At 42.4% G+C, this 508532-nt stretch overlaps 31 protein-coding genes, 1 long non-coding RNA gene, 1 other non-coding gene and 1 pseudogene across 65 annotated transcripts; 11 read left to right on the top strand and 23 right to left on the bottom strand.

The window, feature by feature from the left end:
• Positions 1–4111: 4111 nt before the first annotated feature.
• On the bottom strand, positions 4112–15134 carry LOC125718827 (ubiquilin-1-like). The gene is made up of 11 exons (XM_048992957.1): positions 14612–15134; positions 10192–10343; positions 9183–9295; positions 8100–8362; positions 7488–7646; positions 6992–7172; positions 6740–6882; positions 6456–6539; positions 6190–6305; positions 5583–5757; positions 4112–5337 (listed from the first exon to the last, which is right to left on the bottom strand). The coding sequence occupies exons 1-11, from the start codon at positions 14729–14731 to the stop codon at positions 5185–5187; spliced, it is 1659 nt and encodes a 552-aa protein (XP_048848914.1). The 5' UTR covers positions 14732–15134; the 3' UTR covers positions 4112–5184.
• An 802-nt stretch (positions 15135–15936) lies between these two features.
• Positions 15937–26815, bottom strand: gkap1 (G kinase anchoring protein 1). Of its 3 annotated transcripts, none has more exons than XM_048992989.1 (14): positions 26720–26815; positions 26523–26586; positions 25934–25962; positions 22431–22710; positions 21936–22094; positions 21751–21828; positions 19954–20074; positions 19792–19820; positions 19559–19711; positions 19271–19357; positions 17551–17614; positions 17209–17279; positions 17034–17114; positions 15937–16385 (listed from the first exon to the last, which is right to left on the bottom strand). In XM_048992989.1, the coding sequence occupies exons 4-14, from the start codon at positions 22656–22658 to the stop codon at positions 16356–16358; spliced, it is 1101 nt and encodes a 366-aa protein (XP_048848946.1). In that variant the 5' UTR covers positions 22659–22710; positions 25934–25962; positions 26523–26586; positions 26720–26815; the 3' UTR covers positions 15937–16355. The 3 variants fall into 3 exon arrangements, with proteins under 3 accessions (XP_048848946.1, XP_048848926.1, XP_048848936.1); XM_048992969.1 differs by having other exon boundaries at positions 22431–22666; positions 26720–26813; XM_048992979.1 differs by lacking the exon at positions 26720–26815 and having other exon boundaries at positions 22431–22666; positions 26523–26603.
• A 2765-nt stretch (positions 26816–29580) lies between these two features.
• LOC125726519 (kinesin-like protein KIF27) lies at positions 29581–43903 on the bottom strand. 2 transcript variants are annotated; one of them, XM_049002940.1, is made up of 16 exons: positions 43128–43903; positions 42576–42776; positions 41515–42407; positions 41182–41325; positions 40664–40864; positions 40358–40536; positions 40065–40183; positions 39431–39631; positions 38932–39065; positions 37873–38058; positions 37459–37560; positions 36528–36704; positions 36230–36445; positions 32451–32657; positions 30656–30854; positions 29581–30528 (listed from the first exon to the last, which is right to left on the bottom strand). In XM_049002940.1, the coding sequence occupies exons 1-16, from the start codon at positions 43423–43425 to the stop codon at positions 30119–30121; spliced, it is 3867 nt and encodes a 1288-aa protein (XP_048858897.1). In that variant the 5' UTR covers positions 43426–43903; the 3' UTR covers positions 29581–30118. The 2 variants fall into 2 exon arrangements, with proteins under 2 accessions (XP_048858897.1, XP_048858899.1); XM_049002942.1 differs by having other exon boundaries at positions 39431–39628.
• A 272-nt stretch (positions 43904–44175) lies between these two features.
• On the bottom strand, positions 44176–48221 carry c2h9orf64 (chromosome 2 C9orf64 homolog). Of its 6 annotated transcripts, none has more exons than XM_048989771.1 (5): positions 47691–48221; positions 45854–46210; positions 45392–45648; positions 44913–45108; positions 44176–44540 (listed from the first exon to the last, which is right to left on the bottom strand). In XM_048989771.1, exons 2-5 carry the CDS (start codon positions 46188–46190, stop codon positions 44308–44310), a joined length of 1023 nt encoding a protein of 340 aa, XP_048845728.1. In that variant the 5' UTR covers positions 46191–46210; positions 47691–48221; the 3' UTR covers positions 44176–44307. The 6 variants fall into 6 exon arrangements, with proteins under 6 accessions (XP_048845728.1, XP_048845737.1, XP_048845711.1 ...); XM_048989780.1 differs by lacking the exon at positions 47691–48221 and adding an exon at positions 46350–47684; XM_048989754.1 differs by lacking the exon at positions 47691–48221 and adding an exon at positions 46451–47684.
• Positions 48222–48366: 145 nt separating this feature from the next.
• hnrnpk (heterogeneous nuclear ribonucleoprotein K) lies at positions 48367–60001 on the bottom strand. 2 transcript variants are annotated; one of them, XM_048989735.1, is made up of 17 exons: positions 59864–60001; positions 58668–58737; positions 58463–58571; positions 57877–57974; positions 57743–57799; positions 56666–56709; positions 55591–55663; positions 55371–55484; positions 54071–54199; positions 52648–52952; positions 52275–52328; positions 52028–52067; positions 50741–50756; positions 50442–50474; positions 50268–50335; positions 50019–50188; positions 48367–49406 (listed from the first exon to the last, which is right to left on the bottom strand). In XM_048989735.1, the coding sequence occupies exons 3-17, from the start codon at positions 58521–58523 to the stop codon at positions 49376–49378; spliced, it is 1293 nt and encodes a 430-aa protein (XP_048845692.1). In that variant the 5' UTR covers positions 58524–58571; positions 58668–58737; positions 59864–60001; the 3' UTR covers positions 48367–49375. The 2 variants fall into 2 exon arrangements, with proteins under 2 accessions (XP_048845692.1, XP_048845699.1); XM_048989742.1 differs by lacking the exons at positions 56666–56709; positions 58463–58571; positions 58668–58737; positions 59864–60001 and having other exon boundaries at positions 57877–57955.
• rmi1 (RMI1, RecQ mediated genome instability 1, homolog (S. cerevisiae)) lies at positions 59907–62646 on the top strand. Of its 2 annotated transcripts, none has more exons than XM_048989723.1 (2): positions 59907–60347; positions 60903–62646. In XM_048989723.1, the coding sequence occupies exon 2, from the start codon at positions 60942–60944 to the stop codon at positions 62499–62501; it is 1560 nt and encodes a 519-aa protein (XP_048845680.1). In that variant the 5' UTR covers positions 59907–60347; positions 60903–60941; the 3' UTR covers positions 62502–62646. The 2 variants fall into 2 exon arrangements, with proteins under 2 accessions (XP_048845680.1, XP_048845671.1); XM_048989714.1 differs by having other exon boundaries at positions 59907–60623.
• Positions 62647–77996: 15350 nt separating this feature from the next.
• On the bottom strand, positions 77997–96816 carry LOC125717020 (solute carrier family 28 member 3-like). Of its 2 annotated transcripts, none has more exons than XM_048989954.1 (17): positions 96695–96816; positions 88589–88674; positions 88257–88348; positions 87670–87859; positions 86221–86365; positions 85933–86046; positions 85680–85757; positions 85521–85601; positions 85041–85121; positions 84754–84879; positions 84526–84656; positions 83493–83661; positions 81012–81209; positions 80711–80792; positions 80253–80351; positions 79658–79769; positions 77997–79083 (listed from the first exon to the last, which is right to left on the bottom strand). In XM_048989954.1, exons 2-17 carry the CDS (start codon positions 88669–88671, stop codon positions 78963–78965), a joined length of 1902 nt encoding a protein of 633 aa, XP_048845911.1. In that variant the 5' UTR covers positions 88672–88674; positions 96695–96816; the 3' UTR covers positions 77997–78962. The 2 variants fall into 2 exon arrangements, with proteins under 2 accessions (XP_048845911.1, XP_048845903.1); XM_048989946.1 differs by lacking the exon at positions 96695–96816 and adding an exon at positions 89460–90892.
• On the top strand, positions 96794–151994 carry ntrk2a (neurotrophic tyrosine kinase, receptor, type 2a). Of its 2 annotated transcripts, none has more exons than XM_048989931.1 (18): positions 96794–97328; positions 99030–99104; positions 99219–99290; positions 99593–99661; positions 100096–100244; positions 102924–103060; positions 103415–103547; positions 104617–104916; positions 105044–105070; positions 105640–105651; positions 106279–106319; positions 107021–107120; positions 131004–131192; positions 138564–138694; positions 141906–142078; positions 144093–144333; positions 147678–147836; positions 147980–151994. In XM_048989931.1, the coding sequence occupies exons 1-18, from the start codon at positions 97129–97131 to the stop codon at positions 148163–148165; spliced, it is 2394 nt and encodes a 797-aa protein (XP_048845888.1). In that variant the 5' UTR covers positions 96794–97128; the 3' UTR covers positions 148166–151994. The 2 variants fall into 2 exon arrangements, with proteins under 2 accessions (XP_048845888.1, XP_048845879.1); XM_048989922.1 differs by having other exon boundaries at positions 96857–97328; positions 144093–144339.
• A 9720-nt stretch (positions 151995–161714) lies between these two features.
• On the top strand, positions 161715–162725 carry LOC125720117 (uncharacterized). The gene is made up of 3 exons (XR_007385354.1): positions 161715–161802; positions 162027–162194; positions 162598–162725. It is a non-coding gene; the product is annotated as an uncharacterized LOC125720117 (long non-coding RNA).
• An 11886-nt stretch (positions 162726–174611) lies between these two features.
• On the bottom strand, positions 174612–206313 carry agtpbp1 (ATP/GTP binding carboxypeptidase 1). Of its 9 annotated transcripts, none has more exons than XM_048989434.1 (26): positions 206178–206280; positions 204003–204068; positions 200472–200602; positions 194930–194997; positions 194510–194573; positions 193908–194054; positions 193294–193425; positions 192598–192691; positions 192262–192299; positions 191709–191917; positions 191452–191629; positions 190853–190947; positions 189832–189948; positions 189180–189664; positions 188998–189081; positions 188748–188834; positions 187694–187842; positions 186834–186921; positions 185864–186008; positions 184945–185095; positions 184635–184815; positions 183763–183892; positions 183151–183282; positions 181732–181908; positions 180179–180339; positions 174612–175655 (listed from the first exon to the last, which is right to left on the bottom strand). In XM_048989434.1, the coding sequence occupies exons 2-26, from the start codon at positions 204032–204034 to the stop codon at positions 175499–175501; spliced, it is 3432 nt and encodes a 1143-aa protein (XP_048845391.1). In that variant the 5' UTR covers positions 204035–204068; positions 206178–206280; the 3' UTR covers positions 174612–175498. The 9 variants fall into 9 exon arrangements, with proteins under 9 accessions (XP_048845391.1, XP_048845383.1, XP_048845326.1 ...); XM_048989369.1 differs by lacking the exon at positions 174612–175655 and adding an exon at positions 175663–179184 and having other exon boundaries at positions 206178–206313; XM_048989416.1 differs by lacking the exon at positions 174612–175655 and adding an exon at positions 175663–179184 and having other exon boundaries at positions 206205–206276.
• A 127-nt stretch (positions 206314–206440) lies between these two features.
• On the top strand, positions 206441–219138 carry naa35 (N-alpha-acetyltransferase 35, NatC auxiliary subunit). Its single transcript, XM_048979912.1, has 23 exons — positions 206441–206587; positions 208146–208274; positions 208687–208720; positions 209042–209156; positions 209594–209668; positions 209953–210120; positions 210791–210857; positions 212256–212299; positions 212886–212936; positions 213572–213655; positions 214074–214188; positions 214421–214599; positions 214871–214930; positions 215252–215358; positions 215498–215564; positions 215856–215954; positions 216032–216210; positions 216366–216502; positions 216683–216750; positions 216841–216981; positions 217300–217422; positions 218091–218171; positions 218855–219138. The coding sequence occupies exons 2-23, from the start codon at positions 208154–208156 to the stop codon at positions 218912–218914; spliced, it is 2175 nt and encodes a 724-aa protein (XP_048835869.1). The 5' UTR covers positions 206441–206587; positions 208146–208153; the 3' UTR covers positions 218915–219138.
• A 3483-nt stretch (positions 219139–222621) lies between these two features.
• On the bottom strand, positions 222622–234173 carry golm1 (golgi membrane protein 1). Its single transcript, XM_048979903.1, has 11 exons — positions 233892–234173; positions 230726–230891; positions 228026–228205; positions 227856–227888; positions 225351–225405; positions 225152–225254; positions 224755–224875; positions 224151–224298; positions 223616–223813; positions 223192–223296; positions 222622–223103 (listed from the first exon to the last, which is right to left on the bottom strand). Exons 2-11 carry the CDS (start codon positions 230852–230854, stop codon positions 222976–222978), a joined length of 1200 nt encoding a protein of 399 aa, XP_048835860.1. The 5' UTR covers positions 230855–230891; positions 233892–234173; the 3' UTR covers positions 222622–222975.
• Positions 234174–237315: 3142 nt separating this feature from the next.
• On the bottom strand, positions 237316–240925 carry kiss1rb (KISS1 receptor b). The gene is made up of 5 exons (XM_048999182.1): positions 240552–240925; positions 239859–239983; positions 239630–239765; positions 238743–238981; positions 237316–238303 (listed from the first exon to the last, which is right to left on the bottom strand). The coding sequence occupies exons 1-5, from the start codon at positions 240799–240801 to the stop codon at positions 237962–237964; spliced, it is 1092 nt and encodes a 363-aa protein (XP_048855139.1). The 5' UTR covers positions 240802–240925; the 3' UTR covers positions 237316–237961.
• A 4162-nt stretch (positions 240926–245087) lies between these two features.
• Positions 245088–249586, bottom strand: isca1 (iron-sulfur cluster assembly 1). The gene is made up of 4 exons (XM_048999169.1): positions 249429–249586; positions 248623–248676; positions 247732–247840; positions 245088–246826 (listed from the first exon to the last, which is right to left on the bottom strand). Exons 1-4 carry the CDS (start codon positions 249507–249509, stop codon positions 246678–246680), a joined length of 393 nt encoding a protein of 130 aa, XP_048855126.1. The 5' UTR covers positions 249510–249586; the 3' UTR covers positions 245088–246677.
• Positions 249587–251765: 2179 nt separating this feature from the next.
• On the bottom strand, positions 251766–266598 carry tut7 (terminal uridylyl transferase 7). Of its 3 annotated transcripts, none has more exons than XM_048992820.1 (29): positions 266365–266598; positions 264980–265466; positions 264650–264801; positions 264407–264523; positions 264131–264308; positions 263964–264052; positions 263637–263688; positions 263483–263552; positions 262483–262609; positions 262282–262401; positions 261964–262095; positions 261621–261801; positions 260547–261511; positions 260091–260241; positions 258436–258522; positions 257743–257843; positions 257506–257563; positions 257052–257155; positions 256721–256810; positions 256396–256509; positions 255663–255740; positions 255068–255245; positions 254668–254715; positions 254483–254574; positions 253292–253407; positions 252793–253013; positions 252607–252668; positions 252456–252522; positions 251766–252290 (listed from the first exon to the last, which is right to left on the bottom strand). In XM_048992820.1, exons 2-29 carry the CDS (start codon positions 265446–265448, stop codon positions 252226–252228), a joined length of 4284 nt encoding a protein of 1427 aa, XP_048848777.1. In that variant the 5' UTR covers positions 265449–265466; positions 266365–266598; the 3' UTR covers positions 251766–252225. The 3 variants fall into 3 exon arrangements, with proteins under 3 accessions (XP_048848777.1, XP_048848787.1, XP_048848796.1); XM_048992830.1 differs by lacking the exon at positions 266365–266598 and adding an exon at positions 266166–266324; XM_048992839.1 differs by lacking the exon at positions 266365–266598 and adding an exon at positions 266026–266148.
• Positions 266599–269613: 3015 nt separating this feature from the next.
• Positions 269614–271733, top strand: LOC125718777 (cyclin-O protein B). 2 transcript variants are annotated; one of them, XM_048992853.1, is made up of 3 exons: positions 269614–270144; positions 270255–270440; positions 270742–271733. In XM_048992853.1, the coding sequence occupies exons 1-3, from the start codon at positions 269725–269727 to the stop codon at positions 271348–271350; spliced, it is 1215 nt and encodes a 404-aa protein (XP_048848810.1). In that variant the 5' UTR covers positions 269614–269724; the 3' UTR covers positions 271351–271733. The 2 variants fall into 2 exon arrangements, with proteins under 2 accessions (XP_048848810.1, XP_048848817.1); XM_048992860.1 differs by lacking the exon at positions 269614–270144 and having other exon boundaries at positions 270310–270440; positions 271028–271733.
• Positions 271734–273207: 1474 nt separating this feature from the next.
• LOC125718790 (multicilin) lies at positions 273208–276770 on the top strand. 2 transcript variants are annotated; one of them, XM_048992870.1, is made up of 7 exons: positions 273208–273355; positions 273461–273533; positions 273664–273743; positions 274547–274607; positions 275028–275275; positions 275397–275507; positions 275852–276770. In XM_048992870.1, the coding sequence occupies exons 1-7, from the start codon at positions 273233–273235 to the stop codon at positions 276311–276313; spliced, it is 1158 nt and encodes a 385-aa protein (XP_048848827.1). In that variant the 5' UTR covers positions 273208–273232; the 3' UTR covers positions 276314–276770. The 2 variants fall into 2 exon arrangements, with proteins under 2 accessions (XP_048848827.1, XP_048848836.1); XM_048992879.1 differs by lacking the exons at positions 273208–273355; positions 273461–273533; positions 273664–273743 and adding an exon at positions 274276–274435.
• Positions 276771–282172: 5402 nt separating this feature from the next.
• Positions 282173–297303, top strand: LOC125725011 (cell division cycle protein 20 homolog B-like). Of its 4 annotated transcripts, XM_049001553.1 has the most exons (12): positions 282173–282357; positions 282473–282544; positions 287417–287636; positions 289869–289987; positions 290811–290844; positions 292125–292238; positions 292887–293110; positions 293315–293409; positions 293637–293862; positions 294129–294254; positions 294427–294544; positions 295767–297303. In XM_049001553.1, the coding sequence occupies exons 1-12, from the start codon at positions 282295–282297 to the stop codon at positions 295916–295918; spliced, it is 1563 nt and encodes a 520-aa protein (XP_048857510.1). In that variant the 5' UTR covers positions 282173–282294; the 3' UTR covers positions 295919–297303. The 4 variants fall into 4 exon arrangements, with proteins under 4 accessions (XP_048857510.1, XP_048857513.1, XP_048857530.1 ...); XM_049001556.1 differs by lacking the exon at positions 282473–282544; XM_049001573.1 differs by lacking the exons at positions 282173–282357; positions 282473–282544 and adding an exon at positions 287017–287128.
• gpx8 (glutathione peroxidase 8 (putative)) lies at positions 284637–286843 on the bottom strand. Of its 2 annotated transcripts, XM_049001599.1 has the most exons (4): positions 286618–286843; positions 286201–286462; positions 285901–286025; positions 284637–285303 (listed from the first exon to the last, which is right to left on the bottom strand). In XM_049001599.1, the coding sequence occupies exons 1-4, from the start codon at positions 286822–286824 to the stop codon at positions 285274–285276; spliced, it is 624 nt and encodes a 207-aa protein (XP_048857556.1). In that variant the 5' UTR covers positions 286825–286843; the 3' UTR covers positions 284637–285273. The 2 variants fall into 2 exon arrangements, with proteins under 2 accessions (XP_048857556.1, XP_048857552.1); XM_049001595.1 differs by having other exon boundaries at positions 284790–286025; positions 286618–286841.
• Positions 297304–297372: 69 nt separating the features above from the next.
• LOC125725034 (granzyme K-like) lies at positions 297373–299780 on the bottom strand. Its single transcript, XM_049001584.1, has 5 exons — positions 299714–299780; positions 298889–299030; positions 298626–298764; positions 298162–298443; positions 297373–297762 (listed from the first exon to the last, which is right to left on the bottom strand). Exons 1-5 carry the CDS (start codon positions 299775–299777, stop codon positions 297616–297618), a joined length of 774 nt encoding a protein of 257 aa, XP_048857541.1. The 5' UTR covers positions 299778–299780; the 3' UTR covers positions 297373–297615.
• Positions 299781–302450: 2670 nt separating this feature from the next.
• On the bottom strand, positions 302451–311468 carry LOC125725700 (granzyme A-like). The gene is made up of 6 exons (XM_049002555.1): positions 311365–311468; positions 304756–304856; positions 304378–304516; positions 304118–304256; positions 303533–303799; positions 302451–303253 (listed from the first exon to the last, which is right to left on the bottom strand). Exons 1-6 carry the CDS (start codon positions 311451–311453, stop codon positions 303086–303088), a joined length of 903 nt encoding a protein of 300 aa, XP_048858512.1. The 5' UTR covers positions 311454–311468; the 3' UTR covers positions 302451–303085.
• LOC125732345 (U1 spliceosomal RNA) lies at positions 307355–307485 on the top strand (annotated as a pseudogene).
• Positions 309993–325682, top strand: LOC125725685 (uncharacterized). The gene is made up of 6 exons (XM_049002554.1): positions 309993–310136; positions 318847–319218; positions 319646–319918; positions 320651–320920; positions 321006–321113; positions 322353–325682. The coding sequence occupies exons 1-6, from the start codon at positions 310112–310114 to the stop codon at positions 322409–322411; spliced, it is 1107 nt and encodes a 368-aa protein (XP_048858511.1). The 5' UTR covers positions 309993–310111; the 3' UTR covers positions 322412–325682.
• A 6733-nt stretch (positions 325683–332415) lies between these two features.
• areg (amphiregulin) lies at positions 332416–335980 on the bottom strand. 2 transcript variants are annotated; one of them, XM_049004230.1, is made up of 6 exons: positions 335827–335980; positions 335258–335443; positions 334728–334956; positions 334286–334456; positions 333617–333750; positions 332416–332687 (listed from the first exon to the last, which is right to left on the bottom strand). In XM_049004230.1, the coding sequence occupies exons 1-5, from the start codon at positions 335861–335863 to the stop codon at positions 333657–333659; spliced, it is 717 nt and encodes a 238-aa protein (XP_048860187.1). In that variant the 5' UTR covers positions 335864–335980; the 3' UTR covers positions 332416–332687; positions 333617–333656. The 2 variants fall into 2 exon arrangements, with proteins under 2 accessions (XP_048860187.1, XP_048860198.1); XM_049004241.1 differs by having other exon boundaries at positions 332416–332684.
• Positions 335981–341174: 5194 nt separating this feature from the next.
• Positions 341175–348151, bottom strand: LOC125724938 (proepiregulin-like). The gene is made up of 4 exons (XM_049001426.1): positions 347751–348151; positions 342122–342311; positions 341487–341642; positions 341175–341348 (listed from the first exon to the last, which is right to left on the bottom strand). Exons 1-4 carry the CDS (start codon positions 347788–347790, stop codon positions 341252–341254), a joined length of 483 nt encoding a protein of 160 aa, XP_048857383.1. The 5' UTR covers positions 347791–348151; the 3' UTR covers positions 341175–341251.
• Positions 348152–358062: 9911 nt separating this feature from the next.
• On the bottom strand, positions 358063–362771 carry LOC125724071 (epigen-like). 2 transcript variants are annotated; one of them, XM_049001026.1, is made up of 5 exons: positions 362622–362771; positions 361402–361518; positions 360216–360333; positions 359659–359811; positions 358063–358759 (listed from the first exon to the last, which is right to left on the bottom strand). In XM_049001026.1, exons 1-5 carry the CDS (start codon positions 362653–362655, stop codon positions 358705–358707), a joined length of 477 nt encoding a protein of 158 aa, XP_048856983.1. In that variant the 5' UTR covers positions 362656–362771; the 3' UTR covers positions 358063–358704. The 2 variants fall into 2 exon arrangements, with proteins under 2 accessions (XP_048856983.1, XP_048856991.1); XM_049001034.1 differs by having other exon boundaries at positions 361402–361515; positions 362622–362739.
• A 1976-nt stretch (positions 362772–364747) lies between these two features.
• On the bottom strand, positions 364748–378817 carry LOC125713055 (bifunctional methylenetetrahydrofolate dehydrogenase/cyclohydrolase 2, mitochondrial-like). Of its 2 annotated transcripts, none has more exons than XM_048983849.1 (8): positions 378100–378817; positions 377369–377553; positions 376982–377118; positions 376553–376754; positions 374418–374525; positions 369639–369731; positions 366652–366777; positions 364748–365150 (listed from the first exon to the last, which is right to left on the bottom strand). In XM_048983849.1, the coding sequence occupies exons 1-8, from the start codon at positions 378336–378338 to the stop codon at positions 365035–365037; spliced, it is 1206 nt and encodes a 401-aa protein (XP_048839806.1). In that variant the 5' UTR covers positions 378339–378817; the 3' UTR covers positions 364748–365034. The 2 variants fall into 2 exon arrangements, with proteins under 2 accessions (XP_048839806.1, XP_048839796.1); XM_048983839.1 differs by having other exon boundaries at positions 364749–365150; positions 376553–376705; positions 376996–377118.
• Positions 378818–378922: 105 nt separating this feature from the next.
• LOC125713046 (signal peptide peptidase-like 3) lies at positions 378923–423211 on the bottom strand. The gene is made up of 11 exons (XM_048983829.1): positions 422735–423211; positions 395636–395713; positions 389370–389461; positions 388155–388274; positions 387396–387474; positions 387171–387283; positions 386980–387086; positions 385889–386046; positions 383175–383365; positions 382816–382925; positions 378923–381906 (listed from the first exon to the last, which is right to left on the bottom strand). Exons 1-11 carry the CDS (start codon positions 422755–422757, stop codon positions 381835–381837), a joined length of 1143 nt encoding a protein of 380 aa, XP_048839786.1. The 5' UTR covers positions 422758–423211; the 3' UTR covers positions 378923–381834.
• Positions 423212–431207: 7996 nt separating this feature from the next.
• On the bottom strand, positions 431208–478960 carry rsph14 (radial spoke head 14 homolog). Its single transcript, XM_048999925.1, has 6 exons — positions 478452–478960; positions 477267–477369; positions 476790–476908; positions 435251–435485; positions 433448–433584; positions 431208–432983 (listed from the first exon to the last, which is right to left on the bottom strand). Exons 1-6 carry the CDS (start codon positions 478648–478650, stop codon positions 432745–432747), a joined length of 1032 nt encoding a protein of 343 aa, XP_048855882.1. The 5' UTR covers positions 478651–478960; the 3' UTR covers positions 431208–432744.
• On the top strand, positions 445999–474392 carry LOC125723373 (guanine nucleotide-binding protein G(z) subunit alpha). 2 transcript variants are annotated; one of them, XM_048999910.1, is made up of 3 exons: positions 445999–446689; positions 458463–459188; positions 471907–474392. In XM_048999910.1, exons 2-3 carry the CDS (start codon positions 458466–458468, stop codon positions 472249–472251), a joined length of 1068 nt encoding a protein of 355 aa, XP_048855867.1. In that variant the 5' UTR covers positions 445999–446689; positions 458463–458465; the 3' UTR covers positions 472252–474392. The 2 variants fall into 2 exon arrangements, with proteins under 2 accessions (XP_048855867.1, XP_048855857.1); XM_048999900.1 differs by having other exon boundaries at positions 446000–446689; positions 458460–459188; positions 471907–474391.
• Positions 478961–479645: 685 nt separating the features above from the next.
• Positions 479646–481915, top strand: endog (endonuclease G). The gene is made up of 3 exons (XM_049004369.1): positions 479646–480419; positions 480789–480898; positions 481464–481915. Exons 1-3 carry the CDS (start codon positions 479877–479879, stop codon positions 481744–481746), a joined length of 936 nt encoding a protein of 311 aa, XP_048860326.1. The 5' UTR covers positions 479646–479876; the 3' UTR covers positions 481747–481915.
• Positions 481916–483485: 1570 nt separating this feature from the next.
• LOC125723066 (60S ribosomal protein L7a-like) lies at positions 483486–487669 on the bottom strand. The gene is made up of 8 exons (XM_048999509.1): positions 487646–487669; positions 487057–487177; positions 486709–486858; positions 485884–486024; positions 485585–485664; positions 485283–485413; positions 483898–483967; positions 483486–483653 (listed from the first exon to the last, which is right to left on the bottom strand). The coding sequence occupies exons 1-8, from the start codon at positions 487646–487648 to the stop codon at positions 483549–483551; spliced, it is 801 nt and encodes a 266-aa protein (XP_048855466.1). The 5' UTR covers positions 487649–487669; the 3' UTR covers positions 483486–483548.
• Positions 486145–486217, bottom strand: LOC125732346 (small nucleolar RNA SNORD24). Its single transcript, XR_007391727.1, has one exon. It is a non-coding gene; the product is annotated as a small nucleolar RNA SNORD24 (small nucleolar RNA).
• Positions 487670–492242: 4573 nt separating the features above from the next.
• On the bottom strand, positions 492243–506972 carry LOC125726495 (paired mesoderm homeobox protein 2-like). The gene is made up of 4 exons (XM_049002865.1): positions 506593–506972; positions 494786–494970; positions 494404–494582; positions 492243–493968 (listed from the first exon to the last, which is right to left on the bottom strand). Exons 1-4 carry the CDS (start codon positions 506825–506827, stop codon positions 493833–493835), a joined length of 735 nt encoding a protein of 244 aa, XP_048858822.1. The 5' UTR covers positions 506828–506972; the 3' UTR covers positions 492243–493832.
• Between the last annotated feature and the right edge of the window lie 1560 nt (positions 506973–508532).

The raw sequence follows: 508532 nt of genomic DNA, 5'->3' as shown, positions 1-508532 counted from the left end.
CTCCATATACTAACAGCAGTGCTTTGGCATTAGAGAGAAGACAGCAGGTTGGGCAGACACTGGAAAGCAGTGTTAGAGTTCATGTAAGATACATATCATTTCAATGTAAAATGAAAATGAGCAGAAAAACACAAAGGTTAGGGTCAAGGTCAATAGCTGCTGGCTGGCATTGAATTTTAATGAAATGTTTTCAGACAAACTAAGAGGCAAAAATATCAGTCAGTGGAGTAATGTATTAATTTATTGTAATATATGTTTTTTGCCCTGCGCTTCATGAACGAATTTTGCAGTAGTTTGTTTTCCTTAGTTGTTTATCGTCAAGGCTCAATGATTCAATGGTGTTCTGAGGTTATAACTGTGTTCCATGCTGACACTGCACCTATGCACTCGCAGTTTGCTGCTACCCTATTGGTTATGGATGCCAAACCCTTTTTCACAATCACAGCTACTTCTGTAAGGAAAACTCCAAATAGTGATGGTAAACTCTGCTGCCAACAGCGTCGGAGAGTGTCCCCCTTGGTCATTTTTGCAGATCACAATCAACCAGTTGCCCACCAACGATGATATAAAGCAGGGATCATTTCCAGTAGGTTTTCTATCCTACCTGGCTTCTGATGAGCCACACCTGTTCCTGGTATTTACCTGAGTTGGAGACCCGTGATATAAAGTGTTATCTGGAGCGGACTGACCCGATTTGCAAATCCAGTAGCCAGCAAATGTGCTATGAGGTGCTGCTTTGGTTTGTTGGTCTCCCCCAAAACTGCGTCCACCCGAAAATTTTTATCCCCGGTGGCCAATGGTTGTGCTCCTGTACTGAATAGGCATTTGGAAGATGGACGAATAGCTGGATGTAGACCTACTGCATCAAGGGTAGTAATAATCTAAAGCAGGTGAGAGTATTTGTGATGGACTGGTATCCAGCCCAGGTGTCCTTTATGCTTAGTACTGCCTGGGACAGACCGCTGATGCTGATGATGATGAGATGCTGGCCATAGACCTTATTGACTCTTTCAGCTCCTCATTCCCTGTTCCAGGAGGAATGCTTTTGTGAGTCACAGACCAGGATTCCCTAAAGCAGTTGTTTAACAAATCAGTTATTTCACTGTGTGCTTACTTCTGTATGCTCTTTACTGAAGAAGTAGTTCATTATACATATGTAGGCAAAAAATTGAACCTGGAGGTCTATGGTTGTACAAACAAATCAATGCAGTCTATGCTATGATGTCAAACATTATGGAAACACTCAGGACGGTTTCTTGGAAATTAAACCCAGAAGATACTTCTTATATGAAATGAATGTATTAGTGGAGTCCAGGCACTTTGTGCCATGACATCTGATCAAGGATCATAGATGATTTGTCCAGAATGGGGAGAAAAAAAACCATCCTACACTCAGGAATAGACTGGTGACCATTCATTGAGGAGCAGTGGGGAAGTCATGCTGAGTGACGTCTCCTGCGTCAAGTGGGAGAGAAAAGGGTCTTTTGATTGGCTATCATTCAGAGGATTACCAATCAAATGTCAACAGAGGTGTAACAAATCAGCAAAGCCTATGGGATGAAGTTATTAAAGTTATTGTGGAAGCACTGAGGAGACTTTATACAAGCCCATGATGTCCATTAGAACAGCATTAGTCACTGACCAGCCTGTGGCTCAGAGTAAAATGCAGGGGATCGTCCTACATGTTTGGAAGGTCTGAAGAATTATACTACATGTCTGAATGCCACACAGAAGTGTTATATATACACATTGCATTTAAAAGTCACTTTTACTTGATTGCGTATTATAACTATGTATTGTGTACTGTGCTATTTGTTGAAAGACATAAGAATTTGTGTCCTCAGAACTTTATGAACCAACATATTTTCCCAGTGATGCCCTTGGTGATTAAAAATGTGCACAAAGGAGAGATGAGTTAAAGGTAAGAGCACAGCAAGGTAAATGAATATAGAAATCTCGCTGAACAGAGTTATGAAGCATTTGATGGATTTTTTAAATCACTGCATTCAGACATGAGCAGCAGCAGTAAAGAAAGACTGAAAAAGTAAATCAGAAAATGACCAGGATTGATGCACATCAGCCAGAGAAGAATATATTGTAAATTATACTAATGGCATTTCTTTGAAATATTCAGTTTTACTGCTATGGTCTTGAAATAAATGGGCTTTTTACCTCTCTCAGAGTTCTTTAGATTGCTTCAAAAGGAATGTAGGGCTTTTACCTTTAATGGCTTGTATGTGACCGTAATTGAATAACAATAGGAATACTGTCATTCGTCCAGTTGGTTGAGTCAGCTTGTTAGAACTTGGATTGTGCTGATAATTGGTCGTTCAGTATGTTGACACTTTTTAAATACCACCAATAAAATCACATCTCTTGGTCCAGCATAAATGGACATTTTCCCGCACTTAAATGTCCATTTAAATTTTAAATGAACGTTCCCGATCCAATGATATGATGCATCAAATGCAAAACGTTGAAGACAGCAGCCTTTTTTCATAGTTGATGATAAACCGTGTATTGTCCTCTTTGCAATCGCCGTTTGAGTAATTTAAAAACTGTTACATCAGTCAGTAAAGTTCAAATGCATCATATGCAGTTGTGTTTCTGTCGCAGGGGTGCCAGCTCTCACGCATATGGCGCGACAGGCATTTTGAATCTCACGCTCACACAGGAAATCTTCCGGGAAATCTGTATTATTCCATTATAAAATTGGCTACATCAAAACCGATGGGTCAGTTCGCAAACCCTACAAACTCTGCAAGGTAATAAAACTGTTACACGTAAAAACGCGTGCAGACCTGTCTCAAAATTGAAAATCTCACGCCAGCCCCGCTGTCAATTAACTGAATCAATTACGATGTATATATGTGGACAGCTGGCTGTTTATCAAGTTAGTATTGATCAATTCCTAATATAGGACTTAAAGATGTTTTCAAATTACTTCTAAGTTATGAGAATGAATGATGAATATTATTCAATGTGTCTGCGGGCAGTTAGCCTACAGTATATTAAACGTGGAAATTTCTGATTGAACAAGGATACCTAAATCAATACTCTCCAACGAGCTTGAATATCATTCTGTAAAACAAACGATCTGATTTACATTATACACAATATCAACGAACTTCCCCGAACCCCTTTTGAAGCCAGTTAAAAATACCAGTGACAATTCCAAAATGGGCAACGTCTTATAACAGAAGTGATACGTATTTATCTGTACTTATTACACATATTGTATTTATTAGATGTAGTATCAGTTAGTATCGAATTAGTATTATTGTTTAATATAATCGTTTTCAGTAAAATTTTAAATTGCGTGTCCTCAATATCGTCACGCGGACAGCACATCAGATGGTAAAATCTGTCTCCATGGCAATGTCTAACATTAATGCCATGTACATGACTCCTGTATCCAGATTTGGAAATCATACCTATATACATAAATGTTTAATTCCCAACAGACAAAGCTTCCCCTGGGCTCCTGACTAATGTGAAATTGCACTGTAGGTCAGCGTTGCATACTGGCTCCCCAAGAAGCCTTCCAACTGGTCTCCGGATCATCTTTGAACGTTCGGCTATCATTACTTGCCAATTTAAAAATGATATAAATGTGAACCGCTCTGGATTTGAGGCACTTTAGAATGCATGCATATATGGGCGTGCCTGTCACCAGCATCGCTGAATATGACAATGTTTGCAATCGCTTGCAAAAATACGAGTATTTAGCTTGTAGAGTGGGACGGATAAAGGAAGCTGCCTATGGTCCTATCGGCACGGGGGGTACATAAAGTTCGAATCAGCCTATGTTTCTGATGCTGAAATTGCTCTCACCTAAGTTAGCAGGCTGCAGTGGTCACAGATCAGCTACACATACAGTCCACTGACATCAAATAAAAGCTTCCACATCTAGGGAACAAATGGTCCATCTCTGTTAAAACATATTATTGTTGCTAGTTTTAATAAACAAGAGAACAGCGGTATTTCTCTCCATCTTACGACCGGTAATACAGGATTGCGACAATGTCATTTTCAATATAGCCGACACATTTTGTTTGGTTTACCGCCATCTAGTGGAACGACAGACACCACGCAGCTTCCGCTGTGCACGCAGTGGGGATAGGTACTGTTTATTCTGTACAATTTCTTAAATGCAGTCAGTCATACTTACACAGTTTCATTGCCTGGAATATGCAAATATTCTTCTTTTTCACATTGAAAATTACTAATCTATATAGCCACCCCCAAAATAGCTTTAAGATTTCACTTTATTCACCTGTGCACAGAAGAAATTGGCTAATGATTAAAAACTGAATTGTGTGCTGTAATTAAACATTCCTTTTTTTAACAAAGGCTTTTGTAAATAATGGGATGATCACCACACACACACCAAAGTATTCTTTCCCCAAATCGTCTTAAATCATTAGATAATTACAATGGAGAACAGATGAGCTGACACACAAGTGAGCCTCTTACCTGTCGTTCTGGTAAACGGATCTAATCCCTCATACGACTGTCACTGTCAGGCTATATGAATGCAGCCATTTATGTACAGACACATTTCACCTTGCCGCAGGACTTTTAACGGCACCTTCAACAAAAGGCTGAAATTCCTCCCTCGTATGATGCACTTTGCAAGCCAGCACTTTTTAGAATGATCGTTTTGCTGGTAACATCCTCAAACTAATCTATTTTTGGAGCTTCTGGAGCTAAACACCAGCGTTAAACTAAACAGTCATCAACTACTCAGTTGGAATCTGAAGCTTCATGAGCGCCAGCAGTAATCTGCGGTAGCCACTTTCTGGTTTTTTCTCGCTCTTTCCAGAATATAACCTACGAAAGGCTGCGAGCGAAGCGAGTCGGTCCACTGTATTAAGCCTGGGAACAGACACCGGATATGGAAACACGGCAGACAAGTCAAATCACGAGTCCTTGGTTTTATGGTTGGGTTCATGCAGCCAGTTTGTACGCAGTGGGTGAGGCGGGCAGGCAGACCCCAGTCGGACGAGAGACTGCGGCCCGATGCTCACAAACAAAAGTTTTCAAAAGGGTGTAGATCTGGGTATGCAAGTGGACAGACGCATCGTGACTTTGAGGGGTGGAGGTGCTGGAAAGCCGGTATTGCAGAGACTGAGCAGCTGTTATTATCCAAAAAAAATAAGTGAAATTAGTCAGAGGCAGGGGCTATGAAGGCTGGGAGCCTAGTAGTCGCTCGATGGCCGCATTGACGTCACCCCCGGTGGCAATAAGGGCCTGGAGGTTGGCCTCGCGGTTCAGGAAGCCCATGGCGTTCAGTTGGTCTAACTGCTGCTGGAAACGGACCTCTGGACTCTGGACCTACAGTGGAGACAGAGGTGTTACGTCAAGGGCACATCCATCCATCCGGATAATGGCTCCGTCACCGATGATGCAGCCTTTGGTGCATACAGCCTTTGGTGCTATTCCAGTGGTCTCCAAACAATATGGGCTGCAGGCTGGAAACGCAGCTTCATGACAAGGAGGGAGAACCTTGTAATCGTTAAACATGCGCACCAACTGGTAAGCTATTCTAATTATAGGGACAGGAGGCCCCCACGCCTCACCTGGGAGCTGGTGCTTGCCAGAGCCTGTAACATCTGTTGCACAAACTGCTGCTGTCGACTGGCTTCAGCTCCAGCCTGAGAGCTACCCGGGTCTGCTGAGGCGGGGGCTGATGTAGGGTTGCCAGATGTGCCTGCAACTCCCCCCAGGACTCCGGTCAGGGGCCCCAGTCCTAGCCTGATAGGAAAACGCAACCACCACAAACATTACTGGACAGGTGGCACACTAAGGAGGCTATAGCACCACCCATTGCATTTAACAGTGAAAGACGGTGCATAATAGGACAGATCATTTATAGCTGCCTAAAGAGGCACACTCTGCAAAGTCTATTCAGCTGGATCACGTTCCTTAAAAGGTACTGATAAGGGACCTGTAGTATTTGTAATGCTCCTAGAACCACAGTGTTCGTATCTTCCACAGTGCACCAGTACTTCAGCACTGTACTGAATACCCTGAACACATCTTAAGAATGTATTCATAGTTACTCATTATACAAGGACCACTAGCAGCAATTACAGCCGGGTCCAAATTCAATACCTGCGTATCGTGTTGCATTAAGAGTGGCTTTGGGGAAGCAAACGAGGGGCAGCACGCTATTGGCCGGCTCACCCGGGGATGAAGCCTGGCACCTCAGTGGCCAGCGTCTGCAGCCCCTGCTGGATCTGCAGCAGCGCCTGCATGGCGCGTGGGTTCGACATCGCCGACAGCATCTCGGGATTCTGCATCTAGAAGGCGCAGCGGCAGAAAGAGAAAAATTAAACGAATGACAGTGCGACGGCGTGCCGGCTGGCGTGGGCACTGACGGTCGTCTCGTTCTGTTCCACAGAAGGCGTCTGGTCGCCAGAGGGAGGTTTTCATGATTCGGGAGAGTTTACCTGCTGTAGGAAGACGGGGAGCTGCTGTCTCATCTGCTGCTGTAGTTGGGGGTTTCCGGCAAACAGGGGATTGTTCAGAATCATCTGAAAAACACCTGCCAAGTAACCAACCACTGCCACTGGGAAGAGCCTCTGCTGCTCCAAGCACATGCGCGTACGGGACTCGCGTAGGAGCACATTACGCAACAGTGGAGGGCCTTCTCAATTGCAATGGTGACAGCAGCGAGGAGACCGTCTACATACAAATACAAGACGACATTTCCACAACTGTAAAGCATCTTCACCTGAGCTGCCAGGTCCGGGTTCTGGCTAAGGCTGCTCATCAGGCTCCGCATGTATGGAGCAGACAGCATGTTCTGCATCAGCTGTGGGTTGTCCGTGATTTGCTGCAAGAGGCTCTGCATTCCCGGCGTATTGAACATCCCAGCTGGGTGCAGAAACATGACACAAAGTCCATTTCGGTGCATAAATGGGGGTTTCTGATGCTACGTACAGAATCTTTTAGAAAGCTTTATAAGGTAGGGTTGTTGATGTACCTCCCATAGCAGGTCCTAAGACGGCTGTGGTGCTGGCCGGTGCAGCAGCAGGGGGCGTGCTGCTAGCCGAGGCGCTGGCTGGGGCCCAGGGGTTGGGTAAGGGGTCCCGGTTCTCTGTGCGAGACGGTTGAGATCCACTGGAGGAGTTGTTCACCAGCGATGCAAAAGGGTTTCCACCAAACTAGACAACAAAGATGATGTTAAGAGATAAGAAGTTAAAGAAGAATTGCAAGACTCGTTTAACAGGAAGGCCACAAGTGCACAAATAATTGCTCAGCCCAACAGCAGTGTGCAGAAAGGCTTTTCCAGACCTATATCTTGTTTACCTTTGAAGCAGATATAGTAGCAAACGTGGGTCCTACCAAGTACTGAAAGTGAAAGTGATCCCTATGCATAAGACCGTGAGGATAACCAGCAATAAATCAGGCAGGCAATTTGGTCCCTAGTCATACACCAAACGTCAGAGTTTGTAAGGGAGAACGTGTCTCTGTCAAACCTGCTCCTGTGCGGCATTCAGCATGGGCTCCTGGATGTCTGTATACATCCTGCGCAGGGCGTTGTAGCCCCCAGGGATGCTCTCCAGGTTGCTCAGCGCCCTGTCCTGGTTCCGCATCATCTCCTGCATCATGGCTGGATTGCGTGCCAGCTCAAGGGTCTGGTAAGGCATGGAACGCATTATTAGTGCTCATGCCGGCCTGGTGGGCTATGCTACACATAATCTGTCTCAGCATTCAGGAGTGAGTCAGCACTTCAAATCTCTCTAACATGCCTCACATACCAGTGGTTCTCACTCCCCGTCCTGGCAGGCCACGGCGTGTGTGCAGGTTTCCCAGCTCTCTTTAAACCGCTAACACCAGTTCTGAGAGAGAAGGCTAGATTGGTTCAATTAGAATAGGAACCATGTCAATTGAGAGCTGAAGCATTTGGGCACGCTGAAAAACCTGCACATATCCCGGCAGCAAAGAGCAGGGTTGAGAACAACTGATCATGCTTTGGGAGCTTAAGAGTTAAGCTCATCTATATACATTCCCTCACATTTCATGCTACAAACCCAAGAGCTCCGGGTGAATGCGCCCAGTAAACTCAGATGTAGGTGGTAGTGAATTACCTGTCTCATGATGTCAGGGTTGTTGAGCATGTGGCTGATCTCAGGGTTGCGCTGGATGAGCTGCTGCATCTGGGGGTTGGCCAGGATGAGCTGCCGCATAAGGTCCGGGTTGGAGAGCATGCTCTGGACCAGGGGATTCTCCATGATCTGAGCCATCATCTCTGGGTTGGACATCAGCTGCCTCTGCATCTGGCTCTGGAGCTCTGAGAAGTTTGCCGAGCTCATGCCCAAGTTGCCGAGACCAGCGAGCCCGCTGAGGCCACCTGAAGGACAGCAGGACAGAGCTAACCTTATGAAGCCAGCCCCATCATACGCAGCACACCCTGCGGCCTGACTCAGGCCAATGGTAAGACACAGAAGACATCTGCACACATCCTCAGTGACTTCAATGAACGTTTTAAAAGCATGTGAAGTAGAGTCCTTGGTATCTAGAAATATTTAGACAGGCAAAGGTTTCTGCACATGAATAACTCATCCTTAATGTATGGTCACACAAGCATGAAAAAGGGTCTTCACAAAGTCAAGTGAAAATGGGCGTGGCTGGGTAATTCGGCATACCGTGGTATTTTCAATTAATGAATGGTGTTACTTTTGAAAATACTGTATGGCAAGATACATGAGAAGAATGCTAGCTATCGACGTGTTATAAACAGGGATTGACATGACTGGTGCACACGTACACACTAGCTGTCGAAAAATCTCAATTTTCAATTGTTTTTCTCGAAATTACATAAAAAAAATTAAATAAAAAACTCATAATTATGCAATGCACATAAAGTAAATACCCTCCTCCACTGCACTCAGCTCCACCCATTACACATCGGATTGGTTTAGCAACTCAACCTTGCGGGTCAAAGTACATTTAAATGAACTCTGCGTGAAAATGCTCCACAAATTCGCCATACTCCTGGAAACAAATTTTCTGCCGGTCCTGTCGAGCGGCTAAAATGGAGATGAACAAGAGCTGAATGTTTTTTCATGCTGGTGTGACCATACCTTTAGTGACCTCATGTGTAACACGGTGGTAGATAGGGTGAGTGTCCTGTGGGACACAGGAACAGATACAGGCACTTCATATCTTACCCAGACTAAGGGGGTTGCTGGAAGGAGGGGGGACTGTGGTGGTTGTTGTTTCTCCAGTCTCCATGGATACAGAGGCACTGCTGCTAGGGGGAGGAGCAGAAGGTTCCTGGGACCTTCACAGGGACAGGAGAATACAGCTGTCAATCAATCTGATCTTCATTACAGAATGAAGAAGCTTGCCTTCCATTTGCTCAATCGGATTGGGTCAGGCTAGGCAAGTGTTTTATCACTCTCTGAGGGTGCCTGTCAGATCAAGCAGACCCCGAAAGAATGAGTGTCTGAGTGGGGAAACGGCATGATTCTCAATTGGGTATTTAAGAAATAACCTCACTGCCGTGAAGGAAACAGGCTGCACGCTGCAGCAGCAGCCGAAAATGGGTCAGTTCAACACGGGCTCCTGCCACTGGCCCACGTCCTCCACCTACAAGGCCAGAGACCACCTCTGGCACATTCACACCTGGCAAAGGCACCCGTCCGGGATAGACCCAGCAAAGAGAAAGCCTAAATTCTATTACGATCGCTCCTCTGACACGTCCCCTGCTGCTGAACGCCAGCAAGGACCCACTTCCCCACCTCATTAAAACAGCACAAAGATGGTGAATGTGCATTTTGGGTTATGTGGTCCTTATATTTAGCGCACACATCATGAAGGAACTGTAACAGACACACTCCAAGAAATGCAGTCACTGCCTATGGGGTTATTTTGGGACTTGCCTTTCCCACCGTCTTCCTAGGGCTTGGGAATGTATTTATGAAATGGTCCCTGCATACTGCCACTATTCTGGATTCATGTATCAAATCTCTACTCTTTATGTTAATGCATCTGTGCCCCACACCTTTCAGAGACTAAAATAACACATTAGGACTTGCCGCTATCGTATAGTGTATATGTCACCATAACGTAACCCTGTATGCAACTTTTCCACAGCTATGCCTGTTTACCAGATCTGTATGCAGGCGTGTGTGTTGGTGCCGTTGACCCAGCCTTGATCTTTCAAGATGAGGCTACCTGCTCTGCATCTTGATGACCAGATGGACAGTCAGCCCATCATGGATGCCATGCTGGGTTAGCAGGTCGCCGTCTTTCAGGATCTTTCCAGCAAATATGAGCACAAGCTGCTCAGTCTGTGTCTTGAAGCGCTTGGAAATTTCCTCTTTAAACTGCAGGATGTAGGGTAGAAAAGGGACAGTTGTCAAACCACTGAACTACATAAATGCAGGAGTACATGGCAAAGCACTTTCAAAACTGTTCCGTAACATTTTGTTACCTTAAAAAAAAAAAACAGATTATGACAAGGTTGGTTTTCTTGCATAGTTTTAGTTTGAGGTCAGGTTAGCCCACATGTGTATGGTTCATCCCGAAGGAGAAGAGAAACGGCTCAGTCTCACTGTGAGAGAATCCAGGGAGTCTCCAGAATGCTACTGAGAGGATCCCCACCACACCACCTTCATTATGAAGCATGCATACTTTCAGGCCAGTATTTTCCAAAAAATAATATAATAATAAAGGTACAGAGAAGTGCCACTTCTTTTAGCAGTAAGGAGTTTAACCTGCACACACTGTATGTTTGAGGTCAAACAGAACTCTGCAAAGTTCAAGGACCCATGAAAGATGAAAGCCCTGCAGCTTGACATGAAGACTAGAAAGAACTTCTAGTTGTTCACTGATCCTCTGGGGGCTAACAACAAGGATTTCTTCTCAAGCAGCTACCAAGGCCATGAACTCATGGGACGAACAAAACTGTTGCCTTGTTGCACATGCCAGAACACAATCACCCAATTTCATACTTCCTGAGCAGCTTCTGTTAAGACTCCTTTCTGTAGAAATTAGTTTCACCATGGTTACCCGAGTATAATTGCCAGCAAAAGGGTAAAGAATTCATGGTACCTACCGTGCAAGGAGTTTGAAAGCAAAAATGATTTAAAATATATTCTAAATTCAACAAAGATAAATTCAAAATGTACATTACACAAATAAACCATCCAAAATATATTGAGCTAGGGCTACAAAAAATAATTATTTTGTAATCAATTAATCATGTGATCATGGTGATCAACCAACCAGGTCAAAACACAGGATTAATTTTAAATATTTATTTTACAGGGACAGTGCACCATTGATCAATACAAAGAGAGAGACTGCAAATGAGTCAGAATTAGTTCTGCAGGGTAATTTTCATCTGTTGTCCCTGACCAGTTCCTGAAAAGGCAACCGAAAATAGCTCATCATAAAAGCTTTTTAAAGAAAAGTGCTTAAAAAACATCAAGAGGAATTTAAGTCATAGCTGTAATAAAAATGCTGTTTAAAAGCAACAAAATGGCATAGAAACAAAGATCCACTGTCTCTGCCATATATACCTTGCTAACAATTGTACTTTATGCCAAAAGATATGGTATATTCAACAGCAACGCTAACCCCGCCTTTTGACAACTTGGTTGGGTTTCAGCTAGTTTTCCCACCGAGATTTTTTCAAAATGCAGCAGAATTCCGTGTTCCTGTAAAACTGCTCAAACCTGGTAACTTTAAAATCGTTCATAAAAGTTTACCCATTTCACAACACTGCTTGTATTTATTGCAATACATCTGCCCTCTGCTGGTCTGGCAGAAAATCACTGCTGCGCGTATGTGCCGACTGTAACTGTCTGCATCCACCGACAAATGTAGTATCTACACAAGCCCACAACTGTAATGGCACACATATGACGTATGAACTAGGCTTAACACATCAACGTTAAAGTTACTAGGTGGTGATGTCATATACAAACAGCAAGAATGCAACCAATCAATGACCAGATTCGCTGTCAACTGTTTTTATGAAATATTATTATCAACGTTATCGATTAGTTGTTGCAGCCCTATACTGGGCAACAACAAATTAAGGTTATTTTAAACCATTATTCTATTAATCTAAAAAAATTCCAAGGATAGACAACTGGACAGTTTCTCTACAACACACATTGCCTTCAAGTCAATCTCTCCGTCTATGGACATGGACACGGTCACTATTGATTCAGAGCCCCCCCCCCCCCCATCATGGATACAACATTTCATTATGGAAAGTCTTCTTCTGTCCATAACAAAAGATTCTCACAACTGCAACAAATTCCATTAGACAGGGTTTCACACCTTCCTTTTAGCCTGAAAATGCATTTCAAACGGTCCAGTGTAGTGACAAAGAGATAAGTTACTAGTATCCCACCAAAATGGTAAATCAAATACTCATTAAAATTGCTAGGTCAATTTTTATTTAATTTACTTTTTTTTTGGGGGGGGGGGGGGCAATGGTTTCTTACATATTTCCTTAAACAAAACATTGAACTGATGAGGGACGTTTTCTTCTGACAACCAAAAATAATAATCAGCACAATAAAACCAAGTTTGTTATAGCTGAAAGGTTACCACAGATAACCAAGGGGGGAGGGAAAAAAAGAATCTGTATAGTCAAAAAAAGAATCAATATAGTCAGCACAACAGCATGTTTGTCATAGTTTTAGTGACAGAAGATTTCTTGCTGCAGAATTTGGACGGTGCTTAAAAAAAACAACATCGGAATTCTGTACATCTGGAATAAATAAGAGGATAGATATACAGCATGGTAATGGTACAAAAAGTGCTAACACATGCTGCTTTAGCACAAGTGACAAAGGCACTAACAAACTATAACGTGTGTTCTGAGAAACACGAACATGTGGAAGCAGGTAAGCTCGCACATTCTTACCGAAAGCAGCAGAGAGGCGGGGTCATTCTGAGTTTCTCTGGACTGACCAGCTGTAAGGATGGACTTGTGAAAATGTGAGGATGCTGTGAGTTTACGCCGACAGACGGATGGTAGCTGTACCCAGCCATCCTAAACTAACTAGGTGCAGGATAGCCTTACCCAACAAACTGAAACTACAGTGTCTCGTCTTGCAATCACAGGTGCTTTTAAGAGCATGCTACCTTCTCACTAAGAAGAAAAAAAAGCTTTTTTTAAGAAGGCCCTTTAACTTCATAAAACAGTCATCAAGCACAGCTTAAGTGTGTGTACTTGTACCTACCTACGAGGTTTTTATTGGCTAGCGGTCTGTGCACAGGTAAACCTCAATATCACTTATGTGCAGAGTGCCACAGACTGTACACGGTATACAATCATGCTGGGTGACACCAAACTCCCAGAGGAGAACAAGGACGTCTTGCCCTTGATAAACCAAGGTGCGTAACGGAGAAGGACAATAATGACACATCACTGTATGACAGTACTCGTCATGACATCACCAAACATTTTTAATTGATACAGAGTTACTAGATATCCAATGTGCTTTTCCACTGTAAGCGTCATGCTCCGTAACCATCAGATCTGAAGGGGCTAAGCAGGCTCCAGTGCAGACTCAAACCTCTCAGTCCAGAGGTGGGCAATCTGTTCGATGGAGGGCTGGTGTGAAGTTTTGGGGTGGCCTCTCAATCAGTTAATAACAAAGGGTCCCCTCACAACTCACAGGTTGTAACCCCCCCCCCCCCCCAGTAATCAGAACCAGCCAATACAACCCCCAGGACCCCCTTAAATGGGGGAGACTCAAACGACCCCGACAATGCTCAACCCAAAGTTATGCCCTTGGTTACTGGGAACACTGCATTGACATCTGTCAAGTAATGATTCATTTGATGTTACTACTCAGAAAATACACAAAAACTCAGATTATTTCACAATATGTTTTTCGTTAAAAGAGCAGCTCAAATTACCGACCACAGCTGATGAAATTTTAAGCAGTTCCAGTGACGGCGCCGTAACTGTTGAATAACCCATGGCCCGCGCGAAGTCTTCGGATTTTTGCTGTGGTAACAGCATACTCATTCTACATCACATGAGATCCTCCTTTAACACACAATCTGTAACGTCGTTTGCACAGTCAGCAATATTGTACCCAGCTTCAGCTTTCCACAACGTCCTCAGTAGAAAATATGCTTTATACACACACACACACACACACACACACACACACACACACACACACACACAGAGATAACTGAACGGTAGAGCTAGAAATTACGGCTAAACTTGGGAATTTCAATAGGACAGCCGGTTAATACAAGCAAGAGGGAGGGATATCGATGGTTGATAAAAGTGACAGTCTAGGGTACAAGAAAATCGAGGTCAAACCAGAACGTTACCTGGCAGTTTGTACCGGCTAATGAAATCTGACAATCTCAGTGTGTAAAAGCAGTTTAAAGCCAATCGAGACAAACGCACACGGGTGTTGAATAGGCGTCTGCCCGTCTCTTTAAACCGGCAGCCAAGGAGGCGTGTGACCGCTCAGCATGTCTCCCAAAATGCATTATTTATTTTAGTAAAATAAACCGGTTTCTTCAGGCGAAAGCACTGCTGTCACGCCTACGCACAAAAGGTATGTCTACGGTTATGAGTAACCGGCACGATATCGCAGACACTGACCTGTTTGATGGTGCTGTTTTCGGGTACGGCAAACTCTTCCTTCTCCTTCGGAGTTTTGACTGTCACTTTGATGATTTTGGGATCAGATGAGGGCTCCGGAGTCTCCGCACTGTCCGCCATCTCCGTAACCTGTGCGTGTGTGTTTATGTAGTTTATAAACCTCTGCCGACCGACCTAACGAGAAGTGTTGACCAAATAAACCGTTTAAAGCAGGAAATTTTGTACGCTACGGCTGACTCTCTGCGAAACTGATCACTTCAATTTAGTACTTCCTGATTGCGACCCCGAACGGGGCATCATGGGTAAGAAAAACAGCGGTAACTCCGCTAGCGAGTCTGGACGACTGACGTTTTATTGGTTTGTGGATTTCGTCCAAAACTAAAATAAAATTTTAAAAAATAAAAGAATCCGGCGTGCTTTGCACAACAAGACCGTCTTGCCTATCTATAGGTCCACCGACTAAAAGTGACGTAGGTACTGAAGGAAGTTGCTAGAATCGAGGGCCACGTTTCCCGCCCCTCCCGCTCGTGAGCTTTGCGCATGCGTTGGACTGGATTCGCGACTTCCTTCATGAGAAGCCCGGTGGACGGTCAATATCGGGGACCACCCCTTTTGCGGGAAATTTAGCACAAATATTTATAGTGTTACCAGAGTATTAATTTGACTGAAAATCCGCAGTGAACTTAATTTTTAGGTATTAAGGCTTGTCCAGAAATCCACATAGAAATGCAATTCAGAAGCACTTTTAGTGCAAATTGAAATGGAATAGTTACACTTGACTGATCCCCATGGGCAAACCTAACCCATCTTGCTATGCTTAAGACACAGACAAGGTTGGCTAGGGGATAGCTGGGTCATGCCACAGGGTCAACCAGTGTGCAGTTTCCCAGGAACTGGGGTGTAAGGGTCCTGCTTAAGAGTATCAGTGTGTCAGCTGCAGGATTTCAGTGAATCAGTTACCTTCCAACTAACTAATTGAGCCACACACTACCCCCAACTTACCAGTGGTAACTGACACTCAGTCACACAGATTCTAATAAATCAACAGAATTTGTTAGTGTACCTTTTTACCTGATAATAAACTAAACTGAGCAGCAGCTTCTGTCAGAGGCATAACTGCCCGAAGGAGGTTTGGCGAATACATGGATAGTTGGTTTATGTCGGAGGTTTAACCTGACTGAGCTCCAGGTGAAGCAAGCTGCTTTAGTGTAGCTAATTGAAGATGACTTCATGAACTAACCTAACACATGTGGTTGAGCATTTCAATCCATAGGTTCTTACTGTTCTAACCCCCACAATAAAAGTCACACTCCGAAACTACAGAATTTACGCTGGAAAAGTAGTTTATCTTGGGGGGAAGGAAGAAAAAAAACATATACAAGATTTTACATTGCAATAGAACAAACTGAAAACTGAAGGTAAATACAAAAAAAGGAATACAAGTGCCAGTGGCTCAGACTGATCAGCGATTAGAGAAGAAACACATCACTAATAAAGATTAGGAAAAAATGATTTAATTAGATCAGCCATTTAAAAAAAAGAACACTGCAGCAAGTCAGAAGTTAGTGTACTGGCTGGCAGCCCTGAGGGACAAGGCCACTGGCCCAGCATCCTCATGTAGCCCTGTCCTACACTCTGGGGCAAGCCTGACAGAGTAGAAGTTCTGGCAGGGAAACGGAGAATATCCTGAAGAGGAGCAGCTTTGCCATAGATCCCCTCCCACGTGGATCTTCAGGGATGCGATTCAGAGGGGTTTTTGCCCCTTCTTATTTCCCTGCGTAAACGAAACAAAATATTCAAAATAAGTAATTTCCTGAACAGCCTTTCAGTAGAATGACAATTTCAGCTCAAACACACATTTAAAGTTGATGAAATGTAGAATATTGTCAGATATACTACATGTACTTAATTAGCAAATGCTTTTATTCCAAGAGACACATAAGTAAGGATCAGAGAGCAGACTCTGCCGGTGTCCCTGGAGCAATTGTGGTTAAGGGCCTCGCTCAAGGATGCTTAGCTGCAAACTGCCTGAGAAATGCATGATAAATTCAGACAGGAAGTCCTCCAACATTAAGAAAGAGGTGTATATCCAATCAGTTTGCTAATATTGTACGGAAAAATTACAGATTCTGTACAACAAATCAATACTAAACTCTTTTTTAGAAGACTTTAGAAGCCTTAATTACCTTTACCAAAAAATCTACATGCAGAAAAGTATGTAATTCACCAAGTACTACACAGCAGTGTCATACTGCCCATAAGTGTCTGACAGTTACTTTTGGTTAAAAAAAAATAATAAAAAAAGTTGCTTTCCCTTCAATCACCCTACCATCTGAGGAGTGAAAACTCATGAATACACATCCACTCACCATGCTAGAAAGCCATTCATGAAAACAGAACATGGAATGAACTTATACGATACCTGATGGTGTTTTGGCTGCTCAGACTGTAGACCTTTTACTTTGGACTTTTCTTGTTCAAGGGAGGCGTGCAATAATGATACCTTAATAAAAAAAAATAATAATCTGTGTTCATCTGTTTAAAAAAAATGGAGTGTACCGACCATACAGTTAATGAACACATGCACACACATATACCTGTGCAGACAACTCCTCCTTTATTTTCAAAAGTTCTTCGACTTGCAGAAGAATCTCTGCCTTATCTTTCACTAAAAACACAGGAGCAGCCAAAACCAGTTACAGGGACATGCAAAACTAGTAACATCAAGCAAGAATCAGACCATATGTTTTTAGCTAATACTTAGGAAGTCCTTAAGAAAACAAGTATTTATAGTCTTAACTAGACCTGATTTACAAAGGACATTACAACTTGGCATATTTCTTTAAATGACTACTTCCATTGTGATTTAAGTGTATAAAGCATGAAAATATGCTGCATGTTTATACTTAAGGACATTACACGGGTGCCATTATACTCACTCTCTCCTTGCTGAAGCATCTTTAGTAACTGAGTATTTCTTGCCCTTACGTCTTTATACTTCACCTGAGAACAACAGAATGAAGAGGTGACCTTCCCGTTCACCTCACCCAGGAAATCACACATCTTTTCCAGTTAGAAAACAGAGTAGTGCTTAGGGCTGCATAATGCCTGAGGAGAATGTACCAGGGTATCTGCAGGTTTAGGCAAGTTCAATTTAAGACTTCTCAAAGTCAGTTTCACAATAACTATATCAATAACTATAATGGCAAAAAAAAAGCAAGCAATGGCATCCATTATTTTAGATTGCTCGTCGTTTCATGTTTCCCATATGCAGATTCCATCCATAGCTAATGCCAATTGTGCCAAATGTTCTTCCCAAAGTTTGAAGAACTTCACGCACATTGTACAGTAAGTCTCATATCCATTATCATTAAGAGGCTTCAACCATTTCACCAGTCTGGGGTCATCCGACCAGGTTTAATTGAATTTGTACTTTCCGCTACTGAAAAGTGATGGATAATATTACATACTGGGACATACCCTGGAACTCCCTCCCTCCCACCGTAAACACAAGTGAAACCAACAGCAATCATTTATTCTGGTCTGTATGACACAAATATAATAATAGTAAGACACAAGCACTTCTGATTCATCAACACGTAAAGTATGTCAGTGTCCATCCATCCATCCATCCATCCATTTTCCAAACCGCTCATCCTATTGGGTCGCGGGGGGTCCGGAGCCTATCCCGGAATCAATGGGCACGAGGCAGGGAACAACCCAGGATGGGGGGCCAGCCCATCACAGGGCACACTCACACACCATTCACTCACACATGCACACCTACGGGCAATTCAGCAACTCCAATTAGCCTCAGCATGTTTTTGGACTGTGGGGGGAAACCGGAGTACCCGGAGGAAACCCCACGACGACACGGGGAGAACATGCAAACTCCGCACACATGTGACCCAGGCGGAGACTCGAACCCGGGTCCCAGAGGTGTGAGGCGACAGTGCTAACCACTGCACCACCATGCCGCCCCTATGTCAGTGTCATTCTCCACATTTCTGCCATTTTTAAGACCATTAACAGGCAGAGTTAAGATATTTTAATGCCTTTTTTAGATAAGAAAATAATTAAGACAAGGATCTGAAGGGACCCTGTTCACACTAGCTGTGGTTCGAGTACATTTCTGGCTTGTATGTCGACTAAACTCCATGTACAAATTTGCACATGGAATCATTTGCAAATTCTTGGTGACGTTTAGGCTGTTTGTTCTGGTAACACTAAGTATTTTCCCCAGTTGTATTACAGTACAAAGCATACAATGCAGCATGTGGTATATGCTAGCAAGAGTGTTGATAAACAGCATCAATACCAGCAAGCACAGCAGGGAAAAGATTTCTGTCCTTATTAAAATTTTTTAAATATGCTTATTTATGCATGACAACACCCTGGTGCTCTTTCAACCTGAATGTTATTTCAGATAGCCATTTTGAATATCAGAAGAGTGATGTAAACATCGCACCCAAAGGATCGTGCACAATAGGGATAGTAGATTCCCTGGAGCTCCTCATGGACACAAAACCTTTCCCACAAACTGGTGGGAACAAAGCTGAACTTTGTTATTATATCTAAAAGATAAAAGCTGAGAATTGGGTTGGGTACAGAGAATCTGGTGAGGAAAGCATGCCGGCTTCTGTGGTCCTGAAACCTTACCTCCCACTGGGAAATGACCTTCTTTAATTTTTCAATTTCCAAGTCTTTTTTTTCAAGTTCATATTTTAGTTGTTCAGCTCTTACATCCTAAAAAAGGGATAATGGTTTAGGCTTAACATCAGTTGTTGAACACAATGCATCACCGACTGCCCTGGGGTTTAAGGCTTAAGTAGCGATGAAAGACATACAGACATATTTATTCCGACACTGGAACAATAGTGCCAAGTCTGCATTAATCAAACTGGACCTGTTCGCCACGTTCTGGTCTCCTAAAATGGGAACCCTTACTGGCTCATACTCCACTGAGGTGGTGACCTCCATACTGCCGCTATTGCTGAACTGCTCCCGTCGCTTCTCCCTCAGGACGATTTTGCTGACATCGTCCTCCAGCTTGTTGAAGAACCTGTCATCATGAGATGCAGGATGCATAGGTTTCGGCTCCTGGGGGGTGGTGGTGAACACTGTCACTGCTCAGTCATATTCTTCTTAAAATAATACATGTCGTGACCCCCTGTACTCACCTCTTTGTCTTGTCTCCTGTTAAGCTGATCTAAAATAAAAGTCCAAATTCGTGTTCAGATTTCAGACGCCACAAATACGTAAACCTGTCAGCAGTGTGAGCCACTCTGAATAAAGGAATTTACGTAGTAAACAAAAGCATGCAAGACGACGACTTGGCTCACCGAAGCCTCCCTCAGTCTGGAAGTCCTTCAGAGACACCGTGAGACGCTTGTCCTTGCCCTGCTGATTTTTTCTTTTATCCTTCTTGCTTCCCCCTTTGGTATTTTCAGTATTTTCATATTCCTGTAAATAAAACCTTTATAAAAAACACCAATACCACAGAATGGGGCATTCCAAAAAAGAGCGGAAAATACAAGCAGACACAAACCAGCTAAAGTATGAGTTTCCAAGAAACCATCTTAGATGTTCAAATCAAAACCATTAGGATGAAAACATTTAAGTCTATTGAAAGCCTGTACTGGTCGGGGGAACTTGAAAGTGTGAATAAATACAACCCATTTTATACTCCAGCACCATGTAGCAATCATGCTTTATGAGTGCAAATATGGGAGGGCCAAACAAAACGCATGTTATGCAAGACCTTGGGGCTACTCAGGCTTCATAGCTCACTGCAGATCCAGGACCTGGTCCTCCAACTCCACAGCAGGCCAAACAGATGGCACTTAAACTGTGCTGGCCACCAGGTGATGTAGGCACTCTGACCGTGTGCTTCAATTAATGATCATGGAATCAGAACTGGGACAAGGCAGAGAATACTTCAAGTAACAATAATTGTATTTATTTTCCTTTTTTGGGGGGGGGGGGGGGCATAAAGATGCATTGGTGCATCGCGATGAATCGATTATTTCGGTGGCAATTTAATGTTTGGGGGCAAAGTCCTCTTTAAAGACACTCTTTAACCCTAACATTCATACACTACAGAGAGACACGCAAACTAACAGTACCAGCATGTGAAACTGCAAATGCAGGATGACAGGGAAGAAGTCGCGTGTCAATAATACTCATAAAGGAAGTGCTACCGGATGGTATTTTAGTGCTACGGTGATGATCTTCACACTGCAATGCTTTCGGGAAACTCCCCCGTTTGGTAGCACAATTCGATCTCTCTCTCTCTCTCTCTCTCTCTCTCAAGATCAGCTTTGCACTACTATGCTTTTTTTGTAATGCAAAAAAGTCTCTCTGCTATCTGCGCAAGCAGGGCTCAAACGTCTGAGGCAGTGAACTAGTAAAAAAAAAAGTAAAAAGTAATGTTAGATGCACCATATGCTGGTATAAAAATTGGTGTCGGACAACATTCGTTAATCAAGATATCAGCATCAGTCCAATGTATTAATCTTAGCCGATATTTAAGCTTCATCAATAATGAAAGTCAACAGTAACATAGCTAAAGACAGAACTAATTAAATAATGCAGACTGGATGATCAGCCGTTTTCTGTAATAGAGGATGAGGGATTTTGTCAGTTCATTCACCACTTCATTCTTGACGTACAGGCCTTCGACAAGTTTACAATGCATGTAATTATTTACTTTGTTTTATTCCTGTACAGTTCAGTTGTTGGCTTTTTGACAATTTACACTGGTTTGTTCTCCCAGTTTAATTATTAAAAAAAGTTTCTTTGTATTTCATTAATAACTCTAACGGTAATATTAATGTCGGTGAAGTTAAAAAAAAAAAATTAAAAAAAAAGTTTAAATATAGGTTAATATTCAAATAATCGATTAACCCAAATGAATTGTCATAGAAATTAAAAGATCAAATCCGATGCATCAAATGAATCTTTCAATAATCAAATCGGATGGTCTTGGAGTTAATGCTTTATACCCTTATTGCACATGTAATTAAACAGCATTATAAAATGTGTACTGCATGGAATTAAACTTAACTAAGCAGGTCCAGTTACTGTTCACACGAGATGCTGTGGAACAGAAACCACGGCGGGTCCACTGGGAATGGTACCTTTTTGTGCTCCTCATACTCCAGCTTGCTCAGAATTAAGGCCTTTTCCAGATCTGCTTCATAAAGTTCACTTGTTAACTGGAATAGACACAAAACAGAGCAATGGGTAAGCTGGCAGCTCTGCTGTGGGAGGCAGGGCATTCGCCAAGCTCTGCCCCACCTCAGGCAGATGCGCAAGGACCTACCAGTTCGTCTCTTCGCTTCCACTGCTGCCAGTTTTCCTGTGGGGCCTCCTGCTCGCCAGCGGAAGGGTGAAGCAGTTCGTTGGCCACGCTCTGCAGTGTCGGTGCCGGCTGAGGCACGCACGACTTCTGGGGGAGCTTCTTGAAGGCCAGGTTCCTCAGCTGTCAACCACAGGAGAAAAGACCTGTTAGCCAGTTAGTAGCCCTTGACAGTGCAACAAAGGGCAATGGAGTGAGTATTGGATTGTTACTCAGGTTAAGTATTACTTCTCATCTCGGCATACTAGTAGACAGCCCTCAACACTTATGTGGGTGGAATCAGACTGTCAGAAGTGAGCTTTTCGTTTATCTGGGCCAATAAATGCACTAGAGAGTTGGGATCTGTCACTGATGCCCTCCAAAGCCTGCTTCACTCATCTCACCAACATTCATTTCGGTCAGGCCTTATTCCACTTCTAATTCAGCATGTACATTCTGACAGAAGGCTGTCAGCCATACCTCATTAGCCTCACTATGCTGCTGTTCTTTCTTCTTCCTCTTTTTGTCCTTCTTCTTCTCACTGCCCTGGCCGGACTTGCCCCCCGAGGCCTTCCCAGCCCGGCTCTTGCCAGAATCCTGGGCAGCCTTGTTCTTGCATGCTTCAGAGTCGGAATCAGAGTCGCTGTCAACCTGCAGCAGTGCGAAGCGCGAGGTCGTCGTGGGAACTGAGATCACAGCAGATGCCATGTCGGTACCTGGATATGAGTGTGGGTAGAGTACACCAGTGGAAAACACACAACTTAAACCGTCGTTTGAGAGAGAGGGAAAAAAAAAAACAATAATGGCTAATGAGAAATCAAAGATTACAAATCAAAAAGTAGACTATTTGCTAAATCTGCGGCAACATACTGGATAAAAGCAAAACTGCATTTAGCAGACACTGATGATTTCCAGAGCTCAGCAGTTTCACTTCCAACTTAAGGCAAGAATCACCAAGTAAATATCGAAAGGTCAGTCCAAGGTAACCATTACTGCAAAAAGGACAATGCCATTTCACTTAGATGAGCAGGAGATCACGTACGTCTTGGTAAAATTATATAGTGACTCGGACTAACTATTCAACTTAGAATTCAGCAAAAATTCTATAACAGCAAGTAAATTAGTATACATTTAGCAAATTCTATTTCACAGCTAAAGGAAATCATTTTAGACAAAGGATATATTTAGATGATAAAGGTTTATTTTTAAACAGTAGCAATAAAAATGAAATATATATTTTTTTAAATGTTAAAATGGTGATTCAAATGACACTGTCAGCTAAGTAATCACAGATATGCTATGTTGTCCTGCAATACTCAAGATTCAGATCTGATTTTTAAATTTTCAGATTTAAGTACGCAAATCAGCAGATTTAAATGCAGTGTTATGCTTATCAGTTTACTTACAAGTGAAAACAGAGAAAACTGAACTTAACCAAGACTGCATAATCAATACACTTAATAAAAGCAAACAAAATATGGATACTAAACATTGACATTTAAAAATGTAGTTATTTTTTAAAATGTACATGTAATTCAACAGAAGGCTTTTTTAAAACATACAAAACTATACATACAAATGAAACTTAAGTATGTTAGGTATGTGTTGTGTTTTGATCTGACAAACAACCTCTTGTTTTGTCTGGAGCTGGTAATATTATACTCTAACATTCAAAAGTATGGAATCACCCAGGAAACGTTCCCGTTTTAAAAACTGATACTGGTAATCACCAATGTAGCATTACATCATAAACTGACAATATCATATTATTATTTCATAACTATATTCATTAAACAACTTGCCATTCATCAAAGAATTCTCCATTTGCAGCAATTACAATTTTGCAAACCTTGGGAATTCAAGGTATCATTTTTTGAAGACATTCAGGGGAAATTTCAACCCACTCCCCCTTAGCTCTTCCCCGAGGTGTAATTGGTTTCTAGGGCATTTTTCCTCTGACCTTATGGTGAAGCTCATCCTAGACGAGTTTGACAGGGTTGAGATCTAGTGATCATGTCCAGTGTTGAGCAAGCTACTTAAAAAATGTACTAAGCTAAGTAACTAGTTATTCAATCAAATACATCTGTGCTACATGAAAGCTACACATCAGAGAAATGTAGCAAGTCACATAACAAATGTAACTTAACTACACTGAAGCTACTATAAAATCCAATCTCTGGGACTAAAAACAACATTCACCTCCCAAATTTTTTATATTTTATATTGCATTTATCATCTTGAATTGTCTTGAACGCTGATTTAATATGAGCCCTGAAAGAAAAGCAGAAAAGGCACCGACAAAGTCCGTGCTCGATGTCTCTGAAGTAGACAACAGCTCTGTCTTCGAACTATAAAGTAAGCATTTGAATGCATACGGTTTTGCAGTGGTTTGACTTGTTTCTATTATTTCACTGCATTATAATGCAATGGCCATGGCGTCACTGCACCTTCCTCAGACATGATGAATAGCAATTAATTGAAAATTAAGTAGTTTTGATCAGACTGTGGGTGTAGACATACGCTGAACTAATACCAGCACAATGTACATGTTTTGGTTAATTAAATATGGGTCAGTCTGGGGAGATGTAGCAATGTAATACTTGTCAGAATAACCCTATGTCACTGAATAGACAGCTTCACTATAAGCTATTCGGTTTTGAAAGTAGCAATGCAACAACCTCGCTACTAGAAAACGTAGTTACGTTTACAGCTGCGTTCTCTGTATGAACACTATTGGCCAACACTGATCATGTCAGCCAGTGAAAAGACGGGATGCCTGCATCCCGTTCCTTCACCAGATAAGTTTTGCATAGCTTAGAACCATCAGTCTACATGATGAAATTTGCATCAATAAGCTGCTGGCCACATGGGCTGGCCTGATGTAAAATACAACTATAATCTTTCTGGTTCATTATTCCTTGCACTGTGCGAAATCTCCACCATTGCAGCTCTAAAGCAGCCCCATGCCATTACATTTCCTGTGCCATGCTTGACGGAAGGCATCAAGCAGTTCTCCAGCATCTATTTATTTGCTCTGTCTGTTGTTATCCTCTTAGATCCAAACACTGCAAGCTTAGACTCCGCCTACCTATGCATTTTTTGTACCCACTTGTCCTATAAAGGGTCACAAGGGTCTTGAGCCTACCGTGGATGTTACAGGCACAAGGCAGGGAATAACCCAGGATGGAGTGCTGTCCTATTATCCATCCATTATAGTTTTACATCCAGTTACCCACCATGCAATGTCTGTGTTCTTTTGCCCATTTTAACCTTGTATTTGCCATATTCAAGATTAGAGTTTCCAAGAAAAGCCATAAGCCAACCAGGAGTTCCTTTTTCATTCTTATAAATGACACTGGTATGTCACATGTACTGCTTAAGAAAGCAGCCAAATCAGCGCCTGCAAGGCATCTGTTTCTCAGACTACGGATGCTGATGTACTCCGGACCCTATTGTGCAGTTGTGCATCTGTGCTTTCTGCTTCTTTTAAGAAAAGTTTCTTGGCAGTCTCATACATGTACGTGAAAATCTTCATTTCGTACAAGAACAGATTCATCCGTTTCTTATGAAAGCAGTTTCATTTTGGCCACGATCGAATCTTAGGTATTCCAATATCTTGAAACACAAGGGAGGACTTCAGCAATATTTTATTTATTTAACAGAATAACAGGTTTCAGCTGTGCCAACATTTACACAGGTTTAATAACCAATTAGAATTTGGATATGATTAAGGAAGAGCTACTAGTTACCATTAGGAAACTGGAGTAATGCCTGTTGAAAATAGGTATTTATGGTCATATGTAAATAATTATAAATCAGTTATTTAAGGCAGTAATAGCCATTTGCGACATTAATAATGTCATCTATATCAATATCACTTTCATAAAAAAAAGGTATCACTTCTTTCAAAAACAAGGAAATTCCTTAGTGATTCCAAACTTTTGAACGTTAGCGTGCGTTATATAATTATAGGTGTTACATACCTAAAAATATTGCAGCTCCTTTTGCGTAACTGAAATGAAGGAAAATAATTTACACATTGTGGGAATGAATGACTTCACCACCATTCACGTATAAACAACTCGATGCATAGTTTACATTTACCAACACGTAATACATAGGAGGTAGTTTGTTTTTTTGTAATCGTCACATTGCATTCAGAAGAATAACAAAGTTTTTTTTTGGAAATGAAGTAGCTTCAGCAAGTCACCGAACCCCTTTCTTTGGACACATTTGTCCCACAATCTTTGTCACTCATTACGTTTTAAGGAGCAGTGTAGCTATATTAAATACACTTTCTTGTCATCCAACAATAGCAATACAAGACAAAAAACATTCACAACTACAACGCCTTCAAGGTCCCGCATGAATGTTTATTTTAACAGCGATTCTAATGGCGTGGGCTAACTCGTTAGCAAGCTAAAATAAGTACAGTAAATGACAACTACACTACAAACAGAATACAATTTTAGATTAATGGAATTATTTAACTATACTAATATTTCATTATGAGTCGCTGAGTGTGAAAATTGTAATGAACATTATATTTATAAGCCACTTGAGCTCGTTTACCTTGCTGGTGAAGTACTCTTGGTTGCCTCCCGTCACGTCAGAAAATCAGCGAAGCTACGGCAGCCTTGAAGTACAAAAAGATCGAGTGTGACCATTCTATTTATAATTACACATGTGAATTATGGAGGTAATTCTTTGTATTTGAAATTGCCGCATTATGCGCAGATAAAGACGTCGCACAGTAAATATAGGCTTACCCGTCTAACAAGTGAAACCTAACTTCCAAATCTGTAGATTGCGGCTAAAGAAACCAGCTAGGGATTTTCAGAACTAGACCAGTTTGCCTAACGATCATGTGCTTCGCCTCTAGTTACGAGGGGCATGTTCTTAAAGAGCCTGAAAATAAATGGAAAAGGCGATGAGAGCTGTGCAAACTAAGAATAAAATACGAAAATTATATCATTATGCCATTGTGTAATTATTTGTCGGGAAGATCACCATAAAATGATATAAAACGAATATAAAAAAATTATGCACAATTTCTGATATATAGCCAGATGCAAACATTATATTTTATATTATTTCAAGATATAAAATAGTCAGCAAGAGAAATGTCACTCTTTCGGAAAATTTTCACCCTGCTGATTATAGTTTCAGTGAGATGTCAAATATTAACACTCACGGCAACTTCATAAACTGAAGGGAATTATCCATTGTTTTTTAAATGTTTTTATGCTGTTCACTGGCTGATCACATTTATCCCCCTCATAGAATTACAGTTTCTCTCATTTTTTATTGTGCTACTGATTAATGTAGAAATATTAAATTAAAGCGACAAGTCAAATGAGAAAATACATCATACATGGTGTTTACAGCTCCTCCCATCCCCGCCCCTCCTCTCTCACTCACACAGACTTGCAAGACAGGTGGCTTGGACATTCTACGCATCTCTGATCTCTGTTATTTTGAATGCATGTTATTTTGAGTGCTTGGGGAGGAACTTCAGCACCACAAGTAAGTTTAGTGGGATATAAAATATCAAATACACTTCATCTTTATTCATTTTTTCCCTTACGCCTTACATAAATTTGGCACAGTATTATTTTAAATAAAATAATGTAATAATAATAATAATGATGAAATACAATGTCCAATATTTTATCTTAAATAAAGTTACATTTTGATACTGATTTAGATTTTTGTCCGAGATAGTCTGAATCTTGAAGTGGCATGAAGTGGAATCGTGTTTTTTAAGTTTACTATTACGTGATTCTTAATTGGCACCTTCTTGTCTTTTCATTCGCCATCATTTTATTGAAAACTTATCCACTCCTATAGACCAATGAAGTCTCCATTCTTTCGTCAATCAGCAGCTTTATTCACTCCCCACATCACTGCTGTTGATCTTTTTTCCTGTTCTTTGTCTGCTCGTGGCTTTCTTATCTCACACGCTGGTGGTAAATCTTTGAGAACTGCTTTGGGTGATTGTGCTGGAATGAGCGTTATATAAAAACAGTGGAAGTTAACTGGAGTATTAGCGAAGCAGTTTTAGAAGTTTGCTAAGCTGAATTTTCCTGTTACTAAGAATGTAAAACTTATTATTTGGCAAGAAGAAATCGGCAAAACGTGTGAATGATACCATAAAGACTGGGTGACTGATGGAGGTGACTTAGAAGTTGAGGTTCTGCTTCTGAAAATATGTTTTATTTACCAAGGGGGCATGAATAAGGGGCACTTAAGTGAAGATAGTTGTATGTGGGTTCCAATGGGCCCATAATTACTGTCCTTGCAGTTACAGTTTAACTAGCGCACGTACACTGATCAGCCAAAATATTAAAACCACTGACAGGTGAAGTGATTAACACTGATTATCCCATTACAATGGCACCTGTCAAGGGTGCCATTATATATTAGGCAAGTGAACAGTCAGTTCTTGAAGTTGACGTGGTGGAAGCTGTAAAAAATGGGCATGCTTAAGCATCTGAGCGACTTTGACAAGGGCCAAATAGTGATGACGTGTGGGTCAAATTTTGTCTAACACTGCAGGTCTTGTGGGGTGTTCCCAGTATGCAGTGGTCAGTACCTGACGAAAGTGCTCTAGAAAAGGCTAATCAGTGAACCAGCTAGGGGATCTTGGGCACCCAAGGCTCAATGATGCACGTGGGGAGCGAAGGCTAGCACATCTGGCCCGATCCCACAGGAGAGCTACAGTAGCACGAATATCTGAAAAACCTAACGCTGCCTATGATAGAAAGGTGTCAGAACACATAGTGCATGTGTATGGGACTGTGTAGCTGCAGACCGGTCAGAGTGCCCCTGCTGACCCCTGTCCACCACCAAAAGCACCTACAATGGACAAAGGAGTGTCAGAACGTGGTCTGATGAAATTTGTTTGCTGTTAAATCATGTGGACAGCAGGGTGTGTGTGCACCTCATTTACCAAGGGAAGAGAGGGTACCAGGATGCACTATGGGTAGAAAGGAAGTCAGCAGAGACTGTGTGATACTCTGTTGTTCTGGGAAACCTTGGGTTTTGCCATTCATGTGTGTGTTACTTTCACACATACCACCTACATAAACATTGTTGCAGATGAAATACACCCATTCATGCAGGGGCCTCTTTCAGCAGGATAATACACCTTGTCACACTGCAAAAACTGCTCAGGAATGGTTTGAGGAATATGTAAAAGTTTTCAAGGTGTTGACTTGGCCTCCAAATTTCCCAGATCTCAATCCAGTCAAGTATCTGTGGGATGTCAGACCCACGGGGCTCCCATCTCGCAACGTGCAGGACTGAAGTGCACGCCTCGGAGCTGTACTGATGGCACAAGTGGGACCTACACAATATTATGCAGGTGGTTTTGATGTTACGGCTGATCAGTGTACAGCCCTTCTTGACACAGGAGAACTCAACCTGAACTCCAGGTCCTCTGCCTCTCTGTTGATACTGAGTGTATACAGGAATTAGAGAGAAATACGCTGAATGCGTCTTCTAGCATGTGATCTTGATCAATGAATGCTTCAGCAGGTGTAAAAAAGAGGCTTGCTGAAGGCTGAGTGATGGTGTTCAACCCCCATGGGGGTGAGGGAAGGGGTATTCAACCATGCTTTAATAACACAAATCGTTTATTTTATAAGAACACGGGTTCTACAAAAAGTATAAATGTAAATAGCATAAATTATAGAAACAATATGTACAGCCACATTAAATTAGAAAAGTAATCTCACATATAATATGAAATCCTTATAAATCAAAATCAACGTTATAGAGGAAAAACAGAAAGATAAAAGATTATACAATTTAGATTATGATCCGAAGAATATTGAGGGCAAGTGTTAACCTAACCAAATCACTGTCAGGTACAACAATAATGGGACTGAAAAGACTGTCGGTGGCTTGAGGGACCGTGACATCTCCTGGTTGAAGTAAATTCTTGGGAGCACTGTATAAGCAAAACATATGTCTGACTTGACTTCCATCATGGGGATGAGTCTTGTTAGCAGAACATCCAGACACTAGTGGCACAAACAGGCTAATGATACTGGTTATGTTCACATTTACATAAATATAAGTGCAACAGTTAGGACATCAAACAGCTCATCTTACAAACCAGAATTGACTGACTGCTCACTGGACACCTTCTAGGCAAGACTGGGTCAGTCGGTTTTCTGGGACAACTCAATAGAGTCTTCCTGGAAGGATCCAGCACTAACTTTCAGCCTGGTTTGCCTACTGGAATGGCATGATGGGAGCAGCTCCGCCTGCGAGCCGATGCGCACCCACCCGCCTCTTCCTCCGTCTCCTTCAGAGCGCCCCTGCAGTTCCCCTCCAGGAATCACATCATCTCTGCTCTCCTTAGACGCCCTAGATGGGCTGTCAGCAGCTTGCCTTGGATGCCGCCCTTCGCCGGGGAGGTTGGGCTGGGACTGCGAGTCTGTCACCAGCTCCTTCAGCTTCTTTCTCAGCTCACGGCTTGTCATCTTGTAGAAGAAGAGATCCTTCTCCAGTTGCTGGATCTTTTCCTCTTTTGCCTTCATGTTCTCACCTGGTTTGCTGCTCTGACCCTCTGAATACAAAGAGCGGTTATGATTACCTTTAGGGGGCAAAAGATTTGCGTACAAGGTCCCAGTAAGTCCCAGTAAGGTTCCCACTGGTCAATACAGACAAAGCAATGCATGTGGAATGTCCGCAACCTTTGAAATCCTGCAGGAGAAGTTGCATGCTGTGCTGGTGCTGCCTCTGCTGCTCCATGAGCCGGCGGTCGGTCTCCAGGCTAAGGCGCTGTAGAGCACCCTCCAGCTCTCTGACCACACCTTCCTGCTCGTTGGCCTGCAGCTCCAGATCTTCACAGCGCAGCTGCAGCCTTCGTTCAGCCTCTCGAAGATTCACCACCTAGGAAGGAGGAGAATTGAAAAGGAGACTCAGATCCAGGATGGGTGTAGCACCCTGGGCAACAGAAAATGTAGGAGGAATGTAGGTAGCTGACACTTCAGCTAGCACTTTGACTAGCTCAGCTGGAGTAACATTAGATCCCGCGCAGAGGCAGAGCTAGCATGGGGGTGTGGGATGTGAATCCTGATGACGACTGTCAGGAATCCCCTACAAGGGTCCTCCCCTGGTCTGTCTGTCTGTCTGGAGGGTGATTTTAGCTCCGCTGCTAGTATGAGGGTACCTCCACACTGCTATGTTTTCTTTTTAAAATGCAGACATTAGTCTCCTGATTTGCTTTTCGTCCACGCTTCCCTGGAGTTTTCAGGCCAGACTTCAGGCAGACTTTTTAAATGCCCTCGCAGCCATATATTGCTGAAAGCTCTGCTTTTTCCCATGTCTGCTTCAGTCAGCCATATGCCAACAGCCGTGAAGGAGCTGCTTTCAATGGCGCGTTCCTGTTGCTGACCCGTATGCAACTGAACGGTGTGTTACACAGTGTGGCCGCTGTGTATTAGTGCAAAAAGAAACGAATTCACCGATCACTGTGTCGATGGAGGCATGCCCAGTGTAGGCTAACAGCCACATCACACAGGTTTTTGCTTTCTTCAGTGTGTGAATGATGTGTCAATGATGTGAAAGCGCTGTGGGGATGGAGATCGTCTTCATTTGAAAACGCTGTTGGTTTTCATCCACCAGTGGTTACGGGATTATTATGGATGAAGGAGGTTCAATGCAAAAATTTTAATAGCTGTAATTTAAAATATATAATATTTCACTTTACACCTGAATGTCTATTACAGTATAAACATGGATTATCTCACGCAGATTAAAATAACTGCTGTCAGCTGTAATATCCAACATGATTATTTTTTGCTTATACTGTTTAGGTATGGAGTTCTACACTCCAGCTCTTCGGTATTGAACTTTCTCTTCATGTTAGATAGACGCATTATTTATCCCAAGTGGCAGATTCTGGAAATAACTTGGGGTGTGACCCAAACCTGGGAAGCCTGCAGCACTAACACCGAGCCCCTGTGATAACATCAAAGACTCTCATTCAAAAGGTACCAAGAGCAAAGCCCCAGTCGCCACATACTTGACATACACTGAATTCTCTCTGCAGTCTCGTAAATATAAATTCTGAATTCTCCAGCCATCAGGCATCCATGTTTACCTTGAAGGACAGCAGCTTTTCTTATTTAAAGGTGACTAAAGAAAACAAAACTACCAGTGAATTCCGAGCCACAGAAAAACATTTTGCCTATACCTCTGCGAATGCCCAAAAATATCTGCTTTTATACAGCATGCTGTGTCTGATTTTTGAAGGGCAAGTAGCTAGAATTTAGCACCGCTCTTCTGTGAGAGTGTATTACTCTGCCATCGCCCCAATGGCCAGGCAACGTGGTCAGGAGACGGACCTCTTACTTTAGGATAAGGAAACATACCTCATTCCAGGAAGTTCTTTATTGTATATATGGTAGATAAGAGGACCGCACTGGAAGTCATTAATGCATAAATATGACCTCCTGTAGGTCAACTACAATCAACAGCACCCACCTTGTTGAAATACTTCAGTAGCAGGGCCTTGACCTCTGCATAGGACAATGTCCCCAGCTTTCCCATGATGCTCTCCTCGCTGGAGCAGACCGTCTGTGACGACTCCTTCAGCAGTTTCTTAGCGCTCTTGATCATGTGGTTTTTGTACTCGATGGCAGCATCCAGAGCCTCCAATCCCTCCTCCAGCTGGAAGAGTGTGTGCTCTTCCTGTGGAGCCAAAGGCATCGCAGGCACGGCTGACCTGATTTCTCCATGTTTTTAAATCCACGATGGCCCAGGGCTTGGCTGTCCTGGGCCTGCACATCCCCAATGACACTGCCTTCAAAAAGCATCCTTACATAGACGGTCTGTCTAAAGTTAGAAAGGAGTAACATGTGACTCCCTACCCTAATAACGACTTTAATTAGGTAATAAATACCTGAGGAAGAATGAGAATCAGGTCAAAGTGCAGCTACCTACCACAGGTCTAAACTCTTTTTAGTTTCTACCGCAGGCTATAAATTGGAACATAGCTGATCCACATCCTTCCCTGAAATGTCAATAAAAATTATTTCATATATTCAACCATACTGAATGTTCAGAGAGAAAAAAAACTGCAGATGGCTGGAGTCGATGTCTGCACACAAGCAGGCAAAACTGTGGCAGAAAAGCTGAGAAATAGCTGGTGGTGTTTACTGGAGCCATCAGAGACAAAGCTGAACATCTCCTGAATCTGTGTTTTCCAGTAAGCATCTGGGACAAATATACAGACAGTAAATCATGACTGAAGCCCAAATGTGCAAAACAGGGGAGGGGTGGTGCGTGTGGTGGGGAGAAAGGTCTGGCGGGGCTATTATGAGGGTTTGAACACACAACCCTGGAGGTGACCGAGCATGGCCGCCCAGCCAAAGGCAAAACTCATTTCTCTTAAAGACAAGGGTGAAAATGTCTGAATTCAACAGAAACTTAGCCAGCCTGTGTTTTTCCAGATAGGCAAGTAACTCCTTTGTGGCTGCTGACAGTGAGGGAGTGCAAGCTGGAGTGAAGCCCTCACAGCACCCTTTAGGTTTTTGTGTCTTGGCAGGGTGAGGAGGTATCTGAGAATCCCACTAGCCAGTGCGGAGATGGCGGAAAGCCAAGCTGAGTGGGTGCTTCAGGATGACGAGATTGGCCTGGGGAAAGCAGTTAAGCAGTTGGCTGAGTTCTGGGGGGTGCTGGACAATGCGGCACACAGAGACATCCAACAGCTTGATATCCGAGTGTGTGTGAATGTGTGGGGGTGGGGGTCAGCACATGGTCTCTGGTTGACGTGAGCAAACTGAAGGGACTGTTGACTGTATGGGAAGGGGATACTATGGCTGGCTGTATGGGAAGGGGATACTACGGCTGGCTGTATGGGAAGGGGATACTACGGCTGGCTGTATGGGAAGGGGATACTACGGCTGGCTGTATGGGACGGGGATACTACGGCTGGCTGTATGGGAAGGGGATACTATGGCTGGCTGTATGGGAAGGGGATACTATGGCTGGCTGTATGGGAAGGGGATACTATGGCTGGCTGTATGGGAAGGGGATACTATGGCTGGCTGTATGGGGAGGGGATACTATGGCTGAATGCATGGGGAGGGGATACTATGGCTGGCTGTATGGGAAGGGGATACTCTGGCTGGCTGTATGGGAAGGGGATACTCTGGCTGGCTGTATGGGAAGGGGATACTCTGGCTGGCTGTATGGGAAGGGGATACTCTGGCTGGCTGTATGGGAAGGGGATATTCTGGCTGGCTGTATGGGAAGGGGATACTATGGCTGAATGCATGGGGAGGGGATACTATGGCTGGCTGTATGGGAAGAGGATACTCTGGCTGGCTGTATGAGAAGGGGATACTCTGGCTGGCTGTATGGGAAGGGGATACTCTGGCTGGCTGTATGGGAAGGGGATACTATGGCTGGCTGTATGGGGAGGGGATACTATGGCTGAATGCATGGGGAGGGGATACTATGGCTGGCTGTATGGGAAGGGGATACTCTGGCTGGCTGTATGGGAAGGGGATACTCTGGCTGGCTGTATGGGAAGGGGATACTCTGGCTGGCTGTATGGGAAGGGGATACTATGGCTGAATGCATGGGGAGGGGATACTATGGCTGAATGCATGGGGAGGGGATACTATGGCTGGCTGTATGGGAAGGGGATACTCTGGCTGGCTGTATGAGAAGGGGATACTCTGGCTGGCTGTATGGGAAGGGGATACTCTGGCTGGCTGTATGGGAAGGGGATACTATGGCTGGCTGTATGGGAAGGGGATACTATGGCTGGCTGTATGGGAAGGGGATACTATGGCTGGCTGTATGGGAAGGGGATACTATGGCTGGCTGTATGGGAAGGGGATACTCTGGCTGGCTGTATGGGAAGGGGATACTCTGGCTGGCTGTATGGGAAGGGGATACTATGGCTGGCTGTATGGGAAGGGGATACTATGGCTGGCTGTATGGGAAGGGGATACTATGGCTGGCTGTATGGGAAGGGGATACTATGGCTGGCTGTATGGGACGGGGATACTCTGGCTGGCTGTATGGGAAGGGGATACTATGGCTGGCTGTATGGGAAGGGGATACTATGGCTGGCTGTATGGGACGGGGATACTATGACTGGCTGTATGGGAAGGGGATACTATGACTGGCTGTATGGGAAGGGGAGTACAGGGTACAAGGAAGATACCCGCATCACAAGGAAAACTTACAAATGCAAACCTCAAATCCTAATGGGGTGAAGCCCCCCAGCTGTACTTTATAGTACACACAGTAAGCAGATGAAGCCTTCATGCTGGCAGATAAAGTGTGGGAAAAGGGGGGCCCACCACAGGGGAATTTACATGTATTGTTCAAACACAAGTTTTTTTGTTTTTTAAAGTTCTTGATGTATGAAAGATCGTAAAGGTGGGCCAGCTAGTGAAGACCAACCATGACGAAATTAAGCATATGAAGGTATATGAATGTACACCATAGCAGGAGGAATGTGGTAACCATAGGAGGGGCACTGCAAAGGCATCAGGCTCCATTTATAAAGGCCAAAGGATTTCAGACGTATGTTTTCGAAAGGCTGTGAATTTGCCTATATAAGCTGTACTAGTGGAAACAGAAACAAACCACGAGCTGCTACAAAGTCCCTGTGATACCAACATAATGTTAAATTCAACTCTGCCTGCTGGCAATTGTTGTAATAAGTATTTATAAAGCAAAAAGAAGTTCATAAATTTCCCACAAACCTGTGTGTTTTAAACGGCAAGGATACAAATTATTATGATGGTCTCAGAGAACACAAACATGCAAAAGCAGTGGAGGGAAAACTTTAAACTTATTTTAAACTTATATTAGATAATCAATAAAAGAAATAATAATTAATAGTTTTTTTTCTTATGACAGAGTAACAAGTAAGTTTTTTTGCGAAACTTTAATCCCCTGCACATTATCTCCAGAATTATCTACAGAACTGAAAGTAAAAAAAAAAAAAAAGCCTTATTTTAATTTAGCTGACTAGCAGTGTAAGAATTGCATGTAGATAACATGTGATGATGGTATTAACATTGTGCTTCGCATTGTGATGTCATTCGGCACCGCTATCAATTTTTACGCCAAATAAAACCAACATCTTGAAGTGCCGCACTTTTGGTTCTTTCTCGAAGTACCAAAAGTACGGTATTTGGTGTGGTGGAAAAACATCCTAAGTGCAGCGCGTGGATGAGCTATTCGTCCTTGGCTAATGATGTCATAAGGCTGAGACAGAGGTCCAGGGCAGGCCTTACCTCGACGGTGAGCACACTGCCGTCTTTCAGCTTCTGCTCCAGGCTGTCCCTCCTCCTATGAAGCAGCTCCCTCTCCTGCTGCAGGCCACCCAGCTCCTGGGACAAGGAGGCTCTAACCTCCACAGATGTGGCCTGCAGCTGCACGGTCTTCTCCTGCAGTTCCTGGTCCACAGCAGCCAGCTGCGTCGACACACGCAGCAGGTCCCTGTTCAGGGCCTGATTATGGAGGGGAAGCTACTGCATGACTGCCACTATGGCCAGAAGGACTCCAGGCTAATGCGTCCACAATGCATCTCACCTGGCTAGAGTTTAGTTTCTTCATCTCGAGGTGGCTCCTCTCTTGACTGAAGGCCTCTCTGCAGCTGACTATATGCTTCCTCTGACTCAACTCCTCCTGGAGCTCAGCCAGGGTCTGCCTCTGCTGCAGCACCTTCTCCTCTGCCTGGTCCAGCCAGTGTTGCTGCTCCTCTAGTCTCTGTGACAAAGAGGAGTCAATCTACTGCCCTGGTATGCGAGGTGTAGCCTTAGAACTGCCCAAGCACAGGATCTATGCGAAGACCCCAGGGTTGCCAACTTTGGTTCAGCTGGCCAGAGTGAGATTTTCATTTTGCTCACGCATTTATATGTATGTAACAGTTTCATTACCTTGTAAATACTCTGTAAGGTTTGCAAACTACCCAATGCTTTTCATGTAGCTAATTTTAGGTTTATAATGGAATAATATAGATTTACCATATGATTTCTTGTGTGAGCGTGAGGGTCTGAAAGCGTGTGTGTCACACCAGGTATGTTAGAGCTGGCAACCAACAAATTACAAGAGGATACTGCAAGTGAAGCGATCCAGCTACCACTAACATAACTTTGTTTTTAACTTTGTTTTATGGAAATTTATTCAGGAAAGGTTTCCTTCGCATCACAAAAAACAGCCTAAATGCATTGTCGGGGAGTATGCTATTACAAAGAAGCCACTGGACAATCTCTCCACTGATTGTTTAAAATAAAACACCTAATTAACATGTTTTCATATAACAGGAGAAGTCTAGCCTTGGACTACTTTACACTTCACTTGAAAGAAGAGTCATCCTGTATATTTTGATTCTGTAAAAGTCTGTTGTTCAAATTATTACGCAACAGGCATATAATCTGTTTCTTACCCAAGCTTCTTGGGTTTCCCGTCGACTGATTCTCACCAGGAAATGGTGATTTAAAGCATGTTAAGTGCTGCGTACCTGTTCCTGCACATTGCTGGTTCTGTGCTGCTGCATCTCACAGCTAGCCGTGTCCTCCCTGGCGTTTCCACTCTCCAGCTCTCTGTGTCTCTGCTGGAGCTCCTACGGTGTTTATCAGCAGACATTCAAACATGGGCAACGGACATGCTGTTATAACACTTTAGGCCACGTTTTTCTGGATAGTACATTAAAACATTCAGTTGGGATCGCCACAAGATCCTGTGGGAGGAAACTGAAGTACCCAGGAGAAGACCACATAACACAGGGAAAACATGCAAAGTGAATCCCCAGCCTTGGAGATGCTACCCTCTGAGTTACCCATACCGACAGAAGAATATCAAAGTGCTTTTATACGGTACAAAGTAGGAGAATATCTTCAGGCCAGGTGCCCTTCAGTGCTCCATGATCTCTCACCCTGATCTTCTGCTTGTCCTTGGAGATGCGTGCTTGCAGACTCCTCTTCCTCTCCACTTCCTCCACCAGCTGCTGCTGCAGATGATCACTCTGCTCCCTCATAAGCTCCACGCTGCGCTCCAGGTCCACTCTGCTGCGCTCCGTCTGCCAGGACAGGGCCACCAGTGCCCGTGGCAAATACTGCTCCTTTACAAGGGACAGAGCACTAAATTGAATGCTCCTCCTTTTGGAGGGACACGGATACAGACTCAGAGCGCCTCCTTCAGGAGGGACACGAGTACAGACTCAGAGCTCCTCCTTCAGGAGGGACACGGGTACAGGCTCAGAGCTCCTCCTTCAGGAGGGACACTTGTACACACTCAGAGCGCCTCCTTCAGGAGGGACACTGGTACAGACTCAGAGCGCCTCCTTCAGGAGGGACACTGGTACAGACTCAGAGCTCCTCCCTCAGGAGGGACACGAATACAGACTCAGAGCTCCTCCTTCAGGAGGGACACTGGTACAGGCTCAGAGCTCCTCCTTCAGGAGGGACACTTGTACACACTCAGAGCGCCTCCTTCAGGAGGGACACGAGTACAGGCTCAGAGCGCCTCCTTCAGGAGGGACACGGGTACAGGCTCAGAGCTCCTCCTTCAGGAGGGACACTTGTACACACTCAGAGCGCCTCCTTCAGGAGGGACACTGGTACAGACTCAGAGCTCCTCCCTCAGGAGGGACACTGGTACAGACTCAGAGCTCCTCCTTCAGGAGGGACATGAGTACAGACTTAGAGCTCCTCCCTCAGGAGGGACACGAGTACAGGCTCAGAGCTCCTCCTTCAAAAGGGACACTGGTACAGACTCAGAGCTCCTCCCTCAGGAGGGACACGAGTACAGACTCAGAGCTCCTCCCTCAGGAGGGACATGAGTACAGACTCAGAGCTCCTCCCTCAGGAGGGACACTGGTACAGACTCAGAGCTCCTCCCTCAGGAGGGACATGAGTACAGACTCAGAGCTCCCCCTTCAGGAGAGACACGAGTACAGCTGCTCCACCCCGCTGGCACATGTTGGATGGCTCACCTTCACTGAGGGCCTCTGGGAGTTCTCTTGCTCCCCTTTGACGTTTCTCCTCTCACTCGTACTCTGCTTGATCTCCTGCTCCAGCTGGGAGATCTTCATTGCATAATGTCTGTTCACAGCTTGGGCATCACTCCCTTAGGTCATAAACAAATGACTCACATACACAAGCGTACTCATCCCTCTTCCTCCACCACCATCTAGTGTACAATTCACCTACATACACACTGATCAATAGTAGAACAACTCAGAAACACACAGACTTGGCTACACGTTTATACAAACAAACAACTTCAATTTTGTGCAACCCTAAATTTAAACTTCATTTGAACCTGCATGTAAGCGTTTGTATTGTTATGCAATACAATTACGCAGAAATGCGTCAGCTTCTAAATCATACAACATTTTGACTGTTTTTTTCTACTTCGTGTAAGCATGCTATATAAAAGTATGTGACAGATTATATGGATTACACTGACGGATTGAGAGGCTCGTACTGTACCAGTTTTCACTAGCTCCTTTATAAGCTCCTCCTTTAATCGGATGTTGAGGGCAAGCTCCTTGATCCTCCGGTGGGCGCGGTCATACCGTAGCTCCGCCTCCCTCAAGCATTGCAGGTTTATAGCTTCAGTCCTCTTCAGGGAAAGCTCCTCTGTGGCCTCCAGACCATTTCTAGGCCCAATGCCATTCGCACCGTAGTCTGCTACAGTACAAAAGGTAGGTCCAAGATGAGGCATACATGAGGCCACCACAGATTCAGGGGACCAGTAGCCTTTGCTGACATAGTTGGTTAGTCTGCTTGGTAGACGTTAAATGGCACTGGGCTGGCCGGCACAGAAATGATGCCAGAATCCCATCCATCCATCCATCCATCCATCCATTCATCAAACACAAGAATTGTAAATTATAAATGGTATTTACCTTATACTCGCAAGCACTCCCCAGTCAAACCAAAACAGAGCCAACCAAATTAGTGGGTTAAAATTATCCACGTCTGATGTCACGCGGTAAATGTCACCGATGATGTGGACACATTGTTATTCCATTGCTACTTCTGTGCCCAAAACAGCAAAATAGAAAGCCTGGACAGGAACTGCAGAAGGATGGCGCTATATAAACGGAATAAGTAAAAGCACCTGCAGGGGGTAGGACTTGGGGAGGGGCCCCCCACCGAGGAGGCAATGGTCTCTCTGGCCTCTTCCTCGAGGCGACATCTGGGCTAAGCTGGCGGGTCCAGGTACGGTTCATAGCACGTCTGCCACAGACACAGAGGCTCAGTCGTGACTAGATGCTCAAACTCAGACTCTAATACAAATGATAGTAATTCACAAAACACGACACCCATTTCCTACAGCAAAAGTATTCCAGTACCATCTCTTAGCCCTACAGGTATATTGAGAACAATGGTTCACTTCCCTGGCAATCTTACTTGAGACCTTTGATCTGTTCTTTTTCCTCTGTGTCATCTTCCTCCTCATCACTATCAGAGCCGATGTCCTGGGCTAGAACCTCATCTTTCTCCTCGATCTGGGCCAACAGCAGCTGACTGCGGGTCTTGAAGGCTGCCATGACTCTCTCGAGGGAGTACGCTGGTGGACTGGTGTGCACCTACACACACAAACGTGGTCTTACACTTCGTTGTGAAGATACATTCGGAACAGAAATGCCTCCTGTCTGTCTGCCCCCTTAATCTTATCAACTGCTGAACTTCTGCAGGTGTAAAGGAAGGTCCTACCTTTCTATTTCCAGCCTTGTCGTGGCCACACGAGTCTCTCCGTGGCTGACTAATCAAAGGAACGCTATACGGCCTCCGTGCAGCAGGTTCAGAGCCCCCGACGTCCACTGACGCCTCAGAGACGCATGTCCTGGTCCTGGAGGCCATAAGGTCGTTTCTTAGACGATCGATCAACAACTGCTGTTCCTCAAGTTTCTCATTCTGAAAAATCAGTAATATGTAATATTTTAACAGTCAGCACCACAATAAGGTTCAATATTCTAAAACCTCATTTAGCCAATATTTGATGTCCATTCCATTATCTTTTAATGAACTGCTGACCATGATCTCATAACTACAAGCAGATTGTCTATATTACTGGTCTTCTGCCATCTATGCCTCTCACTTATCTACTACCCGTTGACAACTCTGCCTGGCTGGTCTTCCATAAGCTTAATGTCAAACTCAAACATCGGTCACAATGCCCCAGTTGTCACCCTCTCTAGGAGCTGTTAAGCTCACCTATCTGTCAGTCTCACCTGTAGGCGACTCATGTTCCTCTCCTCCTGCAGGAACCTCTGGTATTCCTGGCTCTCCTGCTCCAGTCGTTTCATTTCAGCTTGCAGCTCCTTCAGCTGTGACTCTTTCTGGGAGAAGATCTGTTCATCCATGGCCAAAGAATCCTAGAAAGCAGAATAAAAAACTGAACAGTTGAAAAACCAATGAAATATTGCGATAGTTATTACTCCTTAAATCACTTTACCACCTTTTCCTCTTTCATGTTTAATCATCACAATAGTGACCACCAGCCAGCCAGAAACACCTGCCCAGAAACACCGACCGTGCAAGTACAGAAACACAGGTGCAAGTACCTGGCACTTTCTGAGCTCTTGCCTGAGCTGCATGATAGTGATGTAGTAAGGCTCTACTGCTGTGTTCTCCAGAGATCCAGTCTCTGAGGTGGACTTCTGGTTCAACGCCACCTTGTACGTTTGCAGCCACTCCTGCAGGAGCCGACTATTCGTAGAACTTAAGGCGCCATTCAAGTCGGATTCCCGGAGATCTAGCAGGAGCTGGAAAGCCCCCTGAGCAAGTCTGCGGAACTTGAGAAGCTCCTGCTGGCACCTGGCCAGATCATCAGCCTGCTCGGACCCCCCTGGGGGGCGTGTGCGCCCCCCATCTCGCAGAGCTTCTCGTAGTGTCTGCACCTCCATTTCCAGCTGCCCCAGCCGCTCCTGATCCAGGTGCTGGTTCACCACGGGCAGGTTGTGGATGGCCCGGGCACGGTTAGCGAACTTGAGTGAGCTGAGTGTTTCGTGGAGGCTGTGGGTTGAGGGGCTGACGCAGGTGATCACCAGGGTCTGGGCGTTGCCTCCCAGCGAGTCTTTCAGCAACCGGGTTACCTTGGCGTCGCGGTAGGGCACGTGCCGTGTACGTCTGCGTGGGTCGCCCAGGGCACGGATGACGTTACCGAGCGCCAGCAGCCCACTATTAATCAGGGCTGACTCCTGAAGGCGCTGACCCGTGTTGCCCATCCTGCCAGCCCGCTCTGATCCCGCCAGGTCCACTAGGTGGAATTTGGAGGACACGGTGCAGCCGTCATCAGGGTCGTGCCGCGTCAGGAAGATGGTGAAGACTGCATGGGAGCGGCTGGAGTCGTCGTTGACGCGGGTGGGCCCTGTGTGACGTGCGGCGTTCCCCGCCTGCAGTACGCTCATCAGCTGGTCCACAGACTCCACCAGATTTTCCCGTGCTCCTACTAACACTGACAAAAACAAGCAAACAACCTCACTCTCATTACTACCCCTATCACCAATGTAAAAAACAAACAAGGACAAACCATGATTTCTCAATAAGGATTCCTGACATTTTCCAATATATGACCAGACTCAGCTACCATCCCACCAAGATACTGATTCACTGCTTGTCTTACCAGTATTGCCTTTCTCATCTTCTCGGATGTGCATGTCTTTTGAAGATGTGTCCAACTCCAGAAGATCCCTCAGCTCTTCTTTATAAACCTCAATGTAAGAGGCCTTCACGGTGAAGTCTGAGTTGTGCTTCTCTTCAATGTGTTGAAAGATGTCCTGAATGGCATGGGGGATGATCCCTCTCTCGCTTTCTGTAGAGGAAGCTTGGGAGAAAAATCCATCCAATGTCAAGGATCAGATTATAATTACACAAGGAAATATAATCAACACATCTTTGTGGATATTTTAACATTGGACAAATAATTCTTAATCGTATCAGTATTATTTTATTTATTTTACATTAATCTGTACAATGCCGCATTGTATAAACAGTTGAATGAATGACATATGGATTATTTTATGCAATTATGCAAACAGGCATTCAGGACTATGTCATAGTGAAATTACAAAGTCAGTATTAACACGGCACTGTTCACTCGTCTTTAAAACCTTCAACGTTATTCGGTCATTTGCAATGATCTAATCAATGAGACATTATTTATTTAATTACTCACTAATGTTGCTCCCTCCGATTGTATACGTTTTTCCAGACCCAGTCTGTCCGTAAGCGAAGACGGTGACATTATAGCCGTCCATTAGAGAGGCGACCAGCGGTTTAACGCAAGTGTAGTAAACTTGATCCTGTTGGGACTTGGGTCCGAAGGTGAAGTCAAAGGTGAAGGTGCGGTCATTCCCGAGAATAACCTGCGGAGTGTTCGGCAGGACACGCACGCACACCTGGTGGTTGTGCAGGATCTCTTTCGGTAGCAAAGGTCTTATTCGCACCGCTACCTTTACCTTCATTTCCCCCATAATTCGAGTTATTCTTCAGAAAGTTCGAGTTTATTTTGCAGGATGACAGAACGCCGGAATCAGAATTTTGGCAGAAATCCACAGATTAACTGGTTTGCTGAAAATCCCCAATAACTCACCATGACATCTGCCTAAGTTACCAGCTAACTCTTGGAAGTTTTGTGGTCAAACGAAAGACTTTGTCTTTAAACAGGGCGTCTTTTTTCCAGCGCTGCAAGCGGCCACATGGCTACTGTTTTGGTCCCGTTCTTCTGAAGTCCTTAATTTGCAATAATCGATTTATTACAAACAACGATGTATTGTCGGATCAATAACTGTCATTTTGAAAGAAATCATATTGTTAATTGCCTTCGTTACTTGGAGTTCTAAATAAAATAACTCATATTACTAGTCTTTAATGTTATTTAATGTAAATAGCCAGTAGTTAAGCTATAACATATTTTCTTCGGTGTAAATCGAGGCTTTTGTTGTTCCTGTCTCTTAGCAACCCCCGAATAGCCAAGAAGAGCGCTTCCTCTGTCCAAGACGGAACTTTCCGATGCATGCCTAAAAAAAGTACCGCAGCGCCCCCACGCTGTCGATTTGAGAGTCATTTTCTAGAGCTACCGATGTTATGTCTTCAGCGATTTCAGCAGTCATTTTTGAAAGCTATTTACATGTAGCCGTATCACTTTGCAACAAGCTCACCTTACACTCACTGTACACACCGATATCTACGATGAATATTTCAAAGAATAAAGGCAAGACACATTTCCAACTTTTCAGACATTTTATTCTAAGAGCAAATGGATCATAATCCATGGAATTAGGGGGGAGGTTCTTAGCAGCCATCTGGGGTCTGTTTGTAATGAAGGCAGTGTTATGACAGCAGGCCAGCGTCTGTCAGTAATAAATGCAGCGAGTGAGATGAATGGGAATGTGTGCCATCTGCATTTGGTGCTCTTTGGCATATGACCACAGAAAGAAGTCGATAACAGCAGAATTAATGTCCTCATTTGGTTTCCCCTCACTCTCTTCTATGAGACTCCACAAGTGGGCCCTGATCTTCTCCACACACCAAATGGAACAGCCTCGAATCTCCACTTCCCTTCTGTCTCCTGAGGGAAGCTGTAACCCTGGTGTGGGAAAAGAGAATAAAGTCACACTCTGCAACAGACACGTACACAAGCACACATAGCATTAACACAGGTCAAAAAGACAGACCATCTCTCTCTCTCACACGGTGTGTAACATTGAAATATTGAGAAGCCAATTGTAAGCCACAATTAGTGATAAGTATTAGAGAATGCATGATAAAGAGGCACAAAGCTAAAGCCAATGACAACATCGGGGGGGGGGGTAATTATGCTTGGATGGGGTGGTGAGGAAATCTCTTCACAGTTTTGAAATGAAGATTCTCGTCTGGAGTCTTGCCGAGCCTCAGGTATCACTTTAGAAAAACCAAAGATAAACACAACTGAGCACACAAGTCAGACTGGGGGCCATACCCTTTTTGAGCATGCTCATAAGGGAATCGGAGTACTGCAGCGCCCCCAGATGGACAAGGGCTTGGGGGACCCTGTAGTCTGCAAACATGGTCAGATGGTGCATGTTCGCTATGCAGGCTTCTCCTCTGGCCTCCATGACGACACAGAAATCCGCCACAAGGATCTGGGCTCTTTTATAGAAGGCCAATTGTGTACCCTGATGAATACAAAAAAAACCCAGGATGATTGTTTAAATAAAAACACAAATAAAAAATTACCTAGTAAAACACCATATGGTGGGTTAGGGTTCTGGTTAAGTCCCAGCAGAGGGTGCTCTGACCTAACTGTGATAAGAGTGCCTAAGAAGGACATAGTGCAAGTTGTGGGAACACCAAGCAAAAAGTAGGAACATGAAACTATGACAACAAGCCCAAATATCACAATACCCATGATATCCGAGCAAACCTACTGGTATCATGTTGCTATCTGGGAGCACTTACCTCAAACACCACCTCATCTCTGTATGATGGCAAGCTTTCCACAGTGTGTTTGATGAGCTCCTTTGCATCATTTTCACCTTTCGCCATGAAGCTGCGGACAGAGCCCCCGAACCGCAGCAGCACCTTCCCAGCCTCGTTTAGGACACGGTGCCTCTCTTCGATCATGGGCATGGGTGTCTCATTGTCAGATCGCAGGATCTGCTTCAGTTCATCCAGAGTCACGCTGGCCATGTATGAGGCCTCCGTGATGGGGATGTCTGAGGGAAGTCAGAGCAGACCACTAAAGATTATGATCATTGTTACCTAGGGCAATGTTTCTCAGACTGGTCTTTAGAGACCCCAAGATAGTCTCCGAGGACCAGGTGGAGAAACCACGACCTAGGGCACTCAGATGAGGGCAGACAGCCACATACAGCGTAGCAAAAATGGAAGATCAGCTTCTTTCTGATTGGTTCCATTCACCTTCATCCATAGCTCTGGTGATGGCTGCACACAAAGCCATGTAGCCACTGTAGGTTTTGCCCTGATAGGTAATGGTGCAGGGCTTCTCCCCAATGGGATGCCAGAAAGAGAAGTTCATGGTGTCCACAACAAACACCCAGTGAATAGCCTGGTCTGTACTCCAAGACGGGGTTAATGTATTCATCATCTTCAGGCTTTGCAGAACAGAACCTTGAGACACACGTATTGCGTACAGCATCTCTGCTATCTTCCTCACGCCTTCTTCTTCAATGGACACATCTCGACTCCTTTCTGCAACAAACTGCCCGGAATCTCTGGGAGGCAAAGGGACATCCATTGGTCCAACTCGGGTATACCCTTATGAGAGCATAAGATGGAAGTAATGAGTTTTTTTTTTTTAGGTAGAAATAAATCAGGTGATGCAAACAAACGACCATTTTACATTTGGTGGTAGTTTTACAATTTGATTATTATTAGTATTTAGTTATAGTTTTACCTCAGAGAGAATAGACAAAGGTATAGTATATACTTGGTTTTAAACTGGGTCTTGGTCAATCAGATTACAAGAGGATAGTCACGACACATTGCCATTTATACCCGTTTCTATCATGCATCTCCAAGGGGTGCAGCTGACCACTTGCGTTCAGATTTCTTTACTCCCTACGCTACTTCCGATAGGTTGTGACGTCTGTCAGGGATGCGTCGTTTATGCTACAATGCACGTGGTCAAATGCGTGCCAAACTACTGCGGGATGGGATCGGATCACGATGTGTCTTGATGGTTGTTTACACTTGTATTTAGCGTTGTCCACTTGACCAAGCCGCATTTTAAAAGCAGAAGTAAACAGAACCATAGTTACACAATAATTATTTTTCCAGCGTATTTCCAAGACCTCTTCCCACGTGAACAGAGAAATAAACCTGTATTGATAATTCCAGTAGTGTATGGCCAAACCTTTCATATATATATTGGAAACAAGCTCTATTTGTAACTATCAAATGGCATTTAGGTCAGTTCCTAGTAAAACACACATATACGATGTTAGAGAAGCATTAACCATCCTTATGATCCCTTATCTTCTATAGAACAAACTGAACTTAACGACCTTTGTGTGGTCAACAATGAAGCTGCTGCATGACTGTCCATTATTTGTATATTAAACATAAATATTTCTAAAAGTCCGCAAATCTCGTGTTATGGGTTACGATATACTACAGAGGTATACACATTCCCTCGTGAATTTTCTCTCATGAAAATGGTTTTTAGCCATCTTAATACCGCATAAGCAAGCAGCTTCCAGAACACGAAGCTGAGCAAGAGGCAGTAAATAAGCAGAGATTTAAGACCGATGTCAAGACACTTCGGAAAAGCCCAGTAATGTGTGGTCTTTATAGACTCAACCGTGTCAGGACGTTTCTGTGTAACAAAAGGGACAAAGTTCAACACAAACGCTCGTGGGATGTCAAGCAATCCGTTTAAAGCTGCATTTCATTTATTACATTGCAGTAAACGCCGATGGCCGTTACATTTAAAGGTACAGAACTTCTGCTTGTTTTTCCAGCGTCTAAGACTAAAAGCCCCCGAAAACAGTTGCCGTACCTCAGGAATGGCCAATCTTACCCAGAAAGGGCCGCTGTGTGTGCAGGTTTTCGCCGCGACTCCCTAATTAGTAGTCTAATTAGAGGACTGATTGGCTGAAGAGTCCTCACACGCGTCTGTGAACAGCTGACCTAAAGGTTACCCCAAAAACCTACATACACACCGACCCTTTGCAGACAAGACTAGTCACCGCTGCCGTACATGAAACAGAGACTATCTCGCATCTCCCGCACTTACCTCCTACGAACCGCTGCCATATCACATCCGGGTCACCACTCGTCTAGCCAATCAGCACCCGACTAGACTGCGCATATGTAAACAAGGTGCTGTACCAGCTGAGGCACGGAAAATTACCTCTTTATGGTGTCGATATCGCCGGCACTACATATACAGCAAACTATAAGTAACGGAGGCATGTTACAGAAAACAAGCAAGCATGTACTATATTTGTTTACATTCATTTTCAAAATTCCAATTGTATTCACATCTGGATTGTTTTCAGCTTAGCCGAAGTGAGCACAAAGCAAATGCTCACCAACGTGTAGGTGGTAGCATTAATTTTAACATTATCCTTTACTTTATCTTTGGACCTTGCGTATTTTCACCCGATAAACGTATCCACCTCTCGTAAGCAAGATGACAGGTTTTGCCATTTACCTAACCTGTGACACTACACTGCTGTCAATTCTAGAACAGATAATAGTGCTTTAATTCCCTCCAGAGAGATGGGGTGGACTTTTTGGGAGGTTTGAGTATTTATCCCATTACGTGAATAATACTGTCAACGGAAAGAATTAAACCTCATTGGCCAAACAATCGCGAAGCACATTTAACATAACCTGCATGTTGTTAGAAACATGGACAAATGGACTCCGTCAAGCATGGCCGCGGCGTTCCAAGAAAGCACGTGGAGTAAAAGGTAGCATTTCACTTTATTACTCACGGACAGCAAACTGAACAGGGTTTCAGAAGGAATGTCAACTTCTGCACAAACATATGGGACATGTGGCACTCTGATGGCTACGCTGCTCCCTGAATCACAAATAAACACTCGACGTTTAGCTCCCTGAATCACAAATGGACATTCTAGACATTTAAAAATGCTTAAATAAAATGTAGAAAACTAGTTTGAGTTTCGTTAACGGATTTAGTTCAGATTTTAGTCATACAATGAAATGGGGGGTGGGGGGACTTACCCCCCCAACACACATATTTCCATTCATAGATAAAAAAAAAAAAGACAGATGAACAGCAAAATGTATTCCATCCTTATACAAAGCAATGCGTTTGGATGCAATACCCACCCGCCCGCCCATGTCAAACCCCATTTGGTCCAATCAGTACACTGGATTATGATGCACCAAAGACAAATTTGGAAGGAAATTTCAGATTTTATAAAATTCATAGAAACAATCACTGTATATTTACATTTATACAGCCCCCTCATCTTTCAGAAACTGCCAGGAAAAGAGTGGTAAGGAAGCACGATCGCCTGCATTCGGCTTTAAGAGTCGGGCTCCTCCTCTAACACATTACGTCCTGCTCACTGTACTGAAGGCATGCTGGGCTTTAGTCCGCCGGCAGCAGCCAGGCTGCTCACACAGTGTTCAGATGGGTCTAACCTACTTAGGAGAACACGGTACAGGTCAGTCACAACTTACAGGGAATGGCAGCAGGAGGCGAAATCCAAAATGGAGGGGGGGGGGGAGAAAAAAAAAGGTGGGGGGGGGGGGGTACTGTCCTCTTTGTGAAACTCCACACATTTAGCTGAAGTTCAGAGAGTTAAAAGGAGGGGGAGGGGGGCATGAGATCGAGGCAGAGCCCTGAATACAAAACAACTATCTAAAGCAGAGGAATGTTGGCTCATTAAACAGAAGCAGGGTCATAACAAGCAGGGCGGTTTTCCATCTTACTCTCCTCCTTTAGAAGAACCGACCAGAGTACTGCTTCACACTGTAATAAAACAGTAAAAAAAAAAATAAAAAAATAAAACAGGAGAGAATTCACAAGAGTCAATCAGAGAGAACCAAAGAGAGAGCAAGCAGGAGATTTCAAAGCGTTAGTCCTGTCTTCCGTAAAGGAGGGAGCTGGGAGTGAGGGAAGGAGGGAGGGCGGTAATCAGGGGTTAGTAGAGTGAAATGCTGCTTCGCGGTTTGGGCCCAGATGAGGCGATGCCCGTGCCGTATGGCAGACTGTGATTTGTTGTCAATTTATCGGACTGAAAACAACAAAATCACTAGTCTTCCACACAGAACCAGGCCCGTTTTCCCCACGTCATGTGCTCAAAGTTCTTTTCCATCGAATTATCATATCAAATCGTTTTTAAAAAGTTTTTTTTTCTTTTTAAAAAAAAAAAAAAAAAAACCACACAGCAATTTCACAAGGGAGAAAGCTGAAGGAAGAGGTTAGTAAACACTAGCAAAAGACATTAAAGGAACGTTTAAAACAGATTGGTAAGGGGGGAGGGGGTGGGGCAAAAACAAACAAAAATAAAAAAAAATAGTGGAGGAGATAGACTGGTTTGGCAAAGATACAAATCACTCATACAAGGCGTCTAGCACTTGCCTATTCTGCAATAGGTACTGTGCATTTTGGATCTGGTCCTGTGTGCCTGTGATGGTAATGATGCGATCTTCAGAACCCTCAAGAGGTTCATCTATCTTGATAGACGCTCCGGACTCATGACGGATCTGCTTAATTCTCTGGCCACCTTTCCCAATGATCGATCCCGCCAGCTATGGTGAGAGGAACAGTGCGCCATTATCCCCCGGACGCAGCTGAAGGGGGTGCTCACTCTCCCGGTTATATACTCACGTCTTTGGGGATTGTCACTTGTGTGGTGATGACAGGTCCCGCTATGTCACCGTAGGACCCACGCCCACCTGGGAGAGAAAAAGCATTCACACGCTCACACAAATGACATTCGTATGACGAGCCATTTGTTCCCTCAGTCTGCCGTTTACACTGGAAATTACATGGATGACTCACCAGACTGGAACGGCTCCCAGGACGAACTGTTATCTGCATCATCAACAGGAGGAGATTGGGGAGGGGGGGGGGGGAGAGATGAAAACTACATCAATCAGCTTTGGCAAACAAGGAAAAGGATAAAAACCTTTGAGTGGGAGATGGGTGACATAAAAAAAAAGCTCATTCTGGCAAACAGCATCCACGAGTTAACCTTTGGAAAAGGTTGACTGAACTGAAGCTTCTGTTCCTTCCTCAACGAACACATGGTCCCATTAATTAAAAGTATTTCATTTAGAAGATGCTGAAGTACAACTCACCATATCCACCACCACTCTGCATGGTCCAGAGAGAGAGAGAGACAGAGACAGAGACAGAGAGGGAGAAACTCCGTTAAACTACATGGCATGCATGGACTTCTGCCTCCAAAAAAAAAACCCTCAAGTAAACAAAGCCTGATGAGATGCTGTTTGTGCATCTTAAAGTCTATAAGCACGTTAAATTTATTTTCAGAAAGTTAATAAAGGGGCTCTGGGCCTTCCCCCAGGGCCAGCATCTCTACGCGCCTGGCATTCATCGCACTGCTTAATGGCTTTCACCTACGTATTCATTTGGCTTCTTGTTACTCTGGACAAATCAGAAATCTGTTGCCTAGCAATGCCAAGCGGCAGCCACAGCCTGCCTGGTGAAAGTGCAGCAGACTGCAGAATCGGCCATCTGCCTGTCAGCAGGGCTTCACCCCCCTTCACATTCTGAAGGAAACTGAAAATAAGTGCTCAAATTTGTACTCGACTACCTCTTTCATAGGTACGCATTACATTTTAGCCGCAACAAATCCTGAATAACTAGTTTTTTTTCCCCCTTTGGTGAATTTAAAATGCAGTTTGATTAGATCACAAAGGGTAATTGTGCCTCTTTGCACAGTCAGATAATTGGTTCACGTCCAGTGACTGTTACCTAGGAGGGAAAGGAGAGCCATCAGTATCGTCGGTGACCACTCCAAAAATGAGCCCGTTGGGGAAAGGGGAGCAAGGTGGACTCTTCTGAATAGACTGGACCAAGGGGCTGTATTTGGGCGGCATTGTTCTAATAAAAAAAACTGGGCAGGACGCTCGCTCCTTGGGCTTCTCTAGACTCCTCAAAAACAGCAGATGGGAATCTGTTCTCATTGACGTGAGCCCTGATTCCCAGCATCTGATTGGATGGTCTCCACTCGCAAGGCAGGAGACTACTTCAGCTCTGTGCCCACTCAGTATATGACCAGTTCCCAGAATGACCCACTTCACATACACTCCGATCTTCCAGACAATACTATACGTTGATAGTGTGCCCAAGTGCCTTTCGCAAAAATTCAGTTAGTTTCATTTAGGGCTGCAGTCTTGTGCGACATACTTCAAAATCAAGGTTAAGACAAAGATCTACTGCAAAAAAGCAGCTTCCACAACCCTTACTTGGTATACGTGCACAAAAGGTATTCAGTAATTAAAACGATGAAACTGCTCCCTCAAGCACCATTTCAAAAATGCAATTGCAAAGTTAGTCAAGTCAATAACACCTTTAAATCAACAGCCATCTAGTTAGCCCTCAGTTATAAGCAGGTCACTCACCATGCTGTCGTAGCGGTCACTGGGCCTCCCTCTTCGATCACTACTCGGACAAGAGGGGTGCATGGGGGAGGGTGGTATTAACACAACTTACAGAAATTGCTCCCAATTAAATGATTCAAAGTCAGCCCGGGAGACATAATGATCAACATGCGTTACTCTTACTGAGGCAGACCTTCTTGGGTGGGCAATAATTCCCACCAAGACAATACAGCAGCTTTCAAGGCTTGTGAATGGAAAAACCACTAACCTTGGTCTGTCATCTGCACTGCCGTGATAACTGTCGTAGCCATACTGGTCGTCTCTGCGAGCGAGTGCAAAAGTGAAATCAGTGCGCATCTCATATCAAGACTCCACATTTGCGGGTCAGTGTGACAGCTGATCAGAGAAGCAGTGATACAATCAACAGCACTAACAGACTAATTTCAGCACAGGAGGAAACAACTGCCCCCACTCACTGCAAAAGGTCACAGAAGCCACAGTGAACCAATATGAAACTCAAAATGTAATTAAATGGCAAGTATACTTTAAAACGCCCTTTTTAACATGCAGCTTCCACATGAAGGTGGGTCTACAGTACATGCAAGAACCAACAAGATTTTCATAAGGGCAAATATTCTTACCCTCCTCTAGGGGGCGGGGGTGGAGGCAGAGGAAGATTGCGAGCCCTGCTCCCAACTCTGCCCCCCCTCACTGGAGGTGGTGGGGGCGGCACACGGCGAGGGCTCATGTCATCGTAGTCCCGGCGCGAGGGGGGCATTGGGCGGCCCCCGCGGCCAGGGGGCATGCGGTCGAACCCACCGCGCCCGCGCATAGGGAACCCCATGGGCCTTCGGCCTCGTTCCTCGAACATGGTGAAGCCGCCGTAGTCATACGTCTCATCGTAAAAGTTGGGGTCATACGGCTGAGCCCGCCCTTTGATAGGAGCCTGCGTCGGTGGAGACAGGGGTCACGTTACTGAGGACAAGAAAAACGAGGAGAAGCTAAAATGTGGAAAAATCCACAAGTTTACATGGAACGTGGAATCTTGCAGGAATGCTGGAGGGTATCAGCAAGGCAAAAACAATCATATGGACATTCATGTATCGCATGGGCATAAATTACTGTCCAGCACATGAAATTCATCAAGTTTTAACTCATGGCAAAGAAGCAATATCTCAGGTGGAATATTAAACATATTAATAAGAAGTCTTATACATCCCAGTTCAAGATGTGTCAAACTGCTAGACAAATAAATGCTGCACCTGCAAAAAGAGAGAACATGCATGCACTGCTGCACTTATATACGGATTTACACGAGGGATACAAAACAATCCATGATGCAGTGTCGTTTTAATTGGAAATTTAAACTACACCTCAGAATGAGCTTTATTGACCATGTAAGTTCGCACAGATTTGACTCTGCACAAAGCTTACAGTGATCTCATTCTCAATGATTACAGCCCTAGTGCAATGTCAGGGTTAAGAAAAAAAAAGAAAAAAAAAAAGACTTCAGTCGATTAAGCATGTGATCAAGCAATTGATTAGCTGGACCAAAACATGGGGTTTAAAGGACAAATGCTTTTTTTTTTTTTAAACTTTACACAGTGTAGAGTGTTGGTAAAGTAACACAGAAAGCAGCATACAAAGATCCGCCGTCTCCACTCAATTAAGTTTCCCTATAAAAGTGCTTTGCACAGTGATCTATGATATTTTGACAGCATCTTCATAAGCAATGATATTTCGGCATTTTGAAATCATGGCGACAAAATTCTGGGTTGTTTGATTTCAAGATTTCAAAATACCACCTCATGTTAATACCGACCAAACCTAGTAACAACTACAAAACCCTTCATTTAGCTCTACACACGTGCCGACCATGACCATCTGCATCCACAGTCAAATGCAATATGTACACATGATGGCTTTTAAATTTGATCAATCAGAACCCTGCCATGTACTTAATCGGACTGCTACTCACTGGGGAAACACAGCTGCCAGACTGCAGGTTAAGACACACAGCCCTTACAGCGTTGTGACTGCTGTTACCAAGACATCCTGACCCACCTCGGCGATCAGCTCCAGCATGATCTTGATACACTCGACAACGCGGTCTGGCTTGCCTCCGACCAAAACCACACGGTCCGTGGAGTGAGGGCAGCACTCCTGGAACAGTTTGATGGTGGTCTGGGTGTTCTGGAGGAAGATGGCAAAAAGAGAAAGGTCTGAGTACATTGCCCCCTCCCCCATGGGGAAGCGACGTGTGCGAGGTCACCTGCACCCTTATTCATTAGCATACGCTAATGAGTGACATGCACTACTTCGCCTCCAAGACCGTCACGGGGTACCAGAAGACATCGTTAGCGGTGATTAGTCATTAGCAGCTGAGCAAACTGCCCGCTTCTAATATCATGAAAGATAAGCAGCACAGAAAGGGGGAGGGGGAGAGAAAGAGGGAAAAAAAACGAACTTGTGAGAATGCTGTGGGGTCCTGACTATGCTGCTTCACTGGAAACCTAATTACCAGAAGAAATAAGGGACCATCTTGTCTAGCCAAACATTCTAGCACTAACACCCTGCGCACATGCAACCGGCTAATGAACACGGTTCAAACACACCCTAACCCTACCGAGGAGTCAGCAGCCTGTTCAAATTACAAAGTGCCCCTTTTGAAATGGCTCAAAAGACTGGAGATACAGTTTGAGACACTTGCGACAACCGTGTCCCCCAACAAGTGTCTAGAACTAATGAAATGATGATTAACTCTTAACAGCAGTATTAATCTTTTTGGCCAGTGCTGCACACCGAACACCACGATGTATAATACACATGCATTTCACATGAAAATTACAGGACACCCGCTGACTGCATGCAGAACACGCTGATTACCGAATTCTCAAATAATCTGAACCTGGCAGTGGCCAGTGACAAGCTCAACACCTTTCGATAGGAAACAGGGAACAGGAACAGGCCGGGGCCCAAACCAGTCATGGAGTGCCTGATGCGATCAACGCTGAACATGAGCTAATTAACAGTTAATAATTAACAAAGGCTCTCTCTACTTGGTCAGACTGGCTGCTCCACAAATGCATACTATAACCAGTATCCAAATCCGTTTTCCTTACTGTAGTTCTCCACCTGTTCAAAAACTGGTTTCACTGCAGCACTTCACCCCTGTCATGTGACTGACCCTTTTGTAAAAGTCGGCATGGGCACAAATTCTGTGCGCATCTGTCCTGTGTCAGACTACTGGGTGTTAATGAATGCAAGAGTCTAGTAAGTGGCAAAGGAAGCATGTGATTTCGCAAAAAAAACTCCCCGCAACCCCATGACAAAAAGTATTTCCAGCACAGCGATGCGACCTCACCTCCCGCAGTTCCTTGATTTTGGCACCTTTCACCCCGATGATGCTCCCTGCCAGACTTTGGTGGATCAGAAGCCTCAGTTCACAGTCAAAGTCAATCCCTTTATAATGTTGGTACTGTCAGAACCAGAAGGAGAATCAATCCCATGCACGGCACTCTCACACTGAGCCACACTGCCACCATCTGCAGGCCACCTTGGACGGGCGCGCCCCCCAGCCTCACCTCCTCCAACGTGGGGATGATCTTCAGCAAGATTTCTCCTACGGTCTCAATGTCGGCGCTGATGCTCAGAATCCTTAACATACCAGGACATTCCGCCATGAAATTTCCAAAGTAGTGGAAATTAAAAAAAGAAAAGAAAAAGAAAGAAAATCTTTCAAACACAAAAACTAAGCAAAGGCAAAGGAGAAGTCTAAACATTCTGGAAGAATGAGACTCTTTGGGGTTTCCCAACAGCACTGGACTGATACACTGCATGAGTTAGCAACATGCACCCGCCTTAACTCAAATCTGACAAAACAAATGACAGGCCTTGGACGATGGGCAACTTGGAAGGGCTTAAGTGGGCAAAAAAAAAATAGAAGAAATCATACGGCTGACAGAGCAGAATCTGAAAGTTCCAGTCCTATCCCTCCACCGGCAATTAGGAGGGGTGGGGGCAGGGCGGGGTTTTGGGCCATCGCAATGGTGACACTAGCACGCCCTCTCACAGGGAAGGGGGGGGGGGGGACAAAATCAAAGGGAAGCAGGAAGGTATGCAGGTGGAAGACACTTTAGAGCTGGCAGACAGAAGCAAGGCCATGAGAGATTGGTAGACAGAGGTCTGACTGATGGCGCCTGTGAGAAACGGAACAGGAATGCAGCACGGGAGAAAGTAAGATGGCAGGACTAATGAGTGAGTGGGCAGAGCGCTAGCGGCTTCTTACGTCATGGACAGCGATGTGGGCGAGGACAAGGAGGGCCACAAGGACAGAGCGAGAGAGATTTCCCCCAAAAAACTCATGATTATTAACACAGAAGGACACATGACACGGCAAGCTGCGCTCCTTCCATTCAAAATAGTCCTCCTGCGCGGGCTGTCGCACATATGTAAACTTTCGACAAAAAGGCTCAAAATCAAAAGACTCGATGGGGGGGAGGGGGGGGGGCGGGAGTAAGACAGAAAAATCAAAACAGAACAGTAACATCCATTTTCGAAAAGGGGATACTGTAACTCAACTGAAACATAAGGCAGGTTATAAAAGACATTTGTCGGCTGTTCTAATCAGGCAGTGAGGCAATAACTGGTGGGACATACCGCTCAGGGCCACTGCTGTCTGGGACTGATACACTGGCATTGTACTGCATTGGTCGTGGAGGTTGGCATTGGGCAAGGGCAACCAATCACAAGTTGTCATGTAAGGCGCCCGTTTGGGGAGGGGCACATTTATGGGCATGGCCAACCGGGGTGTCAGGTGGGCGTTCAGGGGCGGATGTTGGGCCAACGTCAAGGTGGGCAACGCAGGAGGGGCATGTCGATCCAGTACATGGGCAACGGAGGAAGGTGGCCAAAAATAAATAAAAAAAAAAAAGGAGAGGGAAGAGGGGGAGAAGGAATACATTTTAATTGAATACAAGCTATACTCAGCACTATGATTCCAAAGAGAAACTTTAGGCTGTTGAAGAATGCACAAGGATCGTTTACTGCTGTTGTGTACACAGACATTTCATAATGGACTGATGAAGCACCAAACTGTATGGCGGTCGTTTTGCTCAAGGGCAGAGACAACTATTAACTCTGTGCTAGTGTGGGTTATAAGGACAAGGCTTGCGGTAAAGGAACCGGTCACGGTCGTTAAACGACCCCCACCCCCAGGAGCCATTGTCAGTACCAGCATAAAAAGAGGGAAATTGAATTAACTTAAACATATCGGACAACTTGGGGAAAAAAATTCAAATGTACACAGACTAAGTGCACAGCACAAGCATGCAGGAGCCTGTTCTTTATCCCCAGCACTGTCCACGGAAAAGATATTACACATATGAGTTTGATGTCAAAACTTCTCACTTAAGAGGGTTCCTCTTCATGAGGACGATGGGGACATCATTCAGAATTGGGTTTTGCAACATTTTTTGTGGGATATACTAACAATTAGATTAGGGGATGAAGTCACGGAACAAAAACTTCATTTCAAAAGTTTAAACGCCAAGCCAACAATGAACGTGAATGTAAAATTATCTGGTTTGACTGGATACTGGGGCAATAGAGTCAGTTAAGGGGATTGTTAAGGGACCCTACAACCCTGCAAACCCGATCCTGGGGAGGGACACAAAGTGACAATACCACCAATAACGAAAAGTCGTCAGGAACTAAAATCAGGCCCAAGATACTCACATCCGTGCGCAGCGCCTTGATGTTTTTGCCGCCCTTCCCGATCACAGCTCCTGCGTTCTGCAAAGAGGGAAACAGTCAAGATTAAAACGCTGCTGCCCAAGCCTGTGACCGCCGGGGGTGGCTCGGCTGCTCACTTTGCTCTGCAGAAGGATGCGTAGCTCCACCATCTCGTCCGTGTTGCGGGAGCGTTTGAACGCCTGCTTCTCGTCCATGTCCTCAGCTGGACGCTTTCCTGTGGACCGGCATCGTTACATGACAAAGGATACTGACAGCGTGCGTGCCTCGCACCACCTCACCACTGACGCAGCTACAGCTTTCGCAATTGATTTCTCAGCCTATTGAAGTATTAATGTCTACAAAGCCAATTTTCGCTGCAGTTCATTTATGCAACCAAGCTACTCTACATCAAAACACAGGTTACTGTTAATATACCTAAATAATGCCTAAGAAAATATAAGACTTAAGAAAGCCTAATAACCAGAATAAAAGGATAAAAAACTGCCAGAATTGATTTTGTGTGGGACGATTATATGCTTATATTACCACTTGTACAATTAAAAGCCACAATCGTTATTTAGAAAGGAAAATCTACATAAATATAGAAAATCTCATTCTTCCCCCAATGTATAATTAGACAATTCATGGGAAACACTGTAAAATTGCATTAGGCTTCGTTTGATTAAGATTTTATAGATGAAATAAAAATGCAGCGGGACTCACCGTTTGTTTCCGTGTTGCTGAAAGTGCTCTCCTCTTCCTGCTGTTCGATTTCAGTCTCCATCGTCTGGCAGCAGCTCTGATATGAACGCGGACTCCTCTCTCCGTCAGCCTGCCGTGAGAGAGCATCGGTAAAGACGCCGCGGATGCCGAGCCCCTGACGAAATTCATTACATTTTAGGAGACTGGAGCAACGCTGCTTGCTTACCACTATTTATCTTGTTTAAATGGGCGTGCCGAGGGCGGAGTTAAAGGTCTTCAGAAGATCCGATTAAAACCTATTGGAGACCATCAAATCATCACGACACATTCAGATTTACCATGTCCTAGTGTTCTATGCTTTCTCTCAAGGTAGTAAAACCACAGCATCTTTCCCCAGTTTCATACTGGAAACCTTAATGTTACCTGTTGCAGAGGTCATTTACATCGCAACGTACAATAGCGGCTCAAATCGATTCTGCTTCTGAATATCGGTGCCGCATTGAAAATCGTAGCTGGCAAATAAAGCGATCTACTTTATCACCGACAACTGTGTGTGGATGTGTTATATGGACAGTGAACGTGTAGCGAGTGAAAATTAGTATAAAAACAATCTGTAAGTTTAAATGTTTTTCCCCCACGAGATGTCTACCATTACAATCCAAGAGGAACTACTAAAACGACAATCCCGTGAATACTCTTTAATCAGCTAATAAAATGAATACACGGAACCGAGGAAACGTCGGATTGTTTTATTCACGCGTTAACTAAAACCTATTCTCCCCCATCCCTCCGAATATTGCAGACAAATGGGGGTTCGGGTGGACTCTGGCGGCCACAAAGCGTACTCCGGGTGTTTTGGACCACGGTCCGCTAGGCCCAAGCTATTCGCAAACAAAAGTGGCGACGCTCGAATGTTGATCCTAAGCGTTCCTGTATGGAATCAGAATCGAGAGAACTTCGCTTTTACAATTTCCAAAGTGGAAAAATCAGCCGGGCCGAGTCAAGGGGAGAGCCGTTCGATCGCTTTATATAAACCGAAAGTAAGAGGGACGATCCCCGGCTTCACACAGGAGGCCTGCCGACTGCTTGCGCAGATTTTTCAATACGTCGGCTAAACCGCCTGCGTATTTAACAACGCGGCGTGTGTAATTTTAACGTGTTCGTACTCTCGGCACATCATGCAGCAATAACGTCTTTTAAAAGAATCAGGCACAGCGTACTCCGACTGGCTGTTATGGCGTCTCGTGGATACCGTATCTAGCTGGCGAGAATTTTATCATGATGGAGAATTGTTAGTCATCCGTCTCGAATGTAATCATTTTTAAGAGTATGCTGTTAACAGGGAATATATTCGACTGGACATTCCTCATTATTTTTTCCCTAGGCTTTGTCTTACGAAATTGCACAATACATACTACTAACCTGCTCGCAGACCCCGATCTGCCGTCTTCGAACCAACTATAAGCCAAATCGCGCACATACAACCTTGATTCTGGACATACACTCCCCTCGATTGCGTAAATGTGTTTTCTTATTGGTTAAGTTTCGCAATTTACTGGCGACTCTGGAAGATTATTGGACGAAGCCGATGTCAGTCAAAGCAACCAACCAATTATCGAAACCATGAGTAAAGGTAAATTTGAATTATAGTTTGGTGGACTCGCAAACGGTAGTCAATTTAGATCTTCGTGTACGTACTTTTGTACATTATTTTCGTTGACTCGCTGCATGATATAACTCAGATGATAAAAGCATTGCCTTAGAACTACCCATTATCGAACTGCTCGGAGTGAAATTTTAGTTGCGGTGACTATAAGAAAATGTGGTAACGCCTCTCAGATTTTAATCTCGCGTTATTTCGGTTCTCTTTGGCGCCAGACTATGTGTGTTGAAGTGTGGCGTTGCAGTGAGTGTCACATTTAAGTTCTCTTACTTTAAAAATTGTGCATGTATATATCATCACTCCTTTGTATTTGTAAACAACTCCTGCGATGTTAGAATTTGACGACTTACTTTGCTATTAGAAACGGGCAAAAGAACTGATATGTTATCTGTCAACAGATTTTATGTTTTCATTTTATATCAACTGGGCATAAATTAATAATTAAATGTACGGTTAGCTGGATACTGTCGAACATATATATAAAAGACAAGCAGTATCATCACGACGCCTCGTAAACAGGTACGAGATCGGTCATCTCCAGAGATAATAACTGTAGTGTATTTATATATTATTGAGAATTTGACCTGCCTTTAATGAATTGCTAATTTATCGTCTGGTATTTGTCGTGTATGTCGTATGTTAAATTATTAAACATGTCCTTCCCAGAAAAAAAATATACTGGGTAAGAATAGCTGCATACATGGTATGAATATTAATTGTGGAACTTTGTTTTCGTACTTTCGAGGAAAGATTGTGCTTCATTAAAGTCTGAGCGTACAGTTTTTTTTTGTTATCCAGTTATCGATCCCAAAAAATCACGTGCTGTGAAGCCGGAAGATGGACACTCTGAGCATGGTACAGAGGGCTCAGATGTGGCTGAAATCCACCTGGCACATTCAAGTGCCATTTTCTTGGCTGGAAGCTTGTGTGGACTGGATTCAGGGGGAGAGCAGAAGCTCCCGTTTGTCCCAGAATGAAGTAAACCAGCAGGTCCTGGAGCAGTGGCTGTTCACAGACCTCCGTGACCTTTCCTATCCTACTCTTCCTGACCGTGTCTCAGTGGCGCTGAAGACGGAGGTGAGCGGCTTCTATTGCCTTCAGATGGATTCTGTGCTGGACATCAGCCAGCCAGCCTACAGCCAGCTGCAGCAGTGGAGGGGAAAAGAATGCTCCAATGACACTGTGTCAGCTGACACACAGGCCACCCAGAGGGCCTGGGAGTTGAAACCAACACGCATGCTGCTGCTGCAGCTCACTGACGGGGTTCAAATCTTGGAGGGGATGGAGTACCAGCCAATACCGTTCCTGAACGTTAATCTCCGTCCTGGCACCAAGATCCTGCTTCAGGGAACGGTGGCCTGTCGTCTCGGCGTGCTCCTCCTTAAGCCAGGGAACATGAAAGTGATTGGAGGAGAAGTGGAGAACTTGCTAGAGCAGAATTCCCAGGGCAACGTGCTCTGCCGCTCACTCCACCTGCCAGGAGAACGGCCTCAGGAAAATGCCGAGCAGGGGGTCGAACCACGTCGTGCTGAAGAGACCCTGAGTGATGAGGAGCTTCTTGCTGGCTTAGAAGAGCATCAGATGAGCGTGGAAGTGACTGCAGAAAGTGGGTACAGCAGCCGGAGTAGAGCTTCCAGTGGAACAGGCCACGTGCCTTCCAGCTCACACCTGGGAGTCTCGTCAGTGGAGGGTTCAGTGTCAGGAACAACAGTCGAGTCAGCAGCCGACTACCCTCAAGTGGAGCTTCTGGATGAAGACTTTGATATTCCTTTTGAGGAGTTTGATGAACCATTTTCTGACAACATATTTGCAGCTAGTACTGGGCAGACTTTCATCAACCATGTGTCCGCTACAGCCTCAACGTACACTTCAGATATGCCGACTGACAGAGCCGGCGAGCAAAGTAACACTTTTACGGAAAATGCTTTTGTAGATTGCATGCCCCATACTGTTGATGTTGGCCTGGATTCGCCGCCTTTCACTTACCTCTCGGTTCTGCAGGCGGATAAAACACCTGGAGTTAAAGTGGTGAGAGTGAAAGCTTTTATAATTACACTCTTGGGAAGCCTCCGGAAAAGCACTGGAAAGTGGCAGGTGAGAGTCACCATTTCTGACGGCTCCCATTACTTGGACGCCGATCTGTCAGACTGTGTTCTTGCCAGTCTAATCGGCTTTTCGGTCGCACAGTCTAAGGCTTTAAAGAAGGACCCAGAGCAGCGCAGAAAGGTAACTGCAGGGCTGCAGTATTGCCAAAAGGAGCTAGTCGACATGTGCTGTATCATGACGTTGGAGTACGACTCTGTCACTGCAAAGGCGGAGGTGATCAGGGTAGAGGAGGCCTCCTCGCAAGACAGCAGGGCCTTGGAGAATCGCGTGAAGAACAGGATGAAGTCATAAAACACCCATATCTAATAAGATATCTTGGGCTTCGGTTTTAACTCATTGTATGCCTTGTGGGATGGCTTTGTGTAACTGTAATTTGTATTCGGTTTTTAAAATATGTTCCTCGAAGATGACCAATAAATAGTGTGAGCAGTTAAAATCTTTGTCAAATGAAAGTAATTTAGCAATAATAATTGGATGCACCAGTGAATGATGAACAAACGCATCGAGACACTTTCATCGTTTGATTTTGCCAGAGTTTGTCTTTTCATGCACAAGGTCTGTTCTGTTTAGAATGGGAAGCCCTGGCTGAATGGGCATGCTGTGATTATTCTGCACATGTATGAGTGGCTACTTCAGGGACTCCCGTAATTAAATGATGGAAGCTAAACTATCTGACGTCGTGAAGAGGTGTAGAAGGTCTCAACCTAATGCTTGTAAATACAGCATCTTAATTATACAGTTACACATTTTTTGATATTTTGAATGGATTTACCTGCTTGTAATTTAAGAATCCCCCCTGACACACACAGACACACACTTTTGCTGCGTAGTTAGTAGTCACAACATATGACAGCATTACAGTGGTCTTGCAAATATTAGTAGCGTATTCTTTAATTATTACTAGTGTTTATGCGTTATGTCTTGCTTTTTCTTGCTGGGTTAAGGTTATTACCAATCTACCTCATTTTTTTTTCATTTCCATCAGTGTTTAATAAATCAGCAGCTGCAATATGGCAAAATTAGTCGGGTTATATGCCGTTGATGAGTTACCACAGCGCCTCCACGGCTTTGTCATTTGATAAGCCGTAGCTCTTACCCCTGAAGATGTCCGTCGCAGACCCCGGCGGCCGTCTGCCTTCTCATATGCTTCTGGGGCAGCCATGCTGCCGCTCTTCATTGACATGCACAGCTGTGCCTGTGCACTAGAATCCGCTGTCTGAATTCATTATTTGTTAATCAAGTTCAACATCTTAATTAGTAACCTGCGTTGCATTTCATTACTCTGTTATTCGGTAATTACCTGTCCTGTGTTTAAGAGCGGCTAATGGTAGGTAGTGAGAGCACATAATCTTGTAAAATTATATCCCCAGATGGACATGGAAAAAGCAGACTGGGGTTACTCAGCAGGTCTCCGGGAAGAAGTCGCCAAGGAAATGCAGTGCATAATGGTTTTACTGCCGTCACTGCACTACACATCCTTATGCATAGTTTGCATGCGTTGCACTGCATGTTGTTAAACATATCTGCTGAAATACATTTGTGTATGCTTTTACACAACATTATATAGTAAAATGTTAATTAAATATAACTTCTGTTTCTCATATTTTATAACAAACGCTTAAGGCACAATTATGGCAGACATTTAAAAAAACACTTAAAATGCAAATCGGTGGAATGAAATTAGTTGCATTCCAATTAACAATAGTTCTACTACCAGAGCATTATTAGGATTCAAATGTGATCCATCCATCTTCTGAAAATGCTCAGTGTCACAGGTGGGTCCAGAGCCTACAGGCACAAGGCAGGGAACAGCCCAGAATGGGGTACCAACCCATCACTAGGCACACTAACATGCACACCTAACATGCACACCTTATTTTGAAACTCCAGTTATCCTTGACATGTTTTTGTACTGGGGGGGGAAAGCCAGAATACCCAGAGGAAGCCCGATGACGACACAGGGAGGTAATGCAAACTCCACACTTGTGGAGCCATTGTGGAGACTCGAACCCTGCTCCCGGGGGTATGAGGCAATAACACTAACCACCACAGCACTGTGCCCCCTCCTCAAATGTGATCTTAATTTTTCATTTAATATGAAATGTTAATCTAAGTTTCTGTGTCTCAGTAACATATGTAAACAGCATTTTTATTAAATTGTTCAAAATGGTGGTTCGTAAAACCAAAGGCAGAGTTATGCTTTATTATGCTGTTAACTAAAAGCAGCTCTTAGTTGTAGCTGGAAGGAATCTTGATTGTTATGCAGTTTTCTGGCATTCGGAGAAGAACATTGTTTGGGAAATTTTAAACGTGTAATTTAATAAATTCTTACAGAAGTAGTGGAACTACTCAAGGCCCCTAATTGATGCATTTAAAAAAATAAATAAATTATGTGCCTCTTATTTTAGAGATTGTGCTTCCTAATCAGAGTGAGAGCTGAAAGGGGTATTTAACTCGGGGGCAGATATTTCGAAATTGTAAGCTCAAGTGGGGAGAGTACTGTGCTAATTTCTCCAACGTTTCTCTGTCTAAGTATTTCAGATATTTTTTTTCGTGTTTGGTTTTTTGAAAAGCATACATTGGCCATCTAAACTAATCTCTGTAACCCTTCTTTATGTGGCTTAATGCAGAGGGAAATGAAAATTCACTAACGCTATGTTTCATCTAGTTCTCCAAATGGACTTTTTTTTTTTGCTTGGTTCCGGGATTCATTTTTCCCCGCATGGGCATGACGGCTATTAAGGAGAAGTAACTTGGAAAACTGGCCCTATGAAACATCCTAGTAATTACCTTATTTATTGCGATGAGGAGCATGGCGTGTGTTTTGTTCATCACTGTGCTTTCAGCTGAATCCTGGTATGAAGGTCTGTTCTTTTTAGGACAGATGTTTTGCATCCATTGCATACACGGCATGATGTGATGTACACTTTCTGCAGGTCTATCCTCTGAAAAAAATGATCGCAGGCCAATTTTCTGATGAATAAAGCCAATTTATGTGATTTTAGCCATCTAATAGGGAAGCTTGTGCCTAGTCATGAAATATAACTGAACTTTGTAGCTGTCTGTTCAGCCAAATCTGTCTGTCTAGATCAAACGAACGAGAACAGGTATAAGCGCAACTATTTCCTGCATGTTTACACAAGAGGCCCTGCCCATGCCTTTTCTGCAGAAAACCATTAGTCTGCTTTTACCTGTCCAGCTGAACAGCCTGTTTGGGAGATTTTGTCAGTGTGCCATATCCTTCTAAAGTTAATTGCTTAATGTTAATAATGATCAAAATTACTGTGCCTTTCCTGTCCTCATAGCATTTCCTCACATCCATCTAACCCATACTGAAAGGGTCATACTTTGTATGATGAGGCTGAACTTGTATGTAAAATGGCACGAACGTGTTACGAAATGTGTTTGCAGTGGCTACGTTGCACCGGTGCTTTTAGCAGATTTCACGTTCAATGCTTAGTTGCTTATTTTAGTGTATTGCTTCCCTGCTTCAGAGTCCTCCCTGCTCAAGACAAGAACGTACATGTGACTTAGTCAGGCTCTCACGTAAAATATGGGCTGTTCTCTCTGGGTGATTAAGGAACTTACATTGATTTTCTGTTTTTTTTTTTTTCTTTTGTACTCCTTGATTCACACAAAACAGTCCTGTATTCATATATAAGCTGTACAGAATGGCATATTCCAGTTGATAAATTAAATAGATATTTTATTGCGATGTCCCAATTTTCAATTATTAGCTCAGCTGTGTCACTGTAGATCTGAAATCGATATTGTTTAATGTGATAAAATTAGTCTAAAATCATATTTACAATATGATAATTAACTCCAGTGAGCTCTGTTTAACCCCTTGAATTTTGTTTTGCATCGATAGTCTTCCCCATAAGAAAGTAAATGGGGTAAATGCTGGCCGCACAGGGTGCGTGAGGAATTCGCATGTTCTCCCAAATTTGCACCTGCAATCCAAAAATTTGCATTTAGCAGATGGGGAGACTCACGCAAAATGGGCAGTTCTGTGTACGTATGTGAGCCCTGCGATAGTATGGTGTCCCAACCAGGGTTCCCTCCCTTGTACCTTTTGCTTGCACCTTCTGTTATGTGATGGGAGAATGGATGGATAAAAATCAGAACCGTTTCACTAAAATATCCTGGTCATATTAAGAGAATGACTAAGCTAGATGAGCTGTTTTCATCGGTACCTACTAAGAAAATTAAAGATAACATGAACATGAATAAGAAGAGATACAACCATGTTGCGCTGATTCGGAGATGCATTTTGTCTGATTTACTCCACATTCTCTCTGAAGCCGTTTCTGTGAGTGATGTGTATTGCCTTTCTGAAATACTCAGTCCTTATACAGTGGCCAGTTTTTAGAACTGGAAATTATTGCAAACAGGTTTTTTTTTTTAACTGAACTGAAGATTTAAAAAAAAAAAATTGTAAGTATTTTTTGTTGATGTATGAGGGACAAAATGAAAGGCTGATTGTATTCGTGCCTCCCGACTTGACCGTTTCCCTGTCAGACACTGAAGCAACGGCTCTTTTTTTGCTTCAGTCTTTATGCTCGGTGTGATTTTTGCCCGTTCTGGTTTTTGCAAGATGCTCAGGGGACACGGGGCAGTTCAAGTCTTTCTGCAGAATCTAAAGAAAATCCATACGTGAAGGTGGAGGTGTCGCTCAAGAGCAATATCTGTTTGTTATCTGTGAGCCGCTGCAATGTATCTTCAGCCTTGAGTATTGAATTACTGCGCCACTAACAAAAAGCATATTTTCCTTCGGTATTTCCCTGTCCTCTGCTCCGTCCATTTTCCTTCAATCCTAACAAGCTTTTCATTTGAGTGACATGAAATGCTGGTGATGTGCAGTATTGAGTCTTCGCAAGTATGACGCTTGGTGTTTAGCACAGAACTATCCAGCTTGGTTTCATGTGGTTACATTTTGACACATTTTTGTAGCATCACTAGGGTGTCATCTCTGTGTTTGCGCCCCTCCCCGGCAAAATACTTTTTTCAAGCCTCCTGGATGTTGTTGACTGATGCGAATTTCAGCCACTGAATGCTGTGGATGTTTTCTCCGCATCGATATCTTTCGTCACTTAGCTATTCATAGTGGGGGGGGGATATCCCTGCTTCTGGAGCTCGCCTCCCTTTCTGGATGGAGTAGGCTTTGTGCAGAGGGGGTTTACAATGATTTTTATCTTGGATTCGCTTTTCAAGTTCCTCATTCTTGTGCCTGAAATTCTGTGTAACTGAGCAGCTGTGCAAATGGGCTTTTTTACCACGATATCATGCCAGTCACTTTTAATGTATACAGAAGGACGCCACTCAAAAGATTCCGCGGCTTATTAGCATAAATTAGTGCACCTATATTTCGGTTCACCAATAAGAAATTCAGTGAATTATTCCGTTTCTGTTTCACATAACATACTGTATTTACTGCTCGCTTTCTGCTTTGGCTCCACGGTGTAGGTTGTATATAACAAATGCTAGTAAGGGTCATGACAAGGAGCTGTAAAGCAACAAACCGTAAAACAAGGCAGCATAATGCACTGACGGCCCTTTTGGGGAACTTCCATTCAGATGAGGTGAGCTTGGGCTGCTTTGCTGAGAAACTGTGAGAACTGCAGAGCAAATGCATTCGGTGCCTCCATCCACAGACGAGCTCCGGAGGAGTTAAGAGGCTATTACCTCGAAAGAGAGAATAAAGGATGACAAGTTCACAATGGGTTTTTTTTTAAAAAACCCTGCCGTCTCTTTTGACCTGTTACTATAGCAGGGTTCATTTACTCTATATGAAATAATTATCAATTTGAACATATTCTGCAGAAGAAATGTATTTCAATGCCAGCTCAAAAGGAAAAGAACAGTCTGGTCTCCACTTTTCGCGGGCACTGCCTGTCAGCAGAATTGAATCCATCATTCTTTTATGCCCATTGGAGTGTAATTTGATCAAATTGTAAAACCCCATTTCCGTTCCTGACAACAGCTTCGGTCCCTGAATAGTTTTAATGGCTCTAGCCTAATATCGTTCCGAATTAAACAAGAAAGGAAAAACTAAGTGGTTATTAATAAGAACAGAGACCTGAAGAATAAAAGGTTTGGCCTGTAGACTGAGGTCAGTATTTGCTAATTGCAATTGTGTGTGTGATTTTTCTTTGCTGCATTGATTGACAGTCAGCCATCCAATCAGTGACCCTGGGTGGTGCAGAAAGACCAATGAGGCTAAAAGTGGCATATGTGTGCACCTGTACACAGGTCGGATCCAGGGGGCTTAACGAGCGGCTCGCCTGAGAGAGATGTTTCCGACGCATGCACATTGCTAATCTAACGCTTACCCCGCAGGCGGCTCGGTCCCCACGTTTCTCCTCCACGGAAAACAAATAACGCAGAGGCTGCGTGTAAGTCATCTGCTTTGAATGCAAAGCAGGGCATTTAACTGTGTTTATGGGCTTCCTTAATGCTTTTTATTCATGAAGGAGGATATGAGTGAAAAGGCCACAGCCTGAAAGGAAAACCATGTAATCAGGAAATAGAGGAAGGGAAGAGCGTAGAGAGGGAGACATTAAGCTTGACAAAGGTCGTTTGACTGGCAGTCTGATCGGCGTCACTCAAAATGACTTCCCTGCTTTTGACCGCTTGTGCTGCAATGGTGATGAAAAGTTTTATTTTTTTTTGTTTTCTTTTGTTTCTTAGCCAGTGCCAGCTGGGCATTTAAAAGCAGAAGACGCGGCACACTATGTGCACGATGCTATTTCTTAAAATCAACATTTCCAAGAGGTTAGGGCTCTCTGCTCCGTGTCAGTCAGCATGTGCAATTTCGGGAGATTTGGAGTCAAAGCCGATACGGAGTCCTGACTAAGCCTCTCCCCACCACGCCCGACATATTCCAGCCCAGGGGTGGGTGCCGGAGGTGAAGCACTCCTTCAGAAGGCAGCCATCAGTGTCACCTAATGGGCTGACCGGCACTGATCACAAAGAACCTCTGCTTAGTAATATACTTAATCATTTATCCCCAAAAGAAGTGGTTTGAGAAACACTGCTTTAAACTTCCAGCCCTTTCCCAAATATTTTCACTTCATTTTTTATTTTTTTTATTTTTTGTGACCAAATTTTTATTAGAGATTTTTTAACAAGAAACAAGATAGAACAGAACAGAACACACTCCACCCCCACTCCACCAATACTTCACTCAAACATATTGTCACCCCATAATCACACATTGTAGACGCACATTAAGGGCTGCACGGTGGTGTTTCCCTTTGGCCCTGGAAAGCCAGAAATTACACTTAATTTTTCACATAACAGTGAATCTGAAAACTATTTGTTTGAATTAAACTTTACTCACAACCTTGTACCGGATGGATGGATGGATGGATGGATGGATGGATGGATGTTGCCTTGTCAAATATGCCTATACACTCAGCTAATGCAGAAATATGCAAATATTGTGAGTAGTACGACGCAGCATTTTCACTTACAGTTACAAAGGTACTAATGTCAAAAAAGCATGAGAAGTTTATTCCATACAATCTCCATCCTTGCACAAAGCTGTATTTCAACTGTAACAAATAACAGCACAGTGGTACTGTGACCTTGGTTTAATGCACTTACATCTGTCGCTTGGTTCCCCTATAAAAAAATAGTCTTCATGCAAAATTATTTAGGGCAGTGTTTGCCAATCCAGTCCTCGGGAACCACAGTCAGTCCCATGTTTTTGCTCCCTCCGAGTCCCTGCTAGACAGTCCACATTTTAGCTCCCTCCCAGATCGGGAGCTGGGTTTCCAGATTGGGAAACAGTAATTTAAGGTGATTATTAGTTGGTATTTCATTCATAAATGCATTGTACTTATAGTTCCATATAGATCCAGATTGCCTAAGAAATGTAATTTAAATTTTTTTTAAATGATTTCCTATGTGCAATTAATTATTTATTAATTTGTTGACCATTGGCTCTCTTGCTTGTATTTGTCATTTTCAATGTTTAAACAAAAAAGGCTAGTACTTTTCACACATTTATTATTAAGGCTGTTTAGTGTCTATTTCTATTTTTAATGAATAGTTTTTGTATGTTATTTATGGTCTTTATTGCTTCCCTGCTTAATTTCCTAAATAAACCAAACCAAGCTGCATCAGTGTCCTGGCGGAAAGTGAAATGAACAGCACAGTTTCACTGAAAGCGCTGCCATATTTATTCTTTAGGTGAAACATGCTGTTATAAATTTCTATGTCGATGAAAATATTTTGTTTCTAGCTGCCTTTGTGAGATGCTGCTGATAAGGGAATACGTGCTGCTGTTCTGCGTCCATGTTTGCATTAACCAGCAGTTACAGAAATATTTCCCCGGATAAAATCATGTTTACCCTGGAGACCTTTACGATCTGTATATTTCATCCATGCATTTTCCATACTGCTTATCCAGTCAGCCTGAAGATTTTTCCAAGCAGTTGAGGGTAAGAAATAAATGACCTGCTTAAGGCCGCTGTTTCCAACTGGCTAAAGTTTACTTTCCCGGTGATGGTATTTTTGAATAAAAATGGACGGTTAACCACTTCCACCAGGAGATCCATTAGACTGTTGTACTTATGCAAGATGAAATGCCCACATCGAACGATATATGTGGCTGGATGCTAACATGAAATCTGGTTTCACAAGGGGGGAAAAATTCTTTGGTCATCGAGTCCCAAGTATCTAGAGGGGGCCATATTTCAGTAAATTATTTTAGAGCGCTTCCATTCGGAGGTGAGCGTCTCAAATAGCACATATGAAAATATTATAAACGTTTTTCTGAAGATGAATGCCATGTGAAGATGCATCGTTCCACTTTTCTGTTTGCATCTTAAAGTGAAATCTATTTATGCAGTACACAAAGTGGTACTTCTCGGTAACAAGAAAATATTTCTAAATGTTGGTTTTTGTATCAAAATATCCTAAAATGATTGAAATTCCCAGAGGCAATAATCGTGCAAAAGAGTTAGCTAGTGAGTGGAAGGAACTGTCCTTTGATCACATCATTGGCTGGAACCTGTAGCCGGTTCTTCACCCTTCACCAGAAACATTAAACCAAGCTGCAGATACTCAGGGTGAAAAGGTATTTCAAATTAACCACCAACTCAATTCAAAGGGAGAGGTTACGCTAATTTCAGTTACGTAGCAGGATGAGGGCAAAAAAAAAGCTTGGGGTTAGCAATTATGGAAGTGGAATGGAAAAGGATTAGACTATTTCAACATAGATGGTTGGATCTTTTGACTTATTGAGTTACTGCGTATTGCTGGTCAAGTTTTATGCGAAATGCTCCGTGACTGGACACTCCTGTTTTGACGAGTGCTTTTAGATTACAAACCAGCTTTGTTTCTGATGTGTCGCTCCTTATATCTCCAGTTCAGGAACTCTGGCTTGAACACTCAGAGAGTTAACTGAAACTAATGGGTCAGTAATGGCCTGAGTGATGTACCATCTACAGCGATAATGTAAAGGCCATTTCATCCATCACTCCCCAGTCAAACATGTTGTCAAGACAGATATCCACAGTATCTGCAAAAAATAGCTGTGCTTTAAAGCTTCATTATTTCGAATTTTATGTCTAATACAGATATCAGGCTTAACCTACAAGGAATTTCCTGTCGCTGCATGACTGAGAACAAGGATGACAATAAAATGTCCCGTTACCAAAACGTGGTGATTTTTTTCCAGAAAGGCTGGAAACGGTAGATTGTGGCATTAAGCTGTGATTTTGATCTGGTGCCTTTTAACGTGGCCTAAACGCAGTGTCTCAGTCGTCATTGTATGATTACTACATGGGGTTCATAGATGGCACTACGGTTGGTGTACATGGCTTTGAAGGGACATCGTCTGTTAGCGCTAATCGTTTTCTCACTGAGAGTGCAGGCTGGATTGACACTCTGCTCAGTACTGTAATTATGCCCAATGAGCGGCACAACTAAGTAGTTATCCTGACTGTGGAGGGCATATTGTAGGACTCAGAGTGAGGGATTTCATTAGGAGCGCAGAAGAAGCAACGATGGCTGAGCATAATTGTTTTCACATGGATTGGTACAGAAAGATTGCTGCTCGCCACCCTGATATTACATACAGTACTGTGCAAGTCTTAGGCACTCAAAAGAAATGTTTAACGCTATTTATCTGGGTAGTAAGTGCACATTTTCTTAGAACAAAAAAATATAATTTAACATAAGGACATATGAAAATTACGAGTAGCACAATAACAACTAGCAAAAATGTCTTCTGTTCTCCAAAAAGTTACTGATATCTACTTGGAGAGCTAGATGAACACCACTTCAGTTCCCAAACGTCTCCTCAGTGGCACCCGAACCATTCTAAGTATTTATTAAATTTCACCACCAGCTCGCTTAATTAATTAACTTAATTAGTTAAAAAAGTAATACTGAACGAGATACTGAATAGATGTATGAGGTGGGCTAGTGGTCAGGTCAAAAAACACACGGGTGTGTTGTATGGTTGCTGGAAATAATAGGGTTATTTTAGCAGAGGTTTTGAAATGGCTGAGGTGACACGCTTTGCCAGGCATAACAGCATAGTTTTACACCAACATGACAGTTATATATATATGTTATATATATATATATATATATATATAACAGTGCTAACCACTGCACCACCATATATATATGTTATATATATATATGCCTAAAAAGCATTTCAGCTCATATCATGTTTATCGTCTTTTCGTAAAAAATTCTGACCGCATGACAAAGTAAATCTTTAACACGTCATACACATGATGTCAACCCACATCCACAACCAACACAAGAAAACCATTCCTCAGTACCCCATTATCCTATAATAATAACAATAATAATAATAATAATAATGTGTCCAACTGTTATACAAATAAGGTATGTTTAACTGTTATGCAAAACTGTTATGTTCAACTGTTGTGTTAGACCATATTACCAAAATTGTTCTACAAGGCTATCAATCTGTGGGTGCTAGAGTGGTTTCAATCCTCTTAAAACTACGGATTACAAAGATGACAGAAGGTCTTTGATGGTACTTCAGGCAAGGGATCAGTCAATGTTTTGGGAGAATGCATAGTCTTGAAAGGAATTCAGCAGTATCTGCGGCAATTTTACTACCTGAAAATGTCTGGAAAAAACAGTGCTTCTGCGTGCGTGTTGTGGCACAATCAAAGAAAAGGCCCAACGATACCTCATAAACATACTCCTTAAAATGTAGTAAATAAAAGTAAGGAAAACTCAAATATATATTTAAGTAATAATACAAGGCTGTGTCAGCGATGCGTCTGTGAAGATAACGGCATCTACTTGTCTGTGATCACGCATCCATCTTCTGCAACACATAACCAGCACAGAGCATCGGGGGCGGGGGGGGAGGGCTGGGGGAGGAGCCTATCCCAAGTAGAATAGGTGAATAGGCAGCAGGGTTGCCAGTTTCGCAGTTTTTCACATCGTACTGGGCTAGTTAAGAAAGGGGGTCACAAGTAGCAAAAAAAACAAGACCTCAGATGGTCTTTTTTTTAGATTACCTCTATAATAGGTCGTAGGAGCAAAGTACGATTTTGAGACCTAAGCTGCATGGCAGAAAAAGAGGAGGTGTGAGGTTAGAAAAATATTCAAGGGAAGCCCCCTGGGAGAAAAAGACATGATAGCAGGAGCCCTCTGCCTTCATTTTGTCAGACACCTTGTACCACCTTGACGGACCCATGCAACATGGGAAGACCATGTTAGCTGCACATACAATGTGGGAGTATGACTGGAACCCCTGCCTGAATGTGTGAGGTGACAGTGCTGCCCGCTGAGTCACCATGCCACCCTCTCTATCCTCATCTCAACCGCACGGATCCTCAGAATCGAATATATGAAAACCCTGGTGCTCTCAGTTCTGTGAACTAAACATGCTGGAATATTTATCTAAGTGCTAAGAAAGAAATTAGCCGGCACACCCATTCGAAAACAGCCCAAGTCAATATCAGAATAACAGATCAAGCATCTAGTCCAATATGTTTGTCTCAGTTTGAAAGAATGAGTGGGAATATGAAGGACCCTGCTGGCATGGTCATGCTTGTTTTTCTTCGGGGATGTAAATAATGCCAAGTGCTCTTGTCCTCCCTTGATGGTCAAATGTTGGTCTAGGTGTCGGCACTTCCTGAGGAGCAAAGAGGTGAATTAACATGCTCTGCTCCTCTTTCACTTGCAAAGAAGCATGTAAACACTTGAGGAGACCATAGCAACCGTGAAGGTGCGATTTATCCAAGAGAGAAAGGTTTTGTCTCTGTATTTTCCATCCTCTTCCTCTCGTCTGCAAAGGTCCCTCTTTCTCTTCTCCTCCTCTAATCCAGTAAAAAGAGAGAGCACTCCCACTGTAATGGGCACCAGTCTCTTTCTCTGGAAATCACACTCAAGAGGTCTTCAAAATAATGTAGGTAATTCATTTCATTAAGACTTTGGCTTCAATCATCAATTAATCAAGATGCCCATGTCTTGAAGAAGCAGAGTAATAAATCAGAATTATTTTAAATTGCGGACAAAAGAAATCTCAGAATTACTGATGTCCTCTTAGCATTGCATTCATAGGTGGATAATACATTATACCAAACAATTTTCATGTTGATGAAATAATTGATTTCTATATGGACACAAAGGGGTTAGGTATTAGGGGAAAGCATTAGCTGAACATATTTCAGTGAATAGCAAATAAATAAATAAATTAAATAATAACAACAAGAGCTAATAATTACATTGATCTAATGGCCTTTTAGTACAATGATGTTCATTAAAAAAAAAAAAAAAGAGGACCAGGAGAGCTCTAACAGTGCTCTTCAAATGCACATGACATTAAACTCCCAGTAGGAGAGGGCCAGGTACGCCAAATGTGTAAACTCACATGGCCAGATCACAAAGATACACCTCCAGGGCCAGCACTCAGTGACCACTCTATTCGGTACACATAGTTCTGAGTAGGACCTGCTTTTGCCTCCAGAAGCACTATGAGTTTCGGCGAATTGTGCATTTAGCGAAGCCTTTCTGCACTGAGCTGTTATTTTTGCAATTGTAGCCTGTCTGGCAGCTTTAACAATTCTGGCCATTCTCTTCTGACTTCTCTCATTAACAAGATATTTTCGCACACAGATATACCTCTTGCTGATGCTTTTTGTTTACTGTGCCATTCCCTGTAACCTCTAGACGCTGTAGTGTATGAAAATGCCAGGAGGGTGACTGCTTCTGAGATGCTGGAACCACCAAGTTCAGAATGGCTTAGATAATACCCTTGAGCTATTATAATGCTGAACCTCTTGACCCTGTCTGCATATCGCATGTATTCAGCTGCAGCTGAATGATTTGCCGTTTGCATTAGCAAGCAGATGTACCTAATAAACTGGCCACTATGTGTAGATGTCTGATTCATGACCTCTACTGAAGGTAAAGCCAAAGCACCCTCAAAAGAGAAAACTCCACGGTTTACCATGACAACAGAGCAACCTGAACGTTTTGACGCCTGAGAACATACAAACTGTGTGCGATGCGGAACACGCGCTATTACACACGTGGGGAGTGGCCAGCAACTCTGACCTGGGTCATGTGGGTTCTGGAAAATTGCATCTGTTCTGCTCGTTTGCAATGCATGAAAGCAGAATGTATGAGAGGAAGAAAAAAACACAGCCCTTGCAGAAGAGGACAGGGAAAGGGGGATGCTGTGCCTGTAAGTCAGGGAATCTGAAAGACTTTGATCTGCCTTTTCTGCTGTGTGCCTGCATTCAGCTCCTGGTCTTCAGTAAAATATGGACATGGCCAGAGAGTTAGAAATTTATTATGGTCATTGAACAGAATATTAAGCAAGAATCCAGCACCTCATCTTATGTGTTCATGTTGTATTAAATATACTTATAATACTATAATTTAAGGTCACCTCCATGCAACGTGCTGTGTCGAATAAAAATTTCTACCAATTTGCTTAATGGTTGATCAAAGGCGATATGTGTCGTTTTCAGTTCTGTTCCATGTATTCCTTTTGCAAATTCTCAGTGTTTTTCGGCTGTCTGCTTAGACATTTTTAAACTATTTAATTAACCGTATCGTAAACAAATTGTACACATAATGTTGTTCTATGTGAAATATGGATGGTTAGGATTTCAACCTACGTTGATGCAGGGTAATTTGATCAGTAGCTAATGTCTGAACTCTATGCGCGGACTTAACATGCTTCCCATATGGCATCAGCTGCATATACACAGCGCTGTGTAATGGCTGTCTGGCTGCCGCCGCGCCGAGCTTCCTGCCAGGGCTCTCGTTAGCTTTCCCTGCACTGGTCAGCAAGCCGCCCTCCATGGGTCACTCATGGGCTCAGCAGGTACATTCTCATCCCAGTGTAATTTCACAGAGCAGGCCGAGTTATTTAAGCACAATAGATTTCTGATGGGCTCAAACCCTGTCATTTAATTAAATATAAAAATTCAGCCTTCATTTTCATTTACTACTGAAGTCTAAAACAGCCACTCCAGGCAAAGTGCAATTATATTATTGTGCTTCAATTTTAATTAGGTTCCCATTCCATGATTTAAAAAAAAAAAAGTCTCCGTAAGTGACTACACATAGGCACAACCCGAATTTAAAAACATATCTCTTCATATGGGAGATAGATAGGATGTAGTAGATTCCAAATGGGATTCAATTTTCTTGTATGATAAAAGGTCATCAAAAAAAAAGAATTTTAAGAATCTTGTTTCAAAACAAAATATTGCAGTATAATATATAAACATATTACATATACACAAGAAATGTTGCAAGGATAAAACCTATCCAGCACAGTGCGCAGAGAAGCCCCCCGTTCAGCATGTCTTGTGTATTAATCTCATTATATCTGCAACTCATTATATATTCAGCGAATCTATTTCTGCGTTTTCTTGCTGATTTTTTTTTCTTCACATATGCATGTGGTGTTTTAATCACCACTACAAACATCTGAGACACATTCTGCCCTCATAGGCTTTGTGTCAGTGAATAACAAGCATCTCTGGTCACAGACACTGCATCCTGTTAAATCTGCTTTTATATTAACTTGGCACCTCAGCTCTGTGTCTGTAGGTGGTGTTTGGATGTTCTCTCTCCATCACATGGGTTTCCTCCCAATGTCGTGCAGTTAGCCTAATTGGGTTCCCTGAATTGCCCATAGTGTGCGAGTGTATGTATTCTACAATAGGCTGGTATCCTATCCAAGGCGTACCCTAGCACTGTGCTCTCTGTCACCTAGGATAGGCTCCTCGCATCCCCACCACCTCTGGCCAGAATAAGCGGTTGGATAATGAATGTTCAGAAAATTAACTCGGAGGCCAGACCTGTGACATTCTCACTCAACAGTGCCCCCTATTGGACATGGAGAGGAATGGTCATGATTAAAATATGATTTAACAACAAGGACGGTTGAATGGACTGTGCAATCCATCACCAATTCAACTCTTTGACTCCCAATTCTTTATGTGTTTATGTTTTACTAATAATATAAGTTAATATTACTAGCAGTTTGCGTCAATTCAATTCTGCAATAGAAATTAAAGTAACAGAAATCAAAGATGGAATGTATCTGAATGTTTTGTTGTGTGAAAATGTCATGGTCCTGGTCCTGGTCCTGGTCCTGGTCCTGCACAGTCACAGATAGCAAATCTTGTCATTATGTAAATAGCAAAGCATGATATTATGTTGTGGGCCAAGGGCCCAGTAGGACTGTGTCTTTTGCCCGAAGTTTTCAGAACTCTGCATTCGTCTCATGGTCACCTTGTAAAGTCCACACAGAAATCTGTTCCAATTTTTATTATTTTTTTGTAAGACTGGGAAAGAATGTGTCACAAAACAAGTCCTTGGACTCAGAGATACTTATTATTGACATTCTCTTTTATTTTCCTGGCAGATGTTGTTATGCTGAATATAAAAGAACATATGGTTCTAACAGTCGATAAGAGCATACGTAAATAAAAGATTACGATAATGGCCTGTCTAAGCAAGGACTAAGAAACAACTTTGTATCAAATAATAGTTATCAATAGAAATAATAACTAAAAAAATCAAGCAAGACATGCCAAGCAACAACAATAATGGGATCCTCATAATGCCTGAGCACACTGGTCGCCATGTCACCCAAAAAATGGGAAACATAAGAGGTAAACACACATGATGGATCAAGGTTACGCACGACGTGCACTTTGAGTAAAGCAGGCATGTGAGACGGATGGGCGAGAGACAGGCAGTCGTGGCAGGGTGGCCAGGAGGAAACCTGAGAGGATGAGCCACTGAGCATGTGCGGTGGCAGGCAGAGGCCAGAGGACGGTGCAGAGGAGAGGGGAAGGCGCAGAGGGGGTCGGGGGGCGGTATGGGCATTAGGTAAATGGCTGTTGTGTTCTGTAAATATAAGGTTATGCAGTTTTAGTAATACTGAAATATTAGAATTGTTAGAAAGTGGTCAGAAAATGAACAGAACATTTGTGGAGCCCATCTGACCGGTACAAAGGCAGGGAGCTTAGGGTGTTAATGGATTATCATCAGTAAACAGCAAAGTCGACGATCGGCTGCGCAGGGCCAGGAATTTCACTTCTGGTGCACAAATACCAGAACTGAAAACTGCGTGAAGGGCAGCACTGGAAAAGAGCAAAACGCTTTATGCTGTTCCACTGTGAAGTGCTTCATTTGTGGTGGTTGATGGACCCTATCACGTTCTAAGCTCAGTGGGGGGGGGGGGGGCAAAGATGAGAGGTTTTCACCTCTCCCTCAGGGATGGATCCGTTGACAGTCAAACGACGTGGCATTCAGAACAGAGCAGCAGTTTCTCAGCGCTTTCATGGAGTAACCGCCGCCAGTGGTGATGCTGGACTGGTCCGCCACAGTGACACTGGCATATTAAGAAGACTTCATCAGAGCAATGTGGTCTTCAGTGACAAACATCTACCCTCCCTCAGGATCTTTATGACTTCCCCAGCAGACGTCTGCTCTTCTAGGTGGTTACAAATATTACACAACTGTATTATAAGCGGCTGTTTTTCAATGAAATTAAGACATCTGCTTAGCAACATGATGAATCTAGATTTCATGTCACATGTCAGTTTTTAGACATTTACATATTCTATACAGGTGTAAAGAGTCATGCACAAATATCTTCTATTATTTAAACTTTGTTTTTTTACAAGTTGCAAGCTTAAGTCAAGTGAAACTGACATCAATTGACATCATATTATATGTTTTATTATCCACTTTTTTTTCTTCTGGTCTTTTTTCACCAAAACAGGAACAGACAAACTGTAATAATGTAACTGACAAACAAAACAGGCATTAACTTATTCTGTATGCTCACTGTGCATGAGACCTTAATGTCTGACCACTGGCCAAATGTCATTTTGTTAAATGATGCTCTATATTACAGCAGAAATGAATTGAGCTGTCGCTGGGTGAATGGATGTGGTCTGTACCTGGCATAGAGATCCAAGCAGCAGGTCAACAGCTCTGTGCTATTAGTCATTCCAGAGAAGTGCTCATATTCCAAATAACGATAACATTGCGGTTCTGGTACGTACAGGATTCCTGTAATGAGCCACAATCATTAACCACTTCAGCCATTTGACTGAAAACAAGCTCTGTAAATGATTGTCATCCATGTTTACTGGAAAGCATCCGATCGGCTTTAATCCAAACTCACAAAATCACATGGTCTCACGGTCTCACTGTCACATGCACAGTATAATCCATGCACATACCCCACTTTGCTCCCAATATTTATCCATCAATCCATCCATCCATCCATCTATCCATCCATCTTCTAATCATGCTAATCATCCTTGTCATGCTTTTCGGGGGGGGCTACAGCCTCTCCCGAGCAGCGAAGGGCACAGGGCTGAGTTACACCCTGAACAGGATGCTAGTCCATCACATACTTCACTTCCTGTATGCCATCTACAAATACATACGGCTCTGCTGTACAGTACAGTACATGTACCCAGGCTCTCACACAGGACTCCTCACCACTACACCATCATCCCATCGTCCAAAACCTTACAACGCACATACCTGCCATGCATGCCGTCATGAAGCAGGCCATCGTCCCGGAAATAAGAGCCCTGATCGCACATCTGGAGATGTCACTCCTGCGGTCAGGTGCCATGGCCGCTGCAGATTGGGGCAGCAGCAAAAGGCGCCAGGGTCATGGACTAGACTATATTACATCGACATCACAGCAATCATGTAGAAGAACACTTGCATTTGCTTGATAATATCTGGATCTACAGAGAATACAGGAACAAAGCTGTCCTTCCTGTTAGAACAACTTGTGCTCTTCCATCACAATGAATGTTCATTGACATTAACTGAAAATGCCATGAAATTTCCATTTGGAAAACACGGAAATTAGCAGGTCCAAATTAAGCTGGCCAGTAAAGTATGTTCCTAATGCATCTCTGGAACTGTAATTACTCTGAGTGCCATTTCACATACTGTAGATGTTGACATTCCATGTGGGCGGTACTTACACAAGCCTCCTATCGCCACCCCAAGTGATCCAATGTTGGCAAAGCCACAGAGTGCATACGTTGCTATGGTTTCAGAGTGCACCTTGGAGATCCAAGAAAGACTATTCAGTCCAAGCCAGTCTATATCCAACGAATAGCCGATCTCGATGTAGTGATATATTCATCGCATATCACAAACATCAGAGTGTGGGGTGGGGTAGCCACGCCTTTTTCATTCCCCCCCGAAAACCAATGTTAGTGGCCTATTTTGGATTTAGGTATCAACTAAGCAATCCAGCAATGTAAGGTACCAGCAACTTACAGTGAGGAATTGCTTGACGCCATCCACATATTCGGGTCCTCCCTCGAGTCTCTTTTTGATGAGCCCTGAAAGCCTGTCATAGGCCACAAATTCATTGAAGAATGTTTTGTATCCAATCAGCTCGGCCACCATAAAGCTATCTTCCTGAGCCACGCCCATCAGGAATGCAAATGGCATGAAGATGTAGGAGCAGATCAGCTATGTTGTGGTGAATAAGAAACAAGAATAGGGAAAGAAAGACAATTACATTGTCTATTTTCACTCAAAGTTATCTTTAAATGTTTCTGAATGTTTCTTTTTTGTTGGAAATCAGTTCTAAAATGAACTATGAAAAAGAGTATTTGACAATAATGTCCTTCACTAACAGGTGAGGAATGTTCTATGGTTTTATGTATGAGGACATAATAAAAAAGTCATCTTATCCTTACCAGGTTCTAAAATGATTTAAATCTAACCTCAGGTATAAAACACACAATGGATTCCATCGTGTCATTATTTATGTAACAAAAACGAAGCCGATATGGAGAAGCCATGTGTGAAAAACTAAGTACACCCCATGATTCAGCAGCTTGTAGAACCACCTTTAGCAGGTTTATTAATAATAATAATAATAATAATAATAATGTTTTATTTTTATAGCGCCTTTCTCACACTCAAGGATGCTTTACAATCAACTTTGGTTTTGTAAAACCTTGAAGTACTCATTTTCTGTATAGCTTTATCAGTCTCTCACACTGATGTGGAGGAACTACTCATCCTACTCATCTATACAATGTTGCCTCAGTTCATTGAGGTTTGCGGGCTCAGCTCTCTTAAGGTCCCACCACGGCATTTTAGTCAGGTTGAGGTCTTTGGCTAGACCATTGCAATACCTTGATTCTTTTCTTTTTCAGCCATTCTGCTGTAGATTTGCTGGTGTGCTTGGGATCATTGTCCTGTTGCATGACCCAGTTTTGGTCACACTTTAACAGTCGGATGGATTTGACTCTACAATACTTTTGACTCTATAATACATTTGACTTTGCAATACTTTTACAATACTTATACTTTTGTATACAGAAGATTTCATGGTTGACTCAATGACTGCAAGGAGCCTGGGTCCTGAGGATGCGAGACAAGCCCAAACCATCATCCCTCTACCACTGTGCTTCAGATGGTATGAGGTGTTTGTGCTGATATGCTGTGTTTGCTTTTCTCCAAACATGATGCTGTGCAAAACATCTTCAGTTTGGTCTCATCTGGCCAAAGGACATTGTTCCAGAAGTCTTTTGGTTTGTTCAACGTTGCAAACCTAAGCCATGGTGCCATGTTCTGTTTAGAAAGGCTTCCTCTGGAGACCCCTCCAAACAAGCTACACTTGTTCAATCTTCTTCTAATTGTACTATCATGAACATTAACATTTAACATGCTAACTAAGGCCTGTAGAGGCTGAGATGTAGCTCTTGGGTTTTTTGGGTGAATTTGCTGGGATGTCAATTCCTGAGAACTTGGCTAGACTGGCAACAGTCTTGAATGTTTTCCGCTTGTGAATAATCTTACTCACTATAGAATGATGGACTTCAAATTGTTTGGAAATGGCCTTATAACCCTCCCCAGATTGATGGACAGCAACGATTGCTTCTCTAAGATCATTGCTGATGTCTTTCCTCCTTGGCATTGTTAACACACACCTGCTCCAGACCAGCAAACTGCCAAAAGTTCTGCTTTCATAGAGGTGGTTACACTTGCTGAAGATCAACTAATCAAGTGCATTTGATTAGCAGAATCTGATTGCTATTTACCCTCTTAATTCCGATGGAAGCAGTTCATTTAATTTTCCACTTACTGGTTCTGCATTTTGGCTAAATTTTTGTTAAATATATTATGACATGGGGGGGGGCGGCATGGTGGTGCAGTGGTTAGCACTGTTGCCTCACACCTCTGGGACCCGGGTTCGAGTCTCCGTCTGGGTCACATGTGTGTGGAGTTTGCATGTTCTCCCCATGTCGTCGTGGGGTTTCCTCCAGGTACTCCGGTTTCCCCCCACAGTCCAAAAACATGCTGAGGCTAATTGGAGTTGCTAAATTGCCCATAGGTGTGCATGTGTGAGTGAATGGTGTGTGAGTGTGCCCTGCAATCCCCTGCTTCCGGGATAGGCTCCAGACCCCCCGCGACCCAGTAGGATAAGCGGTTTGGAAAATGGATGGATTATGACATGGTGTAATATGTCATGTGTCCTTGTTCATCTGAGGTTGTACTTACCTGCTAAGGATCAGATGAATTTTTGTTATGTCCTAATATGTAAAACCTTCTTTTTTACATGACTGAGGTATAAACATAATTATAAAATTTCAGTCCTACAACTTTTCAGAAACCGGAATAGTTATTTCATCATAAGAGCATAAGATCATGTGATGGAAAAGCTCAGTGGGGATTGGCCCGTCTTTGTATGCAGCCTTCTGAATGTGATGTTTATGTAGGCGGTGTGTTTTGAGGTCCTACAGCGAAGCTCAGGTGGGGGAAGTCGAACAAGCTTCCCATCCAGGCCAGAGCTGCATTGAGGAAGCTGAGGAGAGCTAGAAATGCGATGAGGTTCACAGCCATGTTGGCCACCAGGGTAATGGAGGTGGATGCACCGCGACAGGCAGCTTCCAGCAGGTTACCAGCTTCCCTAAACAAGCCGAGTAGAGTCCAGTGACCCAGGAGAGTTTATCATAAGGGCTCAAGTTTTTTATTTTGTATTTCAGCTAACTGTCCAATGGCCAAAACATACATAGAAAAATACAGTCATCAAGCGATATATATCAATGTCTAACACTGCAATGTGTTTACTCCAACCAAGTCTAAAAGAAACATATAGCAAATGCATTATTTTTAAATTATATGCACAAAATTAGTATATATAAAAAACCCTTAACATATAGATTAAGAAATAGCCTTAACATTCAGATTTGTTCTTTATTGCCATTTGGATCTAGCTCAGTGCATTTCAATTTATTATTATATAGCTCCTTGCATCCCAAGGTGCTTCATATGGATGTGTTTTGATACGTAACAACATCATTAAGAGAGAGTAGTGCTAATATGCTGCCATGGCTCTTGGCTCTGCAGCATCTGTAGCACTGTGCTCGTATGCTGCTCATGTACTGCTCATATGCTGCTCGTGTGCTGCTCGTATGTTGCTCGTGTTCTGCTCATATGCTACTCATGTGCTGCTTGTGTGCTGCTTGTGTACTGTTCATAAGCTGCTCGTGTGCTGCTCGTATGTTGCTCGTGTTCTGCTCATATGCTTCTCATGTGCTGCTTGTGTGCTGCTCGTGTGCTGTTCATATGCTGCTTGTGTGCTGCTCGTGTGCTGTTCATATGCTGCTCGTGTGCTGCTTGCATGCTGCTTGTATGCTGCTTGTGTGCTGCTCATATGTTGCTTATGTGCTGCTCGCATGCTGCTCATGTGCTGCTTGCATGCTGCTCATATGCTGCTCGTGTGTTGCTTGTGTGCTGCTAGTGTAGCCTCCGCCACGACGCTGCTACATACCCCTTCTCCAGTTTGAAGCCCTTCTTAGCTGTGATCCTGGGTGTGTCTGTTTCAGGCCAGAAAGTCTTAGCGATAGCCAGTGAGGCAGGTGCCGACATCACACAGGCATTTAAGAGGTGCGAGGCCTGGATCTGTGTAGAATTTCAGGGGCAACCAGTTAAAATAAAGCTAACATTTTTTTGGCCTGACTCAAGGAAACTACAGTGAAGAACTGGACCATGTTCTCACCCCAAATGATACAAAGGCCGCCAGGACGCTGCCCGCAATACTGGCAAAGCCTCCAGCCATCACTGCATGTATCTCTGAATCTGTGAGCTTGGAAATATATGGCCGTATCAGGAGTGGGGATTCTGACTGCGGAGAGAGACACCAAAAGCACTTCAGAACAAATATATTTTAATGAATCTGAAAGAAATTTTATATTTGTGTAAAGAATCCAGCTAAAAAGGTTTTTTCACAGACACTTTATTCGACCAATAGGATGTATTATCTGCAATAGCTATACAAAACCTCACCTGTCCTACAAATATATTTCCTGCTGCAACAATAGACTCAGCGGGGGATGTTCCCATGGTAACTAGCATGATGGACCCCAGCTATAAAGCAATTCACATGTATAATGTTATTAAAACAGGAGAATCCGCCTCGAGAGTTACCAAATTAATTCCAAGCCGAAGCCAAACTGATAAAAATGATACCACTTGAGTTGCCACAGTTCTTTTTTCTCAAGAAGCATAAAACCATGACTTGGAGAGCTAGTGGAATGTATGTTTTCGGTGACTAATTGTAATTGGCTGGTATTACTGATGAGGTGGGATAAACTGAAATAGTCGATGCATTATGCAGACCCAATAAGGGCCTCGGAAAATAATGGCGGGAAATTATTTTTCTTTTAATCACTTTGCACAAACTCATGAACTGGCAAGTAAAAATGAACTATAAGGTTGCTAACTGGCTAGCAAAGTGAGAAGGGAGGTGGTGGTGGATGACGTCACCTTCAGGATAAGCCACTGCATGAAGCCTATGTAGTACAGCATGGAGACGACGGTGCTGAAGAAAATCACAATGGGCAGGATCTGCAAGAGTCAGGAACCATCAGCACAGCTTCAGTGCGGAAAGCCCCGGGATTCAGGCTTAGCGGTCACTGGAATCACCTTAAATGCAAAGAAGTGGTCTTCGAACTTCTCACCAAAAACGAACTTTGAGCCAGCATCTGTGTATGCCAGGAACACCTTCAGGGGCAAAGATCAGAGGTCATCACGAAAACGAAAATGGGTTAATATTTCAGCACGAATCACTGGAGAATTCTTTCTGTTTCTCCTGCCTTCTAAGAATGTGACCCGCAAGGTTTATTTACAATGTCTAGCACGACGCTACAGCAATGCAATAATACCTCTTTGGTCTCACCTCCACCTGCTTTCCAATCCAGTCCGTGGTAAGGTATCCAGCCCTAGTTCTGAGAATTAAGATTCCAAACAGAAACTGTAGGCCAATGCCCCACAGCAAGGTCCTCCAGGAAATCTGCACAAATAGTCACATCAGTTATGTATTAATGCTACAACATTATAAATTATTATTAAGTTTATTTTGTGACTATGTTATAAATTACAGAGGATCTGACTTCATTCATGCACTGGTCACCCTACAGACAACGCTATGGATAGTGTGCAACGTGCCTTTAATTGAACAACATACCCTAAATGGATATTTGGAGAAGAGCACTGACACCAATGAGAAAATAACCAAGCCAGCAAAGGAGACTAGCTGCCTAGAGCCTTTCTTGGCTATATCCAATATCAGCCAGCTCACCAACGCCCCCAACAGGACGGCATACACCACCCTGTGAAAAGACAGGCAGCCGCGTCACATGAACGATATTTCACCTTACAACCAGGGATGTAGCTATGAATTCCAGGCCCTCTGATGAAATGTCACCTTGCGCAGGGGATCCCGTCAGTACATATGGCCGAGCAGGGAAGCACTATAAAATTCAGAGACCCCCGAATTTGCCAGGGCATCCTGGCAATATGACCTCGGTCATGCTCCCAAAACAGATTAATTTAATTTAAAAGTCAGCTTAATACATTACTTTAAAAAAATGTTTGATGTACAAACATTCACATACGTACAGTATCGCCTTACGGATATTTGTCACACTAGCACATTTTCAGTACAGTATACTAATGTTACCCCTACTAATTCATAGAAGACGGCATTGGCTGCCGTTTTCTTTTGCATTCACAGTAAGGTGAAATGAGTAAACGAACCCTTTCAGTGCTTATAGCAAATGCGTCTCGAGAGGGAAACCCGGGACGCATTTGCTATGTACGTAAACATTAGCCCCTTTCAAGAAATTTTTGTGCGTTGAATTTACGTTAACTTGTACTTACTATTACAAAATAGTAAATTAACTATTTTCTAATATTTATGTAATCATTAGCGTTCCAAACGGATTAAACTTTGCAAATGCGATTTGCATCTTGTAAAGGTACAGTACAGCATGTACATAAAAAGGAACGTTTCCATAAGAAAGCCACGTTTTTTAAGGGATTTTTTTAAAACTGATTTATATTGTATGTCTTGAACTTTCCCCAAAAACACAGTAGAATCTTCATTAACTAAAATTTTCTTACCAATTTTACACTTAAAAGCATGATTTCGCAGATGTGCGAAAAAATCGCGGATGCAAATAAGTTCAGTTCCAATTAAATTTTCGCGGATCTGTGAATTGCCGAATCAGGAAGCGCGAACGCACAAAGGCTGACTGTAGTTAACAAAACAGCACAACGCATACTTATACTTACGTAGATAATCACAACAGTGGCAGTATATGGTTAGTATGCGTAATCAGTATGTTCTAATGGTCAATATTTTTAAGAGAGAGTACTTGCACATCTTGCATGAACCCCTCTACAAATAAGTCATTTTCCAGTAATATCGGCCTATGAAGTCTGACTGAAAGTTTGAAATGTATTAAAGTGAACTGCATTTCATCTGAGATTATTGTTATTTTTTAAGCATATAAATTAGAAAAATAATAGGTGAAATCTTTGTGGGGATATTTTTTTTCTTGGCGTTATTGTAATTTTTGAAGTGACCCTTGTCAAAGGCAGGAAACGCAGGGGCAGGACGGGATGCTCTCACCATTTCAGATAGAACGCCTGCTTTGCCATCACTTTCTTCACCTGTGCTAGAAAGTACTGAATGTGATGCTGGTAGCGCCGCATCAGCCAGTCCCACAGCAGAAAAGAGATGGCTACCAGCGTGATGACGAAGAGAGGCAGCGCTCGCTGGAAATTCACAGCACACGCCGCAATCACGACCACGATGTAGGCTAATATACAGGCAGGAACACAAAACAGGATCACAACTACAGCCGATTCTTTAAAATCATAGCACAACTCAATTTCTATGTATTAGACAGGCGTAAGTGTACGCTCTTTCAGTGTTTGGGATTAGTACAGCTCGGTGAATGAGCTTGCAGTGTAAAAAATAAATATTTTTTTGCCAGCTATAATCTGCCTATCACTTCAGTCGAGGTGGATTCTCCTGTTCAAATAACACAAATGAAACTAACTGTTAATGAAATTTACTGGAGCACTTTTTAAAAATGGAAGAAAACGTATATGAAGGAATGAAAATACACATTATACCACATTGGAAAAAAAATCGGGATTCATTCCCACACCACCAAACTTTCACACCAAATAAATTTCCGTCACTCATTATACCTGCCACGAAAAGCATTTTACAGGACAACCAGAACGTTTCCTGGTGTTTCTCTAATCGCCTGGAGATGAACTCGACTTTCTCCTCCAAGATCCTGAAACAAACCGTATATCCTTAATCCCAGTCACTCACAATCAGAAACACAGTGGCTACTCTCTAATAATATAACTAAATAACACAGGAATATATGTATATATAACACTTTATTTATTTTCTCATGTACTGATATTTTACTTAACATTTCACTGCATCCCATAAATAAAGTGAAGTCAGGTAAATTGTTATATATACTGTATGTGTCTATATTGGATGTGATGCTGATTTCAGCTAAGACCTTTGGTAGGGCTTTCTGGTTGTTTCATCCAGTCCTTCTCCAGTGGTGGATCCCTCAGTCATTTCCATATCCACAGAAACCATTTCCTTTGGAGTTGAAAAGGGACACTTACTCTCCCAAGTAAAACCTACTTGTCCTATACTCCTAGTTGTTCTTGGTTCTTGCTAAAAGCTTCATACTCCATATTAGAGCCCATAGCTAGATGGAGATGAATCTCAGCATTTTATGGAAGATGACCAGCGCTGAACAATGAGCCTTCAGAAGTGGCTCTGCACTGTGGTCACACGGGCATTTCTCAGCAACCAGCGAGGTGCCGCGAACAGGAATCCAGGCATCATTTCAAAGCTTAGGGAGATGCATTAATGGGAACTGACATGTACAATGCTTAAAGAACCTTGCATTTGCGGTCGATTTAAACAAACAATAGATTAATGACATTCTAAATGGTCTCAGCTTATTGGTGCTGAGTTTGTGCTAAATAAGAGCACATGTTGCATTTAGGGATAAATGTTTTTTTAGACAGGTGAAGTATATAGAAATGTCAAGGCATGTCAGACTACCTCGAATGTGACTGAGAGGCCTCAGACTCCAGAGGGTTAGGACTGACTCACATATGTTAATTGGAAGGAGGATGTTTTTGAGTGCATATTTTCTGTACTTTAAACACACAATACATGTACATTAATTTTAAACCCCAAGCAGGCCATTGACAGTCACTGCATCTTTTCAGTTTCTGTGTTGAAAGGTCGGTCAGAAAAATAACCGCATGCCAAGATAAATCAAATAATAATGCATTTAATGTAATTAAAGTAATGCAAATAAAGAACAGTAGTAATAAGAGACAGGTGCACAGAATCCTTATTTCTCCTACCTGTATCTCAGAGGCAGGGTTAGGGAGCCCCTGGCTCTGGTTACCTGTAGTTGCTCCACTAAGCTCCATCGTGAGCAGCATGTCCACTGAGAGACTGAAACCTTTGAAGACTAGCTAGCTGCATAGGGGGGAGGATGTCCGTGAATTTCAATGGCATGTCTCTTTATCTCCTCCTCCAAACTCTCCAATGATGTTTAGCGCTGACTGTGGCATTAAAGTGGCTGAACTTTTCACTTCTTCTTTTGCAACAATCATTTGTTTATGGCCTGATGGATGTGTGTGCTGTGGATTGTTAAACATCTTCTAAAGCAGAGTGAATAAGTACCCAGAAATGTTCAGCGGGTCTTAGCAGACGTACGGGACCACTGCGAATTATCGAACCACTCAAGGAAAAGCACAGAATTGACACAGTTAGCTTTGATCAGTAATATTCAATTCCATTTGCTGTTGGATATCATGTGTTACTGTATCCCTTTGTGTAAAATCAACTGATACGATGTCTTAAGCAACATCTGTTACAGGACATTGAGAGAAAAAGGAAATGAAGAAGTTCCTCTTTATTCGTCCAAGAAACCTCCGATACTGCACTTATTTATGGTGCTATGACTCATAGTCTCTAAGCATTCCATCATGTTTTTTGTGAGACTTTCACTGTGTAAAGTTCTGCAATATATTAAGAATATTCCGTCTTAAAGCTTCTGAAGGTTCTAAGATTGCTAAGTTTGCTATACAGAGATGGTGCTTTTGTGGAACATATGGGTTTAACATCACACTTTCTATGGTTTCTATGGATATGTAGTTCTAAATCTTCGTAGATCTGAAGTCCTCTGTGGGGACATTGTACATAAGACCAGCCTGGCAAGCTGTGTGATTATTATATTGTTATAATAATCACAGATGACAAATGAATTGGCACTTATTCAATGTTTGACATGTAGAAGAATCTTGGCAGTAATATCTAGATGAAAAATACTGTTAAATCATTAATGAAATACACAAAACATGAAATACACTAAACATAAGCACACTTGTCATCTGTGGATTTTTCCATGACAGCGCAGCTTGACAGATGTACTACCTGTGTTTAACAGTAGAAATCTTACTGCATATCAAGATATTCTCTCGTGAATGACGTCATCTCTTTTGCTCACATTAACTTTGGGTTTTTCCATCTGACTGTCACCTTTACGTAATCTATCTATTGTTATATTTTGTAACAAGTCAAATATATTAAACATGTCTAGTGAAACTAATTAAATCTAGCTCTTACTGAAATACTGCGTAACTTGAAAGTTCCGTATAGCTGCACTAGACAAAGCCAGTCGCTTCTCTTGCGAGTCACTTTGGACAGAAGCATCTGCTAAATAAAAATAAATGTCAATACCAGTAGAAAACGAGCCTGTGGCACGTGGTTTAGATTGTCTTCAGTGGACATTTAAAGTGCAGCTATCGTTTTTCAAGTTATCATTCTATGCAAACACGTCATTAAAATAACTCCAGTTATGCCTTAGTTGTCGTTTGCACAAGCACATTGGAATTCTTCCGTTTTTTATATCCCGCCTTTCGCTCCTTTTGAGGCACATATGGCCAGGAATGAAGTTCGGTGTCAGGGCACATAATTAGTGATTTATCTAGTGATCTAGTAACCCCGGGAGTGAAGTGAGTAAAACATGATTTGAACTAATCACAGGTACAAATGCCTAACTTGCAGTGCCACCCCCATCCCCAGTGAAATGGGTGGTGATCTGCCAAGATTTCCCGACATTTCAGTAATTTTTCTTTCGGTTTTTAATAGTGGCTTCTCGGCATTCTAATAATAGTGTATGTTGCACAAAAATTCCAAGGATCAGTCAACCGTGAGGACAGCTGGGTGGGGGGGGGTACTATCAACAAATATAATAAATGTAATAAGTCTAACCGTCTCCCCTTCTGCTCAGGGTATAACAACCTGCGATCGAATGGAGTGATAGAAAGACTGTGCTGCAGTGCCCTCTGGTGGCGGATCAGAGTTACTGTTATTTACAGCTTTCTCAAGTTTTCAAACAGTATGCGAAGTCTTGATTTTGCCACAAGTTTCACCTAATGTTTTTTAGAGGGAGGCGATATTCTGGCTCATTAAGTTGCATTGTTATTCACACCACCATGATGTGTGTGTGTGTGTGTGTGTGTGTGTTAGTTTTATATCACATTGTGGGGACCGTTTTTCAGGTCCCCACAAAGATCTGTGAATGCAATCAAAAAAGTAAAAATGCCAAAGGTCTAGCATTTTGTTTGGTTACTCATGGTTAAGGTTAGGGCTGGGTAGGGGTTAAGGTCATCATGTTGGGATTAGAGTTTTTCCCATGAAAATGAATGGAGTGTCCCCACAAAGATATGATTACAAATATACGGTTTGTGTCCATTGTGGTCCAGGTATACCTTACTTTGTGGGGACCAAATGTTCTCACAACGTGATAAAATCCTGCTTTTTTTTATTTTTGGGGACCAGTTTTCTGTGGGAAAACTCTATTTTATAAAAATCCGTAACTGCACTGAAAAAACTAAAAATGCAACAACTCTTGTATTTTGCTTGGTCATTTATGGTTATGGTTAGGGCAGGGTGGGGGTTAAGGTTGTCATAGTTAGCATTAGCATCTTTCCCATAGAAATGAATGAGCAGTCCCCAAAAAGATATGATTACAAATCTGTGTGTGTGTGTGTGTGTGTGTGTGTGTGTGCGTGTGTGCGCACATGTGTGTGCGTGTGTCTGTTTGCATGTTCTCTCTGTGTTACAAGAATTTCCTTCAGGTATTTGGTTCCCTGCCATAGTCCAAAGATATACAGTTAGGCTAACTACTGTATCTAAATTACCCACAACAGATGATTGTGTGTCACAGTGTGTGTGTCCTGTGATGGACTGTGGTGGTCCCACCCAGAATACACCCCAGCCATGGGGCTTACGGTACCTAGGTTCAGCTTCAGCCCTTCACCCCATGAGCCTGAACAGGATAAGTGATTGGAAGATGGATGGATGGAAAAACAAATGTCAAATTAATTTGCAAAAATAAAATATCCTTATATGTGACATCAGTTCATTAAAATAAGCATTCGTCGGTATTATTGGCAGTTCCAGCAATACAGCATCAACATGTAATCCAACAGTTTCTCTATATGGGCACATTAACTTTGGCATTCTGATCACTGCTGCTGTCTCTTCCAAACACATAGTATTATAAGATTAATGATACCATTGATCACACACAGTATTCCCTTTCACACTTGACCCCCACCCCAATATTAATCTCAGAGCTTCTATATAGAGCCTATAGAATTAAATTAATTTCTAACACTTAAATATCAAATGTTGTGTTGTCTGCAATAGAAAGAGACAACATGGCAGCATTGTGGCTTCTAGGGTTGGGGGTTCAAATCTGTATGTGTGGAGTTCTTCTAGACATTGTGCAGGTTTCCTTCAGGTACTGTAATTTCCTTGGTTTAAAGACATTTAGTGATGTCTCTAAATTGTTCATTGTGGGTGAGTAGGGATGCAAATAGCAGAAGATTTCAGAGGAGATTACTCTCCATGGGAATTACTGGGGAAACTGAAAGTAGCTACAAAATCTCCAAAATCACCATCAGTTGACAGTGCATTATACATTCCCAAAATTCCCATGTTAAAATTTTCATGAAAAAATTTCCGGAAATTTACCGGAAACTTCGAATCCCTTCAGAAGCGCGTATGTGAGCGTGTGACGGTGTTGGCCCTGGGGTGGGCTGGTATCCCCTCCTGCTAGCATCCCTGCAGTGTTAGCTCATGCTGCCTCGGACTGACATGAGGTCATTTTGCCAGGAAGTTGCCATTGTCGAAATACTTACCAAGCCTGCAATAACTTTCCTGGAATTGATACGAACCCTGCATACGCAGATGGCCTAAACTGTCACTTGGACAATGTCATCCATGCTATCCCAATTCTTTTCTAGCTCACTTTATAAGAAAGTCTAACTCTTACTCCTCCTAGTTTGCATTTATTAAATGGGAGATTGTTGAGCACAGTATATTATGGGGTGGTTTGTGCTCAAAGTAGTTAGCCTACTGAAATGGCAGAAATGGTAAGTGGGACATTTAATATCAACAAGTCTAGACGGTAATGCATTGCTAGACAAATCAATTCTTATGCTTTTGACAACACTGATATCCGTACCCAATGGCTAATCTATTGCAGCTAATTTGTCCGATTGCCGCAAGATGTCAGCATACAGCTGCCCTACCTTGTTGCATAGCTATTCTAAGACTTTGTTTTGTTCTGTACTATGTACTGTACTATTGTAACTGAAGGTACAATATTGCTAAAGTTAGAATGGAAAAAATGTGTTTAAATAATTTGTATGAAATATAATGTTTACACACATACACATGAACACACAGAGGTTTGTAATTATATCTTTGTGGGGACTTTCCATTCATTTCTATGGTGAAAACACTTAAAACCTTAACCCCTACCCAGCCCTAACCTTAACCATAACTAACCAAGCAAAATATGACACTTTTGGCATTTTGGCATTTAGTTTCTTGATTACATTCACAGGTCTTTGTAGGGATCTGAGAAATGGTCTCCACAATGTCAAAATAACAGGTTTTCATAACATTGCGGGGGATATTTGTAATAGAAACATAATAGAAACAATGTAATAGAAACATAAACTACACAGAGAGAGAGAGAAAGAGAGAGAGAGAGAGAGAGAGAGAGAGAGAGGGCGTTATGTAAGTTCTAATATAAAAATCCTAGGGCCTAGTTTATCGTTTTTTTGCGCATACAGACGCTCCTCTACTTACGAGCTTTCCACTTACGAACTTTCAGACATACGAACGAAGAGGACTGTAAGTCCAAATTGTGTTCACTGGGCTCCTGTTTCCTGTCCACATCATCATTTTTTTCTGCCCGTCAACTCCGCCTAGTACGACTTCTGGCCGCTACTCCCGCCGCACAGCAGCGTGGTGTGCGTACTCCCAGCATCCTAGTTCTTTGTACTTTGTCATTTCAAGTTACGAACGGCCGTTCGGAACGTAATTCTTCGTAAGTAGAGGAGCGTCTATATTTACGGACGCTTGGGAGGAGGTGTACAAGCAACATTTTGGATAAATCGGGAAAAGGCGACACCCACTGTAAAATAGGGAACTGCAGGTAAACCAGAGAAATGACCGTGCGCGTACCATCAACTCATTTTGTTTACTGTTTGTATTATATCTTTGCACTTTGTTTGTTTTGAATTAAATGTATGTTTCCCTATGGTGGGGGTGAAAAATTACATTTTCACTGAAAGCCACTGCTGCCGTGACATTCACAAATATAATCTGGGTTAATTTATTGTTTTTGATTTGTAGTTTCACGGGCCACAGCAGTATGTCCCGACTGCGCTGGCGCAGCACCACATAATAGGACATTCCCTATTATAAATGCCATGCGCAAGCCGAAGTTTGAGGGCGAAGGAATGCAAAAACATTTTTTTTTCTATCTTCAGATCCGACTACTTTTTTTCGGAGCGTTTCGTAAAGCTGACGGAATTCACTAAACTACTTTGTTATTTTATGATCACTGCACAATGTACAAGTACTCAAACTATTATGGGGTTTTGCATCTAATCCTAAAATGCAAAACAGTGCAAAAGTGCTAGAAACAGCTGTGCAATATATACCTGTAAACCTATGGTAAATACATAGTCGGAAATGTACGTCTCTACATTGTCTTGCTTGCGATAAATGTTATTAGAACCACGACTATAACATTTTTTGTACCTCTATCTCACACTGTTTAAACGCCATCGCAATTAGAGGCTCGATTTGCATATTATATGAGCATGCAGTTCATCTGCATTGACCATTTATGGTTATTTGTGGGTGGTAACTGGGCAGGATCTCAAGCTCGCAAAGCTACGCACATTCACAAGACAGTTCTGATTTATGAAGGGAAAATCAGGTACCTATGTGCGTACGTCGGGTTTTCTCAGGATCAAATGTATGGCAAGTTTTGATAAAAGAGGCCCCAGAACTCACATAGGCCTACTTTTAAGTTGCAGTACATTAATAGAGCAATCGCAGGTCTGTAATGATACCACTAGATGTCAGGAAAAAGTCGTCTTTCTCCATTTGTTCAACTGTTGATCTTTACTGTGTATGGGCACTAATGAAACGGTCAGTTCCCTGAAAATGCATTCTCTTCATCCTTTGGCAAACGCTACCACTAAAACCGCCAGGGGCACTTTATTTTCTCAGCGAGAGCTTGTGGTTTAGTCGATTAACGAACTAGCATCTGGAAACGCTACTGAAAGTGAAATATAAAAAGTGAAAGACTCCTTAAATAATGATGAACTCGTGTTTGGAGTATTTGTTGTCGATCAAGAAATGTGTGGATGTTTTAGGCTTGCAGAATAAATTTGCAGGTCACACAGGCATTAAGAACCATGTAATGAAAAGGTGTGAATGGCGCTGGTGCGTTTCTCAGACTTCTATTTTGAATTGTTTTTTTTATTATTTCCTGCAATTTGCTGAACGACAAAAACAGCCACTAAATCAAGCCTATATTTTTTATGTAAGAGACACTTTAAGTGAATGCAGAAAAATTTCCGGATCGTGTTTTGGTGGATTCAGCCTCACTGAGTGCGTCAAAACGCACGTCACTCGTCGGTAGTGGAGTAGTAGGCAGGACGCGTCGAGAAATGCGCGTCCGTGAGCCGCGAGGTCGGTATGCACAATTCCGGCAATGAGAACAGCGCTGGTGGGAGAGCAGATCCACATTGTCACTTTAATTAGTATAGGCGTGTGTTGATGATGTTCATTTAAATAACTCAATAATTATTATGATCAGCTTTATAAACGCTTACAATTAAGATTTCAAAAGGACTGGGAAAACTAAACGACGTCCAATCGTCACCTCGTTATCTAAACACATACTGCGGCTTTTTAATGTATTCATTTTGAAGCTATTGGTACATCAAGACTACATGTATGATTTTTTTTATCATTCCTTCCGTCTCTCCGCGCATGTGTGTCGCAACATCTTATTCTTATCAGTGTGATAACCGCGCACCTTGCCCTAAATATGCATAATTAAAGACTACTGATAAATGAGGGTAGTTTGCCCACGAATACCCCAAACAGCAATCATTTAATTGCAATCGGTGCATCTGTAATTAATTGCAATTAAATAAGATATTCTCGTATGTGCCGCTGATCGATAAGCGGTTACTGGTACCCCTACCTCAGCACACACGCACTTGACTCGCTGCCTGCATCACCACTCTCTGATGGGCTCCTCAGCCTCTGCCTGCCTCTTTTTTACTCTAGCCCTGCAGCATAGCAAGAGCTACAGCAACGTTTCTTGCAGCAGTCAGAATTAGCAGCCAGCCTGTACTCCTCTGGGAGAGAAGACATCGAGAGAGTGAGACAGAAAGAGAGCGAGAGAGAGAGGGAGGGCGAGAGAAGGAACCCTTGTCACACACTACAGTCTTTAAGTGTGATACTGTATGATTGTCTCTCTGTGTAGACGGAGGACAAGACGATCGTGGTTCGTCTCTCACCGAAGGGCTCATCACTTGCATTTTGAGGCTGCGTTTCTGATACAGCCGTCGACGGGATTTCAGGGGGAATTAGGATCATTTAGGCAGAGCTGGATCGGGCATCGAGGGATCCGCGATGATCTCCGTCTGGAGGGGGCATGGGATGGCTCAATGGGGGTTCTGCTGGGTTTTCCTGGGGCTTTGGAGGTTCAGCGTCGGGTGCCCTGCATTCTGCACATGCAGCAGCTCAAGGATTTCATGCATCGACCAGGAACGTGGGATCTTGGATTTCCCAGTTCTGCAGAACGATATCGAAATGGAAAACGTTACCGAAATGTGAGTATGCATGTTAGAGCAAATGAGCTGTCACAGATCACCGGTGAATGACATTGCATTCATATGGCATACATGCCTTACGCAGTACAATAAATAAACCAGGTACAATTTCTTTTGTAAAATAGTGCGATGTCGAAAAGCTAGTTTTATTCAAAACAAAAACAATACGCGGCTGCTTTCATTTTTTAGACATACAAACACGATCGTAATATTATCTTTGCGCAATCGTCTAGTTTGCATATGAATATTAACGGATTATGTCTTTTATATATTCAAAATAACATTAATACGAAATATTCGGATTGTACTATTTCACTCTGTTCCATATGAAGAAGAATCTGGATTTATGCATTAATACCCCATTGCAACGTTGTATAAATTAATTTACACAGCACAGTGAATTACTTATGGAAATAATGTATTTTTAAATTGATTCATAACCCTAAGGTTTATAGGACCAGATATTTTAAAAGTCATGTACAAATCAATGTGATCTAAATATAAACCATAATGTATCGATGCTAAAAAGCAGACGGCGCTGGCCGGTAGGACCAAATCGTTTAGAACACGTTGTGCGCAATAAATCGAGCATCGGGAAATTTTTGAGATATCGCAGTCATTTACCACGTAACACTTTAAGCACATACGACGCCTTTAAAATCGTATGTAGGGGACACGGTTATGTATCCCCTGAGGGGGTGATATGCAGGTTAGAATATCGAATAAGGTGAAGGTGAAATAGAGTAAAATACATTTTACAGGTTAGAACATGGAGTGATTTTGGCGAAGGAATAAATTTGATACTTAAAGTCACCCGCAGGCTGAATAGACAAGTATAATGAGAACGAAGACATTAAGCGTTGCCCATTCTGTGGCACAATTTGCGAGTTCTAATGTAAAACCCCCTTTTGCCAGTGATGAACATGACGACACGGGCCTAGTCTTATATTGGTTGTTCTGTGAAACCAGACTGCGGAATTCATTATATAAGTAGCCTGTTGGTAATGTATTGATAACCATCAAAGTATAATACATGATTATTATTTATCTTACAAATAAATACTGGATTACATAAAATTGATCGTGTGATTTATCGTCAAATTTTACCCTGTCAATTAACATAGTTATGTTGTAGAAAATATTCTTGAATAGTATCACGAACGGTTACTATTAGGTTAAACGCGATTTTATCTGTGACTCACGCGTCAAACCGAACCGTCGGTTGTCTTTATTTTGTCCATAAGATAATTAGGGGAAAGTGAGGGCAACGTACAACAGATAAAAAACCGATCGAAACGACGCAAACACCTGCTTTCAAATGGCTGAAACTAAAAGACACTAAAGGAACGTTGTTTTCTTTAATAAAATGCGGCGCGAACCTGCCTTGTTAATGTGTCTGCTAATGGCCAGCGCGAAGCGGATCCAATATAAAATTACTGACTTACTGTAGGCAGGTTATGAGTTTTATTTTACACGAAGCCTATATTTCAAACTATGAAGACAAATCCGTTTCCTTTAGTGTGAATATTGTAGTACTAAATTCTGGGCATTAACTAAAAAAATGTTTTTTTGTTTTTTTTTGTTTTTTAAAGAACAAGCTTAAAACCGAGTCTGAATTCACATGAAAAGAACAATATTAATATATCATCATGCTTATTTATTTTATGACTCAGAATGTCTGACTCATTTTACTTCTTACAGATATATTGCAAATCAAAGTAAATTGAAATCCATCAACGACATGGACTTGAAAATGTATAGGAACCTCAGAAATTTGTAAGTAAAATGCGTGTCGTGATTGAATATGAGTAAATAAATGAATTTAAATGAATAATCGAATGTACAAATATTTTAAGAATCAATTATTTTAAACTGTTTTTCCCCACACAGAACTGTGACAAATACTAGCTTGAATAACATATCCCGCCAAGCCTTTCTGGGCAATGCCAGACTGCAATATCTGTAAGTTTTTAGAGCCAAATACTTGCATCTTTGTGGTCATGAGTGAAATTATACCTGTAGCTTATTTTGAATTTGTACTGATCGTATATGACAATGTTTTTTTGTTTATTTGTTTTTCTGAATGGTACAAGAGATATTTAGTAGGTGGACCATTGACCCAAATGGGTGGATGTCATATAAAACGTGATCTGCGCGAGTCTTTCGCCCAGTTTATGGGTTGAGTAGTGATGGATATTGAACACAGTCTAGTTTGGCCTTGCATTGTAACATAGTAATGTAATTTCTCATCGTTCGACTTCTAGGAACCTTAAAGATAACAAACTGTCTGCGTTGTCCTGGAAGGTGTTTCGCCACTTAAACCTGTCATACCTGTAAGTTACTCTGTGTGTTATTATCATACTAATATGTCTGTAAAGGCAAAGGCTCTATTAAGTAAATGTGTTTGTTTCGGAAAAGATGCACATATTGTTCCATTACTCAAAATCATGTAATACAATGGCATGCAATACAACCCAAAAAGGTACTGACTGCAGCCTGTGAGAAAGTAAAAATTAAATTAATGATACAAGCCTGCTGCTTTCAGTCTGCATTTTCAGTTGTTTACTTATTGCAGCTGGGCTTATGGTACAGTAGGCTTCATATATGTAAGGCAGGTCACTTGTCTGTTGTAGAGATGTGGACCCCACACTCCCTCATGGTTCTCAGTCACCTAAGGTTTTAGATGAGCCTCCTTTCATATATGTGTGCATGTGTATGTAGGTAAGTATCAGTGACGGTGTGTTAATATCAGAACTTTCTATCCCAGAATCCTGTCTGGGAACCGGCTCCGCTGTTCCTGTGAGAACATGTGGATCCGACTCTGGTTGGGGGACGAGGCCGACGGCCAGGAGCTGCGGTGTGTGGAGGACAGCGGTCGAGAGAGGCCCCTCTCCCAGCTTTCCCCGCTTGGCTGTGGTGAGCTTTGTGCCCCCCCCCGCCCCCCCCCGCATACCCCTTTGTGAGGACCATAGTTCTGTAGGTCTGTAGAACTCATTGTACGTATCATGATTTTACATGCAACAGCAATTGAGATGAGCTACTGCCAACTAAGGAAAACCATAATGAGCTGAGGTGGAATCAAATCCTGTGTTCTGTTGGGTGCCTGGTAAACAGCAGAAAAGTGGAGTTACTTTCTACAGAAAAACGCATTAAAGGGTCTTCAGATCACAATAATCACCAAAGTGTTTTTTGGTTTTTTTTCCATCTAGCAATCCTAGCATTAGATTGCAGATGATGTCCCGATTTCCCCAATCAGTCAGTTGTCTCTACTAAAAGCTATCATGTAACAGATGGAGAGCAAGTTTCAGAGTACAGTGTCGTGCCGTTCGCCAAGGAACTGCAAAGCGAAATGGAAGAACATATCTGCAAAATAACAACACACTTTAAAAGGGAATGATTCATGCTCATTTTCGATTATTTGATGCCATTTACACTTTGAATTCATTTCTGATTGGACATGTGCTTATTATGATGATTTTTTTACAGCCCGTTGTTATTATCACCACAGCACAACATCTATATTATATTCTACAGCGATCGCAGCTCCAGTGATCGCAATACATGGGCAATAAAACCCGCGGACCTGTTATTTATTAATCAGAAATTTTAATCTAGTTTGTAGCCATCAACTTTTTTAGCCAGCGTCAGAGGCCAGGTCAATACCTTGATCATCAGCACTGGAAATCAGCGGCTGACTAAACAAAAAAGGGATCGCAGAATGTTTCGTTTCAGCATGCAGCTGATGTGGCCAGTGATACGTCTCTGTCTAGGCATTATCCCCTATAAACACTGCTTATAGCACTGCATGCTAACGCATGCAAGTACTGATCAGTAATGCAGAGGACAGAACCAGCACCAAGGTTTGTTTCTGTGAGCGGAGTGTGCATACGATTTTCTTCTGGGAACTAGCTGCTTGTAGGAATGTATGAAAAACAGTTGTGTATTTAGGAGGTGGAGTTATACTGTGAGCCGACATCTTCGGAAAATCTACTGCAGGCCCTCTGTGTTTTGTGCTGTTGGAGGGTGATGCTCTCCCAATGAATGCTGGTCCTCTGATGCATCATTGTGTGGGACACAATTGTGGAAATTTGATACTGAATTTCTTAATGCTGTAGAAGGTTATATGGAAGCTCTTCATGCTGAAAAAGGTTCACTGGAGGTGTCATGAGAGTTGCTAATGACACTTTCCACTGTATATATGGTAAGGTAATACTGAAGCAGTCTATGCAGTAAATGGTGTTCCTGCTATGGATGAACCCAGAAAGAAAACTGCAAGTCAGTTCTGAAAGATGGAAAAGTGGTTTTTGTGCTAAGGCTGTTTGATGACTTCTCAGGCGTCCGCTTTGGTTATTTAAAGTAATGCTGCGTTCACTTGTGTGCAGAATCTGTCAGTAATACATGTGTCTGGCGTGAGGGAACGAAAAGAACAAAATATGAAAACATATTCAGCTTGGTAAACGGAATGAGTTTTGTTAAGACCTTCCAAAGCGGCACGGTGGCTTACTGAACCTGCAAGGTTGTGGGTGTGAATCCCACCCTTATCTGTGCATATGTCTGTATGTCCTCCCTTTGTTGTGCAGGATTCTTCATAATCATCTGGTCTCCACAGTGTGGTAAATACAACCCCCCCCCCCACCTCTACACACATACACGCAGTCTTAGCATTATTATAGATAGATAGACAGTCTTAGCATTGCGGCAAAACCTGTTACTTTTTAGCTTGTGCTGATATCTTTCAGGTCACCACAATATAAATTTTATAAAAATTTGTGAATGCAATAAGAAAAAACTAAAACAGCCAAAAGTCTTGTATATTGTTTGGTTACTTATGGTTAAGGTTAGGGCTGGGTGGGGGTTTAGGTTGTTATGGTTAGGATTTGGGTTTTGTCCATAGAAATGAATGGAGAGTCTCCACAACAACGGGAACTGTGTGTGTGTGTGTGTGTGTGTTTGTGTGGTGTGTGCCCTGCAATGGATTGGTATGCCACCCCTGCCCCTTGCTACCCTGAGATGCCCCATGTACAGTTGGAAGATGGATGGACTGTAACTTTCCATATTTATAGAAATTACATTGTTTGGATTAGCAGTGGCACATTTTGTTGTTTAGCATGATGCGGGTCACAGACATTGATATTTGACCAGAAGATCTGAGGGTACAGATGGACACTCCACCCAATGACTGTGCTTTTCCATTTAATACTGATGGGATCAACATCAGTGGTGTTGACAAGTCTCTGCACAAGTTGCTCTGGTTAATGATATCTGAAAATTGCAAATTACCTGTAATATTTATTTATTATAAAAACATTATTGAACAGTATTGAAAAGGTGTAAATGGGCCTCATAAATGATCAGAACACTGTGTTTTTGAACCAAAAAAAACTTGTTTCCAATAAGGTTTGTTTGAAAAGGCCATAAAATAGCTCTTTATGTGAATCTGAGTGGGGGGGGGGGTTAGTGTTTAGTTTCTTAAATTAAATCTGAGGTGTTGCATTATTACTTTTATATACAATACAAAGTTTTGTGCCAGCAGTGATGTATGTCCCCCATACGTTTCCCATTTTAACACTACCCTCCTTTTTTTTTTTAACACAGTCCCTCCTGTGGCAACACTGACCCCTTCTAACATAACAGTGATCCAGGGTGCCGATGTTGTGCTGGAGTGCAGCGCGTCAGGAGCGCCCCCTCTTGAACGTACTTGGAATTTCAGCACCTTGGTCTCCGACAGAAAGGCAAGACGGCTGATCTAAACCCCTTATCAACGCTCATAACAGAAGAAAAAAAATACGCGACCGCAGATTATTTATTTAAACGTTCCTTTGGTGTTTTTCGTTCTTATACAGGAATTGGTGTCTTCTTCAAATGCTATCCCAAAGTTTTGTAGTAAAAAAAAATATATAGCAATTTTAACGTTTTCAGTTCCCTGTAATTGCAGCCTTGCGGACCGGACACACAAATAGTATCTGTGTATTTTCCATAAAAAACGAGTTGCATTTAACTTACGTAATAATGCATAATGTGTTTTTTCTTAATATTAGAGTAGGTGAATTTGTCAATCGAAGACTTACATACGTGTTTCCCCGCAGGTGAGGAACTTCGGGCAGCGATCGGAGGTGCGTCTTTTTAACCTCTCCTCCGTCGACAATGGCTGTAAGATCACGTGCAACGTCGAGAACGACGTCGGCGAGAACGAGTCCTCTGTTGTGCTCGATATTCTCTGTGAGTGTTAATACATCTGTCGGACAAATACACGTAAACCTGAAATATGTGAAATTGCTTTTATTAGATTACTGTGTCAGCAGTATTACGGAAATACTTGCATAACTTTCTTTCAGTGTTTACCCCTGTAATCACATAGCACCTTTAGTCACTTTTGTAAAGCAGAAATTATAATATAATATTACATTATGTATTTAATATTTTATAGTCCATATGGGAAAAACACACATTGCCTAAGTTACATACAACATTGTACATTCTTTGGTAGTACTGTAAGTGTAATCATATTTTTGTAGAGTAAAAAATATTTTAGAAAGTAACAATAAAAATAAAACTCTTAATTAACTTGACGTCAGACTATTCTGAAGTTGACCTACCAACCTCGTTTCATTCGTTTTTATGCTAGTCTAAATCATTTAAAAAAATGTTAAAACGTTTACACGACAGACTAATCACTGACTGGTATTTTCACCAGCTTATACAAATTCAGCTAAATTTAAATTTAAGGTGCGGTCTTTTGAAATCATTTCTGAATGTACAAACAGAGAAAATGCTGTCATTGTTCATGATGCACCACCTAACTAGCTAGCATGTTTTGCTAACCAGTAGGGTACTGTTACTTTATTGTCAAAACAACTGCATAGTTAATTACAAAAATACATAAGTAACCAGGCTTAGATGAGTATTCTAATTAATTTTAGTTATATAGATAATTATTTTGTTACTATGCTGTAGCTGATGTTTATGGTTATGGGTTACGGTTAAAAATGTATAAATCAATTTGAAAATTTATGAACATCACAGCCAAATTAGCCGATGGACATGGTCCATTTATATTATATGTTTTGTATTTGACCATGAAAGATTAATTATCAATTCATGTTTTTTTAAGTGGTAGGGTCCTTTTTAAGTGTGTGAAATGGGCCGTAGAGTTTTCATACTTATTAAGCAGATTATACAGTGAATTTTTAGTGAAGATAGAACATGTAGCAATTTTTGGGTCCCCTCACACTCCACCCCCCCACCACGACCACCACCCTGACCTCTTGGCGGACATTCTCTGCCTCAGTTGCTCCGGAGATCACCAAACTCCTGGATGCAGTGTCGGACCACCACTGGTGCATCCCGTTCAGCGTGGCTGGGAACCCCACACCAACACTGCAGTGGCTGTTCAATGGTGGAACGCTTGCCGAGGACAACTACATCCAGACCATGATCTACGACTTCTCTGAGAGCGAGTACCACGGCTGCCTCCAGCTGGACAACCCCACGCATCTCAACAACGGCCAGTACACGCTGGTGGCCGTGAACAAGTTTGGCAGAGACCAGAAGTCTATTGATGCCCACTTCATGCACAAACCTTGGGCAGGTGAGTGTGCCTGTGAGCGGGGGGGCCGGAGATCGGCCTTCACGCTGCCTGATGTGCTGTAGCATTTCAGTTTTAATCCGTATTCAGAAAGAACATTATTTATTAAATAAGCTCTTTTAATATTTAGGAGTCATCACTGAACCTGAGTACTATGGTGAGTATAACTCCATCACTATATTTAATTTTGGGGTATAAACCCACGAAAGAAAAATATGTATAAACTGTTAGTGGTTTGCATGCTGTCCATCAAGTTAAAAACAGTCAGAGTTTTTCTTTTTTCATTTTGCGTTTTCTTAGGACCGTAGTATGTTCTGATTACCTGCAGGGATGGGGGTCATTGATGGTCCTGCTCTGACAGTCGTCCGTCATATAATAAATAATGCATTAAGCACCATATATTCTTCTCACCTGCATTTTTGCAGTGGATGCTCAGCTCCGTGGGCCGATGTTCAGACGTCAGTTTGCCAGGGACAGCCTCGGCCGGCTTTGCGGCCTGGTGATTGATATTGATTTAAAGGGAGTTAATTGTTTGAAGAAAGGAGAGCGTTGGGAGGGCCCCCACATCAAAATATTACTATTGCTGCTGAGCAGTGTGCAAACAGGACTTACATTGAAGGCTCCCACAGATAAGCAGCTCCACAGCTCCGCCATCTGATGCTAATTGACTTTTCTGTTTTGTATTTTTGTCTTTGCTCCCGCCTGCTGCTGTGGAATATTTCACAGACTCGACCACAGGTAGGTGTTTGTGTCCTTTGTGCCTCCTCCCCATTCTGCGTTTAACCACAATTCAGTGCCTGGTCATGAATATGACATCGACGGTGATCCTACATGTGGAGTGAATGACGACGATCAGTAAATGATAGCTGAGGAAAGAAAGGGGCGTGGATGAGATGAATGGGTCCATTGTCGCGAATGTCGCAGGTTCACGTCCAATGAACTTCAGGAGAGCCCTTAGGGCTGTTACTCTGCGTGAATTTCCTCCGTAACACATTCATCACATAAATGATGTGCACATTGCCAGTTACTTGTCAGCTAAGCATCCAAACACAACAGTAACATATCACTAAGGAAAGAACTATCACTGCAGGCAATTCAAAGTGCTTTGTTTTGCATGGACACCGTACAGTGCCTTTACCGTACTTTACAGAACTATGAACAATAACTCATTTAAAGAGGAGCAAGACAAATCTTATACACTGTATATGAAAGTCACATTGTCCATTCATACAATATGATGTTTTTTAAAATATATTTGGAGTGATCTGCTTCAGAGGGGTCAGTTTAAATGAAATTACCAAAACTGCGAATGTCACTCACGCTTGTGCATCTGCCTTCCTTCTCGTTTTTCCTTCCTGGCAATAGAAGATCCTGTATTACAACCAGAAAGCAAAGACAGTGTTGCTGTAAGTAATGCTTTCAGTGTTTTTTTAATATTACATTTTATCCTTTATGGAAGCAATGTGATCCGGGCAGGTCACCCTGAAACCCTGACCTTACGCTGGGGTTCTCTGCAGGCTGTGGGGGGAGGAAGGAGCTGGTTCCGTGGTTTCCCACAATGCACTGGTCCAAATAGGTGGATATTGAATTTATAATAATAAGTGTAATGAATACACTTCGGCGTCATGAGATGGAAATCGGATAAAATGAAGATGTCGGTGTGAGCGTTGCCTAAGTGGGCTGTCCTCGCTTTTTGGACTCTAAATTTCTATGCTGATTATTGTAGTCATTAGTCACATTTTGTGTGGCTAAGGTGCTTGATGGTGATTGTTTTACCTAAATAATGAATATAAAAACCGCTACTTAGAGTTAAGTAATGTTTTTTTGTTCTTGTTACATAATGAATCAGTTGTATTATGTGAATTGTATATATTTAAAAGAAGAATGTGTTTGTTATGCACAGTTTCTCCTTTTGGATTTAAATATGTTGGCTATGAATACATCTTTGGAGGCCGTACTGGACTGCGCTGATATGCTGGTTATGTAAATCTTATTCAAGGACCATTGTTGAAACTTGTTTATATATTTGCCTGTGAGTCTCGGTGTAAACATGACTATGAGATGAAGGTTCGTAACAGTAGCCTAAAGGTCTCTCTCCACACACCAGGTGTATGTGGTGGTTGGAATCGCTGCTGTGGCTTTCACTGGATTTATCCTCATGCTGGTTCTTCTCAAGTTTGGGAGAAACTCAAAGTTTGGAATTAAAGGTAAGATTCTGCTGCTCTATCCATTCAGAATGCTGGTCAGTTTGATTATAATGTGCTTCTTGTTGTGATGTTACACAAAGACTGCATTTATTAGCTGTGCTGCAGCCACTGGGGACAGTAATAGAGAATAAAATACAGAAACAATTACACTTATTAACGTATAAGCTGTTTGGGGAAATGCTGAAAAGAAATAATTTGACCGATTCCTTCGTTGAACATCTGATGAATCTTATTTGAATTTACAAATATAAGAGAAATTACTGTGCTTGTTACATATGAATGTGCTTTAGGGCTCTGAGACTTGCTATCTATAATGGGATGTAGGCTAATCCTATGCACCCTTAACACATCTCTGTGGTTGGAAGATACGTAGATCGATGGAGGCCTAACATATGTTGCTTCTACCCTCATCTTCTCGGATTAAGTGTGTGTCATTCAGAATTTCTGCTTTTTGTCTGTTTGTCTTTAACACAATGTGGACTAACAGATTATTAATGCATTTTTGGGGTTGGAATCTCAAATTCCCACAAGTGCACATAAATACTTCACCTTTGCTGTGTTGAAGATGCCCCGTTTGAGGCTGTGCGGGGTGCAGAATGGTGTGGGTTGTGGAGTTTGTCAGGCTCCTTTAGTGTTTAACAGGGTGTAACGGGGAACATGACCAGTACTTGGTACTGTACAGCATTTTTAAATTACAAATGGTGAGCTCCGGAGCTCATGTGTGACATCAAAGCATTTTTGCACAGTGAGCAAATTAGGAGAAAAATTAGGTAGAAATTGAAGCGAAAGTCCATAAACTGGCATGTGATAATTAAGCACTTGTCATAAGATAGGAATGTCAGACAGGATGTGCCCTAAAAGAAAATAGACCATGGCATAGGTTATAATACGGTGCAGTTCCATATACTGTAATTTGGTAGGAAGTGTGTGGATGAGTGATTGAGGACGGCACAAAGGCCTTTTGTTACTCTGGAGGGCCAGATTTATTGAACACTAAGGCTTTTTTTGTAACAGGAACAAAACATAATAATATAAATAGTACCCTAACAACATAAATAATGTCCGGAACCTTTAACTGCACTTTTCATTTTATGTTTTTGCAGAAAGGAAGTACAGGCTTTGCATTGTTGGAAAAGCTCAGTGAATGTGTGCATTGCTCGGTTGGTTGGTACATGTTGGTCCACTAGATGCAGTCTGTGGTTGTCGTATGTGTCGATATTTTGATACATTTATGCGTCTACTGCAGGCAAATGAAATGGAATGTAATTACAGGTGCATATGTCTGTTAACATTTCTCCTTTAATTTAATCCACTATGGCTGAACTAAAGTTAATTACATGCAACCAAACAACGAATGCAGTGGTCAGAGATTGGAGACTTGTGGTTTACGGGCACACGGTGATTAGTCGAATGATACGTTTCACATGGCCGATGGTGATTGATGACGCCGTTCTGACTCTGGCAGTGAGGTGGGGATGGGAAAGGTTCCACGATTAGGGGTGATGAAGGGTGCAGGCAAGCAGATGGTGTGCAGAGAGGGGAGCCACACAGGAGAGCAAACATCCCAGGAGCAACAAAAGATGCAGGATGTGGTGGGGGGGTCAGGTGGGGAGCCGTATCAGGAGACCAAACAGCCATGAGAGGGTGGGGACACAGTTGTGGGGAGCATACTGCGAAATTCAAGGGATTTAACTGGATTCAGGTGGTGATGTGAGGCGAGTGCAGCATGGTGTCTGTGTGAAAGGGGGGGCGGAAAGCACAGGGCAAGTAGCCAGATTCAGGGGCCAGGCGGAAACGGAGACCTGGGCTGCACTAGAGGCGGGTATGGAGGACAGGTCTGACTCTGCTGCTGGGATGAGGGTGGATTCGGAAGCCGGACAAGCACAGGCTTTAATTAAAAGCGACACCAGGGATTCTGAAAGGGAGATGCTTCCACCGTCAGCAGTTGTAGAGAAGGGGTGGAACTTAGGGAAGTGCTGGACATCCCATTTATAAAGACGCAGCTTCAGGGTGTAACGTGAAGTAAATTTTGAATACGGCTGACACAGAGGTAGCAGCAAAAGCCGTAGGGGGTGATGAATGATGCTAGTGTGAGAGTAGATAATGAGAAAATGAGAGGACCTAGGACTGACCCCTGAAGGACACATACTGAGAGGGTCAAAGTGGGGAAGTCATATGTTATTTTGTAAACAGCTCAGCCGAAGTTTTTTTTTTTTAATTTCCTTTCGTTTTAGTAAAGGCTGAAGTGATTGTTTACTTTGCCGCAGTGCTTCTACCTCTGCATCTAACAACATAGACTCTATGGGTTTTAGTACTTGGCGTTTTCATTTTAGATAAAATACATTTTGCTTTCATTCTGATCTATGGGGCTGAAACTGCCGATCATTTTATGTGCAAATAATGCTGTCAAAGTGCCCTCAGTTTCAGATTATATCATTTAAGTGTACCATATTCAGGCATTTCTGCAAGTCATATTTAGCCATTTTAAATCTCATATATTTGCAAATGTGTGTCAGTACATTCTTAATAGAAAACCAAGTTTCTGCTTTTAATTTTATTGATTGTGCTTCACAGTAAGGATAGATTGAATCATACCAGTCAGCACGGTGAGGTTACAATTATTTTTGCTCATAATAATATCTGGTCTAAGTGTCAAATATCTGCAGTTGAAACTTGTCTCCATGTGGTCGCTAAATTCTAGGAGCTATCAGTAGACCTACCTATGATGTAAAGGAAGAATATGTTTCCAAAAGTTTATAAATAAAAAAAATATATATGCATATGTATATAGTATCTTTGAGAGCAGTCATTTTAAATTTATAAAGTTAATAGTATTTGGCAAAGGCAAAGGCAAATGACATGCCGTTAGGGTTGCTCTTGCTTGCAGTGAGGAGGGAAGATCTCGGAGAGTGCAGCCTCTAATTTTGGGCTGATTGATTGATGCTCCCTGGACAGGCTGGTGTGAAAAGAGGAAGCAGGGGATGAGATTCCACAGAGGCGCCTGGCTCTTCACAGAGCACTTATCGGCTCTATCAGCCGCTCTCCACAATGCAGTTAGGGCCACGGAGTCCCGCTGTTGCGGCTGGGAGGAACCATCTGGGTAGGATTTCAGCGCTGCCCGGGAATTTTCACCTTGAGCCGTGGCGTTTATTCCGCTCCCTCCCTTCCGTTAGCCCAAGGAAGCACGACGCCTCCGGCCTATCCGAGCACGCTGTCCTCACCCGGTCGTCTTCACTGTAGGACTCCCGAATTCCGGAAGGCCAGCGCCAAAGCCGCCGATTTCAATAAGCAGTGTCTCTCGCAAAAGGGGGGCCTTGTCGCCCACCCTCACACCCACGATTAGCTTAGATCATCCAGCACGAGACACACACGTGGGCTGATGGAGTTACGGCAAGCTGGCGAGGCGAGACCCGAGAAGGCATACATGCCACCGCCTTCCAGTAAACGCCGTCCCGGGCTGCATTATTCATACAGGCCGGACGGCATCGCGCTGGCTGGCGGTATAAATAAGGCATGACGGCCGAGGGCTACCGAGGGGCTTTGAACGGTAAATGAAACTCGCTGAGGCGGAGATGGAGACGGATGAGGTGTCACACCCTGGTTAAAGAGAAGGGCTGGTCTTTATATATGAGATTTGGCCGGTTGTTTTTTTGTGCAAATTTGTTTGTCGGGTTTTCTGGCGAATAGGATACGTTGGTGTATTTTGTGTGTGTGTGTGTGTGTGTGTGTGTGTGTGTGTGTGTGGTCCAGATGTACCTTACCTTGTGGGGATACCTTACCTTGTAGGGACAAAATGTCCCCAGAACGTGATGGATCACTTTCTAAAAATCCATGATTGCAATCAAAAAGCTAAACATGCAAAAACTCTTGTATTTTGTTCAGTTTCTTATGGTTAGGGCTGGGTAGGGGTTAAGGTTGTCATAGTTAGCATTAGCATTTTTCCCATAGAAATGAAAGCGTGGTCCCCGCAAAGATATGATTACAGGTCTGTGTGTGTGTGTGTGTGTCTGCATTCTTATATGTACCTGCTTGTTCTTACATTTCACTTGTGTGAGAATGTGTGTGTGTGGAAGTGAGACAGAAACTGCATGGCTATGAATGATTCAGTAGGGCTGGTTTCAGCTTCATTCCGTATGAAGGAGCAATGGGTGATCAATATGTCACTCTCAAGGTCAACAACAAAAGTCCCCGGCCTGTCCTGTAACCCTGCACAAGTGCCATCGCATTTCCTGAAAGTGTATCTTCTGTGACGTGGGTGATACACCAGAATGCCCAGGGTTCCAGAAAAATCACGTACATGCTCACACATGAGGTGGCCATCTCAGAGTTTAAGTATATCTGACGTCTGTTTAGCCACAGACTGTTTCCTATATATATAATCTTTAGAGAAGAGCCGAGGAAAGCTACTCTTCTGTAACACGGAAGCATATGTAAGTCATTTTTAGCCTGAAAGTAATTTATTGCTGCTAAGAGGCATTTGATTGTGCCTCATCAATTAAATATAAAAGGAGCTCTTTCCTATGAAGCAGGTTCTGGCAGTTACAGTATATCATCTACATAGTCCGTTCTGGCATTTTCCAATCTCAGCATGTTTCTGAAGTGTTTCACAATGCTGTTGTTAAATTACAGGCACACTTGGCTTAACGGGGTTATGGGAAATGTAATTAATCCATCCATCCATCTTCCAGACGCTTATTCAGTACAGGGTTGCTTGTGGGGGTGGGGGGGGGGTAGGCAGTCCCAGGCAGCATGGGACAGAAAGTAGGGGCTGTGGAATAAGCAGTATCAGCCCTGTCCTACCAGCGCTCATCACCCAGACAGTACAGTGCAACCCGTGGCTCAGTGAAGATTGGAATAGAATAGAATATAATAGAATAGAATAGCCTTTATTGTCATTGTACACATATAATGACATTTAAAAAGTGCTACCCCTGCTTGGTGCAAACTCAAACAACCACAGCAAGAACACACAGTAAATATAAAACGTCTTAAAATATAATAAAATATAGCAAATTTAATGGGGATAAGGGATCCTTAATTGGCTTACTTATAATGATTTGATCAGGATTTTGGGTGATTGAGGTTTTGCGGTTTTCTCCAAAGACCGGGAGAGCTTCCTTATGAAGAACCCAGGCCAGGTTTACATCATTGTAAAAGACCCGGATATACACACTAAAGGCAACTGCTGAAGCCAAAACCCTGTGATAGTGTGGAGCAGGACCCGGTAAAGCCAGCGTATTTGATTGATCCCCACTGAGCGACTGCACCGCATATTTTGTTTTGTTTTGTTTTTTTGCGTAAGAAAAGGCAAACCAAGGCAGTTTAAGGAGAAGCTGCAAAAGGAGGAGAGCATGCATAAGTGATGGACTTGGCACAGAGGGTTAATCGAACAGAATTGGAATAGCGGGGAAAGGACATACAAGGGCTATTTAAACAGTACCCAAGACTAGGTGCTGATCCACTAAAGATGCGTTAATAATGCTTAATGTAGGAAGGATTCAGTATTTAAACAGCATTTTCCCCCGACGTGTGAATGACTCATGACTGCATGATTTTATGTTAAAGAATGAATACTTTTATATTATTCTAATATAAATATATAGGACAAATAAAGTATTATGTTTGTGAGTAAAAAAGAATTCACCGATATTGTAAAATTCTTAAACATAGGCTTTGTACGAAATGAAAAATATTATTTCACCATTAGTGTTTGATTAGAAGAGGAAGCAATTTTTCAAAATCAGCACCCCTTGATGAAATGCCAAAATATCCGTGTTTTTTATCTTATCGTAAAACTTAACATCGCCAAATAACAGGAAATAATTATTATATGTTTAAACACCGTGTTTCCGCTAGGTACATTTCCTAATAATAATCTTTAGCACGCAAAAAAAATAGTAAAGCCAAATTATTGCGAAGACGGAAAAGAGGCGTCGGGTGAACGCCGGATCTGACGGTAAACTGTGACCGGCGCTGGGATTTGCGACGAGGCGAAACGCAAGGCGCATCCATGCCAGCTGCACCCTGTCTGAATCTGGTCTGAATCATGGTTTTAGCCAATGCATGATCTCATGCTTCATAACCACGCTTTTTATCGGTAATCACGAAGCGGCTGCGGATGAAGCGGAGGCTACCGCAGCGGTAATAGCCTGCTTGTGCGCACAGCCAGCGAGCGGCTAGCACGCAGCTAAAGCGCGTTCTTAGTTAACTCTTCTACTTGCCTCTCGTGTCACTTGCTTTATGACTTTTAATAAATCACTTGGGTAAATCGCCTGTGTTACATGTGTTACGATGAAATTTATGTCAGGGCTCACATAAATTTGTTATCCCTTTGCTGGACGACTGTGCCGACAGAGCTGAGATGCAGTGGCAGTGCAGTAAAAGTGCAGCCCTTAAAGCAATGGACAGAGACATGCAGGGGGTAATTAGGGCTGAGATGCATTGGCAGTGGAACTTTTAATGCAGAGGAAACAGACATAAAGGGGGCAGTTAGATGCAGTATCAGCTCAGAAGTATCTGAGTGATGGCCACCTAGACAGTACCATAGTTTTTTCATTAAGTCAGATGAAGCACCGTAGTGACTTTCAATGTTAAATTGTGCTTTTTTTCCTCAACATTTCCACATTATGCTCTAGTGAGTTCTAGCTGAACCCATCTGTTAAAATCAACAAGTAAGCTGTTCCTAGCCATGCTATGAAACACAGTTATTACAGCAGTCGTTTCCATAAACATGTGAAATTCTTCTTTTATTTGAATGTTAACACGCTATGCTGCATATTCAGAGCAATGGCCCTGTGATTTTCCGGACTCCCATTGACTTGGCAAAACCAGCATCCCCTCAGTTTTCCTCTGCTTGTGGTTCAACCAGTAAATTTTTGTGAGCAAGTATAACATATTACAGAGCAGGAGCATCAGTTGAGATCTATGATGCTTTTCCACTGCCATCAAGAACCAAGCCTTCTGCGAACTGGTGGTTTTCCATTGTAAATTATGCAAATAGTACCTGAGCGGTAACAGCGCTGACATGGTTCTGATTACTAGCAGGGCTGATAGTGTGACCAAACTGAGCTGGTTGTGTCACGACCATCTGATTGGTCAAAATGAACAGAGATGCCAGGGTTCCCTGCATGGATTATCTGAACGAGAAAGGGTATAGAGTGGCAGCCAGAACTCGAACTTAGTCCGTTCAGAACTCGGGTTTGAATCCTAAAAAGTTTGGGTTCTGATTGAATTTTCCCCATAAGAAATAATGGAAAACCAAGTAATTGGTTCCCGGCCCCAAAAAATTACACCTAAATATGTTTTTTTAGCATTTAAACACCAAATGAACAGGATAAAACAAGAAGAGCATTTTTTTTCTTATTGGCTTCCAAAACTATATAGAATGTACCCCAGCACTACCCCTGTCCTGCCCCGATCGTCCGCTTCTTCCATGTGCCACGCCCCCTCGTTAACCTCGTGTGGAATCCCCGTGTGATCAGCTGTTTCTGATTGTTGTTATTAGTCCTCTGTATTTAGTCCGCGTTTCAGTTTGTTTCCCCAGTCCGGTCATTGTAACGTCATTGTGTTGTTCTGCCTGTTCGTAATTAAACCCCGTGTTTCCCGATCGCTTGAGTCCTGTCCCTGCTTCCCCGGTCCCGGCTCGGCAGATCGTGACAACCCCAAGCCATGCCCCAACACTGCCCCAACACTAGACTATGCCATGCAGTCCATTGTTTATTTTTATTATTACTCTGCATTCGTTAATTTGTTCTTAAATCGCAGAGTTTTAGGTTGTAACATTTGTACAACTATTGCATAACTTTTTGGTGAGCAATGGCTACCAAAATGATATGTTTCATTGTATTACCTGATATTTTCAATAAAAAAGCACAATCACCAACAAACGACGCTATCGCAGCGAATGCGAGGCTGAGACTGAAGCGTTAACCTTTGCTTCCGCTGAGAGACTACCAAGCGTTTTTTGCTTGCATAACATGGCGATTCTCACAGAAGTGCTGGAAAATTCAGTATATTAGCACGTAGTAAATTATGATGTACACCATGTGAACAGTAAATGAGTGTGTCGGAACCTGACAGTGGAAAACCAAATCTAGCTGTAACCGTGCCGTAGCTAGTCTCTCTTCACGGTGCAGGTTGGGTATGGCTGGCTTTCCATATGCCAGTGGAAAAGCGGCATTAAAAATGGGGAACTAAGTCTTTACTAGGGAAGGTCTGATTTTAATGAAAAGGAACACAAACACACTGTTTAAACTAAACTTCTCCTAAAACAGCCCTAACAACGCCATTACAGAACATAATAGAATTAAGAATAAACATATCACATACACAATCAGCCATAACATTAAAACCACCAGTCCAATATTGTGTAGGTCCCCCTAGTGGCACAAAAACAGCTCTGAGCCATCAAGACATGGAGTCCACAAGCCCCTTGAAGGTGTTCTGTGGTATCTGGCAATAAGACATTAGCAGCAGATCCTTTAAGTCCTGTAAGTTGCGAGGTGGGACCTCCATGGATCGGACTTGTTTGTCCAGCACATGCCACAGATGCTCAGTTGGATTGAGATCTGGGGAATTCAGAGGCCAAGTCAATACTTTGATTTTACATGGTCCTCAAACGATTTCTGAACAATTTTTGCAGTGTGATAGTGCGCATTATCCTGCTGGTAGAGGCTGTTGGCATCAGGGAATACTGTTGCCCTGAAGGGGTGTACTTGGCATACAACAATGTTTCAGTACTTGGTATGTTTCATTGCTCCATGGTCCAGTTCTGATGCTTTTGAGGTCATTGTAGACACTTTTGGTGGTGGACAGGGGTCAGCATGGACACTCTGAATGGTCTGCAGCTACTCAGCCCTATACAACCTCGGATGCACAGTATGTTCTGATGCCTTTCTATCACAGCCACCATAAACATTTTCAGCAATTTGTGCTACAGTAGCTGTCCCGTAGGATCGAACCAGAGCTTTGGTCACCCATGAGCTCGTTGCCGGTTCACTGATTGGCCTTTCTTGGACCAATTTGGTAGGCACTGGCCATTGACTACCAGGAACACCCCACAAGAACCTCCTTTTTGAAGATGCTCTGACCCAGTCGTCTAGGCATCACAATTTGGCCCTCGCCAAAGTCACCCAGATGCTTAAGTGTGCCCATATTTCCTACTTCCATCACATCAACTTCAAGAACTGACTGTTCACTTGCCAAATATGTAATGGCACCCATGACAGATGCCATTGAAATGAGATAATCAATGTTAATCACTTCACCTGTTTTTAATGTTATAGCTGGTAGCTGTATATTTGCTAGGGCTGGGCAATTAATCAAATTTTAATTTCAGTTATGATTTTGGCTCCTAACAATCATCAAAACAAACTAACCGAGACAAAACAATCATTGTTCCACATTTTGTGTAGCAATGATGCTCCTTATAAATCCAGTGCACCCCTTTTCAGTCCCTTTCTTAATTTGTTTCTATGTTGTATTATATTTAGAGTTCAAGGAAATCCACTGGTAAAAATTAAAAAAACTTTTCAACAAATGCTTGACATTTCCAAAGTCAATGAGTAATTGTGTTACATAATCGCGATCTCAATATTGACCAAAATAATCACGATTATTAGTTTTGCCATAATCAACCAACCATAATATTTACTATGGGGGTTATTTTTGTACATTTTGTACATAGTGTATATTTATGACTTATTATTATTTTAAATATTAAGAACACATTTTATATTTATTTCATTAAGAACACCTCTGCTGTTGCCCCTGTGACTAACACAGGGATGGGGGGGGGGGGGCAATGGGGATATGCAGCCGATTTCGATGTTAAATATTGCAGTGTTATGTTTGTTGAGTAGGTTTATGCAGGTTAGGTCATTGTTCACTGTGCAATCCCCACGCATATTTACAACACACCGAGAAGCAGACACTCTCCTGGAGACACACGCACACTGCCTGTTTATTCTTAACACACCGAAGAACAGATGTGGGGAGATGCTTACACCTTACTGTTCTATTCTAAGGATCATCTGTATGCCTCAGAATTAATCTCAAGAGTTACAAATTAATTTTCATTATCATAGGATGTTATGCCTCAATATACCAGTACAGTTTATGTATTTATGTACATTAAAGGGAGAATAAGCTCTTTGTTTTCCAACAAATTTCTTCACGTTATTAAATTTGTGTTCCATTTTGTCAGAATTATGCACTTATAATTGGGAATTAATGGTATTTTTGACCATTTTTTCGTAACTCTAGCATGAGCCCCGGAGTGATGATGATTAATGACAAATGACAATTGATATATTTGACTATTTGGCAACATTCTGACATCGAGGTGTTTACAGTGAAGGAGATGGGCACCTGAGTGCCTTCTGGGCTGCTTCCCTGGGTGGCGTTTGCTCCTCTAGGTTAAAACTTACTAAGACTAGCAGGTTAATGGTTTGAATTCTGTGGTTGCAGAGTAGCCGCAGAATTGTTGAGCGAGTCTCTTAGCCGGGTAAATGGCTGAGCCTGTGCTGTGACCCCAAGCCTTGCTGTCACCTGTGTATTATATATTTGGGGCCAGTGTGTGGCTCTGTGCGTTAGGACTTTGTGCCTGTAACTGGAAGATCGCCCTTGGCTACCATCGGGCCTTGAGCAAAGCTCTTGACCCCAATTGCCCCAGGGCCACTGGATGCTGGCTGACCTTGTTCTAACAGCTGACCCTCTAAAACCGGCTCTCACCTGTGTATTTGTCTGTGTGCCCCATGAAGATGGAATTTGTAGAAAGTACCCGGTCTCCTCACAGGGATCACTATTATTACTATCGTGTTTGTGTCTCATAGGAGACCAAGAATGAATACGTGAAAACCAAAGAATTGTTTTATGTATCTTTACTCATACAGTAAAATACTGCATGGACAATCAGTATTACTATCATTTCATTGTCAGTGTTGAGAACAGAGTGGTAGATGATCGTATCTTTGGGAAAACGACCAGCCATGATCCTCAAGCCAAAAATGCTGATGACATGCAAAAACAAAATGAGCTTCAGGTCTTGTGAATTCTGCACTGAGTGAGTATGAAGAACAACATCTGAAACCATTTTATTTCACAGGAAAACTAAATTGGTATTGTTTGTTGTATTCCAATACAACTATAAAGATTAGGAATAGCATTAAAACTTATTGAATTTCGGCGGGATTTCATAAAACGAAATTGTTAATTGTAGGAAAATATTGTTTTGTAAGAATATTGTTTTGCTGTATTGTACTTTAAAGAGAGTAGTCTTCTAAGCTAAGCTAGGTGAGCAATGTTACCAGGACGCAAAAGCAAACATCAGACGTGCATGAACAATTGGACTGAAGTTTCTGCATTCCACCTGTGATTGTAACAGAGATGTTATTTCTTTTTGGCTTGGATCTTCTAAGTCAGAAATTACAGTTATGCTTTTAACGCAGTCCAAAAGCAGGGGGGTGGGCATTTCCCTTCAGAAAGGACAGTGGGAGGGACATGGGGGTGGTTAATGAGGCTAATTGCTAACTGACTCAGTTCAATTTCCACACAAAGAAGGGGCATGTTTTAACCCATACAGGTCCACAAGGCAGGTAGCTATGTTTATGGCAAGGGGAACATTGTTCATTTTGCATGTTACTTTGGACTTGAGCATAATTGTTAAGGAACAAAAAGTTCACTCAGAGCCCTGCATAGTTCAGATAGTTGACTCTAGGGAAGTATTGAATATTGAATACTGAGTACAAATTCAACTCTTTGGAGAGGCTACCGGGAAATGTCAGTGCAGCCCTGTGAGTGTCAGCCAGGTTGTCGGGGACAAAAGAAGGTCACGGATGTAGAGTTTGACGTGAAACACAAAGGGACAAAGATTGGCCCTAGTTGATCATGATGTATGGAGGGAACCACCAAAGGCCACTTAAGCTCATTTAGATTTATGGAGTGAAGGGTCAAAGGTCACTCACGCTCATTTAGATTTATGAAGTGAAGGGTCAAAGGTCACTCACACTCATTTTGATTTATGAAGTGAAAGGTCAAAGGTTATTCGCTGATTGTGACATGTATTATCTAAATTGACAGTTGATTGCAGTTGATGGAGTGAATGTTCTTCAAAGACAACACTGAGTTCACACATTATACCCTTGTATTTTATAAAAAGTTTATGACTTTAAATAACCACTTACCATTATATTTATTCATTTGGAAGGCGTTTTTGTCCAAAGTTAACAATAAGTGAGTCTGTTAATACCTAACCAGCATATAACTGTCAGGAGCTAACTCGGGTATAAGTGCCGTTAGGCTAAGCTTCATGTGATTGATTGGAAACTACTGCAAGCTAGGTAAGGAGCTTTATGCACACTGCAACTTAAAACAATGCATCAGGAATGCTCTTCAACCAAATGTCATCCAAGGGAGAATCTCCTAAGAGACCAAGTCTAAATGTAATATACAAGAAGACCGTCCAGTAGTGACAATTTAATCACTTCAATGGAAGAAGTCAAGTGTAGACAGTGTGATGGTGAGGGTCATTTCAGGGTATGTGAGATGAGTATTAAGTCGCTTCTAACATAAATGATGTAATTAGCAATGGTATCTTCCCTCGGTAAAATCACAACCAGTACAGCAGCTGAGGTCATGGCTCACTGGAGAGCAGGTATGGTTTTGGTTGCACTTCCTTGACTACTCAGAAACACTGGCAATTAAGGGCTTCCGAATAATGCTATGGAAACACTTGGTAAATGCCTGACAGTTGGTGAGTGGGACAGACTGCACAGAATCCACCAAGCCCTGAGCCGTAGAAAAACGCTCTACCATTCTGTAGTGGCTGACGTTGCACTAACATCACTAACAGAATGCCCTCTAACAGCTCGACAACGCAAACAGAACAATGATGGTCTAATCCCATATCATTAAGGCATGCTAAGGCGAGAAAGCACCTGTGCACTTTGACCTTTCGTTAGCACACAATGTGTCACATTCGCACTGAAAGCCACCTGATCACCCCCCCCCCCCCCCACCACCACCCAAGTTCTTCCATGTCATGTCACAGACCCCCGTCCTGTGAAATTCTGGGCTTCCGAGCTTCCAAACCTGGCGGGGGGATGAATCCGGCTTGCGCGAGCTCGCTCTGTTTCACCTTGGCCCGTTTCCAGAAACCCCTCTCGGCGACTTGGGACGGTGATGGCCGCTTCTTTCCAGTTCGGGTTTTCCCCGCTTCCGCGCCATCTGCTTCAGCCCGTGCGTGTCCACCCGTGGACGAGGCCGTCTGACCCGACACACTGCCACATGCCTGGACAACGCGCTCCCACCCACGCCAACCACCCACGCCCCCCCACCCCTTTGTGTTGATACGTCTGCTCTGTTTAATTTATTCATCCTCGTTCTGTTGTGTTCTGTCTGTGTCTCCTTCCCCTTCAGGGTTTGTTTTATTTCATAACGTTCCCGTGGAGGTGCTGGCCGGGAGGGAGCCCACACACCGTCCCATCATCGTTTGAGAATGAGAGAGGGAGTGAGAGAGGAGTGAGAGAGGAGTGAGAGAGGAGTGAGAGAGGAGTGAGAGATTGCATGTGGGTGACTGAGTGCGCGAGACAGGAAGGACTGCTCATGTGTCTGCGTGTGCTTTTTGGATCTTTATTGTTTTTGTTTACTTTTATGTTTGATTCTCATTTTGTGTTATCTACCTGTGCCCTCTACCCCTCGCCAAGGCGGCTGGATGGCAGTCGGCGCAACCGAGGGCAAAGTGGACGCTCCGCCACTTTTCAGGACATAGGAGTGTGGACGGCACCCTCTATGCCCAGAGTGGTGTCTAGAATAAGGCCTTGGCTTCATTGTGGGAAGCCAGGAAATAAAGCCTTTGATGTTCAAACTGTACAGCCCAGGAGTCCTGAGCATGCAGATAAGGTTGGAGTGTAAGCGGCCCTGGGGGTTGGGGGCTGTCAGGGGGAAAGAGGAACTCGGCACACTGTCACCGGATGCACTCTGTCCCGGTGACAAACGCCTCCACCGACTCTTGCAGCCCCAATCAGTCACCTTTAAGGTTTATATATTTAGACTCCCGGAAGTTTGGTGACTGTTTGTGTGACTTTTGCACTGCAGATTTCCGCTCCTGTTTTTACCAAAATATAATTGTCAAAAAAATCCCAAAAGGTAGCATGTCGTTTATGTCATTTCTCTGTGCCATTTCCCTGACCTCTCACCTGCTCATCCCTGGGGAGGGAGGCTAGTGCAGATATGCCCTCCTTGCGAGAGCTCACTCTGGGGATGAATTATTTAAGACTGCAGAGAGACACCATGTGCCATTAAGCCAGAGACCCCGCTGAGGAGGGAACATTTGCACATGCGGACAGCCCAAGTTGCTCTGGTAACAACCCCCCCCCCATTTTTGTGCTGTCTAAGCACTTTTATATACAGTATGTATATGTAATGTTCATATGGAGCATATTTAAGTACAGTGTATCACCATGTCCACACTCCTATGTATCCTGCAGTTGCGTTCATTCAACATTCATCCTTAAAAGGGGAATTCTGCTAAACAATTATGTTTGCTATGTAGAACATAATACACCTGGTGTTCCTGTGGTAATAATATTATTTCACATTTTAGCGTTCTTTTTCCAGGCACGTAACTAATGGCCGTAGTTGAACATTTCGTAGATTTGGCAGATTAAACACTCCTCCGGACGGTAATTCTACCATTTTTAGTATCAAGGACTCTTGGAAAAATGAGCTCCGTAATAGAAATACTGAAAAGTGACCTTAATTTATTTTGGTGGAATTCCCCTTTAAACCAAGAATTAATGTTATTTTTCTCACTTTCGTGTTGCATAATTTTTCTCTGCTGAGTTTCTGATTGAAATATTACAACGGAGTGAAAATACACATGCAAAAGCACACAACATCTACAGGGATCCATTTTCAGCTTAGTCTCTCAGTGGTGTGAAAGGGCCGATTTCTACTTCGCTCCCTGAGATATTTTATTGTGGGCAATCCGGAGAGACTCTGGAGACGGCATCTTCCTACTGTTTTAGCTTATTATTTTCATGACAGCTCAAATACATCTTCACACATCCTTCATCATAAATCAGTGGGAAAGACAGAAGTCTCGCTTTAGTGCCATATGATTTATTATAATCCTTCTGAGATGTCCTGGAATTTTTGGAAATAAAAAGCTCATCTTTATAAGCTTATCATGAATTTTAACAATAGAATTGATACAATTAATACTACAGATAGGGATAACTAGATTTATAATAGAAATATGAATGTTTATATTAAACCATTAGCACTGAAGGGCTTATTTTTGCTATGCTATAGAATGTACGTTATATTTTCGATAAAGGGCTACACAATCAGTGTTTGTACATGTTGACTTTCTAGAAAAGGCATTTTTTGGGGTTTTAAACGCATACATCTGTACATCAGCTAATATGAGAGAAACATAGTATTTATCCGCCTTGTTCCTATTTACTGTTAATGGAGCTAATGTTCTATTAAATAATCCCTTCTCTGGAAATTGTAATTTTCCGTTGACCTGCTGCCTAGTTTTGAAACATTGTTTGGAACGTTTACATGTGGGCTTGTACAAGCAGAGAGATTTGTAAGCATCTTGGTTAATATTAAAAGAGTAATAAAATAATTACCGTCCTGTGTGGGCTCATCTGTGTTATTAAGTTGGAAAGCCCGTTAAACCAAATCTTTTATGTCATGATGGAGAATAACTATTCTATACTGTATACTGTAGTAACTGTAAATATAATAATGCTGTAGTATATAATAAACACTGTAGTATTTTTATACTGTAACAAAGTTTCAGTATTTTTCGCAGTACTCACATTAAGTTTCCATCTCAGCGCTCCCCCAAAGGACAAGGCACAAATCTTTTACATGTTAATGTAATTAATAAAATGTTCAGTGCCTGACTGTAATTCAGCTGGGAGCCAGTCCACATTTTCTCCCACAGTTGCCATTATTCTGGCTAAAGCTGAACGGTCACTTGATCTATTGATGATACACGTCTTATTTGTTTATTCTGGCAAAACCATTTTTAGAGTAACGTTTTCTTTTTCCGATGTCTGTCGTGTGACATTTGGTGGGCAGAGTGAAATAATGTAAGAGGCAAAATCCCGGAGCATTATTGCTTAAAAATTGTTTTCGCATGTTCAGTTTTCTCAGCATCTATTATTTCATTTCTCTCATCGGGCCAAATTGGCAACCCTGCAATGCTGTTGGTATTTGTAATGCAATTACTGTACCGCCAAAGTAAAAAAAAAAAAAAAAAATCTTTTGTACCTCCAAGGTTTTTAACAAAGTACACACTGAGAACAGTTCCTTATTTGTAAAGCACAGTTACATAAAGTATGTCAGAAATGAAAAAACAGATGTGGTAATTAACCTTTTCCTACATTGCTGATCAAATGATCACACTGTATACATTTCTGAGTGAAAAGGTTTTGCATTTACGGCCTGGCCTTGAAGGGATCTATTTCATGTGCTCTATAAGTCAAAATATTAAGAAAGCATATTTAAATGTTCAGTTAGACTTGATGTTAGTGGGCCCAGTGATAGTCCGGTTCTAATCGTCTCCTTAGAGAGAAAATGCTCCATAGAGAGAAACAAAGCCACTTCTGGCTGAAAACTCAGACGGTTCACTATACTTCTGGACCAGGAGGAGTGACAAGGCATTGGATCTTTTCTGTTCTGACACTAAATGGTATAGATTTGGTCCAGATGAGGCAAAGAGAGTAGATTTTGCAGCTCCTGCAGGCTGGCTTTGTCTGCTCCTCCACTCTTCAGATTCTCCGTGAACATTTTTTTGGCAAAACATCACAGTTCTGAGTCTAACGGTGAGCAGGCAACCACACGGTAAGGGACATTTGCCTCTTGATGTCATCGCTAGCGGGACATGAACGGGGCTCGTTGTCAGGGTCCCGTATGCAAAGCAAATCTGTGATTAATCCCCTAGGACAGAGCACCCTTCCAAGTGCGACAGTACTATGGTGTACGATGGCCAAGCTTGGGTACAAGTGAGAATTCTAAGTGCCGTTGCCTGGTAAGATGCGGCCCATGTTGTCTTTTTAAAAGAAATACCAACCAAACAACCAAAAGCCCAAAGGACGGCATCAGCACATGTCTCAGCCATGTCCACGGATTCACCTTCCCAAAGCTGGTAAAGTATTTTCTTTCATTCTTTTGTTTTCATTTCCTTTTTTTTCTCACCGTCTCACTACATCCTCATTTATGCACTTAATCCCTCCACCTTTTACAAATCACTCCACTACTCTTAGCAGTGTTTGGGCCAAAAGCCAGGAATAGGAGATGCTACTTGCTAATCTCATAACCAGGTCAGACGGAGTGCCCACAAGGGTGCCTTGCAGCAGTGAGATGGATCAGGCTCCGGAATATGTGTAACGATTCTGTACCTACATCTGTGCTTTGCCAGTGTAATGTGGCCATCCCATTAACAACTATGCTTAAGTACTGCAAGTAATACTTTTACATATTCAGTAATCCTATAACTGTAACAGCCCTGCAAACAGTAGAAGTATGTAATAATGACAACTGAAAATGGACTTTCCATCTGTATCCTTTTCTGACTTGTGACCTTTAAAATTTAATAGAAAAATTTGAATAAAATGATCATAAAATAAAATGGTTCTTTTTCTGAAGGGTTGGTATAACTCCAAACAATGGCTATATTATGAAATCAGCTATAAGAAATCCACGCTTGTTTGTTTTTTTTAGCTTTGAAGTCAAAGTATTTTTCTGGCTTTATTTTGCCTCACAGTACAAACACAGTCTGATTCAGTGAGACTGTAGCCTTGTACTTTATGACTGAGATGATGGAAGAAGAAAAGAGGTTGATGCTGCATTTCCACACAAAGGAAAAGGTCTAGCAAACAAGGCGAGGAAGGTCTAGCAAATGAGGTGTTGGGCAAAATAGCAACCAAATTATTAGGTGCTAAAATATGGATGGATGGATGGATGATAAAAGATTTGATCTCTATTCACAGCAGAGGCATGCCCTCGTACTGCACAGTCACAGTGTGCAGAGGGGTGGGGTGACCAATAATTGTCCAGCATGAGGGTCAAGACCTCAAGATGCCCCTCATGATAATTCTGCTCATCAACAAGAGAATGTGTCTTCCTTCCTGTGGGTTTGTGGGAAGGGTGATAATCTATGACAGGCTTCTGATACCTAGATCACTTGTAGATATGTTATGATATGTGTACTGTTGGAACATCCTGGGTAACTGGTCAGTCCTATCTTAGCTGTATGCTATTACTTGTGGTCACTCAAAGACTTCAATACAGTGATGGTCTCATCCCAGAAGGTGTATGAATGAGTTAGTAGAAAAACAGACTAATTTCGGCACATGGCAGATTTGGTTGATGAGCATTATTAGTTGCTATATATTGTTAGGGAAGGGTGATTAATCGGCTTTATAGGTCAGGATAAAGAACTGAACTATGTGTTGTGTGGAGTGGGTCAATAACAAGAGCTTAATGGAGAAAAACGTCTTTCTTTTTGGGGTGATGGGGGCAGGCAAGAGCGGGACCGACACATCACACATATATATGAAAAAGGGGGTCTTTTTGGAGGGGGGTGAGTTAATTCACTGGTGTGGGATGCAGCGTTGGCACCAGGGAAGGGCAAAGCAACTCATGCCAAGTCATATCCTCACCAAAGAATGGGACCTGGTGAACTGAACTGTCACAGATAATCATGCCCCCGCCCCCCCCCCCCCCTGTTGTTTATTTCATGTAGCATTGGACTGGAGTATCTAGTTTGCTTAGAATTATTTGCCGTTTTTCATCATTTAGCAGAGTCTTATGAAGGATTCCGTAATGTTACTTATTTCAGCCCAGAAGGTCATCCGGACTTGGATTAGGCAGAAAAGGCGGAACTTCCTGCCCAAACGGAAAAACAAGGCGGAAAAAAAGGGTGATTAGCTAATAATAACAACACATTTTTATCAAACAAAAAATTGATTCCTATAAATAACTCTATACGTAAATGATGTTCTCGTTATAAATTTGCCTGTTTTGAAGAAAAAGGAAGAGAGGCCTCCTTGTGTAACGTAAGAAGGTGAATCTGGTTTATTAAAAATAGACAAAAATCTATTTCGATGTAGAGGTTATTATGCTAGAACTCCGCCTTGCGCAGCCTCGCAGTTCCAGGGCAGTGTATATCGCTGCGTAATTGAAATCCTATCAGGAAATGTATTCCGTTTCCTCCTCAGCCTTACCACCATGCCCTCTCTTCAACACTCAGCTCTCGCTCGTTACTCTTTAAGAAATCAATATATCACATCCTCTCTTTTCGCTTCTGAAGATGTCCGTGGTGTTTAAAATACCATGAGGCTGAAGTTACCCTCCTAGAGGTCGGGTGGAGCTGTTCAGTGGTGGAGCGTTCTTGTGATGATCGACTGTAGATCATCAGTTTGCTCTTTTGGAAAACTGAATTAGCACTGAGCTGATCTGAGAAACACACACTCACAAGAGTAGATGGCAGAATCATCTTCTGACTCGGGTGAGTGGACAGCTCCTGTAAAAACCTTTCATCTGTGTGGCTTTGTGGGGAGCAGGTCTTCCCGATGGAGCTCATGTTCATCAAGAGTCAAATGTCTCCTGTGTCTCATAATCAGATTGAAATTCCAAGGGCAGTAAGACTCATGTGACAATATGGCTTCTTAGTTTAAGCTCACTTGTTTTTTTTTCTGGCTGTGGAAACACAAGCATGTAAAGAAGTAAAAACCTCTGGACCACCTGCCGCTTTTGCTGCCACCCTATGGGCTTGACCTTTTGGCCCTAAGTAATGACCTTACAGGGGCCATAAAGTGTAAAAGCATTGCGCCCTGGTTGCTGGACATCAGACCTCCATCTGAACTGTTGCTGAGCATAAATGCAGCCACATCAAGCTGTACTGCATCCTCTTTTAGACTCTTTGCTCCATAGCGCAACGTAGACCACCAGAACCACTGAATACTTAATCATCATTACTTAAATGCTCCTCTTCTTTCAAGATCATGGGGCTGAGGGGAAAAATCAATATGATGTGACACGCGGCATCAACCTCTCTCATTCCAGCTACAATAAGCAATTACCTGACCCCATGGGGGGCCAAACCACATCACCACCCAATCTCCATAGTGACAGGGAAGACCCACATTATTCACCCCTTGTCCAGTTTATGACAGCGTACAATGAACCCCCACACTCATTAGTGACCTATTTACCAATCAAGATTTACTGAGGATGATTCCCCACCCCACCCCCCCCCCCCATATTGTGTTATCTATATCAATTATGCTTATTATGGCAAACTGGTACAGGCTGTAAGGGCTGAGATACAACTTGTGAGCAGCTGAAGAGGAATGAAATAAGGATGAAAAATGTTTGCGTGGTGTCTGTGGTCAGGGCAGGTGGTGTCATGTCTGTGTTGTCAGAGTGAGGAATGTTTAGACAATGAAAAATGGTGGGGATATCCGGGGAATATGGGACTGACTGGGAATTGCACGTGTGTTCATGTGGCATGTTCACTTCCATACATTCTTTCATCCATCCATCCATCCATCCATCCATAACCACTTGTCCAATACAGGCTTGCAGTGAGCCTTGAGCCTATCCCAAACAGGTGTAGGACACAGGCAAAGGGACAGTCTGAACAGGATGTCAGCCTGTCTGCATTCTGCTACATTAAAAGACACACTCATTTAAAATTTCTCTCTTATACTACTTATAGTACTGCATGGCTATGCATTGGCTTGAAAAACATAATTTACTAAATGAAGCATATTTAGCCTTGAAGGTTGATGCTAACTGGACACGTCACTCTTCAAGGCGATGCGCTCATCACGGCGGAGGTGTGCACAGCTGCCGGAAGGCTTGTCCGTATGGAATCCTGCCGCGTGTTTAAGTTAACGCTTTCATTAACAAATACGATTAGCCGGCTCTGGCTTTCGTACAGCCGGATAATTATGTATCGACACAGCTCTGTGGCAGCAACAAAATGGCCTCCGATCAAAGAGGAGCAGTGCTGCTAACAAAGAAAAAACAGGCAGAGCAGGGGAGCATCCCGCCTCAGCTTTGCTGGGATTGGCTGCCGTTGCTTATTTCTTTTTCCTGTGCAACAGCACCTGGCTTTTTATTGGGTTACCTCATACTGTAACACTGAGCAGGATAAACTTTACAAATATGAGTCGTTCTTCATCATCCTCCACAAGACCGTGCTGTAGTGACCCGCCCCCAGCACATGTTCCTGAAAGAGGACTCCATACATCCATCCATCATGCATTCATACCATCCAGGGCTGTCAGGGGGCCTGGGGTCCCCCCCAGGCAGAAAACGGCAGGGAAATCTTCTGGATGCTCTCACAAGGCACGCACACACAATGGACAATTTATAGACACCATTTTTTCCTTAACCACACGTTTTAAGCCACATGGGTTAACTGGTCTGCTCAGAGGAAACCCACACAACATCCAGGCAGACTCCCCATGCACACACACACACACACACACACAAACACACCAGTTTGTGATTATATCTTTGTGGGGACTTCATTCTTTTCCATGGCGAAACCTCTAATCCCAACATAACAGCCCTAACCTTAACCATAAGTAACCAAACAAAATTTGAGACTTTTGGCGTTTTTGCTTTTTGATTGCATTCACAGATCTTTGTGGGGACCTAATCCACACACATGCACACAGACAGCCAGACCAGGGGTGGCTGGAAACAGGGCTGGACTGGGATTAAAAATCAGATCTGGACTTGGGAGTCCCCTACGACCCCACGGTAAATTTTGCAATGTAGGGCTGGGGGGTTCTCTATGATGTATTTTGCCAATGGAGGGGTTCCCATGTTAACTTTTAATGCATGATACATCTTGGGGGGTCCTTTCGATAAACTGGCCCACCCATATGCCAGATAGCCGGCCCAGTCCTGCCTAGGTGACGGAGCTGCCCGCAGAGCTGCTGCACCCACCTAGTGCTCCATTTACAGTATGTTTGTATATATCAGAGATCAGTTCCTCTGTACTCCATCCTACTCTGCCTATATTACCCTTTTGTACCTGCCTCACACATTATTCCACCCTGTACGATCCATCCATTCCCTCCATCTATGTGTCGTCTTTTGATTGTTTCTCCTGAGGAGGGTGTTGGGGGATCTAGAGCCCACCCCAGGCAACACAGCGCAGGACACCTGGTTAGACCTGTATCATTTCTGTACCATGAAATACTAACATAATACTAAGCTATGCTCCAGACAGAGTCTGCTTCATAAGACCAGCATTTGTTAAATGAGTAAATTTACTGAAGCGCAGTTACTGAGTTCATAGCAAAAGAAACTCTGGCTTCCAGTTATCTTGGCCAGTATATACTTCTGTGTACTGAGGTCATAGTAACAAGCAGACCCTCACGAAGACAATACTCTATTCTTCATTTATTTGTACTTAGAACAACAAGTTGTTTTTTTTTTAATCTCTCAAGACTCACATAAACACTGTGATTAATCCTGTGTTAACTAAAGAAGTCTGTTTATGGACACCAACACTTGAACGTAATCTTTAAAGGACGAAGAGTCATGTGAATGGGCCGCTTTGCGACTTGGCGCACTGGAGTCCCTCCCCCGCTCGGCAGACAGAAGGGAATTGTGTGACGGTCTTGGCAGTGTCCCGCCCAGAGCAAACACAGAAACGGCAGCTAAAGCTTTTTGTTTTGTGGGCGCCGGGGTATGAGTGTGCGGCTGGAGCCCCGAACTTTTCTTGGCATGCGAACAGCATTGCAATACGCATCTTAACAGCCTTTTGAGGGATGTTGCAACGTGGAGGTTAACCGGGGTGACCCCCCCCCCCCAGGCTTGCCAGAGGGTTAGAGGCTTGACTGACTCGAACAAGGCAGCAACTCTGGTGTGTTGACTACTTCCTGTTTCCCTCCTCTTTCAGGGAGGATTTACTGCGACTCGGCTAACAGCGTCAGTGTAAAACATCAGCTATGTTCCTTATTAATGTTTATCACCCCCCGCCCCAACCCTGCTTCAAATTGATGAATTAAGTCTGGGTTTGTGTTAATGTGTCGCATATTTAAGAAAGAATCCCATGGTGCAACTGTTTACTCAGTGGGGTAACAGATTATCAAGGTTTTTTTGAAATTGTGTTTTTCTTTGGTTAATATCTGTCTCCCACAGTGTTGTGATTTGGATCTGTCTGTCTCTCAAATTGCTCTTGGACTCCCTGTCACTCAGACTACTCTGGGACTGTCTGTCTCTCTCATACTGCTCTGGGCCTGTCTGTCTCTCTCATACTGCTCTGGGCCTGTCTGTCTCTAATACTACTCTAGGACTGTCAATCTGCCTCATCCTACTCTGGGACTGTCTGTCTATTATTCCTCTGGGGAAGTCTGCCTGTCTCATCCTGCTTTGGAAATGTCTGTCTCACACTGCTCTAGGATTGTTTCTCTCTCTCATGCTCCTCTGGGACTGTTTGTCATACTGCTCTGGGACTGTCTGTCTCATACTACTCTAGGACTGTTTGTCTCTCTCACACTGCTCTGGTTGTCTGTCTAACAGTCATAGTATATTTGGGACTGTCTGTCTATCACTACTCTAGGACTGTCTCTCTCACACACTGTTCTGGGACTGTCTGTCACTCGATCTGTTCTGGATGTTTTTGCCTCTCACACTGCTGTGAGACTGACTCTCTCTGTGTCCCTTGGATTGTGTTCCATAGTGCCCTGTTCTGGTATAGTGGCTGACTCTGATTTTCTATCCACACTCTGCCTGTTGGTGTTTGCTTGTATCCATAGTTTAAATTCTCAGCACATGTATCATCACACTTCTGTCTGCCAGTCGACCTCACTGCACCTCGTTGCCCCTCTATTTCAGGACCTTCATCAGTGATCAGTAATGACGATGACTCCGCCAGCCCCCTCCATCACGTATCCAATGGCAGCAACACCCCCTCTTCATCGGAGATGGGCCCCGACGCCGTCATCATCGGAATGACCAAGATTCCCGTCATCGAGAATCCACAGTATTTCCGCACCTCCGGCAACCTGCTAAAGTCTGACACCTGTGAGTAACTGTACAGTAAGTCCTTCCTGTCCTGTCAGTGTAGGGGGACCGAGCCATGAATGTGTCTCATGGGGAGATAGCATAATCCCAATGCGATGAGGGACCATTTAGTCCAGCGAGTAATGGGAGAGTTACACTAGCAATAAAAGAGTCACTTACATGTTAATACATCACATTATATTACATTACATGAGTAGAATGATGGAGGAGTATAGTATATACATGGGAGAAAACCTTGTGAATAAAGGAAGAGCAACATGTATGAGAAGAAAGATATAGTATAGACTAAAATATACATTTTCAGACCCTCTTTACAGTGAAACATTGGATAGTGTATCTATCTACAGCAATCTTATTTAAAATAGAAAGTTATTTAGCTACAAAGTCTTCCCTTTGATTATGTTCCCAACGACCTAAAATACCTACCTGCAGCTCTGTAGAGGAGGAATTATCAGCACGCGCTCTGTAGCTCTGATGTCCTCAATAGGAGCTGCACCAGGCATTATCTTAACAACGGAGGTTGTTGCCACGTGATAGTTGCTATGGTGACTTCCTGCCACTGCCATGGTGATGACACAGGATGGCGGCTTTTCCTCTGAGTAAGATGGGACAACCTGATTTTTTTCCCCATGTAGAGCTGCACATAGACAGGGTGTATGTGGGGGGGGGGGGGGGGGGGGAGTCTCCCCTTGACTCACTGTGGTCACTCTATGGTCACCGCTCCAATTCCCCACCCCCTCTCAAAAGCGGACGGCAGCACCTGCGCAGGAAAGCAGACCGTCTGCACGTCTGCAGGTGTGTCGCCTGCTCGTGGCAGAGCACAGTCTGCACCCTGGGGAAATGGCTTCGCTCTAATCCACTGCTGCCCGCCAACATTCACAGAGCACCATCTGAAAGCAGAGTCTGTTGACAGCCAGGATTTTGAGTATGCTAATCTTCTGGGGGAGGATATGAGTCTTACTTACTGTACTCTCCCAGAAGGTCACCCAGAAACGTCTAGAACAGCACTGTAATTCCGGAAAGAGGAACAAACCGTTATTGACCTGGAGAGCCACAATTTTTATAACAGACTGGATAGTGAATAAGAGCTGTTGGTACACGGCATCTGCCCACAGTGTAAATGAGACTCTCACTCGGGTGTAAATCGAGAAATTAATCAGGCTGATTAATGATGATTTTATAGATTTATATTATAGCTCGGCTGATTACAGTCTCTTACCTCGCCACTATGCAAGCACAATACCTACTACCTGACATCTAAATGAGTTTTGGATGTTTCCTTCCAAATGCTTCATTTTCATTGACGAAGGCTGTTGGTAATCTGGACAGGCATATGGTCTGATCTGGTTACAGAAATCAATGTGTCGCAGAAAGGGGACACTGTTCGAGGAGCTTATGAAGAACTTTGCCTGGGATGACAGCGGCTCCTAATGCCCATAAACTAATTAACCTGAAGACAAATTAAGATTCACGGAGATGGCCCAGCCAGGTTTTCGGATGCGGGGAGCACTGGGCGATGGGCTGGCGAGGAGGGTAGTGAGGGAAACGTGCGGTGGACCTTCTAACTGAGGTTTTCTAAACGTGTGATATTGTGCCGTGGCTATCAGGGACAGTTGGAATTGAATCCCAGCTGGGAGGGAGGGGGGGGGTTCGAGGCCTCAAGCAGGACGCTGTATCTTAAGCTGTCCCTGTAGATATTTCACTGCACCCGGTGTCATTATAAAATTAGCTAAATATCCAACATAGGCGTTTCATCTGAAACTGCTATGAATTTCGGTTAAACAATTAGTGCGTAGGAGTGTAATCCAATAGCATCTTCACAAGGGCACTTCTAACACAAATAGTCCTTAAGCTAATACTCCGTAAGTTATTGTAGGCAGAGTTCATACATAACCACCACAGAAACCATGAGGATTACACACGAGCCAAATCAATGGATGGATCGTCGCCACTGGATAAGACCAGACACGTATGCTAGAAGAGAGCTATTAACTGCTATGGAAAGGAACGGCCATTTCTCTGAGATCCTACTTCGTCTCAGCCAAGGGGACCTCAAGAAACATCTCCCCGACACATTTCCCAGGGGTGAATAAAAAAAAATATATATATCAATTAAATGTTTCAGGGAAGAGGCGTCTTCTCCGTTCAGCTGCCAGACAGACATCGCCATCGCCCATCATTGTTGTGTCCACCGAGAAAAGCAGCGGTATACTTTTCAGAAGGAATCCCCTCACCCTGGAGCTTTAGGGGAATGGGCTTACTCCCTGTCCCTTCTCGATTTGCCCATAATGCTCCGGAAGAGGAGCGTGTGAGGGGACAGCTCTTGAGCAGCGGGGCAGGAGGAGGGCAGATTTCAGCGTTGCAGGGGAAGGCATGCTTGGAACTTGGCCGACTGCAGATCTGCGGAGAATGGCGTGTCAGGACAAAAATCTGCGGCTGGCTGCTGTGTCGCAGCGAAAAGCATGGAACAGACCACAGCGTGGCAGCTTCAGGAGGACGGAAACTGCTCCACTGACCGGATCGGCAGGTCACTCGCTACCCACTCCGGAAAACGGGGGCTTCAGGAAGACAGGTGTTCCCCGAATTTACTATCCTCTGTCTATGTGTGGTTTTAATCAGGGCTGAGTAATGATGGATTAGGGGTGCAAATGGGATGGAAATGGGAAAGCATCTGTTACTCCCTAGGACAGGGTCTGAGTCCCTTACAGCAGCATGGCGGCCAGGCGGCCCGTGTCACCCAAGATGGTGTCACTGACAACGTGCCCAATCGGGGCCCCCTTGCTCCCCGCGCCCGGAAAAAGGCGCCGCTTCCTGGCTGGCGCTGTGAGACAGACTGCTGGCTCGTTGGACTGCGCTTTCAGAAGTATGGAGGGAAAACCGGCGGAGTCGATGCGGAAAAATCAAGGAATGCTGGAGTGACAGTTGTGTGGGCATTGGTGTGTCATCCATTCACCCATCCGTCCATTTGCAATAACAGCTTATCCAATGCAGCGTCACACTGAGCCTGGACCCAATCCCAACACACAGGGCACCTGGCACAGGACAACCAGGACGGGGTGGATTATCATGTCTGACATTTAGAAAGACTATGGAGGTGTCCAAGACGTACTAGATCTTTCCTTAATATTGGCAGTATTTTTGCTGGATTCCGTGTTATAGCTGTCTGTAACTCCACCAAGGGGTGCAGTGGCTTTGCACAGGGCAGGGTAGCACAATACTTCCCTTTCACAAGACATGAATAAACACGGTTGATCTCAGTCTCTTTTAAGGTTTCTGTCATGGACCTCTCTAAATTTCACATTCTCATTCTCCCTGCTCATGATTTGCCATGAGCCTGCTGGGTCGAAGGATAAGGTAAATAAATTAGAGCAGATATTCTGCTTGCTCTGATCTGGGTTCAGTATTTGTCAACAGCAGTACCCCAGCGATGGATCCATCCAAGAATGGTCCTTCTCTCGCTTTTGCCATCGCCAGAGTGCACACCCGTTTGTGGTCCCCGCTTCTATCTGTAACTAGACGATCTGTTCTGTCAGTGAATGATCATGTCAGGTTGCCATGGAGACAAGCTCCAGGTGTAGAGTTCATAACCAAAAAGCCAAATCGCTATTCCAAAACCAGAGTCAGGTGCCAGAAGAGCGTAGATCATGTGCAAACAGAGCACTCGGGAAACCCAGAATCGTAAAACTGAATCTGAAATCAAAGCAATGCTCAAAGAATAACTCAAGAAGAGAGATGGGAGGTTAGACTCACCAGGGTTTAAGTTGGTGATTGATAATAAGCCACAGGTGCACACCGTCAGGAACCAGAATAGTCCACTTAGAGTTCTTGTGAGGGGGATTGCTGGCAAGAATTTGAGGACTGGCATGGTGTGACACAAGTCTTGGGTGCCCAGGGCATTAAAAGCCCCAGTGACACTGTGATATTTGAAGAACAAATCAGCCGTTTCTGTGTGGCTGAAAGGTGATGCTATGGAAACATCATTTGAACCATTACATTCTACAGCCGTCAGACAGATCAGCCAGTCAATACTCACTTTCTTGTGTGTAATAGTTTAATCTGTTTTACTTAAAAAATATGTGTTGAGAAAGGGTATGTAATGCGATAATCCCTTTCAGGTTTTCTTTTATTAACCAAATATAATTACAGATTTATCCCTCAGTGCAGGTTGAATGGAAAATGTCTTTTTCCATAACTGCTGACCCAGTGTAAGGTCATGGTGTCCGTGGAATTCCAGGACGACGGAATTCCGAGACACTGTTTCCAAAATGCTCCCTCAAGAATGTCGAGTCACGCGGCCATCCACCGCTAGCGATTGGCTATCCGCTTCCCGAGTGGAGCCAGGACCTGGATCGCCGCAGAGGGAATGTCCGGCAAAGTCCGGCTGCGTTCACAGAGGGGGTAAAGGAACAGGGTGCTGCCAAAGATATGAACCACCCAGGGAAAACCCCGGTGGTGATGTAAAGGTCTGTTTATCGACCCTCGGAGTATCGCCACGGGGACAGAGCCGACCCCCGCTTCTGTAATTACCCAGGACAGTGGGGGACAGGCACGCACTGAGCGGCACGCGTTAAGCGCTCAGGTTCAGCGCATTCAGCCTCGCTGTGAGGCTACTGCGTGCCACAGGCTGGTTATCGCAGGCAGGCGAAGCAGTTTGAGCCTCAGTGCAGCAGCCCGCACCGCCTCAACCCCCAGGATCAATGCAGCTTCGGACAGTCCGGTAATACAATAGGCTGAGCAGTAGCTGTCTTCCAGTGCATTTTCTAATCGCATCAGAAATAAATACAAGCTTTTTTCCTGCTTGTCAGGGTGTTTGTTTCTCAAGACCGCAATTCACATATGCTCACACCGCATCCCTATCAGTCCATTGGCTGAGGAGGTTGTGACTCTCCCCCCCCCCCCCCCCCCTTCACCATAAGAGCCACGTCTCGGCCCCCTGTGTGCTGTGGTGTCACCGGGGTCTGCTTTATGTTCATCTCGTGACCCTTGATTGATTCTGGTGTTCGCAGAATGTCCTGTTGTCAACTACTTAGTACTGACTCCTGGAGCAGGGGGGTGAGCAGGACTGAGACAAGCCACGGCAAGAAGCCCCCCTCGCATTTCAGAATTGAGTGTGAGGCTTTTTTTTCCACCATCACCATGGTTACGCCAGCCACAGATGGTGAATAAGAGCTGTAGATTGCAGAACTATCTGGGAAATGAAAGTGATTCTTATTTTATCAGGGTACCGTATGACCAGTGGTCTGTGTAGCACGATGTGACTGGAGCCACTTTGTCAGTAAACGCATTCATTGGGGCGGAGGGTAAGAAGTAGTCAAACTGTATCTTGAGAGCGGTTGTCCTGGCAACACTGCGAAGCAGTGGTCACCAGAAGCGGAGAATGTGACTTGTGTGACGGCAGCCATTGCCAAATCCCATTGGAGCTGAGTCTGGGTTTATCCCTGGATTCCAAAGCAACGCTAAAACCTCCCAGTGTTTTTAAAAGGAAGAATGGTAGCTTTCTGTCTCCTAAACAATTACCACAAAATACAGTTTCCATTCATCTTTCAGTAATCAGGCAGATTTTTTTTCTTCTCCGAATTCTGAAAGTGGTCGATAGTGAAAGTGTGGAGTTGATGGAATGGAAAGAGAGATGTGGAGATTTCATTTGTCTTTCTGTTTACCTGCGTCTTGATGGATTGGGGGTCTGTTGATTTCCTTACTTTGCATGTCCTTCACAGTGTTTCATGATTGGAGGCAGCCTGTGTGAGAAACGCTATTCCCTGGCCCGAGGGGCTTCAAAAAACTGCATTTGAATGAGAATAAATCTATCCTTCTAGGTCCCTGAAGCCTGCCTCAGCGGTGAAGGTGCCGTGATTCTTCGTCGCGGCTGTTCTCATGCTTACATGTGAAATCATGCTTCCCATGCAGGACGGCACTCATTCACTGTAGCCGTCGGTCATGCTGCCCTGGCAGCCCGGTCCAGGTACAAGCCTGTAACCACATCTGAGAACACGAGGATGCAGTCAGACACCCGGCAGGCCTCCCCCAGTATTCAGATCGAAACATCGTTATAACTGTAAGGGAGCTTTAGGAGCAGGTAGATTTCCACGTCCTTCATCCTCGCAAAGACCTGGATGTTTTTCTTCTTCCGGAATTACCTAATCGCTCACAATACAGAGTTCACGTCTTGATAGACTGCATTCCAATAAGGCCGGAAGCTGTTCTGGAGGCAAAACGAGGCTCTAATCTGTATTAGGGCATTAATATTCGTGTATACTTAGGTGTTTGGGTAACTGTCACCCTTTGTAGGTGAATAAAGGGGACGTGTAGTTATAAATAGTTTTGGCTGAGGACTGGGACACTGAGTCTCCCCATGAATTGCTGATTGTCCACAGGTGCTGGTGACTATGACTTGGTACCATGAAGCCCTTTATGCTGCTAATTGGTTTTTCCTGGTGTTCTGTCACTCCAAACACCATGTGAATAGATTTGCTGTTCCTGCCAAGTCCATTTTTGGTTCTGGTGTCACTAGTTATGTGTGTGTGTGCGTGTCTGTGTGTATTTTTTTCTTAGCCAAGCAGCAGGCAAAGGAGAATGGATCGTATGTCTGCTTTAGTTTGTCTTTTTTTTGCCTGTATATAAATATATTGTGCTGCTCAGCAGACCCAGGCAGAAGCAACGAGAGGAGACGCGCTCTTTAACTGCAATCCTTAAAAGGACTAAACACAAGTACCAAGCATCACTCCAACACACATAATGGGGAAACCCAGGGAGGTCTGATGCTGGACGGTAAGGCACACACATGGTGGATAGTTGCACAATACAAAGAGACACGAGGACCAGGCAAAGATCATACACAAGCACAGGTAAGGGCACATGTGACAATAGGGTACACAGCACGGCAATTTACATTATGTGGACAAGGGCTACTTTCAAATACCGTGGTGCATGCTGGGAGATGTTAGTGACCTCTGCTATGTGGAGCCATCTTGCCTGTAGTACAATATATTCTCTTCTCACCGAGTAGCATTTCTCCCACACACCATGTGGGTCGGATTTCGGCTGTAGGTTTGTTCATGGAGTTTGATTGCTTTTCTATGGGTTTCTAAGGGTGTCCTCTCACAAGTCAAGGACCTTAGTGTTCTCTGAATTGTCCATATTGTGACCCTTTAAGGTTTCCCAGTCACTGTGTCCCCTGCCTCCTGTCCTTCGCCTACTGGGACAGGCCAAAGAATCACAGAAGCGGTTCTAGGAAAATGGATGGATATTTCCTATAATTCCACCATATGATGGATGTAGCTGTAAAATGAGCACTGTGAATGCACACTGTTAATGTTGGGAGGTTTTTCTTTGTGTGTAAGAGGAGCTGTGCCTTTCCCCCCCCTCTCACAGTTGTCCAGCATATAAAACGGCACAACATCGTCCTGAAGCGGGAGCTGGGGGAAGGGGCCTTCGGGAAGGTCTTCTTGGCAGAGTGCTACAACCTGTCTCTGGACCAGGACAAGATCTTGGTGGCTGTCAAGGTATCTATCTCTGCAACACCCCTCACCCCCCCCCCCCCCCCCAACCCCCATCCCATCTTTCTTAGATTCCTCCACCACTCGTGTTAATGTTAAACCCGCTTATTCACACCCACAACATTGCAAACTGCCATGGAAACCTGACTGATGGGATCTGACACAGGAGAAATGCCCCCCCCCCCACCTCCCCGGGAGCTGAGATGCTTTCCTGCAGGTGGCAGGCCGATGGGAACTAACAAGGAAACAATCATGATTTCAGCTGGGGCAGCCCCAAGACCCAGTACGGGTGACCGGCCGCAAAATGGCATATCAGTAAAGATTCAGGTTTCATTAAAAATGCATGCAAAGTCAGACTGGTCCCGTTAATCGCAATATGCGATCTCGATGGAACGCCGCAATCAATGCACACACAGCTAACCCGCTTTTGTCATTGATGCGACTCCGTGGCCCTTGTGTGCTTCACCCATCCCAGCACCCACACACTAGTGGTCACATGCCCCACGCTCCCACCAGACCTACTGTCCGTATCATATTCTGCTATTTATTTATCTCTGCATTGCGAATTCCTCGAATCCCCCCCCCCCCCCCGACATATCTCAATATTTCATAAAAGCTTAGGTTGCATACAAGACTGCTGCAGGTCTAAAAGCAAAGTGGCATCCTTTGTAAGAGGACCCGACTAATGATAGGAATGACATTGTATGAAATGTACCATATATTGATCAGGGGAACTTAATCAGTCGTGCACATGTGAGGCTTCATGAGAGAGATTCTGGTGCATTATGTAAGGCAGATTATTATACATGCTGCACTGTGCAAAAGTCTCCGGCACTCAAAGAAAATGATGCTTAAATGATATTCATGTTGGTGTGAAGCTATGATATTATGTCTGCCAAAGTATGTCAGCCTAGTCATTTAAAAACCTCCCCTAAAATTACCCCAGCATTTGCACCAACCGTACAATACACCCTTGCATTTCTGACTCGACCACTAGCCCCACCTTGCTTGACTAATCAATACCTCAGTGAGTTATTTAACTAATTAAGATAAATTATTGAGAGAGCTGGCAGTGAAATTTAGGGAATATATGAAATGGCTGGTGTTCTCCTGAGGAGGAATGCTTTACATTAGCTGTACCTTCATAATGCCTTTATAATGCATTCATAGAACATTCATAAGCAGCATGTAAGTCCATCCATCCATCCATTTTCCAAACCGCTTATCCTATTGGGTCGCGGGGGGTCCGGAGCCTATCCCGGAAGCAATGGGCACGAGGCAGGGAACAACCCAGGATGGGGGGCCAGCCCATCGCAGGGCACACTCACACACCATTCACTCACACATACACACCTATGGGCAATTTTGCAACTCCAATTAGCCTCAGCATGTTTTTGGACTGTGGGGGGAAACCGGAGTACCCGGAGGAAACCCCACGACGACATGGGGAGAACATGCAAACTCCGCAGCATGTAAGTATACCATAAAATCCTAACATACCTTAACAGCTTTAATATACATTAATAACAAACATACATGGTAGTAACAAACGTTATAATCGTATAATCATGTAGTGTTTATTATTAATGTATGTTAAGGTATGTTGGGATGTTAATGTATACTTATTTCCTGCTTATGAATGTTCTATGAATGCATAGTGAATGCACTATGAAGGTGCAGTAAATGTAATGTGTTATCAGTTTTTTTTTAGAACAATAAATTCTAGTTTATTTTTTTATTATGTTACTGTTATTTTGCAAAAGTTCTAGTGCTAAATTTGTGGGGGGGGGTTTCTTGAGAAAATACACACATGATATCTAGACAAATAGTCTTAGACATTTCCTTTGGCTGCCTATGACATTTACACAGTACTACACATTTATTTTTGTATATATGGGAGGGACTATACTTTTATTTTAGTTAACTGTATAGCTTTGTATTTAGGTAGAGACCCATCCGACTTTTATAGTACAAGGTGATGGGGTCCCTAACATCTATCGCTGGCAGCAAGTGGCACTAGGCAGGGGACACCCTGGATGGGATGCTGAGCCGCCACAGGGAAATGGTTTAGGTATAAGGGCATGATGGCAGCAGATAATGCTCAGTAGCTCGGTGTGCAGGGCTGGTGTGGACTTCCTCCCCATTCTCCCTGCGGTCTGATGCGACGCAGCTGCGGTCAGTTAGAGCCTCTAAACGGCGACCAGCAGCGCCGCACCCCGGGAGTGTTGCTGTACACGCAGCAGCTGGGCAGCTCCATTTCCCCTTTCATCTGGGATGGTTCCAGATAGGCCAGGCCGCAACCTCATCTGGAGGTCATTTGGATGGCCTTCTTAGAGGAACGTGCCTCTACCAAGAGATGAAAGTGTCTGCTTCTTGCTTGTTCACAAAATCTGATCAAGGATCTTATTTATCTTGGAAAAGGAAATATTTTCTGAGGATTTTGCACGGTCAAAAAAATATAATTACACAACATTTCCCACGTTTTCATTGTTTAAGAAATGTTATTGTTGTGTCATGTTTTGTTGGAAAACAGCCGAATCTGTTTTTGCTTGGTTAAAGTGACGTAATACATATTAACTGATAGAAAACAAAACATGCAAACATGAACCACCCAAGACGTATAGCCTTTTGCTGCAATGAAGCTTTCCTTTAAATTTAGTGTTGAAGCAAAAATACAGAAGAATAAAATGTATCACTGTGAGGCTTCTTTTAAAGTTTAAATTGCTTAAATGAGTATTTCAGAAGGTCATTCCCCATGCACCTTATTCACCTAAACCAGGATTCCCCAATTTAGGTGCCAGAGGGCCAGTTTACAACACAGTTTGCAGATTTATTTGTTCAGATACATCTACTACACCTGGTAATTCGCTGATTAAGATGTGTTTGAGCAGAGAAATCTGAAAACTGTGTTGGATTCTGGCCCTTGGACAACCCTGGTCTAAACTGTCGATTCGAACTCCACATGCTCGCTTAAAAGGGAATTAACGCACCTGACGAACACGTCAAATGTAACTCATTCATTCTATCCTACTTTTGATTGGTCAGGCATATTACGGACAGCACTGTTGTCCTGTCCTCAGACTGCTCTGGATTTGACGTGGCCGGTTCCTGAGCCGCCAGCCTGCCCAGTTGTCCACACTGCACGCTTTTTCTTGGCTGAGTATTTTTGGTTAAGGTCCATCAGTGGAGCGCGTCTGTCACGTTTGTCACCATGCAGACTCTAAAAGAGGCCAGCGAGAATGCCCGCAAGGACTTCCACCGAGAGGCGGAGCTCCTGACGAACCTGCAGCATGAGCACATCGTCACGTTCTACGGCGTGTGCGTTGAGGGCGACCCCCTTATCATGGTCTTTGAGTACATGAAGCATGGAGACCTCAACAAGTTCCTCAGGTGAGCAGCACCATGTGTTTCTTGACTCTTTGGGCAGTTATGGGGGGCAGCTTGCACACCTGCACCTGTCAGAAGGATTCAGGGGCTAGAAAAATGTCCAAAATGAGCCCGGATGTCTGATCCCGGCGTTTTTAACATCACAGCTTCCCATTTGTTTGCTGTCGGTGCAAAGTCACGAGATTCTCCGCGTTTGGTTGTGTTCCTGGGCACCACTGCTGTTTGCCGATAAGTTGCGTTTGTCTTAATTACCGGACACTTGGATGTTCCCTTAATGGTATTCTGGGAATCATGGGTTAGAGGTAAATGTGCATCAGAGCAGTGCTGGAAAAACATTCTAATTAATGGTACAGCGTGAATTGAAATGTATGGAATTAAGAACAAATAACTTGCAAATAGAATTATATACTGTAGTGGATGATTCATTATTCCCGCCAAGCATGCTGCCGGCACCCCTGCAGAACTTTCCGTCTTCTGTCCATATCTTCAGACTTTCCAAAAACATCATTGTTGTGAAAATTGAGTCTATCCATCTTGTTGCTGGTTACCCCATTCTTGCTTTAACTAAAACTTTTCCAAGCATCATGGTCTTTTTCAAAGTACTGGACCTTCACATAATATACCCAAAATAAGACAGCTTCAGGTTTCATCTGATCAACAATCCAGTTCTTTGTTTTTCTTGAATTATGTGCCATTTTTAAAAGTCTTCACCAGCGTAAAGCCCAAAGGCATTAGTAGCCATCTTGTCCTCCTCCAGCCAGCTCCTCCCATCGTATGTTTCGTGTACAATTGAATAGCGAATAACACGTATCATTCTCCGACTCCTTAACCAATATGAAACCACTTCTTCTTTTGTCTTAACTGTGGCTTCTTGTCCAGTGTGGGACAATAAGATTTGTTGGTACAACCAACAATACACAGTCTGACATGGTCAAGTCCTTTGAGGACTTCAGTAAGTCAGTAAAGCATATGTTGATCTCCTTATATTCCTTGTGCTTTCCCAGTTATCCATTGTGTCTGAGCAATGATGCCTCTTGTTCCTTGGCTTTGCCTGATATTTAGCATAATGATACACACGTGTGATATACGGGAAAATTTGCGATAGTTTACATTCTCTGTCCAGGTCTCCTGTCGTTGGTATTTGGATATAAACTGATCTCTTCTTAACTGCAACTGTTGAGTTGTTTTCCTAATTTGTTGGCATGATTTGGACAATAGTTTGAATGACTTCGGTTGCTTGTAGTAGTTCTGTATCTGGCCTCTCCCTCTGTCACTGAAGCTTCTTCCATGTCTCTGCTGCAGCAGCCTTCTGTGAATTCCTTCTGTCTCTGCTCGATCTTTGTTCTGTCAGCTATGATTTACCTGTCAATGTCCTTCAGCACTCCCACACGTGGTTGTAACTTATTTTTATCCTCATGAATCTTCGGAAAAGTCATTTTCCCATGTTTATTTCCTTCTTCAATGATTTTGCAGATGTTGTAAGGTCGGTTTTTGTTTTTCCTGGTAGCGTTCTGGAATTTTCAATTCAGTACTTTCAAGAGATTGTTGTCTTTCCTGATTTTGGCTTCTCATTCCACCGTACCTTCTGTCCTCAGTTTTGACTTCTTTGGTTCAAGTTTTTTTTGTCCCATATCATTTTGGATGACTTACTGTAAGTCTGTCCACCATCTGCTTCTCTGTCATCCGGGTTCAGTTTCATCCGGGTTCATCTTTGTTTTCATATGTTTCAAATGTTTTCCTTGTAGGTAACAGGGACATTCTGTAGTTCATTTCTTGGAAGTTCCACGATCTTCTTTGCTCCTTTTCAGCTTTCAGCCTGTGTTTGTGTAGTTTATGATCTTTGCCACACTCTTCTCCAGGTTGTGCATTTTGCTATTTGAATTTTCGCATTTGAACAGGCTAGCTAACCTGTGAGTGTTCATCACATATGTCAGTGTTCAGTGCAAATGTTCACCGTATTTCTCAGTGTTCAGTGTGAGTATTCAAGGTTCCATGGTCATTCTCCACGCCTCCTTAGGGCCCACGGGCCGGACGCCGTGCTGATGGCGGACGGGCAGAACAATCGCCCAGTGGAGCTGAGCCTGTCGCAGATGCTGCACATCGCCCAGCAGATCGCCGCCGGCATGGTCTACCTGGCCTCCCAGCACTTCGTGCACCGTGACCTGGCCACCCGCAACTGCCTGGTGGGCGAGAATCTGCTGGTGAAGATCGGCGATTTTGGAATGTCCAGGGACGTCTACAGCACTGACTACTACCGGGTAAGTGTATGTGTCACTGTATTTTCCCTCCTTTTCCCCCACCCCCAGTCCTGTAGATGATATGTGAGCCTCCACTGTCCCGGTACATGAGTCAAGACTGCCCACAAGGGCACAGGAAAGCAGAACAGGAAGGTCACATTGCAGATGCCTGTGGAGAGTAGATATGTAGCTCTGTGGACCTCCATATTGATTATCATTCATGATGGGCCGATGTGGGCACCAGTGCGGGTTTGTGTTTGAAAATCTACCAACCACAACAGTGCCCTGTCGCCAGGTCACTCTGTTGCATGCGGACTCGGACCTAAATGGTGCTTTCATCCTAAACTGAAACCCCTGCCGTTACGACTCGCATATTGAAATCCGACGTACTTTTAATTTAGGGGAACCTTTACCCAAAGAGACGTAACACTCTCATCGTTCCCCAAACAGGGGGGGGTTCAGCTCAGCTCATTTACCGAAGGAAGTAGCAGTGTTTCTCCCTACTGGGAGTCAAGATGGCCGCTCTGGGTCTCCAGTAGCGCTCCCTACCTCCTGCACCACCCGCCGCCGCGAAAAGCCAGGCTGGGACGGAGAACGCGGCAGCCACACTACACAGGATGTGGAGAAATGTCCACAGAGCCATCTCCAGCAAAGTATAGCTTTACTGATATACCAGTGAAGGTTAACTATTGGTTTGTATTTAGTATTTTTCTCAATTTTAAACAGTAAATAAGCTCTCTGCCTCACAGCATTTAATATTCATCAGAAACGATGATTTCGGTCTTGATGGATCTATCCTCCTATTCTCATCTCATTACTATAGTATAATGGGTATAATGGGTATAATGGATGTAATAATATATAGACTCCTGCACTTCCAGTTAGGTCTCCTATGTTTATTATTTTTCCCAGCATGTTTAAACCCAGCATTTGCCGTTACCGGGGAGTCATGCCCCCCCCCCCAGTCCCTGTAGACACCAGTGGCCTCCACTTTAATTTGAGCCAGCACTCTGGCCCCCCAGTCTGACTGCTATGGGCTGGCGTTCACATGACCTCCATCCCGGGGAGGGCTTCTGTTTGCTGGCAGCTATGTGCGCAGGTCACCAATATGTTACTGTGGGACACTGCACCACCACCCACACAAACCCCCCCACTGGCTCCGACCCCCACAGACGCTCCCCACTAATTGGACTTGACCTAGAGACCAAGAATGATCCTGGCCAGTCAGTTTAAGGTTTGTAAAGCAAACAGAAGGATGTTGCTTAAGTTTAGCATGGTTTCCTTACCATATTGGAGAATATGGCATCTATTTAAACTTATATAGCACCTTGAGAATACGACGTCTCCGATTCAGCGGAATCTGGACCGTGATGAGCGTGTCAGACCCTCCCTCCGGCGAGACAGCACGCGGTGGGGGGGGTGGTTGTACTCACAGGCCTTGTTTCCATGGCAGCGGACATGGGCTGTGCAGAGCTGGGAACATATCAGACAATTCCCAGAAAAAAGAGGCACATGAAACTGCTGTGATTAGTATGCAGCTCCTGCACTCACTCCGGGAGTGAGAGGAGGCGGATTCAGGGGCCTCTCCATGTCACACGTTCACTCTGAGAGAGAGAGAGTGGGGGGGGGGGGAGGAGGTGAGTAGGTGGATGGGGAAAAGGCCCAGGCCTCGACGCACCAGTGATGGGATGAGAGAGAGACACAGCGTGGGGAAGGCTGACGGGGAGAAGGATGGAGAGAAGGATGGAGAGAAGGATGGAGCAGGCGAAGGTGCAGCTGACTGCCGAAGGCACAGGAGGAGCGTCCCAGTCAGAGCTAATGGCGGCTTAACCCAGAGAGGTTACGATGATCCAGAGCTGAACAGACCTGAAGGCCAGGGTGAGCAGCGTTCCCATCACAGCAGTTGGCTCTGCACGGCACGCAACACAGCCAGATCCAGCGGGGGGGCACCAGTGGGGGGGCACCAGGGGGGGGGCACCAGCGGCTGCCCGTCACTTCTTAGTGTCCATCGGGGCCGTCCTGTCCCCTTGGCTCCCGTCGCTCTCTCTGACTTCATGGGGGAAATTTTAATCACACCAAACAGTAAGAACCGACCTAACTTACTAACAGCCTAAATGATTTAACTGTGAAGCCCATTTTAAAGTGGAAATTAATGGCAGTCACTACTTATTTCTTGCGCTTTTCAAGCAAAACCCATAATAACCCACAAAAAAGTCTGTTTTCTTTTGCAGTCAGAGTATTATTTTTTACTACCATTTGAATGCAAATTCTGTAATCCTCCCATAGAGCCGCTGTTCCCATAGAAACCGAAGGCAGCAGAGTACGATATTGAGAAAGCTTTGTTATTGTGGAGTGAGGCAGCGGATTGACACACTATAGAGACCTCCCTCTAATTGTGGGCCTTCTTCTCCTCATCCGCATCACATGGTACGATGGTTTGTTTAAAAAAAAATGCAGGCTTAGCTCCCCAAAGACCACGGTGCTGGTTTTCCTTACTTAGCCTGTAGTTGTGGTTTCCTGCGGCTAAGCTGCATCACACCTTTGGACCCATAGTTACATTTGCTCCTCGACCAGGGTTAAGTCAGAGTGGGCCTGTGGCTTTTCTCTGTATGAATATTCATGAGCAGTGCCACTCCCGTGAGACTGGATGCTTCCAGTACTTTCTTGCATTGAAACAGCTAAACTGTAACAATCAGGGGTCTCACAAGCAGACCCTAAAAGCCTGGCTTTTAATTTTTTATGAGACTGAAACATTACAACAATTAATCATGGGTCTCCCCACTCTTATGAGTTTTGAGACGCTGTGGCCCCTTGCATGAAACGGAGGCATCAATATTTAAAACAAATTACATTCCTTTAAAAGAGAAAGTGATCAGTTAACTCATGCTGTAGCAAAGGTCCCCAAACCATCTCTCCCTGCTGAGAAGATCTGGATTGCTAAAAATCTGTGGTTAACTATATGTGATAATGCAGAAAGCTGCCACTGAAGGCAAATGAATAGATCTTATTTAAAAGACTTCTATTAATTGACTGGAGAGGCGAGAGATGCTCTTAGAAGTGGCTGCCAGGAAAAGTTAGTCTTTTTAGAAATAAATAAATCGTTTAATTATGATGACATGTTCATTCTCTAGCTCAATCGCTTGAATCCCAGGACCATAAAAAATGAGATCCAAATCTAACTGACCATAGGACTTTTATGTATTTGCTTCTGTTAATCTGTTAGAACTAGGCATGTCTATTACACCATTCCCAACATACACTAGCTCTTGGAGGTAGTTTTCCCCTGTCCTGCATGCAATGTTTGCATTAAAGTGTGTGTTTGAGGTTGGAAACATGCAAACGTGGCCGTTTTCTCGCACCCGCAGGTCGGCGGTCACACCATGCTGCCTATTCGGTGGATGCCTCCGGAGAGCATCATGTATAGGAAGTTCACCACCGAGAGTGATGTCTGGAGTCTGGGTGTGGTCCTGTGGGAGATCTTCACCTATGGCAAGCAGCCCTGGTACCAACTCTCTAACAATGAGGTCAGTGTCACAGGAATGACTGTCTATAACCAGGGGAAGTTCGCTAATAGCTCTTTTGCCTCCAAACTCAGTTATTTTTTGACTGAACCAAAATGAGGTGTGATTGGAAGTTGAGCTGTAGTCTGTCCCCTCTCCGGCTGCAGGTGATCGAGTGCATCACTCAGGGCCGGGTCCTTCAGCGACCCCGTACCTGTCCGAAGGAGGTGTATGACCTTATGCTGGGCTGCTGGCAGAGGGAGCCTCACGTCAGGCTCAACATCAAGGAGATCCACACCATGCTGCAGAACCTGGCCAAAGCCTCGCCAGTCTACCTGGACATCCTGGGCTGATTCCCACGCTGACCGCGCGCGTGTGTGTGTGCGTGTGTGTGTGTGTGTGTGTGTGTGTGTGACCGCGGCGTGAGCGAGTGTGTGCGAATGAGGCGTGCTTGAACGTGTGGAAGTGTACATGCCTGAACAGCCATGATCCCGCTCTCAATTCTGACGGCGTTGAAAAAGATGACAAGGAGAAGCTTTTTCTAAAGGGCCTCACACACTCCCCCAGCACATGACAGACCCCACTCGCCCCGACTCTTCTTTCATCCTCCCTCTTCACCCATCCGTCTGTATTTGTTTTGCTTTCGTCCATTATAAATTTCCACAGAGTGATCACCTAGCATCTCCAGCTATCTACACAGCCATGACCCTGAGGAGTTTCACACTCACTCTGCCTAATGAAAATTACTCTCTCCTGTTCTTGCCTTTGCCCAGGATGAGCAAAAGGGAAAAAAGACTAAAACTGTGTCCTGTAAATATTATCCGTCACCAATTCTCAGCCCTCCTGCCCTCCAGTGCCAAGGGTATGGCAATGTGTATTTTTTTTTGTGCTTTGCGTGGTGTTACCAAGGAGAAAGCTAACAAAATGTGGCTGTGCCTGAGAATAGGAGAAATGTATTGTTTCTGCGGGGGGGGCTGTCAAACTCACCCAAAGTACTGCTTTCTTTTTTTTTTTTACTTTCGGAGGTCCTATCCAGAGCTTTCGTTTGGGTGATCAAATGTAATTGACAAAACTAGGGGAAAAGTGTTGAGTCATTGTGTCGGGAAGCATCGTCATTTCTCACTTGGGGGGGGGGGGCAACATTCTTGAACAATCATTTTGCACTCTAATGCACATATTTATTTCAGGGTCGGCTGCGGAGGTGAGGGACTTCCTTACTGCAGGAATGTAAATGCCCTGAGAAATTGCCCAAAAACGTGTGCTTATCACAGCCGTGGCTGCAGATGCTAATGTCCCTTACAGTCTTTTGTGGGCGCAAAATTGAATTTTGCATGTTTTTTTTTCTCACTACTTGAGTAATATAGCCGTTTAAGAACAGAGCAGGCTCCCCGTAATGGTGTAATGTATATTTCATTAAGGAGACTAATGCAGACCATTAGCAAAGCACACATTTGATGGGGTGATAGAAACTCTGCAACATGGACATTTAAGATTTATTGTTTTACGGGGAAAAGAGACTGAATCTCTCCAGAGGCTTGGATATCAGATTTATTACAGTTTGATTTGTACCTTTTGGAATGCTGGTCCTTCAGCACTTTGGTGCTCCTCACGTGCTGGAGAGGCCCCACCAAAGAGTTAAGGCCGGGCGTGTTGCACGCATCTTCGTGCAGATGTGTAGAGCATTCTCTGTGGAATGAGAGCGGGAAGGCGAGATCTGGGAATTAACATGGAGTACCATTCAGTGGAAACACCCAAACTCACAGCATTTGTCTCCTGGATGGTTATGGCCATTGTAACAAATTGTACTTTTTAATATCATTCTTTCATATTATTTTTTTCAGTATTTATAAGTTTATGTCTTTCTGGTGGTTACAGTCTTAGTAAACTGGTGTTAATTTGACGAGTTCTTTTTGATAGTCTATTTTTATACTTAATTTATTTGACTTGAAGCACTTTTACATTTTTTTTTGGTCTGGAACAGTGTTGTCCTTGCTTGAACAAAAACACAAGTTTTGTTTCACTGATTTCTTAGTTGTTTACTCTTGACTAAATCCAGGGGTTCAGGTAATCCATGGAAACTGACATTCCAGAGTATTAAATTTGTCTTGAACCCACTGTGCGATCTACTGTATTGACCGAGGTCAATCACAGCGAAGCCGGCCACCAAGGCAGAACGTTTGAGTGATGTTGGCGGAAGCGCTCTTGTGTGATCACGCCTCAAACTTCATGCATCACGGGGGAAAGGAAAAAGTGAAGCGGGGGAGCAGACCCCGTCACTCCCAGGCGCAGCCACATAGCATCACGGTGAACGCTTTGTCCCGCCCCCCCCCCCCTTGCCCCCTGTTGCGGCAAAGACGGAACACAGCTCCCCCGCTAAGCCCCCTGCAGGCAGATGGAGGAATGCGCACTCGAACACAGACTGTCGTAGCAATGACAAGTAATGACAATCAAAGCTGTTTCCCCCTTTTTTACATTGACCTGCACATCGAGAGAACATAGAAACGCCCGCGCCAGTGTGGTGTGACAGGCAGTCTATGGCACCGGCGCGTTCAGTGGAGGGACCAGGAGCGGAGTGAGACGCGACGAACGCAGACGGACTCGAAGAGGATGCCCGGCGTATTCGCGCTGTCTGAGACCTGGAAGAATTAACAATCATTTTGCACTCTAATGAGAATTAAGAATTAAGAATGGCTCACAGGCACATCTGTCTACCGTTTGTCAAGCGCGTGGGGCTCGATAGAGTGAAGTAAAAATAACTGAGCTCCCAGGACAGGCAGCTCCCTGCGTCGGTCAGCCTGTGAGGGTCCCGTGAGCTTGACGAGCCAAACCCCGAGATCATGTGACCCACATAGAGCATCTGTAGATACGCAGCCAGGTTCCCCGTCACCTCTGAGCCTCCAGCAGCCACCTGGCCATGACTGAACACCACTCCTTCGCTCAGGAAGGCAGCAAAGAGGCTCCTGAACGCTGCTGAGGCGCAGCCTCGGACACAACGCCATCTCCGTGCTTCTCATCTTTCCATTTATAGTGGGAGCCATATTTATCCACGATTATGATAATGTTACCCATTACAGTCCTAAGTACCAATTGTTTCCTCTTAAAGTATCGGTGCCTACATGTCCAGAGACAAGCTGAATCTTTACCAAGTGGACATAAGACTTTGTTTGCGAATAATGCATTTAAAAAAAAAATTTTTTCTTAATGTGATCATGATTAATGGTCATGAACAGGACTGATATTCTTATAGTGGGAAATCGATTGTAAACGAAGCCGAACTTTCTGATGAGGAAATCCGGCATCGGCGGAAATGCAGCCCCTCCTCACCGAGGCTTCAGAGCATCAGGCATCACGTAGTCACTGAGTCACGTGCTGGTTAGTGGGGGGGTCGCTGTCTATCTCATGCAAGTTGCCTGTCGATGGAGAGCGATTGTAATTCTAACAGCGAGGTAACCAACTACATTTTCCATCTGTAAAAAATATAGATTGTCAATTCAATATGTTAACCTAACAACTTACTGAAAGGGGACAAGCTTCCCTGTATGGATAAATAAAAGAATTCTGCTTTGAATGATTTTTTTGTTTTCCTTTGAGGGGCCCTGTGAAGATGATCCCCCCCCCCCCCCCCCAAAAAAAAAAAAAAAAAAAAAAACTTGTGTCATGTCCCCCCTTGTGACCTCGGCAGCAATGGAAAACCAAGACAGCCACCCCATATGCTGTACCCTCACATTGCCCGAGGGAGGGGGCACAAGAGGGTGGAAGAGCCTCCACAGTGGACACCCCCACTGAGGGCCAAACTTTTTTTTATCGTTTCTTTGAGTTTCTCCTTAAAATAAAAAAAAAACTGTGACTCCGCATACTGAACAATTCCTTCTTTTGAATGTATCTGTATATTGTGTTAGATTCCTTTTTTAACGACTGAAAACAGACTCTCACAGGACTCTCAAAGGCATTACTTGTTCATCCATAGACGGTACCAAGCGCTGTAACCCTAGTCTTTGTGCTGGCTTTTCTCACTGTTTGGTGTGTGGCAGGCAGAAACATGCATCCTGGCTGATTCATATGCCACAGTGTCACTATATAATGATGATTATTATTTGTGTACCATGTGATCTGCTTCTCCAATTAAATGGAAAAGTCTCTTGTAATACAGTGTATTTAATAAAAGTGTTATGTCTTACAATACATGGGAGATGTTCTCTTCGGTGGCAGCTGTGCATTCAGGGCAATTTCTCGGAGCTCTTCCTGATTTCCTGTGATTCCGTGTGGTATTAAATCCATGGTGGTTCTTCCTGGCAGCTACACTGCTCTGCGTGTTTGTGATGGTGCACGTATGTTCACTTGTAGGTAAGTGTGTCTGCATAGTGTGCACAGGTCTGTCTGCCTCTGTGTGTGTGTGTGTGTGTGTGTGTGTGTGTGTGTGTTATCATAGGCTTTGCTGAGGAAGGAAGTTCAGAAATGATCCATTCAATGAAAACCAATCTTCAAGCCATCTGTGTTTACCGTGATTGGAATGACTTTCTCCTAGGCAACCAGTGACAGGGGGAATGAGGTTTTAAAGATGGCGTTGGAATTGCTGGGTTCTTGCAAAGATATATATTGGAATATGGTGTAATGTAAAAGACACCAGGAAACATGCAGGGAGTTGGGGGTACATGAAGCAGAAAGTAAAGTAGTAGTAAGGAATGTCAAAACTGTAGTATGAAGCACAAAAGCATCCAGTTGAGGGCCAGCTGAAATTGTTTCTGCAGTGCACGTAATATCCAAATATGTTATCGAATGTTTGAGGTTAGCATGCCAGTCACATGAGGGCTAGTGGTTTTGAAAACAAAGTATCTGTTGCATGTCTGCCATAATGACCACAGCTTCTAAAAGTTTGTGAGGAACCGTGGAATATACACAGGTATGTGTGCAGCAGAAACACCCTGAAACAACCAGCGAGCTGCCAAGCGGTGTGGTCAACAGGGTCGCCGTAGGGTGAGGTAACACAACACACGACTCCACGTAGAGGTGGTTACGGGGTGCTGCATGAAGACGCTAGCGCAGTTCCTGGCATTTCAGGCTAGGTGATGAGTCCTGTTAGCCTTCTCTGAGGAATTCTGTTTTTTAATCAGCCAAAGTGCCATTACGTGATATAACAAAGGGCCGAGCTCATCACCACAAGTCTGCATGCCCAAGTTCTGGATACAGAACTTTTAACCTGAAATACTCTTTAGGAATCGACCAGCTGTTCAAATTGTTAAATGGGTATTCAGTGAAGTTAGTCTGAGTGTGACGTGTCATAAGCAGACATTAGCAGTGACAGTAAAGATCCTGTATCACACCATGACTTTATAAAGAAATGGAATCTCACTTCCTGCAGATGAATCAGCGTAAACGTGAGGCCACAGGGGCCATAAGTCAAAATGGACATCGTGCTGCAGCTATGCCGGAGATCAGAGCCAATCGAGGGGACGGCTCATCAATACCTGCACAATAAATACAAGGAGGGACTTCTCTCCCTCTACAGCTGCAATCATTCAGCCTCGGCCAGGCTGTAAATCGCCAGGAAGTCACAGCAATTCGAATCACATTTAATTACGACGTGGGGCATGTGAGACTGAGTACGGCAGCTGGGCTGGGATGCGGGCTGAGCCGGGTTGGGGTGTAGGCTGAGTCGGGTTGGGGTGTGGGCTGAGCCGGGTTGGGATGCGGGCTGAGCCGGGTTGGGGTGTGGGCTGAGCCGGACTGTTTACCTTATGGGTAAACAATGTCTCCACAACGTGATGAATACCCTTTTCTTTTACCTTATGGTGTCCTGTTTCCATATTTAAAAGCTGTTAATAAATAAAAATTTACACACATTTCTAAAAGCCTAAATAAATCTGTCTTGTAAGGTAAACCCTACAGTAAATGAACAAATCCGTGGTTCCCTACTTTTGGGGACATATTTGAGGTCCCCATTTGGATAACCTCAGTTTTATAAAAATCTGTGAATGCAATCAAAAAAGTAAAAATGCCAAAAGTCTTGTATTTTGGTGGGTTACTTATGGTTAAGGTTATGGATGGGTAGAGATTAAGGGTGTCGTTTTTTCCCATATAAATGAATGGATGGTTCACATTTAGATAGGTACACCAACTTGTGTGCGTGTGTGTGTGCTGTATAGTGGGAACCCCCAGCAGAGACCGGCCCTGGGCAACAGGACACACAGCAGACCCAGTAGCACAAGGAGCACAAACTGTACTTACAGCTCCCATCCCCAGGAACAGGAGACAGAACCTCTTGATGAGCTCAACTGCTTTTGCCAAACAGTTACCGAATGCGCTACTGCAAACGCGATGCCTGTTTCCTCCCCTCACTTTGCACCGGCAGCGCTGACAGCTGCTGGTTGATGCTATGCAGGACGGCAGCACACGTGCAGGTTCTGCTGTTGTCATGTCGCGTTTGCAAGGTATTACATTTAATTTATCCTACAAGCCCCACGTCTACAAATGCCTTGCTGGTGCAGCCATGTTATTTGTCTTTCCAGTAAATCCAGTTTGAATTGAACTGAATTTAATTGAAACTGCTTGGCAAATGCTTGATTCATTTCCATGGTAACATTTGTTGGCTTCTTTGAGGCCAAAGAATTTGCCGTTTTTGGGTTGTGTGTGCATCTGGGCTTCGGGTACATTAGTGCTGGCATGCATACCTGTTTGTGTGTGATTCCGTCAGCGTGCAGCCCATATGCAGGCAGAAAACCCCCACAAGATGGACGCCACTGCGATCTGACGTTAGTGCCGGAAAGAGGAGGAAACTGAAGGCAATAAAATATAAACGTCCCGAGTTCCCTATAGATACATATCTTCCATCTGCCAAGTTTTTGTCCATGCCTAATTGAACAGGACGGTGAAGTGGGATGTGAAAAGCAGTCAGAGGCTGACAGAAATCACAGGCCACTGTTCTGAAAGGCAGAATAAGGGAAAAAAAACACAACGGATGAATGGGTAAACGTACAACGGCTCTGATGGACGGATGAATGGGAAACTCCCAGGGCGAGACAAGGGCCCTGGTGAATGGAGGAATGGGGATCTCCCAGATCGGGAGAGGGGCCTACGATGAAGTCATTGAGGGAGCAGAATCTTGGAGGGGGGACAAAAAAGTGCCTCGGGGCCCCCGGGTGACCGACTCCCCCATTTCTCCCCCCCGACAGGCCGACGCTGACATCCACACTCGTCTGCTGATACTCTCACACGTTCACACACCTTCACTCACTCGTACACCGATGCATTTACGCGGGTGGTGGTGGGGGGGGGCAGCGGCCGTGCGGCCGGCCGGCCAGCATGTTCCGCATATCAAGCTCCGCGCCTGGTCTGGATGCTTTCCTCCACACTTTAAGGACGGCTTTGTCTGGACCTGGGCCTCTTGCCCGGTGACCCGGTTCCACTGCGCCCCGCAGCGGAGTGCTGCTCTGTGCGGCCCGACTCCAGCGACCCCGTGGTGTGTGAGCGGGCCGGCGTGCTCTACATATCGAGACCCTTACACACTGGCCAATCCGTATATTTCATGTACTGTTTTCATCTAATTTTATTTCCTTGGCCAAGCTATCTTACCTAAATTATTCATGCAGATTCATCCCTTTGGTTCTCCACTATGCTGCCTGTAAGAAAGTAGTGTGATGTGTACAGTTTTTATTTGGTGTGCTTTCTGTTTTTCATAATTATGCAAAAAACGTAAATAAAAAGTGATAACAACACATTAAATTTAATCGTACCTTCCTATCGGAAACTGACTGAGTGTTGATGCTGTTATTCGGCTACATACAAGTTAAACCTACTGGCCATTACTGCCGTAAATGTAGATTAGCCTAGATATTATTCTGACCAATATTAACAAAGCACGGAAACTACGGAGATTTTTCCACATGATAATATCATTTACTGGCATACAAATTTTTCTAAGCTACAATTATAAGAGACAATCCATCCATCTACCTTACATAGCCAAGTCGCAATTAATTAATAAGGAAAGTGGAGTCTAAATAATAGGGACATATTAAGGCATATTTCATTAAAACCATGAGATCGCTAATCTGCAGCCGTCGATCACCTCCCAAGGAACGGCTTTGTTTACATGAAATGGCGGATCACTGGCAGCGACAGGATGGGTAGAGACGGCGCAGATCCGGAGGTGGTACACGGACACCGCCAGGTACACACGTACATTTTTAAGGAGGACGCCATATTTTCCAATGCATCCATGCGGAACTGTATGTGAATTAATGCGGAATTTGTTTTACTTTTTCAGTCTTATTATATATAAAATATAATGCTTAGGACCTATCGAGAAAACCACTTCCGTCTACTGTCTGACAGTACAGTACCGTGTGATGAAAGGTAGAGAAGACGCCTGCTGGTTAAAGTTAAAAACATCCGCAGCTGCATCACCAGATTTAAGCTTAAAATTGTACTATAAGATTAACCTGCAAGGTGTGAGTGCCGTGCCCTTCCCATGTACCCTTGTAGCCCATAGGGCCTAGGCTATAACCCCGTGACCCTGCACAGCACAAGCAGTTAAAAGATGGATGGATGGATATGATACCTTCTTCCAAGTCTAGCCAAATAGATTTTTAAACTTTTACCATCTGTTCTGATGAAAGTGATAAACATGCACCAGTTTTACACCGAATGCTCTGTTTTGTACACCTGAGCAACTCAATCCCATGTCAGTATTTCATAAGCATGCAACTTTATTTTATGTGTTTGTTCAAGGCTGTAAAATGCTGCATTACGCCCCATTTTCTAGGTCAGCAGACATTGCATTAAAAAAAAACCTTGGAAAAACCCAGAAGAGCCCCGAGGACGTTTTGGCATCATTTATCTGGCTGTACTTTTTTATTTAATCTTTCGTAATGTTTCTCTTTATATATCATTGGCTAAAATCTAATTCTGATACAATAAATACCTTTTTTCTTTTCAGTTTGTATTTACTGGAAAATGGATTCAAGAAATTTGATAATTTTTTTTTTTTCTCTTGAGAGTAATTACAGGGATTGCGTTATGTATATCACATTACACTGCCTTAAGTGACTAATTATTCAGGCTTATTTTATTATATTCTGAGAAGTCACTAAATACAGCCGGCAGGGCAGCACAGCGGTTAGACCAGGGTTCGAATCTCCGCCAGGCTTCTACGCGTGTGGAATTTGCATGTTCGTTGTGAGGTTTGCTGTGGTTACTCTGGTTTCCCTCTATAGTCTGAAAACATGCTGTGGTGAATTGAAGTTGCCAGGATTGTCCGTAGGTGTGACTGGTGTGTGTGGACCCTGCGATGGATTGGTGCCTCATCCTGGGTTATCCCCCTACCTTGTACCCGTAGCCTCCTTTACAAGCTCCAGACCCATGCAACGGGGATTGGATGAACATCTATAGAAGATGAATTTGTGGATGGTTGGATGGTAATCAATAAATACACTTTCACACCAAATTAAACAAAAAAAACTGAATATAATTATCTATTAAAAACACAAGTACCTATAAACAACATGTGATCATTTATTGTAGATTATCATAACAGGCAAGCCCTTTTTGTAATATTACAATTAAAAGCAACCACCACGAAAATCTTCTGAAAAGAAAGCGTAATATTGATTTCATAGTATTTTTCTTTCGTCGTATCCTAGTATTTTAAAAATGTATTATTTCCATGGAGCACCGCTAAAACTTTCACAAATGGCAAACTGGTGTGTAAATGTTTTTAGGAACAACAGCATATTCAAAATGTTCAAATTGAAGACATCTGAGGGCAAGAGAAGTTGCGCTACATGCCAGTGAATACTAAGTAGAAAAATCTAATGATGTAGATTTCGCAATATTGGGTGGAAGGACCTTTAACCACATCTCCTGGTGAGGGTCAGAGTGAGAGGTCTGACCCCTGACTACTAACTCTAGCTCGTTTTGGGGAATCCCTAGATCTATTGTCCTGGGGTCTTCCCAGGGGCTTCTGTCCAGTGGGACATGCCTGGAACAGCTCCCTTGGAGCCATCATGGTCCTGAACTGCTTCATTCGACTTCTCACCATACGAAGGAACAGTGATTCTATTTTGAGGTCCTTCTAGATATATGAAAGATACCAAGAATCAGAAGTGTACCCTGCTTAGAATAGGGCTATGGGGTGGCGTTTGCTGACGTGTGCCTGGAGGCCATAGTGTTGGCTCACCACCCGCATGGAGGCAGGGGTCCCGGCAGCCCCACCTGGGCGTCAGGCATGAGCAGGAAGGACCCCGACAGCACCATTGACAGTCCCAGGTTTCTAAGCTTACATGTCAGCTTGCGGGTGTTACTTTTGGCCTGTTCGCTCCCTCAGGTTGAGCACATGCTCTCGCCAACTGTCTTGCATCGCAGCAGGTCATGACGAGCTGATGTGGGAAGTGCAAAGTCTCACCACATCACAGCCTTGCCTTAGTCCTCAGGCTGTTTTTCTCTAGGAGGTCAAGCTCCATCAACCCTAACAAACTTTCAGGCCACCAGTCTCTTCTGAAATGAAGCTTCTATGTACACATGCCACTTCATGGAACTGGAGATGCCACCACCGTCCTTGGCATTAGGGACTCTGTTGAGTGGCTGTCCTGGTCTATAGTGGAGAATATCTACCATATTATTCCATAACATCCTAGTTTCTCCAAAGCCCAATGTCCATGTTCCAAATTCCACAGAGGAGCTATGATGGCTTGTCTTAGCAATTGCTTGCTCCTTGCTGTCCTACCATAGCGATTGCTTCTGTTAAAGCGTGTGAATATTGAAGAGTGAATACGCTATTGCTTTCATAGTGGAGTTTGTCACTACGCTTCTGCTCAATCTGCAATGGTACTCTGATATCGACATTACTCTGGTCATCTGATGTTCCTTCCATTTCTTGCTGACTGAGTAGACCATTCTGACATGCATGTTTAGAGGCATCCACAGCTCTGCTCAGTCTTCATGGCTGAATCTTTGCTTGAAATTCGCTTCCAAAGCAAGGAAGGCCACTGAGACAGATTATCTTCACAGATAGATAATCACAAGAAACTAGACAGAATCTAGACATGGGCCACTGAACTAACTGGGTAGCAATTTCTCCAAATTTTTAGGCTTACAGTATGACTCAGGGGCCCTTTAAATTATCCTACCCTCCCCCCCAACAGCACCTACTGTAAATACAGTGAAATAAATTTTTTTTATCCCATAATATGAGACACGTAAGACTCGGGCGTCATAACATCCAATGTGCAAAAGTTTTGCTGCCAGATTTTCGTCTTAAATTTTCCTCCTGAAAAAGGCAGGCGATTCCTTTGCAGACAGTGATTAAATGCAGCATCATGCGGATGAAAAGTCATTAAAAATGAGTTTGATAATATTTTCTTGCATTCCTTTTGCTTTTACACGGACACACAGGATTGCTATAAAACCTGCTTTTGATATGTTACATAACTTCTGGCTTTAATCTGGGATCTTTATCTGTTCCGAAGGAGGTTTTAGGTCCACTGGGGGAAAAAAGATTTAAAGAGGGCTGAAAGAAATAAAACACAGTAGTCATATTTGATAAATATTGCAGTCTTCCTGCTCTTTTCCTACTTATGCACTTGGATTTAGATGGTGCGATGAGGTCCACAGTGGAGTGAAGCAATAACAGCAGAATGGAGATGATGCTGCGATGTTATTGACATCTCTGCACTTGGACAGATGACGGGAAGAAGCTGGTCCCTAGCATGGGCTTCTCATTATTTGCCTGCAATTAAATTCCCAGGGAGAGAAGAGCAACCGGGATCAATAGGCAGAGAGCGAGACGCTGACAGACTAGCGGGGCTAATTGTGTGCTTCTGAAAGCCGCGCCTGCCGGTGCACCTGCGTGCTGACACCATCCCCATGCGTGCCGGTGCGTCGGGAATGAGAGTGCCATTGCGCTAAGGCACACAGACGAAAAGTGACGAGAAAAATATGAATGAATGAGGCAAACTGACACGTTTACGGGCCACGGCATAAAAATACTCGTAACTGCTGGCCACAGCAGTATCAACTTTACAGTTGCAAAACTTTAGGAAAAAAGGGATTTACTTTCCCTCGTAAAACCATTGGGTTACACATTACATAATCTTACATTGATTATATTCTTTGCTCTATGTGTAGGCAATGGCAGATAACAACAGGCCCTGCTTGCTGTGTTACAGATGTGTATTGTGTCAATTTATACACATATTCTGCATCTGACACTAATTCCTATGAGGCTTTTGGAAGGATTTAGCTTGAGGAGGAGAACAATCAGAGATGGGAGGGGGGGGGGGCATTTCAGGCATTAATTATGATGTGGATGACACAGCCATTGGCTTCCTTCCTGCGAATCTCCGGAATCTGTAGCATCAGGACTAAGTCCTGTTTTTCACTACTGCATCATTTGTGCATTTTTCTTGGCAAGTCAGACCTACGTGGGAACAAAGATCTATTGAGACTGCAGAGTAACATTTCGAGCGGCGTTTTCTCCGGTGTCCTCAGTGCTTCACGCTTTGACGGACGTGAGAGGTCTTCCCCGGAGAAGCGGCCATAGAGTGTTTGCCTCTGAACGCTGACTTTGGCTAATGCTATCTAAGCTAGTAGCTTTAATTAGAACCAACGTGTCACATTGGCTTAATGTAATGGAATTCAATCCAAATACAGAAATGAAAGATTTACAACACACTACAGTATGTTGTAAAAATAGATACACAAATAGTATTGAACTGCATTTACCTATGTTCAATGTTTCAAGGTTGTTCCTTGTGAGCCTGTAACAGACAAGCAGGAAGGAGCTGCATGGATGGATGAATGGATATTTATTTCCCGTGAAGTCAGCATTGATGTTGATGTCTGGATCGTGATTTTCTTTGCAGTTTTATCGTTCTTGTGGGATGAGATTGACACCAGGCTGAACCAGGTTCATTGTACAGAAATCCTGCCCTGTTTTCCGTTGGGTCAGGAGGCTTCAGCGTTAAGTGCATGAAACGCGATACGGTGGGAATCCTAAGTGAGACATTGTTTAGCAAAGTGCTGAACTCCATTGTTAGTGCACTTGTTGGTTCGGACACGCCCAGTCAGAAGAGGTCTCATTTAAGCTCTGCTTAGCGTCACAGTGGCAACAGACTGGAACGGCGAATGGCCGCCCTGCTTCCGGAAAGACAGAACTCGCACGGGACCGGAGGCGGTGCTCTGGGGGTCACCGCTTGTTCCACCAGTGCTGCTGTGTTTGGAACCGGCTCAAGTGGCCCAGTGTGACCAGTATATGGGACAGTAACACTTATGTCACAAATACAATATAAACATCTGTAATTAAACATGTGATAATACTGCAACAGGTGTCTGAAAAACACACATTAAGAAAAAAATGATTTAATTATCTAGCTTTTTTTCCACAACCTAGCAAAATTACACCAAAAATGTAAATAGAGTAAAGGGAGAAGCCCATTCACCGGCGTGCGTGCCCTCACCCCCCGCCAGCTTCATCCATGAACGTCCTGCGATCGGAGGAGACATCCTTCCCATCGTGTCCTTCCACACATGCACGAAGCAGCACCACATGGAAGCACTTATAAACAGAGTAGTTACTCATGTTGTGCTTGGATTGGTGGTTATCCTAATTGTTCTGGAAAAGAGAATCAAGTAAATGAATGAATGCAAGTAGACGTAAGTATGGTTCAATGCGTTCATTAATGATTGCTTCCTTAATGAAAATACTCCCCTGTTAATGCAGGTGTACTGTGGCTTTGGTGATTTCTGGAGGAATGCTTGTAGAGATTGCAGGCTGTGTTAATAGACTTGGAGCCTGCAGATGAGTGTCGGATTTCCTGCTGGAGCCGGACTCTGTCATGGCTGGGGCACGGGGGGGGGGCAGCCAATGCCTCCATGTCAGCTTCAGAGACTGGAGCCCCCTCTTGCAGAGTGTTGCCTTTTTCGGCCGTAGCACCCAGACGGTCCTATTGGGGAACTGCCAGGACACCATCCACGCTGAGCTAATGTGACTCTTGCCGTAAGTTACGTAACTGTGAGAAAAACAAAAACAGTCCAAAAAAAACAGAAGAAGCATGAAATCAGAGCTCAGACATTTATAATTACTCACGCATCCATAGGAAATGTGCGAATGCAGGAATGAATTAATTAACAGCCGGTGTCTATAGACTACATTACAGCCACGCTTAAATATCTCATGCAATTTATTACAAAAGAATATGTGCAATTTTTGTATTTATACAGTTTTTATGGCATGACTTAAAACAACGCCAGTTCGGGAAAAACCATACAATCTGTTTCGCCTTTCAAGAAAAATTATTGGGAACGGCTGCAACCAGTTTGCCGGAGGACTGCACCAATGCGACGAGCCGGACATTCCTTCACATCCTCATCTATGAGCCTCAGTCCATAGTAGGTGGTTTTATTTGAAGTGTTGAACAGTTGGAAATGGGCTCTTTGTCTTCCTTTTCACATAAAAGCTGTTTATTGAAAGCATGTCATATTGTATGTGGCTCTGTGAGTTAGATTCTGTGCCTGTGATCAGAAAGTTGCTGGTTTGAGTCCTGTGGTCGGCAGAGTAATTTCACAGTTGGTCCCTTGAGCGAGGCTCTTAATTGCTTCAGGGACTGGCCAACCATACTTTCTTAACTGTGTATCATTTTAGATAAAAATTGTCTGCCAGATAAATAAAGGTATATGTTTACGATGAGATTTGGTCCAATACGGTTCATAGGTCGGTTGAGTTATACCAAATTTCAGCCCCTCATGGTAATGACCATCTCATGTGACATTGCCATTCCAATCTTTCCCGCAGATGCTGGGAGAGGATGGGGTTGATGGCACTGCCTTCAGTGAGCCTGAGAAACTCTGTGCTGCTGGGGTTTCTCCACATTCTGCGGAGGAAAAACACGAAAGGTCTCCTAATAAATGGGACAGAAGAAAGTAACGGTCCTCTGAATTATCATTTGGAGAAAAAAAAAGAAATCAATCGATCAATTAATGGGTCAATGGGATTGTTTTGACAATGTACATTAAGCAGTAACTAATTGCCCAATTGTCAGATGCTTTTAGTACCAGATCCTGGGAATCAATAATGCAGTAAGTTTGTTATCAATGCAGGGGAACACTAATGCAGAGGCAGAGTTAAAGGGACATAGAAAGAAGGGCCAATGTGCATACATACATCTGTGTGCGCGTGTGTGCATGTGTGCTTTTGTGTTGGGCCAGGCTCACAGCAATGCATCACAGCTGTGCCGAGGCTCCTCATCGGACCGGTCAAACGGAACGTCAATGGCCCATTAATAATCAAAGTGACGATGGACTTTATCATCTGCTAATTCTACAAAGTCCACGCGAACATCTGCTGATCCCAGTGAGATGCTCTCCAAGAATCTCACCACCCAGAATATCCTAGCAACTCCTTTTGCAGGAGCTCACAGTGGTTTCCTGACATTCTGGAACCGAGGGAGGAATCGAGTTTCCGTGTCGCTCGTTCATTCTCACAGGGTGTTTGCATGATTAAGAGAAGACGCTCTTCTGTCGGCGATCTTAAGCGTGCTCATGGTATATGAAAGAGTGCAAACCCTTAACTTGTGCAAATTCTCTGACGAGATCCCCATGCGGCATTGGAAAAAAAAACATCCTTTCATGAATTTTTAAGGGCAATAGCAGACCTCTTCCAGTTTATACTGCATTCATGCATTTTTAAAACAAATAAACATAAAATATAAAAGGATGTCATCATGCAACAAATGATTATGTGAAGTTGCCAAACTTTGGTTAGCGCTGGGGCAGAGGAATCCCGTGTGTGCACCTCTCCACTCTGTGGTCAGCAGCATTCCCGGACAGTGACAGATGAAGATGGACGTCACGTGGCCATGGGCTTTTTGGTAGGCCACTGTTGCCACGGTGGCCTATTCATTAGTCCTTCGAAAATCTCACACCCATTCTGGGATCAGGTGTCACAAGCAGAGCCTCTACAAGCAGTTATGAGATTGGATTCTGCCTGCGGTTTGGGCTGACAGGCATTTAGCGGTGCATTGTGGGTACAGTTTAGAAGTAAAATGAGCTGGGATTAGTGTCCTTTTTACAGAGCGCACCCTCCCCCAGGACGGAAATCCGTTAAGTATGACTGCCCCTCCATTCAGGAAACAGACCTGAAAAAAGGGGGGAGGGGTGGATGTGCTTCAGATAAGCAGTGCATTTTGGAAAAACAAGTTTATATGTATGAGTGAACTAAGTCAAAGGGGTTATTTGAAGAAAGGGAGCAAGCATCTGCGTGTGTGTTTCTGAAAAACAGCATCTTGCTGTGATTCTCCACCCAGAAGAGCAGAGACACCAAAGACCAGCATGAACCTGCCAACTAGCCAGCAAAGTGGAACCTAAATACTAAACCAAAGGATATTACCCACCGCCAGCGGGGCGACTTCATCGTGCTGCCAAAGGTTACTGTGATGATCCCCAGCTCCCTGACTTACCTGTGATTTCACCTAAATATAATTTATGTTATCGACAAAAACACAAGCACACATATATTGAATTAACCTCCTAATCAAAACATCCGAGCTTTATTTCATGCTGACAATGGGTCATAAAACGTAGTTTGCGAGTGAATGTGATGCACACTGTGTACACAGGTAGGCATGTGGCATTGAGATAAACGGGAGGGGAAGAATTAATTGGATCATTTCTAGACGTGGTCCCCATTCAAGATGGCTTCCCTTTAGCTTATGTGGATCTCCCTGGCCAGTCAGTGGCCACCATGCTGTTTCTGCATCTTTCTGTTCGCCAAAAAAGCGCCCCCCCCCGGACCAATTTGACCTGTTCTCTCTGCGACTACCCTCATAACGCATAGCATGGCCGACCTCCCTTTCTCCTGCAGCATTATGCAGATAAATTATTAATTGCACTGATGATCAATTGATGTAGCTTTTTCTTAAGGGGTTAGACGGCTTAATAATTCACAAATATGGCGCAGACCTTTATGCACTCTGGTGAGTTCGCCAAGGCCCCCAGCTTCGTTAAGCAGCGCCGGGTTATGCATTTCAAGTCTGATGCAAGAAGATTGTTACTCTCATGTTGGTTAAACCTTTATCCAATTACCAGGTGCGCGCACCGTGAATGGGCCCTAATGTGAAACATGCACTGCCTCGGAAGTGGCGTGTGAGTGGGAAGCTGTCCCGGTCCAGCCAGTGCAGGTGCAGTGGGGGGGTTTAGTTGCTACAATCAGCCTATTAAAAAAAACACCAAGGAGGCTTTCTGGTCTCGCTCAGATCCGGGCAGCCGGTGCACGATGGGGATCGAGCTCCACTTTTTATACAAGGAACAACATCCAGACGGAATGTCATGCCGGAACTATGGGATAAAGACGAATGCAGATCGAGAGCCGGCCAGAATCTCCACCACCTGATGCCCAAAAGCACATTCTTTACATTTTACAAACTCGCAGATAAATTTTTATGGCGGTGAGATGTCTGGTTTTTCTATTAAAATTCTCATTAAAAAAACAGATCACAGCACAAAAAAAATACTATTTCTGCTTTAAACTGCAGTTCCCAGAAATGTCTCGTAAGAAGCCGCTTCAGCATGCTGCAGTGTCTTGGACTCGTTTTACTCTATTAGCACTCGCTCAGTAATCTAGCACTCTGACATCTGCTCAGAATGAATCATCCTTAAATCACATGGCAACCGATTGTCAAAAAGTCTGTGTTTCATGCTGCACCATGCAGGGTTATTCCCTGCCGCAGCCATGTGCCTGTAACTGAAATGAATGAATGAATGTTTTAATGCTCTTAATTGCATTACTACCAAGATGAATAGAAAGGTATTTTACTGAGTTACAAAGGAGACATTTAGTGTTTAACACAAATAGACAAACGCATAAATAAAAACCAGCCTTGAGCTGTTTTGTTTTGTTCTGTGAAGATGTTTTGTTGAAGTTATACATTTTATCCTCATCTCATTGCTTTGTAGAACCCTCAGCAGTGACAGGTTGTGTCAGTCAATGCTGTTTTCACAATTTAACCACACGTCTCTCCAAAGACAAATGCTCTTTCAACATGGAGAGCAGGAATGGAATGTTGAATTTGAGTTGGGGGTATGAGTTTGAGTGAAGCCCATAGATGGAGGAGCAGAAAAGTGCCTCCCCAGCTACAATTTATTTATTTATGCCTCTCAAACCTGAACAATTTACTACAGACTATATTGTTATACTAATAAAAGTAACCAAAGTGACATTATCCTTCAGCTCCTTCACCTACAGAGCCTGCTTTATGAAGTTTGCTTTATGAAGTTTGCTTTATGAAGTTTGCTTTATGAAGTTTGCTTTATGAAGGCTTACTTCCTGCACACCCTGCTCGTCCAGCTCACTACCCGCCCGGTACAGCAGAGAACAGCCAACACTGACGTTTTCACCAGACCTGTGACAGATGCAGCATTTTAAAAAGGAAGCCGTCAGACACCTCACCTGCTGTGGCATTCCTAGCATTTCCATTCGGGTCTGTGAAGTAGCCCTCAAAAAATGAGCTGCGCACTTTGTAGATAACTTGCTGCACAAAACCACAAAGCAGATGAACTTCACATTTAATGGAGAACTACTATTATTCATGTTGAAACACGAACTATATATAGAATTAACTTAGATGGCAGACCGATGAACTGTATGAACCCAAAACTCTATGTTAGAAACTTCTAAGAAGAACTGTTGGACTACTGAGTACAATTTTAATTGCTGTTATTAGGAATATAATATTATGATATTATGAGCTACTTTGCATAACAGCATTGTGAAAAACAGAGACACACTTTTACAAGTGTAATATTGACTAGGCAATAATTTTGACCCACCGAGCTTTTGCCTGAAATAGTCACACCTCATTTACCTGTTTATTTCTCAAAAGAGACTTTGATTTGCTCAGCTCGTCTAAGGGAACGTGCACACGCTGTTTGTGCATGCTTTATTTCAGCCGTCAGGGGCCATCACCCTTAACCATCTCGTTCTTTGTCTTGCAGGAGCCACGCTGACTGAGAGCTTTCAGGCAGTGATGCTGAGTGCTGACAGAGGCGTGAGATGTGCTGGGGGGGGGGGGGGGTCACCCGCGACATGGAGGCACTAGATTTTCTGCAGGACCTTTCAGAGAGGCTTTATGATAAGCAGTCCCGCTCGGCCTCCCCTGTGGGCTGCCATGTACCCAGCTGGTTCCCTTCCATGTGCCAATAAAGGGGCCATCACAGATGACCTGTCTGACCCCTGCATTAGACATGTCAGATACCTCACGACTCTCCCAGAGCCTGTGGAACCACTCAGAGCAGTGCCCTCTGCTCAAAGAAAGACACCACTCCTCCATAAACAAAGTCAATCCTGCCATTTATCCAAAGCTTACCCAAAAAACACAGGCATCCCACCTTTCCCAGACATTCTGGGAGTCTTCTCTATATTGACAGCAGCCCCATGACACCCATAAATGATGTCCAGTGTCCACTATTCAGCTGTGGTAAAATCAGCCAGCAAGATGGAACCTCACCCCAAATTTTACCGCCACTCACTAGCCCAGCAAATTTTACCACCAGCACACCCACCATAACACTCCAATCAACAAATTTTACTGCCAGCATCCCCTCTTTGGCTAGCACCTAATTTTTAATACAGTCATACCGTCCAGGCATTACGGCATGATATTGTGACAGAATTTAAAAATTCGGGTATTTCACGATAAAATTAGTCAAACAGGGGATGGGGTATTTCCAAACAAAAATATCACAGTATACCATATTACCGTAATACCAGCCAAGCACCGACCAGCACTTCACCCTCCCAGATGCCCCTCGTCTGCCTCCCTCAAATCAATATCCCTATGGTGGGATATCTTGAAATATTAGGACCTTAGACTGGCTTTTAGCTATAGTTTCAGCTGCCTGAAGACACATGATATGGAGATTACATTACATTATTTTTACGTTATTTAGCATACACTTCTGTCCAAAGTGGCATACGAGCGAAGCGGTTATGACATTTTTAACACGTGTGTTTGTTAGGCAGTACAGAATGTTTGCGTGTAATAGAGGTGTTTTCTTTATGAGTGCACTGGCGGGTGGCTTTGCTTATAAGACGGGCAGGGATATGGAGCCTGCTGGTGGGACAAAAACACAGGAAAAGCAAAAGGGCCCAGAGCCGGTCAACCTGTGTAGCTCAGGACCCGACAGTCCAGCAGACCCGGTTCAGCCATCTGCAATCTTTGACTGACTACCCCAATTTCTATCCATGATTTCAAAGTTTCTATGCATCTGTTTTGTCATGTAAACTTGACTCAACGATTACGGGAAGTGCGTCCCTTAAGAATATGCTTGAGCATGTGTCTGGTTGCAAAGCATCTGTAGACTGAGAGAAAGACTTGCGTGTGTTTCCAGTGTGAAATCCAGCATGTGTGTGTGTATGTTTGTCAACGACATGTCATGTGTGCTGCTCGTGATTTTGATCTCATCAGAAAGTGGCCTCTTCCCAGTCAGATAGTTTCCTGTTTAAAAAAACACCACATTCTGGCCCTCTCAGCCCCAAAGTGTTTTTACAGCGTTGAATGTTGATTGACACCAGGCCACCTTTTGGGGTTAAACAAGAACAAAGCTGGGCGCCAGCAGAAAATTAGCCAAAAGCTCCTCGTATTGAGATAAGACAAAAGTTTTTGGTGCATATTGTTAAATTCCACTGTGTTCACCAGCATTACAGTGGTACCTGAGACACACAAAGATGGCAAATCATTCTCAACAACGGGCCACTTGGCTTGCGCACACATTGAATCCAAAGTCTGCACTATCCTTGAAACAAACAAAGTTTGCCTGCCTCCTAAAACACAGCAGGCAATTCAACGTCATTTTTAGCTTTAAATCCTTGTGGTCTAACCAATGTCCATCCATCTATGTATCTTCTAACTCAGGGTCAGGGGGGGCTGAAGCCCATCCCAGGGAGCACAGGGCATATGGTTGGGGGGCACCCTGGATGGGATGGCGGTCCATGGCAGGGCACATGTATGTCTGTAAACCATGGAAGGAAACCGGAATAGCTGTACATGATCATGCAAATTCCACACACACAGAACGGACATGGGACAGCCCCTGTGTTCACGTCTCTCTGGCCAGTTGGCTGCTTTGGGAGGAAGAAGGGCCAAACCTGTTTTTGTATTCAAGAGGAGACAAACAACTCCTTGATCATTTGCCATTTACTTACGCATTGGTGTGTACATGTATGGTCGGTCCACAGGATCAGCTTTGCTATCTTCATTGAGACAGACATTGAGGAAATGCCATTCCAAAGATCTTTTAAAACACAGGCAAAAGGCTCCCCTTCTTATTTCCAAATATACATCAGTTTTTGGTTTTCCAGAGTTTGTCTGTGCTGGAGAGAGTGTGTGTGCGTCCGTGTTCAGCTGTGACTCAGGCGATAATCTGTGGATGGGGATGAGATCAGGCCGGCGCTGCTTTCTAAATCACTTCCGTAAAGCATGAAACCTGTAATTTAGTGACAAAAACACATCACTGATGCTGTGTGCGATTAAAGGAGAAGGGAGAAGCTGGCAGCGCAGTCATGCGCTGGAAAATGACGGAAGAAATACGCACAATGTATATAAGCACAATTTAGTACAGACTAATCAGGGCTGTCATTCAGTCAATTATAGAATATGCAAATAAGGCATAGGAGCCACTCAGGAAGAAAATGGGGAGAAATCCTGCCTAAAAAAACAAAATATATTTAAAGCAGAATTAGGCAGCGTTAGTTACTAAACCCTGACAGAAATAGTGCTTTAACAGAACAGATTTATTTTTTGTTAAGGAAGTATTTATTATTTTAAAAGGGTTGGATTAATATTATCCTGAGTTCTTGTATTACAACTAAGGGTATTTATTTACTTCAGGAAAAACAGTTCTCTCATGCTATGAAATGCTCATATCCAGACAAGGCCACTGAGAGACAAATTAACGGCCCTAAATGGGTTCCTGATAGCTTATTTGATCTCCTTTAAATGCTGATTTTTCATAAGGTAGGACCAGCTTCTTAACATCAAACACTCTCTCTCCGGAGGCAACAGCCATATAGAGAAGTCAGCTCAGAAAGCTGACAGATGTATTTGCCGGTAAAAACCATAGAGGTGATTCCTGCTATGCTAATTCCGTTAGCGGGAAGCTGCGTGCATTATCGCGCTGTGAGGTGTGCGCTTGGGAAACAGTCCTCACATTTACACGTGTACTGGTGCACACTTACTATCATGTGGCTCCCTTTCCAAGTCTATACCTTCATCTGAAAAACATTTCCTGGCAGTTGAATTGTAGTTTGCAGCCAAATAATGTAAGCTTCCTAGTTGCCCTGCTGGGGTTTGGACCTGCTACCTTTTGTTAGTCCCCTGTAGCTTGTATAGTTTAATATTTATTTCTGGATGTGTTCCTATTAGAGGGTAATACCCAGAAGTACTTTGACAGCGAAGCAATACTGGTGGAAATGTCAGAGATGAGGGAAAATTCTGTTGACTTACACCGTCCGGGCTTGGTTCCTTGCTCCCTTTGGGGTGTCCAGAGACAAGCTCCAGGCTGGGGAGGGGTGATGGGGGGGAGCAGCGCTGGAGCACAAATGAGGAGTGAGTATTTTGGGCCTCATGTTGCCCCAATAACAGCCTTCACCGGCGCTCCTTATGCAAAGCAGCCCTGGACAGACCATCCCACTCCCTCCGCCAGGCTCACAGGTGACGTCAGCTGCACCATGACAACCGGCGATAAAAGAACCCGAATCCAGGCCTTCGGTGAGGTGTTTAAATGACTTTGGAGAGAACGCTCGCTCCCTCAAATGCGCACTGAAAGGCTTCTTGCTGGATCCCGATTAGCCAAAAAGGACTGGTCATTTGTGAACGGAACTAGATAAACAAAGATTATACAATGTGCAGATACAGATTATTCGAGGTAAGAAGAAATGCAGACTTCAGGCCTCCTTTAACGACTCAAAAAAACCATTTTATTTCTCTCTAGCTCTTTTACAGAAACATATCCTTGGCCTTCAAAGAAAAAAAAAAAAAAAGGTCTCCTGTTGCCATGGCAACAAGTTCTCAAAATCGGTCCCCCATTTTTCAAATAATGGTGGGTGATTCCTAGAGATCAGGTTTTATTGCATTTATGATATCCAGACCGTACTCTTAGCCACACATATTGCTTTTTGAAGGCAAAACGGAGGCGGCGAGATGCAAGCCTAATCGGAGCTGTGTGTTTAAGCAGGATGCCAAGTGCAAAAGATCACTCCAGATCCCGTGTGTGTCGCTGAAGCCCTTACTCAGTGTCTCCTTTTGATCTAGTAGCAGTGTCTACAACTCTTGATTGTATCCGGCCGATGGAGGTGCTGACAGAAAGGATTTAGTGCAAAGAAATGCAGTTTCTTTTCTGTGAAATTATCTATTTCTATCATCATGTATTATACATTCATCATAGATGTGTCTGCAGATGATTCACCGCCCTTCAGATTTATTATAAATACACTGTTAGTGTCTTGCATTGCATATGGGATCATCAGAAGGGCCTTTCTTTGGATAGATCACCATCCTCTTACAGATAAATCAGTTTGATTAGAATCAATGTTGCTTTACAATGCCGCATTCAGAGTTTAACTGCTTAAAAAATACTTAGGTTTATAACACAAAAGAAAACAGCAAAAAGACAAAACTAAAAATAGAAAAGACTCTTTATGTCACCATCAAAGTATAATTGAGTGACACGGCATTTAATCTTCTAATTCCTGCCGGTTGAGAAAAAGCCCTCCAGCATATGCATGCAGTTGATATATATGGGGAAGAAGACAAGTCCATACCCTAAGTAGCAAGCCAGAGGTCCAGAAGTTTCCACAATCTCTAATTAATGTTGTGTCGGCCTGGAGTCCCTGGAAATGACTCCTGAGAGCCCGGGGGCTGAAGAGACGACTGGCCCAATCCTACCAGAATTCCTCCTCAACCACAGGGTTTCAAGAGAATAAATAAATAAATACCAGGCCCCTGAAATCACCTGTTTAATATGGCTGCCAGATGTTTTTGTTCAGTCTGTCAAGGAAGATAGGAGCCGAGGCTGTAGTTCGATGAAGGGAGGCTTACGATAAGGCAGCATGCAGCCCTGCTCCGTAATTTCGGAATTTCAGCCTCTCGATGAGTTTATGTCATGTTGAGTGGCTTCATTTAATGGTGGCGAACCCCACACAGCACCCCCCCCCCCCCAGATAATAGCTCAGAAGACGTTTTCTGCCTCTGCAGCACTTGATCTCTAAGAGAGGCTTCATTTGTTACTGCTGATGGCACATGTCCTATTTTGATTCTGCAGCAAATAATATTTTAATGCCAACTTCAATATATTACAGTGAGTGTGAGACAGATGCATCATGTGACGTTCGCTAGATCTTTCCTGCAGAATGCTGCGAGGGTCCTGTTGGATGAGACCACTTCTAGGACCCTGGGAAAGGCCTGCTTTGCGCTCCTCTTGTGGAAATGTCTAATTAGACTGCATCTGAATACGCTCAGCTGGATGTGAGGGCCTGAATCCCTCTCTAGGTTGCATTAAGAGGAGCCATAAAGGTCTGCCTCTCACTCGGCCCCAGGAGCCGGGAGAGATGGGGCAACGTGCTCGTCAGTGATAATTGGGGGGCTCTTTGTCCTCGCTCTTTGGGTCGGTAAGCGAGGGACTGGTCAGCAAATGAGAGATGGGCTTCGAGAGGTAAGGGGGTCTGTTTATCATTCGCATCACGCATCAAAATTCCATCACATCTCTTTGCAGAGTTCTTGCCTCTTTGTGATAGGTCTGCCTCAAGGGTCATTAATGCCAGACCGCAGCCACACATCCAGGAACTCTGTGCCTAAGAACTGCAGCCACCTCTAAAAGCCGATTATCTTACCTTGGAAACAAGTTATCTGCTGATATGTCCCTCAGTAAAGTCAAGCAGTGTGGTTACTTCCTGCAATTAAGACCGGAATTGACAAGCGAATGAGCGGGTAACCAGTAACTCTTCTTTGTAGAAACCACAGTGCTGGCTGCAGCTTGGAGCAAAACAGCTACTTGTAAAGAACAGCGATTTTATTGTGGACACTAGAGTTACTCTGATGTTTCAACAATTGAAATAGACAATTGCAAGAAGCTTTTTTTAAGATGCTTCTACAGTATGTTAACTAACTTATGGGTTTTCATTTGTATGATATGCACAACTTATACATGTTTATGCTTGCGTTTGAGTTGATATGGTACAATTTCTGTGTGTTGAGACTAAAAGGGCAAACTTGACACTGAATCACAGGCACATACTGCCTCCAAAATGTACAAAGTAAGTGAGGATGACTCGATTTTTCACTTGGCATGGGACACTCATACTTACGGTAACAAAAAAAACGATATTGCGGCGAAAAAGTAAAGAAAGGGGAAGCTTCACCTAAATAGGGTTGTTCCTGATAGTAGGACGTTATTGTCCTAAAGACCACTTCACATAATGGTCTTGTATGCTGATGTGCAATCATAAATCAGAGTGACCCCTAGTGGAGAATAGCAGAGGTTGCAATGTGAATATGTAGCACTTCCACTGTGTGCTCCGGACACCAAAATAAAATATACACAATTAATTCCAAGAATAATGTCTATAAAGCATCATGGTTGTATTTTGTTTTAAAGCTCATTAATAAGACCCTCACTGAATCAAAGTTGACACCGGTATGAAATGTTCACCCTAATCAATTGGGTTTGATTCTAGTCTTTTCATGGTTAAGATGCCTTCGCTGGACTATCCTCACTGCTTCTCTGTTCATTAACCTTCTCCACATAATTGCGTTGCCAATGTAACAAATAAAAAAAAAAAACTGACTGGGCTGACCCATGACTGATTCATTCCAAAGAAAGTGATTCCTACCATGTGGAGCTTTGCATGTTCTCCATGTGTTGCAGAAGGTTCCTCCTGCACTGAGAGTCACTGGCATCAGTAATGTGCCCTGCGAAGGACTGGCATCCAATGCAGGGTGTGTTCTAGCCTTGTGCCCAGGATTAGGGTATGAAGACTGATTGATGGATGGGTGAGTCCTGCTGCCTTGTGGTGGCTGATCTATGAGCTTCTCCAGAGTAGTACATTCAGGAAAAAAGGAGAAGGCAGCATGATATGTCCTGATAGGCGATGACATAAAAGATCAATTATCTATCTATCCATCCATCTCCTGTACCTGCTTGTCATTCATAAACTAGTATCTGCTGGAATTAAATCTTGCAATGTGTTCTGTATCTGTAACCAGCCTTTCCAATAATGTTTTGTAAATAGTGAGCTTGTACCACATGACCTTTCTTCCAGGGCCCTTCTGAGACATGCTCACAGAGAGCTGTGGACCTGCTAACTGTTTCGCTGTGTTTACTTGCTGTGTCAGGCTGTTTAAATCACGAGTCTTTATCCAGCTCCCATTACTGCCATAGAGCCACCCCTCCCACTCTTCCTTCCAGCACATGCTGGCTTGCTCCCCATATCCCACAGCCTTGAAGGTGTGACTGGGTAACCCCATGAAAGTCAAACATTGGGATGGGTGGGGGGGGGGGGGTTTGATGGATGGTTTTCAGGTCCATTTGTCATGCCTTTCTTGTCCACGTGGGAGTCAGTGCTGTCAGGGTTGAGTAAAACCTCCACCCACGAACAGATATGACCGTGACTGAGGGAGGTGAACGTCCCCCCTGCCCTCCATACAAGTCTACAGCATCATGGGTTTATTCTCTGTCTAACCCCTGCACCCCCACTGCTTAAAGAAAAACAGACCAAACGAATACATTTTAAAAAAAGGAAACATGAAAAACTCATCGTGCCATATAAGGGGGCTTTTGCATTTATTTCTCAGGGTTCTTTGCACACTTCAGCATGGTGCAGTTACAATCAAGTAAAAAGTTTGACTTACTTTTCCTCCTGCGGTAATATAAAGCTTTTAATGCTACAGAATAAAGCTGTGCATGTCTGTATATCACACACCTTCATTCACAAATGGCACGAACACACCTCCGGGAGCTAAACATAGGCTTTCCTTTTCCCCACAAATAAAATGGAATAAATTAGGGACATTATATAGTCATGCACTCACTGTACATAGACAGCCAAAATACACCTACTGCTAAAACAAAACAGCTATCTGATAAAACGCACCACTGAAGTCACAAATTTTACCAATTACCCAGTTAGCATTAATATTGACCAGGTGATATACTCTGGAGTGAATAAGCAGATATCCTGTAACATGTAACAGTAATTATTACGGCAACTGCCTGCTATGTTTTGCCAGAGAAAAACATATGATCAGGACCTGTAACCATTTTCCCACTGAGTACCTTCTTTGCACAGAGGGTTGTCTTCTGATTCTTAGGTCTGTATTCTGAGGTGTGTAAACATGTTATCCTTCTGCATAAACTGTATTAGAAAAGAAAGAGAGAGAAGGCAGATCAATTACTGGCACTACATCCCATAATGCACCAGTAATGGGCCATCCCTAAACACCATTTGGAAGGGAGAGAGAAGGCCGACGTGGAAGCGCTACAGTCTGGGGTGCACCAGAAGGGATGCTGTGTACCAGGGGGGAGCGTGGAAAGCGCCCCCCCCTCCCCGTACGCCCGGTGCGGGAGCCCACAGATCAGCCACCACCCTCCTCACCACCCCCCCACAAGCCCGGGGATGGGCCAGCGGGAGAGAAGCTTCCAGACATTCATGTGAACGGGTGCTGCTGTGCAGCCTCCGAGTCCGAGAGGTGCTCTTCCTCGCCAGGGTTTTCCTGAGGGTCGGTCTCGTCGTCGCTCTCAGCGCTGTAGTCCACCTCCTCCATGAAGGACGGTTCGTCCTCCTTCAGCACATAGGTGGTGGAACTGAGGGAAGGAGAGGCAAAAACACAACAAAATGAATAGACAAAATCAGGAGGTGGGGGCCTAGCAGATGGTTACCGTGCCACACATCACCATGGCAACAAAGAATGCATCACCTCTTAAGTATATGAGTGCAGCGAATGCTGCTTAACACATCCCCATGGCAACCGAGAGCACATATTAGGCTGGGAATGTGCCACCTTATTGAAATGGCTGATCAGGTGTATCTCTGCATGCACCCCCTCCCCCAAGGTGCCCTACCACTCGTGGACACGCAGAAGCCCAGAAACCCCAGTACCCTCTGGTTCTGGAAAGAGCTCTACTGCTGGCCCGATGGGCCGATCCGGCTTCTCGCCACGGCAGCCGTGATTTTTAGTGCCAGTAAAGAAATTAAAATAAGAGACAGCAGGCTTGCAAAATGTGGCTGGGATCTCACTGGATTGGGTAACATGTGCCAAACGTCTCTACAAGATCTGATGAACCACCACCGTCACACAGCACTGCTTAAGGAGTCAGCCTAAAGCAGAGCAGTTAGGGTGGGTGCGGCAAAGCCTCACACAGAGATTAAAACAAACCATAATAATAAATAAAAACCCAGCCTACTGGGCCGCCGTGTGGCTTTAACTGGCTAAGACCAGCGGCCTCCCTGAAACTGCACCGAACCTCCTCAGCTGTATCCACCACCTGACACGATGACGCAAAGGCCACCCCTGACCCCGACACGGCTGATGATTAACGCCATTTTCCTAATGGTTTAATAGCACAGGGGACCCCAGAATAACGCGCTGCCAAGATGAGCACAGGGGCAGCCAGCACACCCCCATACCCGCCGCCCCAAGAGGCCGACGCCATTCTTCGTTGCCGTAACATAATCTCACTCACGTGGGACAAGCGGCACGGCGAGGAGCGCTGCCTCCTGGGGTAACGTGCTAAAATACTCCTTGGGAGGAGCTAAAGTGATTTGGTGCCATTAGAGGCTGACCTGGCAGGCTGAGCATCGGTGATGTGTGTGAGAGGCGTCCTCAATATCAGTATCTGCCTCCAAGGATGACGAGAGATATTTGTTCATGGAGGTTTGAGTGGTTCTTAATATTTCATAGAGTACTCCACAATTCTGATGACTCCACCCACCCCAAGCCCTGACACACACGCTCTAACCCATTAGAGGGACAAACATCTTGCTTTTTTTTTTCGGATCTTTCTACTTTGAGTTCTCAGACACTCACTGACAGCCCGCTCACCTCCGACCGTGAAAGCGGATCGTGATTCCCTCACGTTTAGCTTCTCGGCCTCGCTAACGTACGCTCGCTGCAGGGAAATCACGCTGCCTCCTTATCCCAGTACAGGACAGAGCTGTCAACACATTCAACCACTCAGTATCACGTAGCTGCTCTCCAGGTCTCCACCGGCAGCCCGGCCCAACTGAGGCATCCCGCGGTGAACTGAGAACACACAGAAGGTGCATTTCTACCTGTTCTTACACTGGCGACCAAAATTTGCACAGTGTGCAGAAACTGCGTTGTGTGAATGTGCAGAATGTGTGCCTGAGTTCCATATGAAAAGTAGGATTTTCCGTGTGGGTATGTGTTGGGATTTATGCATGAGCACATTTTATACGGCAATAAACGCTTTATATTCCCTGTGTGTGCGTGTAACTGCAGTGCCCGTGTGTCCCTTGCAGGAAGGGCTGTCCTCTGACAGGATGATGGACAATCTGGGGAAACCCAACCGGCCCCTGGGAGCAGCAGTACTGGTTCTGATCCAGGAGCTGAGTGAAAACTCAGATTGGGTTTCCCCACATCTGATGAACCCGGGCCGAGTGCAAGAGGCTCTGAGCGTGCTCATGCGCAGGCAGGAAGGCACACACACACTCCCTCTTTCTCACTCCCCCTCACCGTCTGATACCCCATCTTGACCAGTCTTCTTCATCTTTCCCTCCCATCTCTAACACCCACATCAGGCATTACGCTGAAAGTCAAAGGCAGTATGGCTGCTGTCCCTGAGACCCTCGTGAGGCGAGAGCAGAGGCTCGTATTTCCTCGCAATGTCAACTTCTGACAAGGACAGCAGGCTAAACATCCCGGATGCTCGGGGCTGGCGGACTGCGCTCGTGCAACGCCGGGCTGTTTGTTCCTCCAGTCTCATATCGTATTACTGAATAAATCATGAGCGTCATTTGGTAATATTCCGATTAAACCGTTGCCATTAAGCAGCCATAAATGTTCACTGCACTAAATCTGAAATGACCCAGGAGCTTTGGTCACACCAAGGCCAAGAGCTGCCTGCGGGTGCAGGTCACTCATGCTGCAAAGCATTGTGGGAAACAGCTGCTCTCCTCCCCCTGCATAACTCCCACGCAGGACAAACGCTGCTCTGACAACAGAGAGGGTCTCCCTCCACCCACCCACACAAACACAGCAGTGATCTGCATCTTCTCCATCCACACAGCCAGACAGAGCAGAGATCGCTCTTCCCAGGCTAGACGTCAGCATCACGCTGGGCTGCTTGCGAAGGCCGTGGTCGCCATGGAGATGGGGAAGCGCACCTAAGGTGCTGGTTAAGAGTTAAAACGCAGTGTGACTCACTGACCACACCAACCAGGCAAATGAAATCTCAGTACCATGTGAAAGGCAGAGTGACAAACAGCGTCTCCATCAGAGAAGGGAGAGAATCCACCAAGCTGACACCTGCGCAATCTGTCATTAAAAACAAAATCAGGCCTGAAAAAAAAAAAAATCAATGATGGTAAATTTCAATCGTCCACATTCTACCCTGGGTTTGTGGATCTCAGCTGGATGAAGACCATTCCATTTAAACCCCTCCTTGAATCTCTCCATCATCCAGAAGGCAACTTAATAGGGTCTTAGAGGAGAATTCACCTTTAATTGACTTTTAAATGAGCACAATGCAGGGATGGAGCGTCACATGACCTCAGACATTTGTAGGGCCTATTCGTAAAAGTAGCCGCACGGAATACTTTTATTATCCTGCTGAGTGCACGTCTGAGAGAGAGACTGGATGTGAGGGATTCAGCACAGAGATATCAGGAAGCCTTTAAAAGCTATTTAAAGACCATGCAGGACAGAGTATGGAGGATAGGGGGCGCTAAAAGAGGCTCTGGCGTGGCTGTGATGTCACCCTCTGAGTCTCTTCAGCATGGCTTCCCATCCCAGCTTCCGCCACTCCCTCAGAGACACACAGGAAGCTGCATTATTCGCTGAACTTTAGAGCTGCGGCGGCTCTTGACCGGCGTGTTTGGTGCCCCGCAGAGTCGAGAGTAAATATGGGGGTTTGCAGGGGGCGTGGCCGGAGACCGTGACCCGCTCAATGAGAGCGGACGGGGATCGAACGAGGCGGAAGACTAGCACACAGCACGGCCGGTGTCGTGTTTCTCTGACGGCGACCCCCTGTCAGGGAGCACGGGCAGGAGGGGCTCACCTCCTCGCTGGGTGAGCGTGGGGTCCCTCTGGAGAAGTCAGCGGATCTCCGCCCCCTCAGCGCCCAAGTGGGTGTACAGGAGCCAGCACCCGCTCTGACACGGAACCAAGGGCAAATGGACCCAAAGTCTGGTTCATAACGTTTCAAAAGCTGACATTTCTATCGAAATATCTTGCATTTTACTCATTGAGATATGAAAACAATCACCCGCTTGCCATTCCAGAGCAGCCTTCAGTCTCTGCCCTGCAGGAGGGCGGCTGGAGAGCAGAGGGAGACTGGAGACAGCGTGAGAGCTGAGGCCGCAAATGACGCGACCCCCTCCTCGCCCCACAGTCACAGAAAAGAGCAGGTAAGCCGATCCCTCAGCCTCCCCCCTCCCCGCCTCGTAATGGAGGAGTTAGTGGGCCCTCTCGACCCCGAACTGTACTTTACGATCCCGGCAAATCTATATGAAGATCAAATCGATAAACTCCACGTATGGGACGGGATTTCTACAGACAAAGATTACAGCCCAATAAATCACACTTTATGATGCCTGTTGAAATCCTAAGTAGGTTTGAGACGATTGATCTCAACCCTGAACTCCACACTAAAAACCCCCGCATTCATGTGTATGGTGTGAAGTTGGGGGGGTTCTGGAGGAGGGGGTTTGTAGCTCATAACCCTGAGTGTCACGTGTTAACATACATGATGTTAACACCTAGTTTACTAATGTACTGATCGCCACTGATCCCGAGTTAAACCAGATCTGAAGATAACAGTATTTAACCCCAATTATTTGCCCAATTAGCCATGATAAATGTACTAAACCATAATTATTTGCATCGTTTTAAAGGTAATTAAGTGAATATGAAATTACAATAATGCAGCAATGTGCAGTTAGACTATCTGTTCATCTGCTTGTTCAAATCTGATAATTTATCTCCTTTTAACCATAAACGCTCTCTCTCAGATTCTGCGGCTGAATTTCTCATTACTAAGTCCTAGTAAAGATTTAAAGGATGTGAATTACACTCCTTGTAATTTCGCCACTCAGCACAAACGGCCTGTAGGGGGCGAGGCGAGCAGCCGCGGGGGCTCCAGCCCACCTGGTGTTCCTGCAGCTGGTCTCGATCAGGTCGCCCTCCGCCTCCAGGAAATGGGAGGCGTGCCGGAGCTCCAGGGGGGACGAGAGCCTCTTCAGCTTCAGCAGCGCCACGCAGAACTGGGCCCCCATCTCCTCCAGCTCCCGGGTGCCGATCTGGAGGCCCTGTGCAGAGACACGGGTGTGAGGAAGGCCCGGCCGCATCGTGAGAATGGAGAGATGAAAGCCGGCAGCACATCTGTGTAAACATTGCCTGGAACACCAAGTCGGTGGCGGGGGCAGCACCAGAGGCAGAGGGGACAATGAACCTCAAAGGAGGGGGTATGTTACGTGGGTTGGGACGGGACTGTCCCAAACAGGCTGTTTACACTGGCAACCGGCATGCTCAGATAGACGGAAAGATCCGGCATGACGCCTGAGAAAACTGGCCGCCTGCTTGGCGATTCCGATGGACAACGGCCAGTGCGGAACTTCAGATAATGCGAGCGTGAATCCCTATGTAAGTGCGGGGTAGCCTGTCAGCTGACCTGTGAACCAGGTGGGTCACATGACCTGGTGAAACAGGATGGACTCGCCAGGTCCGGCACCAGGTCCTGCTCACAGACGAGAGCCAGGGTTCCGCAACTCTTGTCTTCATAGCTCACCCAGCACTGCGATATGATCTGGACTTCCTCAGGCTTATTTTGGGTTTTAGTGATGTTCTGCTTTTAATTAGTGCACAAGTCCGCTGTCTGACCTCAGCTGGATCCCTGCTACTTTCCTATTCGTGCTGTTTGCTCTGCTTGCTAGCCAGTGATAATGGTGATATATCCTGTCTAAGGACCATTCTGAACAGAGGCAGTGTGGTCTGGAAGCATTCAATACAGCAAGGTCATTTTCTCTGAGAGATGGATTTTTGTGTGTGTGTGTGTGCATGTGTGTGCGCACCCAGGTGTGTGTTTTCTGTATGGCCTCTGATCCGTGACAAATGACAAGCTGAATTGGTGCTTAAATCAACATCCACTGCTAACTTGCCCCGTAAGACGGGTTCTTTTCCTGTGCCTCTCTCTGCTGTCCCGGAGAACAGGCAAGAGAGGTACAGAACACAGGAAGGCTGTGGTTCTCTGCCTCAGTAAACATTTAATCGTGGGAAGCAGATGATCTTCCTCCTGGAAATAATACATCTGAGACCATGACATCTATCCATCTATCCATTTTCTGAAACCGCTTATCCTGTTCAGAGTCGCGGGGGGTCCAGAGCCTGTCCCGGAAGCTACGGGTGGAAGGTGGGGAACAACCCAGGTCACCAGAGCACCAACCCACTGCAGGGCACATTCACACACCATACACACCTATTGGTAGCTCCAATTAGCCTCAGCATGTTTTTGGACTGTGGAGAGAAACCGGAGTACCCGGAGGAAACCCCACGACGACACGGGGAGAACATGCGAGACCACAACAGTCTCAATAAAAATAAATTTAAAACAACAACAAAGAAAACACTACCCCTGAGACCACGGGCTACTGAAATGCCCGGCAAAGTCCGGCACCCTGTGTGTCCCTCTGCGGCCACCATACCTTGTACTTGCCCTGGTCGCAGCCACACAGTGTGCTCTCCATGGTGTAGCTCTTCTGAACGCCGATCTCACGCCACACTACCACGCGTGCCGTTGACTCCTTGGATTTCTCCACCACGAAGCTGCAGCTGGCCATGCTGAAGGCGGGCGCGATCTGGCTCAAGATCTTCGGCAGGGTCTGGGGGGAGCAAGAGGTGAAGCGTGTGAAGCGTGTGAAGCAGGGCTTCCCCGCACGATCTGCACGCCCTACCAGTCCGCAGCCAAGGTTTGCTCCGTGTCTCCACCTCGATTTTAGTCGTTCACTTGTTGTCACTATTACTAAAGCCTTAGTTACCTGGCTCACACATGTAGCTGGGTAACTAGAACAGGCATGTGGACCAGCTGGGTTGAGAACCGCTGACTGAAAGGGTCAGAGCAGCTATTTAGCGAGAGACTGATTTTTCTGAAAGGATTCACAGCATGATAATCCCCCTAGTGGTCAAAATCACACATCACCAGTCAAAAAGTAAAAGGAGTCTCTTTAAACATTGACAAACAGCAGAACACAACCTTCTGAAAACAACAGCTTTCATAAATCTCTTTTTAGTGACAAGAAGTTAAAAATATGATTAATGAGATGCCTGTCTGGTGAGAGGTTTTCACTCTTTACACAGCTGGATTACATAGTGAAGATAAGCAGCGGCTTGGACCTGAAGCAGTAGCCTTCTGGGGATGGTGTCAGGTCACTAACCGCTAGGCCTAACTGCCCTCACCGTGGGCCTTGAGCCTTTTGTGTTCGCCGCGCCCGTACAGCCCCACAGGGCCTGTGCTTTCTGTCCCCTGAGCTGTACCGTCTCATGTGACCCTAACAGGGTCTGTCAGCTGACCCTTACATCACATCGCGGTATAACATGGCACATCTGTGTACTGGTTAACCCTGTGTGTCTTTACACTGGGACTTTTGATCAAAGGGACACTTTTCAGGCCCGTAGATAAACTCTCAGCTCCATACGGCGATCGTCATGCCTCTCTCAGGAACCTAAAATCAGTTTAACATGTACTCTTCTGGAGCAGCACAGTGGCTCAGTGATGCACACAATACCCCCCCCCCTCCCATGCCCCCATGCCTCTGGTACTGTGGAGCCAGTTCCTGCCTCCACCAATGTGTGGAGCTATGTGAAGCGGAGTCAGGCTCACCGGGAACCAGCCCCAGATAAATGATTGCGGATGAATGCTATCCCTGTTTATCCCTGTTTGGAATGGATAAGTGCTGTATGCTGCTCTCTGTCTTTTATCTGCTTAGTGTGGAATCTACAGCCTTTTCACAATAAAATTCCTCCTAACTACAGTGTCTTAATAAGCGGCAGTTGTGTTGCCGTCGTGTGGGTAGGTGTGTGGGGCAGGGCGAAGGGTGGGCAGAGGGGTGAGGGGTGGGCCTGACCCTGTAGCCCAGGTCCTCGTGCAGGTCAGAGGATGTGGCGTTCACGTCAGTCTGCCACACAGTCTCCTTGATGCTGCATCCATACATGAAGACGTTTTTCTTCCGAGAGTGTCCGTGGTAATCGCAGTAAACCTAGACATAGGAGGGGGAGCAATGCATTTAATCGCAGGTGGGGGGGGGGGGGGGGTAGGCTATCCTTACAATGAACAACTTCACAGAAGAATCTATATTCCAGGATATTGAGTATTAAGTTCCAGAATCGTTATCTGAAATGGAGGTCAGGTTTTGGGGGTCGGGAATGATACGTATACCTGCATGTAACATGCTGGACCGCACACACAACTCAGCCTTCCTTGTTTGATCACAAACGTCTAAACCCAGGTCTGTTTTTAGGTTGTGTGGGGGGGGGCGGGGTGGTCTGAGCTTGACCGGCACCTACTGGCACTAAACGTCCACAACTGGTTCTACAGCTAGGGATTACCTTCCAGGAGAATTTGGATGGAAATCTACTTGTGGGAAAACCAGGCCCCCGATCACTGGCACTCGAGGCCTGGTTGTGTCAGGTGTCTGGTCGGGCAGAGGGGCCGTGCACAGGACTCCGGGGGTCCTTACCAGTGGCACCCTCTGGATAGCAGACAGGTACTGCAGCAGGCCTTTGGCGTGGAAGATGGTGGGATGCAGGTCAGGGTTGGGCCTCTGCCACTGGCGGTTCAGGTCCTCTCCACTGAGAGAACACCGGTGGCTGGGGGGGGGGGGGGGGGGGGGGTTGAGATGACAGGGGACATTAAGCCTCATGACAGGTCTGAGTCAGCTGGTTAAACAATAAAGTGCAAAATGTATGAGTATGAGTACTTGAGTGTTTACAGTTAGCAAGTTTGCTTTGGCTGCTGCCAAAACACGGCAATTATCAGCGATCTGAGTGATGAAGCTGCAGGGATTTCTGCAAGTAACAAATGGAATCAGGCCATCAGAATGGCTTAACCAGCAGCTGCTGGCTACAGTTTATTTTAAGGAAGGGAAATGAATGAGTCAGATGAATAATAACACAACTGCTAAAGATCTTGATCCCATCCAAGTAGTGGGAAACAGTGGAAACACTGTTACATTTACTTTAACAGGCTAAATGAACATGAGTAAAAATGGGTGCCATTAAACCCATTAGTGTCTACAAACAAAAATCGTAGCTTTCCTTTTCCGTCTGTGTTTAATTAATAAGGCACAGCATCCCTCCAGAGATTCAAACTATTTATAAAGACGCTTATAAAAGCTCTGCGTCCCGAGTTCTGCAGATCCCTTAATTCACACCAGCAGTGACACCCATCAGTTCAGAGTTGGCAAATATGTGGGCAAACAGAAACGAAGGGAAAGAGCCTCGTTTGGCTGCTCTGGCCACCACCGCTAAGGTCCATCACGTTAATCAAGGCCTAACAACTCGCGGGTGCTTGGGACACGCCTAAGCTGACGTCCCGAAGACGCAGACTCACTTCCCGTTGACCACGCCGTCCGGGTTGAGCATGGGGACGATCTTGAAAATGTAGGCCTCCCTAAGGCTCTGGGCCACGGGGCCAGTGCCCATCAAGAACTCCAGTGTGCCCTTCATCACCCAGCTGGCGTTGGTCTCGCCGGGGTGGACCCTCGCCGTCAGGAACACGTACGGCCGGTTCCCTGCATGGTCGGAGAAAACGGGGAGCCAACGGGGACTCTGCTAGCAAGGCTTGAGCAGGAGTTGGTGTCAGGTAAAGGCCAACTACTTTAAGAAATTCTGAACCCATTACGGGGGGGTCGAGCACTCACTGAACTGGCAGATCTGGTCGTTGCTGGTGGACTGAGGCATGGCGGTGATGGTGAGGAGGGGGCAGTTGTTCCCTCCCAGAGTCTCGCACAGGACGTCCTGCCGCAGGTAGATCTGGGGGGTCCTCAATGCCTCCAGCTTCTGCAGGTGCATCTGTGCGAGATCGAGCAGAGACTATGCCAACCTTGCTGGACAGAGACCGTCCCGGACGGGGAGGTGGGGGGGCTGAGCGGCCGGACATGCAACCAAAACATCAGGGGACGTGGGTTCAGATCCCAGGACGGGCCCTGAAGGTACATGCCGTTACTTTCTGGTGTTATACCCGCCTGTACCCGGCTCAAATGACAGACAAGGGCAGAAATGTAAGTGGCACAAGGCATTTTGAAAGAAGATACATTCACAAAGTACTCCTCCATCTGTGTGCCGTGTGCACCCTAAATGGAAAGCATGTGCATGCAGCCTGCCCGCCCCCAGTCCGCCCCCAGCCCGCCAGTGTCCAGAGCCAACCAGCCGGCACAACATGGGATCTAAAGTGAAAGGAAATCCAAGAATCACTCACATGGACGGTGGCAGGGGAGGAAAAAAATACCAGGATGTTGCAATTCCGCACGACCGCAAAAACGTTTCCATCACTGACTCTCTTCGCAAAGCTGGAAACACCCACGTTAAATTACGGAGGAAGCTTCAGGGTTTCAATTTGCAGAAGTGTAATTCTGCTGCCATCTCGGAGTAACGTGACAGAGCGATGTGATACAGAGAGTGGTACGCACAGCAGATGCAGCGAAAACTGGCCACTATTTACCGCGCAGACTGCGTACGTATCGGTGTGACAGTGTACTTTGAGGGTAGAGTAGGTGTAGGGGTGTAATGTTGTTACAGTGATATTTCAGGTGGGACAGAGAGGATTCGCCGGTGCCGTACTTTGAGGGTGGAGTAGGTGTAGGGGTAGTGGTAGGCAAAGTAGCAGACGTCGTCCTTGTGCTGAAAGGTCACAGTGAAGGTCATGGTGTAGTAGGACTTCCCCTTCTGCCCCCCCGCCGCTATGGAGCTCCGGGAAAAGTGGTTCCTGAAAACAAGACACATTCCGGTGGGTTCCAGTGATAATAACAATATCATTGTGCACGTTGGTATGGGGGGTACAGGGAGGCACCTAGCTTTGAAAATTCATCCTCAAAATACAGTGATCTTATACTGCCCCCTTGTGGCTGAGGGAGACTACTGGGAGACTACATTGGGAGAATCTGTGAAAATCATTAAAGAAGGGCTCCCAGATGTGCAAAGGGAAGGGGGGGGGGTAGTTAAACGGTAGAGGTGGGGCCCCTGCTCTGCTCTCACTTTCAGTCCCCCCAGTCCTTGCTGGGCTGAGACGGGGCCTCCTCACAATGCTGGCTTTTGTCTTCATCAGGATGACCACGCTCTCCCAGGAATTACTGCACGCCGTCACTCGGCTGTCCTCGTTAGGCTGAGCGAGCAATGTGTCTGCACCTAATCACTTTAGTCTCGGCGTCTGGCGTCGGTCAGGATTACGGGCTGGGCGCCTGGGCAAGCGGCAGACGCACCTCCAGAGTCTGACCGAACCTGGAAAGACGGGTCATCCTACCAAATCGCACTGTGGCTGTCAGTGTCTCATTAGTCAGGAGCCCATGGTTTGGGGGTGACCAGGGGGGCCCAGGGGGGCCTCGGTCAGCCCCCCCAAGCAAAAGCAGACACTTTTACTCAAAGCGACGTACAATTCAGATTGGGGTTGCATCAACTGAGAGTTAAGGGCTTTGCAGAAGGTTAGGGTGACATCACTCTGCCAACCCTTTGATTCGAACCAACGACCTTCCAATCTCAGGCCCAGTGTCCTAACATGCTGAACCACACACCACATCCAGGGGCCCAGGCTTACTTGTAGTAGCAGATGTCCATCCCTGTTCGAACCCAGCATGGCCGTCCATTGATGGCTTCCCGGACAGAGTACATCAGTACCTGCATGCCTGTGGGGGACAGTCAGAGACAGGCGTAACGAACATGGAAGGGGGAGGGACACCGGTCAAATCTCTCGGTGCAGCATCTGCAAAGCGCCAGGAAGGACAGAAAAATGAAGAAACCGCAGTGACTTTGGGAGAGAGGGGCACCAACAAGAGAGACAGCAGACAGGCAGGCAGACAGACAGACAGGCAGGGAGGCAGAGACAGAGAGACAGACTACCAGACAGACAGGCAGGTGGACAGGCAGGCAAGCAAACAGACAGGCAGAGACAGACAGGCAGGCAGGCTGGTGGATATGAAGACCGACAGACAGGCAGGCAGGCAGAGACAGACAGGCAGGTGGACAGGCAAGCAAACAGACAGGCCGAGACAGACAAATAGGCAGACAGGTAGGAAGGCAGGCAGGCAGGCAGGCGGATAAGCAGACACAGACAGGCAGAGACAGAGATACACAGGCAGAGACAGACAGATAAGCAGACAGGTAGTCAGACAGAGACAGACTAAGAGGCAGCTGGAGGCAGGCAAACAGACAGGCAGACACAGTGGCGGGCCGGTTTAATGACACGCATTCGGGCCTTGGTCATTTGGAAGTCTGTGTCAGAGGATGTCGTCCCAGGAGAGCTCAGTGATGGATGCTCTGCCTCAGACACCAGATCAGGCCCCCCTTTCCATAAGGTCATGACCCCGGGGTCGACATCCCTCACGGTCACATCATCATTAAACAAATGCATTGAAAGTCTGTGCCTGCCGAGCGCAGCCCCCCCACCACCCCGCTTACCGTAATTAAATTGGCTGTTGGACTTCTCGCAGTTGATGATGTTGAACCGATACGGGGTGCCAGCACGCATGCTGCTCACCTCGAAGTAAAACCACTGGTGGTAATGGTTGCTGTTGATATCCGAGTTCAGGATGAGGTCATACTCAAACCTATAATGACATCAGCAGCATGCATCAGCGATGGCAGAGAATGCAGAATTACAGCTTTTCTCTTTTTCCCAAATAAATACTCTTCCAGCGAACAATACAATTACAATACAGTAAAATCCCGTTATAGTGGACTCGCTTATAACGAATATCGTCTATAATGGATGATGTCCGCTGGTCTCAGCCGTGGTATTTTAAGAACATGCAGAAAAAGCATCGGATATAGTGGACTCTCATGTAATGGAATTTCGCTTATAATGGACAAACAATCTGGTCCACGGGGCCGCTTCTAGCTAGTTTTGTTTAGGTATAACGGACATGCAGGCTCCGCCTACAAGACGCGTGGTGTGCCGGTGATATACAGCGCAGATATATAGTGGGGATTATTAATAGTCACGCATCTGGTCAGGTAAAGTTGGATTACTACATGTACAATACAATAATCTGTGCCACAAGTGAGTCTGCTGGGGTGTGGCATGAGTAAATAGTGTCCTGTAGTTGTGTTCTGGGCATATAACAGCTCTAGATATAATGGACTTGCCAGGTCCCTTGAAGTCCGTTATAAATGGATTTTACTGTATAGCGAGGAATTATGAATCATAAAGGAACAATCCCACTTGAACATTACACCCACCCCCCACAGCCCCTCGCCAACTGGTTTTGGGTACTGATGTCTAAAACCAGGCTTCCCCCCCCCCACCAATCAGACCATTGTAAACATGCACACCGCTGTGCATGCAGCGTGCTCGCCCTAATTTTCATGAAGCAGAACTAAGTCCTGAGGGCACTCCCCACCCCTCCATCTTTAAACCAGGACAGTCTGTGCAGAGTGGAACCTGCACCTTGTTAAAGTGCACATGCAATTCATTAAGATCCATGACAATAAATAAAAATAAAAGCGCTCGTACTTCCTGACTTGGACAGCCTTCCTCAGGTTCCCAGACTCAAACAAGGAGTTGAATTTCAGACATTCTCCATCATCAACCACAGGACAGCTGGAAGAGAAGAGAAGGGATACGGAGAGGAGGTTACAGCGCTGAGCTCCAAGCCCAGGGCCTGGGTACAGGTCTAATGGGGAACTGATGGTTACACACGTCCTGGCTGCTCCAAAGCACCCAGAGAGAGGCGCATAGAGAGAGCAAGAGAGAAAGATCTCACCTGTGCAAATCCAAATCATACACAACTTTGTCCAGGATGTCGTTGGGGTGAATCATCCTCTCGATGTCTTGGAAGATTTTTGACCTACAAAGAGGAGTGACTTTAACAAGCAACCAGCTAAGCGGTCAACCAACCCATTAACCCAAAATCAAAAATCCAGATGAAGATCAAACTGGCTTCACCTCTGGACCCCGTAGAGTCTCTCTATGATGTGCTCTCGGTACGTGGGGGCGATGTGCCCAAAGTAGTCTGGGTAGGCCACCTCGGAGTAGTGGGGGACGGACCTAGTGTCTTTGACCATCTCGACATAGAGCTCGGGGTCATGAAGGGGCAGCAGTGCGGCCGTATCAGGCACCTCCAGGACAGCCTGGTCCCCGGACGAGTGAGAGCTGCAGTCATCTTCGCGTTCCACCTCACTCTCTGCCGCAAGCCTCTGCCCATTCGGGGCCGCACCTCCGTCAAGAGCCACGCGGCCCAGCTCGCGCACCAACGCCTGCTCCAGTCCCACCCCCGGGCGCTGGTCGAGGGCCTTGTCCGTACACTCCAATTGGACCAGATTTGAATCCGAGGGCGTCATATCTGGTGCAGTGGGGACCACAATGCAGCTGAGGGACTTTGACGGCAGCGACGGTGTCTGACATGGGCTGCTGCCGTCGAAGCGATACCCCTGAGAGAAAGAGAGGGAGAAAAGATGGAGGAAAAACGTGGCAGCACCCCCTACTGGGCCACATAACGTAAAACAGGAACAGATACAGAAAACTGAGAAATACACAGCAGGATGAATCATTGCCACGCTCTCCCCCCTGCTGGGCCCCATTCTTCAAGGTCCTGTACCTGAAAGTCCTCCGAAAGCTCAGAGAAGAAGCACTCGTACATCCGCAGCTCCTCCATGGTCCGGCTGGCCTGATCCCCAGGCCGCAGCTTGTCAAGGTCTGTCTCGATGTCGTCGTTCTGTGGTGGGGGGGGGGGGGGTGGATATTTCAAACCTCTGAACCATTCAGCAATGTTTTAAAATGAAATGAAACAAAGTACCAAATATTCTTCACCTCCATCAACTACCTCATGAGACGTGAGAGGGTACATGGCATGGGTAAGCGGGAGCCATGGGGGCCCAAGGCATGGGTAAGTGGGAACCGCGGGTAAGTGGGAGCCGCGGGTAAGTGGGATGTGTATGGGATGTGTATGGATGTGTGTTATGGTTTTTACCGACATCCTGAGATTTCCTGGGGCAGTTTTGCCCTTTGTCCCAGTTACTTTCCAACGCTGGTGCAGGGTGAGTGTGAACGGTGTGGATTAAGGAGTGAGGTGCCAGGACCAGAGGCCATGAGCGGTGGGGTGATGAAAAAAGTGTCAGAAATGTGAGATGGGGCACTGACGACAATGTCAGGTGATTAAATCAATGTGATGTCACTATAGCTATATGAACTACACTCCACTTATATGGACTCTTTAGGATACTTTAGCTATGTTTAGCTTTTTAACTAGAGATGGCTGAGGGCTGAGGGCCTGGCACCCCTCCTACACAGTGGAGAGTTTATCCCAGCATTGCCTGAGATTTTAGACTTACTGTGGCTTTTCTTTCAACAAAACAGAAACTCGCAAACAACATTTCTCTGCTCAGTTCTGTTTGCCAGAACCATCATAGCTAATTGGCAATGTTTTCTATACAAAAACAAATAGAAAACTGTGAAGTGAGAGCTCCTAATTATTGTAACAATGTTCAGTTAACATGCCTTGAAAATAAATGGTGATAGAAATGATGGTGGCAGATCAAAGGGGGAAGGGCATTACAAGTGAGGTCATGGTTGTGGGTGGGGGCATGGCAATGTGTACAACACGGGAAGAGGCAAGGCACCTGCAAACAGCAGTCCCCGTCGTCCTCGTCGTTCTCCGTGTCATTCTCAGTGTCGGCGTCGTCATTGTCATCACTCTCATCGACAACGTCATCCACTAGCAGAGACACGGGGAAAGGTCACTCCCTGGGGTTAGTGCTGGCCACGAGCGGGCGTCCCCCAGAACACTGCGTGCCGGTCTGCGCTCTTAGAAGGAGGGCAGTGGGAACACAGGGTGTAACCTAACTGTACATTTCTCTGACGTGCTGGGTGCACAGTGTCAGGCTAGTATTGGATTTCTACTGTATCATGGTGTCATCCAGCGGGCAGAGAGTCCATGCTGAAAGACAGAGAATGATTTGAGCGCTGAAGCGCTGAGAGGCTTTTCTGAGTGAAAGAAAGGGGGCGCCAGAGAACGCAAACAGGATTGTGAGACATATGCCTACCAGTGTGATGCACAGAATCCTACCAGTGACCAATTAGCTAGTTCAAGAGCAGCATTGAAAATAATCATACGGACTGTCGTCTTTTGGACAACAAACAAATGCTGCTCTTGACACCACACAGAAAGTGAGTACTCTTTGGTAAGTACTCATTTAATGAGCTGTGCAGCACCCCCTACCTTCAGGTGGCTGCCGGTACAGCTGGGCCACAGGCCCCTCAGCGGGCACATGGGGCAGCCGATACTGGAAGACACTCTTGATGGTGGGCACGGGCAGCCGATTCTTTGGGAAGCACTTGCGCATGATAAGGCTGGAGGTGTTGACGAGGGGATCCAGCGTCCGCACGGGAAGGCACTCCTGCATCGAAGATTAAAGGCCGAAGGTCATCTACACCCAGAAAGGAAGAGAAAAGAAAGTGTGCATCGCTCATGCTCACAGTGGACGTGCTGTAGAGAATCCTCATCCCGTCAGCGTCGAGGAAGGCCTTCCGGCCCAGCTTGATGTTGGTGACATTCCGGATGCATCCCAAGATGCCCTTGCGGATGTGGGCATGCCTGTGCCTTGTGTCGTTACGGTGCCAGTCCTGGTAGATGGCCAGCAGGGCAGGCACATAGGTCCGGTCCACAGCGCGGCGGGAGTTGGCTTCTGGGGACAGAGGGGAGGGTCAAGGGACAGAGTATGAGAGTGGGGGGCAATCAAGCAGAGATCTTACAGAAAGCACGACGTAATCTATTTGCTCACTTCACTAAAAAAGTGCATCACATATTTTTAAGTTTATTTACTTGCTACAGTAAAAAGTCCATACCCAAAAATCCTCATCAATGATCTCGTTAGAGAAACAAACCCTTTATTGACTGAGATACAATGCTAAATAATAATAAAACCACTCATTGGGGGTGGAGGGAAATAAACAGAAGAGTCTCATTAAATTCAGAGAGAAGCACAGATGTGCGCCACTGAGGAGCCAAGAGTCTCTGTGCCAGACTCACTGGATTTCAGCAGTACTGCCAGTGTGTCCAGTGCGACCCTGTCAACACAAAGAGGGACACTTAACAGCTAGGACCTGGGCACTGAACATCATACATACGCACATGCACATACATGTACCCACACACACACACACACACACACACACACACACACACACGTTTTTAATCACACGTAAACCCAGTTACACTTACAGATGAGTGTAAATCTCTCATATATATATATACATACATACATACATATACACACACACACACACACACACACACACACACACACACACACACACACACACACACACACACACACACACACACACACACACACTAAGCACGTACTTCAGAATGCTGGTGTTCTTCTTACTGTATGGCCCAATTATTTTAAACAGAAGCTCCACAACACCGTTTTTCCCAAGAGACACTGCGTTCACCGCTGGATGAATGAAAGTGCACTATTAGTGGCCTGAATAAAAATACACAGCATCTACATCAAAACACACAAAGGGTCTACGTTAACAGCGTCTACATTAATTTACTTCAAGGTCAACAGTAACATTCAAGGTCTACGTCAAGACACAAGGGGTCTATGTTAACATGCAGCATCTACATTAATTCACTCCAGGTCAACAGTAACATTCAAGGTCTACATCAAGGCACACAGGGTCTATGTTAAAACTGAAGGTCTACATTAAGACATGTACAAGAGCTACACTTCACGTATCACAGGGTCGATGTTACGTAACAAATATCTTATGGCTACTTGCTGCATACAGTATTTCACTTTATGACTGGTTAACTACATGCTGGAGTACAAAACCAACTACAACTAATGGACCAACTCCTGATGATTCAATAAAACTGACATATTAGCTCTGAAACCAGCTACTTACACAGAATTAAATATGAATAATAACTAAAGGCACACTGCAGATATGCAAAGTACGTAAACATTAAAAAAGACTAAAGGCTCGTGCTCTTTCATGTTGGCATGGACCACTGATGTTCAGCAAGGCTGACAATAGCCACAGTACTCACTGTTGCTGGAGTAAACCCTGAGAACCTGTAAACAAGGCAGCAGGAGTTTGTGGTTCTGTAAGTTCTGCTTCAGGAGGTTCACGGTGATGTTAAGGGCTCCGTTCACTCGCACCTTGACGCCAAACTTCTTGTCTGCATGGAAGAGATGGTTCATGAACAAAGGGGGAATCCCGATTCGTTTAATAAGTCTGGATCAGTCCTGATACCGATCTGAGTAATGCGTCGATGCAACTCTATTGAAAAGGGATTGGTAGGTACACAAATGTAGCAGAGTTACCTCATCACAACCACTAGGTGGTAGTGTCTGTCCAATTAGGCCACACCAAGCCTGGGGCCAGTATCACAAAAGCAGAATTTCTTCCGTTGCCCGATAACTTGTCGGAGTTAAAGCAGTCTGAGTTAAATATAAGTAAAGAAAGATAATGTCCATTTAAACTGGGGTACCTCAAACCTGACAAGTGATCCGGCTGAGCAAGAAATCCTGCTTTGAGATTTTAGCGGTAATGCTAATCTGGGCAGAGCTGATGTCCACCAGTAGGAGACACTGCCTGTTCCAGCAGGACACATACCACAGTCCCCCTGGTCCACAGAGGAAGGACACGACCCTCTCGTACCTTTGGGTCCCACCTTGGCGAGGATGGAGTGAAGCTGCAGCATGAGTTCCTCGCTGGGAGGGACATCCTTACTGGCACTGAGCAGCAGCTGAAGCAGGATGGCCGTCCCCCCCTTGGACACAAGTGCCCCCACCCTGTTGCCCCCGCCTGCCAGACAAAAACAGGGGAAACAAAACACAAGCCTTCCAGCAGTCAGGCCTCCAATAACCAACAGAGCGACATCCTAACAGGTAACGGTGAAAAAACGGAACTGAACAGGAAAACCAAGCAGATAAAGAGGCTACCAAAGGCTGCGGGGGCCTGGAAATGGTGCATAGGAATGGGAAGTGAAAATGACCTTGACGCTTTCATTTCATTAGTGGCTGCCGCTCCAGCCATATACATTTACAATTACTCAAGTGATCAGTCTCAGTTAATGAATTATCAACTAGCATAACTGAGAAGGATAACCCTGGATACTCTGTATTTGATGGGAAGCTGGCCGGTGAATGGATGGATAATGATTAGCAAGTCTCCTACTGGCTTATCATAACCTTCATGGGTGAAGGCATTCTGCTCACCAAAGATCTGAGAAAACAAAAACCAAAAATCCATTTCCTTACCTACGGAGACCAGTTCATTTAGAATACACAGGATGTTCAGTACGGCCTGGAGGTCCTGCATGTTCTGCGTAAGAAAAACGGGGGGGGGGGGTATTAGGTCAAAAGCTTCAGGCTGGGGGCCCGTGAAGACACACAAGGAGGTAGCCTCCCTCCCTAAGTCACACACATGCGTGCACGCAGACGAGAACAAGTCCGTCCTGCAAACACGACATCGGACCCAAGCTGACTTGCCAAAAGCCTGATCTGAGATCAATCTGCTCAGGTGTGAGCTTCCTTTAACAAAATGAGGGACCCCCCTATCACACGGCAGGCGCCGTTATGTATAGAATCCTCATCAATGATCCTCTGGGCTATTTTCAGCAGCAGCAGGACCCCACCAGCGCGGGGCTTTCCGTTTTAAAGTGAGGAGAACACACTCACCTCCAGGGCGGCCAGGATCACCTCCATGCCACTCGAACCCTTGGCCGTCATCTCCTTCCTGGTCTTCTCTAGAAGACGCAAAAAGGTGCAAGTTAGCAATTCACGGGTACTAGACACGCAGTAGTGAATCACACGCTTTACCCCACAAAAGCAGCATTTTCAGGTACAATATCCCAGCAAGCACTGACAATATTATCTCTAATACTGTAAAACGACCACTGATTGTTACATTTAGAGCAAATTCAAACCCATGTCGCGGGAGCTAACAAAACATATTTACTGCTTTGGATTTTGTGTTCTGTCTGATTAGGGTCAGGGTAAACCTTTCAGAAAACATGCCGCCCTGTGCTATTTAAACAGCGTGAGAATCTCAGAATTTCATGGGGCGGCTTCTCTGGTCTCCAGGGATTCCCCCGAGGGTTCGAGCTCCCTGCACTCAGCAGTGAGATCCCACTGTGCATTATGTACATAAAGACACAACCCCAACTGTTGCTAAGCTAAAAGCTGGCCCCGGATCCCCAGAGCCACCAAGGGGCCACGGTGTCACCACCTCTAACCCATCGGGTGGATTTTCGTCAGGTTAAGCCATGGACGTGCGGCACTGCCCACCCATATGCCACCACCTCATCTATTTCCCGCCTTGCGGGCGATGCCAATAAATCTCCGGAGTGCAAAAACGATGTGTAATTCAGCCTGGTAATTTAGAGCGTCGTAAATAAAAGCCATTTGGAAACAGATCTAAGCACGATCTGCGTCTAAGCTCGGAACGTGAATGTAATCTCTGTAAATCTCCTGTCACGCTCCACCACTAACGCCGTCTTTACGGAGAGAGCAGAAGAAGCAGCTTGATACCGAGCCTTCTGATCGCAGTCACCAGTCAATCTGCTCACCTTGGCCGCCAAGCAGCTGGCTGCCTGGTACCCCGGCAGCCCTGGAGGGGCCCGTGTGCCCTCCACTGCAGTAATCCATGCCAGAGGAGAGGGTGACACTGACTCTGGCAACTGCATTCCCGAGCCGTTTTGGGCATCGCATGGTTACGCCCAACCCGGAACGCGGAGGTCTGTAAACAAGGGCTGACTGACAGGCCATCTGCAGAGAGTCCACTGGAGAGAGGGGGCAAGGAGGGCCAAAGCTCCCCCCTCCTATACAAAGGTGAAACCTTCTCGGGAAGCACCTGTTTGAATAACCTAAAAACCCAGAGAAGTTGCTAATTCAAATCCTAGGGTCGGCAGAGTGAATTCACTCTAAATAAACGAAATGTCCTGCAGTGGCATTGCTAAGGATTAGGGGTGGGCGATATGACCTAAAATTGTCATCACGGTATTTTTTCACTTTCTGCATGGTAACGATATTATATCACGGTATTACTTTTTCCAAGTTTTGGGAGGAGTCCCTTTATGCAAATAAAAAATATATATTTTAGAAAATATTAAGTACACTTTAATTGCTATTGCAGTTTGATATGGGCGGTCTTTTTCCAAAAAGATATAAAAAGTGACACAGAGGATGTTTTCTCATATTAATTTTAATTGTTGGAGTAAAGGCAAATGTAATGACAAGCTGCTTCAGCTGAAGAAAATGCATTTTACTGTTCAAATAAAACGCAGGGGTGCTAATTTTGGTCAGCTGGCTTGAGTAAGATTTTCAATGTCAGACAAGTCTGTACACGCATGCACATGGTTTACCATGTAATTAACAGTTATATTTCCTTGTAAATAGTCTGCAGGGTTTGCAAACTACCTCAATGCTTTTGATGTAGCTCATTTTAGGTTTATAATGGAATAATATAGATTTGCTGCAAGATTTCCTGTGTTAGCGTCTGAAAGCATGAGTGTCACGCCCGATGTGCGAGTTGGCAACCCTGAAAGCACACTTTTTTTGTTTCATCTGAATTGATTTGTCAAAAAACGTAAACTTTGATGAACAGGAAGTCACCAATAAACTACATCTATTTATCTAACATTTAAAAAAATACGCGCTGCGTTTGAAAACTTCTAAGCTTTACAATTTCGGAACAGAGCAGCCTCTCTATTAGGAACCTTACAGCTTTTTGATCGAGGTGTTAGATTCGCTGCTGTTATTAACATTAATGACACATTAGCACAAACAAAAGAGCTGCATGCACCAAAGTACGTCTTACTTGGCCGTTAAAGGAGTTTGACGTTCACTGGTGTGGCAAACGGCGCTTCTAGTGTTAACTGCGTAGTTGTGCCTTTTACCACACGCCTTGTATGAAGGCAGCGGTGCATATATGCTGATTTAGCAAATATGATTTACATCTTAATTTGCTACTAATTACACAAAATCTGTTTATTTTGAATTTGCCGATTTGCTATGAAAACACGGCATCAAGAGTATGGTTAATAGAAAATTCACATAACGCAGATAAATCAGTTACATATACTATAAAAGACAAGTATTCAGATTACAACTAAAGCTTTGAAGATAATAAAATACTTTATTTTCTATAAATAGGGTGGCATATAATAGGGCTATTGACTTCTCAGTGTTAATGATATAGTGCAATCCATGTGGTGGTGCCCAGTCACACCGGTAATGACTATGACAGCGGTGTACCGACAATGGGGCGAGGGAGCTGATAGCACCATGGGGACAGTATCTGTCTAACAGCATCAGCAGCATGGCTAAGGACCCCGTGATGCGGTGGGGGGTCATACAGCTCAGCGGGGACAGTATCCAACAAACAGGATCTGGCAGAGGGGTTCAGGGTTAACAACAGACCCAGTTAAGGGGGCTTTAACCAGCTGTCATTGATACTTTCACATCTGGCACCAATACGGGAAAGAATAAATCAGGGTGGTGGGTGGTACAAGGGGGAGGGGGGTTTCAGGCATTCCACCCGGCTGTAAGCCAAACATGCTCCGGTGGGGTAACGTGGGGCATCCGATTACATCTGATGCAGTCTGACATCAGGATACTGGTGATGGTCGTCATGCTGTCCCCAAACAACCTCTGGGTGGTACGACATAGCGGGCCAAACGCAGCCCGGAATCATCGCGGTGACAGAAAGCACAGCCAGCGGCAGACCCTGTACAGGGTTCGTACACTTTTTGATCAACAAATTTCCATGACTTCACGCTAAATTTACAAGAATAGATTCAGAGAAAGATTTTTTTGTTCAGCCCATTCAGGAAAAAAGTTGATACCTGATCATCATCGCATGACACCATTACAAACATGCACATTGTGTAGAGCAGCGATTCTCAGTTCGAGGTAAATTCTGAAAGGGTCACGAGGCAGAGGTGGAAAATGTAAGCATTTTAAAACCAGCAAGCTCCTATGCTGATCCACGATCAGATTTCCCAATTTCCCAAGTATAATTAACCTATATAAACGGGTCTTGGGTCTGTAAATGCTTTGTGCAAAACTAGTGAACACCCAACCAATCCAGCGCATATAATTTTACAGGTATCCATGTTGCTTTTCTCTCTTACTCAGACGCACACTATCAAAAAAGTGGCATAGTTTCATTTCCATCTGGTCTAATAATGGTGAGCTAAACAATTATTATCTACACTAGACATTTGCAATAACAACAATTATTGAGTTATAAAAGTTAGTGGTAAAATAGGAATTAATTGTGCATGTAGTCATTACCCTAATGTGACATAAGTGCAATATACACATTGCAAAAGAGCGAAATAATGTTAACCTGAAGTAACACTATACTTAATAATAATAATAATAATAATAATAATAAATGTCATAAACAACACCACAGTGCATTTTCCATGTAAACATGTAGTAAGGCAGGTTCTTGGGTGTGTGTTGTATCTGTTAGCATCTGCATGGAGTTATAAACTAGAAATGACTTTATACCTATTGTGAAAGTGTTTATTTTATACATTAAATGTGTTCCTTCCAATAACCACTTGAATAATACAATTCTCTCTCTATCTTGCCTTTATTTTCACACTGACCGATTTGAACTTCACATTCTGTACCTAAATTTCTGTTGGCTCTGCTGTGAGTACAAGCTATCTTTTTCACAGATAGCACATTAAGTGTTTATATGCGAAATGCACTGTGGTGTCTCACCACACACACACACACACACACACACACACACACACACACACACACACACACACACACACACACACACACACACACACACACACACACACACACACACACACACACACACACACACACTCATGTCTTCCGTACCATCTGATATTTAGACTTCATATGGTCTGAAATTGGTATAAAAATATTCCTTTTAGCATTGTCCACAAGACCACGTCTTCAATAATACTAACACTGACCACACACACACACGCACGCACCTTTTTTGTTTATAGCATCTAATATTTCAATTTTATACATTCTATAACATGCTGGGTACCTTTCAAGATAACATTTTATTTCATTCTTTTGTGACACATTTATAATGCATATATCGTACTTATGTCACATCAGGACAATTTTAATGGCGTGCATAAAACAATTAATTAAAAAATAACTAACAACTTAATGGTAAATTTACAGATTGTTACCTTTTATTTCACTTGTTCCAATTCAGACATATTTTTCAGCATATCAGACACAAGGAACCTCCTTGTTGAAATTTTTACAAATGTTGAGTATCAGTGGTGATTAAAAACTGAAGTTATCATGCGGTAATAAGAAAACAACATACAAGACACGATATAGCAACAATTAATGCATTACTGACTGAGCCGTTTGCCCCTGAATGGAATAATATTAGCCTCAGTACATCTTAGCACTAAAAGACCTCTTTAACACATACATTTGTACCGTGTTACCCAATTTAATGTCACTACCAATTTTTAAACACATATCTTAATGCCAATGCTCCATAGGTATATGCTGTGTGGAGACGTATATTCTCTCGTTTTCTGCCTCTACGGCCTTCCACAGTCACAAGCTGTATAATCAAAATACGCGAGACGCCATTATACTGCAAGTATTGACTGAAAAAAAATGCAGACATCCAAAATCCCATGACTTTTCCAAAACTTTCTGGTATTTTTTTATTTCCCATAACTTTTCCAGGTCTGGAAACCGTGATCTCTTAATTTCATGATTTTTCCAGGATTTTCAAGAACGTACGAACCCTGCCTGCAAGGCAGTGTGCGGTTTGCAACCCCATCTCGACAGAACTCAAAGAGCAGCAACTAATATGTGCATTTTTAGTTCGGGGGACAGACCCCACACTTCATAGTCGGCAGAGTTAAAATCTTTGCTGATCAGACCTTGCTGGGCATTATTTTACATTAACATCAAATCTAAAATAAAGGTTTCCTGTCCAAGGGTTGCTGAAGGCCAACTGTGATTGTGAGTGAAGAAACGTCTGGCTTCAGACAGATACGCTGGCTGTCGGGGATTTAGCGGCATTCCCCCGGGATTGGCTGGGGGGGGAGCTAAGATGGGATCGCCAGCTACTGCAGGCGGGGCCACAACACGTCACAGGGGATTAAAGGGAGGCAGATGGGCTTATCACACCTCGCTTTCGGGAGCTGCGAACAGGGGAGCCGAGGCGGAGCATTGTGGGTACCTTGCGTCTGGATGAGGTGGAGGATTTTGCCAGTGACGTGTCGAGCCATCTCAGCGTCGCCCGGCACAGCCTCCCCATTCATCCTCTCCAGCTGGCCCAGGAGCATGACAACCCGCGAGTTACTGGGAACTCTGGGAAGAGAAGAGATGGAGACTGCAGACAAACAGAGACACACAGATCCAGTGTCTGACGTGATAGCTCATCTGGCCTGCCCCTCCGGTGGGAAGTGCAATCACCACCATCTGCCCCACCCCACAACAATGGGGGGCATGATACACATCACCCCCCCTGCCCCACCTGTCCTGAAAGCACTGACAGCCCTGCCACACCAGAGGGTCCAGTCTGCACTACTCACCTTTCCCCACCTGCTTTTATAAGGACACGCCCCCTCTGGGCCATATAACCCAGAGCAAACACCCACTGCTGCCACACTGTGAACCCTGCCGCTTGCTCAGTGTGACCGAGACCCATTATCAACAGAACTGCCTGCGTGCCCTTAACTCAGAAAGGTGCACAGGGCAGAGTCTGATGGACACTGGTATCCCTCTGTGTGTAAACACAGCTCTGTCTGCCTGTGTGGCAGGGTTATGCCAGTCATTACCCCCCACCGCCCCCCCACAAACACCCTCGTCAAACTGACAGCAGCTAAATTCAGATGACCCAGAGGGGAACACTGGTGCTGTATTTTTGCTGAAGCCTTCATTAGTGCAGGCAGCACGTGAAGCATCCGTAAATAACAGGCTGTGGTGCTGCCTACAGCTGGCCCCCAGCCCCACCCCCCACATACACAGGGGGCACAGGTCCTGTGAGAGCCCCAAGAACTGAGGGCCACGGAGGGCAACATTCTGCATCTAACAACCCGTGGCATCTTAAGGCGAGGACAGAACCTGAATGCCGGCCATCTCATAAATGTGTAATGCAGCCAAGGAGAAGGAGAAGGCCTGGAATCCGAGGCACTCCAAACGTCCGAAAATAACCCATCACTGTCTGCTGGCCGGAGAGTCAGGGTTCTGTGTGTGTGTGTGTGTGTGTGTGTGTGTGTGTGTGTGTGTGTGTGTGTGTGTGTGTGAGAGAGTGAGAGAGGAAGGTAAACACTGCTTATTAATGGGATTACATCCAGATTTATTTTGCCAATCTAGTCACTAGATACTGACAGATGTTAAAAATGAATCCCATTGGTAGGCAAATTAGTCAGTGCAATTATGATATTCTACAGTTTCTGCATTGGCACTGAAGTCATTGTTTTGTTCCATAAAGAATAAGCAGCAAAAGGGGATGGTATTTAACGACAAAACTGACGTGTGATGGTCCCGGGCCACCTGCATATCGAGCTAAACGCAGTACAGATGAAAGCAGAGGAATACAGCAGTGTTTATGTCAGCGGTGCCTCCACCTTCTGCCCCCTACACCTACCCTTTCGAATGATGCAGGGGTCGCTGCCCAAAACAAAACAGCACCTTTGAAAGAGGCAATCCCTGGCATCCTTCCCCACATGGCTGAGCGTCTTTCTCCTTGTCCCTTCACCATCCACTTTCCCAAATCCGCTGGCTGATTCCTTGGTAAATTATGCAGAAACCTGCGTATTGATTCCATCCCCAAACCCCGGAGCAACCTGCTATCCTTTTATCTCACAATCAAACATTTAACAGTCGATCTGCTTCCAAATTAAGACGCTCTGCATTTAGCCCCCCATTTTTGGCCTCCATTATTCCAACACCCACCCCCCCCTCCAATAATAGGTAGGTAATGAAGGCAAAGGGCAACTCTCACTGAATTTCAAAAGCAAAAACGTGAAACATGGCCAAACAAACAGGGACAAGGCGACCAGCCTAACTAGTTATCCAAGCGTTTGGATTACCTAACCTTGCTGTGCTCAGATAACTTACAAGGTCAGCTTGGAAAGTTCCTTAACTAATCACATGATAGCGAAAGCCCCGAAGGCCCTGCCATGTGCTGTCTGTCATTCATTGGTGTTTAAGGAACCAATGAGATGTGTCCACCCTGTGACTGACAGCATACTATTATACTGCCCACTCTGGGTTGTCAAAGCTCCCATCTCTGAGTGTCCAGGTACCTGACAATGGGTGCGGGTGGTAGGATTGGGAGACTTGTTCGGCAGCTCTTGTTTTGAATTCCTAGAGTCTCCAGAATCTAAAAAATGACCCATCATACAGGCTGCCCCCCTGTGGTGGAACTGCAGACTGTAGGGCGTTAGGCCCCCTCAGAGGCTTCATGTATTGTTCCACACTAGGCGCTGATGGCTGACAGGGACGGCTACCACGCGTTCTGAGCAAAGTGGGCCGCATGTGCTGTTAAATTATTTATGGCAGGGGAAATGAAAATGTACACATGGCAGGAATACAGGCGTGCCTGATGCTGTTCAGGCATCCGAACACTCCCAGACCGACTGCAAACAAACACCCCCCCGACAGCCAGCCTCGAAGCCTCCCAGGCGAATTCAACAAACTGTCATTTTACGAGACAGCGGCGGGGGAGGGGGGGGAGGTTCAGCAAATCAGGTGCCAAAGAAACTAATAATCATGATAAATCACTAAGGAAAAATGTTTACATGAGTAATAAACTCACGATCTAGATTCCTTGCCAGCTTTCTCATGGCACATGGCTAAGCTGGCAAAAACACCTTAAAATAAACTTCAACTCATGTCTGTGCTTCATGTGCTCAGAGTGTTTTTAAAAGGTTGTTACTGCAAAGCAAAACCGTAGGAGCAAAGCAGGCAAGGCGAGCAGCGAGTCGGCTTTGAGCATGGACTGAATCAACTTTGGAAGGTTTACACAGACAGGAACTACAGTGTGTGGGTCAGGACTTGGCTTGGTGTACTCAATCTGAGTAGGTCAGCAGCTACCACAGACCCGCCCACCTTACTGACTGAACAGCCCCTCACCAACAGTGCCAGAAAATCCTCCAAAAGGAAATGTCCTTACTGACTGAACAGCCCCTCACCAACAGTGCCAGAAAATCCTCCAATAGGAAATGTCCTTACTGACTGAACAGCCCCTCACCAACAGTGCCAGAAAATCCTCCAATAGCAAATGTGCATGCGGTACAGTCCCAACAATGTGGCCATAAAGTACATGTGTGACCTGAAACTCCGCTGTCTGATATTCTCAATATTCTGTGGGATTTAGTAATGATAATTTTGTATCCAAAATTCAAAATTGCCTCAAAAAATTGCTGACAGAGAGCATCAGTGTTGCAGTGGTGTCTGTGTTGAGAAACTGGACAGTGGTATATCAGCTAAAAGACACAAAAAGGCAGCCAAACAAACTTACGCACACACTGAAAAAATTAATTATACAACACAATCAGAGTGCAAGTATTCCACTTAAATGCATAGTCTATATTACTGGGGACTGGCGGGTCGCACAACTGCACACACCTGTACCTTAACCATTCCCGCACAGCCTTGTACTTGTACCATTCCCATACACACCTGTACAGTACCTGAAACGCTACAGCATGCCGCAGAATCCACTGCCACTTAAGATGATGAGGGGAAATACAGTTCTTACCCTTTTTCGGTAGTCATTTTGGGCTTATTCATGTCTCCCTATGATCACTTCGCCATCGCTTACGGCCTGCAAGAAAATCAAATAGTTAAACACTTTACGAGAACATCACACATTAACATGACCATCTCCTGGACGATGGTCCAACATATATCTAAATTTCACTTGTTACTATCACAGTTGTGAGAAAAGTCCAATGAGTTTGTAAAACCTATCTGGACTTCTGTATGACTAGCTCTTAAAATGTCACCTTATTTTCATCTCATAATAACAAAGACAGTGTTATTTAACAAACACACACGACACTTTACACTGCCATATCTTTATTGAACAAATAATTTAAAACAAGGTAACTGATGAAAAAGTACAGTATGTGAACCTGCCCTGATAAGAGGGTAACTGGAGTCAGATGTTCCAATCTATTCATAAAAACACAAACATGGTTTTGGCACCTTGCTATTCAAAACAGAATTCTGTTCAAGTGAAATACGTCCTGGTCAAAAAAGTTGTCAGTAGACCTCGAAAGAAGAGCTGTTGAGGCTGACAAGGTAGGACAGGGTCACGAAAGGATGTGTAATATCAGCCCATAGTCAGGCAGATAGCTCAAAAATGGAAGCAATTCAGCACTTTTGCTGCTCTCCCGCAAGGTCAAAAGGTAGAGTCCTCAAGAAATGACAAAGCACTCCAGGGTGACAGCTATGGATTATCAAGCATGTCTTTAAATGTTATTAAAAATGTCTGTAGGCATGAGTTTACATAAGAATAATACTGTACAGGAGTGGTTTTTTTTTTTGGGGGGGGGGGGGGGTAACCACAGAACCAGCACCAAAACCTCATCCCAACTACAGGATGGTGGAGGGAGTGTAATGGTCTGGGGTAACTTTGCTGCCTCGGGGACTGGAAGGACTCCAAGATGTATGAGAAAATTCTGCAGCGGGGTATCAGTGGCTAATCAACAACTAAGCAGCTTTAATTTACAACAGACAAGTCAGAGTCCTGACCTCATTCCCATTACAATGCTGTGGTGTGAAATGAAGCAAGCCTTTCAAGCAGGATATCTCAAAAATATACATCACAGTTTCATATAGAGGAATGCTCCAAACTACCTCCCAATCACTGCACAGGTCTGAAAAGCAGCTACAGAAAGCATTCAGTTGAGGTTGTTGCCAAGAAAGTGAATAGGAGATCACATACTTTTTTTCGATCAATGACCATTAGTGTTCAACCTAATTGTTGAACATGGCAGTATAAGATGTGGTCTGCTTCGTTTGTTAAATATCTGCCTTAATTCATTATTTTGACTTAAATGGAAATTAGTTCACACTTCATTAAACATTCGTGACGAAAAGGATACCAAATTTTGGAACTGTTCACAGCTGTCACTTTTTTAAAGTGCCGTAGTCAGCAAAAATTCTAATAGTAAAATAATAACAGCATTGCGTTTTACTTGAATCCCCGAAAAAAGTAGTTAAACGCAATATAAACTGCTTAATTTTAGTTAATTAAAGCATATTTCTCGTAGAAATGTGTCCAAATTTAAACGTTAAAAGGGTGAACGTTGCTATTATGTAGCTTCGCGGATGCACACATTTAATAAATATACCGTGCATTACAGATAGCCATTTCCAAAACCCACATTAAACTGTTTTCTGGAAATATTCATCCAAATATTTGCATATTTGTATACATTCGTGTTTTTGGGAATATTACAGTATCTGAAAATTGACCACGATGCCTGCTGCTCGAAATATCAAGCAACCCAAAAATAACATTTTTTTTATAAACCAGCAATAAAACTCGTGACTGTTTCAACCTTTCAGTCAGCAAAAAAACAACGAGTCCACATAATTCCCGCTTTGCATTTCAGAAACCGAGCCGCTTAAATGCCCGTTTAAATGTCCCCAAATTCCTCGAGCGCCACTGAGCGTTACGCCCCTGGTAACTGAAGGGAGTTGGCGGATGAACTGTCACCTCAGCCGGGCCCGAAAACTCGCCTTCAGGTCGTCCTGACACGCAATCACCGCAATCTGAGGGTAACTTAGGCTCACTAGCCCGGGAGCATACCAAGGGCTGTACCTGCTTGGCATTTCACACAGCTTCCCATCAAGCTCAGTCAGACAGAAATCAGCAGAGAAAGACACGACTGTGCAGACTAGTAAAGCAGGAATGCATACGAACCGCATAGGGAGGGAAGGAAGGAAGTACCGTCACATTAAAGGTAGAATATTCGTCCAACCGTACACAACAAACTGCCGCGATGTTACCATCCAAACACTCCCATTCCAAGAACGCTCGCTGTCAATACATATCAACGCGAGACTTTGGTCACTAATGAATTATGGAATATGTGGTTTCAAACTTACAATTTTTCGGCGCTTAAATGTGACGTTTAGTTAGGGGATTATGGGAAAGGATGTCCAAGGGTGCTATTTCTACCGTTCAATGAACATATTGTTTGTGGTATTGGGCACAACGACTCCCACAATGCACTAAACTGTGGTAGATTATTTTATTGCCTCATAGTGCCTGTCGTTTGTTGTACTGTGGATTGTAGAAGGGGTCGAAGCAGCCACAGAACAGCTAGCTTGGTGCGTATTCGTTAAATATTTATTGCTTTATTGATCGCATATATTTATCCTATTTACGTACGTAAAAACGCAGTGATTCTTATCGTTTCGTCAAACCATTGGAACAGTAGCAATAGCACCACGAACATCATCCTGTTGGCTGTCGCATTAGACTGGACAGTTAATAGCTGTTAGATTATTCTGTGAACAGTGAGTTAACAGTAAGTTGTTTTACAATGATAAAACAATCCGGGTAGGTAATCTGATTTATAGCATTGAAGTCTGCTCCATTTCTCTGTGCTCTCATTACAGTTCTTGGGAAGGACCCCGTGCTCGCACCAAATTAATAGCTACTAAGCTGTCAATTGCGGTATTTCTTCGCAACAGAATTTGTAAGGATGCAAACTTGCATCCTTTAAATATTGATATCAATCTTATCTTCGCTAATAACATTTCTTTAGTTGGATTGTAAACACATGTAGTTTCACGATATTTCTGTAACAACTGTCAAATACCCGGCTTTAAAGTTTTATATAATTGCCTTTTCACATTTTCATGCAATATGCATTCATATCTAGTTATTCCTGTAGTCCGCCGTATTGAAACATTTACACTTTTTTCTTTGGTTTTGTCGGGTGTTAAAAATGACAGTCCATTTGCATCTGCTGTACCACAAAAATTATTTGGTAACCCTTTACATTAACTGCTCCTTCATATTGCCTCTGTAATGTATTCATAGAACATTAACTCATTGAAAATTCATAAGTAGCATGTAAGTATATTTTAACATCCTATCATACCCTAACAGTTTTAATATACATCAATAACAAACATTATATGATAATAACAAGAATTTACATTATATAATCACAATCACAATGTGTATTATTAAGGTATAATAAAGCTGTTACAGTATGTTAGGATGTTAAGGTATACTTACATGCTGCTTATGAATGTTTGGTACTTACATGCTGCTTATGAATGTTTGGTAAATGCACTATGAAGGTGCGTTGAATCTTCTACGAATGCATTATGGAGGTGCAGTTAATGTAAAGTGTTACAATCATTGAAATTCATACCTGACAACATTTTTAAATACAAATTCATCCATCCATCATCATGACTGCTTATTCCCCACTGGGGTCGCGGGGGGGCCCAGAGCCTATCCCAGGAACACACTGCAGGGTGCACACGCTCGCACAGGGCCAATTTAGACTCAGCAATCAACCTACCCTGTGTGCTTTTTGACTGTGGGAGGAAACCGGAGCCCCCAGCAAACACCCACTTGGGAGAGCATGCAAACTCCAGACAGAAAGGCCTCGAGATCAAACCTTGGACTTTCTTGATGTGAGGCAGCAGCACTAACCACTGCCCCACCATTTGATAGAAATTCTTATTTATAAATTGCGATTTCTTTATGGTCCTGTTAGAATGTTATCTCGTATATAAAATAATACATCTGGGTTATATTAAACTTTGCTTTGTTGATACGAAATTATTTGGTGCCTTTCACCTCCTGACAGTGGTCCTCTTGTACACAAATGCCAGTTGCCAATGAATTTGATGGATTTGTTTTCAGCTCTCGCCATGGTGATGAAGTCATCGATGGAGGAGGATGAAGCTGGCTGGGGACTGGGTATCCCAGAAAAAATGAAGAATAATGCAAACTGGGTGGACATCACTCAGGACTTCAAAGGGACCTGCAAAGGTATGTAGTGGTTTAAGGGTGGCGACAGTTAGCAGCTGGTGTAAAGGTACAAGACGTTTGACTGGAGGGTTCCTCTTTAATTTCCTGCTCTGTTTGTGTAATCTAATGGCTGCTCAGGGGAACATGTGTTGTAGTGGCAGTGACTCGAATGTGCCTTTCTGGTGGAAAATGCTCTTCAGAACGGCAGTTCTTTGCTGTTTCTTAAAACTGAACATCAGAGCAACATAATTCCAGAAGCTGCCCGGCTTTGTTGGAAACGCTGATGCAGCCGTCAGATCATTAGAGTTTCCATCACCTGACATCCAGAGTTATCGATGGTTTTTAATGTAAGTGTCATACTGGCCCATAACGTGGTTGCTTTGGTTTCAGTGGGTTTGACAGTACATTGATTAAATTCTTTTGTTTTACGCAGAGCTCAATCTCGGGGAGCTTCTTCACGACAAACTGTGAGTACTCTGAATCTCACTTATCCAGGTGTGACCATGTGACTTGTGTTCAGTCCATCTTGCTCAGTTTCAGTTAATCATACATTGGTAAAGTACATGAACAGAGTCAGCAGTCTTTTCTTGGCAAAGAAAGAACTCTAGGCTGGATACCACCCAAAGGCAAGCTGAGCAGATGGTTGTTCTTAAGATTCCTTCTTTGTTTTTCCAGTCGTATGTTTTAGTTGAATAAATGCGTTGAGAGGCCGGTGTTGGCCTTTTGTAGGCAGTATCTGCTGGTGAATAAACGTCAGAGTTAAAGCTCACGCCTCTGCTCATTGGCAGCTTCGGCCTCTTTGAAGCCATGTCCGCCATTGAGATGATGGATCCCAAGATGGACGCCGGCATGATTGGGAACCAGGTCAACAGGAAGGTCCTGAACTTTGAGCAAGCAGTCAAGGTATGGCAGCCACTGAAGTTACTTTGAAAACAAATGACAACAAATGATTTTCTTTACTACTTTTGTGTATTTAATTTGACCTTATTTGTGTTTTTAATACATAATCATTTCTGGGGTATATATGCCACTGTCCATTTTAAGCCATTTTAGTCCTAGTTTTTGGTTGGCATACCATAGCTATGATGGTAAATGGACTGCATTTATATAGCGCTTTTGTACTCCTACGAACACTCAAAGCGCTTTACAATTCATGCCTCACATTCACCCATCCACACGCACATTCATACACTGGTGGTGGTGCATGATGACCTTGCATATTTTTTATGTGGATGACAGAACGCAAACTTTCACCATCTGTTAGGTCAAAATTTACTTCCCTATAGAGATCAAAGCAGGTGTCAGGAAAAGCGTAAACAAGTTCCTCGCTTCTTCAATAGGATGGAGCCATCCGAGTGAGCGACTTGAGTCTGCCCGAACTCATCGGGATTATGGACACCTGCTTCTGTTGTCTGGTTAGTGTTTCTGAGTGTTATCCTATATTGCGATCTGCCCTCTGTATCCGCGGCTTCCCTATCTGCATGTTCAACCAACTGTGGATCAAACTTTTTTTTTAAGAGATTCCAGCAAGTCCCAGAATCAATCCTTCATGGATACCCAGAGCCAACTGCATATATTTTTCATATTTAAATGTACTTTCGTCTGACAATTTATGCTTGCGGTCTAACTTTCTTCCCTGTCGGTGGAGAGTCAAGAATTGTGTCGAACATTGTTGCTGAGATGCTACTGGTCACTACAGATCACATGGCTGGAGGGTCACTCCCTGGCACAGACGGTGTTCACCTGCCTGTATGTCCACAACCCCGACCTCATCCAGGATTCGGCCATGAAGGCTTTCGCTCTGGGTATCTTGAAGGTCTGCGACATTGCCCGTGAGAAGGTCAACAAGGCTGCCGTGTTTGAGGAGGTATATCCAGAGAGAATCCTGGCACCGTCATTTCTGATTCTCCTTTTGAGGCAACCTGACTGTTCCGGCACCAGTGATGCTAAGCCATCTCCATCTCCTGCTGCTTCCTGCATTCCCAGCCTTACATCGGCCTCATGCTCCCCTTGTCTATATGTAACCTCAGTCCTGGTCTCATTATATAAGGCTAATATCAATACAAGGCAAAAGCTAAAATTACCCATTGGTTGGCATCTGACAGAACAGCTTCTATTGATTGGGCTTATGGAGGAGCTGTTTAATTCATGCCTGGATTCATTCTGTTATGCAAGTTTATTTCAGTCTCTGGTCCATTGTTCTTTATCTGAGTATAGATGATGTACAGCTGAAATACAGCAGTATAGATTGTTTGAGTTTATTGTTATATAAAATGTATACTTTACATTCTGTAGTTGCTTAACAGGCTGTCTGATCCTCTAGGCTAGTGTTTCTCAATCTAGTCCCTGGAGACCCCCAGACAATCCATGTTTTTGCTTCCTGCCAGACAGTCCGCATTTACAGGAGCTGGGAGGGAGCAAAAACATGCGAGTCTGGGAGGGTCCCAGTGGACCGTGTTAAGAAGCCCTGCTGTATGCATTGCAACCTTCCAATCTTTGTGATTGTTTAACCATCTAAAATCTTTTATGTTTCACAGGAGGATTTCCAGGCAATGACGTATGGTTTTAAAATGGCGAACAATGTGACTGACCTACGAGTAACAGGTGATCTTTGCTTTTCAGCCCATCAGCAATTTTATGGAGCTTTTCCACTGCCACCCAGAACCGAGCTGTACTCACGCTGGTATGGCCCTGCTTAGTGACGTGAACAGACAGAGCTGGTGGCAACACCACAGTCTTATTGGTTGAAATGCATGGGAGATACTGGTGATCTGCATCGATATGCATGGATAATCTGAAGGAAAAAACGGGCGTGGACTATGTATTGCTCGTTAATAGTAGTATCACACATTGTGATATACTGATTCATTTCTAATAACTCGGAACTTGAAAATATCCAACCACCTGCTTAAAAAAGTACTATATAATAGCTGAACGAATGGATTCGTAATGCAATTTGCACAAACGAATGTTAATTCTGCTAGTGCTTGATGCTAACATAAGACAGCAATTCTCACAGACTTGCTAGCAGAAAATAGCACATAGTAAATCATGATGTACATCGAGTGAACAGTAAAGAGGCATCTCCTCGGCAGTGCCTTTACCGAGCTGATGCTTCTGCAGTGGAAAACCAAAGTGAGCTGAAATTTGGCTGTAACTAGTGCATCACGTAGTAAGGCCTAGGGGCGGCTCGGTTCCAGTATGCCAGTGGGAAAGGCACCATTAGTCCTTGCTCAGCTCTGGTAATCAGTCTGACTTCATGGTGATTGACATACACTATATGGGCAGAGATATTGACACACACCTCTCAGTCCCTGAATTCAGGTGTGAAATACCTTTGCCACAGGTATATAAAATCAAGGACCTAGCTCTGTAGTCATGGTTACGTACATGGTTGGGTGAGTTTGGTGTGGAAGAACTTGACTGGCCCGCACAGAGCCCCGACTCCTACCCCGTCATAGATGAACTAGAATGGAGATTGCGAGCCAGACCTTCACATCAGTGCATGACCTCACAAATGCTCTTCTGAATGAATGGGCAAAAAATCCCATAGTCACTCTAAATTCTTGTGGAAAGCCTTCCCAGAAGAGTGGCAGCTGTTATAGCTGCAAAGGGGGGACCAACTCCATATTGATGCCTGAGGATTTAGCCTGGGGTGTTCCTAAAAGTTCCAGTAGGTGTAATTGTCAGGTGCCCCAATACTCTTGTCCATATAGTGTATAGTGAATAAGTATTATTAGTTGTTGTTATTATCATTCTTTAATGATTTCTTTTCAATGCAATTTAGTTATAACTTTATATGAAATGGGCTTTTTGAGGTTTGTTTAGATTAAGAACCGCTGTTATGGGTCCTAGAGCCCTTCTGGGTTAATTCTCAGTACTACTGTAGACTGTCTATCTCCTTTGGAACTGTGACATTTATCATGAAGTCCATTTTGACGTGTAATTCCCTGAGCAGTGCGGCCATGGTCAGTGTTGTGATGTCTGCACGCTCGTTTTCAGGCATGCTGAAGGATGTAGAAGACGACCTGCAGAGGAGAGTGAAGGTACACCCCCGTGGGCTGTGCCCATATCACCGAATCGTAATGGCAGAATAGTAACTCTTCATGTACCTAATGGAGAGATTCATAAAATACTTTTCTTGTATGAAGCAAAGTGCTTGCTTGTTGAGGAGAATGAGAAACGGCTCTGTTCGCCGTTCCTGGACTTGGGGATCATGTGGGATTGCACTCGCAGGAATTAGACTGAGTGCAGGATTGGATGGTTAGCCAGCTGTGACTGGGTGGGATGAGTTTATGGGTGGAGATCACAGTTTACTTAACTATACTGTTTTGATAGACGGAAGCAGCCCAGCGAGGTCTCCTTTGCCCACACACTGACAGACCGGGGTTAAGAATTAAGGTCCTAAATGTGGTGTTCGCTCCACTGAAGCACATAACAGAGCACCTATGCCCCGCCCCCCTTACCATTGCCCTTCAATAATTTGAACCCTTAATTCTGTACATTCTCTTCAGTGGAGCATCCTGCCCCGGTTGTACCTTGCCTTTAAATGCTTCACAATCCTGCTCAGTTGCCTGATTAGCCTGTTGTTCCCCCACGCCAACCCTACCCCTCTACCCTCCTCCCTCACAGAGCACACGCATCCGCCAAGGCGAGCAGAGGGACCCGGAGGTGGAGTTGGAAGTAAGAGACCGTCTTTCTTCCCATCTGTCCATTCGGCCATACGGATAACAGAGCTGTAGGAAAACAGGGCTGGGAATTTTCTGTTGGTTTCTAGGAGAGTAACTAACAAGAACAGAGAGCCGTTCTAGCGATGTCTGGCGTGTCCTATGGGGGGCATTTTTCTGTGAATGGGGGCGGCTGGGTAGACATGCCTGACAGTTCTGACTGGAAGGTCCCTTATTACCGATTACAGTCTGAAAATGTGCATGTACATTCTTGAGCTGATGAAAAGTGACTTCGGATCCAGCTTCTCATGATTTGAGTAAATCATCTTGGCTTTGAAAGGAGAATAATGCCTCTAGTTTCCAGCTTGTTTTCGTTGTTTAAATTATTATTAAAACAATAACTGACAAATACCGCTTTGCGCTAAAAGCCGATGCATGTGATTAAATTCTCACGTTTCCCAGAATGCTTTTCATATGGGCTAGAACTAAGACCCATTTCATTAAGAAGGATGTCTTGCTTAATCGGACAGCTTGTTGGATTTAAGGTAGGGAGTCCATAGCGTGGTGTGCCGCGTTGGGCGGGGTCAGCCGGTCCGTTTGATGCGAGTCGCGCCCGCCTGTGTTTCACACCTGCTGCTTCTGTTCACCCAGCACCAGCAGTGCCTGGCTCTGTTCAGCAGAATCAAGTTCACACGGCTGCTACTCACTGGGCTGATCGCCTTTACAAAGAAAGAGGTGAGACCCCCGTAGTCACCCTGACAGGGACCAAGGAACTGGGTTCCACGATGAGATAAAATGTATCAATGTATCTCTTTTGTTAGTGTTTTTACTGAATTACTTTATTATATTAATGAATTACATTGTTCAAAAGAGGTTGAGATGAAGTATTAGATAAACGACCCTTACTTGCTACTGTGCTTGCTGATTAACTCCTGGGTCTGTGGGTCTCTCTCACCCACAATATATGGGCATCTTTCCACGAAGCCAGTAATTTCTGTCGCTCTGTACATGGATATGTCACATATTTATACATAACGTTCCCTTTGGAGAGGAGTAGGTGTCACTCGGGTTACGGTGGCTGTTCCCGGGTGATAACCGCACTCCTCCGACTGTTGCCGAGTGCCACTTATGAGCAGATCTTCGCTTCTGTCAGACCAGCTCCGTGAGCGAGGCCCAGAAGCTGATGTCCCAGGCAGCCGACCTGCTCCCCGCGATCCACTCCACCCTTCACCATGGAGTCCAGTCGCAGAACGACACTACCAAAGGAGGTATGGGAATCCTGGGAATCCTCCAAAGCTGACATGTACAGGTTATGTGCAGGGTGTTATGGGTAACGTGCAGGGTGTTATGGGTAACACACAGGGTGTTATGGTATTATGGGTAACATCAACTTCTTGTTAAGTCTGTGATGACCACCTCATGGTCCCTCCAAGCCTCTCATCTGGATGCTTCTCATACGGTGGGGTTCTGTTCTGTTTGGAACCCGGTTTCCCTGTTCAGATCATCCCATAATGATGGGTTTCGAGCCACTGGTGAACCAGAGGCTGCTGCCCCCCACATTTCCCCGTTACGCCAAGATTATCAAGAGAGAGGAGATGGTCAACTACTTCAGCAAGCTGATCGACCGCATCAAGACCGTGTGTGAGGTCATCAACACCACCAACCTGCATGGGATTCTGGTAGGCATGTTAATCAGACACAGTACCCCAGCTGCCGGTAGGAGGGCACTTTCCAGATCATTCTCTGCATCGGGTGTTATGAATATACTTCCCTATATATAATCATCATTATACTGTAAAATTGGGTTTGTGATGGATACTCAGGTCATGTAGGGAAGCATTTGCTGGTACAGTGCGTTTGCCGCACCCACCACATGACTCTTCATACTCATCACTGATGGCATTTTAGGGCCTGTAACTGGCTTAGTGTGTGTGATTCCGATTGTTTCAGGATTTCTTCTGTGAGTTCAGTGAGCAGTCGCCCTGCGTCCTGTCCAGGTCTCTCCTCCAGGTTGGTGTTATTTCTAGTACCCCTCTATGGTCTCATTTTGTGAATCGTTAGTGTTGCTAGTGTTCATATGGTGTCATGCTAACATTCTCGCCAACCATATATGCACATTACATTGCTCATGTGGTCAGAACTATTTTAAGGATAATATGGGTTGGTTCTGGTGGGGGCTGGGGTGTAGCTAAAGTGTAAATGCTTGGTTTATGCTGTGTGGGTAAGCCGTAAAAACTAAAATGACTAACGCACGTGTATTTTGGTATGTACACATTCCAGGTTAAAGCCAGGACGATGAGCTCGTTGTTTAAAATCGCATTTCTCTTTCAGACCACGTTCCTGATTGATAATAAGAAAGTGTTTGGGACGCATTTAATGCAGGATATGATGAAGGATGCCCTGAGGAGCTTCGTAAGCCCCCCCGTGCTCTCCCCAAAGTGAGTGCCCCCAGACGGGCGCAGTGACAGCTCCTCTCCACTCCGCATCACTGGCTGACTCTGTGCCGTCTCCTTGACTGATGCCGACCGTCCGTGTCCTGTCAGGCTGCTTGAATCATGCTTTTCCATTTTCCCATAGGTGCTGTCTGTACAACAACCCCCAGGCCAAAGATTACATCGACTCCTTCGTCACTCACTGCTCCAGAGTACGTTCACCACGTGACCATGTGCAGAGCGCAGTTTTCTTCAGATTGCACCGTATTCGGATTTTTGTTTCTTTGCTGTGCTCTGCTCGTCGTGCCAGTTTCCTCCCACAGTTAAAACATGCAGTTAGGAGATTCTCTGAACGGCCCATAGCGCGAGTGTGATTGTGCTCCCAGTGACGGGCTGGCATCCTGTCCAGGGAGTCCCTCAGTCCTGTGCTGCAGATAGATGTTTCAGTTAGCGAGCTCAGCATTGCAGTGACGCAGTGTTGCATCCCGTCCCTCTGCCCGCAGCCGTTCTGCAGCCTCATCCAGATCCACGGCCACAACCGCGCCCGGCAGCGGGACAAGCTGGGCCACATCTTGGAGGAGTTTGCCACGCTGCAGGATGAGGTGTGTCTGTCCCCCCCGCCTTCCCATCAAGCCTGACCCCCCCCCACCCCCCTAACGTCTGCTCCCCGTCCCCCAAGGCCGAGAAGATGGACGCTGCCCTGCACAGCATGCTGGTGAAGCAGGAGCCCCAGAGACAGCACCTGGCTTGCCTGGGGACGTGGATCCTGTACCACAACCTGCGCATCATGATCCAGTACCTGCTGAGCGGCTTTGAGCTGGAGCTCTACAGCATGCATGAGTACTACTATATCTACTGGTGAGTACTGCTATATCTGCTGATGAGTGCTACTGTATCTGCCAGTGAGTACTAACTATCTGCACATTCATACTAACTTCATCTGCTGACAAGTAGCAGAGGCGTGTGTGTCTCAGGTTCCTGTACTCCTGGCTGACTGTGTGTGTGTGTGCCAGGTACTTGTCGGAGTTCCTGTACGCCTGGCTCATGTCCACACTGAGTCGAGCGGACAGCTCCCAGATGGCGGAGGAGCGAATCCTGGAGGAACAGCAGAAGGGCCGTAGCAGCAAGAAGTCCAAGAAGAAGAAAAAAGGTGAAGTGTCTAGGTGGATCCCCTCCCCCCACGGATGCTGCACTCACAGTGTGACGGGGGTGCCCGGGATTATCCGGGAGCAGGAAATGATGCATGATAAATGACGCAGTGCACCCCCTAGAGGCTGCTAAGCACACACGCACACTGAACCTCACTTCCATTTCCCTCCTCCCTCGATAGCGCGTCCTTTGAGCCGCGAGATCACAATGAGCCAGGCGTATCAGAACATGTGTGCCGGCATGTACAAGGTAACGTGCAGACGGTGTTCCCGACACGCATGTTTCCATGTGTGATCCCACACACGCCGTCCCAAACGCTAAAGCTGTCTCCCTGCGCAGACGATGATCGCCCTGGACATGGATGGGAAGGTGCGCAAGCCCAAGTTCGAGCTGGACAGCGAGCAGGTCCGCTATGAGCATCGCTTTGCACCCTTCAACAGCGTGGTTACGCCCCCGCCAGTGCACTACATACAGTTCAAGGTACTGAACCTGCATCTCAGATGCGTGCTAACATCCCTCTGAGATACGTCACCCATCCTTCCATTCGTCCTCCTTCTAACCAGTTATGCTGGTCTCGGGTCCTAAAGCCAGTCCCAGGGGGACATCATACGGCATGAGACTGGATAGTGTCTCCTTCATCCAGAGTGTTATTTAGCCAGAGTGATGTCGCCCTTCACAGTGACATCACTGTGGTTTGCCTGAGTGTTCACAGTGATGCAGATGTGATGAGATAATCAGCACAGTGTTTACTGAGGTTACTACCCAACCCTCTACTAATTATCCGTCTGTCTCGTCCAGGAAATGTCTGATCTGAAGAAGTACAGCCCTGCTCTCCAATCAGCAGACCTGTACATGGCGGCCAGTAAACACTTCCAGCAGGCCAGGCTGATCCTGGAGAACCTGCCCAGCCCTGACCCGGAGGTAGGCCTTCGTGAGGCAGGCCTCCGTGAGGCCTCTCTGCTTCATGCATGGGACAGGCTACTCCTAAATGGAGCGTTTTGTAAATGCATGGTTTAATTTGCCAGATTTCCTCAGAAAAGGATGTATCTGAAATATACTTTAGGTTGAGTTTTCAAGTGAGAAAAAGAGTTTAATTTAAACTTAAAATTGAAGAGAACGCAGCGTTTTCTGTGCCATCACACTTCCTGAGATAATACACATTTTGACCAAGGTAAACAAAGAGATTCTACTTGCAAAATCTCATCTCGCCAAGACATCATATGTACAAAATTAAAATGAAATGTGTATGAACTGGCAAGCAGAGGGTCACCATGGACTGTTCTAGGTTAGATCTTAGGTCATCATTTACTACTCTACTCTTTGGTGAGCTGGTCAAGTTGGTTGAAAACTACTGCAAGATTATGCGGTAATCATTCTACTGGGTAACCACTTCTTGATTTTGGTGTCAGAATTCTAGCAGTGAGTCTAAAAAGCATTTTTATTATGCTTTTTACAGGAATACAGGTATTAGGGCTGCACCTTTTGTACTTCAAATCAAGTTATGTTCAGCTTACATAGTTTTTTGTTCTTAAATTTACATAGGTTTTATATCCTTTACATTTTTGCCACTTCTGAATCTCTTCCCCCAGGTGAACAGAATTCTCAAAGTAGCTAAACCCAACATCGTGGTAATGAAACTGCTAGCAGGGGGACACAAAAAGGACGCCAAGGTACTGGCAGCAAACAGACGGTATTCCTTCTTGTATGTAAACAAAACGAGAGCTTTGGTCATGATGTTACTGCCAGAATCCACAGGCATCATCATGTTAGCATACTGTCCACTGGCTGGCATATTCATTACATCATTGCATTCTACACCACCTCCAATAGTATCAATGCTCTCTTCCAACTAGCTGTAAATAAAATGTGAATTTTAGCTTACAGGATTGATGTTGAGTTTCGGATAGCGTTTTATTAGGTGCTTGGCCATAAGCCATAGAACATCTCGCCAGGAGAGGCATTACCATCGACCTAGATTGTGTACATTTTCAAGATGCAAACCGAAACATTGTTAATTGGAGCATTCAGATTTTGGAAATTTTGCAAAAACGTTTTCATATTCGCTTTAGGTTGATATAAATTCGCAGAATTGCCATGGAATTTGCGAATTAGTAGTTTGAAGATGAAACGATAATTCTTCTACTAGCTCTTGGAATGTCCACTCCACATTGAAGTAACCATATCTTAATCTCTTGGGATGATAAATCCGTGAATGGAGAAACACAGCATTTGCAATTTCACTTTGGCATAGATTTACATATAGAACTGTTGAAAATGCCACTAGTAATTTACTATGCTGGCTGGGCCTCATCTTCTCCATGTCTGGTCTAACCGCTCCTCACCTTGTCTGCAGGCCCTGCCAGAGTTCGACTTCTCAGCGCACAAATACTTCCCAGTGGTGAAGATCATCTGAAGTGCGGAGGGGGATGTCGGTCCTGCTGGTTCCAGTGCCCCTCCCCCACCCTACCCCCCCCCCCTGCAGAGGAGTGGAAATGTACCCAGGGTACCTGACCCGTACTCTGTTCCAGTCATCTTTGGTTACTGGATTTCCCCTCACACCAGTGTACTGTCCAGTGAGACGCTCTACATCACTTAGCTGCGAGTGCGAGGCAGACCAATAAAATGTGATGAAACCAACGCATGCATATGTATGTAATGTGTGTATGCAAGTATGAGTGTATGTATGTATGTGTGTGCGCACGCGCAAATGAAATGTGACTCGATCAAAAATAAAGTTGCTCTTTGTCTATGAAGCAGGCACAGGCCCTCTTAGAAAAATGAAATCAGCTGCCAGTGGAGTAGAAAGAATAAGGGTATAAGATGAAGGAAGACTGAGCTCACAGTGTATTTACCTCCTTAACCAGCTGGGATTTTTATTAAGAACAATACCATAATGCTATTCTGCTATAATTACATACAGGATATATAAAAGGCCTACACACCCCTGTTAAAGTGGCAAGTTTTTGTGATATTAATAATGAAATCAAGATAAATCATATCAAACTTTTCACTTTTGTGAAATCGCCATCTATACAAATAAATTGGGGAAAAACAAGGAAAATGTAAATTTAAAAAATGGTATGTGTGCACACCCTTTTATAAGATGATGTGGCTATTTTCAGAATCAATCACATTGAATCACAAGTTAAATGACCAACTTCATATTCAGTTCAGCTGTTCCTGTAGGATTTTCCTGACGTCTTGGGTGCATCCTAGTGACAAAGTCATGGTCCATAAAGAACTTGCTGAAAGGTACCAATCGGGAGAGAAGCACAAAAAAATATCCAAAGTATTAAATATACCATGGAGCACAATGAGGACAATCAACAAGTGCAGGAAATGTGTCACAACAGTGACGCTACCAGGAACAGGATGATCTCTCCAAAAGTGCTGAGAAGACAAGAAGAAAATCGGCCAAGGAGGCTGCCAAGATGCCTACAGCAACATTACAGGAGCTGCAGGAATTTCTGGGAAATACTGGTTGCTTCTATCATGTGACAACAATCTCTTGTATTCATGTCTAAGCTATGGGGTAGCAAGACAGAAGCTTTTTCCTCACGAAAAACAAAAAATTCAAGCCTGGCAAAATTTTGCAAAGACAAATATCCAGTCTCCCAAATCCATGTGAGAAAAATGTTGAGACCAAGGGTTTCGACCATAAAATTTATATTTTTGACCATAAAATTCAAAAGGTATGCTGATGTTTTTGCACAAAGCATATCATCTAAAGGACACCGTACCACGGTGAAGTGCAGTGGTGGCAACATCATGCTTTGGGGCTGGAACTGCAGGGTTGGTGTCGTGGGAGGAATTCGTGGGCCGTGCCCCTCCCCCCCCAAAAGAGCTATTGTGCCCCATCGTGCTCCCCAGCACCCCCCACTAAGGACACCATCTTTTATTTAATTACATTTTTTAATAAACCATTTCATCCTAAAACAAGCCAATCTTCTAATCTCTCCCGAGACCATGGATATGGATTGTCTGCTTGTCCCCCCACGCCCCCACAACAATTTTTACCCTTGCCTGAGGCTGGGGGGGTATATTGATTTTTTTTTTGTTTTTAGATGGTTTTTCGATATATCTTCCAAACAAGATGACTTCTGCCATCAGGTTAAAATTTTACAAATTTCATTTTTATCTTGATTCACAAGTCACAAAAACCTGCCATTTTAACAGGGCTGTGTAGACTTCTCACATACTTACCTTTGGATGAAGTTTAAAAGTTTTTTTTTTTTTTTTTTTTTTGTCCCTTTGTCCTGTCCGGCAGCTTTAGCAAGCAGAATCATGGTCTGAATGCACTGTTTAAAAGTTTTTTTAATTGAACCATGTTTTACACCCATTACTTGGTCTTATGAGCTCGTACATAAAGGGCAGATCACTGAAGTTTTAATAGGATTCAACAGGCCCTAGTTTAATCCCCGTCTGTCCTGTTAAATGTTTCTTCACATCAGCCCTAGTGAGTGACCCCAATCTGAGAACCCAGGCCTCCTTTGGCAATGCCTGGTTTCACCCACGTAGATTAACCTGCTCAGTCAAACGCTGCACATGAACTATCATATAGTTCCAGTGCAGGACTCTGGCCCGTACAAATGGAGCGAATGAATGGAGAGAAGTGCACGTGAGTGCATTTCGGCAAATTCCCCCGCTGAGGCTAGAGCAGAGCGGTCACCGGTGACCTCCAACGGGACAGAGAGCGGCAGAAATGAACTGTCACACGCTTGCAATTTGTATTTTATTCCTGCCATGTCTTAACGTGGCGATATAACAACAAAAGAAATCATCAGCCATCTATTTTATTTTATAGACTTGTCATGATATCATTTTCCTCTAGTTTCAAGTCTGTTTTCCAGTTCTCAGCAAAAAAGAAAAAGACACGATTAAAGATTTCCAAAATAGTATCTAAATGTAGAAATCATCCCGTGATCCCGGCAGTGCTCAAGTACATCTTCACTGGAAGACAGTAAAACCCAAAATAAGCAGAATTAAGATCTCACCATAGTAACCAGAACCGCACCCCATTCCCTCCGTTCCAGTGGTGTCACAGCTACAGAGCTGTCTAATTCAGGGTTTCACACCCATCTCATTTATCGCACTATATATACACACATATATATAAAATTTCACAGAACTTGAAAATCTGCATGCTGCTGCTACATGACCAGCAACCAGCACCAACAATTGTCATGCTGGAAATCACTGCAATAACTCGTTCTTTCAAGCCATAACTCAAAACAGCAGGTGCCGGATGGTAAAACGCAATTATGACTTTGATTCTGTAAAACGATTACTGAATCAGAAACCACCGAACATCCATTATGATCGCAGAATGAAAAGGAAAAAAAAAAACCTTCAAAATGAAGGGTTAATGAAAGTAACACATAATTAACCTCAAGCAAGTTGAATAAATAAACGGTGACAGAAAGGCAGGAGTACAGCTGATAACTAGAACACATTAAGGCATCTTTCTGCTACTTAGAGGAGTCATGGAAAAATGGAAGCTATATAAATTCACAATAAATGTAAGATTCAATATTCTTTCAATTATGTTTCTCTATAGATCCTATTCACCCCAAATATCGAAAACAAAAGGAGTTCCTCATCTTCATAGTTAACAGCAGTAAAAAGTGAATTTTGTCTATATTTAAAAAATACATTCATGTTGGCAGCCCAGAGATTTAAGGCAATGCACAGGCCCTGTGCTGCATTCGGGGATCTTCCAGGTCGTCTCTTCTTTTTACAGCTCGTCGTCTTCCATTATTTGTGTCATTTTGAACCTTTATCCAGAAGCCCGGTGTGATGGGAACAGCTGCCCGTCTCGACTCATTACGATCCACCCCCCCCCCCCCCCCGCCCCATCTGCATTCGCATCTGCTCCTGTAGTAGCAACACATTATTTAATGATCATAAAAATTCATGTTTCCTGGAGTGATCTACAACCCCAAATCAGAAAAAGTTGGGACAGGGTGGAAAATGTGAATAAAAAAAAAAAAGTAGTAATTCACAAATGTCCCTTAACTTTTATTTCACACAAGATAATTCATGTTTTTTTTTTTTTTGGTCAACATCATTTGATTTGTAAATAAACATCCATTCTTGCCATTCAGGCTTGCAACACATTCCAAAAAAAGTTGGGACAGTACAGCATTTACCACTTTGTACAGTTCCCCTGTCTTTTAACAACACTTAAAAGACGTTTAGGCATTGAAGAAATCAAGTGACTAAGTGTTGCAGGTGTTAGTTTGTCCCATTCTTGAAAAACATGAATTATCTTGTGTTCAAACTGTTTGCAATGAAATAAAAGTTAAGGGACATTTGTGAATTACTGCTTTATTTTTTTATTCACATTTTCCACCCTGTCCCAACTTTTTCTGATTTGGGGTTGTATTTCAGAAAATTCCGTGGGTTTTTCGGCCATGAGGACGGCTTCACCCGCTAAGTCACTGCATACCTGAGGAGGGCAACTCCTCCACTGCCTCATCCATCGGTCACCTCGAACAGCGCAGCCTGCTTGTCCGCCTCAAATTCACCTTCGTTATCGTCGTTGCCGTCATAGTCTGCCAGCATCTCCTCCATTTCTTGCTCTAGGTGACCCGGTTCTTCACCTGGCATTGGGAGGAGAGCCTCTTTTCCCTGAGATCCGGCGGGGACTCCCAGCAGCCAAAAGGAATATCCCTCCAGGAGATGCCCTACCTGTATTCCCAGGGAGCTGGGCGTCCGTATCCCTCCTGCCAGCACCGGGTTCCACCTCGTTATACTCTCCTTCATCCTCCTCGTTCATCCTTCCGTTCTCCACATCTGAGGGCCAAACCCAGGAAATGGCATCATTTTTAAAGAGTGGTGATTGATTGAGAAACAAGTCAAAAATCAAAATGAACTTCACTGTCATCTCCACCATATACGAGTACACAGAGACACTTAATTTAAAAAGTATACATTGTGCAATATTGGGTAATGTGCAGTATTGTTAAAACTGTATAAAATATATTTTAAGCGTTTAATGTAATCAAAGGTAGCAGCTGAGATGGTATGATGTTGTGGTTTTTCTAGGTCAGAGAGCAGCTTCTCACTCACATGAGACTTTGGGCCGGGACATTAAAGGAAATGGGGGTCTCACCATCAGATGTAAGGTCCACTGTGTGCGTGTCCAGGACTTGCAGCTTGTTTGTTTCTGTGTCATTGGTTTTAGGACCATTTTTCTCGAGCTCCACCCCCACCACATCCTCCTGAGGAGTCCTGTCCTTTGCCTTGTCCTCTGGCCTGGCAGGAGCCGGCTTGTCGTATGTAATGGTGCCCTTCTCAGACTGGGATGCATCTAAACAATGAATGAATCAGCTAGGAATCAACAAATATTCTTTTGGAAATAAAGCAACAGTATCGAAGTGTTACTGTGGTGTGTGTCAAGCTCACTCGGCGTATTTGAACAGTGTTACATAGCGTCGGAAGAAACACGCACAGCGTTTCAGAGCCACCATCGCCCTGGGATCGATCAACAATACTTTTGTTACACTTGTGTCGCTCTCTGGTGTGGCATTTCTCTACAGCCATATGCAAAATTCAGGGGTAATTCTGCAGCTAACCGGCAGCATGACATAATGGAAAGAGGCAAAACGGCATAAAGCCATCCTACAAACAAGGTAATCGTTGTTTACCTTGGTCCGCAATGTGGTTGGTGTCCAGTTCAGTCGGGTTTGGCTTGGTCTGCTTGGAGACTTGGACATCTATCTGCCTATCTGTTTTCTCCACCAGCCCTTGCTGTGCTCCCTTAATCATTTTAGATTTTGTGAGACCAGGGGAGGCCTAGATGGGAAGGGAACACAAAACAACTAAGTGCCAGAAACAGAAGACAACATAGACCCATTCTAGTTTCTTGAAGAACACTGCACTGCAGGGTGAGTTACGTCACACAAAAAGCGCCATGCATGAGACCCTAGAAAAAGCAAAGAGAAAAATCCTAAAGAAGTCCCACAATTATCACAGTGTGTATTTGGGGGGGGGGGGGGCGGTCTTGAAGAACAGTGATATACAGCACTGATCTTTGGTACTAAAACTCATTTGGCAGCATGTGATGGTATGAAACGGCTGTTTAAACTGAAAGTGATACCAGACACACACAGGATGGCATTAAACTGCCTATCTGCACAAAGGCAGGCAAGTCACGCTCTTTCACATGTTTCAGGTACGGGCAGAAGCTGAGCATGAGGTACCGGTGGGTGGAGGGGGTGATCTAGGGCAGTGAAGGATAACAGAAGCTACCTGCAGGCGGTCCTGGGGGGGCGGGGCTTTCTTCACTGCCTCCGCAGCCTCTGGCCTGGGTGCCACCACCTTCGCCATACACTCCTCCTCAAGAGCCATAAGCCGGCTTTTACACTGTGTCCTGGCCAATCAAAACACATGGAGTCAGAGACATGGCCACCATAAAGGGGGAGGGGGGGTTACAATGATTCCAAGGGTCTCTGAGTGAAAGGGATCCTAAACAAATTTCTACATAAATGATAGGTTCATATTCTACCTCCCACCTTAGCATGCCGGCAGTAAGCCCCCACCCTGAGCCTTTTTGACCCCCGTATATAGAGTTTCCCTAGACATCTGCAGCCCTCAAGGGCCCAGGCAAGCAGAGAGTGGGCTATCCGTGTGGTCTGGGCTCACTCACAGATCGTTGGACAGTTTTTTATCCAAGGTGCTTATATTTCTCTGGCAGTCCTGGGATTCCTTCTGCAGTTTGTCCAGATTTTCAAGCAGAGTGATAAATTGACCTGTGGAAAGAGAAACGTGACGCTGAGCCAAGTCCTACTCAGAGTGCATTTGTCTAATCAGCATTCAGAACGGCCGACACGAAGGGACACACTTACTTTTCATGCTCTGGATTGTCTTAGTGCTGGAGGAGATGTTGAAAAGCAGGTTCTCCTGGAAAAAAAAATCCAGGATTAATTCCAGAGCGGGGGCATTATTTGCCTGCCAAAACCTCAATACCAGAATTACAGCAAACACTCTCACAGCTTTACATAATGGACCCCGGCTTTTCGGCAACAATTTGATAAGCAAATTAGTAGTATGCCTAAAATATTAACAAGAAGCAGACTGTGACGCCCAAAAGTTAGTAATCTGTATAAATTTGGCGTATGCCAGGCTTATTATTTTCGGTTAGCGGAGCACGCCGCATGCAACACGAGCGATAAGCAGTGAGGTCGCAATGAAGGAAGGGACCAATCAGCAGCCACGACATCTTTTAAAAAAATAGATACTGTGGTTACACAAGGTAAAAAGATGCTGGTGGTATGGCGGCACAATTTGCAGATTAAAGCCAGACACGTTTTTTTTTTGTTGTAAAGATAGTTCATTTATATTTCGGTTCACGAATAATTTTCTTTATCGTCTGTTTTCGTTTCAGTTTTAGTTTACAATAACAACACTGATCCCAACAAGCCCAATGCACACGAACACCACTGGCACCGTCAATCCACGTACAATAATTTTAGCCTAAACGTTTTCAAAAACACTTATTCAATAGAGATTCTGAGGTCGTAGGCAGAAAACTTTATGGATGTAATAATGACTTGTTTGTCAGCTAGGAATCAACAAATATTCTTTTGGAAATAAAGCAACAGTATCGAAGTGTTACTGTGGTGTGTGTCAAGTTCACTCGGCGTATTTGAACAGTGTTACATAGCGTCGGAAGAAACACGCACAGCGTTTCAGAGCCACCATCACCCTGGGACAGAAGATATTAAAATGCTCTCTGTACTAATGGTAATTTAATAAACAGGAAAAGGGAGCCCTTATGGTGGTTATGGTTATTCTGGGGGTCCAGAATAGCACCAACGTGTTTTCTCCTCATGCACTCGTGCGTAGCCCTGGTGTCCATGCAGTAGGGCCACTGAACTCTTCACAGTGTAGTCGAAGGAAGAAATAATACGTAAATATCAAAGATAAATAAGGAGTACTGGCAAAAGAGCAATGATGCAATAATGGTGCAAATGGCAAAAAAAACATGACAAAGTGCTGGAGGATGACATTTGAATCAAGATTGAAAAGGGAGAAAATCCACATCATTTTCAATGTCAATAAGACACTGGACCTCACTTAAAGAAACAGCATTTTCAATTCTTCAAGTTGGGAGATAATCTAGCATTCTTTGAGAGAAACAACTCAGATCAGACCTAAAGCAATACTGAGCACTGTAGCTAGATAATACCGGTACAATTTCCTTTTCATCATTTTTATTGGCTGGAGCAGATTTAACTTTCTAACAACTACCAGCTCCTCATAAGCAGGATCTAGCACAAGACTGTAGGCCATAGAAAACAATTCAGATTTTAAATGTCGACAATAAACGACACTGATGTTTCAGAGGATATTCAGCAAATATTACACCCTGCGATAAAAGGAAGTGAAGCTGATCTCCTCATTTTATAACATCAACCGTAATTCTTCTAAAAGGAGAGACATCCCCAAATTGTATGTAATTACAAATGCAGACAGCAGTTTGTAGCCATTCACTGGCCCGGGAGTCGTTTTTCTCCCCAACAACAGTACCATAGCAACACACCTCAACTGGGAATTGGGCAGCTAGGTACACAGAGCACGATTCTGATGTAAATAAATAGAAGATTAACAGTCTATACAGCCTTGGGGACATTGGAGGTCTCTACTTTAAATGTGTTCGTAAATGAGTTGAATAACTAAGGCTCATTTCCTTGCTGCTGGGTTTCCTTGCACTGTATTTGTTGCAGAACCGTCTCTAGCACCCACAGTCCATGTATGATGGAACCATTACATTGCTCCAGTAGCCAAGGAAAACCGTGAAGGTAACAGCAGCTTTTAAGACTGCTGGGTGGACACACCGATCTACTGCTGGCTTGCAGCCGACCCACTGCACAAAAGCGAAAGATTAACAGCAGGTTTGACTGGAATGCTGTAACTGATTTTTTTGGACAGATGGCATGTGGTTGAATATACAGCCAGGCGTGACAGGACAGGTTAGAGATTCACAGCGGCATGGAACGTCCTTCATGGCCCAGAAATTGCAGACCCTGCTGGTTGCATTTAACAGAGGTTCCTGAGTCTTGCAATAAGCAGGGACATCGATGGATCAATGGAGAAGTGGCTTAGATGTACGCTGGCAACAACATGGACCTAACGCAATATGGTAAATATCAAGGCTTGGTTAAATGACCCTGAGCGAGTGGCACTCAGGTTACACCGACGGCACGCATGTGCGAGAGCTTTCACACACTGTTTGTGCTATTTGATCCGTGTAGGCAGTTGAGGAAGAGGGCCACCCAGAAATGAGTCACTACCAAAAGTACAGAAAGTCCCAGCAACAAGACAATTCTGAATGAATCAGAAATGCTTACCAAGATCTCACTGTACATACGCCTGCCCTTTGTCTGCAAAAGTCACAGAACAGCAGCATCTTTTACAAACCACCAGCATCCCCACCCTTTTCAGTCCTCGGGCTGCAATAACGCAATGCAGATGAATCAATAAAGCCCAGAGCGAATGGGTCCAATGCCCCCTGCAGTACCTTCTCTTGCCTCCAGGCGGCAGTGGCCTCCCCTAGCTTGTTGTTGTGCTGGGCCTCGATGTGGCCTATCAACTTATTCTGCCTCCGAAGCTCCTCCTGGAACTCGTTCTTCTTCAGCTCCACCGCCCCCCGCTCCACGGATGCACGCCTCACTTCGGCCTCCAGTTCGTAGAGCTTCGTCTGTTTGGGAAACAAAGAATCACCTGAAGCAAACTTCCGCTTACTGGTGACCGAGGCCACTGACAGGGCTTGTCATTGCATCCCTGAGTGAGTTACCTGGGCTGTTTGAGTTCCACCACAGTAATAACGTATGGCATTTGCACAGCAATGGGTGAGGTCAGAATTATTAAGACTAATTTAATCATTTCTGTGCAACTTGTACTGTTGGCTTAAGCGAGAGGCTATTAATGAGCAGTCAGTAAAGGATAACTTTTGTTTTTGCCTTTAGAAATTGTCGCTGAAAGAAAAAGATCAGGATTCAAAATTTTTATTGCACTGGGAAAACAGTGATATTTGGGCATTTTCCTAAATTATGTCTCCCACATGCCACACGAAGGGATGAGGAGCCTATGTCACCAAGTTGGATTTTTGGGGTAAGATAACATCGGATTTAAGGTAGTCCAGGCTAAATGTAAGAGAAGGAAGATAAAATCCATATAAACTGGAGCACCTTAAGTCCGACAGGTTTTCTAGCTAACCAACAGACAGGCCCCTGAAACATCAATCCTAGCTGTCTGTGCAGGTGTAGAATTCAAGAATCAGGTTCAAGCTAGTTTGTTTGTTTGTTCTCTTCTTTGTTGTTGTCTCTTTTGTTAACGGATGACGTGGCTAAGAATGCAACCGGGCTGAAGGGGGGTGTTAGCAATTCAGGGCAGACAATACCCTTCTTGCATCAGAAATTATAGATTTATTAAACTTAATGCTGTTTATCGCAGGTTTTTTGCAAGTGTAGAGGCTAAGGATGGGCCTCTGCCTAGCTGGACGCACTTCGAGCATTTGCTGTTAAGCCCTCAGCATTCCTGGGAATCTTCCCATTTTTCTTCATTTGTTTATGATACAATTAGCCATTATCAGTAGGAACTTGCACAATCTGCACCAGATACCTTGCCATGGGTGCTGAATATATGTTGTAAAAGTTTGCAATATACCCTGGAGCAGCTTCAGCGCACTAATTCTGTGGAATAAAATACGATATACATTTAACAGCAGTAACATCTATAATCTATATCTAAGGACATGTTGGACATGTTAGACATTGAATGTTGTTTTACTGATACTGATTAACAAATACCTATCCAACTCTGCAAGTCTTTAGACCATGTGTGACCTCTGGATAATGTGAGATTACCATTCAATGTGTTTCCACAACATTAGCTGCAAATTTCTTCATTGTTCATTAACTGCATGAAAGCCGAAATATTAATCAATCACCTACAGAAAGCTCTATCAAAACAAAAATGTCCACATGAACCTCTATCAAAAACTACTAAATTATAGTATGAACTATTAAGCCTAAACATAAAGGCCATTATGGCATAAGGCAATTTGTCGGCACTGCTTTGCCTGTTGGCGCAGCTCTCGGCAACAATTAGTTATTTGATGGACTCTGTTGGCAAATAAGTTAAAGGTAGATAAGTTCTACGTCTGGGTATATAGTTCATTTTCAACTTCTAAATATCGCAATGCGATCTTTTTCTAGTCTCATTCAGCCTATTCAAAACACGCAATACGTTAAGACATAATAAATGTTAATTGGTTATTGTGTACTGAATTATGTACAATGATGTGGCTAAGCGACAGAGTAACCTTTGTTACCCCTACTTCCGGAGGTTAAATGGGACATATCTATGGTACATCTAATCTCACATTATTGAGTGAATCCATCAACCCCGAATGTCTTCTTTTAAGATGCATTTGCTTTGTAGTTGTGACGTGGTGATAGTATTGCAAAGCAGGACAAGAATGACAGACATTGGCATTGTCATTCACATTTGCTCTTTATTTGGGCCCTCGTCTTGCACGTACAATCTACCTTCTGCCATATTGTCAAGTAACTGAGAAGGAAAACTTTAACTGATGCTTTTTAATAATCAAATAATCAAGGTGAATCAAGTAATCGTGACAGCTCAATAAAGATGCAAAATATACCGATTAATATATCAATTTTGTCGGTTCATTTACAACTGCTTATTGTGAAGAAAAGGAAAATATCCTATTTTACTCTGGTGTAACTTACAATGCTATATTCAAATCTGTCTTGAGTGCATTTAAAAGAATAGGCTGCTTTTTTGTAAGATCAATAGATTTGGATGTGCGGTACTTTTACTACTTAAGTACTTTTAAAACCAGGTATTTTGGAGTAGTATTTTATTGGCTGACTTTTACTTTCACTCAAGTTACTTAAGTATGAAAATTGAGTACTCTTCCCACCACTCACAAATGTATTAAATAATTTCATTGTGCATACTGAACTGAAATTGATGTACCAATCTGTACACAGCGAATATATGTAGGCTACCCTTACAGTCTAGTATATGCGTAGCTATAAGAGGCACTACGCCCTCAAAATCAAAAAATTTCACTCAAAACCACATTGCATGGTTTTCCAGAACTAATAATCAGCAAATTATTCATGACAGTTCACGACAATGACCGTCACCAACGGAACTGTCACCAGAAAGGCGTCAGCTTAATACTCACCTGCAGCTCCTTGTTCCGTGAATTTGACAGCCAATAGTTGAAACCCAGGAAGATGATGCAAGTGATGAAAGCACCTATCAGGAGGGGTGACGATCTTCCACCTCTGCGGGCATTTACTAAAGCTCCCATGATGTTGAACAGTTTGGGTTGGTGGCCACCGGAAGACCTGTCCATCACAGTGCACAAATAAAAAGATCATGCTGACTTCGTTTGACGGGAAGCTCGAGGCTACACCTCTTAAGCAAAATGGTTCTTCACTTTATGTAACCAGGAAGCAAATGACGTTTATTAGCACATTGTAAAAACAATTATGTAAAAAACATGTATTGACTTTATATCATACTTACTTACGCGTGTAGATTTCAGTACCCTTAAAATGATCTTGAATAACGACTTACGAACATTTCAAGTTACCAACGACCGTTCAGAACGTAACTTGTTCATAAGTAGAGAAGCGTCTTTAGTATGTAATCGGCCCCCAACTTCAGTCAGCTGGCTACCGTGAGATCTTAAATGAGACCAGTCTGCGTACACATTTATACGGAGCCCCTAAGGGCACAAAGGAGAAGAAAAAAAACGGCAGAAGAAAAAAATGTTATGTTTTGCGTTATAACCCAAAACCTTTGCGATATAACGCAAACCTGTTGTGACTTTGAACCGGAAATATGAGTAATCAATCAGTGTAAGGAACATAATTGATAGGAAAACATGGAGTGTTTAATCGAATTTTACTTTGATCTTGGTCTACAATATAATGGCATTCAGTTTGTCCTCGGATCTAGGCATGACGTTCACACAAGTCTGAAGCAGATCAAGAGGATTTTATGTGAAAGGGGATTATTCCGACGGGAAAAACTACTCTGACTTGGGTGAAGCAATTAACTTTATTCGCGAGCAGCTTTTGCACTCTTGGCAGCTTCATGGTTATCGATGGATGTACGCAATATGCAGGATAAATGGACTTCGTGTGAGAAATGGGGATGTGTGTTTGATTTTAAAAGAGCTTGATCCAGCAGGAGTGCTTCTGGTACTCCTCTTGACCTAATGAATGTTTCTATGTCCCCCTCCATGTCAATGTACAGCACTAATATTATAAACACGAAACAACAACAAAAAACGAACAATTCTTTAGGCTTAAATCAACCTCAACGGATTAGCATTAATTAGCAATGTTACTGAAACTTTACCAAGGCTTGCTTTACAAATTACTAATTATGAATTAAACAAATCGTACCATACTGAACTCTAAAGTTTTTTATTAACCGTTAAAAATCGATTAATAAGCGATGTGGAGATCAACCACATCATGCAAACAGCGGCTTTGGAAGTTGCACTTGAATGACCAAAAGTACGCTAGTCACCTGATTTTATTGTTGCATTAGTACAAAAAAGTTTTGGGTTATATCGAAAAAGTTTTGAGTTATAAAGCAAAGGTTTGGGGTTATAAAGCAAAACATGACTTCTTTTTTTAATTCTGCCGTTTTTTTCTCCTCCTTTGTCCCTTTAGGGGCTCCATAAATTTACACGTATGTAACCGTTTTTTCTTTTACCCTGTAACTAGTCTGTAGGGTTGCAAACTACCCCAACGTCTTAGATGTAGCTAATTTTAGGTTTATAATGCAATACAGTAAAATCCACTTATAATTTTAACGGACTTCAAGGGACCTGACAAAACAGTCCCTTATATCCGGAGTTGCTGTATGCCCAGAACACAACTACAGGACACCATTTACTCATGCAACACCCCAGCAGACACACTTATGGTACAGATTATTATATTGTACATGTAGTAATCCAACTTTACCTGACCAGATGCGTGACTATTAATAATCCCGACTACGTATCTGCGCTGGATATCACCGGCACACCACGCTTCGTTATAAGTGAAATTCCGTTGTATACGAGTCCGCTATATCCGATGCATTTTCTGCATGTTCTTAAAGGCGCACGGCCAGGACCACCGAAACTTGTCCGTTATAGACGATATTATTGTATAAGCGAGTCCACTATAACGGGATTAGACTGTAATACAGATTTACCACAAGGCTGGGAGTCTGAAAGCGTGAGAGTCACGGTCAGTGTGTGGGAGTTGGCAACCCTGTCAGCCGTCCTGGGTGGGTCCTCAGCTCCCCTCCCTGGCCCTGGGGGGCCCTCAGCTCCCATCCCTTGCCCTGGGGGGCCCTCAGCTCCCATCCCTGGCCCTGGGGGCCCCCCTCCCAGCTTGGGGCCTCAGGCCATAATTGCCTGTCCTGCTGTTTCTCTGCTAATACTTAGTTAAAATAATATATTCAGATGAAATGTAGCTACATACAGTGAAGGGAAGAAAAATAATTTAACTTTATTATTTATCATTATTTGAGGGTTTCCATTTTGTTCAGGGCCCCAGGAGTGCGGGGCCCGCTGCGGCGGCTCTGGGTATCCCTCCCAAATGGACATGCCGATCCTCTGATGAAATATCATAAATATAAGGCTCGTAATGCTTGATCGATGCTCTCATCCGAATTACATTCACAGATAAAACTAATTAAAATCTTTACGCGAGACGTGATGTTCAGCGCGTCTTTCTGGGAGCATATCATTTAATATGCAGTAAGCTTTTGTCATTAATTTCACGTAGTATTCTTGTAAGTTTCGTTTACCAACGTTGCGATATACCGGCATAATAAAATACTTTTGAAAGCAGTGACTGTCGACCCAAAGGACACGTTTTCCCGAAACAGGTTCCTAATGGGCGCTCGTGAGCTATACCTGCCAGTGTTACTTTGAGGAAACCATCAACATCACCGTGGCGCCCAGACTGCCAAACAAAGCAGCCCCTACACAAGCCGAGGCACTAGGCTTACACTTATTCATCTCCAGTGATACAGGCAAAATTATAATAATAAATTAAACAAACACAAGTGGTTAAAATGATCAGCGAGATGATCACCCGAAAATCGAGATTAAAGCTCGGTGCCACTAGCCTACACAGTGTACTGTGCATATGTCCTACCCTAATCAATAGCTTATTCTGTTGCTAGGTGGCCACCGAGTCACTCCGAACACCCCCTTTATTATTCCCTGGTGCATATCTGTTCACGCAACCCTGATTTCAGATATTTGAAGACACAGGTGAGGGTGGAAGAACCACTAGTAAAACTCACTTTAGATAAGTCAGACTACTTACTTCAGCGAGGAAAAACAAGCAGACGGCACCGGAGTTAAAATATAATGTCCAGATTGTTATTTCGATATTCAGCTGGTTAAATGCTCTTATAAAGACTGGAAAAAGTGCCCATCATAACATACGAATACGGATAAAGCCGCCGTGTTCAGCTCTGGGCAGCCGAGGGAGTGGACAGGAAGCGGGCGGAGGAGGGTCTACGGAAGTTAAAGTCTAAGCCCGCGTCTCAAGCTTGAAAAAAAGGCTCAGTCTACCGAGAAGAAGGTCTCCGACCGCAGAGGGAGCCGTCCGCTGAAGAGCAGCGATCTGTTTGTTTAATCACGGAGCTGAACATTGAATAATGGTGCGAAAGAATTATTTAGGCTCCAGCAGGCTTTTAAAAATGAATATCATGCGGACGTCAGAATTCGCAATTAAAATAACCTCCTGCTTGAAATTGTTCTGAAATTATTACTGGGAGTCAAACGAATATTCTATTGTTTCTCTTTTAAAGACTAACACAAACCCATAAATCCAATAGTAGACATCCAGATGCATAACAAATGAGAACAAATGCTTTATTATGCAGTATAAGATGTTGACTTGATTGTGTTAAGAAATGGAAATCAAGTGTAATAAACTATACTGACCAGTAATTTGAATGGTAAATTAACAAGCTATTAAGTTAGAAAAACATTTGGTGTTTGTATGATCCAACCACTAGATGGCATGCTCAAGCACACGTATGTACATATACATCCACCCACCTATTTTCTGACCACTTATTATTGTCAGGGCTGAGGGGTACATTGATATCATGGACTTAATATGTGGGGCCACATTTTGCCTATGAGTGTTGTCATACAAGTCCTGTTCTGTGTTTAGTGAGATATTGGTCCATTCTTTAAGAAGAGAAACCTCACGCACTAGCAGGGGAGTAGCTAGACATTCTGCGTAGCCGCCCATCCCCCTTACATTATATAACATTAATTTTATGTGTTCAAGGGCCCCTGTAAAGTGCTGGGCCCCCAGAACCTTTCAGGGTATCCATGCCCTGCCATCGCCCCTGCATGTAGGGAAATGTAATCCCCAAACAAGGCCAGGGATAGGTGTGAGGACACGACGCAGCCTCTATTATTTTTAATCTTATTTCCTACTGACAAGCCGTGTCCCAGTGAGTCACTTTCCTTGCTTTGTAGATATCCAACAAGTGGATGAGAAGCATGGCTGCACAACACTGTCTGTCACAGCTAGCAGGTCAAACACACTTCATGAAAAGTGGGCTATCAATCACCTACACAAAGTTCTACAAAGATAAAAAAATCCACATGAACCTCTATCAAAAACTGCTAAATCATAGTATGAACTATTAAGCCTAAACATAAATGCACTGCATCAGTTACTGTATTTTTGGTATGTCAAGCTGTTGGTTTTCCATTGGCATAAAACTGGCACGTCACTGAATGATACCACAACACAAGGCAGGGAATTTTGCACTGAATTCCAAAAATGGCTATACTATATTATAGGGCTGGATGATGTGCGATATTAATACTAGCATCACATTTTATGCACATGCAATTTTAACCACTAGTCAGCTGGATTTCTACATCGGGCTTTTTCTTACCTTCTCTCCTGTTCAGGCATTATTGTGCAGGGAGTTTGAGTTTCCGTAAAACATTTTTACTCTGTCACAGGAAAAAAAAATCTTAGCAAGTTTTGCAATTTTAATTATTATTCCTTTTCAAGATTACCTAGTATATGTTTAAAAATCAGAAATTGACCGCCTCTGCTTTTGTATGAGCGCTCCCTGCGTTCTCTGATTGTAAAGGTTAGTGCATGTCTGGCCCTGTCCCAGGTCTGTTTTTTCCGTTTGGCTAGCAGTTCCCACTGGCCATCCTGTATATTGTTCCCCTCGGACCGCAAAGGGTCAAAAATGAACAATTTGGTTAATTGGCTAATTTGGTTATGATTCTCATCTGTTCTGCGTCGTGCCTTGTAAGCTGTGTATTTAAGTGCCTGTTCTGATTCTGTTTGGTCAGTCATTGTTGCTGTTACCGTATTAGTAGCTGTGGTTGGTTTCTTAGCTCTGTTCCCTATCCCTAGTTGTGTTTATTGTGTAGTTTCCTTAGTTTGTTCTATATTTCTTCCTGTTTGCTTTTTGCCCCTCATGGTCCCATTATTTTGTGGTTTCCCCTTCTATGTTCAGTTCTGTTTATTAATAACTGCCTTTTTTTGGAGCTGTTCTGTGGATCCTTCCTCTTTTCCAGCCTGCACCACAACCTGCTGTAACACCAAAGTAACCATAATGATTTTCATCCTTGCTGTTTAAATCATTGTTACATTGGTTTGTGAGACATTCTTGTCTGATTATTTTTTTGTTTTATAAATTCCCAAGTATTTATTACAAGAAAATTTTACCATGTTGTGTTAGTATATTATACAAAATATTTTAGAGTGTTTCTTATCATGCCATCCTGATCTTTCTGTATCTATTTATCTGACCAGATTGCAATTTGGGGGCGGCATGGTGGTGCAGTGGTTAGCACTGTTACCTCACACCAGGGGCGCCGCTAAGGGGGGGAAAGTTGGGACAATTCTAAGGGCCCACGCCCTTTAGGGGCCCCCAGAGATCTGAATGGGTGTGGTAGGGGGGCCCAACCTCATATTTTGTCATAGGGCCCAAAATTGCTAGCGGCGCCCCTGCCTCATACCTCTGGGACCCGGGTTGGAATCTCCACCTGGGTCACATGTGTGTGGAGTTTGCATGTTCTCCCCATGTCGTCGTGGGGTTTCCTCCGGGTACTCCAGTTTTCCCCCACAGTCCAAAGACATACTGAGGCTAATTGGAATTGCTAAATAGGTGTGCATGTGTGAGTGAATGGTGTGTGAATGTGCCCTGCGATGGGCTGGCCCCCCATCCTGGGTTGTTCCCTGCCTCGTGCCCATTGCTTCCAGGATAGGCTCCAGACACCCTGCAACCCAGTAGGATAAGCGGTTTGGAAAATGGATGGATGGATGGATGGATTGCGATTTAAGCTTGGGTCTTTCATTTGTCCATGTACCCATTACTATGACTTTTTTTTTTTTTGCTTTTTTTGTTGTTTTCTGAGTTCTCAACTTTTTTCAAGATGGCAGTTGTAGGCAGACTAATTACATAGCCAATTGACAAGGAAAGTATTTCAAGTCCTACCCCAAAGTACCGAAAAAGTACCCGAGTTGGTTTAGTACTTTTGGTACTTTTACTCAACCGGAAGCCTGGGAAAGAGAAAGTAGCAAAAGGCCATGAGCTGGTGCGTTGGAAAAGCTCAGCTCAGCACTGAGCAGGGGAGGTGCCAGAGATTTGTGGTTGCTTGACTTTTCAGTGAGGGTGCTGTGAAATTTAGGATTTCCCCTCGATGTGCCAGTCGCAACAGTTTTATTTCTACTGCAACACCCCAACACACAAACACAAACACACTCAGTACATAGTGCCACTAGGCAGCTGTTACAAGGACATTCAATGTTACACATGAGACAAGATTTTAAAATCATAGTATTCACACATTATGAATAAAAATTCAAAATAAATCTCAGAAATTTCTTGGAGGTCCCACGCCTCTCATAAGCATGGCTATAGCGCCCCCAAACCCCACTGTTTTTAGCTTAGAACAAGCAAGCAGTACTACCTGTTTCATTTGTCAGGCTCCATACACTATTCAATGGCAGTGAAAGATACTTTTGGGCTTAAAAATGATTATTAAACCAGCATGCTATTTTTATATAAATACGTTATTTGTTTGGAATGCTTAACTGACTTAGATCATTTTTTAGTACATTAGTTTGATAACTATGATCCTAATCACATATTCACATTCATTTAAAGGACAGATTGGTTGCCAAATACACAAATCGTTAGAGATTACAATTCATTGTTAACATCATTGTTGACTTTGTCCCAGAATTATTGTGCATTTAATTTAAAGACAAACATTTTAATTTCATAATTGTCAGAGATTTGCTGAAACACAAGAACTATCAATAGAGCTCAACATTTATGTAATTAAATATTCATTTTCTGCTTCTATAAAAGGGCAATTGGTCTTTTGCTGGCTCTATGTTCCAGATGAAAGGAATTGCATCTCGGTGTTAGCCATGGCTTCCCTGATGCTGCCTACCCTCTGTTTGAAGATGAAAGGGAAGGCATTTTTGAAGGACTTTCTGAAGTTGGCCCCCATGAAGGCATAGACGATGGGATTGACCGAGGAGTTAGCATAGGACATGCAGTGAGCCCAGATCTTGATCTTATAGAGTGCGTAGCTTTTGCGGAAGTTTGGGTAGAAAGCTTGGTATAGGATAAAGAACTGAATAGGACCCCAGCAGACAGTGAAGAGCACCACGATCACCACCACCATCTTGGAGATCTTGGCACGCACTGCCTCTGACCTCTCTGCCAGCTGGAGGGAGAACAGGATTGGTATTCTCATCTTCTGGATCAATAGCACTTTACATCCCTCAATCAACCAGTTTAACTAATTCAATTCAACTTTCATACAAATGATTGTAATCTCTAAAACACACATTGAGGCCATGCAGGGTTAAAATTTGCTATCTCTGTTTTACATTTTACTGATATTATGAAAAGTTTTGTCTATTTCTGTCATTCTGAATATCTGCTTACCTCTTTATGGATACAAGGCCATCTTGATAATTTATTCTGAGATATTAAATACCATACCCACATCTGGTAACTCTTTTCAGACAACAAGTAATTGTCTTCGTTGCAAAAAACATACTTCGTGTATTCGGTGATTATCGTCAAAAGAACAAATCTTTCAAATGAGCCATAATGAAGTCCAGACCAATGGGGAGAGCTGGGAGTGAGGGTCTGCTCACCTGATAGTTGTTATCAGTGGGCTCCACCACTGGCTGGCCCATACGCTTCAGCATGAAGGCATAGCAGAAGCAGATAGTCAGGAGGGGCAGGAGGTACACGGCCAGGAAGGTGTAGAGGATGAATGCTTGCTGATGCAGCACAGATGGAAAGGATTCAGTGCAGTATGTCTGGGGGCCAAACCAGTATCCCACATCAAGTTTCTGGTACATCGCTACTGGCACAGAAAGGACAAATGACCCTGTGGAAAAAGAGAGAAGAAATTAATCAATCATCAAGTGACCTTGCAGAAATTTAACCAGGGAGCTTAAATTCATTAGAACCCTGTAGAGGCCCTGTAATTGCAATTGATAACTATCGTTAAAAGCGGTGATGGAACAGAATATTTTTTGCTATACCGTAGCATATATTATTTTACAAGATTATATGACTTCCTACTAAATCATTGTGAGGGTTGACTAATATGGTGTTAGATGTTTTTATTGTATTAATTTGCTCAAGCTTTAAGAGAAGGTTTTAAGTGAACATAAATGTAAATCTGTAAGAACAACAAGGCAAATAATTTCTTAGCTCATCAACTAAAATGCATGTATTTTAGCATTGAAGTGCAAAATACGTGACATAAGTCACCTAGAAGAATACGGCACTTTCGTGGGGGATGAGGTGAGTTATTGCCCAAAAAATAGTATGACGTCCATCATTAAAGGAGTGAACAGTGCTTTATTAATACGAGTCATAATCATTCCTGACAATGATAAACTAAAGATCCAGAAGCCTCTGGATCATACTCTGATCAATTTTTCCACATGGAATAAACATTACATATAAGATGAAGCTAAGACGTCAAGTTGAATGTTTATTTGTGCCCATCTGAGGGAAAGGTGAGTACCCATCCAGATGCCAAGGCTGACAGCCGTCGCCATGCGTGGGGTCCGATGGCGGAGGGACTGTAGGGGGTACACTGTCACGTAGCAGCGGTCCACACTCATGGCAGACAGAGTTATGCAGGTCGCCTGCACTGTCACCTGTCATCAGATTGAGACGTCAGGAGATCCTTGCATCATCACCATGCAGGGAAGCAGGAAGATGCAAGGATGGGGTGGGGTGTCATCCCTCACCTGTTGAATGTAGTTCACCAGTCTGCACATGAAATCGCCAAAAACCCAGCTGGGCAGTGGGTAGAGCGTGGCAGTGAATGGCACACAGCACACCAGGAATATGATGTCCGTTGTTGCCAGGTTGGCTAAAGAAGGATTCAGAAGAGCAGCAGACAAACAGATAGCAATGGTTTGCAAGAATTCTACCATTTCTGTCCATCTTTCAGTGCTTATCCTGAGCAGGGTCACAAGGGGCTGGGATCTCTGCCAGGCAGCACAGGGCAAAAGATTGGCGTGCACCCTAAATGAGAATGCCAGCCCATCATAGGGCACTTTTGAGGTGCCACTTAACCTAAATGCAAGCCTTTGGACAGGGAGAGAAACTGAAATACCCAGAGGAAAACCAAGCAAAATGTGGAAACCATGCAAACTCCACAAACACATCAGAGGTGGGATTCAAACAAGAGGCGGGATTCAAACCCCTGTCCTTTGAGGTGTGAGGTACAAATGCCATGATAAGCCAATTGAAAGCCTGAGCCATTGTACCCTGAAAAAAATGTAAATGAAGAAAATGTGTGAATGTGCCACAAACTATGCGCTGTTTACATCTCTTAGAAAGAACATGCTTCTGGAAAAAGCTGTATTTTCTACCATCACTGGTATGGAAAACAATCTTTCTCATGCTCTCATGAGAAACCAGGTTCAAGCACTCACCTATGTAGAAGTTGGTGACTGTCTTCATCTGCTGGTGCTTGGTAACCACATAGATGACAAGCGAGTTTCCTAGCAGTCCAAGCAGCATGATGAGAGCAAAGAAAAGAGGCACGAGCCAGGCATCTACTAACAAAGGGGGGCTCTGTGGCCCGAGGACAGCAGATGTGTTACATCCAAACCCAGGTAAACAGGGAGTGCCGGTCGTGCCGTTTGCCAGTTCAGAGCCAGCTGGAATTGGGTCCACCATCATGACATCTACCAGTCCCAGTGTTCCTGCTCTCCTGAGCTTCTGATCACTGAGGTGCCATCCAGCTATAAATCCAGGCAGAAGGCATCACGAATATCATCCGGATGAAGAGCTTTGGCACTGGGTCTCAATTACGTAAGATGTTAGTTCTATTAGTCAGGAGTGGGTCAACCTCTAGCAGTAGGACACAAAGAATAAAGGAGGGGTAAAAATATGGCTGGCCACTCGTTTTGCTCTCTCTCTCTCTCGCTCTCTCTCTCTCTCTCTCTCTCTCTCTCCTCCTTCTACAGCACTCTTTCCCTCTCACATTCTCCTTTACCTTCGGATTCTTAATGACTTTTTCTGGTGAGCTATTTCTAAGAATTTAGATTTGCAAAATGTGTAATTTGCATATCCTTTTACAAAGATGCGTATTTGCATTATTTTCTACAATCTTTCCCCAGAGTAAATTCTGTTTCTATGAGTGCAAGATGTTTAGAAGGCAGCAATTATCCCACACAGAGAGGCAATCAAAACTGAGGTCACAATGACACTACATTATAGGTCTGTTTATGTTTCTGACTGTGATTCACAACCTTTAAAAATAACAACATTGATTCAACTAATTTAAAACTTAAGTAACACAAAAGTTATGGTCAATAAGGTACTTCAAACAAAAATGCCTGCCAGAGGAATACACAAATACGTACATACAACCACAATTTAAAAAAAGATGTGGTAGGATGAAAACGGTAATAAAAACAGAAAGGAGTGAATTGTAAATTAATAAATCAAAAAACAATGTATTTCATGTTTTAACAATCAGTTGCACTGTTTTTCGAAGATATGTGTTTATCTTTTTTGAAGATATGTGAAACAGGGTGTATAAGGAGGCTCCAAAGAAGGTCCTCAAAGAGCTTAGATGGGTCGAGGCTCGCCAATCTGCCAATACATAAATCAGCAAATAGTCCAGCACTTTGAGAACAATAGTCCTCAAAGACAATTCAATTAAATTTTATTGGTATAGCACATTTTCACAACATTACATTGTCTCAAAGCACTTCACATTATCCCTGCCCAAAGCCCCCAGTGAGCAAGCCAGAGGCGAGAGTGGCAAGGAAAAACTCCCTAGAAGGAAGAAACCTTGGAAGGAACCAGACCCAAAGGGGGAGCCCATCCTCCAGGGGGCAGCAGAGGAAGCCCAAACCCTAACCAGACCCAAAGGGGGAGCCCATCCTCCAGGAGGCAGCAGAGGAAGCCCTAACCCTAACCAGACCCAAAGGGGGAGCCCGTCCTCCAGGGGGCAGCAGAGGAAGCCCTAACCCTAACCAGACCCAAAGGGGGAGCCCGTCCTCCATGGGGGCAGCAGAGTAAGTTCAGGGAATGGGGTGGTAAATTCCTGATTTACACAGTTCAAATTTTAAGATTTGAGTCTAAATGCTGAGGGCAGGCAGGTGCTGGTGAATACAGGCATGGGGAGTCCCTGAACATTAGCACTCCAGTTCCACAAGAGGGTGTGAAGCTAGAGTGACAGACTGACAGTTCAGTTTATCCAAAGCCAATGGCACCGATCCCCACCCAGCTCTACACACTGTGAAGTCTAACTGGGAGTGAGCAGTTAGCTAGAGCTAGAACTAGTGTCCCTAGAAGCTGAATTAAACAGGTGTGTTTTTAATCTAGATTTGAATATTGAGAGTGAGCCTGAAACCCGCACATCCAATGGAAGGCTATTCCACAGCTGCGGAGCTCTATATGAGAAAGCTCTTCAGCCTGCCATAGTTTTTTCTACTCTAGGTACTAATAGATATCCTGCTCCTTGAAATGGGTAGGATTTTAGGTATTTCACCCTCTACGATGCACAATATAATTAAAAGATTTAAGAAATCCAATCAAATCTCACTGCATAAAAAGGTCAGGGCTAAACACCAGTTCTAAATGTGTGTGATTTCTGATCCCTCAGATGTAATTAAATGTCATGCATCAGTAATGGGTATAATGCACAAGCGATTGCTCTAAAGCTAGACGAGAAGCATGGATTCCCTTATAAATCTGCCAAAAGAGCTACATTTGTCAATGTATCAATGTAAATTAATTTTATTTTACAATTAAAAGTGTTATCTTACTAACTGAATCACAGCTGCTTTCACCAAAATATATGCTAATCTTCCCTTTGAAACTAGGAAAAATACAACCTATTGAAACCGTGCTTCACTCTAAATCTATGGAAGATTGGTGTAAACTTTGTCTAAATGGAGAATAAACAAAAGATTATTGATGAATTTACTTTAATTATGTGTTTTTGTAGCCCACCTGGACTCAAATATTAAAGATGTGTTGGTTGCATTCTTATCAAAGAGAACAATTCCATGATTACTTGCATCCCAAGTTTATTCTTGGGAGGCAAATTGGCCAGAATGCCAACATTCCCTGCATTCTCAGTATTGAGAAACTTATTGAGCTTCTTACATAGTTGATTGGGCATATAATCTTGCAGCCAGCTAACACGCCTCCCAAGAACAAACGTGGGATGCAATGAATCATGGGATTGTGCTCCTTAGCCAGGATGTGACCGATGCATCCTTGATATTTTGTGTGGGGTAAAAACAACATCTGGGGCTTTTTACCGCTTCTTGAATATTAGAACTGTACTTTGCCAATGGAAGATGTATTGATAAACATCCATGCTGTCTGTGGTATTGGCAGTATTCATTGATTCTGTCGCATGCAGGGGCATAGAGGCATTTCACTGCAGTCCAGAGTGAGTTTATTGTTTTGTAAGTCATCTTTCACCATTGACATTTGTAAATAGGGTAAATAAAGTTGTTACTGAGTTTTGATCCTTTCATTTTCATTTCAGAGATTTTTAGTAGACTGGTATGATGCTATGATGTTACATACATGTTGAAGTCATCAAGTGTGACGATTGCACATTTTCAAAAAATTAATTTGCAAGGTACATCAAATAATGTGGTGAACAGAATTTACTCCTCTGTGCTTTTAACATTTTCTATACTGTCCCAACTTTTCTGAAATTGGAGTTGTACCATAATTTCATGGTTTATCTTTGCCCACACAGGTTAGTTTGGGATCACTAAACAATTTAAAACCTTCACAGCAAAAGATATTTTGCAAGGATATTAAACTTAAATAATGTGTTTTAATGTCTTCTCAGATTTATGGAATACTACTTTCCTTAATGCTACCTAATGTACAAAAACTGACCAGACACCATTGTAAAGCATTTCTCAGTGAAAGGGTATCCACTTGTTAAGTCTGATGCAACACATGACATAAGATCTGTTTCTGGGGCCTGATAGTTTAAACAAACCACAATGGCAGGACCGGTAACGTTATTCATCATAACTTCTTTCTTCACCAAGGCGTCGTTAGCAGTGAAGAGGAGGCTAAATTGGTAACACTTTACGTAAAGCAGTCATAATGCATTATAGATACCTTCATTATACATTATGATGCGTTCATGAAGTATTCTAAAAAGTTCCCTTTGCCCTCAAAAATGCATAACACATTCTTGTCAAGTTTATTATGCATTATGAATGCACCGTGAAGCTCTTATCTCTAATGCACTATAGACACCTTCATAATACATTATTATTGTCGATATAAGCCATTATAATGCATTATGAAGGTATTTATAGTACATTGATTAAGGAACATAACATTGCGGCAAACTGTCTTGTAACTTGGTTGGCTCTGGATGAAGTATTGTTGCGTTTCAAACGACTTAGGCCACAATCGTAAGGGGAGGGGGGCATGGTGTATATCGGCAACTCTAGTTTCATCTCTTCACAGGATCGTTCTTATTGGCGAGGATGCAAGTAACGCACAAGAACGTTAAAGTACACAATAGATTGTACACTGTTCTGAACAGTGTGGTAAAGGAACATTGGTGTAAGGGGTTAAAGAAACGAAGGTAGAGGCGAGAGCAGCTGGGAGCATGGGGGGACCTGCTGACACAGCATGGCATCCATTGGTTACAGAATTATTAATGTTCTCTGCCAGTGCGACTCTACTCCGTATGAAGCTCAGCCTGTAGCGCCTCCTACTGGTCTCTCCAGGTCACATACATAATCCTTATGTGGCACAGTTACAATTACAGGTTAACTTATAGTCCTGATATACATTATGGAATGGGTATGCTTTATGCAAAATGTTCAACTGCAATATTAAAGAAATTGCTGGCTTATGACCTGCTGCTTATATTTCATATCTGATACAGATGAGGAAGGACTCTTACAGAATACTACTCGATGTGACAGCATGTGTGTGTACAAAAATGACAATGAAGCAACTCTGTTGGAAACTTTAATGACATATTGCACAAGTAATAATACCACACGCTGTACAAACACATTCTGTTGTTTTGACACTGAAATAGTCCATTCCTCTTTTGTATATGTAATTTGTGCGTTTCATTATGGGGTTAAAGAGTACTATACATTCTTTATATATACATATAACCAGAGGATAAAACAACAGAAATAATAATTATAAAAAATGTTCCCCTTGCCCTCAACATATTCTGGATATCATTCCTCATTCTTCCCCCGAGCCTAAAAAAAAATCCAATGTTTCCGCAAGTGAACAAACAAGCAGAACCAAGAAAAAAAATGGATGTAACATGAATAGGCAGCATACATCTCATCACTGTAAACAGCCCAACAACATCAATGGTCTTTGCCTTCCAAGTCACATAGATTGAGGCCAAAGAGGTGCTCGTTTTATAAACCTCTTTTGTTGAGCTATTATAGGCTTTTAGCAATTTCAAAATCGCAAACCACTCGGTTGACGGCAAGCAAATAATTCTTAGCGGTTAGAAAAAAATCATGGAAAATTATGGTGGAAATGAATTTCTCCATGACGTAGCAAGCAGTAATGGGAGAAACTAAACTTCAAATCCCATGGTTGGCGGTCTTTACATTTCCTATCAGTTAAAGTAGACCAACCAGCATCTTAACAGATCCAAAACACCATACCAGCATGAACCTGTACTCTTCCCCTCGCTAGAAGGAAGCCCCGCATATCTGAAGCTCTTTGCAAATTCAGCAAAGAGCATTATACTGTCATCTCTGGACTACTGGTAAAAAGTTTCATAATCTAAACAAACAACTCAGACGGTATCCCAGAGTGATTCAAAGCACTGATATATTCAGAGTTACCCACTGACCCTAGACTCAAGTCAAACTCATACGTCCAAAATGAAATGCCATGACCTTCCAGTTTTAGACTAACATATGAAGGGACCATATTCATGTCTCTGGTTTTGTATTAGACATGCACTCCTAGCTTTGGTGCCTCAGAAAACACAGCTGCACAGTTCAGTGTTTGCCCAGTGGTGCTGAGCTGCATTAGTGCTTGGACAGGAGCCTTTAGGTCCATGTCATTCATTTGTGATCAGTTTGTGACAATACCAGACCTTACAGTGGAAAACCAGACACACTTGGCGCGCACAGAGGTCTGCATGCAGGCATGTATATCAACTTTGACATGTTCTGTTAGCTTTCATGGACCATTTCTTGGGGAGGGGGGGATGTTTGATTTAGCATCAAGTTTTTCCATAGACATATAGATTTGTTATATACATAGATATGCTACCTGACACAGGTCTGTGCAGAATTAACTGCTCTTTGCTCTGGATGAGTAGCAGAGGTGGAACTGTTGAGAGCAAAACCACACAGCCAAAATGGGCACAAGTAGTGCCAAAATACGTGATCTACATAATACATATTACAGAAAACGGATACATCCAGACCCCTTCAATGCATGGACTCACCCAGAGTCACTTAATCTCTCGCTTACTTGGCAACACCTAGCTGATCTGGAAGATTATGAGGGGGTGAACCGACTGAGTAAGAAACGAGTGAGACAGGAGGGCGACCTGCTCAAACACTGAAGCTTTCGCCACAGCCGCACATCCCTTTGATATTGGGGTTGTTGAAGACAAACTCGCTCGCCAGCTTGGTCTCCACATAGTCCATCTCGGTTCCCAGCAGGGTGAGCTGCGCCTTCTTCTCTATGAAGACTCTGACCCCTGTAGCAAACAGCAGACCATGTTTCAAGTGAAGCACACGGTCGGGGCACCTGCCTACTACACAACTGAGATGTCAGTCACATCTGGATGCTTAATTCGCTTCCTCTTGGCATAGATTAAGCAGGAACTCGAGGTGCATACCATTGTACATAAAGAAATTTAATGACAATGTTCAGGCTTGAGCGAGACCTCAGATATGGTCTGTGATCAGGTCTTGTGACAGGTATAGTTTACATTCTTTTCCAGCCCCGCAAACCACAGTAGTGACCATGTGTGCCCCACATTTGTCTAATCATGCACTGGATGAATCTCCCCGTTCACCCATTAGCTTTTGTCATTTGCTTGTTAAATCTTACATTTTGAATCAACACAGACATTGCAGCCGAGGAGCGTATGCTATGATGTTGGGCATCACACAATCTACTGTAAGTACATAGGTCTATTTATAGGGGGGATAAATGAAGCCAAATTAAATACTAGGCACATGTGTAAACAGCCACTAGAAAATCGAGGCAGAGGAACCCAAAGGGCCGGAGATTACTGTATGTTGTCCTTCACAGAGGAGTTTAATCCATGACCTACAGGTTGCTTTATTTGTTCATATTGGCAAATGTTAAATGTTAAACTTTGAAACCTCGCTTCTTCCATCATTAAATTCAACCACCCATTTACGCAATGATCCTTCAGTGATGCACCTCTAGACTGAGCCAGGGAACCCTTCCCAGACACTCAGTGACAGAACATCCTAAACAATAACTTTCTTTTTCCACCGTGGATCAATGTGTTTAAAATTATAGCAAAGCAAATATATCTTATTACTGCAACAAAGACATGAAAGGAAAAGAGAACGAATGTTTGGCTCTCCCACAGGATTTTGAGAAGCATTGCGATCAACTGCAACTCACCATCCTGCAGCACCTCCTCATCTGCTGTCTCCTCCTTCTCCTTGATGTAGTTCAATGTGTATGAGAGTCCATTGCAGCCACGTGTTCGGACTCCCACCCTCAGACCGATCTTTGCAAAAAGAGAACCTCACGTAAAAGTGCTCAAGAGCAACAAAGACCTTTTCAGCTAAATAAGGACAACTGAAGCAAAGCAGTACATTGTATTGAAACTGAGACTGATGTAGTGCAGTCTCAATCAAAAGTCTCAAGTGACTACATGAGAACCAGATTCATATGAACAAATATACATATTAACCTAAATTCATTCTAAAAAAAAAAAAACACATGCAACTATTACTCAACTAACTCTAAATGTTCCCATGGAATACTTATGGAAGTAAATATACACATAGACAATAGCTGAAATACTACTCGTCCAACAAATGCTAAAAAAACATCCATCTTCTATACCCGTTTGTCCCATGCAGGGTTGCGAGGTCCAAAGATTATCCCAGAAGCTACAGGTACAAGACTGGGAATAACCCAGAACGGGACACCAACAAATTGCAGGGACCACACAACCTTCATACTCATACACAAATAATGAGGTAATATAATCACTGCAAAATTTTTTATAAAATACCATGTCTTTAAAACAAAATAAGGCTCATAGACATAAGAGTTATAATTGACAACATTCAAAGTAAGAGGTGAGTAGGACTCTACTCTCAAACACAAACATATTATACGGTGGTCTTAGAACTTAAGTACAGCTCATTTAAATTTTTTAAAAGCATTAAATTTTTTTTTAAAGCATTTAAAAACAAAACAGGTAAGAAGCGGCATTTATTTAACACTGATGTTTATAGTGGTGGAATATGCCGCTTTAAACTTGTACAATGAGATACTTACATATTCTGGTTTGTTTTGTAACAGATGTTTAATCTTACTTACTGCTGATGGCGTCTAAAAACAGAAAAACTGTATAAATATCCAAGAAGATATGCACAAAGAAAGTATGTTTACATGATCTTTGCATTGGACCCTCATTAGGAATTTCCTGCAATTATATTTATAAGCAAGACTGCAAAAATGCATGTGGAGCTGGATGCGGAGCAGACTTTCCCAAGCTTCTAAGTGGACATCACAACACATGGACAGATGGTTAGTTAGATCATTTTTATATTTATTTATATATATATATCCTAAACCCACCAGCTTGCCAATTCTTACTCAACAAAATCTAAAATGTTTAAAAATCTTAAACTAACACTTGACTATGTACTAAAGTCAACAATGTATACTTCCTTGCCATGTATAGGACAAGTTATTGTCTTTTCTGACAAAATGAAAATGCTTATGTATTATTAATAGATTTGGATTTATGTTATGTCACCGTTCATTTCAATGACAATGCACGTTTGTAGGTCAATACGTCAGCTACCGAAGAGTTAACTAAAGTTGTAAGTTTCGTTGAGGAAAAATAGCTAACCAACAAGGATGGCCCCAAGGCAATCGTTTAAAATACCCAAATTACAAACTATCTGTATCTGTTTGTCGCGTACCTACTTTTCCAGATAAAAGTCGCACTATTTTGAAACAGCTAGCTAGAAACACTACCCTCACATTTCAACCCTAGTCTATTTAAAAACCCACGGAATCTCACCAGCTATGCAACTTTCGCGCGTTTGTTTGCAGAAAGCCAACAACACACTTACCAGAGTTAACGCAGCCCGAGTTGGAAGCAGTTTTCTCTTGCTGACTGCTCTTACTGTCGCCCGTACTACAGGGGCAGACATCTTTCTCCTCTCTCGAAATCTCTTTGAACATCAAGTTGGAAAGGTAGCGAAAGTGAATAACACATTACTGCGCATGCGCTGAACGTGACAGCCCAACAATTCAATAATGTCGTCGGCAATACGGCATGTCAATAACTGGCAAGCTAGTTAGCCAATAGAAAACCACCGTAAAACATCACACTCTCGCGAGTTATGCAAAGGAAACTGAATCGCTGCATAGATATTGCGCAATATTTTGAGAAGTATGAAATAATTTTTGGAATTCTAGTTTCGAAAGCTAAATATGATGAAGTATATATGAATAGCAAGAAGTACACCCAAGAAGATTATGTAATTGCTTTATTTTACATTATACATCAAAGCAAAGCACTAGGAATAAATATAATGAGAATTTAAATATTAAAAAGTCCACATTGAAAATATAGATATTTAAATAACATTTAAATGACATTAATTTATTTAGATTTGACTTCAACGGTATAAGACCTGTATCTTCCACCACAATATTAGAGAGCTAATTCTGCATCCTGGGTACCCCGCAAATAAATCCTCTAAGTTATTTGTATAAGAGCTCTCTTTCCTAAATAACGGTACAATACTCAAAATGATGCCATGGGATACAGCTGCCCAGAATGGCGCCACTGTAGAAGTGTATTCGTAAACCTCTTTGCTTTGACCTACAACAATGTAGGCTTACAAAATGAATAAAAGCCTGTATAAGCAAATTAAAACAACATCAAAGAGCTTTATATATATATTATTTAATAATATTATTTATATATATATATATATATATATATATATATATATATAAGCATATACTGTATGTGTATAGGTTATGCTGTTTTATTTGCTAATAAAACTCATATGCTCGTAAGAAACTCATGACATCAAACTTACAAAAGTCGTATTCTGCGTTTGCTGTTATTTAGAGTAAATTCATAAATTCATCTAAGTGAAGGGATTTGTCTCAGACTCCACAATCAAAATACCTGGATTGCGCAATCTATCATTGTCTATGGGTGATTTCAAGTACGTTTTAATAAGCCCGAGTACTGAAAAGCTTCTTTGAAAATACCCTTCTTTGTTAGTAGACTTTTATCGCCCTCTAGTGTTTCTAACGGGAACAGACAGCAATTTGCTCATATACGACGGTCAAAAAAAAGGGGAACGGAACCACAGGGAAGGCGAAGGAATAGGGCTTTTATCTGAGTGTAAGAGAGGAAAAGTGCTTAAGATGTTGGGGAGAAGTGAAAAGAAATAACGACCATTTCAGCATCAGCAGAAGGGAAAACAAGAAAATGGGCAGTGAGTTGTAGTTCTCCTGCAGTTGGATGCTGGTTCCAGCTTCACGGTTCATCCCTTAGTTTCAATAAGAGTACATGCCAGTGGGATAGGGGGGCATGTGCCTCCCCCCAACCCCAGTATTTAATTTGGCTTCATTTTCCCCCCTATAAATAGACCTATGTACTTACAGTAGATTGTGTGATGTCCAACATCATAGCATACGCTCCTTGGCTGCAATGTCTGTGTTGATTCAAAATGTAAGATTTAACAAGCAATTGACAAAAGCTAATGGGTGAATGGGGAGATTCAACCAGTGCATGATTAGACAAATGTGGGGCACACATGGTCACTACTGTGGTTTGCGGGGCTGGAAAACAATGTAAACTATACCTGTCACAAGACCTGATCACAGACCACATCTGAGGTCTCGCTCAAGCCTGAACATCCATCCATCCATCCATTTTCCAAACCGCTTATCCTACTGGGTCGCGGGGGGTCGTATCCCAGAAGCAATGGGCACGAGGCAGGGAACAACCCAGGATGGGGGGCCAGCCCATCGCAGGGCACACTCACATACCATTCACTCACATATGCACACCTACAGGCAATTTAGCAACACCAATTAGCCTCAGCATGTTTTTGGACTGTGGGGGAAAACCGGAGTGTGAGGCAACAGTGCTAACCACTGCAGCACCATGCCGCCCCTAATACTTGTAAATAAGTATTGTAATATTTAGCAAACTACAACTCATAGGACAGCAAGAACATTATATTTGAAATCTGTTCAGTCTTGTTTATAACTTGAAGCAAATGCCTCAAGCTAACTAAATGAATCATATTTGTTTTTAATTTTTTTCTTATTTTAAAAAAAGGTTTATTTTTTTTAGCAGTTTTCACACAGTAGTAAGTTATCACAGCAGCAAACAGGTGGAAGACAAGGCTTGTGGTTCTGATTTATCAAAAGCCCAATGCTAATTAAATCTTTTATTCTTTTTACATGTTCATTCAGAGACTCAATCACTGATTTCTGAAGGTCGTACAGTAAAGGTTTATATCACTGCTTTGACAATCCCAAGGGCCTTACTGTACAGCTATCCGAGGCGTTCCAATTTAATCTATTTAATCAGTCTTTTCTACAGACTGTTCATAGTGCATGTGACAAAGTGACCAAATGACTGTATTAAAATGAAAATAAAACAAATAGAAAGCTGTCCGGCAAAGAGCATGCATAATGGCTTTTGATTTAAAATGAATTAAAAAAAGAAAAAAGAAAAGAAACTCAAATTCCTTCTGGAGGAATTCTGGTTAAAAACATAAGACCAGTGAGGTGGCTCAGGTTTTGTCCTGCTTCTCACCGCGCGGCCTACACACAGACAAGAGCTAAATGTGGATGGGACTGGGTTTTGGCTTAGAGTAAACATGCTCCTCTTCAGTCCATGGGTTTTCTCCTGGAAGAGGCTCTTCCTGGGGTCAGGTGCCTGTTAGTGAGGCTGCCTGTAACAGATTGTAAGTTTAATGCTCATTAGCAGGCCACAAACACTCCTATCATACATGAAAAAGGTCAAGTACACGTACAAAAGAGTGACTTAAATCACAAGCAACCCCCTCCCTTCGATAGCAGAAACACCCCCAGGGACTAAAGACCCCATGACCACAAACCTGCTTGGGGGCTCAGCATCATCTTTGACTGTTTCGGCTTCTTCCTCTCCTCCCGGAGGGGTGAACCCTGCAAAGACACACGAGAGTGTAAAGGCACAAGCCCAAGAGCAGCAGGTGTCAGGAATGAGCTGTGCAGGGTATTTCCCCAAACCTGTCTTTCACGCGGGTTCTTCGTGTGACTGGATGTAGACAACCCCTCACCCCTGGGGCTTCCTGTGATGGAAGGTTCAGAGGTTAGAGCTACGCAGACCTCCGAGCGATTCATTCTTTACTAACCGGAACCCATAAACCACAACCAGAGACCACGTGGTTTAAAAGTGCCTTCCTGTCTGCTTACCAGCACGACCCCTGTATTTGGGACACTCTTTCATAATGTGGTTGCAGGAGTCACAGATGAAGCATCTCCTCTTCTCCTCCAGGCCCTTCCGCCTGTCGCCATGGCGTGGTGTCTGGTCCCTGACTTCCAGGGGCTCTGGCCGCACCCTGTCCTGGTCGCCATGGTGCCGCCTACCACCTCCTCCGTCCTCGTAGTTCAGGGGATCACGCTTCTGTCTCACCCTAAAACGGGAGCAGGCATAAAGGCACCTGGCTGTCCGTGGCCCTCACCGGACGTGAAAAGGTGGTACATGAACACGCCCTACCCCTGAAAATAGCATTCTGAGAAACACACTTCATGGCCATCTTGTACAATCAAGAGAACACAGAACTGCTGCTGTAATACCCTTCCAGTGTTACTTTCACATTCAAATTTTACAATTTTCTGTGCCACCTACTGAATAGTACATATATACAATAACGTTGAACGTATACAATAAGCCATGATGACGCAAGCTTACTTTCTACGTATTGGACAATCCTTCATGAAGTGGCCTATTTTTCCACAGATGCGACAGCAGCGGTCATTCGGGGCCAGTTCACCCTCGGTGAGCACCTCGGGATCAAAGAAGTACTCCTGGGGAATATACAGGAACTTTGGAAACAGCCCCAGGGATGGAGACAAACCTGCCCCCATGGAAGTGATCAATGGGACACAGCCTACGGCCCCCCCAGCCATGACAGTGATTATCCACTCACCCACTTATCCAGTATAGTGGTGGTTCTCAGTCCTGTTCCTGGAGGGTCCCCTGGTAGAATGTTTTCATTCCAGCCCACACTGCCATCAACCTGCCACATTCATTATTAACTGAAGGACCATCTGAGCCTGATTAAGCTTGGGTTGGAATGAAAACATTCTGGCAAGGGGGGGCGCCAGGGAGACGACTGAGAACCACCGCGTTAAAGGGTCACGGAAGGGAGGCTGCAGGTTGTCCAAGGAAGCAAAGAACACCCCAAATAGGACACACACACACACACACACACACACACACACACACACACACACACAGACACAGACACAGCAATTCAGGCATGCAGGTCAATCTAACTAAATGTGTCTGGAGGAAAGTGTAGTAGCATAAGGAAGGTAGCTTAACATGCATGGGGTGTGGAATCTGATCCCACAAAATTGTGAACAAGCAGGTGAAACAATCTCCATTCTAATGCAATAACAAAATCTTAAATAAGCCTCAATGTGCTCTTATTCACAAATATACCAGTAGTACTGTTCTCTAAAATTCCTGAAGTCAGTAGCGAGTGAATATTTAACGATCACCATAGGTTAATACGTTATGTCCCCTTAATTATTTTAACATTTTTTTTTTACATTGCATAGAAGCATTCACAACCAAACAAGGCCTTCCTGACAGGGCAGACAGCCACCGGCTTGTCTTGCTGCAGCTCTCTTGTCCAAATGAGTCTCTCATTTATGGAGGAACTCTGGGATTAATGCAGCATTCCTTCGTGTTAAAGGTCCGTTACATTCCGAAGATCATCTTGTTAGAAAACGTTTAACGCCCTCCACGTCGCAAACAAGACAATACGACAAGTGTTCCGGATTAGAAAAAATAAAAAATCCTCCATTCCATCATGTTTTTATAAATTCCAAACAACTACATTACAAGGCTGAATGTTTCTGGAGAGAGACCCACCATTTCTGAGGGGTATTCAGGAGGGTAGACTTTAATGGGAGTTCCAAAAACCCTTCTTCCATTGATGAAGGCCTTCATAATGAAATTAGTCACTGTGTTGGGATAAACAAAAGTAAATAAATGAAGGTATGGCCATTCATTAATGCTGGTTAATCTGTAAACAAACAAATCTGTAAAGCACTTACTTCTTCTAGATAATCCAGCACCAAGGTTATGGTTCAGATCAAAAGGATCTATGGTTTTGAAGGAAAAACAAGACACAGATTAAATTGCAATAGCTTAAAAACCAATACAATTAAGATAATCAATGATGGTCCATTGTTAGACTAAAACTTTCTATGCTTCTACCAACAATTGTCAGACTTGGCAACACACACACACACACACACACACACACACACACACACACACACACACACACACACACACACACACACACACACACACACACACACACACACACACACACACACACACACACACACACACACACACACACACACAAAGGGAAAAGGGCCCCGATTCACTCACGCACATACACAGCACCCGCACACTCCTCATTCCCCAGCCGGCCCAGGCTCTCACCCTCGATGACGATGTACTTGGAGGTCCACTGTTTCTTGAAGGTGGTGAGGAGCTGCTTCCTGCGGATGGAGATCACGTGCTCCTTGAAGTCAAACTCCTCCGTGTAGAACTGCAGCAGGCCTAGCCACAGCTCACCCACACTCTCCGTGTTGCTGTGGTACTCCGGCCAGTGGCAGGGCTGCACACACGACGGCACGGGCGTGAAAACGTGCCACCATGTCAGCAGACGCGTCCCTCCCACTCTTTTTAACAGACAAACCACTAGCCCCCCCACCCCCCAACTGCAGCATTAAGAAGACTCTGAATATCTCCACAATAGTGATGCAGATTCACTTCGCAGGCAAGAAGTAGAGAGAGGTAAGCGCTTTGCAGGAAGCAAACTGCAAGACCTATGACGCTCTCACCCTCAAAGACAGATCTGTGCTGTGCTATATGACCGTCAACATGTAAACCATGCATCTAAAAAAGCAGAAAAGCAAAAATTGTGGAGGGAGGGAATCGGAGCCTTATACAGCTTCAGGAGTGACCCATTAGGGCTAAAAACAAAAAAAGGGACGGCAAGGTAGCCACACAAATCTAATTTTCTTTAACTTACCAATTCATCCAGTTTATCGAAGAAATAGACATTCCAGCCATCAACTAGGATTTCAGGCTTCTTTGGTCCATTATAAATCTATAAAAGAGTGAAATTTAATTCAAGCACTGTGAATTACACAGAGGCCACAGAAAGGGTTAAAAAAAGAGAATTCATATTGGTGAGTCACTCAGATTGCAATGGTTACTGGGCAAGTAAACAACATGCTGGATTGGTCAATATGAGAGCAGAGTACACAGAATAACCAGATAAGTACTTTGTGCATTTAGGAAATACTGAAATACACTGGCATTTGTCAGCTTAACATACTGTCAACATGTGTTTTTTGAAATCCATATTTTAAACTAGTCTTTGCTTCATATATGTATGTGTGTGTATGTGTATATACACACACACACACACACACACACACACACACACACACACACACACACACACACATTATATAAATACACACACACACACACACACATGAAGCAAAGACTAGTTTAAAATATGGATTTCAAAGTTTGAAAGAATGCATTACATTTAACATTTTCCATATTATAAAACATAGGTGCAACTTTAACTGACTGCGCCTTTTTATATATAGTGCATGGAGTTTATAAGCACCAATATCTCAAGGAAAAAAAAACAACTGCTAATTCAACACACCCAACAAGATAACACACTGTTCTGGCACCTCCCCAGAGGGTCCTAAAAGAACACATCACACCCTAAGGATGGGGAATACCTCCTGGAGAACAGGAATGACGGGTGGGCTCCTCTGCTGAAGGAAGAACAGCACCATCAACGTGTAGGCGTAGGAAGAAAGGCTTCCACGCGAGGCATCGCCGATATCGCACACCTGCAGGGGACATGCACACACACGCACACGGCAACACAGCCTAGTGATTAGCTCTGATTGGCTGGATGGCGCCATTTAGCCTGTAAAAGTAACTCAAACCTCACTACCATACACATACAGCAAATGGTCTATATGCATGAGTACAACAGCAGCAGGGAATGACAAAGGCTTTGAGTGCCAGGATCATGCTGTGGGGAACCGCCGTACTCACTTTTGAAAACACCTTCATGGCATAACACAGGTACTTCACTCTGGGGTCGATCGCCGCGTATGATGCAAGGAGCCGCGTGTTGTGCAGGGCCTGAAGGAAAGGCAAAGGTGCAAAATGCACGAAGATTGGCAAGGAGTCAAAATGCCAGCATGGCCCAACACACTGTCAGGGTCCATAGGCGGTCACTCGAAAATGCTGCTTCAGTGGAGTAGGCAGTAGGCTTGCTGGATCACACAGTTGGCCCAACTGGGAGGTGGTCACACTGGCTGCGCTGCAACTGGAAGCTGGGCGAGAGGGGCCAGTGTGTTGTAAGTGGGTGTCACATTCTCACCAGCGTGTTGTACAGGCTGATGTCTCCTTCCAGGCCTGTCTTGTCATGGAAGAATTTCACGATGGGGACTTTGGCTGTTGTGATAGGCAATATGTTGCGCAGACCTAAAAGGTAAACCACCCAAAAAATTTAAATTACACACAGACTTTGCAAAAACTGTCGCAACAGCCTACAGTAATTAATCTTAGTTCTGTTATCGTCTGTCTTAATTTCTGCACACAAGCAAGACATCAGTGAAAACATACTTCACAAAAAAAAAAAAAAAAAAAAAAAAAAAAAAAAAAATATGCGGCTCAGACTACTAGACCAGTAACTCTTAATTCCTCATTGAACCAACAGAGGTCACATCCACTCGAGGTCGGGTAAGGCGGGTGATTACACCAGCAACCACAACCGTTCCGGGAAAAGTGCCGCAACCACAGACTTCCCATATCCTCCACAGACAAATACACACCTGGGAGTTTCCTCAAAACTCTGGCGAGACTTTCTATGATTGCGATGCAGTCAAGTCCCTGACAAGACACAAGCGTTTCATCACTAACCAGCAAAAGTCACGATCAAAGCACAAATCACTAGCTACATAAATCAAGCGAAATCCCTCATTTTGAATTTAGAATCATGTAACTAGAATCATATAACAAGTTGCCCCGCATACAAGTTGCACACTATATATATGAGTAGAATGGGTCACCTCAGAGGTCTCGTGGCCCTCTAGGACCATGCAGATGTCCAGATCACTTTGTTTGAACCCAAACCCATTCTTAGAGGATCCAAAGAGTCTTAACTTGGCCCCTGCACATTAAAAGACATTTGGACAATGAAACAACAGGATGCAGAAGGGGAGGTTTAAACTGCAGACCCGTTTCACTTCTCACTTTTGATACTATTTCAGCTCAAAATTCAACCTATATGTATACACACATAAATAAATAACTACTGGGACACAGCTCTTAATGACCAAATTAAAGTATTTAATTCATTGCCACAGGTATATAAAGTCAAGCACCTAGGCATGCAGTCATGTTTGCAAACGTCTGTGAAAGAATGGGTCATTCTGAAGAGCTCAGTGAATTTAACTCTGGAGGGCCAAGTATCTACATTGCAGCCCATTTTGGCCCAGCAAGCTACTGCTGTGAAGTGCTGCTTAGAAAACTTTGTTTGTTTGTTTTGGTTTACTTGGCAGGATAACCATAATAGTTCATCAAATACATACTGTTCTCCGAACACGCAAAGCAATCAAAGCATTCCGTGTCTATTTTCCTTATACTGCATGCGGCTAAACAGTTCCCTGTTCTTTTCATTGGACTCGAATGCTTCTGTCTATCAGGAGAGACAGATACAGATTTTTTTGGGAAGGATTACCACATTATCCTGCGTAGCTTACCCTCAAACTGAAGCCTTATGAATTTTTCCAAATCCTGCAGGATGTGTTCTCGAACCTTCTCCTCAATTTCATCCGGTGAAAAGTCTCCTTCAGAGATCAGAAAGAAGCATCAAGAAATCAGTGATGCGTAAAGTAATTGGAGATGGTCTTTAATCCACTGAACAGTAAAAATACGGCAGCAATCGAGTGATTTCTCCTCCAATGTTAACTGATCAAATATCGATAAAATCATGGCACCCTATCTATTCAGTTTACGGAAAGGCGTTACTTTCATAAAAAGCTTACAAAAGCAAAATTTCTTTCTGAACAACTAATTCCTTTCAAAATATTCAGTAAGTATATATTCAGGCAGTAACCTCACTCCAATGCCAATTTCCAATCCTGCTAAACTCAATTATTCATTAGAAAATACAAAGTTGACCAATATAATTCACCTCCTGTTGAGCTTGAGTTTAAGGAACTGGTAAGGACTTCTTAATAATCAATCGTAACCAAACTTAAGAGCAACACTACATCAATAAACATTCCTCTCAGATGACCACGTTAAAATACGGTTAGTACACTTAAACATTTAAGATAATTGCTTGAGAACAATTAAGAACAATAAAGAAATATCTAAGCTATACACATTCAATTTAAGAGAAACAAAAATATTTTTTTAACTAATTCAAAAAACGCCTTTGACCTAGCCCTATTTGAATGGCGGCATGCATTCACCCAATAGATTAAGAGCTTAGCTAGGGTGAACGTGGGTATCCTGTGAACGTCCAGATCAAGCAATATTTGCTACAAGCAATTCTATCAACTACAGTTCTGGCACAGCACCTGATATCTACTCAGCCAGCTACTTCACAAAAGTAGACCCATCTCACAAGCTACAGAACTGACTAAAACAAAACGCACAACCACTCCATCAGCGGTTCACTTTGTTCCCCCCAGTCTTCAATCTGTTACCAAGAGATTAAGCTAAAGAGTAACAAGAATGAAGGAACTGAATTACACAAATTCACTAATGACCTTGGCATGTAAGAGACAAAGCAATGCATGTATATTTACTTTTCAGGAGGGTTCAAGTCTTGTTACCTCACATGAGTCAGCTCCTCTACACACTACTGTCATTTTCCCCACTACTGAGCCACACACAAGAATAGCATTTTTCCATTACCATCAGAAACCCCAACTGCAAAATGAAAACAAATGCAATAACTACAGGGCTAACATGTCTAATTATACAACTAATATCAGAGAAGCATGAAAATAGTGTCAGACACAGAAACACAAAACGAGTATGAAGGATTTACTTTGAAGTAGCTTAACTAGCCAAATATAAAAATGTCTTTTTTTTTTATTATTCTCAAATTTTCAGTGACTGCATGAGGAGACATGGTTTAAACCAATCAGGGAACAGCATGTCAAAAGTGTCAAACTGAAGTCAAAATCTTTGACGTGAAAGACAAATGGAAAAACCAACCTTCACAGCATATTCTGGTGTGCCTCAATGATGGAAAGATGTCTTACAACTTTTGTCTTTGATCAACATTTATGAAGCGCATAATGACTAACTGCTTGCAAGTTAAATAGGTGTAGTCTGTAGTGAGCAGCTTGGACATGCTGATTAACACTTCGCATACTTCTGTTCAGAGATAGCCACTTACTGTAGCACTGCATGCACACGTCATTAAGAATTTTAAGGAACTTTGGTGTCATAGGAGGTAGAGGGTCAAGCTCGACCCTCTTGAAATCTTCGGGACAGTCGCGCTTCAGGTGGCCATCATGCTTGCACAGGCTGCACACGACGGTGTGGGACTGCGGAGAGGAGCAAATTACTTCCAGTGACAAAGTCAGCCATGTCTTTCTGCCACTTCCTCACGTCCGTCTCACTGTCTAGCAACTCTTACAGGCTGCACCTAAGCTAGCAGTGATCCAGCAAAGCCTCCTACTTCTATGTTTGTACAAAGGTTATATTCATCATCACAATCCTTCCGCTTACAGGTATTTTAACGTTAGCAGCAGATGAAATACATCATAGAAGCATACAAGTGACTGAATGGAAAGGATTTGCCACTGCGTGTGAAGTCCTTTAAGGATAAGACAGCAGAACAGATGAATACCTTGCCACGGGTAAAGACCATCTTGTTGAACTTGTACTGCAGGTTACGTCCAGGACATTCTAAGGCTTTCGTCAGATCAACTGTATGTGAACGTGGTTCAACTACCATGCCGGGACCATCTCCTTCTTTAACCAGCCTATCTGGATGGAGACCCTCGCCTTCAGAGAGAAGCTCCTCCCCTGATACCATATCCACTGGGTACTGCTCTTCTTCTGTGGTGAAACTGTCAAGGTGCTGACGAGTGTACTCTTCTTCTTCCTCCTCTTCGTCGTCATCTTCATCAGACTGGTTTGCCTGGCAGGAAGGTTTCTTCAGATCAGCTAGGATGTCATCAGCACTGCCTGAGTCCTCATCCTCTCTATCCAGCCCCTCAGGGTCATCGCTGTCACCCATCTCCACAGGTGCCTCCAAGTCAGAAGGACTCTCAGTTTCAGGCTCCTGCTCTTGAGGGAAATGGGGCAGGTGAGTAGGGTCCATGTCGTCACTCTCATCCATATCTAATGGGCACTCTTCTTCGACTCTCTCACAGTCACTTTCAGCACTGTCCGCACAGACCACCCCTTCTTCCACATAGTCAGAATCTTCCAGAAAAGATGCCCTTTCTCCCTCAACAACGCAAGGATCGCTGGCAACATCCTCACTGTCTGTCTGCCCATTAACCATGGGAGACCTCAAGCTAAGAGTTTTCAACCCCGACTCAAGCAGGAAACTGTCAGCTGGTGATAGGGGGTCAACAGCACAAGGATCTGATTCATGGTAGGTTCCCTCATGGTCTTGGTTTTGTCCTCGCGAGCTGTGACAGTCTGTGTGTTTCCTCCCTGCCTTCTGATCGATGAGTTGTGATTTCTGCTGTCCCAAGGGCATGGCAAAGTACTTGTAAGAAGTCTTCAGACAGTGCAGGATGTACTCGTACATAACTTGACTGTTCACTGAACGTGCAACATTTCTTTTCACCGCAAAAGGATCTGAAAAGACATTTCATATACTTGTGTAAAAGACAGCTAACTAGAAACTACTTCAAAGTGTTGCAGATGGGTGCCATTCTCCCTAAATAATCACCACAGTAAAACTTACCTTCTACAGCAATCCTTTTCTTAGACCAGTCCTTGGATTCACGGAAGCAAACACAGTTCAAGCGAACACTGATGACACGGTTGGCCGTGTCGAACTCCAGCGAGTAAAAGCGCAGCATCTCCACCCACAGCTGCCCCAAAGTCACAGAGCACCAGCGATCATCTTCGAAGACCAGGGGGACCTTCGTATGCACAACACGTGATCGATTACACAAAGGAGAGAAGAGCAGAAGAACATCAGCTATTTCTGCCAGAGAATCTCTCAGCCCCAGACACCTCATACAGCATTAACACATGCACATCAGCTACACATCATTAAAAGGGCACCAGCTGTACAGTCTCACCTTTCCATTTTTGCAGATCTCCACAGAGGGTGCAGTTTCCTCCTGGGAGGGTTTGAACTCCCAAAGCACATGATCGTTCTCCACACCAGTCAGGTGGAAATCACTCAGTCTGCTCATGGAAAACCCCACTATCTGCTTAGACAAAATAAAACCGTAAACCCTAATTCTGCTTTTCAAATACAAGTATACTATTCCCCTGTAATCTTAGTTCTACATCTGATAGTGTCTAGACAGAAAGGTAAAAGAGGTTAAGGTCCACAATAAGCACACATGCCTATGAGGGTGCAATGTGAAGCAGGTTAGGATCTACCAACTCACCCAGGACCCCAGATAAGTGGGTAGAAGTGGCTCCTTCCGCTGCTGAAGGAAGAAGATAACCATGAGAGCCAACACATATGGGGGAAGTCCACCTTCCTCTGGATGGTCGATGTGACAGATCTGGGGCAGGGAACAAAAGCAGCACATCAGAAAAGCAGAGGTGATCCCTTACAGCACGGATCAAAAATGCAAAAGACTCACCTGAGCCCAGCGTCTAAACCCCACAACTAGGGGGCGCAGGTGCGGTTCCAGGTTGGCCAGTGCTGAAAGGTACTCTGTTGTCAAGTAGGCGTTGTCATTGCCTGCGCTCACCTTGCAAATCAGACCACTGCACAGATAAAACAGTTTAAGTGCAGTGTTCACCAGGGTGACCGCTAAAATTATATACACATCATACTCATAAAAACAACCACCAACCCAACCAGTAGCCTTTGCTTTAACCACAGCTTCGCGAGAAGTATAATTTCTTTGGAATTAAATTATCAAAAATATATCTAAAAATAGGAAAGTCACTATCTCCAGTTCCCATACGAGTTGTGCACATTGAACGTACATTTCACTGGATCACAACCGCGGCTAGTCATTTATGCCTCCCCCCAAACATACCCAGCCATTCCATACATTTGTTCTTCACTCACTATCAGAAACTAAGCACATTAAACAATGAATCATCTCCAGCCCATAATTACCGAGCAAGCTGGCAGACAAATAAAACAAATGCAAAAAAACAACTGCATGCACAAAAGAAAATGTATAGTTGTAAAAAACCAATGCTGTGTATTGTGAGAATGAGGGATTTTTCTCATCTTAATTGCACATAATAAAATGGCTCTAAAAGTTGTGAGAAACACGATCAACTGTGCACTTCAAGAACTCCAAGCTAAAGGATAACTGGCTGATTTTTTTATATAATCCACCTCTGCTGACATTCGTGCAGAGACTTATTTTCAAAAGTTACATTAATAACATTCCAAGGACAGAATAGTCTGTTAACCCAACAACACCATTAATTAATAACTGCTGAAAAATATCACCAAAACAAACTAACAGAATCAGCTGTGATTACGTTATCAGAAAACAGACTCTACAATTCTTAATGTTTTTTTCCCCATTAAACAGAAAAATAAAGTCAATGCACAGAAGCCTTCCTATAGTGGGACACATCAAGTTTCATGGGGGGGGGAAAAAAAGAAAAACCAACCTTTGCTTTTCTTTGCAAACTACCACAGGAACCCTTGCATGAAAGTCAGCTTCCAGATCCATATAGACAGCTAAAATCAGGCAAACAGATTAAAACTCTGCATCATGCTCTGCCTGTTTACAACCATGGCAAGGAGGAGGAACCATTAACTCACGGCTTTTTGAGAGCGCCTCGTTGACCAGCAAGAGCACGTCAGGTTGATGCATCTGTGTCGGAGAGAAGGGTTTCATAAAATTCAAGACCTGGTGCAGAACAAGACTCAGTAAACAACAAAAACCTGTCGCTCGCATCATGTATTGCACTCGTTCTGTACAATTACTGACCATAACAGGTCCACTGTTTAAAAACCTGTATGACTGGAGTCCAGTAATTCTTTCTCTTTGAAACCCGAATGAAGAAATCAATAGATGAATGGCAGACTGGTCTCAAGGATTTTAGGAATCACATATGTAGACGCTAAAAGTGCCACGGTATTACTCACATGAGGTGGGAACTGGATGTCTATGTTGACATCGGAATCTTTGAAACCAAATTTAGTGCAAGAGGATCCATATAACCTCAGTGAGCATTCTAAAAACAAAGAAAGTGTTTTAAAGTTACCATAGCCCAGCTGACTGGGAGAAACATGACAGCAGGTTGGGCCCCTACCAGGCAGGTCTGCTCTGATGGCCTCTTCCATCGAAACAACGATACGGCGCCTCGTCTCCACATCTTTATCATCTAGGCCATATTCCACCACCTCTTTCTCAATGGTGATGCCTACAGCTTGGGTCTGAGGTTCCTCGGGTGGTGGGATCTCTATGAGGAGCATCTCCTCAAGCCTGTCCTGGAAAGACCAAGCCAACAAAGCACAGTCACTCAGAGGTCCACCCACTGCATTCTCAATGCCCCAACCAGTGACCCAAGGAAGACGGGGGAGGTTACCCGGGATCTTTTTTTGTGGAATCTCTCTTTCAGGTGTTTAAGGGCGACAGACACGGACTCCAACAGCGCGTCACACAGGTTACAGTGGTACCGAGCCTTAGGATTGTTCCGAGAACGCTGAAAACACACAACACATGGTAGAATCATACCGGGTCTGTCAGGTGACGTCCCAACTAACATACTGAGAGTTACCTGTGTGGAGGAGGAAGAGGTTGTGGCCCCTTCCAGAGAACGAGAACTCACGTTTCTAAGTCGGAAGATCCCTTCCTTGCCAATCCTCTCTTCAACCCGACGCTCCTTTTCTGAGAGAGCCGACATGTCAGTCACATGAGCTCCTCCGTCCTCATCTCTCTCACTGTGATCTTTCCTCCTCTGCCTCATTCTTCGTTTGTGCCCTATAGGAGAAGCAAAAAATAAATAAAGCACTGGGTACAGATACTGCTCCCACCAGGCAATAAGGGGAGCAGATTATATTTATTAGTAATACTACCTGTCACATTAACCAGATTCTATGAAAATAATTCAGTTTTAAAAACCCAAACATGCTTATGGTGACCCCTTAGGCTGCCATACCTGAGGAATGAGAATCCGGGTCCCAGTTTATCGAATCCTTTAGGTGCCGTCGCCTATTCACTGCTTCCAGTGGCCTACCCAAGTCTTCGCCATCCTCCTGGAAGGCATTCTTCCTCCAGCTGCCCCCAGAAGGATGTTCTCTCCAGTTTTTCTCTTGCAAGTGGGGCGTCTCTGGGATAGGAAACTTCCGGAACCCCTCTCTGTGCTCATACCTGTTCCTGTGGCCACCCCTACCAAACTCACGTGGACTGCTGTTTGAGGGACTGTATCCACGGCTTCTGGGATTCTTGCCAATGATGCTGCTCATGCCCTTCTTATCATGAAAACCCTTCTCTGGCTTACGATTGTAATTTCTGCTGTATTCCAGATCTTCGAGGCGCGCAGAACTCCGCCAGCTCTCCGTGTCTTCCGAGACATTGCTTCGCTCCTTGCTTTGCTTTGACTTGCGCTTCTTTCCGGTATTTTCCATTGGACCGTTGTATTATGCCTGGGATTTAAAATTTGAATAAACAAACAGCAAGTCAAAACTGGGTCGAACGTTATTTGACAGATATAAACCAGGAACATAAGGAAACACCTCTGATGAAATGCACATTCTTTTAAGAACACTGTACAAATAATGGTTAAATTCATTGAGAGACAAATCATGACTATAAACAAAGTCCCTTAGTATCTAACTCCAATAGCGTATAATTACAACTCAAATTGAATAAAATTTACGCTAGTATCTATCTACGCGCCCAATACATTTTAACGCGAGAACAAATTCTAAAATTAAACGCCACTTTAAACGAACGTTATATCTTAAATGGTATCCTGTTTTCGTAAAAGAGCACAACTTCATTACATCGCAACCCCGACCTATGAAAACCTAGCTTAATAGCAAATTGTAGCAATAACGTGTTAACGTGTAAATTAAGGCAACAAATATTACTAATAATCAAATTAAAAACGATGGCTTTTAAGCGCCTATAAATGACCCCAAGCAGGTCTCCGCGTCCCCAGCCTTAAGCCTGGACACGACCACGGCTCGGCAGCTCGCTTACTAGGCCGCCCACTCGTCTTCTCCAGATTAAAACCGATGAGTTGTTCGCAGGAAACAACTAAATGTGGCGACGGAAAATCTCGCCGATCCTTGGCAAAGACGGCGTGCTGAACGTTACAGCCGCTATGCTTCCCGAGGTACCTGCTCAGCTGGACCGCGCACGGCGCCGAATACACGGTCAGCCAGCACGCTGGACGGCTTTGCTTTACTTCTCATCTTTATATAAAAGAGCAATCTGGCTAACAAAGCATTAATGAAAACGTGATGTACCTTCAACTCTACACAGTTAAAAGGAAACAAATTTATCGTGACATTCAACGCTTGTCGCCAATCTAAATACCTGTACTGTCAATTTTCGTATGGACTGCATGCTAGTCTTGTTGCTCCAGAAAAAAAGACGGCTAGCTGTGGCTTTGACGTCCGGACCGAACCCTCCCACACGCTACCGAAACTGGCTTTCGGACTAGCTCTCCACGGATAGCAAGGCAGCCTGCGGGCCTGCACGTTAATCCAGTAAGGACACTAGAAGCTGATTTGCCGGCTGTAGGCTAACGTAGCTAATTGCGTTATTGTGTTTCTCCTGTCTGAACAGAAGAGGGCGAGCGAGCCTCACCCTGTCTTCCGGGCTTCGCGCATCCCAGTTGCGCTGTCAACTGCTCGCGGCGCAGTTTGTTGCTACGCAAAAGGACACTCACTATTTAATTTTAAATGCAAAGATGAACCCATTCATGGGGAAAAAATCGTGAGCACAGGAATAGAACAATTTTATAAAAATGTTCACTTATGACTATATGTCTAGTTCCATAGTTGGTTTTGAATTACTATTTCAATTGTTTCATATAAAAAATTATAGGGCTGCTGCTAACTACTATTTTCTCTATCATGAAGCTATCGACTGTTTTACCGATTTGTCGATTAATCCAAACGATTAATTTCCTTCCAAGTTGATTTTGACAAAAACAAACGGTCACTGCAGGGCTATAGATAATGGACGCCGGCTTTTCGGCACTATACTGAAATTATTGTTAATGATTAACAAAAGTTACTAATCTGTATGAATTCGTCGTATCCTTATAATGTACTTAAATTCGATTAGCGGAGTACGCCACATGGGGCTGTTTTGTTATACCATGTAAGCGATAAGCACTTAAGTCGCGGTGAAGAAAGGGACAGCTCAGCATCCATGACATCTTTTAAAAAGAGATATTGTGGTTAAGCAATTTCCATTCCGTTTTAGTTAACTGTAATATACCACGGGTTCATCAAGCCCAACACGCTCGAACACACCGACACCGCTAATCAACGTACAATAAGCCCATATTTTAGCCTAAGTATTTTCTCAAATACTTATTCGATGGAAATTCTAAGGTACCTAGCAGACACGTTTTGGCTTATGCAATATGTAAAGCAATCAAGCCCCCCAAAAATCACTTGCATCTATAAAAAAAAAAACACTGAACATATAAGGGTTATAATGCTAGAGCTTAATAAAACCATCATAACATAACAAAGGAATAGCACTCATTTATTTTCCGCAGGAGGAGTAAAGGAGTACACACTGATACAGCAAAATGCCGCACCCACCACACGAGGAACCACCTCAGGCATGAGAACTAAGTGCAGCCGTGCGATAGCTCAGCACCACGCCAGTATGAATGGAATGGACCCGCAATAAGTTTATTCCTGGTGGTTGAAGTGCCCATCCTGCCAACAGCCCCCGATTTTTCCCTTAAAGTTGCAGGATCTGCTTGCAAGGCTGGATGTAGTTTAATGTCATACCCAGGACTAATAAATTGCAGGTTAAGGACCTTGACACCCCACAGAAGACATGGAATCTAAATGACACATAAGTACTTTAATATCGCCTTTGAATGACCGCACTGCAATCACAGTTTGTTCTGGAATGCCAAACTGCACTGCATACTCAATATCGTTACTTGGGTTTATATTCGTTTGTGTGTGACTGTTTTTAATATAATATTTTACAGAAAAGGACTGGTTTTCAAGTAGGCCTAAACAAAAGTGGCATACAAGAAATACGTAGGTGTGAAACTGGAAGTTGAAGGAAAACAATTTACACTGTACATTTGGTTTGGGCTTGAAACGATTTGATGCTATTTTTAATTGTTAGACAATAATAACGTAGCCTGTGAAAAGCAAGTAGGCTACCCATTGTCAAGAGCTCCCTTCCTTCTTAAAGCACAGACCAGAAGCTCAAAACAAATAGGTCTACTTTATTTTATATTCATTTGTGTGTTTTGTAAGTCAGAAAAAATGCAATGGTATCAACATTGTCATGTCAATATCTTTAGTCGGTCTATACAAAAAATGCTATTAGATTCGCATTGAATTATTTTCAATTCATGGTATCGAGTTTCAGCTCCTCTCATTCACGTGCGTACGCTCGCCATCTAGTGTTAAAGTTTAGGACCTAATTGAGTGAAACTGTCTTGTATTTATTGCTATTACAAAAGCAAATGCGATGTTGTCGTTAAATTAAAGTATTAATTAATCGCGAATTTCGGAACCCTGATAAAGGACACACAGTCACATAAAAGTTTTCCTGATATATCGGTTCAAATTCATTTCTCTTTTAAACTCACGTCTGTTTATAAAGTTGGATAGGCAGTGAAAAAAACTGAATTAGGTTCATTGACCGTGATTAATACAGCAACATCTACTATATGTAACACTAAAATATCTAAAAAAAAGAACTCGCAAATGTAATAAAGTTCCAATATTTCAGTTGTACAACGAGTCCCTTTTCGTTTTTAAGATTGACCAAAGCAGGTAACAGAAGTAAACATTAACACTTCTGATTTCTTATGTGAGTCAAATAGATACAAAGGAAAGTTTGGGAAACCAAATAAGCCACCGACATTGAGGCAGCAAGGGGTCTGCTGACAGCTGGACCTCAGTCTGTTTAAGTAATTAATTACACACTACTTTGCCGATAATGTACAGCCCTCCGGTCTAACGGTTTTCCGTTAATGAGTGGGCTACATTCATTGTTCTTTCAAACACCCGCAACGAGGTGCAAGATCAACTCCCTTGGGGAGGTCTCCTTCCCTCGGTTCTGCGCGCCATTGGCTCACTTCTCGAAGCCTCTCAGGATGAACTTCCACTATGCATTCCGCATGCCCGTCCGAAGACGCGGAATAATTTTATAAGGGGAAAAAACTATGATTGTGTGTGTGTGTGTGTATGTATACACTATGTACATACACTATGTGTGTGTATATCCACTATGTATATACATATGTGTGTGTGTGTGTGTGTGTGTGTGTGTGTGTGTGTGTGTGTGCCATGTTATATATACTGTGAATAGTTGAACTTTTTAGCATGCATGTTACATTTTGAGTTACTTTTTGTTGTTTATGCGTTGCCAGGGGATAGGAGGGCATAAATGGATCGCGGTACCCCCGATAAAAAAGGGATACACCTCCCCCGCCTCTTCGTCGCTGTGGCAACACCCAGACGCGCGGAACCTTGCTGTGCAGGTAATAGGATCCTGCGAATTAAGTTTGCGCTGAGCGCTGTTTAACCCGGGAAACCCTTCTGGCCGAATACGTCATCCAAGCCCTTACATCTGCCAATCAGAAGACAGCGATGTGATGTCAATAAACGCATGTGATATCTTGCTCGAGTTCACAGACTGGCAGTTCGGGAGCACCAGTAAGGGTGACAGTACTTGTGCAAGATGGTCGCCTTTACACACGGAGATGGTAGTACAGAAGTAAACAAGTCTGGCATTTTTAAAAGGAAGAGAGAGCCAAATTCCCCAGAAAAAGACGACGTAACGCCGGAGGACCGGCGTGAAGCAGTAGTTATAAACTGCGCAATTATGTGCGCTCCAGTAAAAAAGCCCAGGTGTTTCAGGCATCGCGAGCAAAAAATCGAGTCCACGTTGAACGATTCGGGGTTTGAAGAATATCTCTTCCTAAGTCCCAGTCTTTCCGAGGGTTTGATATATCACTGTACGCAGCCGGATGTTCAGACCTCGGACCGGCTGTTAGCAGACTGGCAGAATTTCTTGGACTATGGGGAGAGCTGCTACAACATTCAGAAACTTAACGAAACCGATTTCATACCTATTAATTATATGTCTCGTCAACCGCAGGTGAGTACATTATACTTAGGTAAACTCATCTTTTGGGAAGGTTAGCTTAAATTATGTCAATATTGCGCTAGAAAATATAAATGGTACAGACACATGCCTTTTTCCATCAGGTCACAGCAGAAGCGCGTTGCAGATTGGTGAGCTGGTTGATTCCCGTTCATAGATACTTCAGACTGTCGTTTGAGTCCTGCTGCCTCGCCGTGAATATTATGGACCGCTTCCTCTCCACCACCCCGGTGGCGTCGGACTGTTTCCAGCTGCTGGGGATCACATGTCTGCTAATCGCCAGCAAACTGGTAAGTAGCGTTCTCATTGAACGTGAAGAGTGATGTAATAACAGTCGCTATACCGCAAACTTTTTTCTTTGAACTCCTGCTCTTGTTTGCGTGCGTATAAGACTTTATATTACTGGACCACGTGACTAAAATACGCTTAATATGAAACTCCTTAAGTGAATGTAAAATGTTCGTTCCGCTTTTAATATAAAATAAAGAGTGTAGGGTGTATAAATAATCTTGGTGTAACCGATCATGAAAAAATATATGAATTATAATCAAAAATTGTACTTGTGGTTATACACTATTATTGCCTTTCCAGGTTGAGGTCTACTCACCTCAGATTAAACAGCTTCTTGCCCTGTGCTGCAATGCTTTCACAAAAGATCAGCTCTGTAACCTGGAGTGCATAATCTTAATCAGACTGAAGTTCAGGCTGGCAGCTCCAACAGTGGCCTTCTTCCTTGATTATTATACAAACCTGCAGCTTGCAGCTCAGACTTCTGCAGAGCAGAGTCCTGCTGGTCACAGAGAGGAGACTGAAAGGCAGGTATTCACAGGTATGGATTCTGGAGGAGAGTTGAACAATCCGTTCCCCTCGGGTACAGGTGAGGAGGTGGAGGGTCCCTGTGCCACAGGTGTGGGAGAAGACGTCAGGCAGAGCCACAGTATGGCCGCAAAGAGTAAAATCCTGGCAAGGACAATATGTGAACTGAGCCTGGCTGACTATGCTTTCGTCAGGTACCCTCCGTCAGTCCTGGCACAGTGTGCCGTAAAGCTGGCAGAGCACTTGCTGGGAAGAAGGCAGCAATGGGACTCAAAACCAGAAGAACAAAGTATGGATCCCACTTTGCACCATGAGTGTGGTGACAACATGAAGCTTCTGGTGTCCCTCAACCAGGAAGTCCTGCACACCATGTCTGGGTTTTGACATCATAGGAAGCCCATTGACTAGTGTCCCTTCATTTCAGCAGTTTATTTATTGACTGTAATACCTATAATTTATTCACTAATTATGTTCATATTGTATGGATGAATTTTTTTCTCCCACAAATGCATTATATACTACACAAATCTTCTGAGAAGAGCAATGAGAAGTATTATTTAATGCAGTGTTCTGTAACCCTGGCTAGTGTTTGACTAGTCTTTTTTTATTGTTTATGTTGATCTGGAGACTGGCTGCCTCGAGATCATTGTTGCAAAGCAAAATTCAAATAAACTCTGTGAACATCAGTACAGTGCGCATTTTGAATGTAAAAAAATGAATGTGATGACAGAGAATTTCAATAAAACATCTCATAAGCAAAAATAAAAGTTCTGTGTCATTCCTTTCTTGGTACTCTCATAGTACAAAAAAATCAAACTATACCAGTTATGAAAGTCAATTTACGGTAAATACCTTACAGGGTTTGCGGTGACGCTTTCAGAGTCTCACAGTCCCGCCAGAAATCTTGCGGCAAATCTGGATTATTCCATTATAAACCTAAAAGTAACTAAATCAAAAGCGTTCGGGCAGTTTGCAAACCATACACAGTACTTACAAGATAATAAAATAGTTACATACATATAAATGCGTGTGCCTGCGTGCAGACTTGTCTCGAATGTCACTCCAGCCAGCTGACCAAAGTTACCAATTGACAACACCAATGGAGGTTATACATCAGAAATGAACGGCCTACGTAATGCTTATTAACCTTGGATTTGTATTAAGCTACCAAGGGCAGGGGCCAGTATCACGAAGCAGGATTTCTTGCGTATAGCCGGATGACTTGTCAGATTTAAGGGACGCAAGTTTAAATGAACTGCATCTTTGTTCGCTCACTTTTAACACACACTACCTTAAATCCGTCAAGTTATCCAGCTAAGCCAGAAATCCTTTGTGATATATGCCTTGTAGCTATGCAAGCTATGTAAATTAAACTTTCGCGAGGTTTTCCAAGTAATTTCGTCCTATTTCCTCTAATTGCTGTCCCTTTAAAGTCCCTTTAAATTGCACTTAAATGACACGCTCTCTCTTCAATATGCGCCCGCTAAGCGAATCATTCACTTAGACAATAAAGAGAATTCAAATGCAGATCATTATTAATTTTCTAAAAAACATTCATCACTTTTTAACCGTTAAAGCCTTTTAATATTGGTTGAACAGTAGGGTTATTAAAACACCCATTGCTTTTCGTTGTCATATGCACTTCCCTTCTTCAAAAGCAAACGTGGGGAAAAAAACAATTAAGTTGGTCTCTTTTTTACCACATTATAACCAATGTCGTCCTGCCTTTATTATCGAAATAGTCCGTTCCCTATTTTACTTGCAAGTGCGGAAATAGGGTATATAAAAGTAAAGTAGGCCTGTAAAAAACCGAACATTCAAAAATTTTATTTTCATTTCGGTTGTTGAAATATTCTTCTAAATATGGTTGCTAACTCAGTATTTTTTGTTATTGCCAAACTTAAACCGTTGAACTGGCGCCGTCGAAGTCAGAACGGCGCAAATTGTGTGTGTAATACTCAGAGCCGAACAATGCGGCGCAGCGGGGCTTGATGCTCCCGTGTGGAAAGCGACTGAGCGCCGCAGGTTGGCACACTTTGCCCGCTGTTAGGCGCCACCTCTGGCGCTCTGATTGTTAATGGAGAGACAGACCGAGTTTTCCACTACCTGTAACATCTCTAAGGACGCTTTCCCTTGGAGATTTAGAAAAACCGCTGCGATTGGACGGAGAGCATTTAATGTAATTTTCTTCAACCACTGGGGAAATAAATAGCTGCCCTAACTGAGGGTCATTTTATTTTAGGGAAACTTGACATACTGTTGTTGAATGTCTCCGACATCAATCATGCATAACGAACGAAAGGCTTTCGGCAGAATCTGCCCCAATAGGATGGGAAACTCTCCCTCTCGGAGTCAAGACAAGAAACTTACCAGATACGATAATAGAAAGGTATGGAAACAAAACGTAACTCCCCCGCCGCGGTCATTGGAAGGTTGTGCTGTCTTTGTTTCTGTCTATAAATCTCTCACCCTTTGTCCTCTGTCCTCGATGAAGTACACGAAAATCATAAAGGACAACTCTACAGTCCCCATTTACGTCGAAGAGACTCCCAGTATCGTTGACCAAGGTAGGCGTTATGACATACGTTTGTTTTATTTGTTCAATTTCTATACGTTCACTGATTAATTCTCCGAAGGTCACTTATAGAGTGCATATTTATTTGAGTAGTTGGTTAATTAATCATTTATTACTGGTAGCCTTTGCAACGATCGCATGGCAAGATTTGGGGGACTGCTCATCGGTGCTAAGGCGCAGGGATGTCAGTAAAAACACACAGGTAAGACCCTTTAACGCAAGAACTGCAGGCTGCAATTGCGAAACACCTACCTGTATGACTGGGACACTGGTTGCTTCCAGTTGGAAAATTCCACACACAATGCAAAATGATCAGCATTCATTTTATTATCGTAAAACTGGTTAAATTAATTGGATCGATGCTATTTTTGCAGTCGTAACATACTGCATGTATTTCCAAAGATCCTGAATAAAAAAGCTTTAGTGTATTATCCATAGAACATATTGTAACTGTAAGAACATCTGTAACAATTAAGAGCTGATTGCTGATAGTGTACACGGACAATGCTTGATGGAGCACGCTGGGCTCACGTTGCACGCTTTTGTTAATGTTTGACACTTTGCACAGCGGGGTGTGCAGGAATGTGCAGGGCGGGCTGTTTGGTTGGCTCGTGCCGCTGACCTATAGCATGGCGGGGGTTCGGGGGGGGGGGGGGGGGGGGGTTACATTAGAACTAGTAGCAGCATCCCCGGAACTCACTGGCGATGTACTTCACTATATCTGTCCCACCACAAAGTGGATGACTCTTACCTCGGCGTTCATGGTCAGATATTCACCATATAGCACTATCGACGGAATTTTGGCAAAATAATCGCTGATTTCATAAACTGTTCAACATGGCAATTCAAACCTGCCCTTATCTACCTTTGACATATATGGAATATGGTGTTCAGGTAACATGCCAGTTAAAATAATTTGTAAATGTTGATTTCGGCGCGGCTTGGATTATATTCATAATTAAATTAAACCGTTTATGTATATGTTATATGTTGTGTTGTATTCAGGAAGATACGTTACGATACGATATTCAAGACTTCGAGGATTGTGCTATCAGCTTTATGCCAGGTGAGAATCGCTATAAATTCTATTTGATGGATAATTATTATTTATGAAAGTGAAATGTAGGTAAATGGAAAATGTGTGAGAAATGATCGGTTTTAATAATTTAGTACATTTCCTTTATTTTGACTTGTAAAATTTTCCGAACCAAGTGAAGTACATAAATTCAACTGGTATACAATTTAAAACCTTTTCTGAATAATACAGGTTTCTGAGAAAACGAACAGCATATTTCCAATTTATAATGTATTGCATAACATGTAGAATATTACCTTTTATGTGTCCTATCTTGTATAGTCAGTTAAATGTATACTTTATGCAGTTTATCTAAATAAGCTTATGTAAATAGCACTAGTGACTATAATGTCTTTTTATGTTGCCCGTGAGCTGATTCTACTGTAGTCATCGGTCTCTCTCCTCTCCCAGAATCCCCTGACCTTGAGGCAGGCTTGATTCCCAACAGTCTTTTGCTCAGTGATATTCAGGAGTGTGCTACACTGCCCCTGCCATCTCTCCAAGATGGCACCTTGCACGATTGTCTGCCATACACCTCTGCAGGGCTTCCTGAACCCCAAAGCCAGCTACAGCCTTCACCTCTGGCTGAACATGACTGGAGATGCCTGGCTGAGCATCATCATCTGGCCCTAGGAGACGCTTTGGAGGCCAACAGCCAGGTGTCCCCCCTGAACTACCGGAGGCGACGTGTTTATCTCGACATTATCAAAGAATTAGGCCATGGCACATATGCTTTTCACTGTTGTTTTATAATGGAGGATTTTGTGTTCTATTTTACAGCTGCATCTTACATTAAACAAAAGGAAGGAAGAAATAGCATCACTACAGGAACAAAACATACAACTGAAGGAACTGGCCAACCAGGCGAAGCACCTGGCCTCTGTCCTTGATGTAAGTGTGCCTGTAATGTGAGCGCGTGGCTTCCCGGATGTTGTTTGCAAACGTTGATTTTGTAGAAAATGTTCTCTGAATCATTGATTCTCATTGCAGTATTTATCTATCAGAATTAGTGTCTTCAGCAACTAAATTAATCACCAGCACATTATCTAAAGGACAGATACAATTTTGAAGCCGTTGAATATTTAAGCATCTTTGGAAGTCACTGTTTAGTGGGTGGAGTTTTGTGGCGTATTTTTGCTATTAAATGAAACAACACTAGATGGCGATATTTTCACAAGACACATTTTCACAAGTCCCGCGAGCGATTGGTGAGAATGTGCTCTTCCTTTCCGTAGAGGTTGATGACTGCTAGAGAGGCGCAGGCAGCACATTTCGTTCCACCTACCAGTGACTCTCCACTGAGATGTGGCGCTAAGCGGAGGAGGCTTGAGGACCAGAATGACCTGCATTCCAGCTGTGAGGACGTGGACGACATCCTGAGGGACATAACAGAGCGATGCAATGCCGTGTTGCGGAAGGACACCACACTGCTGGCCACACGTCAGGAGGAGAACGAGGAGGCGGCCAGCCCCCAGAACATGGAGGCCATTAACATGTACGGATCATTCACCGGGATAAGGACCTCTACTCCACGGAGACGCACTCATGAGGAGGGTGGAGTTGTGGAAGAGGACTCTGCCTTCAGGACCTCTATCAGGGACCACTGTACTATTCGAACACTGACTTTTCCCCAAGGACACGCCTTCACCTCCACCACTCCCCAGGGAGGGTACAGGTTCCGATGGGTCCCCAATTAGGGCAGACAGTCAGCCAGCTACATTATCCAGAGCACCAGCACTTGGGCTGTCTGTGTGTGGGTAGCTTGCACTGCCGCACTTCATAAAACCGTCCTTCCGGAATGCGAAACCCTTTTCTGCTCAGGCTTAGAACGCCCTTTAGAAGGGGATATTTAGGGAGAGAAGAGCTTTGGTAATTCCTCTCGTCAGTCTGAATTATATATTGATTTATACTATTAATTTGTTTCTACATTTGTGATGATTTATTTTTAAATAGGTTTTATACTTTGTCCTTACCTGTTATTTTATAAAAAAAAGTATATCTTTCTAAATACTGAAAAAATATGAAGTAAAATGTTTATTTTTCACTAATATGAATGCTGCTGGGTAAATAATTACCTGTTTACATGGTGTTTACAATTATGCTTGTTCTGTGTTTTGTTATTGAGATACCAGAAATCAGTTTGTTTAAATACAAGTTGGGTTTATTAATTTCGTTTATATTTGGGATTTTTTTTTTTTATAAATTAACCAATTTTTACAGAAATAAACTTAATGGTCAAAAAGAGTGATGTTATGACTGTTAATTTAATCCTCTCTGACAAGCAGTTCAAATAAGTCCTTCAGTATCTTGTTGGTTAACTTGTCCTTTGCCCTAAAAATGTCTGGTTCATGCCCAATGTAAGATTTTGCTGAAATGACTCAACTGTGAAATACTCCCTAGTTACAGAATGTAACAACATTGTGTATGAATGGGTACAAAGGGTGGAATGTGAAGAAAATGTGTGTGTGTGTGTGTGTGTGTGGGGGGGGGGAGGGGGGTGGGTTATGGCATCTGGGATTTTCAGTTAGAAATCTGACTAAATGTATTCATATAAGGATTCAACTTCAATTTTAATCTATAGATCTTTGCTCTCATACTTAAATGGCAACAGACAGAACAGTTTGGTTTCTGTGCTGAACAGTGAAACTGTTTGTATGAATGTGGACAAGTTTTATACAGACTATATGTCACAATAACAGTTTGCAGATTTCATGATGGCAGGGATGTTACAATATTAAACTTCTGTTCACTAGGATACAAAGTAGTAGGCAATTTACAGGCTCCTTTTAGAAGCATATTAACATGCATGTGCTTCCCAAAGTGTTCTTTGTTATGCTGTGCAACTGTTGGCCAGCTAATCATAAGGACTGTGTGCCCCCCAGCTGAATTGTCCTGCTTCTATCCTGGAAAACACCTGCTCCACTCCATGTCGAGCTGATCACAGAGCCACCCTTGTGTGTGTCTGCTGTCAGCTTGAGGTCACCACACTGGGCAGTTTCCCTGACACCTGTTCAAATTCTAGAAACCAAAGTTTTGTTTAACTTACTTAATTTGAATTTATTTACTGAAACAAGCATTCAAAGGCTAGCTTGCTGAACTGACCATATGCCAGTGTTTATCCACTTGGCCAGTAGTTAAGATGTCTATAGCATAAAAGCTAATCTGGTTGATATTCATATTTTTGGAATTTCACAAAATAGTAAAAGGCAGGATTCACACACCCTATCCAATGACAGCTATGGTATTCACATAGCAATTTCCGCTTACATTTCTTCTTGGTGGGGCCCTGGGCATATTTTTATACATATTTATTTAGCAGCCACTTTTATCCAAAGCAACAAACAACTGAGAAAGTGGGGTTGGCCGGCCCCCGGAGCATGTGGGCTTATGGATTTGCTCAGTGGCCACACAGTAAAATCACACTGCTGACCATGGGAATTGAACCAGTGACCATCTGATCACATAACACTTATGCCACTGAACCACACACATATTGAGGCCAGTGCTGTCTTCCAGTCAATAACGGATCTCAGCTTCTCTGCCTTCTGCTCTTGTGTGGACATCTGGTATGATTTTTTGATACTTGCTTTTGATAAGTGTTGCGCCTTACTCTTCAATGTTAACCCCGTACTAACCATCACGATTGACAGAGAGCATTGACAGGCCACATTGTTATTAAATGCATATGACCCTACTGATTTGAAGGAGGTCTGCAAAGAGGAGTGGATGAAAATTCCTGATGATCTGCACACAATCCTGGTGACCAACTACAAGAAACATCAGACAGCTGTGCTTGCAAACAATGGTTATTTCACCAAGTACTAAAGTATGTGTTCTAAGGGATCAAATACTTATTTCCTTAGATAAATGACAATACATACATACTGTTACATAATGATTTTTACTTGTTTGTTTTGTTAGTAATCTATCTTTTGCTGTTTAAATAAACATACCAGTGAAATTACAGACTTCTCAGTTCTTTATTAATGAGTCAACTTAAGAATTCAGCAAGGGGTCAAATACTTATTTCCCTCACTGTATATCACCCATCCATCCATCCATTTTCCAAACCGCTTATCCTACTAGGTCGTGGGGGGGGGGGGGGGGGTCCGGAGTCTATCCCGGAAGCAATGGACATGAGGCAGGGAACAACCCAGGATGGGGGGCCAGCCCATCACAGGACACACTCACACACCAGTCACTCACACATGCACACCTATGGGCAATTTAGCAAGTCCAATTAGCCTCAGCATGTTTTTGGACTGTGGGGGAAAACCGGAGTACCCGGAGGAAACCCCACGACGACATGGGGAGAACATGCAAACTCCATATACATGTAACCCAGGCGGAGACTCGAACCCAGGTCCCAGAGGTGTGAGGCAACAGTGCTAACCACTGCACCACCATGCCGCCCCCTGATATATATTACACAGTCACAAATTGTGAACTACAAACCCACTTACAAAGATTCTACTGACAAAGAATCCACAAGGCACAATACCTGCATAAATTCTCTGACAGCTTCTTCATTGTGGTATGAATAATGGAGGTAATTCAGAGTATTGAGGACTAGGGGATGACTACTCTTGTGGTGCATGTTGAACTATCTGCAGCTCAACATCAGTCAGACAGAGAAGTTGGTGCCCTGAGATCAGGTACCATCCAGGGGGAGGAAGGCGAGATAGCCCAGTATTGAGTACCTGGAAGTTCATTTTAATGGCAGCCTGGACTGGACAGACAACATAGTACAAGAAAAGCCAGTGCAGACTCTTCTTTCTGAGCAGGCTTGGGTCTTCTGAAATATGCAGCACAACTCTGAAGATATTTAACCAGTCCATAATGGCCAGAATACGTCTGTACACTGTAGTCGGCTGGGGAATTAGAATCGCTTCATGTGACACTGAAACACCTGAAAAAAAATCATTAGGAAAACTAGCTCCACAGAAGACTGACCCTGAAGCCACTAGAGGCTTCTGCATAGAGAAGGAGCAACAACGCAAACACTGAAAAGCCTCCTTCCAACATCCCCACTTATTATAAATCTAAAACATCCTTCTATTTTCCAGCTACCTCCAGTGTAATCTCTCTACCCATCTCATTTGATTTCACGCCGAAAGAGCTCTCCAGGTAATTTCATCTTGGAGATGACAGCGCTGGTCTTATACACTTGCCACATGTCAACCCACAAAAGAAGAGTGACTCAGCTGGACACTGTGAAATCATCAAGATAGTTTTCTGTTTAGATTGGCTTCTATATGCCAAATATGTGTTATATATCTCAATTGTTGACATAAAAATGGGTTCTGCTATATTTGTGTGTTTTGGTTGTTTATTATTTATTTACGTGTTTTGGCCAAGACTATTCCACACATTGCACATCTTCTATAATGTGTTTCTTCCATGGTGCAGTTTCCTTAAATAAGTGCAGCAGTGGAATAAGTTAATGCCATCAACATATCATAACCATATGGAATATTTCCAAAGTCTAAACATAAGGAGGATCCAGGTACCACATATGGTCAGACTTAAATGAATCCCAATAAGACCCTCAATCAAGGTCTCATTAGAGAACATTTTAAGACCTGTGACCAGGAACCACTTTTTTGAATAAAGTAAATTATAATAGAAGAATAACTCACGATTCCCAGTCCAAATCGCAAAACAAAGAACCCGTACAGAAAAACACGTTATTAGTAAACTAGAGATTTAGTTTTGCTGCCATCGTGTGGTCAAGAGCAGACTTGTTATGTGACAGTATACATGTTTAGTATTTCATTTTTTTTTTCAAAACGACCCGCATCAGGTGCAGTGGTCTAAACATGGATGGATGGAGGTTAGTATTGTGCAGATAAATTTATAGGTTTATCGTTTTTAAAAATGTATACAAACACCATAACAGAACACATGAAGAATGTTATAATTATGCTGTCATAGAACTTGATTTTAAATTATGTTAAATTTTCGTTTAACAAATAAGACACCTGTCCTTCAGTTCACTAAAAATTCAGGATCGAATACAACCAACTGAATACGAAACAGACATTTTAATAATGATTACGCAATATTTACTGATTTCGTGCATTTCTCTGAGCATTATAATATACGATGAACGTAAAAATTTACTTGATGGCTAAATCAATTGAGTAAGGATCCCCGAGTTGGGAGCTGGGGAGGTGTGGAAATGACAGCTCTGACCGTTAGAACAGTCACCGCCAAGACTGCGAAAATGGCGCTTCCAAGTGGCTAATTAATTCGTCTGCTGCCAAACCGGTAACCTCAGCAACAAAAGCTTAAACACAGGGGAAAAGCACATCATAGTTAATCCGGTGACTGCCATGGCGCAAAAACCAAAAATGTGGCGCGTAACACCTAAGACCATTCCTTCAAGAAGGAAAAAAACTTTATGTAGCTTCATTTAAATAGACGAATGTCGCTAATTGCCATAATAAGGATGACAATAATAACATTCAAGCACTAAAAATAATCGTATGTTGGCCTGTTTATTAATGAACTGCTCTTAGGAAGCAGCATCAGCAGGTCCATCAAGCGCACCTGTCGCCAGCCTGATCGCGAAATAGGCGCCCCGAACACATATGGATATGGCAGGTGGCAAATCAACCGTTCCGCGGCTTAAGCGCCTCTTGGGTATTGTGACACATTGCCGTTAGCGGTCCAGTTGTTTAATCCATTTCCACTTTACACTATACTTTCATCCAGATTCCAGTTACACTACCCCATAGTATATTATTTATTCTTATCGCAATAGACCTCTTATTTGGAAATTTAGAAGGGGCACTTAGGCCTATTAAAAACGTGGATGCCGTTTTACCATGTCATACAAATGAAGCGCTATAATCTGCGTTTATTAACACATTAGAAGAATGAAATTAAACTTAATTATTTTAGTAATTTAATCAAGTAATTATTTACTTGATTAAATAAAATGTGAACAGTTAATACATTATTTATTGTGAATACATTCCGTTTTAAATCTCATATAATAGGCCTAACCGTACCATAACTGATGTTATAGTTTACGTGTTAAATTTTAATGACATGGATAATTATGTTCATAAAATATATTGATGGATTTCTGTTGCTAGTTCTTAAAGTTAAATTCATTTTTAGTTATAGGTCATTACTTTGTATTTAAGTTCTAGCTTAAGTTTTAATCAAACTAGGCCTACATCATAGTTCGAGCCATCCTGCGTCGTATACATGAAGTCGTTACAGATTACGTTGAATTATTACAGTTATTGCACATCAGTTTCCGACATTTGGATACTTATGAAATGCTAATTATATCCCGCGGTTGTATTGTTCATTTTGGCGCAACTTCTTTCTGTTTTAACTTAAGGAAGTTAACATGATCGTATAATATAGACTCTAAATATTAGTTTCCATGGTAATCGCCGAGGGAATCCTTAGCTGTGACGCAGAGCACGATTCGCTTTCTCCAATGGCGTGCGAGGAAAGGTGATTCCCGCGACGCGTTCCGCCCTTCAGGTTTATTTATAGGATTTTAGAAGCGGCTACAGGCTGCAGGTGCAGTTGGACCAGTCACCGCAGACTCCAGCTGCCTAGACTTTAGTTTGTAGAGTGAACGAAGTCACTTAAGAACGTTAAATTTTAACTTAGTCTTTAAGGAAACCTTCTCCCTTTGGGCTTCTCCGGAGGAATGGAATGGAAGTTAAAGAAATATTTCCGTCCCAAAGTGAAAAGAGAAGGAGCGATGGTTTTGGTAAGTTATATCTTGGTTTACTGTGAGGCTATTAATAATGCATCTCATTATGCCAGTATACGCATAGGGATTCTATGCTCTGCATAAAATGTTTACGCGTGTGTTTCCCCTCTAGGCAAACACTATGAGAGTGCTTTCTAAAGATTTGTTCAGTTTCAAAAGAAAATATTCCTTTGGTGCTGTGAAGGTAAGGCTCATACCTGTGATTCATAGATCAAGTATAGTTACAAATAAAGTGGGGCAGATGGGTGAAATACGAGTATACGTGTACCGTTCTGTTTCGCTTCTCCTGATTTGGTCGTTCATCAAAACCAAATACTATTTAAGTGTATGTTTGTCATTAGAGGGCAAATGGTTAATAAGATTTACCTTACAGAATCTGTCATTCATACAGAAATTGCATTATGGAAGTTTGACAATGTGACTCTGTACTGAGTGAATTACATCTGACAGCGACACTCATTGTCATTGACGTTGTTACTTTATCAGGACTTCAGAACACAATGAAAACAATAAAAAAGATAGAGAGGTGGACTTGTTATATGCTGAGCCAAAATGTATTAAATTGTATTTGAGGGTTTTGAATATGTGCGTAAATGGCATTTATACAGATGCAAGTGTATGTGGCTCTATGACCGAGCATGATGCAATAATCCACTATGTGCCTATACGTGAATTTGAACATATGAATGTCAGTGTTTTTGGACAGTCTACTCTACCTGTCTCTCTCCAACTTCACAGCTAACTGCATATGTACTCATGAAACTTCTGATTGGTTAATAAGCAGTGTTAACTTGTGATTGGTTAGCAGGCAGTGTAAAGCTTGCTGACTGCCAGACTTCTCAGCTCACGATACAACTGCCCTCTAACTTCTCAACTTGCAGCCCCAGACCTTAAGACTAGACCGTATGACATTTCTCATGCAGACAAGGGAGTGTCTACCCCCCAAATGTGTGTGGTTTATTCCTCTGTTATGAGTTCTCTTTCAGATATTGGAACATACCATTACTCAGGCAGGGTGCACCTCTAATCCACCTCTTTTCTTTATTGATGAGCAACTGAAAGGCAGTGTCTTGTTAGCTGGTCTGGATTTAATTTGCCAGCTTACCTTTTACTGCCCTCCAGCAGCTCGTATGAACTCCGTGTCCGTGTCAGGAGACACCAAGCTGGACTCTTAGCAGCTTTATACTTCATCGGTCGTGAAATGAATATGGATGAAACGGTTGCTTTTAGAGTACCCTGATTTCAGCGCATAAACTGTGGTGTAAATGTGTGACTCTGGGGAGAAAGAGCATAGCGCCATATTAGCATTATGCATTTATGAGGCACCTACGCAGGCAACCCAGGTGCAGCCAGGATGCGCTGACCAGGCAGCACAATGTTAGCTGGCTACGCAGCAACCTGCCAGTATGCGCCCTTCTGCATCAGTAAGTCTACAATGCAGAGGATGATAGGCAGCCTACTGCAGGTATACGATGCACTGCGTGGCAGTGGTGTGAAAAGTACGCTCTGATCTGGCAGTGTGGTGTTAGCTGGCTGTGTGTGTCTCAGCTGCTGTACCCACTTCCACATCAGGCCGTTGCACCCGCAAGGTCAATCGCTGAACTCATCTCTCCGGTGATGGTGTTGAGGCATAATGTAGCCTGTGTATGGACGGGTGACGAACTGGTGCAATGAGAAACAGTGAGGTTATTGGTAAGGTTCCTGTCACTTTGGCCCACGTGTGTAACATGACCCATTGTGATTCTACGGTACATGTGACTCTGCTATACTGTGATACTTGATACGGTACAGGCATGTGATTCTGTGACAAGGGCATTTTAAAACCTGAATGAAGCTCTTGGAAAAAAAAAATTAAGAGACCACTCTCTTTTTAAAACAGTCTGCATTTTTAAATCCTGGTTTAATCCTGGTTCTGCTGACAGAGGCTACACTGAGCAGCAGGTTGCTTCCAGGTTCAAAATTTCTAAGACAGCAGTGCATCAGAATAAGCTGAAGCAGGAGACACTGGAAACGACCAGAAACCAGCCAGTAGAGGGTAGAAGCGACTTTATAATGCCAGAGATGACTGTTAACTTAATTGGCAGTTTCTCATGAGCCAGAGGATGATATCAAGTGACCTTCAAAGGAAATGGGAAACATTAAGTGCAGGTGTGAGGTGCACTGCTAGGACAGTTCATTACAGGCTCCTAGACGCAGGACTGAAGTCCCAAAAAGCAAGTAAGAAGCCCTTCATTAATGAGGAACAGAGAAGAACCAGGCTGCAATTCTCAAATGTATATATATATTATTTACTGACGCACACTCATAAAGTGAGAAATGAGTGAAACGAAAATGGTCTCTTAATTTTTTCAAAAGATGCATATAATACACATTAATCTGTCCATAAGGGTTGTTATGGTCAACCAAAATTACAACTGTACACACTATGATCATGTTATTCCTTGTAATGATAAACATCCCTGAATATGGTTTTATTTCCACATAAGACAAAAATATATATGATCTATCTATTTTTAAATAAGCGATCGATAGTATCCAAATATGTGCTTTCTGGCGCATTCAGTGAATACAGGTTTAATATTTAAAGGCCGTTTTTGAAAATCCTGCTTTGCACTGCAGAACTCTGTGAAGACACTGGCTGGTCATATGGTACGGCTTATTGAAGACCGCACTGTTTCCTTGGACTATACAGAGTGAGGCGAAATAAAACTTGTATGTGAATGTGACAATACTACACCTCCTTAATTCTGCACAACTGCACTTGCACTAATGTTTCATAGGATGCAATATTCATGGTTGAACAAGATAAAAAGTCTTACGATGTCTACATGGATGTAGAACAAGCTGCAATACACAAAGTAACCAAGGTCCTATCATGCACAGAGTGTGAAGGAGTCAGTCAGGCGGAGTCTCTCAGAGTGACCGATGCAGTGGTAGCAGATCCTGTACAGACCAAAGTGCATGGACACAGATCAGTGCTGTAAGAGCTCAGAATGAGGCCATCCACTTAACCACTGGGACAAGAATCATTTGTACATAAAGGGATGTAATTTCAAATCCATCTTCTTAAATGTTGTTAAATTCCCTGGAAACATTTCACAACGACTATGACATCACAGGTACAGGTGCACCGATACCTATGCTATATGGTCAAAATCTCATTGTCATTTTCCCCTTTGATTCTGCTCTGTTGAAGACTGCTTTGCAACTTCTCATCCGTATTATGGTTTTTCAATACTCCGTGGTTAGTCTAACTAAAGAAATAGCAATACAAATGCCACAAGACATAAGGACCGTATGCAATGCGATTTAAAAACAGAAAACACAAAACAAGTGGAAACCCCTTTCAAAAATCAGTACAACCAGACAGGACATACAGCATCCTCCACAAGACTGAGGCGGTGGCTCAGAGGGCTTCAAAAACAAATAATAAAAAATCCCACCTTCAAAGGGCAGAGAAACAAAACACAGTAAGTCCATCCAAAAACAAGGAGCGGTTTATCAAAGCTCCACCCTTTTCTTCAGTATAATTTCTCTTACAAGGGCTGATGCCTCTTTTCGGATTTCTTCCATGGGTTCCTCCGGTCTCCAGAACCGGACCACCTTCCCTTCTGGATTCACCAGGAACTTCCAGAAGTTCCACTTCGGCAGTTTCTGGACCGTGTCTGGCGCAAGACAGATGAAGGAAAATAAGTGGTTAATTTTTCACATTTCAGCAGTTTTTTTTGTGACTTTCTCATACAACACACACTTGATAGGCCACTAAAACTGACAGCATCGAAAAGGTTAAAAACAAATCATTAGTTCAGCAGAGTAGTTATTTCAAGGTGGCTTGGCTACCTGTGATGTATTTAAACGCAGCGTCTGCTTCGGAGCCCATTATTTTGATCTTGCTAAAAATAGGAAAAGTGACAGCAAAGTTAGACTTTGCAAAGGCTTCGATATCGCGACTGGATCCCGGTTCGGTGTCTCCGAACTGGCCGCAGGGAAAGGCCAGGACGTTAAAGTGAGACGTGCCCAGCTCCCGATGCAGCTCCTGCAAAGCCCGATAATTGCTCTCTGTATGTTCACAGTGGCTCGCCACGTTGACAACCAGGGACGCCTGCGAGAGAAAATCGGCACCCGTAAAACTAAACTGCACGCCGTTGTTTTATTTATTTATGCTTAATAACAAAAAACAGTGTATCGGCTAACCCGTGGCCAGCTCAACAAGGCATTTCAAACCGCTGCAGCATGCAAGGCCCGTCTACAACTTACTTTTCCTCTGTATTTCTCCAAAGAAACTGTCCGGCCCCTCGCATCCCGTACATCAAACGAATAAAAATCTTTAGGCTTTCTGGGTTTAAAGAATTTAGTCTGTAGCAAAAACAACGTGCCTACGCATATAGCTGTACTTAGAAAAAAGATTAACTTTCGAGTTTTTGGACCCGATGGTTTAACGGGGTAACCCAAAAGCGGCTCCATTTTGAATAATGGTGAAATGATCGGGTGGGATTTAAGGATTGCATTTCTGTGAGATCAGCGGGCAGGCATCACGTTACAAGGAAATGCTAAGAGAATTCCTCCTTCTTTGTAAAAGCACAGAAATGACTTTCCTATCGGGATCCATTCTCAAAAGTATTTTCTGTAATATTACGTTGTCATACGGAAATTTTCCTAACAAAACTTGCGGACGAAGCCTACATTATCTTTCCGCCAAGCTTTGATGCGGAATACGTCATACAAAGTTAACTTTGCATCGTTATTACATTATTAACTCAATGAACGGGTAACAACAGTGAATTTTAAATAATTACGCTTATTTACGTGATCATGCTGGGTAGTAACCGAAACCCCAAACGGGAAAAGCGTTTGTAGGTCGATGATTGGATGGACGGAATAATCGATAAAAAAGACATATACGGAGTGCTAAAATTATTGCAGAGATGAGTCTGCAGTTCTGTTAACGAATGTGGAATTCAGATTGAAGGACAGCAGGGAAGATATTAAAAATATAATAAATCATGTAAAATGCACATATTTAAATTTTCATACAATCTTTTTTTTCTATTCACAGAAAACCACAGATATCTCATATAGACGTTTTAAGAGGAGGATCTTGAGTCGGCGAAGTACTGAATTCCCCGTAGCGAGCAGCCCGATGACCACTAGATGGCAGCACTCCTACATCACAGAAAACGACACCGTTTGTCAAAGGCTGCCACTGGATTCTCCGCCGCGTTCCACCTCACTCACTGAAGTACGTCTGGGTGACCAGGAGACATTACCCACCCCAGGTTAAAGTCGCCTTGTAGACTTACAGTTCCCATGCACCAAGAAATATATGATATCTGTAATAACGGTAAAGCATACACTTTTTTTTTGTAACAGACAACAAGACCTAAATCTATTTCTGAAACAGAAACTATGGAACTTTGACCAGAGTGGCCAGAGAATGTCACTGTCAAGTGTGCAAATTAGTAACTTGGAACTCAGTGTCTGTGAGCTTCACTTGACGCATAAAGGAGAATTTAGTAACATTTTTGTTAATTTTGTGAATTATGTTGTTCTTAATTATATGCATGTAGAAATACAGTTTAGTTGTCACTATCAGTGCCATAATCAGAGTATTATAAATAACTTCATCATGGTTATTTGGAAATTTACATAAACACTAGCTGTTTAGATTATTTAATATTAAGATTTTTTAAGTTATCTTTTGTTGGTCTCAGTTTTTAACAACATTTTTAACTTGTATAGTCTACTTGGAGGTTTAAAATGAGACAACCGAAATATATAACCATTCAGTACTACACTAGTACTGTAGTTCAGAACTAAGATTATATCCCTTTGCATATGTAGGCCTTTTTGCATTTCTGTCATTTTAATGACCTAGTTTGATGTTTCGAATCAAAGCTACAAATTTGTTGATTTTAATGAGTTACTTCCGTTCATAAATGTGTTATACTGTTTCTGGTTGACACAAAACTATACTGGAAGTTCTGCACGATGGACAACAGAGCCTCCTGACATAGGAATGGGGAAAAGGAATAGGACCTTTATTTTGATATGGCAGTTGGAAATGGGCCAGAGAACATGGGTGAGGGTGGCAGAAAAGGACAAAGGAAAACTCACAGAAAAAAACAGACATTGTGGGAAATGCTACAAGAGGCCTTGGCATCTGGCCTTTTCATGGGAGAAAAACAGTACATCTCTACAATAGTGAAGAGGGAATAAATGTCCGTGTCACGGCCTGACTCTGCTATATACTGTGCGTATACACACACACACACACGAACGCACACACACGCACGCACGCACACACACACATACACACACAGGTTGGTAATTATATTTTTGTGGGGACTCTCCATTTATTTCTATGGGGTAAACTCTAATCCCAACATGACGACCTTAACCCCTACCCAGCCCTAACCTTAACCACCAGTAGCCAAACAAAATACAAGACTTTTGTCATTTTTATTGTTTTATTGCATTCATAGATCTTTGTGGGGACCTGAAAAATCAACAAGAACGAGAATGTTAGGTGCTGGTAGACACATTATATATATTCCTGAAATACATGAGTTTTCAACTGGGGCTTGAAGATAGTGACAGACTTTACCTCTGACAGACTGTGAGGAAGTGCATTCCAGAGTGTAGGCGATGCCAATCTGAATTTAAGGTTGGAGCCAGATGATCTTACTGTGCAGGCTGGAGAATAAGGAAGAAGGTCAGACAGATATTGAGGGGCAAGTCCATGGAGAGCTTTGTAGATGATTAGTAAAATTTTATAACTGATTCTGTAAAATAACATATATGGAATTATGCACCGACTAAAAAAGTATTAAACAAAAAAAAATTAATCTGTTGGGTGTGGGGGGGGGGCAGCTGTGTGGGTTGGGACTCAGAAGGTTGTCGGTTCAAATCCCTGGGTGGGCAAAGTGATCCCATCATTGGGCTCTTGAGCCAGGCCCTTAACTCTAATTGCTCCCGGGACTGACTGACCCTACAGTCTCCTCTATGCCAGTTTCATGAGGTGGCCTCCTGGGATGCTTTTCCATCTGACCTGAAGGAGGTCCCACATATGCTGAGCACTCATTTAGCTGTTTTCCTTCACTCTCCGATCAAATTCCTCCCAAACCATTTCAACTGTGTTTTGATCAGTTCATATGATGCATCACTGTGTCATTCTCCTTTGTAGGTGGCTTGGCGTGTGTGTGCGTCTGTGTGTGTGTGTGTGTGTGTATGTGTGTGTGTGTGTGTGTGTGTGTGTGTGTGTGTGTGTGTGTGTGTGTGTGTGTGTGTGTCTGTGTGTGTGTGTGTGTGTGTGTGTATGTGTGTGTGTGTGTGTGTGTGTGTGTGCGCATACTCATTTCTGAAGTGTGCCCTTCCTTCCATCTTTCAGTCATTTATCTTGGTCAGGGTTGGGGAAACAAGTAGGAAATTAAATTTTGAAAATAAAGGCATCCAGTTCGGTACCATTAGTAACCGGCTGCTATTTAACCTCTCATTTGTGTGGTCAACAGATGGAGAATCTCCTGTAGATCTTGATAAAAGAGGCTGGGATGTCAGTGCGAAGTCTCTGCTTGAAACGTCACGTGAATGCAACCGAGGGCAGAGTGATGCTTTGAAAGTGAACGAGCAGGTAATGAAATGACATGAAAGTGTGATAATCGGTGTCATTGTTTTCATTTTTACTATCTAGAAAGAGGCTGAACAACATCAGTCAGTTTGCGCTTCACGGAGCACATGACATGATTTTTCAGTTATAAGATATTTTTGTATAGCATGCAGACAGAGTTTAGGTTGGAAAAGCTTCTGTATCTGATTGACATCTCCTCCAAACAAGGCCAGATGTAACCTGTAACCAGAGTTGGATGGATCAAAGTAAAAAAACCAGACTGAGATTTTGTTTCAACCAACCAGTTGAGTGTAATGAATCGCAGAGTACTCAATTAGTTGGTTAAAACAAAATCTTGCTCTGGATTTTTACTTTCTGGATCAGAACTATCCACTTCTACTTGTAACTCAGGTGCTACACCACTCTCCACTAGCTCTTCAGCTTTTGGCAAACACTGACAGATACTCCAGAAAGACAGTTTCAGTTATGAGAGATCCAAATCAACTGCATGTTTATGACTGTAGCAGTAATATACAGAAAGCTGGTGGGGGATATGCTTAAATGCTAGCCAGAATCCTAGCTCATGCCTCACATGGACTTTGAAGAGCTTGTTTTAGCGATATCTAGCAGCATCTTCCTTCCCCTGGATCTCTCTGTGGTCGTATCTCTTTAAAGTGAGATCGCAATCTCTGATGATGTTGAAGTAGCTGTTGCAAGCATTCCAATTTACACAGACGCGTCTATGCCCTGTCAAACATTTTTAAGCATTTCCTCATTGCCCTATTGTAATTCCTGTGCTTTGTTGTCTCCACTTGAAACAGCATTTGAAATTGTTTCTTGTCCGCAGGATTGCATTTGGAAAGAATCTGAAGGTGATGAAAGTGAGTCTATGGGGAAATAGGCCAGCATTTACGTCATGAGTTTCCCAAAATACTTTAAGTTGCTTCACCTAAAGGTCAATAATGCATGTTTATATGGTCATGTTTATGCAGTTTTATGTATACACAGTATGCTGTTCCAATGCCACGTGCAAAGATAAGGTAAGAGTTATGGCAAAGGCCAGGGTTAGATTTAATACTAGACCTAGAGTTAAGCTTAGGGATAGAGATGTGATCAGGGGTAGGTATAGGATAAGGTTTACGACATAGCTTAGGGTTGAGTTTAATGCTAGACTTAGGGTTAGGGTAAGGGTTAGAGCTAGGAGTAGGGTTTTGGTTGTTATTAGGCTTAGAACTAGGCTTAGGGTAAGGGTTGCTATAAGGTTTATGGCTATAGCATTAGGGTTAGGGCTAATGTTAATGTTTGGGAAGGTAAGGATTACAGACAGTTACAATTTGGTTTGATACTTAATATCAAGTTTGAGGTTTAGTTCTAGGCTTACGGTTAAGGTTATATTTGGCTAGATTTATGGTTATGCATGGCTAAGGGCTATGGCTGAAGTTAGGGATGGGTTTCATATTAGACTTACAGTTAGGGTTAGTGTTACTGTCAGGACTAGGACTAGTGATGGGATTACGTGTTTTGTTATGATTACCTATGATGGCACCTTGTAAACATCGGCATTAATACACTGGGTTCAGTTAACCTAATTTTGCCTTATACCTGGGTACTAGTCTAAGTCCTTAGCTCAAGTATTAAAAAGCACCTTAGTCACTATGGCACATGATATCTTTCTCATTTATCCTAAACTAATCCATAAATTATTACTGTTTTTATGATGATCAACCTGGTAAAAAATCTGTCAAATGTCTCATTAGTCTTGTCTGAAAATGTCAGAAAATGAAGTGCAGGCTACCAAAGGCTGTGGTCAAAGGCTTCTGGTTTCTCATTTTGCTTTGTTTTTTTGACTATAACATGGGGTTTGCTGATGTTACTGATCTGGAAAGATAATGCTTACTGCTAATGTCACACCACAGCCCTGTCACCACATGAAAGTGAAGAAATGTGCCTCTATAAAAACGTACAAAAGTGTCAGAGAAGACGCTAAACTTTGGTAAACAGATCCCTTGAATCTTGATATCTGCATAAACAAACAGGAGAAATTCTATGAAATAAACACCATAAAGGGCAAGAATGATGTCTGTAGTTAGTAGAAATAATGTGATTTTGTTAGATGAACTAATGACAGCGTGACTAAGTAATGTGCATTGCTGTGTTTCAGATCGAAGCTCTACACCGCTGCCCTTCAGTATCGTTGACACAGCTCCCAGCATGCCCTGCAGTGTCTTCAAAGCAGAGTGGCAGATGGCAGTCCCTGGACTGCAGGATGACTACTGTAAGTTTAGCACATGCAGGGCTCCAGGGGAAAAAATGACAAAATATTCATGCAGTAATGAAGGGGCTTCACTCCCAAACTTCATGCTGCTCTCAGGGTGCTCGATCGTGGTTATGAATCATTAAAATTATGCTCTGCTGAGACGTTTGGCACAATAAACTTTATTATTTGATTATGCAAAGTGCGACATTTTTCCATTTGTTATTTCAAAAAATGACAAAAACCATCCCCTTTGAAAATGCACACCATCCTCCTAAATTGTTCCATGTAAATGAAAATCTATTGATTATTAGGGGTACTCAACTGGCGAACTGCGGATCTGGACCAAAACACAATGTAGTTCAGACTATGCGATCGATCCTACCCCCCTCCTTCTTGCTAAATATTATTGCCAGATTTTGAGTGTGTGCCTCCCCAGCAAATTTCGCTATCAATGACAAGCCTGACAATTTGATTTTCTCTAATATAGATGTAGTCTGAGGTATAATAGCAACAACCAAAGTGACCAACATCACATCCAACGTATTGTAGAAAATCTACATTTTATCAAGACTTTAAAGTTGCAGAATGTGTCTTGAGCTGTACCTAGATCTGTTCATTTCAGTAACCTTATGTACTGTAGTCAATTGAGTTGCATGTTGTCTTCAGATCTCAACCTTCTGGCTTGGAGCGAACAGAATGTGATCGTACTCGGCCTGGCCTCCTCAGTGTGCATTTGGGACGCCAGCACTCAGTCGCTGCAGGGGAGCCTTCAGTTAACGGCCCACACCTCTGATCTTTTTGGCCCTCCCTGCTGTCCTCGGGTTTCTTCAGTTGCCTGGAGTAAAGATGGCCAAACCCTTGCCATTGGGAAGAGTGACGGGGAGATTCTGGTAAACCTGTTACTAAAGTCTCAAGCTGCCTGCAACTGTCTCCTGTCTATTTAAACCCACAACTGAGCCAGATGGAATTCTCCTCCCTGTCTCTAGCTATACAGTTGGAGTTCAACAGCCATTTGAGATCAAGAGTCTCTTTCTGAATTGGATATGAAGGGTGATATAACAGTAAAGTCTCAATGGACCTTTGTCTTTTTGTAGCTGTGGGATGTGGAACGCAGGACGAGCCTGAGAAAACTAACAGGACATCTATCATCGGTGGGGTCCCTAAGTTGCAACCAGTACATCCTCAGCAGGTGAAATTGGGAGTATTATATTGTATGGATTAGCCATTTCCTTTGTCAATTGAATAGCTGGTAATTCTGCCATCATTAGCTGTATAATCAAAGGCCTCATGAAATCCAAGTTGAGGGACAATGTCAGATTATGTATAAAGGGGCAATATATGATTTCATATTATGATGAATGATATTAGTGATGGATAGGCTCATCTACTACATGTAATTGGTTGTGTCTCTGATAGTGGCTCAGTCCTTGGATTGATCCATCACCATGATGCACGGGTGGCTAGACCTGTGGTTGGTTGGCTCCGGCAGAAGAAGGGCATATGTGGTCTTGCGTGGCGTCCAGATGGGAGCAAGCTGGCCAGTGGAACTACCGATGGTCTCCTTAGCATCTGGCCTGATGATCCTGGGGCTACAGGGAAGTGTTTGCCAATGCTGACCATATCCCATCCAACTGCGGTCAAGGTGAGATCTCTCCACAAATAGACACATTTGAAAAGTAGAAATAGATGTTATAATAGAGTGTTTGGGATCAGTTGGAATCCAGGTGAAAAGCGTAGTTTTATGAACATATAAGCTTTAAGGTTTGGCTGACTCTGTACTATCTATAAATGTGATCATTTCCTGTTTGTCGCCAACCCCTTTCATACTATTGCATACCAAGGCTCTGTTTGTCATACAAGCACATGTCTGAGTACTTGAGTACGGACTACATGCATTCCTCACCACAGGCCCTTGCCTGGTGTCCTTGGCAACTGGAAGAGGTGGCTGTTGGTGGGGGCAGGCAGGATGGGGCCTTGAGGGTCTGGGACACTCATACAGGACTCTGTCGGCAGTCAGTTCAGACACACTCTCAGGTGGGAGTCTGGTTGCCATCATGGAAGCTCTTATTTGTAAATGCCGTACGTGGCTAGTAGGTGTGCAGTATAATTAATCCTGCTTCTCCGTAAAGCCTTTTCAAAAGGAGGATTTGATCAACTGTTATGTTTACTATTTGATTGTATGACAGAATCAATGTTGCTATCTCAGATATGTTCATTGTGCTGGTGCCCAGCCAATGAGGAACTGCTCAGTGGTCATGGCCTTCCCCAGAATCAAATCACCTGCTGGAAGATGCCGTCCATGAGCAGAAAAGCTGAGCTGTACGGTGAGTGCAGTGTGAGCTCATACGCTCACTGACACATATGTGTTAGAATTCTTACTCATCTGTCCCTTTTCCATGGGTCTCATTTCATACTCGGTGGCAACATGTCGGCAAGGAAACATCCTTTTCTTTGATTTACCACTAGAGAGGATGTTGTGGTCAGACAGAAGACTCACATCCATTCCGTATTACATTCATATAATACATCGCATTCATAGCTGGGACACAGTATGGCCAGAATGATTGCAACAGAACGTTTTTTTGCACATAGAAGTGCCCAATTTTGTTTAAAAATTGCCATGAACAGTAATTTAGAAGAGAAATAATGCAGTTTTGACATAGTTTGGGTACACTTTAGGTTCTCTCAAACCTCAAAACGACTATGCTGAGGGTACCAGTTTCATGATTGAAAAGAAATTGTTAACAGAGTGAGAGTGGCATTGCTGGCCGTTATGCCTCTGCTTGCATTACAAACCTCATTGTTTGAGAAAGTGGTTTGCAGTATATTAAAGAATGTATGATATGTGGTGAATATCGTTCCTGCAGTAGTGTGATTTTTCAGCGGTGGGATCCACTGCATGATAAACGATGGAACCTTGGGGGAAAAAATTATGATTACGTTTGATGGTTTTGGTTTATGCTGGTGGTGTGACTTGTCGTCCAGTTAAGCTGGTTTTAAATTAAAATTGGTTTTCTTGTTAGTTTGAAATTTGATAAACCCAGGAGCAGAAGACTGCCCACAGGATGAGAAATTAAGGCTTATAAAGAACAGAAATAGTCCAAGTTTTTGCTCCTACTGGGAGCTGGGAGGGAGCAAAAATGTGGACTATCTGGGGGTCCCCTAGGACCGGATTGAGAAACACTGTGTTAAATGACTATTTCAATTAGTACAGGTATATCAACTGCTATTAAGACATTTACTAAAAGTTTAGTTTTCACATAAGGGAAGAGAATCAGCACACCTCCAAACTGCTCTTTCTCTTCCTCTTTTACATATTTCCATCACTCTAAACGCTCACAGGTCATTGACCATTAACCAGTCAATCGGCAATTGAAGATGACCTGCTTACCAGCTTAACCCAACCTTCCCTCTGCTTACAGTCTTTATGTTGAGCTCCCCATCATCTCGATGAAGCTGCCCATTCTAGTCCCTGTGTAACATTTCAGTTTGCACAGCTATAGGGGCCACCATATGTAGCATCGGCTGTTATTTTCATTCTGCCAGGTCACAGAGGTCGTGTCCTGCACCTGGCACGGAGCCCATGTGGAACTCGCATCTTCACGGTGGGCTCGGATCTCCAAGCCTGCATGTGGAAACGTTCGGACCGACTGATCGGGCCCCAAGAAGATGCTGATGGACATTGCTGTGAGAATTGACAATGTCATGAGACGCTATGATGATGATGTCATGAGAAACCGAAGCCTGGGACACAGAGCTGTACCCGTAGCTCAGCGTTCCCATCAGAAAGGAAAGGAACATGGCCACTCCGCGATGCTATTTCTCACCTCTAACCTTCAGATGCTCCATGCAGTACTGTGTGACGCCGTCCTCGTGGTCGGACCACTGAGTCAAACCCACCGGTGGTCTCAGCTCTCTTCGCTGTTCTTTCCCGCAAGCACACCCACATTTCCATCCTCTGCTGATGGTAAATTGTAGTCTTTGGTCACTGCTGCTTACACACGTATGCATGTACCATATAAATCTAGGCTAAAGAACAACAGGCAGTAAATGGAAACTTAAGATCAGTATTTTTGGTTCTTTTTTCAGTGAGACTTGACAGTTTCAGGTTTATAAAGAAGTATGGAATTAAAATGCAGTCTTACTGAGGACATAAGTAGCAGATTTAGGAGTTATTAACCCTTTCATGTGCTACTAGGAACTGGGCATTGAGACTGAAGTCAGCACAGCGTGTATGACAGCTTGGACAGCTGTATTTTAGCTGTAGATTTAAATCTAAACAGGCAAAAGGTCACTATACTCAAGCTTGTTTGCTAATTACTATCAGCTTAAACAGGGACACCATAAAGCTACATAAAGTTACTCAGAAATGAATTTTTAGCCAGTGACTCGTATGCCTAAATCTGATCTTTTAAAACAGCCATCGCAGACCCTGCCCCTGTAGATCTGTCCCCTTGCAGAGCTTCGGTGCAGCCTGAATGTTACACACCTGATAGATAATAATCAGGCCCTTCAGTACTGACCCATATGGAAGCAGACTCTCAGCCATCACTGGGGATAATATTTGACTAGCAGCAATGTGCCTTAGATCAGATCATTCAGCAGGAGTTTTCAGAGGCTATGTTACCTTTCTTCACCTGTAAATTCCATTGTGAATTCAGAGTATAATATTTACTTGGGCTAATTTCTTTCTAAAACTGAATTTCTGTAAATGGGCATGATGAATAATGGTGTATATATGTATTTATTCCATACGACTGAAAGTTACTCCTTCCTGCTGTCTGTACTGTAAGCAAAGCAGCATGCTTTGGATAGATGTCTGAACTCTTTTTAAAGTATGAAGGAGGTGGTTTGTAAAGTTGATTATTTGTGGCCTAAGCCAGCCCTGCGTGTGCGTGTGGGTGTTTATGTGTGTGTTCTCATGTTTATGCTGCGTTCGTATGGGTTTCCTCTGGGTTCTCTGGTCCCTCCCACAGTTCAGAAACATGCAGTTAGGTGAATAGGTGACTAAATTGCCCGGAGTACGTGCAAGTGCGCCTGCCAGTCCTGTGATTGACCTGGCATGCTGTGCTTCTTCTGATTGGCTCCAGGCTCTCCACAACCATACACCAGATCGGAGGATATGCAAGAAGGATGGATGGATGCAGATGCATTTCTGATATAAAAGATTTTTATTGTTCAATGACAAGGCAAATTATCTCTTAACTTGGCATACACATTTATTATAGTTAGGGAAGGTAGCTTTGCGTTGCATTGGAGTTCAGTGGGCTAGCCAGTTCATAGTGAATATCTTGTATAGAAATACATTCAGCATCATTCATGTCACATACAAATAAAGGAAGTGGGTTGGGGTAGACGCATAGCTCTCCTTTTGCTTTAATATGCAACCTGACTTTCACCTATTCGCTCCTCTGGTAACCTTGTCGATCCATTTGAGGTATTTGCTGGTCAGCAGAGTGTAAACTCCAGGGAAACCTCTCGTCCCAGAAGAGACCACAGCAGTGAAATGGCCGTTACATATGAGTGGCCCCCCAGAGTCCCCCTGGAGCAAAGAAGAGAGAATCAGAGAAACACCCCCACAACACAGTGCACCACACTGCCGTGTCTCCCTATTTCCAGTGCTGAGCTGGACCTTTTGAGAACAGTGTAGTCCCTCAGTAAGTCTTCTCACATACTCATTTGGCAGACTTTTAGCTACTCAGCAATAGAATTGAAGGCTACAGATGACTTAGTAACGGTGGAAATCCTTAGCAACAGCAGTTGGCAATTGTCAGGCGCCTTCCTTAGAAGTATTTATGCAGAATCACCCAAAAATACATCAACCAACCTACGCAGTCTGGCCAAACAAAGCATGTGACATGAGTGTCTTCACCAGTTCAGAACCAGAAGCCATAACTTGCCAATAAACTCACAAGAACTACAAAAGCGTGGGCATTAATACCTTATCGGTGTCCTTTTCCCCTTGGTTGTCCCAAGCACAGATTGTGTTGCTGGTGATCGCGACTTTACTTTTGTTGTAATACTTTTGGCACTGCTTTCTGTTAAAAACCTTGATTTCCACCTCCATCAGTTCGTCTGAGCTTCTCTTGCTGTCTTTGTTGTAGATGCCCCAGCCAGCCACCTTGCAGGGTGTATTGTCTCTGGTATTCTTTTGGACATCTTTCTCTTTAGTTGGAAGTGGCAGTAGAGTTATATATGGACTGGTAGTCACTGGTTTGCTCAACTATTAAATGAGAATGATGAGCAATATTATACCAAAATGAAACATTTCTTCCTTGTTTGGTGATAAAGAAATGACAGCTAACAAAACACATTGCAAGAAAACTGAAACCATATCATTTTCAGTTAAAGAAGCGTTTGTGTTGTATTTTATCATTTAAGAGCGGAAATTCATATGTACTTTACCTTCAGCAGCATTAGGTCATTTTCGCCTGTTTTCTGACTGAACCCTTTGTATGGGAATGGTTTTGATACCAAGAACTGCTGTTGCTTCTTGTTCTTCTTGGAGATCGAATAGGTGCCCAGAACGACACTCATATTCTTTCTGAGGAAGACAGACGCCAGAGGTGGGGTTTAAGGAAAGGTCACTCAGAAATCTCCAAAACATTCTTTTTAAATGTGGGTCTTCTCTGCATTTGGCCGTGCACATCACAGTGCTGGATACTCACCCCATGCAGTGAGCTGCAGTCAGGACCCACTGTTCTTTGATCAGTGCCCCCCCACACTGACCATTCTCCCCCCTCACAAGAGCCATGAAATTCCAGGAGTGAGCCTTAGCCTTTTTTCCACCAATGATTTCCATGCACCTGCCTTAAAAAACAGAAGGTGAAAACAATATTTGCTGCTGCTGTATTTAACCATGATTTTGATAATTTAGCCATAAAATTTTTCTATGGTGCCCTTACTAACATAACTAGCCCAAAACAACCACCCACCCATTTTTTGTAACCACTCGTCCTATTCAGGGTCTTGGGGGGTCTGGAGTCTATCGGCACAAGGCAGGGATCAGCCCAGGATGGGGCATCAACTAATCACAGGGCATAGTCAATTTGGTAACTCCCGTTAGCCTCAGCATGTCCTTAGAATGTGAGGAGAAATTGGAGAACCCGGAGGAAACCCCATGACAACACAGAGAGAACATGCAAACTCAAACCCTGGTCCCAGAGGCATGAGGCAACAGTGCTAACCACTGCTCCATCACAGCCCAAAACATCTAGACATAAAATATAATAACATGGTGGAAACACTAAGGAAACCATTTGCACTATAGCATTACAGGCAGAAATTTTAATTAACTAATCGCCTCTCAGATTTACCCAGAGAATCATGTCACTTTCATGTTGAAAATCGACCGCCTATTCCAAATTCCACAAGGTAAATTCACCCCTAAGCGTTAAAGCAGCCTTTAGTCGCCCCCAGATCTCGTGACCTAAAGCTTCAGTGGTTCAGATCCTCTTATACAGTGGCAGTCAAAGAAATGCAGAAATTTTTACCTCCTGGCATGTTCAAAAGAACCACAGCTGCGAGGCAGGCTACAAATGGCCTGATCACTGCCATTGTGTCTCTTTGAAGCGTGCTTTCACATCTTGCATTTATATGCATGGACAGATGCTAGAAAGGGATGTGGTTTGCCTTGCATGACTCAAGCAGAAGTACATTTTTAATGTGAGGTATTTTGGAAGATGCAGCATAACCAACTAATCTGAGGCCTGATGATATGGTTAAGTATAAAGGGGTGATGTAAGCAACTTAGGTGCGTCATTTTTGGGCAATTCTGTGACCAGCTATGAAAAGCTTGCTACAAAGACAAATGTTTTTTCAAGTGGATGAAGTAGGTTATTTCAAACATTCTGGAGCCTATCCTTAAGTATAAAATGCCATTTTCCGGATATTCACAATAATAATAATAATAATAATAATAATAATAATTTCCACCTCTGACAAAATGAATATTCCCCAATTTGTAGGCTATTAACATATATCTTCATGATAATGAGTAACTTAGCTCATACTTTTATTTAAATCAGCATGCAAATTTTAAACAGAGATATACAGCTGGAGTATTTCCTCAGGACGCTTGCTGGAACTTTAACCATCCAACTGGTGCGTTCAGAGTGTCTGGAAGCATCTATACAGCAACCATGGGGAAGAATGGGGCCAAAAGTAGGCAAAAGCAGCTCTTTGCTTTGCTAAATTATCAGTAGGCCGGCATACCACCATCACACCCTGCTTCGGCTGAGACAGCACTGAGTTAGTGGTAACACTTCACCCGGTTACAGCTTTTGGTGGTCTCCAGGTCTTCTGCAGATTGTTCCAACGGTAAGCAAACCCACAGACCCCTTTTTACGTAAGAAATATAACTGACAGACAGTCTCAGCTTTACTCATGCAAGCTATTATTCCACTTAGAGACATAAGGAGAAACGATTATCGCTTAACCCACTCACAGCTAATTTTCATTTCTTTTATTTCATTCATCCCTGATGTTTTAGGGATCCGTTAAGTGTTTCGGTTGTGGGCCTTGAAGGTTTGCAGTTGAGGGTCTGTTAGTGCAAATAGAAAGATACAAATTAATCTAAACTGTCCAACACTGATGCAGAGCACCTCCAGTGTTCAGGGTTTAAATTTGTGCGTGTTAGGTAATGTGAGTATTAGCTCTTATACCTTGATGTATTAACTCCTGTTGTGCAATAAGTAGAGCATTGTGTTAATCCCACAAAGATTGTTAGTTTAAATCCCAGGGAGACACACAGACATTTTAACCTCTCTCTCTACTGTAATTGTTGTGGAGAAAAGCATCAGATCAGAATGAGATAAATGTGATAAACTATCCCTAAGACCTGACTTCCCCTCAGCTGTGGCCATGCCCATCAGCAAACGGATGTGTCACTTGTATTGTCATGTTGCATCACGTGGGTGGGTTGTGAATGGCAGGCAGCAGATGATCATTCAAATCAGTAAAATTTACTGACCCAGGTAGGTGGGTTCTTAGTAAACTACTACAAATTTCGCATCATCATCTGTTACCAAAAGGGGCACTTGATTGGGGAGGGGTGGTGTCCCATTGGGCCATTGAGCCCCATGCTATGATGGGCTCACCCCCCCCCCCAGCTACTCCTAGAGATGTAAGTCTGACAAGCATCTCACTCTGTTCTGCACCATTGCCCGTCCCATGACATTCCAAAGTATGACTGGGCAGGTTAATCTGCCAGCAGCTGAGGATGGAGTTTTTGAATGAGAGCAATTTACACAAAAAAAAAATATTAATTGACTTCAGCTGAACAGAAAGCACGACTATGCAGTTTTTAGTATAGCTTCTGTATATATATAACTAACTATACTAATATGTAACAGTTTGTATTTATATATTTTACAGTTGTTCCTTTTTTTGCAGTGCATCACTGACAGAACTGACCAAACATACCACATGGTTAAAATGCGTGTGTTTAGTTGCAAAACCAATCTCCTAGTTCCAAGAAATGCATACGTCTTTCTACTCGTGCTTACACCCACCAGTGAAACCGAAACAGACACAGGCGAGTGGTGACACTGCACAGTTCATAGTGCTGAGGGGGTCTCAGTGCCTGGAATCTCATTTTTGCAAAAGCCACATGAAGAACATGAGACTTGTGAGATGTGACACTTCTCTTCCTGTGGTAGAGGAATCAGCAGGCAGCATTCTCTAGCTGACTACAGAGGGTGAGATGGAATTTAAGTCCTGACGAGCGATTCGCTGCAGCTCTGAAGGCCACTTGATATTAGCACCTACATGTGTTTTGTAGAAGAATATTTTGTGGGAGAATAAAATCAATGAAGAGAAGAATGTTTGCGAGGATGTGAATGGTATCAGTTCTGTGAAGCTGAACCTCTGGAGAATGCATTACAGACACTACAGATCAGACAGAGAGCTTTGTCCTGTTCTTAATTCGACCAGCATGGGTTTCTTCTCCATGAGCGCTAAAGACCATAGACTATTGATATGAGAGTAGATCTGAGTAGCACTAATTCTCACACCAGTCCTTACTGTCACAGAAACAAGACACTCACAGGTTAGGGTCCAGGCACAGGGCTTCATTCCAAAAATCAGTAACCAAGTTCCGGTTCCAAAGCCATGGATAGTCAAATGAAATGCAAGCAAGGGACAGGAGACAATCCAAGGACAGAAAAACACAAAGGAATCTGTTTGCTCATGGTTTTCATAGAAAACGTTCTTTATTATGGCAGAGAAACTGTATTTAACAGGAAATATTTATCTGCAGAATAAAGCTTTTTTGGTGACAACCCTCTTTTCATGCATTATCACTGTGACGTTATAATATTTCATAATAGTATAATATTTTCTTTGCTGGTTACAAGGTATTTTGTCTCTCGCCTCACACATGACCCCAGAAATCTAGATACAAAATATGTTAAATTCAAAATTCATCCATCCATCCATCCATCCATCCATCCAACCTTCCAACCATTTATCCATGGCAGCGGATGCCCTGGATGAGGCGCCTGTCCATTGCAGGTAGGCAACAGAGGAAAACCATGAAAGATGGGGAGAACACGGATGCTCCACACGCCACAGAGTTGGGGAAACTGTGTGAGGTCACACTGCTGACCAGTGTGTCTCTGAGCTTCCTCCTTTAAAACGCATATAATTTCATCATTACACATACAGTGAAGGATCACTGCTACACTTACACAAAGTGTTATGGGGAGGAGGGCAAACTATTCCGTTTTAATGAAAATGGAAGAAAACAGAGAAGAAATCAGGCCTTTAATATGAAAAAGCACAAGAATACATTTTAGCTCTGTCAACAAGCATTTCACATATAAAAGGCAGTGATTTTGAGCCGCGGGGGAAGCTGGTGTTTATATCTATGGCTGAAGGCCATCTGCTCGGTGGATGGTCTTCTTGATCCACTCGATGTACTTCTCGGAGACAGCTGTGTACACGCCGGGTTTGGTCCTTATGCCGCATTTCTTTCCAAAGGATGCGACGCCTCTGAGAACCCCCTTGCACAGGAGAGGCCCCCCAGAGTCTCCCTGTGATGGAGGGAGCGCGTCAGTACACGCACACTCGGGAAAGAAGCGGGCAGAGAGGAGTGTGCGCAGGGGAACGCAGCTGCTGCCGCAGCCATGCACAGCACTCAAGGGCATAGACTTGTGTATGGACAGTGAGGACATACCAGTGTTGTGGGAGTACTGTGGGGATGAGGGGGTCGTTGCTGATTTGATCTTTAGTAATATTGAAAACAAGCCGATGCCCTTGATATCGCTCACCAGAACAGACACAACAAAAGCAACAAGGAAGACGAAGCTCACCTGACAGGAGTCAGAGTACCTCCTGCCCTGAGACCCGGCACACAGCATGTTCTCGGTGATCATCGAGTTGTAGTACTTCTTCGAGTTGCACACAGCATTGTCGATGACGGTGACGTTGGCTGCACGCAGGACGTCTGACTTCCTGCCTTGGTATTTGGTGGCCCCCCATCCAGCCACCAGGCAATTCACCCCACCCTGAAGCTCCTTCCTCGAGGCAGGCAGTGGGAGGAATGACACTGTGCTCGTTTTCTCCACCTTTTTACTTAGCTGTGGAAAAATGAAGACGCCTCCCCCCCCTAAATAGAAGGCACTGGAATTGAATGTACTGTAATGTTAGAGCAGCACTTCTCAGTCTGGCCCTCCCAAGCTAGGCCACACCTTTGCTCTTTCAGTAAATAGTGGAACCAGAGGTTGAAAATTCAGCTCCAAAAAGTGCAAATCTAAACCAATGTTTTGTTTCAATCAACCACTTGAGTTCTACGTGACTTTTTTATACTCTCTGGACCTGAGCTTTCCACCTCTGAGTGAAACCGAAGAAGATTGCGACCTGGCTAGCAGTCATGATAAACGAGGTGCAGCACTGACCTTCAGCAGCATGATGTCATTGTTGTGGCTCTTGGGGTCATAACGGGGGTGAGGAAAAATCTTATGCACTGCACTCATTTGCCAGCCTGCCCTGTCATCCTTAGAGATGGAGTGCACTCCCAGCAGCACCTTCTGCACCCTTTTATTTCACACACAAACGGCAGGAAGGATCTCGGTTATATCGGCACGGAATGGTGAACGGAAAGGTTGGGAATCTGCAGTCGACGAGGGCTGCCTTCCAAAGAGGAGTAAGCTCTCACCCCTTACAGTGAGCTGCTGTCAGCACCCACGTGGCATTGATCAGAGCCCCCCCACAGAGTGACGACCCATTCAGATAGGCCATGTAGGGGAGAGAGTGTGGCCGCACCTTAGCCCCATCTACTATCACTGCGCACTCATCTGTGGAATACATACAGAGACAAAGAGCGTTTAGAATGTGACCAACAGAGCTGTTGTTACCCATTCTTCACCTTTGCTATCATTCTCTAAACTCTAGTATCCTGTATCTATCTACGTGCCTATTCCTTTAAGCCTGCTGCCCTGTGTCCTCTTTCCATTTCCAGGTACCCTTCAGCTGTTCAGTGATTCCCCCTAACCCTTGCCGCCCATGGTGCAGATACAGCAGAGCACAGACTCACCCAATGGCAGGAAGAGGAGGAGGAGAGGGGGCAAGACATAGCTGAGGGGTCCGCACAGCAGCATTCTGGAGATTCGCAGCCAGTCTGTCACATTCTGACGTCTGCAGAGCATTTATTCACTGAGGACAGGATGTGGTCTTGTGATCATCAGGGGTCCCAATAACGAAAAGTGTTCCATGTAAAAAAGACTCATAGTGAAAAGTATGAACATCAGACATGTTGGGGGCCCAGTGTTACTGTTCGCATTGAATCTTCTAACCTCCAGTTTTGCACCTTCATTTCAGCCACGTTTGTGACGCTTTTGACCTTGTCTGCATGCTGCATATATTCAGTTGCGTTTCTGTGTGTGTGTGTGTGTGTGTGCGTGTGTGTGTGTGTGTGTATGGCAGCCCAGCAGGAATCCACTGTGCACCAGCAGGGAGCGATCAGCCCCAGGCAGACCGATGGTAACCACGATTTCACTCAAAGCCTGCAAACAGGACATAGCTGGCAACCAATAATTAACCCAACCAGGGAGCATAACGGTGTTCGTCTGCAAGGCAAAAAAAGTAAGTTATGTAAGTGCAATGTAAGTTATTTTAACCGTGGTGTGATTGTTGGTGCCAGACATGGTGGCTCACACATCTCAGAAACAGCCGCCTTCCTGGGATTTTCACACACAGCGTCTATAGTTTACAAAAAAATAGCATTCAGTCAGTGGCCAAACACCTTATTAATGATTAAATACAAAGCAGATTGACCAGACCCATTACAGCTAACAGAAAAGCCACAACTGCAAAAATAACAGCTGAGTGTGACATATGGAAAAACTTCTCTGAAAGTGCAACTCATCTACGCTTGAAGTAGTTTTGGAGGCAAAAGTGGGGCCGACCCACTGACGATATACTTTAGCAAGAGTGGCGGACCTGATCCATGGAGGGCCGCTGTAGATGACCTCACAATCAGCCAATGATAAAGCCGTGGTTCTCAACTCCAGTCCTGGGGACTCACTGTTATTGGCTGATTGAGAGGCCATCCCAAAACCTCACACCGGCCCTCCATAGAACAGGTTCCCCATCCCTGAACTATAGTGTTACCCACATATACACAGTGAGTTACAGCTCTGTGGCCATGATCAGAAGATTATCAGTTCAAATGCCATGGTTGGTAGTGTGATATCACTGTTAGGCCCAAGAGCAAAGCCCTCAACCTCAGTGCTCCAGTCAGGGCTGGCCTGCCCTATAGGTGACATTGACCAGGCCGTCAATTCACGCGTGGACACAAAAGTGCGAGTGACATTACAGTTTTTTACACTATAAAAATATATAGACATCTATTGACGGGATAACCACCCACAGCCCCCATTAAAGACAGAATGGTGTGTGGTTTCTCACTGAAAGAAGGAGAGGAAAAAAGAAAATAAATACTATGGTATTTTATTATTACAGCTAGTTAATTGGATTATTTTGATATTTTACTCTTTGTCTTGTGAAACAGATGCTAGCTAGCTAGTTAGCAGCCAGATACCCTGTGCTATTGTGTTGTTACAAATTAACTAACAAAATTTTATTTCTGTTGCTCGTTATTTCAGTTTGCATGATTTGTCAGCTGCATCTTCATGATGCAGATCTCCCGTTCCACCACATCCCATAGGTGCTCTATTGGACTGAGATCAGACTGTGGAGGTCATTTGAGTACAGTGAACTCATTGTCATGTTCAAAACCCAAGTCTGAGATGATATGAACTTTTGGACGTGGGGCGTTATCCTGCTGGAAGTAGCCATTAGTAGCTGGATACACTGTGACCATAAAGGGATGGACATGATCAGCAGGAATACTCACGTAAGCTGTGGCATTTAAATGATGTTCAATGGGTATTAAGGGGACCAAAGTGTGGCAAGAAAATATCCCCTTGTTCTTTGTAAATCCTAGAGATGGTTGTGCCTGAAAATACCAGTTTCTGAAATACTGTTACAATTCTAGTTCTCAGATTTCACCACTTAACACTCTTCACTACAAGCCCCAGGTTGGAATAATCCATCCATTTTTAATATGCATGTAAAAAAATGGCAAATTGTTGTTAACTTTGTGTTTATGTCTTGGTGGCGTAATGAATAGGCTGAGAACAATCTTGCCTTGTGTAGGTCAAATACTGTATGGGGTTATCTATTAATTTTGTTTGGGGGCAATATTGGGGTGGGGGGGTGGACTCTGCAGAAAGCCACCCTACGGTGCCAGACCACCCAGGGTATTCCCTGTTTTCTCACTTGCATGTCACATTGGATAAATGCGTCTGATAGATAAATAAATAAATAAATAAATAAATATAATGTTATGCTAGCCAAGCGTAGCTAACAAAGTGGCCATTGACTGTATATATAATACATTCTATACTATCTATTTAAATGTATTTCCTCATTTTGCTGCATTGCTGTCCGTCATCGTTGGTGCATATTTGTACTACAATTATAAACCTGTGATGCGGGCTGGCAGTTGTGCGTGAGCATGCCGATCACGCATTCCTTCTGCCACTGCATCATTTGTTTGTCATGCTTCTATAAAAAGAATAGCTATTTTTAGATTTACTGTGTTTAATAATAGATGTCCTTGGCTCTAAGGGAAAGCCTGGCAGGGGAGATATGATCAGGAAGGTGGTTCTCCGAGGTGGAGGCTTAACCATTGCACTCCAAGTGGGGGAATCTCGACTGCATAATTTATGGCAGTGGGGGACTGCATTTATGCTCTCCCCTATTTTTTTGGAAGGGGGGGGGAGCAGTGTGTGGCCCAGCAGGCTAAGCCTGTGTGCCTGTGATCAGAAGATCACCAGTTGAAGCCCAGCCTCAGCACATCTGCAGGTGCTTGAGCGAGGCCCTTAACCCCCAGCTGCCTGGGTAGCTGCCCTTCATGGCCAGCTTGCTCTCACTTACAGAGAGCAGTCGGAAGAGGCGTAAAGAGAACTTCCCCACAGGGATCAATAAAGTATCTATTATTATTATTTAATATGTTACTAACAGTTGAGGCAGACTGTAACCATATTATTATTAAACATCAACGGCATTGATTGCATAGGTTTCTTGAAAAAACTAGTGTTTATTAAACATCAAATAAAGCATGTTATCATTGTTAATCATATTTTACTATAGATGTTACTATTTTCCAAATGTTTATATGCAATTTCTGGTCTAGTTCATCCCAAAAGAGTGCGATAGGGTTGAGGTCAGGGGGTAGGTGCAGGCCAATCGATGTTTATTGTGGGTGAGGGGCTGGAGTCTCTCCCAGGCAGAATATGGTGCCAGGCCGGGCCATACTCTGTCCGTTGCCCATTGCACATCGCTGTCCTTATTCTGGCTATAAATCATTAATTTTAATATTATTTAACCCTGTGGTCTTACTTCTTGTTCACATACGTACACATATTGCACTATGCATATAGACCCTTGTGACCTAGTCCCCATTTTTGCACTTTTTTGTGAAAATTCTCCCCATATCAATACTGTTGTATGTTGCGTGTACTGTGATCTCCGCTATTTCATGCCGCTGCATAAATGAATATGGACGGTATGATGATGAAGACCACTTTAACTCAACTTGAATTGCGTAATTTTTAATTGTGACTATTACAAAGGACATGACTTCATTAAGCACAGAATTACAATGGGCTATGCCTAGAAATTCTGTCCATAAAGATTCTGAACAGAATCTGTGACAAAGGGTGGCCCTGGCAGAGTCCAGCACCAACAGGAACAATTTTTACTTATCGATGGCAATGTGAACCAAACTCTTGCTCCGGTTATACAGGGAACTAAAGGCCCATAATAACGGGTAATAATAGTGCAATTCAGGAGGTTCTCAAAGTACTCCATCCACTGCTGGATTATACCCCCTTTTGAGGTCAACAGTTCTCCATCCCTGCTGTAAACAGCAAGGGTGAAGCCCTGCTTCCCCCATGAGTCACCTGGCAGTTTGGCAAAATCTTCTCAAGCTGACCAAAAGTCATTTTCCTTGACATTACTACACTCCTCCCATACCTGAGTTTTTGCTTCAGCAGCTGTGAAAGCTGGCTGCTTGGCTTGCTGGTACCTGTCAACAGCTTCAGGAGTCCCACAAGGTAACGGAGCTCGGCAGGCCTCCTTCTTCAGGCTGACAGCTCCCTTTACTGCTGGTGTCCACCACTGGGTTCGGCACCATGACAGGCACCAACAACCTCACGGCCAAAGCTCCACTGTGCCGTCTCAGCGATGGAGGCTGGGGGACATGGCCCATTTATGCTCTAAGAGCCCAGCCTCCCCTGGGATGTACAAGAATTTATCCTGGAGGTCCAAGTTGAAGATCAGGATCTTCTGCCAGATGCTTCCAGTACATCCTCACTATGCAGGTCTATCTGACCTCTTCCCCCGCCGTCTGATCTACCTCACCACCAGGTGGTGATCAGTTCACAACTTCACTCGAGTATGCAAAACATGTGCCTGCGGATCCAATGGTACAATTTAAAAGTCGACCATCGCGTTGCGGCCTTGGGTGTTCCGGTACCAGGTGCACTTATGAACAACACCCTTATGTTTGAACATGGTGTTCATTATGAACAAACTGCGGTTAGCACAAAAGTTCAATAACAGAGTATTGCTTGGGTTCACGTTGGGCATAAGCCTGTCCTTTATAGAAAACAGTCAAAGCCTGTCCTCCGACATAAAGTCGAAGGGAGGCAACCCTCTTGTTCAACTGGGTGCATTATGATGTACTGGTACTGAACTAGAGGGCTATGAGTAGATCCAGATCTACCCAGCACCTCTTACCAAGGGCAACTCCAGAGTGGAATAGAGTCCAGTCCATCTCTAACAGCTGGTTCCATAGTCAGAGTTGTATGTCGAGGTGAGCCCACCAATATCTAGTCTATATCTACCTCCTGCACCAACTCAGGCTCCTTTCCCGGCAGCCATCTCACATTCCATATTCCTAGAGGCAAATTAGCTAACAAACTATCTAATCCAATCTGTCAAAATGACATACGGCCTTCACATTTTTCAGTCATTCTTAAGAACAATCAGTAAGGGAAGAGATTCGGAAAATGTGACCCTCAGGTTAAATTACTCAAAATCACGTAACACGTAATGGAAAGAATGTTTCGCAAGTTATCCATTGGCCATCTCACATCCCTGCTGCAGTACATTTGATAAGTGTTCGTGGCAAACCGGACGAACCGGTTTAAGGGACTTTGTGAGTTTATAAAGCGAGCGCCGTCTGCTTAGGTGGCCAGAAGCATTCATAGAGCTCGTGTATTTCAACGGAGATCCAGCTCTGGGTCAATCAATCTGGAGACACGGGGGCTGAGAAAAGGGGGAGACACAGAGGACGCAACGAGCATGTTTCATGAATAGCAATGCTATTCCAAGCAACGATCTGGGGTAAAATACACATTTTATGTATTATTTCATACTTTCTCTACCCGCTGTGCACGTTACGCGGTATTAAAGAGCAGTATTTCATTTGTGTATGGAAAAGAATTCTCAGTTAAGAGGTTTTGATTTCCTTTACCACGTTTACCTTAAAAAAGTGGCGATGTCACTGTAATGATACACTTGTAACAGAGAGTTTTTAGTCCACGGGCAGTAGTTTCGATGAGGTTATGAATATGAATTAGCAATCTGACATATGTGCTTCCACATGCAGCAACAGGATATTATCCTGGGCAAAGGTAGTTCACTGGAGTCTTTCATTATTATTATAGGGTGACTGCCGCCATCTAGTGGTTAATATTTCATATGCATGCAAATTACACACAACCTTCTTATTATGGACTAGCAGGGCGCATTGATTGTACGAAAGAGAAAAACTGACGAAAATTGCTTAATATTTAACTTATTGTTCCTCTGTTCAGAGATGTGACATTTAATATTTTCATGAAAGTAAACTGCATTTCTTTATCTTTTGCCAAGCTATGGTTTGTCGTTATTTCTTTCAAAAACTGCACTGAAATTATCCATTGCGACACAATGACTTTTCGGTATACTTCAGCTTAAAAAAATGGTCGATTTCGCCATCAGTTTTCTCATAGAAGTCTATAAACGCCTGGTACACCTCGTAAACCACGTAAAGCCAAGTATTTTTCGGACATTTGTTTACGAAATCGAGGTCCTTACTCATCAGGTCAACGGGTACTCCAATAACCCTTTATAAAAAATGAATTTATTTTTTTTGTGTCTTTATTTAGTATCAAAATAATTTTCAGTTTTGACATGCCGGCAGCTAGGGGGTGTCGTCTGTAAAATGTTGCACGTTCTGTAATCCTCAGGTTTTCCACGTTTACTTGCAATACGTTTCCAAGTGCCATTTTTTCAAATATTTAGAGATATTCATATAAATTCGTGCTATAACTTTTACAAGAGAAATATGTTGTGTGCATACAAGTGTTAAATGTAAATGTTACATGTTCAATCTAAATGTAAGACTCAAAAACTGATTGTTGCAACAAATACGGCAATTGGCCATGTCCCCAGTGTGTGACATTAGTTTTTCACATAGAGATGAACAGGTTCAGCCACATCAGGGGTGAAACTCAATACCAAAAAAGCAAAGACCATACTTGTGGTCTTGACAAGACCGGTCTTGCTAACTTGCCTTCCAAGAACGTACTTGAGGTGCAGGGAATCATGGGAATCATGGTCTCGTTCGGCGAGGATGCAACTGATGTATCTTTGATATTTGGTGCAGAATAATAACATTTGGGGATTTCTCCATCCTCCGTAGATATGTTCAAGTACGATGTTGAGTCCCCCCTGGTATCCGTCAAAATGGCAACAGTAAGTCCGGGCGAATTAGCTGAAGTAATTAAAATCGTGTCATAACCCGCTAGTCAGGTCCTCTCGTGTGCCACGCCCCCTCATTAACCTCACGTGCGATCCCAATCATTACTAGCTGTTTCTTGTAAGTCCCATTGAGTCCTATGTATTTCAGTCCGGTCATTTTGCTATGAAACGCCCCAGCTAGCATTGGTTAGTTGGGCCGACGTCGGCTGTTGGTCGTTATGTCAAAAGCGGACGTCGACACAACGTCTGGCCAACATAATGGTCTACATAATGAAAATAAGATTTTTGGATATTATTGTTTGTTAGATACACTAACTGCCTTTTAATAGGCTAATTTTCTTTCTTTCTGAATCGATGAAATACACTTGATGTCGTCCAAATTTTTCGTCGGCATAACGTCTGGCAGACGTCTCATAGACCTTTACTCTATGTCCAAGATCGAATTTATACAGATTTCTTTTCAGATCAAGATGAACTGTACAACCTATACCTCCACAGAAAAAGTTTAAAGGATTCCATAACAATCCCTTTTCTTCGTTGGCTTCATGTCCTGACAACGTCGGGTATTGACTAACTCATGGTCAGTCCCGGACATTGTCCAGACGTGCAGCCAACGTCCAGAATGTACAGTATACCACAACCATGACAGCTTCCTAGCTAACATTTAATGTTGGCCCAAGGTTGGTAGAACGTCGGCACATCGGGTTTACGTCAACTCAACGTCTGCAGCGAACGTCAAATGCACGTTGTCCCAACGTGCAGTAAACCAAGTAGTGATAAGCAAATGTGTGCAATTCCCTAGGGCCAACGTAAAACCAACGTCCCACGGACATTATGGGGACCATGTGCCAACCTACATTCAGTGTCTGGGTTACGTCAACTCAACATCTGCAGCTAAAGTAAAATGCATGTTGTGCCAACTCTCAATTGCCAATTAAAGAGTTCATCATAGGTCAACATGCAAACTCTCAAAGGACTATTTAGACATAATTATATTGCTATTATCAAGGCGTGTCTAATAAATAAACTTGATCCTGTTGAAAGTTTTCGTCAGCTTACCGACAGACGTTCATCGCGTCTGTAACCAAGGTTACAAATATTGTAAATAATAAAATAAATAAATAGTTAGTAAATAATTAACTATAAGATAAGACATGAAACAAAGATTTGTTAAATAGTCTAATTTACACGTGAAAACATTTACATATAAAAAAAATTTTGTGCCCCTCCCTTCTCCTCGTGCATGCGCAGTAATGTAGTGCATAGGAGAGAGTGAGACTAACGGCAGTAGGCTAAAGAAGCAGCAGAGACGCGAATTTTGAATAATTTTGTAGTTTTCAAGGTGAATTTCGGATCTTTTCTAGTTAAAACAGTGTTGCAGATGGTTGAAACGGTAACGACCTTAACCAGAGAAGTTTTGGCCAGGTTTTTATTCCACCCGGGAGAGTTTCCCGGGCATCGAGGGATAACGACGAAAGTTCACTAGCTCGTGTGCATGTGTGAGGAGACGCGCGTGCACGAGGACATCGGACGGCGAGGTTTGCCCAAGGATTTCGCGCTTTAAGAGGCTGAGACAACGTCACAACCGGCTCGAAGGGACACGGTTTGAACTTTATTTTTCCTACTGGAAGACTATCTCACTGATATTGTGGTAGGATTGTGCAATTACCTCTCATTGATTAAATGGATGAGGACTGAATGGAACATTGAACTGAATCATATTATAAAAACATCCTATGTAATGTACTGTGCATTATTGAATTCTTTTGCCATGTTGTTCATATGGTTTGAGTTGAATAGTATATTTTCAGCTGTATCCTAAAAGAACACTGATTTAAAAGGTCAGTACATTCAAGAAAGGCGCTATAGTAAGAGTTGCAGACTCTTTCAGAATGAGTTACCGAAGGGAAGAAGTTTAGTGTTTAATTGTGATGGGTCACATTTATAACTAAAAAAGGCGTTGATACATTTTTTGGTCCTGTTGGCATCCACTATTCTAACTAGTCTTAAATGTTCCAATATTTGTTTAAATATCTGCTTCTGTCAAGTAGTTTATAATGGCTTTCATTTTGAAGTGTTCCTGAATATTCGGTTAAAATTGTTTGAATCAATGCCTAACAAGTAACTTAATATATTAATATATAACTTATAACTTATATAGTATTAAAATAGGTATTTTATAAATGGGCTGTGTGTTAGGTCGGAGTACAGATACTTGTTTAACACATTCCACAGTTGTGACAGGGACCAAAAAACTGATATATAACTGGATATCTTTTAAATCATTTTCTGCATAAACATGTATTGTGTAAGCAGGGTAATGTCATATTAATATTTCTTTATTAAACTGTAGCGTTCACAATGGACCATGTGTTATGTACATAGAATACAAGTATTACCTGTAATGAAAGTACAAGAAAATTAACATAATTGGGTACAAATGTTTTAAAATTCAAGGTGATTTTATTATTTGTGATGCAATTTAATGATGTTCATTTTTCATTGTTACTGCTGAGTTGAATTATTTATCAATGTCCTGTTAACATGGCTGTTATCATAACAACTGGAATGTTAAGGGTTACCTGAAATAAATTATAGGCAACAAGTTGTGACCTCAAACATTCTATATTACATGTATTTGGGTTGTTGATGTCATCCTGGGTAATGCCTGATGTGCATTTCTTGATGTCAGTTTTACTTGGTACCTCGGAACTTTGTACATGTAAAAAGTTAGATTTTATGAGGATTTTAATATTTCATATCCCTTGTAAAATTTATTTTAAGACAATATAATAAATTTAATTTGGAAAATTTGAGTATGTGTGTCTTTTTGTTCCCTTTTTAGAGAATTTTGATCATTTTCTTCTTCGTTATATTTAGTTTACTGAGCGTTGGCACAACGTGCATTTTACGTTAGCTGCAGACGTTGAGTTGCCGTAACCCAGACATTGAAAGTAGGTTGGCACATGGTCCCCATAATGTCCGTGGGACGTTGGTTTTACGTTGACCCCAGGGAATTGCACACATTTGCTTACCACTACTTGGTTTACTGCACGTTGGGACAACGTGCATTTGACGTTCGCTGCAAACGTTGAGTTGACGTAAACCCGATGTGCAGATACACGTCTGGCCAACGTCTGCTAATGACGTTGGGCCAACGTTATGTCCGACGTTCTACCAACGTTGGGACAACGTTAAATGTTAGCTGGGGCTGGGATCACTGCGAGAAGATAAAACACGGGACTCCAGGTGTCGGGAAAATACGGGGTTTAATTTAAAAATAAAAAAAGCACAAAAACACAGCGAAACGTCACAATTAACGTTAACAATCGCAATCAAAAGAATCATCACAATCAACGAACCACTGGGGAACTGAACAGAAGCAGGGACCTAAATAGTGAAACTAAAACTAGGTAACAAGACTAACACAGAACAGGTGAGACTAATTAACAAAGACTGGAAAACAGCTAGGGCACAGATGAAACTAACTCAAAGGAACTAAAACAGGGGAACTAAGAACTAACCAAGAAAACAGGAAAAATAGAATCTAACATTGGGAGTAACAAACCCCAATAAAATATAACTATGGCTCAAAAGAAACCAAAATGGAATACAAAAATCTGACACGGGAACTAGACAAACTCATACAAATGGAAACACTAGGAACTAAACAGAGGAGGTGGGATTCAAACACAGGACAGGAGGGTTCACAGACAACCGCATGCTGAACAAGTTAAGCTATGCAGCTGACAGGAACAGAATGACCAGCAACGCCTGCTGGCCAAACGGGGAAGGGACACGGAGTGTGACAACAAGGGCTGACCCTGACAAAGTGCATTTGCAGCTGGAATTAGGGTAACTCTTCAGGACTGAATAACACCTACACCAGGCACAGCGATTTGTACTGAAACAGCCACCGCATCATTATTGCCTGATGTAGGTGTAGGAGGGTTGCAAAGACCGTCATCCGTCATGTTGGTGCATTTCTCGTCTGATTAACATACTCTGTATATGTTCTCTTTTTTTCATGTGTGCCATAGTCGAGTGTGCTGTTTTGACTACAATAACAACAGTGTTAGCAACAAAGGTAAAAGACTGATTTAAGTTTCTAAAAATTAAACATTCTATTTAAAAAAACGATCCAGAGAGGAGAGAGAGTTTTATTACCGACAGCAATGGTTACGCAGAATCTTAAGAGCTGATCATTTTGAGAAGAACCTTCACAGCGGCAGATTTTGCAGACGTCACTTTTTCAATGGTAAGAGCCAAACGCCAAAATTACTAGTGCTTCTGTGTGTTCGGTTCTGTAGATAACAGAATTGATGTCGTTAGCTGGCATCTGTATCACAAAGCTGGATTTCTTGCTTAGCCGGATAACTAGTCCGATTTAAGGTAGCCCAGTTTAAATGAATTGTATTTTCGTTGCTGTACATTTAGCCCAGCCTGCTTTAAACGCGACAAAAAATGCATCTAAGCAAGAAATCCAGCTTCATGGTGAACATCGACTTGGTTTCTGCTAGCATGTTAAACAATACCACCTTCCATAATCGCCATTCTGTTTATGGTTGTGGAGAGTGATGTAACCTAACGTCAGTACAAGTCATTTTATGGCTTTTTGTGCCACATAATTTATACGAGGTAAGCTGATGCCATAAAATTGCTAGGTTGCATGGAGATCCCACTGACAGACAAAATAGGTACTGCACCGAGTAAGTAAGCCAAATGTCCTGCCCTGAAGTTAAGATTCAAGATTCTTTATTCGTCACATACAAAGTTATAACAAGTACAACATGTAGTGAGATGAGCCCTGACCGATCCAAAGACTGTGCAAGCAAGAGTAAACAAGAATTAAATTACAATTTACAATAGTTGAGAGTATAAAAAGTGCAGACAATATAAAATGACTTTAACAATATATACATAGAATATAATAAAATAGAAGAAAAGAGGAATCTTAGATTGCACTATAAACAACTGATTGTACATTGACTGCAAATGTGCATAAAGTGGCAATTGGGGACAGATGAAGTGATTGTTGTGCAATGTACAGTGAACAGGAATAAGTGATGTATTTAAAGTGCAGTGTGCATTGACCTAGGAGAGTAGATACACACAGTTGTATATACAGTTGGCAGTTTATTCATCAGCTACTGTGCGTGTGAGGATTTAGTTTTGCCTTACACTGTGCAACACTTTCCCCATGTGCTGGAATTATGAACTTGAGAATAGCGCTGTATTGCATCGAGGTATGATGCACTATTTGTGTCAAAATATCTGTCACATGGCGTACTCCCTGACTTGCAAATAACTGTTTAAATGTCTTTGCTGTTTCAGGGTCTGAAGATGTCATCTCCAGTCCAGATGATCCAGAAAGAGTGGTTAGATGCCAGACTGCTGATTCTGTATGATTTGTTAGTAATGCATGGTACTATACCTTTGGAGATGTTAAATGTAAAAGAGGGAGACACAAAGGGTCGAGTAGACAAAACAGCAAGAATTTGCTGTGCCTTAAATCTGTCCGAGTGCATTTTTGTATTTCAGTGAGCATTTTCTGAAGTTTTGACAAATAAAGCAGCAAGTACTGATAAAGCAAATGACGACCACTGCATTCTTGGCTCAAATCACAATCACTTTGTTCATATGTATCATAAAAATTCTTGTGCACGAATTGCAGGGGAGAGAGCAGGTGCATCGGGGAGGGGGGGGCAACAGGGCAAAAAACAGTGCAAACAGGACAAGGGGCAATAAGAACAGGATAGTGCTACAAGAGATGAAATGGTGCAATATGGGTAGTGCAACAAATATGCAGAATACTGTATATTGAGAACGTATGTGTTTCTGCAGCTTTGGCAAAATGCAAAGACTAGTTATAGAAGTGAAAACGAATATGCAAACATTACACATAAGTCTGTGAACTTCTTCGTCTTTCTTGGCAAGGAACCCGGGTGCTCAGACAATCCTTTCATCCAAATGTAAGCCGCATATCCAGAGATATGTGGAGAAAAATGGATATTACAGACTAGGGGCGTGGCCAGTTATCGTATTTGTTGTAGGACACAAAAACTGAATGTTACTTTTAGATTATTTGGTAACCCTTTACTTGAGGGGACATGAATAATACAGTAGTACGCTTACTCAATGCATTAGTTAACCAGTAACCAAGGGTTTGTTAAGTACTGATCCCATGTACATTAATCATTAATCAATCATGATAGTTCATCTATTTCATAAGGAAATATATATTAGTTCATGATCTGTTCTTGAGTAGTAAATGAGTTTTTGTCCCCTCAAGTGAAGTCTTACCATTATTAACTAATTAGTTAACTATCTAATATACTGCCTGAATGGAATACATGAAGTGTCTTGATTGATTAATGATGCTTGGTATCAGTATGTAACTAACACTTAATCACTGGTTAATTAATGCATTAAGCAAACATGTACTACTACATTAGTGATGTCCCCTCGAGTAAAGTGTGACCCATTTAACATTCACAATTAGCATGTACATTAATATTTAGGGAGGGGCATGGGGGTGCAATGTTTAGCACTGTTGTCTTACACCTCTGGGACCTGGGTTCAAGTCTTTGCCAGGGTGTGTGGAGTTTGCATGTTCTCCCCATGTCGTCGTGGGGTTTCCTCCAGGTACTCCGGTTTCCGCTCACGGTCCAAAAACATGCTGAGGTTAATTGAAGTTGCCAAATTGCCCATAGGTGTGTGTGGATGGTGTGTGAGTGTGCCCTGCAAAGGGTTGGTGCCCCATCCTGGGCTGTTCCCCACCTTGCACCCATAGGTTCTGAACCCCCCACAATCCTGAATAGGACAAGCAGTTTCAGAAGATGGATGCATGGATGGATGGATGGATGGATTTTATTTAGCATTTACCTTTAACACATGTATACAAGATATTCCTCTTGTAAAAGTTGAATTTATATAGATGTCTCTCTAAATATTTGTAAAAGTGACTTGAAAATTGTAGTGCATTTTTTTTTTTTACATTTAAAAATGCTAAATGAGGAAAAACAGAGCAGGATTACAGAACGTGCAACATTGTAACTAACTATTATTATTTGTTATGATCAGTGTTCTTAAAAGATTTTAAATTTAGGTGATTTTAGCTGTCATATTTTTGAAAAATCGAAATGCAAATGGGACACTTTTTTACTGGCTATCAGCCAGCCGGGCTAGTTCTGTAAAAATATGAACTAGTGTTGAGTTTTTTGCAATTGCCCTTTGTACTTGGCTCAGGCGAGTGGACAAGCTTAGTTCCCAGCCCTTAATATAACAGCTCATTCTTCTCCCATTGCAGTGTTATGTCACAGTGCCTGGTGGCCTGTCGGGCACGGACACGGGCAGCTCATACCGGTGTGGCGGCTGTTGAGCTGGCAGCAGGCGCGGCAGTACTGCCAGATGCACTTTGTGGATCTGGTGGTTGCAAACACTGAAGAGCAGCTGTGCACCTTGCTTGAAAATGTTGAGCGTGAGACCGGGAGCTTCTGGATTGGGCTGCACTATAGGGAGCCGAGCGGCTGGAACTGGGTGGATGGAAAGGCCTTGACCTACAGCCCGTGGTACAGGCCTAGTCGCCACGGAGACTGCGGCACCATTGAAACCAGTCTGATGGGAGCTCAGAAGCTCCTCCCGCGAATCTGCATGGAGAAGCGACCCTTCCTCTGCCAGGGTGAGCTCCCCAGGTCTTGGGTTGCTTCTATTAGCCCACCTTGAGCAGAGCACAAGTAAAAGCTTATTAAGAAATGCTGATAGTAATTTTCCCCAAATAAAGGGCAGCTAGACACCAAGGACCTGAATCTGTGGCTGCCTGGACACAAACTCCTCACTCCCAGAACCTCACATATAAATAATGGATGAATGAGTAATTCACGTGTACAACCATATTTCCAGCATTTATTTTGCTTACATAGCACAGTTCGATGTTTGTTGGAGTAAGGCCTGCTAGTGTGCTACAGAACTCATCCTGTAGCATTTGGATTAACAGTGCACTTTCTTAACCACAGTGCCACCCGCTGTCCTTAGTTTGTTCCGCAGACCAGTCTCCTTATCTGCTCTCCTTGAATATTTAATGTATTCACTTTGGTCCCGCTTTTCAGGGCCTGTTCCTCCGCTCGAAATCGAAGTCAGCTTTGTGGGGACGGCCTGCGTGAGCCTGAGCTGGCCCAGACCTGCCCCCATGCAGGGTGTCCAGTACAGCTTCAACGTGAGCTACATCTCTGCCTCTCAGGGGAGCCGCACGTCCTACTTGTCAAACTCCAGCTCCACCGTAATCTGTGACCTGACTGCTGGAGACACATACAACTTCTCAGTGTCCACCGTCATGAGGAGGGCTACTCAGAGTGACCCAGTCTCTGTCAGTGTCCTTATGCGTACGTCATACCTTTTTTTTAATTTCATTTGACCCTTATTTACAATGACAATAAAGCATCTTTATCTTTATTTTTAAAGTCAAATTCAATTTTCCCCATCTGTATAGCCATGAAAAGTACCTTAAGCTTAAGTGCACATTTACATATGATCTGCTCACTCTCTCACACATGCCACATTTACATATGATCTGCTCACTCTCTCACACAAGCCACATTTACATATGATCTGCTCACTCTCTCACACATTCCACATTTACATACGATCTTGTCACTCTCTCACACATGCCACATTTACATATGATCTGCTCACTCTCTCACACAAGCCATATTTACATATGATCTGCTCACTCTCTCACACAAGCCACATTTACATATGATCTGCTCACTCTCTCAGACATGCCACATTTACATTCATAATTCCATTGTGGTTGAAATACCACAGCTGCTGATATCATTTTCTATCTCTGGACAACCTGTGCACCCCCCACTGTCACCAGCAGTATACTCACTGTCATCTTGATTGAGCAAATTCATTCAAAAAGTTATTACAGTGTAATTTCGTCACTAACACTTATCGTAAACCCCCACAGTTAGGCTTACGCGTAAATATCACAAAGTAAATATATGATTTGATGTGGTAAATACAGATGTTTAAATACTGTTTTGGTGGATTTTAACAGAGTGTAGATTACCCAGACTAATTTCCTTTTAATGTGTGTGCTTTTCCTCTAGGCTTGGACCCGCCAGTGAATGTAATGGTGGAATCTATCAGCTCAAACTCTGTGACTCTTAGCTGGAGTTCAGGAACCAACAAGTCATGCTTGTATAATGTGTCATACTATTCCCTTGATGGCTCCGACTCTGGCTTTAGTGTGAGGCCCGAGCACAGCAGTCATGTGACCATTGGCAACCTTTGGTCACACACAGAGTACATCGTCAGCGTCATGGCTGTCAGCCTCTCAGGGGCCCAGAGTGTTCCTGTGACAGTCTTTCTCCTCACCTGTGAGTGTACTTCTTGCTCTTTGCCATTAGTCCATATCGAAGTGCCAACTGCAGTGTGTGATTTCCTGAACGCTCTCTCTGTCAGGTTCCTACAGTATGACATTGGCCGCCATCATATCTCACAGTATGCCATTCGTTTCCTTCATGCTGATATTATGGCTACTCTATCAGATCTTTAAAACTACAAAAAACGGTAAGTGAGAAAGATGGTTAGTCTACAACAATCAACTCAGAATAGTTAATTCAAAATTCTTAGCTTTATACTTGTTTTTTTTTTAAATTGTGTAACTTTGAATATGAAAAGTGTGTGGTTAATTAGCATATTCAAATATTGCTTTGAGTTTTAAGGAATTCCACTAGAAAATTATGCATGCTATTTTAGTCACTACATGCTTTCAAAAGCATCAGAAGAAATATTTCTGCTTGAGAAACAAAATACCAACATGTTAAACAATAAACATAAGATTGTCAGAATTTTGGAACCTGTCAGTATTCCAGAGATTAGCTAGTTTTTCCAATACTGTGATATTTACTGTACATTAGAGGGGGGGTTCCTGCCGTCCTTTCCTGTTTCCTGAGAATCCTAGCTTTCATGCAGTCACCCATGCAGACTGTCTGTATCAACTCTCAGGTGTGGGTGCTACAATAAGACAAACACAATCAGATATAACTGACTAAATTTATGCTCAGTTGTCCATTGCTTTTCCCTCAAAAATGATTAATATTGAGTGTCCTGCACTAGGTAGGCACCCCATCCTGAATAGGATAAGTGGCTTCAGACGAGATGGATGGATGGATGATCAATATTGACATAGTCCACTAGGTGGCAGCATTTTACATAGATTTGCCAGCTCTGGTTTAACTTTGCAAACTAATAATTGCGTATTATTATGTAATGAGGTTCTTAGTCGTTAGGATCCTAACTTAGATCACGTTGGCTGCACTGTTCCTGACTTGAAACTGCCACTGTTTCTTTCTAATAACAGGACTACAGTAACTTGCTGTGGTTGATAAATTGTAACCTTTAGAGATTTCTATTAAATTTTCAATTCAATTTTATTTATATAGCGCTTTCAACGATGGTCATTGTCACTAAACACTTTGCATATAACCTTTGTGGTCTTCTGGATGAAAGTGCTAACTGCCTCCTCAAAAGCAACTTTCTCTGTATGACTGTCATCCAGTGCTTTACTGTTCCATTGACTGGGACTCTTTTCTATGGAAAATGTGTGCATTGGGTCACAGTTTATTAATTATTTAAATTATAAGTATGTATTAACTGTGTAGGTTGCTGCGATGTCCAATATGAGGAGCATCTTATGAACTTAGCAGCTCTGTATAATTCCCTTAAACTGTGCACTCTTGCTGAAACTGAGCTTTAAAGGAAGTGAAAGGTGCTGTGTTAATTTTGTTGGTTCACTGTTTCTTCCAGATGACTCACGACTGTGCTCACGAGAGACTATGGTTGATTTAATCCACCAGTCATCTTAGATCTATTTGTTTACTCTCTTCACTGGGATCCCCGTCTACTAGTTACCTCATTTGCTGTCACCAGCCTTAACCCTAAGTATAACATATGAGTTGCACCCAGTTACACTGTGTATAACCCAGATTCAGTCGTGAATGTAAAACTGAATTTTGACCTGTAATCGGTAACACCTCACTCGAGGGGGCACAAGTAATGTACTATTATCCTATTACTTATATATTAATTAACCACAAACTCAGTTAGTCTTAGTTAGTCTCAGATACATACTCATGTCATGATCGATCATTGTTAATGAATCGTGATGCATCTATGTCTCAAGCAATTTACTACATCTATTCATTCTGTAAACCTCCATGAACTACTGAAGGAAGTATTGAAGGGATTACTGAAGGAACAAGTATTTGTAACAAGTGAAATATTGATCTCATGTTAGTTCTTCATTAATGAATCATGATGCATCTTTCATGTTAAGTGGCTGCTATATTTGCTCATGATTTGTACTTCAGTAATAACTGAGTTACGACTAAGTATTTGGGTCCCCTCAAGTAAAGTGTTACCCTGTTATTGAACTGTTAGCTATTCTTTTTGCACAATATTTCTTCTTGTTTTTTTTGCTGCTAGAAACCCAAACTGTACTGTGTATTGCTATGTATGAATGAGATGGAGGCCCAGAGGGTCCCATTGTCACCTCACACCTCTAGGGCTGGGGCTGGAACCCCAGCTTTGGTGTGGAGAGTTTGTACGTTTTCCCCATGTTGCTTTGGCTTCCGCTGGGTTCTCTGGATTCATACCATAGTCCCATTGTATTTATGTTGACTGGCATCTCTAAATCTCTTATAGTGTGTGCATGCATGTGACCTGTGATAGACTGGGCGTACCTAAGCCTTGTCCCCTATGCCTGGGTAGGCTCCCTGTGACTCTGACTATGATAAGTGGTTGGAAGATGGATGGGCCAAACCAAAGTACAGTGGAAACCGCTTATAGTGATCGCAGTTATAGTGATCAACCGCTAATATGGATCAAAAAGCTTGGGACAGAATCATTCCGATGAAAATTCTGTTTCAATAATTCACTTATTGTAAACAAGTAGTCCATTTCCAATGTTCATTTTGGTTTTTTTTCCCATACATTTTGACATATGGAAAACCCTAACCCTAACCCTTGTGGTCTGCTTCTGCTAGCTACCTGAGGCTAATTCTGCATGCACAGAGAACATGATGGGAAAAAGAAAGTAATTTTCTCTCTGTGACAAAGCTTATGATAAACTGCCAACAACGAGCCAACAAGATGCAGCAGCTAAGCTACAATAAGCTATATACAGTACTGTATTATTGCATATTGGAATTATACAGTTCACCAATTTAATTTGTATGGTACTGTAATCTGAAAAGTGTTATAAACAGCTGTACTGTATTTTGAAAGAATCAGAATGCTGTCCGTTTTATTACATTATATTCATGTAATAAATACATGAATGTCAATTAGATGGTAATCTGCCTGAGACATAAGGAAAAAGAGAAGGCGATAATTATCTGCTTATATCAGTCAGTTTCACCCAGACAGATATAATTCCTATTAGCGGTTTCCACTGTAATTCTAAAGCTTTATGATCTACAGAATGCTCTCTGTCGTAGGATTCCACCTTTGCAATAAGTCACTTTGTGAAATTTCTTCCCTGCTAAATATTCCATGGTCAGCTGTAAGTGGTATTATTGCAAAGTAGAAGCGTTTAGGAATGAGGCTGAGCAGCTGCATGCAAGCCTCACATCCCCAAGTGCAATGGCAAGCGTCGGATGGAGTGGTGTAAAGCACGCTGCTACTGCACTCTGGAGCAATGGAAACATGTTCTGTGGAGTGATGAATTGCGCTTTTCTGTCTGGCCATCTGATGGATGCGTCTGGGTTTACCGGATGCTAGGAGATCATTAACTGCCTGACTTTATTGTACCTGTAAAGTTTAGTGGAAGAAGGATAATGGTATGGGGTGTTTTTCAGGGCTTGGACTAGGCCCCTTTGTTCCAAAGAAGGGAACTCTTAATGCTTCAGCATGCCAAGACATTTTAGACAATTCTATGCTTCCAGTCTAGGGAAAGCCCTTTTCTGTTCCAGCATGTCTGTGCCCCAGTGCATAAAGCAAGGTCCATAAAGACATTGTTGGGTGAGTTTGGTGTGGAAGAACTTGACTGGCCCACACAGAGCCTTGACCTCAACTGCGATGACCACCTTTGGGATGCACCAGAATGGAGACTGCAAGCCAGGCCTTCATGTCCAACGTGCCTGACCTCGCAAATGATATTCTGGATGAATGGGAAAAATTTCAACAGTTGCACTCCAAAATCTTGTGGAAAGCCTTCAGAGAAGAGTGGCACCTGCAAAGGGGGGACCAACTCCATATTGATGTCTATGTATTCAGAATGGGATGTTATAAAAGTTCCTGTAGGTGTAATGGCCAGGTGTTACAATACTTTTGTCCATATAGTGCATATTTAAAATCCAAAAAAAGTGTGGGTTGAATTACCTGTACTGCTTATTTTTTGGACCAGTATTACGCTACTTCTTGCCTGTCATAATACAGCCAATTGCAGATGAGGCAAAAGCTGAGGATGATGTCATGCCCAGCATCATATCTGGAAAACATATTTATTCAATTTAATGTTATTCTCGCTACAATACCTGGATGAGGTTTTCATTGAAACCATTTGAGACGTACACATTCTCAGAAGTTTTCTTAAGAAGATTTTGTATAACTTTTTCTGTGAGAGATATAAGCTAAAAAAAAGACATAAAAAAATAAACAGTAAAATATAAAAAAGAAAAAAAAATTATATTCTTTGTTTTGGGGGTGTCATGGTGGGGCTGTGGTTAGCATTGCTGTCTCACACTACTGGGACCTGGCTTCATGTGTGTAGAGTTTGCATGCTCTTCCCAAGTCATCGTAGAATTTCCTCCAGGTACCAGTTTCCCCCCACAGTCCAAAAATCATACTGAGGTTAATTGGAGTTACCGAATTGCCCGTAGGTGTGCATGTGTGAGTGAATGGTGTGTGAGTGAATGGTGTGTGAGTGAATGGTGTGTGAGTGTGCCCTGTGATGGGTTAGCACCCCACCTTGGATTGTTCCCTGCCTTGTGCCCATAGCCTCCAGGATAGGCTCCAGGCCCCTCATAATCGTGAATTAGACAAGCAGTTACAGAAAATGGACGGATGGGATTTTTTGCGTAGCTTTTTTGGTACATTGTATCCCTTTAGTAGCAAAGAAACCCTAATATCCTATAACTCTGTGAAAAGACCAAATATGCTTTTTAGTTTAATAAATCTTTCCAGTGCACAACAATTTTGGATCATATTACTTGTTTCAAAAATACCACCTTTACACTTCATTGGCATGGGTTTTCTTTGAGACTTAGTGAGGCTGAAATTTTGTTGTGAAATGAATGTTCCCTAAGCGTTTTGTAGTTCTTTATCTTCACTAGAGATAATGGCAATAATGTACGGTACAGCAACAAGTCATGACAGGAACGTCTAACGCTCCTGATGGGGCTGAAAGATTTCGGAATATGATCTCATATAAAATGCACTGATGTCACAGGCAGTCATCCTGCCGAAGTGTAACAAAGATCATGTAAGTTTGAATTATGTCACTGCAGTTCTGTTGTATTGGTCATTTTTTAAATATTCAAATGCTTGATATTTGACATTTAACATTTGTTATTTAAATGTACGAATATCGTTATTATCTCTAACACATATAAATATTAACACCATCAAAAAAAAAAGAAACCATATGCTTATATTTCAGGATGGAAAGTTTTTATTCTCCTAAGTAGTAGTCTGAACAGCACTTTATGGACGTGTGCTCTGCTCTGTCCTCTGCCGTACTGCCTGCTCATCAAACAGTGATTAAGTAAGTGCTGTGGCACTATTTAGGTCAGGCATGAGTGAGAAGTATAGAACTCAAGCGTTCTACCTTCAGTACTGTACTAAATATACAACGGCCAGCACGCGATGTGGTGTTTCGCCATTACACAGAGCAGCCAACAGATGTCGCTGCTATTGAAAATGTGATTTCGGAATGTCAGTAGCTTCGTAGTAGCGGCAAGTCTTTAGTGTACTCTGCGAACCATTCATTAAGAAAACCTGCGGTAATCCTTGTAAGCCATTAAATATTATATATAATACTTTTCATTCCATTCTATTTCACTCTAGATTCATTATATTTACAGATTCTTGTATTTACTGAAAATGAAAGGCAGTTAAACAAACAATGATAGCCGCCCTTTATCAGATGAATGATGTCACATGAATCAGTACCGCCGCCGCAGGAACAAACCAGTATGAGAACAGACAAGGCCTTTTTTTCTAAAGTGGTGCAATGTTAAGCATAGTGATGGTAATATAGCTTTGGTAATTACACACTGACCTAAAGGAATTTGCACGCATACACAAGCAAATGATGAAACCAGTTGTTACAGTATGTTGTGAAATCCTGATGACACAAACATGTTACCCACTTAGCAAATGTTTGCTCTCAGCTTGTCATTAAGAGACATACTTCGGTTTCCTCTACAATTGGCCATCAGCCACTGACAATGCTAGTAACGCTGTTATTCAGCCTCACAAAGAATTGACAGATTTAGAACTGCTCATTCAGTTGGGTCTTTCTAATCAATGTTTTAAACAATAGGTTTAAGATGACTGCAAAATTGCAGGTCTCTTAATTGTGGAATTCTGCTGCGCTGCCTCACATTTGTGACAAGAAGGTATTATAACCAGACACAAAATGGTTTGCAGAATCTGTAAACTTGTCCCAGCCCATTAAACCCTCTGGTGACTTATTGGACTAGGCTGCGTCTGTGAGTGACAGTGTGAGTGTATTTGTTTCTACTGAGGCGAATTAAAAAACACTTTAGAAAAAAATTTAGAAAGAAAGTTTGACATCACAATAAGCACGATTAAGGTACAGCTCCCAAACTCAACCTTAACCTAAATAGCTAACTAAAATAGTTATGGGTGTCTATTATTATTTTAAAAATGTATGGCATGTGATTGTGTGTGTGGGTGTGTGTGTTTGTATGTGCACATGCCTTCTGTCTGTTGTGCTTGCTGATTGCTACTCACTCCCCAGTTCCAAAGCATGTTTCTTCAGCAATGGCAGGAAATGAAACAAGTGTCCTGTGAAACTGGGAAGGGACCTACTGTAGGGCCAGTATCTATTGGAATGTAAACCTTCGGATTTTACAGCTGCCTTGCTTTCTTAGCACACACTAGTCGGTTAGATAAATTTAGGCTTACACTATTAATATCACCAGCTGCTGAATATTCCACTATTTCCTGTTAAGCTTTTGGAATTTATGGCCCATTCACATAAAGTATGTTTCATTCATTTCTACAGCCCTGTTGGTAATGACTAAATAGCTAAAAAATCTCGCTGTTGATTTGGGAAAAATGGCATCCTCTTTATTACCAAATTTTGTCTGCTGGTAAAATTGCCAATAAGACCTTCGAATCCCATTGTGAACTAGACAGTCTCCAGGGTTATACAACCATAAATGGAGATAAAATGAATCACCCATGGATGATTTCCAGTTACACGTTGTATGAAAACCTTCACTCATTTCCGCAAATTCGTGGTATTTTTTCTTGCATTATCATTAATTATCCTGGGCAGCTGGCTCCCATAGGCCCAACCCAGACAAACATTTAACTGACATCCTCTTACACAATTTTAAAATGTTTGAACTTGTTCTTCCAGGATATAATAGCATAATGCAACCCTCTTGTACCAGACCCGACCATACCCTGCAACACTGTCCGATTCTATTAAATGGTTAAAAAGGATCATTTTGTAAGTGTATCCTAATGACAGTGTTGCCATGCTCTTCCCTGTTTGTGCATAGCTGCATAGTTTCCTGCGGACCCTGTCATGATGGAACCAAATTTACCACCATCCAGACAAACAGACTGTACCTGTTTCATTTCCCTGCACCATGTCAGGCATGAGAACAATGGGGAATCCTGGGACGGCTCTCGATGTTCCTGTTCCTCTCTGTTTGGGTTCAGGTCACAGCTGAGCTTCAGGCATGTTCTGGTCACGGAGCAAAGCAAACAGTGATGTTTTTCCACTGAAGCAGTGGCAGATCTCTGACCAGGGATTTCCCTTACAAGGTGCCGGCAACCGTGACACGATGCAGGAGAGTCTACTGCATCTTTTATGTGGACCATCCATTTTTTTCAGTTTAGACCAAAAACTCCCTTGACAACATGGGAATGAAATGCACAGTGAAGAATGTCAACAATGTAAACAGTTATATTTAGCTTGTACATAAATATTTGACGACACAGAGCCCCTTTTTCCATCCAGCCTTGAGATGATGAGCATTTCTTTACTTTTATTGTCATGTACAGTAGTCATAGACCTTTATGGGTAATATCAGAGTGCAGAATCAAAATATAATACCTAGATTTTACAGAACCCTGAGTATCAGCAAACTGGGTGTGAGTTTCCCATCGGTCTTGCTGACAGACTGTTGATTTGATTATAAAGTAAATGCAAAATAAAGCAGAACGAAAAACTGGCAGGTGAGTGAGTGCGGATGTGTGCAGTGATGAAGGCGTGACAGGAGTGGGCTGACTCCTTGCTCTGAGGAGTGCATCGGGTAAGATGAACCTCTGCCAGGTAAGTTTCTCAAACGCAGGAGCTACTTCTGATCCTAATAACTCTCCATTTTTTTCTTGGGGAAATTGGCTGATTAATACCTCAGAAATGCTTGATGGGAGTGTTAATATTGACCTTCTGTGTGTCATAGAGGAAATTAAACAATGAAGAATGAATCAGTAAGGAAGCTGCACCTAACAGTGGGTTATACTGTAAGCTTGATCACTGGCTGGAAATGCTTTATTAGTGTTTTCTCCCGTAACACTCACTGGGAGGAGGGGAATGAGAGGAGAAGCCATATTTGCATTTTTGGCATTAAGGTTTAAAAATTACTACATGAATATTGGTGGTAATGATTATAAACAATCAAAGAATGTTATAATTGGCATACATTGGATGATTAAATAAGTAACTGGAGCTATAATTGAATATAGTTCTGCAATTACTAAAAATTTAAGTGCTTCCACAATTTTGGCCACTAGTGTATATTTGCCTGGGTCATATGTGTTACATGTTAGGTCATTTTTGTTTTCATACTAGTTAAAAACATTGGTCAGTCTTTAAAATAATATTTTTAAATAATAATATTTTAATACATTCTTTTTTAGTCAATCTTTCTACGCAGCTATAAAATTGAGCTACATCGATCTGTTATTTACCTGCGAGTTCTGTCAGCCAGAGTCCTTCTCTGATCTGACAGTCTGACTCTCCTGCCTCAGGTACTGGAATATTACCTATAAAAAGAGAAGTACAGTGTAAACTGTTTCATATATTACAGGGCCACTATTCAGTCCTGGCTGAAAGAATTCAGAGAAAAGCAGAAAAATGTAGTATGATCATATCCATTTTGTTCTGTGGCGCATACAGCATGCAAGGTTAAATGCCACCTTGTTAAGTGCTGTCCCAGTTCTTATCTTCAGGGATTTTCATTGAAATCTGTATCCCCCATGACGTCCTATGCAGTCCGAGTTCATTTCAGAAGTTCATGAAGGATCTGGCCAAAACGTAGTGCCTCTCAGTTTGCCCCACCGCCTCCACCACAGAGTTGTCATGTGGACCTTCACAGTATTACTGGGCCTGTGAAACTGTCAAATCATCTGCATGGATCTACAACTTTGGGAATCACTAGGCCAGGCATCCCCCTAAGCTCTGGGGAATATTGAAGGCTGATTCTCAACAACCAGTCCTATTTCAGGCACATGACGTTGTGAACACCGGGAGAAATGATCTCAAGAAGCAATTATTAATGGAAACTCCCAGGGCAACTCAAGAACTTACAGTAAGAAGTTAGATCATCAACTTCTCCAGGCCTTACGTGGTCAACTTTACGTGGGTTTGTAATTCAACCTATGTTATATGGGTTTAAATTTCAACCGTATGCTGGACTCAAATTCTTCTTGAATTTTTATTACTTTCAGCTATGATACTGTATCCTGACTACCAATGTCCACACATGTATTCACGAGTGATCTCATCGTCAAATCTCATTATTGTTATTCCATTCTGTTTATCTTACATTATTGACCAGGGATCTTGAACACACATTTTTCTCTAATAAATCACCAACATTGCTACAAAATGTCAAATTGTTTCTGCTTATTGCTGTGTTTCCTGCACCATAACTTTTGTTCCTCCAGCTAAATCTTCTGACTTCCTGTGACACAACTTGCGATGTGCATATCACAAGGGTGTGCCCGCTTCAACGTGAGATGGGCAAGCAGAGACAGGGGCTGGAATGCCAGAAGAAGAATCTTATCAATGGACAGATGCTTGTAGTCAAGTATGTCCCAGCAGCAAAACGCAAAAACATTTCATTACCTTGTTTGTTTCACTCAGTCTGTGCTAATTTTGGCATCTCCTTCACTTCTGTGTATTGGTTACTTTTGCATTTTTATTTTGTTGCTTAGCAGATGTTTTCATTCAACTCAAATTATGTGCTGTCCATTTACAGTTCGCTAGTTACAAGTTACTTTTCCAGCAAACAGATCATAGTTATTGTGAATAAAAAAGTTCACAGTAAGCATCCTGGAGGGAGATACAAGCTGTTGATGGAATTAAGAAGCTGATAAAATAAAAATATCAAAATCCCAGCAGCAACGGCCTCCTTGATCAGCTAGTTTGCTGAGTCTTTGAGCCAAGGAATGCTGGGATCTCCTAAACAGTGCTAGATCCTACAGATTACATGATGCCACAGGAACAGAAATGTCAATATCTGCCCACAGCTCCCTGTCAAGTGACCTTTGTAATTCTATGAATTCTTTTGTGCCCAGGAATGCTACAGGCACATTTTTACTTGTGCTCTGCAATTATGCTCACCTTTTTTCCTGGAACAATGGAAAGAGTCACAGAGGCATTTAGCCGGAACCTTCTCTCTTTGAATAGACAACAGGTGAGGCTCTTCACCTGGCCTGTGCTCTCTCTCTCTCTCTCTCTCTCTATATACACACACACACACACACACACACATATATATTGGTGAAATGGTTCCGTTTATGTTGTAATTCGTGGTAAATAAACAAAAGTACATCACGAAAAAATTGTGAGTATATGTAAATTATATAATGTAGGTCACTCCGGATAAAAAAGTTAGAAGTACCAGTGGAAAATATTGGTTCAAAATTTGTCTATCATGGGACAAATAAAAGGTATGCGGACCTAAGCCAAGGGATCCAGGTCTAATTCCCTGGTCTAATTTAAAAAAAAAAAAAAACTTACCAGCATTTTAGGCAGGAAATATGTCCATTCTCGTGAATTCTCATTCATACACATGCACAGAAAAACACTGGTGAAGAGAGCGACAGTTAAAATAGTTTTGGTCTTGATTGTTTACATACTGCATTCGGAAACTGAAATAGCTAACCAGCAGCAGTGCATTACTACGCTCCATGTCTGCTCTGCTTGGAATGCATCCGCTTACCAGACGTGACGATAAGCATGTGTCCCCCCCCCCCCCCCCCACTTCTGTCTTGCATTATGTCAAAAGATTCAGTCTCTTTATTCAGGTATAGACAACCCATCATTCTAAAAAAATAGTTGTTTATAACCCCCATACAAAAAATATTTCTTTATGGCACAGGTGTGACTTACATATGAATTACGGCTCTGACTGATGAGGCCTCCCAACAAGGACGTTATTGTTTTTCGCTCTCAGCTCTTTAAAGTGATTATCAGAGGAGGTATACTGTACATTTCTGGTGCAAAACACTTTGGCGAATCATGGCGTCACGAATTTGAAAGAATCAGTGCCACAGCCAATGGAAAGTCCCATGTTTCCTTATAGGATGAACAAAGAAAGAAATTGACAACGAGAGAAAGATGAGGAGACAGAGGTAGCTTAAGTCGACAAAGCGAAACAACCTTTTAAACGTTTATTTACAATACACTGCTTAATTTGAGCAAATTGTAATAAATAAATAAATTAAACGAAACAGGTTGAACCTCTTGATGTACATTTGCACAAAAAAACATCTACCGTAAGACATAAAACGTGGTTGTTCAATAAATAGTTACAAATCAATAAATAAAACTTATGGTACAGTACTTCTAAAAATTTGGACTGTGACGTTTCTGTGTTCTTTCCGCTGCTCTGGAATTCATACCTTCTGGTGAGTGAGTTTCTTCAACTTCTGGAAATACAAAACACAATTATTATGGGATGGGTATCAGGAATATCTTAAGGCTCCCTTTTGCCACTTATAAATTGTAGTAACTCATTAACAAAGAAAACCATGTTCTAACTTGATTATAACGGTCTATTAATGATTTACGAAGTGTTACAACCTAATTATTAACCTGATTACAAACTGTTCATAAACCTTATTGTAATGGGACCAATTTCACAAACAAAATATCTAAAACGATTTTCCGAGTGACTTTCTGAAGCTTTCTTCATTTCCAAATACGAAATTCAAAGCACAGACAACAGTGATGCAAAGCCTAAGCTGAAGCTGAAATTTTTCTCTCGCCGTAGTTCGCAAACAGTCAAAATAAACGTAGTGTAACAGAATTAGCATTGCGATTTGTCCTTCTGCTCATTTTTCTTTGTTAAGTCGGAAAGATTACTAAGCGAATGCAGATGGTTAGCTACACTGACAGTAAGATGGCTTAAATTACATTTACATCCCATCGCCGTTGCCTAGCGCCTCACCTGCTTCACCTCACCCCCATTATTTCCTATTGTGGGTATATGAGGTAGGGTACTTTTGCTTGAGGCATAACAGTACACCTTTGTGTGGGCTCTACCCCACATCTCTTAGGTGAGGAGGCCTCAGTACACTGAGTGAAATGTGCGCAATGCGAATGATGTGGCTCCAACACCTCTGTGGTGCCTTAGGTGAGAGACTGTGACCAGAAATCAGAGACAGCCAGTTCACGAAAGAGCTCATTGAGTCACCGAAAGTATGTCAGGAATGGAGCGTGGCAAGTGCGTAAACACATCGCGTTGCATCAGATGCTTGTCTTAATCTAATGTAATTTGCCCGATTTGAAAGAGAGTCGCACTGGGCAAGCCAGATCAGATAGAACAGTGCCCCAAACTAACATTCCAAAACAATACCTTGCCCGAAACAAGGCCGCGTTCCTTTCTTGTTTTTCCCTCAGACGACAATGCTGTTAGCATTTGTTTGAAGCTTTTCTTTTTCGCTGCCCGTTCCCAGGTAGGCCGCCAGGATGTTCTTCTGTGTCCTGTAACTAAATAAGGGGAGAGTGTCCTGTTAGTGTATGCTACATATCTTCGAGGAAGAGGAGCTCTTAATTAATATGCATGCAGAAATAACTAAGCAATGCTATTTTTTGGGATTGTTTGGCATTTTGGGAGTTGTACACCAGGGATCGCTCCTCGATCTATTTTGCGTCACTGTGCTAACATTGGACATTTACACTTGATCTTGTCATTGTTCTTACTATTTTTAGCCGTTGGTTGCTAACAATGGCGATAACCGCGCTTACCTGGATTTCAACTGACACAGCACAAATATGAACTTTTGCACAGATTCCTACTTTAGGCTACATTTATCGAAGGTGTGACAGGTGAATTGGGGACATGGCTCTGTGATAGCGCAGGAGATTACTTCTGCTTGACCTTTGATCATCAGGTGCTCTTGCGAGCTTGGAGTCACGCCGTATCACGTTGCTAGGCTGCGCGCTTTAGAGCTGTTGGGAAACTTTCTGAAGAACCGCGTACGGTTTATGCTGTTTGCTTGAATGAGTAGTGTGAAGAACTTACTGGGCGCACATCATGAGGACAATGGTGGTGCAGCTGATGAGGGACAGTACAACAGCGATGACAACCAGCACCGTCTGGATCACCGCCGCGTTCTGGCCCATGTCTGACTCTTTTTGCTCTGTTTTCAGCAGCCTGATCCCACAACGTTCCCCATCGTAACCCGGTATACAGCTGTGGGAGAGAACAAAACCCATAACCTCACACCGGCTCTCACATTGCTGCCTCTCCCTCTCTCTCTCTCACTCACTCTTTCTCGTATGGATGACAGACATAAGTTCACGGTCTCAGGGTGGAGGTAGCTTCTGAGCACGCAACACTGCATGCGGATACATGCAAACACACCCCAGTGGACAGAGGTATGGGGAGGTATCACACAAACATGCATAAATACATGCTGGTGGACAGTGTTGGGGTCACGGAGGGTGGCTGCGTTTTCACTTACATGCAAGTGGACGCTTTCAGGTCCTCCATGTATTTACAGTGACCATGAATGCAGTAATCCTGGTGTGTGGTGGAGCAGGGATCCTCCATGTCAGTGTGCCCGGTGGGGTATTGCGTGTAGCTTGGTGTCTTCTGCGTGCTCTCGGGGCTGCCTCTGTTCTTGGACTTCCTCTTGCCCTTTCCCTTTTTCCGGTTCTTCCCTTTGTCCTCTGGCTTACTCAGAAGCTGAACTGCAAGAACACAACGTAATCACAAATTCACTGCTGAGGAATGTTACCATGCTGCAAGACAGTCAGTCACACACCTACTGAGCTCTTCAAAATAAGGATAAATGTAGGTGTGCAAACTCCCAGAAGGGTAAGCACAAAATATCTTAGAACACTGAATTTGAACAATGAGGAAAAGCCTCTTCCACAGTCCCACAGTGAAAAGACACTAACTAAAGACAAAAAGCGATAGCTATCAAAAATGATAGAAGGATGAACAAGGTTCCCTTTACTTGATCATTACATTTGCTATCGACCTGTATACCTTGAGGCAAATCTGCATCTGTGAGTGACCCTTCCTCTTGGTCATGGTCTAGTTCTGCATCTTCTTCCTTCTGGGGGTCGATAGCTGCAGATGTTGTGGTCAGCTTGATGCGGTTTGGGGTTGTTGTGTGTGGTGCAACATCGGCTTTGGAGGGATCCAACCCCAAGGTCCTGACGATGCTACAAACTGAGATGTTGAATGTAATCAGTTGACTTAAAAATCACCTTAACAGCACCACAACAACTAATCACAGACATCAGTCAAATTATGAAAATTACATAGCTGGCAGGGAACAAGTTACTCAAAGCTGCCCAACAAGGTGCAAGACAAGGTAGAGAAGTGAAAAAAAAAAGTCAGAAATAACACATATTGTATGACACAAACGTTCTGGAGCAACCAAAAGAAAAAATATCTTAAGCAAACACACCTGTTATACTTTAAAGACATTAGGAATAAGTGCACTATCGGTTTGGTTTCAAAGCTGAGCAAAATCCCTCAGCTCAAAAGATAGGTAACATTAGTTCAGAATGAGGTGTGAACAGGCCCACACTTCAGGGAGCGAGATTTACCTGTTAGAAGCAGAGAGTAGAGAACAAGCACATTCATGTTGCGAGACCAGCAGGGATGTCTGTGATTCAGGCTGAGCTCCACGAGAGTCTAGCTCTGCGTGTGCTTGTCTGCTCTGCGGGCGGAGCCTTTATAGCAGCTGCCACGTCATACACTCAAATCACTATGGCGAGATAAAGTGAGGTCTGCCCTCAGGATTCCCTGTTTCCCCCGGTCAGTTACACAAAGGCACTACAATACCTTCAATTTCATTTCCTTTTTAATGTGTCTCACAGTCCCTGCATCCATCTGACTGAATGATTTCATGTGATCACACAGTGCAAACAGTAGTGTGAGCTTTTACAAGTACTGATCCAGAAATGTGGATCAGTTTTAATACTGTTTTAAAACATGGATGAATGTGGATTAGTGGCTGTATTGCTGTATGGATCGATGTGGACCAGTGTTAATACTGAAGCTTGTTTTCAAATCAGTGCTGTTATGAATTAGTGTGAACCACTGTCAGTACGGAAGTGTGGGTCTGTATCAGTGGTGCAGTTTAGTTCAAAGACCAGTACAGTTGTGTGAATCAGTGGTCAGTGGTACAGATGAACCATTGCAAAACTTTGTAACATGTTGAGACCGGCCTTGTTTTGTCTGGAATCTCTAACAGTTCACATTGTTATCCATTCTTTTCCAACTGGAAGTGGCAGGTGGAATCCATTTGGAATCCTAGCTATTTGTGTATAAATGCTTTAGAGGGACAGGAATAAGTGGTCATAGTATGATTTGTGTTTGACCCCCATGCTGTTGCATATCGTAAGACTGCGGAAGAAAGCGTTGGAAAGTTTTGGAACTTGACAACAAGCAACAGACATTCAAAATCCGAGCTCGGAGGTTCCCAGACGATAAGACACATGCGTCAGAAAGGAGAGAAGAGAAAGAGCTGAACACAACGGACGGCCAGTTTACGTAGAAAGGCTCAGTTCAAAGCCCCGCTGCCACTAACATCTCAATAAAAAATGCCGTTCAGTAACTTTAGAAACACAACGATACACAATACCGCTATTGTTCAGCCCTCAAAAACATGCTTTCCTTTCACCTATATTGCTTGATATTTTATCCAGGAAGACATAAAGAAGTGTGACGTAAATCAACAAACAAAAGGTAGAAGCAAACTCCCAAGCAGATTCACAGCTGTCTGTTACATGAGCACGCTGTTTCTGAAACGTAAGACCATGTATCCTGAGATGTAAAACAAGTGTTTCTTTGGTGTATGAATAGAATTTTTTTTACTAAAATCATATGACCTACATAAATCTGACCTGCAGATACTCCTTACCTAAAAAATTGACGAACGGCACATTTTATACAGTAAGAAAGATATGAATGCTGGTGTTAATTGTAGCATTAGCGTGTTACACAGGTCAGCATCTATCATCACGCTGCTATGAAGTCTAAACATCTTTAGCGTTTTTAACACTCATCATATGTCATTGTCTAGGAATGGATTCCTTTCCACAGCCTTCATCATTCCAGCCCCTGCATGAAATATGTGAAATATTTTTAGCGTTAATTTATTTTTCGGATTAAAATGACTGTCTCTCCACAAAAGGCAATAAAGCCATTTTCCCAAAAAGCAGTTTTATTTTTTTTTATATAGAGAGTGAGCAGCCAGCCATCCTCGCCGTATACAGTAACATATTTTATAATAAAATAATTTGCTAACTGTTTTAAAAGTGATTTACAGAGTCAATCCAGTTATGGTTGAAAGAGCTCATTAGCTGGATGCTAACCAAAAAATGAAGAGCTTAAGCATTTCTCATATGTAGGGCAGCAGGTTATTTCTGGGTACAGGACCTGCCTTATCTCAGGAGGCTCCACACGTATACAGTCAGAGACAAAGGAAAATGTGACTTGAAGTGATGTGCATACAAGTTTAGCGCAAAGTACATTCATACACAACAAATAGGCAAATTCTTTTGTATTTTATATTTGATTTAAACTGCAATGGGTTTGGCACCCCATCCTGAGTTATTCCCTGCCTGGTGTCCATAATTTGCAGGATAGACTCCGGACCCCAGCAACCCTGCACTGGACAGATGGGTATAGCAAATGGATGGATGGATTGAATGTATTTTTATTGAATAATGTCAGATAACAAGAAAGCAATTAAAAATGCTGAGGCTTAGTTCAACTCAAATAACCATCAAATCACACCGATTAGTGCATTATGCCCAAAGTAAAATCTTTAAAAGTTTTCCTCTGGTAATTTGAACTTCAATTGAAGGTTCAAGCTTGATTATTAATTACACTCGGGTCAGTAATACATTTTAAAAGTATATTTGATGCATTCATGCTGGATTGAGGTAGAATGCAGGTACAATAAAAGATAACTCCGGTCTTTTTTGCATTTTTTTCTCTTCTTACTTTAGCAGTGCTTTACACGTTTGCATTTTCATGCTGTTGACCGCAACATTAGTGGGTCCAGGTGGCGAGTCCATGAGGGCAGCGGGGTGTTCGGAGAGGCCATGGCGAATGCTGATGAGAGCACGGCTCCGTGCCCACGGCACGTAACGGCCCTGCTTACGGCTTCCGACGGGAGGGTGGCGGTCAAGCTTAATGAACTGCTGCCACTATTTATAATTGTATGAATAGCTCATTAAGCAGAAAGCATATGCGCACCATGTGCTGGGAGAAGGGACCCTTTGAATTTTGAAAAGTAACCGAATCTGAGAGACCGCTAACGGTTATTAAACTAGGTGCTGGAGAAAAGAGTTGAATGGGCACAGGAAAACAAATGTCATTAAATTCTGAGTTTTATCTGCAACACATTAGCGAACCAGGACTAATAATTGTGCAGAAGACAGCTGGAAGTGGATGACTTGCAGGCTGTGAACCTTGTTCTAGGGTACAATAGGAGCACTGGGTCGAGTTTAGAACCAGCAACGTTCCAGACCTGATGAGCTAAAGCAGAATCTAGTGCTTCCCTAAGCCACTCTTTTGTGGCAGACTTTGACTTCCTGGAGGAAGGCAAGACCTTTCAAGTCTCATTCTTTTGTCATAAAAGTTGCATTGAAGGAAACAATGAAGGTTGCGCTGATTTGAATAGTGCTGCAGGTGGCGTGAGAAATTCCAGAGTGCTCTCTTAAAGAAAAGTGGATTTCCACCTTCAGAACATAGTGATTCCTCCACCAGCACACACCACTCGAGCTTAATCAATCATTCATATAGCCTTTCATGTGTGTAACGGAACAAATATATGGAATGAATGAGAAAATGCAGGTTGAAAATACGGTTGAGATCTACACATTGGATATTATCCTAGTTGGACACATACTATTTTTTACCTTGATTCATTGATATATGTGTCAAACATTTGTAGTCATTGTGAGAAGTTCTCTAAATGCACTGGCTAAGCCATACTGCCTTCATTCTCCAGCGACTTGTAAAGCAAGCAGGTGCTTCGGGAACGTTTCCATTTGCTGTCTCTGTGAATGACAGCATGCGTCCATAAACAGTTTGTTCCGCTGAACACAAAAGGCTACATGCAGCTACCCTGACACCTCAGATTCATATTTCATGCATACCTTCCATATTTCCAAGAACACAAATGTTTACATAGCTTGGGAAAATTCCATTGCTGCTAATCAGTTCTCGGTTTCAGCTTTGCACACCGAGGATTTCTGAGGATCTCACTCATCTCAGGACCCAATCAGGCTCAGAGGCCTTCAGAGAGAAGAGAAGCATGGCCCTGGGCATGAGGTGAATACTATGTGCAGATTCACAAATGGCTTAAGGAGACCATGAAGTTTATGATTGCCGTCTTGGTTTATCATTTCATCAGTCTGCGTTAGGTCACTTAAAGTCGTCCCTGAACACTCAAGGTGTAAGATGGGACATTTCTTTTACGACTATTGTTTTGTGAACTGGAAGGTGTTAATCCAAATATTATTTCAGAGCTCCCATCCCTTCAAAGTTGCTGGTTTGAGTCGACAGAAAGACTTTCAGCAAAAACTTGTTCTCAGCAAACAACCAGTTGTTGTTGTAATTACAGAAGCATAAAGCATCCCTGAAAACTGAATATGCCTTGTAAGAAACTGAATGTGGTGTAACCGCTAATATATCAGGGCAATACAATGAAAACCCACAGGGCGTCAACAAAGCATAATGCACATTGTAATATTAACATAAAAATATTTTATTATCCCAATTTCATAAAACAACAACAAATCCTGCTTTCAGAAATACAAACACAATATTTTGCATAAAAATATTTGCTTTAATACTATAAAAAATATTGTTATGTAAAGGGAGACTTCTTAAAAAAAAAAAAAAAACCTATCAAATGCTTGTACTTTAGGTCTTTAGCACTGTGACGTCAATATTATTGCGTGAACGATCCATGTGCAAAACCCTTGTGAGCAAGGACAAATGCAGGGTGAAATATCCTCCCTGCCCTGTCAAACACTGACTGCTTTACTCCCAAGGGAAACAATAGCATTATAAACGGGAAGTATGCTAACCAGTCAGCAATCAGCAGCACATGGCAATCCGATCCACTATAGCTTTAAACATCAGCGTCACTACTGACACCAAGTCCACTCACAACACTACCACAGTTTAACTGTTGACATACAGAATGATAATACTTTCATTACACCATTTCATAATGTTAATTTAAATATTCGTCAGTCATTTATAATTTAGTTGCCGTCTTAAATTAGGAATGAATCACTTGAAATATCTACAAAACAACTGTTGCCCAAAAAAGCATACCCCATTAAAAAAGGCATTTGAGGGCTTGACAAACACACATCTAGACACTAACGCAGGATGCCCATTTACAATTTTTTTTTTTTTTACAAAAATGTAAACATGCAGAGACATCCATATAACAATGCATGATTTGTAGTATTGCAGTGGTGTAAGTCTGTTTATTGGATCAAATAGTCCTCTGGGGGACTGGTTCTTCTGGACCAGAGCTTTTGTTTGTTGGGTGGAGATTGGCGGCTGCTTACTTTTGCCGACACCCCTCACTGTGCTATTCAGTTGTGAATCAGAATAAAGGACAAGAGTGCTTCTTGGCAGGCTGAGCGAAAAGGACAGGTCCAGTTCAGAGAATGCTGTACCTCCCAGAAACAAGCACCTGGGAGGGGCTGTCCCGCGAGAGCTGTGACTCACACAGCCCCGCCCTCGCAGAAATGAAAAGCATGATTGCCGTAGCTACAGAACCGGTACGCTATCTGCCAATGACTCCAACTGACATTTTTACCACGTTTCTAGCAAGATTAAAGTCCGTATTTATATATATGAATTCCATATATATATTTAAAAAAAAAAAAAAAAAATATATATATATATATATATATATATATATATATATATTTGTGACTTGAGTTCTTAAAACACCTGTTGAGCTATTTGTCATTATAAATATGGTCAAAGTCATACATAAGGGAACACACACACACAGCTGTTGCTCAAGCCATCTGCACTTCCTGATATATTTTTCTCTGGAGGTGGTCTTCTGTTCTTCTGGGTCCTGTGCAGACAGAAAGAATTTTGTTAGATTCAACCAGATCACACACACACACACACAGAAGTGGGCACACAGACGCACACACACAGGGGGCCATACACACACACACACAATTACACACACATACACACTTACACGTACCACTTGATGCTGAAGTAGAGGAGGCCTGCAATCCCAATGAGCAACAGCCCAACACACATCACGGTGAGGATGATGTGCTCCTCACTTATTGTTGGCTGTATGCTCTTGTCCAGATCTAGATGTTCACACCTGGGTCCAAAATAACCTGATGGGCACCTGGAGCACGACACAACATTCAAAGTCAACACACAGAGTTACATCATTCGCAAGTCCTTAAAGCATCTTCAACGTAGGCCATGGTTTTACCCTAGGGGATCATTTCTGATAGATCAGTGGTCCTTTAACCCAACTGGTGCTCACCTCTGCCCCCCCCCCCCCCCAAAAAAAAAAAAAAGCAAGCCCCCCAATTCCACCACCTATTTACCTGGCTCTGCGCATCAAAACGTATAATAAATATGTGGAATATGTATGTGGCTGAGTGGGGACTGAGCTGTGAGGTACTATGACTGAAGTTTATATAAAGCTAAAATACCATAAATGGGTAACCTGCACACCAATAACCAACTGGCTGCTGGAAATAAGGAAGATTAGGCCCAGTGCCGGGCTTCCACAGGCGCAGACAAAGTATGACTTTACGACTGTGGCTCTAAGGCAGGGCTGGTGCTGAAGCTGCAGGTTCAGGCAGAAGTGCTTACTTGCAGTGGGGTTCGGGGATGTCCTCCAGCTGTATGCACTCCCCATGAATGCAGTAGTCTAGGCTGGAGTTGCACTTCTGAAACATCACCCTCTGGACCAGGGGGGGGTCTTGTGACTTCGAGCACTGACCTGGCCCACACGTGGGGGGCGAGCTTGTGGTATCAACATAACAGCCCAGCAGAAACAGACCTGAAGGATACATGGGAAGAATATGTACCTGCAGTTTATAAATTTGCCATAATTAATGGTTATTTTTGCTTTTACAGCTGAATAATAACATTGGCATGCAAGTCAAAGCCAGTTTCATTCAATACATAGTGAGCATTTTTTTCATTGCATAAGGCTTTATATTTTAACAGTATCCAGAACTGACGAAAAGCTAGGTATTAAATACTGAAGTAGGGCAGGGTAAATATTGTACTAGGATAGAGAAATCAATTTATTTTTAAAGTTAAATACATTGTCAGGTTAACAGTCATGATTAGCAGCATGAATTTTATCCTACACAGAATTTGCAGTAGAATGTTTTCTTGGAAAAAGAAAAAAAAAAACCATTCACACAGCATGTAACATAAGTGTGGTGCAATTGTCTGGTGGAATTCATCTCTAAATCAACAAATACAATGCTTTGAAGAAGGTGAGGGTTTCTTTGAGGCTATGTTGATTTGCTAGAAACATTGTAAGTTACATGAAGAACAGGCAGGATTAGGACAGACAAAGACTGTAAAGTAGTGAAAAGTGTGTAACCAAAAACTCCAAATAGCTTTTATAAACTTAATGGATTATGTCCAAAAAGAACTAGTCTGGGTTGGTCTTTATGTGCCAACATCCTTTTCTCATTGTCCCACCTTTTCCTAGTTTGTTGTCATGGGTAGCTATGATACAGTCATATGGTTGCTTTCCTTCTTTTGGGTGGAACAAATACCGTAACAGGCTTCACTAATTCTATTATCACATAAGGTAGCTGACAAATTTTTCTAGGATTTCCTGACCATTACATGCCCAAAACTAAAAGGATTTAAAAAAAAAAAGGACAAAATGCGTGTTCACCCTCTACCTCCCCAATACCTCCCGCAGCGTCCTGGCGCCATGGCGGCAGTGAGGCAAATAGTTTCTCTGGGCGTGGTGCCTCAAAAGCTTACACCCCCGTTCCTGTATTGCAAGGGCACCTGGGTCTGATGGCAGACCTGCCAAGAAACAAGCCACTAGATGCTGCTTAAATCATTATTGACTGATAAGTCATGCAAATTTCAAGGGTAGAATTACACCTGGGACAGGAGCTGGTCACCAGCACAGGTGGTTTCTCGCAACGCGCTATCAGCTGAGAACAGCAGGATTCTGAGAAGCTTGAGTTATTGATGAACTCACCCCCCCCCCCCAAAAAAAATGTAATTACACTTCTCTCCAGACCAAAACTTTCACAGCGGCCGGATTTCCGGTAGACTCTTCCCTATGAGCAGTCCCATCACAGAGAGGCAGGGCAGGCCTGCATTCCAGCAGCCATCGCGATGCTGCGGCATGTTTTGACGTAACAGATGCACGCCCTGTGTTACATCTGGCCACGAGGGAAATGTGCCTTATAAGTATCCAGGGAATACAAACATGCTCCCACCCGCTCACTATGACACAGATTTTTTATTTATTTTTATACACTATACTACCAAAAGAATTTATGGCATAAAACGGATTGGGGCAATTAGATGCTATTAAAAATTTATGGACCTGGCCTCACATAGAAAGTGAATTGTGCTAAAGTACGATGTATGAGAAACACCTAACGGCATACCGGTAGATGACTAAGCTCAATGTCTCATAATAAGAATTTATTCACATTTATACACAGGCTGTATGAATATTGGAAGCATTTATCCAAAATGCAACACTGGGGTGTCTGTTTATTCATCTGCTAAACCTACTGTACTCACACTATTATTTGACCTGCAAAGGTGTTTGATGGTGCGTTCGATTATATCTCAGAACTCGTAAATTCCGAGTTGAGTGACATCACGTCCGACAATCTCCCGTTCGACCTACCACTCGGACTATAGCTCGGAACAAACATGGCTGCCTCCATGAATACGCTGCTGTGTGTAGTTGCTTTGTATTTTACCCAAGGCAATGTGGTAATGTGAAAAATCCCTGGGGGGTGGGTTAGGGGGTCCTAACATGTAGGTATGGGAGGTGACGCAAGCCAAAACAGAATGGCGGGTTCACCCATGCTGCAGGTGCAACGGTTGTCATTAGTTAATACTCGTAATCTCTGCCATTCCAGTCTGTGTGTCTTCGGGGCACAGTAGCTAGCAGCTGTAAAGATTAAATATGTGTTAGCAGACGAGGCAACAGTTGTTCAGCATGCGATGGGAGGGGAACTTCCTTTGTGGTGGTTCGGAGTGGGGATTATTAGAAAGGTCTTTCAGGAAGGATCCCATCAAGGCTACCGCCCTCTACTTCACAGGTGATTATGTTACACTGAGGAAAAAGACTTCATAAAAAAACAATATTTTCTGATCTTTAAAATGCCACATGGTGAAGTGGTTTGCAAAGCAAACAGAAGCTGCCTTGCGTTCCCATTACCTTATAATCTGTATAAATGCTACTGTGAACTTTGGCCAGAGGGAGCCTTTGATCTCTGCAGAGAATATATGTTTAAAGGGTCTCATAGAAATGCACTCTCTTCCTTGGATTGTAAATCTCCTTGTTTTGTACTCATACCCGCCGCGGGTAGGGTGTGCAAGTTCTGCTTTTTCCTTGGAATTTGTTTGAATCCCCTGTTTAATTTCTTGCAAACCCTTTTAAAAGCACATGGAATTTCATTCACCCATCTGCTCCCATTAAAACCATACAAAGATGTCATGTCTCTCAGTCAATTAGGCATTACTCGTGAAACCAGGGTGGCAGACAAAAAGAGAGGAGCTGCCCCTGGACAATCAGTAGAAACAAAAGCAGGGCAGTAACCCATGCGCCATTTTGTGACCAATAACAAGAAAGCATGAGCTGAACACCGTTTATATATCTGAAGAGTGTCCAATCATGTTGAAGAATGGAGAGCAGCACAAATCCAAAATGCCGTTACACACTGTAGGATTGCAGGGTGTATGTACATCTAATACTGCGGTTCACCACGGGATTAAAACACTTATAGTCACCCAACAGCATAAGGCCGGTGTTACCATATCTCATAGAAAGTGCTAGATATCCTGCCTCCGATCTCTGAATAATTCCTAAAATAGGTTCTTTATCCAAATTTTAGTTATTGGATTTGGCTACTTGGCCAAATTCCACTATGTTACTTTGTAATTCAATGTCCTTAGGGAAAGTTCTCCATACTCAGAGAGAGTCCCCTTCCTGTGAAGGACTGTCAGTTAATTGGGATGCCAGATGTGATTTACGGCTTTGATGTAATACTTGCATATAAACCTTTAGCTCTTTGTTAATTGGAAGAGCAGCTCTCCACTCCAGACTGTGAAAAGCAAACCATGAGACGAACACAGGTACATTTCAGTACAGTAACAAATGATTTTTAAGGACTCTGATTTCATACTGGACTGTCTGCTAATGCTAAGTTTAGAGTAAAGATGAATAATACTGGCAGACTGCTTTAGCTGTTAGGTATATCCGATATTTCAGGAGCTAGACTAAAATGACAAACCACAGGACAACAGAAAGGAATAACAATATGACTGAGCTGCTGTGTGTGTCCTTATTTGTAATTTAAACCATTATATCCTCCTACCCAGCGATGCCATTAACAGCCGGGCAGCCTCCCACAACACCTTGTGCCAGACCTGTACCTCATGAGTGCTCAGGAGCTTAGGGCAGTGGGGAACTCCATGAGAACCACGTCACTTCGTTTTTTACATCTTGTTCAGCAGACACTTTTTTTTTCACGGTGACGTAAGAGTGAGGATCAGCCAGTCCCTGGAGCAACTGGGGTTAAGGCCCACGCTTAAAGGCCCAGCCGTGACATCACTCCAACTTTAAGGAATTAAACCTGTGACTTTTCAATTACGCGAGCAAAGCACTAACCCACAGAGCCACACGCTACTCCGACCACAGGACGAGTTGTAGTATTCGTCTGTGAGTTTTGGGCTGAGGCACTACGGAGAGTGACCACATCTCGTAGAACTATGATTCAGCACCCACTCAGCACCGTAAGTGTGAACACACCGCGCCATTCAGAACAAGAAAGAGGCAGTTAATGATCTGCGCATATAGCCAATGGCGTAAGAGGTATATGGCATAAGCTCTTGAGGAAGGAAACACTCCCACTAAAAGTAACATCTCAAGAAGATTGGAAAAAAAATCTCAGTTATGTTATTCAGCTAAGTACACACATCCAAGTGCACACAGGGTAAACGCACCAAGCAAGCACTGCAGGATTTCCTGGGTTACAAACTGTTATAGAATGGAGTGTAGCGAGATACAATTGTCTGCAATTCAACAAGGTATACAAGTCACAGCAGTAAGAGAAATCTAATCTGCCAGAATACACGGGGGATAGACCGTGTGTGAATTATCCTGCAGTGGAAAAAAAGGTAGCGATCTTAGGTAGCAATATATTATTTATTGGCTGTAATGAAACATCCCGTATAAACAATCTGAAGGGTGAGAAAATGGTAATTGCTGTTAGACATGCGTAAATTTCTGAGTAAATATGTGTAAATATCTACAATCTCGAGAATTATGAGAAATGTAAACTTTGCTAGTAAAACACGTCATATGACAATGATCCTTAGAATGAATAGCAGATTTCCTCAGAAACTATTCACTTCACTACGCTTGCTGAATATGCACTTTTAAAGTTATTAAACGTATAGTGTATTCAATATTGTTCTAAAGATCCGATAAAACCTGCGATGGGCTGCCCCTCCCCCCGTCCCTTGTTGTTCCCCGCCTCGTGCCCATAGCTTCCAGGATAGGCTACGGACCCCCCGCATGGATGGATGGATGGATGGATGGATGTCTCCTAAAACGTATTCATTCTTGGGGCGGTAATTCGCCAGAATTGGATCACTTGCCTGCGACAGTCACACTTTCCCTGATAATTTACATGAATAATTTAAGGCGTTTTTTCGTATTTCAATTCATATGACTGTTGTTCTTAACGACAGTATACAGCTGTCTGGTTTCATCTGATACCAACTTTGCTGTGACGTAGGCAGATTAAGGTATTAAATTCTGTATAACACGAAAAATACATTCGTGAAGACTAGTCTCCTTCCTGTGAATGACTGTCAGAAGTAATTATTCGTCAAATAACACAAACGTTCAGCGAAACATAATATTTTTTTAGATATTTTAGAAATAATTCCTTAAAATATAAAATCCCACTATAGGCTTTCTCATGCGATTAAGATTCACGTGTTTAATTGGTTGAATATTAAAACTAGTATAAAAGAATATGTAGCAACAGGTAGCCTATAAAATTAACAACATAATATAATTTTTTTTTCTCTACTTTTCCATATCACTGAGCGTTTGTCTCCATTTCATAGAGCGATCCACAAGAACGTACACTTTTTTTTTTTTTTTAAGAAACATTTATAATTTGTATTAATCGTGTTTAGAGGCTATGATATCCCGGCACTAAACACCATAAATAGCTGATAAAGAAGATGTGTAACTTACCATAAAGCGCCAGAAATAAACTCGCCTTGATGTCACCCATTACCGCTTGAGCAGAGCGAAGCCGATGTTAGATTCAGCGCCTTGTGCGTCACCGCTTTTCTTAAGTATCCACGTAAGTTGCCTGACAGGTGGCGTCTATCGCGATCGACCTTTACAAGAAAAGAGAAGGCGGTGATGACACGGCCCCGGACGTACATTTGTCTGCGCGCTTGCGCTTGTTTTTTTTTTATATAGATTAAAATGTAGATTGTGTTTTTGGCGCTCATAAGAACACAGATTTATGGAAATCTCGGGTGCAGAAGTAGCAATATAACAAATAAGTTCCGGGTTATTTTCCTGCGGCGTCTTTCATCTTTATCTTTAATTATGTTCGGAAATAGCACTCGAACCAGCTGATTGTAAGGTCCAAAGTAATAACGTTACTCCATTTCATACCATGACCGAGTGTCTTTAACGCACAATTGGTTAACAAAAGGTATCATATACCATCTCTGTGGGGAAAAGTATAAAATAGAAAGGAAGCAATTAGGCAAAGGTGTGTCTTGGGCAGGTTGTAATACAAGTCATCCCCTCCCTCTTTTTTACAGGAGTTTTAATTGCTCATGTAAGAAATCACCCTGTGCTGTTTTCAGACTTTCAACATCAGTCCATCCATTTCCTGAATAGCTGCTTACCCAATGCAGGGTAGCGGAGGGCCTGCAGCCTGTCCGAGGAAGCTCAGGACACCAAGCTATGAAATATTTTTACAGTGTACTTTTTATGTCGGTGGTCACAAACTGGCGGATCGCGTTCGACAGGTCAGTCTTCATGACATTCATAGTCAATTGCAATGCCCCCCCCCCCCCAACCACCTTTCCCTCTCAGTCGGCAAAATATACCATCATCATGACTCAGTAGCTTCCCAGATCATTTTTTTTGTAAAAGTCGCTCTTCCTGTAAAAATGGGTGGAGACCACTTTTTCATGGAAAATTAAACACTTGCCCAGGGACTGAGAGGGTCCCCCTTTGTATATTTTGCTGCTGACCGGGCAGTGGTACATTTTCCCATTGATTGGCCCTCATTATACAGGACCACTGGGGAATTCCCTAAACCCGACTGCAGATGCCTAACTTACAGTAATGATATGGACACAGTGTGGTTCTTTAAATAAAAATCGCCATCATCCATTGGTTTTCCATGACAGCTTGTATACTCAGGGGTCATGGTGAGCCTGGAAACCCACAGGCACGGTTAACATCCAGCAGGGGATCATTTTGCTTTCTCAATAATTATTATTTTATTGATAAGGTGTATATGATGTTCTAGTGCAAATAATAACAGCAGATGACAGCACCAAAACTCTGATCTTCACATCTCCATTTTAGCATTTTCCGGCAGTGTTTTGTCACATTGGCCTGAAGTGCATCCATACTAAATAGGGATATTGTGTCTTACATTTTGTTCTTGTAGCATTTTATCTTTGACCCAAGTGGTTCACTACTTAAGAAAATAGATTTGTAGTTCGTTCTAGGAAAAGCTGTTGTGTTTTTGACTAATGCACGACTTTGTTACTTTTGAACTGGCATCAGAGACACGAAACTTGAAAGTGCCACCTACAAGGTGACAAACAGTGCCACCTAAAGGACAAAAGTATAACATTCTTTTTAACACTGAGCCCAAAAAAGAGCTTGGTGAACGAGGGTAGTGTGTCCTTGTAACTGAAATATAAATCCAGGATTTCTATGACGAAGCAGGTTTCTTACTAAAAAAAAAAAGTTAAAGCGACTGGATCACAGCATGAGAATAACAAGGTTTTCTTTTAACACTACATGAAAAAATCTCAGCAACTCATTGGTCCATTTTATAAGTTCCCAGAATTAGAGATTTTGTGCTTTTTCCAAGGGGTATTGAGCAGCCCCTTGTGGATAACAGACAACAAAACATCACTATCCATCAAAAACAATCTGCTTTTATTAGAAAATTACTGTAACGGTGCCATAGAGTGAAAATCTGACTGAAAACTTGGAGTTTGATATATGGAAATGACATAACATGAATCTCAAGCATGAATCTCAAGCTTTCTGTCTGGAGTTCTTGATAAAATCATTTGTTGTCTCAGATGAAAGAAAAAAATCATTGTTCTTGTTACAATGCTGAAAACAAAGTTATGATTATGTTACTGTTATGCTAGGCTTAGGTGGCACTATTACAGTTGCATGTGACAGATTGGTTCTTTGTGAACCGTCACAGTGCCTCACTGTAAACCCACCAATCAGAGCAGAGCTTATTCACATATTAATGAGCCCACCAAATAAATCAAAACAGCCCATTTCATTCCAGGGCCAAATTATAGGGTTGTTAGTGGGCCTGTAAAACCAGTTTTGTACATTTTCTGACCAAGCAAACTTCACATACCTTTTATGTAGACTCCAGAGAACAAGTTGAAGAAAAAAAAATCCATTCTATGCCACCTTTAATGGCCTGCTACACCTGTATATTCTAGAAATGTGTTTTGGCAGTATTAGTGCACAGATAACATAGAACATAAATTAAGAAAAATAAACGAATAGGTAAAAAAATGGAATAGAATGAAATTGATTTGAATACGGAAAGGCTTAAAATACTGATTAGAACCAGATTCCCAAATATATAGATATTAATTGTGTTTTGCATTGAGTATAGATGTGCACACATGGCAGCATCAAATTTGCAGAAAGTTCATAAATTTGCTGTTTATGTGTGGGCAGAAGTCTAGGTAGTGTAAATATTTCAGGAATGAACTAAAGACTGACCAATATTGTTGTAAATAGAAAAAATCTGTTTAAGAAGCATGTTGATTTGATATTCCTTGAATGTTTGCCAGAAGATAATCTTTAGAACAGATGGTTATTAATTTTATTACATTTTATTAATTCCATTAATAAATCTAGTCTTGGGAATATGGACCATTTAAAACAACAGCAAAGTACAGAAGTACAATTAAAAGCCCCAAAAATACCAAAGGTCAAAAAACAAATTATAGTGACAGCTGAAATACACCACCCCATCCAAAATTCTATCCCGGGGGCATTAAACCTTCCTAACAGAACGTCAAATTCCAAAATTCACCTACAAAATTTCTCCTCCATAGGTCCCTGTACCCCAGAAGCTAAAGCTCTGGAGGAACCACCCACTATAGGGGAGAATAACATGATGAATGGGCAACGGAAGGGATACAATGCCACAGTTGATAAGCCCAAGCTGAGCCCTCCCCTCAAAAAGTATATACAGGGACCCGACACACAACATCACACTCACTAGGTTTGAAATCTCCCACATCCTCCACGACATCAGAGGAAGATTTTAAGGACCTTGTGAAAGTAAAAACTCGGAGACCACACAGACATCCTAATATGGACAAGAAAACTGTAGAGTGGTAACTGAAGGTCCATAAGCCGATCATCTTTATCGGAGATTCCAACCTATGTACTATCCCTCAGATCACAAATCCAAAATACAGGTAGACAGCTTTCCTGGGGCAAATTTTCGTCATATTGCCACTGTCCTCCAAAAATTACCTCCACAGCTGCAAGTACAAAAAGTTGTCCTCTCAGTAGGTCTTAACACCCGAGAACAACAACCTTATACTATGGCAATAAAACAACTGCAGAGCCTTTGGAGATTAGCTGAAACTACCTTCCCAAATGCTTTAATCTCCACCCCTATCTTTCACTATTCAGATCTCCTACCCATAGAACAACAATACAATTCAAGAATAAATAATGAATACATTGACTCCAATGGCCTCCCACTATTGGAACTCAAAAGAATTCTCCGCAAAGTAGATCCGAGGGATTTAATCCACTGGACTAGGGATATAACAATCCAGATTTTTGGTTTCTGGTGTCAGCGGATAAACTACTGAGGTTGGAGATGTGTGAACCTAGTACACACCAACAGGGAAATATTTTCAACTTATCCAAAATATTTATACTTACAACAGGTCGAAAAGGACCTTCTGGAAAAGGGACTTACCTTTATCCCTACACCTAAAAATTTAGATGAAGAGGAATTAGCCAGGGAAGTGCACTACTATAACAGGAAATGTAAAATAATGGTTTACTTTAACTATACACAATAAGACAATAGAATACCGTTTATAAAACCCTCCATGTGGGAACCTAAAATAATTCAGACTTCAAAAAATATTCAGAGTTTAATCCAAACCCCTAACTGCTGACTTTTGTTTGACCCTAACCCTTAATTAGGGCCCTGGCAAAAAATATACCTATATAATACGGCTTCTCTAGAAGACAAGACTGAACTTCCCATTATTTAAGCTGGATTCCCTATACTTCGAGGTTAGGGATCATAGTACCACTTCTTCACCACATGAGGTCACTGTTGACCACGAACAAAATTACTACAATAAAATGCAGTATTCCTACCTTCACTACATAGGATCCTTACATTTTCTGGCTAAGCAAATCCGTGATTCGACTTAGACATCCTGGCTTATGGTATGCTCCTTAACAAATCCATCGTTATCCTTATAAAATCTGGCTTAGGGTTAGCCTCTTGAGGAAATCCGTAATATTACTTAGAATATTGGGACGAAAACTCCTAAATTTAGCTTATGATATCTGGCCAATGATATCTTCTGAGGAAATCCGATTAGGGAATTGGGAAAATAGCAATCCAAAATATGACTTAGGGGATCCTGGTACGCCCTTGCTTGCCTTGGATGGGGCACCGGCGGGTCCTGGGGCTCCAGTCCGGCTGTCACCTGCGGGTCCCTCTCCGAAGCCTCGTCGTCCTGCCTCAGTCCCGCCGCCGACGCCTCGTCGGTCGCCTACAGGTCCCCTCACTCCGGCGCGTTGGAAGACGTCGCCTTGGCCGGCTGTGGCATTGCCGTCGCCTGCTGCAGCTCCCCCTCTTTACTTGCCTTCACCAGTGTCCCCTTCAGCTCCTTCATCGCCTCCCCTGGCGCCCCCTCCGACTTCCTCCTCGTCCCCTTCGCCTGTCCCTCGCCCTGCTTCCTCAGCCCCTCTGAGGTCCCCTCCTACTCTGGCCTCCCGGTCACCTGCGGCCACTTTGGCTGCTACCCGTCGCCCGCTGGGGCTTCCGGAGTGCGCGCCTTTGGGGGGTGGGTTCTGTCACACCCGGCTCTGCCACGCACCCCTGATTATCCACATGTGCTTCCCTAATCGTGCCCAGCTGTATCCTGTTGTTTTGCCCTGTCTTTGTTCTATATCAGTCCACGTCTTGCCCTGCTTGTTGTCCCTCATTGATGTTAGTAACGTAGTGATGTCTTGTGCTTCCCGTAGCAATATCGCCCCTAATAAATCCCCACTTTTCCCACCCCCTTTGCCTCCCTGCTTCGTCCTTCCCTGCCTCCTTCTTGCCAGGCTGCCCATCATCGCCCGCAAAACCTGACACTTAGATACCCTGGGGGTAAATATTAACTATGGAATCTCATAATTATTTTCTGGATCTCAGGGCAGTTTTCTCATCTTTAGGACCCTCACCCGGCCGACAGCACAATAACATAATGGCATTGCACAACGTAATTTTTACGTAAACATTGAATTTGTGTTTTAATAGTCCTTATGTAATTTAATGTTGAATTTACGTGATATCTACGTAGTTTTTGTGGATTTTGTCTGAGATAGTTAGAAATTACGTATCATAAATGGTGAAATTGAGGACCATAGTCATTATGTAAATAAATTTAATTTGTGGATTACTAGTGTTTATGTAAATGAAATGTGATCCTCTGGATTTAAAATGAGAAATTTAGTAATTCTGTAATTTCATTATGATTCTCTGGCTTACCGTCTTGAGCACCCTCAGGTGGTGAAAAAAAATTAATTGCGGGTCCTAACCTCGATTTACGCCAATTTCGGATTTGCACTGTGATACGATGGATGGGGCTTAATTTTGTATATCCAGACATCAAAATGTGTTTTTATGACAGTTCTCTTCCCCCGTTGGATAGGAACCCACAGTTTACCATGCTTTAGTAGCATATTTCCTACTTTCCAACAACCTGTTCATTCACACTAAGGCTCCAAATTAGGGTTAGCAAAGTGAGGCTAGGATTAGGGCTAGAAAAAGTATGGCATATCCAGACATCAGCATGTGTTTTTATGACAGTTCTGCCCCCCCGTAGGATAGTAAACCACAGTTTAGCATGCTTTAGTAGCATATTTTCTACTTTCCAGCAGCCAATTATGGAACACCGTCGAGGTGAAAACCCTGAGACAGAATATGTCTTCACATGCCAGTTTTTCACCTCAAGAGAAGGATAAAGTTTGCATTTTGTGTGTAGTGGATTGGAAATCATGGGGGAGGCCCTGGAAATGCACAGGCACTGGTGAAGGAAGATGCACAGGATTAGGCTATGTGGAACCTTTGCTCTGACTTAATGGCGGACTATGTAAACCCCTATTCCCTTTAGAACTGGATGCATCTAAAAACTGTGTTATACGAACGTTCCATGTATTTATTTATATTTTCATGTATCCATGTATTATCTGTGGCAGATTTGGAACAGCATGTAGTTGAATAGATAATGGGTTTACTACACGTGGTGGAATTGTTGTTGCTGGATGTGTTTTATATAATTGATATGTGTGCGTTCTGGAAGTGTGTATTATATTTAGATGTGTATTTTATTAAACATTGGTTTAACTGCTTGACTGATCGAGATCCCTTCCTTAGCAGTGGAGAAAAATTGTGCTAGTGACATATTTTTCGGTACATTAAAGCCAAGAATACTGAAATTTAAGAAATTCAAGAATACTATAATATGTACTATTTTTGTAGTAATTTGCCTAACTAAAAGTTCACTTAATGTACTTTCAGGTAAAACTTCAGTATAGTTCCTTGAAAATACACAGAATATAACTAAAACACACACACACACACAGTTTTCCTTAATGCAGCATTACTGTAATCATTTCCATGTCAGGGCACATGCAAATTATCCAATCACACACGCACACACAGAAAATTGAACCTAATATACGGATCTTTATATTCAGAGAACGCTGAAATTCCACCAGATAGGATTTGCTGAAATGTATATGTTTTCACTACCACTCCACCACAGCACTTGTGTAAATGTAACATAAGTATACTGTGGGGTTAAGTCATTGAAATACAAATCATCTAAAGTTTAAGTAGACTTGATGAACAATAATCTTGATACTGGGACCAAGTCGTCAAAGAAGAAGTGTGTGGGTACAAACCGGCAAGTCTATACACTCTTGAGGAAAATGTTCAATTTTGAATGGATGTCAATATTGATATTTGTGGACAGGACTCTTATTGATTCCATCTGTATCCTTTTACAATTTATGGTTGTTTCTACAGACTCTTCATAATGTTAACAATGTTGTAGAATATAGAAGTTGAATATCTTGTTGATCTTAAAATCTGAAAATGCACACTCAGTGACAAAAAAGTTAAACACCCAGATGTTGTGGAAATGAAATGAATCTGTATGTGCTGAAAGGTCATGTGACTGTATCTCAATGATTATAATATCAGATTAAACAGACAACAGAGTTGGTAGCATGGGCACACTATCCCCCCCCCCCTTCGAGATCCTTCAAATTGGCACTGGGTCAGAGTTGATGCCCGAGCTGGTCCCACACGTTTGTTTGGAGAAAGATTGAGGCTGGCCACGGGAGGACCTCAACAAGACGCAGGCAGCTCATAGACAAATGTGCCCAGTGTAGACAGGCATTGTCTTGTTGAAGGGTCCTGTATTAGGAGGGGTAAGACATGTATTTGCAGGATGTCACTGATGTAGTGCTGTTCTGTCAGGGTCTCCGAATCACTACCAGAGATGACCTGAAGTCATACCCTATGACTCCCCACACCATGATGTCATACCCTATGACTCCTCACACCATGATGTCATACCCTATGACTCCCCACACCATGATGTCATACCCTATGACTCCCCACACCATGATGTCATACCCTATGACTCCCCACACCATGATGCCAGGAGTAACACCGGTATATCTCTCCACAGCATTGGCAGGATTAGTCCTCTCCCCTCGGCACCACCATACGTGCACATGAAGGCGGTAATGCAGAACATGGTATATCGCCAGTCATCATCAGTCCATGCCTCCTACTTACGGCACCACTCCAAACGCAGGTATCTGGCGCAGGCGCTGGTATTAAAGGCAGCCTACGCATGGGACGGTGACCCCGTAGTCCGGTCGATACCAGTCATCGAGATGACACAGGGTGTTGTACGGAGTCCAACAGCTGTGTCTGGATGGCAGACGCAGATGTGATGGAGTTCCATAATCCCTGGTGCACAATACGATGATCCTTCCTTGTTGTGGTCTGTCTTGAGTGACCGGAACATTCACAACATGTGTGGGTGCCCTCACATTCCCATTGGTTCTAACATCGGGTGACTGACATCTGCATGCCCCACATACTGGGCAATTGCACAATACGGTCACTCGGCCTCAGGCAAACCCACAATGCGACCCCGAAACTCCGTCAAGTGCTGGTAATGCCGCCTAATGCATCTACTAGGTATCCTCTGTGTCTGGTGACAAGACCTGCTAGCTCCTTGGAAATCAAATCATTTACATACTCCTCACTGATCCGCACATGTACCAAATTACATCCAAATCGGACCATTAGTTCCGGCAAAGCATTACTTTTTTTTTGTCACATAGTATAAAATTTTAAAATTTATTTAAAAACATTTGGTCCCCACAATGTAATATACATATAATACACATACACACACACGCACACATCTTTGTATTCACATTATTGTGGTATTACTGATCAATTTTTGGTGAATTGCTGTTCCAAGTGGTTTATGTAAGGATGAGATCCGCCCGACTCGAAGCATGGTATAAGTGAATAAACGCACTTCAAGAAGTGCATTACGTACACTGTTAGGCGTACGGAGGCAGAGGCCCCGTGGTGCTTGAAGGAACACATAAGGATGTATGGAAATCATGGGTGGAAAAGTAGCTATATAGCAAATGCAACGGGGATTATTTTCCTGCAGCATCATTCATCTTTAATCATTTTTTAATCTTGTAATACTCAGTTTCACACTTCAAACAAGTAATTTTGTTGCACAGTTAACAAAAGGTATCACATCACATCATTTCTTGGAGGGGAAAATATCTAAAATAAAAGGAAGCAATTAGGCAAAGGTGTGTCTTGGGCAGGTTGTAATACAAGTCATCCCCTCCCTCTTTTTTACAGGAGTTTTAATTGCTCATGTATCCCTGTCCTTCTTTGAAGTGAAGAAATCACCCTGTGCTGTTTTCAGACTTTCAACATCAGTCCATCCATTTCCTTAATAGCTGCTTACCCAATGTAGGGTAGCGGAGGGCCTGCAGCCTGTCCGAGGAAGCTGGTAATGACAAGCATTACATTTAAACATTCTTACATTCATTATTATCAGTATTGATGGTAATTTTATTTTATATTCAATTATTTGGGCACAGTGGTTAGCACTATTGCCTCACACCTCTGTGGCTGGGGTTCAAGTCTCTGCCCTAGCTGTGTGTGTGTGTGGAGTTTGCATGTTCTCCCTGTGTCGTGGTAGTGAGCTTGGAGCCCCAAGGAGCACAGAGCAAGACGTGGTTAACATCCTGGAGGGGATGAATACTGTTTTCTCTAAATTATTCTTTTCTTGATAAAATATATGTCATGTTTAGTTTCATGTAACAACACACAGCAGGAATCATTTGGATCGGATATCTGAAAATGTCTCAGTAGTGCTTCACAACTGAATTATGTGATCATTTTCCAGCAGTATTTTGTTACATTGGCTTGATCAACATTTTGCATTTTGTTTTTGTTGTATTTTGTCTTGGAACCATGTGGTTCACTACTTAATAAACTAGATTTGTAGTTTGTTCTAGGAAAAGCTGTTGTATTCTTTTACTAAAATATGATGCATTATTGCTGAACTGGTATTAGAAACAAGAAAACAGAAGGTTGCAAACAGTACCACACCTAAAGGGAAAAAGTGCGACTGTCTTACACCATGATCCCAAGAAAAGTGGTTGGTGAATGAAGCTAGTCTGGATTTGTATCTGAAATATAAGCCCAGGATTTCCGTGGTGAAGCAGGTTTCTTACTAAAAAGCCAAGTAAGATTTAAGAGTCTGGATCACAGCATGAGAATAACATTTTTGAAATACCACATGGAAAAACTCTTAGAAATTCATTGGTCCATTTTATGAACTCTGAATCCCAGCATTAGGCATTTTGATGTTTTTCTGAGTGGTGTTGAGCAGCCTCTTGTGGATAACAACAGAACAACACTATTAAATGAAACCACAATGCGTTTTTCATTTTGAGAAAATTTATTAGAAAAATTGTTAAATATATACTTTACACATACCTTAATAAATTATTCATTTAAAATAAATATCCTTACATACTTTTTGCTTTTATTTACATGGTAATTATTTCTTTATGGTCACAAACCAAAGGCCTGAACCTAAGCTCAACCTTTGGAAAAGAGGATGATGAAGGTGTCAGAATGATGATGATGAAGATTATGGATGGTAAACATGGATCAACCATTTAGTCTCAAATTGTCTGAAGATGCTTAAATATTGCTTCCTGGTTTAGCTTGGTATTTTTCCTAGTCCCTAAACCCTTTTTCTACCCTAAAACATTTTTCTGTAAACAAAATAAAGAATGACACACTGATAAAATATAGGAAATGGCAGGTTATGTAGGCATGAAATCAGGCCTTGTGAAACAAGTCAAATCATAAATATTACAGCAAATATACTGTTACAGTATGATTTGCTGAAATTGGTTGGATTATCATAGACTGAGATAAGGCTTGCTAACGTGCATTGGGTAAATTATCCCCAAAAAAATATGGATCCTAGGATTGTTGTTAAAACTACTTGCAATCTATGAAAACTGTGATGGAGAGGAATCCACAATGTCTTCCTCCGCGCCCCTTGGGTCTTCAGACTGCACGTTCAGGTCGACAAATTTGATATGGCTGATTTGTATTTCTGCACCTGAAAAAATCAGTGGGTTATTGGGGGTGCCAACAAATTTTAATGTTTCCTGCTATGCGTGACCACATCTGTGGCGTGCGCTGTGAGCTTTCCAGATCCAGAGTTAACTTGCTAGAACTGAGTCAACAGAACTTAATTGCGGCAATCGGCGTTGAATGGTACTCGGACGGTGGTTATCAATTTGGTAGGTTGACTCAGGGTTGTCTCTGCATTTGTAGTAAAGGGACTGTGTCAGCTTTGTAGAATAGTGATGTAAACTAAAAGCTGGCCTTTAATAGGTAGGAGGTCGGTAATATCCACACAGCTTGGTAATATTTATCGTTAGTATCCCACCCTCTGGCAAGATGCCATAAAGGGACCAGTACCACATATACCTATCAGGATAAAAACATTTAATTTTAATCTATTTGTACTGGATTGGAAAGAATATCAGCGGTATCACCCTTCCCAACTATTTAGTCAAAGGGCGACTCTTATATAGGGTACATTTTTGGTGAATGGGATCTTTATATATACAGGTTTTTGGTGAAAGGGTAGGGCTTAAGAAAAAAAACAGGAGTTAAAATGTCTTGGAGCAGGTTAGGGAACCAGCATAAGTTACCCTGGCAAAATACCCCTTTAGAAAGTGAGCTATGATACATAATACCCAAAATTTGGAAGCTTCAAGAAACTTCTAAAGCTAATCCTGTGAACCCCGCTTTGTAACACACCCCTCTGGTCTGCTGCCTCTCAGTAGCTGCTAAAAGCAAGGGGAAAACTTTGGGATAATCTTACTTTTAGCCACACAAGAGTGACTCTAAATAGGGTTCACCAACACAAAAACAGCTGGCGCATCTGCCCAATAGGAGTCCAATGCATATAGCACACTTCAGTGATTAAAAATTAAGCTGGCCCCATACCTTTTCTTCATGCAGCAGTAGATGGCGCCAGCAAGGCAGCAGAGCAGCACAGCAACACCAGCCCCGATGGCAATAAGTGCCTCTGGGTTTTCCTGGCTATGCGAGTTCATCAGAATGTGTTGACATCTCACTCCTGTGAAATTTGGCGGACACCTGGGAACCAAGCCCACAAGTGTTAGTCACTTCGTCAAACACACTTGTTTGTTCAACTTGATGTGAAATATGTTTCAGTGGGTTTTCACCTTAACCGTTCAGTTTTTATCTTGCTCTGAGATGGAATCATGGTAGTTAGGTTGTTTTGCATGGGACTAAAGTGTAGGTCACTTCTGAACTGTACTGATAGTATACTCGAATCAAATCAAATCAAATTTCATGTTTTGTGGAGCAAATTATTTTGCAATTTGAATGTGCCCCATTATGGAATGAGTTATTTGACTGCAGATCAACCAGCACATGCAAAGGCAAACAGATGAATCTACAGTTCTGAGCTGGTTGGTGCATTGATGTAATTGAATGTAGTTGGGATACATTAAGATGGGACTGCCGCCTGCTCTTACGTGCAGCTGGGGGTGTTGAGCTCAGGGTCATAGCCGCAGACACCATTCACACAGAAATTCTCCTTCTCACCAGTGCATGGACTCATCACCTTCAGGACACGGGGAAGTTCCACACTTCCTGTGCGAGTAGCCAAACAACACAGCAGGCATGTTAAACACACTGGTCACGTTTCCAAGGCTTAGAACACAAAAAAAGCTACATAGACTCTATTATATAAATAGGTGGTGTGTCGCTTATAAACTCTAATTTGAGGGAAATACAAAGACAGTTTAACTTGTGGTAGGGAAATATGCATGGGTGGAGTTTGAGGGGGCAGCGGGGGCAATGCCGCCCCAAGTCACTTGAGTTGAAATTGCGATTAAATGGAAAGATCAGCATCTGCATAAGAGATGGTAAGATCCACCCTTAAAGGCCTAAGCTAGACTAAGACTATATGGCCAGAAATATATTTTGTCAAACAATATCCCCACAAATGTTTTTTGACTAACTTTGTCAAAGAGTTACTAGTAATTTCCCTAACTTTGTATGGATAACCTTTAGGGACTGCAAAGTAAACAGATAAGTGAAGGTTGTTGAGGTGATAAGCTCTACCTTCTCGTGTGTAATAGAAAGCTTACGAAAATCTGCTGGGACTGACATCATCACACATGAACGAGTGCAATGACAGCAATGTGTGAGCAAGACTGTAAATACAGTGAGCATGTGGTTTTACACCACTGGATATGTGTCAGTGATGCTACGCTAATCGTGTGCGAATATCTCAGGAGCAGATTGAGCGCAGTCACGCTCAGCTACTGCTTCTGAGAGCAGTGCCCCACTTTGTGGTGGGGAATTCATAGACACAGCAGGTCCAGCCCAGCCTATCCCTGCTCTTGCAGGTCCCTCCGGACCTCCTAGTGTGTCGGTATTTGCCATGGCGTAATTCGCGGGAGTGTTACGTAGTGACCACAAGACTGTAGAAAATGTGTCCTAGTCATTAAGAGGGATTTCCTTTAGCTCAGCTCAAACTACATCCTGACAGGACAGTCATAGGTCTGCCACACACTATTTACAGTGAAAAGCAGGGAGAATCTCACTTTATGATGTCACTGACACAAAAGGGTCAGAGTGACAAAAATAGGTTTTTGACAAACCGTCCATAACGAAAACAGTGGCACACACGCTGGAATGCACAGTAAAACCGACCTGTTCCATTAGGTGTATGGGACCCGTCAGTAGGCACGCTGGGCGCTGTGGTTCCAGTAGGCTCTACATCTGCTCCCACGAAGGCGACAAGCACCAAGGTTGTCAGCGCCAATACTGCTGTACGCATAAAAAGCGCAAAAACAAGCATGAACACGTGCCGACATTGCTGCAATTAGTGAACTATGCTATGAACTCAGTAACGAATAGCCGAGCATATTTTTTCACATTGTCAAGAGAACAACTAGGACACAATTGCAGTCAGTAGGAAAGTATTCATTATCTATAATCAAAGGTACTGAAATCTTTCCCTTTGTCTCGGAAATGAGAATGGCCCCTGGCTAAGGTGTGCCAGTATCAATTACTCTGACTGAATAAATTCTTTGCAATTATGAAACCTGAATGTTGCTTGTTAGTCCGAATTGTTCAATCACAACTAACGTAATGTCATTGATTATTTAAGTTAGATTCTCTCTCTTATGGGGAATTTACCTGTTTGCAGTTACCTCCTGAAAACATTTCAGTTGTTTTACTTCTACCTGTTGCTACCTGAGGTTGCAGTAGCTTTTCCTGGCCTTGTTCAACTCGTTTACTTAAGGTGTTGATATTCTTCGTTATGCATGCATTACTTTTTGAGGACGTATTTTTAAGAGGTATTTAGAAGGACTCCGAAATATCTATCTAGTGAACACTGCAGATTATCTTCTGATGTAAGATAATGGTATATTTCTTACTTGGCAGGTGAAATGCTGAATGTATGTTAATTAACCGGAACACCTGGTAGTATAGCATGTGTTTATGTTTTCGAAACTTTTTAAGAACGTAAAAATGCTCGCATTTCACTGGGTGGGAAGATGACCCAGAGGCTTAAAACAGAATGCTAGATAATTTTTAAATCTCTTGGATTAACTTATAAAAATAGTTATAGTTGGCTTCCAGCTGAAATAATAATCAAAGGGAATTGCCTAGAGTGCTTTCCTGTGTCACTTGTAATTGCTGATGACTACACTGGATATGTTATGTGTACATTACTGTTCATATATCTACCAGTGCATTATGAGCTCTCTGTGATTAATACAATAACTTCTAAAAAAAAAGTGTAGCCCACTAAAATCAATAATGGGTTCAATTAAAATTAATACAGTAATATTTAACGGTCTACGTTAACGAGTCCAGGAATCTGTCAAAGAGCTTCTCTTTTCAAAGGGCAGGGGCCCACTTACCTCTGTCTGTATGAGTCCTTGTGTCCTGTGGCATAGCTGCTGCTGTCCGCTAGCTCTGCTTGTCTCCTTCCCTGTGGGATCGTCTGCTGGGCTGACGGCGAACTGCCGCTAAGGTTTTATACCATCCTGGCTGCACCGGTAGCCATGAGTCACGGTTCACCAGCCAGTCAACAAGTGCGTCGAATGCGGCAGACCAGCCAATGAAAATACAGAATTTCAAAGTTGGCACCTCACACAGACTAGTTGCAAATTTATTTGTTTTACGTATTTAATCCGACGCCTCCTTATCTCCTTGCATGCATTATTTGCCTGTTTCATGACATCACTTCCTACCTCTGTACATTCTCTGTACAAGCACAGACAACTGACAGACTTGTGTGGTGAGAACAGGTATTGACCTTAAGGCATGAATAGCATACATCTATAAAGCATTGGCCTTGGTTTTTTAAAACATCCAATCACAAACTGAGTTCTCTTTTTCCTGAGGGTATGACTCTTCTTCTCCTAACACTTACACATAGCTTACAAAGTCAGAATAACACTGGAAGTGTAGATGAGATGATAATGGGTGTCCCTCAAGCCCAATGAGCACAACAGAGAAAACGTCCTACGCCCTTCATTCTTAACTCTCCGGTAACTGCCATTCCAGTTTCATGTTTGTTTTATGTGGGAAATATGGAGGCTACTCAAGAGTGATTCTCCATTTTCTTCAGACATTACAAACCCAGGCCTATTCAACTTTGCGGCTGAAATCAAGCAATTCTCATTTCCAATGTATGTTCTTATGTGAAGAAGTGTTTAAGGTTACTTTACCTGGCATTTCAGCAGTACAGTCCAAACATAGGGAAATAAAGACCTATACTCTAATTTCCATGTACTGTACATTCTCCCTGCATGCAAGTCTCATTGCACTGTCCAGTTGTCTCACTCAAAAGATTCATTATGTGCTATGACTTGTTGCCAACATGTACACAGGAAGTTTTTATTTACAGAACGGCATCCGTGTAAAACAAGAAGTATCCTGCAGACATTTCAACACACAGTGTTGGTGCTTTGCTGCCTGTGACTGCATAGATTGCAGGGGGGGGCGGGGCATGTTGACACTCAAGCTGATGGGTGACACGCGAGGGATTAGTGAGCATGCGGCGGCAGTGTGTAACGGCCTGTGGTTCTCCTCAGGGGTCACGACAAGAGAGAGAAACAGCGTGAGCCAGCAAGCTTACAAAGCAATGCTTTATTTCCACTTCATGACAGCCCTGCAGGTGTGTGAAGACGACCATCACATATCCAAGCCCCTTCAGAACTATCCATAGAAAATATGACAGTAGAAAAAAAATACAAAATCATAACCTAAAAAAATATATAAATAAGCAATAAATAAATACATAAATCAAAATAAAATGTCAAATATTTTGTGTTTGCACATGCTATCCCCTTCCCCCTAGAATTTCACATGTCACATACATAATGTCTGAGACCCCTGGATAAACTGTGATTTGTGGCAGAAAAAATTGACACATGGATGAAACAGGAATATTCTAGAAGGTTTCTCAGTGAACAGAAAAGCTTTGCATCCTAGAAACATTAAAAAAAGATTTATATAGATAGATAGATAGATAGAGAGAGAAAGAGAGAAAGAGAAAGAGAGAGAGAGAGAGAAAGAGAGAGAGAAAGAGAAAGACAGAGAGAGAAAGAGAGAGAGTAATGTGCAAAAGTCTTAGTCAGAAAACTGGTTAAAAGACCATGTCGGTCTAAAACCACCATGTCATGTCTTAACCAGTTCCTAAAACAACCCAGACCCCAATATTGGTAGCAACCATCCAATACACCCATGTATTTTTTGACTTGACCACATCATTGGCTAATTAATATATTAATGAATTATGTAAGTTATTCAGTTAATTAAAGGAGCTGGTTGTGAAATTGAATTAATGCATAAAATGGCTGGGGTGCCCCTAAGGAGAGGTTTGTGAGCGCTGTTTATCTAACTATCCAGCTTGATATCAAAGAAATTCTTGTTAGTTTTTCATTGTGTCATTATTAAATTGCATATATTATAAAAGTAAATTGTTTTTTTTCCTGAGCAAATATATATATATATATATATATATATATATATATATATATATATATATATATATACTGCCAAAATAAACTGCTTTAAATATTTTGTTTGACTGACTAAGATTTTTGCACAGTGCTGAATAAATAATATTTTGTGCTCCAGAAAGTCAGTATTCACACACAGGAATCATCTCAGATTGTAAGCACTTTGTAGTTACTGTGGGCACCCTCCTCATTTAAAATACAAAGCCTGTGGTAACAGTACTTAATGAAACAAATCACTGTCATTGCACGCGGCCTCCAGTCACACATGCGCTGTGGTTAAGTAGGCCTCGGGTCAGCCTGTGCGTCAGTCTGTGATTGTGTTTCTTGCTGCAGTGACCGTGTTCTTCATTAACATTGCCACGGTGATAGGGCCAACCCCTCCAGGCACTGGTGTGATAAACCCTGCTCTCTTCTTCACCTCTTGGAGATAGAGAAACAGTAAAAGGTCAGTCTTAGGTTATAAGTCATCAATACAAATGCTCCCCCCTAGAAAGCAGAGTTCTGGGTATTTCTGACCTGGCGCAAGTTTACCCTCTGTAACACTTCATCATTCATACAGCAGGCACTGCCAGTGTGCTGCACTGTAAAACCACAAGCCCAGGGGCACAGCACACTGCAGCACTTCCAGCTGCCATGTTTACCGGCGTACAACTGCCTCAAAGCCCGCCTTGTGCCGACGTAGCGTGCCAGCACTCTGCGTGGGCCTCGGGAGCCCAAAACCCGACGTAATAACTGCCGGCAACCTCCTTACTAAGCGTCTCTGGAATGTTTTTACAGAAGACATATAAAGCCCAGAGACATTAAAGTAGATCGGGGCTGGTGCAGGAGACCGAGCAGATTACAACACTGTATGCGTAACAATACTCTCCGGGGAACTTCTGCTGGCTAACGAAACAGGAATGACCGCCCACATGGTCATGAATCAATGGGGCCGAAACAGGCTGCTGTGAGTGTGTGCTGCCCACCTGTTATTCTCACGGAGGAGTTTCACCATCCACATTGTTACACACTTTGGTTTGTAAACATTTTAACATCTATTAGATGAGAAATCTCTATATTCTGTCAGGTAATGTGCTACAAATTTAGAAAAATACTAGAAGAATAAAGTTTTTTTCCTTCATGTTCAAATTGTACAAGTACCTAGTGTGAATTGTGCAAAAAAAAAAATAAAATCTGTAAATCATTTCAATGCATCACAGTATCAGGTACAAAAAAACTAAAGCAAGTTAATGCTGAAGATAGGGCAGTGAACACTTTCTATATACACACACAAAGGTTTATGCTGAGCTATACCTGACTGCTTCACATCCAATCACATTGGAAATGAAATGATCTTTTATTTGCCATTGGCACAATTACATTGAAATGCTCCTCCTCACCTACATCATCTTGTTCTCCATGAGACACACAGACACGTATGCGAGTGACAGCAAGCTTGGGGAGTCACAGTGCAAGATCAGCCAGTGTGCATGGCGCCCCTGGAGCTGGGGGGGGGGGGGGGGGGGGGGTAAAGGGCCTTCTTCAAAGACCCATGGACATGTAACCATTCTGCCTAGACTGGGGCTCAAACCAATAACCTTCTGATCAGAGGCACAGGGGCTTAGCCCACTGAGCCTCTTACCACACCTATTTACCTCCGAGGTCCATAGTAAATAATATACACTGACTGAGAGACACCTGAAAACGGATACAGTTGGACGTTAGCGGGTGTATCGCTTACAGTAACAGGTGCAGTAGAATATGCAGGTGGCAGCGCTGCCCAATGACACACTGTCCATATCTAAATTGGAATATATGCATACAGTAATGTATATGTGATGGACAACTGCAATATTGAGATATGCCCAAAATGACTTGCATCCAGTGGTCCTTGTCCCAAATACGAACATAAGTTAATGCAAAGCTGTATAACTGCATTTACCTTCAAAGTCGACATCCCCAACCAGCCTGATTTTTCCAGTTTCCGAATCCTGGATGCGATTTACACCAACATCGATCACCGCGGCACCTTCCTTCACCATATCAGCTGTTATCAGACGAGGAATTCCTAGGAAAGGAGAAAGGATGATCACCCTAGATGATACAGTGAACCAGCAACATAATTATCATATAATCACAACACTCCCTATTCCCTATCATATGGGACGTGGTATTCAGGTGGGCTGAGATGTGGCTTGGGTGGTATCTAATTTTTCATATTATCATACCGGGGTATATGGGTTTTTGATGGTATTTTCAAAAGCAACTGTGTTTTGTCATAATTCTGGTATTTTGAAATCTTGGCAATGATATTCACTAAGCGGCAGAGGGGTACCACAATACGACTCACCAAACTGTAGGGGTGTGCAAAAATATTTGTTTTTATTTCTTTTTGATTAGGTCATTTAAAAAATTTTGTTCAATTCTTTATTGATCTGTGCAATTTATGGATCAATCTTTTAGGCTCATTTTTTTCCCAGTTTTTTAGGTTAATTTCCGCATTGGTTGTACCAGTTGACACTGCAACACAGTGTGCTATTTATAGTAAATGCCTCAGCTGTCCATTGAAATATTTGCCCTGTAGTCTCAGGCAACATAAGCATCACTGCACCTCACTTGCCCTGATGTAAGCAGATGACCAACTTTAGCAACTACAGTAGCTTGAGTTTCATTTAGGTATGAAACACTGTATCCTGAAAGTCACATTAGGGTTGAAGTGTTAAGTTAAATACTTAACATGAGAAACCTACAGAGCCCTTTAACAAGACATCACCTGGATGTGTTGCTGCCAACCCTTCTGCTAGAGCATGCATGTGCAACTTCTCTTCATGCAAAGCTGAATTTATGTTTTGGCACATAACTTTACATCATTTTGAAACATGGCAAAAGAATTTTTAGACATGCCCATTTTTATTTTCAACTATTCATTTTAGTAATTATTTGTGCTTTGAAAGAGGCATGTTGGTTTTGTTTGTAAGGAACTACACCCCTGTGCTCCTCAAATAAAAATATTTTGGTTTACAAGCCTTTGGCCTTTTCTTTTGTAGTTTTCACAGTTTGTTTCCAGTGACTCTGCGTTTGTAAGTCTGTGATCCATCTACATCTTTTTAAACATCTCTCCAAATATGGAAAGCTGCTGTACAGTATTTCATATCTCATTTCTATTGGATGGATATCGAATCGGAATCAAATCGGATTGAATCATATTGTTAGCTTGTGAATCTGAATTGAGTCAAATCTAAGTGCCTATGCCAATACCCAGCCCTACCAAAGAGATCAATAAGTTTGCTACAGCAGTTTTACTCTGTCAAAGAGCTTTGTACAAGCTTTGCAATTGTAATGATCATTCAAGATTATTGAACATACACTAAAAATATGTGTAAATTGTGAATTCTGCATGTGCTCTCCGAGCCAGTCATAATCATTTTCATCCTTGCTTTTAGACTCATTCATAGACAGTGTGGCACATTTACGAGAAAAGGGAACAAGAGCTTCTCAGCAAAAGACATTCACTTTCCACTGTATGTAAACATCTTGGATTCCATAGAGAAATATTGAGCAAAAGTAAGTGATTTGTCGGCAGTGCTTTGTGTTGGCACAAGTCGCAGTAACACCACCAACTTACATTGGGGTAAATAAGTATTTGATACCCTGGTGATTTTTCAAGTTTTCCCACTTTCAAAGAATGGAGAGATCTGTAATTTTCATTGTAGCTACACCTCAACTGTGAGACACAGGAATCCATACACTGTTATAAGTGCAAAGGGTGGACCAACTCCATATTGATGCTTATGAATTTAGAATGGGATGTCATAAAAGTTCTTGTGGGTGTAATACCAGGTGTCCCAGTACTTTTGTCCATATAGTGCAGAGTTATGTACAATCAGAGAGAGTGTGATATCGAGTAATGTACAATCACAGAGAGTGTGATATCGAGTAATGTACAATCACAGAAAGTGTGATATCGAGTAATGTACAATCACAGAGAGTGTGATACCGAGTAATGTACAATCACAGAGAGTGTGATACCGAGTCATGTATAATCAGAGTGTGATACCGAGTAATGTACAATCAGAAAGAGTGTGATACCGAGTAATGTACAATCAGAAAGAGTGATACCGAGTAATGTACAATCAGAGAGTGTGATACCGAGTAATATTCAATCAGAGAGAGTGATACTGAGTGATGTACAATCAGAGAGTGTTACCGAGTAATGTACAATCACAGAGAGAGAGATACCGAGTAATATTCAGAGAGTGATACGGAGTAATGTACAATAAGAGAGAGTGATGTAGAGTAATGTACAATCAGAGAGAGTGATGCAGAGCAATGTACAACCACAGAGAGTGATACCAAGTAATGTATAAACAATCATAGAGAGTGATACCGAGTAATGTATAAACAATCACAGAGAGTGATACCGAGTAATGTACAATCAGAGAGAGAGTGATACCGAGTAATGTACAATCACAGAGAGTGATATCAAGTAATGTACAATCAATCACAGAGAGTGCTAATGGACATTCATTGGAAGCTCAGCCTAGCTGCACTTATTCCTAGTTGGCTCCTTGACAGCTGTATGCTTATACTGTATTATCAAGTTAACACATATATATAACAGCACATTTAAAAACAGCCCCAGCTGAGCAAAATGCTGTACAATTGTACAGAACCAAAAATATATCAAATAATAATAGGTCTTACTTGTATGACACATAAATGTAACTGTACAACTTTACGTTAGCATTGTAAGTATAACTTTAGAATCACATACAGTGCTTATACAGTAATGTACAATTATAAAAAAGTGCTTATAAAGTAATGTACAGTCACAGATAATGCTTATAGAGAAACGTAAAGTGCCAGAAAGTGCTTATAGAATACCATTGTTTATAACACGAGCCACAGCACGTGAGCAAAGGCGCTTACCTGCAGCAGCAATTACGATGTCTGCGAGCCGGGTGAGCTCTTTCAGCTTCTCCCTGGGGGTGCACCTGTGAGCGATGGTGACAGTGGCATCACCTGTGGGGAAGGAAGGCAGGAGATTCATGTTCAGATAAAAACCTGGGATCTGGGAATGTCAGCAAGAAGCGTTATGCTTGTATAATGGCAGAATACATGCATGATAATAAAGTTACAGCATAAAATGTATAAATACTAATTTATGCCCTGCAGATGAAACACTTGGGTTTGCTTTGCATTTTATTTATTTAGCAGATCAATTTTACACACCAAATCTGGTTTCATCGAACATTAGTGGAGAGAATAAGTTGAATATAATTAAAATAGAACCCAATCCGGCACTTGTGAATTGAAACTGAATTAAAAATTGTGAGAAATTGCGATTCCTGACCCTACACCATACCCAAATGTTCCTCAAAAAAAAAAAGATTCCAATTTATGTTTTGGCACATAACTAAGTCAAGGTCCTTCTGAAATATGGCAAGTGAGTTTTAGACCTGCCCATTTTTATTTTTAGCAAGAAGTCATTTTTTGTACTTTGAAAGAGACAGGTTTTATTTTTAAGGAATTATACCCGTCGACATCCCAACAGCCTTTGGGCTATTTTTAGTGGTTTTCAGGATAATTCCAGTGACTCTGCATTTATAAATTTGTGTTCCTTTTAGGGTTTTTAAAGCATCTCTCCAAATACATCCATCCATTCACCACCGTAACTGCTTAATCCCAATTTAGAGTCACCATATCATGCACACATTTGGACTGTGGGAGGAAACCGGAGCCCCTGGCGGAAACCCACATGAACACAGGGAGAGCATGCGAACCCCCACAGAAAGATCCTACACCTGACCCAGGGACCGAACCCAGGACCTTCTTGTTGCGCTAACCAATGCGCCACCGTGCCGCCCCCTCTCCAAACATGTAAAGCTGCTATATTATATTTCATCTCATTTCTAATGGATAGATACTGAATTGGAATTGAATCGGATTGAATTGAATTGTTCACTTGTAAATCGGAATCTAATCGTATCAGGGCATCAGTGAAAATACCCAGCTGTAGGGTTAAAGGCCTTGTGGAAGGGCCCAACTGTGAAATCACTCTGCTGATCCTGCATTTTGAAATGGGCGACCTTCTGATCACAGGTATAGTGCCCTGTCCCATTGGGCCACGCACAGCTTTAGTTCCAAAGAGCATGCAGACCAGCAGCCCCTCGCTCACTTTAATCTTCCTACCATCATTTGGCGAAAACCTCACCTTTTGAAACAAACAATAACAAGCATTCTGGCTGACTGTCACGCAACTGTGCTGGCAGACCCCCAACCCTCAACCCCCCACCCACCCGCACCAGGCATGTGCAGTCATAAAAACGCTTTACTAGCAGCGTGTTATAAAAGTGAAAAAATGTAAACGTGGCAAGGCCTGTTATTGCAACCCACCTCCCAGCCGAAAAGCCACACTGAATAAGATGTATATTCAAAAGTATATTTCAAACACAAAATATCCTTCAATATTGATCTAGAGACTAGAGCCTATCCCAAGCAAATTTGGACAAGACACCAGTTCCCACACACAGACACACACACACACACTGACAACCTTAATCCTCACCCAGTCCTAACCATAACGATAAGTAACCAAACAAAATAAAAGAGTTTCAGCATTTTTAGTTTTTTTTTTATTGCAGTCATGGATTCTTAGAAAACTAAGTTTTCTATTATGGTGCTCAAGAAACTAGTCCCCAAAAGGTAAAAGAAAAAGGTAATCATGTTGTGAGGATGTTTGGTCCTCACAAGGTAAGGTATATCTGGACCGCACACACACACACACACACTCTATAGGCAATCATGGAGATGCCAACTTGCCTGTTTGCATGTGTTTGGACAGTGGGAGGAGAGTAGAGTATCTGGACAAAACCCACATGGCATGAGGAGAACATGCACACAGATCAAGGGCGGAATCCAAATCCCCAGCCCTTTAAGTGTGATGTAACAGTGGTACCCTGCGAGGCAGCCATTTTTCAAAAACTCTACTAGGACATACAGACCCAGTCTAAAGCTTGCGTAAACAAATCAGAAACCAGTTTTTTTTTCATGTTTTGCATCATGTTAATCTGTAAATGTCTAAATATAAAAACACATTATGATATACAAAGACAGTACCAAGTGCAATGTTCAAGAGATCTTTTGCTTTGAAATAAGCTATCGTCTTGCGAATTTCAGCAAGAAATCACCTGGTGTCCTTACAGCTCTTCTGCACATTCCTGGAGTTGCTGGGTGCTTCTGGGTGCTTTAGCTTACACAGTGCACTTAGAAAGTACTGACCCCTTCTTTCCATTCACTCTTGTTATGTTGCAGCATTATGCTATGATCGCTTGAATTAGTTTTACCCTAATCAACCTATACTCAGTACCAGATACAAAATGATAAAGTGAAAGTTTTTAAAAACTTTAAAAGGTAGCACTTTACTTAAGGCCATGTTTTTAGTAATTTCTAAAACAAAAAGCATTATAAAGATGGCTATGAATATTTATAAAAAGCCATAACACATTATAACCATGTTTATTATGCACTGCTTTATGAAGCTTTATAATACAATACAAAGTATCCTAATGCTCAAATCGATCATTATAATGCATCATAAAAGTATTTATAGTTCATTGTAGATGAGAGCATCATGAAGCATTCATACATGTGGCTATAATGTGACTAATATTTCAGATTTTGACTCAACTTTTATTATGAGACCAACTACCACTCCGGGTAATAGAGAAATACATAATGTTCAAATCATAGCTAATTATAGTTTCAGGCAGGCATATTCAAACTTTTGACTGGTACCATACAAAGAATATTTCATATATTATATATATATATATATATATATATATATATATATATATATATATATATATATATATATGACATTTAACATACATCATTAATGACTGCTGATTAGACTGTTACGGAAGAAAAATGTCATAAAACTGTAAGATGCTTTTTTAAACATGTACTCATCATATTTTTGATATTTTATGGTCTACTAAATATTTTTTTTCATCCATCCATCCATTTTCCAAACCGCTTACCCTACTGGGTCGCGGGGGGTCCGGAGCCTATCCCAGAAGCTATGGGCATGAGGCAGGGACATGAGGCAAACTCCACACACATGTGACCCGGCGGAGACTCGAACCCGGGTATTATTTATTAAATATGAAATTGACTGTTGGTTATGATCTTGGAAACAGAAGGAACTAAGATTCTGCACATATGAAACTGTAAAATAAGCTATACAGTTGACTCATGCCTTTTCTGCCAACTTCAGGCAACAGATTTATTTTTTTATGGCCAAACGGGATGCATTTTCTATTGAAACAAAAGCATGACAGTCTTCCAAAGCCAACGCTGAACATGCACAGCACAATATGAGTGCTAGTCAAAACACGAAAGGTACGTTGTGTTTCTTCCGCATTGTATCTATTTATTATAGTCATTTTTAAAATCAGTTTAGCAGTTTATACTTAAGGTGAATTCAACATTTTAATACAGAGTGATTACAGAATATGTTCCAACTCACAACAGTTAAAAAGGAGGTCACGTGTATGTGGCTATTCTGCGAAATCACACCTTCGTTCACACAAGACCATACCGTGATGACATCCAGACATGTCGAGGCAAACGGAAAACGATTTTAATAAATTCTTTCAGGATGCTTTCATTCTTTCACACTGCTTCAGGTTCGCTGGCATCCAACTAATCACAGGAAGAGCGTGTAATATGATACATAGTCCCCAGCATTTGAGAAATGCAGGAAGAAAGGTCAATATCCGACACTCTGTACTAAAAACCTCTGGCAAACCCTTTTCTCTGAAAAGCCTACACATCCTTTTCCACATAATCCCTGCCAAAGCACGTCCCGTCATGTACTTTTTGTTATGAATCATATTTATTGACTCGGTTAACGCCAGCTGCAAGATTTAAACCTTGATAAAAAGTATTTGCTACTTTATTGTCTGATCAGATTTAAGGTCACAGCCATTACACTATTTCACCGTGATTCATACCACATTTTCTAACACGCTAAAGGGGGGAATCCCTTTGGTTTTCATTTTGCCTGTAAGTTGAGCTTTGTGAGGGACCATGTCCTAGGTTAACAGGATTCACATTCTCAAGGTACAGATATCAAAACAAACAAATAAATAAAGGTTAGAGTGATAGCCAATTTTGAAAGAAGAAAACGATGAGTCAGGGAAATTATCAATATTTATTAATAGTTATCAACTTTATTCATCTATCTAAAACCGGACATGCATTGTACAGTACAAAATTTGAACACATTTAGCTCTCATTTACCAGTTACATATCTTTCACTTCTGACATCTTTCTAGATAGGAAGTGATAGCCTGAGACTAATGCTGTGAATCATTTATTTAATGAATCTACTATATCAATAGGCAAGCCATTCACATTTTAGCTTGACGTGGGATGAACTCCCCAAAATAAGCAGGTGTTGATGCACTTGAAGTTTATGTTGCCTTAAAAGAAATAAACTCCCCCTTTGCTCACAAATATCTTTTCTTTATGGTTCCCAAACTTATCAAAATACTACTGTATTTCAGGTATTATTGATAATTATTAAGAAATGGTTCCAGCCTCACTAATGGCAGAGGTAAAAAAACACAACCACCCAGATGAGTAATAGACCACAAAAAAGCAGACGTCCTTTGACAGAGCCCATCCTGCCGATCTTACCTCCGGGACGCTCGTGTCGTCCGTCCGTATGCAGAAGCATAGCGATGGGCATCCCCACATTCTTGGACCGGCCAGCCACCACCACATTCCTCCCAATGGTCTGAATCTCTGAGAAAGACCCAGCTGTCAATCACTCGCAGTCACATGCGCACCTCTAACTCTGCTGATGTGACTCGCACCTAATCACACAAGAGGGAATGCGACCGTCTGAGGGGGAATGGTGGCAGAGAGCAATTGGGACCCAATCTCACGGTATAATAATAGACATAACAACAACAACCATAAAGAGGAATATCATTGCTCCAGCATCATAAAAGAATATCACGATCTTGATTCTGAATGAAAAAAGAAAAAAAAAAAATAATCAGGATTCCTATTTCACCCAGAATTGTGCAGCCCTAGCCGACACTTCACCAAATGGGGGGGGATATGCGGTTTTGATAGACATTTCAGACATCCAATGGAGATATCAGCTAAATAGATGACTTCACGGACCATCTTTTCATTGGTCCATCAGACGTCACATGCTATCAGTAGACAGAGGAGAATGGGCGTATTCCATCTATAGTAAAGTGGTCAAATAAAAAGTGGACATGCGGTTTTCATCGGACAGCACTGTGTAGCATGTCTCTCTTGTAGCACTGTTACACACATTCAGTAAAATAGTTATCATAGCAACCTTCCCACTACAAGCAGGGAAAGCTTTGATGTGGAAGAGCTTAGTGGTGCTGCAAAGGGACACCGTTGTTATCACTCATCCGGTCAAGACTTCAGTGACAAAAAGGCGATGGGAAGTAAAGCAGTCATCATCATCATCATCATCATCATCAAAGAGCAACAAGAAGAGGACATACTCCAAAATTATAAGGCAGGGCCACTGAACAAAGGATGAAGCAACAAAAACAGCCTGTGAGAACTTTCCTGTAGATGATTACCACAGCTGTGTGGCTCTACCCAGTCACCGAACGGCATTTGATGAGCAGGTCCACTGTCATAACAAGCAGAGAACACATACTTTCAGAAAAATAAAGAAATCTGTATATTTTATCAGCTCAGGTTGCACTAAAACATCCGATACCCGGGGATATGATTAATATTATGTTCAATACTAGTTTCATAGCAATAATAAAGATACACTAAATGACAAAAAAAAGTTAAGCACCCAGACGGAGTGGTGGAATTGAAATGAATTTGCCTGTGGTGAAAGGTCATGTGACTGTATGGCAATGATTATAATATCAGATCAAAGAGACAGCAGAGTTGGCAGTGTGGGCACACTGCTGGTCCCACGTGAGTAGGGTATGTCACCCCTCCTGCCCCCAACCCTAGCCTGGATACAGGCGGCGATACGGTGTGGAAGGGAGTCGTACAGCCATTGTATTCTCTCATACGGCAAGTCGGCCCACAGCTGCAACTGGCCCTCGAGATCCTTCAAATTGGCAGTGGGTGTGAGTTGATGTCCAAGCTGATTGGGGAAAGACTGGGGGACCTGGCTGGTCCTCACATGCCCACTGGTTCCAACATCGGGTGACTGTGACATCTGCATTCTCCACATGCTGGGCAATTGCATGATACAACCCCCTGGCCTCATACAAACCTACAATGTGACACCTATCAAACTCCATCAAGTGCTGGTAATGAAGTCGAATGTCCCTTAAAGGCCTCCTCTGTATCTGGTGACTAACTGCACGAGTTCCTTGCAGATTGAATCATTTACATATCTATTTCTGGTCTGCACACGTCCCAAATAACATCAAAATCGGACCATTCCTTCTGGGTGCTCACCTTTTTCTGTTACCGTGTAATTTTTTTTTCTTATTAATTACTGCCCCCTAGTGAGCACAGTACAGGAAAAGCAAATTATATACTTTTTATGTTGTGGGAAAAATGATACACCTGCAAACAATTTTTTGCCCGAGTCTTTTCCCTTAAAAGGCAAATTAAATGTGGTACAAGTAATATGGAATCTGATGCTAAAGTATATATATTCACCCTTTGATTTGGATATATACACAAATCATATTGACTTGTGCGGCAGCTGAATAGGTACTGGTGCTTCACACCTCCAGGGTTGGGTATTCAAATCCCATAGTGTATGACTGGGGATCGACACATAGGGGCTTAAGATTGCTTACCCGTCCTCTTGATGATCTCCCACACTGCTGCAGGCGTGGCTGGCACCATCGACTTCTGGTCAAGGCAGAGCTTTCCGATGTTGACGATGTGGAAGCCGTCCACGTCCTTCTCTGGGGCGATGGCGTTACAGACTGCTCGCTCATTTATGTGCTCTGTGCGGGACGAAGAGGGCAGCAGAAGGACTGAGACCGTCAAAGTCCCCTGATGGTGGGCAGTAGAGCGAGACAGTCGGCTACGGACAGTACAGGAACGCTAACTCAATGTGAACAGCAGAGCAGATTCACAATTCATCTTATATTCCCACTCATGCACAACACGCAAGCCACAACTACATCTCGCATGAAAACTCCTGCTATATAAGACCACATCACTTGATAGAGGCGGGTTCAGGCGTCGCAGCATTTGTCATGTGACTGCGTTGTCTTGACAGCCAAGTAGTTACCAGGAAGAGGAAGCTGAACCAGCAGGCCACTGACCCTCCAGTCTCTGTTCAGTCTATAAATCATTTCCAGAAGCTCCTCTTGTGACACAGAACTGGGCCTCAACAAAGTCTCACTGGAGATCCCTGGAGAAGTGGGCCATCATAACAAATAAGATTGACTACAGCTAAATGAATAATGCACAAGGATTTGTTCAGCAACTTTGAACATTCTGACAAGTTACTGTCTGATTATACTCTACGTTTCTCTTTATAATGCAAACATCACCACTATTACAACGTGAATGGATGAAACGCCAACTTATGACTAAGGCAGTAGGCCTGTTGCTAAGCCATAAATGAAAACAAGGGCTGCTGACGTTGGACACTGACTCACCGAGTGCTGCTGCAGCTCTTGTCTTGTTCCTGACATAGGTGTGACTGGCTGGGTCATCCCCCACCACAATGACGCTGAGATGAGGCCGCTTATTGCCAAGGGAAACCCACTCTTCCATTTCACACTGGACTTCCTTGTGAATCTGCCTTGCCAGCTCTTTTCCTGAGATCACCATAGCAGTATGGCTGCACAGGAACCAGTTTATATTTCACATAAATGAAAAAGCTACACTAATAGGGTGACTAACCAGAAAACAGGGATTAGTATTTATCATGCAAGTCAACTAGTTGCACAAGGTAAGTATTGAGATTACTTTTAGTTTTAAGGACCGGTAATTCTTCGTTGCTGTTTTTCCGTTTTTTATAGGTTACTTTTGGATTCAATTGCAGCATTTAACGCAGCATTACGGTATTATTGCTAAGCGTGATGTAAAAGGACGTAAAAATCCGACGTCACTCTACTCGGTGTAGGTCACAGATGACCAAAGCCCCTTGTGTACGGCATTGTTTTTCATAGACGTCTGAGCAGCCGCCATCATTGTGCGACATCCCATACAGCAAAATAACGTCCATGCATGGCGGCACATAATAATGCACGTCGAAACATCGGTAACGTTAAAAGTAATATAACGCGGTCTGAATGTCCTGTCAGTATCACCAGCGCCTGTGAAACCAATGAATCCTGAGCATCCATATTGCGCAATGCGCGCGAACTGAGCAGATTTCTCTCACCTGAACGCCGATTGATGGAAGCATCTCTGCAGCCCACTGGACTTCCTGAAAATCCTAAATTTGGCATGACAGCTAGGCTGGAGAACGCCGCTTGATAGCTTGAAGGAGGAGCATAGTGGTGAGACAGAAGCGGCCATGTTTGCCGACCGCTGTGCGCACCAGCCTTTGGCGTGGATGACAGGGAAGGAGGAGCCGGACAAACAGGCACCCGGCGCTGGCCTCCAGCTAGCTGACAGCATCGCGGCGCCTCACGTGCTGCCAAGCTGTCGGACCGGCGAGCTCACGAGTGACGGCTTCATTTTAAGCTCGAGCTTTTTGTTAGTCTTAAAGCTCGCGCTGTTAACCGACGAATCCTGTTAATTCAGAATCCGATTCATTTTACAGGAACGTGCACTTTGCTGTTTTTTTTTTCTTCCAAAAGAGCGCCTCTGCTCTGTTGTCACATTTTTAGCGAAATCCGCAATCCGCTCGCCATTACATTAATATATTACAAAATAGACTGGTATAGTATAGTAACGTCGGTGTTTTAAACGCGGTGTCTTCGTTTGTTTCACATACGGTATTTTTTTGTTGAAATAGAAATAACTATATACTGAATAGCACAGAAAGTTGCGGAAACCCCGTACCAAAATTGCAGAAATTAACGAACCCGGAAATAAAATACGTAACGGCACATTTGTAACAAAAGACGCAATATGATATTAGGATAACAGTTCTTGACAATATGGTATTTTAACTAAAATTGCCCAGTAATGAATCCCACTGAAGACACGTGTACTGAACCAATGACCGCATGTAACATCTTTTTTAAAAAAGGAGAGAATTACAGTTAGATTCATCTTTATTTACAATGAAGTCCTGACTCAAAAGGGTTAAAAGAGAACATTAAGATCAGTTTATCAGGATTCATTAGACTACATTTTTCTGTTTTTGTACAGACTCCATTCAGGTTTATCTGAACAGAACTAAAGCCCTCTGCAAGAAGGCAAAATGGGGAAAGGAGAGGGAGACAAAATAATAAATGAAAAACCTAAGCTACAGCACAAAAAGAAATACTATACAAATATGGGAATAAAAAGAAATCACTCCATAAAAAAGAAACACTTTTGAAATTATCCTCCATTATATTAACTATTATCATCAGCAGTGTTATGAGGTGAAGGTGACACTGCTACTTAATAGTCTTTAATGTGTGGGTTGTCCCAGATTGTAGTCATTCATTTGCCCAATTGTTCTGTCCTTCTGCACAGCCAGGTCGGGAAAAATGATGTGAAGGCCAGCGCTCAGAAAGGTCATCGTCCCAAAGGCTCTGACCCCTGAGATGTGTCCAATTCGCCCTTTTTGTCCACTTCGTGCCACGACACGGCGAGCAGAGCTGTGGTTGCAATGTGAGGAACTGCGAAAGCTGTACATTTGGCATGCAGGGCCAAAGATTTTATACATAATGGGGTCACCAACCACAAGATCTCAACTGAACTCACCTCACGCTGTGGGGTTTCTGTGTGCAGGTACGGACACACGAGCATGCACACACACACACACACACACACACACACGCGCATACAAGCACGCACTCCCACCAACTGGTCCAGTTGTTTTTATAACTATAAACAAAGAACAAAGAGTGGAATGGCCATCCAAATTAAAAAAGGTCTGGGGGGGGGGGGGGGGGGGGGGGGTAAATGATTTAAATCACAGTTCTTAAGGTCCATGATTTGGGTCCAGAGTTACAGTTCAGAATTTTTATCCTCAAGTCCACACACTTCATAAAGGCCTAGCAATACATTTACATCAGGCATCAAACACGCCAACAGCAAGAGAGGGTCATTAGTGTTGTTGGCCAGTGCTATTCACTCACAGAATGTTAAACGGGGGTAGCATTATCCACAGGCAAACAAACATCTGAAAGCGCCACCACCTTCCGCCTCCCGGGGCAGACCAGCGGAGCCCGATATGGACCTATTGGTCCTACTGCTACTAAACAGCATTTGAACAAGCTGATGAACACATGTTGAACTCAATGGCAATGAAAAGATGCCACAGATGTTCTAGAACAGTGTTTCCAAACCCGGTCCTGTGGGACGCCCAGACAGTCCACGTTTTTGCTCCATCCTGTCTGGCAGGGAGTTGGGTGGAAGCAAAAACGTGGACTGTCTGGGGGTCCCTAAGGACCGGGTTGGGGAATACTGGCCTAGAAAACCTGAATCTGCGCAACATAAGCCACCTTCCTCAGTCTAATAATAAGGGGGGCTGCACAACTCCCAGTGGAGTGAACATACACCAGTAAGCTTTATGTGACCCACCCATATAAGCTTGAGTGTACAAATCCATACAGAATATTTAACCGGTAGCACCACGAACAGTAGAAGTTGGTAATTACAGTCCTTTTCCCCAATTTTATTCAACTTTCCTAATGTAGGGAACATATTTTTCTCTAGGAGTGATAAGGGGGACAGTGCCATTTATATTTCTATTAAAAAAACTAATTTGAGAAAATAATTTACAAATGGTTAATGTGCATAATCAGTGCTACTTAAATTGTTCATCAATTACTTTCCATCGAAAATATGGCACAAAATTTTAAACCAACATTTTAGAAAGCTGTCACTTCCAATAACTTCCAACAGTAAGCGGAGGTGACATGTGAGTACGGTCCCAACTCAGGATGAAATTTCCCTGCCTCTCATCCTCACTTGTCTGGTTTTCTATTGATGTACTACAGTATGCAACCAAAGACATGCCACACTGACACATACCCTTCTAGGTCTACAGGTCCGTACCTAGTCACTACCATCTTTGCAACAGAACAACAGCGTTTTCCCAATCCTCCTATAAATTTTACATTTCAGGCTAAAATCAGCACAATATGTTAAGTAACCCACGCACGCACACACACACACGCACGGCAAACTTATGTGCGTTTTTACACACGTATACTGGCATACCTGGTTGCACACAGAAATGCTCTCACGCTTCCTTACTCACACAGACCACACACAAATATACACCAATACATATTCTTTAAAAAAATCAGCATAAACTGTTAGTGGGGGAAAAAAATGTCCTGAACGAGAGGGGAAAAAACTTGAATAAAAGCAGAAACAGAAAAAGGACATTGGACAGAGGGACACAGAGGGAAAGGAAGTCAGCGGAGCACTGGGGTCGGATGCTGGGGTGAATGAGTCCCAGCTATAGGCTGCATACCGGCCCTCGCAGCCATACTGCTGCTCGGCTGTCCTTAGGAGGCTGCTGGAGGTCCTCGCCACTCCATTTCATGGCGATGGTTTTTTTTCCAAAAAAAAAAAACAAACAAAAAAATACAATAATAATAATCAGCTGCGTCTGGAAAAAACTAACATAGGCGAACGTGGGGGGCTGTGGTCACATCCCTAAAGCCGTCCCCTAGGGAGGCTCAGACTGACAGAGACAGCATGGGGGGGGGGGTAAACAGATGATGATCCCTGTGTGAGGATAGGCATGCAGATGATCAGGGGCAGTGTGGGGTGGGAAACGCGTACACACTCTCTGGCATCTATGTCCTTGGATTGCACCTCTATCTCTTGCAGCCATGACCAGAGGCAGAGGGAGGGTGTAAAGGCAGGAGGGAGGGGGTGGGTCACGGTGAAAGTCCCCCTCTTCCAATACAGTCTCTTTCGGTATCCTGTTGGGGTTGGGAACAGGGGGTGTCCGTCCCATTCTCTCCCCCGAGGGCGGCGGTCTGCTACTGGCAGTCCATCATACCTCCAGGAATCGCGAGCTGCTGGACTTGGCATGGAAGGGCTCTGACCACATGCGTCGCAAGTCCCCCTGTGCAGGCAGCGCAATCAGGGTATATGTATTTGAGAGTGAGTGAGAGAGAGAGAGAGAGAAAAGCAGCCGCAGGTGTGAGACTCCTTATCCACAGCAAACGGGTTAATCACTCATTTACAACTTTGAAAACTATAATTACTCCCCACCTCTATCTCAGAATTAACACAATGTACAATTTACAGTAACAGTGCAAACAGATTTGCTCTCTGCACTAAAATGCATTCGAGAGACCACACTTTGGCCAGTTCATCAGACTTTCCAAAACCTGTCATTTTATCAATTTATTACAAAAGTTACAGATTATTACAAAGAATTTACTGATTTGATTCATCACCAAGGCTGAGGTTTGTATCAGTAAGGCATGGCGTTCAAAGGCTAATCTTAATAATATTACACTGAAATACCACTAGAGGGCAAACTCAATCAGACAGGTTTAAACCGGTGTAATAATTTAATCCAGGGATTTTAGTTGTTAGTTTCAAAATCAGGTCTAAACTCTGACTAAACATTTTACATGTTTCAGAGATTAGCATTTTAAAAGCACTGAAAATTAAACCAAATTAAAATGGTTAACAAGTGAAAATCCACAATTCTACCATATAAATATTCAGTGCATACAATTATAACTGAGACCAAAAGTCCTGTAATCTTTATCTAAACAGCCCCCTTCAATGCTTGGTCGTACTCTTTTGAATATCTTCAAAGTACAGACGAACCCCTTCCTAGCTTAAAAAGTGCCTCCCACAGGGTGGATACAGACTGGTCAACATATCCTTTGAGAAAACCTCAGACTGAGATGTTAACCCAAAACCAGCTTTGCTGCCACATTCTACATCCCAAACTGGTCACAGGTTCACCATGGGGCCCATACTAAGAACCCATCACCTCTACACTCTACACACTGACCTTCAGATAAGCCATGGTGAGCAGCGGTAACAGGGTAAAGGGCACAAGATACAGCAAGGCGGGCTGGGCGGCTCGGTGGATCCTGGAGGCCACGGTGGCTGTCAGGAGACCTAGAAGCAGGGGTATTATTCACTTGACACATTCTCTGATCACATAGGTAACTTACGGGATCCCTGCGATTAAAATGCATATTACAATAACCAAGCATTCCTCCTCATTCTGTAACTCCACACACTTAAATCCCACCTTACTCTTTCCTGTAATGCCTCCTCACATTCAGTCTGGGACTCTCCCCCCCCCATGCCCAGTAACCATACCCCTCAAATTCCCACACTGACTGCCTCCCCCTCTGCTCTCACCGACAAAGTATCCGATGAGGGTGCAGTGGAAATAGGAGACACGCTGCATGCGGCCTGACACGTTGCCGGGCCCCAGCGTCTCGCCGGTGGCCTGCTTCTTATAGTTGTCATAGCGCAGCACGAAGCAGAGCAGGAGGCCTGGCATCACGATGTCCCCGATACCGAGCATGGAAAAGTGGCTTCCCGTGGAACTGCCAGAGGAGAAAAGTAGCACACATGTCGATCTCCATCCAAGAAAAGACACTGCCCTACAGGAGCACTGTGCTTTACTCTGCATTTTGACAAGCATGTGCATCAATGTGTTGTCGGTGGTCTGTACCAGTGCATTGTAAGGCACAGTGCTGGCTTCACAATGTACTTCTCCATTCAGAATTTTAAGCCCATAGCTCTAACCTCATCTTTAAGATGGACAATTATAATCTGAATGCCAAAATATTCAACTCTGACCTCACCCCCATACCAAACACTGCTTGAAAGCCCATGACCCCTTTGAAATACAGTATCTTAGGCTAATCTATCTGTGATCCAGTGTTTGATACAGATTACCTGAATGAGACAGAATGCATACAGGCATATGCACACACACACACAAACAGTTTCTTGACCTTCACATTAGTTTTTTCACATTGATATTTAACAAACATCACCTGAAATTCACAGCGTTTGCAAGTAGGTGAGCCTTTTTCCACACTGCCATATGGATGCCTCCTACGAATACCAATCAATCACTCTTCCATATCTTCTCATTCCCACTCGATAGTACCGCTTCATTAGCTCCTGATTTACCAGTCATTTTGTACAAACAGCCTGCTTCAGCATTTGCCACAACATTTAGATTAGGTCTGGATTTTCACTGAACGTTTACTTGGACTCTTACAAAGCATATAATTTTACTTCTCAGCATCACTCTCAAACTACAAATACCCTTTTTTGGTTTGACTTCAGTTTGAACGCATGTCTGGCCAGTTGTCTAGAAGAATATGCCAAGATCAGTTTGACAGAATAAAAATTTCTTGAATGACTGCAAATTGTCCAGGTTCAAAAATGGAAAAGCAGCCCCGAAGCATAAAGCATGAACCATTATGGTTAACAGATGGGCAAGTTATCTGTTTGTCTGTAAGGTTTTTGCCAGCTGTAGTATTTTTGAATGTGGCAAAAATGGTTAGATACACCAGCTAAGCGAACCCAGCAAATAGTAGATATAATAAGCTGTCGCTTTTAGGAAGCTCATATGCTGTCTCCAACGTCTTAGTTCTTGGCCACTTTCATGTATTGCTTTCCCACCACATAGGAATAAAGACCATTATACTAAATAAGCATGGGAGATGCAAAAAGCTCATAGGTTAAACGTCATACCTAATTTCATAGGAAACGACACAGCCGACCCAAACAATGGAGGATGAGCAAGTTGTATTGGTAGTTAAAAGTTAGTTATCACACCCCATACTGGTTAAACGGCACACAGCATTTTATTTTATATAGCCTGTGACATGTTTACAATTCATTATTAAATCTGACCAGCAGATCGAGCTTTTGTTTTCAACAGAATGAAAAACAGTGTGATGTTATTCCACTAATAAGTGCTGGCGAGATTCACTGTTGTCACTGGTGATACTAGAAGCATGTTGGTTATTGATCAGATTTTCTAATTGAGAAATATGGAGACACAAGCAAAAAAGGTGTTCATTAATGCATTTAATGTAACAGAGATATAAAATTACATTTGCACAATCTTTCCTCCACTACTTCTCTCATCCCCAGATACTTCAATGTAACTTCCAAGTTAGCTCCGATGGTTATGGTAAATCAGCAAAGTTAATTGCTATAAGCCCCACCTAGTAGTTCTTGGTTGAGCAAAAAATACCTACACAGGAGTATGGAGTAAAAAATAAAAAAAGATTTAGGAACTACAAATTGGGCCAAGTTCCCACAGTGGGAATGCAAATGCAACAGAAGTTCCTGATTCTTGAAAAAGGTTCCTGTGGTTGGAAAACACCTAACTGCGGCAGTGCCCTATAGGTCTTTTGCTAAATTAGGACCAAAATTATCTTTTTGATAGCAAAGGTATTCCCCCAAGGTTAACCCATGAATACTACTGATGGTCAGGGGTTGTTTGGGACAACCTACATTAGATTTTTCTCAGATTATTTTGAAGGACACCCACATCTAGGCAGGCTCACCATAGTCCTAAATCTTCTTAATTTATAGATGACTTGCGCTACAGTGAACAGACAAATCCAAAAATATTTTGCGATATTTTTATAACACTGGCAAAAGCCAATGAGAATTGCAACATGTTTCCTGAGGTCTGACGAGATTTGCCATGGAATACATCAACTTATTTGATTTAGGGAAAAGTGGCATCCACTTACATACTCAATTATATTTACTCTGTTGACTCAGGTAACCCTTGCAGTTTTCATTTTAACCTGTGTTTATCAATCGTCATTATCATACCTGCAAGTGAAAATTGAAAGTTCTTCCAAACGCCACATGGAATCGCATCTACATTTTTTAAAGCATGGCCTGGTGTTAATTAAACAATAATAATGGTAAAAATATCACATTTCCAGATGTCTCGAGAATTACATCAGGGGTTCATAAACCACTAAGTACCACTTCATTTTTCAATTTGACACTTGCCATATGTTGTCCATTTTCTTTTGTGTGCATGTACATCATCACACAGGATCTCGGCTTGCTGGCTGTCCTACCTGGGAAAGACCAGTTTGCCGGGCAGGGAAAGGCGAGGCACGTCACGGCTGGGCCCCAGGTGCAGCTTTCGGGAAAGCACGTCCAGGGGGTTATCTGCCGGCTGCGTGGCCACCTTCACCATCACATTGCTGTTGAAGATGTAGGCTGAAAAGAAGACCTGCGGGAAGAAGGGGTGTGGGGCACGGCTGCTAAGAGTCCCACTCATTTCCACCTCAGGCATGATCAAACTCTACGCTTGTATAAACAGCAGTCATGTTCTACACTCACAAAGATGTACCCTAACAGGGTTATGAGAATAAAACCATGCGACTGAGTACTATGTCAACAATATGGCAGCTATCTTATGCTAAGAAAAAATGCATATGAAGTACTTGTTAGAATTCAAACCCTCTCTATAATTCGGCTGAGAGTAAAGACCTGCCTGTTTAGTACCTGCTGAGTGGAGGATGGATTCTGAACACTAAGCTGTTTGTGAGCCAGGCCTACATCACTATCACCTTAATACTGTTTGTTACACACCCTGCATGCTCCATAATCTGCAGGCGAGTGCCTTGCTTATGCTTACATAAATCCTCAGCCTACCCCTGTCTCACTGTCAAACCCTAGTACACCTAGGCTCTTTCAAACTGCATCTACTGCCAAAAGAAACAACAGGAATTTCCTTTCAACTATCCCTTCTGCTCCCTCACTCAAGGCTGCCCAGCCCTGAGCCTACAGATCGTCAGGTGGACACAGATAACCCAGCAAACAACAGTGAAGGAATCCTGTCTCTGCAAGATGCAATGGGTCAAATGGCCATCCACACCGGGGCTCCCCCTGCTTCCAGTGAGGAAGATGATCTGCTGTACCTCATCAGGTTTTATTTATATACATTGTTTGTGTTTGCACTTTTCATCCACACTGATCACCAGCACTACTCACTTGCACTGAAAGGATGGTTATATTTTTTCACAGTCCACAATGGGGGTGTCCCCATGGTAATCTACCTGCAGCAATACGAGTATTGTGTCATGCCCTAACAAACGGCAGGAGTGCCTGTTGCCGACATCCCGCCTAAAAGCTAACCTCTGTGAGACAGACATGGCCTTACCCAGAAGACGTCATAGATGAGCAGTCCAGACAAGAGTAGGCAGGACACCTTCAGGCTGGGTAGGCGCACGAAGGCGATCATGGCCACACACAGTCCCATGGCCAGAGCTGTTGGGACAAGGCTACAAGTAGTGAGACAGAGGGCGTGAGACTGGGTGAGCGATTGGGCCCGGGGGCAAGGGGTGACCATACCGTCCATGAGCAGCCAGTGTCCTGTCAGCACCCAGATCAGCACCAACATGACCGAAAGGGAGAAGGACAGCAACTCAGCCAGGGTGAATCGCCCACAGCATCCGAATGAGATCCTGCCAGAAGACAGCAGTGCAAACTCTTCAGTTTACGCAGCGTTTCATCCGTTCCATGACCCGACTCGCTCTCCCTTCCCATCCATGCCATAGGCACCACGAAGACACTTACTTGTTCTGTGGGGAGCAGGGTCTAGTCAGGTACTGGCACATGGGCAGCAGAAGGAAAGCAAACGCTATGGTTGCAAGAACTGGGGAAGCAAGAGGACAGATGAAGTGAATGGGCCACAAAGCAGCCTTTATGGAAAAAGCTAATAAATGGTGAACAGAACAAGCAAGTGCTGTCAAACAGCTCTAGCACCATTTTAAGAGACATCAGTCAGTGTCACAGTTCTGGTGAGTACTGCATGAAATATGTCATTTATTTCTAACAGAAACTCCATAGTAGTGTTGTTTTTACATTTTACTCAAGAGATTATCCCCATCAGTAGAAATTCAACAGCCGTGCAGTTGCCAGGATGAGGTCAAACGTTTATGACATGTAACAAGGTGAGGGAACGGTCACTGAACCGCATTCATATCAGACTGCGGCTGGATCTAAGCACCCCTGCTAAAACTTTCCCAGGTCCCCAAGAGGCACATAAAGCACCTATGAGTACATCTGATTGTCAAGAACACAGGGACACCCGAGAGCCTGTGCTTCTGCCTTCCCAGCCTGCCTGCAGCTCCAGTGCCAGAACTGCACCCTGAAAGCTGAGCATCTGAGGGACCAAAGTGGAGCGAGCTGTCAAATTAAGCCACGGAACCTGGTGTTTGGGGCATCCAATGGACTGGTTTGCCCTTGGAATCCTCCAAAATGAGTTTCATCAGAAAGGAAGGGACTGTAGAACACAAAGTTATGGATCCTCTAAATGGCAGCAAGCGCAATTACCTGCTGTGCATACGGTGAAGACGACCTGGACTGAGTCGAAGAAGAAAAACATAACAAGGAGAGAGACAGAGGCCCCGATGGGTAGAAAGAGAGCTTGCGTGGAGTCGATGGTCTGAATACCTGTGGATGGAAAGATGGACAGCTGTCTAACAAAATGTTCTACCCACTTTGCCCATACCGTAATAGTCTAGTCTAATCTGTGGTGTCAAACCTACGTCTTCCTAGAGCTGGGCAATATAGCCAAACATATTATCACGATAAAAAAATTCCTGTCAATAATGATGATTATTGCGATAAATGTCCATTTATTATTTCTCTCCAGTTTAAAGGCTGATTTTTACTCCTGAGTTAAAATGAAAGAAACTTTATCATCAGAACGTAACAAACACTTGCCAAACAGTAGTGACGGCCAAAATGATGCTTCTGGAACAATTTGTTCTATTTTCTGACCCCCCTAGATGTGGCTCTCGGTTTTAGGGCTAAAAGCATGCTAAAAAGTAATCCGAAAGCGCCAAAATGTACCAAACAACATTTCGCATTTCACAAATCTGAGACGAACAGATTATTTTAGTGGCTGAAAAACAGCGCCGCTGGCATTCTTCCTATCGTTTCTTAATTCTCTGTGGAGTATTGTTCTCAGGATAATTCATGAACTGAATTTTACTGTGGACTTTCCTTTTGGAATTTGCTGAATTGCTCTTATTGAGCTGGTTGTTTTGGACCGCCCTGCTCTCCTGGTGAGTTGCTCTGTTGTTTTGATGGTTTTGTTTGTTGTCTGCCTACCTTGCATTGTTATTTGTTCAATAAATCCCCTGTTTTCATAGCTGTGTTTGTGCTTGTGCTCCACTTCCGGTCCAGACAAGTAGTCACAGAGAAAATGACCTCATTCTGTGACGCAAAGCCTGTTGCCAGCAACAGTGTTTCTACTGAATCATATCAAACTCATATGGAGCATTTGGCACCTCGATATTGGAAAAATTATATTGCAACAATCATTGCTATAGTTTTATCGCCCAGCAATACTTCTTCCACATTTACATTTAAAATAAAAATTATCAGAAAAGTGGACATTTATATTTCTCAACAGCTATGATTACTTTTGTACACGCAATAATTTAACAGACTGAGGTAGTTAGCTTTAGTCTGCATAATCCTGTCCACTTTGCTCATGCTATACTCCCCATCCCATTTGCAAGGGCTTCCCACCAGACTCACTGTTGCTGGGATTATTGTTGTTGAAGCTGCTGGGTGTCGTAGGATTTCCATCTTTGTCTTTCTCTTGATTCTCAAAGTCCATGTTTAGTGACCTGCACGAATGAGGGGGGATAAGATTGAGCTGAACACTTTTATGCTTAACAGTTGTATTAAATAAGCAAAGGCAAGGTAGATAAACTTTTTAAAAAATTATTTGTTATTTTTAAAAACAGGACATTATTATAAATAAAACTAATTAGCTTTCAGTGGTGTTTAAATTTCATGCAGGCCATCCTGTGCCCTCAATTCCTCCTGAATTTGAATAGCACTTCCCCTGGGGCTAGCTGGTATAACCACACTCATGTTCCTTTTCCAGGATTTAACATGCAGTTCTAAGCATTGAGTGACACACTGTGCCAGTCCCTTGTGTAGTCATGAAACTCAGCACTGATGTTCTAACCATTAGCCTGGGTATTACTGCTGCTAAAACAGATATCTGATACATGCTGTTTGCAGACCATGTACATTAGTGTAAAAGGTGCTATTTCTGGCTTTGGGCTCTGAGACATGTCGGGACAGTGCTTAACCTTCATGGTATATGGACAGTTTCCCTTTGTCCGAGGTAGGGATTAAAACAATGATATTCCTCATACTCATTATATGCTAAATAAAACAATGGGAATCCTAACAACGATTATTAGCACCTGCAGACTGCAGAGATTACTGCACGCTCCCAGTTTACCCAGATAACACATACATACATAAATACATACATACATACATACAGCATACATACACAACAAAGAAACCGGGGCAGCAGGAACTTGCAGTAACAAAGCAGCCACTTGGCAGCTGAGTGAGGCCCAGGCCTCCTTATTGTCTGGATGCAGACTAACGACTTCCGTCTCTTATAAAATGACTCCACGGCATGTTGTATCACGTCACTGCAAGTATGAGATTCCCAGTTCAGGAAGAAGGTCGGTTACACCCTCTTCCACCAAAGTGCATTCTGAAGGCAGGTCAATGACGCCAACAGAGGTCTGTTTTAACCTTAACTGACAGGCAGGAAGGAGGAACACGGACAGGCTACTGCCAAATGGCCTGGGCCTGGGACCAGGCTGAGCTTCATGTGCCCTTCTCCCACTCGCTCCCTGTCAGGCTCCCAGACCTGCCAGTACTTTCACCAGTTTGTGGCAAGATGCATTTGGATGGATTGTTCTGAGCTGTTAATGCACGTTAATAGCAGGATTTTGCAAGGAAAACAGATTCAGCACAGGATGTTATAAACTGTCAATATATACTGAACAAAAATATAAACGCAACACTCTTGTTTCTGCTCCCATTTTTCATGAGATGGACTTAAAGACCTACAATTCATTCCAGATACACAATATTACCATTTCTCTCAAACATTTCTCACAAATCAGTCTAAATGTGTGATAGTGAGCACTTCTGCTTTGCTGAGATAATCCATCCCACCTCACAGGTGTGCCACATCAAGATGCTGATCTGACATCATGGGTAGTGCACAGGTGTACCTTATACTGCCCACAATAAAAGGCCACCCTGGAATGTGCAGTTTTTTGCTTTATTGGGGGTCTGGGGACTCAGAACCGGTCAGTATCTGGTGTGACCACCATTTGCCTCATGCAATGCAACACATCTTCTTCGCATAGAGTTTATCAGATTGTCAATTGTGGCCTGTGGAATGTTGGTCCACTCCTCTTCAATGGCTGTGCGAAGTTGTTGGATATTAGTGGGAACTGGTACACGCTGTCGTATACGCCGGTCAAGCACATCCCAAACATGCTCAACGGGTGACATGTCCGGTGAGTATGCTGGCCATGCAAGAACTGGGACATTTTCAGCTTCCAAGAACTGTGTACAGATCCTTGCAACATGGGGCCGTGCATTATCTGTCTGAGTGGCTGGTCTCAGACGATCTTGGAGGTGAACCTGCTGGATGTGGAGGTCCTGGGCTGGTGTGGTTACACGTGGTCTGCGGTTGTGAGGCCGGTTGGATGTACTGCCATATTCTCTGAAACGCCTTTGGAGACGGCTTATGGTTGAGAAATGAACATTCAATGCACGAGCAACAGATCTGGTTGACATTCCTGCTGTCAGCATGCCAATTGCACGCTCCCTCAATGCTTGTGGCATCTGTGGCATTTTGCTGTGAGACAAAACTGCACATTCCAGGGTGGCCTTTTATTGTGGGCAGTATAAGGTACACCTGTGCACTACCCATGATGTCAGATCAGCATCTTGATGTGGCACACCTGTGAGGTGGGATGGATTATCTCAGCAAAGCAGAAGTGCTCACTATCACACATTTAGACTGATTTGTGAGAAATGTTTGAGAGAAATGGTAATATTGTGTATCTGGAATGAACTGTAGATCTTTAAGTCCATCTCATGAAAAATGGGAGCAAAAACAAAAGTGTTGCGTTTATATTTTTGTTCAGTGTAGATGCACCTCAAAATGTAACTTGGCGCCATAGTTACTATTTAACCCCCGATTAAGAAAAGGGATATTAAACAAGATTAATGTAATCTACCAAACTCTACTCAGAAGAGTTCCTAAATCACATGCAAGAGAGCATGAAGCTCAGAAGCATACATAAGAGGAAAAAAGCACCTTAAATTTTCTACACCCAGTCAGAAACAAAAATTACTTCAACCATCACAAAATAAGGTTATATTACACAAGTCAATGAATGGAAGTGATGCTTTGTAGGAGGAATGAAGTCTAACCAAAGCAATAACACAAATGACCAGCCTAAGCCAATACTGTAGTGGCTTAGCCTTCTGCTCAGTTTTAAGCCCATAACACACTAAGGCATAGTGAAATACCTTAAAGTCCCAACGTAACCGTAAAAACAGAATTCCATCTATTTAATTATCCATCCATTTGAGGCTCACCAGGAAGCACAGAGCACGAACCAGGAGTCAACATGGCACACAGTTTTTACTACAAATGTAAAAAAAAAGCACATCATTCTAATTTTATGTCACAAGATCATGCCAGGGTTCCAGACTGTGACCAAAATGGTTGTGCATGCAACCCTTTATTGAGTATGTGCCATTTTAAATTTCACTTGGTCGCATCTGTGCCAGTGCATCATAGTCATTAGGATACTTTGCTCCTGCATGGGAACTGCGTTAAGAAATTGCGACTGAATTTCTTTTTCTCCTTCCCTGGTTCAGTGTGTCTTTTTTTGCAAAATTGATCTCTCCTTGCCTGCATGTAGGAGTACATACATACTGTATATGTGCATTCATGATAAAACGCGCAAAACCATGGTGCCAAAGCGAAGCTGTGATGTTAAAAAAGAAGCTGTCTATAGCTGGTTATAAATAAAAAAAAAATTGATAAAAAGAAAGAGGAGGAGGCTGGTGGAGTGGGAGAGCCAGAGAGAGGTCTCAGGACAGTCGCATGTGACGCTGAGAGTTACATTAAGCTAGTGTTCAGAATAAAATATTTCGCGAGAGCAGTAAGGACGCTTTCCACTGCAGCAGATACCATACTTTTGGTACTCTTGCTTTGCCACTGACTTCCGGTCGAGTACCAGTACCAAAAATTCCAGTACCCAAAGTGCCGAACGTGCAAGCCAAAACCATTTATTTAGTCATTTAACCTAAAAAACAGTGCTCACGATGGTGACTAAAATGGTCATCATTATTTTTCCAAAAAGTTTTTTTTCCATTCATTGGTAATGACGACTGCCTCTCATAATCCAAGAAAAATAAATAAAGCAAGAAAAGTGGCAACTTTTAATTATGTACACTTCGTCTTTCCTGCTACATTATCACCCCATTAAAACGTGGATCGATCCAGAGCAGTGTTGACAGATTGGCTGGGATTTGTAAAATCATTGCGCTGGAAACTCTTCACGCTATCTGGCAGCCTGTTGTGGAGAGTATGGAGCCCCAGAAGGGGCAGGGAGGGAACAAAACAAACAAACAAAAAAAAAATCAATGGTTGAGGAAAAAAATTGACTCTCAGAAAGGTGGGAGGGACTTTTGTGAGACCCCAAAATACTTTTCCAATACCATTAATAATGCACCGTGTCCGTTTAAAGCACAAAACATAGAATTAGTTTAGGGACTAATAAGTATAAACCTAAACAATACAGACATATCCCATAAAGCTATACAATGAGGGACAATGCACACTATGCAAACTATGAAAGATAAAACAGCTGGAAAACTGCACATAAAGCTAACTTTACCCTGGTGTTGGAGTTCAGGTTTTTACTCAAATCCGCTTTCTGGAATATTTCGGTATAGATCCACCTATCCCCACATACATCATCAAACAAAAATACCAGGGAGGTATATCCGAAAATGGGTTCGGGTTTAAACCGTAATTATGACACCGTGGGAACGTTACCTTTATATTCAGGTTTCCAGTTGTAATATCTTTCAACAAAAGCATGCAAGCAACACCCCTTTGTTTTCCAGATTTCTTTACGGGTGAATTTTAATTAATATTTCATTGTTTGTGTGTGCACTTCATGTTCAACAGCCCAGCTGTCTTCCTTACATATTGCATATTACATATTGCATTTTTCTTTGTCTTTTATTATGATGTTGTTATATATAAGAACGCAGAAGGTAATAGCAGGCAGATCAGATAGTTCAGATAGGAAAAAGACATGGTAGTGTGAGGTAGACTACAGGCAAAATGTGCCATGTAAGCATTTTTTTAAATTTATTTTACATTTGGCATCAATGGCACGTGATGGACATTTGACTCCTAAATATTTTTTTTGTCTGTCTGAAGTCCTGCAAGACGTAGTGCTCTCATTGCGTGCAGTAGTAACTTACAGGGGGATAATTTAGATGGTTTGTACATTACATAAAATGTCTTGCTAGGAAAAGACAAAAATAATTTGGCATACAAAGTATACTGTTTGTTTAGAAACTGGTACTTTTATGTTATCATCCAGGCTAGCAGACTGTTAGGGTTACGGGTGCCTGTTTATAAGAAAGGTGCGACCAGATCATATGCTGACGCAACCAATTGAGAAAGTTGGTAGCAGCAATACAACCACTGGAAAACTTAGTCTGGACCCCTGCATGCATTTATGTGAAGCTCGCCTACAACATCTACATTTTTTATGGATGCTTTGCAATCAAAACCCAAATAAAAATTACAGAAAACTAAGTATCCATCCCACAATTGATGGAATTACAGTCCATTGTCAATCAGTGTCTAAATTAACCCAACAGGAGCCAACAAACTGACCAATAGAAGATTGCAGTGAATTACTGTGGGTTCCAAAGTCATCTTAGACTTCAGGCAATTTGAAATAAAATCCATATAAACATGTTCTGCTGCAAATGGTAGTGATTTATTGATTATGCTGATTCCTAATGCCACGCCAGCAACTTGAGCCCATATTCAAGGCGAGAGTAAATGGGTATTAAAACATTGAAGAACCAGAAAGGTAAGAACTTCACAAATGGTTGTGAGGAAGTCCGCATTAAAATAGACACAGTGGCAGATTAACCTATGGCATTTTTCTACTGTCACAATGAATTGAGCCATACCCAAGCTGAACTGCGAAGACATGGTTTTCCATCAATTATGAGAGCTGTATCTGACCCCTACCTGCGCTGACATGGTCCTGCATACTAGCAAGAATGAAAGCATGACTCAACTGAGCTGGTTATGTCACCACCAACTGATTAGTCGAAATGCATGGAGACAAGAAAGATCCGATCTGCATCGATATGCAATGATTATCTGAAGAAAAAAAGGACATATTCTATATATCATTCGTTATTAGAAGCAACGCACATCAAGATATATTAGCGCATTGCCGTTAACTCGGAACTTCCCAACTCTGATTAGAAAAAGTACTGCAGAGCAGCTTAAAATAATGGATTCAGAATGCAAATTTATGCAAGCTAATATTAATCTGCTAGCATTTGATGCTAACAGAACATTGCAATTCTCACAGTGGAAATTAGCACATAGCAAATCATGATGTACACGGTGTGAACAGTAAACAGGGGTCTTTTCGGTTTTATGTCACTGCCGCTCTCCAAACTCGGCAGCACCTTTACCGGGCTTTATCCGCGAATTGTATCCGCGCTGTAACTAGTGTCTCTTCACAGTACAGGTTGGGTATGGCCTGGTTCCTGTATGCCAGTGGAAAAGCGCAGTTTGTCTTAAGTTCATTTTCTGTGTGCTGTTTTTCTTACATTCTTTCTAAAATGTCCTGCCATTTAGTCCTTATACAGTATTAATATTCTTAATGTGGGTTCAGCATACTCACCTGAAGCTGCCGTAGACTATAAGAAGTATGGAGATGAGGAAAGTCGACACCTGGCTAGAGTCAACAAGGGAATATGCCCTGTGGGAGGAGAAAGAAGACAATTAGTTTCACACTTCAGCAGTGTTTTTCAAAGCCACTCCAGCTGCTAATTTTTACAGCATAATCTTTCAGCGAGGGATTTACAAGGTTAAAAAATATATATATTATGACACTGGGACAAATGCAGTGCTTGTTTTTGCGGGTGTAAAGTTTACCAGATTTAAGTCAGCATTTAGCTCTTAGATGTCAAAAGGGGACAAGACAGGCATTTTCTAACTCACATAACCATAAACCCTGAATTAAGAACAGGTGCGTTCACAGGAAGTCAGTCTGATTGTAGTTCTATGGAGGTAGTTCTGGGACACTTTAGCACATATTCCAGACTAGGTACTTCTCATTCAAATACAAACTACTGGGGAGGAACTTACAATGATGTCTTATGGACTGGTTGACCACAAGCAGCACTGCTAACTTGGAAGTTATGTGGTGGTGTGGTTTTGAATCATGTTTGAAGTTTAACCTACTAGCTTTTTGCGTCTCCCAAGCTTATTTAGCATAAAGGTTTCAGTTCTGTTGTGCAGTGTGAAAATGACAGGCAATAGTGGCCAGGGGTTACAAAAGTCCCTGGTCGAGACATATCAGGGACTTGTAAACCGGGACCAGGTTCTGGAACTTCAGTGTGAAAACACCTTAAGACTAATGAGCAATAGAAAAGTCCCAGAAGAGAAGCATTTCAATTGAGCACACCAACAAATTACTGTCAAAACAATGATTTTTCTCTCCATACGCCATCGTTGGATGTTGAGGAACTACAAGTGCAATAAAAAGCATACACTGTTGAGCTCATCTGTGAAGAAAATGGGCTGCTGACATTATTAAAGTTAAAACAAATCTATTCATGAACTGTGTTAAAAATTTCACATATGCTTTCCCAAAATGACACATTTATCACATACGTGGATCACATGTCAAAGTCCTGACACTCAAACTATGTAGTTTGTAAGAAAAAAAAACTACCAATTTCAATGTGACTAATATTCTGTAGCCTTATTTTCCCGTAAGGTACAACTGAAATATTCAAAACATTCACCAATATTTCCAAAACAATATTTTCAGTAATTAACAAGTCTGATATTTGCAAATCAGTCAATTTACATATTATCTTGTTCATGCAAAAATAACATTAATATAATTCAGAAACATAACAAAGACAGCAAGTGCAGGAAGGCTCAGAAGCTTGTTCCACAAGGGTTTTCATAGTTTTGCACAAGACTGACATTTAAACCCAAGCAGCTGAACCAGTCTACTGTAAGGGAGGGAACAGTGTAGGCCTTGCTGAAATAACTCTGTAAGAAAGTGAAGGACACGCCCACTTTGGGATCTTGTAGGACATCTCTTCTATTCCAAAATAACTCGCATCTGGAGTCAATCTACGGCCACTTCTCTAAACAATCACCAAGCAAGTGAGTGTGTTAGGGTGCTGCTCATTTGCTTTGTTTTTCCACTCGTTTTTTTCTTAAGCCCTATACTATAGTGACATGCAGCTGACCTGCAGTTCACAGCAGCAGTGATGAGAAGAGCCGAATATTAGCTTAGCACCCTAAGAGAGAACCAGCCCTCAACACCCCCAACGTATGCCTGACGTCTGTCACAGGGCGCAGGCTCTGTTGACTCAGCAACTGCTTATTTGGTTACTTCCGTGTACAGTAGCACTCTGCACTTAAAAACAGCTCAATTCCTGAGGGTGATCGGGAAACACCGAGGACTGGACTGCACAGAGCCCTTCAAATGCAAATTCGGGAGGTGACGCCCCCCCCCGGACACACCTGAGTATGTAGACAAGCCCCGAGAGAGTGTCTATTTATAGGTGTGAGTTCAGAGGAAGCAGCGGGTGGGGAAATCACTTCCTTGGCTGCTTGCCACACCTTGGGCCATTGAGAATGCACTACAGCTGCTTTCCAGCATGAGAGACATACCGCTCTGAAGGTCTGGGCGCAAGATGGCTTAGTAAAAGCATGGATCAAAGTAAGAAAAGCAGCCGCCCACAAGTGGCCTGCTGTTTCCGCTAGTTACTCAAGCCCTCTGACGCAGTGGCTGGCAGAGTACAATGAAGGAATGTGGCGGCAGTATGACACAGGTGCCACCTGTCCCACTAAAGGATTCCCGCAGAATGACAAAGAGACATCGGCTGTTACCTGTACGACGCCACACTGACCTTCCTGTGGAATTCGCTAGCGACAGACCTGCAGGCAATGCTGGCAGTGCTACTGCACTGTCTCTCACTGGAAGATGCAATCAGAAACTGGACAGCATGTGGCCAGCAATATAATGCAGATAATTATACGGCTGGATAAGTAAGCGCACTCTGCATGAATCTCATGGTGATCGTTCTGACCTCGTAATAAATAAATAAATTCAGCAATTAAAAGTGAGCGGCATGGTGCTCAGTGGGTAACACAGTTGCCTCACACCTCCAGGGATAAGGGGAGTGTGATTGTGCCCAGTGATGGAACAGCCTCTTGTCCAGGGTGTTCCCTGCCTTGTGCTCTACGGTGACAAATAGGGCTGCACCACATCACATCATGATTATATGGTGCAACCACAATAATCACCAGGTGATGGGCGTAAACATTTCAATGGATGATGGCTCTTCAATACAATATGGATATTTACTTATGCCCACAATTCAGCAAGAAGATTAGTAATACTTAATCTAAAATATCAACGAGAAGCATTTTGTGACACCCAAAAGTTAGTGATTTCTATAAACTCGGTGTATGTATAATAAACATGCTGGACTTTACACTACAAAAAGTACCGCCATACCACCGGCATCTTTTTACCTTGTTTAACTACAGTATCTCCTATCTTGTAAAAGATGCTGTGGCTGCTGAGCTGTCCCTCTCTTCACCGCTACTTCTGGTATGTCATGGAAGCGATAAACACTGAACAGTAGCATGTGGTGTGCTCTGCTACCCAAATTTAATAAGCATAACAATATGCCAAATTAGATTATAACTTTAAGGCAATGTCAATTTTGACAGCAAAATTATTTAGTTTTAATCATAGTCTATTGACTAAAATGTAACTTAGTTTCAGTCAAATTTAGTTTTAGTTTACTAAATATCATAAGATTACAGTCGACTAAAACTACAGGTGATTTAGTCGACTAAAATTAAAAGTGCAAAGTATAATGTTTAAAAAGTTTCCCTTCGATTTCTGAAAGTCATTATGTTCAGGATAAAATAAAACCAATATTAAGGAATGTATTAATGTCTGACTGTGCAGTACACAAATGCACAGATTTCATTCTTATTTTACCCGGAAACTGTGTACTGTAAAATCAGTAGTGCCATTAGTGCAAAAATACAATCACTTCAAAGAAAAAAGTGCAATGCCACCAGGTCTGCTCTCTGAATATTAAAATAAAAATATAAAAATAGATATTTGTAATATTTTTATTTACTACTGTTTGCTGTTAAATGTTTCACCTGAAATTCTCAAATGTGTTCAAACAAAAAGACCAATAATGGTATCAGAGATTTATACCCATTATCCAGGAAAAAAAATTCCAAATATTGAAAATATACTGTTTTCGTCTAAAACGGCTTGTCATTTTGTTTGCGCTGTTACTCCGACAAATATAAAGCTAATATGAGAAACACGTCACCTTTTATATCTTTTTGAAATAATATGACTGCCTATTTCTTACTCTACATACGAACTTATCACTTCAATTGGTATTATTTATATTAAAACGAGACTTTAATTTTATTACCGTGTGGGATTATCGAAACACATACTTAAATCCATGAACACACTAAAATACGACATAAAAACGACTGTATGAGGGTTTACAGCTTAAGCACTTGATTTAAACATGCACAATTTCACATTTTATTATTTTGAAATGCAGCCCTACTTTTAAAATGTCCTTCTAAAACTACTAAATGAGAAAACATTATACAAATCCGCAGTCATACAAATATATTCAGCTCTATGTCACGTGACAATAAATACTGTCAAAATTGTACTGAATTAATTTGATTTGCCAGTCAGGTATTCATTACATGCAATGCTGATACAACTAATACACACACACACACACACACATATACACACATATATATATATATATATATATATATATATATATATATATATACACACATATATATATACACACACACACATATATATATATATACACACACACATATATATATACACACACATACATCCATATATACACATATATACACATACATACATACACACACACACATACATGCACACATACATATCACACTAAATATAGTTAGACATTATGATCTATTAAACCTTTGCTTCAACAAAATTTCTGTAACAGGACCTTTTAAAATTTTAGTTGAATACCCCTGCCTTACGCAAACTACATTAGTTCTGATTGTATCTCGTCTCTGGCAAACATTTTTGTTTCATTTTTATTCATTGACAAAAGTGTCAATACACTTCGTCATAGTCTTAGGCATTGCAAAATCATTTTTATTTAGTTATCTCGTTTTAGTCTGAAACGATGATAAAATTTTTTTGTTAAAATTAACACTGCTTCTAGGTGTCACAATATGCATCTCATTAGAGATATCATCATCATATTTCCCATGTCGTCATCTTGGGTTACCTTCCAAATTCACTCCCCACTCCTCCAAGCTTGCTTTCAGCACAGAACACCTCAAGTAAACCGTATCACAGAGCAATCCACCAGCTGCACAAATACAGCAGATGAAAGTCTTTCTTTAGGATACAACTTATTTATAAATGAAATCAGGGCCAGGTGATATGGACCAAAATGGTATTTTTAGGCAGAATAGTGATACATGATATGTCTATGGGCTAAACTCAAGTCAAAACGACACGCGAGATGTCACAAACACTCAAAACAGAGGGCAGTCAAATGAAATGCATGCTGTCCAGACTTCAATCAGTTATGGACAATGCCACGCACCACGCCACAGACTTGTGGTTGGAGAGAACGGCACATTTGATCACAGATTCTTCAGAATGAAATGGTCGACTAAAAGCATCTCAGAAAATCATTTCTTTCGATGGCCTTCAGACTGTACAATGGGTAAATGACTGAGCACATGTGCAATACTACCTATCTTTATCAATATCCATCTTTTTTTCATGCAATATTTTACCAGCGAAATATATTTTTCACCACAGTAAAGTACTGTGGTTAGCCATGCGAGGTTAGCCATGGATATATGCCATTTAGGGTGCTTTTCTAATGCGCAAGTTTCGGAGTACTTTAAAAGGGCAAGCATGAAAATGACGGGGTATTTTGTACTGAATTACAAAAATTGTTGTAGTACATTACAGGGCTGGGTGATGAGCCATATTGATATGAACATCGCATATTATGCACATACAATTCTTACATTGCTAGTCAGATTAAGATCAGGCATTTTCTTCCTTTCATTTGTGTATGCGGACATTATAGTGCAGGGAGTTTTAAGTTCCGCTAAAGAATTTTTACTGTCATAGAAAAAAATCTCTTGGCTAGCTTTGCAATTTTAATTATTATTCCTTTCATAGATTATCCAATAAACGTTTAAAAATCAGTTTAAAACGTATATCTCCACTGCTTTTGCATGAGTGCATTCTCCAAGAATCATAATCATTTTCATGCTTGCCATTTTGAAGTACTCCTAGTCGGGTTTGTGGAAAATTTATTAACTTCTTTTTGCTTTATAAATACCCCAATATGTATTAGAACAAAAATTACATTGATATATTTACAAAAATCACATACAATATTAAACAAAACACTTTCTTGTAATGCAATTCTGATCTTCTTTTGTATCTGTTCTTCTGACCAGATCGCATTTAATTCATTTAAAAAAATTTTGTTCATCACTGTTTTCGAAATTCAGCATTTGTATTGTGTTTCAGTGGCAGGCTATTTGCATAACCAATCAACAAAGAAAGCATTTCAAGTGTTGAATATGCAACCGATCTTTTAGTACTGGAACGTCTGGTACTAGCACTCAACCAGAAGTCAACCAGAAAAGCGAAAGTACCAGAAGTATGGTACTTTGTGTGGTGGAAAAGTGCACTTAGCCTCTAGGATTAGGCTTTTTTTTTCATTATATGAATTTTAGGAAGCAAATTAATACATGATATAACAAATTAATATTTCTTTTTTGTAAGCGTTTTGTGTTTTAGGGCTAAATGATACTGGACAAAAGTTAACTTTGGGATATTTGAAGTTTTTGTGATATTTAGAGTAAAAAATGAACTACATAGTCAAACAGAACTTATCTTCAAGTAGGTCAAATAAGTTGGTGGTCCAGTGAGTTGTGCCAGCAGACAAAGCATTGCCAACAAATAACTTGCTTTTGCATATCATCTTCTCTACGGAATACAACATATTTCCATAAACCAGAAGACATATCTTTTTGTGACCAGATCTCTGTTCACTTTTCTCTTCTTACAAGGCTCAAGAGTGCGACCAATTTGGTCACACATGCAACCAAATATCTGTCGAGTGACTACATTTTTTCCTTGGTGCACTTAATATTTCGTAGGTCTGTTTTTTTTTTGTCAGGGTCAGAGCCAATCAAAGGCAGAGAAGGGAGCAGGTCTCTGCCATTTCAGACCAGTGTTTCTGAAACAATACGTTTAAAAAACTTATATTTTTAAATGAAGCCTGACTGATGCCGGCATAAAGAGCATTACAATAGTCAAGGCGTGTTGTAATAAAAGCATAAACAACCCTCTCAAAGACATTAAAAGTTACAAATGGCTTAATTTTAGAGAGGAGCCTTAATTGAATGAAACCTTTACTGCATTTACCTGGGCATCTAGTTTAAGATAATTATCTAATTTGAAGCCAAGATTCATCAGAGTTGCCGTAACAAATGGTTCCGAGATGCCTAGGTCCAAATCACAAGTGTCAGGAACACCACTGGGACCAAATATAATGACCTCGGTTTTTTCTAATAAAACATGTCGGTTATACTATCAAGCTAAATTTATTATCAATAATAAAAACAACTTTAAAACATCTACAAATATAGTTTCAGAAATGATGGTCTAAGAAACACATCCAGGCGCATCAGTGCAACCAATGCAAAAAGTTAGTCTGGCACCCAGTCTTAACTTATTTTTGTTTAATTTCACACAAACGAGCATCTATAAGAACAGCAAGGACAGGAATGATTATGAGTGTCTCAGACAGAGCATACACAACCCATGCAGAGTCAGTGGCAGCAAACTTTATCTAGTTTATGTTAAAATAAGTCTGATGTAGAAAAAAAACAATCATTACAAAAATGCAAAGCTTGCTAAGTTTTGTTTCCTCAGAGCAAAAATGTTTTAGTGCGACTTATTGATGATTTGAACCTAGCAGACTATCGTAGTCCTTGCAATGTGACAATTGCATGTGCAAGATATCTCATGTCAATATAAACATCGAACATCACATCTGCCAGGGTGGCGCAGTGGGGCAGTGGGTAGCTCTGGCGCTGCACACTGCCGTTTTCTGTGTGAAGTTTGTATGTTCTTCCTGTGTGTGCATGGCTTTTTTTCCCCACTTTTCTTTCCACTGTATAAGTGAACAAGAGTACATAAATGGACAGCATTTGTGACTTAGTGTGCATCAACTATAATGTATATTATAAACGATTACTTGATGAATTATTAGATTAAATTGGTAGATTACTTGATTATTGATACAATCGATAGTGACAGTCCAAATCTCATTTGGAAATATATCAATATACTGTAAAAAGTCGATATACTACCCAGCCTTAAACGCATGTTTCTTTGAAAGGGCAACTAACTAATAAATTACATTAAACAGCTAGTTTGGTAATTACAGCCAACTCACTGGTACCATGCAGACATTACAGATTACTTATCTGGCAAATGACAGTTTGTTTGAGAAACAGTGTTTGATCTCAAGTCCATTGGGCAATTTGTTATTCAATGAGTATACGAGATGCATTTTCTGCATGAAAGGAATAAACGTTGGCTGTCCGACAGCTTCACACTTAAATAAACATAGACCCCCCCAACACTGTTATGCTTCGCTGAACACCTTCCTCAATTTTCTGAAGTTTTAGACTAAACTTCATTTTAGACTAAAGGAATGTCAACTGAAGGGTAACTGCAGCAAAGGGAAGCAAGAAGTGAGAAAAAGGAACACTTAAATGCAGTAAAATCCCGTTATAATGGATTCGCTTATAGCGGAATATCGTCTATAATGGAAGAGGTCTGCTGGTCCATGCGCCTTTAACAACATGCAGAAAAAGCACTGGATATAGCGGATTCGCATATAACAATTTTGCTTATAACGGACAAACAATTTGGTTCCCAGGGCTGCTTTTAGCTGTAGTTTTGTTTGGCTATAACCGACATGTAGGCTCCGCCTACAAGACACATGGCGTAACAGTGATATCCAGCGCAGATACGTAGTCGGGATTATTAAGTCACACATCTGGTCAGGTAAAGTTGGATTAATACATGTACAATATAATAATCTGTAAGACAAGTGTATCTGCTGGGGTGTGTCATGAATAAATGGTGTCCTGTAGTTATGTTCTGGGCATACAGCAACTCTGGATATAACGGACTTTGGATATAACATACTGTTTTACCATGTTCCTTGAAGTCCGTTATAACTGGATTTTACTGTACTTGTAAAGCTATGAAGTCTTCATCAGCTGTGGATGCGATTCGTTCTCTTGGATGAAGAAAACTAATGTGACCATCCGCACACCCAATGCACTGTTAAATGGAGCAGTAGACCATTAGGGCAGCTTGCCAAGAGGCGCAAGAGGAAGACCCAGAGAGAGAGCAGGCTGGAGCTACAGTCACATTTCTTTAAGAAAAGCCCGGAAGAGGTTATGGCTGAAGAACCTAGGCTCCAAATATTATAAGCTATGTTAGGATAATGTGTTTGAACCCAGCACTCTGTTTTCACTAGGGGTGTAATGATTCTCCAAGTTCACAGATCGATTCAGACCTTAATTTGTGAGCCACCTTATTCTTTCTGTTTTTTTGGGAGGGCGGGGGAATAAGGGAGAATGGGGAAAAATTTGGAACCACACAGAGAAGAACACTAAAGAACATGGTAGATTAACTTCACGTGCAATAACTACACGTAAACGAAAATGAATTTAAAAACAAACTTCTCAAGACCAGCCAAAAATAAACTGGACAACCAAAATGTTCCCACTACTGACTTTAATGTGTCAGGGGGTCTGCAATCTAAGGATTATTATCTATGTCGAGCTAATGAAACTATCTTAGGTTTTAATGCTGGTGTGATCACTTGATCATGGATTACACCAAAATAACATACTCACATAGTTGGAAGACAAAGATGTAATGTGTAATATTTACAAAATATACAGCTGACCCTAACTTTAAACAGAACAATAATTTGGTGGTTTAAATGCGCTACAGTGTTAATTGTGAAATGAAACAAAGTTTTGTAACATTAGTAATATAACGAGACCTCAATAGGATACTCCTGCTGCGCTAGCAGTGGTTTAGGGAGAGGGATGTCGCGGCTCTCTCTTCTGGAACTGCGGCACAAGATCGTGAATACTTCAATCGCGGTTTTGGTCTCGGTTTCAAAGGTGTTAAACCATTTGCTCTCACCTCTGTTTGCCTCAATAGCAGACAAAGATGGAATATACCAGGATTGAATTTAATTTATCTTTTTACCAGTACAATGACAATAAAAGCATTCTATCTGTTCTATGAGTCAAGTGTATGTCAACAGCATAATCTTAATTTATCACTGATGCTTTGATTCATACACTCTTTATGTGTTCAAAGTAAATACGATACACAAAGACTAAACCAGATTGCAGGGTAGCATGGCAACTCGGAGGGCAGCACTTCAGGACCAGGGTTTGAATCTTGGTGAACTACTGTGTGTGAGGAATTTGTGTGGGTCCTCCAGTTTCCTCCTGTAGTCCATAGATATTAGGTTTCACAAACTAGCAATATTGTGTGTGTGCCCTGTGATGAACTGGCAACCAGTGGTGTCTCAAGCCAATATCAGAATCAGAAGCGATCCGAGCATTAATTGATAGGAATCAGCTACCATGGCCCAATTTATTTGATTTCCCACATCCATCTAATTTACATCAATTCTGCAGATAAGATTCTATCAAGATTCTATTCCTTAGTAAGCGTGAGGCACATGGCTTGAAACTACAAACTATCGAGATGTCAGCCATGTAGATTTTCTTTAAACTGGAAACAAAGTTGCCCAACAGCTACCTGTAATTTATCGTGCAACACAAAGAATCTAAATTAGGCAATTGTACAAATATCATAAGAAAGCCTCGCGATTTTGCTGTAGTCTAACACACATGAAGAATGCAGCGACGCCTACTATATTTACTTATTAGAAGATTGGATTGGGATTTGGAACTGGAAGATATAATTCCTGAATGGATTGGATCACCAAAAAAAAGTGGTTTTGAACATTCCTGTTAGCAACTCGGGCTGGAAAATTAATCATAAAAAAAAAAAAAAAAACAACAGATCTCGCTTTACACGTCTATGTGATCTCATTTCTAAATCACAATGGTTTCTCTGTGTTGCATTACATCAGCTGGATCAAATCAAAACTACTTTTCCCCATAATTATGCCTTCTCCTTACAGGGTGCTTTTCCATTGCACCAGGTATCTTACTTTTGGTAGTTCAAGAAGGTACCAAAGTATGGCATTTCAAGGTGTTGGTTTTCCACTGGCATAAAAACTGGTACCAGCACTGAACGACATCACAGCGTGAGGCGGTGCATTTTGCATTGAATTCGAAAAATGGCTGTAGTATATTATAGGGCCGGTCGAATATTAATACTAACATTGCATGTTGTACACATGCAATTCTCATTTCACCAGTCAACTAGATTTTCTTACTTTCAGTTCTGTAAACGCACATTTTTGCGCAGGGAGTTGAGGTTTCACTAAAACATTTTTACCCTGTCATACGAAAAAAAATTTATCAAATTTTGCTATTTTAATGATTATTCCTCAGATGCAGGAACAGACCCTCATGATAACACCTTATTTCCTCAAAGCAGCATGTGGAAGAAACACCTAAAGTGTCTTAAACACCCTCGGAATTGTGCCGTCCTTAAATGAGATGCATAATCTATAACTAGGATGAGGGTGACCTGCTCAAAATATACAAATGGTTCGTGTGATGTGAGTAACTGCATGGTCACTGATTTAACCTCCCATACTTCCACATATCGAAAGAAATGTCTCAGAGAGATTTTACACAAGGGCTTAGATCGCAGTGAACACAGTGACTTAGCCTCCATGTACAGAAAGTACATACTGAAGATCGGAACAATTATATCTTAGGACTGGGCTATATGGACCGAACATCATATCTCAATATTTTTAGCTGAACCACGATGTACGATATATATCTCAATATTGTTTTCCCATAAAGTAATAACAAATAGACAGTTCCAAGTCAGAGCCAAATATCCTCAATGTCACACGGGCACTTTTATTCAGACAGCTGTACGTGTACATGAAAAAATGGCTCAAAAATGTCAATTTGTCCTGCCTTACTGCATTTCAACAGATGTATCTATCGATCGGGGCTACTTTACCGAAAATGTTATTGTCATTTTTATGGGCTGAAACTGAAAGTGTTTAATCCATAAAATATGTAAAACTTGTCTAAAAATCACGAACTAAGGCCACTTTAAAAAAAAATTGGTTCTCGTCCTTTTTTTTTGGAGGGGGTGGGTAGGGGGGAGGGATTTTTTTTTTTTTTTTTTTTTTTTTTACAAATTTTGATTGACTGTTTGGACTTTCAAATATGTAAGAAAATACATATTTGAAAATAAATACCGAAGAGAGCAGACCTACTTAGTACGCCTCCTCAGTTCTTCCAGTTTGTTGCGTTTCAAATATATTAAATGTAAGAAAATACAAGAATGTAAAATCCTTGATCCATGTGTATCTCATAAATGCCTTCCCAACTATGGATTTGGATACTTTATGCTGATGTTTCATTCGTGAATATAAAAATGATACTATTTGAAACCAATATTCTGTTTGTCATTCCCATTCTAAATGAACAACCAAGATTTTAAAATATATATCTAGAAAGAAAGTGTATTAAAACATGTTAAAACATGAGGAATTTACAAAATACAGGAACCTGAATGGTTGAACAAGGAAATGCAACTCTACAAACAAGTACTTAAGAACATGTACCACATCACTTTCCCAGATTTAAATCTTTGCACCAGCCCATCTCAGGTAGAGACAAATTTAGGTTCATGAAACCATTCCAAGACTAGGATTACACAATGTGGATCAATCGTCGATGTGGAATGTGCGGGGAATTCTAATTTCGTCATTCTTGGGCATTTTCCATACGATTTTAACGAAATAAAAAAAAAAATTCGGGTCGGAGGCATTTCGGCAGGTCGGGAGGGGACGAGAACCAATTTTTTTTAAGTGGCCTAATGTAATGTAAGCAGGCACTGCATGTCTGAAATACCTTATAAGATTAAGTGTTAAAATATAGGTATTTCGACATACAGCATAGTAAATCAGTGTGATGCTGACAGAAAGGTGTTATCAATGTACGAGGTATTTAATATTTAAAATATTTAAAGTGTATGAACAGTGAAAATGCAGAAATAAGCCATAACTCCAACGCAAGGTAGGATAGATCCATGGGCGGTTCTTCAAGCACGAGAAAAGGTGCTTGATTTCATTGTGCGCATGCGCAGTACCCAAAGGTAGGACGTTTCCATAGGTTAGGATGAAATGTTAGAACACCGGTATATATTATTTTACTAACCAGGGGGAATTTCACTAAACAGGATTTCTTGCTTAGCTGGATAACTTGTTGGATTTATGGTAACCTGGGCTAAATGGTCTATATAATCGTTCACTTAAATGTTGCTCAGACTACCTTAAATCTGACAAGTTATGCGGCTAAACATGAAATCCTGCTTCGTGAAACAACCCCCAGCTCCTCTTCGCTAGCTTGCCTTGTGTCAGTGCCTGTCTCCATGTTGTTGTTGCATGCAGGACTTGTGAGTGAGTGAGTGGGAGGGGTGGGTTCTGTTCAGAGAGGCAGAGGGGCGGGAGCAGGGTGCAGTTTTGTAAAAGACAGACAGGGTGCGGAGAAACAGGCAAAGTGGCGGTGCTATGAATATAATTTTAAAGCAACAAACTATATCGATATAAACAATATCGATATATCATAAAAACCTGATATATATCGCCGAGCCATATCCTGATGTGTTGTCAGTTAGTTTTGCAATTGATTAGTATTCGATACATCGTTCGGGATAAAGTATCTATCCATCCTGGTTACTTGTGTCTATCTGCTGAGTTACCATCTTGCGTGCAAAGATCAAGGGTTAAGTACAGACAATGTGGTTTTCTAAAATCGCTAGGCCGAGCTCTAATTGTTCTTTTACTCATAATTTCAGGCAACGTGCATGCTAATCCCGGTCCTGACCCAGCCTTAAATGACCTGTCCTTTAATGACTTCTGTGCCAGAAAGAGCCTGGGGTTTCTTCATATAAACTCGAGAAGCCTCCTATCAAAGATGGCCAACTTAAAGATTTGGGTAGAGATCTCAAATCCTGAATTCCTAGTAATCACTGAAACCTGGTTAAAAAAGTCTATTTCTTATCCTGATTTAAACTTATCTGGCTACAACTTATTTAGACAGGACAGGTCCTCTAAAGGTGGCGGCGTGGCAATTTATATCAAAGAACACCTTAAGTGCTCAATTGCACTATCTAAGTCTGTTCCCAAACAATTTGCTTGTTCTAAACATTGAATTCACTAACAATTTCACTCTGTCAGTGGCTGGGTGCTATCGCCCTCCTTCAGCCCCGGCCTGCACTTTAACGACATTGTCCAGTGTGCTGGCGCCCTTGATCAAAACTGAATTCGTGCTTCTTGGTGATTTAAACTGGGACATGATCAAACCACCCGATAAAGTCATTCAACAATTCGATGCATTAAACTTGCATCAAATTATCTGCTCCCCCACTAGGTATGACACCAAATCTACAAACAAGGCTACGCTGATTGACATTATTCTAACTAATTCTCCTCACAAGTATAACTCTGGGGTATTTTGTTCCGATATCAGTGACCACTGTTTTATTGCATGTGTTCGAAATGGTTGCTCCATCAAGAAACCAACTCGATTCTGTTGCAAACGTGCTTTTAAAAACTTCAATCACCAAGCTTTTCTACATGACATGGCTGATGTTAATTGGTCAAGAATCAGGCTGGTTCCAACGGTAGATGAGGCCTGGCATTTATTTTACAAACTTTTCAGGGCTATTGTTGATAAACATGCCCCGATGAAAAGACTTAGAGTTAAGGATCGGCATAGTCCTTGGTTTACCCCGGAGCTCTCTATGCTTTTACAACAAAAAAATATTCTCTGGCGCAAGGCACGACACTCTAGATCCCCAGCAGATAGTTTGGTTTTTAAGCAATTCAGAAATAAATCCTTACAAGCCGTTCGCAAGGCTAAAACAGACTATTTTAAGAAGCAGTTTTCTCTTAGTAGCTCTGATCCTACTAAATTTTGGAAAACGATAAAGGAGATGGAAAATAAACCATCTTGTAAGTTACCTACTTCACTCTACTTAGAGAACTGTGTAGTATCAGATAAGAAGTGTATGTTGGAGCTCCTCAATAAGCACTTTATAACTTCTGGACTAATCTCTGAATTTCCAAATTCTGCTTCATCGCCTCTTTATCTTAGTAACTGCTCTAATGCATCTTCTCCAAGTCTCCCCCATCTTACAATACTTCCGTCCTCCTCTCATAGCTTCACCTTGCGGGCTTTTTTAGAGGAAGAGGTTCTGGATGAATTGCTTAGGTTGGATTCCAATAAATCTGCTGGGTCTGACGAGGTGGATCCTGTCTTTTTCAAAATGGCTGCTTCCATTATCGCCACTCCAATCACAGATATATTCAATTTGTCTATATGCACAGGGCAAATTCCTCGTGCTTGGAAGTCAGCGTTAGTGTTTCCTCTCTTTAAGGGTGGTGACCGGTCAGATCCCAACTGTTACAGGCCTATTTCTGTTTTGCCATGTATTTCCAAGGTTCTGGAAACACTTGTAAATGGTCAACTCACCGATTATTTGGAAGCACACAATATCTTATCACCTGTTCAATCAGGATTTAGAACTGGGTTTGGGTGTATAACAGCTACTCTTAAAGTCTTAAATGATATCTATTCTGCTTTGGATTCTAAATTATACTGTGCTGCTATTTTCATTGACTTGGCCAAGGCCTTTGACTCTGTCAATCATAAACGTCTTATTGATAGGCTACATGACACAGGCATCTCTGAAAAATCCTTGTCTTGGTTTTCCAATTATCTTACCGACAGAGTGCAGTCTGTAAAATCTGAACTACTCCTTTCCCAGCCTCTCCCAGTCACCAATGGTGTCCCGCAGGGATCAATACTTGGACCTACACTTTTCTCTATTTATATTAACACTGTTGCTAATTCGGTTACGGACTCATCTATCCATCTTTATGCTGATGATACAATTCTTTATTCTACAGGTCCTTCCCCTGCTACAGTCTTGCAGCAACTCCAACTTAGTTTTAATAGTTTGCAACAGATTCTTTCCAATTTGCACCTCCAGTTAAATACTTCCAAAACTAAAGTTATGTGGTTCGGTAAAAAAGGTCATATTCCATCAAGCTCTCCAGGTATCTGTTCCCTAGACGGGACACCACTGGACCAGATTACTGAATACAAATATCTGGGAATTTGGCTGGATAATACTCTATCTTTTTCAAAACACATTGACAATTTGCAGTCTAGGATCAAATTAAAACTTGGGTTCCTTTATAGAATGCGTTCTGCATTTACATCATCTGCAAGGAAAACTCTGGTTCAAATGACAATCCTTCCCATGTTTGACTATGGTGATGTTATTTACAGATCAGCATCCAAAGGCCTGCTTCAGAAGCTCGATGTTCTTTATCATTCTGCCATTCGGTTCATAACAAATGCCCCTTTTAAAACCCATCATTGTACCCTGTATTCTTCTCTCAACTGGTCTTCATTGTACACCCGCCGTAAAATCCATTGGCTTATGATTATTTACAAAACTCTCGTTGGTTTTTCCCCTCCTTACTTACAGGATTTGTTACACTTTTCTACTTCTGTGTATAATACTCGATCTGCTAATTTGATTCTGTTGACAGTTCCTAAGGCTACTTCTGCATTTGGCCTGTCGTCTTTTCAGAACGCTGCTGCTAGAGATTGGAATGACCTGCAGAAAATGTTAAAACTGGATAATTTCATTCATAAATCAGCTTTCCAATCTCGGATTTCAGCTTATTATAAAGACGTGTGTCGCTGTTATTTAGACTAGCTGCTCCAACTCACTGCTGCTCTTTTCATTGCTGCTCCAACATTCTTATTGTTTATATAATATTTTATGACATTTTTCCGTAAATATGCAACATATTCACTGTTTCTCGCTTCATTTCTTTCTTTATTTATCTATTATTACTATTATCATTATTATTTATTTTTTCTATTTTCTTTTCCTTTCGTAAACTTGTTTATATTGTATATATGTATTTTTCTTAAAATGTTTTATTTTACATTATTTTACATTTCTTTTTAAAGGCTTTGCCCTTTCCAGGCCACAGTTGTAAATAAGAAACATGTTCTTAATCTGTCTTGCCTGGTTAAATAAAGGTGAATAAAAAAATAAATAAATTGAAATAAGTGTTAATATTTACTGTGATTGAATTAAATGTACAGAAAAATATTCAACCCTAAAAACTGAATGGAATACAATAAAATGGAACGGATGCATCTTTTTAAACAAGGCAAACTGCGTTAAAAACTTTCAACTTGGCAACTCTGCTGGCGCAAGTCAAGAATGATTTTTTTAAACACACCATTAATTAACACCTTCACTAATGAGAAGTATTAAGCCCATTAAAACAATTTCTCTATTTACAATCTTATTTTTTACAGGTACTTCACCTTTCAACTGCCATCCCTGACAACGTCTTCTGGTTACCCACTGGTATCAGTGGTCAATGCTGGTGACATCTCATGAAGCGCATCAAGAAACACATAAGACTAGCACTGGGCGATATAGAAAAAAAATCTTCACGAATTTTTTTTCCCATATCAGCCGATATCGATATATATCATGATATGAATCACTGTCAAACCACCTTTTTATTCCAAACTGAGATGTGAAGACATCATAACATTAATTGTAGTTTAAATATTATTTATTTTGCCAGTTGAACATAAATATTCTGTAGAACACTGCAATAAATAAAAAAGGATGCATTTAAGAAATAAAAAAGGACACTCGGATCAGGTCATTTAGAAAAGGTAAGCAGTTTAAAAACAAATACACAGAAAGTATTTAATCTAAATAAACATAATGCATGTGTAATTATATATTTTAACTGTTTAAATACAGTGATGCTACAATATCGCTGTGATTTTAATATCGCTGTGAGTTAAAAAAATTGATTTCTAACCACCGTCAATTTAAACAGGGGTGACTGAAATATGTTGTTCACATTTGGTACTGCTAATATATTTGCCCAGTTACAGACATGAGCATGTTTGGTGCAATGCTATCATGAATGATTAAGCAAGTGCAAAGACTATTCCTGCATTTCAATCTATAGACACAACTAATTGTAAGTGTATGAAATGTAAACTTTCGTTGAATATCTCTGTACCTCTTCCCAACACTAAGAACAGTTTCTGAAATAAATCAGACTATTTACACCGTTTGCTCCTTCAGGTTGCACCTCACCCAGTGTTTTGCGCTGTCATTTGCTATAGCTTTTTGCCCCACTCATTGCCAGTCACAACACTTTTTCACATTACGGGATTTGGAGTTACCAACAGGTCCAGATGTTTAACCCGCCAGTTATCTGACCGGTGTTTGCAACGCATGAACGACTATCTGGTTACGACTTTCAATGAATAGTGTTTGAGCGTCAATTTGCCAGCATGAAGCAAACACCTATTTGCCTCCAATCTGGGCTTTTTGTTGCCGATTGCGAAAAACTTCCGGCAAGTGGAAAAATCGAGGCAAAATCATGCATAGCATTACTTATTTTTTTAGCCCAGTCTGAATTTGCTGGCAAAAGCACACACTAGGATGATGTCATCAGATATGGGTTAGCATGCTGGATACATTGAGAAAAATATCCGAGTTCAGTATAACACAGTCAGACATTTAATCTTATCAACTACTCTCTCTCTCCTGGGTGTTGGTCATAATTTATTGGGAAGCCAAAATGTTCCTAAACTACTGATTTTAGTTATGTGGGAGGGTCTCAGACGTTTCCAGCACCAGCTGTAACCAAGTCAAAGCCACAATTAGCATAATGTTTCCTATGCTGAACATCAACTTGCGAATTTAGGTTTCACCCATGTCAAGAAGCGTATTGTTTCACTGCACATTCCAAAATGGAAATGCTGTAACTGAAAGGCACACAACAAACACAAGTAGCATTGTACTGCTATGGCTTTTGTCTTTACTTTAAATGTAGACCTGAAATGCTCTTCAGGAAAATCTGCTTAAAAATTGCGATATATATATATATAATCCATACATGTTTGCCGATTCGATATGTATGTCTTAATTTGGGCGGTCACCGCCGATTTCCACCTGTAATTTCTACAGTTAGAGCCGATTAACCATCAAGTGAGAAAGTCCTACTTTAGCTTCAGCCCTACTTCTTGCACTGATGCTATGCATTCGTCTTATGAAAACACCCTTAACTGCTGTGTGACACATTTTCCAAAACCACTGACATTTTTCAAAACATACCAACAGAGATTTTACTGGTAATAAAAGCTCAGTCAGTAACCCTTTCACATTTTGAGAAACTAAATCGTTAGTAGGGTGTGAGAGAAAAAAAATGTGATAGACTGTGGCCATTTTAACCATCCATTCTCCAACAGAAACACACTGGACCTTTTCTCACCAGTCTAGTGGCGAAACAGAACATAATACATTTCTTGTTATCCTTCTCAGCACAGCAGTAACTCACAAATCACAATCAGTATTTCCACCCAGGGAAAAAGGACAAGGAAAGGGTTTGAAGGAAGGGGCTATGAAAAGCACAATGTGAAGTAAAGCTTACCAAGCCTACCCTGCTTACCAATACAGCAGGGAAAGATATTCCCAGGGTTATAAAGCATCTGTATCAACTCATGCCAACTCCTTCCAAAAGTTTCTCATTACCAAGAAATTCTCTTCATGCTTTTGAACATGCTCTTCTTCAGGAAATTGGCTTGAACTAACCCGTGACACAACACAGGTTTCTAAAATAAATAATTCCTACATTCAGTGGTGGAAACTTTGTCAGTAAATGGTAATGGGGTACTCAGAGTATGTGAATGCAAGCTGGTCAAATCAGGTAAAGCTTTATTGCCATCCCAGTCTTTCAGTACACAGCTTAAGATGACGAAAAATAACATTATATAAAAGGAAAATAAATAAAACAAAAGAAAAGCAAACAATATAAAGAGAAAACTGATATTACTGGATGTGACCTGCTGTTAGTCATGTGAATACTGTTAATTATCTGGTTTTCAAATGCCATGGGTAGCACTGAAGCAAATGGGAGCAACTATAAGTCTGGAGGTATAATTTAGTTATTTCTGGCTGGGCACTAGAACTGCAGAGGGAACAGTGTGGATGACATATTTTGGTGAATTCATGGGTATGTTATGAAACAAATTTCATGCTTATTATTATGATATTGTTCTTTGTTATCTTATTTTGTAATGTAATATTAAACAACTGTGATGCTTTGCAATATTAATGCTACAGTGCTGTGTCTTACATTTTTTTGCAACATATTTGATCACACATTAGTGAATGTATCTTAAACATAGACTGTTTAAATGAAATCCAATTTTTGAATCGAATTGTGAAGTCAGGGCCCATTCCCAGCCCTAAACAATACAAATGATCCTCAAATAAAAAGATTGTAATTTATGTTTTGATACATATTTTTAAGCTAAAAATGACAGATTGGTTTTGTTTTTAAGAAACTATACCCATGTGTTCCACAAAAAAGCCCTTGGCCTCTCTTTAGTGGTTTTCACAATTTTTTTCCAGTGACTCTGCAATCGTAAATATGTGTTCTTTCTAAGGCTTTTTAAATGTCTCGCCAAATATGGGAAGGTGCTATGTAGTATTTAATATCTCATGCCCATCAGATTGAAGCTGAATCGGAATTTAATCGTTAGCTTGTGGATCAGAGTTGAATCTAAGCATCTGGCCCTAATATTTTCTTTCATGTACAAGTGTCATATCATATCAGGACTGACCTCCATCATGCTTCTCTATCTTGTCCTCCAGACCTGGGGCACTTTTACACTGCACCAGGTTCTGATGCTAAATAAAAAAAAATCTGTTTTCCCATTAATTATGGGTGCAGTACCAGTACCGGTACAAGTTAGGGTACTTGTACCCATCCCAACTGCGTTTATAGGATAGTGTCTAGACAATATGAAGGTATGAAAAAGCCTGGTCTCAATCCAGCTAACTATTGCAGTTAGGGATGTACTGATGTCATTTTTTCCAGACCAAGTACGAGTACCGATACTCACTTTCTGGTACTTTCTGGTACCCCCCACCACAACACCAAGCGAAGCAATAAAAAAAAGTAAAAGCCTGAACAAAACAATATACACACAATCTGCTAAAGAGCTGACCTCTCACCCGAAGGGTGCTGATAATTGTTTTTAGTTTCTTTAAGTTGGTGGATTAATTACGATTTTAAAATGTCATTCTAATACCTCTACAGCAGTAGTTTAAACTTTTTATACCGCATACCAGCTCAAAAAGTATTATGCTGTCCATGTACCAGACCTATCAAACTGTACCTGATCAATATTGGTAAGAGCTTCTGTTATTTTTACTGCACAAAGTTTATTATTTAACATTTTCTCTCTCCAGGCTAGTGTTTGCTGCATGTTTTCCTGTTGCAGAGTATTGCTACTGGCAGAAATTTAGTCATACCCTTTCTTGCATTTAGCTTTTAGACTACTAGTGTTGCACAAACGCGATTTCTACTTCCTCTTGATAGTTTAGTAGAGCACAGCATGCAGTTCAGTATGCTTTGAATTTTGTTGCAAACTGTGAAGTATATCCACGACAGACATTTTCTCCCATGTATTTTACTCCTTAATGATATTGCGGATGTGTGTAGTATGATATCAGCATATTATGAGGAGGATGCATACAAGGACATAAGCACGGTATCAAACCCAATACCAATTCTAGTATTGGTGCATTCCTAATTGTGGTCCTTGTGACGTGAGAATTGCATGGACATAATGCACACTGTCGATATCAATACTGCACTTTGCCTAGCCTTGATCTACTCAGACTGCCATTTTACTGCAAATCATATTGTGTACATTTACAGCAAACTAAGTTTGATAACTTATTGGAATTAAGATAGTCTGGGGTAATTTAAACTTGGGTACCTTACATCTGCCAAGTTATCTGGCTAATAGGCATGTAACAAATCGCAAATCGGTTACAAATCAATGTAAATGTATGACAATTTAAACCGGCTGATGTGGAGAATCACTACTTAAGTAAAGTACCGTGAAGTACTCCTAAACAGAAAAACTGGTGAAATATTACATTTGATTTTACGACGTCAGTGAGCTCAATTCACCACCGCCAGAGTGGAGATTGTTAAAAGGGCAAACCACACTAAAAAGCTGCACATGCAAGCCTTAGTTAATTTGGTAACGCTTTATATTAAGTGCACCTTCATAATGCATTCATTATGCATTTATACAACATTCAGGGCACCTTCATAATGCATTCATAGAACATTCATAACCAGCATGCAAGTACACTTTAACATCCTAACATCCCTTAAAAGCTTTAAAATACACAACAAATATTACATCATTATACAATTATAATGTTTGTTATTATTATATAATGTTTGTTATTAATGTATATTACAGCTGTTAAGGGATGTTAGGATGTAAAGCAGGGGTGGTCAATCTCATCCACAAAGGTCCGGTGTGTATGTGGGTTTTTGGGATAACCTTTAGGTCAGCTGTTCAAAGACAGGTGTGTGGACTCTTCAGCCAATCAGTCCTCTAATTAGTAATCTAATTAGGGAATCGCAGTGAAAACCTTCACACACAGTGGCGCTTTCTGGGTAAGATTGGCCACCCCTGATGTAAAGGTATACATGCATGATGTTTATGAATGATTTCTGAATACATTATGAAGGTGTGCTGAACGTTTTATGAATGCAATATAAAAGCATTATGAAGGTGCAGTTAATGTAAAGCATTACCATTTATTTATTTGAATATGTATTATATGTTAATAATATGTTAATATTAATATATTATTTGATTAGTTTTTGTTTACCTTGATTTGGGATTTTTTTTAACCGTATTTTATTCAATTTTAGTTGCACTGTTAAGAGGACACGTTTTGCACAATTTAGAAAGATAAAAGAATATTTTTGAATAAATTTGTCTGCATCTCATTCTGTTAAAAAAAATCAAGAGAAAAACATATCGTGAACTCAGAATCATGAATTGTATCGAATCGTGAGTTGAGTGCATCGTAACATCCCTACTGGCTAAGCAAGAAATCTGGCTTTCTGAAACATAATACAGAGCCCTGCTGTTAATGTTTCCTTTGAGAAAAATGAAAAGCAATGAAAATGGATTTAAGTGTTTACTCCAGACATTTATCTCCAGTTTTTAAGTAAACACTATTACCTAAATATCCCATATCAGAAATGTTCCATTATATTGCCATCAGTTGAAATTGCTGCTATCCAATGACATGGTACTTTGTTATACTTCGGTGAAATAGCTTTGATTTTCACTCTAAGCTGAAATATTAAGTTTGGTGTATTTTGTTTTGTTTCAGCCATATTTGTATACAGAGATGCACATAACTGGTATGCAATTATGCTTTAATCCTATATGAAAAAACATATTTATGCTATGTGCATATGACAAGAAATTACTACATTTTAGACTTTATAAAGTGAAAGAAGTACAAATTAGCCACATAAAGGTTAAAAGGCATGGTAATATCTTCTCATAACAGCGCAAACGCATATAAAATAAATAAGCATTTACAATGCTACAACAAGAAATTGCCAGGTGTATCCCTTTACACCCAATTCATACTCACGTGCCAGTTATGTGCATCCAGTTTATATCACTCCAAAATGGGATCAGAAATAAATGGACAAAACACACATTTCTCTAGTTCTTTGTCATATCAATGAACCTGAAGTAGTGAAAAGAAATACTGGCGGGATAAGGCCAGGTCATGAAAATGTGAAATTTGCCATGAAGTGTAATGCTAAGCATGCGCAGAGGTGTGAGCTTCAAATAGGGATGGTCGTATACATCAGATCAGAAGCATAATGAGATGATGTCATTAAACAAACGTCAGTCAAACATTACACAGTACAAAACAATGTGGAAATAGAAATGACGGTTCTGTCTCATCCAGCTATTTTTATAAAGATGAATGAAGACGATACTAATGATTATGTAAGAAACAATCACGGTGAGTTCAAATAATCGCAAATCAGGCGATTATGAAATAATTGTGATAGGCCTAATTGGGACCAATGCCATTATCGTAAACTGAAGCGGCAACAAAAACAGACACTAGAAAGAAAATAATTTGTGAACTGAAATAAAAATGAAGACTATATTTACAAAAAAAAAAAGTCGAACTTTAATCAGCAAAAAGCAGCACCACACCACCAACATCTTTTTACCTTGATTATCCACAATATCTCCTCTTTTAAAGATGTCTGATTGCTGAGCTCTCCCTTTCTTGACTTCAGTGCTTATTGCTTCCATGACTTACCAAAACAATCATATGTGATGTGCTCTGCTAAACAAATTTAATAAGCATAAGAATATGCTGAATTTATACAGATTACTCACTTTTGGGTGTCACAATGCGCATCTCATTAACATTTTAGGCATACTACTAATTTGCTTATTGAATTGTGGGTGAAAATAATGTCCATATAGTGCCAAATAGCCAGTGTCCCTTATCTAAAGCCCTGCAATAACATACAGTTTGTTGCTGTCAAAATAAAATTAAATTAAATGGTCTCTTTCATTTTCTGGAGGACAATTAATCGTTTATTTTAACTGACCAATCTGTAAAATAGTAGATAGATTAATTCACACAAAAAAAAAATAGTCGTTAGTGGCAGCCCTAGATGCTATATTTTTCATCATAAGAAGCTGTCCCAACCCAGGCAGAAGTTGTAAGTAATCTTAATTGCTTTTATTGAAACACTTTCACCCATTTATTAGCAGTGACATTTCCCTTACATAATGCAAATCTGAACAACCTTTGTATTCGAAAAGGACTCTTCTGAAAGAAGCATTCTTCTATCTCAATCAGTGAAATGGTTATTACCATTCATTTATTCCATTAATAGTTATTTCCATTAATTTAGCTTTAATACCAATTAATACAGAATTAAGGGGGTGATAAAATCAATACACTGCCACTGATGAAATCAATAACCAACCAATGCTAAAATTTGGATGCATTTAACAGATAGTTCGTTATAAATTTCAGACACAACATTCCAGTGGTATAATGAAGCAGTAATTAGTGTTACTTTAGATTGATTCTTCAGACATAAAATTGAAAAGGCCATCTTGAGAATTGAGAACAGAAGACTTTCACAGTCTACAGAAAATTTCCTCATATAAAAGCCAAGGTTTCAGAGAAATATGTGAGAACCATTGCTCACTGTTAAACTGGTCTTAGGTGATGACACAGCAAATACACAATTGATCTTCTAAACAATTTACACATCTGTTTTAACAGCTCTTAACAAACAATACTCATTCATGACATAGGCAAGGTCACAACACAAAATGAGATACTATTTGGAATCTACAGCAAAATTTCTAAGGATAGTTAAAAAATGTCCAATGCTATCAATGTTAGTCACCAGTACCATGGATTTGGTGAGAAAAAAAAATGGCATTTGATGATTTAAAAATGCATACGAATCAGAAAGTTGACAAAAAGCAATATTATCTGAAACAGCTGTGTTATTTGGCTTGGTTTTAGATTTTAAATGTGTCCTAGATACACTGTTCAGTAATATGGCTCTCTCTCTCTGCCATTAATGTGCATTTTCACAGAATTTCAGCAGTCTGCAATCATGAACTTTCAGAACACATCAATATTTTAATTTATCAAAAATCAACCACCACCAAAAAAGAAAAATCTTACACATTAAACATTATCTAAAGCCATTTATTCCCACAATGAAGAATAAAACAAGATTTTTGCCACAAAAATATTCTAACATTAAAGATATTAACTCCTATATACACAAAAAATTAGAAATATTCTGATATATTGTCCAGTCTGAATGGTGTGCTTGTCTCTCCCAATGCACAGTACATGGCACTGTCCATTTCCTAAATCCCCAAGTCCTTATAATGGTCAAACAAACATACAAATAAAAAGCATTACCATCCTGATTCATAATCATGTACCTGAACCGAGGTGAGTGCTGCAGCCTCCCTAATGGACTGCTTGACATCAGGGCCTCTTTAAACATTAAATTAAAATTTCCAAAGCTCTATAACAATTAACTACAAAATCAACTTCTGCAACTACAGCCTCGTACTTAGGGGTTATAACTGACAGCGATACTTGAAAATGAGCCATGTGAATTTCCACAACGCTGTTCTGGCCTCATTCCCACTTTGCCAGGTGGTATCCAAGAACTCCCATTTTCCCCTAATACAATGATAACAGAAAATGCTCTGCGATACGCACTCCTACGGCACCTGCTACCTCCACAGATATATGTGGTAACACACCAACATTTCTGGAAAGTATGTTATCCTCCAAACTCACTCCCTTAGCTTTAGCCTGAAGGAGGCCACCACAGTTGCAATTTCATAAAATTAAATTGCAAGGGACTAATGTTTTAAATGTCAACAATTTAAAAACTGACTCCAAGATTCTGCATGCAAATAGTAGTTAAGAAATGACACCCCCCCCCCATTGAACCAAGGGACCTGCAAGAGCCACTGATGCCCTCCAAAATAACGCTACGACCACATTAAATACACGCACAAGAGCGCACGCGCGCGCACACACACACGTACGCGAGCACAACACACACTAAACACACAAACAGAATACAGACTGACACAGAGACACATTACCACACAAGACACACGGAGAAAAACAGACTTGCAGACCAACACAACACACCAATACACACACACGCGATAATGCGTTACGTATTTATACATAGTGTATGACACAAGCACGCCGACACGGCGTACTAAGCTGGCTACCATAAACCAAAACATGAAACCTAAACACTGAGTGAAATGGATGAAAAAAGCTCGGCTTTCATAATTTCACACAATCGAATAAACAACCTAATAGCCGGAAGCCCCCCACTAACGTTACTGTTAGATGAGTCCAGTTAATCGTAACAAATGGGATACACATCGTAAACATAAGAGATAAATTTCCACATCGGTATCGTAAACAGTCACCTACACATTACTGACAGCCAGCTAGAGATGGCTGGTTACGTCGTTATTAGCACACCAACAGCGAGTCTTTCACGGTTAACGTAACCAGACGACTTGCTCTCATGCTAGCCAGACCAGAACATGACGATAACGGTGGCGCGGTCGGTCAGACGTCGCCGTTTTTGTCGAGCACCGCGAATGTTGTAAACAGGTAATGCTAGTAAACTCACCGAAGTAAACGCCAGGGTTAATATGGCAGTAATGACACTAGCTAACGCAGCAGCTAGCCAGCCTGTGGCTAATTTAGAACAGCGCACCGCTTACCGTACGGATTCACGGCCGACTTTAACCAGAAGCCTTTTTGCTAGAATCATTTTAACAGGTTGCTAGCTAACCAGCTAACTAGAGCAGACGGCCGTGCTAATAGAAATAGCAAGCTGACAGCACTCACCAGGAGTAGCTCGGTTCCGCCATGTCGCCGACAACAGAGGGTTTCGCTGCTGCAGCAAATAATCAGGGTCCCTTTCTCCCGGACGGAGGACCGGGTGAATGTATTGTTTTTAATTTTAGAGGCGCTTTCTTAGCACTCTCCGCTTGACAAAAACATGACGGTGTTTCTTTCGTTTTCAGAGAAGGCGGCGATAACAACAAATAAAGCGCCCTTCCGAAAATACACCCAGCCTTCGCCTAGGCGAGCCCCGTGGGGTGTCTGCCCTGCGAAGCCGGAACGCTATTCTCTCTTTTTCGCCTCCTAGTCACCGTGCAGATCAGTTCCCATTGCTGTCTCTCGGCGCGTCGGAACACGGTCCCCGGATCCAGATCTCGAACGCGAATCGCGCCGATTGCTTTGTTTCCAGCCTCCGAGTCGCAGGCGCGGGTGCGCGCGGGCTAGTGCCCTTGCTCGTAACGGCGTGAGGGAACGCGCCCGTAACCGCTGCGACGGCCGCTTACGCGCACGTTCGCGTTGCCATTTTGCTGCCTGCAGAGAAGGATGCTGTGATGAATGGGAAGTGAATATAGATTCATTTGGAAGGATTTATTGCTCTTATACATTTACTTTTAATTTCATGAAATTATCATTTATAAATTTATAAGCATCAGCGAATGTGCTGGGGAACGTTTATTTAAATAGTTTGAATTAAACTATAATTTATTACTGTTAATGTGGTGTATACACAATTCAGTAAAAAAAAGAAGCTGTCTATTTCCACGATCCACAGTTTGTATACCCATCAGTCCAAGTTTTTATTGAAGTGGAAATGTATTCCATGTACATGTGCTGTAACACACGGGCTGCGTTTTTTTCCCTGTTGGACATTTCAGCATTTTCAAAGCCTTTTTCCCAATTCTACAAAATCACAAATACATTAAGCACGGCAGAGACAAATTCAGATTTTAACTATTAAATAGATAAGAGAATGGATGTTCCATGTATGCATTGTACGTCACAGTGGAAGATGAGGTGGAAACGGATGCCATAATTATAGCGTGCAATATCATCTCAACTTGCACAACAATGAAAAAGCATTTTTGGTTCTTCTAATTTATGCTTCTTGTACTCTCCCAATTTTTTGTATAATTGTCTTCTGTTAATTTTCTATATTCTTATTTGTAGTCCAAGTTTTAGACATACCGACATCGTTTTTAGTGAAGCTTTACTTTTGTAAATATTAAGACCAAATGAACAAAGAGAAAGAATAATCTGTCTGCCTCTGATTTCCTCTGACTGCTCTAACCACGCACACACATACCTATCTGACACAGCCATTTTATCATACTGTATCGCTAGCTTTGAGTGCTGAATACCTGGGCCTGAGTTCCATCTTGGGGGCCCCAGGACCACCCAGGCCAACCTGTGCTGCCATGGTAGCTGTTGGGCCCTTGAGCAAGGCCCTTAACCCCAATCATTTCAAGGACTGAAAAATAAATAAATATCTCTTAAATAAATAGCTCTAAGAATAATCATTCTAATCATACATTTTTTTGGAAAGGATTCTATAGTTTTCAGATAAAGAAGGAGAAACTCATACCAGTTCACATAAAAAAGATACTGAGACCCAGCTTTTTTGACATGGAATAATCCGATATTCCTACATGAGGCCCATGATGCTGATTGGCTGTGGGGTCTGATGAAGCTTCAAAGGTGAGATGATGATGCTGTTTGGCATCCCCGTATGTCAGGTTGCTAACTGTCAATCTGTGGGCTCCAGCTGGTAGACAATGGCTCATATAGCAGATAGAGCAGTTTTCTAGGTGAGAATAGTTGGGTGGATCATAAGTTAACAGTGTCAAATAACCTGCTAGGAGCAGAAGGTATACATCCAACTGGGATTATTACCATGCCTTTCCAATTTAGCTAGGTTTCATAGAAGGATCTGATGATTAGTGGCATAAAACTTTGCAGGTATATTCAGTAGGATGAAAATGTAGCAGACTGCATACGGGCGTTCCACAAAGCAGCATTTCTCAGTTACCTGAGTTAACTTAAGATAGATGTCATGACTGTCCAATAAGAGTGCTCCTTACATAAACTCTGATTGGGCAATCATGACTCCCAGCTGACTGAGAAATCCTGCTTGGTGGAACACCCCACACATATTCTAGCGGTGTGTAGAGCCTTTGAAACTGCAAGACAGATTTGGTGTTGTGTACTGTTTGTACGATTTGGTGTTGAGGTCTGATTGAAAATTCACTAGTTCATTCTGGGTAAAGAAAATGTAGATAGTTGATTCTGGAGTGTTTTTGTAACCAAACTCCAAGCCTGAAGTGTTCTGCATTTGTTTTATAGTACCACCATTTGTTTGATTGTAGGCAACGTCTGGAAGCTGTCTTAAAGTGAAAAAAATGTAGCTGCGTACTACAGAATGGTCCTTCCACCTAAATCTAACAGTAAAATCTTGTGCTTGGCAATAGAAAATATACATTTTTTCTACTGTAAGTATGCACTTCACATGGATGGAGAACATAAATTCATTTGAATTTAATTTGATGCATTTTACCGAACTATTGTAATTTCTTTCCCACGTGTCATTTTATATACAATGGGGTCCAAAAATCTGAGATCACGACTGAAAATGTTTCTACTTTGTATTCTTCTCTAAATGAAAATGAAATGCCCATCCATCCATCCATCCATCCATTTTCCAAAGCGATTATCCTACTGGGTCGCGGGGGGTCCAGAGCCTATCCTGGAAGGTATGGGCACGAGGCGGGAAACAACCCAGGACATGGGGGGGGGAGGGGGCAGCCCATCACAGTGAATTTGAAATGTTTCATTGCAAATTGTATTATCAGGATAACAATTTTATTAGTTGAATGGCTGAAAAAAATTCCTGAATTCTAGAATTTCTCAGTATTTGATATGTCCTCTTTTCCTTTAATAACAAAGTGCACTTGAGCTGAAATGCTGGTATGTCTTAGCTCTTGAAAAAAAGCATTCTGTATTTCCAGGATTAAACGAGAGAAATCAGTTTTTCAAAGTAGACTCGGATTTTGGACCCCACTCTATAAACAAACAACCATAAAAAACAAAAAACCATAACAAATCAAACGTCCATAACCGGAATTTAGCTGGAACTAGTCAGGGCTTTTTTATCCTCGAAGTCTAGCATCTAACACTTAAGAAACATTTTCATTGTTATATGAAAAACAGTTTCTTCATTTGATTTTTCTAAAAGCCAGCTAGGTATGTTCTGCTCTCAAATAACCACTGCCCATTAGAGTTCTTTCAGAAAAAATGACCAATAAGTACCACTGACAGTACGATTTCTTGTCACTGGGACTGTACCCTCAAGGGTCTGCCAATTGTACCCTAGCTGCAAGTAAATATATCTTTTAGTGTATATTAAGGTACAGAAATGAACTCAGGAACATTTTTGTATCATTGGGGGTACATTAATGTTGTTTGTTCCTTGGGGAACTGTACAGGGCTGTACCTTTTTTTCTAGACAGGGCTTCTAGAGGGAATTAGCAGATCCTTTGGTATATTATACAATGAACACACTGTAAAAGACATTACCTTCTTTGAATATTCACTTTTTGCTCACTGCTGTTCCCTTTAAAGCAGAGCTACATTGTATTTCACTATACTAGACAAGGCGAAGTGAAAATGGCTATGAGAATTTGAGGTGAAGTTCCATAATATATTGCTAGCATCATATTTCATAAAGAGAACTTGACTTATTGCCAGTTAAATAACTGTGGGATGAATCCAGATTAACTTATTATGCAACCAGGTTGACTAATTAAACTGTTAACCCTTATTTGACCTGGTGTATGAAAGCTGCCATTGCACAAGCGTAATTTGAACAAAACTGGAACAATGGAGTTGATTTGAATTTGACTCAATAATTATATCTCCAGCTAAATTTTTCAGTGTAATAACTTGAACAGAAGTGTTCAGACAAACTGAACCAGCACAGTGCAGCCATCCAGGACCAGAGGTAAGAGACATGGACTTGAGTAGTGCAGTAACATAGTTGGGCCCAGTTTCAGTTTTCCTTGTAAAACAAGGAAAGACAAAATGTTAATCTGCACATTCCCACTCAGCATCATGCGTAAGAAATGGGTGATAAGAATAAAGACAACAGCCAATTAGACAACACGAGCCAATAAAAAATGGAGAAAAAAATGCTAACAGAGTAAAGGTGTAAGACATTATCACTGTATCGACACATCACATTAACAGAACAAGTGCTTTTAACACAATAAATAGACAATTGCCTTATAGCTACAATTGCAGGTCTACACTGATTGATATGTAGCATTAAAGATACTGTCCCATTACGACCATGATTCCCCTACTGTGTTTCTTCTATGTTCTTTCAGATCCTTATATTTCTGATAGTTTGCAATAATAAAGTCTGCAATACAAAGGGTTCTAATGCATAATATTTTAATGTTATGGCTCTTTGAATGCTTTCTCCATGACAAACTGCTGATGCAAATCTTATCTTATGCTTCCCAGGAGCAGCTTTGCCTCACCATGACCTTAACTACGCAAGTCTTTATTTCTGCTGGCCCTCCTACCAATGACGGATCATAACAACATAAGAAATTTACAAATGAGAGGAGGCCATTCGGTCCATCAAGCTCGTTTGGGGAGAACTTAACTAATAGCTCAGAGTTGTTAAAATCTTATCTAGCTCTGATTTAAAGGAACTCATGGTTTTAGCTTGTGTTACACTAGCAGGAAGACTATTCCATACTCTAACTACACGCTGCGTAAAGAAGTGCTTCCTCAAATTCATTTTAAAATGTTCTCCCACTAATTTCCACTTATAGCCACGAGTTCTAGTATTTAAACTAATATTGAAGTCGCCACTTGGCTGAACAGCATAGAGACCTGCTAGAATCTTATATACCTGGATCATGTCCCCCCTTAGTCTCCTTTGCTTGAGGCTGAACAGATTCAGCTCAGCTAACCTCTCTTCAGAAGACATTCCTCTAAGACCAGGAATCATTCTCGTAGCCCTACGTTGCACCCTTTCCAAGGCAGCAATGTCCTTCTTAAGGTATGGTGACCAAGCCTGTACACAATATTCTAGGTGAGGTCTTACCAAGGAATTATGCAGTATAATCGGATAGGTGGAGAAACGCTTGTCATAACTTTCTCAGGAGTAGGGGTCCCTTCCTGGAGTTGGATACAATCACAGCTTTCTCCATTATCTCAAAAGCTGTTTTTCCAGCTTTCTGAAATAGCTCATAGCTATTTGTAACAACACATGGCACAATTCTTTCATCACCCTTTGAAAGGTGAAAAGTACATCGATTTGTTTCATAAACCTTAAATGTAATTTACATTGCTAAATACCCCTGTGGTGCCTTTTTTAAAGTGGACAGCCGTATTTCCACTTTAAAATAAATTGGTACTGCAGCTCTCTAGTGAAACAAAAACTTAATTGGAACAGAAGATGGATAAATGCAGTGGAACTGAACAGCTACACAGAAAGCTCTGACAAGTGGACAGATTTACAACACTGTGGGGAGGCATGGTTAAATTACAGTAAAATCTGGAAATCACAATACCCAACAATAAAGTGAAGAATTAAGTTTAAAACATATTTAGAAACAAATTTCTGTTCAAATCACACAAAGAGCTTCAACTGTGTTTCTGCATATTATTATTATTATTATTATTGCTATTATTAGTAGTAGTAGTAGTATTGCTAATAGTTGTAGAAGTAGAAGTATGTGCAATTTAAAGTGATTAAAAAGAAAATATTTAATCAAATATAAGTTTCCTTATCAGGTGGCTTCTACATTTTTTTAGCATGTCCCTTGAATAACAGCAATATATTCCCATCTTTCCTAATTTTTGTGTGCATGCCGGTGCAGTTCAGCTTTAGTTTTAAAAGCATTAACATTCATCCACCAGTCTTCATTTTCTTTCTCCTTTCACCAGCAGGTTGAGAAGACAAGTGCAAACAAGAGAGGCCAGCAATTTTCCCATAATAATATGTTGGCTGGGGTGACATGGTGGTGCAGTGGTTAGCACTGTTGCCTCACACCTCTGGGACCCGGGCTCGAGTCTCCACCTGGGTCACATGTGTGCGGAGTTTGCATGTTCTCCGCATGTCGCCGTGGGGTTTCCTCCGGGTACTCCGGGTTCCTCCCACAGTCCAAAGACATACTGAGGCTAATTGGACTTGCTAAATTGCCCGTAGGTGTGTATGTGTGAGTGAATGGTGTGTGAGTGTTCCCTGTGATGGGCTGGCCCCCCATCCTGGGTTGTTCCCTGCCTCGTGCCCATTGCTTCCGGGATAGGCTCCGGACCCCCCGCGACCCAGTAGGATAAGCAGTTTGGAAAATGGATGGATGGAATATGTTGGCTTGTTGGAATTTATATTTAAAAAAACAGTTAAAGTATTAATTGTGGTTTACAGAGAAATAACAACATCATCATCCATCCATTTCCTGAAGCCATTCATGCTATTCAGGGTTGGAGGGGAGTGACTCCAGAGGCTATGGATACAAGGCAGGAAACCAGGACCAGGTGCCCACCCACTGCAGGGCACATTCTCACACCATACACCCATACACACCTATGGACAATTTAGTAACTCCAAGTAGCCTCAACATGTCTTTGAACTGGGGGAAAGCAGAGTACTCAGAGGGAACCCCACAACAACATAGGGAGAACATGCAAAGTCCACACACATAGAACCCTGGCGGAGACTCGAACCCGGGTCCCAGAGACGAAGGTGACAGTGCTAACCACTGCATTATTGTTATTATTCTTCACCCCATTGTACTGTCCTAATCTGTGCATGACTTGCAAACAGATGGACAAATGCAATCAGTCTTAGTGACTGTTTAACCAATATATGTTAAAAACATAATGCATAGTTTGAGTATCTTTAATTCCAGTGTTTGTTAAAATGCATACATCCCTGTTATTTTCATCATGGTGACAAATCTATCTGACTGTTTCCGCTTTACTCCCCCCTTGTGGCGATTTTGGTTTCGCCGAGTCGATGCTCAAGCCACCTTCCATTTTTGAAAATCCATTCTGCCTGCTTGTTTATGTCATCATTTATTCATCATGTTATTAATCATTAAATGCCACTAAGGCATTGGAGTCAAAAAATAGTTTGTCTTAGACAATTATAAGCTATTACAGCAACTAAAAATAGTTGTTTTTTTTAAACCGCTGTCCTCCATTTTAATTAAAACTAAATGTTTAAAACATATGTATACCGCCAACAACAGATCAATTAAAAATGAATGTAACAAATACTATAATAGACAAGGGTGGCTGTTGCCCCTATTTAAGGCCTTTCTGCACTACTGGCAACACCACTTGTACTCCTAAAGCAAATGTTGACACGTTTAAGCTAATTAAAGGTGGCCCTGCTGAGACTATTGTATAGGGTAATTTGCTGCCCAGTTCACCTTTTCCAGTGCCAAAGCACTCCTGTGTGTTCTGCAGAGCTGGCGGTCAGTAAAAGCCTGCATGCCTTCAGTTTCTGACGTAACTCACATAGAGCCCCACACCTCTTTTCATCCCTCATGGAGCAATTCAGGTAATAATTTACAATATTCCTTTTGAATGGATTTCATATGGCTTTGTCAGCGTAACTGGTGTATTGATTTCAATTATAGATATGAGCTATACTGATGAGTATTAGCAGATCAAATCACTGGAGACCATATAAGGTGTATCAATGCAATCTGCTTAAAGCAGGGGTACACACACTTTTTCAGCTTGCGAGCTACTTATAAATCAAAATTATCTACGTACTATAAAAATGCAAGACATGTATTTATTTATAGATATACCGAGTATTCTTTATTAATTATTATTATTAAGTTCCTTCACCTTTCTCTTTCTCAGTTCGCTTTTCGAAGGGAAGTTAATGTAGTTTTTATGAACAGTCCGAAAATGCCGCTCCACATTTCCCGTCTTCGGAACAGCAATGATAGACTGACAGATGAAGCGAACACACTTCGAATATGACACTGAAAAAAAAACTCCTCCTTCCACTCCGTATGGAAGTGGTAGGTTTTTGGTTTCTTATTTGGTCCAGCTCCCTCATTCATTTTTATACCCTTTCTTAAGTTTAGTAGAAATAAATTGGAGGCGACTCGATCGCTTGCTAGAGTTTTGCGGCAGCTGGCGCGGTTGAGCGCTTCATCCATCCTCGATTTTTTATGCCATGCGATCTACCCACTCTACCTTTGCGATCGACCAGTAGATCGGCATCGACATACTGGGCCCCCCTTTCTTACAGTAACCGACTGAAATTAATGGCAAAGTAATAGTATTTTCTCGTACCATTAAAGAGTAAAAGAAGCACAGCTCCGAAGAAGCGTTTTGTTTACGTGTTTGGTTAGCGTGCAGTTTTCATTTATTACATAATTTCATGTAATAAGCATGACACCTAAAGCCAATTTTCATTTATTTTTTATTATATTACCTATAAAGCAGCTTGTCACACAACCGAATATTAGCATTTAAAACCAGTCTAAATATAAAACAATATTGTTAAAAAGGTTTAACATGAAATTATACAAAACTTGGTAAACTCCAATTAGCCTCAGCATGTCTTTGGACTGTGGAGGGAAACCGGAGTACCTGGAGGAAACCCCACGCTGACACAGGGAAAACATGCAAACTCCGCACACGTGGAGACTCACTGGTATTACAGTCACTGGTATTGCACAATATGTCAGCGTTACATACCGCACAAAGACGACTCTTTCCCAAAAAAGGTAAATGATCAGAACACTCAATATGTGATAAATATAGAAAGTAGATCTTTGTTAACTTTAATTTTGCCATTTTGTAAAATACAAAAAAAAATGTTTTTACTGGCGTCCTAGGGTCCAACTGCTGTTATAGTTTTGTTTTAATAAAGTTATTTATTTTATTTTTTTTATGAAATATTGTCTTTGAAAGTTGAAAAGATAATTATCTACTTAGCTAACCTTAAACAGATTGACCTGTAGATGGCATGGTAACAGAAATTACATACTGGGGAGTTCTTGCTCGTTTCTCCACATTCACAGCTCCATTTGTCATCAGCACAATATTAGCTGCTTATCCAGCAGTGGGTCACCAGGAGCCTATCCCAAGCAGCACATGCCAATTTAGAGACACTAGTTAGGCTAACTGCATGCCTGTGGACAGCAAGAGGAAACCAGGGAGACCAAAGCAAATCTCCATAACAGAGGGAAAACATGAAAACTGCAGATACACAGAGTGGCGGCAGAATTCGCACCCCCAGCTTGGGAGGTACAAAATAACAGTGCTACCTACTGCACAAAATACAGATGTATCTTTTCCAATTTGTGTGTGTGTGTGTGGGCCACACTGGTGTACAGTTTCTACAGTGACATCTGCATCATGCCATTCATTGTTCTAGACCAATATTTAGGTCATGTATTTTCACCCATTAAGTGTTCTCTGGATTGGAAATGGTCAAGGAAAAAAGCAGACTAATGGCTTTTCTAGCAAGACTGTGATCACTGAATAATAGGTCAAGTGTTTTCATCTAAGTGTTGCTACATATCTAAACATTTTAAAGCCAGTTATGGTACTTAGTAATTATAGTTAAACGATAGTTATGAAACATAATATCAGCAGACACAGAAGTGAACAGCAAGCACGGTGAGACTATCTGGAGTAGGGTAATGAATCACAAATTTAAAGTAAACTTTTAATGACAAACAGTTATTGTCTTGTTGTTTCTTCTGCAGGCTTCACTTTCTATAACTTTCCACAGGTCCATTAAAATATAATAAACTTGAACAGGCTAAATAATTCAACATAATCATAAATGAATTGGCAACGAGTCCTGTTAAGGAACAGAGAGCAAGACCAGCACTTAGCATGTCAGCTTTATTCACAACTCTGCCATCTGGTGGGTGAGTGTGGGTGAGTGCATACCAGGGCTGGAGCGTCTCCCAGTGTGAGCCTGCCATGGAGGGTGTCCACACGCTGCGCTTCCCTCGGCGCCTCTAGGGAAGCCAGGTGATGACACGGATGGCTGCGGCGGCTGCCCGTCGGATGATGGCGACATGATGGCTCAGCCGTGTCTCCAACAGCGGCACATGCTCCAGGAGCTTCTGGCGAGCAGACGGTACCTCGGCCAGGACGGTGAGGGCCCGCAGCGCATTTGCGCACACAGCCGTGTCCTCACTGGTCACCAGGGCCAACAGTGGGGGGATGGCGCCAGATTTTAGGGCCTGATACTTCCCTGGACAGGACCAAAAATTGGCAAAAGGAGACGGTAACCCAATGGCAAACTAGATAAATGAGACGGGTCACGTCAAAATGAAAAGTGAAGGACTAACGCACAATTCCTGTAACACAGACATGACCTTGCTACTACTACTATACTTATGTTTATATAATATATTTATATAGTAGATATAGTACCAAATCCAAGGCTATGAGCACAAAAGACATCATGTTAAATTGCCTTATAAAACAACCATGTCACAGTTATACTGATATTCAGCAATGTACAGTATAGAGAAAACAATAAGTGTCTACATTCTATAGCATATCAGCATAACATATAATGTACTGTATATCTGAATGTATACCTCCACAATAGCAGTAATAATAATCCTAACAGGTAATATGACGCTTCCTCTGCCAGCTGTGCTCTCTTCCTCTGTACGGGCATTTCCAGATTCCCCCTCTTCGGCTACATACCTTTTGTGATGACCGCTGTGTTCATAATGGTGCCAGCAGCATAAGCTTTGATCCCCGGGTCACTGTCGCACAGTAATTTGACCAAGACTGGGAGAACCTCTTCCTCACACAGCACGTCCTTCCCTTCACGCGAGGCACTTCCAGAAAGACAGGCACATCCATCATATCTACCATAGTCACCAAACACTGGACTGTTTATCCTGCCTTAGTCTTGAACCTGTGCTTCTAAACAGAAAGCATCAATGTCTCCTTGTAGCATCAATTATCTACATGTAATACTAATGCCCCCATCGAGTTCATAGAGCTATGGTGAGACACTTCTACTTTTGTGCTGTTCCCATACATTAATGAAACATACACTCGAGTTATTTAAACTTTTTTTGGCTCATCTAGGCTGACCACTTGCACATGCATTATCTACAGACAAAGAAAGCCGATTTCAGCAGGATGTGTCTGTTTGGCTGCAAAGGCTCATGGAACCAAGAGGTGAGCTGCTGTGAAACTAATGGAGACTGATCTAGCAGACAGCTAAAATGAATACCCCTATGTGGTGACTGAACCTAAAGCAAGCACTTCCATAAACGCATTAAGAGAATTCCACTGAACACATTAAATCTGGAAATGCCTCCAGCAGATTAATGTATGCATTATTAATGTGCTCAGCGGGATCACGTCACCATACCCACCTCATAAAAACTGACTGCTTCCAGATCAGTTTTTCTGAACTTTTTTCTGCGATTTCGGCGAGCCGATACATATTTAAATGGAAAGCATTACCTACAATTCCTCTCATTGTCCCAAAATTACTTAGGGAAGTTATTCACAAAAAAAGGATTTATGACAACATTTACCCTCAGGCCCCATCGTTCTATTTTACATTCCACAGCAATTATCTGTTCCGGATTCAGTATAAGCCAGATCACATTTTTTGAGGGACAGAAAGCTTGCCTTGACGTTTGTGAATATGTTGCTCATTATTCTCTTAGTGCATTATTAGCCTAGTAAACATCCATTGCAAACAGCAGAACATATGCGTGAATGTGTATACATTCACGGATTAAGGCTCCACCTGCTCCTCCAAGGAACATTCCAGAGATCACAAGATGTACTGTTCCCTTATTACACTACATTGCTCATTAGAGCTCAATAAGACTGTTTTCTTGGTAAACGTACATTCTCCTCTCTTGAGGCTGCTCGTGAGCAGAGGTGGGGATTTCAGGTCCAGAGAGTACAAATCCAGACCAAAATTTAGTTTCAACCAACCAGTTCAGTTCTCTGTGACTCTTTATGCTGGTTGGTTGAAACAAAATCTTGGTCTGGATTTGTACTCTCTGGACCTGAAATCCCCACCTCTGTTTGTGAGTATTCAGTGAAAGACTACTGAAGTGCTTGTATGAGAATGCAAGTGTTGTTATTTTTGCCAGTTAGGCAGACTGTCAATGCTGCCATGTGCATGTGCAGGTGTGTGTGTGTGTGTGTGTGTGTGTGTGTGTGTGGTCAAGGTATACCTCACCTTGATGTCCCCACAACGTAATGAATACCTGTTGTTGTTTTTTTTTTACCTTATGGAGACCAGTTAACTGGTCTCTATAAGGGAAAACTCCATTTTATAAAGATCCATGACTATAATGAAAAAACTAAAAATGCAAAAACTCTTATTTTGTTTGGTTACTTATGGTTATGGTTAGGGCTGGGTTTGGGTTAAGGTTGTCATAGCTAGCGTTAGCATTTTTCCCATAGAAATGAATGAGCGGTCCCCAAAAAGATATGATTACACGACTGCGTGTGCGCATTGCTGCCCACCTGATGGCCACCATGACACGAGCTGCAGCACAGCGAATGCTGGATGATGGGTGAGAAAGCAGGTTGTGCAGGACGGGGACTCCGTCGCTGGCCAAGGCAGGCTTGGCATCCACACGCACACAGCTGCTGAGTGTGGCTAGGATCAGACCCTGGATCTCCTCCTCTTCCTCCTCCTGCTTGGAGAGCTTCGTCACTAGTCTTTGCACCAGACCCAGAGACAGCAGACAGTTCGCGCCTGGCGTAGATAGAGCCCACAGACAGATGGGAGAGGGGGAAGCTAGCAAATTCCCTGAATGCATCATTATGCCTGACAGGTAGCTGCTATGTAATGGAAAACCTTCACAAAGTGCCACATGAAATGAAAATGAATCCCAGTAAACAGAGGATGATGTTTGCAAGAAAAATGACAAACAGTGTGAAACCTATCAAGCATCATTTTTTTCCACTGCCTTGGAGACAATGGCTTTTTATGTAATTGCTTGTGAATGAGAAAAAAAAACTTCAGATAGAGGAAAATATCAGAAGTATTCAGTTTGTACAAAACTGAAATAAGAGGAAGCTTTTTGGCTGCTTCAGAGGCCACGAGGTTAGAGCTGTTACTTTTGACCATCACCCTTCTGTTGCCTCTTATCTTCACACCATAGTAAATATATACTAGAGACAGCAACAGTTAGTGTGAAGTGAGAAATATTATTTTGATCTGAAACTGACAAAAACCTTAAGAACTGAAAGACTTTAAAATATACATTATCAGTTATAAAAAGGTTTATTCATACTATTCTTTACATTTTAGAATAATTATAAATGTATAAAGACATCGGTACTATAAAATAACACATGGAATTATGCACCTACCAAAAAAGTAAAAAAAAAAATAATTTGCTGGGGGGAACAGCTGTTTGGGTTGGGACTCAGAAGGTTGTCGGTTCAAATCCCTGGGTGGGCAAAGTGATCCCATCATTGGGCTCTTGAGCCAGGCTCTTAACCAAAATTGCTCCCGGGACTGGCTGACCCTACAGTCTCCTCTATGCCAGTTTTATGAGGTGGCCTCCTGGGATGCTTTTCCATATGTCCTGAAGGAGGTCCCACATATGCTGAGCACTAGTTGGCCACTTTTCCTCTATTCTCTGGTCAAACTCCTCCAAAACCACTTCCACTGTGTTTTGTTCAGGTGGGCAAGTCATGTGACACTCTATCGCTCTCCTTTATACAGTAGGCTGCTTGGCATGTCCAAACTATGACTGGTACTGTATATCAAATACCAGTGGAGCGGGAGTAAATTACATTTTGGGTTTCTAACAAAACCCTGATTTGTCTCTGGAAAGAAACATTTTTCAATCCTCCAAAGAGCAATGCAGGACCAGGGAGGTGAAGGAGACCTCATGGGCAGGAACAAAGAAAAAGAATAAGGCTGGACTTAAGAGCCCTGGTTCAAGTACACTCAGCAGAGGAGTCCATAGTGAACTGGCTAAGAGAAGAATGGCGAGAAAAGATGAAAAACCAATGAATCACACTTGTTAAAATGCTACAAAGGAGGCTGTTAAATGCATGATTTTGCATATAATATTCCTGATTTGCAGTTGTTTCCTTGATATTTACACAAGCATTTAAAATTTTTCTTAAGTTTCTTAAATTTGCTTTTTAAATCCTCTCCAGTCATGCTCTCTCATAGCCATACTGCAACAAGTCTATTTAGTATTTGCATATTTGGGATAGGAGTACTAAGGTACCAGCTTGGGAATGAATTTGCAGTAGGTAAACCCCAGGAGAGCGATCAGTCTATATTCTTACAGTGCTGACCCATGCTGCTGAATTCAGAAATGTTGCAGTCTTTGAGTATTACAGTCTTTGAGTATTACAGTCTTGGAATACTCCAGCAGTCTAATCCTGAGAGAAAAAAGCAGGAACAAATTTTAGGGTCGGGCCACAGAACACTGAAGAGTTCATTTCCAAAAATAAACTATACATTTTAAATTTTTTACAACCCTGTGCTCTGCTCACATACAAAAAAAATCAAGCTGGTTAAACTGGTTAAACCAACCTAAGCTAGCTGACTTTAATCACGCTGTTTGAAAAATCCCACCAGTCCATGGAATATTGAAAGCTTTTCAATGGTCTTCTTTTACTGAAATCAGTAATGGTATATACACATACTATCTAGCTTAGACTTACAGGGGTCTTCTGGGTAGGTTAGTAACTATTAATGTACTTATTGGACATGGAGCTAATATAGTACAGTTGTCACTCAGAATGAGAAAGCACGTGTGAGTTTGTCTCTAACATAGTGGTTTAAGAAATTAACTGTCTGATCTGTTTGGGCACATCGTGGCTTTCATTTGAAAAAAATTATGGAGCACTGATACCCAAATCAATTCTGATGGAATGAAAAAATCACATTCAACCGTAAAAATTGGCTGATTACCTTAAAAGTACCTTTCCTATGCATTTAGCCTGTCAAAACAATCTCTTCTTGCCTAAGGCCTAAAGACACACACAGATCCAATATGCCAACCTCCCGGGTCTACCGATGTCCAATTTTAATTCCACAAGAGCTTTAACTTTAACTTTAGCTGTAACTGGAGAAAAGGTGAGCCATTGTGTGAATGAATAAAATTAGTTCACAGTATCAGTACATATGTCTACTTATGTATTAGTTTTTAATTGACTAAGGTTCTATTAAATAACATTATTCCTCCTCAGGGCCGAATTGATAAACTGGATACTTCATATTCCAAACAAAACATTCTTAGTATTTCATTTAAATGAATTATACATGGCTAAGATGTCAGGGTATATATTCTGAAGAATAATATTTAATGCTTGCTGTTTTAAGGGTATTTAGTCAACTTCTTCACCTTTATTACCTAGATTGTTTACAATAATTCAATTGCTAGAGTCTAGCTGAATGCCTGACATATATCCACACCTGGCTGCATCGATTAATTAATTAAATAGAGGCACTTGCCACTGGAGCTTTTGCTAAATTTGATGGTATTTATGTGCCATGAAAGTGGTGCCAAATTTAAATATTTGTTTTCAGTTTGTAGTATCATTTATTTTATTTTCAAAAGCACAACTAGTTCATTTTTTAAAGCATATTAAGCATATTTTATGTGGCACGATTACCAAATACATTTAGGTTTGCCAGTTAAAATATGCTCTCAGCTGTGAAATTGTGTATTCTCCAGGGAATAATGGAATAGATTTCCTTGAGATTTAAAATCTGAAGTCGATCGGTTTACTTTAAAAAGAATCTTGTACAATTTTAAATGCATGTTATGATATCTTTAAAACCAGCATTTATGAAACTTGCCTCTTAGCATCATAATATTTCTAAATTATGCTGGCAAGAACAATATGCAATCCATACATAAAAATATGCATGATATGACATATTCACAGATTTAATTGAATAGCACATGCTCGTCATGTTGTTTTATTTTGAATTTTGATTGCTCCCTAACTGCAATTTTAAAGCACATGGCCTTTAAAGTTGGTTGAGCTCAGCGTGAAACCCTGACAAGCTCAATGAGAAACATTGAGTTCGTTCATCTGCTATGAGCAGATGTGGCCCAAGTTGATGAAGTATTCATCAGAATCTGTTTGTACAACGGGCAGACCGGGAACTGTTCAATCTCCTATACTGCTCAAAAGTTATACTGTCTCAGAAGGCCTTAAAGTGGGTTGTGCCATGAGTCAGTTATGGAGAGTTACATCATGTTAGTGGGTGCGTTGTACATTATGGATGAGTAGCAGCATAGGAACCCAAACAAAGTCAGCATGATATATGACTTCTTAAAAATCAGGGATCTGGTCATTTGCGCATGAGGGGTATAGGGTTCTCTGTGTCAGGGCACTGTGCAAAGAGTTATGATACTGTAGGTCTTTGTTTTGAGTTCCTAGAAGATCTCTATTTTCTAGAGGAGTTCTCTGAGTGAAATCAAATTAATCCTTTTGAGAAGCATCCTTTTAGTGATGGATGATGAGTGGAAAATTGGAATAAGAGAAAATTCTGAGTCAGAGATGTGAGTTTCTGATAAATGATGATGATGAGCTGAGGAATGTAAACGGGCTATGATTCCGTGAGTTGGTAGGTGCAGGTCATGCCGTTCGATTGAGTGTGTGTAGGGATATTGCTTTCACAATTAAACCTGAGAATCGCAGTCGGCTGTTTATAGAAACATTAGCTCGTGTATGAGAACATTAACTTGACACAGAGCTCTTGTTTACAGGAACTTTAGCTGAGAAGATGGAAGACTAGAGGTCCTTCACATTCATAATCCTGGAAGACATGTTATGAGTAGGTCTGACATATCAGGATATAGAACTTAGTAGAGTTTTAAGTGGGAAAACAGGCAGTCACAAAGCATCAGACATATTAAAAAATAGCACATCAGGGACATGTAACTTCTGATAATGTCAAGTTATCTGATCGGTCCCAACACCATTGTGACCTCAGGAAATGGAGGGCTGAGCTGAGGGAGGGCGAAACAGCAGATCTGTCAGAATGGTGCACATCTTGTTGGCACAGCCTGAGGGCTGCTCTGCGCACACACACACAGCTGCATCGTGGACGGGGGTGTGAATGGGCTTTCATGTTAGATGCAGCTGCTGGAAGCGTTCCACATGACAGTGGCAGCCATCCTAACACTGGAGAAACACTGTGAATGCTAATTTTAATTTGAATTTCTGAAGTGACGTTGCAGTTTTGACAAAGAAGCTCTTTCAAAGCAGAGAGCGGAGAGGCCAGTTTATATCACATGTAAGGTTACTTCCTATCAATATGATTCAATATTAATGGTAATCTCAGTAGCTTGTTTTGTGATGTGCCCCACCTGATGGTGGCAAGACTGGCATTCCAGCCACCATAAAAACTTCACACAGCTGTGGACAAAGCAATGATGCTTTTCTGCTCTCTGCAGGACTGGTGTGGTGCTGAGCTGTTGCCCAGCACTCGGGTCCTAATCTGAGAGGGCCCATCCTGGTAGGCACGTGGAATGTCTTGTCTCTCTGGCATGATGACCATCTTCCTCTGCTGTCAGAGGAGCTAAACTCCGCATTTTAGTGGCTGCACTCGCTGAGGTAAGCAGACCAGGGAGAAGGCCAGGTGGGTATACCTACTTTTGGTCTGGTTGGTCTGATGGTTGCCAAATGCAGAGAGTAACTGTTGCTGTGGCGGACCGGCTCCTCTCGATGGCGTCTGATGTCACTCCTTTCAACAAGCGTATTATGAGACTCAGGCTAAGGCACTCCTTGTGTGTCTTGTCTGTTGCCTCAGTGTATGCCTCGACGGCAGTGAGTGAGGTTTCATTAAGGGAGACATTTTACTCGCAACTTCGCTTAGTGGTTGATAAGTGCCCATGAGGTAACACTCCTCCAGTCATGGGTGACTTCAGTGCATCCACTGGCACGCATTGTTGGACTTGGTACTCCAATACTGGTGGTGCAGTGAAGGAGATCGATCACATCCTTGTGGGCAGATGTTGGAGGCTACCACAGAACTGCAGGGTCTACAGGAGTGCCCACTTTGTGAATTCTGACCAGTGACCTGGACTCCTATGGTACTATGTCTCTTTGGAGAATCCTTGGGTACCCCTGGTTTGATTTTGTGTTGAACAAGCGGTTGCTTAGGGAGTCCTGAAAGAGGTACATTACCTGCATAGTGAAGGAGCATCAGTAACAGGGCTACGGCCATGTGGCACGATTCCCTGAGGACCCACGTGGTTGGACGAGGACACCCACATAACACCTGGTTGCTGCAGATAGGCAGCCATTTTGGGAGGGTGGAATTGTACCGCATGTCGGCCTGGGGGCGGCGGGGGGGGGGGGATGCTAACCAGGATTAAAGGTGTTTTCGCCTTGTGGTGGATGTGGCAACGGACTGTACCAGCTCATGCTCCCCAACTTGACCTGACCTGGTCATGAAGATCAGCCAAATTGGCAAATTATAGTTTAATTCTGCTGGAAACACAATGCTGGATAAATCAAATGTAGCACCACTTCAAGTTTATTGTCATGAACGCCGGGGCACGAACGTGGGAAGCATGATGATATCTTGGGGATTCCACACAAGGTAGCTGAGGGGGCGTGGCACATGGAAGGATCAGCATGAGCAGGGCATGACACTTATGCAGCACCATACAGCATGATTTAGCATGTCTATCGCATTTAGATTAGCTTGCTGTAAGTGTTGATTGCAGTCATAGTAATATATTTCACTCTTATTTATTTATCACATAACAGCCAGGGTTCTATGTCCTGCAGAAGCATGGTAAATTAGATTATGCTGAAAATAAAGCACAACCCTCCGATCACTTCCCTGGCCATGTGACATCAGCTGTTTGATGCTAGCTGTAAGAATCGTACCACTAGAAAATGAAGAAAGCTTACATTTTGACGGCTCTTATATGTTCAATGTGCCCAAAAGTCCACAGCAAAATTATTTATACCTGCTCAGTTTCATTTTATGGATTTCTATTTAGCATGATGTCCTACAACATGTAAGAAAACAAGTAGTTTGTTCTCTCCCAAAAGGCTTAATGTGAAGAGTAGTTAATGGTTAATGGAAGTACTGACAGTGGAATTGTCAAAGGCCTATTTCAGACCTGTTCTGTTGGTTAGGGGAATTTTGTATTGTGTACCTTTTAAAAAATGACTGACACCTATCTGATTTTTACTTTTTCTGTGTATTTTTCATTTTGAGCTTAATATGATCATTTTGCAAAATTCAGGATTGAAAAAGTAACGGGCCTGATCCATTCATTCCTCTTCTACTGTATAATCATGTGTCCGACTGCGATTCAGGGTGGCAGGGGGTCCAGAGCCTATAAGAACAAAGCAGGGAACAACCCAGGATTTGGCACCAACCCCTCAGAGGGCGCGCACACACACGCACCATTCCCACCTATGGACAATTTGGTAACTCCAATTAATCTCTGCATGTTTTGAGCTATGGGGCGAAACCAGAGTACCTAGAGGACACCCCACAATGACATGGGGAAAACATATAATCTCCACACACATAGAGCCATGGCAGAAACTCGAACCCTGATCCAAGAGGTGTGAGGCAACACTGCTAACCACTGCACCACTACACCTGTCTCTAAGTAAACAGATCATTCAAAGTAGGCTGTCTGAATACTATTACATACCATCAGACTGATCAATATGAATTTAACTTTGTTCATTAACAACAGAATTAAGCTGTCGGCACACAGATTCTAGACACACACAACTACAGCATGCATGTCACTAGAGCCACTGCAGCTAACACAACCAGGCCTCGTGGGTCTCCCTGCAGTCTCTGCTCCTATAGAACTGTAAGACTTAAAACCACAGCCCTCCTTCCTTCCCCGGCTTTGGCTCATCGTAAGGTTGAGAAATCCTTCAAACTTCTGTCAGGTGGCAAGCATAAAGATAAGGTGCTGCATGATCAGAGTAACGATAAGGATTCATTTACACGTCTTTATCACTAATGTTTCCTACGTACTGTGTGCACGTTGCGAGGTTGTTGTCATCATATTCCTATACTGTCACAAATTGCACTCATTCAAAGTATGTTTCACTACATTTGAACGTGTGTTCTACGAGTCTAATGCTCATCCATTGAACAACATCACATAACTTTCAGGTGAATGCAGGTTTTCGAAAGGTTGTAGAGTTGTGGGCCCAGTTATACATGCTGTCTGCAATGACTGTAAGGTGTGACTCAACAATATGTGACAGGAGGAAGGAAATGACCCCTGTTTATGGTAACTTTCGACTGCCCCTGATACATTACAGAGATACACAGAAAAGCATGACTGCTTCAGAGCTCTTTATTCCTTATCAAAGACTCAAAGAAATCTGCTTTTTAAGTCTTCAGTAACATGAGGCATGGGCACCTGTACTCTGGCTGACTGTGAGAAGTACTACCAGACTACTAAGTAGTGTTAAAAATATTATGGAGAAATGTCCAGATCCCAGAGCATTTTAAAAATGTAGCTGTACCATGTTGTGCATTTGATGATATGTTGGTGTGTGAGTTCACTGTATCTTTGTAGAATTCATGCATACATAGTTTTTCCTCTCTATTATGGAGAAGAAACAAATGTACGACAGAAGAAATGAACAAATGATACAATATTTTAAAGACATTCTTCTAATGGTAGTTCTACTGAATATGTACTGGAATACATGGGGAGTTCAGCGAACCTGGGGAGCAGGATGCATCGTGGGACGGCTTTTCAGGCCCTCTGAGTGCTATTGGATCGGCATTTGCCAACAGAGTCACCCTACAAGATGTAAAATCCTGATCAAAGCAGCCCTCTTTGGTCTGACAGGCTTTCACAGGATTAGGGATTAGAGGGGCAGGATGCTGACAGCGGCTGGGGGAGTAAGAGGGAGATTTTTAAAGTTAATGTGTGCAAATTTGAAAGGGGCCATCAAAGCAAAGACTATGCTTTTAAATTAATGTCCAAGGATTAATTATTTCCTCAGTTAATCAGTTAATCTTAATTAAATTTTGCAAATGCGTATGTGATATGTTGTCTACAGTGGTGATATTTGCTATTTATTGTTCATTAACATTTATTAACAGCGGTTAGCACTGTTGTCTCACACCTCTGGGAGCAGTGTTCAGGTCTCCGCTATGGCTCCATGTAAGTTGAGTTTGCATGTTGACGTTAATCGGAGTTACTAAATTGTGAGTGTGGCCTGTGAAGGGTTGGTACCCCATCCTGGGTTGTTCCCTGCCTTACACCCATAAGCTCCAAGTATTCCATTGGACAATTTATCCTTGACCATGACACTTTAAAACTTGAACTTGATACCATGGTTTCAAAATATAGAGAGAAAGTTGACAGAAGGTGTATAAATGCGGGCCCAGGTATTTTTCTTGAAAGAAAATACAGTAAGAGCCCGATGGTCTTACTCTTTTGAATACAGAAGATTACAGCTTAATTTTGCAGCATACATTTTTGGAAGATCCCACTTTCTTATTTCATCATCTCAGACACAATATTTACATATTTAGCAGATGCTATTGTCCAAGGATAATACAAGTAAGGATAAGTGAGGAGGGTCAGTCAGTGTCCCTAATGCAGTTAGGGTTTACAGGCCTTGTTCAAAGGTGGTTCAAGCTGTCTGTCTCCCACCACCTGTCTTACTGGTAATGAACAGTATCCTACAATTTACGGCTGTGCTATTTCAGCATGAGATGCTGTCAGCAAAGGCACCGACGAGAAGTTATGGATTGTGTGAAGGCTCCAAAGGTTGTGCCTTTAGGTTGTACATCTATCCATCCATTCATTTTCCAAACCACTTCTCCTACTGGGTCGTGGGGGGTCCGGAGCCTATCCCGGAAGCAATGGGCACGAGGCAGGGAACAACCCAGGATGGGGGGCCAGCCCATTGCAGGGCACACTCACACACCATTCACTCACACACGCATTCCTACAGGCAATTTAGCAACTCCAATTAGCCTCCAATTTTTGGACTGTGGGGGGAAACCGGAGTACCCGGAGGAAACCCCACAACGACATGGGGAGAACATGCAAACTCCGCACACATGTAACCCAGGCGGAGACTCGAACCACTGCACCAGCATGCCGCCCAGATTTCTTGCCCTTTGTTACATTAGTGTGGCCGTTACGTGCTTAAATGTCGCAACTGAAAATAAAAACTGAAATGTCTGGCGACTCATTAGTTCTCTGCCAGTTGGTGCAGAGAGAAAGTCCCTTCTGAATTTCTTTGATATAAGCAGCTGGGTAACTATGACTACGGTGTATAAAAACTAATGCAAGCAAGTATTAAAACGTTAAAAAGTTACTGGTATACACGGAATAACCCTCTGTATTCACAGAAGCCAAGACATTGGTTTGACTTAATGATTCACTCTCACAGAAAAACGCAATCTCTCTCTTTTATGTATCACCCTGGGCGCTGATGGTATCTTGCAGGAAATGGTTTAACTTGCAAAATCAATTTAGCTGTAAGGTTCAAATGCTTTATTCACGCTAAAAAAAGTTTGCTTTTTCACAACAGCAAAATGCAACATTTCTTTTCTGCTAACGTACGCATTAATGTGATGCACAAAATATTAGTGTTAATACTGAATATGGAGAAGTACTGCTAATAATTTCACAATACTTTGCAGAAAAAAAATATTAACAGATGCCATTACAAAATAGAGAAGTGAGTTTCGCTGAGTAAAAAATCTTACTAACATAAAAAAATTGCAAGAGCTGTTTGGTTTCACAAGAATATTTCAAAACAAAAGTGTCCCACTGGTTGGTAATCTTACATTAAATTGCTTGCTTGAAAGTATTGTATAAAAAACTGCCGGCGGCTCTGTGAGGCCATTAAGACATGAGCCCCATCACCTCCAGGACCCAGGGTTAATGAAGGGAGCACATTTTAAAAGGAATCTTGCAACAGGGACAGATGTGCTTGCTGTTCCTATATATTGCACCATTTCCGAAATAATCACAAGATGAGGGAGCAGGTGAAGTTTCCACTTTCCTGTTTATAGCTGTTCGTGAAAAAGATGAGCAATTTCCTGATTGCTGCTGTGGTGCCCGTCACAGGCACTGTTGGCACGGAAACAGCACCTTACGCTACAACCTACTCTCTCATCCACAGCAATCATCTGCTCCCACCCCTCCCCTCCCCTCCCTCCTCTCTCCTCGCCTCTCCGCCCCTCCCCTTCTCTCCTCTCTCTCTCTTTCTCTCTCCCTGTGAACCCACATCTCGTTGCCTGGTAAGAACGCTAAATATCAGGACAATGACAGAGTGACAGCTCTGCTGCTGTGATCGTATGCACATGTACGAGTTCTGCTCCTTCTGCAATATTTTGGACTATTCCGCTTGTTTTATGGGAATTAAATTTTCCTGTTTTTTCAAGGACAGACCTGGATTGCATTTTTTCTTCATTTAATTTTCCTGGACAGTGATAGCACATGATCCTCCTCGCTGCTCTTCTCCTGCTTCACCCATCTCTTTCTTAATTTGAGTCCTTGTTTTCTTCCTCCGTTCTCTCCTTCCTCAGTCACCCCTCCCTCCGTGCTTCTGAAGCGCTCACACGCACGCACACGAGCTCACGCACACACACACACACACACACACGCACACACACACACACACTCCTCCCCCATCGCCGCAGTGTGCCCCGACTGCCTTGAAGCTAACGAAAGGGGGAACGGCGCAAAGGCAGTATCTCGCACACACACACACACACACACACACACACACACACACACACACACACATAGACACACACGCACACACACACAGGGACACGCATACACACGCACGCTCAGGCACGCACACTCACCGCCAAAGAGAGACAGAGGGATGAGGATGTCGCTGTACCAGTACTGAGCAAGGACTGCACACTCCGTCTGTGAACCTTGCAAATGTGTGTCGACATATCCCCAGAGATGGACGGAGGCCACTGAAACAGTAAGGCAACCTTTATTCTATCTCCCTTTATCTTCCCTGGTATATGCTAGCAGTTCTCCAACGGGAAAATGATTTATCTGAGGAATCCAAATCTTTTTCCCCCCAAAATCTGGTAGAATGACGTTCTCCCTTAGCACAAGAACTTCCTGATTATTCTGCTTCTGGTCTTAATTGTGTATTGTTACTGGAGACAGAAATGCCAGATATTTTTGCATTCATGTCAGCATAGTCAAACCTGTGTTAATGAGCGTTAAAATGATTGCATCCTGATTAAAAACGCAGCCATTTTTGATAAGTGTGGACTGTGTGTGTACTCTGAAAGCTACAAGCCAGTACAAGTGTGCATGTCAGACCGTCGACGCCTCGCTGGGTCAGCGTCATAAGTTCCCCCGTGGAAACACAGCCGCTGCACGCCCAGCACTGCTGCGTGCACAGGTGTGCCACACGCGGGGCTGACCAAGCCCTAGCCTCCGTGGCAGGAGCTAAATGGGAAGAGCTGCATCGGCATTCCGCTATCAAAAAGGCGGGGAAGCGGGGTGGGGGGTGGCAGGCATGGGTAATAAAGCATCGACAAAAACAAGGATGAAACGAGGAGCGTGTGACCGCGACCACGAGTGCAGGGAGCAGCAGGAACCGAGCTGGGCATGTCGGCAGGTGAACGGATGGGTAGTGGGCTAGGAGCATCGCAGGGACGTTAAGCGATAGCGAAGCGAAAAGCAGCAGATGGACAGCGATGGCCGCCAGTGACTCTGAGGCTTCGATGGCACGCAACGGCCTGTTACATAAGAGCAAAATTTCAGCCCTCTAACTATCTAGAAAGCGATGCCTTAGGAACACGGGAGGGAGGAACAGCGGAGGGTGTCAGCAACTGTTTGCAGCAAGGCCAGCCGAGGGTACCTTGCAACAACTGAAACGGACTCGACACAGTGTGTACGCCCACCCCGGTACTACCGCTTTACCTGCCCTGAGCTTATCACTTAATCTCCCCACTGAACAGCACAGAGCAGCCAGCGTGTAGTGCGACATGGGCCTCTGTTTGGGTGTGCCGTATCCCCAAGATAGCGTTCTACAAAGGTGAATGAGTCGCCAGTGCGAGTGTCCAAGGCCCACTGGCCAAGCCTAAGGCCTGACTTAAGCAGCGGGAAGGTGGCTTTTTGCAGGAGAGTGACAGGGTGTCATTGTTGATGGCAGGGAGAGTAACAAGCTGAGTAAAAGCTCACAACTGGAGATTAAATTCATTACTGCACTGTGCAATCTGTGAGGCGCTGGTGAGATATTCGCAAACTATCAGCACAGGCACTGTTTAGTGGGTCAGTGGACACTGACCTCATAAACACACATTGCAAAGAGGCATACAGAAAAGACAGTCTAATGCCATTGCGATTTTAATGGATACAATGGTTGGCAGCCATAACCAACACTCCTGGGAGTAGCTATAGATGAATAATAAATAAGGGAGAAAGATACACTGTAATTAAAGTAGACGCACTGCAGAAGTGTAGTGTACAGCCCAAAATGTAAATGCACTGCAGAGAATTTGAAGTATATCATATTCAAAAATGCATAAGAAATTGTTTTAATTGCAATCGTGACTTGGAAGAAAATTACTTCTGTGACAAGCTGTACTGAACTGATGCCTCATGTTCCCAAGTGGTGATTTGTCACTTTCAGCAGACATAGACTTTACCGGACGCTGTGTAGCTCTGCTCCATGCAACTCCTCTGAACGTACAGAAGCAGCCTTGGGACTTAGGTTCCAGTAAACCAAGCACTTCCACAACGTCAGTCACTCACAAACCACAAAGATGCAACAACTGAAATCATTGCAACTACATGGAAACAGACACCACCCCTCAAAGCATTACGAACCACATGTATATTCACAAAACACACCCCCAGAGAATTCATGAAATATACTGGCAGAAAAAAAAAAAAGTCCAAAAGTGGTTTTTGAACGTGGGTCACAAATGTCCTGTTGCTGTTTTTGTTCCATTAAGTTGCTTTAGATTTGCTGTGTAGTTTGTGGTCTCGTTGTCATATACCGATTCCTAATTTTTACAGCAGTACCTACAGTCACGTGCAGAGGTGGGAAACACACAGCGACATGGGCCCACACGGCAACACGTGCTGGGGCTGAGCTATCTAGGTCACTCGGCCCTGATTGGCTGTCATGAACAACTTCATCCAGGAGCGAGAGGTAGTAGCTATATGTTTGTGTATCTGCAGCTAAATGTATTCAAACATAAAGCTGTGCAGTGAAGTGAACTCCAGACTGGATCGGCACAATGAAAACCGCCCCTGGCGAGATACGTGCCATTATCTGCCTTTTTCTGATGTCAAATCTGTTCCCATGATCAACCTGCTCTGATTAGGCTGTGATTAGTCACAGACAAACAATTCAAACAACACAGCATATTGCACAGAAACAAGCTTTCCTGTCCTTTAAAAAATCTGTCTGGTTTTAAGCAGATGATTTTAAGCAGATGATTTCAACAGTTTCTTTTAATGCGATGCCATTGTCAGCTGCCAAAGAATTTACAAATGCCTTACATATCAATGAGCATGACAAACATACCTTTCAAATCCTCAGCAACAGCCTCACAATTAAAACTGGGATTTAAAAAGCGTTAATCCTTATGCTAGGTGTGCAGTATATGTATCATAAGCGATTCTGGAGCTAGCATACAGGGCACGGACCCTGAATACCAATGAGCTACAAACATCCCGCAAACGGGCGGAGACATTTATATCTGACACTAAATGACAAGTGTCTCACTGAGCCTCTTGCATCACCTAAACATCAGCCCAGGAAAATTCTGATATATTTTAATCTACATAACAATAATCAGAAGACTTCTTTAGCACCATTCTTTAGTTTCTTTCTGCTTCGAGATAACTAACTGTCACTGTTAAGAGGACCTCATCCATCTAGAAAAGCAGAGAGAGAGTTTATTATGGTCTCTGGAGTTGGGTTATATTACAGGAAAAGACATGGTTGGATTCTCTCCTTGCGGTGGGAGACTAAACGCATTTATTCCATAGCCTCTGTACTCAGGTGTGTGGGTCTCCTTGTGGAGTTCATTACTGAGTTCCCTGTCTGTATTGTTCCATGCTGCACGACTTGTCTTTGAACTGTAATATTATAACGTAACTGTAGCCATGTGCTGCAAATCTCCATTGGAAAAACTGAGACTGATTTCAGTGGAACTTATCAAGCTTCTTTTTATGTTAACTGAGTCAATGAACGGAAGCTTTTAGGTTTCCCCATATATACAGTAAACTGAGGTCTACACCAAATTCGTGTTTGAAAACATCCTCATGATTACCTTTACCACCTCACCTGACGCTTGGGCGACAGGATGCTCTTTAATTGGGTAGGGATCTTCAGAAAGAATTATTTCCATGTAGTGTAATGTCTAAGCCTACAGGAAAGGCATTATGTTTAAAAAGTAAGAAGCATTAACAAATACCAATAAACAACAAACTGTCTCAGCACTAGCAAACGCCACCTGAGGTTTGGTAACTGCACCTTAACTAACATAAATTGCGTAAAATGAAAAAAAAAAATGGTGAATGTTGATTGGGGGAGGGGCAGGAAATATGGTAAGAAGATACTGATAGATGTTTGCTGCAGGGCAAAGTGCTTCAGTATGAGCGTATGCAGGGGTGTCTGCCTATGAAAATATGCATGTTGTGGTATAAGAAGCTAATAGTCTACATGCAGTCATTTAGCGTCTGCAACGTAACATGAATGAGGGTTGGGAAGAAGGCAGATCAGGGTACTATTACTAAACAGCACTTTGGTACCACAATGAAGTGATCACCATCAGCCTAAGGAATGCTTGTTTGTCCTGGTTTTCCTGGTATTACTATGAAGTCGTTAACTATTAATGCAGGCTTCCACAGTAGGAACCGCCTGTCATTCATGATACCCGCTGACCCACCAGCATGTCGCTGCTGCTGTTTGACGTTAATGCAATGGATTGATTCCCATCCGTTGTTTTTGCGGGCATGCTAGAAGGCACAGACCGACCCCATATAGCTGAATACAAACTCCTGGAACTGTATGTCGTTGAATACCTTGTTTTGTACGTTGGACTTCACAGTGGAATGACCTTATTTTTATATTTTTATCTATTTATATTGTGCATTTTACTTGCAGCTGTAACCCTGCATTTTCCTTCAGGAGCATGTCATTCATTCATTCAGTCATTCATTCATTCTTTTCTTTGTAGTACTTTAGTGATAACAGTAATTATATTACATATTTTAGATATGAACTTTCTTTGCTTTAAAGAATACTAAAAATCTGAAAAAACAGTACTAAATAAAATCCAAATATTTGTAAAGGTTTACATATGTGCTTAATAACGGCAATGACTGCCTTTGGTTTGGCTGAATGCACTCATTTACATCTTTGTTAACATGAACTCTGGCCTGTGTTAGACATATCTCTGGATAGCAGAATTAAACTCCACGAGTTATCATCACCGACACACAGTGATAGGTACCGGCTGTGGTTTACCTTAAAATGCCACAGACCGCCCAAAACAGAGCATGCCCGCTAAGCTTTTGACCCTGTCCTCAGTTCACAATAGGCTGCAAGTGCTGGGACTGTGTCAACAGGATGTTTGCGTCTTTCAGAATATTGTAGGGAGTGCGGCGCTGGCCATGGCTGGCTCTCTGACACAGAGGGAAAGGCTCCTGACCTGCTGACACACCTTTTCTGTTATAAGTACATCTGGGGCGTGGGATTTTGAGACGCACGGTCAGTTCCGGTCTAAGCCCATGAAGCGCCCCAAGTGAGCTTCAGTGCGGTGCCTGGGGAATGCCAGTGGTGGCACCGGCGGTTTGCTAAGTCGGTTTTCTCTCAGAAGGCCGCCACTGTTGCCTGATGGGTTGACTGGCCCTTTCCATGGTCCCAACAGACCTCTCAACAGGTATGCAGGCTAAGCAAGTGGTAAGACAGGTCTACTGAAATTACCTTTCTGCTTTACAGAAATAATTCATATTTTCTTTTTCTTTGCCAGAACTGCGTAGAGACTGAAAGTGAGACAAGACTGTAACATTGCCTGTCAATTTTCACTATTAATTTTTGTTATTCTAAAGATGTCAGTCTGCCGAGCTCATGAAAACGAAATATAAAATATGTGACTTTGTCAGATGTATTAATTATGTAACAAAATGTAGTAGTTTTCTTTATACAAACTACCTCATTACATGCATGATATTAGATTTGACCGGCTGCCCTCTGCATAAACCTAGCTTGGCCTGGATCGGATGTTGTTTCCATCATATTACAGAATAAAAAGGAAATGTATGCAATAACATAAGCTGCAGAAGTTTCTCCTGAACCCTCCGTGGGCACAAGGGAATTAAGACCAATTTGTTTTGGCTCTGGATAACAAACCTGCCACTTGCTAATAGTGCTTGCTAGTTAGAAAATGACTAGTCTTTGCTATTTGTACATGAAAAGTGCTCTTACCATTACAGGGGTTGGTAAATCAGGGTCCCGACTCACTGTAATCATTTAAGTTCTGACAGAGCTTGTTTGAAGAAGCACAAGGCACGTTTATCGTGCTGTCTGGCCCGGCTCTCCGTTGGGCCTTTTTATCGCCTCCCAGTCTGGCAGGCTAATTAGAAGTCCTTGTGGCAAGTGCTCTGGCACAAAATGGCCGCTCTGCATCACAGAAGCAGCACTAAATATCAATATGTCTAACCCTGCAGTTATGAGGGAAGATGAATACGAAGACCCCATTCGTGTGCACGTTGTCTCTGTAACAACATATTCAAATGTCAATCATGAAACTGCCTTAGCTTGGATGTTTGAGTGCAGAATTAGTGTCAGTCAGAGAGTATATATTAGCTGGTCAATGAGTAAATTATTTCTCCTACTGAGGATAGTGTCCTTTCTATCATTTTCAGCTACCGGTCTACATGAACTCATTTTTGTTTATGCCCTGACAATGTAGGTCAGCTCAACTTTTACTGATCTTATTGTGTGAAGCAAAGAAAATAAAATATCAGGTTATTCGTTTTATAGCCTTTGGCTCGGTCCCAAATAAATGTCACCACAGATGGGAGGGTTAAGCGCTGCTTCCCAAAATTGCCTTGGACCTCCAAAGAAAATGGCTTTCTTAGGTTTACTGCCGTGATGCAAAAATGTGCTGCTGCTTGTCCTGCAAGACAGAAGTTACCGTTTAAGACAAAGCATTCGTTGGAACTTCTTAATAATTTCTGAACTTATTTTTAATGATATGGGGAGATTCTAGAGAAGTGAAACTGTTATGACAGTGACAAACGGTTTCTGTGGTGCTGCCTAATGTGATAATTATCTTTACTTGGAATGAAGAGTCTAAGGCACCTTGGCTGCCTGATATTATCACCGCCAGTGACCTCAATGAAACAGAAATGGGTCCAAAAAGACAGAAAACACAAGTTACCCATTTTATAGCAACATTGTTTCATTGTCACGTTTAAGTTGCTAAAGCTTAAAAAGCAGCAGAAAATGCTTTCTGTAATCGACTGATGAAACAGATGGTCACATCATTATACTGCTCAGGATAGTGGCCAGTGAATTATGATCATTTACAAAATTCTGACATATTACATAAATGCATGTTCCAGGAATTACTGCTACCAAGGGTGTTACTAGGCCTGTTTTGAGGGGGTATAGTGCCCCCCTCCCAAAAAAAGTACACTAATCAGTTTAAATAGTGCATTCTCATTCATTTTCATTAGATCTGAGTCCCCTTGTAAAGACTTACTGCACCTCTTTATAAATCTCTAGTGACTTTCCTGACAGCTACTGTGCAACACGTTACAATTCTGTTCAGCCCTGTATTCCCCCCTGAAGCTGGCTGAAGACTAAAAATGAAGAATTCTATCTCCATACGTGGCACAAAAATATTACTAGAGGTTAGGCATGCCACGGGTTTGCTCATGACTGCTCAGACTCAATGCAATACATTTAGTTTCTGCCAAGCAATAAAATCTGTCATACATTAATGTAGTTATTGCTCAGATCACTTCAAACCACCTTTCTGAAGTACAGCCTTAGGCACCCTGTTCAGAGGCATAATTCCTGAAAGAAGTTCTGAAAACTATGCTAATGCATGCACTGTAAACACACACACACACACACACACACACGCACCCAGTAGGATAAGCGGTTTGGAAAATGGATAGTAATTCTATGACTTTACACCTCCATGTGTGATTTTGCCCCAGTACTCTGTGTGCAGGCAAACCATTCAACTTTTCTTGAAGCTGATTTCCTCCTGCAGCCCAAAGACATGCAGTTAGGTGAATTAGCTTCTCAAATTGGCCCATGCATTGTGATTGTGTGTGTGACTATGTGTGAGCTCTCTGATAGGCTGGAAATCCCCCTTCGCATATTCCCTGCCTTGGGCTCTGTCCTTCCTGGGCCAGAATCTAGGGCTCACTGCAACCTTGTACTGGATAAGTGGGTGCAAATTGGACAAACGAGATACGCTGCATACTGTTGAAAAGATGATATGTTAATCTCACATGTGAGGGGCTTTAGAGAGTATTTGAAAAGAAAATGATATTCAAGAAGAAGGTAAGCAGTATGTGCATACATGGATGCAGAAGCACTGCAGGCAGAATGCGCATGAAGGTCCTGCCAGGGACCAGCTAAGAGTTGTTGAATATAACTGACAGTGAAACTGCAGTCTGAATGAGAGAGTGATCACTCTTAATTGCTGAGCTGCACAGAAACACCTTGTCCAATGCAAAGCTGTCACTTTTATAGTTACTAAAGTGGTTAAGTGTATGCAATTTGTCTGGGGACTGAAGCAGTCCTCAGGCACTTCATACATTTCTGATAGGCAAGTTGACGAGAATGTCAGGGTTATTTACGAGACTGAGAATACAGGTTGATATAATTTGCAAATTTGCCTAATCAGGCTCTGGTGGACAGGGGCGTGGTTCTACTCTGAGCCCAGACATGTGGATGGTACCCGCCACAGATGCTGGACAGACAGTGACTGCTTCTAGGCATTCACTGCATGCAAAGCCCAGACTGTCAGTGGATATCTTCTGAATCTGCTCAGAAGCCCTGCCTTTGATCATGACAGATGCCTGGGAATTTGATTTTTGCATACTTCTTGTCATCACTTTTTGGACTGGATGACTGGTAGAAGCATAGGTTGTGTATAGGTTGTACAGGTTTGTTATCCAGTCATGTAAGTTGCTTTGCATAAACCCAAAGACTCTAAGCATCAAAATAGCAAAAATAACTATCAGATGCAAAAATTGGACATTTGCTTCCCTATTCTCTCTGGCTCTCCTGAGTTCTGGGAAGAGTAAAAATCTTTATCCTTAAATTTACTAGGCCAACCTACAGCTGGCAGTGCGTACTTCAAAATGCTATCTATCACCAGTGTTTATTTGAAACCAAGCATGAAATGCTTCACAAAAGCTGTGAAGTAAACACACAATACATCAGCGCTTGTCTTCACCATATTAAGACCTCAGTCATCAAGGAAGCAGTTCCTCTGGGTGAAGTGAAATTTGATGGCAAAAGCGGTAATCATAGTGCTGAGCAAACAGTTTTAAAATATAAGTATAGTACTCATGCTGACCATAACTTAATAATAAGAATCAAAGTTGAAATTCAGTTTCATGGTTCAACCATGCAAAAGCATGCGAGTGACATAAATAGGTAAGGTAATTGCTAAGGGCATTAGGTAAGGAATTATGAAACACACACAAACATGCAGCAGACAATGTCACTAGCTATAACAGATAAACTAAACACAGCAATATCCCAGCAATCGTTCATTTTCATTGACAAATGTGTTTTTTTCCTCCCATGTCATGAGCCTGTCACGTGCATTTCATCTCAGGCATATAGTCCGCACAGTTGGCAGGGCTAAATATAGACTCTCTGCTCTACTGTACACATTTTTCTTAAGATTAAAGTTGTATTTAATTATGCAATTGGGTAGTCAGTTACACCAATGACATGGCTTAGCATCTATCAGGGTTTTTGTGCCAAATATAGCCTTGGTGTCATGCAGTAGGCTACAGGATGTGGGTGGGGGGGGGGGGGGCGTGACATGGCAGTGTCATGTCAAGCACAATGTGACAAATAGAGTGGAAGAAAGCGACAAGGTCCAGACCTCCTAACGCCGGCCTCACCCTGAGTGCAAAGGCTGCCAAAACAATGAAAATTAACAGCAGTATGAAATTCAGCAGTTTCATTTTTCATTAAGCGTGTAATTTATTCCATCCACAAAATGGAAACATAACCAATAATTCAGCATAAACATCTGTGATGTTTTTTTTTTTTTTGTACGAGAACAGATAGGGCAATGAATACCACTCCACACAGAGGGATTACAACTGTGACCTTTTCCCTAAGCACGCATTAATATGTTTTGTGTAACCGAATGCTAAGTTTTCTTTATAGCATTATAGATCAGAGTGAGCGGTTAAGGACAAACTGACAGACCTTCAAAAGCACAAATGGGCACTGGGCCCTGGTGTGATATCCTGGGCAATAAACAAAAGAGTGGTTAAGGCTGAGAGTGAGGCTCTCACCGCCCCTCCCCAGCACCAGGAAGAAAACAGGGGAGAGAAAAATGGCGAGAGGCAGTGTTGGAGCATAATACTAGCAAACAGCATTTCGTAACAAACATGACACACAATTATCAATTACAGAGAGATGTCATTCTGCTTTTGCCAACACTTACATAATGATCTATTTATTGCACAATGTAGACCCTGTTGTGTTCGCCCTGGAGGACGGAGGGCGCAATAAGGAGCATGTTATGCAGCTCTTTTGCCTATAGGGGAACCGAGGAGAATGTGCCAGTAGCGGAATGTGTCTGGGTGCTATGTATACCACAGGACTCTCCATGGCATGGCCCCTTTACTGCCACTGTAAAAGAACACTCAGGTTCACTTGCACTGCGCACAGCACAAGGTGTTTTTTTATATGTTATTCTTTTTCTGTCTTGACGCATGCTCACACATACACACAGAAATGCCACATAAACACAGAACGCCAACATCATGTCCTACCATTCCCTGTCTCACCGTAACACTGCGCAGACCGTCTGGGAGAGTCTTCTGTTTATACAGCAAATTGACTGCTTACTGCACTCTAAACGCTCAGGATGCGATAATATAGACAAACAGAGGCTGCTAATGACAAAAGAATGAACCTCTGCATGGCCGGTGGACAGGGGGAGGGGTGGGAAGGCGCGAGCCCAGCTTTTGTCGCGTCTTGATAGCATGGTTGGTGGTGGCTTGTTATGATTCTGTGCAGTAAAACACAAACATTTGTGCTTTACACACGTGGAGGCATGGCACACCACAGTGAGGTTTTACAGCTCGACAGTAGCCCTGCAGGCCATCCTCTCCTCATTATGTATAAATGTGCGTCACAGGGTTTGTGACATTTCCTTTACAGTATAAAAATTACAAGAAGTGCAGTAAATAAATGAAGGAGGGACAGGCTGTGAGCTAACTGCTTTGTAAAATATATGGGATACCTTACAGCTGGTTCCATTGTAAGGACAAACACACGTGGCCCATGACAAGACCTCCCATCTGTCTGGGCCTCAGGCCGTGCCCCTTCCTTTAGTTATGCTCATCTGCGTATACTGTATGTATAGCACTGAGGCAGAGAAGTGCCATGATGATGATGAGTGGTGGAAAGGCTGTGGTTGGTATAAAAGCAGCATGAAATTGCCAGTGAGACTGCAGATAAGCAAGATTCTGCCCACACAGAAAAAGTGGGGGGAGAACACAAGGGCAGCGAACCTCTAAACGAAAGGGTCAAGAAGCCGAGCACTACGCAAGGCCTGCGCGCCATTAACAAGGTGTGCTCACCCGAACACTGCCAAACTCATGGTCTTTATGCACATAAAGGACCATCTGCTTAAGTATATACCCTTTCCCTCACAGATCTGTGCCCTGGAGCAGCAGTCACAAACTGTGGGAATGTGTCTTAATGAATGTCTTTATTCTTTGGGGTTTAACACTGTCCAGTCATGACCACTCAGGAATGTTAAAGGGGGAAATGGGCTCCTTTGCGGAGTACAGTACATAATAAGAGTGTAAACAGGGTGGTAGCGGAACCATAAAGCCGTGTGCACCAGCATGTATCTGCTGCTCTACTGGAGGGTTTTAATGGGATCGAAGGATGTTAGCACACATATCTGGAATTCAATGACATCAGGCTGGCTGCACCACACTCACGTTAATTCTTTTCGGCACGGACAGTTTACGAGCTTGTAAAACATACATACACTTCGTTAAGGCAGAAGAGAATAGGGGAAGAGTGCAACTATAAAGACAAAAAGTGGATCTACACGGCCGAGGCTCAAAGTGCTTATTTCTCCAGAAACTAGAGGACTGGTGAGAGAGATACAGTTTTAGGGCTGGGGGGGGGAAGAGGCTGGATGACTATGGGCAAAGTGAGCAGTAGAGATGCTGAAGTGGCTCTGAAGGAGGGAGGCGAGAGGAGGGTTTTCATGTGTATAGATTCAGACCTGGGCTGCCCACTATAATAAAAAGGTACAGCTACCAGCTGTCTGAGAAAGGTCCCTAATATGCCAAGCAGTCACCAGCAAAACAGCAGCCAAAAGTATGGGGGTATGATCTGCCAGCTCTGTATTCATGACTGTGCTTGGCCCTGGGTGGCAGCTCCTTCCAGAAGGGACCCCTCCATAGATGATCTTAGTCACCTGAGAAATTCCTCCTTTCCTCCTTCCTTTTTTTTCTCCGCCACTCCACAGCAGATCATGGGATGCCGTCAGAGCTCGGAGGAGAAGGAGGCGGCCCGGCGCTCCCGCCGCATCGACCGGCACCTGCGCTCGGAGAGCCAGCGGCAGCGGCGCGAGATCAAGCTGCTCCTGCTTGGCACCAGCAACTCGGGCAAAAGCACCATCGTCAAGCAGATGAAGATCATCCACAGCGGGGGCTTCAACCTGGAGGCCTGCAAGGAGTACAAGCCGCTCATCCTGTACAACGCCATCGACTCGCTCACGCGCATCATCCGCGCTATGACCACGCTGAAGATCGACTTTCACAACCCAGACAGAGCCTATGACGCCGTCCAGCTGTTCGCCTTGACAGGGCCGGCCGAGAGCAAAGGCGAGATCACACCGGACCTGCTTGGAGTCATGAAGCGGCTCTGGGCGGACTCTGGTGTTCAGGAGTGTTTCTGCCGCTCTAATGAGTACCACTTGGAGGATAATGCCCCTTATTATCTCAATGACCTGGACCGCATCTCGGCCGCGCAGTACATACCCACAGTGGAAGACATCCTGCGCTCCCGCGATATGACCACCGGAATTGTGGAGAATAAGTTCACCTTCAAGGAGCTGACATTCAAGATGGTTGATGTTGGAGGGCAGCGCTCAGAAAGAAAGAAGTGGATTCACTGCTTTGAGGGGGTGACGGCCATCATTTTCTGTGTGGAGCTCAGTGGCTATGACCTCAGGCTCTACGAGGACAACCAAACGGTAAGAATCAACTCAGTATGACTAACTCCTGCATCACCATGACCCCGTTCTGGGACTTAACTACTCAAAAACAGATACCACATAATCACCTCCTATAGCAAACAGTTTATGTCTAACATACTAAAAAATTCACCACCAAACTCCTGCAGCCAAATATAATATTTTTAAATGTATTGCCATCAGCCTGTTTGTCACCTGTTTCAACTGAACACTTTGCAAATCAAAGTCATTTTTCATTAATCAAAGCATTTCAATAGGGCAGATTTATTGTCAGAAGTTGACCGGGGCTCGAGCCGACTTGGATCCAGTATTCATCATTTATTCCTTGGAAAAACAAAAACAACAAAAAAAAGCCTTGATGCCTACTGCTTCTACTGCTCACTGGAAGCTAAATAATTTGATCAGCTTAGGGAAATGAAAATATGATCTGCTTATACAACATAATTCAGAAAATCATCTTGCAAAGCAGAGAGTCCATGTTGCTCAGGTTTTCACAGTTGTCAGCTGCATTTATGAGTGCACTGCTTGGACGTGCAGGGTTTAGACAGGGCAGATACACACAAAGAGAGACAGTGATGGAATGCGTTACCGACAGAGAGTGACTAGTTTAGCTCATCATCATGTCCTCGAATTGTGGGCATTACAATGGCACAGCAGAAATGACTAATCAAGATGTGCATCTCAGTGCAGTGGCAAGGCACAGATGATAATGTATTAATCTTAATGTGCAAATCCTACAAACGCAGTAAAAATTAGTACCGTGACTTATTAATTCATTATATGGTGAGACTGTAAGCAAAAAAAAAAAAAGATGAGCGGACTGTACAGTGCCTTGTTTTGAGAGTAGGAGAGAGTGTGAGAGATACAAGACATAAGCCAGAGTATAGGACTACAAGCAGAGTATAATGTGGGAGATGACGGTTATGGCGGAGTTGTAATATCACTAAAGCTGATGTGGATATTCACTGCCAACTCTGCGGTTTTCTTGAGCAATCAAAGCAGATTTGTGTCTTTGGCACCTGATGGACCGTCGAAACACCCATCACTGCTCAAAGCCTACAGTCCCAGCTGTGTGCTGCTTCTCCCCTCAAGCAGAACAAGCTGCTGACCAGCAAACTGCACCAGATCTGTCGTTTGAGATAAGGCATTTTTTGACTGAATTCCAGTAAAAATCAGAAAGCACGGAAACACTATGAAATCAGCTGCTCCGTGCTCTGTCAATTTTGTGGCATTTTATAAAAAAATATCGCACCTTCATTATATAAAGCACAATATAAAATATAAAGCGAAACATAAAAAAAAGCTACAACAGATCCAGTTAAGTGTCAGAGTTATTGTGTAATTTGTTAACTTGTGCTTCTCAGTTTGTGTACGCGTGTGCTGTGGTCAGTTTACTTACCATATGAGTCATTATAATGTTGGCGTGAAGCACATATGAAGGCCAAGTGCCATTACATTCTATATCCTATTGTTAAGGATGGTGACAATACCAAACATAAGAACTAGATGTAGAAGGTTTACAGGGATGCTGCTAGGTGTGTGCCTGTGGGGGGGGGGGTCTCTGAGATTACACAGCAGGCACGGGCTGAAGATGTAACAGCACAAGTGGCTGAGCAGTGTTTTGAATAACACAAAGGAACAGACTGGGCTACAATCCAGTTTGCATTCTGCTGGACATGGTGTGGGTTATACAGAAGGGTGAGACTAGGATAAAAAAAAAATAGGAAACCTATTACCTATGGTTAAAGATCATTTCTGATAGATTATTAAAATGACTGAGAGGAAGAATATTAGACTTTGATTTGAATTTTAGCTTCTTGCATTATAATCATATTCCTTTTCTTCATATGGTTAATATGTAAAGAAAAAAAATCACATACACACATATTTCATAAAATCTGATGAAATTAACAATTTTCAATTTTTTTTTTGTTTCAACTAATTTCCTTTTTGTTTTCCATTCCATAGTTATCTTCCCACCCATTAAAAAAATAGAGATGTTACCATGGAGACAGTTGCTGAGCAACGGCCTGATCACATGCTCCTAATCCTGGCCCAGTGACAGTAAACTGTGACTGAGGAGGGGGAGCGGGAAGCAGCACACAGTAGCTCAGAGATTGGGGAACAGAGCACTTATAGCTAGACGAATGCTCAATAGATTGGATGAACCATGTGCATCGGAGCGGAGGGTATATATACAATTACATATAAGCTTTATTCAGGCATAAACATTCACCTAGGGACTAGGTACTGGTGTTACAGCTCAAGCTGTAGGCATGATCCAAGGTGCCAAGTGACAAAGAACAGCAGAGGCAGCAACTCAGAAGCAGCAATATAAACCAGCTTCTGTGTTTCACACAACTGCATTTAACTAGTACTTAATATTAAGTATTATCCAGCTTAAAGTGGGCCCCAATGTGTGGCAAACACAGTAGTTAGTCAGTTTAGGCAAATAACTGTACCATTTATCCGCAGGCAGAAAGCAATTTCCTGATAGCACCAATAATGATCAGAGCAAGCTTACAGTTATGCCCAAGCTGTTTGTGATTTATCTGATGTTGATGTTTAACTCCTTTAGCTTCCTTTGTAAAATATAACAGGTGCAACTGCATTTGTTGCACCAAAGCATCAAAAATCATAATGAAAACATCTGTACATGATGTACAAGTGGATGAGAGTTAAGACATTTAATGTCTACATTAAAACATTGTTAGCATTGTTATGTGACATATTATGCAATATTATAATTAAGTTACATATAATTACAGTATTTATTTATAGAAAACCTCTCTCTGAAATATGAACATCCAAAACAAAATTTATAGGTTAACCGCCACAGATATCCTACCAGTGATCAATCTCTGTTCTGTCCTACTATGTCAGGAGTTTTTCTTTAAGAGACATAATTTTAAGGTTGTTTATGGTTTTGACCTTACATAAATGGGAGTGGTGAAGTAGACAGAATGTGGCCTAAACCTTCATTAAAACTGAGAATTTCATTTATATTGGTATTCTGCATGGACACTGTGACCTTTTTCATTGAAATGTTTTCTGTTTTATGACGGTAATCTGTTAGACAATCAATAAACTTGCTTGTTAAAGTTTTAGTATTTGGGTGGCATGAAGGTGTAGTGGTTATCATTTTACCCTTGGAATGTATCGAGTTTTCTTTTCCCAAAGTTTGTAATAGTGTGTGTGACTGTGTGCCCTGTAATATACTGGCATCCCAATCCCAGGTGTCCCTTGGCTCTGTCCTGTCTCCTGAGATAGGCTGTAGGCCAGTGGTCACCAATGCAATGAAACACAACTGAATCCACAGGTACACGGGCAAAATAGCAAAGTTATTCTAGAAAATGCAGTAAGCAGTGTAGCATAACTTGATTTGATTGAATCATCTTGACAATTATCAAACAACAGATATGGTAACCTTACAAATGGCCTTTCTATATACAGCGAAGGTGTCACCTACATCATTACCGTTTTTCTGTTCATTTTAATTTGGCAAAAAGATATGAACAACGAAAATACTTATTACTGGATGATGTTACAAGTTCAGATATTCATTGTGCCAACAGCACAGGACCAAAAACAGATTAAATCATAAGGAAATGAGATTATCATACACATCCCAATGTTGTGGGGTGCAGTGCTGAGCAGAAACACATGCATCATTGAATAAGGCCTGCATACTACACAGCACATTTATTTAAGCTAGCAAGATGACATTTAAATCTTCATTTTTTTGAAGCATACAGTAAGACCCCAAGCATCATAATGGGGAACCTCGAGTGCAGCCTGGATTTCGGGCAGATGTCCCATTAGTGAGTTAATGAGCTTCAGGTGGAACATAGTATTAGTCATGGCTGCCATGGTGGACAAGTGCTGTTCTTCTGACATGAACATGGCGTGGCCTGGCTATATTATATATTTATTGAGGGTTAGGGTTATGGGGTTTAACTAATTCAGATATGTTTAGGCAATTTTCTAAAAAAAAAAAAAATCATTCAATTTGTGTGCAAAACTTTGCGTTCAGGGGATATTTTCAGTCAGGGATCTTTGCTCTGCTAAGAGGTATAGTTTTGAGGTGGAAAATCAAATGCCAAACAGATGTATAAGATGGTTTCACCTCAGCTTAAAACAAAGAGTGCTTCCATTGTCCCTGAACTCTGCCGGTGCTACTGGAACTCGCTAAGAAAATTAGATACGTACATTTCCGCAGACCTCCCCATCTGTCCAGCAGAAACCACAAGCTGGAAATGAAAGCTATTAATTCTGCACCGTTTCTGAACTCTAAAGGGGCACCTAGCAGGCATCCAAAAATAAAGAAATATTTACAATGATGTACGTGGACAGTTCCTGTATTGTTCTTTGGGGACCGATGAACCTGTTATGGGTAAAACCCGTTTAACAGGTTTGGTGTTCTGGTCTAAGCAAATCCTGTCACACCTCACACACAAATGTTTTTCTCAGTCACGGTATTTCCTGTATTCCAAGGATTCTCCTTGTCAAACCGGGTATGAAATACTAAACAGAAACACTGAGTAGTGGATTTGGCCTTCAGCAAACTAAGCATGGGAGGATGTGCTGTAAAATGAAAAAGGACCGAAAGGGATACCCTGAGGGTCACCTAGGCAATGTTACATTTCTTTAATCAAGGGCTGGCATTTTGACTTAACATGGCCAAAAACTGGCTTTTGGAGTTTGGAATTGTGTGTCTCCTCTTAAGTGGTAGCCTTTAAGCGAATTAAAGTGATCTGTTCTTAGAAACCGCTCTACACCACACCTCAGAGCTATGCTGGCGCTCAATTGCGTCTTTGCCCTGACTGATACCGGCAACTCTCTCACCCCATGTCACTTCACTTCACCTTATGCAAACTATATATTTTAACTGACCAGCTGGTTCTCTGTGTTTTCTATGACTGGGGTATTGTCACAAGAAACTCACTCTGCTTCTGGTGTATCCTCTGGAGAAGGGAATGAATTAGAAACGACTGGTAAAGTTTAGGGAGCAACATCACCCGCCTGTAGTTAAAGCTCTGTGTATGTGGAGTTTCTCTGTTATCCCCACGTTTGCAATGAAGATTGATTTTCAGTCCAAAGACATGTAGTTTTGGTGGAGTGGTGTCTAGATTGTCTACTTTTAAAGGACCAAGTGGTGACTCTTTTAGATTTAGTGTTACCATTATTTCATCTTATTCTGGAAGATTGTTAGACAGCGTAATCCTATCGCGAATGGCTTCGGCACTAACATGTCAGGATACTTCAGAAAACACATCAAAAGATCAATCCTGAATCTACATGTAATTAAACTGCAAGTTTTAAAAATTATTATCAGAATGTTTATTTTTTCTAAATACGAGATAACAAAAATAAATTTGTTTTTTGTAAATTTTGTAGTGACTAACATGTAAGTGTAGCAAATGAGAGATGTATACAGTTTTCTTATAGAATTTGTTTTTTGTTTTTGACTGGTTTTCAGGAGGGTGTGTGTCTGTTCAGCCAACGTGAATGAGAACATTCTGAATGGAAGGTTTTTTTCACTTTTCCTTTGTGCTGTTGCTCACTCTTCTGGTAAAACTGAAAGGCTATGCCTCTGTGTTCAAGGCAATTTATCTTTGATTCTATCATACACAGCGCTGTGGAAGGAAGAATAGAATTTTTTGACATTTATTGTAACTTGAAACAAAAAAATACGTTTCTGAATGTTCAGAGCCCTGAACTTACTATGAATTCAAATCAATTACAGCAGCATTTACAAAGATGATTCATTTTGTGTTTTGTCTCTGTCCACTTACCTACCTACTGATTGGGCAGCTTTTGTCCATTCTTTCTGGCAAGTTACCTTAAAGTCAAGCTGCCTGCTGATCATATGGTTTTTAGGTCTTTCTACAGATTAAAAATAAATGTCTATGGAGGACTTTTGTCTGGGGTACTAAAAGACATCGATGTTCTTAATTTTATGGTTGTCGTGCCTCTGGATTTGCCTATGATCACAAGCCTATTGAAAGCGGAAACAAAACCGATGTCACTGAGGTCAACTATGGCTTTTCTCAACCCACAAATTTCAATGCCTTATACAGCGAACACGCAAAGCATAACCCAGAATTATCAGAAACATGCCTGAAAGGACCCATCCATACCCTTGCTTGACTTATATCATTCTTAACTGTTTTGGCAGCTTGTCTTTTCTGTCATGTAAAATTTCATATTTATTAGTGTCATCACATGATCGTCTCATACACAGTGCCTGGAGATTAGAGCTGTAGTGAGTTTTGTTGAAGGGCCTGGTCACATGGAGCTAGTCTCTCCCGGGAAAGAGAAGGTAAAAATGCACTGTTGTACAGCGCTGCTGGAACTGGTGGATGTCTGACAGCACATGTTGGGTGCTGTGCCACTGAGTAACACACCAAAAAAGCAATGAAAGGCATATGTGCCATTAGCCACACTCTTAGATTTCTCACAGTAAGACCCAGGAGGAGTTGGGAATAGAATATGATAGTTAGTGAAACAATGTGATGGAAAACCTGATTTGGAAGAGCGAATTCTAGAAGGCGCAGTGTGATTTCAGTCATATGGTGTTCACTTGGTTCCCCAGGCTGTACACATGGAGGCTCTATACACAGCTGGCTCTAAAAACTTCTACCCCAGGAGGACTTTCACCAAAGAACAGCAGTCTCATCAGTGCTATTCAGTGTTGAAAGAAGGGCAAAATTGCATTCTTGTGTAAAGCTTTAAATCATCAAAGCATTAATCTATGCTGTGACCTCTTCAACTTGTTGATATCTGCATTGGCAGTGACCTTAGACCAGCAGGGACTGTCCAACTTGTGTGTGATGAACTTGACAGGGCTTGTTGAAGCACCTCTGACCCTCTGGGTTTCAGTGCTCCAGAGCAGGTATTGGGTAACGTTTTCCAGGAGTACTGGAAACTAGGGGGGGAGACGGCCAGAGAGTAAGAGTGAGTGAGACAGGGAAGATGACGAGGGATTTAAAAAAATAAATAAATAAATGAATGAATGAAATTCATGAATACTGATCCTTACTTATGGGCTGTGCATAGGAAGCTGAGGCTGTCCAAGTGGCCTAAATTTTAATGTGTGTACGGTGAACCCACCATTCTCTATGGACGCATTATCACAGAGGTTATAGCCTTGTTTTTAATGCACCCCTGAAGTAGAGAGGCTTAGTCTTTATTAACATTCATGTCTATTATCACTGCACTGATGTGCCAACAACCATACAATGCATATACTCTTACTGTTGAAGTATAAAGGTTTAATCAAAGCATGCTCCTTTAAATCCATCCATGTTGTGTAACCTGTGCCCTGGAAGGCAGGGAACAACCCAGGATGGGGGGCCAACCCATCACAGGGCACACTCACAAACACACACTCTCTCTCTCACACACCTATAGACAACTGGGTAGAGACTTAAACCCAGGTCCTAGTGTTGTGAGACAACAGTGCTAACCACAGCACCACCATGTTGCCCGACATTTAACATAAATACTCTGGATTCTGAGCATAATTCGTTCTGGAAACGTGCTCGTAATCCAAAGCACTCGTATATCAAAGCGAATTTTCCCATTAGAAATACTGGAAACTCAAATGATGCGTTCCATAACCCAAAAATATTCATATAAAAATGATTAACACAAAATATAAAGTAAAAATACATAAAACAAATTAACCTGCACTTTACCTTTGAAAAGTATCGTGGATGGTGTGAGGGAGATGAGAGAGAGAGGAGAAGAGGAGGGTTATTTTGTAGGACGACTTTCACTATAACGGAATCACTGCTATCTGTTGGCTCAATGGAATCTTTTTCTTTTTGTGAGACTTTAACAAGGAACCTATCCAATGACAGCCGTTTTTGCCTCCTTTTCGATTTCGCGGAAATGTGGACATTGCATTGTCATTAAACAGATTCATCGCTAGCACTGCTACGCCCTTATTCGGGTGGTGCTTTTCTACTAAATTTTGACTATACGAGTGAGGCACGCCGGCTGAGGCATGCCGGCATGGGAAACGATTACTCACAATCCCACAGCGAGAGAGAGAAGAACCAACGGCTCAGTTGTGATTACACGACGCTCGGCAGACAAAGCGTATACATAATACTTGTATTGCAAGTCCTCACTCATTTATCAAGTTATAATTTATTAAAAACTTTTGCTCGTCTTTTAAAACATTCGCAAACCAAGTTACTCGCAATCTGAGGTTTTACTGTATATTAAAAAGGTCAGATAAAATACAACAAAAATGCATAGTATTGGGTGAAAGTACAGCTTGATCAGTGAGGTGAAACAAATTGAATCAGTTCGCATATTGTGAGCATAGCAGGCTATTGGAGAAGTGAGGGACCATGTTCCTCAGACAATTTTTACAGTCACTGAGTGTGCTCTACAAAGGCAAGGAAAGGTTAAAGGGCATAGGGGAGGATTACGTGCACTGGAGGTCATTCTTAAAAGCATCATTTTGACACTGTATAACAGCACACCTGCACATTAGACCACGGGACACAAAAAGGAGACACTTCAGCCTGTGTGTGAAAAATCCCTCCAGCAGACTAAACTGAAGGGCCAAAACAAACGTGGCTGATGGCTGCTAACTGCAAGCGCCTTCCATATTTTTTCTGAGAAAAGATACCATTTTCTAGTGCAGGGCTGCCCAATCCTGCTCCTGGAGAGCTACCACCCTGCAGAGCTTAGGTACAGCCCTAATTTAACACACCTGATACAGATAATCAGACACTTCACTATCACCTGAAGTTAAGCTGGTTCAGGTACTAAGACATAACTGAAGGGCCTGATTATCTGTATCAGGTGTGTTAAATTAGGGCTGTACCTAAGCTCTGCAGGGTGGTAGCTCTCCAGGAGCAGGATCCGGCACCCCTGGTCTACTGTATTACTAAAGGCATTCAGTACTACTGTCTTTGTTTGCCCTTTAGGCTCCAAGTTAGAGCTAAGTAGTTTAAAAAACTGTATTTTCAAAACTTAAGTAATGCCTGGAGTTCAATGGATCCCTAAAAACCACGGTTTCATTTTGAGATGTGGCATTCTTTAATAAGGGATCTTGCATGTGTTTAGCTGTCCATCTGCTTGAATTCACAGTCTTGCTGTGAAAGGTGAGGACAGAGCCAAGGTGAGGGCTCACATGAGTCTGGGTTACAATCTCAGAGTAAAACAATGACTATGGGCAGCCATGAAAATGAGACTGGGGATGACACAGAGGCAGGCGAGCAGGTAAAATAAAACATGAAGGATAGCCAGAGATAGAGAATGGGAAAGTGAAGTACAGAAAGGTGTGGGAGGAGTAAGAAGGCACATGCTCTCAGATAATTCCTGAATCAAATTAGGCACATTAGCAGAGACACAGTTAAGGTCTAATGTGATCCATTATCACTGATCTGATTTTGAGAAAGATATCTTTTCTGCCTCAACAATCAAAGTCTTCCTTCAAACACCCAGTGCCTCCACACAGTTATCCACCCCCTACTGAACACTTTTCAGCAGTTGGGCATCCTTAAATCATGCTTTTGTAAGAGCCGCTGCTCTTTTATACTGACTGGAAGACTGGAAACTAGCTCTGTCACAAGACATACCAACATTTTTCAAAGATGGTGAATCACTCCTTCTAGGCAACTGAAATTTGAGTAATTTTTTTGCCAAATGACAAAACATACTGAAAACTGGGACAAAATAGACTGTTCACTAACAATGACTACACATTAAATTACATGTACACTAATAGCCCAACTACAAAAAGGCTAACTAAACATTTCCATAATTTATTAACTCAACACTTTTGTGGCAAAAGCAGGTATAGAAAGTGAATGAATGAATGAATGAATGAATGAATGAATTAACTGTAATATGGACAAAAGTATGTCAAAACATGCATATTTGATTTTTTTTCTCAAGGCTGCATTTGTCATGGCAGAAACCATAAAGAATCAGACACCTATCAACACCATAATTTGCTCTTGAAATTCCCACGTCCAATTCATTACCATAGGAAGAGGCTATTCAACTACATAATCAAAAAGACAGTAGCCAGATTTTAGACAGTTCGAAGTATCTCAGTAAGAAAGCATAAATTTACTTTGTTTGAACTTAGGTGCTCCAATTTAATATCTTTCAGGGGCAGAGAGACCAGCAAGGGACTGGCATTAATGAGAGGCATGTTTTGAGCTGACAAGCAGGACTAGAGGAGTCTAGACCATAATCATCTAATAGGCAAGACAGCACAGACAGCAAGCAGCACAGTGCCTAGACTTAGGCCCAAAATTAGGCAGGGAAACTGAAATACCTTTTGTTTTTGAAAATGTTGCAAATGTTGAAAATGTTCTTCAAACAGTCATCTGCTGGACTAATATAAACATATATGTAAAATATGTGTGTACGGCAGAGAGGCCGTCCCACAGTCAGACGACTCAGTGAGGGCCGATGACATTCCCCTCTTATAAGTCCTATGTTCCAAGTATTAATTTCTTTAGCAGAATGTACCCATTCCATTACCTCATTTGGAGAATCATATTAGATGAAAATATTTTGGAAATGTAATCACTGTTACAGCAAGTCCTAAGATACCTTCTGTATATTTTATTTTCAGTAACTGACAGACACACACTGAAGTTCCAGCTCTGGCAAACATATTTTTAGCACCTGAAATATTAATAGTCTGAAAAATGTGTGTGTGTGTATATATATATCTAAAAAAATTCACAGTCTTCTCTCGGTCCACCGTCTCAGAGGGACAATGGTGGAAGCTATCCCGAGGCAGAGGGGACCCAGATAGGTGGGCCTGGTCTTTCTGCTAGTATTAAATGAAACATTTTTGCACAATGTATACCAGACCACAAACATAAAAAGGTTGGGAACACCCATCCTGTACAACCAAACTGTTACAATAGCATCCCCATATCAATGACTGGATAAAAATCCTAACTGGACCATCAAGATTTGTCAATGAAGGTCACCTATGGCTGGGTAATTATCTGTCTAATAACATCACATGCAATAATAATCCATCCATTTTCCACACCGCTTATCCTACTGGGTCGTGGGGGGTCCGGAGCCTATCCCGGAAGCAATGGGCACAAGAGAACAACCCAGGATGGGGGGGCCAGCCCATCGCAGAGCACACTCACACACCATTCACTCACACATGCACACCTACGGGCAATTTAGCAACTTCAATTAGCCTCAGCATGTTTTTGGACTGTGGGGGGAAACTGGAGTACCCGGAGGAAACCCCACGACGACATGGGGAGAACATGCAAACTCCACACACATGTAACCCAGGTGGAGACACGAACCCGGGTCCCAGAGGTGTGAGGCAACAGTGCTCACCACTGTACCACCATGCCGCCCCCTGCAATAATAATGTTAACAGTAAATGTAGTGTCAAATGGCACATGATGGTGACAGTGCCATCTACTGACAGTCAGATGAAAATGTATCCCTGGAGATTTTCTCATCTCTGCCTCCATAGCTTTCTGCATCTCCACATCTCCTAAATATTACACTTCTGGGCATTCTTCCTTTGTCATACAGTCATAAGGGATCTTAACTCCCCCAATACCACAGACCGTGTGATTACAATCTTGATACTAATACCAATCCAGGAAAATTCAGTCAGTCTCTGTTGTGTATGGATACATTGTACATTGCGCATGTGTTGCTATTATTAAAGTGAAGCTCCTTACATATGTCAGCTAAGCGATTTTTCACTCATATCGCCAGGCGAAGGATAAAATTAACATTTACTAGTTACAAAATATGCTTTGTATGTGTAGTTTCGTTACTGGGAATTTAAATACAGTAGCCTAATAATGCAAGATATGTTCCCCAATCCCATTCCACTGCCTTTATACTGCCTTCCTAGTATTTCATGACATGCACTCCTGAAACAAGTCGCAGACTCTGTGCACTTCAAACGGTTCATTTTATCACTTGCAGCAGTTAGGTGATCGTATGAGAACGTTATGTGTTACGTGTTTTTACTGATATGCAGTACATGACGCTTGGCAATGCCTGCCACCTGGTGTTTGAACCAAGTAATCCAAACAATTATGCATGCAAGGGAGACTTTCAACACTGAGGATTGGGACATCACTTCTGCATTATTAGCAGTTATCCTCAGAAATATATGGCTGAGCTCATACAAGTCTGTGAAGTCAGAACTGCACACACGCCAGGGAATCAGGACACATTTCCTGTCAGTGGAAATTTGCGGGGTGGGTAAAAACACGTGTACAAAACTCAGTTTCATTCATTAATTCATTTATTAATGCAGCACTGACATCTTTGAAATAAAACATACTATAAATTGCAAACGTCATTCTTTCTTGATGGACCTGTGCAGCAAACAGATTTTCAAACATACTTAAACCAACCATTTTCTCTGAATTGTTTTAAATGTAAAAATCCTTGCATTTCTCAAATTCATATACAAAACATCTTTCATGTCTATGGGTGAGCAACAGAGACTATAACCGAAATGTCTTCGGAATAAGCAATAAAAGCCAAAATTAAATAAGCAGAGAGCAATGTGCAGCAATCAGAAATGGATGAAATGAAACATGGACCAGAGTTAATATGATAGAAGCTATTTTTTATATTCATTACAAGCAGGAGATTAGAAATGTGCCTTGGTGAAGAAGATAATACATTGTAATATCAATACAACTAATCTGTTGTACCGTCTGCATTGCAGAGCCGGATGGCCGAAAGCCTACGTCTGTTTGACTCCATCTGCAACAACAACTGGTTCATCAACACTTCGCTCATCCTGTTCCTCAACAAGAAGGATTTGCTGGCTGAGAAGATCAAACGTATCCCACTCACCCTCTGCTTTCCAGAGTACAAGGGCCAGAACACATATGAGGAGGCCGCAGTTTACATCCAGCGTCAGTTCGAGGACCTCAACCGCAACAAGGAGACCAAGGAAATCTACTCCCACTTTACCTGCGCCACGGACACCAGCAACATTCAGTTTGTCTTTGATGCTGTAACAGACGTCATAATACAGAACAATCTCAAGTACATCGGGCTGTGCTAGGATGGGAATTGGGGGGGGGGGCATGCAAGCAGTGTGGCTGCATGGGACAGTCACAAGGGGCTGCCACATTACAGAGAGGTGACGAAGCTCCTGGAATTTACTAAAGCATTCAATGGGCAAGGCACAGAAAGAAAGCTTGAGAGAATGAAGGATCTCCCAGAAAGCATTGCACTGAACACATTAATTTCCTGACCCGTATATACATACTCAAAAGAAGAATATTTATGTTTAAACAACGGCAATCATTTAACTGATAATGTGAGTGTGTCTATGCCCTCCTCCTCCTCTATCCTGTGTCTGTGTTGCTTTCGTTTACCCGTTTCCTTTGTCTTAAGGCTATCGCCTCTGCCCAATTTGTTCAATGCTGCTTTTGTGTTTCTTTTCAAAACCATAAAAAGTCAACAAGGCAGGTCTACTTCCCAGGACTGAAGCCTGAAGATGACTTACTCAAAACCACCCAGGGTTTATTTCATAAGGAGCTTGAAGTAACAGAATATCTGGGGATGGGAGGCTCACCTGGATGAGCCTTACAATATTCATATACCCAATTCCATGTCAAAGATTGTTATACACAAAAAGAAAAAAAATCGGAAATACCTGGCTCATTAAAAGAACAGTGCCAAAAAAAAGAAAAGAAAAAAAAGAATTTGTTGAAAGTTTTAATATTTGATTTTTCTATTGACTGATCCTGCATGACATCTAGATCTGTATGTTTGTTGCATAGTTAATAAAATATGCCCCCTAGGAACATCACAGGTACATCAAAGCCAAACATTGCATTCGTTGCCTGAAAGTGTTTTTAAATTATGTCAGGATCGAAAATATTTCCTTCAATTCCAACAGTGCAAGTGCACCGTCGACCTAAGGACAGAGACAGCTGACAGGTCTGTCGTTCCGAAATGAGCATCGAGATGATGCACAACAGGGGCATGTGGGTTAAAACAGACACCACAAAAATCAACGCAGAATCGAAAAGAAAAACAGGGGCTTCTTTCCCCCCCCTTGCATCATGAAGTGAATAATAGATGTGACATGTACATAAAATATGACTAAAGCACAGTCATTAATAAAACAGCAGACAGACTGATTAAAGAGAGAGACCTGTACTTCTCTCCTTTTCACCTGCTGTTCAAAAAAGCATGATGTGCAAGAACTCAGTTAAGGGCTTGAAGCTTTATTTTACAAGATAGCCACTTAAAAAAAATATTTAAAAATATATGAAAATACTATTAACGAACCAAATGCTGCAGACGTCGTTTTTGCCAGAGATGTTCTTTCGTGAAGTGGTGTTTGAGGGGTACAGGTAACATAAAATATGAGATCATTGTGTTTTACAGTATGTCTTTATTTTTTTTGTATGTGCGTGTATATATATATAATTTTTTTTGATTAACATGGGCCACAAAGATTGTTCAAAGGTATAATAACAGGCGTTGAGATATTTACCTTTAGCAAGTTAACAGCGTGTCACTGCTCATTTCTCAAATGTAAAACACAGTTGTTAACTGTTCATAAACCAGTTATATATCATATCCAGCCACCCATAAAATGATTGGATCGGTGTTTTCTATACACACCACTGTATGCAAGAGCTAATACACAGAAAAACATTTTTCTTTCCACAATATTCTTATAGTGCTCTTACAGATCTTTTCTGGCCTCTACGTTTTTTTTTACCAGTGGGTATTTTGTGATGAATATGCATCCTAACTGATTTGATGATCATTAAGACAGTCTTCAAAACCATCTAAGATGTCATCACCAACAGCTGATGCAACCTTAGAATAATTGACAGCCATATGTAGGTGACTGCATTTTCCGAGTTGACTGTTGGAGGTTACATGTGGGTTATACTGGTCTTTTCTATTTTTTTGTTTTCTTCTTCCCGACTCGGGCTTTGTTTTTGCAGGTTGACCCCTTAATGTCCGCAATCATTACTGCTTCATTGGAAGTTATTGAGAATGTGACCAAAATGCCAAAACACTGTATTATACATATTAAGGGGCACAAATAAAGAGAGAGAGAAAAAAAACCTTTATGTTCTACATTAATTAAAATGGCACGTGCGGCTGTGCAGATGGGAAAATGCCTGGCCAGCGGAGGGTGCTCACACAGACCCGTACACAGAAAGGTTAAGCTTTGTTTGTCAATGGCTACAATCACAAGATTATACCACCATAACTTCATGAACATAGTTTTATATTGATTTTATTAGAACGGCCTTCCAGTTCTATACTGAAAAGTCAAACACTGCAAGTTCAGAAATGTAATGCACTTAATGGACTCCCTAACATCACAAAAGCAAAAGCAGGTGCTTAGAGAAACAGTAACTATTTGTGAACATCTGCAGTGGACATGCCACTTCATACAACATCCCAACAGCCTCACTGGCAGTTTCTCACCCAACAGACAACAAGTATCTTCCCCCTACACAGCCTGCTAGCTAGCACTGAGACAGCATGCCCCCAAACAGCATGTACAGCATGTACCAAAGTAGGAGTCTGCTGTTTTAATACCTCTATGTAGCTAACAGAACTTGATCATTGTCTTTCACTGTTATTTGAAGCCCTACACAAGGTAATGGAGCATACACATATACCCAGCCATCTCCCACATGTTTACACAACACAGAGTTGTGGGGAAGGCTGGATCCTATCCTAGGTAGCACTGATCACAAAGCAGGGGGGCGCCCAGGATAGGATGCCAGTCTACTACAGGACACACAACCACAGTCATAAACACATCTACAAACAGAAGAACAAAGGGTCTATGGAAGAAATTATCTGGACATCAGGGGAAAGGGAAATTTTTAGAGATGTACCTGTTTGAATATATAGTGCTTGGATTTTAATACTAAATATTTATTGCAGCATATTAGAAATAAGGGGCGGCATGGTGGTTAGCACTGTTGCCTCACACCTCTGGGACCCAGGTTCGAGTCTCCGCCTGGGTCACATGTGTGTGGAGTTTGCATGTTCTCCCCATGTCGTCGTGGGGTTTCCTCCAGGTACTCCGGTTTCCCCCCATGGTCCAAAAACATGCTGAGGCTAATTGGAGTTGCTAAATTGACAGTAGGAGTGAGTGTGTGAGTGAATGGTGTGTGAGTGTGCCCTGCGATGGGCTGGCCCCCCATCCTGGGTTGTTCCCTGCCTCGTGCCCATTGCTACCGGGATAGGCTCTGGACCCCCCGCGACCCAATAGGATAGGCGGTTTGGAAAATGGATGGATGGATGGATATTAGAAATACACTGACAGGTCTTTACTATTTTCATAGTGGCAGTATTTTTCACACACAACCAATGAATCAATATGTAAACAGCACCAATACATTATTGATCATGCCTGTTGCACAGTTGCATTGAAGCAGGGCCACCAAACTGCCAGCTGATTACTGATGAGCTCCCTGGCCAGCTGCTTTACAGAAGCTGCATACATACTTACTGCTCTTCCTTAGTCATTCAGTGATAAGAAGTACTGTATTTGCAGAAAAGGTTTAAAAAGATAAAAATCGCACTTCCGTAAATCATATCCTTTCGATATAGTGGCAGTCATAGTTCTTTCCTGTTCATTAAATTCACAAAGAGCATTTTCTTATCAATTACAATACTCCTTTCCATTTAACTCATTATTCATGGAAATTTGAGGATTAAAAATGCTAAAGGCCACAGAAACCCTCTTGTATTAGTAATCAACCAAAATTAAGAATGGAGCTGTGTTGTAGAATGTTATACAGCGGAACGCATTCATGGAATGAATGAGTTGCACAAAAAATCAGAATGTAGAGATTCCACTTTCTATAAACATTCAAAACCAAATCAGAAAAGATAAGAGTCCGTTCAACATTTACACACAAGGTAAAAAATAAGCACTTAGAAAATGAAAGTATGGACTTTTTGAATGCTGATTATGAACAAAATGAACAGGTGGAATTTTCTTTTAAAAGATTCAAGGATGTACCGCATAAATATAACACTGCCTTTTCCTTCATGTAAAGATGTAGCTAATTATGCATCGTCTTTAATATCAAACAGTGTCATGCCTGGAAAATGAAATGTAATTCCCGGGTCACACCTCTCAAAAATCGAAACAGCATTATGATCCATGTTGTTATTAACCCAGTACTACACACCCGTTCCAGTCCAGATTATTCTAGCTCCTTAATACTATGGTTCAACATAGAAATCATAGCCATAAATAATGTATTAAATGATCCATTTATAACAATAATTGTAAACGTTAAAGGTTTATATGGAGCGTAAAAATTAGCCTTAGTTAGCCCCTGGAATTTTTCCCTCAAGATGTAAAATGTGATAAACACTGCTTACTTAGCATTGCTAGATAGGTATTGTTAGTGTCATCCTTAGCTTGCTTTGCCATAACACATGTAGATACTGGAACCAAACATTTATTTTTCCATTTTTGTTATAAAAGAAGCAAGTAACGAGGGCTTTGCAATTGTGTCATTTAAAATTACTCCTGTACTACTGCAAAATATGATAGCAAAGGCAATCAACACAATCCTTACGAGTCAGTCCTACCTGCAGGAAACCGTGCCACCACCTGCAGGGCCTGGTGCACATTCCTCCGACAGGACAGCACCGGGTCATCCAGCAGGTCAGACAGTGACACAACTACATGATGCTCCAGAAAGGCCAGCCTGCAAATACAGTTAGAGTTACATCAACCAGCACTATCCTCCCCAAACTCTAATGCATTCACAACACACAGACACTACGGTTGCCGACTTTGGCCAGCTGACCGGCGTGAGATTTTCAATTTGAAACAAGTCTACGTATGTAAGTCTCTTATTACCTTGAAAATAGTGTGCAATTTTGCAAACTACCCCAATGCTCCTGACATAGTTAATTTTAGGTTTATAATGGAATAATAAAGATTTAGAGTAAGATGTCTTACATGAGCATGAGAGTCAGAAAGGGTGAGTGTCGCGCCAGATGCGTAAGAGTTGGCAAACCTTGACATACATCAAACCAAAGTGGCAAACAATACTCCCTTACCTGCTGACATGATGGTTAGCCAACAAATGGAGAATCTCTGTGGTTTTCACCCTCACTGCTGTGTCCTCATCCTGTAGCAATGCCTTCAGCTTTTCTAGGCATCCTGAAATGATATCATAAAGCTGAAGTAGGTTTCCTACTATTTAAGTAAATCGAGACATTGAACAATTCATACTGGGAGAGCTACTAGTGATTTATGGGGGAGGGCTAAGCCTTTATTAGGGGGTTGTGATGGAAATGGATCACATTATTTAAACTAATTAGTAAATGTTTATTTGGAGAAGGCTAAAAAACAATTTTGGGGGGCTAAAGCTCCCCCTCCCAAATAAAATAAAATAAAATATGGCCAACGACGTCCCTGATTCATACTAATCTAAACAATAACTACCAATACACTACTAAAACGTCATGCTTATTCAGCCGATGTACAGATCTTTACAATTTACTTCATTCTATAAGCAGGGCTGGACTGGGGCTTAAAAACTGGTCGCAACCTTATAAGTGCCGTGCAGTAAATTCTTCCGTACACCCAGTTTTACAGTCTTGATGGCCAGTCCAGCTCTGCCTGTAAGTACTTTTCTTCTTAATAATATCTACATTGTAATTCCTTGGTAAGGCCCCACCTAGAATAGTGTGTGCAAGTTTAATCACCATACCTTAAGGACATTGCAAGGAAAGGGTGCAACGTAGGGCTACAAGAATGATTCCTGGTCTTAGAGGAATGTCTTATGAGGAGAGGTTAGCTGAGCTGAATCTGTTTAAGGAGACTAAGTGGGGACATGATCCAGGTATATAGGATTCTAACAGGTCTGGATGCTGTTCAGCCAAATGGCGACTTCAATATTAGTTTAGATACTAGAACTCGTGGCCATAGGTGGAAATTATCAGGAGAACATTTTAAACTGAATTTGAGTTAGAGTATGGAATAGTCTTCCTGTTCAAGTAGTGCAAGCTAAAACCCTGGGTTTCTTTAAATCAGAGCTAGATAAGATTTTATCAACTCTGAGTTATTAGTTAAGTTCTCCCCAAACGACGTTAATGGGCCGAACGGCCTCCTCTCGTTTGTAAATTTCTTATGTTCTTACTGCGTATTAATTTAAATAATTTGAACAAAAAAGTGCATAAAATAAGTTCAGCTTTAAAGCCAGTTCAAGAAAAGATAAAGGGAACTAGTTGATGCCTCACCTGCTTCAGTGACTTCATATGCTCTCTCCGGGTCGTGCACGAGGTCGCAGAGAGCAGCGAGCGCCCGTTGGCGGGTGAGCAGTCGCGTGTCCTGCAGCTGTCTCATGAGGCGCGGGAGCGCGCGATTACCGAAAGCCACCTGCGCCTTGCTCGGGTCCATGTCTGGGGGCGGCATGGCCGAAGTGCGCGTACTGGACATTCTTACTCACAAATGCCACACAGTCGTCTGTCTCTGCGTAATTTATTAAGCCAACCAATCCTTAACGGTTTAAGTCACATACGCTGGAAAAATATCTGACTCGTGTGCTTAATTAATACAGTTCGTGAGTTTAATCTTTTCTTTTCTCTATCGGAAGCAAACCTCCGTAGCTCTGGAAGGCTTACCAATAGCATACATGTTCTGTCAGAAGTTAAATAATTTTTCAGTTAATACTCGCGAGTATTCCCGGTTGCTTGCTCTTCCACCTCCTGTTAGTAGTCAACTATACTGGCTGATAAAGCCCAGTATTCGTTGCAGTTGTCGCTAGGCAACAACACGTGACTGAATCGTCGGTGTCACGGTGAGAACGGTGTATAGTGCATTGAAAGTCTTTACTTTTTTCATCTGTTTACATATATATCCCACATTAGAAACAACCAGTAGTTTTAAGTAGAGTAAAACTAAAGTATACTTCTAAGAGAGCTGTTCTGAGTTAATAGGTTCATTATCAACAACCAACAGTTTGGCCCATGACTGATTATAGAGTCTTATTATAATTATATTCGATTCGATTATTATAATATTTGAATCTTTCATATCCTGTACCGTGAATGCCAAACAAAGCTCAGAATTTATTTTTCATGATAGTCCTTCCTTGGGTCTGTACAGTAAATAAAGCTGTTCTAGGTTTTGTATATGTATGTTCATTATCAATTATTATTTGATATAAATCCTTGTCTCTATTAGCCAGACTTATTAAGAGCAAGCTGTACACATACAAACGGGACCTTACATTCTCCTAAAAATTAGTGAGTCCCATTCATGAAAAATAATGCCATTTATTAAAAGCTTGATCTCCTTTACGGTGTACAGATACTGGTCGTTGTCAAAATTATTTAATTGCTAATGTTTTTCGCCGTTCCCACGCAGAACCGTGGGATGTATGCCATCTGTCTAATTGGTCGACTAATATATTTTACTGCTGACTTGCCACACCTACAGCCAGGATGTTAACATAACGAGAAGTGGTGATTGGCCGGTTCATACGCATGCGCAACCGGAAGTTGTTTCCTGTGAAGCGCGTTGCGTTTACCATGTGGATGTAATCGGGTTAACGAATAGATTTTAAACTACCATTCTTCTTGTTTGTGGTTTTATATATAATAATATTTTACCTTTGGCGCGTTATTATTCATCTGTAAAACTGCAATTTCTCAATGTGAACAATGTATCGTATCTTTTGCTCGAAATGGTTTGCATCCGGCGTGTCCTTGACAGCTGGGGCAGGCATGGGGGCTTTCATAATGGCAGCGTATACAGATAGCTTGAACAAAAAACAAAACTCGATTCATGATCTTCTTGGTCGAGTTCCCGTTATTCCTATCCCTAGTGTTGAAGCGGCCACTGATTTGATTCCGTTTCAGTCAGGGCCTGTCGGCACTTCTAGGGCCACAGCAGTGATGAAATACGGCTTCCCGTCCCTTTCTAACGTCAAATCGAGGGAGTCCTACGTTGTATCTTATGATCCCAGGAACAAAACTGCCCTTTGGGTTATCGAACAGCTTAACAATGACAGCATACACGGTACATCTGACAGAAAATATTGCGAATTCAAGGAGGATGATTCAGTGCACGTTTACCACAGGGCAACGAATGCAGATTATAAAGGTAGCGGTTTCGATAGGGGCCACCTTGCTGCTGCTGCAAACCATAAATGGAGCCAAAAAGCAATGGATGAAACATTTTACCTAAGTAATGTTTCACCACAGGTAAGCTAAAGTAATCAATCATTGCGTTTTTCACCTTTCCATTGAAGGGAATCGTGGGTGTTAATGGTATGAGATGAGTGGCGATTGAAAGTGCTTACATTTAGATGTCAACTACGATAATATTCAAAGTAACCTTACTGACATAAGATTGTGAAACGCAGATCCTATTTTGGCTATTTTTCGCACCTTATGTTTTGTTTAATCAAAAAAAAGACGCGTCCTATAATTTGCAAAATGTCCACAACCATAGTTATCTAAAACATTATACGCACAAAACTGAAAATGAAAAGCCTTATATTGCTTAAACAATTGCACATATGGATGTATGTTAAAACTATGTCTAAAAACTATAAATTGTCAATCCCCCAGAATCCACATTTGAACCAAAATGCATGGAACAACCTAGAAAAGTACTGTCGCTCACTTACCAAACACTACCTGAATGTGTTTGTGTGCACTGGACCTCTCTACTTACCCAGGTAAGTGTGGAAAAAAACAATTGAACAAATGAAGAAATAGTAATACTTTACAGCAGTCTCACTGTAAGTTAACAGTGTGTGTGGAATCACTTTACATAGCCAAACATTGTTTCTTCAGGGGGAAATTTGTCATACAGTAGCAATAGAAATAGAACTCCTGAGCCCGGCTCCATAATGAAATTAAGAAATAAGTGTATAATACAAGTGAGGAAGAAGCTTGGGAGATGTTCCACATCATAAAACCAAAGTTTGATATTTACAATATTCTTATTTTGGTACTGGATTCCAACGACCTTTTAGTGTCAGGCAGTACAAAGAGTAAAGGATTTGAAGCTTTACAACTGCACTCATTTTACAGTGAACTTAATTACACTGAAGCGCTTGTTAGACTCCATGCTCAGCTGCAAATAATTATAGACTTTAAAGAGAGACCCTGCTAAGCAGAGATGGGGAAAGTGTGACTCTGCATGTGGATGTAGATTTTTTTTGTGAAGTATTTCCTATTTTAGAGGTCTCGTCACAGTGGTTAATGAAGTCATAATGCTGTTTAAATCCTTTATTTTAGACAGGAGCCTGATGGAAAGAAGTATGTGAAGTATCAAGTTTTGGGGAAGAACCATGTTGCTGTGCCAACTCACTTCTTCAAAGTGGTGATCCTGGAGAAGCAGAAGGGTGAGGTGGAGCTGCGGTCCTATGTAATGCCCAACATGCCCGTGGACGAAAATATACCTCTGGAACGTTTCCTGGTGCCAGTGGACAGTATCGAGAGAGCTTCAGGACTCCTTTTTGTGCCTAATATCATGAAGAGAACGAATAGCTTTCGTACAATAACTGCGGGGAGCAAGTGAGGTTTACCAGCCAGCTGTCATTGAAGAGCATTTGTTTCTTCAGTGTTGCACACAGATATACTACGTTCTGTGATAGACCATTGATTTGACCCCACTCCAATAAAAGACTTGTCCTCCAGGGTTGTGTGTATTCTGGTGTTTACTACAGCCCTCTTTTTAAAAAATATTAAAGTGGCACATTTCTGCTATATACTATAAAATGTTTCACTGCATTCTTGTGATGGGGAGACAAAAACAAAGCTCAGACTACGGTGTACTCTCTCGCACGCCGATTTTAACACAATGTAAACCGAAAAGTTAACAGGATACCATTCAAGTTAAAACTGCAGGGGTCTCATTGAACCCTCACTATTAAACAGTAGAGAGTTAAGTGCTAATCAAACTATTTGAATATAAGAAACAGGATAGAAAAACAACCATATATAGCCCCAGGCCTTCATTTCTTTGGCTTTTAATTACTTTGCCCTACAAATCTAGTAGTTTGTTAAAGTTCACTATGGGTGCATTTCTACCGCACCAGGTACCATACCATTGGTACTTCAAGAAAATATGAAAAGTATGGTACTTAATGGTGTTGGTTTTCCACTGGCATAAGAACTTGTACTGGTACTGAATGACATCTCAATGCAAGGTGGGGTATTTTGCACTTAATTCAGAAATGGTTGTAGTATATTATAGAATCTAGATTGCTGGATGGTGTGTATTAATATTAACATCACTTTACACATATGCAATTTTTACATCGCTAGTCAGTTAGATTAAGATCAGGTTTTTCATACCTTCCCTTCTGTATGGACATTATCGAGCAGGGAGTTTGTTTCGCTAAAGCATTTTTACTTTGTCATGAGAAAAAAACTTAGCAAGTTTTGCTATTGTAATGATTATTCCTTTTCAAATTTATATGATTAGATGTTTAAAAAAATTAGTTTAAAGTTTACCTCCTCTTCTTCTGCATGCATGTTCTGAGACAAGCATAATCTTTTTCATTCTTGCTGTTTAAATCACTCCTAGATGGGTTTTTGAGAAATTTATGTTGAACTCCTTTTATAAATACCCCAATATTCATTACAACAAAATCATATTGCAATACTTGAAAATGTTCTAGTATTGTGCTGTCCTAGAATATTATACTTTATTTCTTATGCTATTCTGATCTTGTATCTGTTCTTCCAACAAGATTGCAATTAAAGCTTGGGTCACTTTGTTTGTCCACACATCCATTATATTTTTTTCTATTGTTTTCTGAGATTACAACTGTTTCCAAGGCAGCTTTTGTATTGACTTTAAGAGACAGGCTATTAGCATGACCAGTTGACAAAGGAAGTGTTTCAAATCCCACCCTGAAGTTTCTGAAGTACCAAAGTACTCCAGCTGGTTTGGCACTTTTGGTACTGGAACTTGTACTCAATGGAAAAGGGAAAGTACTGTACCAAAAGTGCGCTACTTGGTATGGTGGAAAAGCTCCCAAAGAATGCCACTTTGGAGAAGAGCCCTTTACAAACTGAATAGGAAATTTAAAAATCACTCTGAAAGTATGGCTACACGTGCTTGTCAGTTTGTCTATTCCAAGTTAGTAATATGGCTAATCAAGTACCATAATATATAAAAAGTTTACTATCCTGATAAAGCCCTGTGCGTATACAGAGGGCTCATATAACCATATATAAATTTATATCAAATTTTAAGAATATTTTAGTAGTTTAGTTGTTACTTTCGGAACATGCTTGACGATAGAAAAATTCTGAACAAGGCGGATTTTATTTCTATATACACAAAAGGGACACACTGCAAGCATTTCAGATTCAGCCAAGTTTGGTGGCCAGTTCCTTTGCTTTCGCCTTTTCCAGCTTGGTAATGCGGGCAGTAGACTTGGGTCCCATGATCCCACCACCCCAGTGACGACGAATCTTTTTTAAACAGGAAGGAGGAAAAACAAGATGTCAGCATTCCTGTTCACACCAAACAAGCGCATGGCAATGAAAATTTAACAAAGGAGTATAGCTTGTTTACTCTGATGTCACTGCTCAGAACATAATCAACATGACTGAATTTAAAATCAGTAGTAGTATTACTGGAGTAGTATTACTGGTTGAAACCATACAGAGACAGTTGTTTTATTTCTAAATTTAGACACCAAAAATAATGACTCACTTCCTCATATCTGTCATTGTAGTTGGTCTTGATGGCTTCCACCAGCTTAGCTAGGGCCCCCTTGTCTTCACTGTTAAACGAGAATATAAAATTACAGACATATCCAAAAAGACAGTTGACAAATTCTCAACAAAAAAAATCTTCACATTAAGGGCCATCATCAGCTTGTTAAATCACAACAGAAGTATAATCATGTTCTCCTTATAACCAGGGATTGACATAACTGATACTCAAGTACGCAATCACAGTATAAAGATTAAAATACCTGGTTATTTCATGTCATACGATATGCCGTACTGCATAATTATTTCAATGATTGGGGTAACATGCAGTATTTTTATACCAAGCAGGAGAATAATATGAGCATAGATTTTTTTAGAGACCGATGGTATTTCTTCTTGGTTGTAGACAATGCAACAGCTTCTGGGCAGATGTTGCACAGAAACACAGAATCTGTAGCTAAAACATTCAGTTAGTGCCTCTTGGAGAAGCTGATATAGGCATAATTTTATATTTATCTGGTTTCATTGTTTTCATTTTGACACTTTAGTGTTTAGAATTTCTACACTGAATATACAGGCTATAATTTTTTGGATGGTATTACAACATGACTATGCCGTTAATTGCAGTTTAAAAAATATTAAATCATTTGACAGCCATAATTCTCCATTTTCCAGAGGAAAGAATTAGTAGAGACTTTGGCAAGCTTGACCAAAAAAAAAACTAAAGAAAAAAAATAACTAGACTTAATGCATTACCAAAGCATCCCAATATACATTTAAAAAACATGTGAGAATCAAATTTTTGGAAAGTTGGATGACTGACCTTTAGTTGCTCTCCATTTGAAAATTATACTGTACATTGTGGGCTAATGAATATTTATCTGGGGTAGTGCATTTTTTTACTGAGATATCCCAGCTGGCTAGTAACATAAAATCCTAGGTCCCACCCCTGATAATATAGTTCTATATGTGCATAAGGTGTCCCAGAGCCAGCTTCAGCAGGCACAATGTGAAAGGTTGTGTCCAGCAATATTTACAGATATGATCAAATGTCAAAGACTGAAATGTGGTTGTTAATTTGACCCATGCTGATCTAAAAATAACACCTGGCAGACAACAGCAGATTGAGAAAACTTGTTAAACCTTAAGATTTACTGCACACATCTGGCAAACATTATTCCACTGGTGTGTTCAAGTCCCAGATGGTAGTAAATCTTTTTTGTTCAAAAAACCCTGAAGAAAATTATTCACTCCATTGCAGATGGATGCAAACCCACTAACTTAACCACCAATCTTCACCTGCAATTCCTTCGGTACATGACCTATTCAGTCACCTTCACTCTATGACCAGGGATCAGGACGGGGAGGCCAGTTGTGACTCACGGGTTAATCTGTGTGAAGGCAACGGAGGTGCAGGTCTTTCTGTGGACCAGGCGCCCGAGCCGGGCCTTGCCTTTAACGATGCAGTAAGGGACACCCATCTTGCGGCAGAGTGCCGGCAGGAACACCACCAGCTGCAGAGGAGTAAGAATCCCAGTCAACCTCACACTGAAAACAGTATCAGAGAGAGTGGTGCAGGCTGCTCCGAACAGGTTTTTATTTTCCTGCTCTCGTAACAAAGAATGAAACAGTGAAATGGCATGCTGCTGAAATAAATATGGTACACACACAGTAGCAGGCCCTACCTCGATAGGATCTACATCATGGGCAATGGCAACCAGTTGAGCCTTCTTACTCTCCACCAAAGTGGTGACCGTGTTCACGCCTACAAAGCATTCAAAAGAGCAGCAAATTTTACAGAACATTCTCAATGAACAGCCCCAGAGTCCATTCACAAGATAAAAATCTGCATTCGGGCTTACAGTATTACGAAATTGAAGCAATAGCACTGCAAATATGATTCAGTTTTAAGCAGCAGTTCTGTACACACATGCCTTACAAAGGCCAGCAAAGGAAAGGCTCCCGATGTGCATGCTTGCCGCACCTGCTCTGAGGACCGGGGGCCTCTTGGTGGGTGTGTCTCCCTTTCCGCCAGCCTTCTGCTCTGCACGAGCCAGTAATCTCTTCTTCTTCTCCTGCTTGGTTTCCGGCCTGTATTTGTGGGCCAGCTTGAAGAGCTGCGTGGCTGAAATGCAGCGGTGGAGACACACCTTGTCTTAGAACCACAGTGCATGCACGCACACACACAAACATGCATACAACTGTCCATGGCTGTGTATGGAAGCAGGCTTATATAAAGACGGGGTGCATCAGCGATCTTGGTGGAAATGTGTCAGCACTGGAGCTCAGATTGCAAATATTCTCTCACATCATTTGCACAACCCGCTTCAACCATTCCTGCGAATTACATATCCCTGACTACACTGAACTGAAGCACTGAATACAGGACTACCCACCCAGGTACTGTATTATGGTCAGTAAAAACATTTCAATTTATATCATAGACTGTTTACTAGTAACTTTTTTTCAGGACCTAAATCACATCTGCAATTTCCTGACAGCTCTACTAATTTGATGCCTCTGGTTGGAATGCAACTACCATCATCTTGCCTTTGAGAAAGCAAAATCTGTCAATCCAGGGCAGCAAAGTTTAGGATTCAGTGTCCATCACCACAGCTTTACTCGTTCAGTTCTCTGCAGCAGTACCCATGCCTCATAAAATGAGCAGACTGCACACTTCAATTGTATGATTGTAGACTATATAAACTGAATCAGGAACATATGCCAATTAACAGGACATTTCAAAACTGCTCAACCTGTGCAATCCTGAAAGCAGCCTTCCTTTAAACGTATAACAGTCATTTCATACCTGTCTGCCGATCCAGGGCCTGGGTGAACTGGTTGATCGATGGAGGCACTTTCAGGCGCTTGTAAAGGATGGCTCGTTGGCGCTGAAGACGGATGTAACGGGGCCATTTCACAAAGCGGGTCAGGTCACGCTTTGGCTGAATGTCCTGCCCTGAGGAGAGGAGTCGCTAGATTTCAAAGGAATAGTGGGATCCGTGTGTAAAGCCTCTTAGTCTTTAACCACACATCTAACGACGCTATTATTGCAGTAGAACTGATTTACTGATGAAGAACGCGCCAACATCCATATCGGGCGGACTGATGGGTTAATGCAGAGTCAGTTTCTGTGAAGAAGCGAGGTGTCACTCACCGATGCCAAAGTTCTTGGGCCTCTTTTCAAACAGGGGATTGACCACTTTCTTGGCCTCCGTCTTCCTCGCCACGGACGGGGCAGGGGCCACCTTCTTCCCCTTAGCCTTCTTTCCTTTCGTCTGTTCGAAAAATTGCATTCAGTTATCTGACTGTGGTCCCTAAAAAACGCCACAGCGCCTTGTACTGCGACTTTTGTTACTCTTAACAAAATCTACGCAACTCGTAGCACTAACCGAGAAAAATTAAATCCAGGGAATAGGGATGAATAACATTTACATTTATGTTAGTTATATTTAACAAGAAGAAAACAAACGGAATGATAGTACGGAAATTACCGTGTTTACATATCACTGTATTAAGCTAGAATGTTTCCAATGAACTGAAATGAATTGCTAGCCTGCTACATTCTTCCTGGTATATCGTTTAATATAATTCTGCTACAAAATCCAGTTAATTTTGCGTTTTAAATCGTCAGATTGTTGTGTTAAACATGGCACATTTTTTTGCGTCAAAACTGTAACTGGAAATATAAGATGTTTAAAGATACAAAACGAACTGTTCTCTCCATTGAATCTACTAACACTCACCATCTTGTCTAGGGTAAAGAGGAAGAACGAGGGCTTATGGGAAATGTTAGTATCCCACATAATACCGCGAGATTACACACCGCTTCACGTCCCAGGCTCCACGATAGTAAACTGAGGAGTTTGCAAGACAATTTTCCCAATTTTATTTTAAATTTAAAATATAAGTATTTCAGGAACGACCGAATATTTCCCACTGAACTCTCGTTTTTAAGACGGCAGTGGCTTTTTCCAACAGTTCTTAGCAAGTTTTCCTATAGAATGCGTAGCCTGTCGCAGGGTACACATACTTTTGGCAGCCTGACTGCATGACTCCCTAACTGGACGAGGATTTCGCACAACACGAGAACATGCAAACTTCAGAAACGGAGTAAGGGCCGGATTCAAATCCCCATCAATAGCATAATGCCACCTTTCAGTACAAAATATGATGTGTAGTGTGGGACTTTTAATTATACTGGAAGCTCTGCAAGCATTGGCCCCAATCAGCCACTGGATGGTGCTGTGATATACAGTAAAAAAATGATTTTCAAATAATATTTTTTTAAATGGCCATGGCTTTCACACAGTTTTGAAGATGAAAGTAGTGCTTAGTAGTATTTAAAAATTTCCCTATGGTTGTCACATATATTATTATATATTCTCATGTGTAGGTTCCCATTGGCTTTGACTGTGGTAGTGTAATGGTTAGGGCTGTGTCTTTATAATCAAAAGATTGCTGGTTTGAATCCCTGAGGATCTTCTGAGGTGTTACTTTAACTGCCCCTAGCTATGTCACATATATGTTAAATGCAAAGAATGCATTTTGCTGTAGTATGTCAACAATGACAACTAATCGCTTTCACTTCACCTGTTTGACCATCCTATATTTAAGATAAAGTTATCTTAATTCCACATGACATTATTATTATTAAACATTATTATTGGCTTAATTATTACATTATTAATACATTAATTCTTGAATTAAAGAAAAGGCCATAAGTCTGGTATGGATACCTATTTAATGTATGCTACCTAAATCACCAGATTTATCTTTTAAAAACCTGTTGTTTGGCAAATTTATTTGAAAATAATTATTTAATATTTAGTTAGCACTGGGGGCATTAGGGAACCAAGTCTTTCTGGAAGAAATTCTGAAAACTATATGGCAGTGAGTACAAATATGATATAGGTAATGTATAACTACCAGTCCTAATGAAGTTATTATTGGCAATAATCTGAGTCAGTTTAAACCTGGGGAAAGAGATACCCTCCTACAGAGCTCTATCCTAAAGGAGCCAACAGTAAACGTTTCTGTGTCAAGTGGAAGCAGGGATGACCCATGAGAGCCGCAATGCATTGTGGGACCTTATTGCATCCTATTATAGGCCTGCAGGTGCAGCTGGTCCCAGGAAGCTTTTCTTTTCTTTTGGAATTGATGTGTTTCCCTTGCAGGATTTCATCCTTTCCAGCACAGACGTACAGCAGAGTGGAAGAGGGCACTGGGGGTTGTACTCTTGGTGAGCATCAGTACACCATATGCCCAAGAGTCTGGCAGGCAGAGCTCACGAATAAATAAACAGTCTGTTTGAAGCCAAGTCAGCACAGGCCAGGGGAGCAGATACTGTTTGCTACGAGTCATATTTTCTGCTGCTATGAGCAACATGCATGTAAAGCTTAAGCCTCCTAAAGCTTAAGCCTCCTGAACGGTCTGGCGTACCAAAAGTTCTCAGATCTGCTGTTTGATAGTATTCAACAATGCTCTCACAAAACATGGCACCTGAAGCTGCTTTCTGTAAGACACCCTTGGAGGGTAATGATGTCATGTCAAATAACCTATTTTAAGGTTTTAATTATGTTAACAATACATAAGTTGATATGTAAGTTAAGGTTATACTGCACACATATCTACACTTCCCTCTAAGACACACTACTGAGATTGTAAATGCCGTTTTATTTTAAAAATGCACTTTATGAAATTGCCTGGTTCTAACGGTAAATCAGCTTTAATGAGAATTTACAGGATATCTTAAAATAACTGAAAAAAGAAAAATACATCTTAACAATAGCATGTTTATGAAGTATTTGTTGGTAAATACAGAGCACGATCTATCAATTTGAGGAGCTTTTAGTGTATAATTTAGAGCAAATTAATCTCAGTGTTACTTGTAGGGATGAAAAAGATTGCTGTACATAAAGAACTTTCACAAGTGACCCAGAAAAACTCTGCATTGCCACCTAGTGGAGAAGATTCCCAAAAATCAAATTTGTAGTAGCTCCTATTGCAACAACTCTCATGTATGGTGATAAGGACAATTTGTTTGGCCGAATTAACTTATATGTTTGTAATATCTTTACTGGAATGGTTAGCATTGTATTATTTGTAGATGGATGTTATGCTTTTAATAAACATAGAAATGACTGTGACAGTAAGGTGTTTTTTGCTTGTCTGCATCAGATTCTTCTTTCCTATCACTGTCTATTTTCCGTTTCCACATCTGACTGGATAACTGGGTGTCAACTTTAGTGATGCTGTCACCATCATGTCATCCATGTACCATGTGTCATAAATGTTTACTTGAACAACGTTGTAAAATCAATTACCCATAAAGTAATAAAGGAATCCAGGGCATAGCTCAGTGTCCCAAAGCCGATGTTTTCTATTACAGTGGATTCATAATGTAAAACTCCCTCAATTTCCACAATTTTCAGGTAGTGGAAGTCACAAAGACGTCAGTGAAATGTACAGCTTAAATTATTTTCCAGTAAAATTCATGGCAGATGAATAAAAATAAAATCTTAATTATATATACCACTTACTAAATGCTTGAGTAAAAGCAGACAATGTCTTATGTTAACATAAGAACATAAGAAATTTACAAATGAGAGGAGGCTATTCGGCCCATCAAGCTCATTTGGGGAGAACTTAACTAATAGCTCAGAGTTGTTAAAATCTAATCTAGCTCTGATTTAAAGGAACCCAGGGTTTTAGCTTGCACTACTTGAACAGGAAGACTATTCCATACTCTAAATACACGCTGTGTACAGAAGTGTCTTCTCAAAGTCAGTTTAATGTTCTCCCGCTAATTTCCACCTATGGCTACGGGTTTTAGTATTTAAACTAATATTGAAGTAGCCATTTAGCTGAACAGCATCCAGACCTGTTAGAATCTTATATACCTGGATCATGTACCCCCTTAGTCTCCTTTGCTCGAGGCTGAACAGATTCAACTCAGCTAACCTCTCCTCATACAGTAAGACATTCCTCTGAGACCAGGAATCATTCTCGTAGCCCTAGGTTGACCTTGTTTGTACCTGATGTCCTGAATCATTTGGAGAGTGGGGACCTTGTGTATTTTTAGATGCAAATGATCTTAACATGGGAAAGACAAATTTCTTACCTCTGTGTTGCAGTACCATCATGTTTTATTTATGACAATCCGAGGATCTCGCTATGACGCCTCCGTACCTTTGAAACAGCCACACGTTGCTCTTACTGGACGTGAGTAGAGGGCACCTGCTGGTTTCTCCTACTTGGCTTTAGTTTGTACCTTTTGCCTGGGACTGTGTCACCCTTACACAGCTCAGTGGGAAAAAGTGACTTGTAATTTGTTGCTTTATGTTTTCCATCTGAGGAAATCACATGTATGCACTATTTTATTATTTATTTTACATGAGGGTTCAGTATATGCAGGAAGCACAGAATATATTTATGTAAGTGGATGGCACGTGCCTTGATGTACGCTATTTGTTCATTCAGTGGGTATATTATATTCCAAGATAGTTAAGTTATGCCATTATGAAATTCTTTTAAAAATAGTTTTGCAAACTAAAAATCTGATAATAAAACAATAACTTCACTCACAGTTCACACAATATCTGTGCACTGTCAACAACACTGCTACACTGAGCTCCGTTCTCAAGAATAGGCATGGCTGGTAGAATGTCCCTTTGTGGTTACGGGGGGGATGCTGACAGACTGACCACTGTGATCATAATTTTGTAAATATATCTTTAGCTTTTCCTTTCCTTACACAGGGTTTTCCCAGTCCGTTGTTTGGAGACCGATGAGTGATAGTTGCTTGAGATTTACCAGTGCCTAGATTGCAGTTACATAATGGAGCATTTTCAATTTATTCCTCACATGTGAATATGTATGTAGTCTAACTTCGGAGGTCGTCTCAGGACACTTGTGAATCTTGTTGCCACGGTGAGGGTTTTTGCATGTAGTGTAAGAACATAGTGTTCTGCTATTGTTTTAGTGCAGACAGGACAGACCAGAGTAATTTCCATTAAAACTTAGTTGCCTTCCCTCCAAATCTTACACGCACAGATTCTGATCCCTGTGGAAAACTGTTAGTGGGGGGGGGGGGGGGGGGGAGGGTGGGGGGAGAAGGCAAACTGAGATGATTACTTGTGAGGCCATATTGTGTAAGGACCATCTGGGAAGCAGTTCTGTTGTAAATGAATACTGCACTAGCTCCATGGTACATGAGGTATAAGCTGAACTGCAGTAAGATCTCTGGGTGTTTTGCTACTTTTGGCTGCTGTGATTTTGGTGAGCAGAATGTGAAATAAGGCATGAGATGACGATGAGGTAATTTCTCTAGTTGTCGGCAACTTTCTCAAGATCCCATTCCATGCTTAATATTTTATTTTCGCATTAGAGTACGCGCTGGACTTCATTTCCACCAGCCGGAGACCTGTTTTCAGTGGCGAAGGCAAACTAAGTTGTGTATGCATATCAGCCCCATAATCTACAGTAAAATGACATGGAGCTCTATGACCTTGGCCTTTGATGGTGCTGGGAAACCTCTCACAGTGTCCTGGAATCTTTGGGGATTTGCTAATCAGTCCTTCAGTTGGTGGCAAAGAGACCAGGGGCAGGGGTAATATGTGTCAGATGTCTGCCCCAATACTTGTAGAGAAGGGAAAGTGACCTTCACGCTGCCCCTTCCCAACACCCCCGGCTGCCTCGCTTCATTTACATTTATAGAAATCAGAGACTCCATGCTGGCAAGCTTGACCTGGAAAAGATGAATTTCCCAGAAGTGGCTGGGAGGGGAGGCAGCTGTCGTCTGGGTAACTTCCCGGCTCCCTTCAAAGTCCCTTCTTCAGAGGCATCACATGCCCCTTCAGATGTTTCCGTATGCCCCCTTTCCTTAGCTAAGTAACCCTCCAGAACCACATCACACTCACAAAGTCACCCCAGTTTCCTAATTGAAATGACCAGAGTTGGGTAATTCAGGTCCAGAGAGTAAAAGTCTAGACTGCGATTTTGTTTCAACCTACCCTGTGACTGTGACTCTATATGCTCAACTGGTTGGTTGAAACAAAATCTTGCTCTGGACTTTTACTCTCTGGACCTGAATTACCCAACTCTGGAAATGACTGACACACTTTGGCATCAGTAAATCCACACAATGTATGAATTGAATATTAGTCCTGTGACCCTTACAGTATGTGGAGGTGCAACTCAAAAAGCAGATTCAATCTGGCACATAGAAATTCTGATGTAGAACAAAGTGATGACCAGATCACAAGTCATATAAACCATGAACTGAATTTTTAAGCAGACTGACCCAGTCTGTAAACCAGCCCCACATCTCTTGCCCTAGGAAGAAAAAAAAGCTTGTTGCTTCAGGAGTATTTTGGAAATTGTTCCTGAAGTATGAAATCAATCACTCCCCCATGGAGCTGCACCATACACAATGTTTCCTTTGTTTCTGTCTGGACCAACCTGCTTCCAATTGTAGAGACATGCACTGGGTCCAAGAGCGTTTCGACACTTGTCACCATTGGGTTCCTATGATTTGATTGGTGTGTCTTTTCAAGAGGACTTCACTCGACGGCAATTCCAGCTGTGTACTTTATACATTTAAGAAGAATGCGAGACATCTTTAAAGAGTGCTAAAATAAACAAACCTTTGACAGCGTATCTAATAGACAGTAGTTTCCATATAAAATGAGAAAGGAGTTAAAGATTTCAGTCACATGTTGAACTTCGCTCTTCTCGTCCTTCCAAGGTGTGAGCACCCTGGAAGCCGCCTGTATGCTACAGAGAGGCTTGTTTTAGCTACAGATGGAGCCAAACAAGCTAGAGGCGTTGTTCAGAATCTCTTCGATATGTAGCATATGTGCTAATCTCCTGCTTTTCTTGATTAGCCTGCCCCTGGATTGGGTGCACAAGGACAGGCTATGGATGTCGTAATCAGTTCGCGGTGGGAACCTGGCTCTGATGCAGGCTGTACTCCTTAGCCTTCAGCCGTAGGCTGGCGATGCTGCTCGCCATGTCGACTCCTTGTCTGACCGTGGGCGAGTTTGAGGAGCTACATGTGGGGGCCGAGCTGAAGGAGAAAAACACGGGAGTCTTGGGATCTGACAAAGCGGGTCATTTATTCCCTAACCAGCATTTACTTATATAAATTCCTTCTTCTGTTCCCACAAACTACAAAGAATATTTAGCTGTCACCCGAAGGAGAAAGAGGCTATGACACAGTTGTTTACTTTGGGTAAAATTAAAAAGGCACAGTCTCTTATTGTCACTTTAAGATTAATAAACTTGTCTGGGTGGACTCAATTAACTTGTAAACAGGCATCCAGATTAATGTAATTTGGAGAATATGAATCGTTATATATCTGTTTTCTGCCACATGACAAACTATGAATTTTTGTTTTCCACTTTTAGTTCCAATGCTTTCTCCACAGACCTACCGCCACTTGTTAGATCTTTTCAGGAGTTCCATGCTGTTCAGCTACAGCAAACTAGGAATGCCTGTTACCTGTGGGGTGTGGCGGATGGCCAGGACATGTAGTCTGACCCAAGGGGGGCAGGCCGTGGAGCTACTGGCTGCTCAATGACCATGTCCTGGTTGTAGGACTTCAGCAGGCTGCTGGAGCGGCTGGCCAGCACAGCCCTCTCGTTCCGTCGGAATTTCGCACGTCTGTTTTGGAACCACACCTACGGAGCACAAGCAAGGGATTGTGACCAGGGGAAAATCCCCTCTTATTTACTATTTACTGATGCCCTCTGACAACCAATATCCAAGATGTAGAATTCGCCCTACTGTGGATCACTTTGTACTGGGTTTGATGGGGACGTTTACGCCATGGCTTTGGATCGTTATATGTTTGACTAAAACCCCTTGCATAGGAGTCTCGCACCTGGACTCGTGCTTCGCTCAGGTTGACCCGCCGGGCAAGATCTTCCCGCACGAAGGCGTCGGGGTAGTGCGTGCGCTCGAAGACTCGCTCCAGCGCCTGCAGCTGGCCGCTGTTGAAGGTGGTCCGACTGCGCCTCTGCTTTCTCTTCCTCTTTGCTTGGTTTGGTCCAGACCTGTGACCATCAGCTGGACAGGGGAGAAGGTGAGGCTCAGAAGACGTTCAGCTGAAACCTTCAAGGTCCACGTGAACGTGATCTTCTGTATTTGAGTGTCACTCCAGTATTTTCATTTAGAAAGTCGAGTGATATCACGCATATCAGAGACCACAGTAACAGTGGCTCCAAGTCAGTCATAAGTAAATTTGCAACACAAAGATGTATTCCAGGTTTATAGAAAGCACATGTTTTGATGTTACATTAATATGTCATGCATCTACTACAATAACAACACTACTAAGAAACTGTGGGCGTATTGTTTCATGTTTACCTCAATAAATCCATCCATCCATCCATCCATCCATCCAAAGCAGTTACAGCATAAATAATTAAACATTAAAATAAATACATGTTGAATATCTATGTGTCTTCTGTATCTTTGAATGAGGCCTCAGAGAAGACACCCAGAAAATCTATTCTTATTATTTTATATAAAAGATTTCTTTTTCCACACCATCCATGAACATGCACTCCTGTTAAAACTCTTGGCATTTTGCAACAGAGGCTGTAGTACTTTAAAAATCAGCTAAACATGTGTGCAGCATTCACCCAGCATATAATGACACAATTACAATTAATATTCTTTTCATATTGACTGGAGCCATAAAAAGGTTAAAGTCAGCCACCATTAAGAAAGCAACTCGAGTTGTTTGCTAGTTTCCCTCATGTGGGCTGCATATGCATCATATTCTGGCTTCCAGGGAAGCTTGTGTGCTTGCTTTTGACAACCAAGGTGGAGAACCATCTAAAGTATGCTAGCTCTCGCCAAAACCCATTTGCACTTGTACGCTCCGAGTGGACTGTGAAGTCATGTCAGATGGGCGGTCAGAGGCCCATGGCTCGGTACTCCTCTGAATTACTTCATGCCCTTGGCACGGTGCCCAGATCATACTGGTGAAATGCATGAAAGCAGACCTAATTACTCTTGGCATCTATCTGAAAGCTTTATGATGTGTGACTTTTGGATGTGTCTTGGCTATTGAAAAAATTACTCAAGCATCAAAATATTTGTCCCGAGGTTGGCAGGGCAATGGAAGGAGCCAGGGAGGAATTGGTCAGGGGAACTTGGGCATGGGTGGATATAAAACAACTAGGTTAGCTGTCTACAGTGACCAGAAATGTTCATTTTCATCCATTCATGTGACAATCAATATTCAAAATGGACATATTATCATAAAAATCTGTGACTGTAGTAACTATTAAGAGTGTGGGATATGTCTGGTGCTTATGAAACACTCTGATAATTCTGAAGGAAGCAAAACAGGTTTTGACCAGTCCTAAAAGTCTGAGAGCCTCGGATGACTTAATCACACAAGATTTCCATTCCGGGAAATCCATCCATCCGTCCACCCATCCTGGTCAGAGTTGTGGGACATTCCAGAAATTTTTTAATTAAATTAACCTGACTTAAAATCATGTTTCATTATCAAAATGAGATAGCATTCTTAAAATAGGAATACTACTATGTAAATTATTTAGTAGAATTTATACTTATAATGTGTCTCATCTGTACTGATTCGCATATTGGAAAATAAAGGATGACCTTTGAACAACTTACATGAAATACATTATACTGGAAAAACACAACTTTGATAGTGTACCTCACATGAGATTTATTAAATATATATTTTTAATCATAGAGAGTCCACTGTACTGTTACATTGTCCAGTTGTCTGAAAATCCACCACACAGTATGTCAAGTTTGACATTTGCATCCTGTGGCATGTGATTTTTCAAGTGCAGTGGTAACAAATTAAACTGAAGACTCTAGGCTCTATAGCAGGGATACTCAATTATTTTTCCCCAAGGTCCAAATTTCATCAACCACACAAAGCCAAAGGGGGCAGGAGGGGGGTGTTTGGTCGTGTGGTCCACCATTTGAGTACTCCTGCTTTATGATGAGTTCAAGGTTTCCTCACACAAACGCCTATTAAAGTCTTTTCTGTTCTCTTCGCCTTCCACGGAGAAACCCAGCGAAAGTCTTTCACCTTACAAATACTTTTCAGGTCTCTTCTGAATATCCATTTAGTACAGAGAGAATATTCTGTTCCCTGGTTTCCTCTGCATTTTGAATGTCATTAACAAACAGCTGGGAAGCAGCTCAAACCTAACCACCAGATAGATTCTCTGTTGACGTCCCATTGTGATGGGAATCATTGCAGAATTCCTATTTTACCACAAGCTTTCACGATGCAGGTCTGGCCAGCCTCAAATAGTCATATGAGATGGCCCAGATTTTCCAAAGTTTGTCACTTCCATCCATATTGCTTCTCCACTGAGCAGTGAGGGGTCATTTATAGCTGTCATTAGTACAGATACAGTTATTTTTAAAAAAGGCATTAATATACACCGACCATGTGGAAACAAACTATTACTTTTCCTATTAAATGCTGTTATTGTATCTCACTGCTTAACTCTTGTGGGTTCAAATATCTATTCCATGTTGGACTTGTGGACTTGCTGACACAATGATTTCTGTAAAAATCTAAGTTGTGCCTTGTTAACAGTGGCAGTTGGACTCTCAGAGAAGTCTGATGAATTTCATTAGCGCTGTACTTAATGTCAGTGTATGGAAAACCTTCCAACACCTCCACTAGATTGTTGGCACGTGGTCTACAGAGTGGAACGACGTCGACTGTGGAAATGACAGGGAGTGTACCGCACATGGGCCGATGTCAACAGACATTGTCAATCACCCTTTCACCCAAGTGTGGTTAATTAAAGAGCTCAACTGGGAAGAAAACCAGCACCCCTCCTGATCTATGAGGCCTGGAATTACCCTCACTTCTAAGTGGAATATTCTATGCAGGGCAGATGCTCGCAAACAAATGATTTCATTTGCAGCATGAAACAACATCCATCCATCCATCATCTATACCCACTTATGTAGGGTATGGGTCATATGTAGGGTCATGGGGGTCTGGAGCCTATTCCAGAATTTATGGGTGAGATATAGGGCATTTGATTAAAAAATGGAAAATAAAACAACAAGAAAGCAATTTAAGTGTATCTACAAAGGATCTCAAGCTCAGCAAAAGTTACCACTGTATTTTCTATAAATGGGACAACAGCTAACTGAGACCAAACATTCTTTCCATTCTAGAATGTATAGGCTGAATTTACAAATCATCTATTAATGACACCATAAAGTCAACACCGGGCAAACAAACATACAAACAAACACATAAATAAAACTCAGAAGTTAAAATTAATTTATTTTCCATGATTGTTTATCCCGTACTGGGTCTGGGTGAGCCTGGAGGTACAGGGAACGAGGCAGGGGAGGACACCCTATGTGGGTCGCTGGTCCAGCACAGCTGGGGGCGCACAAGGGATTTAGAGATACCAGCTCACTGGAATGACTTGGCAAGGCTGTGGGAGAAAGTACGAGCATCTAGGGGAAGCTCACAGGGACACAAAGCCTGGGTAGGTGCTAAACTTACAAAGTCGAAGCTGGGAGTCTACCCAGAATGAAGAGTATCTCTAGCAATTAGGAGGTGCTATGTGAATACAGACTGAAGAATATGTTATATTAATAAATAACAATTTCTTCCAGAGATTATAAATAAAAATGGCATAATTTAGCCATTTATTTCCCAGATAAAGTACGTGGGAAAAGTGGATCTGTGAAAACAGAGCGGTTGTGTTTTATTTAGTGTTTCGTCTGTTCCCTCCGTCTCCCTCGAATGAACATACAGTAACAATAAAGAAAAGTAAACTGTAACCTGAAGTGGGAGCAGAATGACAGGTTCATCTTAAGCATTTCACCCGGATTTGGGAGAGTGCTTAGAGCTTAAGACTTAATCTGGTCTTTGTCTGATATGTATGTGATCATGGTGCAAACTGCGTCATATGTGCACATATAATTGGGGGTTGCGTGAAAATCAAAAGGCCCGGCACCATCTGTCAATAAAAATGTTCATTCATTCTCCTTTGCCTCACTATAGTCACATAAAAACGTTCATCTGCATCTGTGAGCCCTATCTTCAGCACCATGCCACAATCCATCCGTCTTCCAAAGCTTAACTAGTACATGGGTGTGTAGGGGCAGGTCTGGAGTTTTCCCCAGGTGGCACAGAGCACAAGGCAGGGGTCCGGCCAGGAAAGGATGCGAAACCATCGCATGGCACCCTCGTACACAATCACACCATTAGGGGAACACCTTTACACCTCTCTGCACGCAGGGCCGATCGAAGCAAAAGTGGAGCGCTGGGCAATCTTCACCGCTGGCATCGCAGAAGGCACGAACAGTCTAAGGGGCATGAGCAAGACAGGTTTCATTTTGTCTGAGATGGTGCACACCATGTGCAACTGAAATTGTTTGGCTGTGTTGGCTTTGGCACCCTAGGCTGGGTCGAGCGATCCTGACTCCATGAAACTTCCATGAAACACACTGCTGCCTTTATAAATCATTTGGCAGGTTGTTGTTAAAATTTCATGTGCAGGAGGACCCCAGGCATTTTTTTTTCAGCCACAGGTACAAAATATTCCTCTTGGTCATTTTCAGACAAAATTTTATGTAATATTTGAGGAGAAAATATCGCACAAGCAGTTGGCAACTTCATACACTCCCCAGTGAACATTCTTCTCATGTAAATCTTTGTGGTGTGCTGAGATCTGAAACTGATCATCACAAACTGCAATGGGATAGATGAGTCAATCTACTTTATTATAAATATTAAAAGGATTTTATGGGTGTTTACCATCAAGTTTTTTTTTTGGTCAGTAATGCATGGTAATACATTTGTTGGACATAAGATCAAAAAAGAAGAATGTGGACTCTTAAGCATATAAAAGTTTTCTCTCCAAACACTTAGAGGAACAGAAACGTCTTTTGTTCATCTCAGATGGTGGCATGTTAAGTAAACCAAGGGAAAGTTTTGTGTTCATTTGCTTTGCTTCATCGCGCGTGCTTTGATGCCGAATGAACCTAATACCATTGCTGTGGGCTATTCGTTCGCAACTTTCGCTTTTACCAAAGGACTGCTTTAAATAGTTAGTCAACATTGAAAAGGCACAAATACTACATAGGTAATTAATTAATCTTAGTTTTTAAACAAGAAATATATGTAATAGGAAATGTTTGATTTTTCCTGATTTTACCACCCTATACGTATATAAGCACCTTCATATTTATAAGTTTCTTTAACCTCTGATGGTCTTACCCAAATAAGTATAAGTCTTGGTTATACAATTGTAATTAGGATAAGCAGCGTCGTTCATTAAATAAATTCACTAACAGTGAGCTCGTAAATAGACCTAAAGTGTACACTAATGCTATGCCAATTTGTTGTTAATATACATGTAATTAGGCCTGCGGGCTGTCACAAGTCAGATGTTTGTTCAACGAAGCCGGTCACGGTGCAGACAGGAGTTTCCTTGCGTGTGAGAGCAGTGGGACTTCTCACTCCAGCACTGACTGGACGGCGCCTCCGCACATCTGGTTCTGTGTGAGATTCTGGCGCCTGCCTCGGTCACAGCCTGCGCTCCATGCAGCGGTGCGCACAGCACGACAGTTTAAGGGGAGAGGTGCGCGCTGAGCATACATGAAATAACAAGAAAGCAGCTATCGTAACCGTGTGAGTGCTTCATGTCCGCTTAATATACGTAGATGCTGAGAGGTCTACTGCTGTGCGCAATTAAAAACTGTGCAAGAACAGCAGAAATACCGACTCACGTGTGCGTTCTGTTATTGTTATTATTATTATTATTATTATTATTGAGGAGTGCTTATTTGCAGGGTTACCTCTAATGCACAGGGCAGGATACCCTTCTGGGTGTTTTTTTCTGCAATAGGTGCACACTGAAGTATTTTGAAGCATATCTTATCCCAATGCTTCGCGTACTCTCACGTGCAGCCAGCGTTAATGTGCGTCGCAGACAGGTGGACGGATTTACTTCACCATCTATGGAGAAATTGTCGACAAGCTACTTTGCAAGAATTTGCTAATTATCGGTTTCAGTTTAACCATCAAGTCGATATGCTAAAATAGATGAAAAAAAAAATTATTGAATTTATGTGCGATAAAGGGAAAGTTAATCATCTGACAGATTCTGGCCTCAGCATTTTGATTTGTCGCTCTTGTAATTATCAAGCATACTGGGCTTTACATGGTATGTAAATGCTGCCAGGTGTGTTCAGAAAATTGAACACGTCGTCATGAGGTTTAAATGCATTTAGAATTAGTTTTAAATTTTTATAAAAACACATATAGATATACAAATATACAAGTTAAATGTATAATTACATACGTCTTTCTACAAAAAAATAATAATCAAGCAATGCAGTTAAACCGATGTAGGCCTAATGATAAAACTATAGACATTTATTCCACTCATCTTCTTAACTAATTTCATATTTAATACATGGTCGTCAGAACTATTCTTATTTTAATTAGGTAATACATAAGAAGTTTCACAATTAATCTCGCAGGTTGAATGTTGACACTCGGTATGTTGCATGTTGATTTGATTCAGGAAGTTTACGATTCAGCGAATCAATGACGAAATGAACTCATTTGTCAAATAGTCGAGGACTGCATTAGTTTGCAGTTATACCCAAGTATAAAATTTTATATTGGGAAAAGCCATTGACCGCAGCTAAGAAACAAAATGTGTTTTTTTTTCTGGGATAAATTGTAAGAGTCTGTTTCCAATTGTAGTTGGCTGGTCATAGTGTGTTGTCATAAAATATCCAGTTAAATCTATAGCCATAGGAATTTAATAATGGGAATAAGAGAATTGGTTCAAATGTTTTTTCTCTGTAAAATAATGGGTTTAAAAATCATTTTCTATATATGGTATAAGCTACTCAACACCTCAGTGGATATAATGGGGTTACTGATATAAATGGCTTTATGATTTTTTAAAAATAATAAGCTTGACATAGATGAATTCTTTTTATTGTTTTCTTAATAGTGAAAGAAAACTGAGATTTGACTTGGCTGACTGACCGATTACATTAAAATGTTGAAAAAGAAGTGTGTATGTGTGTGTATGTGTATGAGTGTGTGAGTGTGTGTGAGTGAGTGAGTGAGTGAGAGAGACAGAGAGAGAGAGAGAGAGAGAGAGAGAGAGACTTGCATGGCTCCCGTGTTGACAGCAGTCCCTCTAGGACAGTATTTCTCGACTGGTGGATTGCAAGATTATTTTCAGTGGGTTGCGTAGTACGTGGTTTAAAGAAAGAAATTATCCTGACGTTAAACCAGTTGAGAACCCCTAAAATTGTATATTTACTAGGTGATGAAACAGTAAGGAAAGCAATATGTAGGAAAAAGCATGGACCTACTCATTTCTGTGATTGTCAATCAAGAACATCTTTAAGAATTTGCACCATTATATATTGTGCAGATAGTTTTTCATGTCACACAAATAAAACTTCAGCAGTAACTTCACAACTTGAAAACTATGATTTGTTAATTTTGCATCAGGACTATTCAAATTTTATTACATTTTAAAGACAATATAATAATTGTAAAATTCATGTGGCTATTCTCCTGTAGTATGCTATTTTCCAAGATTTGAATTTCACCTGTGATGCGCGCATCCATCCATCCATCCTGAGTTCCCATTTCCCCAGTCCCACTGAAACTTAATTAATAAGTCTCCTAATGAAAGACAGATCTGGAATGTTTAATGGTCTTTGTCACTGGGTGTGAAACGCATAAGATACATTAATGAGGCCTCGGTACTGAGGAATCTGGCATGTTGTCATTTAATTCTGCACTTTCCTGTTTCACATTATAAATTTTTTAAAACAAGAATTACACGCATGGCTATAGCACTCTATGGGACTAATAAGGAAATGGATAGCTTTCACTTTCGGTTTATAAAATTTCCCTGATGGTCAAAAGTAAAAGATTTAATCCCAAGTGGGAATTAAAACATAAACTGTCTACTCTAATGGCCAGACACAAAAGTCACTTAAGCTTGTATAGCTACTGAAGGATTGTAAAATGTGGATGAAGATCGTGGTCACCAAGAAGTACAGCAGAATACAGGAGAGGCTGTCAGTAAACAAATTAATTGGCAGCATTGCTGAATGCATTAACTACTTAGCTATAGTCATGAGTGCATTTGATGTATCATTTTTTTACTGCAAGAGTGCACAGTTTTTTTTCAGCAGTCCTCATTTTAATAAAATTCTTGATTAATCACATGCTTGGCCAGCATCCAGGAACTACTGGGAAAAGTATTTGATAAGGATTTATTATATGCAGCACAAAACTCGAGATGGTAACCTTTCACCCTAAACTAATGCAGCTTTCTGCACTCCTGCTGAATTACTGCAGGGTCGACACGGACGAGGAAATGCTGGCTTTCAGCTCTCATTGGGGATAATCAAGCTTCTCCACTGAGGGTTACATTTTTGATGTTAGTGAAGGCATGACCTTTAAGGAACAGGGTACAAGTACGGAAAAAGCTGTAACAACAGGCAGTTGTGTTTTTCAGCTCAGTTTCCCTATCATGTACTATTCACAACTAATATTTAATGGAAAAACGTCAGGGTTTGTTCTGGGTTTAATTAACATTGGTTGTAACCCTGCAAGGGCTGTGTTTGAAGAAGGAATTGGAAATGATGCAAGTGAAATTGATACAGTTTGAAATGCTTGAATGATTTACTAAGGCATGCTCAATAGTTTGTCTTGGTTTATAAAGTGTTGCAAGGGTTTGGCATGTGAAATTGCATTATGAGGTTTAAGTTTCAAATTTGTGCCATTTAAGCATTGCCCTCTTCCTTATGTAAAGGTTATCCCTAGATGGGTTTTTAACTGCAACTATTCTCATTTGGTTGTTGGTTAAATTGATGGAATGTTACTGTTACACTGAATAAGAAGACTTGCATTGAATATAAAGGAATATAAGTTAGGATAGAGATACATGAATATATTTATGAATATAAGGCATGCAGTCAGATTGATTTTATTTAACGCATTTTTATAATGTAATATTGTAATGTCCAATTAAATGTAACAGCAGCATGGGCTCATAATGCATTTTAACAACCATTTAATAGTTTGCGCAATAAAATATTTATGTTTATGTCTGTTTTCTTTATAAAGTATAAAGTTTTCAACAGACTCTCCAGCCATTCATTCTTTCTGCTCCTCTCCCTTCCTCTTTGTCTCTTTAATGTTTTTTATTTTATATTTTATGACCTTGTGGTGTTTTCTTCCCACAACACAAGCTGCAAAGTACAGTTCTGCAACTGCAATATGGTGCATAAGCTAATTTTTTGCATTATGCCTACTGATCCTCCAACCGCTTTTACAGGTCAGCGTCGCTGGGGGCCTGGAGCCTGTCTCAGGCCGGGGTACATCCAGGGTGGCACGTTAGTCCAACACAGGGCACAACATGCAATTATACGCTACAGGCAATTCATAAATGGCAGTTAGCGTAAATGTTTGTCTTTGGGCTATGCAAGGAAGATGCAATATCCAGAGGAAATGCGTGTGACACAGGGAAAACATTTTTATTAATGCTAGAGATGTATCTAAAAACAGTAGGTGAGTAAATTTGAATCCTCTTTGATAAATACTGTATACATGACACACTAAGCATGCAGTATAATATATATAAAAAGATTTTTGGCATTCCAAAGGTTTTCTAGTCAGGAATTTTAAATCAGGAAGTTTTACGGATCATAACAGCTTTGACAACATGGCTTTACTAAATTACCAGATACATTTATTATGATATTACAAATGAATTTTTTGGCTTTTAGAAACAAATTAGTAAGGATTTCAGATATAAAAGTTGTGTCTATAGCGTTCTTATTTTTTGTCTTTAAAGTCTGACATAAATATGTTTCATGTGCTGTTTGCTTTGTGGTTAAGTGGCACCATATTAACTTAAGCAACAGCCCATGTTGAAGGGTATTTGGAAACTCTAAACCAGCCATGAATGAAAATGTGAACACTTAGAAAAGAGTAACATGTTTTAAACATGTGTAGAATTCACATTGTTTGGGGTTAATCAGCTAATAAATCTAAATAGGAGTAAATTGAATGTAATTATAGTAAGAAGTAAATGTATATTATGGAAGTTTGCATACAAAATTTAACTAAATAGTCTATAGCAAATCCGAAAAGGTATGCATAGGCTATACATAATTTTAACCATAATATATATGTCTTCCAACCTAAGACACTGCGGTCTGTTCTAGGTGAGTTTTGTCAGAATAAATAGGAAGGAAACGGGCTATAAACCTATAAACGGGCCTGTGTGTCGATGTTATATTTTAAGAAGTAGGTCAGTTTACAAAAGTGAACCTACACCAGACACGGCCAACTGGTACTCAGCACCGTCGTTTTTACCCACACACCTTTAAGAGTAAAATATCTACTTAATAAATGCATGCCTTCTAACCATCAGCAAATGAAAATTGCGCGAAACAATTTAGTGGTGGATATTTGTAATCGGAAGCCTCAACTTCTTAACATACAACGTAAAAAGAGGAAAAAAAATACGGGATGATATTCGACGAAAAAAAAAATCCCACGATTATTCCCACTTGGGAAAGACATTTTTTTTTGCAAGATAATCATAGACAAAGTGGGACAGAGTTGGTTTTCTTAGTCTAAATGTATACTCAGAAAACTGCTATCACTGAAGCCTTGGAACTGAAATAATGGTTATTGTAATAAATAATAGAAACGTGTAGAAAATAATGCATAAGTGTTGTGCAAAAATAATAGGCCGACATGTCAAATGCCATTAAATACTAAATCGATAAAAAATCATGCCAATAAACATATATTAACACATCCGTCTGTTCATTTTGTTTTCCATTTGTATTCTGTAGTTATTGTGTTCATCGTAATATTAAAAAGTAATATTTTTACAACAGGCTTTCTTGAAAATATAACATTTGACATTTACGTGACATGACAGTAGTTGTACAGCATGCTATTACAACTCAAATGAAAGGAAAATGCCCAAAACATTTAAAACAAGCTTTGAACTAAACAGACTGCACGGCGTGCGCCTCCTAACGATATGCGAAGGAGCTGAGTTTTATTTAACTTATAATATTCCAATCATTGTGTAATACCTTGATATGGGCCTAACCCTATAAATCCACTTTCTCAGTAGGCCACAGGGTTGAGGTGAATGCTTATAGAAATTATAACTGTATCAAATATTACTAATACCCCATTATTATATACGCATTTAATGACAAACTAAAATCAAAATATACTCATATTTAGCATTTGCGTTTTATTGTTTCGACAAGTTATCACTTCTATTGATTTTCCAAAATCGATTAGGTTAGTTGTCAGTGACATACTTGTTCTCTAAAATGCCGCGCTGTAGAGCATTAAAACATTCTGGCAGTTCTGAAAACAAATAGCCTAATAATATTAGCTAAACATTACGCGAATGGGACATTTCATATTCACATATAATCAGAAATTATTTTTTGTACATTTCAATGTAAAGAGATTGAAAAGAATCTGCGACTGAAGCAGCAGTGAACTAACGTCGTCTCTGATGTTCTTGTTTAACACACCGAAACCTCTTATATAAACTAAATAAGCAGTGAATGTACTGGCAACTAAGCCCGAGTTCATGCTGAACGAGACTCACTTACTGTCTTGAGGAGCTGCTTCGCTTCCGCTGCTCGCGCCGGACTGTTCCTGAATCCCCTTCCCTACCCTCTTCATCCCTCCAGCTGGATCCTTCATGCAGCTCATCACCGACACCTCCTCCAGGTCCAGAAGATGGGTCACGCTGAAATTTTTCCTGTTTTGACTGCCGTCTATAGAGTCCATCCTGCTGACGAGTTCTGGCGGTAGGTTCTTTTCCACCAAGTAACCACCGTCCATCAGTTAGGGTCTACAAAGCAAATTTTTAATGTAGCATTTCCCGTAAGCTTCCCTTATGTATCAACAACTATGGGAATAGATGTGAGATGCATGCAAACATTACGAAAATAAATTCCTTTCTTCTTTCCAAAGGTTCCCGCTTGGCTTCTTGTTGGAAAAAAAGAAACCATTTCCACACCCCCGTAAGTTAAACGGCTATCCCCTCCCCTACAAGATGTCAAAAGCTCTTTTCTTTTGCCTCAACTTTGTGTCTCCAGCGTCACTGTCAGCAAAGGAAAATGAGGAAGTCCATCTGAGACCGGGATGTGTGACTCAGCTGTAATTCCAAAGCGGTACTGTAGATATTTTAAATACAATTATTTGACTCGCATAAATACAGAAACCGTAGACTTATACCGGGCTTTAATATGCTTTTACCTTAGGTGAATTCCCGAAGATCACAACTCTTATCAAAGTCATCAGGCTGGTGCTTTGCCCCACTGTAATCAAACTAACCCACAAAGCTTGGGATTCGGTGCATTTTAACTTGTGATATGTGTGGGATTTTGTTCAGAACATTACAGTGCAAGCACATTTCTTAGTATTTACGAGGAACAATATTTAATTTAATTTGTGCGTGTGTGTACCATGTGACGGATTGCCATGCCGTCAAGGGTGTACCCCAGCTTCGTGCAGCCTCTGTGCACTTTGTCTGTGACAGGTATTGTCAGCAACCCCCCCCCCCCACCACCACCACCACCACCACCACCGTCCCGAGTCGATAACCGGCATCTGACATTAGAGGATGGACGGGTTGATAAATGGATGGATGGACATTTAGGCCTAAAATATTTGTATGGTCACATTTAAGCCGAGTGCTACGTATTAATAAAACTATCAGTTGAAAGATTCGTATGTTATCGATAACAAGTAACGCACCTTCAGGTATGACATCTGACAGAATCCGAAAATAGTTTCCCTACGATATTGGTGATATCGACTTTGACTGAATCACTACGACTCACCACTTGTGGTCTGTTTTGTTACAAAATGTGAAAACGAAAATATAACTATAATATAAATATATATCCAAAACGAATGGCGTGAATTTATATAGGCCTAGAAACAAAGTAGCCTATTGTAAATAAAAGACGAAGAAGATCACCGATACTGAAGTCCTATAATCATGATTATATGATGATTTTATTGCAATAAAAGCTTTCAAATACACAGAGACGGCCCTGGGTTTTTGCCTGTAACGTTATGCTGATCGAAAAAAAATTGCATACTAGGAAATTACAAAGCATGCGCTTGCTCAATACGTCAATCCATTTGCCGAACAGGGCCTACAAATTTCCTGTGTTCATTTAAGCAGTTATAAGTTATGACTCCTGGAACCAACCGAACTTTATCAGTAACTCTGTTGTAATGCGACGGTTCTATTTTGACTTGTGCATATAGATTAAAAACATTAAAAACAGAAGTGTGACGACGTCATTGGTTTATCGAGAAGTACTCTCTCTTAAACACATTTTTTCATATCATAAAAATTCAACGGACATTTACATTAACTGACTGCTTTGTCATTTTATTTTGGGACATTGCTGGATAATTTAAATTTAAAGCGATGGCCATTTCTTTCAAATGTAGGCTCATCGCGCATTGGAGACGAGAAACTGTAGACCTTCCATAGCATTTCTCTGATCATAAGCATGTATAAACGGAA

The sequence above is a fragment of the Brienomyrus brachyistius genome, chromosome 2 (genome assembly GCF_023856365.1).
Source record: "Brienomyrus brachyistius isolate T26 chromosome 2, BBRACH_0.4, whole genome shotgun sequence".
NCBI lineage: Eukaryota > Metazoa > Chordata > Actinopteri > Osteoglossiformes > Mormyridae > Brienomyrus > Brienomyrus brachyistius.
The sequence above is the reverse complement of the archived record's forward strand: the minus strand, read 5'-3'. Positions and strand labels throughout refer to the sequence as shown.

Bases quoted from the DNA above. Each gene is read 5' to 3' on its own strand.
- areg (XM_049004230.1), bottom strand. From the start codon at position 335,863: ATGAATGTGCTTGTTCTCTACTCTCTGCTTCTAACAG. The intron at 335,444-335,826 runs GTAAATCTCGCT...TCAACATCTCAG, and splicing joins CTACTCTCTGCTTCTAACAG to TTTGTAGCATCGTCAGGACC. The intron at 334,957-335,257 runs GTATACAGGTCG...GTGTTCTTGCAG, and splicing joins AGATGCAGATTTGCCTCAAG to TTCAGCTTCTGAGTAAGCCA.
- hnrnpk (XM_048989735.1), bottom strand. From the start codon at position 58,523: ATGGAGACTGAAATCGAACAGCAGGAAGAGGAGAGCACTTTCAGCAAC. The intron at 50,336-50,441 runs GTGAGTCATCCA...TTTCTCTCCCAG, and splicing joins CTGGGAGCCGTTCCAGTCTG to GTGGGCGTGGGTCCTACGGT. The intron at 50,189-50,267 runs GTGAGTATATAA...CTCTCACCATAG, and splicing joins AAGTGACAATCCCCAAAGAC to CTGGCGGGATCGATCATTGG.
- rmi1 (XM_048989723.1), top strand. From the start codon at position 60,942: ATGGACACTCTGAGCATGGTACAGAGGGCTCAGATGTGGCTGAAATCC.
- LOC125717020 (XM_048989946.1), bottom strand. From the start codon at position 89,540: ATGCTGCTCACGATGGAGCTTAGTGGAGCAACTACAGGTAACCAGAGC. The intron at 85,602-85,679 runs GTGATTCCAGTG...TGACTCTTGCAG, and splicing joins ACCACTTCTTTGCATTTAAG to ATCCTGCCCATTGTGATTTT. The intron at 85,122-85,520 runs GTGACGTCATCC...ATTGCTTTATAG, and splicing joins TGCAGTGGCTTATCCTGAAG to CTGGGGTCCATCATGCTAGT.
- naa35 (XM_048979912.1), top strand. From the start codon at position 208,154: ATGGTGATGAAGTCATCGATGGAGGAGGATGAAGCTGGCTGGGGACTG. The intron at 215,359-215,497 runs GTGAGTGCCCCC...ATTTTCCCATAG, and splicing joins CCCCCCGTGCTCTCCCCAAA to GTGCTGTCTGTACAACAACC. The intron at 218,172-218,854 runs GTACTGGCAGCA...CCTTGTCTGCAG, and splicing joins GACACAAAAAGGACGCCAAG to GCCCTGCCAGAGTTCGACTT.
- rsph14 (XM_048999925.1), bottom strand. From the start codon at position 478,650: ATGTCCAGTACGCGCACTTCGGCCATGCCGCCCCCAGACATGGACCCG. The intron at 476,909-477,266 runs GTAAGGGAGTAT...CTGTATTTGCAG, and splicing joins GCTAACCATCATGTCAGCAG to GCTGGCCTTTCTGGAGCATC. The intron at 433,585-435,250 runs GTGGGCAGCAAT...TCTTTCTGGAAG, and splicing joins CGTGTCATGGTGGCCATCAG to TGCCTCGCGTGAAGGGAAGG.
- LOC125724938 (XM_049001426.1), bottom strand. From the start codon at position 347,790: ATGGGTGACATCAAGGCGAGTTTATTTCTGGCGCTTTATG. The intron at 341,643-342,121 runs GTAAGCACTTCT...GTCGTGCTCCAG, and splicing joins ATCCCCGAACCCCACTGCAA to GTGCCCATCAGGTTATTTTG. The intron at 341,349-341,486 runs GTACGTGTAAGT...CTGTCTGCACAG, and splicing joins CTCTACTTCAGCATCAAGTG to GACCCAGAAGAACAGAAGAC.
- LOC125725011 (XM_049001553.1), top strand. From the start codon at position 282,295: ATGGAATGGAAGTTAAAGAAATATTTCCGTCCCAAAGTGAAAAGAGAA. The intron at 282,358-282,472 runs GTAAGTTATATC...TTTCCCCTCTAG, and splicing joins GAGAAGGAGCGATGGTTTTG to GCAAACACTATGAGAGTGCT. The intron at 293,410-293,636 runs GTGAAATTGGGA...TGTCTCTGATAG, and splicing joins AACCAGTACATCCTCAGCAG to TGGCTCAGTCCTTGGATTGA.
- gpx8 (XM_049001595.1), bottom strand. From the start codon at position 286,824: ATGGAGCCGCTTTTGGGTTACCCCGTTAAACCATCGGGTCCAAAAACT. The intron at 286,463-286,617 runs GTAAGTTGTAGA...TTTCTCTCGCAG, and splicing joins TGGAGAAATACAGAGGAAAA to GCGTCCCTGGTTGTCAACGT. The intron at 286,026-286,200 runs GTAGCCAAGCCA...GTCTTGCGCCAG, and splicing joins TGCGTTTAAATACATCACAG to ACACGGTCCAGAAACTGCCG.
- isca1 (XM_048999169.1), bottom strand. From the start codon at position 249,509: ATGTCTGCCCCTGTAGTACGGGCGACAGTAAGAGCAGTCAGCAAGAGA. The intron at 248,677-249,428 runs GTAAGTGTGTTG...TTCTGTTTTTAG, and splicing joins CTCGGGCTGCGTTAACTCTG to ACGCCATCAGCAGTAAGTAA. The intron at 246,827-247,731 runs GTGAGTTGCAGT...TGTTTGCTACAG, and splicing joins TGAGGAGGTGCTGCAGGATG to GGGTCAGAGTCTTCATAGAG.
- kiss1rb (XM_048999182.1), bottom strand. From the start codon at position 240,801: ATGATGGTGGACCCAATTCCAGCTGGCTCTGAACTGGCAAACGGCACG. The intron at 239,984-240,551 runs GTGAGTGCTTGA...ATCCTTCTTTAG, and splicing joins AGTCACCAACTTCTACATAG to CCAACCTGGCAACAACGGAC. The intron at 238,982-239,629 runs GTACTCACCTTT...CTTTTTCCACAG, and splicing joins CAGCCTTGGCATCTGGATGG to GGTCATTTGTCCTTTCTGTG.
- ntrk2a (XM_048989922.1), top strand. From the start codon at position 97,129: ATGATCTCCGTCTGGAGGGGGCATGGGATGGCTCAATGGGGGTTCTGC. The intron at 99,105-99,218 runs GTAAGTAAAATG...TTCCCCACACAG, and splicing joins TATAGGAACCTCAGAAATTT to AACTGTGACAAATACTAGCT. The intron at 103,548-104,616 runs GTGAGTGTTAAT...TCTCTGCCTCAG, and splicing joins TGTTGTGCTCGATATTCTCT to TTGCTCCGGAGATCACCAAA.
- agtpbp1 (XM_048989369.1), bottom strand. From the start codon at position 204,034: ATGAATAAGCCCAAAATGACTACCGAAAAAGG. The intron at 194,998-200,471 runs GTACCCACAATG...TGCGTCTTCTAG, and splicing joins CCACCTCATCCAGACGCAAG to AGAAGACCAGGAAGGAGATG. The intron at 192,300-192,597 runs GTACGTGCTTAG...TTGTGTTGACAG, and splicing joins AAGAACACCAGCATTCTGAA to GGTCGCACTGGACACACTGG.
- tut7 (XM_048992820.1), bottom strand. From the start codon at position 265,448: ATGGAAAATACCGGAAAGAAGCGCAAGTCAAAGCAAAGCAAGGAGCGA. The intron at 264,309-264,406 runs GTAACCTCCCCC...TGGTCTTTCCAG, and splicing joins TCCACAAAAAAAGATCCCGG to GACAGGCTTGAGGAGATGCT. The intron at 254,716-255,067 runs GTGAGAGCCTGG...TCAAAACCATAG, and splicing joins CAAGTACATCGTCATCGAGG to ATCCTTTTGATCTGAACCAT.
- LOC125725034 (XM_049001584.1), bottom strand. From the start codon at position 299,777: ATGGCAGTGATCAGGCCATTTGTAGCCTGCCTCGCAGCTGTGGTTCTT. The intron at 298,765-298,888 runs GTGAGTATCCAG...TGTCTTCCTCAG, and splicing joins ACTGCAGCTCACTGCATGGG to AAAGAATATGAGTGTCGTTC. The intron at 298,444-298,625 runs GTAAAGTACATA...CTCATTTAATAG, and splicing joins ATGACCTAATGCTGCTGAAG to TTGAGCAAACCAGTGACTAC.
- LOC125713055 (XM_048983849.1), bottom strand. From the start codon at position 378,338: ATGCTGTCAGCTAGCTGGAGGCCAGCGCCGGGTGCCTGTTTGTCCGGC. The intron at 377,554-378,099 runs GTGAGAGAAATC...GTTCCTGTGCAG, and splicing joins TTCCATCAATCGGCGTTCAG to CCATACTGCTATGGTGATCT. The intron at 365,151-366,651 runs GTAAATGCAGTT...TCTATCTCCAAG, and splicing joins TGGGGATGTCGACTTTGAAG to AGGTGAAGAAGAGAGCAGGG.
- LOC125724071 (XM_049001026.1), bottom strand. From the start codon at position 362,655: ATGCCACAGGACACAAGGACTCATACAGACAGAG. The intron at 360,334-361,401 runs GTCGGTTTTACT...CTACTCGCACAG, and splicing joins CCATACACCTAATGGAACAG to GAAGTGTGGAACTTCCCCGT. The intron at 358,760-359,658 runs GTATGGGGCCAG...TGATTTTTTCAG, and splicing joins TACTGCTGCATGAAGAAAAG to GTGCAGAAATACAAATCAGC.
- LOC125726519 (XM_049002940.1), bottom strand. From the start codon at position 43,425: ATGGGGGAAATGAAGGTAAAGGTAGCGGTGCGAATAAGACCTTTGCTA. The intron at 42,408-42,575 runs GTAAGACAAGCA...TGTTTTTGTCAG, and splicing joins AGATGAGAAAGGCAATACTG to TGTTAGTAGGAGCACGGGAA. The intron at 38,059-38,931 runs GTGAGCCATCCA...TCCCTTGTAAAG, and splicing joins CCCAGAGGCCCTCAGTGAAG to GAGCAGTATTTGCCACGGGC.
- LOC125723373 (XM_048999910.1), top strand. From the start codon at position 458,466: ATGGGATGCCGTCAGAGCTCGGAGGAGAAGGAGGCGGCCCGGCGCTCC. The intron at 459,189-471,906 runs GTAAGAATCAAC...TCTGCATTGCAG, and splicing joins TCTACGAGGACAACCAAACG to AGCCGGATGGCCGAAAGCCT.
- gkap1 (XM_048992989.1), bottom strand. From the start codon at position 22,658: ATGGCATCTGCTGTGATCTCAGTTCCCACGACGACCTCGCGCTTCGCA. The intron at 21,829-21,935 runs GTAGGTCCTTGC...TGTCTATTCCAG, and splicing joins GGAAGCGAAGAGACGAACTG to TTAACAAGTGAACTTTATGA. The intron at 16,386-17,033 runs GTATCGTATAAG...TCGTTTACGCAG, and splicing joins AGCAGCCAAAACACCATCAG to GGAAATAAGAAGGGGCAAAA.
- LOC125718777 (XM_048992853.1), top strand. From the start codon at position 269,725: ATGGTCGCCTTTACACACGGAGATGGTAGTACAGAAGTAAACAAGTCT. The intron at 270,145-270,254 runs GTGAGTACATTA...TTTTTCCATCAG, and splicing joins ATATGTCTCGTCAACCGCAG to GTCACAGCAGAAGCGCGTTG. The intron at 270,441-270,741 runs GTAAGTAGCGTT...TTGCCTTTCCAG, and splicing joins TGCTAATCGCCAGCAAACTG to GTTGAGGTCTACTCACCTCA.
- endog (XM_049004369.1), top strand. From the start codon at position 479,877: ATGTATCGTATCTTTTGCTCGAAATGGTTTGCATCCGGCGTGTCCTTG. The intron at 480,420-480,788 runs GTAAGCTAAAGT...TCAATCCCCCAG, and splicing joins TAAGTAATGTTTCACCACAG to AATCCACATTTGAACCAAAA. The intron at 480,899-481,463 runs GTAAGTGTGGAA...CCTTTATTTTAG, and splicing joins GGACCTCTCTACTTACCCAG to ACAGGAGCCTGATGGAAAGA.
- LOC125718790 (XM_048992870.1), top strand. From the start codon at position 273,233: ATGTCTCCGACATCAATCATGCATAACGAACGAAAGGCTTTCGGCAGA. The intron at 273,744-274,546 runs GTAAGACCCTTT...TGTTGTATTCAG, and splicing joins ATGTCAGTAAAAACACACAG to GAAGATACGTTACGATACGA. The intron at 274,608-275,027 runs GTGAGAATCGCT...CTCCTCTCCCAG, and splicing joins TGCTATCAGCTTTATGCCAG to AATCCCCTGACCTTGAGGCA.
- LOC125726495 (XM_049002865.1), bottom strand. From the start codon at position 506,827: ATGGACGGTGGTTACTTGGTGGAAAAGAACCTACCGCCAGAACTCGTC. The intron at 494,583-494,785 runs GTGCGAGACTCC...TGTGCTCCGTAG, and splicing joins TGAGCGAAGCACGAGTCCAG to GTGTGGTTCCAAAACAGACG. The intron at 493,969-494,403 runs GTAACAGGCATT...TTTCTCCTTCAG, and splicing joins CCATCCGCCACACCCCACAG to CTCGGCCCCCACATGTAGCT.
- LOC125723066 (XM_048999509.1), bottom strand. The intron at 485,414-485,584 runs GTAGGGCCTGCT...ACTCCTCTGCAG, and splicing joins ATGATGTAGATCCTATCGAG to CTGGTGGTGTTCCTGCCGGC. The intron at 483,968-485,282 runs GTGAGTCACAAC...CTCGTTTAACAG, and splicing joins GCCTTCACACAGATTAACCC to TGAAGACAAGGGGGCCCTAG.
- golm1 (XM_048979903.1), bottom strand. From the start codon at position 230,854: ATGGGAGCTTTAGTAAATGCCCGCAGAGGTGGAAGATCGTCACCCCTC. The intron at 223,814-224,150 runs GTAAACAACGAT...TTCATTGTTTAG, and splicing joins CAACCACATTGCGGACCAAG to ATGCATCCCAGTCTGAGAAG. The intron at 223,297-223,615 runs GTGAGACCCCCA...TTTGGCCCTCAG, and splicing joins AGTGGACCTTACATCTGATG to ATGTGGAGAACGGAAGGATG.
- c2h9orf64 (XM_048989754.1), bottom strand. The intron at 45,649-45,853 runs GTGAATGGAACC...GACTTCCCTCAG, and splicing joins CACCAGAGCTATGGATGAAG to ACATCCCCATCACGGAGGCC. The intron at 45,109-45,391 runs GTAAGTGCTCCC...TGTATTCATCAG, and splicing joins GAGATGAGGTGGTGTTTGAG to GGTACACAATTGGCCTTCTA.
- LOC125718827 (XM_048992957.1), bottom strand. From the start codon at position 14,731: ATGGCGGACAGTGCGGAGACTCCGGAGCCCTCATCTGATCCCAAAATC. The intron at 9,296-10,191 runs GTAGCCTCATCT...GTCCCTGTGAAG, and splicing joins GTCATCAAGATGCAGAGCAG to GTCCCAGGAACCTTCTGCTC. The intron at 6,883-6,991 runs GTACATCAACAA...TTCTGCACCCAG, and splicing joins CTTAGGACCTGCTATGGGAG to CTGGGATGTTCAATACGCCG.
- LOC125725700 (XM_049002555.1), bottom strand. From the start codon at position 311,453: ATGTTATTATTCTGCACCAAATATCAAAGATACATCAGTTGCATCCTC. The intron at 304,517-304,755 runs GTGAGTCTGTGC...TGTATTCCACAG, and splicing joins CCTCCTCTTCCTGCCATTGG to ATGAGTGCGCAGTGATAGTA. The intron at 304,257-304,377 runs GTGAGAGCTTAC...GTGAAATAAAAG, and splicing joins ACAGCAGCTCACTGTAAGGG to GGTGCAGAAGGTGCTGCTGG.
- LOC125713046 (XM_048983829.1), bottom strand. From the start codon at position 422,757: ATGGCGGAACCGAGCTACTCCTG. The intron at 395,714-422,734 runs GTGAGTGCTGTC...CTCCTCCCACAG, and splicing joins GCGGAACCGAGCTACTCCTG to GGCATATTCCCTTGTTGACT. The intron at 383,366-385,888 runs GTAGGACAGCCA...CTCCTCTGGCAG, and splicing joins GGCAAACTGGTCTTTCCCAG to TTCCACGGGAAGCCACTTTT.
- LOC125725685 (XM_049002554.1), top strand. From the start codon at position 310,112: ATGCTATTCCAAGCAACGATCTGGG. The intron at 310,137-318,846 runs GTAAAATACACA...CTCCCATTGCAG, and splicing joins ATTCCAAGCAACGATCTGGG to TGTTATGTCACAGTGCCTGG. The intron at 321,114-322,352 runs GTAAGTGAGAAA...TGTTTCTTCCAG, and splicing joins CTTTAAAACTACAAAAAACG to ATGACTCACGACTGTGCTCA.